This window comes from Aquila chrysaetos, chromosome 23 (assembly GCF_900496995.4).
Source record: "Aquila chrysaetos chrysaetos chromosome 23, bAquChr1.4, whole genome shotgun sequence".
In the NCBI taxonomy this organism is placed as follows: Eukaryota; Metazoa; Chordata; class Aves; order Accipitriformes; family Accipitridae; genus Aquila; species Aquila chrysaetos.
Genome location: NC_044026.1, coordinates 3,476,998 through 4,012,953, shown reverse-complemented (window position 1 = coordinate 4,012,953; position 535,956 = coordinate 3,476,998). Strand labels below are relative to the sequence as shown.

Below are 535,956 nucleotides of genomic sequence, written 5' to 3'. Positions count from 1 at the left end.
GCAAGGATGAGAAGGTGCATCTTAGGTTCAAGAGCTTCCTTCCTGTCCTGAGTTCCTCAGGCTTATCCTGAGGATCGAGGCTGGACCAAGTAATGAAGACCGAGAATAGTAAAACAAAGTGGAGAAATGCGCATCAGTTACTGCTCCAACAATTCAATCCACTTTGGTATTAGTGAATCATTTATTCTTTTTGCTGTCAGTTGAATACCCATAGGCTTCTTAAGAATCCAAGGTAAAGGTAATCGGTGTGAAAACCAGTGTGCTATTTTGGGTGTGGGCACAGTCCCAGTCCTCTTATAATGGCCTTTGAAAGTGTTTTAAATTGATAGATGTTGGATAGGAGCTGTGTATGAGTACAGGATTTAAGGGCTTTTTATTGTTTCATTGCTTGAAAATCGAAGCTTGTTCTGAGAACACTCAGACCATTTCCGGAGTGGAGGTACGTGTTAGTTCTTGGATCTCCTGCCCTTTGCAGCATGCAGAACATCTCAAAAGTAAAAAACCGTGGAAACAGTTACGGACTCCAGAAAAAGGCTTTTACCTAAGTACTGTTTTACTGTCGTTATTCCCCTTTGCAGAGTCAAGTTCTGATGCTCAGCATTACTTTTGCCAAGGGAGAAGGCCAGTTGTATCATTTTGGCTTTTAGCATCTAAATATTTATACAGACTAGTTAATGTTCCTCTCGCGAGTAGTCACACTGTTTACTTCAACCTGCAGCTGCAGCAATCTAGGTGAAGCTGCCAGCCTCTGCAAGGGGACAGACGGGTGGTCGCTGCTCCACGGGCAGAGGGCTGCAGCCTTGGGAAGAGTGGAGAGAGCAGCAGCGGGAGGCGATAAAAACTTCTGTTGTGGATGTGGGGGCTCTCTGTCCCTGCCCTAATGTTCCCCACCAGCCTTTCTCTGGGAAGCTGGTTATACTGGTTGTTTGCACAGCGGTGGGGGGATAGTGGATATATCATAGTTTTCTTGCAGGAGGAGGATTTTCAGAAAACGCAGAAAAGCTAGCAATAGGTTTTGTAACATTCTGTGAATGATGGAAATGGCAGTGAGAAAAAGCTTAAAATAGAAAAATGACAGACTTTAATTACTTTGACTTGGAACCTGTTTGTTTCCCCTCTAGTTATCCCAAGGTATTTGACCAACTTTCATGCTGCTTGACTCTTGAGCTACATCTCCTCTCTTTGGAAGACCTCAGAATACTGGCATTAGCAAAACCATCCAAATAACCATACAAAATAATAAACAGGTAATTCTAACTGGTTGCATCAAATTGTTGTCATTGAGCAATGACTCCCCCCCGCCCCCAGTACTAATACCACTGATCTTGCAATAGCTAGGAATACGGTCCCTGTGCAGTAGAGAAGGACGGGGTTTGTCGGCAGGATTTGCCATCAGATTTGTTCCCTACCTTCTGCACTTGAACAGTGATGACGTTGAAAAACTATTTCTGATGTGTGGGTTAGGAATTTGGGGTGGCTCAGGGACCGGTTTCTTTTTTATGATAGGTGGAACATAATGAGAATATCCTGATAAACAGAAAGGATGACTGTGTATTAAATTAACTCTTTTTATAGCTTTATCTATCTATGTAGACTAAGCTTTCAGTTTGGAATAGGTGCCCTGAACTTTTTTTAAAGCATCACTAACAATAAACATTGCTGTGGACAAATTTCCATATTCTTCTCTTTATATGCAAGTGGCGTACAAGCTTAAATAAAAATGTGAGAATAATACCATGATCGCCAAAAGTCATTAAGTTACTTTTTAAAGTACCTGTTTTGTGGTGCTGCCATAAGTTTTTTCTTTAGCCGTTAGTGTGTCCGTCCAATTACCTACCTTGTCATGAAGCAGAAATTTATGCTGCTAAATATGGAATTTTAATGATCAATTTTGCAGGATTTTGAGATTGATCTATAAAAGTTACATCCTTGTTCTTGCACAATCTCCTTCCATCTTCCAAGAAAATGTGAAGCCAAATATACTAGGCATGTCTAAAATGCACGAAGCAGAAATTTGACTTTGCTTGTATAAGGATGTCAGAATGATCACTAAAATAAGCCTGTTAGTATTCTGAGTAAACTATATACTCTTTTTAAAAATAGCAAAGATTTTGATGGAGATCAAATAGTGGTCAAAATTTTTTTGTTTCTATAACTGAGTTGTGAAAAGTTATTAATGCTGAGCAAGAAGGTGAAACCTAAATAATTTGTTACTTGGGAATTAACAGTTTTGGTAGGAAAGCTTAGCTGGACACCCTGTGTTCAAAAATTATTCATCCTTAAATAGTCAAAATTTCCTTTGCTGTTGCTTTAACTTCATAGCTTTGGAAGTATGACATGAAGAACACTGACATAGTTTACAGTTGAAATCCATTGATATTAAGGTAAACAACCACAGGGTTGCTGTGTTAACAGGCACTCGGAGTCAGTAACAACATGAAGAGGAATATACCATCTGTGATTGCGTGCAGTTGTGGGAGAAATCAAAAGCTAGAGAAATACCACAGCTGGAAGTTACTTACTCAAGTCTCTTCATATCACTATGGCAAAACTGTAAAACACTTTTTCTGGAAATGAAAAAGAACTTGGTGTAAAGACACTGATATTTGCGATCAGAGACAGGCAGTCAAACTCTTTCACCAAGCAGCCGCCTTCTCGTCTCTCCCCAATAACCCTTCCCTTCTCACTTCTTCCCCAGGCCTACAGTAATGGTCTTGTTTGGTGTCAGCAAAGCTGCGAATGTGTATAGCTCTGAATAGGTAAAGGTTCTGTGCTGTCACTTCTACCACTGCCAGCCGTGGTACTATATGTTGGCTTTTCAACAGCAATGGAAGACTTAAAAGTGCTCTGGAAATGGAACATCAAAAGCATATGTCCACTTAAAACTGCTCTTTAACAGGGAGAGATGGGAAGGGGGAAAAAAAAAGGATATTAATTTTGTGATTAATATAGTGGTCTGGAGACATGGAGTCCGAAGTCCCTGCTCTGTCACACGCTGCCTTTGTGAATTTAATTTCAATTTCTCTGTCTCTGTTTCCTCATTTGTCTGCTGGGCATAATGGCACTTTTCCTCCTGATGCCAAGTACATTAGCAGTAGAATATTTCACTTTGTGATGGGTTTGTAAGCAGAAATAAGTAGGCAGATTACCATATTTTTTAAAAACTGCACAGGAAGAAAATGGATGTAGTCTTTCATTATACTGGACCTGAAGGAGTGACCTTGTTTTTTTCTTTTGAGTTTGTGGTGTGTGTTCGTGAATCCTATTAAATTATTTGCCTAAGTATTCTGGACTGATTTTTGACAAGTTAATTAGAATGCCAGCATGCTCTAATACTATGTAATGGAGAATTAATAACAATTAAGAATTGTTACTTCTGTTGTACAGCAAGACACAACAAAAATTTAAATCAGACCCCAAAGCCAAGGTGCAAACTTGATGCAAAGCGCACAGAGCCTAGGGAGGCAATCTGTGAAACTGAGTTCCTGGCTTTTCTTGGTACGGCGTTTCCAAAAGCTGCAAGTACTTAGTGTTTGGCATACGTACATGTTTGGGGGAGGCTCTCCCGCGCTCTGTGAATGCCTTTGCTACTTTGAGATTATATTGCTAGCGGACTGGGCTCTAGGGATGTCATCTTTAAAAGCACGGGAAAACTGCACATGGTGCAATTCACTTGCCATTAAATCTGTTAATGTGCTCTCTAAAGGAAAGACCGTAACGGCTGCGCTCGTTGGCTGGCGCTGCCTGTTAATTATTTCCAGAATTTACTGTTTTGGAGTTTCCTGCCCTGGTAGTTGCATGTCTGCCCAGCCACCTCCCCCCAGTTTCAGGCTGTGCTGGTCAGAGGTGCTGCTCTGCAGCTGGGCTTAGCAGCCAGGAGCAGCTGCCTCGTACAGCTCCCCAGGAGGATGGGGAAAGCCCCCAAACTCCTTGCAGATCAACTGAGGTTAATTAAAGACATGCATGAAGCTGCCTACAATCAGTGGCAGACTGCCCAAAGTTGATTAGAAAAAAACAAGAGGGTACTATTACCTTCAAGTAGGACAGAATGATACAAGGAAGCTCTGCTGACAGACTCATTAAAATGAGTGGGTGTTTTGGTTTTTGAGGGTTTTGGGCAGGGGGGAAGGGGGTGTCTGTTTTGTTTTGTTTTTTAACAGAATCACAGACTGGTTGAGGTTGGCAGGCACCTCTGGAGGTCATCTGGTCCAACCCCCCAGCTCAAGCAAGGTGACTGAGAGCCAGTTGTCCAGACAGCTGTGGAATATCTCCAAGGTCGGAGATTCCACAACCTCCCTGGACAACCTGTGCCAGTGCTCGGTTACCCTCACAGTGAAAAAGTGTTCCCTCATGTTCAGAGGGAATCTCCTGCATTTCAGGTTGTGCCTGTTGCCTCTGGTCCTGTCCCTGGGCACTGCTAAAGAGCCTGGCTCTGTCCTCTTTGTACCCTCCCTTTTCAGGTATTAATATACACAGGTGAGATCCCCCCAAGCCTTCTCTTCTCCAGGCTGAACAGTCCCAGCTCACTCAGCCTGCCCTCATAAGAAAGATGCTGCACTCCCTTAATCACCTTAGTGGCCCTTTGCTGGACTCTCTCCAGTATGTCCACGTCTCTCGTGTACTGGGGAGCCCAGAACTGGACCCAGCCCTCCAGGAGTGCCTCAGCAGTGCTGAGTAGAGCGGAAGGATCACCTCCCCCTCTTCTGTTGTACCATCCCTTCCCATTTCCAGGCATATCCTTTATTTTCCTCTTTGTACAGAAACGTATTCCCTGTGATGCTGGAATTTTGCTATGTTTGGATTCCTAAATTTGTGAAGCAAAACCGCACTGTGCCAAGGAGCAAATAAACAAACAAAAAAAAGCCAACAGTCTGATGTCTCTGTGTTTTTACAGTTGTAGCTCTGTCCAGAACCATGCTTGGGGCACAGCCATCGAATATCTTTTGTGAATTATAGTCCCAAAAGTTTATATTCTTTTCCTGGTCCTAATGGATACTGAAGTAGATGTACTCCACGTGCATGTAGCTCGAATTCCTTTCTGATGTCTATTCACTTGTACCTGCCTACGCTGATTTTCACTGGCTTAACGTATTCCCTGAGCGTATTGTCTTCTGGGAGCCCTACAGAGACCTCCTTAATCCCGGCAGTCAAATATTTGCATTTTTTTCATTCACCACACCACTTCCTTGTTCTGATACTAGGGATGGCGATGGGTGGTGAGACAGATAGCTTAATAATCCTGCATTTTCTATAATGCTCTTTTCATTTGTCTGTCAGTCGCTGAAACTCCTATGGTTTGGAATGAGATTGCTTCTCTCCAAGTAAAGCAGGGCCTTCAGGTTTGGCAGCTCTCGTGTTGAAGGTCGCTTATTTGTATTTACTTTCTGAAAAAAGGCAGCTGAACCTGAGCAAGGTGCTGGCCTTTTCCCACGTGATTGCTTATTAGTACGGTTCCATTTTTAAATAAACCTGACTGAAAATGGAATCTTGCTCCGGCAGATACTCACCTGAACCTATTTGGCGCCTTAAGGTGAGGTGATGGCTCTCTTGCTAGAAATAATACAATGCCACGCAACCACATGTAAGAAATAGTAAAAATACTTGGAATTGTTTTGACAGCAATTTTCTGTTCTGAAAAAAACCAGCAACAGACGCTCTCCAGCACCTGCTCCTCTGTTTCTTACAATACTCTCTGTTTTATCTACACCTCCGGGTGCTTCGCCCTCCGATTTGTCATCACTACCTTGGTGACGTTCAAAAAAATAATTCTCGCAAAGTATTTTTAGGGGAAAAAAACCCAACCAACCAAACAATAACTTCGCAGGGCTCGCTGAGCGCCACCGCTCCTCTGGGATTTCCTTCCCCAAGCGCTGACAGAAGCCGCGCGTACCCCGGTTCAGCTTTCCCTCGCTCCCGTTTCACTTCTTCCATCCCCCGACCCCAGGGGAATTAACCGGGAAGCCACCACCGGGACCTGAATCCCTCACATTTAGGGGAGATTTTCCTTTTTTTTTACCGGAGGGGAGGTGTGTGAGGCGGAGGCGGGAACGGGGGGAGACAGAGAGAGAAGGGGGGGGCGGAGCCTGCCTGAGGCACGCGGCGGCCGAGCGCGCCCCCTGGCGGCGGCGGTGGCTGTGGCGGCGGCCGCCCAGCGCCATTACCGTGGCCCGGCGTGGCTCCTCACAGCGGGAGCGGCGGGAACCGGCGGGATGTTGGGGATAGCGGCGGCGGCGGCGGCGGGGATGACCTGTAACAGGTAGGAGAGACGTGGGGGCCGCCCGTCCCGTCTCGTCCCGTCCCGTCCCGCCTCCCGCGGCGGGCGGCGCTTTGTCTCAGCGCGGCCCGGCCGCTGTCACCGGTCCCCCCCCTCCCCCCCTCGCCTCAGCTCCCCCGGTACCCCGGGGAAGGCGCTTCCCCCCCTTCCCCACACACACCCCCCCCTCCCCGGGCAGCGCCGCGGCCGTGCAGAACCCGGGACGGTGGGCAGGAGCACGGCAGAATTCCGTTCTCTCTTCCACCGCCCACTCGGGGCTCCGTTCCCCGCGGGGAGCCTTGCTGCGGCAAATCGGAGGTAACGCACAAAACTCAAAATAAAAAAAAAAAAAAAGGTTTGGAAGGGTTTCGTGCCCTTTGCGTTAAAAGGCGTCCTTTCCCGAGGGGGCGGGTGTGTTTTAAATTCGGGGTGCTAAACCGCCTCGGGTGTTTTTGCGGTGAGATTTCGTGTAGTTTTGTGCCTATCCCGCAATTACGGAGCAGTCGTATCTTAGGGAAAGGTTAACGGGGATGGGATACAGAAAGCAGAAGCCCAGCGTTTCAAAGCCTCACCCGCTGTCGCCGTTTCTTGGGAAGAAACGTCCCTAATGAACGCGCTTGGCAAATGTTGCACTAATATGTCGAAACCTGGGGTCGAGGGAAGGGAAGAGAAGCGACTTCATAGCTGCCTTGGGCCGCAGGTTCAGGACGACCGCTGGCGCGCAGACTTTAGCCCCGCTAAAAAACGCCTTATCTTTCCCGCACCTGATTTCTACCGCAAACTCCTCCAGCTCTGCACCACGCCTTCGGAGAATAGCCGTGGCACCAGCAAAGTCAAACCGAGTCGGGGCTACCGCGGTGGCACCCTGGGCCAGCACGCGGCGGGGTGGGCTGCCGAGCCAGCTCCGCTCCCGGGGTCAGCATCCCGATGGCCCCGAGGCAAGAGGGGGGGAAGGCGGCAGGATCTCGCCAGCCTTGACCAGCTTTAGCAGCCGCCTGCTGAGAAAAAGATGATAACGTGATTGGGATGTCCATGTGTATTAAGGTAACTGGTTTTTCTTCAGCTGTTCCAAAAGCCGCTTGCTTTCTCAGTGGGTGATGATAGGTGTTTCCAGGCCAGGCTTCTTTCTGCGTTCCCAAAAGCGGCCAAGTTGTCAGTATTTGTGCTGTGAGCGTCGGTCTCTTGCGACTGCGAGGGTCTGCGTGTCGTTCGGCCCCGCACAGGTGCTTCGGCTCCGGTGCAGAGCCTGCCTCTCCGGGTAAATAGAGCAGTTACATATTTGGCATCTCTTCTGCTGAAGTTTTCAGGGAGCAGGCCAGCTGCGCTGCTGGTACACGCTTCCCAGGATGTGAACTAGGCTACACCCCTGGCACAGCGAGAAATTTTGGGACAAAGTCAGGCTAGAGCCTACACTTGCAGAAACTTGCTGAGATGAAGTAGCAGAGCGCTCTGGTGGGAGCCCACCTCCCTCAAAGCTGTCTGGGGGGCAGCTCCTTCAGCGCAAAACGCACGCAGTGCATCCCGCAGCGGGCGAGCGGGTGGCCAGCAGATCCAGGGAAGCATCCTGGGGGTACGGCCGGTGGCTCGAGCATCCTTCCCCGGCAGCGGGGATGAGCCCTCCTGCCTCCCAGCAGAGCAAATCCTCCCGCGGCTGAGAGAGTCAACCTGGCGTCCTGCTACTGCTGCTGCCCTCTGAATATGAACTGCTCACCCAGCAAGGGCTGGATGTGGGGTCCCTCTGTGCCTCTCTTCTCACCGCTTTTTGGGGGGTGAATCGTCATATCAAGGACAAGGGACGGTGGTGAAGGATGTGAAGGTGCTGTGCGGTTGATTTCTTGCAGAAGCGTGGCTGGAGGGACCAGAGGGAGCTGCTGGCCAGGGCAGGGAGCGTGGCTCGCCTGGCTGCGGGGTCAGGTCCTTTGGGGGAACCAGTTGCAGGACTTCTGGCTGAGGGGGTTTTTCTTTAGACGATTCCAGTCCGTTGAGGTCAAAAGAAAATGAAAGGGCAAGGATGTGTAAGATTCATTTCCATTTGGTGAAATGCAAGGAGAGGAAATTAAAAATTGGTGTGTTTTCTTGTTTTGATTCTTTGGAACACTAAAAATGCAAATGTTCCGTTCGAGCCCACTTTTTAACAAAATACAAGGTGATCTCAAAGGCTTCTGCAGGCTGAAACTCCTGAGGGATTTCAGATATTGACTTTTTGCTCTGATTTACAGAGTTTAAATAATCTGAGTTTTGGGGAAGAAAACAAAAAAGGAAAGAATGACTTGAGGTCTCTCTCCAGATTCGGTACACGGAGGAGCAGCAGACATCTGGTCAGCAGGTACGCACATGGGGTTTGTTTTCATCCTAGGAAATACTCTTCTTTTTAACTTTGTGGGTTTTTTTTTTTCCCCTCCTCTTTATAGAGGCTTTTTAAACTCGAGTCGCTGCTGCGGCTTTTGTTTTGCAATTCAAGGAACTTGCAGGCTGGGGCTGTAACCTGAACGCCTGTTACCCAAGGCACAGCCATCTCGCTCATCATCACGCTGGGAGATCAGACTCTGCCCCGGAGGAGAAGGGTTTGGGCAGGGAGGGATGTGCAGCGTGCCCTGTAGCTGGGTCGGTGCTGGGTAGTGGTCTGTCATTCAGGATTGCTGGACGTGCTGCTTGGGGCTGCAACACCCGCTTGCTTCGTAAGTGTCCTCTGAGTTTTGTGGGCAGCTTTTCCAGCTGGTTGTGCTGAACTCATCTCGTGTTATCGTTGGAATAAGTTTCTTATGTGGTTCAGAGAAAACATTAGCTTGCAATTCAGAACCGTTATTATCTTAAGCCTTTGTAGTTTCCTAGCACAAACTTAAGTTTTTCTTTGTAGCAATAAATACAGGCCAGCATGCAGTAAAATACTGAACCAAGCAAGCTCCTCTTTATGCAAAGCATAACTGCATTTGAAAAACTAGCAGAGACTTACTGGATTTTCAGCTCTTGTTCTGCTGTGGACTGTGAGGCTCAAAAATGTGGGCAATTCATAGTGTTACTGGCTTTGATAGGCGACTCCATAAATAAGAAGCTAAATGTGATGCTGCATTTTGATCTCAGTTGTAATGCACGGGTCTTTTTCTTAGAACTGGCTCCATACAGTCACTGCAGGGGAACCGTTAATGGCCCGCAATATACAGAGGATGGTTTGCATAGTTAACAAATTCTTTTTGAAGTCGCAATAAAATATTTATTGTTGAAGCACTTAAGGCAGGCTTTTCAGCTCCTGCAATTGTGGCTTCGTGCTAAGTGTGTTAGTTTAGACATCCTGATTCCTCTGTGTGGTGTTCTCCTCCAAAGCCCCGTTTAAAGGTTTTTTCACTCCGTAGCATAATGCAGTCTCTTACTACTTTTCAATGTAGGGAGGCTTTAACTACTAGCTGTGCTAAAAGCAGCTTGTTAGTTGGTGGGGAAATGACTCACGTCAGGTCCTTCCATGATGGCGGGTGCTGATGACAAGGAAAATCAAACTGACAGTCACATTTTGATAGCCAAAGCCTTCCCTTGTATAAGCTATCCATAGCATGAATCAAGCAGCCATGTACGTGGTCTGCTGTCCTTGTCGTTTTAGTGATGTGTAACAGTGCACGTCACCCTTACAGCTTGTGCTGAAGCGCTGCTGTGGAGGCAGAAAGGGTGAAAGGACGGGAAGACCCTAATTCAATCTGACAATTAGAGACGACGTAGCAGGGGACTGTGCCCTGGGGTTAATACTTTTCTTCAAATTAGGACACTCCTTTGCAATTACTTCAGCATTTCCCTTCCTGCACTGTCTGAGTCTTTATGAAAATGCTTACTTATGCTTTTTAAGCAGATGGAAGGGAAAAAGAAGTCAAGATACTGTAATTTCCTTGGTTGGTTTTGTGTACCCTAGTAACCCTTTATGCAAAACAGTTTGATGAATTTGTCTGAGTGCCTGGAGACCGTTGGCAAGATGCAGGGGGCAGAAGCTGATGGTGTGCCCAGTGACAAACTATTTACGGGCAAAGCGGACCTCTTGTCTGCAGTCTGAAACCACGTTCCTGTGCAAAAATGGCATAGTCTGGAGTATCTTTGGGTGCATGAAAAATAGTGTTACAGCAAGGCCAGCACCCAGGATGAGGTTCTATGCTCTGTATTTTTCATATTAATTGCTTTTCCTTATACTTTAAATAAGAAGTCCTTGAATTCCAGCTCTGATCATCCTTTTTTTTCATCACTTTTAACTTATTAAAAAACCCCACCAGCCCCTTCTACAGAATTTGGTAAGAACATGACTCCTAAGTCACTCGTTGCATTTAGGGTTGTTTCAATCACTGCTTGCATTAAATAGTTTGGAGAACTGAGAACACACTGGTGGATGGGCTTTTGATTGAGTAAAACCTAAACTGGTGGGAACAGTAGAGTTAAAACCTTGGGGTTTATTGCTCACACCATGGATGGGGAGTTGGTGTGGATAATCTGAGAAACTAAGGCGACGTAAGGATTTTATGAACGTTTCCTGGGTGGCCTGGGGAAGCTGCCATGCTCAGACTTCTGAGGGTTTTCTGTATTAATATATTGTTTTAGTGTAGTTGGGGGCACTGGGAAAGACCACAGCAAAGCAATGCAGCAACGCCAGCAAATATTTGGGAGGCAACAACATGGCAGAGTGGCTCCCGTCCAGACCCCACGCTGACGTGCAACAGCTGTGGGATTGATGTGGGGAGAGAAAACCACACAGAGAAATAGTTTCAAATCCGCCTTGGGAGGGGGAAAGAGGACCTCGACGCTTTGCAAGGACTCTTTATGGGGGGCTTGGCCATCCCCGCTGGGGCTGGGTGCTGCCCTGCGGGGTCGAGGGTCCGGCTGCTAGCCTCTCGCCTTCTGGAGCCGCAGCATCCCCAAGTCGTCCCTCGGTGTCTCCTGGCACGCTCCACCTCTGATCTGGGAATGAAAAATACAGCTTGGCAGGCGGGGTGGCATGGCCTGCCAGCGGGTGTTGTCGAGGGGGGAAGGCAACCCCTGCAGATTCAGGGCTGAATCAGCACGGCAGCCTCCGCTTGCAAAAACCCCTGGTTTTGGTGAATCCTCCGTCGTGATGAAACGCTTGCAGATGGGCACATATTTTGGTTTGTAGCTTTGCAGATGAACAGCGTGTGCCTCTGAACTGCTTTGGTAGCAGGACAGACTTGTGTTTCGTGGCAGAGAAACCAACATTTGTGCTGGATTAAGTGATTTATTTTTGCCAGGGTCTGCTGGTAAGTGGGACGAGATTCACTCGGCAGCGATCATCTCCCAGACCCAGCTCTGGCCAGTGTCACAAAGCAGGACAGACTGTCTCTGGGCCATGCCAAGGCAGCTGCTCTTCCCACAGGCGGCAATTACAGAGACATTTTAATTAAGCATGCGGTTGCGCTACAGCTGACCGGGGTGACCCGCACGTTCCCGTCTCCCAACTTCTCTCGTGCCAGCACCAGGGACCTGAGCCAGCTGAAAACCCATGGTAAGAGAGATTGGTAGATATATAGATTTAAAACTGAATTTGTCTCCATCTGGATCAATTCCTTGATCTTGTGAGTGGCGGTGATGTCGGGGAGTGGGGTGGGAAGGTATGTGGGAAAGGTGGAAATACCCATTTTGGCAGAAGCATGGATTTGTGCCCGGGTCGTGTACCCGTGGCCTCGGAGAGCGGTGTTAAAGGTGGGGGGGTCCTGTGAGGAGGTGCTGGGGATGTAAAGGAGGAGGGAGCAGTGTCTGGTGGTGGTCTGGGTTGGGGCTGGGGACCGCTTGCGGCCGTCCCGAGTGGGATGTCGGGAAGGGGCATGTCCACGCTCCGTTGCACTGGAAGAGGCATCACCTGCCTGCAGGTTGTTGAAGGAGGATCGCCTGGGCAATTTTGCTTGCTGCTGTTGAAAGCACGCTTGAGTATGTTCTGGCTGCAGCTTGTTGTCCCCTCCCACAGCCCTGCCTGAAGGGAAACCAGCCCGGCAGTGGTTTTGTCACGGTTGTCACTGAAGTAGCTTGCAGAAATTCACCTTTAGAGGATTCGGAGGAAGGAGACCCCCGTGTCCCGTCCCCGTGACACGTAGGGTATAGTTAGAAAGGGCGACACATACATAGAGAATATAGAGAATAGCTACACATCGATGCCTGTTTAAGTCTACCTAACGTTTGTTGGCACGACATGACTTCATGATCTGAAGGTGCCCAGGGGCTCACTTCACCCATTGCTTCCAGGTCCCCAGAGGAACTGGATGCTGTTTATACCCACTTGTACTGTTGAGTTAAAAAAAAAAATGGAGCGAGAGCTGTGCCTGTGAGCTCTTGCAGGCTGAGTCCCACCGTGCAGAGATGCAGCTGCGGGAGAGCCAAGGCGCGCGTGGCTGCTCGCTTTTCTTCTCGAGCACTGTATGGTGGAGACAAGGCAAGCTGCTGTGGGATGGGGCTTGATGGGAGCTGTTGGTGACCTTCCCCGGGACTGAAAGGAGAAGGGCAGGAACCTCCCGAGTGCGACGTTTCTGTGGTACTTTAAACATCCCAGAAAAAAAATGGGTTTTTTCTGCCTCCTGTGTTTCCTTTTCTGAATATTTGCAGTTGCAAGAGAGGCTGTATTCTGATTAGATGAAAAAGGAATCGAAGCAGATCATTTTAAAGCTGCTGCTGTGAAGAAAAAGCTGACTTCCGAAATCTTTGTTCCTTCATTCACATTTTTTTCCTTTTTGTTAGCCAGCCTCAGGAAATGAGAACATTCTTTTGGCTTTCCATGCCTGAGTCACATCTTTTATATATATCTATATATATAAAAATATGTTAAAACATCTGGAGATGTTTGTTTCGGAGAGGTGCTTTTTTTGTATTTATTAGGATATCTGAGCTTTAAAAGTTTGTACACAGTTGGATGTTTCCAGAGTTTCCCATACTTCTCTGGTTACAAGGATATATATATATGTTTCTGTCAGAAAAGCCGAGGGAATTGTGCTGATAAGCTAGGGAATATACAAAGAAGTAAAAGTAGAGCCTTTAAAGAAAGTGAGAATTTGCTATTTCTTTCAAAAATTAAACTATTGAAGTGGTTGTTTAATGTGAGTTCCGTCCAAATATGTAGCTCTTTAATGTTTACCAAGTATTTATTTAAAAAAAAAAAGTGTGAGGAGGAAAATCCCAGTAGCTCTTCTCTTGTTCTTTTTTTTAAAAAAAAAAAAAAAAGGAAAAGGAAGTCATTAAAAGCTCATTATACCCATCTCTGCTGTTCAGCGAGCTGACACCGGGCTCTGGCAGTGCTCTGGGTGTGCAACGGGGTCTCGCTGCCTCCCTCCGTCCTCCCACCGGGGTCACACGGGGATCGTGAGACTTTGCTTTAAAAGGAATAAAAAAAAAAAATCCATTTAGTTTAACCGAAGGCCAAATATTTAACTTTGGCGGGGGAGGTGGTGGGATTTAGGAGAACGAATAAAATTTCCGCCCTTGGTTGTTTAACGTAGCTGCACCGAAAATGATGGGAGACCAGGGACGGCGGGCACCGGGGGGGTCCCGTGCAAGGAGGGATGGTGAGATGGCGACGGGGCATGAAGGGAAGGTTCTCCCAAGGGTCTCCATCCGCCATGGCCACGTGGCATCCGGGTGTTCACGGCGGCTTCTGCTCCCACAGCTCCCACTGAAATGCCCTCGAGTTTATGGCTCAGATAAGAAACCTCTTGCTGATCAAATATTTTGATTGCACCCTGGCCTTCCTGTTAGCTTCTTTGATCTTTTCTTGTCAGTGGATTATAGTGGACTTCTTTAAAGTCTTGCGTGTTGAAATAGTTGTATAAATACAGTCCTCGGGGTAGGTGTTATTTAGAAAAGTACTTACCTCCCGGAAGAAAATCTACCTCCTTTTGCCCCTTCAGCATGCTTGTTTGCCATCGTGCATCAAAGAAGTGTGATTTCTGTAATTATGTCAAAGAATAGCAGCTTATTGTTAATTGTTTGAAATAATCTAAAGGCCGGTGGGGCTTATTCTTTTGGCTGATTTCCTGCTTGTTCAAACACTGAAGAACTGTTTCAGGTTCGCATTTAAAAAAAAAAAAAAAGAAATATAAAAGAAACCCGTAGAACCAGGAGAGTCTCTGGGGGAAACCGATGGGCTCGCAGCCCTGGGATGAATCCCCCTCTGTTGAAATCTCCAGCAGTCACAATTTCTCTTTTTGCAAAGAGAAAAGGCTGCCCTTTTCCCCGGGCATCCCGTTCGCGTGACGTCCCTCGTGAAATGGCGTCGCTCAGGCCCCCTCGGTGCCAGCATGCTGGGAGCTGGATGTCTTCAGGCGGTGGCACAAAGGCAGAGTTTAGCTTTGGGGCGGCAAGGGGATGAGCTGTGCCATAGCTTTGCAGTCACGCAAAGCAAGGGAGGAGGGATAAAATATTGCCGGTGGCTACGTACGTGTAAGCCCAAAGGTCAGAGTTTCCAGCCTTCGTCTGAAAGCCAAGTTTTCCTTATTGTCGCATGAAAGATGGGAACGATCACCCTGAGCTCTCCAGTGGGACCTGGAGAGGGTCCGAGGGTTTTCAGCATTGGGGCGGTGTTTGATGCCCCCGGCTCTGGCTGGGTCAGTGCAGATCCCAGCACTGTTCTCAAGGGAAGGTGGGATGCTCCTCGGTGTCGGCTCACATCCGAGGCAAACCTCACCCAGCATATACGGCTCTTCAGACCCATCCCCTCCCCAGCCTGCATTTAAATTTACTGCTGGACCAGGGCATCATTTCGTTTTGAAAAGTACAGATAAAATGAAGTGTCGGGTGTTAACGACGCTGCTTCATTTTGACGGGGGTGAAGCTCTTTGTGCTTGCGATTGCTTAGCTGATAATGCTGCAAGGGGGAAATAATTTGGATTTCTTGTGTCGAACTGAATCTGAGTCACAAATGTGAAAATCATTATTTTTATTATTACCATGCAGAGACGGGTAAACAGTACAGTTAAGAGGAACCTTGACATTACCCTTGGGAAAATTACTAGAACATGATAAAATGGCAGAGGACCCAGGAAGAGTAATATTGCATTATTGCTTAGGTTTCATGAGAAAGCTTTCTGCTCACCTTGGGCTATTTATTCATTTATAAATAGGTTTGTGAACCTGTATTTAAGAGAGACATTCAAGGAGTTTAATGCTGTTGCATGGTATCAATGTCTTTTCAGAGCAGTTTCAGCATGGACAGATTCCCAAGGTAGGCAGAATTACAAAATGAGCATTTTGTGTCATTTGAGGTAAAATTGGTTTAGCCATTTTTACCTGATGGGTTTTGATAATGTGTGGCTGAGTAGCTGTGTAGTGGTTTGACTGACTTAATGGATTTTCTGTTAAGTCCATAAATGCACAGTTTAAAATGTGCAGCAGTTACTTCCATGCACGTACAAAAATAAGCGCCGGAGTCCGCAGAAGGGAAGTGATGGGGACTAGGCTGGGTTGTAAGTCTCTAGGTGCCCAGCAAAGCCACCACGGCCATCACAGCCATCACTTGGACGAGTTGGGTGGTGGCAACGTGGCGCTGGGAGGTCTTCTGGGGGCAGAAAGGCTCCATCCTGCCGGAGGAGGAACCACGCCACTGCGAGCTGTCTTCTGGCATCCCACCTGTGTAGGCATGAAGGATGTTGATGGTACTAATGTCAAGTGGAGGATTTTTCTTTCCTGTGTTGAGTAATACTCCTTGTTCGGTTTGCATTACAGGTATTTACCAGTTCCCCCTGCCACAGTGGGGGGAGAATATAATGAAAAACTGCTGAGTCCAGATTTTCTAATACATCATTAATTCCTTTTCATGAAAGCATGTGCAGAATGAGCAGGGCCTTAATTCCAGTTCAAAAGGTTTTCCATCAATCTTGGAAAAACTAAGTTATCCACTCTGTGTTCCTGGTTTAAATAATAAAGTTCTTGTAGCTGGTCTTGGGGATGCAAGAGAGAGGCAGGGTCTACCTGAAATAGTTAGAAGGAAAATCTTTGTTCATCACACTAAAAATACATTGCTCTGCATTCTACGGAAATATCTAAAGTTCATCTAAAGTTCATGTTGATCTAAAGTTCAATAAGCCAAAGATAAAGTGTTTGTGTCATCAATATCTAGTATTTCAGATTGTAGTGCTGAATGTTTCGTTAATGCTTGAGTGGAAATGTTGCAAGGATGTTAACAGAATTGCATTTACTGAAAACTTTGTTTCATTTGCTTTTTTCCTTATGATATTAATAGAAGTCAGGAAAGACAAGGAGCTCATAATATTTGTCTCAAGTATTCTTATCTTAAAGTGAACATTAAAAATTTACAGAAAGGACATACTTGTTTTTCAGAAATTCATAAACAGTGAAATGTATCTAAGTAAAAATAATTGGATTAATTTATTTAGTCTGAAGACAATATAGTCCCAATTATGCAGAGTACTTGAGTTAAATTCCTGAGTTCACTCGGGTCACGTTACAAGTTTAAATTTACATTTCCTTGGAGCCGAGAGCTCAAGTGCTTGGAGCTGGCAGGACTCACGTCCCCAGTAACAGTGCCTGGGTTCACCCTCGTTGTCTGGGGCTCACGTGAGGGTTAAACTGCATCTGTGCTACTGTATTCTCTTTATAAGCTTTCTTAAGAGATAGAATCATAGAATCATTTAGGTTGGAAAAGACCCTTAAGATCATCAAGTCCAACCGTTGACCTAACACTGCCAAGTCCACCACTAAACCATGTCCCTAAGCGCCATGTCTACATGTCTTTTAAATACCTTCAGGGATGGTGACTCCACCGCTTTGATGGGCAGCCTGTTCCAATGCTTGAGATACCTATGTCATGGCACGTGAAGCATTTAAACCAACCAAACAGGTAAAAGAATGGCAGGAGAAAATGTAGTTTGTTTTTTTGTTTTGGGTTTTTTTTTTTAAAGTGATTCTGCCATAAATTATTCCACAACTTTGTTCATTGTGTACAAGCAGGTGTTGCAATAGGATGTTGTCTCCAAAACATTACTGGCAATTGCCTGGTCAGATGTATAAACAAACACAGGATGCCCCTACTGAAGTCTTTCTTCCGAAGCAAGAAATGCATCAACAAGAATTGCTAACGTTTTAAAACCTCAGTGGATGATGGCACAGCATCAAAAGCACTGTGGCAAGGGACACTTCAGTTCTGCACACATTGTCATGGCTGGCACTTTTCTCCCTGGATGCTGGAAAGTTGCAACTGCCTCTCAGCAGGATGATGCTGCCCGTACTCAAAGAGAAGCTGGTGGTGTGGCACGGCGCAGGTAGGGGAGGCTCGCAAAACGGCTGCTCAGTGAGTGATAAAAGTCACAGCCGTCATCTCCAGACCCTCCTGCCAGGCCTATCCCGATGGGCTTCATGCACTGAAATGCAAAATTTGCTCATTATATGTAAGAAAGGAGTTGAGGGAAACAGTGGCAGTATCTGGGGACGTCCAAATGTAAGGCAGCGGTCGACAGCCCGCACAGTGCTGCGGGTGTGGGAACCCTCCTGGCAACCTCCCCAGGTGGTGATGCCACCTCTCCTGTCTTTTCTCAGCACCGCAAGAATTGTTTTTTAGAATCATAGAATATCTTGAGTTGGAAGGGATGCATAAGGATCATCGAGTCCAACTGGGACTCAGCTGGGAAGTTCCTCCTGGCCCCGATCCTTATGTATGTACCTCATCATCTTATATTACCTTATTGTGACACGCTAGGATGTTTAATTTTCTAACCGCTCTGGCGTATCCTGTTGCTTTGCTTCTGTAAATACACATTTTCTGTGCTAACAAATCTGTGCGTTTGCAGAGGACGTCTTCAATGCTTCATCAACCCGAACCACAGCAGTGGCTTTCTTTTCCTCTTTAGCACCCAGGCACGAGGCCGCGCTTTGAACCAATTGCACTAATAACTTGTGTACGGCGGGGAGAAGAGAGCAAACTGCAGCTGAAGTCAGGAATTATTTGCTCATTCATTAGTTATGAGGAGCCAAACTGAGGTCATTTCTAGCTAGCTGGCCAACGTGCTACTGCTTGCTTCTCTTGAGCTCTCCCTGCAGAGTCGCTGTCTGCATTGCCCTTCTGGCTGTATCTTTTGGGAGCTGAGGCAAGCAACCCAGGGAGGATGAAGATTAAATTGCCCCACAATTTTTTTTTTCCAGGAATACAGGAGCATCTTCTAAGAATACAGAAGTGTCTTCTATAGGGGAAGAAATGTGTCCACCTCTCAAAGTTGGAGGAGTGTGATTCAAAAAGGGGGTTTCTGCGTTTCCATGCCAAGAGGGAAATTAAATGGACCACCAGCTGCATTTAGCATTTTTTTTAAATAGAGCAGCTTTTGCAGAGTTATTTTAAAATGTGGGGGTTACTTCCTTTTTTGTTGCTTGACATTGATATGAAAATACCTGAGGAACAGGTTTTAAGAGTATCCCCCCCTTCCCCGCCCCCCCCCCCCCCCCCCCCGGTTTTATTTCTTATTTATTTTTAACTCTAAAAATGTCAGTGTTGTCTTCCGTGACTCCTATATCTGGAACATTTGGGCCATGCTTGTTGGGAACGGCTATCAATTTGTCCTGGTACAAAACCATCTGTGAACAAGCCCTAAAGTTTTACTGTGACATCCCACTTGCTGTTGCTGTTGTCATGTTAACAGCTTTTCAGTCAGATCAGAGTTTTGTAGCTTAGACAGGAACTGAACTTCTAATGGAGAAAATAAAACTCCCCAAAAAAAAAAAAAAAAAAGAAAAAAGTTTTGATTAAAAAATGGTTTTCCTGATTTATCTTTTTGCCAGGTTCTATAATAAAGCTTGAAATGATTACCCATCAGAAATACAGGTGATTTTTCCGTACTCAGAATCAAGTTCCTTTCAGATCTGCAGGGGGTGTATCATTAACTTCAATAAAAATAGATTAGTGGAGCTTTGTGACAATTCCCCCAGACTGCATGTATATAAATAGAAAATTCTGCACCAGTTTAAGGTAATATTTGATTATCTTCTGCATGTCATTAGTAATGCAGAAATACCTCAAGCCGTATGTTTGATCACTCGTTGTTTAACGTTTCTGATAACTTGTGCAAATGCTAGAGGTTAGCATGATTAACTGATTCGGTGCCAATGGGTTACAGCAAGTCCTTCCCAGTTCTCCTCGAAGCCAGCTGAAATTCTGTTGTTCTGTTTAATGGGGCTTGGTTTAGACTCAGGGGTCTGTAAGTGGAACATTTAGGGCCAAATAAAACAAAATACCTGCTAATACTTGGAAAATAATTCTGTCGGCTTTAAGACCTTGGTTCTGTGTCTGAGGTATAGGGATGAAACTATTGCTGTTTTGAGTTAGTTTTGTCTGGATGGTACAGTAAGGTCAGTCTCGTAACAGTTATAGCTTGGGAGGATATTTTCCTAATCTATCGTTTCTCATATTTAAAGAAGAGCAGCTGCTTGTTTGATAAATGGGTACGGCATGCCTACCCAGGGTCACATCCCTGTGCACACAGATAAATGCCTTCAGTTGAAGTTGTCGTAGGTTGGATTTTACACCTAGCAAAGTATAGTTTGTGTAATTTATGTCTTGCTTAGAAGTAGTAGCTAAGGCTTTCAGCTTTTATTTCATACAAAAGACCTGAATTTAATTAAAAAGTGATCATTGTACTATATGACCCTGTAGTTTTGCTTACAGTGTTTTTCAACAGATCTTGGCAACGCCCTTTCATTGCCGTAATTGGGTTCGCATAGTTGGCAAACCATCATGCAAATATAAATGTGAGGAAGAAAATGAAAGTCCGGATCCGCAGGCTATGAAAAGCGAGTCAGCGCAGGTCTGCTTGCTCAGAAGGTCGGCACCCAAATGACAGTTCGGTTTCAGTCTTATGCAGCAGAGTGTTAAGAAGTTGTGCATTAACCCAGCGTACTGCTAAGTGGTATGGTTTAATTTACATTTTTAGCCGAGTAGCCACTTGGCTGATGACCTGCACCTCATTGTCTCGGCTTTGGTGCAAACAAAACGGTTACGGATGGGTAAGCGAGAAGGAGGTTCCTGTTCACAGGAGCCTTCATGGATCCTCGGACGAGCTCGGGGCAGGGGTGAATTTTACAGGTTTGGGTTGGCAGCAGAGTTACTACTGCAAGTGGGTGGGAGCGAGGAGAGGTTGCAGCTGGTGGGACTGTGAGCTGTGGGGCTCCTGGTGACCTGCCTGTGAGCCAGACCCTGCCTCCGGCAGAGGTGAGGGGTCTGGGTGATCTCCTGGGCACACGTGGGTCGGGTTTGAGGAGCGGTGTTTTGCGGTAGTTAAATTTTGACAAAGCCAGAACTCCCCTTCAAGAAAGGGAGAGCAGGGGAGAGGTGCTGCGCCTTGTAGCAGTGGTTAGCGAATGATGTGTGCGAATAAAACAGCAGCAGGGAAGATGGCATTTATACATCAGCTTGGTCAAGGGGATTTTTATCACCTATGGTGCACCCCACAAGCAGCAGGGCTCTGAAACACCTGTGGCCAGGCACTTTGGTACTGGAGACAGTAAAGAAGGAAGGAGGGCAATGATAACGCTTGTAGTGTCTAAGTCACTGTGGTTTCTAAGGTGCCTGGAGTATTTGTACCGCTTGCTCAATGTTTCTTGTCTTACTTGGCATTATACCAGTACTTTTTAGTGACATTAGGAGTAGCACATTGGGATTTAATGGTAAAAACAGGATTTCTGTTCATTTGGTATCATCCCCCACTCCCTCGTGAACCAGATGTGATTCTGGATGACTGTAATGATTTATCCATTAAGTTGCTGAAACCATAATCTGTGTGTGTGTGTGTGTGTGTGTGTGTGTGTGTGTGTTGCATCGCATTTGTGTTCCTAATTAATTTATGCTCCTGATTTCTGCTGAATGCAGAGCAGCAGGTCGGGCTGCTCAGAGCTACCTGTTATCATCTCCTTTATAAATATATGTGGAAAAGCCAACTTCTGAAGGGGATAGTTGCAAGGCAATGTTAGAAGATTTGCCATCCTGGCAGCAACAGTGGCAACTATATGTGGTATTAAACAGATGCTTGGACTACTTTTGCTTCCTCTCTGCAGTATTCCCATCGTAGCATCCCCAAAGGCGAGGGGGTGGGAGAGGAAGTGCTTTGATTACAAGGATTGCTAAAAGCCAACAAAATGAGGGAGATGTCTCTGCTGCAAGGGGATTTTTTAGAAAGGTCTCCTTCCCCCAGGCTTGTTTTGTGGCCATGTGGTCTTCAGCAGGAGCAGGGCAAGGCAGTGCCTTGGTCTGTCCTGGTCTCTGCTGTCTGCTCAGGGTCCTGCTGCCTCAAACGGGGCAGTGGTGGGTCCAGCCTCCGCGTGTGGCCGCTCTTGCGGTCCAGCCTCGCAGGTGCGGTGATGGCAGTGGCGGGAAGATTTAGTTGTGGGAGCAGAGGAGGAAAGGATCTCCCGAAAATTGACTTGACCAGCTTCGAGTCCATACGCTGGTCGGTGTTTCAGCTGCATCGCTGGGCAGAGGGTTGGGTGGAAATCCAGGAGCTCCTCACTGCTCTGCGGGAGGGATGCCAGATCTCACTCAGCCTCTCCCCAAGCAGTCCTGAAGAGTGGCAGACGACTGACCACAAAAAAGTGGTGTCTACTTGAGAGGTTTAAAAACTTGGGTTTTGCCTAGTAATTGGAAAAAACTGCCTAGCTTGATACTTATTACAAGTTATCTGTCCTCTAAATATTTTTCTGAGGGAGGGTTATAATGGTGATGCTCTCTGATGGGTCATCCAGGTGGGAATCCAGACTTTTAAATTTCTAGAGCATGTTGTGCGTGGCCTCGACTTTCGAAATGTTGCCATAAGAGTACAGGCTGGCATTTCTAGGTATGTTTTAATCCAGTTAACAGTATTGGCAGATTTCATTTATGCTATAAGCAACTTGATTCCTATCCTGGTTTCTGAAACAAAAAATTGCGAGTGATGTTCAGGGACACACATTATGGGTAAGATAAATGTAGCTTAGCGCTGGGCTCACAGCCATGTACAATGCTGCTCAGTGGGACAAACGTCGTCAGGCACAGGTGCTAACAGGTATCTGCATAGAATTGGGCAGAGCACACAGCGCAGAGTTACTGGAGTTTATGCCAGCTGTGGGAAGTCTGGTGATAACTTCATGTTAGTAGGTTTTATACCAGGAGAGGTCACCTGCCAGTATTTTTTAAAAATATCTGATCTGGGTAGGAGGGTTCATGGTGGATTGGTACTCAGCACCATGCTGCTGCAGCATGTTTGATCGCACCTGAGAAGCTGTGAAGAGGGCTGTGCATAACCTGTGTCTCTGAACTGCGATTTCAAGGAGATGGCAGCTTGCTGAAGTTCAGGGAGCAGGGCCAGGAATGGTATACAGATTTTTTTTTAATTATTATTCTTGTTGTTTCATTGGGAAAAAGAGAGCTTAAAAGCAAACAAACACAAGCAGCAAACAAAGGAGGCCTTTGCTTTGCCAAATGTCTTGCTCGTAAGAACATCAGCAATGAGATGCTCTTGCACTGGCATCTATCTCCTGCCTTGGGGGGGAAAAACAGTCTCTGTTGTTCCTTAGTGGTGTCTGTTTTACAAATCCTTTGTTTTTATACCTTCAGTTATAGGTTGATTGGACCGATTATTCTGTATTTGGGAAGGTGCCTTTGAGCAGCCTAAGCATACATTAATAATGATTGGCCCGAGGGTAAAGCAGCCTCCTCCCCCCCCGAGTAGAGGATGCTGCTCTGAACCCAGAAGCACGGCGTTCTCCTCCGGCTCCTGTCCGGAGGGTGATGGTGGCATAGCACAGTCCCTGCAGTAACATTCAACCCTCCCTTTGGGTAGGTGTGTGCTATTTGGCATGGTTGGCCTATATACATTCCTTAAGATTTTATTAAAAATATGCATTTCTGTTGTACTTCATTCAAGTACAAATGATGTATTAATGAAGGTCTCCATAGCTGAAAGGAATTCAGTGGGAAATCCTGTGGCTGATCTGACCCCAAGGAAAGTTTTCTCTTCATTTGTCTTTCTTCTCTTTTGCCTCTTCCTTTCAGTATCTAATTGCTGTTCCGTGGTTCCTGGCACTGGTGGTTAAAGCTGAGGGCCGATTTCATTTTTGTTTTTAATATCTTTGGCATCTATAGGCTGAACGTCAGGACATAGAAAGACCAGAATTTAAAGGAACTTTGGGCCACTTCTAGCATGTTCTTCGTGGAAATCAGATTTAATTTCAAGTTTTAGGTACAGCATAGTTTAAGATAATTTAAATCTGGATAATTTAAAAGCTGCTTTTCTGTAATAATTCCAGGAAGAGAAGGCACTGGGTGACAAGCCCCATTTTGGGGACTGCTGAGCATCTGAAGCCATTGTCATTCATTTCAGCAGAAGTGCACATACATTTCCCTAACCAGCTTTTTGAAGGTGCTCGCTCCCCTTGGTCTCACTTCCATTTCACATAAACTATTTCATATAATACCGGTGTATATCATCTTCTCTGGCTGTATGACTGTCTTGAATCCATTTACTGGAATTCCTGTGCTTTTTTTTCAAGCATTTACTTCTAACCACTAATAAATCTGGAACATATTGGGACTTGGTGGGATGTTGGACTTTCCAGCATGAAACTTCATTGTTTCCTGTTAGAGGCTGCGGCTGGCAATTGCCTTCTCCTCCCTCCCACCCTCGGTCGTCTGAAGTCCTCTCTTACTGCACCAGCTTTTTCCACCCGAGCTGTCCCTGCTCATTGCCACCTCTGTCCCCCCTTTCCCGTGGGTGTCTCTTCCCAGGGTGGTCCTGCTGGAAAATGTCCCGCAGTTGCTCCTGTGCAGCGAGGCAGAAGGCTCCTGGCACAGGCTCCTGCAAATCCTATCTGAACTGCTTCGTCTGCAATGACTGCAAGAAGTTTTAAGTAACTTGAAATGGCTCAGAAGAACAGTTGGGGGCCCAGCCTGAAAGATAAGATTTGAAATGAATTAGAGTACATGCCTGACATCACATCTTTTACTGAATTCTCATTTTCACCCATCTTTTTTTTTTTTTAAGCATTTAGGATGAGAAGTGTCTTTTCACATTTCTGTAACTGCCCGGGATATTTTGAAGCTCTTACATAAACAAAAAGTAGTCAAAAATGTGTCTCTTCAATCTCTAGCTGTCGCAGACGCCAGCAATAAGTAGTGGGTTTCATCGGCCACAGTCTGGCCGACTGTCTCTTCCCGGGTTTTATGCCCACAGTCACATGGGAAGGAAAGATGACAAAAAGCCCCTGCTTTTCTTCCGACTGTCCCTGCTCACAGGTCGCAGCGTGGCAGAGCTGTAACCCCCCTGGCGATGGGGTGGTACCCAGGGCGAGGTGGGAGCCGGGTGTGCGGGAGACGCTGCGGGGAGCTGGACTTGTCACGGCTGAGCTGCCAAGCGCCGTTTTGTATTGGGTTGTTTTTGTTTTTTTTAAATAAAAACTTCCTCTGTGTTTTTTTTTTTCCCCGCAGTTGAGGGAACCCAAAGTGTTTTTCCATGTGTGGTTTCAGATGAAAATGCTTTTCTTCCTCTTTTTTTCTTTCTGTCAAAAGAACTAGTGGAAAAAATTTTTAGTATTATTCAAAGACCTTTATTTTTTTTCCTCTAGGCTTACTCTTTACTTTGGACTGATGCCTCATTTTTCAGTAGCAGATCAGAGCTACCAAAAAAGGTGTCTGCTACACAAGCAAAATAACTTTTTAAAGATTAACTTGGTACGCTTTTCATACATCAAGACTGATAATTGTATGTTATTGGCATTGCCGTGATCTAAAAATGGTAGTAAAATAAAGATGCTTTGGGCTGGCAGTTTTTTGCTGTCCTGAATGAATTCTGTTATGGGCTGTGTTCAAAATAACTTCGCATCCTTGCAGCTCTGTATTACTTAGAAAGCAAGAAAGTAAATTTTGGAAGTAACTTCTTTCTGGTATTGGAATATCTAGTACACAAAATTAGTGTTTACTTTTTTGTTAGGCACAACATCTGGGGATTTCAGTTTCTTCTGCTAAATCTTATGTTCAAATTAGGGTGGTGATGGTTATTCTGAAAGAAGTACATCAGGGTTTTTTGGAGCTGTATGGCAGCAGTAGTTTCAAATGAGTTCCAGGTTAAAGCACATTTCCTTCTAGGGCTTATGTTTTCCTCATCTATTCCTGTCATTATTATAAACGTGTAACTTACTGTAAGGGAATGAATTAAGGGAAAAAATAAGCATATAATTCTAATACAAGTTCTGGTACTGCCCTCATTCTTCTACATTTGCCCTGTTTTCCACACAAGTAAGAGAGACCTGTGACCTATACCTTACCTCACACCTGATATTAATGTTTATATTTATTTATATGCTGAGTACTTGATGTGCCACTGAACTTCATGACTTGCTATTTTTATAGCAGTTAGAAGTAAATGGAAGTAGAAATGGGAATGCCTGTTGTCAAAGGAAGCAGAAATGATGTGCCAAAAAACCACTGCAGATTAGTACTGACTTTAGACCTCTGTTCTTAACTGTTTGTTAAGGGTATGCCGTGAGAGTAATTCTTCATCTGAACATAATTATTTATATGTATAACACACTTTATATGTGATCCATATTTAGACTGCTTTTAGGATCGCTGTGAACGCTCCTTCTTCACATTCTTTCACGAAGGGTGTGTGTCCACAGAGGCTTTAAAAATTACTTTTAAGGGAAAAAATTTCTGAGAAATGCCACACCTTCTTGCTCCAAAGAAGCCTTCCGCTGTTTTTCTTTTGGTTATGTTTCTTTTTGTTTTCTTTTTCCTTCCTGAGATGCATGCTACCTGAAAGTTGCCCTGGAGTATTTGATGGTGGTATTGGCCTGAGTGATGGGCCGATACCACGGAGCAGATGACAGATGATGTATCCGTGTCCCTCTTGAATCAGGGGTGAGTTGTGCATGGGATCACCCTTAAAGGTAAACCTAAAAACTCGTCTTTAAATCCAAACAAGGATGGTTATCCCAGTTTATCCAAGTCAAACTGAAATGGCTCTTCAACCACTGCAGTCTTCATGTGTGAACAAATGCACTTTTTCTCTGGCTGTTCCCGCACCCTTTGGTTTTTGCAGAGCCCACAAGCAGCATTTTTGCTTGTGGTGGCTTCCTGAGCAGGTATAATTGCAGAAGGGTAGAACTTGATGTGATCCTTATTTTAGTCCCCGCCACGGAGAGCAGGCTGTGGTGGGGCTGTCTGGGGACAACTTTCCTTGGACAAGCATTTTGGAGAAGACTAGGTGAAATAAAAAAGGGAATAGGGGGCATGCAAAGATATGACCCCCTGCTACCCCTCTCTGGTCTTCCTTTCCTGTCTCCTTCACCACTCATCTGTAAATCTCTTTAGCTGGCATCAGACTGAGCGCTTGGGTGTCGGCAGTTGTCAGCAAGTTGTTGATAAGCGTCCTGCTTCTGGCACCAAGCGGCCACTGTCACCATGTTTTCTGGCACAGCAGTCTCCAAAGGGGGTGTGTGTGCACAGGGTGATGCATTGGGGTGCGGGAAGAAAATGGTAGGACTTCAGTAGTACGTGCACAGAATTTATAAATAAATAAATGTACATATATTGGGAATATGCACTTAAACTTTCTTTACTGGTAGAGGTACGCGCTCAAAATAGTTTGGAGACCACAGCTCTAGCAGATGGAAAATCCCCTTATTTGCCACCTGATGATGGCTCTGCTAAATTCAGCCCTCCGCAAATACAGCCTCCTCCCAGCTTTTAGACACTGTGTAATGAAATGAATCCCCCAGGTAATTTGGCTGAATACCACCCCTTCTCCAACAGAAGACGTAAATGAAAGGGGCTGGCTGAAACGGAAGCCTGCTTGCAGCCTGCCTCTCCAGTGCAATTAACTGAAATGCACCCACGTGGTCTCTTCTTTTTGATTTGAATGGGAGCTGGTTGGTTTCCCAGTGCAGATGAAAGCACTGTTTTCTTCTCCTAAAGTGAAATGCCTGGGATCTGATGCTCAGTTTACCGAGGCTAGTTAAGGGAAGGAAAGGCGAAGGGGCACAGCCTGGCAGCGGGGTGACTTAAAGCGGGGGAAGCGAGCGTGGTGCCGAAATGTGCAGGGCTGGCGGGGTGCAGCAAACACGGAGGTGAGGTGACTCAGGCGGCATCCCTACCCGTCCACCCTGCTGTGCCTCCAGGCCCTGATCCCTCCCATCCCGCCGCTCCTTTTCTTTTGGAGCAGTTCTTCCCCACCCTCTCCAAAAATGAAAAAAGCAGGAGACTGCCAAGGCGCTTTGGTGGATGGTCTCCGGCAGGGCACAGTAGCGGGAGCGGGATCTTGCTGCCGGTGGCAGCTGGATGAGCTTCGGGTGAACCTCTAGCTTCACCCCGTCTGGAGTTATGACCGTGGGTTCGTGCTTATGGCCACCGCGCGGGTGCCTGAGGGGGCGGCTGGCAGAAGGGAAGCGATTCGCTTCTCTTCGCACCGCCTGGTGTAAAAAATCAGGCAAAGGAGTAGGGAAAAGGAGCGGGACAGATGGACATCCGCTCTCTAGCTGCGTCCCCAGCCAGCGCTTTCAGAGCCAGCTCTTAAATGCCAGAGCCCCCCAGCCTGGCTGGCAGACAGGCTGCAAATCTGACTGCACGGCTAATGAGTGCTTTGCTCACGAGCTTGAGAGCCCTGAAATCCTTCCCTTTTGCTCAAGTTAAACTAATCTGGTTTTTTTTTTTCCTTTCTTTTTAACTAAACAGCCTTTCTGCTGGAGTGTATGTCCAGGCTCCAGGTGGTCTGAGGTGAGGATGCAAGCCCAGAGTGGGATTTGGTCCCCTGCGGTGCGCTATCTCCCACTTCTGGACCTTTGATAAGTGGCGTTGCATCTGTTCCATCTCCATGGCTGAGCCCCACACCACCTTCTGTCTTACAGGAGTGCTTGAGGGCAAATAGTTTAAGGACCATGAGATGCTCAAACACTAGAGTCAGATCTGTACACAGTGAAGGAAAGCAGCCAGTGGACGACTGATGTGTAAAGAAGTTAGTCATCTGGGGAATGGGTCCCTGCCTTGACACCCCCTTCTTTCTACCAAAAATAAGCAAAATCAGGCAAAACTGCAAGAGGAATACAATTTGGGGATTACAGTGTGTTTAATATTCCCCGGGTGGAATTGCAAAAACAAAAAAAGCGTTGATGCTAAATTAATTCATTATAATTTATTATTCAATATGAAGCAGTAGGGTGATTGAACTCGATTTATAATGAAGGTATTTTTGTTTCCCCTTAATGATTGCTTTTGTTACAGCCAGCAGAATGGTGTAGTGCCTCAGCTTCTGCTGCAGATATGACTGCCCTGCTTTGCTGGGGAAAAAAAACCAAAAGAATCAAATGATGGTGCCAGCTTGGAAAGTTATTGCATAGCTACTGTCACATAAAGCAGAATTAATCGCAAGAGCTTTAAAATATGTGCAATATGTCTACTGACTTTCTACAGACTGGCACTCTCGGCAATTGGTGGTAGTAATTACACCAAAGCTTTATGCTTGTAGGGTCAAACACAAAACTTTAATGGTGAATAATTACAGGTAAGTTTTTTTGGTTTTATCTTCTGAAGGGTATTGTTTTGCTTCTTACAGGCTTAAACATCCAGCACATGCTTCTGCCTCTCTGTTGCTGCGCATAATGCTGCACCTTCCGGCTGTGCTGTGAAAGCACTGATAGGGAAAGCAAGTCCCTGGGTAAGCCAGTGGGTGGGAGGAAGAGGGTGCTGAGGAAGGAGGAGAGGGTGAGCAGGGACCGGCAATCTGCCTGGGTGACGGAAGGGGAGCTGGATGTGATGCTGGGATGATTTCTGCAGATGCATGACCCCAGTGCTGTTGACCTGAGGGGGTGGAGGAGTTCTTGAGGGTTACTGCACTGACATGCAAGACAGACATGCGGACTAAGAAAGGGCTGTCCTGTGAATAAAAGTACTTCAGGCTATTATGGCCTTCAGAATGCAATGTTGCATGTATTTCCAGATGGTTAGAAAGTCCCTCTGCCTGGAGAAGATTAATTCTTATATAAGTCTTTGTGCTCTTCATTTTCTCTGTCTCCCAAAATAGGGTGGGAGAAGGGCAGGAGAGGAAAGCAGCATGGTGGGTGAGGTGGGAGGGCAAATGGTGAGCACAGAAGTCATCAGTGCTGCACATATGTGGTAATAATTTCTGTCACTTGTGCAGTATGCAAATATGCCAGCCGGTATGTCATAAAAAACTTCAAGGTAGTTTCATGTTGAGACACAGAAACCGGGGACCCAGCTGATAATGTGAAGGAAGTCCAATAATCAAAACAGTTATTCGTAGGTAGGATATTTGAATCAGAGAGCCCGCAGTCTCTTTCTGAGTCTTCAAAGTACTCTGCAGTCTTGTGAGAGATTGTATTGAGAACACTTGAAATTTTAAAGGGTGACTCACTGTATTTTCCCCTCCAAACAATTAAGCCATTTCACTGAGCTCATCTTCACTGGTCTGATATGTAATAACTTGTTTTTCCTTCTGCTGCTGCCTAAATTTATTCCTCTTAGTAGTGTTGTTAAATGTGAACTTTTTTAATGCTACAGTCGATCAGTAACCCAGAAGCTCATAGCTGCGTGGAGGATTGCCACAGGTAACATAATTCCATGCAGCTTCTTAATCTGGGTTTCCAGCAGATTGCTCTTGAAAGAAATCCATTCTTTGCAGCGGGCAGGTTTTTCTGAGTTTTCACTCAGGTTGGGGCAAGCATTTATGCCCCAACTCTCCCTTCTGCTCTGTGGTCCAGCCCTGACAGGGTAGGCAAGTCCAGACAGGCATTATCTTGGCTGATCCTTCAGCCAGAGAACCCTGAGGTGGCTCTGAGATTCCAAGACAAAGTAAACATCCCCTGATGCCATGGGTTCATGGGCTTTCTTCACAAACCGAGCTGCTGCCGTCGTCTTGCTGAGGCTGGGGAGGGGGGCAAGCCCTTGCAGTGCCCTGCTGAGACACCGGCAAGCAAAAGTTGTTTGGTATCACCAGGAGGACAGGGGGAAAGGACTGATTTATATCCCTGACTCCCGATGGGTGAGACAGCGTGGAGCGAAAGGGAGGGAGGTGAGACGGGAGGAAGGCAGGGCGGCCAGCGGCGGCCAGCTGGCCCCGGGTCTGCGGCAGCGTGCCCAGGAGGGAGATCCCTGGTCCACCGCCAGCGAGTTTGGGAGGAAAGCGGCTACCGATGGTGTTAGTCAGAGCGCGGCTGCGGAGTGCTGCTCAAAGGGCTGGCGTGCTGTAAGAATGACAGGTTGGGCATTATCTCATTTCCCCTTTCACATAACCCCGGGGATGGGGGAGATCATTAATGAAACCCTGGCGGTGAACAGAGCCAGAACCAGGCTGAAATGTGTAAGTAATTTCTCACAGGAGATTTGTCTTTTGGTCCTTTTGTACTATTGCACAGGCATAGCCTTCCAGTTTGCATGTTGTTTATCTTCCCCTGGCTGTTGGAGACTGCTGTAACGCTCATTAGGGATGCTTTTTCAGAGCTCGTGTAAGAGGCACCAGAAGAGTGAACACCGTATTTATATTTGAAAATGGTGGCAAAAATAGGCTACTGGAGAATTAAAGCTCAGTCAGCCTAACTTTGATCCCTAGCAAGGCATGAATGCAACTAACGGTCAATACATAAGCACTTACTGAGTAGTGCAGCATTAAAAAGGCCATGTGGATTGCTGAGAACAGATTGTTTCAAAGCAGCCAATTTTCCAGCTCTGACGGATGAGCATGCCTCGTAAACAGACAGGAGGGAATAAACGAGGTGTATCTGCTGATGCTGTCTCGCACAAAATTTCATAAGCAAACAAGAGGAAAAGGCTCTAGAATTAGAGCCATGGTGATTAACTTTGTTGGAGCACAAGCCCTGCAGCTTCTCTTCCTCTGTGTATCCACCCCTCCTCTCTTGCTACTGGTTTGTTGCTGTCTTAGACCATTCACAGAAGTGCTGCCGCTACCTCCTCCTGTTCCTTCGTCATCCCCTTGCAAGACATATTAGTTTGGACTCAGTGCTAAGTTTTACTGCTGTTAGCTTTGTTCAAGAGAAGCACGTAGCAGTTTGGAAATAATAGTCTGGGTGAAATTGCCAGAAGGGAGGTGTGCAGCTTCTTGAAAAGAAGCATTTGGGCAGGAATTCTTGTTTTGATACAGAGCCACGATACAGGACCCCCCGCCACACACACACAGGACCTTCCTGACAGCACCTTGCAGGAGTTCCTCCTTTCCCACTTGCATTCAGTAACTTGATCAGTGACCTGGATGCTGGAGCTGAAAGTTGGCTTATGAAGTTGGCGGCTGTCCTTGACTTGGAGGAGCCTTGGGGGGCACAGGAGATGAATTCAAAATGATCTTGGCAGGCCGGAGAGAGGGTCCAGGATGAAGAAGTTGAAATTTCACCAAGAGAAGTGCTAAGAGTTGTACTCATGAAGGAGAATTCAAACAGCCGTGGGCTGGCCCATTTGGAGGATGTATTGAAAAGACTTAGCATGTCTTATGATGTGCTTGCACAGAAAAACAGATCTTATTTTGGAAGTGTTGTGTGTAAAATATAAAGAAGGGTCGACCTAGATTTTTTTGAAGAGACTGTGTATTCATTACTGAAAAAGCCTGAGAGCAGTTGTCAAGCCAGAGGAGGGTAACAGAGAGGCCTTGTTAAAGCCAAACTACTTGAAGAGGATTGGAAAGAGTGCAGCAGCCACGAGCTGGTGCATGCTGCTTTACTGAAACCTAGGAACAGGGCTACATCCATGGATGGCAAATCTATTTTGGTTGTGAGTTAATGTGTCTGCAGTCTCTGGAAGTGAAACGGGAGGAATATAATAGCCCTGCCTGGGTCTTTGAATTGCTTTTCTTTCCGAAACAGCATTTCCTCCTTCTGAGTGCTCTTTTGCCAGAAAGGAGATGGGTACAGCGGGGTAGGTAGGTGAAGTCAGAGGTCCCAAAACGGGACCCACAGCCTGACATATCCTTGATGAGTGTGCGTCAGTTTGGGATGAGAAGTGCCCGCGGCTGTGCTCTCTGCATGTGAGAGGGTATGCGCGTCTCCCCGTGTGTCAGAATGCAAGGAACACGCTGGGCAATATGTAGCCCTCCTGTTTGTCTTCGCCCATCACAGGAACTGCAGAGGAGGAGGCTGGGGAGAATGGCAGGCATGGGGTCTTCCCTTTCTGGCCATGAAGATCCTGGGGTTAGGATCTGGTCAATGCAGCTTTGGACTCTGCAGATGAGATTATAACACTAACCAGGACCACGGGCAGACTCACAGTAGATGAACATTAATGCCTTTGGGATTCAAAAAGTAGCCGGCGAGTAGTCTTTATTGTTTTCGGAGCAAATTCCATTGTTTAACTGCTAAAGAAGAGAAATGCTGCTTTCACTTATTCCAGCAGTACGCGAGCAGAAAGGTCAAGCCTTTCTGCTGTTATTCCTAAGCGTGTTAGAGGAGAGGGAGCTTTTGACAGCTCCCAACATCAAATCCCTCCTCCGATCAGCTGCTGCAACTCCAGTCCCACAGCGCTGTAGGTGTGCGGTTTGCTTGTGCCTGGCACTCGAGTCCCTGGGTCTGCTCCTGCCCACTCGGCGAGGAGAGTGGGTCTAGCAGTGGGGCTGGTGTTTCCCATCATTTCTTGGCGAGGGACCCTCAGCCAAGCAATGCAGTTGATCCAGGAGCATCACTTCAGGCCAGTCTCAGGTGTAGCAATAGCACTTTCTCAAAAGTTGTGTTTAAATATTGCAGTGAGTTCAAGAGGAGGGAAGTGACTTTCTGTGCTCTTGTTGGTTGAGAGCAGGAGATTTTTTTTATTGGTGCCATTTCACAGAATCATAGAATGGTTAGGGTCGGAAGGGACTTTAAAGGTCGTCTAGTCCGACCCCCCTGCAATGAACAGGGACATCTTCAACTCGATCAGGTTGCTCAGAGCCCCGTCCAGCCTGACCTTGAATGTTTCCAGGGATGGGGCATCTACCACCTCTCTGGGCAACCTGTGCCAGGGTTTCACCACCATCATTGTAAAAAATATCTTCCTTATTTGAATGGCTGCAATTTTGACTTCTTGCCTGAACCTGAGTCAGGCTGGTTCAGAGGTCCAGCTTTGATTTAAGTGAATTTGCTGTTACCCTTTGGTGACCTGGGGTTAGCTGCCTTGAACGGCAGCTTTGATGACACTGAAAGGAAGGAGTGCAAGGGAAACCTCAGGGGCTTTTTGGGTTGGTTTGGTTGTTTTTTTTATTCCGCTTTCCTTCTTGTGAACAGGCTGTACCTTTACAACTTGTGGGGATGTGTGGGGAGAGCGACAGGCAGGGCTCGGCCAGGCAGGAGCAGCGGCACGCTTTTGGAGGGGGTATTGTGAAACGGGAGCTTGCTGGAGGGGGATCCCGGCTCTCTGGCTCCTGCCGATGAGAGTGGAGTGGGTCCCGGCTCCCCGGCGTGGGTCCCGGGCATGGCCGGTGGGTCCCTGGCTGCAGGCTGATGCTGTCAGGCTGTCAGGCAGGGATCGCTTTGAAGACAGCGGCTGCAAAAGCTGTTGGGAGTGTTTGGTGTGAAGAAGGAAAGTGAGGGGGGTGAGAAATGGTGGTTCAGGTCTGTGGCCGATCTCTCTGCACAGCAGCATGAGTCAAGGGTTTTAATTAACTTTGGAAGCACGCAGTTCATGTGCAGATGAATTCTGAAATGTACAAAAGCCATCTTCTAATTACAAGTGCTTTAGTGATTCCAGTGAATTGGGAGAGACGATTGCAAGCCTTGAGAGGGCTGGGATCACAAGGTCCTGAAAAGACACTAAATAAATATCATTTTCACAAAGTTCCCCTCCCTTCCAGCCTGCTCCCTGTTCCCCAGCCCGCAGTGTTACCTCCTGCTGCAAACCTGGCGGGAGGGGACACGTCTGCCAGTCCTGTGCCACGGTCATCCCAGCGCAGGATGCCCACTCTGAGGGAACATCTCACTTCTGCTGAAATGGAGAGACGCTGCTTGCATCTTGCTCCCATGTGCTGGCTATGGCACTCACTGCTCCTTTGCTCTGCAGTATCTGCATTTACTGATCCAGCTCCCCAAACCCAGCTTTCTGCTGGTTTGGCAGGCTGCGTCGCCTGGGAGAGGGCTCTCATGAGAGCAAGAGATGGTCTGAAAGGAGGGTGCTGCTCCTTGCGGCTGGGGAGGAGGTGAGGGGAGGAAGGAGTGTGGTGGGGGGGAAGGAAGAGCAGCGGAAGGAGAGAAATGGAACCAGACTTCGCTCTTGCGGTGGCGGTGAGCTGCTAGATCAGCTCAGTCGCCTCGTGTGTACACCCTCAGCAAACGGGAACAGCTGAGGCATGAGTACGTGTTTCCTTCTGCTTATTTTGCTCCAGGAATGGTGATCTCACGGGGTGGCGAGGCAGACAGCTGCAGGGTGTGACTGTCTGGCTGCTCTGCCAGCTCCTGGCAATTCGGGCACCTCAAAAATCTCCTTGCGGAGGGTAACCCAAGCTGCCTGAAGCAGGGAGGAAGGATACAGACCTGGCCAGGAGCTGGAGAGTGTTGAGCATCCTGGAGCAGTCCTGGAGATCTGTCTGCACCCATGTGCTGCTGTTCTGGTTCATGGTGGCCTGCTACAGGAGCAAAGAAAAATACCGTGGGAAATGGTGGTCTGAAGCAATGGTTCCCTCCTGTAGTCAACCTTTGCTTGACAACACTGGTCTAATTTCATGCCTAGACAGGTCCAGCCCCTCTCCTCTACCTTGGGAGCTACATCATCACCGCAGAGCCACGGCTGCTGCTCCCGTCTTCTGCTGGTGCTGGAAGCCCTGTCGCCAGGACCAAGCTGATGGGCTCGGCTGGACCATGTGGCTTTGTCTAGAGCTGTTCCTGTGGCTCTGTGCTGCATTTCCCCTAACGCCTGGTCCGGGCGACCGCAGACCACGGTGATCTGGCAGTGCTGATCAGCATGGTCTCTGTGGGGCTGGCCTTGTCCTGCCCTCCTCGGCTGTCATTTTGTTCACAAGTTTTCTTCTAGCACAGCTCTTTCAGAAAATGGGTTGGTGTTACAATAGGGCCAACTACTGCGAAGTGAACAAAACTGAAAAACGTAGCTTAGCCAGGTCAAACTGGTTAAGAAATGACTCAAGTGTGCTTTAAAAAGCGTTAATGGAAGAGTTAATGCTTGTTTTCCTGGTTCCCTTTTAACAGATGCTTATTGGCATTCTCCTTGAAGCCTTGCAACTTTTACAGTCATCATGAATCAACAAACTGTCCTTGCTTCCCTATCAAAGTGGAACTGCTGGCATATGAGCAATATATGCATTGCAATACCAGGCCTCTCTTCATTCTGTACGGCAACTGGTTTATTGTGATTTTCTTCGTCCTTGAGAACAAATGGCTCTTACCTTGACATCTGCCACGTTATTTTGAGAGACAAAGCTGTAGTGCCTTCTTTCTCCTAGCTTAGTAATTGTCCAGTGATAAGTTTAATACAGCTTTGTTGCTGGTTTTGTACTTGAAGGGCCTTTGCAGGAAGAGATAAGAAGTTCAAATGAGGAAGCACTATGCAGCAGTATGGGAAACAGCAGCTTGGAAAGATAATGTACATTGTTAATTTGTCCACAGAAAAGGGTTAGCGATAATGTTAAGTGGCCTGACGACAGAAATAGAAGGAGGAAGAAGCAGGATGTGGAGAGACATGGTGGAGAAGGGAAAGCAAAATGAGGCTGTGTTGGTATGGCGTAGTATTATTTGGTGCCTATGGTGAAAGTGGGTAAAAAGGATTACTGAGATGCATGTGCATTGTCTGCCAGAAATCTTGTAAGAAGGCAAGGTATTGTGCACCAAACTTCTCCAAAATGCGTTGAATATTGCAGATAAATACAGTACAGTGCACCAAGTACAGTTTTAAATATCTGAATAGAGAAGATTTCTGCATTGCCTTTAGATCAAATGCCAGCACAAATGCCATGTCTGAAAGCAGCACATCAGTTTCTCTGTTAAATGCTGCTGTAGATCTGGGGCTGGCCCTGCTCGGTTGCACAGCTTGGGAGCATGGAGGACAACTAGTCATGTTTTCACAGGATGTATTTGTTTTTAAGTTATGTCTGTCTGTAAGCAGAAAAATTAATAAATACCCTTCCAAGTGACCAAGAAAAAAAATATCCATTTTCTTGAATTCCTTTATAAACTCTACAAGCATACTTCATAACCATTATTGTCAATGAGCAGTAAAATAGTGTTATGAGGGTTAGATATTTGTCATTAAAAATATTAAACCTTTAAAAATCGGCTTGCTCTGTCCAGGCCAATACTTACATGGCAGAAAGTTGCCTTTAAAGGGATTGCATGATATATGAAAACTGTACCTTTATAATTCTTTCTCTGTAACCAGTAGCAGGCCTAAAGGCACGTTACTAAGAGCGTGCAGTGGAAAACGTCGGTGGGTAGATTTGCACTTGTAGGTGTCCTGGAGCTGTACTGCTGTACGAGCAGAGCTGGGGACAAGTTCTGCCTGGAGGCATGTCCTACGTGTCCCCTGCAGAAGTCAGGTTGTGGCCTCGTTTCTCCATCCCCATCACTAGCAGTGAGCAAGGTTTTAGGGTTTTAGGCTCTGCTTGATACAGCTCTGATTGTGTAGCAAGTGGCGGGGGAACATTGTCCATCTTGAGGAGATTGCTGCTTGAACCTGCAAAGGATTGCCTGGGGCCTTTGGAGAGGTGCGCAAGGGATTCGGATTGCTTTAGGAAAACGGAGTTTGAGCCTCTGTCCATGCAAGAGAGACGCGGCTCAGCTCTTGTTTGGTCGTGCAGGTCGATCGCCCTGACCTGCTGCTCTAGGAGGTGGTGGGTATTTTCTGTTCTCAGTTAGTCCCTGCCCTGTGCTGAGGTTGCCAGAGATGGCGGAGGTCTTCCAGGAGATGGGGAGTGAAACTGGCTGCCTTCGTCTCGGGAAAGAAGAAAATCAGAGGGTGTTCCTCCTTTCTCAGCAGGTGGGAAGGTGGGGAGAGAGGGTCGTCCCCCTCCCCTTGGCATTGACAGAGGTGCTCGCGGAGGGGTCGGGTGGCCCTGCGCGGCTGTCCACGGCCCACTGGTGACTCCAGGGCTTGCTTTTCCCAGGTAAGGACCTGGGACCCTGTCACACTCGTCGAGATGTCTGGTGTTGTGCACACAGAGTTGTTGCCTGTTCCTTCTCTCTTTGTCCCCAGAATAATGCTGTAAAAAGCCCCAAATGAAGGTATACCTCCGGAGGGACTGAAATTGTCAGGAAATTCATAAGGTGAAAACACCCTAGTGATCCCTCTTGGCTCTGCTCTCTCCAGGTTTTTGTACTTTTGTCATTTAAAAAATACTGATGTTATAACTAAAGCTATACCCCTTCTTGTGTAGTGCAGGATTTGCTTCCTTCTCTCTCCCTGGTGATTTTGGGATAGAGGATTGGCGTGACACAATTTGTGGAGCTGAACTGTGAACTTTGATGGATTTGTCCTCCTCTTTGATGAATTTGTCCTCCTCTGATGAATTTGTCCTCCTCAGTTTTTTACAGGGTGAAAGAAGGAAGTGGTTTGCTAAGTCACTTTTGAAAAAAAAAAAAAAAATTTATCACAACTACCAGTAATAACCACGAGGAAAACATGCAAAGAGTGACTATTCAATGTAAAGCTGTATATGGGAAGGGCTGTTCATTGTGAACCTGCTGCCAGCGAGGCTGCACCCTGCCAGTAAGTGTCCACCCGCTCGCTTGGGCTGAGAGTCTGTCGCGTCTGCCCCAGGACACGTTGTGCTGCTTTCCAAGCCGACAGCCTGGCAACAAATTGTACTGTCTTTTAGTCCTTTGCGGGAAATTCTTGCAAGCGGGAGCCATGCGTGGGAATGGTGATCAATGGAATTAGGAAGAGGATGGGTAATAGTCTTGCTTGCTGGGTTTTATTACTACTAAAAGTGAGAGGCACCAGTAACAGAGCTTTGAGCGAAGTCCTTTGTCGTTCTGGAAATGCATAGAGGTGTCCTGGTATTCCCAGTAGTTTTTTATCCGTTGCTCATCTGGAGTGTTTTTAGGGACACTGTTTTGTCCCCACCCAGATCAGAGGATTCGTGGTCAGTTTGAAGATATCCCGTCACTGATGGGGTTTTTTGGGCAATGGGATAATTGGCAGTGGCTGAGGAAGAGGGCACTGCGACGGAATAATTGAACCTGAAGTATAATTCCAGTGGAAGGAGTAGTTTTGCCAACCTGTTACAGAAATTGTATCGCTTCTGGTACGATTGAACGGAGTCTTTACGTTCAGAAGTCAGTCACTTTTCCAGTGAAGCAAACCTTTTACCGTAGGGCAGCTGTGCTTTTCTGGTTTAAGAACTTTGCTCTAATTTAAGACTCTTAAGTGTGTTTTTCATGTGCTTTAAAATATTATGAAAAATCCATATGAGAAAGTATTTTTATTTTTTGTGCTGAATCCAAAAGTAATTTTGGCAGCATTAAGGGGAGCGTGGTGGTGTTTCCATTTTACAGTATTCTGAATTTTCAGGGTGAATTAGTTTTGTTTCCTTTGCACTGTGAATTTCTTTTTCAGTATGGATTTTTCTGCATGGATACGGATTAATAACTTTGAAACCAAAATGTATATACTTAAAAATTAAGATTTTTTTTTTTGAGTGGCTGAAAATTGTACCTTGCCTGTGTTTCTTAAGTCTTTACATGTATTCAGCTTTATTTTTCTAGACACATGAGCTACTTTGTATGTTCTGCACTAGAAAGTACATTAGTTTTTACACAAGAAACCGTCATACTATTAGTCTCTGACTTTTAAAGGTGGCATGGCTGGTTCATTACTAAAGTGATAACCTCTAAGGAACTGCTACTTTCTACCTTTCTTGGAAATGCTAGTCAGACTATAGGTGGCTGTGTGATATGTTCACAGATTTACAGCCAAGATCCTTCTTCTTCTGGGCTGCTAAAGTGACCGTCCCTTGCCATTCAGCTCATCCTTCTTCTTCAGCTCATCCTTCTTCTTACACCAGCACCGTTCAAGGGCTCCAAGACCCTCTTGGGAGCTGGGGGTTGGGTTGTCCTTCTAAAAGCCCAGCACTTGCAGCTGTAAATTAGCATCACCTACTGCTTGGCGGTCACATTTGGTTGTGTGCGATGAGGTGGTGGTGCCTTCAAGCACCTGCACGTTGTCAGGATCACCGGGACCTCTTCCAGCCTTTGCAAGGGGAACGTGCCATCTTCTGTCCTTGGCGGTTTCATTTCATTTCAGTGTAAAGAACACTAAACCTTGAGAAGAGGCTTTTCTTTCTCTACTTGTCATGTAGCATTAGTCATTTGAAAATTATTGGTGACATGGAAATCAAACGGGCCAGGAGAATAATTGCTGGGCAGTCAACAGAGGAAGCAGTTTATAGGCTGCTGTGGTTTTGTTTGCATTTATTTAACCCCGATGAGTGGTGTTTTGGAGAAAAATGAAGACTTCCTAATACTCGCATTCCTTCAGTGAAAGGGCAAAGTCAGCTGGGGCCTGTTTCGAGATTTCCCACTAGCTCTCCAGCAAAACCAGGTCTCCTCAGCGGCTGCCCATCTGGATCGGCTCAGTCGGCTTTTCGGTAGCTCTGGAAGGGCTCGCTGGCTTTCAGGGCACAAACCTGGCCGTCAGAGCAGGCAATTCCCTGCGTTATCTGGAGCAGCAGCTTTCCAGGCAGTTTCGTTCATTTGCCACTCATTTTCAAGTTCTGCTTTTGCCCCTTTTTTTTTTTTTTTCCCTTGGAGGCTTCCTCAGCGTTTTGTGGCATCTACTGGGGAACTTTTCATCACCCAGTAAGCCAGCTGTTACCAGGGGCTTTTTAGCCCCATTTCCAAGGGCATTTTATCCCATTAGAAAAGAGTAAAGTAAACATTCTGGATATTATCTATCTACAGTAGTAGGGTGCAAGTAGAAGACAACTTGTTTAAAAATAAGACTTTTCAGTCTTCATTTTCAGACTTAAGGTCTTCATGCATCATTAACAAAGTGCTTAAATGTAGAAAACGTATTTCTGACTGGGGTTGAAAATCTCTTTTGGGAAGAGGCTTTTAATTCCAAGAGAGTAAAAATTATTCTGAAGGGAAGGTCCCATATCTAGAAATGCAGTTTGGGAATTGGTTGTGTGCCTTAGCTGTGTTCTTCCACATGTTCTAGGCTATGAAGATTAAGCTAAATTCTGAATTTCCTGGCTTTAAACCTTCCCTTCCTCCATCTTTTTGGTGTGTTAGGGTTTTTTTTCTCTTTTTTTTTTTTTAAGATGTTTATCCCATGGAGTTCAGTAATGAGTCTTTGTACCCATATGAGTAATTGTACCCATCTTCAAATTTTCAGCTGCTTGCAAGCTTGTTCATCACTCTTTTTTTAAAAAGGCATATTTACAAATGGCAGGACAAAACTGATTCATGCTGTGTCACATACTTTCTTCTTTGCACACCTAGTCATGCATTGATCATCCATTTGATTAACAGCATGATTAACAGCATAAATTTCTAGTTATAATGCTAACCTGGATCTTCAGCTGCTGGTCTGTCACTCCTTTCCGCTCTCCACTTGGCCCCAGTCTGAATTATTAAAGCATGTGTGGGTTAATCCGTACCTCTTTCTGGCTGTAGAGAGAAATACTGGCACTGAGAAATAAGTCATCATTTTCCCACTAGAGGGAGGCATTGTAAAGCACAGCCAAAGTAGGAGTCCAGGTGCTGGAGAAAAACGTGCCTTTTGCCGGGTTTTTTTGGCTGAATTTTAGGAATTCAGGGGGCAGCGTGTGCAGAGAGCTTGGAGGAGGCAGCTGAAAGACCTCGCTCCGCGTTCAGGTAGACAGAAGATTTTCCAGTGCTTGCTTTTTTTTTTTTTTTTTTTTCATTATTGCAATAGAATAGTTGGAAGGAGAGCAGGGACCTGTGCCTTGCCTCACCGAAGCCTCACGGGCGACCTGCGGTGGAGGTGGCGATGCCTTTGGTACCGCCAGGGCAAGGAGGGACCCCCATGCTCACGGCGGCAGCCCCCCTGACTTCCCTCTGCCCCCTCAAATCCCAAAGGACTTTGGTGGGTTGAGTGCGTCGCTGCTGTGAAGGGTGTTGAGCACACCGTCACGTATTTTTTTTTTTACTTTACATTGTATGGCAGGGACGTGCATCCATAGAAGAGGTTTTAAAAAACCCAGCAACTACCGTTAAAATTGCAGCAAACGTGCTTGGTCAGCTGGAGCATGGACATAAATCCATAGCGCTGCTTTGCAGTGTCCACTTAGTTCAAGTGCCTCAGTACTTAGCCTAATCCACAGATTAAATATGCATGCTTCAGGATTGATTGATCGCTAAGTGGAGTGGGGCAAGAAACATCAAAACAGATGTTGGAGTCACATTAGACAAGGAAGGAAACGTGTAATTAGTTAATTATTTGACTCCTTGAATCAACAGTTTAGGCTCCTGTGAAGCTTTGATTTTATTTTTTTTTTCCCCAAGGCTTGCATCCTTAGATTTGTGGCGCGATTTCTCTCCGCTCATTTCCTTTTATCCCCGCCTGCCCTAGCAGGGACCCAAGGTGCGGTACGCTATTCCTTGACACCCAAACCCATGGGTGGGGACCCGCCTCAGCAGCCTAATTCAGAGAGGTGTAAAGCTTCATTTGCCATCGGCACATCACTTGGGCGCTTCGGGGCTTCTTGTAGAATTGCCGGAAGGGTTATTGCCACCTTCCTTTGCTTGCTCCAGCGAGTCCCGTGCGTTCCTGCTGACGTACAAGGCTTTTCCTTGGCTTTAAACAGTTTTTTTTTCTTCCAGACCTTGCGAGAAATAGTAGAAAGCCAGCACTCTTGGACACATTCCTCTGGAGACTCATCCCAGTGATAAGCTGGGTGAGCGATGCGGGATGGAGAACAACTGTTCTTATAATGCTCTTGTGATTATTTTTTTTTTTGACTGCTTATGCTGCCCTGAAAACAGCTTTTTCTATTGCTTTGAAAATCTTCAACTAGATTTAATTGAAATTTGGTGGTTGTTCAAGGTTTAAAAAAAAAACAAAACAAGAATGTGTCACTGGAGTGGAAAAAAGATCAATCACATTGATAAAGGCTTCTCTGGTGGAATGAGAGAGCTAGAATTTGTCTTTTCTGGTTTTTATAGTTAACGTGCATTCTCTGTAAATACAGACTCATGAAGAAATGTACTGAATTTGAAGTCCTTGGCGTTCGTTCTTATTCCTAAATTCAGTGACATGGTTTCCAACATCATGGATTACTGTTCACAGCCCTTTGAGCACAGTGAAAAATAACCAGACATAACCTGTCTGTCTGAAAAGTTTTTTAAATTGCAAAGTTCTGCTGAATACCTACAGTCACCAGAACAACAGTACTTCAGCACAAATTGAAGAGAGAGCACATCAGGCCTGGTATATCGAGATAAATGTTTTGTAGAACTGCAGTGAAAACTTAAGCATGAGCCTTGTCCCACGTGACAAAAAGTTATTTATTGCTTGGGATGAATGAAGGACTGCATAGTTTCTGTCTAGGTTCTACCTTTTGCTGCTTAGACATAGGTGAATATTTTCCTCTAATAAAATACTGATAATACCATGCTTATCCATCAGATTGCAGTAGCAATTTTAGCTTTCTCTGGGGGTGGAAGGAAGGTCGGTTGCATGAGAGAAGAGGCACACGCTGGAAAATGAAGAGTGAACCTTCCAAGTAAAGGACATAAGAGAAGGCTACGTGTTACCAGTAATAAGAAAAGCCGTGGTAACTTGGCTGGTCCTCAAAAATCCTGACGGAATGTGAAAGGTCCAAGTGGCCCCATCCCACGCGAGAAGAATGTAATCTCTCAAAAAAGGAATTATAAACAGCAGATAGGGGCTGGAAGGTAAAAGGGGGTGTGGGGAGCAGGAGGCACTCGCTGGGGAAGTTCTTCTTCTTGCAGAGCGAGGTCCATCCGAGTTGCTTTCTGGGAACCTTTAAGCGAGTTAGTGGCAAAATATCATTTACATTCTCCAACGTCTCTCCAAAAAACGCCCTTACAATGTGTATTTGATACTCAGAACTTAAAGTTTGGCTGTTTTGAGTAATTTCAGATTTGAAACCTTGTCTCTCATGAGCATTGGTGGAGGATCCCACAGGGCAGAAAAGGAGTCCGGTTTGGATTTCTCCTTGTAGAAAGCTTTTAGGTTGTTCTCAGTCCTCCAAGAAAGTCTTTTCTACATCAGCTTAGACCCCTGTTGGAGTTTGCTGAAGAAGCCTGTGAAATAGTGATGCTGTGGAGCTGATTCCCAGGTCTATTTAAAAAAATTAACCATCTTGCGCTCCTGTAGATTGAGGTGGATTTGATCTCTGTAACAAACAACTCATTTTTGTGTCTGGACTTCTTGTATTCCTTCAATTTACGTGGTCTGTCTGGTGGCGTTGATTTTAAATTTTAATAATACCGGTTTGGTGCAGCTCTGGTTTCCAAGTACATTTTAGTAAAAGCTGTTGTCCTACAGGCTCTCCAAGCACAGCAGCTGTTCATGCAGATAAACATGAACTTTAATGCTGTGTACTTCACACCAACGCAACTTGCAGCAGAGTGGGTGAAGAGTTGTCCTTTAATTTTTGATAGACTTGTGTCATAATTAACACAAAAGTATTCAGTATAAACTGAAGAGACTGCTACTCTAGTGAGTAAAAATTTATCAACAACTTTGTAGGTAATAGTTCAATTTCATTAGTTTACAAAGAGCTTTTTCGCAGCAAAAAATCTATTCTGTCTTCACTTTTTAGATTATTATTATCTAAAATTGATTGTTTGGACAAAGATAAATCATTGGTATGCTGATATTTAAAGCACAGTAAAAATTGCTGGTAATGTATAAAAGCTGCTGTGCCATGAGCATCTGTCATCTGCCGTCCTTAACTTTTCATTGAATCGGTGATTGACTGCGGGGAACTGGCATTTAATTATGTTTAAGCTTATCCTACTGCAGATTGAGAAACATTTTAAATACTTCATTTGAAACTGGAATGCAGCATGTTTAGGCAAATATCGTGACCATTCTGTCTTTTATTTTCTGAGGACAGGAGCTCAGATGTCTTGTTGATGTTTCAGTGTGTGCAGCCTTCTAACATCATATAAATCCCTTTGAATATCTCCAGCCATTATCTATTTGGCATGTTATGTGATTCCTTTCCAAAAGAATTTCTGTTATTTTTCCATTGTGTGATGTTTTATATTATATTTTGATGACATTCCAGACTGAAGCACATTGATAGTATTATATAAAATTACTGTGCTTGTGTTCAGTCTGGTGATCCTGACAAAATTGGTGTCGTGATGTACCCAGTATTACATATGTTATGCTTTTCTCTGTGACAAGAATTCAAAAATACTCTTACATGTATTCTGCTACAAAATAAACACTTTAATAATGAACTATGAAATTCATACTACATGGAACTTGTTTCCTATCCTTGTCAAAACAGTCCTTGAATTCTTAGATTTCTTGGCTTTTATTAAATGCAAGTTCATTTAAAAAACACACCCTCCCCAACTCTCAACACAGAAGTAAAAATTCTGAATTAAGTTTTTGTTCATGTTTGCCAAGGATAACATCAAAGAAATGGTAAAAATTTTTCAAGAAGTGATAAGCTTTTCTGAAGCCTCCTTTTAAGTTGAAGCAAAGAGTTTTATTACTAAAAAATTACTGAGATGAGACACAGAGCTTGCAAATCCCTGCTAGTCATCTTCCTGTCTTACAGGAAACCTTAAGCACTTTCATTCCTGTTTTACAATTACACAGGACACTCCATCACTACAAAATGTGACAAATAGTTACGGCGGTTAGGTTTTGATAGCTGAGAGTAGGAAGAAAAATACATTGCGGTTTTCTTCTGCTTTTCAAGATGCATGGAAAAGAGCAATTTCTGACAAGTGCAGGGCTATTGTGTTTGCAAAAGAATATTTTAACGCTGGTTACTGAAGTTGCTTCGCTGCATTAATCTCCCTGTCAGAGTTTGCTCACGTGCTTGAGTAACACCGACTTTCCGTAGCGCTGATGACTCTCTTTTTGTCCTAAATTATAGCGGCAAAGAGTTAACCGCTCATGGCAGCCCTGGAGATTTTCAGCTCCTCGCAGGAGGTGCCGGGCGAGCGGCAGGCTTTGCACCCCACAGCGGGGTCGTTCCCGTCGGGGCAGCGGGAGTTTGAAGTAAAGCTGGAGGGCAGGCGGTGAGTTTGTGGCAGGCATCCCTGAGGTGCGATCCAGCGATAAAGGAAACGTGGTGCCCTTCGGGAGGGTGTGTACCTATGAGAAACAGGAAACCCAGCGGCAGCGGCCGCCTGCCTGCCCTGCCTGCCCTGCCTGCAGAGGTTGGTCGCTCCGGCGGGCGCAGGTGTGCCGACACGCCGACGAACCTCTTCTCTCCAGGCATCTTGGCTGGCGCGTTCCTCGGCAGCAACATCTGGAAGAGGCTGGAAGAGAAGGGGGGGGGGACGACCCAACTCAAAAGCCAAAACACGCACGCGAGCGCACCCCCCCCCCCCTTTAAAAAAAAAAAAAAATTCCAACCCTCCAGGTAGAGAAATATGACGGCCTTGCAGCTGAAAGAGTTGTCACATTCAGGTCTGTACAGGAGGAGACGGGATCGCCCGGATAGCGTGGGACTGCCCGGGTCACACGAAGAGAAGCTGAGGTGAGTGCGAATTGACGGGCAGCGCCGAGCCCTTCTCGGCAGCCTGCTCGCTTCGTTCGGCGGTTTTAGGAAACGAAATGCAAACACGGCTCGGGAAAGTCACTGCAAAACACACACGTCGAGAAGCAGTCCCCAAAGCGATATGGCAAAAAAACGCCGAAGGAGGGATCGCAGGAGCCGTACGGTGACCTTGTGGGTTTTGGCGATGGTGTGACTCCCTTCCCTGGCTCTGGGAAGGGCAAATATTAGCCGGTGGTTGCTTCTGGATCCTTTCTGACAGCCAGCACTTGCAAGTAGATAACTTTCCGCAGCCCGACAAGTTTGCTCGCTCTGGTTTGAAGTCGGTTTTGGGTCACCTGGGCGCTGGGGGTTGTGCTGCTTGTCGGGGGTCTTGGCGCAGCCCCTCCGAGGGGCTGGGGGTCCTGGGCTCTGGCTTTCTTCATGGGGGGTTCTTTGTTGTGGAAAGGACTTTAGACAAAAGAATGCAGCAGGACCACTTAGCCTGACCTTAGCCAGGAAGGGTGACCAAAGATCGGAAAGCCATTTAATGTCCAGGGTTATCTTCCTGATGCTACGTGCCTTTTGAAAGAGTGACAGAGAATTTTGAAAAAGCCTCTGTTTGGAGCAGGGAGATTAGAGGATTGTTTGTAGCCTGAGTAAGTGCAGACAAAAAAAAAAAAGTAAAAATGCAAAGTTTTTTTTTCTAAGTGTGCTCGGTGTGAAAGCAATCTGTTCCCACTTCAGACTCCTCAGAAAAGGATCCTTGTGTAAACGCTAACAAAAGCCTTAGTGGAGAGGAAGCACTTCCTATCTCCTAATGCCTGTTCTCTGGTTGTATTTTTAGATTATTTTTCGTTGGTGGTGGTTGTGCATCGGATTGGAGTGCTGTGTAATTTAGAGGGGTTTTGTTACTGTGCTTTCGTTACCTGAGTTAGCAATTTCAGAAGGATGAGTATTCAGATTTGGGGGATTTACCCTTTTTTTATAACTAAGCACCTTAATTAAAAATTATTGTGGCAAAATGTATCATCATAATGAGATTATTTGCCATGAGATATCAGAAATAGCACATCAGTTCTAGGAATGTGTTAACTTGCGGGTCTGATACGTGTGCTTGGTATCTATTTATAGTATTCATTCTGAATTGATTTCCTAGGTGGATTTCTAATAGCATTAGCAATATATATTATATTTATATGACTATAGATGGAAGAATAATCAATTAGTAGAGTAAGAGATGTGCAGAGAGTCTGGACATTTTTATGTTTAGTTTCTTTTATACAAAACTAGCAATGAGGAAGAACAGATCTTTTGAGGGAAAAGAAAGCTGCTTTTTAAAGTATATACATAAAAATGAGTGCTAGCTCTCTATGGTTGTGTTGCTGTTTCTCTTATTTATATACACATCCAAGATAGGAACGAGACCCTTTGGGGCTGGGTGGGGGGAAGGGGCTGTCTGTACCAGTATAAGTCCAGGTGTTTTGATCCTTTCCTGAGCCTCTTCCGGTTAAAGATGAGAACTGTGTGAAACAGGGATTGGTCTTGAGAAATAAAATCCAAGTTGGAGGAAATAGCAGATCAGGGGACTTATGAATCAGCTCAGGGCAGGGTATAGGAGATACAAGAAGGTGAACAGAGCATGGTCAGATGATGCTCCTAGAGCAGGGGAACAACTCGTACCTAAAGACAGAGCTTCTCTTGTATTTGCTAACAGCTTAAGCTGGTTCTTATTCAAACTAAACCTTGCTCCTTCCTTACCCATTTTGGTGGTATTTCAGTGTGTTGCCAGGCAGCCTTATTTGTCATTTTTACTGCATTCTCCGTGACAAAAGGCTATGGCATTGTAAATACAAAATAATGGCATAACAACAGGGCAAAGAGCAATCGGGAACAAAGAGTAAAAAAGTTCTTTAGTTTTCTAAAACTGGAAACATCTAGCTTTTTTCATGTGCTCTACCCGGTGACACTTAGATGCCTGTCCTTAGCAAATACTTTCAGAGTATCTGGAGTCCACAAGAAAGATGGGGTTTCTTTCATGTCTGCTAAATATAGCTTGCCATCCTCCATGGCTTTGCAATGCCCTCCTGTAGTTTCTCTCTCCAGTTCTTTGTTCTAGTGCCTTTGTATTTTATTTTACATACATATTAATCCACATGTGTTAAATAATATCAGCCCTCGAGGAACAGTTCGCTGAAAGCTGCTCTCTCGGTTCAAGTACCGTATTTTTCTAATCCTGGGCCAAAATGTACTCGAGATGCCAATGTCCTCAGGATACTCTGTGAGAATTTCTGTATTTAAAAAAAAAAAAAAAAAAAAAAAGGAAAATCGCCCTGTGTTAAAGTCATGCATGCTATCTGCCTGTTCTCATTTTACAGCCTTTTACACCTTACCCCAGTATTAGACTTCTCTCTCCTGCCCTTGTTGAGGTCTCTGTCTCCTTTGGGAGCGGTTTCCTGGGATCCAGGCTGGGGTGGTCCTCTGGTAAGGCACAAACCAGCAGCAAGTAACCCGACGGACAGCCGTTCGTGCCCCTTCGCCTTGGCTGCAGGGTGTCTTGGGCTGCTTCCGCTCTGCTGCTGCAAGCACTGCTGTAATTGCGGCTCCTGGGTCCGGCCTTTGCAGCAGGAGATGGATGCTGCTCGGTAGGACAGGGACTTAACGCGCCCGCAAACTGCGGCCAAGACCTCGCCAAGTGTTGGCAGTGTCAGCGCTGCAAAGCAGTTCAGGGGGGCTTGGTGCCGAAATTCTGCCTTTGCTCTTTCCTGGGAACGTCAGTGTCGTTTGTACTTAAAACACCTGAGATTACTAATAATTAGGCCACTGTGAAGCAACGTACTGGAACTCCTAAATGTATACAGAGCGTATGTTTATCATATAACGTAGCACATACATTTTATTTTCCAGGAACCAAAATTGCTTGAAACAATTCTCTTTACAGTATAAAAATAATTTCCTATGTTGACATAGCTTCACGATAGGTCGTGTGCCATGGGACTCTGAGCTCCGCAACAGGAAGGCGAGCTTTAGCTTCTGCATCTGTGTCCACTGATGTCACTTCACCCAGAGGTTTGACCCCCATCATTGTCTTCCAGATCTGCTATTCAGTTTATGATGAGTCAGTCTCTATGCTCATTTCCCTCAGTCTTTTGCAGGAAAGACCGTAGGAATATATTTTGGCTCTTAGCATTAAGTGTTGTAGCTTGTCAGATTTCTGTTTACAGTAGAAGCTCCTAAATGAATGTTTGAATTTAACAGAGTCTCTCCAAACACCTTGTGCTCTAGCAAGTAGGTGCCAGGTTGTCTTGAGGGGAACTCATCTCACGCAGCTGTGGCTACCTGCTTTGCTTCGCAAGCAGCAAAGCTTACTTTAGTGCACGGTTTTGCTCATTTTGCCCACCCAATTGCTGTGATTCCTCGTCCTGCTGCGGACGGAGCTCAACGCCTTGCATTGCACCCACTGCCCAGCTGCAGTTTACAGGCTGGGGCTTGGTGCTAGTTCAAAATCTGCCCCGGCTCCTTCGGTGTTGCTGGTGGTACGGTGCGATGGCTGAGCGGTCCCACCGGCAGCGGTGAGGACCTGACGGGGCTGGGAAGGACCGCCGGAGCCCATCCAGTTGAGGAGAGTGAGGGCATTTCAAGGGAAAGCCATCAATAGCAAGCCCTAAACTCAACTGAGATGGGGACCGGGGTGGGAGGGTAGGACTCATCCCCCTCCTTTAGAAACCTGTCCTAGGATGGAGTGAGTTTCCCTCCCAGGGAGCCTCTCTCGTCCCCTCCACCCCAGCTCCTCCTGGCAGAACCCATGCCCAGGTTGTCCCACCACCTGCGGTGAGGTGGAAGGAGTGCCAGCCCGTGTCCTGACAGCACAGCACATTGATGGGGGTGGGAAATTCGGCTTCTCTTTCCGCCTCTCCCACTCCATGTATCGCTTAGCAAACCCCATAACCGCTCTGGAAGCCTTTTAATGTGCTGCTGTAGATGTTATGGGTGCATTACTGACTTTATAGGCAGCCTGCCTGCCCCACATAAAAGGTGGTCTGGATAGCTCATCCTTTTCTTGAGCTTGCCACAGTACAAAAATGTGCTCGGTTTAGACCTCTGCTGGGGCAGGGATGCTGAACGCAGTCCTCCCTTCCCCTGCTTGAGCTGGGCTCACCAATGCATAGACCTTAACTACGCAGGATGCTCCCCAGCTGCAGAGCTCAAAGCGCAGGCAGCTGCCTGGCACCTTCATCTCTCCCCTGTCCGCAGCAGATGCAAAAGTCATTGAACTAAATGCAACCTAAGAAATTTGCTTTTCAGAACGGAGGGGAAGACTTGTTCTTTTCCGGCTATATTGATTTGGTGGGAAAAAAATGACATCTCTGATAAATCTTGTCTTGCCTTGTCTTTAGAAATGGCATGTAAAAACTCTGTATGCTGAGCTATTCTTTCTTGCTTTCCTCAGCAAACAGGATGCAAAGGAAATTGTACACATACATTTATGATTAATCATTAGGAGTCACTTAACAGTAGCGGTATGCTTGCTATTTTTGCTCTTTCCCCTTCTGATCCTGTGGCCTTTGTAAAAATAGAATGATTCCTCTAAAAAATTTGATACTATTAATTTCCAAAGCTCAATACAAGCTACTGGGAAAAGGAGGGACAATTATATATATTTTTTTTTTGACAGTTACACTTAAAGTGAATTTGATACTATTAATTTCCAAAGCTCAATACAAGCTACTGGGAAAAGGAGGGACAATTATATATGTATTTTTTTTTTGACAGTTACACTTAAAGTGAATTTGATGATTGTTGTCCATAGCTCTCTTTTCTAAGAGAGCTATGTTCACAGAGGTTCAAATGCAATTAAAAATGCAAACAAGTTTTGAAGAGGATAGTCCCAAGTTTTTACCAAACAGTACATTTCAGCATTTGCAACAAATAATCATCGGCAAGCTTCAGTCAGTGGCTGTCAGTTACTCGGGTAGTTCACTGCTCTGTTCTCTCGTGCAGAAAGCACCGTGGATGTTTTCCACATTAACAGCTTTAAAGTATCTGCCTTCCCTTTGCTCTCTGCTGCTGAAGCTGATGGATACATCTGCGTGAGTAGGTGCAGGCAATCTTCTGCTGGGTCCGTTCAGGCTCCCGCCTGCCTCTGCACACTGACTCCAGACTGGAAGGCATGTGGATGTGCCCCAAAATTTCATGCACAAAGACTCCCTCGCAGATGAAATAGGAGACATAAGCACATTCTTACGTCCCACTGAGCCTTAGGGGGATAGGCTCTGCACGGCAAAGCTCGTAGGTGAGTATAAAAAGAAACAAATGAATAAAATCCCCCAAACATCAGCAATGCGGTAGGGCTGAGTGCCTCCCTCTCTTTATGAGATACAGCATTTGGGAGCTGTGCGAGGTCACAGATCTCCTCAGCCGCGTGCGTAGCAGCCAGCCAAGGTGTGCAGCTGTTTCCAGCTGCATGTCCCCCCTGAAGACCTCCTGCTCGTCCTAGGAGGGAGAGAAGAAGATGCTGGTTGGGGACTGTCTGGGGAACCAGGGACACTGTTGAGTTTTCAGACACCTTAGGGTACTGAGGGCAGGGGAAGGCAGAAAGAAAAGATCTGTCTGCACCTGGAAGTGTTCTTAAAGTTGATTTCCACTGGTAACGTTTCTTAACAGCATCACAAATGTTAATATTTATATAGCCACTTTCTGTAAGTAGATGTTTCACTTGCTCACAGCGCCAGTGTCAGCAGGTAAAGCAGTAATTAGTCAATACATTGGTAAAAAGAGACTAATTTATTAAACCAGGAAGAGCTTGAAAATAAATGTTAAGCCACAAAAAAATTACGCTGCTTCTTTTGTTGTGGTTAGAAACTGCTGGAATAGTAGAGCGTTGGGACCTAGAAATACTCATTTGAATCAGATGCTCAGGAACTCTTGATTAAAAAATAATTTGGCTCATCTGCTAGCTGCTCTAATTGAAGAGAGGATTTGTCCATGTAAATGTAACACTGAATTATTATTCTTAATTATAGTAACTTCCAGCCAGCAAAAATATGCTTCATAGTTATATTTTAATATTGCGATACTTAGAATTTGCGTTGAGCCTTAGTTTGAGGTATCCAAATGACTAGAGGCTTTACTTCTCATTTGTGCTGTACTTTTCATTGCTCTAGGGGTTAAAATAACTCATGAGGAACACACCTGTTTTTTTCTTGCCTTCTCTCTCACCCTTTCTCTCCTGCATTGCATAACAAGTCCAAGCGATTTTGTTTGACTTGCTCACCCTGACTGTCACCTCCCCTGAGTCCAAATGACCGGAGGTAGCTGCCTTTGTAACAGAAACCCCAGCAATTACTGCTGTTCCTCTTACGCTTGCCTCATTGTAATAATCTGTGATTTCAGTAAATTGTTAAACTGCAGTGATTATAGCAATTACGATTTTCATTGCTCTTTCTTACAGGATTAGCTGGCTAAAGATAAGTCGTAGGTTTCTTTTTTTTGCTTTGCTTTCATGTGTTTTGATAACACCTAATCAGAGGTGTTCTCTACAGAAAATGTACTGTGATTGCTCATTATTCTTCATTATAATTAAGCTCTCTTTTGAACGCAGTCTGTCACACTGAAGTGAATTTACACACAGAAGTATTCTGCAGAGGAGAGAAAAACTAAATTATGTCAATGTCACCACTTCTTAATAAAAATTACCAGCTTGCAGGCATCGGGGAGAACAAGCTTAAAGGCTGTAGGTTTGGCTTCCCTTTCTGTTTATTTTGTTTTCCTGTGGTCTCTGAGCTGTTGGAGGAAGTGCAAAGCTAACAGACACCGTGTCCTCGAGAGGACCGTGAGCCTTTTACATGATGCTCTCCAGACATGGGAACAGCTCCAGCTTGCCAAGTGTGTTGCCTCTGACGGTGGCCAAAAGCTGATGCCTGTGGAGGGAGGTAGAAGGAAAGAGCGGGCCTTTTATGGGATTTCCCTTGGTAGTAATCCCAGCTTGCTGCCAGCTGTGGCTTGGGGACTTCCTGCAGAGTTTGTGACATTCAGTGTTTTTCCCTTCAGTTAACTCCTCCGGTCTCGCCTCGCACCCAGGAATCTTGGGACATTTCCCAAACATGAGTGATGCTCTGAGTTTTCCTGTGTATTATCTGATGCTGTAGTGCACGTGGTTGAGTGTTCATTTTTTCTTTGCTTGATTTGTCATAGCAGCTTTTGGCATTGTTCAGTTTTCATCTTTGTAGAAACTTCTGATTTTAGGTAGTTCCTGGTAGCATTTTGAAATAATGGTTTCATATACAGCGCTCTGTGAGCAGTGTTTTTGGATGATACTGCTCAGCTTTGCCAGCAGATTGTGATGTGTCTTTATATATCAAGGAGATGAAGTTCGTGATTTTTTGGAGCCTTTCGTCCAACAAGAGAAATTTGGTTTATGACTTTTGTGACATATTTCCCTGTAGCTTTTCTGCTTTTTCTATCTGGTCTAATGGCCATGATAGAGGTAGAAGAAAATTAATTAAAAACTATTAGCTATTAGCCTCAAAGGAAGTAACATATTGGCAGACACAGCTAGCAATACCTGGCAGCATTTCTCAGCTGTGCCTTTTTCAATGAGAGATTCAAAAGATTCAGGCAGTTCCAGCAAGGAATGGATGGACAAAGGTGAAGCGGATGTGAAATGGCGTTTGTCTTTTCCAGCATGTTAAATCCATGCATGCCACGCTCTTCATAGATCATAAAGTTCTTGATCCCGAGTTGAGTCTACCTTTTGAACTCTGTTTCTGTGCAGCTATTGGAAAAATGTTACCCACTCGGAGTCATGACTCAAAACTGCCCTGGCTGGTCCCTTTCTTGTTCCGGTACGGAAAGTTTGCATTGAAAGCTGTTTCTCTTGCTTGATGTTTGGCTTTTCAGTTATTGTTTTGCACGTTTCTCCTCACTGACTCCAGAAACTGAAGTATACACTATATTTCTGATATATTAAAAAAGCTGCTCCTTATATTTTTTAATTTTTTTTTTAAGGGACACGGTAGCAGTGCAGCTTCAGGATAGGATAGCTCCATGAGTTACCAGGTTGCAGGTCATGAGTTTTGCCCGAAGTGTACAAGTAATAGCTTAGTTTTAAACTACATTCATTTCTAAAGCTAATCCTCACATTATACCTACCCACTTCTCCATGGTACATAGCAAAGGGGAAGGAGGTTTGGCAGGGCTGGAACCCTTCTGATTCAAAGCACAAAACCCTGTCGTCTTCTCTTTTCCCTTCGCTTCTGTTCTGCCGAGCAAATAACCTGTGCCGCTCCTCCAGATAATCCCAGCAATACGCTGTTGCAAGGGGTAACTTCTACGTCTTTCTTCACAAGTCTTGTAATACATATTATAACCATTCACTCCTACTTTACTCATTCATAGTTAGTCAGTTGTTGGGGTGGAAACCGTTACTTTCAAAAAACTTTGCAATAGTTACCAAAGCCTTCAGTTAGGAACATGCATGGAAGTCTTGCTTTGCACTAACTGCTATTGAAATTCATTTGGGCATACTTGACAGGTCTGCTACTAGTATTGAAGAGCTAATAAATATAAAGTACAAGATTAAGACCTTCAGTTTGTATTACCCAAAATGTTAAGGCTATCATAATGAAGTATGAAAGCAATGCTATTTTGTATTAGCTTTATTTGTCTATACATTACTCATGCTTGACTCTTAGGAGCATAAATCGCTTCTGGTTATTCTCTTTCAGCTGTTGAATATTAGGGCCATTATTTAATTCTGCAATGTTAACTGCAGATGGCTCAGCTGTCTGCCATCCTGTGCTGGTTTTAAAGCTTGGTGATGCTGCAGTGAATGTGGGAAGAGAAAAATGTGAAACCAAAACCTAGAACAACTAATAATTACTATTTACTATGTGTGCGAGAGAAGAGCAACAGCTGAGGAGATGTTTTCTTTACCACATTCTATTTCTGCCCAAAACAAATCAATTCAGGCAATGAAAAACTTTGCACTTCCTCATCTAGGATAGAAAAACAAACTTAATGAAGGTGAAAAATGGTTCAAGAGGTTATGTTGCTGGAGGTGTAGATCAATAGTAATATTTGAGGGGAGACGTGTGTGGAAGTGACATGCCAGTTAGTAAAGCTGAAGGTCAGTCCTCAGCACGGTGACTCCAGTGGAGACGTCACTGTAATAAGGATGTCACTGCGAGCTGGGAAGCCTGATGATACAGTTATCTCTGCCCTACAAGGAACTGCGTGAACATACTGGAAGCCTCTCCTGGTAGCTGGGGTGTTATGTTGAGTCATGGTATTAATTATAGTTTCTGGATGAACTGCTCAGGTCACGGTGTTCGGCTTGTGAAAACATCGGTTCCAGCGAGCGCGGGCAGATGGCTAAGGCAGAAGAAAAGGCTGGTGTTTGCCTTTAGACTAAGGATTCAGTGGTGGATTTTTGGTGGATTTCAGTGACAGATGACATGAACTGAATATTAGTGCTAGGAAACTGTTCCTCTGAAGAGAAACATGGTAGTGCAGCATTTTAAAATCATAGAATCATTTAGGTTGGAAAAGACCCTTAAGATCATTGAGTCCAATCACACTGCCAAGTCCACCACTAAACCATGTCCTTAAGCACCACATCTACACGTCTTTTAAATACCTCCAGGGATTGTGACTCCAATGCTTCCCTGGGCAGCCTGTGCCAATGCTTGATAGCCCTTTTGGTGAAAAAATTTTTCTTAATATCCAACCTAAACCTCCCCTGCTGCAACTTGAGGCCGTTACCTCTTGTCCTGTCCCTTGTTACTTGGGAGAAGAGACCGACCTCCACCTCACTACAAGCCCCCTTCAGGTAGTTGTAGAGAGCGATAAGGTCTCCCCTCAGCCACCTTTTCTCCAGACTAAACAACCCCAGTTCCCTCAGCCGATCCTCATAAGACTTGTGCTCTAGACCCTTCACCAGCTTGGTTGCCCTTCTCTGGACACGCTCCAGCATCTCAATGTCTTTCCTGTAGTGAGGGGCCCAAAACTGAACACAATATTAGAGGTGCAGCCTCACCGGTGCTGAGTACAGGGGGACGATCCCTTCTCTAGTCCTGCTGGCCACACCATTTCTGATACAGGCCAGGATGCTATTTTCCTGAAAAGTCAGAAAATGCAAAGATCAACTTCATACATTTTTACATACTTGAACTTTAAATCTGTTCCTTAAGCAATGGAGGAGGAGCACACATACACCGAGTTGTAAGTTGCTTACAATTGCCTGATCACACTCTATTGTGCATCCCTTGACTTTCGAGTGGGTTGATTTCCACCAGTATAAATATTATTCTGCCCAAACACTTTCAAATTTTAGAACTGAACGGCCTCGGTGTTGTGAAGTTCACTGTGTGTACGTCCAAACAGAAGGACCCTTTTGAGCTTGGTGGGCCTGATGTTGTCTCATCAGTCTTGAAAAGATGGTTCTTTCAGAGAGAGTAGTCTCAGAGGCATTTGATTGTGTAGCCTCTAGCATTGAGTAGCTGACTTTTTTTATTATTCTTAAATTGAAAATGGGGATATAAATGTTGTTACATGAAATGCATTAGTGCAAATGCATCTTTAAAATGTTTGGGTTGGAAGAGTTTGGATACAGTATATTTACCATAGTAAAGTATAAACTATGCAGTCAACTACACAGGGTGCAGATTTTAAGAATAACCGAAAGTATGCTGCATCTCGTGCAACACAAATTTATTAGAGCTCTCATGAGCTTCTCATATGTGATACTGCATCTTTTTGATGTTCTGTTTTTCCTGTCTGCATAGGATTCAAAAAATAGTAGTGGGGAAGGAAGAGATGGCTGTTTCAAAGAGTATCAAATATCTGTACACAGAAGAAGTCATTTCTGGTTTTACAGGAAGCATGGCTTCATTTGGTAATGTTTGTGACCAGCAGGAAGAAAATACAACATTTTTTTGAAATACTACTTACAACAGGAAAATGCTATAGTTAAATATTGCTCTCCCTTTCTACGACTTCTGTCAGAGACTGATTTTTCACTGTGCTTGTATGGCTGATAAAACATTGTGTGGGAAGGTGCTGCTTACCTGTTTATTCCAGTTATATTCATTTCCTTATGGAGAGATGGAATGTGAACCTTCTCTGTTTGCAGAGACCAAAGCATTTTTTGGACATGTTTATACTAGAATAAATTTATGTTGAAGTATATGAAACAGCTAGAGTTGCCTTCTTGTTTGCCCTGTTTAAACTCCCACCACATAAGCTTAATCATGCTTTTTGTGGTGAAGACTAAATGATGAAACTTTAAGGAGCACTCAGAATTCACCTGGTTTTTATTGCAGTGGTTTCAAGATGGTTTTCCATCCTTTCTAATAGAAACAGGAGTTAGAGCAGTGCTAGGCACATGTGAAAATCCTACCTGTAATGTGCATTTTTATTATAGAAAAGATTTATACCTTCTTTCAAATTGCCTTAGGAGACCGACTTAACACAGAAAGTATTTTATTGCTTAAGAGGTAAACAATTGCAGCAACCAGAACCCAAGAGTGTTTTTAATTTCAATAAAAAAAGACGCCAAAGGTTAATTAGAGCTTTGAAAGGTTGGCGCAGAAATCAGCGCAGGGCACTGCAAGTCCACGCATATTTTGCAGCAAAACTTCTGTTCTAGTTGTTCCGTATTTTGCACGTGAGGGCCGCTGCATGGCATCTGTGTGAAATATCGTCAAAACGGAATGGCCCTTACCTATGCAGGAAGGGGAGGGATGCACTATGATTACTTTTCCCCCCACCCTGCATAACCCAGTGGGGCACGTGGCCTCCCGACAGCGCCGGCGACGCAGTGACATTTCACGGTGGCACGAGTAAGTTGCCAAGCAGCAGCTGCTTTTGCCAAGCACCTTGTTTGGAGCCGTGACTGCTCGGCACGTCTATTTGTGGCGTGGAGCGAAATGCTCAGCGGGGCTGGCCGGCCACCAAGCCTTCTCTGTAAAAGTCCCCATCTACCTCTGGCAGCCACCAGCTCGGGCAGCCGGATTTTAAAGCTCTCCAGAGAAGGCAGCGTGCGAGCAGGGCTGCAGTCGTCCGTCGGCGATGATAAAGCAGCGTGGCTATTTTTGCTGTTGTTTTCCGGAGCCCTTCTCCGTAGCCACGGTGGGACGCTTCCCCTCCCCTCTTCTGCTGTTTCCTTTAGCACCTTCCCCACCATCAGCTCTGACTTCTGATAAGATCCTCAGTGTACCAGGAGGAGCCTGTCTGTCTCCTTCCTCCCTACGTACCTTTTCCAGTTAAATACTTAACTTCTCCCTTTTCTCTTCTCCTTATCACTGCTTACTTAACAGCAGGCTGGTACGTTTTGTCCCAGATGCCAGGGAATGCCCTTGGGAAGCTGCTGCTGCTGCAAATCAACAACCCCCTCCACGCTTCTCACTCCCCATGGATGGCTTCACCTCAGAGTAACCTAGAATTTCCTAATGAAAATGCCGTGTATTTTTAACAGCATATTTCAGATCTTGGCAGCATGCCTCCAGCAAAATGACAGAAGAGAGAAAGATGGCCAGCTGCTCTGGATTTGTGGATTACCAAACCTTCACAGTAGAAACTATGTTTTCCTGCAGTAGCAGGAAGGCCCTTTTTAAACTGGCAAGCTTGCTTCGTGCTTAATGGAAAACAAATTGGGAGTATTTCCACCACCAGCAATGGCAATAGGCCTTGAGAACCAGGCAGCTTCTACTTACTGCATATCCGGAGTCCTGTTACCTTGTAGGACTGCTTCTTGAAAAAAGCTAGGAAGATTAAAACAGGCTTTTTGGATGGATATCTTATTGCACTGACTTTCTGTACTCCTTGCTTTGCTACAGCCATGCAGAAGACTGTACAGTAGCAGGGTGAAGAAGCAAGCAAATGTTTTCCTGTTGACCACAGAAGACACAAGGCAGCAGAAGTGGCTTCCAGCCACCTTGGTAGCCTGTGGATTTTGGGTTACTGCAAGGACCGAGGTAGTCCACCAGGAGAAGGAAACTCTTCAGGGCTCTCTGATTTGCAGCAGCAGCCTCCCAGGAGAATTGCCTGCCCTCTGGGACAAAAGACAAGAAAAAAAATTGAGGAGATGGTCAGTGATAAGGGGAAGAGACAGACTGACTTGCTCTTTCTTATCTTAGTGGGTTGGTGCACCTGCACTAATCCTGGATGAATCAGCATGATTAGTCCATTGCAGTCAGTCTCCCTGGAGTTTTTCATACCCACAGAAGCTCAGCATTGACCTGTGTGGGACATGTTGGGAAGCAGAATGGAGAAGAAGAGCCGGCATCACTGCGCCTGCATCTCTGTTGGCAGACAGCGCTCGTTTTCATCATCGGTGCTCCAGCAGACACAGAAACCTTTTCTTCCAGCTCCGTTTCCTGCAAACGGTGCTCTGGCAAGATCATCATGGCTTAGGGCTACAACCTGAGCATTGCTTGATCTGGAGCTTGCTCCATGACAGATAAAAATAGGGCTTGAGCTTCAGCCAAGCTGTGTCAGTGGTGAGGGTGCAGCCTCCTTAGCCTGTTAGAGCTTGTGAGTCCCGGTACCTCTGGTGCAAGATGGATAATCACACCTACGGACGGGTAAATAAGCAGGGTCATGCTGCCTGGGTCCCACCTACCATGATGTCCTGTGGCACAGGAGAATAGCTTGCCCAGGGGTTGATTCCTACCAAGGGGAGGCGAAGGAAAGATGCCTGACCAAACCCATCCCACAAATTTGGCAGCAGCAGAAGCGTAGTGCTGGGTTGGCCAGGCTGCTGGAAGACGGCTGCTTGCGAGCCCGGGCCTGCGTGGAGAGTAGTGTGTGTGCTGTTGTACGCTTACAAGCGAGCTATCCCAACTAGCGGTGAGAGATACGGCCCCAAACCGTCATAAACCAGACCCTCTGCAGTAGGTCCGAGGAAGGTGAAAGTGTATTAGGAAGTAGTAGCCTTGACTGGACCTTCTGTCATATGCTTTGTCATCTTCTAGTCCTAATTTCTCTACTTGTTGCCTCTGTTCGTCTCCTTCCTGCCCTCCTCTGCTTTCTCGTGCCCCGTTGCAGACTAGCAGATTCTTCAAATACCAAGGTGCTGTGTGTCAGGAGCACAAAGTGCATGTGGTTCGGCAGTTCAGTGGATTGCTAACGAGGCTGAGTCAGTTCAACACGAGAGAGTTTCTCGGGACAGCTTCCCAAAAGCCTGCTTTGTCTGCAGTTACGAGTCGCTGGAAGCCGAGTATCCCACGTCTGCTGCAAGCGCTGCGCTTTGAGCAGGGAGAGCTTGCAGGAGGGTAATTATTAGCTGCAGATCTGCAGCTAATCGACCTAGCCTTCCCTAGTAAGTGGTGCGCAACAGGTTTTTTAAATAGAATATAACCATGAAATGCTTGCAACATTAGGAGGGCATTCTGTGGTGAAGGAGCAATTAATTTTTCATTCTTTCTTCCCGGTCTTGCTATCTCAGTTGCCTAACATCCACACTAAATTACTTCAGTAAGTGTTCTTATGTTAGATAATTGTTCTAAACGCAGCACATCACTGGAAATCAAGCTTCTTTTTTCCTTCTTCATATATTCCCCATTATAGCATACCTGGCAGTTTGGTTAATGGCCTGTGAAGCACAACAGAAACCAAACTATCCACCTGTACCTACCCCTTCTCTGAAGTACTGACAAGAAGAAAGGTGCCTATAGATAAATTCAGCACACATGGCTTCTAAGACACAAGTTGAACCTTAAAGGCCATTTTTACAATGTAATTAATATACTGTAGCATTAAAGCAATGTTTACCTAACGACAGAAGTCTTCTCTTTGTGCTTTCCACTGCTGGTTTGCGCACGATAAAATATTGTTGGAATCTGCCTCCACCCCGCCTCAGCAGAAAGTAGCTGCGGAGAAGTTTGGTGGTGAACATATTTGCTCACGTAGGTTACTCACACCACCGTTCTCCTGGGCGGCTTCTATCAGCAGCCGGCCAGCAGCGAAGCCGCTTTCCAGCATCTGAGTTTGCATGAGGGCCTGGCAGGGGAATGTGCTCCTCCGCTCGCAGCCAGCGTCAGTAAATCACAGCGTGACGGGCTCACCGCCCCGCTGCTGAACTTTTAACTTGAAGCTCTAGCAGGGTGCTGAGTCGCTCCGGCTACATGACACGGAGCTGTGAAAGTAAATCACTTCGCTGGGAGCAAGGGGAAGTCCAGTATATTGTTTTGCAGACTTTGCCTACAGTTTCTCTGCGGTATAAGCGTAGAATATATACACCCGGGAAAGCAATTAGAGAGCGATGGACTTCCAGCGCAGAGCTCACCCTTACCCCATCCCAGAGGATGAAGAGGTCGCACACAATGTCGCTCCTGATGCTCACAACTCTGCAGGAAACGAAGGCGAGAAACCGGTGTCAAAATTGCAACGTAGGCACAGTGACATAAAACTCTACAAAGAGTTTTGTGACTTTTATGCAAGATTGTAAGTTCATTCTCTTCAGCTTTGGGGTGTAACGACGGTGACATTGGTGTATTGCACATATGTATTTTATTATCTGAGCTCTGGGCAGGCTGTGCAAGCCGTTCTCTAATGTAACCTTTGCCACTGTTCTGCTTGATACATTGCCAGTTGTAATCGTCAACTAAAATTTGAGCTGTTGCTTTAAACTTCATCATTACTTGCATCAAAAATTTTTATCGGCAGTTGAAACGGGGTTGGAATTTGTCAAGTAGTCTTTCTGACTTTAGGTTGTTTGCATACTGTTTTGGGCAAACAGATAAACTGCTTCCCTAATGCAGAAGGATTACATACATCGCTGTTGTTACATATGTGATGCGTTTCAAAGTGAAGTACTTTTGCATACTGAGGAGGAAAGCTTTATGTTTTCATTTGGTTTTGAACTTTTGTTTCATGTTTTTGCTTGGATTGTACTTTATGTCTGGCAGCACTTAAGATCCTTAGTGCTCGAGAACTGTTGAGGTGATGATGAAAGATCCCAGTTTCTGTTGTGATTATTCTTCATTTAGATTGATAAGGAGAACGGGTGAAATGACTGAGGTTTTCCCCGACAGAAAGCATACACAATCCATGCAGACTGTTGGCGAGCTTTATACTTAATCACAGTTTATACGTAAAATCACTGTAGTTTGTCTGTAGGTTTGTCTGTTATGTATGGGATAGACCATCCTCCATCTGATCTCCTTGTGAAATTTGCCCACTTGTTTCACTGAGAGGGCAGTGAATATTTGGATAGCAGTTACTGTTTTCCTCTTCCGCAAAGATCTCTAGAGAGAGGGGAAAAAAAAACAACCCAGCTAATAATGACTGGTCAGATGTGACCTTGCGTAGGGCTTTTCTGTGAGACAGCATAAGAAACAGATAAAGCACATTCCTTTTTGAACCATGTGCCAGGTGTTTGCTTGCTCCCTTGGGTGCTGTGCAAGGAATGAATTCAATTCCTATTGAACCTGGTGGGAGCCAAGAAATCTTAGTCCCTTGCGGGGGGAAAGGCTTGGCATCTTACAGAGGACTGAGGGCTCTGCACTTACAGGCGCAGCATGATAGCTGTATCAAAATGTGTGCGTGCGTGCACATGTGTTTGAAATAATGTCAGTTGTTTAATAAGCTTCCAGGTAGATGTCTGAGTCAGTGGTTTTGTCAGCTCTGGTCAGATTGTAATGAAACCAGACCACTGCCCTGTATCTCCTCTCAAATGGTAATAGGGCAGAGAGGTGATCCTGAAAGGCATAGCTTTGAGAGTCTAGGTATGAGTAAGAAAATGTTTGCAAAGGAAAAATCAAGTGAGCCTATTTCTGGCCTTAATTAACTGAAACACAAATGTACTGTCTTCTCCAGATAGGGACACAATCCTAGTGAAGCAGCTAATTCCTCTGATATTTTGCAGCTAACCACACTGTCATTTTATGGTCACGTGCCTTTGAGAAGCAACCAGGGCTGCTATTTGAGTAATTTTTTGCATCCCCGGCATGGGTTTGCCAGCTTGTGCTGGCCTGCGTGTGGGTCGCAGTGGGGCAGCCAGAGCATTTCCACTCTACCCCTTGGCCCTGGATCAACACCAGCATGCCGTGAGCTGAGCTCCCTGACATGAACTCTAACAAACCAACAAAAAATCCCATGACTTCAAACTAAATTCGTAAAATGACTTCAATCTATGCAAAGCTTATATAAGGAATAATAGTTTACCTGCTTTGGTTTTCAGTAATATCTGCCAGACTAGATACCGTACACTCTTTCACATTGCTTATTTAGAGCTTTTCAACCAATGCTGCTATATATATTTTAGAATTAGGAATTATTTTCCTGCGTGATGCCAGTCCTCGATTATTGTTAATATTTGCCCTTGTTTTCTCTAATTCTAATGTATTTTGTCATTTTTACAGTACTTCTTTGAATTGCCTGCCTTTTCTTATAATAAAAAGCCTGTAAATGTATCTGTAGTAATGATGTTTCTGTTTGGTTATTTGAATTAGTAGTTATTACAGTGCGTTGCGGGGGTTTTGTTTCTAAAGAGTTTGGGAGCAGGGGGGAAATGGCAGTTTTATTTCTGAGGGGGTGCCACAAGTCATTAAGTCCATTGAAAAACTTGTGTTGAGCAGCCTAGCATTAGGCTGATGCAGTTGGCTTTGGGGAAAAAAAAGAGACCCACAACCAGCAGTGTTGCCTATTTGGGCTAATTTTCTTTCTGTTTCTTTTTTGTTTTGTTTTGTTTTGTTTTTTTTTTTCTTTTTTACGACAGCAACATGGCAAACGCGCTTGCAAATGCCATCTGTGAGCGCTGCAGGGGCGGTTTTGCTCCTGCTGAGAAAATTGTCAACAGCAACGGTGAGCTGTACCACGAGCAGTGCTTTGTCTGCGCCCAGTGCTTTCAGCAGTTTCCCGAAGGGCTCTTCTACGAGGTAAGCAGGGCAGGGTGCCCCTCTCGCCCCCAGCTTTTGCCTTGTGCCTTCATTCCCATACCAGAAGTAGCTACGGGCAGATCGATAGCTTAAAAAGTCCCGTGGCAAGAACTGGGCTCTGAAAGGATATGCCCGGTAGAGGGAGAAAAAAGCAGAAGCATTTCTGTGCTAATTTGGAGGACATCAGTGTATATAACTTTATTTAAATGTGTAGCCTAGTGTTATCAGAGCTGAGAAAAAAACTGCTGGATGTTTCTTTCTTGGTGCAGATATTTTTCCCCTGAAATCTGTGAATCTGATATATCATACCAGAAATACAGCATCCTGTGGTCCATAGGAGGTTTATCACTGAGTTGAGTGAGGCCAGCACGGCATGTGAAAAGTTCCTCATGGTGATGACCTGTAAGTCAGCATGCTGAGAATAGGGTGTGCAGAGAGCCCAGACCAGATGGGGCCTATGTAGGTAGGGTCAACTCTAGATTTAACAAACTGGAGCATTCAGAGTTAGCAGTTCTTACATGCTTTCAAGGGTTAAAACCCGCTCTCAGTCATATCTCTCAGACCCGGGTAGATTGCCCTCACCTCAGATGGGTATTTTGATATCTGTCATTTTATTTTGCCTTCCCCTATCGTGGGGATTCAGGCTGTGGCTCGGCTATCTCAAGCATAAAGTGGTTTTAGTGAAAGCTTTAGACTACTTCATAAAATATGAAGTGATTGGTATAAGGAAGGGTAGATGATGAGAGACAGGGAATTACTGTCTGAGAGATAAGGTCCTGCTGAAGTAGCTTGTAATCCAACTTACAGTAGCGGTTACAGGATTTATGTCATCCTGTGATCTGAAAAGGAAGGTGAGCAGCATGTTAAAAGCACGATGCTGTGCTCTCACGTACAGTGTGCCATCCTTGTGGCAAGAGCAAAACAGTTTATCTTCCACAATAGTATTTCTAATTTTACAGAGCCACATTACATGGTGATAAGGAGAAGCTGAGGGAGGCATGTAGATTGGAAAAGAGACTGGCAAAGGGGATTCCTGGGGTTTGCTTTCTCTCCCCTTGTTTGAGGATCAAAAGACTTTTCAGTGCTGTAGGGATAGTGTGGCACAAATTGCGGTAAATGCACCACTCGTGTTCCATAAGACATCAAAAGGTGAGCTGCAAGGCAGTAGCAATTAAATAAAAACAAAACAAAACACCCCCTAGATACTTACACGTTGCATTACAATTGTTAATATATACTGAGCTGCTGCCTGCCTGCAGGCATGGTAAGGAGTCCATCCTGACGTGTTAAGACCTGAGGCAAACGTTAAGCAATATAAATGTTTTAAAACTAAAATATTTGTAATTGTGTTAATGAAATTGTCTTAGAACAATAAAATGTATTTTCTCTAAATAATGAGTACTTTATTAATCCTTTTTCTGACTCAAAAAACAGTGAGACATTCCAGGGACCTCCTTTAGAAAGTTGAATGGTCCTTTCTTAAAAAGTTTGAGAAATCCTGCTGTAGGCAGCCTGTATCTCCTACGGGGATGGACAAGGACCACAGTGGAAAGAAAGTCTTACTTCTGCACCTGGTCCAGGAATATTGCAACCCCTCTGTTGCTCACCGGTGGCTATACCTGAATCTCCTTGGCAGGGGCAAGTATCCTGGTGGTGTTTAGATATATTGGATGTAGGCATTTTGCTTCCTACTGCTACCTTGTTAACATTCGTATTCATTATGGCTGGTCTTTGAGCACTCTCTTACTGCAAAGTGAGGCTCCCTGTTAAAGACAGTAAGTCAGAAGTGAGTGTCGATAGATTGTCCTGGGAATGAAAATAGCCCCGTGTACTAAATATGTTTTGGTTAACGTTGCTAGGGTTTTTTTCAGGCTGGGTAGAGACTTTGTTCTTGAGAAATCTTACATAGAAAGTGGAAAGTTTCAGTTAAGAATAGACCCTTTTTGCCACAGCTATTACAGAGATAAAATAATTGTGATGAGGATTAAATGAATACGTAAAGACTTGCGTGTGGCTTGAACTTCACATCACCCTTCTGCCTCTAGCCCTTCTCGTGTCCACCACAAGATCTTGCAGTTTCTCTGTGCACCAGCAAGTTTGTCTGCTGCCGTTGAAGAGAGGGACTTTTGGGTCTGTTTAAGCCCTCTGACAGCCTTCAGGTGATGGCTCACAAATCTTACCCACCCTTCCTATACTGGCCCGGCCAGGGCATCTTCTAGAGAGTGGAGAGGTCAGTGGATATCCGTGCTGTCCCAGTCCTCGTGCCTTTGGGGCTGTTTCAGCTGGGAAATCTTCGGCAGGGCCTTCTCCTCTGTCTCTGCACCCTTTAGGGTGTCCACGCAGGTCCTGTGCTGCCAGAAGGACTCTCACTTAGCACTGAAGTGGCCAGTGAGATGATTGCAGTGGAAACCCCAACATGTTTCCCGGTGGTGCTGCTCAGGAGAAGGGCGGACAAGGGCACAGCTTGCTCTCCTTTCATTCGGTCCCTCGGTATTAGAGGTGAGAACGTACTGGCTGACAGCGTTTGGGGGATAGAGCCCTAACGAGGCAGGTAGAGGGTGAGCTTAGGTTGGCCAACACTCAGGAGTTGGCTGACAGTGCTCTGAGGACTCTGTATCGCTGTCGAGAAGAAGTGACTGGAGAAGATAGGCAGAAAGGGTATCTTCCTCTGACTGGCTTAATGCACTCTTTGAGAAGATGGATGTGTTTGGAGGTGTCACCAGGTAACGTGTTTTTCCTGAGCAGGTTCCCCATGCGTAAACGCAGGCGTGAGTTTGTGTTTATTCTGTGCCTGGTTTAGCTAAGCTAGTGTTTCCTGGAAATTATTTCCAGCTCTTAGCAATCAGGAAGTCAAATATTCTTCCCCTGCCTATCGCAAGCCTTGCAGCGTTCCCCCAGTTAGTCATTAAACCGCTTATCACATCAGCTGTCAGACACTGCCGTCATAAGTTTTCCATGGGTGGGAGCTGAACTGGTCAGGCCGATGCCGGTCTCCTGCGCCGTGGGACGTGTCCCCGGGCTCCTTGCAGGGACCCCGATCGGCACAGCTCGCCGTGGGCTGGCACCGGAGCCAAGCTGCTTGCAGGCACAAGCGGTGCCGCACCGGAGTGGTGCCCATCCGCAGCTTGGAGTTTGCACAGCATAGCAGGAATTTTGTCGGTGTCCTCCCAAGCCTGTGTTAGAAATGACGGTACGGATTCGTAACCAGCCAGTGTTAGCCTTCTTGCATAAGGGTGTAAGCAAGAGCTGTGTGCCTAATGTTGCAGGGGAACTGTGGGTTTAGGACCTGCTAGGGTATATTTGTGTTTCGGTGTGCTCAGTATCATCAGTTTAGCATGTTTTCTTACGCACTCAGCCTAAACAGAACTTAGCATAAGCACATGCCAGCAGAGTTTCTGAATGGGGAGATCGAAGGGCTTAGAGAGCTGCATCCCACCACAGAAGAAATACAGCAAAATCCTTATGGACTACTCACAACAGCTATAATTGAGGAATCTGTATCACTATTACTAATTTTTTTTTTAATAAAATAAAAGGGAATGGCACGTAACTTTTGTGTCCTAAATGAGAGGGAGTTCTTTTCAGTTCGGATTTTTTTCTAAGATGTTTGTGATAACCTATAAGAAGATTAAAGGAAGGTGCAGCTGCAATGCACATGTCAGATTTGTTTCTATTCCAGTTGCACCTCGCGTGTTTTCTTAAAACGGGCTTTGCCAGAAACTACCTTAGAGAAAGGGTCTTTAAAGACTCGGGGTTTGTGCATGTCTTTCCACTAAGTTAGCTAAAAGCATGGAGATCAGCTGGAGGTTATGTCACAGTGAATTGTTCTAAGCAGAGTCATTTAACTCGTGGACCTCCAGCATACAACAGTCAAATGACCTTGCTTTTAAAATATGTGCTGTGGGATTTGTTATAGAAGTTCAAGGCTTTCTCTGATGGATGAACTGCTGGGTCATCCAGAAAAGGCAGCACAAATGAGCCGAGAAGGTTGAAAATATAAACAAGACTGAATGGTAACCAACCTGCCTGACGCAAACCAGAGTGGAAAAAAACCTGTTTGGTCTGCCCGGATCAACATGCAGTGGCTCTGAAGTCCAAGCAAACCTAAGCATCTCCCACTGGACCACCTGTTTACACAAAACAGGAAGCTTTGGGATTTTTTTCAGTTTAAAAAAGGATTTTATCCAGCAGGAAGCAAGCATAATTCACAATGAACCAATAATTTCTATTACTCTTTGAGAAAGTAATAGCTCTCTGTCTCTCAATTTTTATCTTGTATTTGATCCTTGGAATTTCATAGTATGAAACAGGTAATCTTGAAGCACTTTGCTGTATTTTCTGTCTGTGCACCAAAACTTAATTTGTGGGTAGTATTTTATGCTATTTGCTTTGTTTTGTCTTAGACCCACTAAAAAGAAAGGAGTGGGGTTTCCTGCTATCCCCCTTTTTTCCACTGTTTTAAACCAAGACATTCAAAACCAAACACTTTATAGCATACCTCATATTGTCTATCTGGTTTTGACATGCTACTTGGCATTTGTGTCTATTAATGATGTGCCTGAAGGTATCTAAACATTTCCCTTCATTTCAGGACATACTCGCCTACATGTTTTTACATATTCTTTGGCTAAGTTGCTAATGCAGTGCTGTATAACTTTTTTTTTTTCCATATGTTTTTTTTCTATGCAAGCTTGAACTGCAGCTGAACTTCTCCAAGCTGTGAGAAAATTCAGATCCAAATCCAAATCCCTTAAGATTGGTTCCCTATTTTATCTATCAGTGTAGTGAACTTTGTTCCTTAAAATTTGGACTTGATGATCTTAAGGGTCTTTTCCAACCTAAATGATTCTGTGATGCTATGAAATAAGCATCATGAAGGAAAAGCCTTATTTCTCTTCATGTTTTGGCTATACTGCTCCGTAACTTGCAAAGATTTCTGTCCCTGGGTGTTTTCCCTCCCCCTGTACTTACTTCCTCCGGTATGCTGGGTCGTTCTTGCAGGAAATGTAGAGTGGGGAAGAGATCAAATGGGTTCAGGGAAAATGTTCCCCCCCCGGAAAGGTTTTCGTTAGCTAATATCCTGCCAAGAATTCACTCAGTTGCATCAGAGTTTCAGCAGTCTTGTCAAAATTCAGATGTTTCTTGTGATGTAAATGGGTGATGGAAAATGCCTTACACTCTCAGCAGTATTAGAGGAATGGTGAGCTACTAACGCTACATGCTAACTAGTACCTGAAGTAAGGTGGGTGGATTTAATGCCTAGCACATGGTCTGTTTTTTTTGTGCAGCCCCTCATGTTTTACTACCTAATTGCATCTGGAAACAAACTGGTGTGTTACAGCATTTATGTTAAGGGCATGCTCCTCATCCCTCTAACGCTCTGATTTTTTTCCATTTGCAGTTTGAAGGGAGGAAGTACTGCGAACATGATTTTCAAATGCTTTTTGCCCCTTGCTGCCATCAATGTGGTAAGTTTTACATCGAGGTGCAACACTTCACACTGATCACAAATGGGAACGGGAACGTTGCTGGGGGAAGATGTGCAACCCTTGTGTATGTTCTCTGGGAGATGGCCCTGTGCGGCTGAGCAGCTGAACTTCCAGAATGAACTAGACTTCAGAGAATTCAGGGAGCTGCTTTTCCTAAAGGTCATCAAACAATAGGATTTAAAAAAAAAAAAAAAGTTTGCATTATTTGAGTGAGTAATTTAGCTGTTGATCCAGTGATCCACTGAATAGACTGTTCATGAACTCCTGATTATATATATCTGTACATCGGCATGTGCTCATATTTGGCCCTTCTCATGCAGCTGAAACCCTGCAACAAGTCTTTATCATCTGCTTTGACTGTTGTAACCCCCCTGTGCTGTCCTACTCCACAGAAGCAGGGACAGTCTTTGTCATCTAGTGTTATAATCAAATGATGCTCAGCTGGTTCCCTGTTGCATTTTTGAAACAAATACCTTTAAGGCTTCAGCATCTCATGTCCACCCTACATAACACTGAGGGCTGCTTTTTATTTGCTACTGTTGATGTAAATGCTTGTGTGTATGCTGCGCGGTAATCGTTTGCACGTGTTTTTTCTCCCCTGTGTGTGACACATCGTGCTCAGGCAGGGCTGGGAAGTCATTAATTTTTTTACTATTGCTTAAACTGGTCTGGAAGTTCTTGGTTTCTGTGGCTCCTTGGCAAGGCGCTAGGGCTTTCGCTTATCTCAGTGAGGCCTTTCCCCATGTGAAGGAAGGAACTGAACACCGAGGAAGAGGGAAGCAGATGTTATGGACCTTTGAATTCAAAGCTGTAGATGTGAACGAGCAGGGGAAGAGGAAGAAATGGGTTGGTGGTGATTTCTGAGGAGCTACGCTGCCTGTCTCCAGGATTTCTCCTGCCCACCTGGCACAGCTCCCACTTCTCCTGCTCTGGCTCCTTGTAGCGCCAGCTCCCTTAAAACCTCATCAAGGTCCTGCACAGGGCTGGGCTTTGCCACTGCTTGGATTTAGTAAGTGCAGCCAAAATTGACAGGGCTGTTGTCAGTGATGAGGCCTCGAGCATTCCTGACGTTTCTGGAGTCCATCGGGTTTTGTTCTTGAAATGACTTCATGGGAACGCCACGGAGTCGCATGCTGGATGTTATCGCCCACATCGGTTACCTGCCCGATTGCTCCCCTTTGGCAGCCGTTTGAGTTGTATGTTCTCAAAAGCCAGGACTCAGCCTCCCACGACACTGGGAAGCTGAGCTCCCAACACATTTTAGGCAGAGCCTTTGCACAGCTCGGGGGCCTTGGCTACAACGTCCGCATAAAGAATGAGTAAATCACGTGTGTGGTGGACGTGGCTCCACTGCCTGTGCAGTACAGTCACACCGTGCATGCAGAACAGTAGTTCTCACGCATTTTTTTAATGCCTCGCAGGACCCGACTCCTCGTGGTAGGTCAGAAGTTGTCTGTGTTGGATTGACTGTTCTGCAGCATCCCTGCGGCTTAGCGTTTTGACTCCATGGGAGGTTTTTTGCATGAGTTCCACAGCCACCCAAGCTCAGTTCTGTTGTGCTTTGAGTATAGAGCCCCTTCAAGGCTTGGTCCTAGTGGAGTAGAAACCACTACTATGTACCTGACAAGTTAAAATTGTTGTCTTCTTAAAGAAAAGGAGAAAGATGATGAGGACACAAGAAAGCCGTATTATATAAAGAACTCCATATATTTCTTAACAGCTTGAGAACAGATAAGTAAAAACAGGGAAGGGACTGGAAAAGGACAATTCCAGACAGAAGATGGAGTGTGCATGTAGAAGGGCTTGTATGTGAAGAACAGAAGGTCCTCCATCAGCAAGGACATTTTCTTCTGACCCATAGCAAAAAACCCCAAACAAACCCAAATTCCAGAGTTTAGAACCAGAACTGTGACACCAAAAGCAATGTGTCCTACCAGATTTGGGGGGGGAGGATGATGATGTCATTGTAGTGATGCTGTTGTGGGTTGCTTTTAACTTTGCCTAGCGTGGTATTTTACAACCTGGTGTTGTGTTTCTTACAGGTGAGTTCATTATTGGTCGTGTTATTAAAGCTATGAACAACAGCTGGCATCCAGAGTGCTTCTGCTGTGATATCTGCCAACAAGTGTTAGCCGATATTGGATTTGTCAAGAATGCTGGCAGGTAGATCTTCTCCCTTCCTTCTGTTAACTGATCATGAATAAAATGATGACTAATAATAACTAATAACTAAGAGTGGGGACTGAGAGGTTTTGGTTCCTGAAGCTTTCCAGTTGAGGCGGAGCAACTGAAGCGTCTTTTGTGGGGAAAAGGTCTAAGAGTGCATCACAAAACTAAGAATGGGTATCTTAAAATACACACTTAAAATATTAAGTTTACCTACTTCAGCACCAGGTTTCTTGGCAAACGTGTTCTCTACCCGGTGACATTTCGGGGCCATTGTTATACATAATAAGAGAGAAAACATTCAGATACAGAAGCGTTGTCTTTATTTTTTTAACAGAAATTTTTACTTTCTTTTTCCAACTTGGGTTTCCACTTTTGGTCTAATTTAGCACCTTATTTATTAATAATTGCTTTAAGTTCAGTGGGATCCTTCACAGAGTAGGATATTTTTACCAGCTGTGATCAGAAGAATGTTTTACAAGTGGATTCTACGGCCATTGTCTTCATATGTACAATATGATATACAGAGTTACCTACAGAATTAGGACCTGTGTGCTCATCCAGCTTCCAGTCTAAATTTTTAAGATTTTGAGAGTAAAACATTCAGCAATGAGAATCTATAGCAAACTTTGTTTTCTGTGTTTCAACAAAGCTTAAACTCAAATGAGCTGAAGAAATTATACTCCTGTGGTGACAGAAAATAAAATCATCACCCTGCCTTTTCTGAGCTTGGTTTGCCTAGCAAGGAAATTGTTTTAAAGGCTGTTTTCCCTCCAAAAAGGGCTGACTGAAATGAGGTTCTAATAGATTTTTGGTTTATATTTTGCACTGTAGTACCTGGTACCAGTACTTACCTCTTTTTTTTATGCTGTTTCAGACATCTCTGCCGTCCTTGCCATAACAGGGAAAAAGCCAGAGGCCTGGGAAAGTACATATGCCAGAAGTGTCATGCCATTATTGACGAACAGCCTCTCATATTTAAAAATGATCCTTATCATCCTGATCATTTCAACTGTGCAAACTGCGGGTAACTTGAGTTCTGCAAAGGAAAACAGGAAAATGCTGGGTTTATTTGCTTCATCAATTTACATCTTAAAGTGAAAACCTGTCCTGTACAACTGGGAAGAGGGGTGGGGTCTGGGTGCCTTGCATCCAGATGTGCGTTACTGCTTTTGGGATGGTGGAGTTGGACCTTGAGTTCAAACAACAGCTGACCTGTCGGGGAGTAAAGAAAGATTGGACTCTGCAGGACAAGGTGGTACCTTACAAAATATGAAGCATGGACACAGATAACAGTTCTTGTAGCAGCGAAATGATAGCTTGTTATTCTGCTACAAGTGGAAGAAAAGTGGTCCTCTTTGGCTGCTTGAGTTCCTCCCTTGCCTATGCTATTTCTTTTTAGTTGAGTGGCATGCAGACTTTGGTCTCTCTTTTTAAAGCCTATCTTTTTCTTAGAAGCTTCCTCCCATCTCATTTTATCAGCTTCTGCAACTGTAGTACATGAAGCTGCACATTTCTACATCCTGCACTGATGCACAGACCATGGAGCATTGTAGGGTATAGCACGGATTATTAGTTGTTTATTTCTGGTGCCAAGGAAGCTACCATTTCAGTGCCAACGCAAAGGTTGATTTGAATAACAACAGGTAGTGTTGTGTCAGTGGCAACCAGTTGAGAGCATTAGTGAGTACAGTCACATTTAAAGTGTAGCTGTTATCAATATTGCAACCATGCAAATTACTAAAAAGTAGAGTATATGACATTCTGCAATTGGCAATCAATAAACATAGCCAGCTCATGTGGGTCCGTAGTTTTCTTTCTCTGATACAACAAGGAAAACGTACCTAGATGTAGAGGACTACATTATACTTTCAGTGACAGTTATGCAAATCTAAAATAAACTGGTGATAAGAGTGCCAGAATATAAACCAACCATGTACAGCTCGCACACACACACGCTTGTGCTACATCACCAGAATGCAGGATGACAATAGCTCAGTAGCTGTTTTCAGAGAGACTTACTGCATCTCCCTTAGCAGCCTGTTCTCAGTTTACTGTGATCAGTCTTGAACTATGTCACATTTGGTGCTGCTGCATTACTGTAGTACAAATGCAGCTTCTAACACACATGCTAAAAATTGTTTTTTTCTTTTCAGAAACTCTCAAGAGTTGACATTGTTCAGTGCCTTTATTCATGCTCTCAATTCATTAACTTTTGAACAGGAAGGAGCTTACTGCTGATGCTCGTGAGTTGAAGGGAGAATTATACTGCCTACCCTGCCATGACAAAATGGGTGTCCCCATCTGTGGGGCATGTAGAAGACCAATTGAAGGCCGTGTGGTGAATGCTATGGGCAAACAATGGCACGTGGAGGTAAACGTCAGATGATATATATTGTCTTTTACAACCGTAAACATGAACATACTTATCTGTGATTTTGCTGATCAATTTCAATGAAAGGATTAGCAAAGTAGGAAGCAATGATTAGTAAATGCCTTCTCCTAATCCTGTCTTCAGCCTTCTTGTGGCTGGTCTTCCACTGTGAAATAGGAGTTATTTCCCACCTTACAGAGAGCTTTGTGAAACTAAAATCAGTAATCAAAGGAGGCACTGTGAGGCTCTTAAAAAAGAAAGTTTCAGAGTGCAAAGCAGTACATGTGGCAAGGCAGTAAAATTCTGTGGCAACCATAAAGTTACTGAGCATCATAACACCCTTATGCCTTCCATAGTCACCTGCCATGTAAATATCTCTAAAGCAGTTTACCTGAGAGTTCATATTTCAAGGCCATTTACAAGATTTAGTTCCACATCTTCCATTTAAATTAGAAAGATAAACAGTTTATTCCTTTTGTTGTTTTCAAAATCTCCAGTGAATGCTTTCTTCACAAGAGTGTAATGATGGTGCAAATTATTTAATATCTCTTCATTCTGTTCATTGATAACATATGAGAATCCCTTTGATTTTTTTTTTTATTTTGTAACTTTTGGATTGAAATTTTGAAGATACTGAAAGGAACATTGTATTAGTGGTCTAAATGTAGAAACAAAAAAGTTTTAACTCTCCTTTTTGAGATGGCAGAGCTAGCTCAGTAGACTTTAGTCATGTTCAGTACTGGGCTTGGTTGGTTTGCTTTCCAGAAAAAATACCATTACTTCCAAATAATCCAGAAAAACATATGTAATTTTCTTTGTAGCATTTTGTTTGTGCAAAATGTGAAAAGCCGTTCCTCGGTCATCGTCATTACGAGAGAAAAGGCTTGGCTTATTGTGAAACCCACTACAATCAGGTAAGGTTGCATATTTAAAAATGGTGTTAAGTGGTAAACTCATTAATTGGTTTTATTAGATAGAAATGGAAAACCATGGACATTCTTCTGTTTTCTTATGGGCACCTGTGGCTGTAATGCCAATTAGCAGATGTTCTGCTGCAGTTAATTTATATGGGTTTCTCTATACATTGGTCTGGTAGTGAGAAAGAAAACTGCAGGTATTTCACAAAGGCTACCCAGGACAATCAGTATTGAGTTGTTCTTCAAGCTTAGTGGTATTTAAGTAGAGCTGTTACCAGCTTTTACATGTCTGTGAGATCACAGCAACTAATGACACACAATCTTTCCCAAGAAGCTAAAGAAGATTTGCCACTCAGTAGCTGCCGTTAAAGACGAGGCCCTAGTGAGTAGCGTGGTTTTCCCTGGAGCTGCTGCTCTGAGGTGACTGTGTGTTAACATATGCTGCATCACCCAGCTCATTCATTAGGTTGCTGAAGACTTTGAAGACTAAATTTATCAGAGGACACCACCTAGTGAGCACTTGCATTTATATAGGAGTTCTATACCATGATACCATCTCTCTCCAGACTCCCTTGATTGTGTAGTCCAGCACCACGATTTATAGACCTTCTTTATTTGGAAGCCATCTGCATTGTGTCACGTCTACCTCTTCGCTTATATAAATACAAGAGTAGGGGTTACATTTGGGAGTTGTAAGGCATCTGCTAATTACAGATGGATTCTTAATTTGTCAGTGATGAAGGGCAGATGATTGAAATGTTGCTGGCATACTTGTAGACAAGAAGTGCCATGACATTAGTAGTAATAGTGTTGCAGCTGTGATGGGGCAAGTACATATACCAGACGAGCTGTATGTAGAGTGAATGTCTTTTACTGTGTTAACTACTACAGTTAGAAAAAAATATATGAAACTTTGAGCACTTCTTAGTTGTTATATTGTGGACAAATGTTAAGCCTTTTTTTTTTTTTTAAATAAAAATAACATTTCCTTACAGTTTTTGCCAGAAACAGCAATATGTTGTTCTAGTCATGCATGTAAATCCAAATGTTAAATTGGCTGATTAGTAATGATGTGTATGTCACACCAACTGCTGTATTTCAAATGTTCAGGATTAGAGAAATGTTAAAACAAAACAAAATCATATTTACAGGGGATCAAACAGATGTCAACAAATGTTTTCATCTTTAATATTATAAAGACTTTTTGTGATGACATGATGCAAAATGTACTTGGAAAACAAAACCAGACTTGTCAGTATTCTCTTTATTTTACTGAAATAAATAGGAAAGCTGCTGTGCCCATCAGCTGAAATATAGTTTTCTGTTAGTTCGAGAAGTTACCCTCGATAAATTCATTACATTAAAAAGTTGTAACTTCTCTTTCCTCTTCAGCTATTCGGTGATGTTTGTTTCCATTGCAACCGTGTGATTGAAGGAGATGGTAAGCACTTTTCCGTTTCCTTAGTGTTCCTTTCTGATGCAAGTTCTCCGTAAAACTGGAAGTAAGGGGAAAGCAGCCCCCTGTTGAATCCTTGATTGTTCTCACTAAGACAAAACCAGCCATGCTCTTGATCAGAAATAAGGTTCTAGCCGATTAGTCAGAGACCAAATGGTAAGAAAACCTTACAGCAAGCGTTTCATGATGGTAGAAGACCACCCAGTGGCTGAAGAGAATCATGGTCAACTGGAAACCCCTTAGTGACATGCAAAGGCCAGGGATGCTGGGAGATGCACAGAAGTGACTTACTGCCCCACCACCTTCAAAAAAGAACACATGCAGGGGTGAGAATGACCACACAGGCATCTCCTCAAATGAATTTAGGGATCATGAACCAAATTTGAAAAAGTATTTGGATATTGAAAGACATGGGTGGGCACTCTTAGGGATTTTTTAAAAGTGCCTAGTTCCCATTATGTCGGTTTGGTTCCTACAGGTATTTACCTATCTATCACAGGCACCTGTCTTTTGAACATCTAGGCTAATGCTAATGTCACAAAACCAGGGAAGATCATACTTGGAAAGATGCGTGCTGTAAAGGCAGAACTGGAAGCACATGGTTTAAGTTTTTTGGGGTTTTTGTTGTTTGGGGGTTTGTTTGGGGTTTTTTGGGGGGAGAGAGTGATGGTTTTGAGGGGTTTTTTGGACAACCAGCTATAATAAAATGCCAAAAGCAAATTATTGTACCTGAAATAATGCAACATTATGTGCCTATTTACCCTTGCCTGAAGTAAATACTATAATACCAATGTTAGCCTCACCTAAGCCAAAGCCATGAGCAAAGTAGGAGGAAGCCTCTAGCGTGTAAAAAGGGACATAAACTAGTTTATAGTCATGTAACTATAGGATGAGACTTACATTCCAGAGATGTGCTTTCCCCACATTTTCTGGACTGGGCTATACCTGCAGAACGACAATCCAAAATGCTTTAGAGGCAACAGTGTCCTTCTTTTCAGTAAAATCCTACTAGAATGAGCAGAACTGGAACTTCAGGTGAATGAATAAATTCAGCCTTGTCTGATAACTACATCTCTGTATGATTCTGACCTTTCATCATATAATCTGACACCCATATTGTATGTTTTGGTCTCTGAACTGAACAGAATATAGTGTGATGTAGTAATTTCTTTATTTTCAATTTATGTCTTCAATTACATTTCTTCTTTGATTTCTGCACACAAATTTGACACTGCTGTCACAAATTACGAGTAACCAATATTGTTCTCTCTCTGTCTGTCTGTGTGGTGAAACAAATATCTGTGGCAGCAGTTTTTCAGGAGGGTGTCTATGTATTACAGAGGTTGCTTGGGAGCAAAGACTTTCATCTGACTAGTATTATTTTGGCAAGCAGTGGAATAACTATGCATCTGTGGACGTGCTTGCCCCATAGTGCAGGAAAAAAGCTCTGCGTGACAATGCTCTGGTTCTGTTTGTAGTTGACAAAATATTGTATTTTATGAGAACACCATTGTCCTGCAGCCTCTAACTTAGATTAAGAAGAGAGGCAGATTTTGGCAGGGAAAACTGGGAAGGTATGTTGAAAGACAGGAAGAACAGAAAACGGATTGAGATACAGAACAAAGAGAATATAGTTATTTTCTCTCCCAAAGCCAAGAATAAAAATATATTCAAGTTTTTCTGATCAAGTAATTTATCCCATGAGTCCATAAATTTGTTCACCTTGACAGTGCTGTGTCCTGACTGCTGGCTTCACGTTATTTTCTTCAGCTGGGCAAGTGCTACTCTTGATGGCACTGCAGTCTGAACTGGATCTGAGAAATGAAACTAAATGAAAACATAAACACAATTTTGCTGGATTGCTCTTCAGCTGAAAAAGTTTCCTGATTAAGTTGGAAACACGGCCTCGTAGAAGAGCTGCCTGAGGTCAGCATGCTATGAGGTGAGGTGGAAGCAAGAAACAGGAGGCAGAAATAGGTTAAACTGGCCTTGCCTCAGAGACAGTTTTATCAGTGCTTCACAGTCCTGCTGCACTACACACACCTGTGCCTTGAACTAGGCAGTCTTGCCATATTATTGTTATGCTCCTTAATACTTGATACAAGAATCAAATGACTGTTCTTCATGCCTCATGAACGTGTGAGCTTAAAATTTTGGTAATAACTTTTTGGTTTTTTGTAATGCTAATGATTTCTTATTTTTCCCATCGCCCTAGTTGTGTCTGCTCTGAATAAGGCATGGTGTGTGAACTGTTTCGCTTGTTCAACTTGCAACACTAAGTTAACACTCAAGTAAGTTTATCAATAAGTGTGATGCCTTCAAAACCTATCAGTGCTTACCTTCAGAGCATAGATGTTGCTATAGTGTAACTGTTACAGTACGAAAAACATAAAAGCAGCATTGAGAAAATATGTGCATCTTTCTTCCTCTTGCTCCACTTACTGATTTACATCTTTCAGCTGTCTGTTCAGGTCTTCCTTCAGTTAGTCTTCTTAACTCTTCTCCTTTTCTGTCCTTTATTTTTTCTGTGTTTAACTCTAAAGGGATAAGTTTGTTGAAATTGATCTAAAACCTGTCTGCAAACACTGTTATGAGAAAATGCCAGATGAATTTAAGCGACGACTTGCCAAACGGGAACGTGAAGCAAAGGATAAAGAGAAGCAGAAAAAGAAAAAGCCAATCTGTTTGTAAACTTTTTTCCCTTCTCACCACCACCTCTGCTCCTTTCTTCTTTGGTCAGTGCTAAGGATGCTTTTATTTTAAGTTTTTGCATGAACTTAAGGCATTCAAAACCAAAATATTTTTCACACAACTGCAGCTTGAAATATTAACTTGTTATTCCATTATCTTATGTTTAGTCTGTTTAGCTCTACAACTAGGTTTGAAAGGCTTTTTAAATGACACAGTTAATAAATATGGACATTTGGGTAAAAACTGTGTAACTTACTCAACAGGGTACTGTAATTACTGTCTACTGTGTATAACCTTGTAAAAGTAACTTCATATATATGTATAAATTGCAGTTGTAATTTTTTGCCTGTGCACATTTGATAGGATACTTTTTTAATTTTTTTTTCCCCACTATTCCTGCCGCTAAAACTTTGTCTTTTTTTTGCTTTGTTGTTTAGGAATAAATTTGTTGAGTTTGATATGAAGCCTGTCTGCAAAAAGTGTTATGAGAAGTTTCCTCTAGAGCTGAAGAAAAGACTGAAGAAACTTGCTGAAACTTTGGGAAGGAAGTAAAGACTTCATCTGCTCTCCCCCTCCTTTGTGAAAATCTTACATCTATTACTTGCGGGGGGGGCTGCTTTGAGGCTTCAATCAGACAACAAATGATGATGTACATCTTCTATCAAATCAAAATATCTTAAGATTCTCTGTTCTCTATACATGTATGCCTATTTGTTGATAGACAGACCATACTTCCAAACTAAATTAAATACCAGCTCACCTGAAAGGTTTCTGACCCTGATAATGCAGTTGAACTGATGCAGGTGGCCCATCCTGCGCAGTAATCTCTGCAGAATTTTACAGAGAGAGAAAATTTGCTTGTGAATGCCTGCCAAAACAAACTGCAAATGTGTCCAACTTCAGGGGCATGCATTGTCATTTATATTAATGAAAATATTAACCTTTATATTAAGCATGCACACAAAACTTGCCTGCCTGGTGGAAAAATTCACGCTTGGATTTCAGGCCAAGTCATCTCATTAAGGAGCCTTGTTTCAGACGGTTTGAAGAGTATCAGATTTCTAAATAGAGTCACTGTACAAATGACCTACTTCCGATAGATTATGCTTACATGATGAATCTTTGTACATCAGGCTTAGCATGAAATACCTATATAAAATATATATTCCTATTGCAAGAAATGAGCATACTCAGAACTACTTGAATTTTGCTATATTCCACTCAAAATAACTCATTAACTTTTATATATGCTTTTGCATTCTATTTACTTTTTGTGCCTTATTCTGCTGGACCATACATAACAGTGTTCCATTAAATATATATATAGTTTTATTTTTTATTTCGTATTTTTATGCAGAAACTATATACAAGGTATTTTCAAAAGATAACACTTTGCCTTAATTATACAGGATGCAAGAAGTATTTTATTTCAAATGTGAACACCTGAGCTTAAAATTTAGCTTCTAGACTGAGTTAATCTTCTGAACAATACTGAAAATGCGTATTTCAGTTAACTGGCAATATTACTTTTACACCTATGAGTGTAAATGTACAAGGGTTGATCCTGCTAGGATCTATTTCTTTAGCCATCTTCAAGAACTGAGTTCACAAATCATCGGAATTCCTTATAACATACATTTAATTGTTTTATACTATTGACTTCTGTCCATGCAAATCTGTTTTATTTTTCCCTTTCTTATAGAAAATACAGTTACTTAGGACTTCTTGATGGTACTACATTACGAAGTACGCAAACATTTTTTTATTCTTTTTATATTAGTGACTTAAACAGATTTTATGTAATTACATCATAGGAAGTAAAATTTTCTTTCCAGTTTATGAAAAATTAGTTGCTTTAAAACATCTGCTTTCAAGCGTCATCAATAAAGGCTTATGTTATTAAACCTTGTATCACCTCTCTTAAATGAGTGCTTGAGAAGGGTGGGAAAGCAACTGGAAAGCAATTGGTTCCCTATGCTTTTACCTGTGACTGTATGTAAATATTTCCTTATTATCCTGATTTGAAGGAGACATATGCCTTTCCTAAATGTCCCGCTGTAGTTAGTTCTTAGGTTCATGAAAGAAATGCAGTGTGTTTCATAAAGAACAGCTTGATTCTTCTGGATATTTTCTGCATTGGCACAGTCACTAGTTTTTCCTAAAGAAATTACCTTGTCTGAGTGTAAAACATTCACCTTCCTATCAGTTTTTTCTCTCTGCCTCTCACTGTAATGAAACGGTCACCACAAACTTCCAGTTTAGTGCTAGGTAGGGTATTTTTTTACTATGTTATCCTATGTAGTTATTGAATGCCGCAACAGTTCAGTAACTGAATGCAGTCCTGACTGTGTTCCAAGACTAGAAAAGCTTAAAATGTCCCCTGAAAAAGTTTACATAACTAGCATGGTAGCCCTGTTTGGATTTTGGACTGCGCCATGGATTCAGTAGACCACAGTCAGCAATGCTTCCTTTAAACTGTAGTTCACTTCTTGTTCTAGGTTTTTCACATTACACCGACTGTACATCTTTTCCTTCAGCCTATGTATGCACAGCCTTACTGCTCAAAGAGTCGGGAAGGGTCGCTAACCCTGAGGCTGAACGGCAAGACCTGGCTCACATCCACATTGCTTGGGGTGACATCCATCTCCAACACAGTGGCCTTGTTGGCGCTGCGCAGCCACGGGTCTCCTCTCGGCTCTGTGGTAGCCCTGTGGCTCTAACACGGGCTGGGTTTTTTTTTTTTGTTTCCAAGTTCCTGGGGGTGAACGCCGTGCTACAGTTCACCAAGGCAGCGGTTTGTATTTCATGAACACGAGCGTGTGTATCTCAGACCCCACGATGTAGCGCTGAGAGCATCTGGGGGTACTTGAGGGTTCAAAGCCTGATGAATCGTGGAAAAAATGTTGGTTGGAAGGGACGGCTAGAGGCCAGCTAGCCCAGCCATCTGCTCAAAGCAGGTCTAACTTCAAAGCTGGATCAGTACTGAACGTCTTGCTCAGCCAAGGTTGAGTATCTCTGTGGAAGGAGATTTCACAGACCTCTGTGGGCAGTATGTTCCAGTGCTTAATCGCCCTCATGGTGAAATTTTTTTATTATTATTGGAGTCCTATCTCAGGTGGAGGGTTCTCCAAATCCATACTGCTCTCCTGGGAGCTGTCTTTGGAGTGAACTGTCATAGAAATAAAATCCCTGGACACCGTCATGAAGAGGATTAATTAAAAGCAGTTGCAAAACAGAGCCAGGGACCAAGCTAGCAATTAGGCAGCCTGGACAATTACAAGTCTGGTGTTGAAGCTCACTTCCTGGCCTGTCAGTATTATAAATATTTTGCATAGCTGCACATACTTTCCTGAAAGAGACAGAGTTTATTATTGTTTTTCTACCCATGACCCCTACTAGGTCTCTCAGAAAGGCTGCGAGCCTGGGATTTGGGAATGGATGCCTCGGAAGCTTTGCCCCTTTCTGCTGCCTGGGATCAATCATGCATGGGCAAGAGAGATTCCTTCAGAAGCCCCTGCTTAGACTAACCGTAGGGAGCACTTCGGAAAACCCAATGGATGTAGCTGCAGGGGGAAGAAGCTGAGCCTAAAGCCTTTCTGCTGCTGGCAGTGGCAAGCCCTGCGCTCTGTTCCAACGGATACGTAGCGAGCCAAGCTGAGCACAGCCGGGTTGCAGGGATAGCACTGGAGTGGACTGCAGTCCCACCTGGTGAGCTGCCTTCCTGGGACAACACGGAGGGTCCCACTTCCACAGGGATGGCCGCGAAACAGCGACCAGCGTCGAGGCACTGGACCTTGTCTGTATGAAGGCAGTTTCCCATGCCTCCCCATCAGACGAAGAGCAGTAACGTCCTCCAGTGAGCCGACCCCTGCGTTCTCCTCTGCACCAGCACCAAGCCCGGCAGGCGTTGATAAATTGTTTGGTAACCTCAGCTGTAGAGACACCATTAAAAAGTACAGAGAAAAAATATTCTCTTTTTTTTTGTAGGGAATTAACTCCAATGTCTAAATAAATCACCATTAATAGAAGAAATAATAAAAGAGAGGGTCAGGGTGTTACATGAACGCCGCTGGTCTCCTTACGGGAACAAGTTAGCTATGTTTCCTTATTTTTCCTGCAAAGATGTTAAGAGCTGTGGGGATGTCAGTATGTTTTAGGTGTGGCAGGAATCATATGGCTGTCAATGGGTTGCCCGAGATTGAGAATTGGACAAATTTTTAATGATGCTCCTTCAGAGACAGAGCCCAGCGGCCTCATTTTGACCGAAGCGTCTGAACTGGCAGAAGAGACGGGTAATTCCAGCGAGCAGAATCCGAGGCTGCCTGCTGGGAATTACACCACGTCACCAGCACCCCAGAACCGCCAAACTCTTACAGCTGCCACTCGCAAGTTTCTCCTGTCTCGAGGGTTGCTGATCTTCCCATCTTTTGATCCATGTTCCCAAGTATAGCTTAGGATGATACCAAAGAGTGCAATTACGCTATTCACAGTGCCTGGAAAATAAAAGTTTCGCACCATAGCTGGTACAATATTTGGAAACTCATTTTCTGGAGCATTGGACCTCAGTGGCAAGGCCCATGCTTATGGGTTAAATTTATAGTTGCTGTGATCCACAAGATGCAGTTTTAGGTGAGAAAATACTAAAGCTTGGTTCCACACGCACGAAGATTTTCCGTGGCGGCGCAAGGCCCACGCACGAAGGGAAGCCGGTTTAATAACAACGGAGCAAAGATCAGCCGCCCCTTAAAATTCAGCGGGACACAAAACCAAGGCAGCTCCGCCCGCCCTCAAGCCGCGCTCTTTACCCCGGCCTCCCTCACCCCGCCCGGCCGTGCCGGCCCGCTGGGGAGCCCCGCGCCCCTCATCCGGGACTTGGCCCCGGGTCGAGGAGAGGACCTACCATCCCCTCACCGACCCAACCCCCTCGGCCGACATGATCCGGACGCCGCGATCGGCCCCTCAGCGACGGCCGCTCTTCCCCCCCCCCCCCATCCCGCTCCCTCACCCTGCGGCGGCTGCGCGTTCCCGCTCTTCCCTCGCCGCCCGCCCCTCAAAGGGCGCATGCGCGGTGCCGGCGGAGGCCCCGCCCTCCCCTGCGGCCGTTGCCGGTGGGAGGCGGCCGGGCGCCGGGGCGGCTCTGACGTCACCCGCCGCCGGAGCAGAGCGCCTGGTACGGTTGCGCGGGAACTTGCGTAAGGCGCAGCCGCCGCCGCGTCCCCCTTCGTCGCTTCCTCCTTCTCCTCCGAAGGCGCCGCGGCGTAAGGCCGGCGGCGAACGGGCGGCGTTCCGCCTAGAGGGAGGCCGCCCCCCCCCGCCCCCGCCGCCGTTGCCGCCGCCATGATGAGGCGCACGAAGCCCGAAGTGGAGCGGTACGTCGCCTCCGTGCAGGCCGCCGCGCCTTCCTCCAGAGAGGTGAGCGCTTGCCGGCGGCGGGGCCGCCAACGGACCTCCCTTCCCCCTCCTGCGCCGTTCGCGGGGGTCGTCGCGGCGGCCGCCCGACCCCCGCCTGGCTCGGTGGGGTCCCCTTCCCGCCTCTCGCGGCGCCGGGCCTGTGAGGGGGGAGGCTCTCCCTCGTTTTCTGAGGGGACGGCCGCCTCCCGCGCGGCCGGGAGGCCTCGCTGCTCCTGCCCTGCCGTTGAGCGGGGGGGTGTGTGGTGTTTCTGGGAGTATTTCCGAAGTCTGTATCTAGTCGGGGTTTCTTTAGGTGGAGTGAGGAAGGGGAAGCTGCTGTGAGGAAGGGGAGGGGGTTTCCCCTACTGGAGGTGTCTTCCCTAACCAGGAGCGGTGGTTTACCAGAGCTGCGTGCCCGCCTTTTACACCTGGTGAGCCCTAGTGTGGCGTTACAGAGCCCGCCAGCTCTCTAAGTACAGAATTCTTCAGTTTTGTGAGAGTGTAGTTCCTAAGTTTCCTGAGTTTTTCTGTTTTTAGGAAAAGAACTGAAATGGGGAACATGTGAGACACTTTCAGTTTTCTTTTATGTGCCATGTGATTAATATTCTTGTCTGTATGACTGCTTTGTGAAATAACAGTATCAAGACAGGCGGAACTGGGAGAAAATAATTTTCCTACTCTATTTTAGTAAGTGGAGAGAAGGATGAGGAACTGCATGGTTGGTTACCATTTTCCATTATATCTGGAAATTGTTATACAGGTCACAGTAAGCAGTCTGATGCAATTCATGGGAGCTATTTAATCCTGAAAGATCCTGTTCTGCTGTTCTGAATTGATTTTATTGCGGAGGTAGAATACTCAGCAGTGTGTGTTGCATAGCATGAACGCATCCATGTTCATCATTATGCAGCGGGGTCTTTAGGCAGGGCCTGTGTACATCATCATTTGTACTTTTCCCAAGGGCAACGAAGTTGTCCTGTTACTTTAGTTGACTTGGGTGCTGTTTAGACCAGACAACGTCAAGTACATCACTGCCAGAATCAGAGATGCTCTTCAATTGTTTTGATATTCCTATTGAACTCAACAACAAAAAAACTTCCTCTCTTTCTGTTGTGCTTAAGGCCAACTGGTGCATATTTAGGTGGGGTTTTTTTGTTGTTGTGTTTAAGTAATGCTTACAACTAATTGTATAGCACAGTCAATGGTGGAAATAGTTACTGGTTTTCTTGTTGTGTTGATTTAAGGGGGGTTGCTTATAAGGCTGCAAAGCATTTATTTTGAGGTTTCTTTTCATCTGTGTTTAAAAGGAGATGCCAAGTGTGACTCCACTCTGACATATTTCAGTGTTTCCTTTTTACAACATACTTCAAGTTTTCAGTCTGTGTTTCTGAAGTATCTTAGGAGGTGTGCTTTCATTCTAAACCACTTCTTAAAATTTTGCATGAATAGCAGGGGTGAGAGAGGCAGGGAGACTAGTAATTCAAGTGTATTCAAAATGTACACACTTGTTTGGAATCATAGATGTAACTAGTTTCAGTAATTCTTGATTCACAAACAAAATCTGCTTTTGAACTGGGAGCTCAAGCTTTAAATTTCCATCTGGTTTACTTCTACCTTGGGGTTTTGATTGTGACTTAGTTCTTTAGCTCATTCCTTTCACTCTTCTCCTGTCCATGCTTCTGCCATCTTGCCCTCCATCTGCTCTCTGTGTTTCTTTTTGTCTTCCTTTTGTTTCTTCCTTGTTCTACCCCTCCCAAAAATACCTTTGGAGATGTTTCACCTTTCACCTATAGGGTGTGTATGTTCAAGTTATCTTAGGCTGACAACATCAGAAATAAACTACTAGAGAAATGCATTTCTTACCCAAACTGAGAATGCTTAGGTAGAAATTGCTTTTTCCTCAAGTATATTTGAACAGTCGTGTCTGATGACAGTATACTACAGCAGGGCTAAATGACAGATTTCTCTTGGTTTGTAGGATTTTTTTTTTTTTTTCTTTGCTACATTGTAACAAAAGAGAGGAAATGTAGCTGACCCCATTCTTCCACTCTCTTTAATCAGAAGTGTTTATGAAATGTCACATGTATACGGGCTTGTTGCTTGCTTCACTTGTAATCTCTATTTTGCCTTGCAGCCTTTGCCAATTATAGGAAAAACTCTAACTCTTTTCATTCTTAATGCTGCATCTTTCAAAAACAAACCTTCAAATATGAAGAGTGGATTTGAGCTGATAACTAGTTGTCAAATTCAGTCGTATAAAAGTATTATGCATTGCTGAAAAGAAGGGTCACCCTGTTTGAATTATTTTAAAAGTACCGTATGTCTAAAGGATGTCTCATGTTTTTTTTTTTCCTCCTTCAGAAATCGATGAAAGGATTCCTCTTTGCTAAGCTTTATTTTGAAATAAAAGAATATGAACTGGCTAAAAGGTAACATGCATTGATGTATGTTTGTTTTTCTGTTCTCTAAAGCATAAGAGAAAAGGTAAATTAATATGAAGTAGACCAGAGAAACCAAGATCAATATCATGCTGTTTTAAGGTAGCAGTGAATGTCGGTATTGAGTGCCATTTAAATCTTTATAAAGCAACAACTTAAAAGAAGATTGGTTATGTGGTACTGAAAAACTTACCTGGTTGAAATGGCTTTTTTTTCTCATTGTATTCTGTAGTTCTTACTATTTCTGTGACCTACAGCTTTTTTTTTTTTTTTAATAAACAGAAATACTTGCTGGCAAGTAAGTAGCATCTGTACATGTAAAACAATATTGCGTCTTACTTTAAGGGCGAGGCAAAGTATCTAGAACAAAATACCTCTATAATTCCTGTATGGGAGATTATTATTATAGCTCGTGGGGGTTGGATGATTATTGAAAAATATTGGTGAAGTAACTGACTTTTTTTCCCCTCCATAGGTATATATCTACATACCTCAACGTACAAGAGAGAGATCCCAAAGCACACAGATTTCTTGGACAAATTTATGAAGCTGAGGATAACATAGAAAAAGCTTTTGGGTGTTACAAGGTAAGTACTACACTGACCCCTAATGTCCTGCTTTATTCCTTTGTAAGTGGACTTTTAAAATCCTTCTGCGCTGGACATTCTCAAACCCATAGAAGAAAACATGTTCCTGGAAAAACTGTATTATTTATACAAATTTGACAATGGAAAGCATATGAAGCACTGCAGAGGAGATTCTTCACTTGGTATCACTTTCTTCAGTAGTATATTTTTAAGTTGATTCTTTGGTTTTGGGGTTTTTTTTTTCTGGACTTGATCTTTGTGCTACCTGCTGTTAAATTCTTCCCGTGGCATACATTGCCTTTTGGACTAAGGATCTGTGGCTGTGGTAGAATTCCTTAATGTGGACTATGATGACAACACAAATCTAGTTGCTACTACAAGACTGTAGGCCTAGTGTGGTTTTTGTTTGGTTGGTTTCAGAGGCGGCAGGGGCAGAAGGGAGGGGCAAATTAATTTTGATTAGGCAAGCATATAAATGTCAAATTCCCAATCGGAATGACTTTGTTCTGGTTTTGGGGAGGGAGATGATGTGCTCAGAAGTCTGGTTGCCAACACAACTCCATGAAGTGCTATCACACTTCTTAAACTGTGTGTCTTAACTAGTTCTTTTTGAAAGTGTCCACATCTGGCTAGACTAGAGCTCCTTATAGTCTGCTGCCTGTGTATAGCAGTGGCTAGTGGTAGGTGCAGAGGAGCTGACTTTTGCATTATTTTTCTTATGCTCTTCTGAATTCCAGCAGTTGTATCAGGGTGCTGTAAACTAGTGGTAGCATTTAGAAAGACTTTTCTTAATATATTCTATATTGATAGATCTAACTAATTTGAATAGCTGTGTCTGTCTGGGGGGGGATAACTCTTTCCTGTTCTATATGGATTGTAAAATCAAGTTACCTTTTTTTTTTTTTTTTCCCTCCTGTGCATGGGGAAAACTAGCGTTCTGTGGAATTGAACCCAACACAGAAAGACCTTGTATTGAAGATTGCAGAGTTACTATGCAATAATGACATTACGGATGGAAGAGCAAAATACTGGGTTGAGAGAGCTGCTAAGCTCTTTCCTGGGAGTCCTGCTGTTTACAGGTTGAAGGTAAATTCCAAATTACCTCTGTTCTATGGCTTAAAGAAGCTTTCAGCATCTGACTGGAGTGCTTTTTGCATGTCAGCTCACACAAAACTCTCCCTGGCTAAATTGTCTTAGAATCTTTGGTATTAAATCTAATAGATGTTACTTTCTTTGCAGTCTGACATTTTTGTGTAGCTTTCAAGAAAGCTGCAGCTACAGGCTTTCATACCCTTTTTAATGTTTCAAGGTTAATCCTCTTCAAAAATGCTGAGAAACTGTGTTAGTTATCGCATCTAAGAAGTTAAGACTAGGTAGGCACTACTTGATCCTTCTGTTGTGTCACTTGCAGGAAGGTAGCAGGCCTGTGATCTCAGACTTTCTTGCTCTACGCTGCTTTTTTGTTTTTAAATCTGTATTATGATTAACTGCAGAATGTGAGAAATGCTATCATTCTCAAATATTGTGTGAATGCTTTCAGTCATGCGACCTCACTTTTGCAGAGGTATATTAATTTTGTGTAGCTAGGCAGCAACCACATTGAAGTCTTAAGATGTCTGGGGTTTTTTAAGCAAGGCAGGGTATGCTGTCATTGAACCAAATGGTTTGACAAGCATTACTTACCGTTGGAAAGAGGCAAATTCTTCTAAGGATTTTCTTCTGTGATAGTTATCTCCATTTTAAAATATGTGAGTATTTCATCAAACTTTATGTAATACTTGAAAGCTATTAAGAGTAGTGTAGTTTGAGTCATGTGGTCTACAGAGTGGAGCAAAGAAAACTGTCTGGTACTGTAGTTGCTGAAAAGACTCACATGGGATATGTAATACTAACATGTTGCCTTCATGCTTAACAGGAGCAATTACTGGATTGTAAAGGTGAAGATGGATGGAATCAGCTTTTTGACTTGATTCAAGCAGAACTTTATGCAAGACCCGATGATGTCTACATAAACATCAGACTAGTTGCACTCTACCGTTCAAATAACAGATTAAGAGATGCTGTGCTCCATTGTCAGGAAGCAGAGAAGAAAATACCTTTGCAGTCAAGCCTGGAATGGTGTTCCTGTGTTGTAGAGACATTTGAGGTGTTTAATCATATTTTGATCCTGTGATAGTCTTCCATATCTTTTTTAACTGGTCTATTTCTCTTAGTGTCATTACTCTGACAGCTATTTCTCAAGTGATTTAACTCCTTCAAATGCAAGTCTGCTGAAACCAGTGGAATTACAAAATACTTCTTGGGGTTTTTTAATTGGAATTTTCTCCCTAAAATTATGCCTTATAGAGCTATTGAGTTTCTAACTTCAAAAGCTGAGTTAGACACAGCAGTTCCATTAGCGATAAAATTGCTCAGGCAAATAGTTCCCTGGAACTTCGCTGCTGAAGAATATGTTAAGGTCTCACCTGTGAAACTGGATTATGCAGTAAATGCTACTATTATGTTTTGGAGAAGTACTGCCTTGCCTTCATGGAAGGATGACTGTTCCTTATCCTGTGATGAACTTTCTTCTTTAGGAATATCTGGAATCTTTACAAGACTTGGAGTCTGATAAAAATAACTGGAGAGCTATCAAGAAAGATCATCTGCTGGCCTATTCCAGCTTTGTCAAAATGACACTTTCTTCTAGAGATGTTCAGGAATGCAGAGAGGCACTTGAAAGGTACTGTTTTAACTTTTCCTGTAGTTAAAAAAAAATAATAATTCTCTAAGAATTGGGGGTTTTGGTTTTTTTTTTTTTGTTTTGGTTTGTTTTTTTTTTTTTTTCCTCCTGGGTCACAGAACAACTACCAAGCTTCTATTTCACTGCTTAACTTGTTTGTGGATGTGAGAGGAGCTTCTCTGTACTAGCCACTAAGGACTGTTCTTACTGGCTTTGAATCCCAAGCTATCTTTTGACAGAGATGCAAGCTTTGTTCGAATAGTCAAGATGCAGCCATGCAGAAGACTTATTGATATCCTGGGTCAATTAACTTTGTACCTTCTTTCCCTTTAGTAAGAGAATGTTGTTCTGTACTTCAATTGACTAATCCAGATTTCCCAGGCAATTAAAAAAAAAAACAAAACAACAAAACCCAACAAAAAAAACGCCAAAACCACACAAGAGGTAGTTTTGGGTGTTTATCAGCTTTGTCCTGGTCATTTTGTTCTAAATTAACACAACATATACTGGAATAATTAGGAACTTTAGGTATATAGTATAATTGGGAGGGAGGAAGCCACTTGCAATAAGAACACTCTCCTTCAGGGAAAACTGGTGGTGTTACAGGGCCAGCTAAGCCAGCTGACTTCAAGACATATTGTCTGTGGCACACTTAGAGTAGTACAAAACAATGTTTCTAGTTAGTATATTAAGATCTGTGTTCCTTCCTTTCTGTTATCTTCCCTTTCTTACTGGCTTTTATTGACTAACCTTTGTTCCTCAATTATGCAATGGCTGTTACATTGTCTTTTGTAAAACAATATTCTTCAGTCTGTTAGTCTTGAATGAGTATTTGAAGTAATACAGGCAATGGATGAGGAATACTTAATGCCCAAGTATGTTTTACATTCTTTTTCTCCTCTAACATTGACCAAAACTATCTGGGGTTTTCCGTTGCCATTTTATCAGAGCCTTTCAAGGTGATAACATCTGAAGCACTTCCAGATCATGGCAATGCTAACAGCCATTATAGTTTTGTCAGGTAATTGAAAGAGTGTTTTGACTGTTTTCTGGAAAGCCTCTCCTGAATGGGGGTTGTATACTAGCCTCCAACTACCCAGATTTCTACAGTACCTTCTATTTCTGAAGAGCCTGTCTAGCTGTATTTTGGGCCTTTCTGATAAATGAAGGAAAGGGAAGTGACAGTGCTTCCTGCATGTCTCTAAATCTGCAGTAGGGAGTGAGTTTATCCACATGGTTTGGGAGAATAATTTTGAAAGCAGCTGTGCAAAGATGTGCTGAAAAAGACTGTAAATATCTAGATAATACTGAATATGTTTACTTCAGTAAACTATGTTGAGAGCTTTGGGAGTTTGAGACCATTATTGTACTTTCTGGTGCAACTCAGGTTTTATGCAGCAGAGATAGTACTAACCATTGACTCATCAGGTTACTTGATTCACAGTTAAATAACATCAACCAAACCCATCTGCTATAGCTTTTACCAGGACTCTCTTTAGAATGAGTCTTCTCTACATTTTAGTTTTGATCGTGTGCTTCAGTCAGTGAAACCATATGTGAATGGGCCGGATGAGTTGTCTCGTACCTTTGCGGAAATGAAAGGACAGCTGTACATGCATGCTGGAACTTTGCTACTGAAAATGGCCCAACACAATGAGGCACAGTGGAGAGTTGTGTGTGAACTAGCAGCATTGTGTTATCTGATAAGTTTCCAGGTAAGTCATTTTTCAGTTTATGCCTTTAGTTGATGCAGTTCTTGAAATGTTTTTGCTGTACATGTGTTGAACTCCTGTATTCCTGAAAGGAACTAGTGTTTTTGTGCCCAAGGAAAGACTCCCTTTTCACTCACCAAACCCTACTCTTTCATGATTCTTTAAAAGGTTTCAAATAACATGAATAGGGTAAAAGTGTCTTCCGCTGTTTCCCTTGTCAGAGTAACCTGATTCTTAAAGGCTAGTGAGTTTATTTCCTACAGTATATTCCCTTTTCTGTAATACAGCTGAACACATATGTTAAGTATTAGGTGTATTGCTATAGGGAGGGAAGGGGATGAACTTAATAGTTCCCATACACTTGTTGTGTAGACAGCAGCTAAAAAATCAAGCTTAATTCTTTTCCTTATGAAGTAAAATTGATTGTCCTTTTTATGCCACTGCTTGCATTCTGGGTATTACTTTGCTCTTGTGTGCGTTTAATGTTACTTGCAATAGCTGTAATTGCCCGCCTCGGGGGTTTGTGTGTTTTGGGTGGGTTCCTCACTCACTTCCTCTCACCCCCCAGGCATTTGTGATACAGTACCTTCAGAATGAATTAGGGGGGGGGGGGTTTCTATAGTTTTCTAATGCTAGAAAGAAGCTTGTTTCTTAATTCTTAAGACTAATCTAAATGATCCGCTCTTATTGTGAAAAAGTTGTAACAATTTTCTCCTTACTTTACCAGGTTCCTAAACCAAAGTCAAAACTAATAAAGGGGGATCAAGCTGGACAAGATGTGCTTGAAATGTTGGCCTGTGATCGAAAAAGCCAGTCTGGTAATAAAAATAGCTACATAGTTCCATTTTAGTGTTATGGATAGTTACTTCAAAGGCTAAGTGGTTTGTTAAAGAAAACTTTTGAAATGTTAGCAATTCAATATGCAATAAAACCTTCTAGATTCTGACTACATGTGTAAAACAAAACAGTAGTTTGATCCTGACACCTAAAGGTTTTTTTTTCTCCTCTTTAGCATGCTGGTAGAGCGTGTTCTCTCTCTTTCAAGTGTGGGTTTTTTCCCTCCTTTTTGCCTCTCCAGCACACTACGATAGAACTTAACTTTTACAGTCTCTTAATCTATTGGACATGGCTTCTGTCTGCTGATACTATTTTGCAAGTATTGTTAGCCCCAAGAGGAAAAGAAAATATTACTGTTGCCCTGTCCTTTCTATCCTCTTACTTGTTCATCAGCTTTGCTCTTTCTGCTGCTAAGTATAGGCAGTTTTTCAGTCTACAAACTCTTGCAGTGCCTAGATGAAAACAAACGAACCCACTAGACATCAGATTCAGTTGTCTCAGAATGGATTTTGATAAGACAGACTTCTACTTGTATTACAGCTACTTATTTTAAGGACAGTTGCAATGCCCCTTGAATAGTAATGATAAGAAGATGGCTTTGTTTTCCCAAAGAACTGGATTTACAAATGCCTTGGGATTGTTGTCACTAAAAGCTTGGAAAGCCTATGTGCTGAAACACTGACCTAATTACAGGGAGAATGAAACTTAACAGTCTATGGGTTTCATAAGGGGAAATCCTGATTTCCGCCTAGCCTCCGGTAGTAAGAACAGTGTATCAAATATTATTTTCCTTATGTTCACTGCTTTATTTATGTGAAGTGATATTTTTGTTTTTTAGGTCATATGCTGCTGAACTTAAGCCATGGCAAGCAAGATTTCTTTAAAGAGATTGTGGAATCATTTGCAAACAAGAGTGGTTCATTTACATTGTTTGATAGCCTGTTTGAGAGTGGAGCATCTAAAGAGAGATCTTTTATTGGCACAGATGATATTGGAAATGTCAATACACAAGCACCAGTGCAAGTGGAACTTAATAAATATGATATTGGTAAGAGGCGTTACTTTCTGAAACTCAACACAACTTTCTGTAGCAGAAGGTCTTCTACAAATACTTCATATTGCAACAAAAGACGAATACCTGGAATAGCTGTCAAAAGTTGCCCTCCTGTCCTAGGCAAGACTTGCACTTCTTGACTTTGCAATAAAGTCTTACTTGAATAATTCCTTAAAGATTTTGGAGAAGTAAATAGGATTGCTAAAAATAGTTGCCTGTTGGACTGAATATGGTGAGGATGGAAGTGAAAGGAAATCTGAGAGTTACCCCCTCAGAAGCTTAAGGAGTTGATGGCTTGAGCACTCAGATGAACTGTCTACTTGATATATTTGGCTAATTTGAAGTTTGTAATCTTTCATAAGTGAAAGTTGGAATCTTGGTGCTCATTCGTCTGCAAAGTATCTTTGGCTGCTCTGACAGAGTGAAATGTGAAACCCAGCTTTGATCAGATTCAAGTTTTTCTGACTTGTAGAAAGTTGACATCTGCATCGAACTTTGTTTTTGCACAGGTGCTGTTCGAATGCACAGTGGCAGTCTCCAGCACCTCGTGTGGCTTGGCTTGCAGTGGAACTCTATGTCAGTCTTACCCCCAATGCGCAAATGGTTAAAACAGCTTTTTCACTTGCCCCAAGAAACATCGAGACTTGAGACAGATGCTCCTGAATCCATTTGCCTATTGGACCTTGAAGTAAGTAAACTTCCCAAGTTCTTAAAAGTACTATAATTCAAGCTTTTTGGTATTTAATACATTTTATTTATTTTTACAAAAACAGGTATTCCTACTTGGGGTGGTATTCACTAGCAACTTACAATTGCAAGAGAAGTTTAATTCTCACTACGGTGCGCATCAGCCTCAATTCTTACCATTGCCAGTGTGCAAACAGCTCTATACCGAAAAGCAAAGATCCTGGTGGGATGCCGTTCGTACTCTTATTCAGAGAAAAACAACGTAAGGCTTTTTCAGTTTGGAAATGTTTGATCAAGCCTTTAGGCTGCTCCTGCTACAGCAGCTTGGATTGGTCCCAATAGATTCTTGTAAAGTTAAATTTCTTTTTTTGACGTATTTTGGACACTGAAGCTTTGTAGTAGGGACTTGATACACTTGAAAGATTTCTAAAAATGGATTTTTTCATTTCTAACAATGCATTTCTAAACTAGAGGCAGGTTAGGACTAAAACTGTGGGCTATATTCATCAAGCAAATGACATGTGAACAGATGAAAAATAGAGAATACTAATCAAGCAATGTTTCTTCTGGTATTCAGACCAGGAACAGCAGCAAAACTGAGGCTTATCGTGCAGCATGGAATAAGTACTCTGCGAACACTGGAGAAGCATGGCCTTCAACCTGCCTTAATTATACACTGGGCAAAAAGCCTGCAAAAAACAGTAAGCCAAGATTTATTTTTAAATATGTAGAAGCTGAGGTGTTTTTCTCTCTTATTTTCCATACTATAAACAGAGAGAGGGGAGGGGAAAAAAAAATCAGATGAGAATGTGTTATTGAGAACTGCTGTTTATTTTGTCAGTGTCCTGGTTTCAGCTGGGATAGAGTCGATTGTCTTCCTAGTAGCTGGTACAGTGCTATGTTTTGAGTTCAGTATGAGAAGAATATTGATAACACTGATGTTTTCAGTTCTTGCGAAGTAATGTTTAGTCTCAAGTCAGGGATTTTTCAGCTTCTCATGCCCAGCCAGCAAGAAGGCTGGAGGGGCACAAGAAGTTGGTACAGGACACAGCCAGGGCAGCTGACCCGAAGTGGCCAGTGGGGTATTCCATACCATGGGACATCACATCTAGTGTATATACTGGGGGGAGTGGGGACGGGGGGATCGCTGCTTGGGAACTAACTGGGTGTCAGTCGGCGGGTGGTGAGCGATTGCACTGTGCATCATTTGTATATTCCGATCCTTTTATTATTACTGTTGTCATTTTATTAGTGTTATCATTACCATTATTAGTTTCTTTTCTGTTCTGTTAAACCATTCTTATCTCAACCCACGAGTTTTACTTCTTTTCCCGATTTTCTCCTCCATCTCACTGGTGGGGGGAGAGTGAGTGAGCGGCTGCATGGTGCTTAGTTCCTGGCTGCGGTTAAACCATGGCGGTCAGGCAAATTAGTTGCTTTAGTCACCCTATAATGTACTTGTGTCTTAAACTGTAGTGTTATTTTCTATATGTATGTTACTTTACATAGCTCTTGAGATAACCTCCCGAGGTTTATCTCAAGTGTCAGAGAAGCACTCTTGGAACTTTTCAAGAAAACAGGAGAAGGATATGCATGAACAGCATTTTGACTTGAATTTGTTGAAATAACAAGTGCTTCTATTCCATTTTCTTCACCAGGGCATTAGCCTTAACTCTTTCTACGACCAAAAGGAATACATTGGACGAAGTGTTTATTACTGGAAGAAAGTTTTGCCTATGCTGGAAACTATCAAAAAGAAGAGGAGTATTCCTGAACCTACTGATCCTTTCTTCAAACACTTCCATAGTGTAGACATTCAGGTACAGATTGATTAAGCCAAGGCTGAAGTAAGAGAGGGTCTATGTCAGAAACTTACACAGTTGTGGGATTTTTCTCTGCATTGTGCAACTCATGTTGTTATTACTATAAAACTGTTAATGATAAAATTTGGTAGTATCGGTATCTGATAAAGGAGGGAAAAAAATCTCTCCTTACAACTTCATTCTTACCTTTAAAACTGTGTATACGATTGGAAGGCACTAAACATCCTTAGTACCAACTTTCTTTAAAAAGTATTTTCCCTGTATTATAGGAAAACAAATAATTATCTCATTCTGTTGTTAGGAACGAGTTGTCTTTCACTTTCTTTGTAGGTGTTTCAGGTTGCAGCATATGAAGAAGAGGCACGTATAGCATTTGCAATGTTGGATGCAGTTGATGGCAAAACTGATGATGCTTTATTAGCATTTGAAGCTATTAAGAATGTGGTTTCATACTGGAATCTTGCCGTGGTAAGTTTATAAATTGCATCACCCCAAAATGCTTTGCTTTTTTCAGTTGCCTTCTGATTGCTCTTAATTAATCTGCGTCCTTTTCTTTAGATCTTCCAAAGAAAGGCTGAAGAGATTGAAAATGATGCCATGCTGCCAGAAGAACAAGAAGAACACAAAACCTATCTTCTTAAAAGCAAGCATTATTTAATGAAAATCATTGAGGAAAGCTCCTCAGATATGTCAGTAACTGAGAAAGTAAGTAATTCTTGCTTTAAAAACTTGGAACAAGAGATGCAGTGGCTTTGGTTACTGTTTCAAAATGAAACCATTTGCATTTGTTAGCTTTTTTAGACCAGGTTTTGTATTAAGGCAAGTTAAACTTCTCCACTCAAGACAAATAACCTGCTTAACACCAGTGGATTGATAAACTCTGAGTAACTTCTGTAACCTACCAGATGATGCAGTATTCAGACTACCCTGTGGATGAAAGCTTTAATGTAAAAAAAATAACTTTTGCCACTATCTTTTTATAGAGATTGATAGTTTAAAAAAAAAGTATAACTAATGATTGTGTGAGTTGTTTTCTTACATGAATCTTAACAGATTTGGAACGTTGCTGAAAAAACAGTATTTGTGTAATGAAAGCCTTGCGAATTGTTCAGCCAGAATTCTGAATGTAGTCTGTCTTGTTCTGAGGGAGAATTGCAATCATGACTCATGTTTCAAATAACTTTCTAGCTGCCGGTGTCTATTGAAACTGTGAGGGAAATGCTAGATACAGTGATCCAGGAACTTGGTGAGAATGGTGAAGAGGGAAGTCCTGCCTTCAGAAATGGTCTGTCACGAGCTGTAGATTCAGAGATGAAACATTCCACTCCATCACCAACTAAGTTCTCTCTTTCACCAACTAAGAGCTACAAGGTATATTAGCCAGCTATTATTTCAGGGAATTGTTATGTTTGAAGAAAAATTCACTAGATTCAATTAACTTTTTTTTTTCTAGTTTTCTCCTAAAACTCCTCCTCAGTGGGCAGAAGATCACAGATCTATACTTCAGATGATCTGTCAGCAAGTGGAAGCTTTAAAGGTAAACAATTTTGTCACCATATTCAGTGAAGAACAGTTGGCCTTGTAGCTATGGTGAGGATTTTGTAAAAATAGCATGGGCTAACTTACAGTTCCTAGACTATTACTTCAATCAGTGGAATTATCTTTTGTAAACATCCGCCTAAATTGAGTGCAAGCCTAAATCTTTTTGCTTAAAAACTCTTACTTGGGATTTCGGCAGGGGTGTAGAGGCAACTTGTCTAAGGGCTGTGTATAGAAAGAGTTCTGCTTTCATCAGCTTGGTTCTCATCCACTTGGCTCTGGTTTTGTTTTACTTCTGGCTCTAGAACACAATTTTAGTACTTTGTACTGCATGGGCAGATCTCGGATGATTCCAGCAGGTACCTCTTGATTTAATTTTTTTTTTTCCCCAATCTTGAACATGCTTTTAAATAGCAAAAGGGTAGGGATTGTTCCTTATGTTTTCTTGTACAAATACCTATGTAGTATATACTTTTGATTGGCTCACTGTCTTGACAGAATGAAATGCAAGAAATGAAACTTAATAATTCCAACTCAAATGCATCGTCTCATCGGTGGCCTGCTGAAAGCTATGGAACAGATACGATGTCAGAGGGCTATCAGAGAGCACAAAATCTTCATGAGGCTCCATTAACAGGTAAGTTGCTGCTGAATTTTTATCTGAATGCTTAACTAAACAAAGTAAGACTTTTGAAAATAATGCAGAAGTGTTTTAATGATTTACAATTAAAAACTGATTGCTGGGGAGAGTCCATTCAAAACAACAACAAAAAAATCAAGTATAGACTGTTTTCCTGTTGTTCCTTTTTAGTTGCTACCACTGGCCCATCTGTTTACTACAGCCAGTCCCCTGCCTATAACTCTCAGTATCTTCTCAGAACTGCCGCAACCAATGTAACACCAACGAAGGTGAGAACAAATCTATCCACTTAAGCTACTTCCAATGATCTAGTGAAAATGACTGATTTTGGTTCTAGATGTATTTGGATGTCATTGCAGTTCCTTATATAGTATTTGGTAAACGTGGACTTCTCGTGATAAACTGATAACTTATCTTTCTGCCTAATTTGGGGGATGTGGAGTTTAGGAGGAAAAGTCAGCAAAATATGTGTAATATGTTAGTACATGTACCCCACAGGGTATGTGTGATAGCACTTAATTTATTCCTCCCCCCACACCCCCCCAAGTAGTATGGCAAAAGAGAATGGGGTTTTCAAGGCTTTTTTTCATAAAAATACAATCCACTCATCTTGTGCCTGTTTTTCAATGCTTATTTTCAGATGTCCTTTTAAGATTTAAACTAATCAGTTTAAACTAAGTTAGAATTAGTTTAGACTTAAACTCGTATGAAAGTATGCCCTGCTTTTGAGAGTACGTTATGTGTGCTTCAGCACAGTAAGACTTTGTCCTCTGTTACCATAATAAGCAAAGCAATTGTTTTCTGCTTTTTCTTTAGGCTCCTGTCTATGGCATGAACCGACTTACACCTCAGCAACATATATATGCTTATCAACAACCGATGCATACACCACCTCTGCAAAACACTTCTGCTTGTATGTTTTCCCAAGAAATATATGGCACACCTCTGCGTTTTGATTCTCCTGCTACTGGACTCATTTCCCCTCGTGGGGGTGACGATTATTACAATTATGGTGTTCCACAGGCAAGCACAAATCCACCATTGCCTGAACCAGGCTATTTCACAAAGCCTTCAGTTGCGCCACCAGCTTTAAAGCCTGCAGAGTCAAAAGTGATAGAGTTTCCAAAATCTAAATTTGGACAGCCAGGAACAGCAGAAGGATCAAAAACATCTCTGCCAACACCAGCACAGTCGAGTCAGCCAACAACTTTTAAATTCAACACTAACTTCAAGTCTAATGATGGAGACTTTACCTTTTCTTCTCTTCAAGCTACAACGCAGCCTGCTAATGCAGCTTTTAATAGCAGCGAAAGCCTCTTGGGTCTTCTGACATCTGATAGACCTTTACAGGATGATAGACATATCGAACAAAAACCAGTTAATGATCACACAAATAGTCAAAGAAACATCTTCAATTTTGGCAATAAACATATTCCAGGCATCTCTTTTAGAGAAAGCATGGGACAAAATGCGCACAAAAACCTGGGTTTTGAGAAGAGCGATATGTTTAGTGTCCAAGAACCAAGCAAGCTTGTATTTATGACTTCAAATTCAGATTTGGCCAATAGAAGTCATGAAACAGAGGGAGGAAGCACGCATGGTGGAGATGAGGATGATGATGGTCCTCATTTTGATCCTGTGGTGCCACTCCCTGACAAGATTGAAGTAAAGACAGGTGAGGAAGATGAAGAAGAATTCTTCTGCAACAGAGCCAAGCTCTTTCGTTTTGATGCAGAATCTAAAGAATGGAAAGAAAGGGGTATTGGAAATGTGAAAATACTGAAACATAAAGTGTCTGGCAAATTTCGTCTTCTAATGAGACGGGACCAAGTGCTGAAAATCTGTGCAAATCACTACATAAATACTGATATGAAATTAACTCCCAATGCTGGATCAGATAAGTCATTTGTATGGCATGCTTTAGACTATGCAGACGAGTTGCCAAAACCAGAACAGCTTGCAATTAGATTTAAAACACCTGAGGAAGCAATGCTTTTCAAAAGTAAGTTTGAAGAGTCACAGAATATTTTAAAAACCTTGGGATCAAATGTTGACACATCTGTGACTCAGAGTAATGGGACTGCAAGAGAAACAACAAATCAGGACATCAAGGAGCCTAGCAGATCCATTTCTGGGACCCTGAACTTTGGCTTTCAGTTCCCAAAAGATGGGGTGAGCAGTGAATCTGATAGCAAAGGCAGTCTTACAGCTACATCAACTGCATCTGGCCCTACCACTTTTTCATTTGGAAAGGAAGCCCCGCAAACCTATTCTTCTGGTGGGTTTGGGCAGCATCTTGTGAAGAAGGATCAATGGGAGTGTAAAGTATGTTTAGTTCCAAATGAAGCAGCTGCAAAGAATTGTGTGGCATGTCAAAGTCCAAATCCAAATATGTGGGAAACACATGGCACCCCATTAACTGACTCTGCTGGAAGTTTCAAAGCCAGTGGTAGTACTGTGCAGGACAAATTTGGATCTGCTTTTGCTAAAAAGGAAGGTCAATGGGATTGCAGTGTCTGTTTAGTAAGAAACGAACCCACTGCCTCCAAGTGTGTTGCGTGCCAGAATCCAAACAAAACTAATACAGCAGTATCTGGTCAACAAACTTCTTCTAAATTTGGCCAAGCAATTGCTCCAAAGGCTATTCAAAATGACTTGGGAACTGCATATTCTAAAAAAGAAGGTCAGTGGGAATGCTCTGTATGCCTAGTCCAAAATGAAGCAAAAGATGTGAACTGTCGTTCTTGTCAGAATCCTAACTCACAAAGTCAGAATCCTAACTCTCAAAGTCAACCAAATGTGCCTATACCTAATGTTCAGGCATCCCCTGCTCCCAGGTTTGGTTCCATTGCTGATGCAAGTAAGCCACAGAAAAATGGATTTGAAGGGCTTTTTACTAAAAAGGAAGGGCAGTGGGATTGTAGTACTTGTCTTGTGAGGAATGAAGGTTCTTCACCAGCCTGTGCAGCCTGCCAAATGCCAAATCCATCTGGTAAGCCTGCTGGTGATGCTTCATCAACTCCTACTTTTGGCTTGAAAAGTAAGTTATCTGAACCTGCTGGAGGACAGTTGGGAACAGGCTTCAAGTGTGATTTCTTAGAAAAGGGCTTTAAGTTTGGTCATGGTGATCAAGGCAAGACACCATCATTTACATTTCAGATTCCTTCTGATACTGAAGCTAAGTCTGCAAAGGAAGGATTTAGCTTTTCAATGCCAGTGCCTGCAGATGGATTTAAATTTGGGATACAGGAGTCTAGTAAAAATACCACTAAGAAAGATGAGCCATCCAAAGAGTGTACAACTGGCTTCTTAAAAAGCACTGATGAAAAAGACAAAAAGGAACCGCCTTCAGATAGCGGAATTACGTTCCAATTTCAAGAATCGGCAAACAAGGAGAAAGGCGACTTTGTTTTTGGGCAAAATAGTAGCACTTTTACTTTTGCCGAGCTTGCGAAAAGTACTCCTGGGGAAGGCTTTCAGTTTGGCAAAAAAGACCCTAACTTCAAAGGCTTTTCAGGTGCAGGTGAAAAACTGTTTTCTTCACAGGATTCTAAAACAGATCACAAATCAAATACATCTGCTGACCTTGGTGAGAAGGATGATGATGTGTATAAGACAGAGGACAGTGATGATATCCACTTTGAACCTATAGTTCAGATGCCTGAAAAAGTAGAACCATTTACAGGAGAGGAAGATGAGAAAGTGTTATACTCCCAAAGAGTAAAGCTGTTCAGGTTTGATCCAGAAACAAGCCAGTGGAAAGAACGTGGGGTGGGTAACCTGAAGATTCTTAAAAATGAAGTTAATGGCAAAGTAAGAATATTAATGCGGCGTGAGCAGGTACTGAAGGTGTGTGCAAATCACTGGATAACAACAACAATGAACTTGAAACAGCTGTCTGGCTCAGACAAGGCATGGATGTGGATGGCCAATGACTACTCTGATGGTGACGCTAAGTTGGAGCATCTGGCAGCAAAATTCAAGACACCAGAGCAGGCTGAGGAGTTCAAACAGAAGTTTGAAGAATGTCAGAGGCTACTACTAGATATACCACTGCAGACACCCCATAAACTTGTTGATACAGGTAGGACAGCTCAACTTATACAGAAAGCAGAAGAAATGAAGTGTGGCTTAAAAGATCTCAAAACGTTTCTGACAGATGACAAAACTAAACTGTCAGAAGAGGAAAATGGAAACTCTGTTTGTGCCAGCAGTACTTCTGATCTGGTTATAAAGCCGCATGCTGAAAGTACTGGGCCTACTCTGGAATGGGATAACTATGATTTGCGTGAAGAAGCATTGGATGATAGTGTAAGTAGTTCTGTGTATGCATCACCTCTTGCAAGTAGCCCTGTAAGGAAAAATCTGTTTAGATTTGGAGAGTCTACCACAGGTTTTAGTTTCAGCTTTAAATCTGCCTTGAGCCCATCCAAATCTCCGGCCAAACAGAACCAGAGTAGAACATCAGTAGGCACAGATGAAGATTCTGATGTTACTCAGGAAGAGGAGAGAGATGGGCAGTACTTTGAACCTGTGGTACCTCTGCCTGATCTCGTGGAAGTGACCAGTGGTGAGGAAAATGAGCAAGTTGTCTTCAGTCACAGAGCTAAGCTCTACAGATATGACAAAGATGCTAATCAGTGGAAAGAGAGAGGTATTGGGGACATCAAGATATTACAGAACTACGACAACAAACAAGTACGTATAGTAATGAGAAGGGACCAGGTACTAAAACTCTGTGCCAATCATAGAATAACACCAGACATGAATATGCAACAAATGAAAGGATCTGATAGAGCATGGGTATGGACTGCATGTGACTTTGCAGATGGAGAAAGGAAAGTAGAACTTCTAGCTGTGCGATTCAAGCTGCAAGATGTTGCAGACTCATTTAAGCAAATTTTTGATGAAGCAAAGCATGCCCAAGAGAGAGAGACATTGATAACACCTCTTTCTTCTCGTGCCAATACACCAAAGGAATCTCCGTGTGGTAAAAACGCTGTAGCTGTACTGGAAGAAACTACCAGAGAAAGAACTGACCTTAGCCATGGTGATGATACTTCTGATGTAACTGTAGAGGTTACAGAGGTGTCAAACACTTCTGAAACACCAACAAAAACAGTGGTTTCTCCTCCAAAGTTTGTATTTGGATCTGAATCTGTCAAGAGCATTTTCAGTAATGAAAAGTCAAAGACTTTCACGTTTGGAAATACTTCAGCCACTGGTTCTCTCTTTGGCTTCAGCTTTAATCCTCCAAGAAAGAGTGAAGACCACATTCCAGTGTCTCAGAACACAGCGCAGAAAGAACTGGAAGTCTCTGAACCACCAAAAAGCTCTAGTGCTCCTCAGAAGCCTCCAGACAGCAAGGTAGACAACTTGCCTACTTCAACACAAGATGGACCCTCCAACTTCTCATTTAGAATTCTGGAAAAAGGTGAGTGTCAATTGAACTAGTACTTCATTCAACTAAGCAACTTATTAAGCAGTCATCTCTACGCTATTCATTACTCTTTGTTGTCTCGATAACGTGTAGTTTCATTCTATTCTAGTGCCAGTACCCATGTCTTCACAAGTTCTCCAGAGTTTCAACTAAAGGAGTCAATTTTAAGTCATAATTATTTTCATAGAAAAATGAAAGTGTGTGATGCAGGATGGAGTTTTGTTGATTAGTGAGAGAGGGGATTTCAGGTAGGAGCTGTAACTCTGTGAAGTGCTGTACCTGAATCTCAGGTTTAAGTACTTAAAGGAGCTGGGGATTCACTTTTTTTAAACTTAAGCAGTTGAATTGGTAGTGTGTGTACCTGGGCCTTTGCTCTGAGTGGTAATGTGTGAGAACAGCAAATGTGTGCTTCAGCTAAAATTTGAATTATCCCCATGATTGAACAGATGGGTATTTTAAAACTGCTCTCTATATACTTATTTAAAGTCTTAATGATTGCCTCTGTAATTTCATATGTATAGGTTAAATAACACAAGATGTTAGCCTCTTTCCTTAGTCTGAAAAGAGATCATGTGATTACATCCTCAGTTACAGAGTTTCTGACACTGTCTGAAAAAGACGCGCTTGCAGAAGTTGTGGCTGTGACCACTATAATGTACTGAAGTGTCTCTGTGAGAAGAATGGGATTTACTAGCATTTTAATGGTGGAGTACTTCTCTTTGAAGGCTTCATGTGCTGCTTCCCATCAGTGCAAGACTGTTTAATCAGATGATAGTTTTTAATTTACACACTAGTCTTAGAATTATGAAGATATACTGACTGTTTATTAACTGTAGTAAAGTGATGTGGTGGAAGATGATAGCTGCAGTCTTCACATGGGTTGGATACGCTTGTGTAGAATTAACAGATGAAATTTCCTACTGTGAAATACGACTATAGAATGCTTCCAGAACATAGATAAGTCTGTTTTACCCTTTTAAAATTCCAGGTAAACACTTATATCCAAACAATTTATTTTTTTAGGATTTAATTTTAGCCTTTTTAAATCTAATCCAATGGCCTTTTGGACAAGCACATCTTCCTTGCAACCTGATAGTAAAGGTATTTACATACTGCACTGAATGTGTGATAAAAACACTTTAGCGGGCATGGACAGTAACCCAACTGCGGCAAAGCAGTTGGCTCAGTAATCCTTATAATTAACATGCATGCTGAAGAATAGTACTTAAAATTGTGTGTATGACTGCTGTATTTGTCCTGGTGGAGAATGTCTGTAGCCCTTAGTATGTTAATATGAGCTAGCACAATGGATGGCGCTGTTTAAGCTTTTGGCTTCTGTTTGCCTTATTTTCTGAGGGTATCTGCCTTGCACTTCTCCATCACAGTTTTGCTGAACATGCACACTGGATCTCTGAAACTCCCCTTTTCTAAAGAAATTAAATTTTCCTGTTATTTTCAGAGAATACATCTCTTAGTGCCTGAGGTCTTCCACTTCAATGAAATATGCTTGAAGATCTCAAGACAGGTTATCCAGTAAAACACTTGAATATATTTAGCCTCTCTGTTGGAAATGTTTAATTCAGTTTCCCGATTATCAATATGTTAACTATTGCACTTTTAAAAGCATGGAGCATGCAGAAATGAGAAAGCCAACTCCTTAGCTACTGCCTATATGTATATACTTCATGTATAATATGAAGTCCACCTTGGCTGGTCAGAAAACTTTTGCTGAGTAACTGATTTGCTTACATTCAGAACCTATAACCAAAACTGGTACAGCTTACAGTTTGATTATGTGTCATTATAAGATGTTACTAACAGTGCTTCTTGCAAGTATGCTTGCTGTAAGCATACTCAACTTACGCAGTTCAACAGCATCTTACTTTTAAAAAGCAAATTTTTATTCTAGTCTGCACAAGACAGTCTTTTAACATGACTAGTGTCTTACATTGTTTAAAAATGTCAAAATGTCATTCCAAACACCATTTTCCCAAAATTGTATTTCTAGAGAAGCTGTTCATATTTAAACACTGAACTCCTGTATATGTGATCTTAAGTCAACTATTCTGTGTTTTTAGGCATCCCTATGCATGGAGTTTTATTAACAATTCAGTTTTATTTTGATCATTCAATGTCCATAATGTGGAGTGATCAAGCATTCTGCGCCAGTGCATACGTGCAAGGACTTTTGCTACCTCAAACTGATCCTGTTTTTATATTGTGGCTGTGTGAGGGTGGATGTGTGTGTGTAGTTAAAAAAAAAAACCAAACAAAATATGCCTTTCTGGTACTTCAGACTGTTCTTCACTTCTGTTTTTCTGATAACTAGGATATGATTATGTACTTAGTGATTTATTTACAGTTGATAATTGTCCTCAGTGGCTTTGTTTTGAGCTCTGACTTAATAGCAAATGACTTTGAGAAGTTCTTTCAAGATTAGGTTTTCAAGCCTACCCAATGCAACTATAATCTGAGGCTTTCTCATGGGGAATGTCTTTTGGGGAGCGGTTTCTGAGTTGTGCTAAAGCAATGTTCAAAAGAAATTTAACTTCACAGTAGTTCTGCACCTCAATGCAAAAGTACTTTTTCTCGGGTCAGGTCATGAGCTTTTTTTAAGTGCTTTACAAGTTTGAATGAAAGTTCTGTCAATTGCATGTTACTATGTCAGTTACATGCATTAAGGTTTAAACTCTGGTGCTTTTCTTTTATATCCAGAAGATATTCACTGATATATGCATGAGAAAAAAATACCAGTATTGTGACTAGCTAGATATTTAGGCCTACCTGGTCTTAATGTCAGTTAAAAGCAAAAATACAATATACCAGTGAAAAGAACTGTTGTGCATGGTATTGTTCTTTAATATGTTCCTTCCATATACTAACAATGTTTTGTGTGGATTTTTTCCCCCCCGAGTATAAAGTTCTATTATCACAAAACCAACAGCCTTTTAAAAATATGTTGTACGTATGCATGGCTCTTTGCTTTCATGGCTGCCTGTGAAGATATATTTAAGCTGTTTGCAGCATTTTTTTAATCAGAAGAGTTAACTTTCTTGTGGGGAGGGTGAGAAGAAACTGATTTAACTGAACCAATGAACATCTTGCTCAGTCTTAGTGTTCTGAGGGCAAATACATGTTATAATCTTAATCTTTGTTGTTGAACCCTTTTGTCACTTTGAGTGGATGTTTGGAACACTAGAATCTTATCCCAGTGTTTGATAGATTAGCTTCATGGAGAACTTTACCTGTGAATTTTTCTGAAGTGACTTTTTAATGTATTTCTCTTATTCAGCTACTTTGTACAAAGGCTACTGAAAGAGACAATATGATAATTCTTTGGGAATGCTGTCTGTCGAGTATGATGGATTATATCATCTGTTGCCAGGGTCTTCTAGCTAGCTTTATACTGCTCAGATTAAAGGAAGCTCATGCTTTTACCGTCTACCTGACTGACTTTGGAAGAAATTCTTTGTTGTTGAAGATGCATTTTTGAAATTTCTCTAATCCTAAGGAAAGCTGTTCTTTTGCTGTAATTTTTAATGGCTTTAAGACTAAATACTCCACACTTAAACCTCTGTGGGGAACTTGGTGCAAACTTACTCAGTCCGAGACACTTGCTTAACTAATCTGAGAGAATAAAACACATGCTAATATGCAGGATACCTGCATATCTTCATAACATGATACTAGATGTACTTCTAATTCTTAAATTAGCTAGGGTTAGTGAGTTTTTTGCATAAGATTCTGAGAAAATATATGGAAACATCTATAGCCTGTTGTCATGATATGAACTTAGAAATTTTCTGTTCAAGAATTTTATCCTCCATTTACTTTATACAGGCTCAGAAGAGCTATTGAGATCTAAAAGAAGTGAGCAAACCCAATTACTCTACAAGACTGTATGTGCTGGTAATGGGTTTGAGCTACACTGGTATATAAATGCTTGAAATGATTAACTTGTAATCAAAGGGAGAGTCCATTAGGGCAAAGGTTGGGGAGGGAACACTTCGGAAAAAAAACTTAAATTTGAACTAGTACTTCGGATTTTGCTTTTACTCTATTATTCTTTATATTGCTATTAATCTACTGAAAGATACTAGTCGGAAAACTACTTTTAAAAAGCAATATATTTTAGTGTGTCAGTTGTGTCAGAAGATCAAGGGACATGTCTATAAACATTATACTTCTCTTCTGTCCTTGTCTCTTGCAGTGATGAATATCAAACTGCATGAGCAGGAGAATGTGTTCCTCAGGAACTGGGTAGTGGTCTGGTTCCCAGCTGAAGATTTAGGTTCCCGTTGACTACATTGTGCCACAAACTTATCAAATATTTTTTAATGAAAAGAATAGTGAGCTTTTGAGAGCACCCTTCAAATTCTGCTGACTAGTTTAACTCAAACCTGGAGAATGTTAACAAATAGGTTGACTTACTAAAGCAATCAAATTGTTCTTAGAAACAGCCAGTGCGTGGACATTGATGTGCTTATGGGGTAGTTCTTATAAATAGTTAAAAAATTTTTCTCACACCTTTACCCCCAAACTAACCCTCTCAAAACAAACACTAAAACCCAACCCAAACAAACAAAGCCCCAACTAAACAATACAGTTTGCTCTAGGCTGTGCTTTCAGCTTTGACCTTTGATTATGTATTGAAAAAACAGTGCAAGTGGAATGGACAACTTAATGTTGAAGGAGAGGGGAGAAAAAGCTATGTAATAAAACGGATAGTGGTATTTGTCCTTGCTGGAAAAGCTAGTTAAATAGACTGAAAGCAATATTTTTTGTTGTTCAACAAGGTGGAACTAAAAATTACTTTACTTCTGTAATAATAAAAGTTTCAGCAACAGGTATTATGCTAAACTGAGATTAGCTAATAAAAAGATCAGATTTCCCATAGGTAATCTGAAATAAGTTCTATTCAGTTGCTGTTTAAAATTTTGTAGAACTTAAAGCACTTTTAAGCAATGCAGTAGGACATGTTGCTGTAGACAACTTCACTTTTTCTTTTTTCAGGCCTGAAGTTTGCCCCTCTCTCTCTAGATAACACCTGTATACCTCTTCTCTGTAGTTGTATTTTGTTTGACATGAAGGCTTAGTTAAATAATCCTTGTAACAATATAAAGATGCAGGTTTGTTCCTGTTCTGATGCTTGAATTCAAAGGCAATAGAACAGGATGTAGTTGGGCATGAAGGTTAGAATTCCTTAAGTTTTAACAGGATGCTTTGTCCTAGCATCCTGTAACTTTGATTTGTTTCCTGTGGATCAACAGAAAATATGTAGGCTCCAAATGTATTTTGAACTGCCTTAGACTTAATTCAGTTCTGTAATAACAGCAGTGTGGGGTTACTGTTATTCCCTGTTCTGAAATTATTCTGTTTTAATGGTTTGTTCAATTTCTGTAAAAAGCTGAGAAGACAACAGTGGCAGAAGATGATCTTCCTTCTGATGAAGTTGTAATAGTTTACGAGTTAACACCTACCCCTGAACAGAGAGCTCTTGCTGGCTTTCTCAAGCTACCTTCAACCTTCTTCTGTTACAAGAATAAGCCTGGATATGTGAGTGACGAGGATGATGGTAAGGAGTGCCAAAGTTGATCTTTGTGTTGCCTTTTTGTGGGGAAAGGGTGTAATACGCTGCACTGGTGCAGCCTCACCTCAAGCACTCTGTGCAGTTTTGGGCACCTGAATATAAGGATGACATCAGACTATTAGAGTGTATCCAGAGGAGAGTGACCAAGATGGTGAAGGACCTTGAGGGCCAGACTTACAAGGGGTAGCTGAGGTCACTTGGTTTGTTCAGCTTGGAGAAGAGGAGGCTGAGGGGTGACCTTGTCGCGGTCTACAAGTTCCTCAAGGTGAGCAGCAGAGGAGGGGTGCTGATCTCCTCTCCCTGGTGATCAGTGATAGGACAGGAGGAAATGGAATGAAGCTGTGTCAGGGCAAGTTCAGACTGGACATTAGGAAAAGGTTCCTTCACAGAGAGGGTGGTCGGTCACTGGAACGGGCTCCCCAGGGCAGTGGTCACAGCACCAAGGCTGTCAGAGTTCAAGGAGCATCTGGACGATGCTCTTAGTCATATGGTTCAGTTTCAGGTAGTCTGCGAGGAACAGGGATCTGGACTCAGTGATCCTTATGGGTCCCTTCCAACTTGAGATATTCTGTGATTCTGTGAATACTATCAGAACCATTAGACACTTGAGTATTTTTGTTTGGACTGATGAGAAATAATCCTGCCATCTTCCTTATGGCCAAAGAGGTACACTCAGTTCTTCAAGACAGAATATTACAGTGGAGGCCCAGGAATGACTAAAGCAAATTTGTATTGGTGTCTTTTGGGTGTTCACACTCATATTACCAATGCAGTTGGTTAGGTAAGACTAAACAGTCGGATATTTGAGCCTAGTCTCATTTGAGCAAGAGGCTTACTTCTGTAACTATTTTTAGAGACAAATACAAGGCAGTCTTTATCAAAAAGGAACATGCTTAGGTTCCATAAAGGCTAGACTAATGGCTTATTTTTCTTCTAAAGCAAATTCCTAACACTGAAACTGGACGTATTTTGTATCAAAACTTACTGTAATGCAACTAAATTACTCTTAATTTGTTGAGCAGCAAATATGTTAACTGGAAGTTCTGAAGCATTGTATTCAACAGAAAATGGGAGAAGAGAAGCCCCGCCCCCCCCCCCCCCAAATATCTGAGCTTGCTAGTTTTTATACAAAAGATTTTCAGTCTTCCTTCCTAATTCTGTTTAGTGGTACTCTTAATAACATCACTCAGTAAGAAACGTGTTCTCTAAAAACACGTGCCATGCACCTGTAACAATCCAGGCTGAGAAAAGTGTCAGTAGCACACTGAGGCACATGTATGCAAAATCAGCAAGTAAGCTTTCACTTCTTACCTGTGGAACTCTTAAAACATAAGCAAAAAATTATGTGTGCTTGCTAGGCTTGTGAGTTGGAAGGGCTTAGCAGACTTCTCTGTACTTAAGAGGATGCCTGAGAGCTTAACGCTTGTTTCCTTTGTTTAAGATGAAGACTATGAAACAGCTGTTAAGAAACTTAATGGAAGACTGTATCCCAGTGATTCAGAAGAGAAGAAGAAATTGCAAGAACCTGTAAAAGGTATGTCTTAAAACACAGTACTTAAAACTTCTTATATACCGAAACATAAGCTCTGAATCTGAAAGACACATGGGCACTGAGATTAGTTTTATGTTTCCTGAGATGGTTTTTAGAAGCACCGATGCTGGGAGCAGAAAAGCTGCATCTCAAAATACAGCTTTAAGCTCAGTATGTTGAACTGTTAGTTAGCAGTAAAGTGGTACCTGAATGAGAAACGTACATTTCAGGTGGCCTCTAAACAAGAACATCAAAGTGTCGTCCTACCTTGAGCCTCCTCTTCTGAATATGAAGAATTCAGCTTGGCGTGATAACTATACAAGAGGAAAATTGTCTACATCTGTGAATACTTGCTATTTCTGCAGATAGTCAATTTAAGTTAAAGTTATGAGTTAATACTGTTGAACTAAAAAAAAGATATTTGGTCTTTATACTAAAAATACAGGTGTCGAAGATTGAATTTGCTGCTTGTATTTATGTCTACTTTGGCTGTGCCCTAGACTATAATGTTGCATAACTGAAAATCTGGGTAGATACTTCTAGAAGTGAAGTTTGGGGTTTTTTTTGAGGATATGTGCTAGAAAGGGGTAGTATATATTTAGCCATCTGAAATATGAGCAAATGTTGAAGGAAGTTATTAGTAGCAGCAGCTGCAAGATTGAACTCTTCATCATTGCATGGAAATTCCCTGATAGTAGTAGAAAACTGTGTATGATGAATTTCCAAGTCTAGTCACCCTGAGTGGGATTAAGTAAGTTAGTCTTCACTTCCACTGTTTAAACAGTAATGCTATTTGAAAAACTCTTGAAGTCTTACTTCAGGTTGCTCTGGCTATCATGAGGTTATTTTATAATGTAGGTGCCAAAAATTACTTCAGTATTTAGCTGCCTTCCCAGCTGTTTTCCATTAATTTTTGTTCTTTGCAGTAGGCATCGCAGGAAAAAGTGAATTCAATAATGAAAGAGAATGTGCTGCTACTTGGGAAAAGAAACCAACTCCTGAGGAGAAGGCTAAAGCAGAAACTCTGCAGGTTCCTTCTACATCTGTCTGTGGTGTCAGCAGTGATACTGAGGATGACAGTCCAGAAGACTTTCAGACAGAAGTTAAAATTCAAGAAACAAAAGTAAGAACTAAATCTTTACTGAACTTTTTGTGATTAAACTTGTACAATTACTTCATATATGTGTGAGACTACATAGTTTTCACCTTGTGAGACCTAAAACATCCAGTGGGAAAAAACTACTTGACTCTTGTGGCTGTGACTCAAGTCTTTGCCAACACTGAAACGGAAGCGTAGATCTTAAGTTCCTTGGGAAGAGAAAAGAGGTGCAGCTGTTCTCATAAAGCATAAAATGCTTTGGCTAGTAAAATCACTCCTAATGTCTATATAAGGACTAATTGATTTCAGGAAGTAATAGTATTTTTTTGAAAGTGTACTACTTCAAAGATACTTCAGTCTTTTGTCAAGTTAATGTCCTTGTGTGTTGAGTGTAATGTAAAACTTCAGAAAGCTTACAACAACAATTTTTCTTGGTGGTCTTTTTTTTCTAAACTGACTGTTCTTAATCTCCTGAGGAGGTGCTTTGAATACTAGGCTCTTCTAGCTTATTTGCTTATTACTTTTTTATTAATCCCAGGAGAATGAGGTTACAAGTTCAGCTGACTTAGTCTGTACCAGTAAGGAAGAAGTACCTACTCCATCAACTGGTGAGGTGACAGTATCTGTCCAGTCAGCTACCAACAGTGAAAAACCAGATTCCACCACGGAGACTGTGCATGTATCACAGACTTTATCAGGAGCTGATGACAAACCTGTAGACTTGTCAACTAAAAAAAGTGATTCGGACTGTCAAGAGTCAACACAAGGTAGGGTCAGGGGTGCATTCTGTTTTGGGGGGGTTGGGGGGAGGAATGTCAGTATGCTTTTCTGTAGATTAGTTTGTCTAATGTAGTTGCTGCCTTGGAGACAAGTAGTGCCAGTATGGAATTAGAAGCATGAGTTCCAATCTAGTAAAAACGTGACCGGGGATTGAAATAATTATATACGTCAAATTCTGGTGTGTTCAAATGGCACTACTACAGAGCAATGCTAGTGTCTGTTGTACTATTTACATATGATGTACTTTCTCTCATTAGTTTACTGTTAAATACCATATGAATACTTATTAGACCTCTGTAGATCTGCATAGTAGTAGTGTGCTGAAACTGTCTCACACAGTCTTGAGCCCTTTTTTTAAACCATAATAAAGGACTGTCATTATAACAAGTGTCATGCAAACTTTAAATTTATTGGAAGATAAAAATACTATAGAGACTTCTCCAGTTTATGCTTTTGACTACATAACATTAAATGCATTTTCTTTAAGAAAGGCAGAGAATAACCTTTGACTTTTCCTTCTTATTTGATAGAAAACAGAATCATCTCATTTGGTTTCGGCAGTACTGCAGGCTTGTCATTTGCAGATCTGGCTTCCAAAAACTCTGGAGACTTTGCTTTTGGCTCAAAAGGTGAGTTAAACTAGTCTCCGAGACAGACACTCAGCTGGACTTCTGCTTTGTACAATATACCTTTTGTGCACCGAATTTCTACTGATCAATCAGTTAACAAGTTTTTTGCAAGTTTTTGTCAAGAGGAAAAGAACTACACAAAGTTTAAAATGTAACTCTTAATTGTAGATAAAAACTTCAAATGGGCGAATACAGGAGCAGCTGTGTTTGGGGAGACAGCCCGTAAAGCAGATGAAGATGAAGGTGGTAGTGATGATGAGGTGGTACATAGCGATGATATCCACTTTGAGCCAATTGTGTCTTTACCAGAGGTAAGGTGACTTCTGGAATATAAAACAACATTAAGATAAGCATGTCTGCTAACACAGCAATTTTTTAAAAAATGCTTTGCTTGACTAACTTTGCCTTCCGTGTTGTGTGCCTTGTTCTCTCTTTCTTGCCCTACCTATGTAGAGACGCCTGCTGATTTAAATCCTAGTACAGCTTAGCACTGGGGAAGGGTCTGGTGCATAAGTCAAAATCTTCAACGTTTATTTCATTATACCTTGTCTGAGTGGTGATCAGTATGCAGATTTGTACACAACTTGTAAAAGCGAAAGCTGATTCATTGTAGCACAGTTGAAAACCAAGGGGGGGAACTGAATAACTTAGTGGTAATACAATTCAGCTGTGGCTTTGTATCAATAACTTGTAGATTCAGTTCTGTGAAAGTCATGCCAACTTAAAATTTTTACTCTAAGCTAGGCAAGAGATTTCTAGAATCACTAAGCAATAAAGATGTAGTACAATTAACCTCACCTCAAGGCTAAGGGAACAAACTTTGTTAGTTTGAAAATAAATTTTTTTTCAAGAAGTAGGAGAACCTTTGACTTTGAAGGTAGCTTTATAACTTGCTGAGTGAGCCTTCACACAGTTTTTCATGTCTTGATTTGGTATTTAGCTGTAGTGTGCCTAATAACCATTTCAAACTTTTCTGGTGTTACAGTCATATTGTCTGGCTTTCCTATAAATAATTTAATTACAGATTAGTATAATTATTAAGCAAGACAAATAGAGCACAAATAAACAGTATGCAGTGTCCTTTAATTTGAACACCAAATCTGATGTAGTTCTTAACAGGCCTTCAATCACCTTCAAAATGTGGTATGCCTTTGCTCTGCTGTGTGTCATATTATGGATTCTATTACTTTCTCCCCTTACTTGCTGCTTCTCCAGTCTCATTTCTCCCTCCACAAATAGTTGTTTGTCATGTATTCCTCCAGTTCTCTCAAGTGTTCCATTATCTTCAGATGTGTTTAATTAAAGGAGGTTAGAGGGCAGTGATATGCGTACATAAAGTGAGGAGGAGATACGGCTGTCAGGCCTAAGTTGGTTATGCTCAGTTGGTGTTTATTCTGTTCAAATGCAAATATCAAGTTCTTTAACAATGTTCAAAAGGCAACACCTGCAATGGTAATAGTACTGTGTCTTCACTTCTCAGTGTGCGCATCATTCAGCAAACCTGAAACTTTGCAGGCAAACTTGCCAGAACACTTGTTAGTGGGGTTTTTTTAAAAGGAAAAAAACCAAATACACACACACAAAAAAAAACCCACCAAAACCAAACAAACCAACCACACTCAAAGCAAAAACCAACAAACACCCACCAAAACCATATGCAGCATGGCAAAGTAGTGTTGCAGTGCTATAATTAATCTCAAACAGTGGAATTTCTTGGGCTCTTAAATTCTGAAAAGGCTAAATGTTTTACTCATTTTGGGGTGTGATGCATATGGTGTTGGAGAATGGAACACATTGAATAATTTTCCATTGTAATATGTCAGAATCATCATAAGTATATGTAATACTATTTATTTATGTTGGTGACAGCAGCTCTCTGGGAAATCATGGGTACTCTACTGTGCTGTTTTTTAGGTGGAGGTAAAATCTGGAGAAGAAGATGAAGAAATTCTCTTCAAAGAGAGGGCAAAACTTTACAGATGGGACAGGGATGCTACTCAGTGGAAGGAGCGTGGTGTTGGAGAAATAAAGATCCTCTTCCATACACAGAAGAAATACTATAGAGTCCTAATGAGAAGAGACCAAGTTCTTAAAGTTTGTGCAAACCATGTCATCACCAAAGAAATGAACTTAGTGCCCTCTGATACATCAAACAATGCTTTAATTTGGACAGCCACAGATTATGCCGGTGAGTTTTTCAGGTGGTTGGTTGTTTTTTTTCTAAGTCATCCGTAGTTTCTGTGGTTTTGGTTTTCCCTGGCAGTTATATAAGATGAAAGCTATTTGTTTCTGACTATACTGAATAGAACTAAAGAAACCTGTTCTCGGATTTATTTTCAGATGGTGAAGTAAAAGTAGAACAACTTGCAGTCAGATTTAAAAGCCAAGAAATGGCTAATTCTTTCAAGAGAAGGTTTGAAGAATGCCAGCTAAGCTTGTCAGAACTTCAGAAAGGACACTTATCTCTGGCAGCAGGACTGTCAAAGGACACCAACCCTGTTGTGTATTTTGAAGTTTCTGCTGATGATGAACCTTTAGGACACATAACCATGGAGCTGTTTTCAAATATTGTCCCTCGAACTGCTGAAAATTTCAGGGCCCTGTGCACAGGAGAGAAAGGATTTGGATTCAAGAACTCCAGGTTTCACAGAATAGTCACTGACTTTGTGTGTCAGGTAAGCATAACAGGAAGACTCTTCATTAAGAGAATGAGATGCATCTTGACTAACAATGGCACTTCAAAAATCCTTTATACAGGATAGCACGTTCCTGTTGGCAGCATGAATCCAGTGTGCAACATACTCTCATCTGCCCTTTCCCTACAAGGAGATGAGAAATGGTGCAAGCTGCGTGTGCTGCCCTAAGCCAAATGCTTTTTACCTGTGTCTGCCAGCTGCCTGATCCTTTAGTGTTACCTAGTGCTGCCATGTTAGTGTGGAAAGAAAATCAGAGATAGAGATCTCCTCTCAAAATGGGCAAGGGGCCTGTTGCTGAACAGGAACACCAAGGAAAGTAGGGTTTCCCAAACTACCACTCAGCCTTATCTCTCTACAGAGAGGAACTTCTGTATGCTCACCTGCTAAGAACACTTACTTTCCAGGCTTCCTTTACATTTTAAAGTGCACTTTGTGTTTCAGATAATGTGCACTTAAAACTGATATTCCAAGTGTTTTAGATGCTCAAGTTCCCATCGAAAAGAAGTCTTCTAGATTTCATTATCATGCAGTGGCCTCTTCCTTAAAATACTCAAATTTTTCACCAGGAGCATCAGCCTGAAGTGCATCTGAACCCACCATGTAGGCAGTGTTGGTTTTAAATCTCTGTATGTGTTAGGTAGCACTAGCAAGTTCTTCATAAATGGTGAAGGCTTAGGAGATTGATCACAGCTCAGATAGACCTTGCCTTCCCTAAAATTCTCATCGATTCAATGAGTTTCAGTGACTTGTAACAGGCAGAATGAACCAGCTTCCTTACACACTACACTGATGTTCCTGCATGTCACTACATCCCTGAAGATGAGGCACGACCTTCTACAAACTCAGAACTAGTCAGTAATATACGAATGGTCTGTCACCAGACAGTCTCTTGATTACGTATCACCTGTGTCTGAAGTATGCCCTTTATGGCTCTTTCCTTAAAAGTTGGTGCTTTTCTGATAAGGAAAGCAGTATTGCTCATTTAGTGTTTAAGCTTGTTTCAGGGTATTCCACATCCTATAAGGAGCAGGCTTGCTTTTAAAACACTTAACTGCACCATGCATATCCTGACAAAAAGTGAGCTTTTATCACATGAAATTAGTATATTCTAAGTTTGCTCTGCTTTGCCTAAACTTTCTCCAGGTACAGTGAGAAGCTTTTCAAAGAGAAGTCTTTCCTTCAAAGATATAATAACCTATACTGTCACTTTTATGTGTATAGTCAAATAATCATGAGCCAGAAGCTTGCTGCCTTGCAGAAAGACAAAACACACTGCTCAGTAGCAGTAGCTGCTCTCCTGAACAAGCAGTAACATGGCAAAAGCTGCTGCCTACACAGAAGCAAGAAATTACTGGTCACTGGTACCTTAACCTTTTTCAGGTGATCAATTCTGTGCCTGCAGGGACTAAGCAAGGACAGGCCTTCAATGAGGTAACACAAGTCCCAGCTGTCAGGGCCAAGTGATGCAGGAAGCGGGCAGTGGGAAAGACAGGCCTAGAGGAGCGGTCCCCATGTGGAGCAGGAAGATAAAACGCTGTGTTCAGAATAAACAAGGGATAAACTTCCCACTACTGCTTCCATTAAAATGAACAAAGCTGCTGAAGCTGGGAAGCCTTATATCTAAATGTGAAAACTAAGAATGAGTTCTTCCAAAGCAAAGTCTTTACTGTTGAAAGGAGATATAATTGTGCTGTTGGTGTATGTTTTGGGACTTGTAAGTTAATGCCCCCCCCCCTTTTTTTTTTTTTTCAAGGGAGGTGATATAACTAACCACGATGGAACAGGTGGACGGTCAATTTATGGAACAGCATTTGAAGATGAGAATTTTGAAGTGAAACACACTGGTCCTGGATTGTTGTCAATGGCAAATAAGGGCAGGGATACGAATAATTCTCAGTTCTTCATAACACTTAAAAAAGCAGAACACTTGGACTTCAAGCATGTGGTATTTGGGTTTGTGAAAGATGGAATGGATGTTGTGAAAAAGATTGAATCCTTTGGTTCTCCTAAAGGGCTAGTAAATGGAAGAATTGTCATTACAGACTGTGGGCAAATATAGAATTATTGCTTTGAGTATACAGATGTTCTAGCAGTATAAATCAGTATTTAGATGTTATTGACTAATTATTTCAACTTCTTAAAATGGACACTTCTGATGTATAAATGTAAAATTACAGCTTATAGGTGGGGTTTTTATGTGTTCCAATTGATTTTTTGCATGTTAAATAAAAAGTTCAGACACTGGCATATTTCAGGTGTATTTGTGTTATCCTGACATATTTGTATTAAATGTCAAATTTTAAAAATTAAATCTTAGTCTTGTTAAAATAAATGTCTTGACTTCCCTTTGGTTTGTTTAAAAAAAGGAAAACTTACTTAATTTGTCTTCCTGCTCTCTTAGATCTCTATTTTGAATATGCAAATTGTAGGTGCTAATTGCTCGTCAGTAAACTGAAGGCCTTTGGAACTTCATGCTTTTACTCTAATGTGTGGAAAGTAAGCTGAGGCAGCCGGCGGGCCTGAAGTTCCTCAAGAGCACTTCAGTATTTGAAAGCTAAAGAATGGTTCTTAAATGTTTTGATCGGTATTTTGCTAGAAAAGTATACCAACTTTTTTGTTGTACATAGAATATTTCTAAATGACTTAGCTGAGTGAAAAACATGTACTTAACATCTGGATTTTGCCTGAAATGCTGCAGTATAACCCACTGCTCGTGCTATGACGTGGCTCTCCTGGCTATCTTAAATGTTTATGTTGGCTCCGTTTCCTGAGGCAGACTGCTCTGACCGTGCTGCAGAACCGAGTAACTGGAGGGTGCATCGGCCAGGGTCGGTTTATCTTTTAAAGCTTTGTCTCTCGATAGTGAATATGCATGACTAAGTGTGGGTTTGTTGGTTTTTTTTCTATTTTTAAACTTTTAATCTACAGTTCAGTGCTGGCATTATCAAGGGGTTTTTTTTCCCAGTGTTGCCGATCTGGCGTTAAGGTCTGCAACTTGGAAATACGCAGCGTCACGGTATTTTTTGAGTTTTTGGGTGGTTTTCGGTTTGTTTTTTTGTTCTGTTTTGGTTTTTTCCACAGGATAGTACTACTTCTTCCCCCAAGCTCCTCCCCAAGCATTAGACTGTAGAACACTACCCCCAACCGCCTTCGGCTGCCCGTGTGAGGCTGGGGCAAGGGCTGGCTGTCCCGCCGGGGCCGGCGAACCGGCCGTTGCTGCGGCGGGAAGCACCGGCCGCCTCTGCCCCTGCCCCCGCCGCGGCTTCTCCTCAGAGAGCCGCCGCTTCCCGCCTCCACGGGGCAACGGACGCGCCGCGGCGTCTGCGCCTGCGCGCCGCCGCCTTCCCGCCCTCCCTCCCTCCCTCTGCCGCGCCTGCGCCCGCCGCCCGCCGGTGGTGGCGGTTGGTTCGAGCCCGGGCGGTGCGGAATGGCGGGCCCCGGCCTCAGCCGCTCCCCTCGGCGTCTGCAGCGGCGCTACCTGCGAGGGCCGGCGGGGGTGAGACCGGAGGGCCGGGGGAGGGAGGTGGGAGGAAGGAGGAGGAGGAAAGCCGTTCCTCCTCGCCTCGTCCCTGAGGCGCTTGGAGGCGGGAGTGTCCTCCTGTGGGGTTCCTTGTAGGCGCTGTGGTATTACATACGCGTATCGGCGGTGAGAGCCAAAAAACGGGATTTAAACAGGCTTTGGGAGCTTACGTGGAAAGCGTGTGCTTTCTAGTCCTACCCCTGTCCCTCTGCTCTGGTTGCGTTACAGTGGAAGGGCTGGAGTCATCCTTCTCTGAACTTGAAATTTCGCTGGAAATCGCAATTCCAAGTTTTACGCGCTCCCAAAACACAGTCTGAGCAGCTTGGCACTTAGTTTTTGTCTAAAACCTTCTGGTGCCTGCTAGTTGGGCAAGATAGTATGTGAATCCTCTTAGAAATAGCATACTAGGCATTGTATAAAATATGTATAATAGGATAACTAATTTCTTTTGTATCTTTTGCTACAGCAGTTGCTAGCCTTATTTAGAATGTGTTAGGAGTGTTTGTGATTGTAAAGCTAGTGATTAGCTCTGTTTTCAGGGAGCAGGAAATTGTTCCATGTCTAGTCAACCAGAGGAGAATCAAACCCATAGCTCGTAAGAGACTGCCATAATGACCAGACAGTAAATTATGATGGGTGTCATTCCCTTGCAGAGGTAAAGCAATGATATTTTACACCAGAGAACACCAGGTTCTTTGCACCGATATGAACGAAGGAACAGCATTGTGATTCCTCTGTTTCAGTTACTTGTGCTGACATAAGCATTTATGGGTCTGCACAGTAGAATAGGAAACTGATCTGTCTAAAAACCCAGCAGCAAAGACCCCTCCCAGATGCTGGTGTTTCAAAAGCCTTTGACACCTTGTGGAAGGAATACTCACTGGTGAGGCACTTGCTTTTATTTTGTCTGAAATCTGTTTGTCCTTCACTGAGACAAATTTTTGCAGTTTCTTGCATCTGCATTCCATGGGTCAAATGGTTCCACTGTGTCCAGCACCTTAAGTGTTCAGACTCATGCTGCAAGGGAAGTAATATGTTGTAAAAATACCCATGAGCAGCCAAAGATTGGGAGACACACAGTTGGACTGGGAGATCAAGCTGGTCCTGGGAATCATCAAATGAATAGAGAAACCAGCCTTTTTTCCTGAGGAAGTGTGACTTGCCATTTTAGGATCAGGAACCATCCCAAATATGAGGTGAGGATTTGAGTTCTTTAGCAGCTAAAATCTGGACGTATCTGCCCTTAGTTCCTCCAGAAGGATTCGCAACTTGGGTAGCATTTTGTGGTGCTCTAGATGTTATGTTTTCCTTGGGGAATATTCTGCTTTGAATTACAGAACTGTTCTTTAAAGAAAAATAGTTTTCAGAAGTTATCTTTAAAAAACTGTCACTGAGACTTTAAAGCATAATGCTTGCAAGGAAAGGAATGCTAGATTTGTTTGTGTTTTGTTATTTCATTAAAAAGCAGTATTTAAGTACAAGAAAATACAGTAGTTGATCATTTAGAGCATAGCAGAGAGATGCAGTGAAACACAGCTAAGATCACAAGAGCTGCTTTGAGTCTGATCTTTTTTAATGTACATTGAATTGATTTGCTTGTAGCCTGATACTTGTGTCATTTGTTTTCTTAGTATGTAGTTACGAGTTAGGAAAAAGCAGAGCAGGAAACTTTGACAAAAAAAGCCTAGATATAAAGATAGATGGCACTGTTTCCGTGATTACCTGATCTTACTTTTATGCCCTTATTTTATGTTACTGTCTTCATAGTGTCTTGTAGCCTCTCAAATATTTTAACATGTAACACTATGAATATTTTATTGCCAGACTGTGGGGAATATGTTTGCCTCTTTGTATTAATGAGGGCCATTTACATTTATATATTGAAAAAAAAAAATTCTCTTTTCAAAGTCAGTAGTTTGTAGTAAGAGTTCTGTCACAAGGTGTTGTAACTGTTAAACGAGTAAGTTGTAACATTCGCTGTCCCTGAAAATTCTGACTGTATTACAGTGGGTTTGTGCTTTCTTGTAGGATTGCCTTTCAGGAGCATTACACACCAAATATAAGAGTGGAAGCTTCCTAGTATACAAAGGTAATAGCAAACAATGGTGCTTTGATGTCTTTTTCGGGAAAATATATACTAAAAAGTGTATCATTCCTAAATTTATTTTAAGAAATTTCGTATTTTCTCATTTTAAATAGGTAGATATTCTCGATCAGGGGTTTGTGATATCTGGGAGTCAGCCTGGGAATGTTAATATTCACATAAAGAGCACAAAGGATGCTTTAAAACAATGGTTCCCAACCTGTTTGTGTTCAAGTCCTGCTTGAAGTAGTTGGTAGCAGTCCGCCTCATAATGCATACATTTGGCTTTAATTTAAAGATGCATAAATGTTTAATATTTAGAATGTCTTTGGGCTTCTCGAGATTACACACATTGCTGGTGCACGTGGACAGCAGGGTAAAACAATGTATTCATCAGACTTTGGTTATAGAAAAATTAGTTTATGAAGGCAAGCTGTAAAACTTCAGAAAGACAAATATGGTTTGAAAACTAAATAATTCATCCTATAGTTTTAAGCTGTTATAATTCTTCATTCGTTTGTTAGACTGCATCAGTGGGTTTTTGGTTCTTAAACCTATATGATTACACAGCAAGCATTTGCAATAAGCGCTTGTCGATTTCTTAATGTCAGTTTCTCAAATGCAAAATAAAATTGTTACTATTATATATATTCCAGGTGACATGGACAGCTCACTGGAAAATACCACTATTTCTTTATCCAAATGTTCTTTAGAGTCAGAATTTGCTGAAAGTGGAAGAGAGAACAGCATCAGATCTTCTAGTGATTTCCTGCAAAGTTTTGAAGACTGGGATTGGTAAGAGGTGTTTTCTCTTCAGCTCTCCTTTATCATCTCTCATAATCCAGATAAACCATGAGTAAACAATACATTCGGATTGCACAGATCCAGAAGTTGTTTTAAGATTCTTGTTTTCTTGTTAAGTAAAGAACTATTTGTGGCCGATGTATGAAATAATGTGAATGCTGATTTTGATAAGGAGCATTGTCTCGCTCACTTTCTAATCTAATCTGTGTATGTTGGAATTGCTAATGGGATACAGAGATGTTATAAACTGAACTAGGTGATATAAACTGAACTAAGAGGAAAGCAAATAGCTCAGACTGATGAACAGCTTTAAGTGTATTTAGAGATAATTGCATTCCAAAAGCCAAGAAATCTCTTTTCAGGGCTACTTTACACCAAATATGAAAAAATAATTTTAAAAGGGGGGGTTGTATTTTTAACTTTCCTGGAATTTGGTGGTTGGTGGTGAGAGAAGAGTGTTGGTTTTACCTACTGCATACGTGTGCTTACAGCATGAAAATTGTATTTTCTAAATTATTGTTACTTTTAAGTCAGCAACATTACTAATTGTTGTGGTTAAAACCTTGTGAGTAATAATGCTTTCCATCCAAATGATTTAACTCTGCTATTTGTTATCAGTCAAATATCAAAATCTTAGATTGAGCAATGTTTACATTTTTATACAGACTTCTCTCAATGCTCTATGTGTAGCATGTTAGAAAGGGACTGAGTAATTTCAGATTATTGCATTTTTGTGTTTTTTTAGTTTTGGTGATGAGCAAGATTTTTTTTGTGATTCAAGTGGTCTAGAAATAGAAGAAAAGACCATTAATTGCTCTGAAACTGATGCAGTTCAAAATACAGCTATATATGTGGAAACAGGTAATAAATACTGAATTTTAAATATTACAACTCTGTGAAGTACAACATGTAATTTAAAAAACTTTCTAGTAAATGTATTTCTATTCAGTTCAGAAATAAAATAACCAGCTCAAATGTATTTTAATTTGGGGATTTAACCTTTCATGTAAGTACGAGTAACTCCTTTAGAATTAGTTTAGGAGGTCCAGACATACTTGATGCAATACTAGCATACATTTTAAAAAGAAAAATTAACCTTTTATGAAACTGGCTGCCAGGTAACTTTATAAAATAAATGAAGAAACAGGGTGAGTTTGGGGGGTTTTGTTTGTTTGTTTTGTTTTATTTTAAGTAGCTAGCTGCATTAACAAATACTACAACTCTGTTAAGTCAGATGTCTTTAGTCAGTTTAAGGATGAAAAACTGGTAATGGGTAGAGGGAGAGTATTATATGTTATTCAGTTAACTCAGGAAATTCTAACTAGAAGATTGTAGCAGGGACCAGCTGGCATTCATTCACTGCAAATGTTTGAAAATACTGCTGCAGTCGGAGTTGTGAATCAGTGTCGCTCTGTCTCTTGTGGGGAGTTTTAGGTTTAGATGAACATTGATGTATTCTTTTGAAGGTGTGGAGACAGATAGCCAGCTAACCAGCCCCAAAGGGGTTAAAAGGAATCTCAAAGCCAGGCAGAACAGATCAATGGAACTGTAATAGACTCTCACCCAGAGTTGTATTAAATGGGTGGGGAGAGACAGCTTTCTGAAAACACATTCTTTCTGAAAAGAAAAAAAAAAAAGAATTTAATTGCACCAGGAAAAATGCATAGTTTACAGTATTTGGGATCAAAGGCAAAATAAACACAAAACTCTGATAAATATCACACACATTTCTTTCAGATATGACTACATTTTTTCTGGTTTCTTTTCCCTTTTTTTCTGTTTCTGTTAGGATTTGTGTGGCATTGTACTAGTTATCCTCTTGTTCCTCACCCCTGAAGCAGACACACTGTGGCAGAGCAACAGATTTAGTTTATTGTCTTGCTCCAGCTGTGATGGGTGATCAACCACAGGGCTGCCTAATGCATACCACCAATTAGCCCTGATTGCATCATTTGCTTATCTAGTAACCTTTTTGCTGTTTCTTGATGCTCCTTCTCATTGTCCTTCTTTTCTCTTCTGTAGTTGTCTGCCAAATAAACAACCTATCCCTAATTACTTTTTCCTCATCAGCCTGAGTTTTGCTGCATCGGTACCTGTTGTGGTTTAACTCCTGCAGGCAGCTCAGCCCCACACACTGCTTGCTCACTCTTCCACCTCCCTCCCAGTAGGAAGGGAGAGAATCAGAAAGGTAAAAGTGAGGAAACTCGAGGGTTGAGGTAAAGACACTTTAATAGGTAAGCAAAAGCCGCACGTGCAAGCAAAGCAAAACAAGGAATTCATTCACCATTTCCCATGGGCAGGCAGGTGTTCAGCCATCTCCATCACAAGTAACGGTGACTTGGGAAGACAAACTCCATCACTCCGAATGTCCTCCCTTCCTCCTTCTTCCCCCAGCTTTTATTGATGAGCATGACGTCATATGGTCTGGGATATCCCTCTGGTCAGTTGGGGTCAGCTGTCCCGGCTGTGTCCCCTCCCAAATTCTTGTGCACCCCCAGCCTGCTCGCTGGTGGGCTGAGAAACAGAAAAGGCCTTGACGCTGTGCAAGAACTGCTCAGCAATAACTAAAATATCCCTGTGTTGTCAACACCATTTTGGTCACAAATCCAAAATGTAGCCCCATATCAGCTACTATGAAGAAAATTAGCACTATCCCAGCCAAAACCAGCACAGTACTCAAATTTGTGTTTGTGATACTGTCGCCTAGGTAATCTTGGCCTGATGTGGCACCTAGGTGCAGTTGGCCTTGCAAGACACCGCACACCAAAAGATCCCAATGCTTCCCTTCAGTTATCTGTGAATTTTGGCCATTTGACTGTTTGTGAAATGTAGCCGTTCCTCACTGTGCTACCTGCAACTTTCATCAGCTTCTTACACTGTAATCTGTCATGTCTGGCAGTTTCTCATGTTCTGTCCAGTAGTTTCTTAAGTCTTGTTCTGTTAACTTAGATGTCGGGCCACGGTCTAGTCAGCAGTGAATCACTTGCCTGAAGCCCTTACAAAAGTAATAGAAGATTTCGGCTACATTATGATTCAGTCTGTGCATAGATTTCATACAGATATCTGTAGGATTTCTGTATTGAAGTGGAGGACATAGTTTTACTTATAAAACTCCATTGATCCCTGATCAATTCAAACAAGTCATGGAACACAGCTTTGAGCAACCTCCATAATTCTTTAAGAGATTATTGTCTCATTTTGGTACCTCTTGCTCTATACTTGTCACTCTAAATGCCTAAAATAAATTTTCACTGTTCTGGAGCAACAATCATGTCATCATTTATCTAGGACTAATTTTTTAATGTAAAATGGTTTTTTTCTTTCCATAGGCAGCAACTTACCATCCCATTTGGCTGCAAATATGCAAGAAAATAGAGACCAAAATATTACCAATGGTTTGGTAAGGAAAATTGTGAGTGGAACTGACGCTCAAGCATGCAATAGTCAAGGCTTAATACCACCTCACATCAGTCAAATTTATGATGAATTATTTGTTATACATCAGAAGCTCCAGGTAGGAACTGGAATCACCTTAAAAAATTTTGTTGAGTAATTTTATGAAGATTCTCACTTTTGACAGGAAATTTGGAAATATATACTAAATCACTATTACTTATATACTAAAACTATTACTTATTACTATTACTTATACTAATGACAATGACTTACACACTAAATCTCTGTCGTCATCTGCCTCTTCCCCTAAATTAATTCACTGATTCAGTAGTGGTGCTTTGACTTGCATAGTGGGTAGATCAGATAAAATTCAGCTTGAGGGAGTTTGAACACAGTGCTTCTACATCAGGAATGTCTTGTGATGCACTGTGGGCGTGGAAGGAAACACCTGCAACCATTGCTTCTCCTGAGAGCATCTGAAGCTATTCTCCTGACTCTAGGCTTTCAAGAGTGCCTGCCTTCACAGCCTCCTGCAAAAACCCTCCATTCCGCCTTATCTCTACTTTTGTGCTGCTGGGGAATCCCAACAGTTCATCCCCTAGCAGGCCTAGGCCACTAGCAGAGAACCTCCTGTATGGTTTTATCCAGAAGCTCCCATGCTTCTGCTAGATTCCCTGCCAGGACTGTCTTTTGCACCATATGAGATAAAAATAATTTTGTATCTCTTTTTCCTCACCACTTTTTCAGGGACGCTTCCCACTAATTGAAAAAACAATATAGTAATCTAGTGTTCAGTGTAGACAGTCACATCAGACTCTGTTTTGTCTTACAGTTAATCCAAAACTTTTGGAAGCAAAAGCCTAAGTTTAATTCTCTAGGTTTATACTTGAACAACTGTATAGAGTTGAATTTTGTATTTTGGGAGGCCAAGCCATCCTGACACACATCGAAGTCATTTGGGTTAACATGTGGGGAAGCTGAACATAGATGGCCATCAGGATACTTTTAATTAGTAAGCTATTGTGTAAGAGTCTATGATTTTACCAAAAGTTTAGCGTATCTCTGGGAGAAAAAATTCAAATTCAGTATAAATTGTGACAATTTCATGGGTTTTAAAGCCATTTCAACTTTTTTTTTTTTTTTGATACAGAGAGAAAGTTCAGCACAGCAGGAGTATGCTCTGCAATTGCAGAAACGAGAGCATTTGCTAACAGAACGAGAAGCATTGCTTTTTAGACATGAAGCAGCTTTGGCTAAAATAAGAGGAGTTGAGGAAGAAGTTCACACAAAATTTGGAATTATAAAAGAGGTGCAGTAACATATTTAATGACGTTTATTGCTCTACATGCCATTTAACTCATTTGTACTTATCTTCAGCCATCACTTGTTTGCTGGATATAATGCTTATTTCTTTAAAGTGCTTGAAATCCCCAAATGAAAGGTTTATGTAAAAAGTACCAAAAAATATTGTTAGGGTTTTTGTGTGGCTTCTGTTTCAGGGTGGTGCATTTAGTTGCCTGATGTGTAGGTACATTTTACTGTTACAATTTAGAAAAGAAGGTAACTTGTTTCTAGAATAGCAAAAACTGTATGACCAGTATTAGAGAAAAATTATGATCTGTAATTGTATGTAACTTAAATGAGTATCTTTGCATTAGCTGTAGTTGAAGTAGATTTCCTTAGGAAGGCTTTAAGACAGAATGAGATCTTAAGACATAACAGCTATTGCAGAGAGAGTATTAGCAAAAAAAACATTCAAAAAGTTCAAAGAAAGAAAAGATCAACCTAACTTTGGGGGGGTGGGAAGAAATGAAATTGTATGATTTTGCTATAAGAAGAGGTAGTAATTAATAACACTGTTCTTGTGAGCATTTGCTATTGAATTTAGGTCTTGTGGAAAGTTTTGGTTATTATCTGGAAGGTCATCCATCAAGAGAAGTCCTTAAGTATACATACATTGTGTCAAAACCGTAAGCTGGGAAATTACACTTCTTTGAAGTGTGCAGATAAACCTTTCCCACAAGCTGTTGAGGGAGGATAGACTACATGTTAAAAAGGGGAAAGGGGCATCAGAGGAGTAGGACCTCAACTTTTGAATGGGGAAGGAATAGGTTAAGGTCTTAATTTAGATGTTTCAAATCTTATGAGCTTATAAGAACATTACACCAGTTAGAGAACTGGCTGATGAAAACTCAGGAAAAATTAGTGGTTTATCTGTGAAAATTTGTGGAGGTCAAATGGAGTATTAGAAGACTTAAAAAATGTGGTGCCTTTCTTTTCAAAAGGGAAAGTGTCGTACAGCCATCAGCTTACTGTCAGTTCTCTAAATAAATAAATCCTGAAACAAGCTATGACCAAACCACGGGAGGCACAATGCAGAAAACAATGCAATAAATAACTACTAGTGTATGTTAATCATAAATTGTCAGATCAGTCTCATTTCCTCTACAGCAAGGTAACAGGCATTGCTAATAGAGGAGTAGTAGTTATATATACGTCTGGACTTAAATAGAAATTGTTTATACATTTTTGCATGGCATTTTCATAATCATATTAGGAAAGTATAATATATATGTAATGCAGCTGGTGTAAAGCTGTAGTGAGACAGTAGTTCATGGTAGAGTTGAAAGAATGCACATAGATTCTGGAATATCTTTTCGTTCCAGTATTATTTGCTATTTTCAATAAGAAGTTTGACAGTGAGAAAGAGCACATTTATTAAATTTGAAGAAAATAGCAAGTGAGGGGGAATATCAAGCATGCTGAAATAGAACATTAGGATTAAAATTGATCTTGACAAATTGAAGATGTGGCAGGTCTGAAAAAACCAGTATACTATTCAGAAGGTGTGAGTGTACAGTATTGCATTTGAATGGAAATATCAGCTACAGAAATAGAGGCTGATGAGTGGATGCATGGGTTAAACATACAGGATGAATTGAGGGTGAATGTGCCAATCTTCAGCTACATAAAAGGCTGCAACAAAGAGGAAGAAACTAGTATTTTTTTCATGTCTATGGTAGAAGAAGTAGTAGTAGTAAGGGAAAATTAGATTAAGTATTAGGAAAAACTACATCTAACAAAAATAATTAGGCATACGAACAGGTAGATTGGTAAGACTGCAGTGTTTCCAGTATTGGGGGACTTAAGAAGAGACTAGGCAAACATCTGGCAGGAGTGAAATGGTATAGCTGGTTATGATATGGATGACACCACCCGATTTGATTATGGAAGTGGATGGCTTAGACATCCTGGCATCACCTACAGCCCTATGGCTTAACAACTGTATTGGTTCTTCTTACCTTTTTTTCTCTACTGATTCTTCCTAGAGGAGCTGTTTAATTTTAAATAAAGCTCTTAACTGTGTATATAGAAAACGAAAGTGAAACATTCTGTGTGATGTGATAGGGTGCACTCAATTACATGTTGGCAGCGTCTGCATATTTATTGGTATGAAAAGGGGATCTGTCATTTCATACAGACGAGAGGATGAGAGGAAACAGTTTCAAGTTGCACCAGGGCAGGGATATTATGAAAAATTTCTTCACCGAAAGGGTGGTCAGGCATTGGAACAGGCTGCCCAGGGAAGTGGTCGAGTCACCATCCCTGGAGGTATTTAAAAGACGTGTAGGTGTGGTGCTTAGGGACATGGTTTAGTGGTGGACTTGGCAGCGTTGGGTTAACGGTTGGACTCGATGACCTTAAAGGGCTTTTCCAACCAAAACGATTCTGTGATTCTCTGTCTTCTTAGGCAAGTGTGGGTAGGTGCTTTAGACAAGAACGTCCTGCCTGCAGCTGTTCTGATCCTATTGGCTGCAGAAGAGCGGCATTTGAGGAAAAGAGGAATTGTAGATAGTTTTCTTGTATAGCTGGAATGGAAGTTACTGAGCTTCCAAGCAGGAATATAGAGAAGGATGTCTTCAGGGCTTGCATCCTTTAAACTTAGACTGTACTTTATTTTTGTCATTTGCACATGTAAGAAGAGAGGGTATGACTGGAAATGGAAAAGTAGAGAATGAGTGGGTGAATGAGTGAAGAGTAGTGAATTCATGGAAGGGGAGAAATGAAAGATAGTAAGTACATATAGCTGCAATATTTTCCGTAAAATAAAATTTTGCCATTTTATCAAATCTGAGGTACTTAAAGAGAGCACTGGTGTCCAGAGAAGACTAAATCTAAAATAAGATTCAGGGAAAAGAAGTGGATACGCAGGTTGTAGTTAACAATTCATGTGCTTGTGCTGTAAACCAGAGCGCTAGTCTACGAGGCATAGGATTAGTTTCTTGTTCTGTGTGATTCAGAGTGAGCTAAGCCAGAAAAACTAGCTGAAACCTCAAAAGTTGCTGCAAAACAGAATCACAATTTTTTGTAATTATATGGAAGAATAAGCTGTAAATAAAAGCTTTGTGATTGATTCTAGTTCACAAACACTACCCACATCTGACTTGTTTGGGAAATGTACATATTGATATAATCTGTTTTGGGTAGAATCTGGAAAGAATAAGAGCAATAGGCTGTGCACCTTCCTATCAGTTTCTTTATAGACTCTTCTTAATATGCAGTGTGGATGTTGTTTTTCTCACTACTGGTTGAATGTGCAAATTTGGCCTTGCAGAATTACAAACTCGATCTTTGAAAGTTTGTCCTATTATTTTAACACTAAAATGGAACTTAGCTTAGAATTGTTTCTAAAATAGTCTCTTGTAAATCAAATTTTTAAATTTGATATTTCTATAGCAACACGAGGCAGAAGTTAAACAGCTGACAGAAGCCTTGAGAGAAATAACTAAAGAAAATAGGAGGCTGAAGTCATCATTTGATACCTTGAAGGAAATGAATGACTCTTTAAGAAAACAGGTAAAATTAGTTATTTCCTGTTATCAATAATTTTATAAGTTACAGTCAACAATTTTAAATATTTGAATAGCTTAAGTTTGCAAAATTGCTGATTTTTTGTTTCTGTAAGACGAGAATTGTATGAATGACTGAAAGTACTTTCCGCACTTTTTTCCTAGTACTTGAAATTTAGCCTTTCTAATCTTTTACAGTACAAAAAAAAAAGTTGGAATAATTCCTCTGACCCACTAGCAACAGCTAATTGTTAGGAAGGACAAATCCATGTCCTCTGATGCAAATTGAGAGTGGATGGAGGGCAAGTCTTTTATAACATAATAGAATCCACCCTGTGCTGAATTGCTGTGCTGATTCTATTAAGTAAAAAGTAGCATGTGTATTTCTAACTTCATGTTTGCTCTATATTTTGTTATTTTTACAAATGTTAATTAAGGCAGTACTTTCTTAGTTCTTAAACTGGGACAGTGGTTCATAGTAATACAGAGAGTAAGAATTGTCATCTCACTTGTCTGTTAAGTCTGACCTAAAATGCTGACACAAAATGCTATCTAAACTATTTGACCATTTTTTATTCATTGAATTAATTACAGTTCTGATAGTCTGAGTACAATAAAAATCTACAGCAGAGCCTTATTCTTTCTCTTAGAGAAAGTCAGACCTAACTCCTAGAATGTTGAATGGTTCTGGTGCAACCCATCTGTCTCTGTTTTCCCCTCACTGTAAAAACTTTGCATTTCTGTGCAAACTGAGGGCTTCTGCGATAAACATGCTGTTCATGGTTGTATGCATAGAGCATGTTTCTTATATTTAAATGGAGGTTGCAGTTTCCCCTCATCTTCTCTCACAGAGTAAATTGTTTTTGTAGCATACTCAGTAACTGTTCCATTCTTCAGAGAAGAAAACTTTCACCCTCCCCATTATGAAGGCTATTGGACCATTCTTGAAATGTGCGCTCCATTTTTATGTCACTTCTTCATGAAAAGTAATCAAATGTGTAGTGCCTTTATATCTAGATTGGCATTGTAGTGCTTATTCTTCCCCTGCAAACTGAAAGATTGGGCTACAGGTCAACAAAGAGCTACTGCTGTCTTATTTATCCTGGAAACGGTTGCCCAGAGAGGTGGTGGAGTCTCCCACCTTGGAGATATTCCACAGCTGTCTGGGCATGGTCCTGGGCAGCTGGTTCTCAGTGGCCCTGCTTGAGCTGGGGGCTTGGACCAGATGACCTCCAGAGGTCCCTGCCAACCTTAACCAGTCTGTGATTACTGAGATTTGTTGAGGAGGTGGATGATGATTTTGTTTCTGTCACTTTACGTACTCAGAAGAAAAAACTTGAACTTAAACACTTTAGCTGCTCAGCAGCCACATCAAATTATTTCAGTATGATAATTAAGTCAAGAAGTGAGTTTTGAATTTACAGATACTTTAATATTTTCTGATTCTTTCAGTTAAGTGATGTAACTGAGCTGAACAAGAAGTTGGAAGGTCAAGCAAGAAAAGTACAAGCTCGTTTAGAGAATCTACAAGTAAGGTTTGTTCTTACATGTACCAGCTTCCTTTATAGGTAACAAATGAAATATAATTCATTGTTAACATTTTGTTGTAGAGGAAGCATGAATTTTTAATGGTACGGAAGTCTAAGGATATATGTCAAGTGGTGCAACAAAGTAAACCTGTCAAGCAGAAAAAAGTGATGGTAACATCAAAAATTGCTAAGGTAAGAATTGAGCGGTATGAAAGAATCATTTGAGAGAAATTAGGCAGTGGAACATTCTCTGTGTATCTGCTACAAATTACAATATGTAACTTCTAATTTTATTTTATAAGTGAATTAGTTACAGTAAGAAAAGATACAGGTTATACTGGGGGAAAACGGGCAGTTAAAGAATTAAGCTTCTTGCTAAAAATAAGTCTGTTGGATTTCATATTGTGTATGTATATAGTATATGTATATATTTTTATTTACATGGTAAGTTTTCCTCTTCCTGTCATGTCATCTTTCGTCTGTCAATTTAAATAATATCCTGCTTACACTGTAGCTGGTTTCTTTCACTGTGTCAGAGCAAATCTTAAACTCATTCTGGTTACTGCTACAGTACAGCACTGTTCTTATGAATAACACCAGCTAAAAACTAGTCAGTCCAAAGTATCAGATAAAGAATTTTAATTTTCTGAGCCAAAAGTGATTGTACTACTGTTATTTTTTTGAGAAATAGTTTTTAATGAGGGAAAGAGAATAAATGCAGTGTTCATATACAGTTCCAAAATGATCACCTTGTTTTCCTTAAAATATCTTCTTACATCACTTAATGAAATGCTTTCTGTCTCCATGTTGTTCCATTTAGCAGCAAGTCCTCTGGTAGTACTCTACCAACATCTCCCAACTGCTAATGATTTTCCCCAGCTAGAGGCTAAACTGTGAAATGGTCATACGTAGGTTTTTGTGTACTTCGGTTGCAAGTGAAATATAAACAGTATCAGTAGTTATAGTTCTGAGTGAAGAGGAAAACAGTTATCTAAAGGTAAATACAAGAAAACTTTTGAAATCTTTAGAGAACTGTTCATGCAGCCTGTCTTCAGGCCTCTGGATATCTTTTGTAGAGTGTTTCATTGCAGTGTAGTAAAGGGAGAGAATGACAATTTCATGAAGTCTTTGTTCTTTTTCTAACAATGCTAATTACCCAATTAAATTTTAACAACAGTGGATTGTATGAAATAAAGCAAAGGAGGTCTAGTGCATTGAAATAAGAACTTCCACATGCAAAGGACACAAAAGATTTTCCTGCAATTCATTTGACCAGAATTATAAATTATAAAATGGAGTGGCTCCGTATACGAAATATCTTTTCCCAGGCCTTTTATAACCATTTGTCTAAGTAGAAAATAAATTATGTGCATATTTTTTCACACCCAGAAACCATCACAAATAGTACCTGATCTGCACTGGGGGGGGGGGGGGAGGTGTGTGAGAGAGAGAGAGATGATGCAGGGGTCTTTCTGGATCTCTGTAAGAAGGGCCTGACAACAAATGGCTTAATGACATAGTTGTTTTAATAAGACAGAGTAGGAGGGGGAATATAGGTAGTGAGTAAATCTTACGTCCCTTCAGATGCTGGGAACCTTGTGTTTGTGCAGCATCAGGTGGAGCCCAAGTGGATTTTTCCCAGGGCACGCTGAGCAGGTCCTGTCCGTGGAGAGAAGCTCCTTTTTGGCCATTCAAGCTAGGATACAATTTTCTTACAAGAAAACAACTCTATTCACGAAGGCCATTCGCAGGAGAACTTCTTGTTGCCCTTTTAGACAAAGGCAAGGCCATGCAGGAGGCGTGATCGCTGGTACCAAGAGGGAGCTGCCCGCAGGCTCCTGTCCCAGTGAGCTGGCTGAGTTATCCTGCGGCCAAGCACGGGATAAACTGTGCGGTTGATTGATCTGTGCAGCACAGGTTAACTGTGAGGTGGGTCTCTGACTCCTCCAGGTACCGCGGTCTCCCGCTCAGGATTGCCACCTTCCACCCCTTGATCCACATACAGTTTACCTTTCCCAGAAATATTATAAGTTACAGGTGATATTAATAATATACAGGCTTCTCAAACCCTAGGTACAAGGCCCAACAAAGCACACATGGCCTGTTCAAGATCACTGTTTCCTTGAATATAACATTTTCTGCAGGCTCCCAATACAGTAACTTACCTCCCCAGATTTTATCAGGCATATACTCATCATCCTTTAAATTACGCATAATATTTCAGAACTAATGTACTCTCATATATTTCAGTCTGTTACTGTTTTGGCTTAGAAAAATCATTAACTTGAAAGCTGAAGTATCTGATGTTGTGGATGTATTACAGCTACCATTGAATTCACAAGTTTATGAGCTCTTAACTCTTCTTATGGATTGGATCTCAGACCAACACCTTAGCAAAATAAAAATACAAGAAGAAAGAGAGGACACTCATAAATTTATGGCTACCCAGACCTCAAAAAAATCCTGCACCCAGGAAAGGTGTATGAAGGTAAAGGAGTTTGGATTATTTCCTTGTGTTAATACGTTTTCAGATTTATGGGGTTTTTTTAATGATTTTGAGACTGTAACAGGTCAGCCTGTTTTATACATGCTTTGGATACAGTAATTAAAACAAAATCACTGTTAATAAGTCAGTATTCATTCCAACAGTGAGATATAATAGATAATTTATCATTTGTAAAGCATACAGATACTTTTTAAGGAAAAGTGTGGTGTTCAGTCTCAACTTGAGAGTTTCAGCATTCTATTTCAAGTCATTTCTGTCAGTTGATAATTTGTGTTGTTTTATGTGTAATACTGTACATAATTCCTTTTTTCTAAGGAGGTGAACATGTCTAATTTAAACTATTTTTGTGCCTATATTAGATACTAAAGTTTCAATTTATGACTGATAAAAGGTGATGCTATGCTATACTCATAACACTTTTATTGTTTTCTTTCTGGGCATACCAAGGTTTGGAAATTGGCGAGGTGTTCAGAAAATCTTTTATTGTTTTTCTTCATTATAGAATATGTAGATTTATAGTAATTGGGATTGGATTTACTGAGATTGAGCTCACATGATCTATCTCCACTTTTGCATGTAAACCTGTAAAATCTGTTACCTGTACTGGATCTGGCCAGGGAGTATTTGCATATATAATCTCTTGAACTCCAAGAGAAAGTTGGGAGTTTGGGTTGGTTGGTTTTCACTTGTGGTTAGCTTGTACAGTAGTTTCATATACTGCATGTAATTTTACTTTTGTATATTTTTACAGCTTTTGCCTATAGCTACTGAGCAACTCCAGTGGATGCCATTTGTGAATCCTAAACTACACATGTCTGTGATTAAATTTATTTACTGGTCTATAAGACAGCTAGACACTGGTATTCAGGTAAAACAAGTAGTCCTCTTGCAGTATGGTTTTTTAAAAACTAAATTCACAGAAGATATTAATGAATTTTGTGTTTTAACTACATACGAAAAGTAGATGTTTTAGGTAGTATACATAAAAGAAACTCTGCTGTCTTTGCAAAGCATAAATTCATAGTGTTTACCACAGATAGATGGCAAATGAAAAAAAATAAATTCATTTTCAAGTTAATTTTAAACTTTGCATTGTGTATCTAAGCATAGTTTTTGTAAGTATGTGTGAACTCTGTTGTGGTGTCTAAGCATCTCAGAAATTATATTTATATATATATGTATTTACAAAACTTTTGCACTAGAAAAGGCAATATTTTTATGTTCACTTTATGCATGAGATTTGTTGAAATTGATGGAGGTGCTATAAGAAAATATTTAGCAATATAATAAAGAAAAACACAGTAGCGGTACTGTATAGACTCAGTATAGCGCCTAGTGCTGTCAATAGTGCTTTTGCTAAAGCAAAAGATAGGAAACTTTGTAAATATGTTGAGTTTAAATTCAATAGAATAGTAAGCTGTTCTTTTTAGTGCTGATAAGAAACTGTATTTTAAATGAGCATATTGTGAAGTTTGATTCTGAAGTAATATTTCTGTATAGTCTATGGTGAAAAGTCTGGTAGATCTTACCTGTACAGTGTTCTTAAGCTTCATGTTTAGACCTTGATTCTGTAAATGCTTTTACAGGATATAACTTCAGGCAACCTTACAAAGTAGAGTTGACTAAAGCTGAGCTTGTTCTGGAACCAGAGGAAACTTAAATAATGTCACGATATCAGGGGCCCTCACTAAATAGTCTCTTTGTGAAGTATGTCCTGATAAGGCATTGTGATAACATTGTTTCACTGCTTTTGAGACACAAAGTAGCATCTCCTATACAGATTATATTCCAATACATGGTCAAACCATTTGCTGTTTAATATTCAGTTGCTAGGGGAACATACATATCTCTATATAGTACACAGGATTTCAGTGTGTTTTAATGTTTACACTAACTGTGTGCATTGTTTGAAACAGCATGCAACAATGACATCAACAATGAGGAGACTTGGTGAAGATATTTTCAAAGGCATAGTAAGTAAGGGAAACCCACATAGTTCTGAACAGTCTACAGAGAGTAAATCAAAATCGGCAGCTTTCTTTAAGAGTTCCTGTATGCCTTTGAGGTTTCTGTCAACTTTAATTGTGCTTAAAACAGTGACACAAGGTAAGTTCTGATTTTTTTATATTTATTTCTTTATTTCAGTCATATGCCTGGGAAAAAAAACATTTCAGTGATACTGTAGAGTCTATTATGCTTTATTAGCGAAAAGTGTTTTTACTTGAGTTTTAATAACTTGTGAAATAAAATACACTGGAAGCAAGTATGAATCTTGCTAGTACTCATTTCATGTTGGAATTTATGTTTTCCTTTTAATATGATGACTTCTTGTCAGACAAGTCAACTTTTCTGAAGAAGGGGAAAAGAGATGTTGGTAATTCTGTCAAACTATCACTACAGCAGTCATTGGATTGCCAAGATCTTTACTGCATAGTATGGCACAGCTTGTTGCTCTTTATTGTGATTTAACCCCAGCCAGCAACTAAGCACCACACAGCTGCTCACTCACCCCCCATACAGTGGGATGGGGGAGAGGATTGGGCAAAAAAGTAAAACTTGTGGGTTGATATGAGAACAGTTTAATAGAACGAAAAGGAAGAAAATAATAATGATAATAATACAATTAAAAATTACAAGAATAAAAGAATTGGAATATACAAAACAAGTGATGCACAATGCAATTGCTCACCACTGGCTGACCGATGCCCAGTTAGTTCCCAAGCAGCAATCCCCCCAGGCCAACTTCTCCCTGTTTATATACTGGGCATGACGTCCCATGGTATGGAATACCCCTTTGGCCAGTTTGGGTCAGCTGTCCGGGCTGTGTCCTGTACCAACTCCTTGTGCCCCTCCAGCCTTCTTGCTGGCTGGGCAGGAGAAGCTGAAAAATCCTTGACTTGGTATAAACACTACTTAACAGCAACTGAAAACATCAGTGTGTTATCAACATTCTTCTCATACTGAACCCAAAACATAGCACTGTACCAGCTACTAGAAAGAAAATTATCTCTATCCCAGCTAAAACCAGAACACTCTTTGGAAACTGAAGTAAGTAGCAGATGTTGCACAGTGCTAGTATTTCACTGTCCTGTTTAAGCTAGTCGGTTGTTTACCTATCCCTTGAAAGGCTGATCAGCTGCAGTGTCAAGTGTTTCTTTTCTGACATAGTTACAACTTTACTGCATTTATCTTTATAGGTAAATCTGATGTTCGTAGGTATTTCTGATGTATCTGTAGTCACATAAAGCAAGCCACTTGTGTAGTTGTCATGGTTTAACCCTAGCTGGCAACTAAGCACCGTGCATCTGCTCGCTCGCTCCTCCCTGCCCCTTCTTAGTGGGATGAGGAGGAGAACAGGAAAAAAAGAAAAGTAAAACTTGTGGGTTGGGATAAGAACAGTTTAATAATTGAAATTAAAAATAATAATAATAATAATAATAATAGTAATCATAGTAATGAAAAAGAAGAAAACAAAAAGAGAAAAATAAAAACCAAGAAAGAGAAGTGGTGCACAATGCAGTTGCTCACCACCTGGTGACCAATGCCCAGCCAGTCCCCAAGCAGCGATCAGCCCCTCCCGGCCAACTCCACCTAGTTTATATACTGAGCATGATGTCCTATGGTATGGAATATCCCTTTGGCTAGTTTGCGTCAGCTGTCCTGGCTGTGCCCCCTCGCAGCTTCTTGTGCACCTCCTCACAGGCAGAGCATGGGAAACTGAAAAATCCTTGACTTGGGATAAGCAACGACTAAAACATCAGTTATCAACATTATTCTCATACTAAATCCAAACCACAGCACTGTACCAGCTACTAGGAAGAAAATTAACTCTATCCCAGTCAAAACCAGGACAGTAGTGGATTATAATTGTTAGATTGAATTGTGGTACAATATATGTCCTGAAATTGCTTTGTCCGTTGGTCTAAGTTTAGTATACAGTTCATACTCCAGCCCTTACCTGTCTGCTGCTCCCCTCTTCTCCTACCAAGTCTGGCACTGCAAATGGCTATCCATAAAACATTATCAACGTTGAAAAATGCTGCTTTATGAAATTGTCAGTTCTTGATATGATTGTCCATTCGGATTTCACTGTTAAATAGACTCATTTACCAAGGCACCATGTTCTGTCTGCGTAAAAATGTTTTGGACTTCAAAGCCACTTGTCTAGCATGAAAAGTGGCCTTTTTATCCAAAATCTTCAGAATTCCTATGTTGATGTAGTATAGTAATGTACTTTGTTAACAAGGCAAAAGCAAAGAAGGTCATATCAGGAGATAACACAGCTGTGAAAATAGTGACTTCAGCTTCAGATCATGACAGGTTACTCCACTTGTGCAGTTTTCAAGATGCTGTGGCAAATCTTCTCAGTAGAGCCTTCTTTGAAAACTGATATGATCTTAAAAGACTTAAAAGACATTTTCTTTAAAGTGATGACAAAAATGGACTGTTTCCTGTGAGCTCTGAGTGTTGAGCACACGATGAGAAGAGGCACAAACTCAGATTTTTAATGCTTTACTTCCTTATCCTTTTGACATAGAGATTGGTGTACACTTTTCTGTCAGAACTCAGAGAAGAAAAACCTTCATTCAATGTGATTTATAGAGATATTTAAAATTAACTTACAGATTAACTTTGGTCATTTAAACAAATTCTTACCTATTTCTAATTTATATATGACTTCTTTGAACACTTCAACAGTAGTATGTAATCTGAATTATGCTTGAAGGTTCTTAATTCGTAAATCTGCAGATTTGATGAGTAATCCAAAAGTATGTCTTATTTTGACTTCTATTATTAGCTTTCTCTTCTGATTTAATTGTTTTAATTCAATAATGGCTTCAGTGATTGTTATGAAGCAGTTTTGTTCACCTATGCAAAAAGACTTCATCAGCATAAAAGCAGCAGAGTTGATAGGTCCCCTCTGAATCCTAAATGCAATATAATTGCCACATATTATCAAGTTGAGCTTCTGACTATATAAAGACTTGATTTTTGTGTGTATTTATTTCTTGGGGGGGGGGGGGAGAAAAAAATTCAAATATCCTCTTAAATAATATAGTCCAGACAGCCTTCAATGCCTGTTAGGGGATTATTGTATCTAAAACAGCTACATCATTTTCAGCTCACGCTTCTGCCTTTTGTTAACCAAAAAGAATCAGGGGGGGTGTGTAGGGGGGCATCAGAGGGTGAGTGACTCTTTCCTTTCACTGTGATTATTTTCTATTTCCACTTTGTTCCCAGGATCCTCCCACTTTTCATACTAGCAGATATGTATAATAGTAGTGTAAAGTAGAATTCTCTACTTAAAACCTATATAATTTTGTGTTGGCAAAGAAATAGAGGAAACTGGGTCTTCCCTGCCTCATGGGAGAGGGAGAAGGTAAAAGTTTCAAAGTAGACACTACAAGTTAACAAGAATCAGATTGTGTCTGGACAGAGTGAGAAAAAACTGTGGAAAATATATCTCTCAAGAGTAGAGTAACTGTTCCCTCAGCTGATTTGTTAACTGCTGCCTTCAGTTATGAAGCCTTTTCTCTCTTCAAGAGAAATAGGGAACAAGAGGTGTTGCAGATGCTTTTTATGGCAGTCAGGCAGAAAACACAAATTATATACCATTAAGAGCAGGTGCTACCTGCAGCAACTTGTGTACTGTGGTGCTGCATAACCGGGATTTTCTGCAAGAATAAGTTTTACAAGGATAGCATAAGAATGAACATATCTATAATCCTTTTTCAACTCTCTGTGATAACGACTTATTTTTCCCTTTTCAAAGACATTTTAAAAACACAGATCATTTTGATAGCAAATAATAGTTCAGTGGGGTTACAACTGAGCAATGTAACCTAACTTCAGAGGTGGTCCTGCTTTGGGCAGGAGGGTTCGACTAGATTCCAACCTAAATTATTCCATGATTCTATTTTTGCTACCTTTTGTTCTCAGAATGGTTTGTATTTTACAATGTCTTTACTAGTAAAAACGCATCCCTTCTGCTAGTAACACAAAGAGATGGAGACAGGTTACAGAGATGTTAATTTTCAAGGTAATCCTGAAAAACCATGCCAGAATGTCAGAGTCAGATGCCGCCTTTGCCATCTGATTTTTTTCAGCCCTTGCATGAAATGTGTTATGAATTTTGGGACATTTCTTAGACAGCAGAGATCCACATCACAAAATTGCTACAATCTCTGGTACCCTGATTGACACTAAACAGGGATGCCAAAGATTTTAAATCCATAGATAATGAACAATGTTCTTGTTCATGGAAGTCATCATTCTGGATTAGATGGTTAAGCAGATTAGTATGTCTTTATGCTTAACTGACCTGTGCAGTATTTATATTGTGAGTATTTACAGTAAACACAGGATTTAAACATGGTGGAAGACCACCCTGACATCATTAATGAGCAAACACAGTATTTCAGCTGTTGGAGGGAACTATTTCAGTCAAGATATTTTGGTGAAGTGTGATAATTGAGACTTACATTTCTAGAAATGTTTGATAAAAATGATGCAAAAAGAATTGCAATAGAAAGAAATTATTGCAGAGACTTACCCTAAGCAGATGAGTGCTCTTGATTAGAATGAATCAGTTCAGTTTCTCATGGTTGCTTTTTACTGCTGGCTTCTATAACATGGAAAATATGATCTGTTGTTAACATATGTCAAATATCACTGTGTATGAATTTTTATCACTCTGACCACATGGCACTAATGATCTAGTGATAAAGTAGCACATTGGTTTGAACATATATCCCATTTCCTTCAAAATGTCAGTATCCAGCAGATGGCACCGCAGTTAAACTTTTGCTAGGGATAAATTGTTTCCTTGTACTTAATTTTCTGCACTCCAGATGATCAATGCTATTCCAAGATACTGAGAAAGATTTAACATCAAGAAATTAAGAAAATTAGATTGGTTCACTTAATCTACATTCTTCGTATAATTTAGTGCACTCCACAATGGATGAGTATATAAAGTGTATGCACTGAAACTTAAACTACAGCTTTTTATAGAAAGGAATGGGAGTAGTTGCTCTCATGAAAGTAATTGCTCTTATTCAGACAAATCAGCCCTTGACTCCTTTAACAGAGGTTTCCCAGATGTTGAAACCAACATTGTATCAAACTACAGAAGCTTGTAATTTCTTTCCTCTTAAGCAAAATATTAGAAGGGCTGTATATTTTTCTTCAATGTATAAGTTGTACTTAGTCTTTTTCTCAACTCACAACAAATTGTTAAGGAATAAAACCACAGGATGTCTTTAAATAAAAATAAAATTTAATATTTTAAGCCATTTAACTTTTAAGTATATATCTGCAACAGTAACTCTCAGGACAGGTGTTCACATGTGGCTTAATGGAACTATAATTATAGAAGTTTTATTGCCTGTATTCTTATATCTTTCAGTGGATTACCTGGCTCAGGCGTTTGATTCCCTTCGCATAGACTTGAAGACGGATGAAGGGAAGTCCTTATTTTTGGAATACCAATGTGTGCCTGTCGTATTAAGTCACTTAAAAGTATCCAGTAGAGGTCTGCTTTCCAGTGCTCTTGATGGATTACTTCAGATGACCACAGAATCTGGTAAATTTGGGTTATTAAAAATATAAATATAAAATCATTATGAAAACAGGTGAGGCAAGCATAAGTACAATGTAAAAATAGCATGACTCTTCTGTGTAAATAATCTAATCTAGTATTAGCATTCATCTGTATCATGTAAATTCATTAGGGACATAAAACGTATTTCTGAATTGTCTGGCTCTTTCTGAGTTGTCTTGTCTTTTCTTCTCCCTCTCAGCACCTATGCTTTATATTTTGTCCTGGTTGCTTGCTTACTTATTGATATGAATTTTTTTGTTGCTCTTTTGGGTTTGCCTTTTCAGTTTATTCCAGTGTTGCAGCTTGCTGATGTTTTTCTTTGAAGTCAAGCTGTGCCAGGGAAGCCATATCATGAAAACCTGCCAGCAGGTGGAGATAAGAAATAGGCTTTATTTAAATTCTTTTTCTAGTTTGAATGAACAGCTCATCCCCAATAATTTTCAGTTTCTAATAATTGGAAATGGCATTTCTAGAAGAGATGGTTATGTTTTGCTGAGTTTTAAGGTGCTGTGGCCCTATAAAAAGGTTAATAATCTCATTTGTCACAGCGCTTTTCCAAGTGATACAAGCGAAGAATCAGTTGATAACCAACTGGATGAACATGAAGATAGTGAGGCATTCCAGTGCCATGTTGAATAAACCTTGCGACTGTTTTTTTTTTAAAAGATAAAAATCATTTGCTGCCTTTTAGAACAGAAAAGTTCAGGAAGGGGCTGCTCCTATTTTCGAAATGTGTATTGTTATTTTGGAGGTATTTTGTTACTATGCATTGTAGTGGTAAAAACTGAAATTGTGTTTGACTTGGGATGGAACAACATTGAGTTAAAAGCCATTTTGTAGCGACATAAGTGGCAGAAATATTTAACTGAAGTTTTATTCTTCCTTGCAGAATCTTTTTCTAACCGTGTAGTTAGTACAGTCTTACACTAAAGTATTCTTCCTAATAGTCATAACTATGATTGGTAAAGTGATTGGGAAAGAAATAGTTGTATGCACAAAAGTAACCTAAGCAAGGTGGATGGTGTCTGGTATTACTTTGGGTAATGCCAATAACGGTACATGTTCTGCTACCTAGCAGTAGTCTTTCTGATACACTAGATGCCTGCAGTTTGAAGAATAATGGCGATATATTGTGAGACACTCACAGTTTGCCTTGTTGCTTCTCAGAGAAGATGTACATACGTGTGAAATCAGGGAAGGAGGAGTAACATTGAATTGAATTGACATAGAATTTATTTCTTGGCAACTGGATATAAAGCCTTATGCAGAGCCTTTCTCTTTGGTAGAATGAAGTGCCAATACACAAGTTATAGGCATGTTCTGCTCCTTTCCAATACATAGTGTTTTGCAAGAAATTGTTAACAATGTGAAGTAGTATTGTTGATGGGAAATTGTATTCTCATTCCTTTGTAAGTTTCCTATTAAAAAGTCATTAAAAGACAAATTAGAAGGCGGCAGTGAATATTCAGAGGGCTCTCTGTGTTAGATTAAAACACAAATTTATGCTTAATTTAAAGCTGTATTGGTGTGCAGCCTTAAATATGAAGTCATAGGTAGCTGGCCATATACTAAAATATGGAATCATAGTACCCAAAAAGACAGCATCTGACCAACAGGAAGCAAAATCTAGACTTTTTTTTTTTTTTCCTGTAAGATATGCAATCCTAGGCATTCTTTCAACTTGCTGCAATAATTTTCTGTCTCTGTAGGAGTATTCCAATATTTTTTGTTCAAAAATACTACCTTTAGAGCTGAAGTGATTAGAAATTAAGTCGGAAAAAAAGCCAGTGGCTTATTTTTTTCTAGGTATTCTTTTCTATAACATATTTTTTTAGGTTTAATTTTTTTGTGAAATATTTTTACAGATTCAGGTTTTAGTTGTCCAGGCTGAAAGATGTGAATCAGATGTGAAATAACTACTATGTTGCACTACTCCTCCCTGTAACTGCATGTACCTTTTGTTATAGTAAGCAATGAATGCTAATGGTTCTGTACAGTCCAGGCCTGTCTGAGGTCCTCATGTGGGTTCTCTTCCCTGTAAGAAATTATCTTCCTCATGTTCCAGAAATGAAACCTAGATTTCCCTCATATGTCAAGGAAAATTACTTAAGCTGCATATGAAGAAAGTACCTACTAATCTAAGATGGATATTTCTGTTCATAGAAATTATAACGAGAGAGTCTGCAGTACTGCTTAAGCCCATTGACTGATTTGGTTTTGGTATGCTCATTTTCAGATTTTAGATCAGTATCATTGCTTTTGGCTTCATAGTATATCTGGTACAACAGGTCCAGGATCCAAGTTTCCATTGCACGTTCATACAACATTGACAGTGCTGATAAGGCATTCAGTTACTGAAAACATGATATCAAATGCAACAGTTGAGGCATTGGTATCATCTGTTTTCTATCTATGTACAAGACTTTAATGGCAAATTAAAATTAATAGTCTTACTGCAGTGCGTCTTACCGGCACAGAGCCTTTCATGCACTCCTTCTCCATTCCTGTTCAGGAGTTTCACATCAGGAATCTGGGAGAATCCTGACACCACCATTTCAGTGGGAGATGGAGGACTGAAAGGTAACATTCCTCAGTACTTTTTTTCTCTGTCTACCTGTGACTTCATTATTATATGTTCGTCAGTTCTGGCCAGCTCAGGATATGCATTCGTACGCAATATCTTCTACTGTTCTAATTGTTGCCTTCTTCTGCTACATCTTTTTTTCACAAGGAGGAGAATGATCAGCAGGCAGAGGTGGAGGAATAATTAATTCTAGAGTGATTTAGTTGTCTGAGAAAGCTTGCTAGATCATAAGGTGGTCCAGAGGATGGCTTCAGGGCATTTCAAAACCTGAAAAAAATGCATGAAGTTGAGATTCTTCAGTTCCTCCTGGAAACCGTGGCCAGAAAGCCAAATAGCGTGTTAAATGTTCTGTACTCTTTTTTGCCTGCTAGGCTGGGAATAACGTTTAACACAGAATTTTTTCTCAGTAAAACTGCAGCATCATTTTTTGGCACTTCAGAGATGCCATGATTCTTTCTAGGGCTTTCTTTGCACTAGTCAGCATCTCATGGCTATTATTTGGGAAAGATTAAAGCAACAAGGATCACTTAAAATAAGTCTAGTTAAAAAAAAGAAAAGAAAAAGGACAGTAAACCAGGATTTGTTTGGCAAGATCTCCTTTTCTGTCATTCTCTAAATGTGTGTTGACACTCACCATTTGCTTCTGTCAAGGTAAGGCTAACTTTAATAAAAAAAGACACTCACAGAGCAGTGGGAAGAAGTAAAATCTATATGGTGAGAGGCAGCTGATAGGCAAAATCTCTGTGTATCATGCCGCCTTGTATGCAATATGTCCGCACATGTTTTTGGATGTTTGGGCACATCCATGCCCTTAAGACTGTGGCTGATGAAGATAACTATCAGGGTTGGAGTTCAAGCCATAAAAAATACTTTGTTTAAAGATCAGTACCCCTTCAATTCAAAGGCTAATGAAACTCATTGCTCATTGATAATTTGGAGCTCCTCTGTGTTTTCAGTGAGCTTATGCATTCCAGTCTGAAGAAAGAAGCAGATGTCAGGTTTTTGCACTGCACAGCTCGGTTGTGTGAAGTACAAAGGAAAAAGCATAGGTTACTACACCAAAGACCCCTACATGACTTCTAGTGACAGGCTTTCTTTCAGGAAACCTCACTTGGAATCCCCAGGTCTAATGAGAGCAAGAAAGTGTGAGCAGTGAATATTACAGATAGTTTCAGTGAATAACCTTCTCTGATAATATTGTCACAGAAAGTAGATATAGTTTCTTGATAAACTCTGAATGAGCTCCGTGATGGATTTCCACTCTTGCATTACTTTTCCCATCCATGCCTTCAGGACAAGGTACTGTTGAAGCAATATCTGAATGTGTACTTAGATGACAGAATAGTGGAAAATGTAACCGTAGAAATCAGGGATTAGGCATTTCATTCCTACTCCAAAGACAAAAGGGGAGTATCAGCTTATTTTGACCTCCTTTGTGTCAACAGGTCAATCCATTTGCATTTTTAGTGGTAAAACCACTTTTCATAATTTCCTCATTAGAGCCATAAGACTGGGTTATCAGCCTTCAAGGTGCTCTTTTTGGTTTATCTCTTAGTATTACTTCAGATTCCAGGTTGGAACATTTTTGGTCACTACTAGGATCAGGGTTTACTCTTTAATCTTTTTGATTCCAAATTAGTGAAAGCTTACCATATTCCACAGGAATGATGCCAGTCTAGTAGATCTCTTAAACCAGCTGCAAGCTCATTTAAAACTATAAGGAAAAAAAAAAAAAGCTTGAGGTCCACAGCTTCATGAAAAATTTGTCTGAGTTGACATGTATTCTGTACAAGAGTGGGCAATACCAGTGTACCTGTCCAGCTAGGCCACAGAAACACGGTGGTCTTAACACCACAGGAATTCTGTGAAAAAAATTATTAAGAATTTTGGTACCCTTAGGAAGCTTATTTGTGTACATTTCTTGAAACTTAGTTGCATCATCGTACCATACAAAACTCCAGAGCCCACCTTGTAGTATGCAATACAGTCACATTATTTCTTGGTATTCAACTTATGCGTGTTTATCAAATTGGGATCTCAAATCGCATACATGTCACCAGACTACATTATGTTTTAGGTATCAGAACTTGGATAGTATTCCAGCTGCACTGGCATTTCCCAGACATCAGTGAGTTTTCATGCCATTGTATAATTCTGAAGTATGCTGCCAGCGAAAAATCATCTCACCATTTTGTCCCAGTCATTAATGGTTTTGGAACTGTAACAGTATGTCATGGATACATAATATATCTATATATGCGAATCTTGTTTGCCTCACCTCTTTTACAAAAATGTTGAAGCCTAAAGAGGAGGGTAAAATGTTATACTGATTACTGTTCTTTTAATATACAAAAACATTCCTAGTGGCAACAAAGGCTGACTTTTACATGTCAGGGGTGAAAAAAGTTGAGGTTAGTTTTGGCCAGCTCCTTAGGGCCTAAGTGAGAGGAGCTGCTAGAGATGATATGCAGTAGTTTCAGAGAGTTTTCTTTGTGTCACAAGAACTTCAGTTTCAGCTTACTCTCATGCTGTAATAGTCTTTTTTTTTTTTTTCTTTCCCCATCTTCCAGTAATTCTGTGGATTCTGTTCACTACTTTTACTGTTGCTACATTTGAGGAAAGAAACTTTGCAACTGAGTGAGTCCTTACCTAACAGTTTCCTTTCTGTTAGCAAATACTTGCTTCATTTAACCTACTCCAGAAACTTAATAAGTAGCTGAAATTAAGTTGTAGGTAATTGTTAGGATAAACAATATAATTTTAAATAATTTATGTTCTATTTCATGTCGTTTGCATGCTGGAGTGATCCTTCTCCTTTGGATGAGCTCAGTGGCCTAAGCTGAAGTCTAGTTGGTTTAGTCTGCTATCTTCAGTGGAAGTAATAGATTGCTTCTAAATTCCACAGTTGGGAGAGTTAACAGCTTGTTATGAACCTGACAGTAGAAAATCAACTCAACAAAGATATTTTATCCCTTTTCTCTTACTACATTTTGCTAATATTTTTGTCTAAAAATGTCCGTAACAGTGCATAAATTGGTACATTTCAGCCTGTTAATTCTTCTATTTTAAATGTGCTTTCCAATAGCTGATAGATGTGAACACAGCACCGAAGTAGCAGTTTAGCTATATTTGCACTGTAGTTATCTCATCAGTGCTGGTTTTGTTTCATGGTCAGATGGGATGAGTGACAGTTCAGGTTTATCCTTTTCAATCTCTTATTTGGCTCTCCATATCCATTACCAGGATTTCAATCCATGTTTGTTTTCTGGAGAATGTCCATCTTTCCTTTGCTGCAAAGTTTGACTGATAAAAGCAGATTCATGGGACCAAGTCCTGCAGTCTTTTTTTAATGGTGGTGTTATTTTGCTTGAATCTGGGACTTCAGATGAGTGGTATAAAATTCACCTTGATCCTTCTTTTGGTCTTTGAAACTAATGAGTGGTCTCTAAAGACATCCTTCTCGCTTCCCATTGAGTAAAAGGGGAAGAGATATATTTCTGCTCATTTGACAGGGATGAAAGATTTCAGTACCAAGGCTTTTGAAGGTTTCCTTACCTTAGTGAAGGAAAGCAGGCTACCAAGCCATGATGTTTGGTTTTTAGTCCCATCTGTAAGCTATGAACCTGTCTGAAGATAGAAGTAAGAACAAAACCTTCTCTGATGGTATTGTCACAGAAAGTAGATTTAGTTTCTTGATAAACTCTGAATGTGCTCGCCGATAGATTTCCACAAATGCAGTGCTCTGACTGCCTTTGAAATTTTGGGAGCAAATTGTATTAACTGCTAAACAGTGATATGTTTCAGGTTAGGTGAATGGCTTATAATGCATTTATTGCTTAACAAAGCTCTTACCATTTCCCATTTAAATTACTATTAAAATTAATGTTTAATAGTTAAAGTAATAGTTACTTTTAATCATCCAGGTTGTTATAGTATGACACCAGTAGCTTCCAGGGCATCTTCATACCCCAAAGTTCTCTCCCTAAGACTACAATTTTCTTTTCTCAACAGATCTTGTTTCTAGGACAGTAGTTGCAACACACTGTTCAGGAGAATTCCTGGATGCCAGATGTGAAACATTTTCCAGAAACAATCTAGTAATAAGTAGCATGACCTCAGCATGAAAATTTGTTCTGTGGGTGTTGAAGAACATCACACCATTAGTATTTAATCACCCTGTAGTTGAAAACTTGTCATATGCAATTTTGTTGAATACTGTTGTTCCTGTCTTCTCACGCAGCTTACTGTGGTTTTTTTACCTGTGAAGCAGTTAAAAGAGTTTGAAGGGATGTAGTGAGTTTATAGTGGCCTATCAAAAATACCATTGTTGAACTGTAGTCTGATTCATGCTTCATTTGAGATTTGCTATTAGCAGAGAGCTGCCTGCCTCAGTTTCACCCTTGCACTTTTACACAAAGACAGCATGTCTTAAATTCCTCCTGCAGTGATAGCTGACTTCTGTCATGTAGATTAGTAGGTTCCCCTTTCCCAACCTTATGTTCATTCAAGGAAATCAAAACTTACTTGCACATTAGACATTACAAAGCACTGGCCTTTGCTTTAAATAAAGCTTACTTTTACTTTGTCTTCAAGCTTACTTCTGTTTTACAGAGAGAATATTTTGCATTAGTGTGTGCTTATTCACAAATTGAGATGAGTCCATATTGAAAAAAAATCTCTAAATTACTCTATGATTACTGTAAGTTAAGGCACATTCTGGTAGAGCTTAAGTATGATTTCATGAGATGATAACCATGTTCACATCGCTTAAGATTTTTAGTAACTGCAAAAGTGAGCTGTATTTACACATTCACTGAACCTTACTTCTAATTTTTTTTGTAAGAAAATATTACGGTCATGGATAACCAAGTCTGTGTCCAGATTTACTCATCTCATAGGGAAGTTAATCAAGCCAGTGGAGATAAAAAGATCTTCTCCATAGTAAGAAGTTGTGATTATTTACTTGTAAACTGAATCTTTTTATGTGTACTGCCTATATGGACACTCCCTCTCTTCCTTCGAGTTGGAATGCCTCCATAACTAATGCTAGGTATTCCACAATTCGCAGTGTTACACAGGTACTTCTAAAAAGTTGATGGTCAGAATCTGACAAAGAAACCCAAACCCCGCTCCTATATTGAACTCCCTTGAGTCTTAGCATTTTGGGACTTTAAAGACTACAAGCAGTGAAGGTATGGAGTAAAAAATGCCTGTATGCTTAAACAGATTAAAATTTAACTGTATTTTTCAGCATATTATCTTTACTGGTAGCTTTGCAGGATTGAAACATTTCAAACAAGCTTATTCTGCAGTACTGAAAGGGTAAAAATGTCAAGTCTGTGAATACCATGCTAAGGTAGGATTCCCCCTCACCTGTGTGAAAGGCAGATGTGAAATTATCCTGAGGAGCTCTGTTTGAAGCTATAGCGAAAGCAGTGATTTACAGCTTATGTGGGATAAACATTGAAATACAAAACATTTAAAAGGAAATCCTTCCTCTATTATCCTGTCTTACCTTTGTAATTTTTTTATTCATTCTTCTGAAAACAGTGAATAATTATGTTGCATTAATAGATGTTTTAGTTTAATATTTTAACCACAGATAAATATCTCTAACTCTGTTAAATGCAGCCTATGATAATGTTAGGACCAACCTGTATACTTGCTGAAAGCAAGCAGGTACACCAAAAGTTTGCACACATTTTTGTTAATTAATTGCAAGCTTAGTTTGAATACTTTGATTTTGATGAAATACATGTTTACAGGTTTTAAAAATGAGTGCAGTAAATGAAATAATGTCATTTGATTTCTACTGAAGTAATAGTATCCTTCTCTCTAACAAGAAAAAATGTTTCTTGTCATTGTTTCTTTCTTGTTCTAGTAACAGTTGTGTAACACTTAGCCATTCTGAATTTTGGACCCTTGTCTTGTCCACTCCAAAGTAAGAAATAAAAGGGACCATTAAATATAAACTTATGTAGAGCCAAGTAGCCACTTTGTAAGGAAAGCTTCACTGTTTATTCAGGGTAATACTGTACTTCGTAAGCAGCATACCATTTTGAAGGTAGATGTGAATGCTAACTGTTTAAAAGTATTTGATGTAAAAAGGAGTTGTTTATATCAGTACTTGGATATACACATGCCTTTTCAAGTCAATTTAACTTATGAAATCTTTGGGACAGTAGAGTTTATTCAAGTAGGATCTTGTTTGCTCATATTTACTAAACTTGCATTTTTTTTATAAACAGTTTACAGTTTTATAGCTTTCTGTAAAATGGTTTAATTTAAAACAAAGTATGATTTAATTGGAAAAAATGGGTTTTAATACACATTTTTTTAATTTTGTATTTGACTAGCAGAACTACTGTACTTATTAGGCAACTTTTCTCTGTAACTTTCAAGGCAAATTTAGAGCAATGTCATAATTGAAATAATTTCGTAAAGAAAGGCTTTTTTTGGAAGTAGACAGTACAATTTGTGCAGTTTGAGTAATATCTATGCATTGTCAGAGTTCAGACTTTTTTTACCTGCTGACTTTCAATCTGACATTACAGAATTACAGGTCATGCCAGGTTACGTTTATTTATGTAAAGTCTTCCTTATTTGAGTTTGTCACTGTGTTTGAAACAGTGTGCTTAGTTCTGAGCTGGTTATTACAGGAGTGGAGATAGGGGAGCGGGGGAAACAAGGCAGGCGAGCTCTGACAGAAAAAGTGTTGGAGCAAAGCTCCTTTAGGTGTTCGCTGTAAGAGAGAGTTGTGATTCCTTCAGTAATTCTGGTAGCTCATTAGGCTTCCTCTGGTTTCTTGAACAAAGTAACACATAACAGTGCATAGTTTCAATTCATAATGCTATCTAGGTTATTTGTAAAATGGTGTTTTTCTCTCTCAGGCCTCATTAGAATCAGTCTTTAATGGTTAGACCATGTTGGTTGCTCAGAGGCATACTGAGTTCAATCAGCACACCAAAAGTTTTCATCCTCTGATGCTTCTCATCAGTGATTTTCCAGTAAAAATGTTTGTTATTTCTTAGCATATTGTCTTTACGCTTCTGCTATTCTAGCAAGTAAGATAATTCTGGTTTTCATGTATTTTATACCTGTTGCCTTCTAAATGGGCAGTTCCAGCATGAAATTTCATTAGACTACTCCTGTTTTCATGCCACAGTCATTAATTAATACACTAAATAAGCACAACTGCAAAAATCAGTATTTAAAACTAAAGTTCACTTTTCAAGGTAAAATGTTTTGCTTTGCTTTTAGCCAATTCCTTACACTACACACCTTCCAGTCCTACTAACCTCCATCTTCTCCGCTGTAATATCATGTTGCTTTATCAAATGGTATTGAACTCTAGCTGAGTTATAACTGCTGTAGCATTTATTTACCAAACAAAACTATCCCACTGCTCTGACGCAACATACCCATAGTTCCTATACACATACTTATAGATAAACCTATAGTACACTTTATTTCATTTTTTTGTCTCCTTTAGTTCCTGAAAATATCTTTATAGAGTCTTACTGAAGGGTGCATGTGTTCAGATTGCCTTTTTTTGTCCAAGTCCAACATATGTATATTGCATTGGCTGTTCTCTCTTCACAAAGTGCTGCTTCCTGACTTGTTAGCAACAATTGTTTAACTCTTGTCATAAATTTGAGGCAATGTTTCTTTCAGAATCCTGAAGTCTGTTTTGGTGTCCCTGACTAAAGGACTCTTTGGGAATTATGAGTTTGGGGGACTTTTTTTTGTCTCTGTTATCAAGATAGAGCGCTTTCCTGAAAACCAGCATATTAGCCAAAGTGTGCACCCAAAAGACTAAAATACTATTAGCTTCTATCCCATCTTTCTTGTGCTGACCACAGATGACCTCACTACCTCTTTTTTGTTCTATTTTTCCTTAAATGGCTGGGAGAACTTCTTTTTTCTTAACGAGGTCTGACTTAACTTGACTTTTCATACTATCCTTTTTATTATAAAGATAGTTTCTGACCTCCAAGGCATAGCTTTCTTTTCTGATCTTTTTTGTTTTCCTTGTAGGCTTCTTTTCATTCCAAGCATCTCTTGTGACATAAGTATTCGTGCTAATTTTTTAACCTTTTCTATTACAATTTTTTTGTGTGGGTGTAACGTCCAGTTGCCATTTGAGAAAGACATTCGTCTCCCATATGTCCTGTCTCATGTCTGCGTGAATGTCTTGCACATCCTAGGAAACTGAAGAGCAATTCAGATCATACTGAGGCCAGCACATATTGGGTGACCAGCTGAAATTGCCACTTGGGCTCTCTTAACTCGGCGTCACCCATGTGGGCATCTACACTTGTGGTGCCTTATGCTGACTGGAACCTCACCCTGTCTCCACTGTGCTTTAACTACTGGCACTCAACAGTTCTGGCTCCTGATTACAAGAGAAAAAGTTAAATTCAGCAAATGGTTCAAATCTTACAGGTGACTGTATTATAGACAATTGGTTATTAGCAACGTGTAAGTGATATTACTGTTTTCTTTTAAGTGTTTCTGCTGTGGTGCGTAGTTAACTTTTGTGTTAGTTAACTTTTCCACGCTACTAGACAGTGCTGTGCCACTCACTTGCATCGCTGTCACATGTTTTTCATTCTCCTGGCAGATCCTCATGCAATTACAAATGAGGCAAAACTGTAATCGTTAATTTGTTAAAACATGAACTTGAAGTTGGCATTGCTGACAGTCTTCATTTTCTGAGGTGGCATAGCTTTAGGTATAAAATAGAATTTTCTGGATAACTATAGCTGGTGAGATTTTATGCTGTGAGTGACTGATTACTTTGAGGGTAAATTTCAGATGAATTCTGTCAACAGTGATAAATTGCTCATTGTTCATTGCAGTCTACCAATCAAGTTAAGCTAATGCAACTACAACGTGCTGCAATTTTTTAAGGGTACCAGTGGAGGCTTTTGCAGATTATTTTAAATTGTGCCAAAGTCCTGTCAGGATGGATTCCAATTTAGTTTTTCTAAAATAGTTAATAAAAACAAAATCTGTGCAGATCTAAACCACCAAAATATTTTAAAATGTGAAGCTTATATTCTTTTAGTTCATCAGCTAGACATGCATTTAAATTATGTGCTTGTTTTGTACATTTTCTGTTTACTTAGACTATATTCTTCAAAAGCTTCTCTGAAGTGAATATATAAGCAGTGTACAGAAAGTCCATTTAAACGTGTGCCTTTATCAGTTTACTTTCACATAATTGAACTTTGCGAACTTTTAGAAATTATTTCCACTTTGGCTTTTCTGTTTTATAGTAAAAATCCTTCTGTCTTAAAAGTAATGCCTATGTTTTATGTTGGTTTGTAAACTTCACAGTCAAAACATTCTTACAGCATACATATTTATGTGTTTGTATATATATAGATTATTTTTTTTAAATGAAATATTTTTAAGGAACCAGTAAGAGCAAGGTAGCAAAGAAATGTCCAGGTCAGCTGAATATGGTATTTGTTAATCCTTGCAGAAAAGGAATGTAAAGCATTTTATGGCTATTTAAGGATATTTATAGGAATAAATTGTAGGTCCGCCCTCTTCATCCCAGCAGTCTTATTACCTTCAGATCTCTCATGAATCAGAGTCTGGCTGAGTCAGAAGTCATGTTAAATGAGAGGTTTCTAAAACCATTTGTTGTTTTAACAGGCAATAGACAGAAGAAAAACCTTTCTTCTCAATTTACTTCTTGAATGTCAGTGTTCTCACACATTTATTTACGCTTTTCTCTTACCTTTCTGATAAACATCTTTGGTAAGTAAGAGATACTGTTTCAAGTTTTTGTCATTAAAACAGACTTCATCAGTGGTGCAATGCAGATCTATAGGACCGTTTCTGTTTCTTGGGAATAGGCAGTCATTTGTAGGAACAAATTGTAGAAGAATTTTTATAAAGTTGTAGTTCTATAGAATTTCTATAAAGTTATGATAACATAATTTGTAATCCTAGATTTTTCTTGCTTTAGAGAAGGTTATCTCTTATTGCTATCTGTATAGAAATTTTTACTTCAAACACTCTTAAGTGATAGAAATATTTTTATATGAAGTACTCTTAAGATGGTAGGATCGTGTTCATTGGGCTTTGCTTATTTGCTCTTTCTGTTTGTAGTTTTGTCGCCTCTTCTCATGGATTTTAACAAGTAGGGCTCACTAGGGCATGATACCATCATACTAGAAATGAATTCTGGGTTAATTATTTTTCCAAGTTTAAGACACTGCTGTATGTACTTAATAACTTCAAAGTTCTGTCATAGAGAGCAGTGGCTCAATAAAGAGCACTGAATCTTGAGTGTATGTCAGTCATGTATCACTAAATTTAGCACATACGGTGAACCCATCAAAGGATTTTCTGCTTGCAGTAATTGACAGATAGCCCAGAGTTTTTGATGTCACAATTTCTGAAAAATAATACCTTCTGCAGCGAAAGTAGAGAAATATTAAATATTAAAAGTAATATGCCCTAAGTAACTATATCCTGGGGACTGTGTTTGTACACGCCAAGGGCAGAATGCAGTGACTTCTGTTGTTGGATTCCTGACAAATTTGTTCAGCTCTGTTACCTATTGAGTTGTACATTAGAATAATCCGCCATTCCCAAGTTAAATTTTCCTTAGAGAATACATTCTCCCCGCCCCCTCCCCCTTTTTTGTGTGTGTGTGAAATCAGTGTTCTACTTGTCCCTTGTGATATTTGATAAAGAGGCGTTTTCAGGTCAATTCAAACGTATCTGGCAAATGGTTTCTTTATATGTATCTATTTTATTTATAGAAGTATTTATGCTCATGTATAAAATATATTTCTTCAGCATGAACCTTATTTTTTGTCTTAAGGAAGCTGTGCCCTTTTCTTTGTTCCTTTTAGGAATGCTCCTGTAACTTCCAATCTTCAGTTCATTTGCTTTTAATGTATTGTGGTATCTGCAGGTTTATAGAAATGCAGTTGTAGTTCATTATTTCAGTATCCATGATGTTTTTCTTGTCTTAGAAGCTGCCAGTGGTACTTAATACCACTTCAGTCATAGCATTCTATCCTTAGTTGAAGACTGTAAGCTAAAATAAAATGAGAAATAGTATCTTTACTGAGAGGGAATTAAAAAAATATGTACTTACCATTTTTTTCAGTATGTTTTTTACTGATTACTGCTTACATTTCTACTTTACTTTCATTCTGGTTTTATATTTATTACTGTTATAAGTTTTAGATGACAAATTGTAACTGGAAAGAGTACTAAAAGTGAAAAGACAGTATGCATAAAACCATAGGTGGATTGAACATGGTAGAAAGAATGCAAGAAACATGGAAGTAGAAGTAAACAGAACAATAAATTAATTTATAACCATTTATTGCCTTGATAATGTATGTCTCTCAGAATAATTATTGTTTTGTGTTGCTTTGGGTAAAGGAGAGAGGACACTTCAGCTGTGCAAACCACAAAACATCTGCCTGCCTTTTCCAAACTTCATAGTACATCAGTTGTCATCTTGCTTTTTATTGCTGTAAGGTTGGCCCCTTGCTACCAAAGTCTATTATCCTGCATCTGTATAGTTTCCATCCACACATTCCATTATGTATTTTGTGGATTCTGCCTGCTGAATCCAGCATTTTAAGTCAGTTCTGCCAAAAGCACCTCCACTGAAAAGGGAGGAAAGATTACATGTAGCCATAGCTTCTCTGGTCTGTGCTAAAGGCATTTGATGTTGCTTGGTCTCTTCACCTGACAGTGTAAACCGGCAAAGGCTCACAAATCTTACTGACTTCACTGTATAGTACAACGCGTGATAAGATGTACTCAGCATTGCGGGGGCGGCACGGGGTCATTTGTTGGTGTAGCCAAATGACATGCCATTGTTTTGCAAAAAATACAGGTTTTGAAAGATCTTCTTCCTAACAGTAAGGTCTAGAAATTACTGGGTCCTTTTTGAATATTCAGCATAAATGCCCAGCTCTGAGAAAATTAGTTGTTTGTGCTCTCAGGCTGATTTTAATTGCCAAGTTGATATTTTTTTTTTTAAGCCCTATTCCAAAAAGTTTTCTGTAGCATTTCTTCTGATTTTGTATCAGTAAGCCTCCTGAAATAAATTAAAACCTTGAATTCCCTCCAAGGCTACTTGTTATATTTAATAAGTTGTATGTCCTTGGACAAGGAAAGGGAAAATTTTGACCAAAAGATACATCCAGTCCTCTTTGTACTGATAAAAGCATCTTGACATCCTATTTATAAATTACAGTATTCAGCGTATGTGCAAAGAATTTTTTTAATGTCTGTTTATTGGTTTATGCTGTAATTTGCATATTGCAGTTTCTTATTAAGTATAAAAAATTAGGTATTTTTAGCATTATGTAAATGTTAAAACATTCCCCTCACATCTGTGTTCTTCTAATGCAAATGCCCTATGCTATATGAAAGACTATTCATTTTAACAAAAACAAATCATTGTTACCTATTTTCTTTATGTTTTTGCTATAAATTAATCTGTAATATTAGAACCAAGAATGAGATAACAAGGGAAAAGATTTAACTTTATTCTGAAGTGATTAGATTTTGGGGAACAGGGTAGAAGGAAATGTTATATAATGGGACTTAAAAACTCATCCACTTTTCTAAGGGAGTTTTGTTGGTATTTATCCAGCTCTTACTTTTACTTTTGAATTATTATGTTGCCTGTCTTGAAAGAGTACAGTGACAGTATTTTGATAATGAAAGGCTGTCAGGTATCACATTAGCTTCTACATGTACTATCCCTGTCCATGTGATTTGCAGCAGCTTGAAATATTCCTTGTGAGTCTTTTTGCACAGCTTAATGTTCCCCTCACATGATCAAAAGGAAAGAACCATGATAAACGAGCATTGAATAAACATGTTCAAGATAAGAATTTTTATTTGAGTTTAAAATCGTTCTGCTTCCTGTTTTCCTTTGTTCTCAAGGAAATAGGCCTTGTTTTAATACAAGGCTCAGTAATGTCAGAGCTCTTAGAAACTTGCATTTTTTCAGTTCCTAGTTTTACCTGAGTTTCGCATCACATGCTCAGCGTAAACTGAATTATTTCATTGTTCTAGTAGTTGCACAACTGAGGCATTTAAATGAGGCATTTAAAGCCCTCTAAAGGTATCAATAGCTGTTTTACTTTTTCCTGCACTGAGTTCTGTGATACAGTTTTTTAATTGTTTTCTTTTACAGGTTCCTTACAGCCTTTCCTGGAAGCCTGCAGTAACGAATCCTTCTTCCGTGCTTGTTCTATATTGCTTCGAAGTTCTAAGCTAGATGTTCAGATTTTGGAAAAGCTCTGTGTTATACTGCAAAAACTCTCCAGAATAAAGTAATCCTTTATTGCCATTATTCTGTTAGTTAGTATTAGATCAGCAAACTTGGGGACCTTTATCCTTCTCCTTTTTCCAAAACTCATCTGTTTTGCTGTTTATTTGCTCCACCATAGACAATGCTGGACTTTTTCTGTTAGCAGTTAAATTGAAACTGTTTGTGTCACAGTTGTGTAAGACAAGACTCTCAATTCGAGTATAAGTCTAGTTCAATTTACAGAGTACAAACTAAAAAAACCCAACAACCTAGCCTAAAGAGGGAATACTCCTTATGTATGCAGATGACAAGAATGCTTAGAAGAGAACCCTTCTTTTCTTTCCCTCAACCTTCAGTTTTATTCGTGTACCTGGTGGTAATCTCCTTTGAAAATTTAGCCTCATCTGTGACTTGCATTCAAGTTTCACCGGTTTTTGTTTCCTTCAAAAACAAAATTTAAAGTCTTGAGCCATTTAAGCCCTTTTAGGAATGTTAATCTTTATAAAATCTGTTCCCGTTGCTTACTGGTTATTAGTTTATTGTAACAAAGGTCTTCGTCATATCAGTAGTAATGTGCTGCTGAGCTCCATTGGTGCATTACTTAATGGGATAGTTTCGTTTATAAAAGCAGGTATCTAAACTGAGCCATTTTTTACATTAGACTTAAAGCTGTTGACAAAACTGAGGTTTTCATTTGACTTTATTAGGAACAAAATTGAACTCTAGGGGAAAAAAAATGTTTTCCTGTAAAATAATCTAACATAAATTGAAAATATACTAGAAGTAAAATTTACTCAGAAATCCTGATTATTTAAAATTTTTTATTTATTGTTACTGGAATCTTATTTCACATGAGTGAAACCCTGTTAAAGCCTTTCCTTAAGCTTTCATTATACTGCATGTAAATACCACTTACTCAAGTGAAATGATCATTTTTGGTGATTTTTTCCAAGATTCTTCTCACCATGCATTGATAACCTTCTGCTTAGAGACATTATATGCAACATAGAAGAATTATGTGAAATTCCCAGTATAATACACATTTTTCTTCATTAAAAAAATCATTTTCTGTAGAATCTTTAGTGTTTAGATGAAACCTCTCAATTTTAAATTGACAATTTTATGTAAACTCTTTTGCAGAAGCAATAAGAAGATGTTTGAATTGTTTACTCTTCACCAAATGATCCAAGAACTGCATAGGACTACAAATCCAGATCATGCTTTCCTCTGTATAAACCTCAATTCAATTCTGTTGAATTTGGGATTGTCAAGGAGTACCTCTCTTACCTCGAGTCTAAGCACAAGTCAGTAGCACTATCTTTCAATCTAATTATTGTTCTGTATCATTTATACCAACTGCGTATGTTACTTGAAATTTGGATTTTTTTTTTGATTTTTTTTTTTACTGTTTTATATAAATAAATTAAGCAGGACCTCAGTACTGTATAAGTTACTCTGTATCATGTGGAATCTCATTGATATTTCCCTCATTCATAAAAAGGAAAATGAAAAATTGCATAATGTGCTAAATGGCTTTCTTCAATACTTTTTAAAGAAGGGAAATAATGCTGCTGTTCTGAATGACTCATGCAATCTAAGGAATTGGATCCCTTGAGTAAGCAGATCAGAAATACCAACCTTTCCTTATAGGTATGAATCTTAGTTACCTTTGACTCTTCAGAGAGTTTTACAAATTCATTTATTTATTTTATGGTTGATAAGTATCAGACAGGTGTCTTACTAAATTATCTTTTGAGATAATTACAACTGTAATGATTAAAACCAGATTTTGATTTAACATAACTAGATGTGTTGAATGAGTAATTTTGTTGTTGTTTTGATTTCAGAATGTCTTAGTGTTGTTTGATCTTTTCCTGTATATATGTAACATTTAGTATTTTATCCTGCTTTGTATGAATTTCTTTTGTAACTTTGGGTTGTAATGTCTCTGCAAATGTGAAAAACTCCATTTCTCAAAATGCCTGGCAATAGTAATCCCTAATGTAAAATTATTATATTTTATTCTTTCTGCTATATTTTGTATTAATTTGCAATACAATCTTCATAGTACCCACATTTCTGAGTGTGATGAATGCATTTTTTTGTCTGCCACAGTTCAGTGTTCAGAAGTTCCTACACATAGGAAATAGGATCCTTTTTAAAAATTCAACTTAGTCTTCCATTTCTGATTTGTACTGTAATTACTGAAAATCTTTAATTGTAAAATTGAAACTGTAGTTAAAATTTAAAGATCTGCTGTATGTTAGTCTGACTGATGCTGGCAGTCAGTATAAAACTTCAGAGCGGTTTACTTCTCATTTTCATACATTTTTTTTTCTTGGTTTCCCTTTGTATTTTTTACCAGAAGTCTTTGAAGTTGAATTCTAACTGCAAATATTTTTCTAGCAATTTGTCTTACACTTCTGACAAGCTTTCCTATGAAAGGAGTCCACCAGATTTGGCATATCCAGAAGTATGTCCAGAAGAGACAGCAAGCAGTGCGTACTCTTTGGGCAGGAAACCAATTCTAGGTAATTTTTAAATAACACTAATCATAGCTAAAAGCTTTTGCTGACAATGGATTATGTTTTGGAATAAGTATTTCATCAGTAGTTTCGGTTTTCTGTCAGATTTACCAGCAGTGCAAAAGCTTTGCATATACTTTTGACTGGAGACAAAATCCTCTTATTTAGGAAGTGTGTTCCCAGTCCTTATGTGCTTCTCCATCTGCTTAGTCATTAAAAATACTAGAAAATTAATAACCAAAAAAAGCTATGGAAAGTTGTTAGGTTTCCTATATCCACAGGAACGTTGATTGTGCTCTTGGCTTTCAGCCTTCATCACTGTTGTTTCTTAATCTACTAATTTTCCTTGTGGTACCCATTTAACACAATGTGTTCATCTAATAATGGCAAAGGTAATGCGGTAAAAGAGGTGCATAGAGTGTGGTGTAGCTTTTACTATTGGTCCCTTGTGTTTTATGTGCAGTAGTGTTTACACTCTGAAAAGATGAATCACTGTTAATTTCAAGTTTTTATGATCTAGAATGTTTTTGTTAAAATGCAAAAAAAAGAGGGGGTTTTAATTTGTTAAATATTTATGCAATTAAATTGATGATCAACTAAGGATGAGACTAATGATTTTGATCTTAAGTAAATTTTAACTGAGCTGTGAAAAAAATACAAGTTCTTGATTTCACATTCATATTACAGTAAACATAAGACGTATCAGAAATAAAGAAATAAGTGATTTATGCAAATGAATATGAAGTGTCTTGCGAAGGATAGATACTTCTATAAATAAAAAAGCTATAGTAAAGTTCCAAAATGTGCATGTGATTTTTGACTTGGTAATCATTCTTGGGTGAAAAATGAAAGTCACAAATACACTCTAGTAGAGTCGTATGGAGGCTAGACTTGCAATGGTAGAAGTGAATTTTTTTTAAGCTAGTTGTTGACAGACAACTTACAGTAGTTCCCTAGTACATTGTCATAAAACTTTTCAGTGAAGATCTTTAAAGTATATAAACCATGCCATGTTTTTTCCCAAATTTATTACTAATCAGTCCTCTTAATGGAGAAGTATTTATGAAGCTTTCTATTATCTAGAAAGGTAAAACAATGATGAATTTGGAATTGGTTTTATTTGCCATTGGATTTTCAGTTTGCATTGGATTGCATCTTTAAATGAGCATGGTTTTATGGGACATGCGGACTATAAGTACAAGTGAAAAGATTGTCTTAAAACAATATGATTTCAGGATCAGAGACTTTGAGGAAAGTAAGATGTCAGTCTACCAAAAATGGATCTAAAATGATGGGAAATTATAAACTGAAATGGAGATTTTTAGATCTATTCTGTTTCAATTTGTAATTGATTATCTAGAGTAACTAAGCTAACTAATAATGGTGTCTACGTTAGAAGCATAGATAACCTAGCTTGCCTTTGTTATTAACAAGCAGAAGTAGGTACTAGGATAAATATTGTACCAAAATCACAGTTATTTCTATATTTCTGCTTCTAAAAATTTGGTATATCAAATTTTGTACACACCTGCTTGTTGCACTGTCTCGAACATCAGTCTTGTGGGCCAGCCCACCCCAGTTGTCCACACCAGTCCATGTTGTGGCCTTGTTCAAACATGCCCATCCTGTTATCGTTCCCTGGAGTGACCTTGGCAGTCTCTGTGGGGAAGGGGAACAGAGGAAGTTGGTTGCGTTCCCTGCTGTCTTTTGTGGATTTGGTTTGGTTTGGTTTTGGTTTGGGAAGGATAGTTTTCTGTCAAGTTGGCCATGCTTCGGGCATCTCTTTATATAGTTTTGTCTTCTCGGATGAAACCTAGAGTTTCCTGGGGTTTTTCTGCTTTGGTAGCATTTGGGTACTGTAATATGAGTATGAATTTCTACTACTTTATCCTTCTCTCAGAAGACTGTTTACAACAAGACATATGAAAAAGTTAGCTGTAACTCTAGCTATTTCCCACAGTTGCTGATTCCCTAAGGAAACATGGTTTATGTGATCACTGTCTATCTGCATTCCTGAAAAGGGTTACGCTGTTTTGAATATGCCAGCCACCTCTGGCCAGATTTGGCAGCAGGCAAGAGAATATTAATTTTCAACCATTTTTTTGAGAGAATTTGAGGAGAAGAGAGAGACCTTATGAATACTTGCACTTAAAAGAAAGTCAGGGGCTCTTCACACTTTCTGGGAGCAACCAGCTGATCAGTCAGAACATGTAGCTTCAAACTAGCTATAGTCTGCCATGTCTTGCTTGCGTGTAGGTCTCCAGAAGCTATCAGCTAAAAGGAAGTTTCTGGTAGTCACAACCTGTCACTTTAAAGGAACATAAAGAATTGACCCACAATTTTATGTTGCTGGTTTTTGCAACAGCTGTGAGAGTCCTTATTGGCAAAGTCAACAAGAATATTGCAACTGCTCATTTCATCCCAGAAAAGGCTATGAAACTTGAAGAGAAATAATTTTTTTTTTTTTTTTAAAACCCATCTATTGTCGAATTGTAATCACCCTTGCTGTTTATCAAATGCTTCCTATCGATAAATGGGCAGGACAATGTTTCAGACCTGATCTACAAAGTCTAGATTTCACAAATCTGTAAGAAAGGTCATCCCCTGGACAGGGAACAGTTGTATTTGCAGACGCTTGGCAGATCTAAACAAAGTAGGCTAACGTTACCCAGCCTGCACAGTTGTGCTCTGTTTCTTCATATTGCTGACTTTCACCAGCTGATAAAAGGTCTATCTCTTAAAGTGGGTTTTCATAGTTATCTTCCAGTTCTCCTGACCATGACTGGCTTGCATCTTTTCTAATGTTATATAAATGAATTTAATATATTATGGGGAAAAATTTCTTGTAGCAGATAAATTAACCTGGAAGGTGAAAGTACGCTGAAGGCAACATATTTTTGAAGAACTTCTATTCACAATCAGCATCAATGTTTAAAATATATGATTTAACTTACCAGACCAGATTTAAAAGGAGCTGTAAGTAGAGCTCATAATTCAGAGCTATGACACTGGATCCTTTAATTATATACTGAATTTTTCACCTAAAACTTTAATGGCTTCAGGGATTGATGGTCTGATAGAAAGCATTTATCTTCAGGATAACATATTTAAATGTAGTCCAGAAAGTCTGAAAATTTGATCTATGAAACAATTTGGTAATCTTCCACTTTCCAAATGGTTAGAGGAACTGCAGTGGCAAAGCAGTGACCCCTTGTGTGCCTCTTAATGATCTAATGCTCACATGTTTTTAAAACTTACAAAAATTAATATTGCTGTGCAGTGTTGTGATCCTGCCTTTGACATCCTCCTGAGAAACGCTGTGATGGGCAAAGGCATCTTTATGTGTTGTACTGACTCTTGTAGTGTGCTGTGTCAAAACCACCACTATCCATCATCAAAAATAGATGTGTTTTGGGCTGATGAAGGCCTTTAATGCTGTCTTCTGACCATGGTTAGGGATGTTCCTGTTTATTAGACTTTTGTTTTTCACCTAATTTTGAAAGCAAGTGTCTTGTATATTTATGACTACCTGATCACTACTAGAAGAGATAACTTTGAACAAAACCACATACTGTTTACTTGCTTGTAGCTACTTTTTTCGAGTGAATGGTCCCAAGTCGAAATTTAACAAGACATAACTCACAAGACATTCTGATCTCTAAAGTCACACAGAGAATTACCTGAGAAAAAGAGATCTGAGAAGCCATATATATATATATATATATAAAATTTCAAAGACAGTTCTCTCTGTGCCCATTACTCAAGGATATTTAGACTGGTCCCAAGGAATATTTCCCTGAATATACCACCGATCAGTGCAACTTAATGGTAAGTAACTGCCCTGGTAGATGTACACAAGCTAGGTCTGCAAATTCAGTGGCCAGGATACTGCTAACAACAGTAGCTATGAAAGCTCAGCATAGGATAACATTCCTATTAATAAGTTTAATTTCAGGTCATCTTCAGCTTCATAAAATGGCATCCTTGGTGCAGTTGGTTATGGAGAAAAGAAATAAAAATAATCTATCCAGTTTACAGGAAAAAAAAAGTATCATGTGGTCGAGTTTCAAACAGGAGCATAATGTTCCACCCACACATCAGCTTTTTGGAAAAGCAGTATGCCTTTGAAGAAGGTCGGAGATAACTAGTGTTGCCAGACTGGTTTTGTCCTTCAGAAGAAATAGTATTCCAGTATGTGGATTCAAGAGCTATTTATGTAAGAAATGCAAATAAACAGAATTTCTCAGTTCCACAGTCCTTCCCACAGTGTAGCAGTTTGATGTACTCCTGCTTTGTCTTCTTCCACATTCAAGTGTGACTATGATTTTTTTTTTAACAGCAGCCTTGCACACCAAGGGCAAATTCCAGAAACAGATGCCTAACTCTACTTTCTTCCTGTTTCAGCTGTCTTTCTACTAATCTGTCTTCAGTGTTACTTCCTCCTGATTTTTCATTTACTTCTGTGTGGTGGATTAAATTGGAAAATCATTGTGTATTCCTGAGTTGCCTTGCGATACTAACTTGAATCCTATTACAAACTTGTTTTTAAAGCAGCCTCAACTATAAAAAAATGAATTATCTTTTTTTTTTTAAAAGGTGATAGACAAATGAGATGCCTGTGTGTGACCTGTATAACAGCTAATCACTGACGTCTTCTGCAGCAGAGCGTGCAAAGGCTTCTTATCATTCTTCCATAAGTATTCAGATGGTCTGGTTTCACAGAACACTGGCAAAAGGGAATCAACATTTTTCTGTCCTTGAAGAGTGGCTGATAGTGATAAATTAATGCCTGAGGTAACAGGTGCTATGCAGTATAAATCATATCACAATAAATAATCAAAAGAGCTTATTTGGATGTGGGGGAAATAGAATATATATGCAATATTATGTGCCTAGAACTAGATATAGACCAAGGCAGTGCATTCATACCCTGTTTATATTAATATATTTACAGGAATATGCATTAGGAAGCCTATGCAATACATAATAAGGGCACGAGCTCTCTTTGCTTTTCATTATCACAGAGGGCTATAGAGGTTGCTTGCAGAAGAATGACTTCTGCATACAGGAGTCATTGTTTTACCTCTGGGTCATGAGTTTCACCTGCACCAGTAAGGTTTTTTCTCTTAAACACACCCTCCTTATAACAAAGCAGGACTTCTAAACTGTATGAGGCTTTGAGTTCAATAGGGAGAAATTGAACTGGCATGCCTTTTCAGCTCATCCTCCAACCCATACTGCTGGGCATTTACGCACATTATCTTTTTGTTCATGGATAATGGATTGATGATCCCAAATTGTAGCATATGGAGGCAGTCAGCTGTTGTTGCTTTATACTGCAAAGCAGAGACCCATCCTTTTCAGCCCACCTTACCTCTGTTGTTTCTTTTTGTTAATGTCATCAGACCGGGACCATCAGGTATTAAAGACTATGTAGAGGGCAGTTCCTGATTGCAACCTAAGATCAGAGAGAGTCTGCAAAGTCCACCAAGTTTCTCTAAGGAAAACTGGGATGATTCTGGTCAGGCTAAGAAGCTGGGATTATGTGGGAAAGGTCTTGCAATGTAGTAAGTATTAATCTTGCCTGGAGGAACTTGCCACAAAGTCACCCAAAAGGCTAGTGATGGAGTTGGGACTAGGTTTATCTGTAGACACAGAGTTAAGTGCTTTCTCTAGCAGGGCCTGCTGGTACAAAACAAAAGAAAAAAGCCCTAATGCTATTTTTACAGTGTTCATGACATGGGCTGTAGAAGTCCTTGGGACAAAACCTTTAGTTGACCAGAGCTTTGTATGAAGCTCTTAAGTCTTTTATTTTAAGTAAGCATTTCCAAGGACTTAAAGGCTCTTTTCAACTTGAAAGCTGCATTTTACCAGAGTATAAAGAAGAACAATTAGCTCTTAAGAGAAAAAAAAAAGAAAAGAAAAATGCACATCAGAAAGGAAATAATGGGTCTTGTCGGTAATTTTCTCCCTGACCCACTCATTTCCTTAGGGGTTGGGTCTTAATTTTAAGTCCAAGTCTACTAACTTTCTGTTTGCAGCGAATTCTGTGTCTCCCGTCTAACTCCCAGAAACATTCATCTTTACTTTTCAACTATTTGAGGCCTTCTCCTGTACCTGCCCCTGCCCTTACCAGTGGTCTCCCCTTCCCTGCTGTGCTGCAGTCTCTCTCACTGCCTCCCAGCCTTTCCCACGTTGCCTTCTTGAAGCCCCTCTTGCTGCTGGCATGCCCCTTTGCTCTGAAGGAAGGCACAATTTTTTCCTCTGCCCAGAGGAAAAGCCTGAGACAGTTTGTGGCAATTAGGACATGGTACAACAGTAGCCTTTCCACTCTGCTGTGAAAAGGCAGCCTTTTAAAGGAATATAATAGTGTACTGTAACTGTGATTTTTTTTTTTTTCTTATCTTCTTTTATCACTAGGACACAGACTGTGTGGCATTTGCTGTGATGAATAAGACAACAAACTTCCAGGGATGATCAAAGTGGATCTGTAGCTGTGTAAAGACATTTTATGGGTTAGTCAAGTAAAAATCACTGTACCTGAGCACATACGCTAATGTGAGTAAACATTTTGGGGTCAGGAAGGCCAAGGCACGGCTGGAGCTGAACTTGGCAAGAGATGCAAAAAATAATAAGAAGGGCTTCTACAGGTATGTCAGCCAGAAAAGGAAGGTCAAAGAAAGCATACCCCGCTGCGATGAACATGACTGGCAAACCGGTAAGAATGGATGAGCAGAAGGCTGAGGTACTCAACAACTTTTTGCCTCAGTCTTCACTGGCAACCTCTCTTCCCACACCTCTCAAGTGAATGGCCCACAAGACGGGGACTGGGGGAGCAAAATCCCTCCCACTGTAAGAGAAGATCAGGTTCATGACCACCTGAGGAACCTGAACATACACAAGTCTATGGGACCTGACAAGATGCATCCCGGAGTCCTGAGGGAATTGGCAGATGTAGTTGCCAAGCCACTCTCAATGATATTTGAAAAGTCATGGCAGTCAGGTGAAGTCCCTGGTGACTGGAAAAAGGGAAACATTGCACCCATTTTTAAAAAAGGTAGAAAGAAGGACCCTGGGAACTACCAACCTGTCAGCCTCACCTCTGTGCCCGGGAAGATCATGGAGCAGATCCTCCTAGAAACTATGCTAAGGCACGTGGAGGACAGAGAGGTGATTCGAGACAGCCAGCATGGCTTCACCAAGGGCAAGTCCTGCCTGACCAACCTACTGGCCTTCTATGATGGAGTGACTACATCAGTGGACAAGGGAGGAACTATGGATGTTGTCTGTCCGGACTTCTGTAAGGCCTTTGACACAGTCCCCCACAACATCCTTCTCCCTAAATTGGAGAGATATGGATTTGATGGATGGACTGTTTGGTGGATGAGGAATTGGTTGGATGGTTGCATCCAGAGGGTAGTGGTCAATGGCTCAATGTCCAGATGGAGATCGGTGACAAGTGGTGTCCCTCAGGGGTCCATATTGGGACCAGTACTGTTTAATATCTTCATCAATGACATAGTGGGATCAAGTGCACCCTCAGCAAGTTTGCAGATGACACCAAGCTGAGTGGTGCAGTTGACACACCTGAGGGACAGGATGCCATCCAGAGGGACCTGGGTAAGCTCGAGAAGTGGTCCCATGTGAACCTCATGAGGTTCAGCAAGGCCAAGTGCGAGGTCCTGCACATGGGTCGGGGCAACCTCCAGTATCAACATAGAGTGGGGAACAAATGGATTGAGAGCAGCCCCGCGGAGAAGGACTTGGGGGTACCGGTGGATGAAAAGCTGGACATGAGCTGGCAATGTGCTCTCGCAGCCCAGAAAGCCAACGGCATCCTGGGCTGCATCACAAGCAGCGTGGGCAGCAGATCGATGGAGGGGATTCTGCCCCTCTGCTCCGCTCTGGTGAGACCCCACCTGCAGTTCTGCGTCCAGCTCTGGGGTCCTCAGCACCGTTGGTTTGGGTTTTGTTTCTGTGTTTTGTTTCATTAGTTTGCACAATGGAAGGACATGGGTATTTTACGCAGATCTGAGTTCGTGCTTTGTCAAGTTAAACCTAAGAAGCCAAAGTTTCTCCTTTGGGTAGCTGTGCATAAGCCTATTAAAGCAGAGAATGCTCAAGCCTTTCAGACAGCAACGTGTTTAGATGCAGCAATGCCTGTTGGGATCGTACTTCACACCATGTTAACTCCTGCACATATAGTGCAGGCAGTAAAAAGACAGTAAAGTGAAACTCAGAACATCAGTTCCTCCCAACCATCTGGCAAACTCAAAGTTTTTGTTGCAGTTGCTGGAGGCTTTATCTCCTTTAATCGTTGGGGGAAAAAGAATGTATTCATCATGCTGAAACCAACAAATTAATCTGAATAAACAAAATCCCAACCTGTTTTTAAAGTAGGATGGTGTGTTTTTCCATTTAGAAAAGGTTTGATCTGTGTGAAATAATACTCTGAAAGTCTTAGCTTAGTCACCAGGGTCTGAGGGAAATGCAAGTTGGTGCTGTTTTTTGTAGAAGCTAGCGGTTCTGCTGGCAGTCTCAGCAGTGCAGCCTAAGACTGGATGAACATAATTATCCTGTCATGCAGTGAAAGCTTCCAGTTAAGATCTCTGATAATGTGGTGTAGTACTGCTAATTTAGGAACGCAAAATGAAAACACGTTAATGAGAGAGTATTGCTACTGTGAGATTACTCACCAGTCTCACAGTCTGTACCAGCTCTCAGTACATATATAATAACTTACAGTTTCTCCAAGGAGTTGCTAGGAGTTTGGCATTTTCATAGTACCTACAAGGTGAAATATTGAACAGAAACTATACTGACAAAGGAAGAATGGTTTCTGCTTCAAAAGTTTCCAAAGTGTGATGCAGAGAAGCAGTATCCTACGGCAATGCAAAGATTCCTTCATGTATATTACTTAGACACTCCCATACCACAGGAATGTGCCTGCTAGCCCATGGCTAACTCATTTAATTACAGATTTATAAGGCAATATATGATTTAATCAAAGAAATGGCTAATACAACTGTGTTTGACCTCTTTCTTTTATTAGCATATTTTATGTTCATACTTTACAATATAATAAGTTATATATACAGCATTAAACAAAATTATTAGAAAGTAAGATTTGGCAAGATCTACAGGAATTTTTTTCATTCCTGTACATCTTTTGTGTAACAATAAAAATACTGTATACTAAATAAAATAATGTTAAATAGTCTGTGTTCACATTGGCACCATCGATTTCAAGACCCTAACTTTTCATGGCCCAATAAACATAAAAAAGAGGATTCCTGTATCTTCTTTTAAACAAAGAAATGATGTGTACTATTAAATGACACATGAAATACAGGAGGCAGTCCACTGAATAACACTGTAGTTACACACTGGCACAAGAAAAATAGAATCTTCACGTTCTCTTTTTTTTTCTTTCCCTTTCTTATTCTAGTAGCAATGGTACTAAACTGCAAATTCAGGGCCTTGAAAATCTTGTTGAAGATTGCTGAGTTGTCAGCAGATCTAGAAATCTTATTGAAGCCTGTTGAAATCTGTATGAATTTGTCATTGATTTCAAAAAAGCAAGAATTTCACCCCTAAATTAAACATCAGTTAGCTAGTTAATGTTCAAATAAATGCAGCTTGCTGCTTTGTTAAAAGAAAAGTCAAAATTCTCATCAAATTTGGCATATGCAAATTAATGAAGAGTGTGTTATGATACGAAAGAAATGGTGGAAGAAGACTAATGAGAGGGATAGGTTTTATGTTGCCGTATGTACTTCCTCTGCTCTACAAATGAAGTGCTGAAAAGATACTAAATATAGATGTCAAAGGGTGATACTAAATGTTCCACGCAATTATGATACTATCATAGATAAGATCTAGTTACTAAGTGATGGAATACTGGTTGTTAACTTCAGGGTAATAGTTAATATTTTTATAGCATTTTGTTCAGTCATGCATTTTGGAATTTAAAAAGTATTGCTTTGTAACTGACACGTCTCTTAATTTAGTGGTTGCACTTGTTGAAATCCGTCATCACTCATTTTAGCTATAAATTAAGCAAATAGGTTTGGTAACAGCTACTGATTTGTGGTCTGAACAAGTTTTAGAGAACTTTTAACCATGAAATTCAGAGATTAGTTAAAAGGAAAAAAATAAGGTCCATTTTTGTTGTACACAAACTCACAATAATGCTTCACCTTCCAGAGGAGCTGGTTTTCACCTGTGGATTCTCTGCCCACGGTCTACGTTTACAAGAGTATAGCATTTAAAGAACACTTTTTCCTCTGCATGTTAAGGGTCTCTAAAGAAATCTACTCCTTTTGCTCTTAGTGTCAAATGTGCACCACTGTTGTCCAAAATACCTCTGCTTGGAATATAATTTGGTATATAGATGTCACTACTGGAAAAAATGCTTTTTTCATGGTAGTGGACAAGCTGTTTTCGTTGCTTCTCTTTTTTTGTAATGGCAAAGAAGAGAAGAACTTGTTGCTCTCAACTTACAAGGAGTGACTGCCAGCTTTTACTGCCCACTTGCTAACCAGCTTGTCCTCAGCACGTCAGCAGTTTGAATTTACAATTTCTGAAATGTCAGTATGGACCAAGAGTGCATTTACGTGCATTATGTACAGCGTTTTGAAGCACTTCGATCTGCAAATTATGTTGACTCTTTTTTCATGTAGTATAGTTAGTTATCTGAGGACTGTGTATATACACCTATGCACATACTTCTAGATTCAACAAACCCATAGTAAGTATAGAAAAAGAAACTGGTTACATATTAAATGTGTTAGAGCCGATAGAAATGTACGTGCCTAATGTGTATTTATTGATATTGTAGGTGTGGTACTGCTTTTGACTGTAACTATTAAACCATTGAATGAAGCCCTAAAAGACAGGAATATTTTCAGAGAGCAATTCAATGGCTTTCTTGAAGGCCAGGCAGGAAGGGTATCAGCAGGGTTATCTGCACTTATACACAGACTGCAAAATGGATGTTTGTGTGTCCACTTATTATCAGTAACTGTTTAACATGATCATTTTGTTTAATGACATGTTTCATACCAAGCTTCGTGGCAGATTTCTGCGCTTGTTTTGGTAGATGTGTAACTTCACTTTATTTAGAAGTCAAAGAGAAGATCTTCCCATTGGTTATCAGGAGCGATTATGTAGAAGAAACATCAACTGTCTTTTGTCCAAAGTCTTTGATGTGGTGCTTGCTGGAATCATGGTTCTTGCGGGTGACGTGGAAGCGCAGCTCCCCAGCAGGCATGTCAGGACGTCCCTGCTGGTTCAGGAGCAGGCATTGCTTGTGCCCACTCCAGAATATCCGCACACAAGGATTCGACAGCATCCAACCGCTCGATTTGCACCAGTTTGGTTAGCAGTTCTGGGATGCTGTATCCTGCTGTGCTGATGCGATCAAAGAGCTGCATGCCATCCGTCATACCACCTATCTCATCCCTCTTCAGTCCAAAGCTCTCGGCAAGGTGACGCCACGTTTTCACTATGGCTTTTTCTGTGTTGTAGGTCGAACTGAGCATTCGGCTGGTCTTCTCCAGGCAATCAAATGGCAGCTCTGTAGGGCTCAGACCTGCAAAGTGAGGTGTTTATTTGTCAGAGGGCTCTCTGCACAAGCCTTGACTATTCAAGACATTTACTCAAGTACTACAGTATATACCATTAGCAATAAGTACAGCTAAAATCTTTAAGTGATAGTCCATGATAGGTATCTCTACCTCCAAAGTTATTACTGTGTATTACCAAATTAATTCTTCCTAGTGACAGTAGGGTACAATAATTAGGGTAAAAATTTGTCTGGGAAAGAAGTACTAGATGGGTTGTATGAACTCCCATGGCACTGCCCCTTCCTTCAACAATTTACTAGCTGTTAGAAAAAGTTTATTGCAACCATGTCCCTAGCGAGCAGCTCCATTAATACACCGCTGCACGTCAGGCACAGTGTTTGAGCTCGAGAGACAGCTTTGACCCTTCCCTGAGTCTGTCACCAGCAGCTGCTGTAACATCTCTGTAATTGAAAGTTGCCCTTGTAGGAATGTGAGGAGTGAGGTGAAGCAATGATGCCAGATGCTTGCAAGCATTAAAGTCCCTGCAAGTGCTCGGTTGTCATTACTATCACTGAATCTCTAGAGAGGGTTTAACATTCATCCTGTGGGGAAAAAGCTATTTTTTCCTGGACATTTTTTCTATGTATTCATGGTCACAGAATAGAGGAGAGAATCAGCTACAGCATTTTTCCAAAACCAGTCTTTTGCTTCTATAGTTTCCCTGCTTCATACTCAACAGCAGTAATTTGGTGGGAGATAGAGCTCCCTGAACCACAGGAAACTCATACGCACACGTGTACACAAAGTGTCTGTGTGTGGGGAAGTAAACGCAGTCACGTCTCCTGTTCTGCAGGGAAATTAATTCATGACTCTTCTGCCAAAACAGTCCAGGTAGTCAAGTGCTGAAGAGGGTTAAAACACTTAAAACTTGGAAACTCCGCTTTTTGTTGTGGGAGGTGGGACAGCATTTAGAGAAGCAGAGTAGGTCAAGACTTGTGTCTTACCCTCAATCCCAACCCGCCCCAAATCACACTTTCCTATTTGGAACTAGGTTCTCTCTGTTATCCAAGGGACTAAACAAATAAATCAAATGGGTTTCCTCTAGATGGGGAATGTGAGAGTGCTCCTCCGCAACTCGGTCTGTGTGTCCGTCCCGATAAAACCTGACACTACCCTTCTTGTTCTCCGTAGGGAGGAAGCCCTGGAGCTCCTGGAGAGGAGCCCTCTCCACGCACACGCCTGGAGAGAAGCCGTGGCACGCTCCAGCCCAAGCGCAACCTGGACGGCTCTGGGGTCAGGGCACCGCGAGCCTTCCTGGCAAGTGAGTACAAATCTGCCTACAGAGTGTCTTTTCTGGATTGGGACTTTCTACTTTCCATAGGAAGGCAGAGGCCTTTCTTATTTTATAGCAAACGCTTGCGATCCAATTTCGTGCTGTTAGTATAGTCACAAGTTTTGTACACTCACCTTCTGCAACGTCGCATACGTTGGCATACACGTCAAGTATCTTTTTCCTTCGACTTTGAATCTAAATGAGAAGAGTTTTATTTCATTAATTTTTCAGTCACGGGAGTAAATAATTAGCAGACAGCAGTTGAAAACCTGTGGGAGATACTCATTCCATGGCGCTAGGGGTTATTTCATAATGTCCTCAAGGGTCCCTTTTGAAGACTCAAAGAAAAGGACACAGCAATTATTCTGTGAAGCATAAACCTATTTCTGATTTCACTTTCCACTGCTAGAGATCTTTCCTTCCATCTTCTAGTCGTCTTTTAGATCAATTACTTTTCTGCTCCAAGTGTTTGTATATTTTATTTCTCTTTCAGACCGAAGCAAATTCCTGACAATGAGGAAAAATCCAATACCACACATGCAGACAATTAATGCAGGGATGTCGAGGTAAACCAGGACAGGACTGGCCACAGGGAATTAAATTCAGACTGAAATTGCCTTCTTCCAGTAATCTAAGAGGACTGTAGAGGAGGGGATCTTCCTTTCTGTCCTTTGACGTAGAACTGCTTAGTGCATTACTAATTAACTGTATTTTTTTCCAGGATATATTGCCTGGTTGAATCTGAAACATTTTACAGAAAAAAAAATCAATGTAGCTTTGGAGAGGCAAAATCTGAGGTCCAGGGTGCTCTAGTCATTTTTGACAAGAAAGAAACTGGAACTGAAAACCTGACATTTTGCAAGGTGAAAATGGACATTTTGATATAGCTTCATTTAGCAAAAATATTGTCAAGATTTGGCTTTGGATTCAACAGGGAGTGAAAACAAATGTCAAAATGTCATGAGTTCTCAGGGACTGGAATTGTCATCACTCTGCCAGCTCTCATTAGGTCTGAGCTTTCTGAAAAGCTGTCTTTTTGATAGGACTCTAGCATTAGCTCCACAAATTTGCCACTTTTCACTGCAAACCAGGCTAGAAAAAAAGCTCTGCTTTCAGTATTTTTTTTGTGGAAAGATTTTCCTCATTTTATTTGGGCTCTAAAGGGCAAGGCACATCAATGACTTGGATTAATAGACTTGCAGCTGGAGACCACAAAGTGGCTGCTCCACCTGAAGCCTGTCTCGCAGGCGCAGCGCTGGGCAAGTGTGTTGTATTGTTGGGCAATGCAATGCAGGCACTGATTGTTGTTCACATATTCTTGGTATAATTTACATGCGCTTAATCAGTTGTGTTCCTATTGTAGGCTTGGATTAGCTGTTTTAGAACCTTGTAAACATGAAATTTTCTTTGAATGGGATTTATTAATACTCCTCCTAACCAAACTATTGGATGCTTATTTTCATTCTCCTCTCATTTTCTAGGGCAAGGAGGAGGTTAAATACTTCCATGCCCATGAAGAATTATGCAGGATGCTCTTTTCACCAGAGACAGAAGATGGGGAATTTGTAAAGCTTATGCTGAAAGCGAACAGGTAAAGTTGAGCCTGGTGATCCTCTGTGTGGTAGCTCATTGCATAATGGTTTTTGTTTTAACTAGGAAGGAGCAGACCTGGTTAAGAGCAAGCCTCTAACTTTCTTTACCCTTGGCCAATAGCTACTTAATACTCTTTCCTGTACTAGAAATGTTACTTAATCTCCAGCCTGAAGCAAATTATTGCTTTTCTAACTTCTGGCAACTGGCTTAATTGTGAAATCTTAGGTGTGGAGTAGAGGATCTTAGTGCAATCTGCACTTTGATTGAAAAGTTTGTCTTCATCCTTGTCAGCAGGCTTCAGTCCATGAGAAGTGTGTTAGACCAGAAGGTCTGGAAGGAATAGTTCATGCTTCAGGTCTGCTTACGAGGTATCTATCTAAATCACACTGGAGACTGTATCTGTTATATATGTGTTTTAGAAGGTAAGCCACTTCTTATTAAATGTTCTGATTCCATGCCTACCCAACTTGTATTATCCAATTTCAAGCCAGTGCATACAGAAGTATGATAAAGTTGGATATTTAGAGAGACCTCAGAAAACTGAATTTTAAAATATGAGCATTGGAGTAGTAAGTTATTTTCAGATGGTCATCTACAACGACAAAAACATTTCTTTCGTGTTGAGACTTTGTGTGTCTGGTCTCAACTGAAAAATGAACTATTTTAGAAAGTTTGAGCTGAACCATCCCAACAATTTAAAACATGCAAACATGAAAAGGTGCATTTTCAAACCTTTTTATTCTTAAAAGATATCTGATGTTTGATATGATGCAGTTTTGTCCTAGCTATTGCCATTTTAAAATTATTTTTGAAGTACTAAAAACATAAAAAATATCTGAGAAGACACCTTCTTTTTAAGGATAGTTTCACATTAATATAAATTAAAAAGTTGTGTGGGTGAGATGTGGTCTTAAAATACTCCAAGTGAGATAAAACGCCCTGAGCAGTAAACGCTCAGCAGGAAGAAGCGAAGGCCTTCCCCAGCAAAACAAAGAGTGGATTTACAGTGTCCTTCAGAGCACTGGAGTGGCCTTCAAAGCACGTGTGTGTTTTTCAGAATTATACACCAAAACCAAGCACAAGACCGGATATTATTGAAAAGTCTGTGCCGTGGAAGTACTGATGCTACTGGGTCAAGGTACTCAGATGCTATGCTGTTGTATGAATCCAGCTATGCTGCTACATTATTCTTCTGTCTTCGATTTTCTATGGTAAATGTAGCATTGGGGTTAGTTATATTAGCATTAGCTATATTGGGGGTTTGCTGTTACTTGTTTTTTCTTTCTTTAGACTATAAAATATAATACTCAAAAAAGTAAAGTTACTACTCTTGTAGAAAATTTGTTTTTTCAGCCCTGAACAGTATATATGTACATATATGTCACTATGCAAAGGAGATTCTATAACAAATTTGGCTAGAGAAGCTCTTGTAAATTAGTCTGGTGTGCACTATAATGCATTTTGGGAGGTGATAGTTTGTATATTGTTTTCTTAAAAAAAAAAACAAAACACAGAAAAATGCTCTCAATTTTTAAATCTCAAAATAGCCTTACCCCAGTTGATTTATTGCTTGTAGAAGATTTATCTCTGGCCAAATGCACTAAAGATAACAAGCATCTCTCTGGAGTCCCTTGCTTGTCAACTGCAGCTTCTTCATCACTATCCATACTACGGCTTAAAAGTCGTTCATTCTCAGAAGATGCATCATTTTCACTGTAAAATCAAGGATACAGTTATCTTAGTGAAGCCTCTCATGGGTTGACTCCAATCATCTTTTTGCTATCCTAGAGCAATGGAATAAAAGTGTCTTTCATTTTTTAAATGCCTTTCCTCCAAAATCCTGTGAATAGGAACCTGCCCAGGGGATATGTACAATGCCCACCAAGTTTCACAGTCACCTACAGCTTGCAAGATTCCTTTTATGCAGGGATTTTCCAACTGAGGACAGTGTTTAGCCCACCTTAATCGTGTGACCCAGCCAGGTTTGGCTGCCAGGCAGACACAAGGTGAGGAAAACTATCACACCGTGCCACCCAGATGATGCTACGGACAAGGAGTTTCCTAAAGGCCTGGAGCAACTGTTTTTACTCCTCCTGCCTAAAAGTGAAGGGGAACTTTACTAAGGACATGTATGCAAGAGCAGCACTCAGGTCCCAAAAATGGACCTCTCAGGAGATGGAGCCCCAAGAGCTGATGAACTGGTCACGGAGGGAGTGGGGAGGACCCAGGTTTCTCTTTGGTAACGTTTGCCATCCTCTCTTAGAAACTGGAAGGGGAAAAGCCTACTGAGGCATCCAGTCTTTTCCCTCCTGCAGCAAACTACCAGCATACCCATCTAATTTGTTCTTCCTGTACTCCTCTGCACCAGGATGAATGATGACTATGACCCTCCCCCACTTCAGTCAAACTGGAAGTATGTTTATCTTTTACCCACCTTTTAACAGCCTTAGCGGGAGTTGCTGTAAGTTTTTCAAACTCTTCTTTCTCAGAGAATATCACAACATTATCTGTAGACCAACAATTAGAGAAATTTAAATTGGCAATGAGTTTCCAAACCAGTGTTTTGTCTCAGGAGCTGGTTCTGCTGGCAACCTTACTGCAAACATAAATCTCTCTGCTACCTTTGTAATTGCTGTCAGAGGATTAAGTGACATTCTGGAAACACAAAAACTATTATACGCAATTCTTTACTAAACTGAGGTGGATTTTATACAATTCCAAGGAGAAACTGTAATTAATAGAAATGCATTAAGAGTATTTAAGCCCAATGTTGTCTTGGACAGAAAAAGCAAAATTAAAGCAACTTATACCTTGCACTTCTTTCTTCTCTTCTTGTGTGTTAGCCTGAGCTTCAACATTTTTTACCGAGTGGCTCTTGCAACAGGCTAGAATATAAAAATATAACACTAATTATTCTCAGAAGCTATCTAAAAATAGCATTTGCAGCTAAAATTTCATGTGCTGAACAATTACCTTGAGCAGAAGGTTTTGTTTTCACAATGTAAAACATGATGATGAGGACAATGGCAATAGCCATTATGAAGATGGTAGACATTGCTATTATAAGAGCTGTAGCCAGATGTCCTTGTCCTGAAAGATCTGCTGGAATAAATTAAAAAATATTCTCATAAAGGAGCAACTCTTAGGATCAGAGAATAGTTAACTGTTTGCGGTCTGCTCTACCTTACATTTTGCATACTCATTTAGTTGATCTGAGTCTTGGTTACTTGTTAAGCATTGAAAAACTTAGTGTTACATCTCAAAGGCAAACTAATTAACAGTTTTTCAAAATAGTGACATTTATGCTGCACTAACCAGTTAACAGTATTCATTAAAAATATTTAATGGCATGATCGATCAGTTACAAAGATGTAGGAAGTTATATTATCTGCTAATATTATAGGAAGCTATATGTAAGCAAGCTATATAGCTGCTATAAGTAGCAGCTTTCCTAACACTGTATTCTGGGAAACAGCATTGAAAAGAAAAAAAAAAAAAGCCAAACAAACAGGATGAGAGCTAAAATGACTGTTGACAACTATGGCTGCCTCCAAAGCTTTGCAGTAAAAAGGAGAACACAATGCATATGTAGAAGAATTGATGTTTTTCTAACAGAGACTTAAAACACAGCATGGCTAGAAGGTGAATTTAAAATAAGGTATGTGAAAAGGTATTCAGAAGCAGAATTTGGATGGAAAAGACTAGAACTGAAAAGCCACAAAAGGATGCAGAAAATGACAGATATGCTAAAATGCATGAAAACTTTAATTTTTCTGAAGATGTGATCCTCACAATCATGTTTCCAGACACTACCAGGAAGATCAGCATTGTCAGTATCTCATTAACTGCATCTTTCCTGTTGTGTCTTCTCAGGCTCACATATTTTTAAAACCTAGTAATCATGCTGGAGAACTGTTTATGTTAGCTCAATAAGAAACTGGCCATATTTGTGCTTTAAATTATTTTCACCAGTCTAAGCTAAGCTTTGCTGAGGCATAGTGCCATTTCTGTACGGCTACAAATAATGAGCTAAATTTATTGCTAGCATTACTGAGTAGAGTTCAAATCCATTTTAAGTCCATCTGACTAAAACAGCGGTGTCAATTAACCAAGAAATAAAAATTCACTCTGAATTATTTTTAATAGCAGTTTTAGATATCTGGGAATAGTGGCAATGAAATTCACAATAGATATTTTCAGTTCGGTTGCACTTTGTTGATGCCATTTTCAAAACAAACAGCTGCTAAATTAAATCTGTGAATGCATTCTTACCTTTGTGAGCATGCTGGTAAGGCGAGAAAGTGCTTGTGCCAGAGGTACTTGGGAAAATGGCTGAAATGCCAGAGGTAGCCCCCGCACCTGCAATATAAACAGAAATGCCATAAACTTCCACAGTTCCTTTGTCCAGTCAAAGGAATATCTTGGCCCAAGTAAAGAGAGCCTTTACTTAGCTTGATTGCATTTCCCATTCACTAGCGAAGCACCCATGAACTCCTCGCTTTTTGAAATGTCACTAATCCCAATATGCATTTCTGCACTAAAAATTGTGTTACAGACTACATTTTGCATAGCATCTAGAGGGAGAGGAAGAAGTCAAAGTTCCTGAACAGTCATGAACTTAGAAGAAACCCAAGCATCTTCAGACACAGGCAGGGCCAACCATTACACATATATTCATGTATTACAGATCTGTCCTGGGTAGCAGAAAGTTTTCCAGGATCCAGCTGGTGACTCAAACTGTTTACAGCCCCCACTCCATTATTTGCGAGTGCTGGCCCCAAGTCCCAGCTGGTAGATTCATCAAATTAGTGCTTCTCACAAGCACCCTTCACTAGCAGGATCATCGTGAAACTCTGATGGTATACAAACCCCCATGGCCCCACAGGAAAACCTAGGAAAGGTGACAAATTATATTGAATGCCTTTCTGTTCCATGGACCTGTACTACCATCAAAGGGAGTATTAGAATTTCCTGCAATCTAGCTGGGCAGTACGTTTCTTATCATTCCCCCCATCAGTCCAAAGCTATATTCCAGGACGGGGGAAATCCACAAAAACAGACAAATGAAGAACTTAAAGGAATACTTCATGCTGGCAGAGGACTGAGATTGTCCAATAGGGTTTCCATGTCTAAATTCTGCAGTTAAGTTTAAAAGTTAATATTAATCTTTCAGAGGGTGTCATACACCATGTTTTCAAAGCAGTAAGCCAAGTCATAAGTTAATGTATTTTGACAATACCAGACAATATTGCATATTATTGGGAATAAGGCTGTTGATGAGAATGCTTTCATACAAGATGGTGTTGGCATAGCATTCCAAACCAGAATAAAAACATTAGGGTTGGGAGAAAACATTCCTGTCATTCTCAAAGAAACTTTAATATCATTGGTAAGCAGGTAATGCAAACAGCTACAATCAACAGACACTGAAAAACATCTTCTGGCTTGGAGGGGGTATGAAATCCCTCCTGCTTTGTATTAGCTGTCTACAGAAAAAGTCCAGTGATAATTAAATTCAGCAGACCTAAAGGCAAAAGACTGTCCCAGTCACCTGGTAAGGTGCACACAGCGCCACAAGCTAGTTTGGGAACTAAAGTAGCTGAGAACGGATCGTGCCATTCTTTTGACCTAGTAAATATTCCAAGAAATTAAACCCACCAGGTAAACTTGACAGGAAATTAAGCGGTCTGGAATGGTCTGAGAAATGTTCCATGGTTAAGAACAAAGCAATATACATGTTCTTCAAATTAAGAGAAATGTTTTCTAAAAAGAAAAAAAAAAGTATTACCTAACATAAAACATGGCTGCATGTAGTGAATGAGAAATGTACACTTAAAGTGGCCACAAAGTATGAGTTGCAGATGTCTTCAAAAGAAATGTTCTTTAACAATGGTAAAACTCCTTTCAAACCTCATTTGTTGGAAGGAAATGGATGCATTTATTATATAATTGGCGTTTTTTTTCAAACTGAAGAAGTGTTTTCATAAAGTTTTAAATATACTAATTTGTTAATTCAGATGCTTTTCATGTTATGTAAATGACAGGCAGATTACGTAAGTCTTGCCTCTGGTCCCTTCTCTGTGACAAACTTCTTTCTAAGAATTAGCTATGAGCTCCAGAAACTGCAGTAGAGCAGTAGACCATCTAGGTATCAGTAGATGAGGATGTCGTCTGCATGTAGTGGACATTAAAGACAGATAATTCGTTAAATTTTCAGGCATTCTTCACAAAGCTGAAGTGAATCATCCTTGGTCTCGACCTCTGTATTTACTCATCATGGCTGGACAACAGAGGAAATTTAGCAAATGGCCAGTGCTGTAGCCCGATACTTTCCTTCATGTCCACAGCTACCAGGCTTATGCCTATTCTTGCAGTCCCCCTGGCAAATCCAATTACAGCCAATTGTAATTCTGCGCAGTCCTTGCAAGCTGCAACAAGTCAACAACAGCTTTTCTTACGCTGCCTTTCAGTTAACACAGGCAAGCCCTGCTGCTTTGTCTGCGTGGAGTTTATCTAACAAGCTTCGGCTCGTCTCCTCCATAAGCAAGTTTTATCAAACTCTCTCTCTTTTCCTTCATCTGAAATACGTAGTCATTGAAGTACTTCTGCCTAATCGATCTTTCAGTCGTTTGGTATTGTTAACCTCATGTTTTTCACCCGTCTGTGAAAGGAAGTAGAGCCTTCCAAAGTGGGAAGTCACGCAGCAGCACGTAGCACAGGAACGGTAAGGAGGAAGGTCATCCATTCTTCATTCAGCATCATCGTCACGCTTCACCCAGCTCCACCCCACATCAGGACGTGGCGTGTTGCCCACGCTGTGTGTGCACACACACACTCGCACGAGCCTCTCCCGTGCACAAGAGTGAGCACCCTCAGCTCCAGAGCCTACAGGCAGAATTTTCTTTGCATGGGAATGGGGCCACCTCGTTTGTTCTGTAGTGCCTGTCGTGGCAAAATCAAGGCTGGTGCTAGAACGTGATGGCCTTTTACATATGCCTGGGTGGGAGTTAGTCGTTATGCATGTTTTAAGCCTATTATCAAATTTAATAATTTGGCATATTCGTTATGAGCCAAGATTTTTCTTCAGATGTGGCTTAGAAGAAAGTGCCAATTCGTGCACCTGCACTACCAGAGGAACCAAAAATGCCAGCTTCTGCAGAAGTTCAGCTCATACCGTTTTTGTGTGAGCAAAAAGAAACAGAACTCATAGCTGCTGCTTTTCCCCAGTCCGGCACTACACCACAACTGCAATGTCAGTTGTTCTTGTGCACATCCAGTTTTGCATCCCCATCACATTATTAATTCTGGTTCCAATATAGATGACACTTACATAATCTATAAAGACTTAGATATAGCCAGGGCAGAGACATCCTAAGGTGCTACAGCAGAACATATGGAAACAACTCTATTTTAAGCACAAAAAAAAGACTGATGGCTGTAATATAGCTGTGCAAAAGAGTGGTTTATATTCCTAGGCACCTGTAAGTAATATTGTAGGAATGTGATAAAGACATTAGGGAAGAAGTTTATCACTGAAGGTTGGTCAGCTTTTGCATTATAAATGTTTTTATTCAAGAACTGTAATTTAGTTTTAACTTTCTTGGAGTCTAAATACAGTTTCATTAAAAAAAAATACTTACTGGTTTAAAGAACAACGGAATTTGTATTCACATTTGAATGTTTGGGGGTTTTTAGCTCAAAAGATAGCTTTAACTTAAATTGCCATGCAGCCAGCCTTTTGTGAACCAATGCTGGGCAATAAAATTTTTTGTTGTTGTTTCAGAGAACCTTTCTGCTTTATGTAGCAGGACCATTACAGTTGTTCACATATCTCGAGACAGACTTACAATAAGAAGTGACAAACAAAACTACCAGATTTGTGAGAGGAGGAGGGCACCGGGAGGGGAGTTTTTACCAACATGCCCCCTTGCAAGTGCCTGTGAGTGAATAAAATCTGGTGCAGTAGGAGACCATATGTGCTCCTGACATATGTTGCTGTGGGTGTCAGCTTACTGGTCCATGCAAAGGACTGCTGCTCACAGCTAGCAACAGCTTTTTTTGAAGTTTATTTAATACTTAATAGCATATTATAAAAATACCCAAAGTGTGTATACAACAGACTATCAGAGTGATCCTGAAATAAGAAGTGTTTTAAAAATGTCTTTGTGTATATGTGTATCTAGCGCAGCTTGCTTTCTCCTGATGCTACCCTCTTCTCACAGCCATGGTCCATTTATGAATGGCAATGTATAGTTACTGCCAGCCGAGCTGTGAGTGCCATCACTGAGACTGTTTTACGGGAGCAAAGGAAGATAAAGCACACAAATAAATAATTAGCAGCCTGGAATATGACATGAAAAATAAATTATTTTGAGTTGAAATTCAATAAAGGTAGACAGTTTATGGCTGACAAAGTAATCGAAAACTGGATTATAACTAAACCTAGTCATAAATAAAGAGCTAGATATGTAGAAAGCACAGATCAGAATTTTCAAGTTAATGTAAATCTGTATTCAGGTACTTACATGAAAGGTCTGGTTTCAAACTTAAGGAAACACCACTTCATATGGAAACCCTGTGCACTTGGATAGTCATGGAAGCTGAAGCAGCAAAGCCAAGCCACTCTCTAAGGTGTCTACATATGACTTCAGTAATCAAACATTAACCAGCTCTGAAAATATCACACATCACTAATAACAGAGCATACCCTAGACAATGGAGGATTGCCTGACTGCTCTTTACTTTGCTGTCTTTTCAGGGGACATACAGAATACTATAAGACAAGTTACTCTGATGTTTCCTGGAGCCACAGATAGATACTTCAGTTAGTGTGAGTAGTTATTAAACCACGAAGAGAATGAAGTAAATTAATTCCTGAGATTGGACCTTCTAAAAATGGTGATAGCAAAGTTCCCCCAGACTTTTATCTTCAATCTGGCCATTCTCACTGTAAGTAACCACTACTGTTCAGACACATAAAAGGCAGTATTTTATGCTGTTGTGCTCTCTGTAATGTCTTTAACTATTTTATTTCTCTCTCCTTTTATTTTGCCAGGGCAGGAAAGAGGTGACAATTATAGGCCACATGGCCTTAGTCTGACAATTTATTTGCATCTGTTGAAGTTTTGATTAGGATTCACTGGGAGCTGTAATCACTGCACCGTACTGGAAGGTCATAGGCATACGCTTCATGAACTAAGCCTATGTCCAGGAATTCAGCATTATCACCGCTTTCTCTGTGCAACACGAAGGGGATAATTGCCATTTACACTTACTACGGTGACTTCGGAGCATCGGAAGGAAGGGAACGGACCCAGGAGGAGCCGGGTGGCCAGCCTGTACAGGTGATGGGGAGCTCCAGCTCTGCAGGTTTTGCAGCTCGTGAGCCTGGGCAGAGCGATGCTGCAGAAACCTGCAACGTCTCCCACGGGCGGGTGGTGCTCCCTGTGGGAGCTGCAGCTCCGGCACAGGTGAAAACATCAAAGTCATTGGAGTTTTCTTTCAGGAGAACTTCACTGGGACCAGATGTCCTCCTGAGTGATACCTGGGCTCAGCTTCCCCAGCCGTTGAAGACAGCAAACCCCATATGTGCTTCTCAGATCCCTCCCCTTGAAGGTTTATGGCTGAGGCTGGCCAATTTTGTCCTAAAATTAGGTTCCTTTCCTAATATAGACAAACCCTAAGGGGATGAGAATTAGGCCATACCACCAGTGAACAATAAAGCACTGCCTTCAACATTTCTCCCATTCCACATGTGAAGAGGAATGGGGTGTTCAGAGATCAAACAACTCAAAAAAAAAAAAAAAAAAAAAAAAAAAGAAAAGTTTGTTAGCTTCAGCTAACGAGCCTATTCATTTGTAAGCATAATTTGAAACAGAAGGAAAAAAAATGTCCTGATGTTGATCGTATTACAAAAGGACAAAACTGGCAAGGAAGGAAAATTAGTGATATTACAAAGAATGGAGAGTTAAAATAAAAATCTCTGAAAGAATTATTTTTCACTAATACAAGTGCTTTTGGCATTACGCTGTTTGTGTTACGCATTTCAATTAAGGAGGCTGAGTTCTCAGTCTTCAGTACATGGGTATGGAAGTGACCCCCTGATTACAGCTCATCACACAGTGCCATCAGCCTGGTAGTCAATTGTTCTGTCTCATCTGTTTAGTTGTTTTTCAAGTTCTAATGACACAGCACTAAAAATGATCTTTCATGTTTTTAGATGCTATTCATTCTCTGGTAATTAAAAAATAACTTTGTTTTCCTTTGTTGTTTTTCTTTGTTTTCTTTTTTTTTTTTTTTTAATTTTCCTAAGCCATCATCAGTAGGTGTTGGACAAAAACTTACACAGGTTGATTATTGCATCTGTTTTCATATATACGACCAGCAAAAAAGGTAAGAGGAAATAACAGTATTTTGTGCCTGTGCACATGTGTGAGTATATACAGATGAAAAAAATAAACCTTCAATCAATTGCTGAAGTTCTCTAGATCAATAATTTGTGAGTGGACAGGATTTGCATATTTGATGCAATTGTGTAAATACAACTTCAAAGTAAATGTTCTTCAAGTTTTTGTAGCAGGGTTTGATTTTGTTTTCCTCCATCATTTTTGAGCTGCAATGGCAAATATCAAAGTTTGAAGAGAAGAGTGGAGTTAATATGCATGAACTGATAGAGAGTTGCAGCTGCTAAAAGACAAAATCTCTTCCAGCAGTAATTGTACCTCTCTACCAGAGAAACTCCATGTATGTTTAAATTTTCTGTCTTTTGCATATATTTTTACATTAGGTAAAAGAAAAAAAAAAAACACAACAAAAACACCCTACATAGTCAGAAGCCTCAGGTGACTCCAATTCAAGCTGTCGACAGAAAATCCAGCACCATTAACTGTGGGAAGCCACATCTTAAAGTGCTTTGGTGCTCATTACCTTCATTATTTGATTTGCATAGGAAACCTGCCTCCCCTACTTTTTGCAGTGCTGCTATCTATTGCAGAGCTATCATAACCCAATTTACTGTCAGCAAGGCTCACTGGTGGCTCGTGATCTGCTTCACGCACAGCTGAAGGTCTCACATCGTTGATGTTTTGGCTCCTCTGTGCTTAGCAGACCAGTCCTGAGGCTCCTACGCAGCAGTCTTGCGGGGGCTGCATGCTGAGAGCCCAGAAGTCTCACATAGGTGTTTCACAGTGCACAAGATAGGAAAAATTGCAGTCTTTCCAGTGACGTTTACCCTTTTCCCAGTTAAAAAAAAAAAAGCTTTCCTGCTACACAACACGCATCCTTATGCTCACATACGCACAGCCCCTGTCCCCGTCTGTGCCCATCGCCCACCAGCTGCCCCTGAAGCCTGGTATTCCTCCCAGACTGCAGAACACTGTTCTTCCCATCCTTCCATCCCCGGGAAGAGTTTCAACCATTAACCTGGTGATATGTTTGCCTCACTTAAATCTCTGACCTCTGTGAAATGTCTCCCCCTCTTCCCCATGCTATTTTGTGCTATTTATGTCTCAAGTCCCTTGAGAGGGAAAGAAAAAAAAAAGGTGACACAGGACCATCAGGGAATTTCTTTCTCACTTCCAGTCCTTTTTATACTAATATTTCCAGATGCTGGGACACGGGGTGTTCATCTTGTTTCCTCAGCCATTTCAAGGTTTATTGACTGTGTAGGAGATGAAAGTTGCACAGCAGGCACTTGGAGTTGAAAGCTATTTGTTTACCCTTTGATCAAACCCAAATACTTTTCTGCCAGATAAAATGTATCATCAGGCAAATTCTCCGAGCAGGTTTCCATGCAGCAGCACACACACGCGTACAACCCTTCTTCGCTCTCCTCCTGGCCCTCAGTAATGTGCAGGCTGGGCACTTCCCCAGCAAGGCATTTCCACTGAGGAGAGCACTGTTGTCCTCCAAACCCTGTCTCAGTCCTAACGGAGGCCTGAAATAAGACTTATCTGCCCTCATTTTTCTGTCTAGAAGCCTACAGCTCTAGGGGAGAGGCACCCTGGCAAAGTTTACTCTCCTGGATGCTGTTCGGTGCAATTTGGAAGTCTCAAGAAAGGAACAGAGATTCCTGGGACCGTTTGGAGTTCTCCAAGGCCTTCTGGGTCCTGCTCCGTTCACAGCCAGAGGGGTGAGCAACGACCGCCGTTACACAGAAGTTGTTCTGCGTAGAGGAACCATTCCCCCCAAAGAGCTGATATCGCCCTTCGTGTGACAGAGACTGCATGCTCACATCAAGGGTATGTGCTCAGAGTTTGCAATTTGCAAACCTGAAAAAATTATGCAGTTGTGCAACACTGACAGGACACCTTTTCTTTGCTCTGACTGGAATAATCTGATGGCAGAGAAAGGTGTGATAAAGAGGATTTATTTTTGATCATTTGCTAATACCGAATTTTATGCTGCCTGCCACAACAACAGTGAGCCTTTCAAGAGGTTCCTGCAGCAAGGCTGATTTTCCATCTGGAGTACAAATTATTGCCTATGAATTAGGGAGCAGCTGGCATTCCAAAGAGTGTCCAGAGGTTTAGACAGCATAAACCAAATTACCTGAGCTTAGTGGTTTGAGGGATTTGAATTTTAAGAAGCTTTCCCACTTTTTGAACATTTGTAATCACATGGTTGGTTTCATAGACTTGATTAAAGTGGTAATGTTTACTTTTTCTGGGGCTAATGTTTTCTCCTACCTTAGTACCCAGGCAATTTGCTGGTTTATGCACCTGCCTAAATTCCTCCCAAAGATAATATATATTTATTCTTGTGTTTGTCAAGTTAAAAATTACACGTGGTTAATCAGTTGCACAATTCATACTTTCCTTACAGAACTAAGCACATTCTATGTCGTATCTGCCAGATATCCTATAAAAGACAAAGATTTGTTTTTTGAATCGAGTAATAGCCATAAGATCTTCTGGTAGTTCCTTGCCAAATCAGTAAGCTGCTGATACTGCTACAAAACCCATTTCAGCATGTGTTTGAGACAGACCGTCAGAGCTGAGGAAGGGATTCATTTCTGGCTATCGGCTCGCAGCAGGCACGGTTGTATTCCCACCAACGGGGCAGCCAGCCTGCACACGCCTGCAGGAGAAGGTGCGTCCGCATCCTCTTACCATATACCCTCATCTCCCACTGAGACTCCTACCCTCGTGTTTTCATTTACCTCTCCACCTCCTTCCCACATCTCACGTTTGGGTCCTCCCCAGCACCCTCACCCCCTAATACGGACCTTATCTCACCAAAATCACACTCACCCTGCCCTCACCCACTCCCGCTTTCTCAGGCAGAAGTGCAGGTCTCGGGACGGGTGGGTTTCCGTACAAGGGACCGGGCACTTTGTATGCAGACACTTCAGGGAGCTGCCCTGGCTCATCAAAGCTCTCGCCCTTTAGGAAAGGTGGTAGCTGTTAATGACCTAGCAGACCACCGATGAGACACAGTTCAGCAGCATCTGAACTAATTAATTGCTATTTATGTACACAAATAAACGCTCAGGGACTTTGGTGTCAACCTCTGCTTTCAAATCAAGCAGGCAAAATATTGCCTTTGCTTTTTCATGATAAAGACTTTTAAAAGAACAGATCATGGACAGGATTTTGTTTTCGGATGCGTCAGGTTTCTCTGGGGGACTGCCCATTTTTGTCCGTTTGGGTTCTTTTTTTTTTTAAAGCTTTTTCTCCTGACCTGCTCCAGATTCTCTGAGGGGCTGTCAAAGTAATTTGGTCATTCAGAGAAAGCCTCATTTTTCCTTTTCTTTTTCTCACTTTCTTTACCCCCTAAAGGAGAAAGCAGTTTTCTGGGGAGTTGCCTCTGCATTACGGTGCTGGTGCGTGGCTGTCCCTCCTCTCCCCGGCATGAGGACGGGTAAAGCATTGCAGACACGCAGCATACAAACAAACAGGTACTGCTAGGGTATCACACACGTATGTACATGTTTTTTCAATTAGCAAACTACAGCTTCTTTTGCCAATGAAATCTACAGAACTAGCTCTCTTATTAGTGCTGACTCTCACATGCCAACGTCAACCCTTGTATCACTTTGAAAGCAAAGGATATGAAAAGGTGTGATGCACTTTTAGTGGGATCTACAAAGTGTCCCATGTTTTCTTCGTAGTGGAACTGAAACTGAATTTTAAAAAAACACACAGATTTGTGACTTCCTGTACCCACTGGTTAAGTAACCATAATAAATCCTGTATGGGATGTCTTAACAGATGAAAACTGGAGCACAACTGAACAATAGCAGGTCCTAAAATCAAAGGTTCTGATCTCTCCCCAAATGTTCAGCATTTGCTCCCTTTGTTGGCAAGGCTAGTTGGAAGCCAAAATGGCTTTTCTGGAGATGGACTTATTCTTTGAACATAATAATCATATCGAGCTTCCAGATGATTCCAGGTCAAAACCAGAGGAAAGGCACAGAAATTGCCGAACACTTACATTCTTTGGTGTTAGGAGGTGCCAACAAGCAGGAGTAGCAAACCATCCCATATATGTTTCGAGGTCTGTTTTCCAGCATGTAGTAACTGAAATGAAGGGCAAGATGAGGCAAAACAGTGTAAATTAATATGCTACGGCAGAGCATAGTTCAGCAGCAACCAATTATAATGAGATAAAATCATTAAAAAAAAAAAAAAAACAACTTATAAGCAATTTGATGCAAAGATTATTTTTTTTTAACTGCCTGAATACAGACAGTGTTTCTCTTCTTCCTTTCCTCCTAAAACACAATTAATCAACCATCAAGCCTACATGACAAGAAGTAGTATCGTTGCCTAAAACAACATTATTCTCCCTGCTGAGTTCAAGCTGCAGTTTATAGCATGCCCTGGAACAGGATTTTTCAAAATAAGGGAACACTATTTTTTGAGGCAGTAATCTTCCAGGCAAGACCACCAGTTGGACATGGTTGGCTAATTTGCTTCACAAACACCGTAAAAATAATCTCCTTAGTGTTAGAACTAAATCTGAGCTAATCAGAATAGAAGAGGAAAACACCACGCTTACAGAGAAAAGCAGATTAGGTTTTACACAGGTTTGGGGGGGGGGGGTTATTACTTCCTTGCTGTATAGTTTATAAGTTAGTCCTTGATAGTGGAATTATTACAGGGTTAAGGAAAGGTTTTCATGATTTGAACTTCTGGGCTGCTAATAAAGTTAGTGTTGAAATAAGGTAATTGGTTATGTAAGAATTGGATCCACAGGCAACCTAACGAGTAAATTACATCAAAATCATACACAGTTGATGTTATGGATATGTCTTTACAAATCACTTGAAAATCACTATGAATTTTCATGAATAAATGCATAAATTCATAATCCATTCTATGTAGACAGGTACTCAACATAATAAACACTTTACACAATGGGGAATCTGTTTTCTGCTCTCAAGTACCTGTCTATGCATGTGTAGTATGTTTTTTTTCTGGAAAATGCATGCATTGTTAGGAAATTACTGCTGAAACTGTCCGTCAAAATCAGTTGGTCATTAATGAATGACCCAGCCTACAGATAAGGGTCCAGGCAATGGAGTATGCAGAGATGCAAGGTGGGGATGAGGGCTGGAGGTACTTCAGAGAGCAGGTAGGCTGAACATGGTTCTTCCCTTCTTTCTTACTGGTTTTAAAAGATTAGCCCTCACTCTTCCCTTTGAATGTCCCTTGTGCCCCATCTGTCACTCTGCCCTTCTCAGGAGCAAAACTTCATCTTTCCTCTCTTATGGGGGCCTGCATAATATTAGCTTGTGAAGCAGTTGATAAATAAGCAGGAAATGACTGCCAAACCACAAAAAAAAGTGGCAGGCCAAAGATACGTATAAATCTATAAAGAAAGATACAGGACAGTTAGGATCCACAGCCTAATAGCCACAGTGGTTTAGGAAAGACAAACAGCCCTTCCGACAGTTAATCAAATCAAGCTGGTGGAATATTTCTTGGTTTTCACCACAATGCAGAATGGTGGAGGATGCATTAAAAAAAAAACAAACCTGAAGAGGATGCTCATTGCAAGCAACTGTTCACCCCTGTGAGTAGGAAGTTTTGCAGCTGCAAACATTAACGATTCACCCTTATGAAGTACCGGCAACAGATTTATGTTTCTGGCTACTTTGCAATGCGCCAGATATTAAAGGCAATGTTGGAAATATCTGAGTCCTCTATATCACTAACTATGGAGAAGAAGTGGCCCAGTAATGAAATAATTTTCATGGTGTTACTCTTCCACTCTGGGGCTCGTTATTTCTCTTTCCTTAGCATCTGCCAGGCTCAGATTTTGAAGCGTTACAGGCAAAATCCAAGAGTAAAGGCTAGACTGGAAAACAGACTTAGGCGTTTTCCTGCTTAATGCCATGGTGGTTTATCTCGGGTGTCATGTCACGCTCAGGGACTTGGCCCCAGGTTTAGGTCTACCCTCCTGCAGGGACCAGGGCACCCGGGACCCGGGGTCGGGGTGGCTGTTCTCAGCCAGGGACAGTCCGCAGAGAGACAACAGGGAGGTGATGAGCTCATGGGTGGAGGCATCTACTGCCTTATCCAGAACTGCAGGGAGGGACTTTATTTCCTTAGAAATTCACCGGCTAAACCTTTTCATGGTCAAACCATGGTCAAACACACGAAAAGGAGAAGTGTCAGTAGCAGAGGCATCTCTGACTACGTTTTAAAAGAAAACGATCCCTTTGCAATTCCATCTTGTGAGGACACCAGGGACTTACTCCGAGGTGAAAATAGGTGCTGGGACAGCACGAGGGATATGTATCATATACACTTGGCCTGTTCTTACTCTTCTGTGGGTTTCCACTTATGGCTGCTACTGAAGACAGACGACCAGGCTAGAGGAACCCTTGCTCTGACCCACTGTGGCTGCTCCTAGTTGGTTGTGATCTCCGTCATACTCCAGGAACGCCTAATGGATCATCCCATTGAGGGAAATAGTCTGAGTTGCACCTAATTTCCACGTTCTTGACCTGTCCTATTTACCACGATGCAAGAGCTTCTGGGCAGGAGCAGAGGATGAAGCCTGCAGTGTCCCAGGAGGTTAGGTCTAGGTACATCCAGAGTTCACTGCCAGCTGAACTTTGGTTTTGAGGATCACAGCTTCAGAGCTAAGCCTTTAAATTCCCCCCCGGTCACAGTCTTGCAACCTTTTTGTGAGCTTGACAAATAGTGTTACTCCTATTTTAAATGGAAGGGAACATGGACACGGAGAAGCAGTGGCTGACCCATGCTCTTGTACCAAAGGTCTCCTTCTTCCCTAAAACTAATCATCAGTAATAGTGGGGGAAAAAAAAAAAAAAAAGTAAAAATACATAATTATCCAGCACCTATTTTAAGGCAAATGATAGAGAAAGGCATTTTTAGCCACTGGGAAAAGGCTGCCAGTTCAGTGGTGTTTTGTCTAAAACCTTTTGGTCAGAATGTGCCACATGCTCACCTTTTCCTCAGGCTGCTTTACTGAGCTGGTGAAAAATAGCAAAGGGACGAGCTGCCCCTCAGTATAGCTTGCCGCACGTGGGCTCTTACCGTGGGAAGGTCTGCAGCGCGTTACGGAAGCACGCTCCTCTGAAAATGGAAACCTTAATTTTTCCCTCCCGTTGACTCCAGGGCTCTTTGAGGATTATCAAACGCGCAAAGGAGCGCTCTGCCAGGCGCCTAGCTGTCCCTGCGCCACCGGGGGCAATGGGGAAGGGCGGCCGGGCAGTCGGCACGGCTCGCCGGCTCTTTGCTCGGATGCAGGAGCTCCGCGCTTCCCCCACCGTCGCGCAGGAGCAACCTCTGGGGTCTCCGAGCCGCGCGAGGAGTCACGGCAGCTTCAGAGCTTCTTTTAGCCCATATTTAATTTATCTTGAGAATTTCATCTCTTCAAGCTTGCAGTAAGAGGGTGTTTCTCCTTAACCGCTGGCTTTGCCAAACTATCCCAGGACCTGGGAATCGCACACAGAGCAGCACACAGCCAGACTGGGCAGGCCAGTTTCTGCTACAGGTTACACCTGTGCAAACACCCTGTTTTGAGATTACTCCCCAAGCACCAGCTGTGCAAGCTGATTATTTTCAGCTAGCACCCCGCTTCCACCTGGGTGACCTCATTAGTCCTGACAAAATTGCAAAACAGCAACTGTGGCCACTATTTAACTTTCTTGCTCTTTATGATGTATGAGGGGAAATCGAGAGGGAGCTCTTTGCAAATCACATCATTAGTCTGCTCGGCTGGCAGCTAAGCAAGTCCTTTTTATTTGTAAACTGTGAAAATTTCACACAGGCTCACTGATAGAACAAACCTGGAAGCTTGCAGGGCCTCTTTAACAGGGTTTCCTGCGCTATAAGTAGTGTGGGTTATATGGCACCTGCAAACTGCACAAAAGCCAAATGTCAGTAGGAATTACTCTCTAAACCAGAGGCACACTGACAGAAAATGAAAAGGTATGTAAGGTGAGATTGTGTTTTAAAGAGTATTTACTCACCCTACCAAAAATATGTTGAGAAAGCAAACGTATGCTTGGGTTTGCAGACTTTCAAAGGTAATATAGTCAAGAATATATTGGTAACATATTCAATGTAGCAATTGCTTTCTCACCGTTACTATCAGAATTATATGGAGTGTAAGAGATGATTAAAAAGATGGACTTAATAAACAGCATCTATTTTAAGCCCCTTCAGCCAGCCCTGGAACTTGTTTTGACTCTGAACAACAGCACCCACACCACATTAACAGCTCTTTAGACCCCTTTTGTTGGCTAGAAAGGACCCTGAGAGACAAAAGTGCCTTGGTAAATCTCACCTAGCAGCTATGTTAGCTAATGCTGTCAACTCCTGACAAATCTGCCAGCTGGTCACATCTGAAGAGGAGATATTTTATGTTCCTAAACATGCTGTAGTGCCAGCATGGACCCTACAGGCTATCCAAGGTATCTTCACGGAGCTTGTTCATCGGATGCAGGACTTACAGGGTGGCCCTTTGAAGCCACAGCTGGAGGCCAAGCTGGATTTCTGAGCGAATCTAAAATGGCTCTGCACACCTCTGCTTGGGTACATGAGCTGGTCCCTTTCCACTTCTAGTAAGAGGGGAAGTTTCACTTTTTCTAGTTGTTCCCAACAGTTTTTTCTTCAGTGAGACTTCAGTAAGATTAATGACACCTCCTGATTTACTAAAATCATCGATGCTTTTGAAACATTTAAATGTACTGTTTCAGCAGAGACTGAATAGCATAATTCACCAGTCAGCTAGGAGACGAAGAGAGGCTGTCAGAGATTTTGACATTAAAAAAGTATTTTGCAGTGCCTCAGGTAGACCAAAGGTTAAGTCCTTACCCTGGGAGACAAGGACCACACTCTGCATCATTCTCCTGATCACCAGGTGTCATGACTGTGGCTCGAAAAAAACCCTCGCAGTCTTTGTGCCGCCTGCATATCTGGTAACCCCCTCTGGAAAACTTCTCCGAAGGGCAGGGGATGCAGCCGTAGTCCTCATCTTTGGTGCCATATCCGCATGTCTGCAACAACACAAAGTCACGGAAAAGCAGGCTTGCGCTGCACGCCGGCTTCTAGCAAAAGGGAATGTTCATAGCCTGGCCCCTTGGCTTTGCGGTGCAATGTCATACCAAGGGACAGAAGTCTGTCGTTTGGTTCCTTACCGTCTGTCCTAAAAAGGCCATGGAGGGATATAAGGATGCAGCACGCTGTGTGCTGGAGAAGAAAAAGGGGAACTGGAGCATCGTACTCCTTGAAAATGGCCCCCCATAGCTATTTATATCATATTTCAGCAAGTCATGGAAGTGAATTCCAGCTGCTGCTCAAATAGAAAGTGAACTGAAAACTGAAGAGTAGAGAAGAAGATTATAGGGGAAACACGGCTGCAGCAGGGATATCAGCAATCTTGCTTTCACGCTAGGAGAGCCCAGAGGGAACATCACAAAAGGCAATGTTTGGATGAGATTTTCTAACCTCTGAACTCACACGTCCCAGCTGAACATTACGTTTGGATTAAATAAAACTAAACCCAACTGGTTATTATTCAAACGTACTTGTTCAGGACTACCAACTGTGTGAAATTCTTGCAATAGGATGTTTATCCCATTAAAACCAAACAGGATTTCAGTAATTTCTTTTTTTAATAAGCAACAATTATCTGCTGTAAATCAAATGGTTACTTAGGAACCATAATTTAAAATGTTGCAGAAGCATCCAAGTTCCTCTAGTGCCAAAATATCTTAGCGGGAGAGCAAAATTAAATTCTCGGTGTGGGGGGCCAGCGAGCACGCCAGGCTAACCGATTTATCACGCCATGCCGGAACGGCAGCGTCAGATTTTAAATAACTATTGAGATGAGAATGGACTGGCAGAGACTGTGTGTGAAACTTTTACCTTACACCTTTTACAGTACCGTTTTTTACAGGCTTATTGTTTTTTTACTGCTGTGCATGCATGGTGCCTCGCTCCCGCAACGCACTTGCAGGCGTGAGCACTCCTGCTTAAGCGTCTCTGTCCTTCCCCGTTTTCTCTCCTATCCGTATATTACCGCCATGTAACAAAGCATTTGTTTTTGGCATTTGGTGCTCGATATGTGTCCCCCTACCAGCAGAAGCAGCCGAAATTACCATGTAAGGCTCTTCGCCCGGCTCGCACTTGGGGCAGTCGTGGCACATGCCGGTGGTCTGGTTGTAGTATTCGTTCTCGCCGCAGTTGGAGTATTCGGCGCTGGCAGAGTACACCAGGGAGACCTGTCACCGGAGAGCATCCCAGAGCACCGTCACTTCCACCGCCTTCGCCCCCCACGCCTTGTCCTCCCCTCCCCTCGCCCAGCTGCTCTATCTCAGAAGGCGGCAGGGCCGGCGTTGCAGCGTGAAGCACCCCTAATGCTCAGAAACAGCAGCGCTGCCACTACGTGGGATGGAGGCAGATACAGTTTTCAGCAACCCGGTCCTTCTGAGAGTTTCTCTGAGCGCTCACGTTTGTGCTTGTTGGCTCAGCTACTCCTCAAAAGACGGAAGGCCGCGATTCCTGACATATTAATTCTCACGCTCTCCTGCGCAGCAAATGCCTGAGTTTGCACCCTCACCCCTCCCAGCTCTAACGAGCCTTCATAAATGTGACTGCAAGGGACAATTATAACAACCTGAGATAACGCGCTGCCTCGGGTCTCAACCATGATAGGGCTGTGCTTCACGTGACACCCGGGCTTATCGGCTCTTCCAGCGCCTTCTGTCTCTGCTCCATCCTGCATCCTTGTCCGTCCTCCTCCTCCCTAGCAGCCTCACTCTAAGCAGCACGTCCCCAGGTGTTTTACTGAATGGAAACCCACCACTGCATCGGGGTTCGCTCCCTAAGTCGTCTGTGGCCGTGCCATGACACTTCACAGATGTTTGCAAAGACCCAAGCAGAACCCGGTTATCTTTGCACGCTGGAGAGACGTATACGCACACAAATACCTACCACCAGAAAAGGGAACACGTGAGTCCATTTACGTTCACCCAGGTGAGCCATGCTCTCTTGATATTTTACCTGAAAAGATAGAATCGGTGATTGTTTAGGAACATGAGTAAATATTTGTGTGTGTTGCCAAAATAAGAACAGAAGGGCTCAGAAGCAGAACAAAGGTTACATGGGAGCGATGCCCGGAGGTCTAAACAGAGAGAGCGGGGAGATGCGCACGTGCACTCACACACACACACACGTGCTCCGCACCCTCACTGCACATCTCTTTCCTCTCTTTAGGAAGACCGATGGCATGAGGGAGCCCGGTCTTGCAACCTTTATAAAAAATCTGTCAAAGACGAGGAACCCGTTCTGAGCCCCGGCACTGCTTGGCTTGCTGAGAAATCCTCCCACGGAGGAACCGAGGGCTTCGTCTCGACTGCTGACTGAAAGAGGGACGGGGATCAGTAGCCTGGCTTGTGTCCGCACCGCTTAGTGCTTGGCCCCGCTAGATCAGATTAGTCTAGGAAAGATCTAGATGGAGCAGCCAAAAGCGGAGCCAGGGAGCAAACCGACGGCAAGCAGTGTGGGCAGCCGGCACTGAGAAAGCCGAGAGCTGCCTTCTGTAGGAAACGTCGGCTGCTTTTTGTTCTTGACAAGCAAACTGCAGATTTAAGAGGTTAAACCCAAGGAAGAAGCCGAAATTTGTATTTGAAGTGCTATTACAATGGCTGGGGAAAAGAAAGGCTGCAATCTCTGTTATAAACACACGTGCTAATTTATTTCATTTCTTCAAATGAATAATTTTGAATAAGAGCTAATGTTACATTATTCATGTACTGGATTTCTTTCTAAGGGAAAAAAAGAGACAGGAAAAGGAGGCACAAATTGTTTCGTTAGCATGACACAACATATTTAATGGTATTGTTACAGCACATAATATGCCCTAGGGATTTTACAGCTTCAAATTGCAAATGTTTGAGATACAGTTGCAACATTTTGGTCCTAGCAGATGTAAACTACGCTTTAAGTTTTCCAGGTCTCAGACACTGCAAGCCTTTTAGTCTCCCAGAAGAGTACAACTACTGCTTTGTGCCATATTCGAGCATACAACCTACATGAGAGCAGCGCTCTAGTATTTGAGATAGCTGCTAACATTTACATTTTTAAACTCTAAGTAGATTAAGCAAAGATTATATCACTCCAGCATCAAGCTATGAACTTGCTTTATACGTTCCCTCCAGCAATTGGGCTAGCTGAGACAGGTAACTGGGTGGGTGGGTGGACAACCTGAATTATGAGTATATTCGTTTCTGCAGGAAATTGCACTTTGAAACCTAGAAACAAAAGAGAATCAGAGATAAATTGTCCTAAATCTGGAGGTAAGAGATAGAAAATAGTCATGCGATTGTATAAACTGTCAAACATGTAAGTTGGACAAAGGCTTTGGCTATGACAGTGCAGTTGCTTGGAAAAGTTCCAAGGATATAGTCTTAATGCATATGTCTGTTAAACTGAACCCTAATTATAAAAGAGCTTGTTAGACTTTAAATATGAATATTATTAAGACTCTGCCTCCACTGATACCACAAAAGCATCGTATTTATTATAAATCAGGTCTGAGGCTGCTCAGGACCAAAAATTTCACTAGTAAAGCTTGAACCATATACTGTAAGTATATGTCTTACAGTAAAAACATGCTTCAGTTGCTTTCAAGCCACCCAGATGTTTGCTGTTTGAGGTACTTGTATGCAATCATAACCAGATTTGAAAAATGGAAATGAAGAAGTGTAGCCCATTAATGTATAACACAATCTTCTCCATCCATTTGGCATTTATTTACATAAAATGTTGAAAGTGTCAAGTTATACATACATACATAAAATATTTTTCTGTCTCAATATAAATATGCATGTGGCGGTATGTTTCGTATGTAAACATACCTTTTTTTCCTTTGCATTCCACCATTATATGCAGCAATATGTCAAGCAGATGGGAAATACTTTTTTAACTGGAAAAAGCCAGTTCAAAGTGCTGAATATGGCCAGATTAGAACTCCAGGGGGGACTTTTTCCCCAAACTGGAATACCAAAAAGTTAAATTTAATTATCCCTCCCGTCATTCAAGTACACTGCCATAAACTGGCAGTGTTATCTTCTGTTGGTTTTTTTTTTTCCTACTTCAGAGTTAAAACCCAAAATGCTTATTTTAATTTTATAACGCAGGAGTGGGGGAAGGCAGATGCAGGAGGTTTCTGGCAGCAGGGCCATAGGTAGCTCCTCATTCTGGGTATGGGGTGATACCTGGAAGTATCTACTGAGACATGCCAGGCGGCTCTTGGGCTGGCTGTCAATTTTCAGGCATGTTAATTTATACCTGCACCGTATTATCATTCACGCATTAATCCCATCCACACAACAAGGGAAGTCTTCTAGTGCTAAGATCGGTTTTGTCTCTAGCTGACATCTGTGAAGACAGGCAAAGCTTGGACAATCAGCCAGCTTCTGCCAAGAAGCAGGAGAAAGAGTGACCAGTTATTATGGCCCCTAATCATTAAAAGCGATTAGTTCTTAATGAATTAACAGCCGCCACAGCTTTCCTTCCCATTCTGCCGTGCTTTGACTAAAGCCAATGACTCTCTCCTGCGGGACGGCACGCAACGGCGAGCGGGAAGGAGCTGGAGGTGTATTTTTGCTGGGACCGTGCGATCGCTCCGAAGCAATTTGGGATCCCCGGCGGCTCGTCTGCCAAGCCCTCCGCAGATCCTGGTTCGTGTTTTTGTTTAGGCCGTGTGGGTGTCTCCAGAGAGGAGGTGTAAAACACAGACCTGCGTCTTTGTGGATCAGGTGTGCAACACCCAGCAAGCCTCGTCATGACTAGAGGGGGTTGCTAATTACAGCCATATTTGCCTTTCGGGACATATTTGTTAATAGCTGTTAAGAATATACACATAAGCTGACAGGAAAAGGAAGACTATTTTCCCAGTGGCAAACGCAGCAAGAAATGCTAGAGACTCCTTGTCTCAGCTTCTCTCCTGTAGACTACGAGGCACAGATTTGGCCTGAGGGAATAGGAAAAGAGATGCCTGGGACCCTATTCCTCAAATATTTCAGATGAAAGGCCCTTCTATATAGTCTTTGCATTTTCTTACCAAGAACTGGCAGACACAAATAAATAAATAAATCACCAGCCAGCATATGCTTAGTTTGTGCTGTCCAAAGGAGAAAAAGCATCCTTCATTGTAGTCAGCCTTTGAATTTGAGAATTTACTCACATGATAAGGTAGCACTGCCATGATATTTACAGTATCCATGAGTAAATGGAGTAAATATCAGAAATGTGCAAACAATGCGGTTGCCACAGCTGGTGGTCTAAGCTAAAGCTCACAGCTTTCGATGGATGACCTTAGCTGTTATTTTAATTCTGCGGCTTCAGTAATTAACACAGTGCAAAACATAATTTCCTATCATAGACTTTTTGGTTTTTCAAAATACGGTTAAAAAAAGGAGGGACACAAACGCATGGATTGAAGTACAGAAATATGTGTTTCTTAATGTTGTAGAGAGGTGGGGTTTTTTGGTGCCTGCATTTCTTTAGTTTCATCACTGACGCAGATTTACTTCAAGGACACAACACTTGACTTTGTGAGAGGGAAAGGCACAACGGCTGTCTCAGACAACTTCACCATTTTGATATTCCTATATGCGTTTCTCTTCTGGGGTTTTCTAAGAAGCAGTTTGCTTAGCAGGTCTGTGGTTCTGAATGTAATTCCTGAGTAGCTGGCAAATTGGTATATCGATCACAAATCCACATCCAAGATCTCCGCTATTAACAACAGCAGAATGAGAGACAAATGCTTCACATAAATCAACGTGGGCAGGTCCTACGTACCTCACAGGTGCCACCAAAAAACCCAGCGCTTGCCCCGAGTCCCTGAGCTTTATGAGAGGAACCTCGCCAACTGCCTTTTTCACAGATTATCACAGTTTTTTGCATGGGCTCAGTAGATAATCTCTGTATGCTTCCGATGCTGCTAAATCCTTCTTAATTGAGATAAGCATATAATCCTCACTGCAAGGCCTCACAGGTTCCAGAGTTGAGCAGCAGAGTTCAGTCTGGCTCCAGCCTCATGAAAAAAGATGCGGTCTAAGTTTTGCTTTCGGGAGGAAAGAGGATTCCCTGAGCCCATCACTGAACAACAATGATGGCAGCGCAAGCTGGGGGAGAGAATAAACTTAGAGAACTATAATCAAATGGCAGCATAGAGATGATGAAGAAAACTATTTTGTAGCCTTGGTTACACTTTGTGTTGTTGTGGAAAAATATGTCACAGAACAATATTACATTTTTAGGACAATGCGAACTACACTGTTTCCCATATCTGTTTTTTATCGCTTTGACCTTGCAAATACACCTTAAAAATTACCTCAGAGAGATGTAAAAAGTGTTAAAATGATAGAACTCTCTTCTTTCTTTTACCTGAAACATCAAAAGGAAGCGAGAACAGCTCAAGCTACACATAAAACTTTAATTGCCTCTGTGATCTGGCAACTCCGTCAGAAAAATAATTCATTGCTTGGGCACAGAAACAAGATTTTTTCCAGTGGGAGCTGTGTTGACAAGAGGGTACATAAAAGATTCTTTAATTTGCTAATGGGGGCACCGCACGCTGAGGACGTGGGGGCAATCAAGCCTAATGAAGAGCTATCTGTCTCTTATAGACTCGCTTATCTGGAAACTAAATCTGGAAGTCCGTATTCAAACCTGCTTTCTCCCCTTACATAAAGACATGTGTCGGCTCTCATAGATGGACCATCAGCTTTCTGAAAAGGTTTTCAGGGAAAAAAAAAAACGACGACGCGGGAACAAAGCAAAAGCAAGAAAGAAGGAAAGGCTCTTTTCAACACACCTTGCATGTGGCATGCGTTTCTGCAGAAACGGAGGCACTAACGAGGTGCGGGGACCGAAGGGACCCTGGGGTCTCCCTGCCTGGACCCCGGGCACCCACAGACGCCTGGTGCCGAGCCAGCTGTCCCCCGTCCCCCTTGCTACTGGCACGGCCCCAATTTGGCCTCCCTTTAGGTTAATCTTGGTCTTATCTGCCAGCAGCATCCCTCCAAAACCCAACCCCGCCAGGCCAGGGCTGCCGGAGGAGCACGGTGGTCTCCATCCCCACCCCAAAGTCCTCTCAGGGGACGTGGCTCGGAGAAAAACCCCCCTCCCTGCTCCTCCGGCCCCCCCAGCCGCTCGGGGAGGTGAGAGGGGAGGGAGCACGGGATGGCTTTTGGGGCAAGAAAATGGTAATTCGTTGATCCAGCAACCTGCCATCGCAACACATCCGCTTCAGTGACGCTCCCGCTAGGAAGGCTGATATTTTGGTGGGGAAGTGATGCTGTAGGGAAAAAAGCACTCATGACCTCCTGCCATGGAGGCTGCTGTGGTTGGTGCTGCTTCATACAAACAAGAAAATACTCATTAGGGCAAAAATGTGAGCAGGGACTTGTACCTCCCCCAGTGAAAAGGCTGCCCTGACCCTTAGGCTAAGTCACATGATCTCTTTTGTTTTCTATAATTAAAAAAAATAAATAAAAAAAAATCTGGGATTTGTTCTGACGCACAATCAAAAAAAAAAAAATCAGAAACTTCTTATTTGTAATGGGGAAAAAAGTCTTGACTTTTTTTGGCTGGTTGCCATAAGGATTTTCCTCAGCGGGAGAGGCTCGCTTTCCATCTCTCTGGAAATAAAATTTTTCTAAGGTGATTTACATGAAGACTTCCCTGTTACTTTCAGCCCCTCCCAACGTCTGCCGGGAAGTGCTACAACTGACATATTATTCCTTCTGGTTTGCTTGCTTACTTGTTTGTTTTAGGAGAGCTCGGGTTGTTTTTTTAAGAAGCGCTGGCAATGGCGGTGGCGGGAGCAGCGTGCTGGAGGCCCGTCAGGGCTGTGCCCCATTCCCCCCGGAGAGATCCTGATCCGCTGCCCAGGTGAGCTTGCCCTGCTGCCAGCTCGCAACTGCTGGAGGGAACCTGAGTTTTTCCATGGAAATAGTTGGAAGATGGATCTTACATCACCATGGAAAATTGCAAATGAGCACGTTAGACTCCCCAGCCTAATAATTCTAAGGCGAGAATTAATGAGCAACAGTACAGTCGTTCACCATCTACCGGGTTGTCCCAGTGCTGCATCGGCTCAGTGCTTTCTCCATCACCGCTTCCTAAGAAGTTTCCACGTTTGCCCCTACCTGAGGGAAAGGAAACTCGGTTTTGGCATTTTGCTGCCGGGGCAAGGTAAAATTGCTGGTATGAAAACAACTCTTTTAGATTCGGAAGCTCTCCTTGGTTCCTAAGACAAGTATTACTTTCCATTCAGGGAGGAAAATTAAAAGCTTATTAGGAAAATACAAACCACCGAAGCAACGATGATATTTTTCTAACATCTTTTCCTTTTTACTGGGCTTTACGCTTCCTAGATGACAGATAACCTAATAAGAACAGTCTGAGTCTTGGCTTGCGTTACTAAGATTGATAAGGATTTGAGCTCACACTTTGCTTCCGTTTCTCAGGGTCTGATCCTGGGAGAGCTGCCGAGTACCTTCAAACCTCACAGTACTTGGGAAGCGGAGGATTTTTAGCACCATCCAGAGACTGACATCTTTTTAATACAATAATGGCTGACGGACAGGACAGAGGTGGAGAAATTTAGAAATACTTTACAGGAAGAAACTGAGGCAAAATCCTACAGTGACCATCAACAGAATTTATTGAAATTGTAAATAGAATAGAAATCCCATGGTGACCATCAATAAATAATGTCTGCTTTCAGCTCTGCAGCACATTTGCATTTCTTAGCTAAAAGCCAGAAAATTGTTAGAGAGGTCAACACACAGTTCTGGGGTTTTTTTTTCCACGGTTTACAAGAAAACATCTGAATTACGGCATCTTGCAGGCACAGTGACTAGCAGCTGGGTGGTGGGAGGGTGAACTCCCCTGAGCAGGCTCCTGAGGGGGGGGTGACATTGGGAGGGTCCCGGCCACGAAATTTCTTTCCTCGTACAAGCGAATTAAGCAACGGCGCAGCAGTTTCACGGTGTTTGGCAAACGCAGTGAAGCCGGTATTAGGTGGTGGCCATTTAATGCTTTGGTACTTGATTTCGGAGTCCCAGAAAAGCCTCTTGTTTGTCAACAGGCCCCTGTCTTGCAGACAAAGGGATACGCACGCTGCCAACAAGCATTAGGTTTTTCTATTATTCTACTTTTTACATAACTCTGTTTGAAGGCGGTTTTATTATTTTTGTAAACTAAAGGCTGGCGGCGTCTAAATTCAAAACTCCATCCCAAGCCACCCGGGCCACCCTCGTTGGGAAGAGGGAGCGCGGGGAAGGGAAGCTCTCCGCCGGGAACAGGGGCCACACAGCGACGTGCCGAGGGGAGAGCCGGCCCCGGAGCGGGGGGGACACACGGCACGGGGCACCCACAACCCCAACCGGCGCGTGGGAGCAGGCCCCTGCCGTACCCCGTCCCCATCTCGTGGGCGTGCGTCCACCCCCGGCGTGGCGGGGGGACGGCGAAGGGATGGGGCGTAGAGGCCAAAAGGCAGCTCCCTGTCCAACGCCAGGCGGAGGAACGCGTCCGGGCGACCCAAATCCTCCGTTATCTGCGGGTCGTCGCGAGCCGCGACCCGCTGGGCCCGCTCCTGGCGGGCGTACGGCGAGGAGGAACGACCGCCGCCTCGGCTGACGGCGGCCGGAGTCACGGCCCGCTCTACGGACGTGCCGGTGGGAATGGCGCACGAGCACGTCTGTTCGTACCCACGCGCCCTCCGAGAGCCCGGCTGGCTCTCTGATCGGCCTAAATCTCAGATAACGTCCCAGCGGAGGGAAATCTCCGCGCTTAACGCGCCGTGCAGGGTTACGATTAGAAAGCAGGTTGCCTCCGCTCCTAGGGAAGGGGGAAGAAATGGCTTTCTCTGTTGGAATACTTTCTCTTTCGAGTCAATAATCATAAAATCTCTTCATAATTTCTCCGAGGCCCTCATTTTTTTTTTTTTAATGAACGTGTTTACATTCCTAATTAAGGCGCGCATTAAGCCTAGTGGTACTTTATCTGATAAACCCGTTAGTAGTCTATGTCAAGCTGAGCCTTTCAAGGGAGCAAGCTAGTTTAAAAAACTGGTTATCCTCTGGGCTGGAAATGTGCAAGCCAAGAGCTTGCAATTAACTTGGGTTAATTACAAAATACCAGAAATGTAATAATGTATTTAAAAATATAACACAGGTGCTAATAAACTTTTTTTTTTTTTTTCCTTCCCCCTCCTCCTTTTCTCCTTACTCTGCAGGAGCTTACAGCCTGTTACTTCGCTCCCAGGTAACGCCCCCCATGCTCCGCAGGTGTTAACCACCTTTTTCTCTCATGTGGTGGGATTGATTAGCATATCGAGATTGATCCAAGAGTGATTGCTTCTACCTTCCAGTTAACATGGCTTTTACTGCTGCTTTCTGGGCCTGCTGAAGGAACTAAGCCCGAGATGTTTATTTTTTCTAGGTCTATCAGCTGGTCTAATTAAAGACATCACTTCTCTCTCCATGCCTATTCTCCCACCACCACCACCGTCGCGCACGGCATGAGAACTTCGAGACGCCACCGCCAGCCGTGCCACGCAAGATGTAAGCTGGTGTGAGTCACCGCTTGACCTCCTTCCCGCGAAGCAGCAACCTTGTGACTGCACCCGGGCCATTTCAGCAGGGATATTGCCTTCCAGCTTGGTGTGCTCGGCCAATTCTGATTGCAACTTGCAGCCCAAGACACTCAAATAAGACTTGTTTTGAGAGACCAGGCAGGAGCCTTCAGTTCAGTAATTGCTCTTCTGACGTGACCCATCCATAGCTCTCTGCTTGCTCATGTTTTACTTGTTGGACCTATCCCCCTATAATTATACATATCAGTGTTAAATGCTTTAATGAAGTCCAGGCAGACCATGGTACCTGCTCTAGTTAGGAATTAAAGCTTCCTGTCAAGGATAACTTAGAAGCCTGGTATTACCTACCAAGGTTGTATTGCACATCTAAAAGAAGTCGCTATTTCTTCTATGATTTTACAGAAGACACAGGCGCATTTCTTGTGCAAAACCCACTAACAAACCAACTGGAGATATTGACCCCAAGCGTAGATGGGGAGGGGAGAATATTTTCAGGATTAGGGTACCACCAGCCAAAAGTGTTACAAAAACCAGCTCTCCCCCACCACCACTGCAAGCCCCGCAGTGGACTGCTGAAACCACCCGAGGCAAGCAGCAAGGCAGGGCACGAGAAGGATGAACGACTGTGGCTCCAACCGGCCCAAATCCTCTCCAGCTGCGAGACATGTCCGATGAGGAAGAGGAGCTTGCAGAGGCTGACCGGGAGAGGGAGAAATTTGCTAGCACCCATCCTGAGAGAAGGGGCCAGCGGGGTCCAGGGGCTGCTCGCTGCGGGTAACTGAGCGAGCGTCCTGCCAGGGCAGGCGTGGGGCTGCCTCCCGTGGGTCCTGCTGGCATCTCAGCCTGGATGCCTGCGGCCTGGGAACTGGGGTAACTGGAAACCATTGCACAGGCTGCTGGCCACCCTGCAATGTCTGAGGGTCAGGGTTTGCCACCTGCTGACCTGACAGCAAGCACCCCAGAAGGCGCAGGCAAAGGGGGGTGTTCAGGCTGGCAAATTAATGCCCTGGAAAGGCAAGACTGTAGGGTGTTAGGAAAAAATATATATACAGAAAGGAAGCTATACTCGTGCTTGTGCTGTGCAAGACACTGCTTCTCCCACGTGCACTACAAGGATGTCCTGCACTGCTAAGCCTAGCTTACATGTTCTCTTCAAATATATTGTATTCCACATTGGCTTTATAGTTCTTCTTCCCTCCCCTCCATTAACTGGTCATTTAGCTGACTCAGATGCCTTTTACGGTGCTACAACCCGACCATGCTGTGAGCCGAAAAAGATATTTTTATTATCCACGTGCACATTTATCGCCTCATCCCATACCAGTGACACAAGCACAAGAAAACATGGAGATGTGGTTTCAGAAGCATCACCTTGTCCTGACCCAGAGGTGATGTGACGGAAACATGGCAGAGCACTGTGGGAAAAATGACAACGATAACACCAGAAGAGAACTGAAGCAATGGTGAACATCATCAGCTTATGGTCTTGATTTCTACCATCTAGCCATTTAGTTGTATGCATTTTTTTAATTTATATTCATCTAAAGTTGCTGTTTGATAAAAGAGTCTTTGGACATGCCAAAATAGTGACTGTAACTGTGAACTGAACAGCAGTTTTTACAATATTCTCTGTTGCTGTAGGAAAAATGAAATTAGGACAGGAAAGGGACCTCTGCGAAGCAATGACGGTCCTAAGAAGTCTGGAAGACAAGGAGCCGGTGAGAGAAGGAAATGCAGCAGTAAAAAAAGATGTGGTTTAAAGTTACCTCCAGAAATATTTAATATGCTCAAATAAACATAATCTTTCCTAGTACAAACCAGAAGGTGACAGACACATTTTCCTACTAGATGATGAGGGATGTTGCAGTGAATAAATACAGCTCCTTCCAGCTGCTTTAATAGTTATGTGCAGTATCTCATCAGCCTTGAGACATTTTGGATTTGGCTATTCTTTAAAAATGAGAATTATCATCTCCATAAACCACCTCTGAATAGATTTAACACTGCCCCACCAATGGTTAATTTAATGTTTTGATTCAATATAAGTCCTGTGAGTGTTTTCTTTGCACACCCTACAAGTGAAGGTTTGCAAAGCTCAATCTCCTAAACCAGACCCCGACTCCACTGGGTGGCAGTGCATTAGCACATATATTAATTCTGCGCTCACCTTCTCCTCCTGAGAAAGCAAGTTTTCCCAGAGAAATATTTCGCTATCATGCGAGTTCTCTTCTGCTTAATGGAACAGATATGCACAGGCAGATAGATATATACAGCAAGTATCTCTCTTACACGCACTGTTAGATTACTGACTAGCTAGCTAAACAACCAACACTAACCTGAGAATGAAACCAAGTCTGAGTACAGAGGTAGTTTAAAGATAAACTATTTATTGGCACCAGGATCAACAGATTCTAAATTAGCTACAAAGCTGCAGGGAATAATGACATGTGAAGTCAGTTTTTGGCTTTTTTTTCTTTTTTTTTTTTTTTTTTTTTTTTTTTTTTTTTAATTCTTAGCCCCTCAGGAGATTTGGGATGGTTTGATGTTCATCTGGAGGCTTGTCAAAATTCTGTAGAAACTTAATAGCCTGCCAACATGGGTGGTTGCTGCTTGGAGGCATTTCGACATGGCAAAGGTCCTGTCTGCACGCTGCAGACCTGTATCCGTCAAAGGCTGCTTGGAATGACATGAAAACAGGAGCCGTGTGGTGTCAGAACGCCGTGTGCAGGATTGCAGGGGTAATGTATGCACATCCCCGCTCTCCTGGGGCCGTCAAGCTGTGGGAGGAATCCATTTGGCCCCTTAATTATTCTGAGCGCCGCCTAAACATTAAACCCCACGAGGTGCTACCACACCTATATACCAGGGTTTGGGTGGGACAGGGCTCCCTCTTCTCTGGTTAGAAGAGAAATGAAGACGGGAGGGCAGCCGGGGAGGAGGGATGAAGCTGGGTGGAAGCAGGAACCAGGGAAAAAGTCTAGGCACGGAGCTGGAGGAGGCACGGAGGTGCCCGGATCGGGAGCCCTGGGCTGGAGAAAGGGCACCGAGGGTGAGGACAGGAGCGGGGAACGTGACATAGCTGGAAGGCAGCAGAGCCGAGCGCAGGCTGTGGTTGCCCTTTGGTGGGGTCCTGCCTGCGGGTTGCTCCACGGCAAAGCTGTCGGGACAGTTGCCTGGTGGGGTCTGGGTTACGTGACTCCAGAAGATGGCACGGGGCTTCCAGGGTTAGAGGCAATCACAACGCGTGGGGTCTCCAGGGTTGGGAGCAATCACGACGCGAGGGAAGAGCATGGGTTGCCGAGGCTTCGGGAAGCGGAACGGGAGCCATCCTGTGCCGAGCGGTGGGATGGGGAAGAGGATGAGCCTTAAACCGTCCTCGTGATGAGGCTCAAGCTCCTACTTGAAGGCACGGGAGAAGACAGCTTGACAGAGAGCGGGGATGTCCGCCCCGTGGCAGCACAGAGCGAGCCGCTCGCACTTCCCCCGGCAAAGCTCCGCAGTGCCGTGCCAAGCGCCTTGGGATGGTGACGAGAATTAGAGCGAAGAATTAGTCGGTAGGACAAAAACCTTGGTTACACACCACCCTGAAGGGAGACATAGAGGTATTCTGGCCTGAACCCAGAAGCTGGATAGCTGAGGGATACATACCCCCAGAGCAGCTATGTAGGTGAAACGCAGGAATTGCACCGTAGCAGAGAAGGGCAGGTTGTGCCTTTCCGAGTGAAGCTCTCACCCGGAGCGGTGGACGTGGAGGAACCGCTCAGCTGAGAGGAGCCTGCGCTGGCAGATGGACTGGGGCTGCGCGGGACACGTGCTCGGGGACCGTGCTGTCTGCAACCCGTAACCCGTGCTGGAGTAAATCCTCTCTCACTGGGGCCTCCGTAGTGTGTTTGCAATTGCGCGGCTGTGCTCTCTGAGAGGAGACGGGTGCTTCTCTGTGTCTTGTTTCAGGCTGTACAGAAACGCAAAGTACGTTGTCGATACCTGCGCCAGGACTGCACCCGTGCCTGATGACTCCAGGTCACTGCTCTTGTCGCTGTTTGGGTACATTCGAACCGGTTTCAGAGCAGAGTTGGGCAGAAGCGTTAGAGCTGTTTAGGATCCCTCTAGGCTAGGAAGAGGCAGAACTTGCTGGAAGTTCGTGCTGACTCATCAGTCCCTGGATTTTGGAGCTTGTGGAGGAGGAGGTTCTCACTGTGCTTTGTGGGTTTTGTTTTGTTATGTTTTGCTTTGTTTGGTTGGGTTTTTTTTTCAGGGCTGGACATGTCATGGATGGCTTTGTCCGAGAGCCTTAGGGCCAGAACGCAGATTTACCTCACCACAGATTGGTGGAGCACATGTGGACTTTATAAGGAAGAGACTTCTGAAGCAGCAGGAGGAGGCACTCAGAGAAATGGCCTTAGTAGATCCCACACAGCTGATAAACTATAGTATGACCACAGGAGAATGAGGGGTGAAGTCGGATACGTCGGGCTCTGGACAGGGGAGATGGGCGGTTGGGAAGCAGTGCAGGAGGTCCCTGACAGAGGGGAAACGCTACGTGTCTGGTTGGAGGTATGTCACTCCACTCGGCTTGTGGGCAGAAAAGAAGAACAAGGCAGAAAGCAGAGCTGGCTAAAACTAACTAAGATAATTTTAAGAAGATTAAAAATAATTTTTGGTAATTAATGGATAATTCATGTTTATCAGGATTATAAGAAAGAAGAAGAATAGCTTACAGCTGTAAATTTAAGTATTTTCTTTACTTTCTTAGCACTTAAGAACTCACCGTAATTGCAGCAATGAGAGGCTTAAGGGTCTCCTTGGATTAAACTTGCCTGCAATTCAAATGATACTGCAAACAATTCTTCAGTTCACATGGACCTTTATTGGAAAACTTGGATCATAGATGCTTACTGGTTTGGATATTGCATCTCCGTCTTATGGCCTTCATGCAGTTTATTACTAAACATGGAAAAAAATTAATTCTCCCTATATCTCATTTCCCAACTGACAGCTTTCTAGTTTGTGTCTCTGCGCGCGACATTTGTGGCCAAGTATTTTAACATAAAAATTCCTTTTGCAAGGCCAGCATGGATGTTTTTCCTATACTTCATCTCCCTATTTTTGAAGGAGTGATTTTGATGATGAGGTAACATTAACAGAATAAAGCTTATACTGAAGCAAATCTCAGAGCTACATTAAACTAGCCTAATTAAATCAAGATTCTTGCATCTTCTAAGCTGTACTATCTTTAAAAGTCTATGTACCTCCAAGACACACCTAGTACCAAAACCACCAGTCTGTAAAGCCATTCGATTTTACAGAGAATTATATAGACCTTTGCAAAGTAAAATGCATCCTGTCAGAAAAAAAAATGGTGATTCTGAGATCTGTGCTTATTATATACTTATCAGTTATCAAATAATTCAATCATCAAGAAAAAAGGACCGGATGAGACCTCAAGAAGTTATCTAATCTACCCTTCTGTTTCACACTAAGACAAAATCATTCTTCACCACCCCAACAAACATTTATCTAACTGGGTCTTGGGAACCTCCAGTGACAGAGATTACACCATTTTCCCATGTCTATTTATTCCAGTGCTTTGCTGTCCTTGGTATTAGGCAGCTTCTCTTACTGTCTAATCTACATCTCTCTTCATTCACTTGAAGCTGCTGCCGCTTGTCTTACCCACCATGGATATGAAGAACAGATTACTTCCTTCTGCTCTGCAGTACTCTCCTAGGTATTTGAGTCTGACCTCATGTCTCAACTTGGTCATATTTTATGCAAAACAGTCCTAACTCATCCAGTCTTGCATCAGTAAGCCACGATTTCTGGAGCACTGGCTGTTTGTGCTTCTACCTGGATCTCCTCCAGCTTGCCTCCATCTTTCTTGAGGTGAATGTCTAAAACTGAACAGAGTATTTCTATGAAGGCCTTGGCCATTCTGGATAGAGCATTTCACTGAAGACTTTATAAGCTCTTTTTCACACATCCCCGGATGAGGTTGTGGAGAGAATAAAGGTCCCGCAGTCAGCTAGGGATCTACTAGAGGCCATAAAATCTCATCTATTAAGCTACTACATGTTTGAAGCCAGTAATGTTTTTGACTTGCTCTCCTCCCTCCTTCCCCATAATCTATACTGGCATTTCTACCAAGATGTGAAAAAATATCTTGCATTTGTAAGACATATACCAGTTTTGCAGTGTTGTTATTTATGCGCCAGCAAATACATTCCTTTTGTGCCTAACAACTGCCCTGGGGTTTTCATTCTGCTGGAGTAAACTCTACCAAATTTGTTGTTTTGCCAGTGATGCCATAGCAACACATTCCCATTCTCCATGCTCCTTGCTTTGCCAGGTTGGTGAAGGGGATGTTGAGACTGCCATGGTAAGAGTGTTTTCATCTGGAGAACAAAAGCAATCTGCACCCTCAGAAAGCTGTCATCGTATCTCCTGCAGACTGCTGAGCCATGCCAGCTCAAATCTTTTCACTGTGGTGCTGGATGAAAGCAATGACTCCACCATCACGAGCTGCTAGTCTGAGTTGGATGCTCAAGTTGCTGAAAAAGATTTTTCTGGCAGAACATCTTTGCAATATTTCCGCTACAAAAATCTGCTTTCATCCTCAAATTCTAACGTCTCTTTTTGAGGACTGAATGTATTACGGGCAAACCCGCTTGCGTGGTCAGTAGAGAATCCAGTTGTGAGGGCTGGCAAGAACAGTTCTGCTTTAAGCAGAGCAAAGAAATTGCTCTCCTTTGTCCATTAACCTCTCCGAATACCTTGCAAGTCACTTGATGGCCAACCCTGAGCTCAAACTACTGGAGGATGCCTTAATAGATAACGTCTATTTTAATAAAACAACACAAAACTATAGACTGCAGCAAATATACATTGCAGATATTCAATTGCTCTTTGATCAACCATGTTAAAATTAGGCTGTTAACTCCTTAAGTGGCCTGTAGAAAAACAGGAGTCACTAATTGTATTTAACTGCCATCCTGAAGCATAAAAGCAGAGCAGAGTGATAATGTAATGTATAGAGCCTAGGAGATGCTACAGTGAAGCTTATGTCTTGTCTCTTTGGAGTACAGCTGCAATGGCTTAGTGTTGCCTGTATTTTTTTCTGCGCGGAAGACTGAAGGATGGCTTTTGCATGGACAGTGAACTTCTGAGAAGCTTTGTTTTGTATAAAGCAGTGACTGCTCCTGCAGAGCCAGCTCCTCTGTACTTTGAAGATCAACAACATGGAAGAAACATGGGAAGCTTCAATTTCATAAACCACCTAAAATTTTCCCATAGTTAACACTGTGTGACCCCTACTAAACAGCAAGTCAGGGCATTCAGAGAGTGAAATTTCCACGTTGCTAGAGGTCATGAAGTTTTAAAGGACCCCATCTTACAGGTTGGAGTAATATCAAGCCCCAAGGAGAAAAGAGAGAGATGATGAAAATATATGTTTTTAGCTTGTTACCTTTTTTTTAGTCTCCTCAAAAGACAGTGTATTAAAAATAGGCTGGAGTGCCTTTCAGGTGTATTATTGCTTCCTTGAGTTTGCACCCAGAGAAAGCAATTGTAGGAGTCAAGTATCTGCTTTGAAAAGAGTCTAACAAACAGGTCAAAGCTCTGCTTACACCATCACATGAGCAAGCCAGTGCTAACTGAATGCTTTTGGAGAAATATAAGGGGGAAGAAAACCTGTGCGTCTGATCTGGCAGCTATTCTCCATCCTAGCTGTCAGGATGGGGCCACATCGTTTTGAGGTTATCCTGAATAGAAAGCCAGTATGTACATCAAAGCCAGCTCTAGTCTGCTGGGTTCATCTGAAATGGAAGAATTCTGCTCTTTGGCTGGATCGGCTCACACAAAACTAGCTTATACAGGCAATTCTTCCTTCAATACTTTCTGGAGGACCTTGAGGTGCTGCTTAGAGTTAGTTAATGGGGTAACCTCCCCTCCTGAACAGGACAGATTGTAAGATCTACCTCCCAAATCAGCTTGCTATATTTTAACTAGTTATATTTTATGTTAAAAACATGCATATGTTGCTTTTGCAGGGCAAACTGGAAAAAAACCCCTTATATCTAGCAAAGTAATGCCTCCACATCTGGTGTGTGATCCACAAAAGGACAGACATTTATAGCAGTGGGGAGGGGAGAAGGGTAGCACAGGGAGAGCATGGGTGGCTTAGCAAGATAAACACTAGCAAGAATTCTTAGCAAGAATCACTAATTCCGGGTGCTCCAGTGCTCCCAGGCTCAGGAGGAGCTACTGCAGCGTCCCGGCACTGGGAGGAGGCGGGAGGTGAGGCAGGACACGCAGTGAACCCGCCGTCTCAGAGCTGAGAAACGTAAATCCATCAGCTGTTTGAAGAGCCAGGGGCAGAAACACATTGTTTATTCCTTAAAGCCTAAAATGTTGCACAAATTGAAACAGAATAGATGAGACTTTGTCAAACGACAAAGTTTAGGCCTTCTTTTTTTTTCCTTTTCTTTTATAAAGAGCTTTGTTTGCTCACTGGTGGCTGGCTGGACAGCCAGCCACTAACCTTCTCGAGCCATTTCTTTTGCCTGCTGTAGAGTTGGGTCAGATGTTAGTGGTGATCTGGCCTTAAATTTTTCTTAATATAAATAAACATGTTTCTAGGATGCAGAACTCAGCTCCTTTTTTGTGGCAAGATCTCTTCACCACCCTGAAATCATGGCTGCTGCTGCTGGATTACCATGCCTCCTCACTTCTTTCTACCTTAACTACACTGTAGATTGCAAATCACACTGATTTTTGCCAATTGGCTATACCTAGAAGTATCATTTTGCAACCCTATAGGCATCTAATAGTGATTGCTGCAAAGACCTTGCAAACTGGTGCACGGTTTCTGGAGGCCAAAGCCATATATCGTAAAGTATTTTATGGTGCTAGTGAATCTACCTAGCCCAAGTTTGTGGGAGTTATTATTTCTAAGCTAAAAATTTCAGGGGGGTGGGTATTCTTTATTGGTCACAAATAAAATTTCAAGTAGTCTACCCATCCTCCAGGTTAAAATGTCTGCAGGTATCGATACGGAAATAACCCAGACACAAACGGTCCTGGATCACACAGGTGACTGCGGTGTTCAGTGGATATAAATAACAAGATACTACCCCCTCTTGGAGAAGCTGTTTTGGTAAATTCAAGTCTAAGCATGAAGCAAGCAAAGCATAAATTTTAGGCCTTTCCTGTCAAACACGATGTCTCGTTCCACTGGTTTGGAAAAGATCTTAGCTGTTGTTTCCCTTAGAACAATATGAAAGCCTTAGGGAAAATTAAATTGGTGAGAGATTCAGTATGTAAAATATATAGCACAGAACGCTGCAGAAATCTCAGTCTGGGTGTGAAGAATCACTGTTGTCACGAGTTGGCAGGATTTTTATCCCTCGTTTACACAAAATTGAATTTTGGGGATTGATCAGCATGCCTCCTAGGTGAGCCATTTACCGGCCGCGGGATGCTGTGCCGAACTGCCGATCCCCAAACTCCAGGTGCGAATGTGTTGAGAAAAGCTAATGCAGAAGGATGTGTGCCTCTGTGAAGCAAGATGTTGTCAATTAGTCTGTTGCTGGAAAATATCATTCGAAGAATTTTTGGAAGAGGAAATGCCAAGTTTCTAGTTAAACTTGTTGAGTATCTCTGGCAAATTTGAATAAGAAACTTTCTCTGGAGACACTATAAAAATAACTGTTCAAGCCAAGTAAACAATGTATTCAATGTGACAACTTTTGTCATCATGTCAACTCTGATTTTCACAGATTATGATGAATGCAAGAGCGAGAAGCTAAAATAACACTAAAGGCTTGTAAACACGGGGGGAGTCTGGGAGAGGAACCGGAGTGGGGGAATGAACTAAACCTGTGAAGTTAAAGCACATTAAACCTGTAAGTCTTCTTCCGAGCATGGCTGCTAGAGCGTTCTCAGTCTGCTTACTTAACTAACTTAACACCCAGCATGAAAAAACCTGGAACGGCCGAAGAGTTACATCACCGTGCAGCTAAGCAAGCCGTCTGAGGGCCACAAATGTAATCGTTCTCTCATGCTTCACATACTCGCCGCTGACGTCCTGCGCTGAAATCCTGCATGTTGGCAGCGCTTGTACCCGCAACTCTGTCTGAGATGTATGAATATGAAACTCTGCTGCAGCTGGAAAACAGGAGTCTCCTTCGCATTGGGAAAGACAACATCTGTCCATAGGTATTTCAGAAATTGCTCTACAGTGTCAGTAGGGACTAATGCCACTTTTCTAACCTATAGGAGACATAGACTGACCTCAGATGCATGTTCTTAGGTAGCTCAAGCACAGCACGCCAACCCCATTGTGCAGCACCGCTCCTGCTCCTGTTCTTGGCCCCACATTACTGAAGGTTATCCATTAAGCCATCTCGCAGGGAAGTTATCCCGGAGCACGCTGCAGTAACGGGGGCTGGAGCGTGGCCTGCACAGGTCAGTAGTCTAGCAGAAGTTGTTTGTCACATTGCATAGTAGGATCATGCTTTAAAGGGAGGGGCTGAAACACAGAATAATAACAATTCCCATGATAGAGTGACTGCTGTAGATAAGTTTGGAAGCAGCAAATGTGGGAAACATTTGCTCTCTTATGTAAACATGCTTATTTTTGTAAAGCCTTGGACCTGCCTCAGGAGGGTGAGCTCATGTGCAGCTGAGTAGACTTCAGTTATCTTGCTATGGATCAGTCTGACAAGTTGCCATAGATGCTTCAAATAACTTAGAAAACCCGTAACCATTCCTACACCCTGCCCGCGCACCTCAGTGGTCCACTGGAGCCCTTATAGCTGGATACAAGTTAAAGCAGCCCTCAGGCTCCTTTAATATATGTTGGGGCTAAGCCAGGAGAAGCAAAGCCCAGGGCGTACATCAGCCTCTGTGCTGAGGCCAGCGTTGCCACATGGATATATTTCTTCTGCTGCGCTAACTCCACGGTGTGCGTGCAGTCGCTTCTGGTCACACCTCGCGTGGTGCCTGCCTGCCCGAAGTCAGACAGACTCAGTCAGCCCCATCTGTTTTTTCCCCTGCCCTTTAGAGATTTTTCTGTTGTATTAGAGATCTAAAACCTGTCCTCTCCGGCAGCGTTTGCTGGGAGGCACCGAGGGACACGGCTGCGTCCCGTCCCCACGCTCCCTGCGTGACGGCACCCGCTTCCATCTGCTGGGGTAGGGTGGGCACTGAGGTCCCTGCCTCCAGACCTGCGGGGGGGTCGAGAATACCGTCCCCGGGCTAGGAGGGGCTGAGACGCTCGAGAGGACGCGGGTTGTCTGAACAACCCTGGTTCAAAGGAAAAAACTGGGATTCGGGGAAGAACAAGGCTGCTCCCTCCCTGAGGTGGAGCATCAGGCACAGCTGCGCAGGTGAAATCCCACTGAAGTCTGCGGTGAAATTCTCAGTGATCCTGGCGGCATCTGGATTTGAGCCATGACACACAAAGAGAGCGCTCAATGTGGTAGTTGACAGAATTAATAAAAGAGGATCATGTAGATAAAAACGGTGTGTGTTCACTGCGCTCAAAGGAAGTAGCTGTATAATTTCCCGATCAAAACAATACCACTACAAGCACCACAGACCTACCCTAACATAAACCCGTACTTAGCAGCCTGGTCAGAAACCATAAAATTCTCTTGAAAATAGCCAAATCCTAGCTCAGAGCCTGAAATGCAACACTCCAATATTCCAAGTAATGGAGTAGTCACTAGCACATTAACAACTAAGTAATAGTTCACAATTAGTGAAAATATGAATACTGCTGTAGCCTTTGCTGTACCAAAGGGCTTATTTGTAGTCTGTTGCTTGCATCAAAATGCTTATAGAAAGATGAAGGGAGCCTGTCACAGCCCATTTGAAAAGTCACTTCTTCTAGACAAGGCTGTCTGCTTTTATCCCTCTTTGCATTATCAGCTGAACTGCTGGCACCAGGTATTCAAGGAATTTCAGAGGGAAGGAGGAGAGCACAATATTTCCTTGTCACCGTGATAGATTTGACAGACCATTTGGGCAATCCATTTAGCATCCTGTCACACAAATTGAAATCTTTGGAAAGCCAACAGGCTTTAAGAACAATACTCAGCTTACTCTAGGGCTGGGATATTAGGTTATGACTACATCCCTGTTTTGCTCATGAATCACTCACTTTCATCCTTTAAATGTGTTCAGAGAACTGGGGGTTGGGACAGTTCTGCGGCGGTCTATTGGTAATTAAAGTGCCCCCATCCATTCTTCTTTGTTCCCATATACCTGCATCTCAGGCAACAGGTTTTCTCTGCTTAAAGATGGAGCTGCTCCCCAGGCTGCCGTACATCTCAGAGACAATTAATTGTGTTTGCAAAGGCTATTGTATGTGTGGCGCGTGGTCAGCAGGCACAGCGTTGGGAGAGATCCTGGGCTTCACCAAAGGGGCAGGTTTGGCACCGATGGCTGGAGGCGAGAGAAAGAGAAACGCCGGGTGCCGTGCCAAGCGATGCGGGCACCCTTCCTTCAGGGTGCTGGCGCCCGGCCAGCCACCCAGCAAGACCTTTGAAGTACCAAACTGCTGACGGTGCTATTTAAGATCAGTAAGCAGGCATCCTATTTAAACCGTGGTTAGGGAAGGATCCTTGGTGCTTGGGAAAGGGAGCGTTATCACGTGAGAGTCTGGGGGGCACAGGACCGCCTCGCTCCCTGCAGAGTGGCCACGCAAGCAAAGTCCCGCTGAGCTTTCCAGATTCAATACCTGACCCACCTCCATGTTGCACAGTCCAGAGCCCATTTTTGAAACTACATTTCACCAGCTGATATTTTCCCGTAACACCTAAAACATTACCCCTCCGTTCGCACGCTCCGAACTCACACGCTCCAAATAGAAAGTATTGCTGAGCACAGTGCTGTGTTTTCTACCCCATGTCACAAAACCAGCGGCACGCTGGTATGAACAAGCCTGCTTTTATGTACAATTTGTATATCCTTTTGTAAAATCCTTCCATGTGTTTGGGGATTGAAGTTATTATATGAATAAGACTGAAAATACAGTCCTATCTATTGTCTTCCCTCTGTGTTAATGACCTCTCACCATTGGACCGCGTGCTGTTTCTCAGTAGTGCAGCACGATGTGTCGGACACGTACAAACTTTGGCCTTCTGCACTTCAATGACATCCTGAGTAAACTCCAAGGACCCTCCAAACAGTAGCCCGACTTTGGAAATATCCCAGGCAGTATCCCATCAGTAAACAAGGAAAGGCACGGTCCTCAGTTCCAATGGGTTAATTCTTCCTCTCTTCCACTGCCTGTTCCCAAAGCAAACGCTCCTAACCCTGTCATACTCGGCCCATTTTTATTTTCAAGTCAGAAGAGTGTGCGCTCCCCAGCAAGGACCATTTCTGTGCCAACTCCAAGCTTTCAAATCATCCATCTTTCTGTCACTTTGCCCAAGGATGTAGTACTTTAGAGAGGGCAAAACGGCTTCTCACCTACTTGGAAATCTGAGAGCTCATTTTTCCCAATCTTTTCCTCATACGGTTTATCTTTTGGAGAGAGAGCAATTACAGACAACTTGTGGAAACCTTTTTCTTGGCCATTATTAGGATGCATGCAAAGAGTTGTATTGCAATATCTCACCTTAAAGTGGCTAGGTGTAGCTAACCGTATTTCTAGGCTCCCACTAGGAACAAAGGAAACCTCTGACTTGTTTCAAGAACTTGTTCTCCTATACGTAGAGGGAACAACATTATTTTCCCTTGGCTGTTTTGGAGGAGTACTGGATAGCACAAGGCTTGTTTGTTTGTTTGGTATACAGGATTAGGTTTTCTGGTGATTTCAAAGAAGGTATCCAAGCTTGCACGATCAAGCTTGCCAGGCTGTACCTGCTAAGGCTCTTTTACCCTGTGCTGTGCAAAGAGTCAAACCAGACACTTTCCCAGATATCAATGGCATTACAAGGATGAAGCAGAAGGTGAAACACTGTATCTAAGTGGCTCCTTGATAAGAGGATTAATTTAAAACTGTACACTTTGCTCATTTAACTTTTTTTTTTTTTTTTTTTTTTTGGTGAGGAAACATAAAACGCCGCTGTAATTGTACTTTGGCCTGTGGGAATAATATCCCCGAAATAACATCTCTACTTAAATTCTAGTAGCTTAAGATCTCTGTGGGGCTGCTTCTTTCACTGCAAGACCTATAATTAGCCATCCATTATGGCACTGAGCAGTAATCCTGAGGAAGCCCGTATTTCACCCCCCCGAGTACCGAATCCCAAACGTGCCAGCGAGCAGGTAGGCGATACTCTGCGGTTCACCCTCCTGCTCGACGCAGGCAGCTCAGGGGGTCGGAGACCCTCCCCGGGACACCTCGCAGGGCTTTTCGGCAGGGACACCCCGTGGGACACCTCGCCGCTCTCGGGTGTCTTGTACCGTGTCTGACACTGCAAACGTTGGGATTGCTACGCTCTAAGTCCTAAAGCTATGGTGGTGTGGTTTGGGCTGCGTTCCCCCTTTCTTTTTGCTCTGGGGTGAGAAAAGAAAGTAGCTTTCCATTTAGGAAGGGTGGGAAGCCACTAAGCCAAGCACTCTTTTCCTCTGGGAGGGGAAAATTTCTTCAGCCTTTGGACCAAGCACGACTTCTTTGGGGATGGGGATGGGGATGGCTCGCTGGTGCCGCTCCAGGTCTGGCAGTCCGTGCCTCTGGGACAGCTCACGCTTTCCCAGCACAACCCGAGGGGATACTTCCAGGGAGCTTTCCTGGTCAAACTGAAGACTGAGTTCAGATGGGGTGAAATGGCGCATATGAAGAAGACCTGGCTAAAGGCGTTTCCCCATGGTTTTGGGAAAGATTTTAGCTTCCCTTAAAATAAATAAGCAGTTTTCTCAGGTAAAGTACCATAAACATATAAACTGTTCCACTTAGCAAATCCTACACTTGAATCGGTTTGTATTTTCCAAAGCCTTTTCCCAGTTTCATTGTCTAAAACTCTTTTCTGAATTAGAATTGAATTTATAAATGGTTTCAGTTGCTTAGAAACAGCTTTAGCAGGGTTTGCACATGTGTGTGAACAAATTACTGGCTGAAAAGACTGCTCCTTTCTATGTATAACCTTTATTAACATTAATGCAAACTCCTCTGCGAAAGTAGCCTGGAGAACTCTGCGGTGGTGGACACGGGGCTGATGAGACCGGTCCTCACCTTCACACGCTTAAGGCACTGACACCAATGTGCAGACAGTCCTCAGATGTGCCAAACTTCATCCCTCGTACAACTTCTTCTGAACTACCAGCCAGCCTAAACTTATATTTAGAAGAGACATTGAATCCCTGGCGTGACAGCTCTGCTCTGACTTTGATGGCAATTACCAAGAACACGGGCTTTCCAAGGCTCAATGGCATCAGGAATATTGTTTCAAGACAGCTCTTGTGTTGTTCCCTCTAGCTTCGATTGCAAGGTAAAGTAAACAATGTTTCCTACAAACACTTCATTGCTACAGATCAATGCCACCACACACTCAAATTTGCTTTTCCCAGATTCAATGTAATCAGGACAACGAGGGTTTCTATAAAGTACTGGAAATCTGGGGTCAAGGGCATGAAGGCATGCACAAGGTGTAATTCTCTGCTAGACTTTTAAACGTGATTATTCCTCACAAGCAATATTGTATGTTGATGCTCACCACCCTGCTATCACTGTAAGAGACAAATCTGTGACCTGCTTCACATGCAGATATACTTCCACTTCACTTTGCCATGTGTCTTTAATAAAGAAATGGATACAGAGAGAAGCAAGTTTTGACTAAAAGAAGAGTTCAAGTTTTTCTGAAATTCCTGGTGATCTTTCTCTCCATGATAACACTGAGTTGAAGGTTTGGACAAAGTTTTAGATTAAATCTCTAGTCACTGCAATAGGTCAGGCTTGAAAAAAGCATTTTGCACTATCAGTTAGGTGCAATTTCTTTATCTACCAGTTGTAGTACGTGTTGAAGTAAATCTCATATTACTTGTTCAGTAATGTCACAGGCCTGATCTTGTTCCAGGCTTCTTTGGAAACATGAGGGTAAGCTCCACAAGGCATAGGAAATTTATAATATTTTATTTTTTAAATGGAGTGAGCTCAGGTTTTGGAGTGTCAGTGTTTTTGGAGCTAGAACTCAAAAAAATCCCTGCTTTGATCTTGTTCCTGAGCCAATTTTTTGGTGTTCTGTTCTCACTGTGATTTTCTTAAAAGTTTGTTAAGAGTTAATACTTGGTTCATATTTGTGATGTTAAAGTACCTACATAATTTTGAAACCCTACTAGGGTGTTGTAGAGTGATCATATTTATATTCAAGTTAGGAATCCACTATAGGCAGTAACAAGCATAAAAGTTGTGGTTACTTGGAGAGCTGGGAACCGCCATGGGAGCAAGAAGGAAGAAAAGCATGATGTACTTAGGGAAAAAGAAGTCATCTGATGACCAGGGAGATGATCAGGAGCTTCCTGGAGCTGTCAGCTAAGCAAGTCTTCTAGTTGCTGGACTCAAGGAGGTCTCGACACAGCTGCCCATCCACCGGTGCCTGGTGCCATCCGAGATGTCCTACGGCACCCTGCCTGACCCCAGTGTGCCACTCCAACAGGCTGCAGGTCCCCTCCGGTCCTGTGTCAGACCCGCCAGCCCCACACGGACATCTTTCTTAGCGTACCTTAAATGGCAGTAGCCACACATACGCCGGCAGACGAGTACAGCTCTTCAGAAGGACCTTTTAGTCATTTAAAATCACAGGCAGAAAAGAAGCAACACTGAACGATCTCACCCTTAAGACCACATAAAAGCAAGACGCAGAGTGATTTTCTGATTTTAAGTTATGATGGATGTCAGGGAAAGAAAATAGATATAAACTTCCAGTGGCTGGTGCCCACACAATTACTTATTCCTACATGAACTGAGGGTGAAGATACTATTTTTCTAACTTTATACTCTTAGAGGTCACGAGAGAAAAGAATCACATCACGTGAGAAAGTGCCACACAGAGTCAAACTAGCTGTATTTTTACCTATAAACTGAACATATGAGTAGGGATTATATGGCATAATAAATAAAAGTCATCAAAGACACTCTCCCTCTGACTTAAAAGCAGGTCTGCATTTTGAAAGCAGGGTGAAGAATCTGGGGCCTCACATAGTAGTTCTGTCGGGTAAAAGGGGACAGGCTGGAGAGGCAAAGACAAACCCGAAAACGCCTCATTTCCCTGAGCAAACGGAGCCTGTTAAGTGTGAGCACAGTGACCGTGGCTGCTTAGACCTCTCCAACTTTTCCTGAAAACGTCCTTATCAAAATGTTTTGTGACGACGGCTGCGATTAGCATGCAAGTTGCACAGAGCAGAAAGAAGCTAAGGAGCAAAACTGTCATTGCACGGGCAACCTCAGCTGTGTACTGACCACCACCATACTTGGGGCTTTCTGACTGAAATCTTCAGGTGGCTCCGTGTTCTATCATTTCATTTTGAACAAAACCTACAGTGTGTTCACACTGTTTCTCACTCCCTTCTTAATAGTTAGAAATTAACACCCTTGACAACCTCTTAAACCATACTGTTTGGCAACTATTTTACAGCGTAGGCAAACATTTGAGTTTAGTGTTAAATATGCTGGGTGTTGTACAGTACACAAATAAAGACTGTCTCTTCCTCAAAGATCTTACAGTCTGAAAGATAAGAAGATGAAAGTGTGCTTGGGAACATGAGTAACTGGGGGGACTGTGGGAGGGGTTCACCTCAGTTAAAACGTAAAAACCTGGAAATCACTCAAAGAACTTACAGATTTTGGTACGGAAAGTGTATTTTTTTTAATGTATAACAGTTTTGCAATTAAGAAAAGAAGGTGAAGCTGTTGACATTTACTTGTGCCTAGTTTTATTAAGACTTAGGTAGCGCATTGCTGCTAATTCTCCCGACACCCCTAAGCCGGCCACTGTGCCACCCTGCTGCAGCCGGTCTCTGCACAGAACCAAATGCTCCTGCTCAAACCACTGGTCCTGCTCTGATGCGCATCAGCATCCTGACATCCCATAAACAACTTGTTGGATTTTGACCTTGAGAGGGCTTAGAGGGAGAGCTTTAGAGACCAGATGTCTCTTGTACATGGCGGATGACTTTTAAATTTAAATACAAGAACTTGTTAGACTTTTTTTTGCTTGCATATTCTTAGGAAAGTTATGAGTCACAAAGTAAACAGAAATAAATATGATGTAATCAGTGTGTGCAACTTTCCATGACTCAGTTTTGCAAATATTTCTCCAAACCGAACATATCTATCTTCAGACATCAAATACGGATTAAACACAAGGACCCACCTGGTCACAAGGGCACCAGACCGCTCTATCCCTGCAAAGGAGTAGCTGGGGCGCAGCAGCAACATTCTCAGTGCTGCCCTGCCCCTTTTGCTCATTTTCGCCTCCAAGTTTCTAGAAGCAGAGTTTATTGTTACTGGAGACAGAGGGACTTGGCATCAGGTGGCACAAACTTTTCTAGGGTACAGCTATGGTGTGGTGGGCATCCCTGGGTCATAACTTCTTTGTGTGTCACCTTCCACAAAAGGTGGCATCCCACAAAAAAAGGACAAAGATTATTTCCTCTTTCATTCTTAACGTGGTTTAGTACATATCAGATGGTGCCTCTGCTGGTTTGGGGATCATACCAGGATAGCTCGTTCCTCAAACAATGTTTGAGTTCAGACTTATCCCAGGTCACACAGATGACAGAGCTGACTTTTTGCCTTAGCAATGCCAGAAGAGTTCTGATCCTAATGGGAATGATGTAGCTGCAGCTTCTTTTTGCAAAGTGTTAGCAAAATGCCACATGCATATGAAATGAGTGATCCCCGGCGTAATGAAGTCATGCGCCCATTGTTTGTACATAAAGGCAAAGTGTGCCGTTGTTTTGTGAATCCGAGTGACACACTTGGAGCCATCCGTGGTTTGATTTCAGGCCAGTGAAAGCCAGATTTTGCTTTTGCTAGAGTACCTGAAAGGTTGGTGGAGCAGGAGGCAGCTAGTGCCAAGGCAAAACTATGCACGTCTCTTGTCATATGTCTTCAAGTGATACATTCCAGAGTTGTTCTTCATTTAATCATCCAGAGATAAATAAGCTAGTACTTATTACAATCTAATTATTTTTTTAAGCAGCACAGCTAAAAGATAATCTGTGCTACAGAATTCCTAGTGGCAAAACATCCAGGATTTTTTACATGTAAAATCATGAAACTGCTGTGCTGCTTTTGAAGTTTTAACACACACATGCATTTGCCTGAAAACTACTATGGCAAGCAATAAACACTCTTGTTTGGGTCCGGTCCTTCAAGGTGCAACACAGGTAGTTCTGCGCTTAACTTCATGGGCTCAGTCCTCGCAAGTCTGACCTAGCCGATAACGTTTTTGAACCGTGTGTTTATCTCTCAATGCAACTAAAAAAAAGAATCTGTGGTTTTAGTATCGATTAGTCTCCTCACCAAAAGTTACGTTCACAGCTAGAGCACTGAAGAGTTGTGCGCAGGAAAGAGGCTTAACAAAGACACTTTGAAGGTAAAGAACCCAACACAATGCCTTTTTCTTTTGCTTCTCTAATTGCTGCAGATGTTGTGTAGTCGCACCTATGAAAAGTTAAATATTAGGTCTCTGTAACATTTTTGATCTTCATTAATTATAGCTCAGAAAAGCTTACAAAAAGCAGCCTGCCTCTTTAATACAAATAAGATTAATTGCATGGTTGTTCAGAAAATGAACCACCAGTAGTTAAACAAAAAATGTTTGTCTTTAAGCAGCCCTTGGATGATATTTTTTTAAAACTGTTACAGGAAGTGAAGAGGCTGCCAAATTACCATGCCCCTGAGCCCCACTCTCATTATCAGCCTAAACGAACGCACACACCCCGCCACTTTCATCCTTTTCCAGGTCCAAGAAAAAGAAACAGGAGGCATAAAAAAAAAAAAAAGCCCTTCCACACAAAGAGGTGTCTCTGAAGTCTGGAATGCACCCTGGCTGTTTGAAGACAAGATTTATACCTGACACCCTCCTTTAAGCTCATTGTCGAGACTCGCCTGCGTTCAAATCAACCGCAGACTGGCTGCTGCAGGTACTTCATCTTACAACGACCACATCATCTAAGATAAATGCACCAGGAATTGCTATCACTTTGAGGTGAAAAAAAAAAAAAAAAAAAAAGAAAAGAAAAAGAAAAATCAACCCCCTGATGCAGGCAGTGGGTGGAGGGAAGAACAGACGGGCACGAAGCGCTGCGTGGGGGTGTTCCCGAAGGAGCCGGCGACGGCTGACAGTCTGCGGCACGGGGTGCAAGCACGAAATGGGTTTGGCCGCCGGTGCCGGCACCTGCGTTTCGGCACAGCCTCCGCTCGCCGTCGGCAGCCAAGGCTGCGGGACCGGGCGCAGGGCGGGATGCCTAAGCCACCACCACTGCCGGGGAAGCGGCAGCGTTACCGGCTGCTTGCGAAGGACTGAAAGGAGTTTTTTGTTTTTGTTTTTTTTTTTTTTTTGACTTGGTGGGAGATGATGAGAAAGACTGCAGCATCAGCTCATGCCATCCCCAGATTTTTCTGAGACAAGCCTGGTTTCCTCATTTTAGGCATACCCATCCTCTCCCTAAGCAAGCTGTGGTTAGACACTTTCATTCAGACTCTTAAATTCCTCTGGACGAAAACCCTTGGTAGTAAGGACTTAATTTTACACTGAACCTGTCTGATGGGAGGCAAAGCCATAGAGCACTGAGATACACGAAGCCAAACGATAAGAGGGAAAGAAGAGAGTGCTCAGGACAGTGTCAGGACGTAGAGAAACGCAACTGAATATCCCAGAGCTCAGGCTGCTGAAACTCTAGCATTAGCAGGTGTTGCGCTAATTACCGAAGGCTTTGAAGTGACATGGGCAGAAAATGTCTGTCATAAAGAGAGAATAACACCCGGCAATCTGCAAAGATATTTATTGTCTATATCGTCGTATTGCTCAAAGGCCCGATAAAAGTTGGGGCGTGAGGATGCCATTTGTGGTGCAGAACCAGTTGAGGAGCATTTTCCAGGGTGAAGAATTACCATGACATTTGGAATAATGCTGCATTAAACTCAAAAACGTTTGTGAGGAGATTTTGTGGGGAGATATTCTGAAATCACACTGATAGAGAAAAGAAGGCAGAAAAATGACTGTATAGGTGGTTAATATAAAACTTAAAGTCAGAAAAACTTGCCTTTCTCAAGCATTTCATAATGCCTATCTTTGATCCTGGGACCAGAAAGCAATATGGGATTAGCCACAAGACTAAGGATCCTTAAGGGCTGTTCTAGCACCACAGATTGGCCCTGACACTGGGGAGGACCCATCAACATGCTCTGGATTTAACCCAACAGAAAGCTCTAGATTGGGTTTGCTGACTCTCCTTTTTCAAGCAGTTCAGAGCCAGGCCTTTACGAGGCTTCTTCCAAAATTTCTGGGCTCACAGGGATGTTTGGGAAGTTGAGATCTGGGAAAAAGGAGCTGGTTTAATCCATTTCAGTTATAGAGCACTTTCTATATTTAGGATTTTAAATTATGTTTTATTAAGAATGCAAATTATGAGCATTTCTAGGACTCCAGGTACTTGCATGTCCCAGCTAGCACATAAACCTCATGCCATTACAAATCTGAATAAAGCAGGTTAAGTTTGCAGCAGATTTAAAATAAGGCAAAAGGCAGGGCAGGAAGAGAGCCTGTACAACATGTTCAACACCTACCCACTAGGATGGGAGCAGAAACATCTACGCTCGAGCTGAACCGAACTGACACAACTGCCTGTGAAGCTGCAGCATCAATCTCAGCTTGGCCACAGGTATCCTGTTCTATTTTCACATTTCAAAGATTTACCATTTATACTTTTTTGTTTTCTTTCCTGTGGGGTGTTTTGTTGTTTGTTTTTTTTCCTTGGGGGATGATGTCTTCTATCTGGTGCCAGCAGGAGGTTCTCAGAGAAATCAGTTTCATCAACTCGTGACCAATCTATTGAAAAATGGAGCATGGCTCCGCGGCAGCAATCACGGGAATCCGTTGCGGACACTTAGCCTGGAGCCTCCATGATTTCCGACACTGAGCATCTGAGGAAACAGCACTCAGTATTTCATTCTGACATTTCAGCTCTTGACAGCACGCTACAGAATGCTGCTTGAACCCAAAGTCAAATGCAATAAACGGAGCGCAGCTCTGCAAAAAAAATAAGTGTAAGCAAGGCCAGTTCAGCTTGGCCTATCTCACAGGGAGCTGCAAGAGAGGGAAACAGAAATATGTGGCTCTAGGCAGTTGCCCCATTGCTGCCTGCCTGTTAAAAATAACTTGCAATTTTCAAGAAGCAGTTACAGGCACTATCAGGGCCTCCTGGCCTAATGAGAGCACCAGCGATGAATTAGGCAGCGAATGCCCTGGATTCGCCAGCAATCCCTTCTCCAGCCTGCAGAGAGATGCAACCTTTCTCCGTGTCCTCCAAACGTTTGCTATTTTCATCCCCATTCAGTCCTTTGCCTTGTATTAATTCAGCTTCTTCCTCAACACACGCGCTTCGTGGTGCCGGTGACTCCTTCTCTTTACCTCCGCGTTACCCATCTCGCCGCCTTTCCTCACTCTGCTCCAGCTGGAGCAGCACATCGATGGAAAGCAGCAGGTACCCCTTCCCCTCCTGCCCGCACCCCGTGTCGTTCCCGCAGCCACCGCTCGTGTCCCCGCTGCTCTTCATGCACCTGGGAGCCCGAACACGACTTGAGCATCCTTTCCCCCGACCCTCACGCGCGCTGCAATCCTGACCATCTGCTCTACCTGCTCCTTTCACGCAGCCGTTCTCCGTCGTTGTTCAACTCCCCCAAGAAACTGAAGGTGGCAAAGAGACGCTGGGCACGTGCTGGCTCAGCATCGGAATAATCCCACCTGGAGCGAAATCCCACGCAACCCACCCTCACCTGCTTGGGATCCACTGCCACCGGGGCAACGTGGCATCATGCATCATCAGCCTCTGCCTGCAAAGGGGTGGTGGGTCATGTCAAGATCATCTTGCGAAGTGAAATGGAACAACGCAGTCATGTTTAAGGCTTGTGAGGGCTGTGAGAAGAGCCCCCTCCTGCCTCCCGGCACACCCGCTCCTCTCCAAGAGTTGAGGACAGCTTGCCTGGTCCAGGTGGTCCCTTGGAGTTCCCCAGGCCCTGGTCTGGGGTAGCTCTTAGAAGATGGCTTAGCCTGACTAAATGTGTTGCCCTGTGTAAGCAGCGGAAAAAAAAATCACACTTGTAGCTGTAGCAATGGATTCTATAGAAAAAATCCTACAATAGAAAATTATTGATTTCCATGACTGTTTGCTTGAAGTAAGTAAAGGGTTATAGAAACAGCATTTCTGGAAGATACAACTATCAAGTGCACAACAGCAACTGAGAAACTACATTTCTTTTACAGCTTGTCTAAAATGTCACACTGTGCAGAGACCCGGGGGCATGTTTTAGTGATGTGCTTTAAAATGGTGAACAGCAAAAGCTAATTCTTCTCCAAAAAAGGATGCAAGCAGGAAACTTGTTTAAAGGACAAAGCTTTCAATGCATAGCAAGTGCCTGTGTTCACATGTGCGCTCAGGTTGCTTTCAGAGTCGGGCTTTGGTTGTCTTGGCTCTGCCTTCTAAGACATCTCCAAAAACTCATGTACACGCCTAAGTGCCAAATGTGTATATTGCATCTCAACTTCGACAGCAAGTGACAGTTAATTAAAACCATGCATTACAGAGAGCTCGTCCTTTCATGATAAATGATGGTATTGACAGATGAGTTATTTTTACGTTATGCTTAATTATGTCAAAGCTCGACCCACCAGTGTGCAACAGAAAGGGTAGCGTTTTTGTTTGTTACTAATAAGCTGCGTCTGTTACTTTTCTTCTGTGCTATTGACATGTAGTGAAAAGTGACCCAAACCTACATACATTATAAGTCAATTAAAACCATTTCATTTTTGTTGTCATGTCATGACATAGTAGGTACACAAATCTGTAAAAAGAAAACCCATAAGACCGCCCCGTCTCTTGGCACCTCCTGGTGATGCAAGTTTAAAGCCGTAACAAAACAATGACTGAGTTTGCCTGTATGCATGGAGCCAGTTCTGTACATTTTCCTCGCTCAGGTTGTTACACATATAAAGCTCCTCACCCGAATCCCTGAAGCCCTGTTTATCTCCCACACATGTATTCTTCTTGTAGGAAGAAGCCAAAGCTGTATACAGAGCTACAAAATGGCTCTTCCTAATTTATGTGCCTAATAAAACAAACTTCTCCAAAAGGGAATAACTTTAGTCTTCAAAACATAAAGACCAGATGGTGCTGCCCTCACTCGCGGAGCAGCACCAGCAGCTGAAATCAGCGGGCCTACTAAGAGAAAAGTGTATTAGCGCAGCTAGCAAAGTCTCCTAAATAAAAACCAAATAGTCTACAATAAAAGTAGTTTTTTGAAGTCTACCTTCAGTGTTCAGAAAATATTACAGTTCCCGTAGACCATTTTTACTTCAAAGCCAGGCAAAAGCCTGTAAGTGAAAACCTAAGATGACCACGTTCATACCACCTATTACCCCTTCACTGAAGTTTGCCCCTGCAACATCTTGCTCCTAAATCTCTGCCGTGCTCTCTACTTGCACTCTGAAGAGCTGTTCTTGAACAGATTAAAAAGCATTGCTACTCTTCTTAGTAAACACTAAAGGCTTGCACACAGGGTATGGTTAGCACATTTCAGAGGAGTATATGGTTTCCACAGATCAATTTATTAGTGGAGTAGTATGACACGTTCAGTAAAACGGGACAACATCAAATACTCCCTCTGGTTAATTTGGAACAGGGAGCTGAACTTCGAACTCCCGTCTCTCAAGAGTGCCAAAACCATGGGGTTATTGGATATTTGCAGGAGGGCTTTTTTTTTTTTTTTTTTTTTTTTTTAAACTATTTCCCCCAACTTTAGCTGGATTCCAAAGCAAACGGCGCTTGTGTCGCCATGATGTAATTTCCCACCCACTCTCCCTGGCTTACCTGTGCACCCCCCAGCCCCTCTCCCAGCAGTCCTGCCCACTTGGATGGCACAGGAGTCCAGTCCCTGGAGGTTTCATGACGCAGGTGGCCGGACCAGGGTGCCCGGTGTGCTCCAGCGTGGGAAGAGGCTGCCCTGTGAGCCACCGACAAATGCACGTGGCAGCAAGGTCTGTGCAAACGTCCCAGAGGGGAGAGCTTCAGCTGGAGCTGACGATCAGCCACAAGACACCGACCCACCAGAAATCAACCTTCATCCATGCTGGTGCTCCTGGAACTACTTGCCTCTTAGCCACCCCTGATTTAAACTAGCCTGGGCTAATTTCTAGCACATTTTTCCTAAGAAAGTTCCCTGATTCAGCAGGGATCAGGCTAGATTCACAACAGGAGCAGTGCCATGATGGACTCAGTGCTCCATGGAAGCCACAGGAGGTGGCAGCATCCTTGCCAGAGGCAGAGCCTGGCGAGAGCGAGACACCTCGGAAAAGCGATCCTCAAAAGCCAGCAGATATGCCTCGGCCATGACCCTGGCAAGGCTTAGGAACCTGGCAAGGCTTTGCCATCCAGTCCTGCGGGTTCCCCGCAAAATCCAGCCTACGGAACCCCTCCTACCACTGCTCCGCATCTTTGCACTTAATAACCCAGTCAACCACGGGGCGACGCAAGGCCAAACGCCTCTGCCTGCCTGCAGAAAGCATCCTGCTTTGTTTGAACATCATTTTGGAAATCTTCCTCCCCGGTGGCTGAGGGCAGGCTGGGTGGGCTCCACGGGCTCCCTCCTGTTGACGCTCTTCTGCTTTGCATCAGACAGGTTTTTTTCTCTTTTTCACTCAGGCACATGACCCCCAAACTTAGCGACTGGGGCACCACCTGGGACAGGGTTTGGAAACTGGGCTCCAGTTCTTACTCTGACAAAAATTTAAATATCTTGTATTGAGTATTCCCCAGAGCCCACATCTCCACACCCCCCCTGGCAAGTACCCTAGCCACCAGGCAGCAGCATTATTTTTCTTTTGCTCTCCAAATAGTCACTTATGCCTAGGAAAATGTAACAGTTAAAAAAAAAAAAAAAGATGGATGGACAGACACCTCTTCCAGAACACACCAGCACTGTTGTGGGAGAAACAGCTAAAGCGTCCCCAGGCTGAGGAGCACATCGAGTCCAGATCTCCCACCTCAGCTCCCTAAGCGTGGACTAAATGTAAAAGCGTGGCCATTCTCGTCGGCAGGACTTAGATGTGGTGTGTGGGTCTGTTCATCCAGCACAGGCCAGGCCAGGTAAAGCATGTCCAGAAGCACACGTTCAGGCATGCCAGGAACTCAGTGGATGCAAACGTGGGTGTTAAGGAATGTAGGTACCCCTGGGGTGAAGGGGCAGGCGAGCAAGTTTTCTTGGGATCTACATTTTAGACTTAGCGTGTGAAGTGACAGGTCTGCTAGACACCCGGGTTCCTCTGTGGGATTAATTCCACGGAGATGATCTAACAGAGAGTATCTGCTTCCCACCTCAGAGTGCTCCCCAATCAAAGATTCAGAGAGTGCCTGCTGTTCTACGCACTTTCACACACCCATCGCTAATTGCTCTTCTGTGATTAAGGAAAAGTGTTTCATCTTTATATATGAAAAAGGGTGAAAACTCCAGATGAAAAATACTGCAAAGTTAAACACAACTGTTTATGAACTTTCATCTGTTCTGCAAAAATGGACACGTTTATGAAGCTAAGCAAAGGTCTGCGTGCCACACTTGTTAAATTAATCCAGCTAGCATCGGTAATGATAGGGAAAATACCACAGACAGCAGTCTTGCTTCTGTATGTATTTCTGGGGAACTTGAGCTGTTAGCACTGCCTTTGCACTTGGCTTTGCAAGGGGAAAAGCAGATGCCTTTCTCTTTCGTTCATTTTGATTAAACTAATACAGTTTTGGCAGCTCGTGCAGCAATTGTACCCTTTCTTTAAATTTTTGTCCGGTTCAGTCATAGGCACAGGCAACAACAAATAAAAGCACAACATCCGCAATTTGTTAAAAAAAATGGCAAAACCACCCATGACATCAGGTCTGAGGGAGCATCTCAAGGCTTTCCACTCAAGGCTTTCCACCAAACTTGTTTTAAAAGGGGTGAACAGAAAGTACTGAAGGAACAAAACAAATCCAGACACCACACTTCCCTCTCATTTTCTCAGCTTCTGTGTTTTAGAATTCCAGAAGAAAAAGCCAGCGCACATACAAAAAATTAATTACTTTAGGTGGTAAACACATATATCATTCCACAGCTTTTTTCTTTTTTTTGTCATATATTTTTTAAGAAATAACTTTGCCACACTTCTTATGTGCATCTCTGAAATTCTTCAGGGATGCTTGTATAATTAGGAAGAACTTACTGAATTAATAAGCCAGAGTACTTTGGAAAGGCATGAAAATAATTTAAGTGAGAGGCACAACCACGGCTGTGCTGTGGGTGAGCAACGCGTGGAGCTCAGCTCGACTACAACATTTTGCTGAAAGCAAGCATTCCCTTCCAAAGCAGACAGTGCCTCTACCACCCATCACTTCGCAGTCGCAGACTCGTACAGCGATGCCGTACAAAGCCTTCTGAGCCGCTACAAACCACAAGAAGTTCAAAACCTGACTCATGTCTAGAACTTCGACTTGCTTGCTGTTGCCGGCTTAGTCATTGCCAGCAGCCCTACATGCATCTGCTAATCCTGCGGTATCCTCAGCACCATTCCCTCCTGTGGGAAAGCCCTGGTTAGTCAGCCTCGCAGAAAGGTAGGGTATTGTGATATTTCTCTTACCATTGTGCTGCTTTGTTCTTCTTGCATTCCCATCTTAATGACGGCGCGAGCTGTTGGCCTTCCACAGTTTCTTTGTGCCTATGTAAATTCAGTGTTTGATGCTGAAGAGGCGGAGACGATTTGTAAGTCAAGGGGCAGGTGTGAGTGAAAGGAGCAACCCAACAGCCAAACTATTTGAAAAAGAAACCTTTAATGTCTCATCAGCTCAGCCCTTGAAAAAAAGCCTTCATAACTTGCCTTGAAAACTGGAAAAACAGGGTGTCTAGCTATAATTTAAGACATTAATAACAAGAAGATATTGCAGTTCCCTGACATATTTTGACTTTTGCACAGCGAAATGCTATCTTAAAACTAGGTCTGATTATTAATATGTGAAACACTGTCAGTGACAAAGAAATTAGACGGCTTGATTAGTTTCTCATTCATTAGCCAAAATTTTAACGTATTTTGAGAAAAGAGCCCAGGCTAAATTTTAGAGCACACCTGAAAAAATGGTTCTTTCCTTTTGTTGAACAGACATACTGACAAGTATTTTGGCAGGACCAGAAGTTTGAGCATACTGGAACAACCTTACAGGACTGACCAGGGTCTTCAGAGGTATTCAGTGGCTACCACGAGCCCCCTAAAACTGTGGCCTCAGGATGTGACACCCCGATTGACAAACTAAGTTTCAGCAAAAAGTATTTTTCACCCGCAACCAATAAGTATGCACTCTTTCAGTCTGGATGTCTCCTTTTCAGCACATAAAACGCAACAAAGCAAGAACAAATACACTTTGCCATAAGCGAACAGAGGGCAATATGAGCCATCTGAATTCCCACAATTTATTTTTATTTCCCTGCTCCAGGAAGACTTTTAAGCATGGAGTTAAAGCTTAAGGACATGAGTAGCTTACTCACCTTCTGTGGGACAACTTGCCTATTTGAAGTTGTGTGTGTGCTTATAAGCTCTGCCATGTGAGCCACGATATACAGAGAACAGTCATATACAGCCTCCTCTGCACAAGCATCTTTACAGTTATCACGGCAATCTCAATAAGAAACCGAAAGTCAAATTTCCTATTGGACTTAATCCTTCTGCTGAAATAATCAACTTTCTACACAGTTGCCTCATCTAGAAAATTTTTATGATGCTGGTAGATGGGCAAATGCAAGCATCCTGCTCCTTGCGCCTTCAAAGCTATCACGTAAAGATAACAGTGTCTTCTTTTAATCTTTTTTTCATTACTGAATATTATGCTTACAACAATCCTGCTTTGCTACAGATGGTTTCCTGTTGTTTCTGCCAAATGTGAAATAGCTATAAAACTTGAAAAGGTTTTGATGTTGTCACTGCATGAAAAATTGCATCTACGAGGGAAAATTAAATATGAGCCTTAGCCTTTAATTGCTTTAATCTTACTTACTAAGTGAACTTTTTTACCCCCACCCCCAGCTCAAAGCTCCCGATAACATGACCTGAAGGGAAAAATATAGCTATGTATTTTAGTCAGGTATAAAGCCTTCATTAACAAAAACAAAAAAGAGGAAGGGGAAGTAGACAATTCTCATGTCCAGACCAACCAAACAGCCACCAACTCCAGCTAACAAGAGCAGTGCCTTTGGCTCAGCTTCATAAAATATGTAAAGTCATTTCTGTTAGAAGACAGTGAAGTTCCTGTTTTCAGTGCTATAATAAGGAAATCTGTCATCTTAGCAGACAAATTACTAGAAAATGGCTTGTGTACTCTCAAGGGGACAGAGCCTTTGCTCCTTGCGTGGGCAAACCTCAGTGAACTCAGTGACAGCTTTACTTGAATGCAAAAGGTGTGTTAAGAAGTACTTCAAAGAAAAACTGAATTTTATACATTTCTCATACGATGAGGAAAACTGTTGATGCTCTGATGCTCTCTATAGGCATAGATTCAGTGTTGTATGGGACAAGGGCTAGAGAAAAGGTATTTTACCAGCAAAGGCATGGGACGGGCACGTGACTTACGAGTGAAGCATCAACGAACGAGTGAGCTACGCAGGCACTCTCAAATTTCTGCCAGTATTTGACTGGCACCATATCAACATACACATTTTCTAGAAAAAGCAGTGAGCATTTAACCACATCCTTCTACCAACAAGGTAGGGCTGTGCTCACTGCCGTGGATCTGCCTGTACAAGCACTGAGGGTAGAGGCAAAGAGAGTAAATATTAGAAATCACTCTGTCATTTTGAGTGCATTTGTCTGCCTGGTGCCTTACGCAGAAGGCCTGATATCTTAGGGCTCTGCGGCACAAGAAGCAAGCGCTCTGTATTACACTGGAGATTTGGCAAGCACCCATTTCTGCAGGAAGAAAGCATGAACTGTAATCTCACCCGACCAAGACATCAACCCTCGACTTTCCAGCTGCTCAGACCTCTATTTTTCATTCGTGGGGATGGATCCAATATCCATCCGCTACAAGAAGAGATTCACTCTCGGTGCAAAGAGAAGCTGGTGGGATTTTAGTTTCTTTTAACCTCTGCTGTCTCTCCCTGCTCTGGAGGCTGGAATTCAAAAGCTGAGGCAGAGGTGACATTGTGGGCAGGAGCGAGTGGAAAATGTGTACACTCATCAAACTGCAACCAGGTGTCTCATCTCCGTGTGGACATGCCTCACTCATGTGCTGTACCCCCAAGGGCACCGGTCGCTGCCTACTCAAAGTCCTCCTGGTGTTTCCCCACGCAGAGATACTTGCGCCGGAGATATCTGTTTGTTTATTTAGTCTGACTTCCACCTAAGCTAAATTAAAAACAACCTAACCCAAGCTCTGGGAGACCTGCACCGCACAGCTATGGACAAACCCCTGTCGTTCAGCCCAGCTGTGGCTCCTGGTTCATCGTAACGATCGCCAGGTCGGGGGGAGCAGGGGCTGCTTGGGACCCTCGTGGCTGACGTGCTGGACCGGCTGCCTGCTCCGAGTGACCCCGCACAGCACCCGACTTTGACGTCTATGAAAACCAGTGGCTCCTTGCTTGGGCCAGGAAAGCATTCATGGACAAGACCCTTTTATTTCTCTTCTGTAGCGTAGCCTGTGTAGAACTGGACCTTGGATGAAAATCAGAAATGGGCATGCAGGTCCCATTCGAATAGCTGCTGACATTACTGGAGAGTCTCCTGTTGACTTCACTGGGAAGTGGATCAAGCCCCTGTATGTTTGTCCGTTTATTTATTTATTTATTACCGATTTTGTCATTTGGTCACCAGCTGAATTATTTGCACCTTTCACATCCAATTAAATACCACAAGCTGCTAGCGCAGGATTTTTTTCGCAACCGGTTAGAAACCATGATAGAAAACATAACCTTGCCACATCAGAGATGTTCTTCATGTACCGTATTGTATTTGCATCTAGGTTTCCTTGTTGTTAGCCAGTGCCATCTGTTATCTGTTTTGGTCTGCTTATGAGAACTGGTAATTTTCGAAAATTGAGAGCAAGGAAAGAACAATGGCTTTTTCCTTTGTATTTTACATCCCAAAGAAACCAACTGGATCTACACATGCATACAAAAATATACCCCTCCAATTGGCAATATGTTAGCACATGCTTTCTTCTGTATGGAAAATTTAAAGAGACAAGGCTCATCACGGGGTAGTATTTGAATGTAATGAAATAAATCTGCGCCCCACAATGCCTGGATACTCGCTTCTGCTTTTGTCTCTCTTGGAGGGTGCCGACTTGGTGATGGACTAAGCGGTGACAGCTGAGATAGTTACTGCCCTCAGCTGCACGCCCGGCCCTTCTCTTGGAAATTACTGCCCTCCTACAGCCGGCACAACTCAACGCTTCGTGAATCCCGTTTCAGACTGCCAGACTTCATGCCAGCCGCGGATCCGCCGGCCCGTAAACTCCCGCGGCTTGGAGGCAAGTGGGCGAGCCGTTGAGCCATGCCTGCTGTGCAGGTGGAAATCTCAGAAAGAAAAGGGGGTGGCCAGCTGAAGGTGATGCTGCTTCACTTGCCCCCCCCCCCGTCACGGGTCACTGGACGGGCGGCAGCCCACAGATCACTCTCTCCTATTTTTGGAAATACAAATGCGTCTGACTCGGGGGACACATTGTCACCAGCTACCCACCGAGAAAAGAAATGGCAAAATCTCAAGTGACAAAAAGAGAACTCATCCCCAGCCTTTTCTGGGGGTTTTGGGGGTTGGGATTTTTTGTTGTCGTTGACTGGATTTTTTCTTTTGCAACTGCCCTTCAGGGACAGTGCTGAACTGACTAAACTCTGCTCCTTTGAGGTCTATTGCAAATTTTTTTGTTGACTCCGATAGGAAAAGAAACTTTAGGATGGTCATTTCAAACTCCTTGTTGTTATAAGTGGTAAATTTAAGTCCCGTGTTTGAGGATGTTGTCTGTTCCATAGTTCCTAACCATAGCAGGCTATAAACCAGCACCAGGTAGTTTAACAGATTCTGCCATTTTTAGCCTTTGATCTCGTCTGTTCCTCATATTTTTCAGTCCCAGTTTTTCTCTTCCAAGACATGTGATCTGGATGTACAGGGCCTTTTCATCTCCCTCTTTTCAGTGACAGAAGCCAATTTCTATAAAGCCTCAATTTATCAGCTATTAGTATACAGATCTCTTTCCCTCCCTGGTCCTTCTCCCAAGCAGTGGAGTGTGCATACAGTTGTGAGAGAAAAATGGAGCATGTCACAGGAATGCATCCTTCTAGCCTGGATAATTATAAATATCTAATCCTGAACTATTGAAATGGTTCTTGCTTAAAATGAAAAGAAAAATCCTGACACTCAATCTGCAAATAATTGTAGGCTGCTTAACAGGCACTTCAGTAGTTTTTCTTTGTGATATATCTGAAGGAAGAGATGGATGCACTGTCAGAATTAAAAGCTCTCTCGGTACTTGGCCATATGTTTCTGCTTTGGTCCCCAGCCTGTTACGTTGCTGAGCAGAGGATAAAGGCTGGTCTAACAGAGCTTCATATACAGCACAACCTCCAGGGGAGGTGGGCAAAAAAGGGAATCTTTCCAGGGTTCCTTCTTACCAAAGAGCTGGCTTGGACTTGGATTCAGCCAAGTTTTGCGGTACCATGTCCTGGCCGTAAAGCCTAATGATCCAGAGGTTCATTAACACGATCTGCAGGGGATGTACATCTATCAGCATTTGCACAGCGGAGACAAAGGCAGTGAGAAACTGGAGCTCACATATCATTCTATGCCAGGCTCCAGTAGGAAAGCAAATATCTCATTGAAGATTGGTTGGGAAGGGTTGGATGCTGGAGGTTTGCAACTAGGTTGATCTTGGCCTTTAAGATCAAAAGGGCCTCAGGTCTACCAGTATTTCAGGATGCCACAAGCATAGTCAAGCTAAGCGTTATAAATTCTTTTGTTTTTCCTCCCCACCTCCCCAGTGGCCATTGGCCGTACCCAAGTAACATTCCCAAAACACAGTTTACCCCGCACCTATTTATTATCAGAGCAGGCCCCTGGATAGTCGGTTCATCAAGACCCTCCTAGCCTTGCCTGCACAGCAAGTCAGGCAAGGGTCAGCCGAGATACCACCAACTGCTGGAGAGGTTTCTTGTGGGGCAGCGAACAAGGCAACATCAACCTCCTGAAAAAGCCTTTCTGCTCTAAAACTGACACAACTCTGGCAGTCCCTTCTGCCACATAAAATCTTACCAGCCCTCCCCTCCCAAAAAGGAAACGAGCAGAATTTAAGGCACTGAATCCAAAAGAAGCTCAGCTCTGCAGAACTGAGTCTGAAAAAGAATAAATGCCAGAAACTCTATGAAATCCACCAGGGACTTCGCTATTGATTTTGCACTGCAGATGGTCAGACGTTATGGTAATGTGGTAATGTAAAACCTGTTGCTAGATTCATGGCGGGTGATTCAGCTCAAGCATTGTGGATTAACTTCACAGAATGCCACTTCTGACAGTTCAAAACCAGCACTTGCTGGTGTCGGATCAGGAGGATGTGGCCCTGACTCCGTCTCTGCAGAGATTTGAAAATCCACTGGCAAAGATTTAACTTCTTCAAAAGACAATGGCAGATAATGCTTTAAAATAGTCTCTGTTTATCTTTTATTCTTTTGTTTCTAATGGACTCCTTCTGAATTTGAAAATAACTTCCTGTCTACTTTTGTTCTGATTTTGCCAGTGGGAAGAAACTGAAACATCTGAGCTATGTCAAATTAGAAGAAATGTCTGCAAAGCTAACGTGGTTCAGGAAGCTGCGTTTGATCACTAACTGTTGCCACAGGGCCAGCAAGAGCTGGGCACACCACCTTTATGGGAGCTCTGCCATCAATTGCATGGGCCCAGGATCTCCGTTTGTTTTTTATAGAACTGGACGAGCGATAAACAAAAGAACAACAAGTTACTTGGCCTCCAAATAATATTTGGATGTCCTAGTCTTCTGCTGTAGGAAGCCAGGTTCTTACTTTCCTGGGAAAAGTGTGGCCAAGCACTTTGTCCACACGGTAACCATCAGCACGGGTCAATAATACTTGCCAAGGTGGACAGTCATAAATGTCAGAATTCCATCCTTGTTCAGTAATATCTAATCCCTTACAGAGACTTACCTTCTTCGAATATACATGGCAAGAAAATGTCTCTGTTTTTGCAGACGACTCCCTGCCCTAACGATGCACTGGCCAGAACATTTCTACATATTGGGAAGGAAGGGTTTTCCCCGACAAGAGCTGCTGCTCCAGGAGCTGTCGGGTAAAAAGGGGCACCTGTTATTTTCTGGATGCCTCATAAAAAATATAGTGGGTCTTGAGGGTCAGGAGGGCACTGGAAGGCAGCAAAGGCAGAATAACCAGAGGGAGAAACGGAATATCTTTAACGGGAGTGAATGGAAAGGCTGATCTACTCCCAGCTCCTCATAAATGACTCACGCAGGGTGTGGTCATGCTGGAACCTCGCGGGTTATTCTGCTATAGGCAGTAGCTCACATCATTGCAATTTATCTACCCTTTAGCCGAGAAGAGAAGCAGCATAGATACGATCTGAAACCCAGTTCCATCCTAGCATGGTTAAAGGAAACAACTCTGTTGAGGATATTAGAGGGGAATTCCTCCACTGATGACAACATGAGAAAAACATTATCTTAATATTAATCTTATCTTCAAAAGCTTATGCTGCTATTTTTTGAAAACTGAGACTTGGACCACTTCTCTAGCATGGCTACATGGGTTCAATTAGAAACTGGAGACTCTGTCAAAATATTCCAGTCCTCCAAGAAATGTCACCCATACACGTAAAGTTGAAATGTTTCACGTGAAGCCATTTTTCAGAGGAATTCTAAACACCTCTATGGTACAACTGCACTCCGTTCAACATTTTCAGTGAGATGATTTCCACAGCACACAATTCAGTACGATCCCTTGAAAATGACCGACTCACAATCTGATGTGAAAAATTAAAACATCACATGTTTTCCCCCTAGCTGCAATAGAGAAACAAATGCCTATTTATGGCAGCAGTTTTCTGTAAAAGCTATCTATCTACTCAAAAAAAAAAAAGCCTGCTGGCTTTTTCTGGGCACATTCTCATCTGAGCTCTTTGTCACAGTCAGACTACCTTCTTGCAAACAGCAACACAACTATGCTGTACCCTACAACCAAAAGAGCTGGGCCAAGCTTTGGTAACAGTTTCACCCTTCTCAGACATCTCCAGTAAAATTGGGCTCACAGGAGCTTACGTGAAGGTGAAATTGTTCCCACTGAGTGGAGTGGAGCCAAACCGGCTGCTGATGAATATATTTCCTTCGTTTGATTGTTCTTGTTTCATTTAATTTCAAAATTAATTTCTTATCAGTGTTGGTCTTCGATAGAAGATGCCTAATCTTTCTTTTCTTTTCAATTTGTACATCTTGGGCATTTCTGACATAGAAGAACAAAGAACTGAGTAATCCTGATCACAGTCATGGGGTTTGACTCCACCTTGCACAATCACATTAATTTCCTTTTAAAATTTGCCATCTCCCATGATTTTTCTTACAGAGCTGCCAGAGGTTTCCACCATTTGTCCACAACATTTCAAGACCTATCATTCGAAACTGCAGCGTACAAAATCATCTCCCGCCTCCGCTGCAGAGGAGCGCAGCAGTAGCCATAGGCCTTGTCTATTCCAACGAACGGCAGCCGTAGGTGTGAAAGCTTTCCTTGTAGCTGGAGGCATATACAGAGGTTTTGGGTGGTACCCCACGGAGGCGGTGATCCCTAAGCTCCTTGGCACTGGTGCACTAGATGAGGATCTCACCCGTCCCCCCCCATGGGGGACAGATCCAAAGTGCTATCCAGTGCCTCTTCCTGCAATACCTAAAGCTCCACTGGTTGCAAAAATGAAAACACTTTTTCTCTTAGGCATACAAGTGCCTAGCTGCACTTTTTCTAATCCACAGTACCAGTGCTGCAGCCGTGGCAGCAGCAGCCAAAACCACCCAGCTCAGTACCAAGGGCAGCCTTTCATAGCCGTGCAAGGCTCACGCAGGGCACTTTACTGTTGGAGTAGGTTTTTCAGCCCCGGCTGAGCTCTCTGCTCCCCCCCAGTTAGCTGAGCTGGGCGTTTCAAAGCTACTCCGGCACTACGTACGGCTACAGCGTACCGTGCGTGGAGCAGGTATGCGATGCCACCGCTGCCCAGGTGCTCCTCGGTGTCGGCGGCAGCCCGCTTTCCTCTCCGGACCTCAGTCCCACAGCACCCTTTTACAGCCAGATTGTGGAAGCAGGGAAAATAAAAATTGGCATGCTACAGACACGTATTCACATGGATATGCAGTCAGCCGCGATGCTGTGATATCTTACAGCGTTGGTTGTGATCTCAAAAGTACAGTAACAGTCTAAAAGGTACAGGCAAGTTAGTTTACAATGTTAACACAAACCCCCGAACAGCAGTTCCACTACCCTTTGGAGAAATACCTACTTCCACTCAAATAAAAAAACCCCGCTGGATCCTCTAGAGTTTGTGAACTGGTCAGAACATCGGTAGTCTTAATAATTAAAAAGTCTAAAACATATTCGATGTGAGGAAACTTTAGCTTTTAAACAAAGATGCTACCAGGAACTGTAGCTACTTTCTAGCATTCACAGGAAAAAAAAAAAAAAAAAAGCATTTCTTTAGTCCAATGCCAGGAGCAGAGAAACTCACTGAACGGTAGATCTCGTTCAAACGAAACCTAAAAACGACACGATCTCCAGCCACAGCCCCCAGCGACATCCCCACGGCAGAGCCACGCCGGCCTCGCGGAGAGGCAGCAGACGCGCCCCACGCGAGCCTACCTTGCGCCGATGGGCTCACCACCGCCGAAGGCCGGAGAAGAAGTCCTCCGGCGGGTACGGGACTCGGGCTAACCACTCGGTCGGGTTCTCGCAGGTGCCGAAGCTCGGGCACAGCCAACGCGCGTCTCCTCTTCTGGCAGATCTTGTCATGAATGTCCCCAGCTGGGTCCCAGGGGAGCCCAAACGCAGCAAAGCCCACCACCCCACGCTCCCTTTGCGGGCTCGGAGGAGCTTCCCAACTTCTCCTTCCCCGTTTGCTTTCTGCCGAGGAAGTTTTTTTGGCAAAGCCGCGGGTGCCGGAGCGGGCTCGGCTGGCTGAGGAAACTCGCTTACCCCACCTAGAGGTGCACGGCAGGAGGAGGAGGAACCCCCCGGCCCCGTCCCGCTCCTGCCGAGTTCGGATTTGGCTGGTGGAGAGGAGGAAAAAGGAGGTTTTGTCAGGTTTGGTTGGGAGAAGGGGAGCAGGACCGTGGGGGGGCTGAGGAGGGGAAGGATTCGGGGGAGCTCCCGGGGGTGGAAGGGACGAGGGGGGGGAGTTTGATGGTCGAACCGGTTCAGTGCAGCGAATGGCGGTATGTCAAAATCAAACTATTCTACACAAACGCCTTGGGTTTGAGGGAAATTGGGGTGACTCCTCTGAAGCCCGCCTCGCTTTCTTACCCTTCGGCAGCAGGTTGGGGGCCCCCCTGGACTTCATCGGGGCGGGACAGCGTGGGAGACCCCAAGAATCCCCGGGACCGGTGAGCAGCCCAGGGCACACAGCTCCCTGTTGCTTTTAGCAAATTCTAAAGGAATAACTTTGATGTTTTTCAAACTGAAAGTGTCATAGCTAGCTTTCTGAACCACCGATTCTTTTCTTCCAGAGCAAAAAAGAAATATTCTTATCCTGTTGAGCTTTCTAAAGGTTGCAAATTCTGGCTGTCAGCTAGCTGTCTGCTTGAGGGAATTACCAGTATTTCTGGAAAGACAGTGTTCCTTAAAATTGGAAAATGTGAAATAACCTACTCAGATAGCATTATTTAACACTGAAGTGAAAATAAATGAAATGTGTAAAAGCCAACACACCTGCAAATGGCTTGAGTGCAATGAGGTCATAAAGGAGAAACATATCAACATTACAACTATGTTTGTGAGCATCCAACACGTGGTATGAAAAGCTGACAGTGCTTGGTAGATCAGTGGAAAATATTTCTCAAAGGAGACCTTTCAGCCTTGTTGGAATACAAGATTCATAAAATCGGTATTCTGGTATACACTGTTCTTGCAACTCCACAGCTGACCTGACAGTCACCATACCGTTGGGCAAATGTATGCATTGAAAACAGGGGTGCATTCATTCTTATTATTTGACACATATCAAACTCCATGCTATGAATTAACATTAAATTATAATTGGGCATTTTTTCATTTTATTAAGAAAGATATTCAATTCAGTGGTTCCAGTTGTCAAAGACTGACTCTGGGCTACACGGCAAGTTGCTTCCTTCTTATCTGCAGAGAAGAAAAGGTTATGGCTGGTATCACAACACAGACAAAACATGGCTAAGCATGGCTGACCTTCCAAAGGAGCTGCTTCTCTTAGCAGCAGGTGAATCGTTCCTGAAATTAGTTCCTTGCTGAGATGAGGTTATATGAGAGACAAGGATAAAGGCGGTAATAGCTGAGCAGGGCAGGTTCACTGGAAATGATGGAATAAACTAGGAATGAGGTTACCTCCCTATGGCCCACAGGGTGCATCTGTTCCTGAGAAGAGAGGCAGCAGGACCATGAAACACGGAAGAAAGTGTGGAGCAGAAGGCAGAAGGAGAACAATAGCTTTTTAGCCCCGTTTCCTGTGGAAACGAGGCTTATGTGATGTTTCTGTTCCCTCCTAACAACTTTTGAATCCACTGGGCAACAAAGATATGTCCTCAGAAGTCTCTAATAATAAGCAGCTGGCTATAGACAGTCATCCCCAATTTGTTGCCCAGATTTGGGGAAACCACAGTGTGAACACACCTTATGAGAAAGCAACAAATCGTGCAGAGAGAGACCTCACACGTTCTCCAGTCACCCGAAAAGCATACATCTTCTTAGACCACACAAGTCAGTCAACCCACAGGACACAAATCTGTAGGAAATCAGGATTCATTAGTTCCAGTACTTCTGGAGCAAGATGTTTTTCTGAGGATGGTTTATCATCGCGGGTCTGAGGCGCGCTGGAGGATTTTATGTTTTATATCTTTAACCTAAATTAGGTTATTTTTCATTCTTCTGGTTCTCCCAGTCTTCTAAGCAGAAGGCAATCAAAAGCCACAACCAGAATGTGCTCTCAGCTGTTTAGCAGCCCTGCTGATCTCAGGCACCCAGGCCGTGCCTAGGGTAAAATCGCAACGCAATACGGGTGCCCAAGGTCCTGCCTCTGAGTGAGCAGCTCGTGGTTTGGTCTTGCAGTCCACATCCTACCAAGGCTGACAGCTGGCCCAGAGGTGCTGAGTGTGTGCCCTTTGCAGTGGCGAAGAGCTGTGTGAAAAAAAAAGGAGCTCATCTTTTACTGACCCAGTCACGGTGGAAAAGTAAGTATGAAAGAAAAAGAAGAGCTACGTTTGTCAAAGGGCCTCCAAAACGAGAGCGTTTTTTTAAGTTGTCACATTGATGCCTGGCATCAGGTACCAGGCTGAAAGGATTAACTCCCCCTTTCAGCCCCTATGACATCCACGTGTGTCCACCTACCCTCTCGACACATCTGAAATTCCTGCCCTGAGCACCCAGCCAGAACGAGGGGACTTGCAAGCGTCAGTGCCAAAAGAAGTATACGCGGCCACAAGGAAGGAAAGGAGGGTTGGGTTGTGATAACCTATGGACTCAGCGATCCGGGCTTGTGAGGCTTCTTACTGCTTACCTCTTCTATCAGGATGGAGGGCTCCGTGGCATATGGGTATCTGTTGTCACGTAATCATCCTTCCACCCTACCTTCAGTCACGTAAGAGGCAGCACGAGGGCAGAGTGTGTCACTGAAATATTCCTTAGGTTTATCCAAAGGGCCTGTGTCTTCCCTCAAGTCATGGGAGAGGTAGGGCGACAGGAAAAGTACCTGCACTACGTGTCCAAAACAGACAGTGGGTTTGCCTTGTGTGCGTTCTTGCTGCTGTCATCAACTAAGTAAGGCTGATGGGACTCTTCCTTTTGCATTTTACGTCCTCTCCCTTTTCTGCAGGGGCTGGTATTCCTCTGCCCCACTGTGGTGCAGGACACTTGTGTCCAGAGATGGTGACACAAGGAGGAGAAGGAGAGAGGATTATGAGACACTTTGGTCCACCCAGTATACATCTAATGTTGTTCTAAAACCTTAAAAAAGATTCGGTTAAAAAAAAAAAAAAAAAAGAAAGAAAGAAAAGAAAGAAAGTAAAAAAGAAAAGAGAATGTTTGGAAATAATTTCTGTTAGCTAGTCTAAGCTTCACATCACCTTTTTGGAAATGTTGCCACCATCATGATATGTCTCATGGCAGCCATGTTCATTGGAGCTGTCAGACAGTATTTTCTTTTAACAAATTGACACTGCACAGGGGATTTCTTATTGCCTCCACAGAGGAGAGGTAGGGCGGAGAGATCCGAGGGGAAAGTCTGCTTAAGAAAAGGAAGGGTGATTATCATTAAAGAATATGATTACTGGTGACGGATATTTTTTATGTCCTTTCTCCTTGTGTGGTAGAAAATCACCTGCTTTATACCTAAAGCTGAGCCTTCTAAAGACCTCTTTTGTCTCCCAGAAGTTGCGATGTTCATCTTGTTGCAAAACTAAGGGCTAAGAGAGAAAAATACTGTAAGAAGGAAAAGTAAAATAATCGAACCGAACATCCTAGGAATGAAAAGGCAGCACTTCTGGGGGTGTGCTTGATAAAGGGCCCCTTTCCCAGAGCCTACGTTTCTTTCCCAAAGCACAGAATTGCAAGCAGACACTTTCCATCTTCCATTAGTATCCCACCCGCTTCAAAGGCTGGACTTACTGATGTTAAACTGATGACTACACGTGAGTGTGCTCACCCAGGGCTTCTAACCTTCTTCCTTTCCTTCATAATCCACCCAGTCGCCTCAGGTTTGTTTCAACACTTACCACCACCCTCAGCCCTTCTCCCCCAACGCTTTCTACCTCCACGTAGTTGGCAAACAGGTTCTGCCCTTCACGGGTTCTCTTCTGTCCATGAACCACAGCACTCCCTTTCAGCCGCTGCATTTTTTTATTAGGCCTGAGAAAACACACACGGGTGCTGGTTTGTGTAGAGACTAGTCTGAAAAAGGTTTCCTACAGCCAGAAAGGTTTGATTTATTTCAAATGCTATCTCTCAGAGGTTCTTCAAATTTTCCTGACTCACTTCTCCAGTTGACTCATTACAAGCCCCCAGCCTCACAGGTAGCTGGGAACTGAAGCTGATTACCAATAGTCAGAAAACCCTATGCAGCATTTGGAGAACTTCTTCCAAATCATTAGGCAGACTATTCCAGGCTAGCTCATTCAAATATTTTTCTTATTTTCAGGATTATGTCTCTCTACAAGGAAGGCAGCAAGCATCTGAAAACTATGAAGCAGTTAACTTAGCTCGAACACCAACAGTAACCATGCTCTTGTGTTTGTAATAAATATTTGAAATAATTAACAACATATTTCTGTGCCTTCTAGAATGTATGTAATTAACAAATGTATTAATCATGACTCCTTTCCTAGAAGGAAGACCTCATGTCAACTACTGCAGAAGTAGTTAAACCAAAACCACCTTTTCCCTTGTTGCTGAGAGACAACACTTTATATGTTATATGGTATTTTCTTCAGACTTTCAAAAACTCAGGTGGGCTTTGGAGAACACAGGAGGATGGATCCAAGGACAACCCTTTCTCAAATGTCTGAAAAGCCAAGGGAAGAGACGAAGCTGGGAAAGAGTTAAGCTGAAGGGCCAGGACCAAATGGGGTACAGGACACTTGGGATACACTGTTGTAGGAGCTTGTATTAAAAGTACTCTTAAGAGGCCTCTTCCTGCATTACAAGTGTCTATTGGAGTTTTGCTACTGATTTAATAAAAATATCGGATGCTAGGACAGTCAGTAGCTCAAGCTCTTTTGAGCTAGACTTTGGATGTAAAATTTAAAACCAGGGATCAGTGGATATTTACTGTGTTACACTGTATTTCAGTCTGGATTTGTAGCTTCATTCTCTGCAGTATCTTTGTTCACATGTATTGTTTTGCATTGTAATTTTTCACTTTTGCATATATGTTGTCCTTTTCTATACATTGACATTTCTGTACTTACTGTTGCAAAATTATTTGCTTTACCAAAGTCTTTCCATATAGTTTCACTTAGTTTTATTCCTTGATGCATATTCTCTAGACAAGACATTCATCAAATGGTTGGTTTACTTTCCTTACCATATTCATATCTCTAAAACTTTGTCACATTTTGTGAGGTTTTATTATTTGGGGAGGTGAGAGAACTGTGGGTATTAAAGAACATTAATCTCTGATGCTTCTGGATTTGTTATTTGTTGTTCCAAACTTTTGCAGTACTGTGAGAGATTCCTTCCACCTTCATCTTTGATGTTCTTGCCTATCGCATTTAATTTTAGAATTTCTCTGCCAGTGTCAGACAGTTTCTTTATCCCCCTAACCTTTAGGGGAGCCCTTAGGATATGTATGTATTCAATGTAAGTTATGCATACCTACACACATGCTGATGTTCTGTCCAAAATCAAGAAGACAATGTGAGCTGACCTTGTATTTTCTCTATCGTTTCAAAATACTCCAACTTTATCAGCGCGTCTATTTTTGGTATCAAATTGTCAGAGACAATAACAGTTCTGAAAAGTCAGACTACAAGTTCCTTAGTCACAGAGGAAAGGGAGCAATTTTGCCTATGCTAATATTTAGCAAGGTCTTTCATTAGGAAACCTTAGCATAACCCAGATTTTGACTTAAGGATTTAAATTTTGGAGAAAGGAAAATTTGTAGTTTGCTTTTTGCTACTATCCACACCGATCTGAGAGAGGTATGAGTCTCTGAATATTGCTCTTTGCATTTTCACAATGAAACGTGAGTTACTCAATTCTCCAGACTTCAAAACTGGGGATAACCAAAGGTCAACATAATTTCAAAGGATGGTCGTTTATTTTTTCAGTTTTTTTCTTTTGAGATCTGAATTTAAAATTTGCAAGCTTCTTGGCTCCATATGTACATCTGTGCCTGGACACCTCGGCACCCACATGCACGCCTGCAAAGGGAAGAGGGGACACAGTACGAGACCAGAATTAACGTGGCAAAGCCAGAATTCATGGTATGCCCACAGTGAAAGTTGCTTCTGCAACTTCCATCCCCAGACACTGGAGGTGTACCTGCCCCCGTCGATGTGCATTGAACAGGTAGCTCTTATAGCAGTCCTTTTTTTCTTCCTTATGCAACGTGCAAGCATGAACATTATTAATGACACAACAGCAAGCCCTGCTACGCCTGTATTAACTTTCTTATGGATGTTGCCAAGATATTATGGATGTCACTTGTAAAACACTCAGTATGCCAGAGCTTTACAAGCAATATTGATTGTATCTTCAACTTCTCTCTAAAACAGGTGGTGTTAGCCTGATTTAATAGAAAAGGAAGGGAGACAGAGGAGAAATGATGATCAAATATGCCCAATAATTTCAGGTGTTTGATTTCAAATGCCTCAGGACTGATTATTCGGGCTACATCACAGTATACAGCACTTGATATATTCCAGAGAAGCTTGCGGTGACTTCAGCGGCAGCCAGCACAAGAGCTTATCGCTCTGTCAGGCCTGTATTGCGCGTCTCGTGGGAAGCAGGATAATAAGGCAGGGAGCCCCTGAGACACGGTTGTGTCAGAGGCAGAGTTTCCAGGACGGCATTCAGCTGCCTGAGGTGTGAAAATGCTCCTTCCCCTCCTGCATCCCCTTGCCTCTACCTTTGGCAACACCTATGATGAGGAGTTTCACTTGTTTAGACATTACAGCGGAGGAGGCAAAGTCTAGTAAAAAGCACAGTACATTAGCATACAATTAAACAGAATACTGTAGTTTGCACTTGCAGAGTAATTTGAGTAACTCTTTAAATTCAGTCCCAGATGCCTAATTCTGCCTTATCTTGTGTAACCCCTGCCAGTCAGGGAAAGTTAGTCTCCAGCACTGTCATCCTCTTCTTGTGACTTCCTATACTCGGTTTGCACAGAAAAAGAAACCGATAAGAGTATAAGACCCAAATTATTCAAAACCACTTTACTCTTGATTACCTCAGCAAGAGCCATAAGCTTTCCTGTCCAAACAGGTAACTGAAACCCTGCAGGACATCCAGGAATCCAGAAGTTTCACACTTGATGGCCAGAGGAGCACTTATCTGGTGTTTTTAAGTAGCACAAATAATGAATTTCTTATACCACTAGAATTTACGAGATCTGAAGAGAAAGCCAAGAAGTAGCAGGCATTGGAGGTGCCTGAATGATGAACCACCCTACCTGGTGGCCTCCACTTTTGATGGACCAGGCTGCATCCCTCAGGAGTTATCTGAAACTTGATCTGACCACAGCAAGCCCTGCCACCTGGCAAGAGCAGTAGTCACCAGCATATTAAAGCATGAATTTCACTGTTACACTTATGGGGAGTTATGTGAGGGATTTCTTTACTTAACAGTTGTCCTCTTCAAATAGCTAAAGGATACTAAGGTCATTTAGCCTCCTAAAAAGTGAATTAACTTGCAAGAATTATTTGCAGACATTTCAAGCATGACCTGAGCCTGTAAATGCCTTGCTTTTGGCATAAACCAGGAGGCTTTCAGCTTGGAGTTTGTTTTTCTCCGTTGTATGTAAGCGCTGAATAAAACACTGCAGTAGTCTGACTTGGAGGAATCGTTTAGAAGGGGTAACTGGCAAAGTATTTCAAGCATTTGCTATCATTTTGATCATCGTAGAGTTTTTTGATATAAAATACATGACCATCACTTGAGTTTAATTAAATAAAAAAGTATAAACGGGGCATGAATGGTTTTGACCGTATAAACATCTTTTACAATGAGGTTTCTAAACTGGTGGTGATTTGAGCCATTGGTTCAAACCCACACGCTAATTGAAATTTGGATCATAAAATTATGGGTAAAACTAACCACAATGATGTCACAGTTTGTCACTTAAATTGTGGAAAAAATCAGAGGCTTAGGTTATAGACCTGGCCAAAACAAATTTCTAGGTCTCGTAGAATATCCTGTTCCATTCACTACCCAACTGGTGTCCATGCTTTTTCTCCAGAGTAACAGGAGAGTTTGAATTCACATCCCGTAAAATCAATTACACTTTTATTACTCTTAACATATGTAATACATCTTTAATCTAGGAAGCTTGTATTAAGAGAAAGTATTCAGGATGCTTTTCCAAATACGTGCTTGTAGCACATTTTTCAAAGATATTGCAACGAATTTCCATTTTGTTTATAACTTCTTCCTTGGCAGATTACTTGCCTTCATGGATGTAGACGGTTTGCAGATTTGATTAATATTTTAATACAGTATTGTATCACCTGCAATGTATGACTCTGGTATATTACTAACCTTCAAAATGCATAATAAATTCAAACTGTCAGCTGGTTAAAAAGACCAAACCTAGCCTTGCAATAATAATTCTGTAGGAGTGCAGATGATTTAAGGTTAGCAGGTAGTCAGGAGGCATGGGTGACACCACCATCTGCACCATCTACTACTCACTGACAGACTGTTCTCCGAATACCCTTCTTGTTTCCATTTTAAAGGTGAACTGTAAAGCCATGTGCTTGCTCAAAGGTAGGATCCCAGTTCTGTTTTTCCTGAGGCAGTTCTTTACCCCTCTGTAGAGCCCACCTTCCTTACCTTGCCTTTAGTTCCTACAACGTATCAACCAAGCTGCTTCGGATCCTCTCCCAAAAGGAATCCAAAGCTTTTTCCAGAATTATTTTAAAATGCTAATTCCTGGAAAAATATCTTCAGGACAGAAGGTGTAGAAGGTGCGTGAGAGGCATGTGTGTGTGTTTCTCTTTCCAGCACAGCTAACACCACCGTATTCAAAGTATTCCCTCGGTATGCAGGGCCTGAATTAAACTGGGGGCTTACACCAAGACCTCTTCCAAGCATTTTCACTGCTTGCTGGTTAAAGGCTTTCATCTTCTTCATTTTTTCTTTTAAACTAAAGGGTGGAGACAGAGAAAACTGGATAACTGGATTGAGGTGCTGGCAGCAGCCAAAGATTTTGTTTTAAACCGATGCATTTCTCTATGCTTTCTCTGGCCCATGGTCTTGATTGCTGTGGGCAAGACTCCTCAGTAACATTAGTGACTGTGTAAATAGTGTCCATGAAGCCAATGAGCTGCTGTTGAAGCAGCTACTCTTCAATGACAGTGGAAAACATCTCTGTGCTGGCAGCCTGCACAGATGTCTTGACATCTTGTGCCTGAAGAGGAAGACATGGGAACCAGTCTGGCCCTCTGTTTGTATCTTGAATTGACTTTGAAAATACACTCACAAAATGTGAAATTTGGGAATACAGAATGAGGGTCATGAGGTCATACCTGGTGCATGGTACCGTAGGCTGGACTGATAGATCTCACTTGTGCCACTCACTTCAGCATCCACGCTGGCTGATTTACCTTCATACTGACTTCTCACTATGTAAATAATGGCTAAACTCTTTCAAGGGTCTCCTTTGGACATTTTCTTTCTACAGCTTATGCGGGGTCTGAAATGCCTCCCTTGTTTTTATATCCTTCAAAGGTAGAAAGCAGTTCTCTTCTGTTGACGATATGAAATTAAATTCTCTGGCTGCAATGCACCCCTTTCTCGCTTTCCACCCACTCCCTTTGCAATTTTCCTGTGTCCTTCGCCTTTCTGTTGCAATACTACCCAGATGTTTTACTCTGTTAACCACAGAGACCAACAGGCCAAATGAATTGTTTGCTGGCCAAATATTATACAGGTCTACTCCAGAAGTTCACAGGATAGCTGGACAAATAAATGTGGTACATGCTGGACAGTCAAAAATTAAGTTGCTTTCCTAATGGCTCTACCTATACTGCCTTATTCACTTGAGGCTCAAGCTTGTATTTAAGCCCAAATTCCCCCATTATTTTAGTGCTTTATATACTGGTCCATGTCATGACTCACATCTGGAGCAAGCTGGCTGCTCACCAGTCAGCCAAGAGCTCAGAGGGACGGGGAGGTAGAGGACATCAACAAATTTACAGATGCAAGAGGCTTAAGTGATGACAAACTCACACCAGCACTTTGGTACCAAACAAGGACCTTACAGGCAGCTGAAGAGGCTACGGAAAGAGCAGGGAGAGCAGAGACGCTGGCCAGGACGTACTGCAGAGACTCCTCATCCTACACACCCACAGCAACAGCACAGCCTGGTCCGCAAAAACACAAACTGGTCTGTAAATTTATGAATAATTGAAGACTTGGTAAACTTTTTTGTTTCCTCCCCCCCTGCTAATACTACCTTTGCTTCTATAATGCATCCAGATGATCTTAATTTGTAATTTAGGAGAGACTTAATTACTGTAATTGTTAAGAAAAGTTAATTTAAATGCTTAGCAGAGTCAGTGACCCAACATGCTCTATGAACTGCTAAGGTTGGGCACAGAAGAATGTAATCTTAATGTACTGGATTTCTTTCCTTCAGGCAAATACAGGGCCAAATGTTCAAAGCTGCTTCTTAAATTGCACATGCAACATCTGAGGAGACTTCTGCCTACGTGTAAGAAACTGATTTGCATGCACAAATACATCATTTAACTTAAACATATCCACACATTATTTTCACACTAAGGGAGCATGCAAAATGATACCCAGATAAACACTGCAGGCAATTTTCTATGCTTCTTTCACATAAATAAGAATAGTAAATATTGTACCATAATTTTTCTGACCTAGTCCTTCAGAGCACCCCATGAAATGAGAACTCTGGGTTCTGCATCTACATCTTCAGCTTGTGATCTGCTGGCTTGATGAAGCCCGTGTTTTGCTTGCAGCAGCGCTGTTAGGCTTAGTTAATGACTGGCATATTTTGAGATTCTTGATGGAAAGCCATTCTAGGAATATTACTCCTCTTTTAAATACAGTTACAAATCACTCCCAGTCTGTTAATTTTCTAAAAATCTTAGAAACATTTTTTGCTCTTGGGCCTTTGGGTCTTCCTGCACATTTTTCTACCCTCTTGCTTTAGACTAAAGTAGGCATCTCCATCCCCTCCAGGGCACCACACTTCAAATTCTGTTCTCTAGGTAGGTAAGAAGAATAAGAGTGCTCTGGCACTGGAAGACCACACTCATCAATTTCAACAACCTTGCCAGTGCTCGGAAAGCCTAGAAAAAGGATGATTTGAATTCTGAGTGGGCAAGGGCTAGGCGTGCAAAGCAGATTAGGAGAAAAACCTGGCGAGGAAACATTGGAGACCGAGGACGGAGAGGGAAACTGGGACTGGGAGCTGGGAAGAAAGATGGAGACCGGATGAGATTTTAGTGGAGGGGACATGGGGGGAAGACATCAGATAGAGGTACTCACTGTAGGGAGAGGTGGTGGGGGGCTGGGGAGGTGCATGGATTTGGGAAGCGGCACAGAGGGCTCTGCAGAGGGGTGAGGTGAAATAAGTCATTCAGATAATGACCGCAGCCGGTGCCAAAAGAGGGAGAACTGAATTGGCACTGGGAACTGATGCTGACCCAGCATCACTAAAGAGTTCTCAGCAAAATGGGGTTTGCTGTGTAGGTTTTATCCACATAGTACCAGAGACAAAAGCGGTGTTCTGAGACATAAAAAAACCAGAAGTCCTAGCTTATAGTGCGAACAGTTTGAACTGCCCTTAACATCTCTACTTTATCAGAGTTATACTGTAGCACCACAAGCTGAAATGTAAACAGTCTGGATATAACTAGCAATGATTAATTAGTCATTTTCTCAGAAACGCCTCATCCAAGCAGCGCCAGCTGTACTCCCGTTAAATCCACAAAGAAATCTACGCTTCATTACAAAAGCTGCATTTTCCATAAGGCTCCCTGACTTCTCCCCAGAAGCTCTAAACATCCTCCCCGCGCCTCACACTGCAAATGCAGCAGGCACAGCTGCTCCGAGGAAATTCGGGAACCGACAGAGGATCGTCCAAGAAAATGCATTTGGTGAAAGCGAGCCTGATCTGGACCAGGCGTCGGGGCTGCCGAGGGCCCGGGTCGGGCTGCGTCGCTGTGAAGATGCTCCAACACCCTGGGGCTGTGCCAGGCAGTCAAAGGGGGGATGGCAGACCCTACAGTCTGGCAGTAAATCAGCTTCTGTGCGGTAAGATTTTGACACGCAGGCATAGCCGCCTCGAGCAGCGAGGAGACTTCTCGTGCCTGGGAAGCGGTTGACACCTGATGCTTCAGACACGGCTTAAAGAACCCAACGCTATGGCACGAGATTTCCAAATACAAGGTATTTTCCCCAGTTTTCAGTGCATGCTTTTCATTGACATCAGCTGGCCTCTTACCTTCAAACAGGCAGAAAGGACAGCTAGCATCATCCACGTTTCTCTCCGCTCCCCGATGGGTTGGTCTTTTCAGCCTCTGCACATTCCTCCTCATTCTCACCATCTCTTGGCCCCCATTCCCACCACATCTTTTCAAGGTGAGGTTACCACAATCAGCATTTTTTAATTTATTCCTTTACCACACAAAAGGTATAGACTGATAAATGGACGGTCTTGGGTTAAATCCCTGACCAACATAGGCCGATGATTAAAATCATCTTGGGACCTATCCCAGTAACCAAAACACCTGGGTCCTTCAGCAGGCACTGGATCAAACTCCACAGCTAAATAACCCTCAGGAAAAAAATAACTTGCTAAAACATACTGACATCCAGAGTCATTTTAGATCCCGCCGTGCCCCCCTGCCTTCAGCTGCTATCTCACGAGGGACAAGACCTCTCTCACAAGTCTTGTGTCTTAACTGGCAGCCCCGTTCAGATGCCCCAGATATCGAGGGCATGTCAGATGGCAGTAAGCACCTGTGGTTAGACAAAATAAACCCGGCACCAATCTCTCTCTTTTTTTTCCTTGTGAACTTAATGTGAATTTAAATATACATAAATCTTGTACACTTGCAATTCCATGGTGAGTGCTGGAGGCAAAATCTCACCCACGCATGCAATATTAAGTCACTGTGGCCCATCTGTATTTGTAGAGAAGATGAAAACATCAGTCAGTGTGGACAGATTCTGTAAAGGAGTAGAGATATTTTACTGGTAAGTGGTTAAAAGTCAAAGTTCTAGAAAATACCTGCAAATTTGCAGTACTTTGAATTGGTCTTTCCATCATAGGACATTAACTTCACCTGTAAATGTGCTGGTCTGTTCGTAGATATGTTGCCCCTTTTTTGCTTAGTGTGATTTATTTATTCACTCTCCAGAGTCTAATTATATCTTTGCTATTATATAATAGGTTTGAACTCTTTCCCTGTAGACATAACCTGGAAGATCTGGGGGCATGAAATTTAATCATCTTTGATAATTATATGATGGCACCCCTGAAAATTAAGTTAGAGCAGCTGCAAAACATGTGAAATAACGAGACTTATCTATATTATAGTCCTGATGAAATCTTGCAGAGACCTTACAATACACTTTATTGACCTTCTCTAGGGTACTATAATAATACATCCTATGTCAGATCTACATCACTGTAATTGAATTTTAGAGAATTTCTGTGATGACTCAAAAATTGAATCTGTTCCCTGGTGCCTTTGCTTTCAATACAATCTAAATCCTTCTTTCATTTCCCCTTTTAATTATGAAGGTGGGGAGACTAGGGAGAAGCGTTATCACTCTTGCTTGGCCTAGAGCCCTTTGCTTATGCTAACATTTTCCCACCAGAGACCACATAATGACTATGTTTTGTGCAGGACGGGCTCAGGAAGTTTTCTACTATCTTACATATAGCAGGCAAGTGACTGGCACCACCACAGCCTTCATTTCAGCATTCAAACCCTAGCACTGCTCTACAGTATCCACTTGCCTGTCCGCAGTTGGACTCCACTGTGCCTTATGCACCTCACTCCAGCGAGGAGACACCGATGGTCATCCTCCCCGTGCAACGGCCAGCTGAGTAGGGTGGGCTCACGAGAAGATGGATCCGACTTGCACAGTGAGGGCAACTCTCTCCTGGCACGGCTTAGCCCAGGTGCATCTCCATGTATTAACTTTAGATGTACCTACTGCACTTGGAACATATCAAAGGTTTGGGGAAAGTTTCTAATATACCTTCGGGTTTGGCCTCTATCCAAAGGCACGTCTCTATTGACTTTCAAAAAGGTAGTAGTGATGTTTGAACCTGGTGGCATTCTGCAAATGGTTGTTGTTGCAGCTCCCTCTCTCTTCATCCCAGGGTACTTACTCGTGTATTTTGTTAAAGGGTAGAGACACAAAAAAATCAAGAGGGAGTAACGGTACACTTTTTCGAAAGCCTGCTTCAAGAATCCAATTGAGCAGAGTTACTGTACTGTGGAAGATGCAGCCAAACCACTTTCTTTTCTAATAATGGTTTTCAATAACAGCGAGCGAGAGCATGCATTGAGTACATGGCGTTTTGCCTGCTTGGAGTTCCAGTTAGATAGCTTTCTCTGGACGGTGCCAGGAGATCCCATCTTTCCTTGTATCTCCAGCTATGCTGGATTTCTCCTTATAACTGTGTTTAAGAGAAAAGCTCTAAGTGTGTTTATAAAGCATCTTTTCCTGATAGGAAGAAATTGTCTCAGTAGGTTATGGAGCAAATGCGAGTTACTCGTCACCAGTCTCCTATTTTGAAGGCACAACCTCTCCCTCCTTCCCTCTGTGCAAAAGCCTGCTCAAGGGCCACTGCCACCACCAGGGACGTGGCATTTCCCAGCAGAGCGTACGCTATTTACTTTCAAGTCTCTCCACTAAAAACAATTTACTTCTGGTATCGAATACAGCAGACCTACACAGAGGACAGCACAAGGAGCACAGTTTCGTAATGTGGTAGGGTGCTGGGCCTTGACTTGCACTCTTGTGTCCTGGCACAGTCGGTCCACAGAGCCTGTTTTGTACCTCTCCACGTCAAATCAACGTCCGATGGCCCCGTGAATTCCCGTACGTGCTCAGGAGCACTCTGGCTGCAAGTGAGTCTGCTTCCTTATCTCTCATGAACCGTGACAGAACTGTGCAATAAAACCTTTAAAACTGGATCTGGTTAAAATCATTTGCAACCAATGCTCAGGTGAAACTAGACAGTGTTCCTCTTGCTGCCTCTCAGTTTTTCCTTTCTTCTGGAACTGTCAAGACAAATAATAATACTAAAATGTCACTTCATGTAAATTTTCTACTTGATACAGAACTACAATGACAATGTTGGGGAAAAAAGGATTTCTCAATAAAAAAATTTTCTATCTTTGCACTCTTTTGGGCACTTCTGAACTTCTGTAGGCTACTTTTGCCTCAGCCCTCCTCTTCCATTTTGCTGTTAAAAGGCAAAACAGATGCATTTGTCACCTCTGTGTTCGACGGAAAATATCCCCGAAACCTTCTGAGAACACAAGCTATTTTTGTAGCTGAGCAAAGCACGGTTATGTCTAGGCCAGAGCGGGAAGCAGCAGCTAGCAAAGAAAACCAGAAAGGGCATGGCAAGTTTATAGCAAACGCAGCAAATACAGACCAAAAATGCACAGGGTGTGTCATTACAATTATAAACAATTTTTAAAGAAACTGTATTTTCACTTCATTCTCATCCTGAACAGTTTGTGATATTTGTAAGTATGCTACAGATGTAGCTATTGTAACTATAACCGTATATACTATGCCAATCTGTATGGCTTAAGTAAAAGTTCAGCGCATTTGATGAAATCAGGCACTTGGAGTACCTGCTGGTTTTCCACACTGCAGAAGGCACATTTTTGCATGTTCCAGAAATGAAGTAAATACCTCATTCCATAAATACTTCAGTGAGTCTTACTGAAGTTTGCCCACAGGAGAACTGGCTTTGCCTCTGGTGCTAAAATGACTGATAAAGAACTTCAAATAAATAAATCATTGATGAAGGTTGCGTAATCAATCTTCAAACTAGAAATCAAATTAAATAACTACTTGTAAACCAGTTCATTTTACTGTCATATCACAAGTAGAGAAGTGATTATAGCTCTATAATCTGTTTTGATTTTCTTGGTCTTTTAACCAAGACAAATCAAGAGAAGATAATGTGTTAGATACTGGGCTTCAGTAGTCCGGCTATTGGTTTTGGTTGGTTTGGTTTTAATTGGTCCGTTGATACTTCACAGAGGGTAAGGAGTCTGGAGATATAAAATATGCATTTTGTGCACTTGAAGTATGCATTTTGTTGAGATGTAGACCTGAAAATGTAGTGTGTTTAGAAATTAAAAACTAGAGAAGAATGTGTTCCTGTGGCGTAAGGCTTATATTAATACAAAGAAATAGGACTGCAATGTTGGGTACGTGTCATGCATTGTGTTATGTTAACCAGTGACAAATTCTGGGGCGCCTGCACGGGATGACCTCTGGTCGCTCTCTGCCCTGACACATCACGCACAGCGCCCGCAGAACGGGCAGAGATGTGGGGCAGGAGGAAGGACCGGCTTTTTGGTTGAAGCAGCTGTCCGAACCCCTGACCTAGATGGTTTGGGAGTTAGGAACCGCTCCGGATGGGGGGAACGGTGTGGATACACGCCGTGGATGCTGTGCCATCCCTCTGAACCTTGTCACCCGAGAAGTTGTCCTGTGTGCTAGGGTCAAACCAGCCGCCCACCCCAGCGTGACATGAGCTGTACGTCCCCTGCTGTCGCCAAGGCACTTCATGCACAAAAGGTGATACAGGGAGAGGAATTGTGGCTCGTGTTCAGATGCAGCTTCTTCGCCCACTCTTTAGGACACTTCCAGCGGCCTTTCAGCTGTTTTCTTTCACGAGAACACACCATGACACTACGGTCCAGTAATGTCGTGTTTTTCCAGTTTCCTGGATTACATTTTTGTGAAAACTGGCTCCATCAGTGCGGAGATGGGTTGAAATGGCTCTACCAAATCCAATGCCCTTGGTGAGGGGAAAGCTGAATCTTGGTCTAGCTCTCAAGCTCATAATTCAGGCCATCACTCTTCCCAACCAAATGAAATAAAGATGTATGCTGGGAGAAGGCAGCAGTATTGTGTTACATCCTTCAACAATAAGGTGCAAACCAGCTTGGTGGCCCATCTAAACATATTCTATGGCCCCAAGGAGGGAATTTGTGCTATTGCAAAGTTCACCGGCGGCACACATGGACTGCCCGGGATGCACCATGTTTCTGGGCCATGCTGGAGTGCAGGATTTGGGCCCATACCACAGGCTCGGTACTTGCTCGTGATCCCATCTCAGTATCTCTTTTGAGAAGGAAATGGGTTCATTACCATTTTTTTATTTTAGTGCAAGAGATGGCCGTGGAAACATGCAAGTCATGTTCTTTAATAGCATTTAAGTTGCTTTTGTGATGCTTGACTAAAATACTACCTAACGACCTATTTCTGTAAATCATTGAAAGCTTGACTTTAGTAGATTCTGCGCAGGATGAAAAAAAATCTCTATGATTAGGCCCTGAAAGTACATTTTCTCCAGGTTAACATTTTTTTGCTTTAATAAATAGCTGTATTACCTAGATTACTGCCTTTCAGGTCCTGCCTATGTTAAACCAGTCATAATAACGATTTTGCCTTTCGTAATGATTTTCTCCCAAGCACGGTGTTATTAAAAGGCAGATGAAGTCCATTACAAGTCTCATTACATTTCCTGTAAAGCTAGCATTATATATCAGATATGGAGAGATAGATAGCGATATAATTTGCTAAGGGTAGACTCAGTAAGGATGTGCTGGATCTGGCCCTCTCTCCAGAGAGCTGCTCTGCCTGCGTGGCAATAGCCATACACTAGGGCTGCCACTCAGAAGCCCGTTCTTTCTGTAATTAGATTTTTTTACCTTGCAATTTCTGCTGTTACAATATTAATTGGAAAGGCGTTCATTACAGATAATAAGGTGTAATTAGTTCTCTTCAATAAATCTTCATTGTCTCCCATAAATGTAGTAGATCCAAGTCTTCTGAAGCCATTAGTTTTTTAAATAGAGGTCAATGTGTTTATTAATTTGGTCTGTATGAGCCTGTGAATGATAAAATAGGAAACTAGAAGTACAAATTCTACATTATTCAGATGATGTTGTGATTCTTCTCTTCTTGATGAACTCTAGGATTTTTAGAATAACAAGTATGTATGAGAAGGAGTGTGGCAGGCTTTTGAATAGAAAAGTACAGAAATTTCCAGATTCTCATAAAAGACATACCTTTCATCAAGATTTTTTTTTTTTGGTAACTTTATCAGTAACTTTCAATAATTAAGCTTTTTTATTACCTCATCCAACCCTGGAAAGATTTCTTGTTAAATTAAATAATGTCCTTGTATGGATGTTAATTTAGTCTCCTTTACTAAATGAAATACCCAGCTAAGAAAAAAAGGTGGACCATAATTTGAAGAGTAAAAAAATGTATTAATGTCACTAATTCTAGTTCAGGAGACACTAAAGACAGAATGGATTACTGAAAGGAATAACTTTACCGGAAAGAAGACTTATTATAATTTAAATTGTGAAATATTCTTAATGTCACTAATTCTCCCTGAATCGCTTTTTGTGTAACAAGCCATTTATCATTAGGATCATCTCAGTCAGTTGTGGTGATAAATGGGTGCTGATTTAATGAGTGGATAAAGCAAGGTTTCTAGTCCTGGATGTAAGAACAGCACTAAAACCTGTACGTATATGTTCCTTTCGAGTTTGGGGGAAAAAATGGTGTCCTTTTTCTTTCTTAGAAGTTAGTTCCTTGAATATCTGTCAGTCTGCAGTCTCCTCACAAACACAAGTCTCTCATGCAAACTCAGTGACTCTTTTCATCAGCAACATACTCTGTCTGCGCTTCTAGACGCTGTGTAGTCCCACTGCAGGATATAGTTTTATATATAAGGAATAATCTGAGCACTGACTCTTACATAAGAGGAGACGGAACAGTTAATTATTTTCGACTGTCTGTATCATATCAAGTGTGACAGGAATTGCTTTTTTTCTTTCTAACAGCCAGGGGTGGAGAGGGCATCGCAGTTTCCCGGCTCCAGTCCCCGATGGCTGGGTGCTGGTTACCTCAGTGTAAAGCACGTTCCCTCCGTGAGGCTGCGGTCTCAGTAAGTGACAGGCACTAAGCACACCTCTGCAAGATGCGTGGCCTATTTCTCTTCTCTAAAAATAAAATGAAGGAGACCTGCACAAGCTCGTTTCCCTGAAGTTTGGCGTCTGAAGGAGTCCTCTGAGTCTGAAGGGAGAGGGGCTTGTCAAGGCTCGGCTCTTACGAACGGTGAGAGCGTTTTTGAACTACTCTGAGCTCTCAGGTTTGTTCTCTATCAAAGAGCTCCACATCCCTCCTAGCCACTTCTCGCAGCGAGAGCTGCAAAACGCAAGGGAGAATTCCTGCAGACAGAAGAGGTCTGTGATGCGCCGATACCTGCAAGAGGAGCTGATGCTATTCTGCTGCTGCTTTGCACCATCCTTTCACCTACTATTATTCCCTTCTGGGTGACCACCTGTAAGGCACGAAGAGGAACTCCTTTCTATCATCTAATTTGTCACCAGCCGTTTCCTACACACACGCTTTTCTCCGAGGGGGTGGGAGAGAGGGCACAGGCAGATGCTCTTGGTGGCAGAACGCTCTCAGGTAAGTCATTAGCAGGTGCATCTACGTCAGCATTTTAACCCAGACCAGGACTGTAGTTTTAATAGCGGTGGTCCTGGTGGTCCCCACTCACCGCAGTGTGGGTTGCATCACAGCAGAGCCTCAAGGTGCGTGAATGACGTTCCCCAAAGGAGATTAAACCAGCCATGTCTCTCTCAGCTGCACACCTCACATGCCCCCATATGTGGTCCTGGGGATCAGACTAGCAGTTATCCCCCCTAAATTGTGTCGTGTCAGCGACAGGTCTTCAGCACCAATGGTTCTGCTCTACAAATCCACGTTTATTGAGTTTGTTACTTGCTAAGGCAGACACTGTGCGTCCAGTTCACATATTGAGAGTTAGGGCAGTTTGTGATCTGGGGTCACAAAGGTGTTACCCTGCTGGACAGTTTTGGGGGGGTGTTGCAGAGTGTGTCCCTCATTCACGATACAGACCACGATCTACCTTGAAGCATCCATCAGATATCCTGTGACTGCGGGAACTGGAAATGTTCTCAATTTCTCTTAATTTTTCCTTTGCTGCATTAAAGCTATCACGATCGGTCTTCTCCTGCGGGTCTCAAGCTCGCGGCAGGACGTTTGTGCGTGGAGGCCATGGGAGATGGCTCTTTGATGGAAGCCCCTGTTGCAGTCAATGGGGTGACTGGATTCAGTGACGCAGCAGATCCCCCCCAGCCCTGTGCTCCTCCACCTGTACAAATGTCAGAGAGGAGCAGATGCAAACACCCTCGGAGTCAGGGGCACAGATCGAGAACTAATATCGATGCAGGGTGCTGGGCTCCCAATTCATTCGGTACCCTTTTTCGCAAGCTTGTTTGTATGGTGGTCTTCAGTTACCTTAGAAAGCAGACACTGCTGACATAAACACTGATTTGCTGGCATTGTAAGGACGCCGGTCTTCATGCATAGGCTGTGTCCATCTCCCAAGTGCTCCGGGCATTGACAAGCTTGGAGCGTTGCAATTTCCATGGATTTTGTCTGAGAGTCTGTAAAAAATGTCACTCTGACTCAGTGCTGCTGGGTTACTACCCAAGGGAAAACGCCTGTCTTCAGCCTCACTATTTTCACCAGCACCATATGATCTATCAGAAACAGACTTTTTTTCCCCAAAAAGATACTCCTGGAATTTAATTCCCCTGACTCAAAATGATGCCCAAAGCAAGTAGCAGTTGCTGGTGTTATGAAATGGCTTTTTCCCTGACACTTTTCGAATGTGCGAAAGAGTCCTGCCTCCATCAACTGTAATCACTTAATTTCTCTCTCCCTTCCACAAAAGCCTTATTTCCCTGTAAAGCACAGTTGTATTTTTACACAACAGGAGAAAACACATTGATGAATCTTAAGTGACAACATAATGCAGCTAGAAACTTTCTAAGATCTTCTGTAGTTACTTGACTTTGGAGAAAATGCACTAATTCACAAAAATGTATTTTTGCTACCCCTTCGAAGGATAGAAATTACAGACGTTCCTCAAACCACTTCCAGCTATGAAGGTGCCAAACAGCTATGGGATGTCCCCATGAGCCCCCGGCAGTACCCAGCCGTGCTCTGAGCATCCCTGGAGGTACCCGGCTGGCTCAGGAGCTACCCATCCCACCCAGTTTGTCCCCATGCCCTGCTCAGAGCCTGCTGGCTCTGGCTCTGACACCACTTGGATTGGGACATATCCAGCCTGGTAGGCTCAATCTCTCTTTGCAAACCAGTCTTGCAGGTTGGGAAAGAGGGAAAGGGCCATTTCCAGCCACTTTCTGGTGACTGGCAGTCCAGGGTTATTTTTACACCTTCCAGTTCCTCCCACAGCTTTTGCAGCATGCATGCACAGGTCTATCCCTAAGGTGCGCGTCTGTGGCGATATCTTTGCAAAACTCTTGTTTTTCATCCAATAGTTGCATATTGCCTGTTCTGCAGTGGGTTACTCTCCAGTCTGACTCCGAACCAGCTCCTCCCCTCTAGAGCAGACCATCCCCTCCATTTACCTGTGTGGTAAACAGGTCTCTTAAATGCAGTGCAATGGCAGAACATTATCCTCTTCTTTCTATTTGCCTGTTTTCCTAGTAGTGCAAAACCACCCTTGTTCCCTTAGTATTTCTCTAGGAAATATTCCTTTGTAAAACCTCCATCTGTTTCCCTTGTATTCTCCACAGAGCTAGGGATATTATAAACTTTCCAAATTCTGCCACTTCATTATTTAGCTGGGTATTAACACAGAAACCACAGAAAATAAGACCAGGCTAGGCCTTGGGAGGTAATCCAGTCCATCACTCCGCCTGAGGCAGGATCACCTCTACTTATGTGGTTCCTGGCAGATACTTGTCTAATCTGTTCTTAAAGGAAATTTTTAGCCTCCTGGGGAACTTAGTCCTCACCATATGGGGGACTGCTAATAGGGATATAACCCTGCCTGTATATGGCCCTGTGGTGTCCTGACAAATGCACTCATTTCTCCTTCCCGAGAGCAACCAGACCCTGAGACCCACGTGTGCGTAAGACACGCAAGACATCACAGCTCCAGCCCCTGCTGGTTTTTGCACTGGTGGTTGCGTCGGGTGTTCTCCTGGGATATGGAGCATCTGAGCTCGTACATCCCCATTTGCCCCACTCTTTGCACTGAGGCTTGCTAATGAAAAATCGCTTTTGACAAAGTGGTATCTCTCACCATGACTCTGCCTGTTTTGTTTGGGCTGTGGAAAGAGATCCCACCTGGGCTGTGCTGTGCTCTTCTCCCTGGCAGATGCTCCTCTCCTTTTATCTGCCATTTAAAAATCTTGGCAAATTTTGCTTTGAGGAGTCAAATAATAAAGCTGCTTCAGTCTCTCCCTGGGATGGCAGTTTCTTTTTATGCAAGGTTTTAAAAAAACCTCACTTCTCTTTTTGTACAGGGTGGTTTACGCTAAAACCTTACTGATCTCTCTTTCAGCAAGGACAGACAGCTCTTACAATCCTGCAAAAGCCTCCTACTTGTTTTCTGAGGCAGAATGCAGTTCATTCTGATTAAAAAAAAAATACTGGGGTGAATACATAATGATTTTTTCAGGTCTATTGCATTATTATCTTTACGTGCCACTTCATTAGATACTATGAAAACATAGAAATAAGCACTGAAAATGTGCTTTTCTCTCCACCACTGGTACTCCAACCTCTTCACATGGCTCTGTAGCACTGCCGAGGCGGAGGGGCCGATGTGCACCAAACCTCCTTGCGGATGGTTTCTACACATCAGCCCATGGGTTGGTGCTTATGGAGCAGATGCTACCACGGGACAGCTACGGTGAGTTAATTTTGGAGCACGGGCTTGGGGGTCTTAGTCTGGAGAGCAGTGGTAGATGAGGGCATGCAGGTAGTCTGAAGGGTTAAGGGTGTGTTTAGGAGGGCAATGGAGAAATAGGTGACAGCAGGCATAAATGTGTGTGTGTTTTTGTGTGTGGTGTGGGGGAAAGTCTGTCCCAGAGCCAGGCAGCTGCTTCTGCCAGTCCCAGGCAGGGTACCAGCTGCTCGCAGGGATACAGAAGCTGCTGAATGATGGACCACCTCCTCCATAGCAGGGCATGTATTCAAGTTGCTTAGCACATGCTGTGAAATATCCCTCTTTTTCACTGCTGCGGGAACTGGTTGCATAGGTGTCTATAGGGTCTTTGGCAGGGGTATGCCTCCAATGGAGTGTCAGACAGTGTTGCTTAAGCCGTTGATTTAGCCCAAGCAGATCGGACTGCCGCTGACCTTAGTTGTCTTCGATTTTTCTTGGCATCCGATTCCTCTTAATACCTTTTCTCTGTTACATTTTTGCCACACAAGATAGCTTAAAAAACCCGCCCGCAAATCTGTGTTTCTGTGGAAGCAGAGACCAATGCTTCCTTCAGATCTAAAGCTGCCAGCCACCTGAAATGAAAACAGGTACTAGAAAGACCCAGATAGAGCCCCACTTGCCATAGAAAGCCCTCCCTGGAGGTGCTAGAACTCATTCTTCCTTTGCCAGGAAGGAGTTCAGCTTTTCAGACCTCTTTTCCCAAGATAGGTGGAAGCTGCTTTGCCAGAGTCCACCAAAAGGGACAGGAACCGACGGCGCAGGTTTGTATTTCAGACGCTCCCGAGGTATTGATGGTAGCGTCAGCCCACGCCGTTATCCAACACTTCTCCGCAGCTGAGGCTTCACCTTCAGGTGCCTGCTTTGGGAAAAATGCCTCGCTGGTGTGCCCGGTCAACACTTCAGAGATGTATACTGGTTTCTGTGTGAGCCTCAACAAGGCTGGAATAGCTGCATGCTTGGAATGTCTCCTTTTCAGCTGTGTTTCTAAAGGTTTGTGCCAGTAGCTCCCGAGATGTGTTTTAGGCACTGCCTACAGCCTCCAGGCTCTGCGGTGGCGAAGGATGAGGTGGCCCCTTTGCATCTTCCCTCATATGCCTGGAGATCATCAGCATCTTTATATACATGTATCTGGGCAGCGCATCTTGAAAAGTCTCGGTCTTTGATGGGAAACTGTCCTCCTCCTGTCTGGTAGAGAGCTGAGGGGACGCCTTTAAATTCCAAGCTCTGCATTTTAGCATATTATTAACATTTGTTAGCATACTGAAGTCAAAGTAGAAGCAGGGAGCAGGAAAGCTTTATCTCTTTTCCCAGCTCATTTTGTCAGAAATATTTATAGTCATTTGGCCCCTAATGTTAATATTACAGGGCTTGGCTGATCCATTTGCATAAACAGGCAGCATGAAGTGATTAAATCCATCTCAGCCCCACTGTCGCAGAGGTCACATTACATTGCCTTTCCACTCTTTTGTTGTGTGACTTCCTAAAGAAGCATGTGATGGTGTTGCTCCTGAATAACAACCTGACTTTTGACCAAAGTGTATAATTTCTATGTTTATTAAATGCTATTACTTGCATATACTATTGTAAACTAGTGTTTGGTTATAAACACTTCTATTACGTTCTGCATTAGCCCAGCAGAGATGAGCTCCCAGCCAAATTTTTTGAGAAAACAGTTTATGATATGATTTTGCTGGGGGAAAGAAGATCTTCTTTCAGATTTATTGTCTTCTTGCACCAGCGTTTCCTCTGTGTGCAGATTTTTACAACACACAGTAGCATCGACAACATGCAAATGTGGTCTGGAAAGGCAATGTTGTAGAGTCTGTAATTTTATTGATTATGTTCAGTTTTAAATTATGGGGTGGGAAACCTAATGTGCAATACCCTGGACTATATAATTTATGCTCTGCAAATGAGGTATAAATGCTGCTCTGCTGAGCCACATTAACGTTTTTTCCGCAAGGGTGAATTATTACAGAAGGGGTAAGACAGTAGGAACTGGCCTTCCAGTTATAAGCTATTATAATTCAGCTTCTCAGATGGGAATAAAAAGGGGAAAATTAACATTGTAGAAAGAAACTTTTTTTTTTTTTTTTTTGGTAAATAGAAAGCTGGGTACATAGTGAGAATTTCTGCAAATGGAAGAAAAAGTGCTTTGATTATATTCAAGACCTTTTCGTGTTTTCTTTCTGTAAGTGATCTAGCAAATAAGCGCTCTGATTGTAATGCTCATGGGGAAGGTAAACCCCAGAGAAGCATATGAAGAGTGAATGCTGATTTGTGAAGGGGTACTCATACAGAAAACCCAGTATGAATGATCGCTCTTCTCTATCCAGAAAACACGAATGCCTCCATGTAAACATCACATGTAAGAAAATCACCTTGAATGCTAGGCACTGAATACTTGATTAATTGCTATATTACAGGCAATGCATTTTTTACATAATTTCCCCAGTAAATATTTCTGATTAAACAGAAACAGAATTATTAAGGTTTTGCTATTAGTGCCTTTGTAAGCGTAATGCACTGACATACAAAAAAACCCCAACCCTTCAAATGTATACAGGATTGTTTAATGATAAAAAATTTTAATATTTCAACTTGGGGAGTCACTTGGAACTTAACAGTAACATCTAAATGGGTATCAAAATTATTGTCAAGTTATAAAAATAGGCACAGGGCACACAAGCAGCAGCGGAAGATTTTATCGTCCGTTTTGCTGAATCCTGCAAATCTCAGGATCTTCCAATTGTGTTTCCTGTAGAAGCAAAAGCTAAAGATACAAAATCTGAAGTACTTCCTAATATAATTTCTTTATAGGGAGATGGATGTGCACCCCTCCTATTTACTGAGGACAGAGATGATTTGGAGCTGCCACCACGGAGCACCTCCTCCTCTGACAGCTCTCCACGAGGCAAGAACCGGAGGCTGCTCCAAAACTTCACTTCAGGATTCTCTTTGGCACCTTGCCCTCTGCGAAACGTGTAGGCAGCATCTCACTGCAGCTGAGGGTGATTTCCTATTCAGGGTTGAAGTGCAAATTAAGGGGTAGCTACTGATCTGCAGGGACTTGCAATGCATTGGTCTCTACTAGGGAAAAAACCTCCTTTTACCTTATTGAGGGTTCAAGTCAGCTGAATTAACTATTTCCACGAGAGAAACTGTGCCCTTTCACCATGTGATTCAGTTCCTCTGCTATTTTGACAGAGCTTGTTGACTTTTATAACCTCATTTACAAAGGCAGGCAGCAGCCACAACTTGCAGTTGACCTCAGCAAGAGCTGCTAAGTGTTCAGCTTTTCTAAAAAAATAGGGTAATTAGAGCACAGTATGAGGACGGTTTATGTCTTGCCACCAAATTTTGCATGCAAAGGGAGGTGTCAAGCTGGGTTATCATATTAGGCTGAGTTATCATATTCATTATTTCTGAGTAGATTGTTTGCTGCTTTGCTTTAAAAAGCCAATCAGCCTGTTGAATTTTGTATGCATCCAGAGAAGCTGATAATTAGCGAAATATAAGTAAATAAGTCATTCTCTACCAAGACTGCATTTAGAAAGAGTATTTCTTCAGAAAACTTGACAAACTATAAAGAGGATTTTTTTCTTTCTATCCTCTCCTCCTAGTTCCACCTGGTGTTTCTGTGTGGTATTGTTTTCCTTAGCTACGTTCAATGCTAAATAATTTGTAAGTTCTATCTATGGTGCTAGATACTTATGGGCCTCCCCTCAAGCCAGTTTTCTCTGAATATTTCAGACTGATTTTTCAGCTCACACTGCTAGAAAATACAAGTTAGTCTGTAGAAGTGCCTAATGTAGGGAACATGATGTATAAGGTCAGCATGAAGAGGATCGGGGCCCAAGATTTCCCGGGAAGGCGAATCGTGGTGTGAACTGGAAACGTTGCAGCATTTCTTGAATCGGATATTTCCAAGCTGGTGGAAGACAGGACACCATTTATACTGTTTTCTTTTATCTCGCATACTGCATTAAATAACAAGACAGCACTTCTTTATATAGTGAATTTTGTCATTTCCACCTTTCTAATATTTGCCTATTGAAAACACAGTGTTCATGTGCTGGAACTGTTATTACCAGGCACTTACAGAATACAAGTACTACAGTTTTCTCGAGATGAGTCATTTCTGAATTTTAAAGATAAATATATACAGGACAAGGATAAAAAGCATAGGAAGAAGCTAAATACCACGTTTCCTATTCCTCTTTGCCGGCACTGGGGAAGCAATTATGCCAAATGACGGAGGGAAGAGCTATAGCTGCAGTGAGTGAAATTTTGAAAGCTCCTCTGTAGGGTGTATTTCTCGATGTGCCTTTGGGCACCTGGCTGGCTCCTCCTCTTCCTCGATGTGACATTGAAGTCGAGAAACCACAAAACTGGTTTTGGTCCCATCAAGTCAGCCATTGGAGGAGGAAGAAGAAAATATTAAGCCGTGCCTACTGTCCTTCCAAGAAATAAGTGCTGTACAAATCCTTTTAGCCTTTTAGGATCAGAGGCTGGCCGATACTCGTTCTAGAAATCAAGTCCTCGCAAGATGCCCCAATGCTGCCTACAAATGAAACATCAAAAGATCTCTTCCTATGTAACAGGCCACGCTATAATCCTGGCAAATGTGCCCTTATTAGAGCAGAACTTACCTCTTTATTTATTATTCATGAATACATTATAGTGTCTTCAGAAATATATTCTGCAGCAGGTAATCTAGCATGGGAAAACAAAAAATGCATATGTCTAATTATAAGAGACATTGTAAAGATCCTGTAGCAGCGTACTTCCTTAGCATTGGCAAAGTACTGCATTATAGATTAAAACAACACAAACATATTACAGTTTGTGTAGTGTTTCACTTTTATTGGATGTATGTTGCTAAGAAACAAAATTGAAACATCTCTTTTGAACCTGAAGCCTCTTGGGAGCGTGGTATTGCATATGTAGTAAATGTTTTTCACTTCAGGAAGGATTAAATGGTAGGCCAGGAGAAGCAGGGAGGGTTCATTAGTATTGCATGTTTTCCAATCTACTGCCGATGAACCCAACTATTATGGTAGTAAAAGCTATGCAAGGAGCTTCAGCTTGTGCTGGGATGAAGTGTTGACAGCTGCTTGTTTGAATATTAATGAAGTCTATTGAGTTATTCCCTGCCTGTATTGTCTGTAGCTTGAAACTGTGAAGACTTCTCTGCGTATTGCGCCTTTATGTTTCCCAGTACATGCCTGTCTGCGGAGATGGTACCCATTTTGTTCCTAGAGCTGGTACACCTCATTATAGGGAAAATTACAACCTTGTGCTCCATTAAACATTTATTTTGGCAGCATTGTTGGTTGCTGTTTTCCCTCTTCAATTTAAAGAAGTCAATACTGATTGAAAGAACACGTGTTCTCTCTTACATATGGTAATTAATCCTCATTCTTCCAAACTTTTACAAAAAAAGTCAACGTTATTCCTGAACCACATGTAAGAAAAGAAAAGTTAATTCTCCTTTTAAAACAAACAAAAAAATTTATTAAGTCAAAAGCATGAAACAGAAATGAAGAATTTTACAGTGCACAGTATTTTTTCATGTTTTAGCTGCAGATGGCTTGTTAACTTGATCACGCATCAAATAACTGATGGAGCAGCAGCAGTTTCTGCCGGCTAGGTGTGCCAGTTAAAGTTTGAAGAAAACACTGATAACACCATGGTTCAGGCCCTGCAGTTTTCCCTCGCAGAGGTGAGGACCAGCCACCCCGGCAGCACCGCTGCCCCGGGGACACGAACACAACTGCTGTGCCTATGCAGTACCAGGCAGATACGTGCAAGACGGGCCTCCCGAAAAAAAAAAAACCAGGCTCCAGGCAAATCAGTTTTCTTGGCTGGCCGCTGTAAGTTGAGTAATTGAGTAACCTGGATGAAAAGTGGAAATATAAACCATCCCCAGCTGAACACAATCCAGTCTCTATGAGGGCACACAAATCCAAGAAATTCAGATGTCAAGTGTAAGTTTACTGGCAACTGGGCCTTTAAAAACGACGGCAACACAAGAAGATTAAACAGCCAGTTTTAAACTCTTAAAACCCTCGCAATTAGAAAGGTATAGATTAACCATCGCAATCTCTTCTTACTCCGCCCAATGAATTTCTCTAAAACAACTGGACGGGTGTTTTATTAGTGGTAGGACAGCGATGAAATAGTTTGTCTTCTCACAGCTGTGGCAAGGAAATCATAACGGAGGAATAACTAGGATGCCCTCCCTGGGCCTCTGCTAGCGGGGTGGCCTTGCTGCAGCTGTGCAGCTTTGCCAGGTGAGCTGTGTTCTCCCTGCAGCTGCAGTGCATCCACAAGGAAAGGCTGTGGTGGGTTGACCCTGGCTGGACACCAGGTGCCCACCAAAGCTGCTCCATCCCTCCTCTCCTCAGCTGGGAAGGGGAGAGAAAATACAAGGAAAGGCTTGTGGGTCGAGATAAGGACAGGGAGAGATCACTCAGCAATTACCATCATGGGCACAACAGACTCCACCTGGGGAAAATTAACTTATTACCAATCAAATCAAGAGCAGGGTAATGAGAACTAAAACCAAATCTTAAAACGCCTTCCCCCCACCCCTTACTTCTTAGGCACAGCTTCACTCCTGATTTTCTCTCCCTTCTGCCCCCCAGCAGTGCAGGAGAATGGGGGTTGGGGTCAGTTCATCACACGTTGTCTCTGCTGCTCCTTCCTCCTCAGGGGGAGGACTCCTCACTCTTCCCCTGCTCCAGCGTGGGGTCCCTCCCACAGCAGACAGTCCTTCACGAAATTCTCCAAGGTGAGTCCTTTCCTTGGGCTGCAGTTCTTCATGAACTGCTCCAGCGTGGGTCCCTTCCACGGGCTGCAGTCCTTCAGGCACAGCCTGCTCCAGCGCGGGCTTCCCACGGGGTCCCAGCCTCCTTCGGGCATCCCCCTGCTCCGGTGTGGGGTCCTCCCCGGGCTGCAGGTGGAGATCTGCTCCCCCGTGGACCTCCCTGGGCTGCAGGGGGACAGCCTGCCTCACCGTGGGCTTCCCCACGGGCTGCAGGGGAATCTCTGCTCCGGCGCCTGGAGCACCTCCTCCCCTCCTTCTGCACTGACCTGGGGCTCTGCAGGGCTGGGGCTCTCACATGTTCTCACTCCTCTCTCCAGCTACTGTTGTTCTTCTGCAGTTTGGGGGGTTTGGTGGTTTTTTTTGGTTTTTTTCCCCTCCTTAACTCTGTTCTCCCAGAGGCACTACCACCGTTGCTGATGGGCTCGGCCTTGGCCGGCGGCGGGTCCGTCTTGGAGCCGGCTGGCATTGGCTCTGTCGGACGTGGGGGAAGCTTCTGGCAGCTTCTCACTGAAGCCACCCCTGTAACCCCACCACTACCAAAACCTTGCCACGCAAACCTGATACAGAGACTTTGTCAGAGATCCTCAGAGATGCTGTTAACTTTACATGAGAATTAGTGGGAAGAAGTATATGAGAACAAACTGAAAGAAGTATTTTGATAAATGGGGTAAATGAATTCCTCGCTAACAGAAATATCTTTCTTTCAATTTTTAAGAAAAATCTGTGTGGCCAAGTGAAGACAATTTAATCAAATTTATGATCTACCAAGAAGAGAAAAGAAATGGAATGTATTTTTTATCACCTTACAGAACTGTAACTGATTCCTAGAGAGGACAAGGAACTAATGGGTGTCACTGCAGTTGTGACCTGAAAAAGTTCCTCAGGACTAGAATAATATTAGTCTTCAGCCTTTGATGCCATCAAGCTCATTTCCACAAAGATTAAAAGCTCCTTGCATAATTCATGCCAAATTTACTGTAAAGAAGGTAGTCTCATAAATAGTTGAAGCTATTTTTCAGTCCTTTACTATAACTTTTTTTTTTTTAAAAGCTCAAGTTTTAATTTTTTAAAAGCCCAAGCAAGATGCATCTTGAAAGCCATGCAAAAGAAATATTGTATAATCACACTGGGAGGGCAGTGCCTTGCCAGGAGGGCTAGATGTGTAGTGAGAGCTGCACAACAGACAACGCCTGGCTTGCCTCCATCCACGTCTTTAGCAAACCCAAACTACAAGGAATGTGATAAAAACTCGTCGAAAAACTGCAGTGGTTTGATAGGCTGCGATGCTGAGACTGGCAACGGACACCACGTATCCTCAGAGGAAATGCCATTTTAATTCACAAGTTTACTGAAACAAAACCGCAATAGAATGCAGTCATTTACCTAATGTATAGTTTTAACATTCATCTGTTGTTTTTATGGTCAAAATTCTTTGCAATTTTTTTTCAGGGTTATTTTTCATCTGGCTGAGTTTCATGAAGACACACAGGTAAGGTGCAAGGGAGGGGACAGAGCAGGCAGCCGGGGCTGCTGGGGAAGGTAAGGCAGGGTGGCTGCAGAGCCCGCCTGGATATCTGCTGCCGTTCCACTGCGCTGCTGAGCACATGTCTTCTGACTGTGGCCAACCTGCCCAGCATGCATGTAAGGAGATAGCGGAGGTATATGGATGTCCTTCTTTCTTTCCTGATTTTGATGTTGTGGTTAAACACAAAGCGAGCAAAGATTTTCTTTTTGGTGTTAAAACGCTGTCAAGACAAATTTAAGGTGTATGTCCTCCTTAACCAGTCTTTTAAATTGGCATTGAATGGATTTTCTATGACTGTCTTATATGGGGGATCTCAGATACACTCTCTAGACCTTGATGCAAGGGCAGGCTGCCACACATACGTTGCCAGGACAGGTATCGTAACAGCCAATGTACCCTGGGGGCGGTGGGCCTGCTGTAGCTTCCATAAGGATTTTCAGCCACTGGTTCTGTACAATCTGTCTTTTGACAGACAACAGAGAGGTTATCCCCTCTGTGTGTAAGAAAAGCCTTTCTGCAGAGCTATTGCTAGGCTTCTGCAATGGAGGGGGAATGTATATGTAGATGACAGATAGATCTTGATCAAAAAATCTCATCTCCGGTCAAAGGAGCAGACAGCAGATCCCATCATCAAACTTGCCCATTTTGCAGAAGTATTACCATGGTCTGAAATCAGTTTGGTAATTTTTGCTAGCTATACCAGACTGTTTAGGTCCAGCAAAATGAAGAACAGACAAAGCTGACAAGTCTCCCTCCTTCCCTCTGCTGAGTATTAATATCATTCACTTCAGAAGTCCAAGAATGCCTTAATTTTTTGAATCTAAATATAAATAAATCAAGTAATGTAAGCACAACTAAATGATCATTTAAACATATAGAGAAAATGCAATAGTAAAAATGGACTGCTGTGCATTCCACTGCAAGTTTAATTACATTGACTCATTCTGAAATAATAATGCCTACCATTCTTACAATGCTTTCCAGGTTTGGAATGAATCATACAAATAAGAGCTACTCGTTATTTAGCAGGCAAATGTTCCCTAGCTGTGCAAACTGAATAGTTATTGTGCTGTAGACCCTTACAAGCAGAGCAAGCATACAGGCAAGGATTGAGAATAATTTCTATATAATCAGGTCCCATTTGGTAGAAGACTGGAAATGAGTTAGCCATTTTCAAGAGCAGCATGCAAGTATATGAAGGCAAAGCTGAAGGTATACCGTCGACGCACTGTCCCCAGAAAGTGCCTTTGAAACCAACATAGATACAGCCACAAGACGGCAAAAACTGTCAGTCTCGCCCGTTCTGAACTGAATAGCAAGAAAGATCATGCAGGGAAAAGAACCAGGAAAGCAGAACAAGCTTTTAAAAATTTATTTTTAATTGAGACACTAAGCAATACCTAGGTATGTTGTTATAATTTAAGGACAACTCCAAATGAAGTCTTGGAATGCATCAATAGCACTCCACTCTCCTGCAACAGTGTTTTGCCTTTTTGAGACTCTTTTTGTCTCCAGGTACTCTCCAAAGTTAATGCATCAAGAAGGATTTGTTTCATCCACCACGGGAGTGAAGTTGCTTCCACAGCCTGACACAGGAGTTGCTTATCAGCTGTCTCCTCAAACACACTTACCAAGGGACGTGCGGCAAAACGTGCAGCTCCATCCCTGTGTGTAAAACAGCACCTCTGCTTAAGAACCGTGTTAATCACATTACTTAATTAGTTCACAAATAATCACTTTACGCTTATAATCTGAAGCTAGATGTTTTGGCAGCTGAGATAGGGAAATTAATAAAATCCACATTTCTTTAAAGTAGACCAAAGCCTGTTACATCTTCTGTATCTCTTTCCATTCCTTTCTACGTGTTTTATCCCAGGCTTCTGAGCATTTCATTTTTTTCTATGTCTAAATTTAATAATCTGAGTATTTAATTTCTCAATATTTAACGTAGCATTTCCCACGGTCTCTTTGGCAAGAAGAGAAAATATGTGTGATGATTATTTTTTTTCTTTCTTTCTTTTCCTTCAGGCCTGGCCTAACTCTCATTTAGGCCCAGGCCCAGGGAAGCACACAAACACACGCTAAACTTTTAAGCATGAAAATGCTTCTTTGACATCAAAGCCTATTCAAACACTCAGGAGGTGTTTTTTTTCTAGCTGGAGCCCAACTAACAAGCCTTTCCCTCCTTTCCAGAGAAGTGTGCTTTTACTTACCTCTAATCCCTTGTATAACTTCTGTATAAACCTTACCCTCCCTTAATCCTTTCCTCCCTTTTTCCTCACCTCTTTTTCTTCTCATTTTCCCTTCTCAGGTTCCCCATTTCCTCCATCCTTCCCCATGTCCTCCGCGGTGGTTTGAGAGCTCCCTCGCCTCTGTCTGCTGTAGCTTTGCTGCAATTTTAGCTTCTGCTTCTCCTTGATGGCAACCAGCTCGTGTTCAAGAGGGTGCTTTACAGGTGGATTGCACCAGACTCTCATTTTAACTGCGTCAGCAATTTCTTCTGTCAAATAATAAACGGTTTGCACGTCTGCACCTTTTTAAAGCTGTCCCAGTGTCAAGGGACCCTCTCATCATCTTTGGATGCTGGTTCTCCAGAGTGTTTTTCCTGATTTGAGGATATATAACTGGGCAACTCTGGGAGACCTGGTGACAGGTTGGTTTGCCTGCAAGCCCTGGAGCAACCAGAAGGAAGGATGGATGAAAAGCGCCCTTCTAGTCACTGGAGGTACTTTGGATTTACGCTGCTGTGTAACAGAGCGCTTTTGGCTTCTACGTTTTGACAGTCCTACTCCAGTTTTCACCTTTGAAGGAAGGCATCTGAGGTCCTGAAATGATTATGCATTTTGTTACAGGTTTTCCAGTATTTTCCTCTCCTTGTCGAAGCAATGCCTTTTATCTTTAAAGGTTCTCCAATACTCCCTTTTCTTAAATTAACAGTTTTACTCCAGAGAAAGCCCAAGTCCTTCATCCTGTACTTCACATTTCTGCAGCCATCAGCACTATTTACAGTTTAAAACTGTTGGGTTTGGTATTTCTTTCTGCAAGGACATAGGTTAGATTACTGGACACTACTCAGCAACAAATAATGATCTGAGCTCTGCATCAGAAGCTTTTCTTTAGCTTCACACTTACTCCTTCTCTTCTAGAGTAACACAAGAGCAGCAGGAGATTCATGGCTTTTTGCCCACTGAAATTTAGTAAATTTTACTATACAGTATCTACACGACCCTTATCCCAACCAGGTCATCTTGCTCTCTACACCAGAAGTTAACTGCAGAGGCATAAAGCTGACAGATTTTGCGCAGCCCTCCTGACACAACCCTCACAAAAAGTCAATTTTAAAGATGATGTCACTTGAGAGAGGAATAGCAAGGCTTCTGCAAGCACTTGAATTGCAGTCCCAAAATCCAAAAGTGCTCTGTTATGGCACAGGCACAGAAGAAAGCTTGGGTTAGGTATTGGACCGCAAATGAAAATTCTCTTTGGCAAAATTACGATGTATTTCAATAGTAGCTTCTGGCTTAAGTAGGCCCTTTAATCACACTAATGGCCGAAGGTTAGCCAAAAAAGGGATTTTTTTAAAAGAAACATTTATCTGAAGAACAGGGCTTCCCCTGCAGCTTCTCCAAGGGGAAGTTCTGCTTATATGCCACACGTGCGAGTGGCTGCATCTTATTTTGTAAACCCTCCCGCGGTTAGCACACACCGAGGCTGCGTAACTCCCAAAATGCCGGGGTCTCGCCCCTTCCCGCAAGGTCTTGAACACCCGTTTGTTCCCACCGGCCCGCGGGCGCGCTCCTGCTGCTGCACCCGGGAGGCGGGTACCGGGTGGCGACCGCACCGCACGGGTGCGGGCGGCGACCTGGAGCACGGAACGCCCGGCAGGGAGAAGAAACGCGACCCTCGCTCTTATTTTCCCCTTTCGATAACGATTTAAAGCGGGACGATTCGGGGGACGCGCTGGATTCAGCGCCCGGGGGCCGCCGCACGGGGCTCCCGCGCTGCGCCCCGCCGCGCCCGCCAGGGGGCGCCGCAGTGCCAGGGATGGCGGGGGCCGCAGGGCGGCGCGGGCCCCGGCCCCGCTGCCGGCCCGCGGGGCAGGCGCCGCTCCCCGGAGGGGCCACGTTGTGCCCGCGGAGCCCTTCCACGGCCGCCACCGCCAGCCCCGCTGGTTGCCGGAGCTCCCTCCCCGCCCGGGTGTCCTCGGCTTCCCCGAGGTGGTGGTGGTGGTGGTGGTGGTGGGGGGGGGGGGGGGGGTGTCTCCTCCGGCTGCCCCCGGTGCCGCACGGCCCGTCCGGCAGCCTCCGCCAGAAGGAGGGAGGGAGGGAGGAGGAGGAGGAGGAGGGAGCCGCGGCGGAGGAAGGCGGGCGGCGAGCCCTGCTGGGTCGAGTTACAGGGAGCCATGGAACGGCGGCGGGGCGGGCGGGGACCGCCCGCGGGGCGGCCGCCGTGCCGCGGGCGCCCCCCCGGGGCTCCCCGTCGCTCCCCGCCCCGCGCGGAGGCGCGGCGGGCGGCTCGCCGGGCCGCGCCGGGCGGCGGAGGTGGGGGGGGGGGGAGGCGCGGGCAGGCAGCTGCCCTCCTCCCGTACCGTACCGTACCGTACCGTTCCGTTCCGTTCCGCGCCGCTGGCATCGCCGCTTCGCCGCACGGCGGTGGGCAGCGCCGCCCGGCAACCCCCGAGGTCGCCGGGGGCAGCCCCGCCGCCGCCTCCTCCTCCTCCTCCTCCTCCTCCTCCTCCCCCCCACCGCGCACCCCCGCCGCCCCGATGGCCGCCCCGCCGCCGGCCCGCCGCCGGCCGCGGCGGCCCTAGGGGCGTCGGGGCCCTGCGCTGCCCCGCGGAGGGGAGGCGGAGGAGGCGGCGGCGGCGGCGGGGCGGGGGCGGAGGCGGAGGCGAGGGGGCGGCGGAGCGGCGGCGGAACGGCGGCGGAGCGGGAGCCGGCGGCGGCGGCGGCGGCGGCGATGGACGAGTCGTCGCTGCTGGACCTGCTGGAGTGCTCCGTGTGCCTGGAGCGGTTGGACACCACGGCTAAGGTGCTGCCGTGCCAGCACACCTTCTGCCGCCGCTGCCTGGAGAGCATCGTCAGCTCCCGCCACGAGCTGCGCTGCCCCGAGTGCCGCATCCTGGTGGGCTGCGGCGTGGACGAGCTGCCCGCCAACATCCTCCTCGTCCGCCTCCTGGACGGTATCCGACAACGGCCCCGAACCGCCGGGGGCGCCAGCGGCAGCCCCGGCTCCGGGGTCCCCGCGTACCCCCAGCCCTCCGCCGCCGCCGCCGCCGCCGCCCCCCCTTCAAGCGCCGTCGCCGCCGCCGCCGCCTCAGCCGCCGCCAGCCTGCGGGAGCTGGCGGCCGCCAGCCGCAGCGCCCTGCTGGGAAAGGTGGGTGCCGGGCCCCGGGGGGGGGAGAGGGTGGTTGGGGTTGGGTGGTCGTTTGTGGACGGTCCCCGGCGGGTTGCCGGCGGGACGTCCCGCGGGGCGGTGGGGGCCGTTTCCCCGCGCTTGAGGTTGCCCCCCCCCCCCCCCATAGACCTCGATGTAAAGATGGGAGGCTCGGTGTCCTCAAAACGCTCCGAGGGGGGCCACGGGTGGCGGGAGGGACCGGGACACCCCGGTTTGGGGGAGGGGGGGGGGGGCTCGTACCGGCTGCCGCACCGACGGGCCCCGGGGCAGCCCCCGCTGCGGCAGGGCTGGAGGTGGTTGCCGGAGTTTAGAACGGCGAAGTGCCTCGGGAGCGTTTTTATTCGGTCCGTCGGCCTCTGGCCAAGGTGTCCGTCAGGTGCAAGGCAGGAGCTGGCTCCCGCGTTCGCGTTGCCCGTGGGGATGAGTGTCCCGGGGGGGTCCGGTACCCGGTACCTCCACTCAGCCCCCAGGGTTCCCCTCCGCTCCGGGTACCGGCACCCGGACTCCTCCCGGCAGCCGGAGTTGAGCGGGGTTGGAAGCTGAAGTTTTTCCCCTCCCGAGGGAAGGGAGTTTCATTTTTCTGTACGAGGTGCGTGATTTATTGAAGGAGAGTACTGCGACGTCGGCATTTGTTTATTTTAAAGCTGCGCTCGAGCGCTGCCCGGTCTTGTTCCCTTTAAAATCCACGGCGAGGGTTTCGTTGACTCGGAGGGGGCAAGAGCGGTTCCTCCCGGTGTTCTGTCTTGCTGTTAATTCGATACGATAAAATTTACTATAGGACCTCTTTAGGAGACTTTGGAACGGAGACGCTCTGAAGACTGTGAACTTCATCTTATTTCTAATGTCATATAGATAGCGGATATATTTAACTGTCTTTGATCTTTCCTGAAATCTGCTTGAGCTGTAGTTTAGTGTACAGGCTTTTGATTTGGAAAGGTCAATGCAGAGATTCCTTGTGAAGTTGTATTGCTATAGTAAATGTTTCAATTAATTCATTTCCTATTTTTTTTCTGAGAAAAATGAATAGACCTGTAGCAGCATTTTGAAGTTTTGCCTACAGGAAATGATGGCAAATGCCATACATTGTTCCATAAAATTCAGTTTTGGAGTCTGAAGTGAAATAGCCTTGGCAGTATTTCTGGAAGGGTAGGTCCTTTATTGCTGGGCTGTAGACCGTGGTGATCTTCAGGTATTTGATAATGGTTTGTCAAATTTAAAGAAGAAAAAAAGGCAGTGGGATTCTGCCCTCTGCTTTTTTTGCTTGTTTGTTTTTTCAACTAAACTTAGGGTTGCGGCTTTGCCACAGCAGACAGCTCCTGTCATCTTGGGTTTCAGCGTTACAAAACGGGGAGTTTGCATTCAGTAGGTAGTTTAAAACACGGTATCCTCCCGGTCGGGTTTGACGTCCAGAGAGGAGTCTCTTACAGGAGGTAGGGTCTGCGTGGAAGGCTTGTTGCACCTGCGGGGTTCGTGTTGCGGAGGCAGGCTCTCGCACCCTGGCCAAGCTTTTGTGACCAGCCGGCAAGAAGACAATCTCTGGTTTTCTTATCTTTAAATCTTAGTCAAGCTAGGACGTTACAGGGGGGCGTGTGCGTGTAAGGAAATGCTTGGCGGGGAAAGTTACTCAAGAGTAATTTTAAACCTTAATGCAAATTTTTAGAGAAGTTGAATTTTCATTATTTTACCGTAAATTGGCAGATTTTTAAGGAGTTACTTCCCTAGCCATTATTGCGGGTATCGTATAGTAAATGAAAACACATCGCGTTCTATCGTTTTCTGACTTTGATTGAATAGGATTTCGGTGAGCACCTTCAGTTCTGTGGTCTGTTTCTGCGTGGGTTGGTACCCACCTGAATTTGATTGAAAGCAAAGTTACACATGACCTGAGAATCACCTTTTGGCTTTTGTGGTTAACACCTGCAATTTTGTTCCCCTTGCTGGGGCTAATGGGTGATTCTGGGGCACTGGGTCTGCTGGGGCAGAGTGGGTCTGTGAAGCTGTTTGCTTGGCCTTTTGACTGACCGCACAATTTTATCCGGAAAATCAATGCAATGTGCTTGATCCTTACAAGGTTCATTACAGTGAAAGAAAGTCTGAACTAATCTGCTTTTAAAAAAAGCAGCAGGGGAGAATAATCCTCCTTGGAGCTGCTGATACAGCTGATTGCTGAGCTATCCTGGAGACAAGAGTACAGCACCTCTCCCTGTACTAAACAATAGATGGTACAAACCTGCCTAGAATTAGGCTTTTTGAGGCTGATACTGAAGAGCAGAATTGCATCCCTTTTGGTCTTACGTTGGTCTTGGACAGCTTAGCCCCCTTGGAGAGAGCTGAAGTGATTCTTTATGATATGTACTTTTTTTTTTTAATTTCAGAAATTGGTGTAGATTTGCTGCCTGGGGCTTAAATGCAAATTACACTATTTTACTAATTACTACCTTTCATTTTAGGTAATGTGGTATATAAAATGGGACATGCCATTATGGGCTTTTTTGGTTAGGAAGGAAAATGCTAATTGTGAAATGTAATGGCAGAGAGCCAAGGTCACTTCTATCAGACTTCAGACTTGCCCAGATCCTCGGGCCGATATGTTTGAACCACACCAGGGATCTGTTTCTCTGAGAGTTTTAATTAACCTTAGAAGACAGAGCAGGGCCAGCTTCCGTGTTGCTATTACGCCTGTGTTTTGCTTCTACACCTTAGACTTTGGGGAAGTCCTTTCTGCGTAGATGGTATTTTCTAAAATCAACGAATGTTGTTTATCGCTTTGGCAAAACTCGGGGGGTTTTGTGTATCTTTATCCGGTCTTTGGTCCTTCTTTTCCCATAGTTTATTGCAGACTTGGTCTATCCAGAGTGCTGAAACCCCGTGCGAGAGGGGCTGCGCTGGGGATGAACTGGCACTGGGGCTGCTCCGAAAGGTGTCCAGGACCATTTTTCAGAAACGCTTCCGAAGTACTGTAGGTGTCTTAAGATACGTGGTATACATCTTGAGTATGAGAGATCGGGAAGTGGTGTTTACCTACTAATACATGCTTGAAAAATATGTGGGATTCTATCGATACAGAGCGGTATGTGACCTTTGCTAAGCCAGTTAGTCTCCCAATGCCTCTGTTTCAGCCTGTAAAAAAAACGATAGTCTGTTTCTAAATGGTAAAGCATATTTTGGGGTGTTCACATGAAAGATGCTATGGAAATGCAGAGCATGGTATTAGACTTCATAAAAGGGTCCGACTGCTGAAAGAGCACACTGGAAGAATGAGGGTAAGGAAATCCAGCAACTGTTAGAGTGGCCCCCCCGGGGGATAAAGCAGGAGGCAAAGAGTGGTTTATAATGGTAGGCACATTACACACAAGGTTATAATTTATTGGCTCCTCTGTTTCCATTACCACTGTCAAACCGCCCGGGGAATTCAGGTTCTGTCAAAGGAAATGGCTCTCTTAGATTGTTGAGGCATTATGGTAAATCTGCCTTCTTTACTGAGCGTGGGGTTTGGGGTTTTTTTTAACAATTATTGCAGTGTATCACTTAGAATTTTTTCAGGAGTTCTCAAGATCTAACAGCCAGCTGAACGCATGCAAGTCTTCAGTAATTTCCTCCCAAACCAGGCATCTCCCACTCCAGGTGCGGGGCTCATTGCTTGCTCGCTTGCAATACAAACCGAGAACAACATTTGCATGAAAAAGAAACAACCTAGAAAAACAAAACATGTCTCTCGTTTTTCCCAGAAGAGAGAAGGTGGCCGAAGTGACGGATCGGCGTGTGGTGTGTTACCGGAGGGGGGTATAGGGAACGGCAGAGTAAGATGTGCGCGTAAGGAAAATGATGTGTCAGCGTGCTTGAGTGAAGTGACGGATGGGCTGTGCTCCCATGAGTTGCACTGGATGCTTCTCCCACGTATCAGCTTTGCAGAGCTATTTCACCGTTTCAGGTGGAAGGCTGCCTTTTGCTAGCCCAGGGGAAAGGTTACTACCCTTGGCTTCACCCGAGTTTTGCAAGCAGAGGGAGCAGCGCTAATTTGCTATCTAGGCTTTTCAGTTGCTCCGTTTGGAGAAATTTTCCAAAACAGACATTGACTCATTATTTTTTATGACAGTCCTGCCTCGTCCTACACTGCTTACAGCGGATTGAACGTGGAGTAGACCTTGCAGTAATTTTCCACTGCTGCATTTCCTTCTTGTATACATTTTCTATCAGGTGAAGTTCCCACCCTGGGCCACGCAAGAGGAAGCGGATGGAGTCTCGTGTTTATATGCATTTATATCCGCTACAAGCAGCAGCGGGCTGTGTAGGGGACACACTTCGTCCTGGGCAGAGGAGACTCTTCAGCTTGGCCTTTTAATGATCAGATTCGCACAGATGGGAGTGCCGCCCTTGTCAGCAGCGCACAGTGTGCACAGGCCCACGGACTTACCTTACTTTTGTTCTTTCTCTCTGATTTATTTGCTTCTGATACTGTAGTTTGGCTGGCCAGTGCCTGAACTTTGTCGTAAAGCCATCCAGATAGGACTGATATTCCACATGTCAAAGTCTCTGATCTTGAGGATTTTTTCTTTTGTCTGGCAGATGGCTAAAAAACGTGTCTCAGCGCAGGAGATTAACAATCATACCAAAGGGTATTGCGAAAAATATAGCCAGGAGTATTTAAAATCCCAGCAATTAAAGCTGTCCTCACAGAAGTGAGCGAGCATAGGAGAGGGGATCGCTGAGGGGCTGAGTCAGAAAAATTCATCATTCGCTGAGCTCTTAAGCTTTTCAGAAACCCCTCCATTTGCAGGTGTCATCTTCATGTCCGTTATGTTTTCCAGAAACGGAGTATTTTTACCCATCTTTGGATGATGCTGTTAACTTTTACTTGCGAGCTAGAAAAATGCACGATGGGCCTGATGTGACCCAAGGGTGCCAGTGTTGACAGGGGACTTTTCCTTCTGGATGGGGATGGCCAGCAGTGGCTCAGAAACACCTAGAAGAGTCGTGGGGCCGTGGAGAGGACTTTGTGCCACTAGCCCCAGACCCTCGCTATTAGTTTGTGTCAGTGTGGCATGCCTCTGCGGGACTCCTCTCGCTGTCAAATGTGAATGCTAAGTTTAATCCCTGCACGTCATCCCTCTGAATGATTCATGACGAACGCCGGTTAACGCTTAGCATATGACAGCGTTCGGTGTTCGGTAGCTGGTTACTCAAAGAGAGATGGATAGACTTGCTCGACTCAGCCCTAAGATCCCGTGCACGTTTTAATTCCGGCAGCCTTTGCCTCCCTCCCCTAAATCTCTGCTGTTCGGGGAGAGGGCACTGCCGTGGTTTTGAGGCTGAGAAGGCAGAGGGAGCGTGGTTCTGTGCAGAACGCGGCCGTTGACCTCCCGCGAGCTGCATCAACTTTCTGAGCTTCACATTTCCCGGCCGAAAACCTGCCCCAGTAGCACTCGCCCACCCCCCCCGCGCTTCACGCTCTTCAGAGGGAAGCTGCCCTACAAACGCAGAGTTATTACTCGAGGGGCCGGGATTTGGGGAGATTAAAAAGCGCCGGCGGTATACGCTGGAAGCTACGACGGTTATTTTCTGCTGTTGAAGGGGGTTTGGCAGAGATGCCGCGCTTTGTTTTGCGGGGAGCGTCGGCGCAGGGATGCGGCGATGAGCGCCGTGTACGGGCTGTAAGAGGACGCTGTATTCCTTGTTTCTAATCTTATCCGATCGTGTTCGGGCAGACTCCGGGTGCTGGCTGGGTGCCCAACGGGTCAGACCGGCTGAAGGCGCTGGCTGTTAATGCCGGGTGCCGGTACCTGCGGGTCAGGGGGAGGCTACGCCGGCTCTTCCCAGACAAAGCTGTGTCCCTGTGGTCGATAAGCTGCCGCATAAAATGCTACAACAATATTTTATTTATGCCGCGGAGGATTTTATGCTCTGGGAAGGTCTTTTCTTCTAGTCTGGAGTTATTTTTGTTCGCTGTCTCATAATTTTAGCTTAATATCCCGTTACGGTTTCAACTTGGAAAGTCTGTCCGGGTACTTTGCGCTGTTTTGCACTGTTGTATATAGAATGTCGCCTCTAATTTCACTATTCTGTTCAGCATTCCATGCTGTCTCTGTTAAGAAGCACTGCCTAAATTTCAGACGAAAAACATAATTCCCTCTTGCACTTCGGTAACCCACCTGTAATACCCATAACTATGGGATGCCACTTTCTTTTGAAGTCATAGATCACTCTTTCTTAGAAGCCTTTCCTTAAGCTTCAGACGGCCGGTTATAACTAATACTTCACTCTGATTAATGTCTTTAAGCATTGCAACATTGTAATTGCTGACCTCTGCTGCACTGGATTCTTTCAGTTTTCAGGGACTTGGTGGCTTGTGCAGACCAAAACTGTTGGGGATGCACATGGTTTCGGCTTTCCAGCACGCACTCATCACATATCGAGCTGAATTTTTGCAAGCGTTTTCAATGCGGTCTTGTTAAAATCTGATATTTTACAACAGGTTTTCCCAATCTGGGGTAAGCTGTCATGGGAAGAACCCGAGATTAGTTCTAATAGGACATGAGAGCCTGGACAAAGATAAACTACGGGATTTGAGAAAGCCGCATGACCTTGGCCTTGCCCCAGCTCCCACAGCAGCTGTGCTTCTGCAGCTGGGGAGGGAGCACGGGGGAAACGCAGTGCCAGCTGAAAGCTACCTATTTATCCTTAGTCTTGCACCAAACCAAACCGCTCCTGATTACAGAAGCCTTTTGCATGGAGCAGACTGGTACTTTGGCTGGAAAGTTACTGGCCTGACCATTATGCAAAAAAGAAAGTAAAAAAAAAAAAAAAAAGAAAGAGTGAAAAAAAAAAAAATTGAGAAAAATTTCTTTCTAGTGCATCATGCAGATGGGCCTGGGAACGGGTTCTCCCCATTTACCAGCCCCAGATCCTCTTTCTTCTGCCAGTTCGGATTCCTGTGACAGCTTGAGCCGTGCCTTTTCCTGACAGTTCAGGGTGGCGGGGGGGTTGCTGATGTGCTAGTTTTACTTGCTTGGCTCCGTTACCGTCTTCCTCAGCAGTAATGTTAAACTCGTTACCTTCTCTTTGCGGAAAGTTTTGCTTATGTTGCTAGAGCATTGCTGAAAAACCTTTAAAATTGTTTGAATAGCTTTAAAAAAAACCCCATAGCCTGTGCCCAATAATTTAATCTAATTGCCTTTGCATGTAATTTGAACGTTTTTATTCGGTTAGAAAGAACAAACATTAATTTAACGATACGTGTACATGAGATGCCTCTCAGTTCAGGGGAAGGCCAGAAGGAGGGAATATTACTTTTGGTATTAAAAAGACATTTTGTTTTCAGAAGTAGAGAGAAAAATGTAAAACATCTGGAATTGAGAGCACTTTCTGCCCAGTCTTTTAAGCATAACTTCCATCGGCTCCACAGAGCTTGCTGCCCACTGGTGGCTCTTAGCCGGGGTCACCTGTGAGCTCAGGCGATGGGCACCCTAATATCTGCCCAAAGTTGCTGCTGGGACTGCGCCCCGTGTCCGCCCCTCTTTTGGGGGTCACCGGGAAGGCTGGGTGCCTGGCACCAGGCTCGCTCCTCTGCATCTGCGGGCCAGCTATTGAGGGGTTAAAGAGCGAAAACCGCGCTCGGGTTTGTCTCCTCACCGGTTTCTGGCACTTTCAAAGCCATGGGTTGGCCCCTGCCGAAGTTTGGCTGCTTGTCCCGTGGGAGCGGTTGGGATTTTTGGTGCGACCGGTCTGTTGGCGTGCGGTTGACCCGAGGGCAGAGGTTTCTGAAGGACGCACGTCCTCGTGAGCGCCGTAAAGCTGGTTCTGCAGCGGGTCTCTCTCTTGTCCCGTTTTGGAAACTGGAAGGCTTAGCGGTCTGGTTTGCAGCGCCGGGTGCCAGAAGAGGGAAGGCTGCGGGATTCGCTAATTAAAAAAAGAGCGAGATGGGACTGTTTTCTTTCACCATGGTGATCGCATAACATAACATGACTCGGGGATGCTGAGGAATTTTCGTCTGCTCTCGAAGGCGACGGGACAAAGGTGCAAAGCCCTTTCCTGCTCTGCGGCATTCAGCCACGTTTTGTTTTGAAGATACCTTAAGGATTTGTGTTAGTGAGGAATTTGTCCCTCGTGTTGGCTGTCCGCTGGAATATGATTTATCAGACAAGTGAAACTAATGCTGTATATGGTTAAGGAGTGCCTTTCCGTGCACAAAAATGGTATTTATGGGAAGAGGTTGCTTCTTAGTCGATGCTTAGAGTGTCTTTCCACTGCTACAGCAACAGGCATGAGAATCTGATTATTCGGGCAAGTTAGCATTAATTTTTTTTCCAAGTTTTTTTAAAAATCTGATCCAAACCAATATGAATTGGCTGTTGCTAATTTTGGAATGGTCTGCTTGCATGAGATAACAAATCCCAGTTTTAGTTTAAAGAGAAAATGTTTTAACAGGAGGCTGGCAAGATTGTTATCAAAATGCTAATGATCATTTCTCCTACAGTCTCAGATATTTTCAGAGGGAGGACTAGAATAGACACATCATCTGAATAATATTGATTTTAATATGTATTACTGTCTCATTAAGCTGTTAAAGTCTTTCCCCTTCTGGACAAAGGTTCGTTAATTGCTGCAGTTGATGTATCATTAAAGTGGGTTTAGGTGCAAGATGGGTGGAGGGAAAGAGAGCTCTAAAATGTTGATTGTGCAGTTGTGGATGGACTAGGGGTAAAGATATCGCCGTCCTAACCAAACGGAGGGGACGCTGCTCTGTTGGTGTGCTGCCTCCTGATTGCCTTCCGAGAGACAGCCAAGAAGTCAGCCAAATACAGGCACTATCATATTTACTTTACTAAATGATCATTTCAGTAAACATTATTGAACATGTTTATTTGCGGATTAATTTCAGGCTAATTCTAATCAAAAACCCCTCTGTGAGTTACTATAAAAAGACATGATTTTATGAATTTACTTCTTAATTTCTAATTTCATTTTGAAAGAGCTTTTAGCAGGCTGCCTTTTTATTGGCTGCCTTCTTACATGTTTTGAAATGCTTTTATTGCAGCTTGTATCAGGTTTGCTATATTGTCATCCCTATAAGCAAATCAATACGTTTTCATTTCCAATAATAGTAATAATTTATGAATTTTTAATTATTTTAATGCAGTAAAGTGGAAGGAAGATTTTGTTTTGATTGATTGTGTTTTGATTGACTTCCATTAACATTTATTTATCTGTAAATAAGACACACGCACACACAAATACATGTATGTATGTGTAATACATAAACGTCCCTGGATGTATCGTTTTTTGACAGAAAAGCCCGCTCCGTGCGTTCTCCTTGAGCCCCTGTCCAATTCGGTAAATCGCGCAGCGTTGTCACCCCGTGCTAGGCACGGGTGCGCGTTGTGTCACGGCGCAGTGGCCGGTCCTGCGGCACCTCGGGACGCGTGCCCGCGGCGACCCGCCGCGACGGAGCGTGCCCGCTCGAGGGATGAGAGGTGCGCGCGTGCACAGCCTCCTCTCACACCCCAAAAATACGGATCTGTGCGCTTGTCGTGCGAGGGAGGAGGGATGTCCGGCAAGGGGAGTAGGAGGTGGCTGGAGGGAAGGCGGGGGAGCGGGTACCAGCCTGCTGCGAGGATGCTGAGCCTCGTCGCGACGGGCTGCTCTGGTCCTCGCCGCCGAGGCTCCTTGCGATTTTGTGCTAAAACGCCACGAGATAAGAGGCAGAAAAAGCACAGGCTTTCCTGGCAGAAGCGTGAGCTGCCGCACGTCGAGCGGGCGGGATTCGTCAGCGCCGGGGCTGGTGCTCCTGGCCGGCTCTACGCGGGCGCCGACGGCTTCGTGTTCAGTCCGGAGCATCTTGCGTTTCAGCCAAGAGTTTTCGTGTGAAGAGCCTCGTTCTTTCGCATACTTCCTTTCTAAAACAAATCATGAAAAAGCCCTTGGAGAATACAGTCATACATACACGTCATAAAAGGCAGTAAAATAATAGCTGACAGCCATGAGATGAATTTTTTTTTTTTTTTTTTGCTTATTCTCTTCTGCTGTGTAGGTGATCATGGTGTTACATCATAGTGGAAAACGTCCGATCATTTATATTTCACGATCATGCAGCAATGTAAAATCCGAACCAATCATACTTTTTAAATAATGAAAAATCAGTAAATTATTTTCTGAAAAATACAGTACTTTTTATCTATATTACAGAAAGGAAAATTTATTTTTTCCTAGCTTGAGTTTTATCTGTTCTTTTGATAAATACAGGACTTCCTTTTATAAGCAGTCAGTCCTGCTTTTATCTGAGTATATATTTCCATGGTGGTCGTTACTGTTAAAAATAATTTAGCACGCTAAAGAAGGGGCTGTGTAGGTTTCAGCATGTGTAATAATATTGTTCAGCCGGGGAGAGGCCGTTTTGTGCTTATTAACAAACAAAAACTCAACACCCAGGGTTGAATGGCCATCTCCCACTCATCCCAGACCTCGAAAACAAGGAAGCAAGTAGCTAAGGGGAAGGTCGGTGTCTTCCTCCTTTTGTCTCGCTGGCAGCACGGTACAAGAGATGCAGAGGTGTACAGAGCCACAGGGCTTTTGCTTTCCAGTTTCTCTGCTTCTAATGTTTGTTTCATATTAATTTTATACTGCCAAAATCACTGTTGCTAAGAATTGCTTTCGCCTATTCTTTTTTTTTTTTTTAAATGTGAGATACAGCATTGAATTTGCTGCCTTCTGCAGCGTGTAGAGCTGAGAAGATGAGCCCTGTCTGCCCCCAAAAGGGAGCGGGAAATGGGTTTGGTGCATCAGGTCGCCGCGGTCCTCTGGGGGTCTCGGGGCAGTTTGTAATGCTCTTTAATGCATCTCCTCTCCCAAATGTTTCGCCCTCCTTTCCGAAGTTACTAAAAATAGGAAGCCCAGAAGCGAACTGCTTTGTTAGTAGCGATAACAGAAGATCCAGGAAAGGATCTATGTCATCGTCCCCTTCCTGCAGCGCTCCGTCGCCGGTCGAAGACATCGCGCAGGCAGGAGCGGGCAGGACCAGCCCGACCAGGGGGTGGGCTGTGGCTCTCCTGTCCCTCTTCCCGCTCCACACTCATCCTCGCTCTTCAGCAGGTCAGGGCACCTGCCGGTGTCCGGAGTGGAGGCACAGGCATGGGCGGTCATTGGTTAACCTCCCAAATGAACGTGTTCTTTCTAGCCCATGTTGCAGAACCCGGCTTTCAGGCTGGGCGTCGTCGCTCTTTTTGGTTTGGAGGGCGCAGAGAGGGACCCAGAAGATGTGCTCCGTCCATGTGGATGGTGAAATGCTTCACGAGTCGTCATCGCGGTGATGCTAGCGGTCAGCGACCCTGGGAGAGGGGTGAGCTCAGCGATGGCTAATGACGGGATGGCTGTACCGTGTGTAGTCATACTGAAAGGCAGCACGAGGCCGTGGAGAAGATGGGAGAGGATCATTTTGGATGTTTGGTTTCCTGTGGGAGTAGGGCTCGTGCGGTAGCTTAATCTTAAAAATATGAGGGGAGCGTTTAGGGAGAATTTGCCCTGACAGCGTTGTAGGTTGGCATTCGAGCATAGTCAATAATAAGACTAATAAGAGTTGGAGAGCACGTTGAACTCTCTTTTTTGAGTCTCCGAGCTCGGGAACCTCTGCCACACCAGGGACACGAGCATCTTCCTCGTTGCTACAGCTGAAATGGAGTCAGTGGGCTTGTGCCGTGGCAGATTTGTCATCGACTTAAAACTCCCTAGACTTACCCTGCTTTGATCGCTCTCCACGTAGGCCACCGCCTGCTTAGACAGCAGCGGCAGTGGCAGCTGTCTCCTGCCCATGAACACGGGAGGAGGATTCAGCGTGCACCGAGGTGACAATAAAAGAGGCACAGTCCAGGGCAGGAGGGGGGATGTTCCCAATGGGTGATGTTTTTCAACTCTTTGTAGTTCTTCGTTTTTCATCAAATGAGGCTTAAAAATTCCAGGAGTTATTCCAGTTACTCCAGCCTCTTTAATGTGTTTTGGCTTTTTGTTATTTTAGTTAGATTTTATACAAAGTAGAAGTTTAAATTCCCTCAGCGATACCACTCCTGTAGTGCTGGGTAGTTTCTGCACTAGGATGCTGCCCTGCCAAAGGGGCCCTTTCCTGTTTAATTTGATCACTTGAGAACGAATTCCTCTGGTTATGAAAATCGTGGTGAAAGCAGGGTTTTTTTAGGATCTTGGATGTAGGAGAAACGTATTTTATTTAATCCTCTCCATAGCTATCAGAAGGAAACTTTTTGTTGGTACAGGGTTGGGGTGAAAAGAGTCTGAGCTCACATTTAAAATGAGAGATCGCGGGAGACTGGATAGAGTTGAGGTTCCTCAGCTGCTCTGGTGCTTTTGATGAACATGTGCTTCCTTGACGAGTCAACTCATGACTCAAGGTTTCGGATAGTGATGCCAACTCCCTAAATCAGTGAGTCCTTTGCAGTGCCGGTGAAGTAAGTAGAAGCCGAACACAGAGCAAAGACTGTGGTCAGCCTGAAGTTGTCTCATGAGTGCATAAACCCAGAGCGATTGGCAGCGAGCAGGTAGAGACCAGACTGAATCTCAGGCAAGATGGTAAAGGGTACTTTGAGTTTTTTGTTGGGTTCCCCCCCCCCCCCCCCCCCCCCGAAGAGTTTCCTTGGCTGATGAAGCGCGTTAATAAATAAATGCCTCTGTAGCAGTATTTCACTTTTTGAAGTCATGTAGCTGCAGACCCAAGAAAGTAATCGTATGGGGAGATCCTGACCATCATAGTGTTCAGTATCCTAGCTGTTTAGTAGGTTTGTCTGAATGAATTTCAAATAAACACCGTTTTGTTTTTTGCAGCTTTTTTTCACTAATTAATGAAGGAAAGTGAGTAATCTGCTACTTGGCAGTGCTGCTAGGCACGTGGTAAGAAAGCAGAAGTCTCTCTCTGGTAGAAAGGATGAATTGATTTCTTTTTTTACTTCCATCTCCTCTTCCCCTTCAGCCCCTGTAGCTCCAAGAGACTGCACATTTCAAAGCTAAGAGTGAAAGAGCTGTGATGCCCAAGCTGTTCCCAGGGGCATGCGAGAGCCTCGGGGGCCTCTTTAGGACTGTGACTCAGTTTTGGTGGGAGGTGTGAGAAATCACTACCGTGGTGAGTAGCAGTGTTGTAGCACCTCAGCAGAGCTGTTTTTGAGAGTGTTGCTGGAAGGGAATAGTCTCCTTCCTAGGAAGAAAACCTCGAGGAACGTCATTCAAATAGCTTTGCTTCATTGACCTGGTGCAAATATTATTCAGGATAATGGTTTGCACTGATGGGGTTGCTGTATTACTTCCCTTTAGGTCTGTCAGGTGTTACTATTTTCTGCCCTGCCTGCCGTGCATAGATTTGCCTTTTCCCTCTTATTTCACGTATTTACTTTCTTTGCACAGACAAGAAGCCAAAGGAAACAATTTTGCCAGAAATAAAGGTCTCGCGCGGAGGCCGCGTCCCCGCCGCCGCGCTCCCCGTGGCTTTGGGGTTTTGCTGGTTTCTCCCTCGGGGCCTGAGGGGACGCGCTGTGTTTCCAGTCGATGGGAGGTGGCAGCTCAGCAAACCTCCACGGCCCGCTCTGTGCCCCTGCGAGGTCCCGTGCCACCGGCGTCCCTTGCCGCTCGCAGCCACCCGGGCAGCGGGTGACCCCGGGACATTGTCCCTGTGCCCCGTCACCGTCACCCCTCGGCCCCAGGACCCCCCCCCCCAGGGGCTGGCAGAGCGTTTCGGAGCACCCCCAGGCGCTCGCTACCCATTCTGCACCTGAGCAGAGGTGGGCCGAATTAACGGTCAGTGTCTAAATGGAGACCGGTAACGTGTGGTGTTCCTCAGGGGTCTGTACTGGGACCAGTACTGGTCAATATCTTCATCAATGACATAGTGGGATCAAGCGCACCCTCAGCAAGTTTGCAGGTGACACCAAGCCGAGTGGTGCTGTGGACACGTCCGAGGGACGGGATGCCATCCAGAGGGACCTGGGTAAGCTCGAGAAGTGGTCCCATGTGAACCTCATGAGGTTCAGCAAGGCCAAGTGCAAGGTCCTGCACATGGGTCGGGGCAACCTCCAGTATCAACATAGAGTGGGGAACAAATGGATTGAGAGCAGCCCCGCGGAGAAGGACTTGGGGGTACCGGTGGATGAAAAGCTGGACTTGAGCCGGCAACGTGTGCTCGCAGCCCAGAAAGCCAACCGTACCCTGGGCTGCATCGCAAGCAGCGTGGCCAGCAGGTCGAGGGAGGGGATTCTGCCCCTCTGCTCCGCTCTGGTGAGACCCCACCTGCAGTTCTGCGTCCAGCTCTGGGGTCCTCAGCACAGGACAGACATGGACCTGTTGGAGCGGGTCCAGAGGAGGGACACTAAAATGATCAGAGGGCTGGAACACCTCTCCTGTGAAGACAGGCTGAGAGGGTTGGGGTTGTTCAGCCTGGAGAAGAGAAGGCTCCGGGAAGACCTGATTGCAGCCTTTTAGTACCTAAAGGGGGCTTATAAGAAAGATAGAGATCTTTTTACCACAGCTGATAGTGATCAGATGATGGGTGACAGTTTTAAACTAAAAGAGGGTAGATTCAGATGAGATATTAGGAAGAAGTTCTTCCCTGTGAGGGTGGTGAGACACTGGCACAGGTTGCCCAGAGAAGCTGTGGCTGCCCCATCCCTGGAAGTGTTCGAGGCCAGGTTGGATGGGGCTTGGAGCAACCTGGTCTGGTGGAAGGTGTCCCTGCCCATGGCAGGGGGGTTGGAACTAGGTGGTCTTTGAAGGTCCCTTCCAACCCAAACCGTTCTGTGATTCTGTGACTCTACGACCAGAGAATGGGCACCGAAAATAGGATGTGGCAGACACGGCTACAGACAGTGAAAACTAAATATTGTAAAATGCATATTTATGTGTTTTGGGAGGTTACAGTAGTTCAGATCTCTACTGTTGATTCCTTAAATGTCTTGATGCAGTGAAGATGCTATAAGGAAAATTGCATTTTCGTGCTGAAGGGTTTCTTTGGGTATAATGCTTCCAAATTGAATACAGAATTGAATAAATATGGAGTCATTCTCTTCTCTTTATTCCATCGCAGCTTCGCTCGAGGAATTCTTTTGATTCGCAGAAAGGTTTATAGTGGAAAAATTGTTTGACATCCATAGCAACTATAGTCTCATCTTTAATGGATTGTTTAAATTTTGCAATAGGGATAGTCTGTTCCTGAACAATAATAGTAAATTCTTGACCTTATGTTACAGTTTCCAGTTCTTCAGTAGATAGAGGTATCTTTAGTTAATGTTTCTCAACTCCACAGAATGCTTTACATAAAATAGTAAATATCAGTGCTCCCTTTGTAGATGAGAAGTTAAAGCACGTCCAAAGTGACCCCCTACCAGCAGGGCAGCGCCAGGGAGCGATCGCACGCCTCCAGACTCGAGCACCGTGCTGATGTGGCACTTGATGCGCTCAAGCTCTTGTCATCATCCTCGTGTTTGGAAGGAGCGCGACAGACATTTCACACCAGATTTTGTTCTGGTTAAAGAGCTTTGACGAGTTTCACCTCCTTTACTGTGTGCTACAGCTCCATTTGGCCTATATCCAAGTTTAGCTACTTTAGTTACTGAAATGGTTTTCCTGTTCTACTTCCTAGTATTAAATTGCTGTAAAACTAACTGGAAAACTAGTATTATGTACCCTGTTTCTTTCTTTTGTCTTCACATTCTGGGTCTTTTTTGTTTGCATGTGTTTATTTTTCCTTTGCTTATTTTCTCTTTTATTGCATCTATGAAGCTTTTGTTCTCAATTTTCATGTCAGCTCACATATGTGAGAAGCCAAATAAAATATTTCACGTTTCTGTTTCAAGTTAAAAACCAGTTTTTATGCTGAACAATAATTGTATTACAAGGAAGCCTGATGTGCCCTCAGTGCCATTACAATATGTTGAATAAAAGGTAATTTAATGGAAATGGCGGAGTATTTGAAAGTTCGCTGCATGAAAATTGGATTTTTGCCTTTTATTATTTACATTGCACCTTATTCATATTTAAGGCCACAGGGATTATCATGCTCCTTAATGGCTTTATTTAATAAAGACTTTGCATTTCACAGTATAGGATCTAGCACGGGCTTCAATCCGTTATCAGGATTTCAATTAACTAGCTTTAGCTTAGGTTGCCCCGTAAATCCTATAAATATAGCTAAATAATTAATTTGCTTTCACTGGATGGTAGTGGCTACTTTTAAGTACAGCTGCTATATACATAGCTGCTAAATGGTACAACTGTGCTTATAACTTGCTTTTATTAGTAGTATTTTTAAAGCTGACGTGTGTCTATTAAGGTGACTGGCTGGACCAGGACCGGTCTCCCAAGGTAAAAGACTTCGTAGAGGAGCTGTAGTTATGGCTGAGGACCATTGCAGCTGGGATGCAAGCGCACCTTGAATTTTGGGAGGAGAGGTGAGGGACAGGTGGATGTCACGGATCAACGTATCCCCTAATTGGGCTGAAGGACTTTGCATTTTTTGATGGTGGTTATGTATATTGTGATCCAAGGGCTGGACGTAGCTGATTCCAGGGTGGAGGAGTGGTGATAAATACAGGAGGCTGGATGGACTCCTGTTGCTCTTACTTTTGGGTCTTCCCTTCACCTATGCAGAATCACGCACCCGTGGTAACCTCGAGGTCAAGGTTTTCTTTTGGAGTGACATTTAAATCTTCTCGCTAAGTGGGCGAAACAAATAATGATGTTAACAATTTTTGCTGCACCCTATTGGGTATTGAGAGAGACTGAGACTTGATTTTAAGCGAGCCTGATAAGCAGTCAGGCTAGAACAGGTGCGCCTCAAAAATACAGAGATAGGGCCTAGTATTTTCTGTATTTCCTCGTGTAAATTCTCTCCCCTATGCACCAAAATATTGATACCCTGAAATAAGGAACCAGCCCCGCGCCAAGCTGTGGGGTCGGAACAAATAACGAATGGGTGCTCGTTCAGCGGGAACCACGCGGTGTGAACACGCAGCCAGCCCAGACCCCCGCTAAAAACGCCACCCCTGCCCCAAAACAGAACAAAAATCAGTACGGGCGAGCTGCAGGCAGCGGCGCAGGCATGCCAGCCCCTCGGCAGCTCGGGTGAATGTGCTCAGCCGTTCACCCAGGAGCAGCAGGACGGCATACAACTTGGCAGCTGCGGAAAAGCGGTGTTGATCCGAGAGTCCCGGTCTTTTCCAAGTTATTCTTGCTGGCTCGCATCCCAAGGAGGGAAGATCTGAGACTTTCAGGGACCCACAAAGACCAGGACGCCAGTCAAATTTAAAATGCTTGAGTTGCAATACTTAGAGCTTTAAAAATATTTTTCACCTATCAGCGCATGATTAACTGAGTGTATGAACTCAAAGGGAAACATAATATTTATTAAACATCATTCACTTAGTCATTTTGGCATTTGATTTGCAAAGATTATGCATTTTTCCCAGGAGTTACATTAATAATTTCAGCATGATAACTTTAATTTTAAAAAGGGCTTTTCTTTGCTAAAGGGAGGGTTATCCGTGCATGTGTACAAGGAAAACTTTAATTAAAATTTCTCTTCTCCATTGTTTCAGGAGTTTAAAATGCACTTTCTCCCCCGTGAGACAGAAAGACTGCTTATATTTACAGGACTCAAAGGGTAATGTGTGAAAATGAACACATTCAAGGTTGTATTACTGAGAGCTCCATCGTGTTGGCGAAGGAAAAAGATGAAGCACAGCCTTAATTTACTTCTCTTGCTAAATAGTACTTTGTTCTGTATTGTTAGAAGAAATCACTCCGTATCTGGAGAAGATGGAAAACATGGAAATCATGATACTGCCTCTGCTGACCTTAATATAATTTTTTTTTTTTAACCATTTCTCCCCTGGCCCTCATGGAAGGCTTGAAAGACAAACCACTCTGTTTTTCTGAGGAAGGTCTGAAGACTTGAAATGTGATCCTCCTTTTTGGTGCCTACTGTAGCAGATAAAATATGGGGGAGTTCTCCTTATGTTTGTCTAATATGGGAAACCGATGCTCTTGGATACATCTGCCATGGGAAAATGGGACATGTTTAGTAAGTTCACCAAATATTAACCATTTGGTACATTTAATTTATCCACGGTATAGATTATTGCCAGTGTTAGAGAATTGATGAATAAACTGGGGAAAAAAAAGGCAAGATATGAGTTTGTGTCAAAGCTCTATTTCCTGTAGGCTCCTACAAGTTTCCCTGAAAACTTGTTTCTATGAATTTGAATGGAAAAGGAGAAACCCTAAAAAAAATCCATTTCTTTCCTCTAACAGATGTTGTTGTTTATAGAACAGTTTTAGGAAAAATAAAACTTTGCTGTAAATCAGTACTTGTCCAGAGTAAACTCCACCCATGGAGTACCCAGTCCTTCAGAGAACCCAGAAGAAGGGACACCAAGGTAGTTTCTCTCCTTGAAACCTATGATTAAGGATGCTGTAATCATTTCGTGGGAGATGTTCGCTTGTGCCTGCACCGCCCTCTCCTGTTGAAATCCTCCCAGAAAAGTCAGGAGGGAATAAATCCGTATGCTGCTGCAGCTTTCTCAGGTTTCCTTTGGTGGTGCTCTTGATGGGGTTGTCACCTATCCCTCTGAAAGGGTTAGGATTTACCAGCCAGAAGTTCTGTGCTGTAACCTTTAAATATCATGTACATCAGTAATACAGGTCCAAGGGAGCCACATCATTGGAAACTGCTCATCTGCTAACCACCATCTGGTAAAGAACTACTGTAACAAGAAGGAAAGCAAATGAGGAAGAATATAAATGTTTTGATTCAAGAGTTGTATTTTCCTTTGAAGATTGATAGCAAGTGGTCAGTCTGTTAAGAAGGAAATGCTGCTCTCACTTCAGCTCACTGCCTCAGAGTGAAACCTTTGTTTTGTTATTTTATTTCAATACAAAACATTGCTATTTTAACCTTAAAAATAACAGACATTACTACTAGGAAATTGTTTGTCTGCTAAGACAAACAAATTCATCTGTAGCTAATATGACCGGTCTATTGCTCCTTCTCTACAAGGCACGCAAATCTCTCTCTTGGCTGTTTGTGATCAATCTGGTTTTCTAATATTTGCCAGTGGAAAGGCCCTGGCTCATTTCTTTCTTCTGAATCATATTTTGATTGTCTCATTTCCTACTGAAGTGATTAAAGCCGAGCTGGGCATACACAGACTGTAACTTCTACGCATAGCTTTGCTAAGCTGCAATGTATATTATTAAAATTTCTAAAATTATCTTCTACTAGGAGCTTATTTAATGCACTAAAGCCTTCTAAACGAGTTAAGAATAAGTGATAGGGTCATCCACGTTCAATAGTTCCTATCGGGTGCGTTTGTCTGAAGGATCAGAAGGAGGAGGTGACGTGCCTTGGGTTTTCAGCCCAGCCAGGTTGTGTGCCAGGGGACCAGGACTCCTGGGGCATTGAGGAACACGTGCGCTCGGTAGGATGGAAACAGCCAAAAGGGTCCTTAGTCAGGACCTGGAGAGAAGTACTGGAAAAAGCGCTAGAAAAGCGGCTGGCCTGCCTCCCGGGCTGCGTAGGAGGATCTGGGTCTGAATACGAAGAGTGTGTCCCTGTACATTACTGGTAGATCACAGAATGGCAGACTGGTCGAGGTTGGCAGGCACCTCTGGAGGACGTCTGGTCCAAGCCCCCTGCTCCAGCAGGGCCACCGGTTGCCCGGGACCATGAACAGGGATGCTGAACAACACAGGAGTGCAACAGAGGCCGTGGCAGGTCGTGGCGGTGAAGACAGTGGCTTCAGAAGTAAGCAGTCCTTAAAACCGTAGACCCGTTGCTCTTGCATGTTAGGAGTTGTAGCCCTCTTTGTCAATCTTTAAAGGATGTTTTTCGCTAGTTTCTTGATTGAGCGTGCTTTTTAATGTTCCTATCTGTGCTGCCGGCAGCTGGAAGGTGAGCTGGAAAGTGCAACCGTCACTCCAGCCACTTAGCTGTGAGAGCCTTTCTTCTCCTTCAGACTTTGGAAATTGTCACCTGTCCTGAAAATTTATAGCTTGTCTTTGCTTTGGGGCTACTGTGAGTTAATCTGAAGTATTTATAGCTATTATAGTTGTTTGACAAACAGGTTCAGCCAAATAAGAGACCTCAGCAGAGCAGAGTAATAGCGGGGAGCCCTTTGTTTAACTTGGCAAGGCTCGTCACAAGCCATCAAAGAAAACAGTCACTTTGTCAGTAGTATTGAATGGATGAATATGATAAACAAAGAGGTCATGAAGCCTTACAGCCTAGTTTCCCTCGGAAACAGAAGTAAGAAGGGCTTGCCAAACAGCTTTAGGACTCGAATATAGGTGTTTTATGTATTCACAGCATATGGGGTTCATAACTATTGTTCCCTTCGGTATTGGTGAGTTTTCCTAAAATGCTGGAAGGAAACAGGTCTTGAAGGAGCCCAGAAGTGACACGCAGCCCATCTGTTTTGCTGAACTGTTTCTCTAAATTAAATCCATTGCTTCCCAAGTAGAGTTGATAATAGGATGTTGAAAACAGAGTATTTCCGAAGCAATTTTGAAAGCAGTTCCCAGCAGCCTATTACAGATGCAGGTATTCTGATGATAATTCCCCGTTCCCAAGTGAGGTACTCACTTAAGGCCCCAATTCAGCAGAGGCTTTAAATGTATACTTGTGTTAATCTCCGTTACAGCAGTTTTGCCTGTGGTTAACTATAGCAGCGTGTTCTCAATTAAACATGTGTCTGATGTGTCCTCTGCAGAAATAAAGGGCTGACTTGAGGTTAGAGATAATTTTCTCTTGAGTAGCTACTGAACTCTGTTCAGGCTGTACCTGTCTGCATCTATTTAGCACGAGGCAACGCGGGCCGCTGCGGGTTGCGTCCTCCTATCAGGAATTGTTTAAGGACGTGGCTGAAGTCTTCCATGTGCCTAATTCATAAGGGAGGAGGTGAAGGAGTTGGGAGAAAGCAGGACTCTAAAATGTCATTTCAGGGTTACTGCTCTTTGTCAGCTATTGCAGGGAGGATGAGCATTACAAGTGTCACAGGTGTCTTTAATTATATATGGCCTACTTCCTGAAATATTCATAAGAAATGCAGATAGGAAGTGAAAGTTCTGGTTGAAAGGTATAAAGGTTATTCTTAAATATCAACAAGGTGATGTCCCCTACCAGGTTCTCCATCTAGCAAAATGACTGGGTTGCTGCATTTACAGAAAAAAAAAAAAAGGTCAAAGCTGTTCTTTCACCCATGCGTCGTCTTTGCCTTGGTAAACCATCCCACAATAACGATTGCTGTAGATGTGTCTTAAAGTCCTAAGTGCTGCAGGTGTGAAAAAATCCTGGCTCCTGATGAGCAGCCCGGGAGTGGAGACAGTGATTTATAGGACAACGTAAGCGTTGCAGAATTCAGAAGCAACAATACTCTTCAGTTTTAGGTTTGATGAGTCCTGTGAGCCCTGCAGGACTGGTAAGTCCCGTAAAGCACATGGTTAGCAAATTGTGTGAATTCCAGTAAAAACAGAGGAACTGGTTTTAGCACTGTGTTTTTTACTGCCTGCGCTTACGTTAGGATTGCGTTAGAAATAGGAACACTAACCTTTTACAGCTGGCAACAGGTGGAGGATAATGAACAGAAGGATTGTGCTGGATGTGCAGGGGAAAGGCAAGACACAGAGGATGGGACTTAAAGGGTCTGCTGTTTTAATAACAGAATTCACGTGGGTGCAGCCCAGCAGTAACCCTCCACGGGCAGTCATCATTCATTTCCACACGCTTGAGGCTGTCACCGGCTCGGCGTGCGTCCTGATCCCAGCCCTTTCCGTGCCGCTGTCACGCGGGGGCGGTGAAAGGGGGGGAAGGCTGGCTTTACCTTGGTGAACCGCGCACCTGCAGCATCATCCTCGTCCCCCCATCTCTGGGGAGTACCTTTCACTGAATTCTGTTTCTCGTCTCCTGTGCAAGCAGGGAAAAACCTCTCCACGGTGCAAGCCCGCGCCGGACACCAGCCCTTCAGACCTGCCAGCATTTGCTCGAGCCGGTGCCGCCGCGTCCCCTGCCCGCTCTGCAGGTTGCTAACGCGTCTCTCCCTGAGACGGGCTAAACTATACGTGACCCTGCGGTCCTTCCTCCCTCTCTGCCCAGTTTCGGCGTTCACTGTGGGTGCCCTTGCTCACAGACACATTTAGCTGCAGTCATGCATGCCTCTTGGCCTCCTCGTATGGTATTCCGAGCCAAGTCGTGGTCATTTTTAGGAAAAGGTCCCAAACTTAAGCCTTGCTTTAACCAGATGACTTACTTGGAAATTTGCTTGCAGGATGCTCGGTGTGTAGTAATCCTACCTAGCCGTTGCTGCTTGTGCCTTGGTGCACGTGGTGCGTTGGATGGTCTCACGGACTGCGCCTTCCTCGGGGGTGACCTGGGGCCTCCTGCTAATTTACGTGACCCTCTTCTTGCTCTTAAAAGTCGGGTAAGGCAGTAGAGCGCTCTTGCCCTATGTTTCCCAATGCTGTATACATAAATGGGACCCTGTGGTCATTGCCTTCAGCCTCCTCTTATGGGAGATGACTGTGCAAAAAAAAAAAAAAAGGTCATTCTGGCAAGCTCCACAAACCATCTGCCTCCCCATGGCCTGATACAGCAGAGGCTACAAGCCACTTACCAGCATTTTCTTTATAAATGTAAGACCAAAACTCCAGATAACAGAAAGAGCAGGAAGGGCCCTGCTAGTGTTTGTAGAACCCTAGGATAGCATGGAAAAATGTCGGTACAGTATACGCAGATATCCAGGAAAGCCCGTCTCCCAGCTGGGAACCCATCTGACGTGAGCACGGGAACAGAGAATGTCAGCCCGACACAAAGCGAGGGGTTTTAGTGTCCGGGTGTGCTGTCCTGCACCCTGCCCAGCACCATCCCTCCAGCTGTGGGAATCTGGACGCTGCAAAACCCATGTTTTAAAATTGCCACGCAAGCTGGCATTTTGTGAGGTGCCTCCTCCCATGACTTCGAAGAGCGGCCGGTTCCCAGCAAGCCTTGGCACGTGACTGGGCAAATTGCTGCCTTCTTACCCTTTTGCAGCCCTTGGAGTTGTGTTTGAGGTCAAATTGCTTTACCAGACCCACACCCACACCCATTTTAGGTAGGTCTTTGCTGGCATGAAGAGCTGCAGAAGTTGCCTGAGGAGAAGAGCTACCCTGAACGCGGGTTATGCCGAGCTCCGTGGGGCATAAACGCTTGGTTGCAGCTCTTAATTAAAAACTGAACGGTGATGGGCCACGAGGGGGTTTTACTAGGCTCCTTGGGATTTTTTTTTTTTTTTTTTTTATAATAAGGACAATGGGAAATCGTTGCTGGTAGTCTGCATCAACAAAGTCTGGAGCTGATGAGAGGGACAGGCTGTTAGATCTCGAGTTTGTCCTTGATCACAGCAGTGCCCCAGGTGTCCGATAATGGAGAAGTCAACATACTAGGCGGTGTTTGACCAGCAAAACGTGAAAGAATGCTGCTGGCTTCTCCCAAATATCACTCCCCTGCCTGCTCTGTGTGGCTCTGAATATGTATGTATATATATATAGGGCCAATATAGTTAAAATGTTGCAAAATGTGTGAACTTTGTGCCTTATCAGGAAAGTTGAACCTGAAGTCTGGCTGTTTCATTTGTATGGGGACATGCAGGAGGAAGGAGGCTGACTTTATTTTCAGGTGACAGGACTGCTCTGCTGCTGCTGGCCCTGCTTAGTTTGACAAGGGGCAGGGGTTTTTGGTTTTGTGACCACAGCTGTGCTTCGTAGACCAGTTGGGATGAGTTGTGGAGCCAGAAAAGATTTTGATCTTTTTACGTGCTGGTTCGGTGATGTGTGTGTAGCGTTTATGTTCTTAAGTAAATCTCTCTTATGAAAAGCAAGCTTTAAAGGAAAAGAAAGTCTCTCTGTTCATAGCCCCAGACCCGACAGCGCTTTGGGTTTTGTTATTATTTATATGCAGGCACCATTCTCTGTAAGAGATCCCAGTTTCTGTCTCGCTCTCACACCTGGCGATGCATTGCTGTCAGGAGTCTGCAGGATATGTGTGCTTTACAAAATTAAGTGATGCATATTGAGCTCTAAGATAAAAGCATCACGTTTTATATTGTATATGTGCCAACTGAGGGCAAATCATTAAAAAGAAGGAAGGAAGAAAAAATTACACCAGAGCTGAAGAATTTTTATACTGGATTGTTTCATAGTAAAATGTAGTACAGCGAGTGTGCCGAATTTACCTCTTCTTGTTGACTGCCTTTGCAGAACTGTATCTGAATCATTTCCTGTTAGTGAATAAAATCAAGAGGTTTTCAGGGTTGTTTAGTCTGGGCAACTGGGAGTTGGTGTAGCTAATGTGTTCCAGAAGGTTAACCACTGTGAACTCTCTTGTCTGAGCCATTTCCCCTTTTCGGGTGGTTTTCTACCCGTACAGTTGCCTTTCAGGTAGCAAGTTATCAGCTGTCTCGCACGTAATGTGAAAGAGATCAATCTGTGGCAATATGAAATCTCGAAAACATGTATTGCATGTCTCTGCTGTAGCTGGGAAGGGGGTAAAGGAGAGTGACTCTTCCACAGCAATGATTTTTTTCTCCCAGAATAAAGACATTCGTATTTTATGTGCAGTAGTTTTTGAAAACCTCATTTTGTATTCACATAAAATCGTGTTAACAGGCAGGGTCTTTATCTGTAATTCACATCTTTAGGGGAAAGGTGTTTCCTCCGGGGCATTTTAATGGAAATTTTTATTTACAGATAGAATCCAAAAACCACTAGGAATTTTAGGTGATGCTGACAACAGGGAGTAATTAATGCAGACTCCTTCTGACCCGCACGGTGCTATTGCTGTGGCAAACTGGGCGCAGGCAGCGTGGCTTTACACTACGGAGCCATCTGGAACGGGCGATTACACGGTTTGCAATTAGCTCCTGGTGTCAAGATCCTCAGGTCAGAGGGTTTCTTCAACATAGCGGTTTCTGTGGCACCAAGTCACTAATCATGCATGGGATGCCTGCAGGCGATTGCTGCTGGCAGTGCTTTCTTCAGCATTTAACCTGGGCGGTTTGGAACAGCAGTCCTTCTTGTTCTTTTTTTATCAGCTACATTTGTGAGATTTTCATTGATTTCTCCCCCCCCCCATTCTTTTTTTCTTTTAACAGCAGCTGATGTATTTGTAATTAATTATTTAGTGGGCATAGTATGACATAAAAGGGAATATTTTACAAACGATTATATTTTTCTCTTTTGTGTGGCTTTTCTCCCTGTTCTCTTGTGATCTCCCCACAGCTGATCTCACGGATGATGAAAGTAACCGCTAATGGGCTTCCACTTGTCCACAGTTATAGGTGTGCTACATTTCAGCCCCTGCATGGAGGATAAATTCTCGAGTTCCTTAATGGAAATTTGGAGAGTATTTTTCACGTATAACAGAAGCATGCTAATGGCCGGCGAAAGCCAATTCCATTCTTGGGTTTCAAATTAATTTGTATAAAAGCTCTGGGTTTAATTCAGTTCAGAATGTGCTCTTAATTCAGTAATAGCGGAAGAATGGTGACTATGGTGAATACTGGAAATCTGATGGCCATTATATTAATTTTTAAAAAAGAAATGCATTCTTATTTGTCATACTGTTCACATTAACAGGATGGCTACGAACCATGAAACTCCATTGTAAATGATACTGTACGAACCATTTCTGTACACATTTCTGTTTGACTTAAAACAGTAATCAATGCTTAAGAAGCATTTTCAAAATGCTACATGAAAAAGCAATATATTTTTGTGGTAGGGATTTTCCATTAGGTTTGTAGTAGACCCTGAATCTGTAGCATTAAGTGAAGGTGAAATTAACAGATTTTTTTGTATGTATGTTTAACTAATACTGTACCAGGTCTTACTAGCCTGAGGGTCCACAAGAAGCATGACTGAATAATTTTATTTCTAAATACACATACCTTGACAATGGCAGTTTTTAAAAAGAGTTTCACAGTTCATGTATGTGGGTATAAGGTAAGAGTGCTCAAGTTAGCTTAACAAAACTTAAACAAAATCTGCCTACACTCATCTGTCTGTGGTGTTTACAGAACACATTCAGTTAGCTTCTGTACTGAATTTCACCCTATAAAGCCAGGGAGATCACTGGACTCGAACGATATATTGGGTTTTAACGAGTCCTCTTTTATAAAGTTATGAACTATTACTTTCACATGTGCACGTAGGTTTTACGTGTGCCCGACAGGCAGAAGAAAACTTGGGAAGTTGCGTGGCAAATGGCTGTCTCTCATCATTTCTCCGGAGCGGGTGATTCTGGGGGGTGGGTCGGGTGCGAGCTGGGATCACGCCGGACCATCGCACGGGGCTGCTGGCGTACGCGTTCCTGGGACCCCAGCCAGCTCTGTTTGCCTCCCCCCTTAGGGTGTGAGTTGAAAGGGGAGGCCTTCAGCTTCCAACGGAGACAGAATGTGACCCAGGAGGGAGGCAGGTGGTCCAAGGGAAGGGAGGAGTGAGAAGAGCCCTGGGGGAGCCGGGACCCCAAAGCCGCCTGGTGCCGCTGCCTTCGGCTGTTTCCCTCCTCCCGCTTCTGCTTAGGCTGGGAAAAATAGAAGATCAGTAGCCTTGCTGCAGCTTCGAGAGCCCTACCTGAATGTTTATAACTGATAGTTTCCTACAATACCTTCTGTTTGCTCTGGAAGGTCTTCGGGCAGTGGTAAGGGAGATGCATCCTCACTCCAAACGGTGTTGTCTTCTGTGCTGTTTCTAGAAGTTGGCTTTAGCTGCCTCGTTTGGGCTCTCAAGAACAACCGAATAAAGAGCGTTCCAATTACGTGAAGTGTATTTCTGAGAAAAGATTAAAACCGGCCCATTTGGATGATGAAGAAATGCACCTAATGATGGTTCTCCAGAGCTGTAACACGGTGTGTCTTCTGCTGGCTGTACAGCTGGCTCTGCTCACCTGCTTTCCGGGGTTTACAGCGTACATATGTACGTCGTTACTGCCATTTTTTTTTCACATAACTTAGACCATAAACTCCTGAAAGCCAGGATCCCGATTCTACCTGCAAAGTCCCCTGTTAGTAGGCTATTCTGCAGAAAAGTATCACTAGTAACAGCAAGGAGCTGTAGTGCAGTACTGAAGCCGAGCCGTTTTCCAGCTGTGCCAGGTCACTCACTCGACTTCCCCTTATCTCGGTGTCTCTGGCTGTGAAGTTAATGTTACTTTACTTTCTTCTCAAGAGGAGATTCTCTGAAGATTCCTTCATGTTTGCAGCTTTCAGCTTAACACTTTTCTGTGGTCCTGCTACTTGTGGATTGGTCTATTGAGAAGTGAGGTACAGGGAAAACTGTAAAAAAAAGGTGGGCATATAGTTCAAAATGAGCTTTCTCTGCAGTAGTCGTTTGTTTGTTTGTTTCTCTAGGTAAATTGGCCTTTCAGAAATAGGCTCAAAAAGCAAGGAAACAGCAGACATGAGGAGGATGTTTTTTCCTTTTATTTATGCAACCACTGCTTTCCAGACATCTGTCTTAGGGTGTTTTTTGGAAGCAGTGAGGACTTCAGATCTTCACCTCTGTTGCCATGTGTATTGTCTATGGGCTGCGCTGGATTCCCTGGGAATAGTTAGGAATTCAGGCATGAAGTTAGATATGTTGCTGAAAATACGCAGACGGGCGTACGTACAGTCTCGAGGGAGAAGACCTGCCTGCTCTGTTTGCAGTGCGCAGTGCACTTCAGCAGCCGGAGTTTTGCGGCAAATTGATGACACTTTGGGTAAGGCTAATGGAATTGCCGGTGTATGAACACAACGCATGCTGCAGGTGTGCCTGGGGTTAAGGAGTGAGGTCTTTTACAAGGCTACATCAACAAGATTACATCGGTAGATAGAAAACATGACTTTTCAAATGCTAAATCTTAAGTTTGTAAGGTGAGATTTTTTTCTTCCAGCCATGACATAGTGTTGAGTTCCTACAGTCTTAAAAAGGATGCCCGAAGTGGAACTGTACTGAATACTACCAAATCCTATGCTTGGTTTTACAGCTCGTTCTCTAGCCCTCTTCTGTTTCTCCGATACGTTAACGCAGCCCTTAATTTCTGGTACCTTTGGATCTGGGAACTGGTGGAGCTTGAATTAGAGCTTGAAAGGTGAACAATGATTTTTTACTGTCTGCTGTAAACTCTCACCACTGCAGTTAGTGATGAGTTCACTGCGACTTGTGGATGACAAAGATGGAGATGAGAAATGATGAAGCCATTAGCACATATAGGTATTTATTTCTACTGAAAAGCAAAAGTCAGGGCAGTTTTCTGCTATTTAAATTTACTAAAATAATTGGCACCGTGACAGGTGACTGTAGGAGCATTACCTTCAAGCCTTTCACATGAGTCACACAAACTCATTCACCCTGTCTGCGGGTCTTAGTACCTGATTTTCCCAATTTAGCGATGAGAACAGTGGTCTCTGGGGACTTGCGGGTATGCTGCAGTTACCTTACTGGAGCTAAATCCTCTTGTCGCCTAGGCAAAGCACGTGATGTCGCTAACACTCGAGGAGCCTGGTGTGCTTAAATTAGGTGTGGAGGGGAGCTCAGCGCTCAGGGTGTTGCCAGGCTGCGGTCAGAAACAGCAGGTTTCTGCGTCTGTCACCACGAACGGGTGCGCTGCTGGGTGCCGGGGCGCAGCAGCGTTTGGGGGTGCGCCTCTGCTCGGCTCCGTCACTGCCATGACCTCCCGCGGCGGCAGCGGGCACGCCACGATGGGAGACGCTCCGAAAAGGGGCTGCGGGTCCCTGGGACCTGGCTCCTGGTTCCTCGGCACCGACGTCTGTCCCCTCCTGTGCGGGGCAGCGACCGCAGCACTTGGGACGTTGTGCTACTTTTGATTACTTTGCAGTGTTAAAAACTTTGGTTTCTGTTCCCTGTGCTGCCAGATCTGGAAGGACCGCGGTACGGTTTTGTCCTGTGCCATGGCCTTAGTTAATCCTGAGGTGCTGGTTCAACAAAAAAGCATATATAAGATGTCATTAGTTCAGCATGTTTTTTAAAGACGGAGGAGGTGCATCAGCAGAGAGATGTGTGACCGCTCTTTTTACTGATCAAGGTTAATGAAGCCATGGTTTTAATGCCAGGTCAAAGGTGCAGGAGGGGTTTTTTCATCTTGTCAATGGAGATTTGTAGCCACTGTGCTACCATATGTGAAAGTAACTCTCTGCTGTTGGCAGGTTGTATTTTATTTTGTTGACCATCTGGTCTGCTGCTGCTGTGGACCTCGAGCTTTGCAAAGGTTTAATTTAGTGTATATTGAGGTACCCTCCATTTCAAACTCTGGTTTTGAAACTTGAAGGAGTAAGATGTTAGATCCTTAATGAAAGGTACATTCAAACCACTTCAGCAATTATGGACTGGGAACGGAGTGGCTGAGGGATGGCCACGTTAGCAGGAGCAAACATGGACAAGGTGTTATCCTGGTCCTGGAAACTTGCATTGCTGACTTACAGAGCAGGTTGGCCATGCTTTTGTGGACTGCAGACTGGGTTAAATTGTAGAATTTTAGTCAAAGGTTACTCATTACCTTGTAATGTTACATGATGGTGGAAAATCCTTTGAGGGTTAGATGGAATTGTCCTGTGGTCTTGCATGCTGCAAGCAGTATGGAAGAAGGAAGTAAAGCAAATGAAATTTGATATAATTTTTGTGTGTTTCATGTAGAAGGCATTTTTAGTGCAAGGTGAAGTATCGTAGCATTCATCTTTTCAGAGGTAAAGATTTTGGTGGGACGTTCTTATAGAGAGGATAATGTTAATGCCAACAACATGTACCTCCGCAAACACATGTTCTGTGATGCTCGTTAAATAAGCCTGAGGAATAGCGTGAATACTTCTGTTCAGAAGTAGAAGCATTTTTCCTCATCTGTTCTGTTTTCTCTGGAAGCCACAGTTGGGCTTAGTAGCATAATGTGGTTATCAGTATCACTGTGCTGCCAGTACTAGAAATTAGCCTTGTGGTGTGCTTTAAATAGGACTTAATTCAAGTTTGAGGCAAGCTGTTTGTGTTTGCTTATGGTGAGAATGTTAAGGATGTTGCATGTTTCTGTTTTTTAAATAAATCAAAGCAAATAAAAGGAAGAATTAAGTAAACAATTTATATATCTTTGTGCTCAGAATTGGTATCACAAAGACTACTATGATTTTAGAATAAAGCCAAATAGAAAGCAAATGTATGTTCAACTTTAGTTAAGCTTATTTATCTTTTCCAACTAGAGTAGGCATTGTAACAGAAGAAGTACTTATCATGAAATTTATGATACATTCAAGACTCATTGAAATGCTTTTTCTTCCGATAGAATTAAAAAAAATAAATTGCAGGAGCAGAGCCTAAATGCACCTCATCTGTCCAACAACTCCTGTAGACGGACTGTTAGAAGAAATGAGACAGTTCTTAGAACAGCCTTAGCTTTTCCTACATAGTCTTTATTTCTTGATATCCCTTACGGTGGGATGCATTTCTTCTCTTTGCTGCCCTCGACTTGTGCGCCCGGGGTTTCTCTCCCCAGCACACGCCGTGCCAGCGCATTCACGCCATTCTGGTAGAGATTTCCATTGACAACCTCCCAGCTATGTCACGCCGAAGCTGCCTCGACCAGACAGCTAATTTACCAGAAAGACATGGGCAACAGCTTGAGGTCCACGGTTGTGTCTACGCTGCTGGGCGTGAGCAGCTGTGGAAAGGGGTCCGATGCCAACCTTGTCTCTCATCCGTGTTGCCGCTCCATGGGAGGGCACGGGTGGGAGCGTGGCGGGTGGTGTGGGCGTAGCGTGGGGCTCCCTGCGTGGCTCAGCTGCCTCCTCGTGTCTTGTCTTCCTTGAATTGGTACCACAAGACCAAGTTTTAGCAGCCAAAACCGCACGGGATCCTTCCGAGAAGGGCCCTCGTCTTTCTTGAGGCAAAGACAGATGGGATTTGTGATTATCCTGAGCACAAGCTAAATTGTGTTCAAACTGTCAGTGCAGAGAAATGTAAACCTGCAGCTCAGGTAACTTGAGATGTTGTCATTGAGACTAATGAAACAGCACAGCTCAGTGCTACATTAAACAAAACTGCCTTGAGATATTCACCAAATCCACTGATGTGGAAATGCGTGTTAAGAGAGACGTGCCTCGGAGGCTTGCGTGCTGCAGAGGCGAGGCGTGCAGTAAGCAACTTTTGAGAAATAAAATTGCCAACTCCGTTGCTGCTGTCCTAACTTTCTCATCGGGTTGGTAATACGCCGCGCTCGCACCTCGGTGTGCGGTGTGAACAGCAGCGCTGTCAGTGGCAACGGGGGGGAGTAAAACTGAAGTCCCACGATGTAAGGCAAAAGCACAACAAAAATTGTGTTGTACGCTGCTGCTGTCCTGGAAATAACTATGTAAAGCCATCGTTATGTTAGCGCATTATATTATTTTGTCAGTGGAAGTTCATGATACAGGATCATTTGTAGATGTTGGGTTGAGACCCTGCTTACATAGCAAGGGGGTTGGAAATGCTTCCCATACATACCTCTGCTCGTGCTGCCCTGTATGACGGTTGTAGAGAGCTAAAATCACACCGCCCTGAAACTCTCCAGAGAAGTATTCTTTACAGGGGTATTTTGAGGCTCAGTAAACATAGCTTTCCATCAGCTCTGCTAGCTTAAGCCATTGTGATTTGATAATACACTTTTTGTAAGATTTCTTCAGATTTGACACTGTCCTGCATGACATCCTTGTCTCTACCTTGGAGAGACATGGATTTGACGGATGGACCACTCAGTGGATAAGGAATTGGCTGGATGTTCACATTCAAAGAGTTGCGGTCAACAGCTCAGTGCCCCAGTGGAGACCAGTGACGAGTGGCGTTCCTGGCCAGGTGTTCAAGGTGTTCAAGGCCGGGTTGGATGGGGCTTGGAGCAACCTGGTCTGGTGGAAGGTGTCCCTGTCCATGGCAGGGGGGTTGGAACTAGATGATCTTTAAGGTCCCTTCCAACCCAAACCATTCTGTGACTGTGTGGTTCTATGGTGCTATGATTTAGTGGAGCATTTTCTTGCAAAAAGGAACACGGGTTGTGATCCTGTGGTGGCCCCTTAAACTACTGTCACATTGAGATGCTCCCTGCCACCTTTAATGCTGCTGATCTCACGGTGGGGTTTACTTTGTTGTGATTTACGAAGACGCTGGGAGAGGGTGCCTGCAAAAACAACTTCCAAAGGACTTTGGCTGAGGCCTTCCTCAGGGCGTTGGGACTGTAAGCACCAGCCTTTGAGAGTTACTGCTGTGCCGGTGACAACAAAGAGAAATTTTTCAGTGCCAGAGACTTCCCGCGCTGGGACCACACCTCTGTTAGAGGTAGTACTGGTCTTCAGCCTTTATATATGCCACCCGTGAGGGGGGAAAGAAAAGAGCGAGCAGCTGTGATGTCTTCAACCAGAGAGCTATTAAAGAAGCACTGTTATGATAACAAGCCCGACATTATGTAGTAAAACAGGCATCACACTTGGCTTTTGCCCGTTATACTTGTTTCGCAACTTCTTCTGTCTGTTCCCACGTAGGCTGTGTCACACTGCGTGAGAGATGTCAAGGGATCAGCCTTAGGCTCGCCAGGTTAGAGCTCATCTTGACTCCTTTGCTATGTTTTATATTTCATTTCCATGGGGATCAGCTTTTTTTTGTTTTATCTGCTGGCATTTTAGAGCCATTTGACAGGAATATTTGTGAGATAAATGTTCCTCCTGCAGATAAGGATAAATGTAGGTATGTTACGGAAATAACCAATAGTGAACACTGTAAAACAGCAGGAAAGGAGTAAGGACAGATGGGTTTGTTTTTTTCTCAGGCAATCCAAAATAAACTTGATTTGTCTTCTTTAAATCCTTACACTCAGTCGGCAAAAAATATAGGAAGTGATGTTTACTCATGTAATAGAAATATCTTAAAAACCAGTTTAAAACAGCTAAGGAAATTTGGCAGGTCAGGGATTTATTTATGTATGTATGTATGTAACTGGGTTTATGGGAGGGTTGATGCTTCACCGTACTCTCTCTGATAGTAACATAATCTGTTTTATTTTCATAGATGAATCCAAAATCTGTATTTGGCATTCTGTGTGTTCTGCAAAGGACATTTCTCTCTCAATTTAGGTCAGAGATTTTCAAAGGCACGTACAGCAGCTAGGCATTTAATTTTCACTCACGTTAATAGAATTTGACCAGTTTCTTCTTTCTTGCTTTTTGACATCTTTCATTTCACAGTTTTTGTTTCAATTGCACCTGCCTAGTAAAAAGATGTAGACAAAACAGGCACGTGTCTGCCAGCAATATTGCTTCTTGTAGTCTTGGTAGACTGTTGCTCTACCCATTGATTTTTTTGGTTATCTGCCACATTTCTGGATGCCCAGCAAGTACGGAGAGCAGTAGGTCGGGCCGGACGGCTGGAAATCCAACAGCCTGGAGCAAACAGCCCCTGGGCACTGGCTGCTGGTCTGATGGGCTCCGGTCTCATCACGCTCACTGCATCTGCGGGGTGAATCGCTCCCGACCTGTGTGGGACATCTGACACGCGCTGTGCGTGGCAGGACCGCTGCGTGCGTGTGGTTCAGGTACACAGAATCCCAAATACGTGGCTGTGGGTTTGAATTTATGGTAGGACACAGACCAGCCGTCACCTAAATCTTCCTCTCCCTCTTGGATAGGTTTTTCTTGTACGCATGTAAGGACTCATATCTAAAATAGCCATAAAAGCCTACGCTGCAGTTAAATGTTTCTTCACCACACTTTTCCTTAAAGTGTGCTGCTTGCAGAGCTACCAAGTTACCCACTGTGTTTTTCTTTAGTTTTTTTGGGGTTATTTTAGTTTTTAAAATAATTGCCGTAGTTGTCCAGATTTTGCTTAGCCATCCTGTCTCTCGATAGTCTGCTGTGGTCATCAGCGTTATGCCTGGCTTGAGGGAGCGTTCATTTGGACGTACGGCTTTGTCAGTTGTGGAGCACGTCCTGGGCAGGATGCGAGCGCCTAGCCCCAGGGCCACGGCAGATGTCTCGATTGCTTTTCAAACTCTTGGACTGAAACTGGTTCGTTATTGCCAGTGCCCTATTTAGACCATTTAGAAATGAGCAGTAAACGAGTAAATGGCTTGAAACTCCATTGCAATGAGGGTAGGTGAATTTTTACAAACATTGGTGTTAGTAATGCATTGTTTAATAATAATTTTGATGCCAAAATAGACATTGCATGGTTATAACTGATTAAATACTTTTCAGGTGAGGTGGCCAAGTTGCACATCCTTTGGCTGGTTATGCTGCTCTGGTTTAAGACTGCCTCACCTATTTTAAGTTTGCTGAGAACTACTGTACGGCAAAGGCCTCGACTTAATTGCTATTTGCAAACGTAGCTTTATTAAATAACATGGTGCGTGCTTCCTTTATGTGACAAAACACTTTGTGAGTTACCCCAGTGATGTGGTGTTGTTATTAGCATGCTAATCATATATTAGCATATGGGAAAATACAGAGTATTTTCAGTGAGAACCAAAGCTTCCCGTCTCACCAGATACTGTATCTGTGTATTTATGGTGCAGTTTTTCAGTAGCTATTCTATAACAGGCACGTAGAAATCTCTCAGACCAAATTAGTAAATTAGTTCACTGCAAATACGTCTGTGGTGCCTTCAAAAATTATACAAAGACAAGCCAAGAAGTCAACAGGAACCGCTGTTTGCCCGTAAACACATTTAGAAAAAAGGAGAATAGATGCATTTAAAGGCTGATAAAAATTACATTAAGTATATACAGATACTTCCTGCAGTTAAGATGGGGTCTCGCTACGAGCGTGAGGAGCAGAGCGCAGAGGAGCTGCATGGTTGCATCTTGCTGCCAATGGCCAAGACCCATCGCCGCAGACCGCGTTTGCTGCGTGGTTGGTCTCTAGCAGTTTCTGACACACTAAGCGCCGCTTGCCAGCTCACAAAGGACTTGAGAGAAAATTCCTGTTCCTACCAACTGAAACGAGCTGGGTGTCCGTTAGCCTTTCTGTGAGGACAGTACGGCCGTAACCTGGCTCGCTCTGCTCTTCCGTATGAGGGATTGGGATGACTCTTCGCCTGGGGCTGGACCTCCTGCGGTCCCCGCGTCCTTCCCAGCATCGCTGCAAAGAGTCTGTCCCAGGAAGGCCGGCACTTGCTTCGACTTAGATCCCCGAAATGGTAATACCCACCCCGGAGCCGGCCGCTGGGCATGGGCTGCCCTGCCTGCAGCCGCGGGGACGCCTGGGCAGCTCTCCTGGAGTGGTCAAACTTTGAGAAACCTTTTTCGTTGACTCATCGCAGGGTGCTGCTGGATTCGCTTTCCTGCAGGTGAGATGGAAACGATACAAAAATAGTCCTGTCGCATCATATTGCTGTATTGCTGCTTCAAATTCAACACAAAATAAAGGGTTTACAATGCAGAGGGCTATGGCTGCTTATGGAAATCTAGCTAACAAACAAAGCGGTAAACTGCACTTGCTTATGATATTCTTTAATATACAAAGGTTCAATTGTCTCTGTCCTTAGTCTATGTCCTGGTTTTGGCTGGGGTAGAGTTAGTTTTCTTTCTAGTAGCTGGTACAGTGCTATGTTTTGGGTTCAGTATGAGAAGAATGTTGATAACACACTGATGTTTTCAGTTGCTGTTAAGTAGTGTTTATACCAAGTCAAGGATTGTTCAGCTTCTCCTGCTCAGCCAGCAAGAAGGCTGGAGGGGCACAAGGAGTTGGGAGGGGACACAGCCAGGACAGCTGACCCAAACTGGCCAAAGGGGTATTCCATACCGTGTGACGTCATGCCCAGTATACAAACTGGGGGGAGTTGGCCTGGAGGGGGATCACTGCGCAGGAACTAACCGGACATCACTCGGTGAGTGGTGAGCAATTGCATTGTGCATCACTTGTCTTGTATATTCCAATTATTTTTTATTATTATTATTGTCAAATTTTATTATTATCATCATCATCATCATAATTATTATCATTATTAGTAGTTTCTTTCTTTCTGTTCTATTAAACTATTCTTATCTCAGCCCACAAGTTTTACCTTTTTCCTTCCTATTCTCTCCCCCGTCCCACTGGGTGGGGAGCAGTGAGCGAGCAGCTGCGTGGTGCGTAGTTGCTGGCTGGGGTTAAACCACGGCAGTCTGAAACCCAGTAATAGGCTAAATCTTATTTGAACTGAACATGTTGTCTCCAGTTTATTTGTCCATTAAAGTTTACTGATAAATTGATGTTTCTGTAGTGGTTTTAATGTAAGGAGTACTCTATAAATCACAATTTTAATAGAAACAAATACAATATTGATGCTAACTTTTTACTAGCAAAACAATGGAACAGAATTATCATGATTTATTAATAAACCAAAGTAAACCAGGATCTCATGTACTACCAAGAAATTGCCTATTTTTTGTTTAATCAGGTGTAGTAAATACGGTTTCATCATCGTTTTATAATAAGGTTTTGTATTTCTGAAATAGCTTTCCCCTTTGATATATTAATCAAACTAGCCAATTTAAGGATCGACTCTTATGCTGCATGTTTTATTTTGCTTTTCGTGCCCAAGTATAGAAAATTACATCACTTTCCTAAGATATATTTGGTCAGAAGTAGCAAGGTGGCTGGCTTGGAGCAGACTGTGCTGGGCAAGTGAGGGACCCCCCCTGCCCGTCAGTTCGGCAGGTCCCCCCTCAGTGCTGCCTCGGCGGTAAGGATTGCTCCCCAGCCGGAGCGAGCCCAGGGAAATAAAAAGGAGCAGGACTATGTAAAGGAGTGATGGAGACCCTGTAAGGCCCCATCCCTCTTCCTGACTGGGGGGGGTTTCAGTGTCCCCTTGTTTAACCGCGTTTCTTACACACATTTGAACCTCACGTACATAACGTGCGTAATAGCTAAGCCCTAATAAAGGACCACATTCAGTCAATGGGATTTATTTCTGTCATGTCAATGCTTGTTCTTCAGTTTCCAGCTCCACTATTCAGTTTTACAAATGCTCTGTAATTATCACCTTGCTCTCTGAAAGCATCAGGAATTTTCTTGTGATTCTTCATGTTACCCAAAGTGTCCTAAAAAGGCCTGTCCTCTCTCAGAAACAGGCGACTGTGAAAATCCCATCCACCTGCCTATGTATGAGCACTTTCATGATAATTTTAAGTTGCTGTTTTCTGAAATAGCCCCTTTATGTTCCCGTTAAAAAAGCTGGTAATAGCTTTTTGAGGAAGCCTGCATAACCAAAGAAAAAGATGCTTAATAATTTCCACCTTAACACAATAGCAGTTGAATAAAGCTATTTTCATCCTTTATGGAAGTTACTCAGGATTTCTATTTTGTTAAGTGTGATTCAAAAATCCCATTTGTCTTGACTGCATAATCACCAACGTTGTACTTTCACCAGCCTGGATCGATGTGTTGTGAAGTATGCGAATGATGAAAAATGGGGTTTATGCCCACAGCCACACACAAACATGCACAGAAATCAGAGACTAAAATTTCAGGTCCTATTTCTTCTGCATCAAACTATACAGCATCATCCCCTGTTAACCGAAATTGCTGTTTTTTTCTTCTGACATTGCGTTTCTTGGAACACCTTTTCTGAGATTGTGTAGCTCTCAGCCTCACATTTACAGATGTACCGTGTGTGGAGGGAGGGAGATATGTACTTACATTCTTAAACCAAAAAGAAGCTGTTAAAGCCTGAAAGAAGAGATCTCAGGGAAGACTGTGGAAGGGGAATGGGATCCTAAAGGTTCCACCACTGTCATAAATGGATTAAGAAGGTAGTGCTTAAAAGTCATGAAAGCAGATGGCAAAATGTCCAAAGAAAGTAACCAGAGCAAGCAATGGTATCTGGAGCTGATGGCCACTCCAGTTCCCACCAGCAGCTGTCTCAAAGGGGTGGTGGAAGGAGCGAAGGAGGGGTATATATATATATATACTGCACGCTGGTATAACCCCCTACCCCAGGTTCCCCCCACACACTGTCATCCCAGGTAGCTGAGGGGGTTGCAGGTTTAGGTTTCTAGGCAGCTGAAATGCCTACGAGAAGCGAAACCCAGCATAGGCAGGGATCCAATAGGGGTATGCATGTAGCAAGAGCGTAAATGCATTTCTGTCGCTGTAAATTCTTCACAAATGTTTTGTAAAGATCGGTTATGGAAGTTTTCACTTTTTTCAAATCACTGCAGAAGGAAGGTCCTTAGTAACATTTACTAGCTATTCACAGCCTTTTTTTAAGAGTAAAAAACCCCCAAATGGCCAAACCTATTTGCCAAATTTGACACAAACTCTTCTTCCTGAAAATTTAGCCTAGCTGTATCCTCTAATAGTTTAAAAGACCATTTCAGATTTGCTGCTCCTTATTTTAGATGAGTAGAGTTTCCTAAAGCGAGAAGTATTTTTTCCTTTGTCCAGGTGCTGTTTCATTCCTCTTGAAGCACAAATTTACCCAACTTCTCGCATCCTCGAGATTGCCACCCTGAGTCCTGCCTACATTACTACTCATGCTCTTTTGCTTAGTACCTCGGGATGCTGGAGTGCTAGCACTGATTATTGCTGCTTTTTCTTTGAAGGTGTGCTCATCCGAGAATGTAGTCACCATCAACACAACCAAACCACATTAGTGCATAAGGTTAGTGCCCCATAGGTGAGCCTCTGTTGTTCTTCACAGCCGCTTAAAGACCATCCAGTTGACAGGCAGCGCAAGAGAAGTTGTTGAAAGAGCCTCACTGAGGCTCTGGTTTTTACATGTTGTACGCAGACTTCTTTGTTTTCAAGTTTCAGTGCGATGCAGACATTTTGCTGTTGTTTTTAAACAATATAATTTAATTGTAATAGTTGCTGACAGGGAGAGGAAATCTGGGCCTTTGATATTTGGGTGGTTGCGGCTTTTAATGCCGTGAGGCAAAACAAATGGTTTGCTTTCTTCAGGCACTCTGGAAGCAAGTTTGAAGATTTGGATGCTGGGGAGGGGCATCTCCTTGCTTTTTTACCTCCATTTTCGCAGCAAAGTTCTTTAATTTTTTAGTAGTGTAGGGCTTCTCATTTCCAAACTCAGCAGCTCTTTTACAGTGTTTGGTTACCCTACGAGACCTACATTTCTGATTTACAGCTGTTTTTTCAGTGGCATTAATACATCAACAGGGCCTAGCAAAGCTATCTGGCAAGGGTGAGACACTATCTTTGTACCTGCTGCTCTCGTATTACAAACAGTTTATGGTGTCTGTTGTAGGTCCCTTGAAAATGAAAAGCTTTTGAGAAATGTTTAGATGTCTGTTCCTTTCTCTTGTGCCCCGCACACAAATCACCCACCGTAAGATAAAACGGGAGTCTGAGGAATCATAATTTAATCGTCTCTCAAGCTGGCAATCTGCTTCAGCAAGTCCTTCGTATGTCTCTTACGGGAGCCTACTGACCTTCTCCGAATGACACATTAAAAAACAATAGAGCCAGCAACGATGCCTCTGGAGTTGCTGCAACTTTGAGGTCAATTAATTGTCGCTTGGGATGATATATCGGAGCTCGCCATTAGTTTCTCAGCCTGCAAAGGGCTCGGGGCAGGCGTGCTTGCCTTGTACATGGCTTAAAGGCCTAGGTGTCCTTGACGCTGAAGCCAAGACGGAGGGCAGCATCACACCGTCAGCTTTATAAGTCGAGTTTCCCATTGATTTCAAGGACCTTTGTGTTTTTATCCTGATGGTGAAAGTCCTGTGCGAGAGCCTGGGCATGGAGCTGTTCGAGCAAGCAGCAGTTTGGTGTCCTGACCAGCTAGGCGGGCGATGGGCTGCCAGCCGTTAATTCAGGATCCTGCTGAAGGGTGGGCGTTTACCCTCTTTTTTTCCTTGGCAAGTGTTTAGAAACTCAGAAAGCAAATATCCAGCCCAGTCTGTCCAAGCTAGGTTGTTCTCAGGGATTTCAAGATACTGGTGAATGCCTGAAGATGGTTGAAAAGCTCTTCTTGCAGACACAGGGTCATATATAATAAGCTGGTGGTTTTTTTCCCAAGAAAAAAATTGGCTTATTAGCTCCATCGAGCAAATGGGTGAACCTGCGCTCTTTCATAGCGTATCTCCCTAGTTTGCTTCTGGGTCCTGTCCCCAGACAGACAGTGGCTGCTGCCTGTGTACTGTTCTCCTTCCAAACCGCCTTTCTGAGCGACCCAGCTGGATCCCTCTGAAAAAAAAGATAAGCACGGCTTGGGGACAGTCAGCTCCGCGCCCAGCTCCGGGCTGAGCCTCACTGTCTTTCCTGGTAGACACAGGGAGGGAAAATAGACATTACGGCGATCTCGGAGCCTCCTATGTAGGACTTGGATTTGGGAGGATGAGACGCAGCATCCAGGCAGCTGTGTCTCCCGAAGGTTTATCTGACTACTTACTATGTAGAAGGGGCCCCAAAGAAGTGTTAGTTTTGCTCGTATGTTTAATTTCTGGGCGATGCTGTGTTATTGATGTCTGAGTAACAGCTCTGGCGTAGTTTCAGTGACAACTTTGAGCTTTTCTTCAGAGGGTATATTTAATTACAGCAGCTCTTCAACTGCTGTATTTTCAAGACTTCTAATATCTTAATATCGCAGAGTGTGTATATCAAAGATACAAGCCTGAGTTTTATGGGGTACAGTAAAATGGAGAAGGATTTAGTAGCCGTCTGCCTGCTGGAAGTAAATCAGTTATTTTTAACATTGTTTTGGAGTAGATGTTGAATATGTAATGCAGAAGAGGATTGCAATGGTGATTCACTGAAGTATGACTTACAGTAGACATTGCAGAGGAATTTACAGCTCGTTGTCCCCGGCTCTGCGGCGGCGGGCACTGCAGCCTGTGGCAGCCCAGGGAGGCTGCCGGGGACCAGCGGCAGCAGACCAGCCATCCCTTGGGGTTTTCTCTCCTTCTTGCTGCCTCCCCAGAGGCCAGCAGCTCAGCCCGCTCTCCCTGCCGCGGAAATATTTCCAGGCTTTGCTTCAAAACGACCACGGCGGGTTTGCCGTAGCACGCTTGTCTCCTTTCTCGCCTGCGCTGGAGGAACACGTTTGGTTTCTGGTTGGATGAGGTGGAGAGGGAAGGAGGAAGGAGCGTTTGGAGCAGCTGCTGCTGCGGGCTTCAGAGGTGCGTTAGCCTGGGGAGAGCCAGAAAATGAGAGTATTTGTCTTCTGCTTCACTAGCTAGCGAGTGAGTGAGTGGCTCGTGGTGGAGCTCTGCCAGATGCATCTGTTTTTTTCTGCCCCCAGAGGTGCTGGGGCTGCTCATTTACACTCCTCGAGAAGGAAGGGAAAAACCGGCTTCAAGGCAACAGCCCCCAGTCCCTCGTCCCCGCAGGGAAGGCTGCGATACCAGGGATGCCGCCCATCAGGCAGGAGGTCGTGCTGGTATCCCGCAGCCAACACCAGATAACAGTCTCTGGCTGTGAGACTTGTTCAGGTCGCACATGGAACAAGCGACGGACGGCGATGCTGTCAATATTGACGCAAAAAGGATCTTTCGAGACATTTGGCAAGAGCTAAGTGCCGTTCCTGAAGAGTGTATCAAAATGAAAGATGAGAGACCTTCTGTTTAGAAGAAAATAAATGTGGTGAAACAGAGCACTTGGAGTTCTCTGAAATATTTTGCAATGTAACACATATCAAATATTTATCAGATTATTTTCTAAATGCAAGTGGAAGTTGTGAATCCTTCTAATGATTCTGAAACTGCGTATTTGACAAATAAACACTTCATCCAAAAACTTCACTTGGCCATATTGTTAGCACCGTAGTCTGTTTGCAGTGCTAACAATATAATCCCATTCACTAATCCTGACGCCTGCACGCTGCCATTTCGCAGTGTGGCAGCTCAGTTTGAGAGGAGAGCATAAGTGCAGATAATTCAAGTTAAGTCTGCAGCAGAGACAGAGCTGCAAGAAACCAAATCCAGGCTAGAGCTGTGCAAAAATTTATTGTCCTACTGTCTTGTTACTCTCCAGAAACACAGTTTTAGGGCATCTGAATCTGCTTGCTGAGTCATTTTGGCTAAATATAAAACAAAAGTAATAATTTTGCATTGTTTGAAACATTTCCTTTTGGCATTTTCAAAACAAAACCAAGTTGACTTCTTATGTTGAAATGTCATTCCAAAATTCCACTTAATTTAATACGAGAAGGGGCAGAAGATGTTTTAAACCGAAGCAAAGCTTTTCATCGAACCTCCAAATAAACTACAGTAACTGGAAGACGCCCATCCTTGGTCCCTGGTTGGGTTGGGCTCCTGAAGAGCGTGTGGCTCTTCCCTGAGATGATTTTCGCTGTGGGACGGCTGGTGGCAGCACGTCCCTGGTGTGTCGGGGCTGCTGTCGCAACAACTGCAACTGTCGCAACTCCTTATCGGGGTGGACGCGTGGGGCGGGTATCGCTTGTGGGCCCTTAGGGAAGGATCGAAGGAAAAACTGAACCCCTGGCTGGACCAAAGCCCGTGTTTTCGGCTAGCACGTTTATGCAAAGGGAGCTTCCAATTTCTCCAGGCAACGTAAGTGTTGAGAGTGCCGGGAAAAGCGGGACAGACCTCTGTAAGTGGGGATGTGGTCCAGGTGCTCAAGAGGAGATGGTTTGAAGAGGTTCCACCACGAAAGGTGCCCTCAGGAGAAGCCCTGACTTAGAAGCGTCCTCCTCTCCCCGGAGCCAGGTTTGGCAGCTGGGAGCCGTATCTGACGACGTCCTCCAGCGTTTTGCGGCTTTTTCCCGGTATTGTATTGTAGCCCTGCTGCTGCTGTAGCATTCCAAGTGAGAAACAAACCAGCCCCGCTGGCTGTCAGCCACCCCAGCCCTGCCCCGGGCACTCCTGCCTTTCCCGGGGAGCGGGATGTCTCTCTGGATGTGATCATGTCCATTAATCGTGTTTTTAGAAGCCCATCGTCTTTCACTAATGTCATTCTTTCTGCAGATGCTTCTCCGTGCTTTTCCGCAGTAGGTTTCAGCCAGGCCACAGCACAGCAAAGAGTCGGAAAATGTAGCTGTTCTCACTCGAAAATTTCCATTTTTGAGTAATAGGGCCTGCCGATCATTTTAAATGGAGCATTTAAAATTCAGATGCGAGCGGACATGATACGGGCAAGCTTTTCTCATGCCACACCACAGTGAAATTTTTGTGGTGTTCGCCCAAACACGATCATAATTCAAGGAAACAGATGGGAACTGTACCGAATGCAGGAGTCCCTCCAGCTGGAGAAACTGCTGCCAGCCACCAACCAGTCTCCCTTTGCCCTCAAGCTGCAAAGCAGGTACAAGTCCTGTTGCAACCACCCCTGCAGACCTTTGCATAGGAAGTAAGGGAATTTTCTAGGGAGCTTAACAATTTTTCCCGCAGTCTCTGTGTTAGGAATAATGGGAATACCATGGTAACAGCTTTCCCTTGCAAGAAGGAAGTATTTTGATGGTGACTGCTATACAAGATGGAAACAAAACTGATGCAAATGATACGATTTCAAAATGAACTTACTAAATTATAGATAAATCTTCTCTGGAATGCATTACATAGTTATCTCTCTTCCACATATTGTGTCCTTTTATAGATTTTTATAAAAGGAATGAAAAAAACAGGATACGTGGGACAAATAAAACGGGAAAAAGAATAATAAACATAACAGCTGATAATTTGCCATCTACAGAAGGACAAGATTTAAGGATTCTGGAAAAGACACCAGAGGTTGATACAAAGAAATTAAGAACCACCCAACCTTGCTGTAATCCCTAGCTATTGTAAGTCTCTTACAGTTTGAGAAAATAGATGACAAAGTCTCTTCACAGATAGGAAAAGCTTATTTGAAAACAAAAAACCCCAGACAAATCCTGGACATTGAAGGTTTTTAATTATTCTGGTACCGATTCAAAAATTAACTGAGAAAAAAAAAGAAGGGAGGTTTATTTTCTGTAGAAATAATGCAGAACTGTTGTCTTACATAATTTGAATAAAAATCCTGCAGAGGCTAGTGGAGACATCATTCAAGAAAGTAATATAGCTGCGGTTATTAATGGTTCCTTGCCATTCTGGCACAACCTTCTCATTCGCATTCAGGGCTACTGAACTGTTTTAGCAGCCTTAATTCTTCCCACACAGTTGCAGATGTAGGATTATTCACTTTGCAGTTGGATTGGAAGGACCGAAGAGTGGAGACGTGTTGACATTGGATTACGTGGTGCCAGCTCTGGGAGTGTGTGAAGTCAGGCTCACAAAGTTGTGTCGTATTTTGATACGAGTGCCAAATGGGTTCTTATCATAATGTATAAAGCCGGAAGACATACAGATGTTTTCGTCTTCAAAATTTTTGCGTGTAAGGAAGTATTATGAAGAGAATAGTTGTTTGGGTTTTTTTTTTTATTTTCACACCTAGGGAACGGAGGCACGGACAGGCTTTCGAAAAACCTGAAAGTTGGCCTCCTGGGCTAACCAATACATCTTCCATGGAGAAAAGGATTTTACAGTTGCTTTGTAGGAGTCGGTACTGTTAAAGGTTCAATGTTAGCAACAAAGGAGTACTAGAAGAGGTCAAATAAGAAAAGCGATTCAGTCTGGAGTTGTTGCAGGACTCCTGATAAGCAGCAACGAACAACGCTTACCAAAAGTACAAAAAGGGATGTTAGGAGTTACTAGCTGGACAACGTGCTTTGAAGTACTAAATGTCTGTCTCATTGGCAGGCTAAACAAAGGAGTCTTTTATCTCCTGGACCCACTGGACTAACATAAAAGAAAGCCAGGGACTAACCCTTAGCCTTGGGGCCAAGTGGCATGGATTGGTTTGCACCCACATTGCTTATGGCGAGCTCTATCCAGAGCAGACTAGGTGCATCCACCTCACATAGTACTTAAACCCTGAAGCTCCTGTGGGCCCCAGTAGCCCCGAGGTATAATTGGGGTTTTTTAATGTTTTTCTTTCCTATTCAGAGTTTTTCACCGTCTGTTGGAGGGCTCATTTTATTTTGTGAAGCTGAAGATGCATGTTACGTGGTCTGGGGCATGGCATGAGGTCGTAAGACCCAAATTGAGCATACAAACCCCACTGGGATAATGTTATAAAGCTGCATGGGGCGGAGGCAGCCATACCTGTTGTCTTCTCCATGCTTTGGGAGAGTGCTTCCCGGAGTGCGTTATCCTCAGGATGGTGCTGAGGCACTGGCTCAGGGAGAGCTGGCTGGAGAGAACCAAGCCAGAGCCAGACAGAGCTAAAATTAAGCGCTGCGGATGATCAACGCTCTCATGACTGACCTCACTCTAGGTGTAGCCAGAAAAAGGGTAAACAGTAATTAATTGAACATACACGATAAGGAAAGAACAGATGTCTTCATCAGTTAATTCGCTTCTGTATTCACAGAAGGGGCAAAGAAATGCTCCTCATCAGAGGAGCTTGGGATCACTCGGTGCTGGGCTGGAAGCATCTGGAAGCATCTCCCTCCCCAGTGCCGTGCCAGCCCCTGCCTTGAGCCTCCGAATGGAGCCCCAGCTAGTTTTGTAGGGGAAGAGTGGGGCTGCCGTCACCCCAGGGCTTCATACAGCTCCCAGCTTGAGACCTCCGAAAACACGCGTGGGCACGTGCGCCTCGGACTGGCAGCAAGTGGGTGCAGTGGGACACCCTGGGGGGCACGGGTGGGGGACACGGGTCAGCCCATACCCCCAGCGCGTTCCTCCGCCACCCGGTTTCGCCCTCGCCCTGCACTGACACGTGCTTTGGGAAAGGGAATGGCTAGAAAGCTGCCGTGTGCCTGACGGGAATTATCTTGGTGGGCTGCTTCCAGGCAGCACGGAAAGCATCCCTGCGCCAGGGTGGGCAAGCGCTGGGGCCAGCACAGGCGTCTTGCCTCTCTGCCGCTTCTCAAGTTAGTCTTCGGGGATGAAGGGGTTGCAAGATGCTAGAAATAAAATTTCGGATGGAATGCCAGTTATTTGTGCATTTCTATGCAGCTCTCAAATCTATACTTGCTCTGGTTTTGTGTGGGTGCGATGCAACGGGAAGGTAAAATGTCCAACAATTTCGTGTTACTCTCTTCACATAGGGTGCTGTGAGCCTCATGGTAGTGCCAGCAGAAAAGCAAAAGCCAGAAGAAAAGCAAAACTACTACCTTCAGAATAAAATAAAAAAAAGTTGATTTATAGGGATTAATAAACGTTCTTAAAGCAGATTTCTAGTGGGCAGATGGTAAGAGACAGTTTTTGTCACTCAGAATGATAGTGGTTAATTGAACACAAAAGATAAGGAAATAACAGATGCATTCATCAGTTAATTTGCTTTTCTATTCAAAGACAAGAAAACTGATAGTGGCTTTAAGTAGGAGTTGTGTCCCTGGTACAATAGGAAAGGACTTATTCCGAAGACAGCAAGAATAGAAGGAGGTATTGAAGACATCTCTAAGAGGATGACAGAAAGCAATAACCAGCTACGTCTGCTAAAGTTTTCCATTTTCGTTGCTCTGTCGCGGAGAGTCAGATCTCTGTTGATGCAAGAGGATGAAATGTGTTCGTTAATTATGTTTGAATAAGATAACAAACTGTGATCTCAAAGCCATCTGTAAATGTAAAACCAGGTGGCTGAGCAGCAGAATGAAGATTGCAAATAGAGGATCATAAAAATTTGGGGCGTAAGAACCACTTGTACGTCTGGTCTGTTTACGAAAAAACGCAGTAAACGCTTTTTGTATTTGTAGGCTTTACCTTGAGCACAGTATTGCTGGAGATCCCCCTTTGCTTTTTGGCCCTTCTTTTTATCGAGAAAAGTAATTTTTTTTGCAGGCTGTGCCGTGAGTGAATTCTCCCTGAAGGGAGCTCTAGCCAGGTATGTTATTACCCTGATGCGATCTCTCGTGCTTCGCCGAAGGTGCCGCTTGAGCCCCTTTTGTTTAACGTTCCCGTCGTTCCCGCTGTGGCGCGGAGCAGTCAGTGTCCCATACGCACGAGCGTGGCAGGAGGTGAGACCGTCACGCAGTCAGTGGTGAGGCTCACGAAAAAGGATGCTTCGTGCTTTTCTGGTTTCTTCCTCTGACCTAGATTTTAGGCTCTACATCCCCCCGCCCCCCGCCGCCCTCCCCCTTTGGTTTTGGTTTGTTTTACTTATTCCTGGAAATATGCTGCGATGATGTGCGTTACAGAGGAATGCTTGTCCTTCTGAATCTGAAGTCAAAACTCATTTTCTGCATTGAGTGTGTTTTCTCAGTCTCTACCCTTCCCTCTGCTTAAAGGCACCAAAATGAACTAATTAACACGAGACTTTGCACACTGTAACTTTTCATAATACAGAATTAATTTTTTCTGTAACGAGTGGGTGAATCACATAGAATGGGAAGAGGGACTTAAAGAAGTTAAAAATACTTTGTTTTTCAGAAACATTCATGTAATTTGTTTTTATATGGATGTTAAGTCCAGATTCACATAAAAAAACCCAAAATCTTGCCTCCAGATATTCCTAGTGGGCAGAAGCCATTTCCATACACTTGCAGAACATGCAAGCAATTGATATGTAACTGTTTAAGACATGAAATATAAGAATGCATCCAAAGTAAGTGTGTACATGCTGCTTTTGTGAATGCGATGTGCGTATCTGTTGAAGGGCTTAGCTTCATTAAGTGAAGTATGTTACTGCAAACCTTTCCTCCGGGTTATTACTTTAACTGGTAAACAGGTAAAACTACGTAAAATTGGGCTGCAAGTTACGTAGAGTAGAATAAGGTAGAATTCGGTGTCATTTGATATAACTTCTTGGTTCTGTAAAACAAAAAATGTTCCTCTACAGCATTTCAACACATGCTTTGGAAAATATATCTGCCTTCATGAATGCTGACAGGCCATGATATCCAGCCATAACTTGAAAGAGTCTTGCTCTGTGTGTTGCAGGCATCTTCAAAGCTTATATTATTGCAGCCCCTCCGTGAAAAGAGGAGCATTTAAGACTGTATATATATATATTCATGGTTAATGTTAAATAAACTGTGCTGGAAAGCACCTTTTAGAGTCAGCTCTGGAGTTTGGTATGGAGGAGCTGTAGCTCTGTCGGGAACTTCAGGTTGTTTCTAACGCAGCATTCACTATACTCTTAACCACAGTAGGAGCTGGTACCACCGGATCATGTACATAGCTTTAGCTCTGTGCCAAAAGCAACCAGAAAATTGGGGCTCATTACATCACCACGTGAAAGGGTTACAGGAAAAGCGTGAGGGTTTGTGATGGAGTAAAACCTGGAACTTTGAAGGGATTTGATTTTAGCCTTGTTTTGGAAAGTCTAAGCTTTCCAACATTTATCATAGTTTCTTGGAGTTATATAAGGTGTTTTTCCCTTCTGAAATGTATGAATTAATTGATCAACCCGAATTTCAGTTTAATTAAGCTTTCGCCTGTGACTTATTCTTTGATGTGCGTAAATATGTTCTGTATAACACCAGCTTTTTTTTCATGCTGATTTTGAAGTTCTTTAAAACCGAGATGGGGATGCTTCTAATTGAAGCATCGGCTCTGTATCTCCAAAGTATGGTGTCTCCTAATTATTTGTTACTTCTCTCTAGAGAACTATCAAAGTGACACTGAAATTTCAGAGTACACGCTTTGTAAAAAATGCTGGAAAGCTATTTGCAAGATTTGTTAAGCAATCAGAGCCCTTTAGGATGATTTCTGAATTGGCCGTTACAGTATATGAAGAGCACAATGATGTTAGATTGTCATTATTAAAAATTAGCAAGTAAAAATGAGGCAGAAGCATCTATGTAGAGTGTTTCAGTGCTGCAGACTCAGGATCTGAAAGGCCTGTCGCATCTGCGGCTCATTATGACCTGAAGTGGGAGAGCGCCTGGTACATCTGCGAGAACAATGTCTAGTGACTACTGGGGCAAGTGGACATCGCTGGTGCAGGGTGCCAGCAGGTCTTTATCCTCGATGTCCTCTTCCACGCGGCCTCCTGACAGCTGGCACGAGAGGTCGTCATCGCCTTTGCAGCACTTGGTCTTCGTTTTCGTGGAAAGCAGCGAGGAGCCTCGTTCATTTGGAGGAGGGCATTTTCACGGGCGGCTGGCTGGGTCGCCCACGTGCCGCCTTTGGGATGAGGGTCTTGTTTTCGGTACCTGTGGCCAGCGGTTCCGCGGCCGTCTGCAGCGGGGAGGTGCGGGCACGGGGGCCACGTAGCACGTAGCATTGTGGAAGGGGTGGGTGCGGAGGGACCCCTTTCCCTGGGGCTTCTTCCCAGCGTCGCAGACGTGGTGGAGGTGGGGGCTTCCACCAACATGGGCATCGCTCTCCATCATGTGTGGATGGAGGGGCTTGGGGGGATTCGAGTACTCAGACTCAGTGGAAAGTTCACAGGAACAGAAAGAGGTACGTCTTTCTCATGCAAATGTATGTGCCCTTCTCCTCTCTTCAACTCTGGAAAATAGAAAAATTAGAAAGATTTTGGTTTTAGTACCCACAAAGACTGTACTTTCCCCAGCCTTGTTTTCAGGAGTAGGAGAAGCATTTTAACAAGCGCTTCCAACAAAACCAAAGCAAACCGCTCCGTCGGTGTAAGCCGAGCACCCGGCACGAGGCACCGAAGCCCGATCAGTTAAAAGTTTGGCAAACCCATAAGCACCTGAAAGGGGGTGGGAGGCAGCACCGGCGGCTCTTCTCGCGGAGGGCTTGTGCCAGCCCCGGTCCACGCACCTCCTGCAGCCGAGGCGGTGCTTGCAAGACATGTAGCGCTGCTGTCAAAGTTTCCATTTATCCGGGTCACAAAACCCAGATCTTGCCTCTTCTCTTCCCTTTAGCGTGCCGCGTGTGAAAGGGCTGTCTACGGGACGTAGGTATTTGCTCCGACCTGTTGCTCGCCAGAGTAATTTGGGACTCGGCAGTACGGGTGGAGTCCAAGTGAGCTCACCTGCGTTCATCCAGGCGCATGTAAACAGGAAAATAATGGCTAAACGGAATAAAAAAAATTAACAGCGTGGCTTGAGGGAGTTTGCCTGGGTGTGCGGAGGTGGAGGAGAGGAGGTGGGGGCTGTTTTGCAGGGATGGTGCTGGGCAGAAAGCAGGCGGCCGTGTTTACAGCAGCTCACTTTTAGCGAGCACAATGCACGCAGTTATTGAAGTAAGAGATGTCAGTGAACGAATGCATTTGGCAAAGTATTTGTGCTTAATCTATGCCGATTTGTGAAGTCTCTGGCGGTTTTCTTTGTCCCTTGGGAAAAAGGATGGGGGGGGGGAGAGAAAGTGTCCGGTTGCCATGGCGACAGAGCAGGGCTGAGGAGAGATGAGACTTATCATATTTTCATTTTTGATGCTCTGTATAAAATGATGTAGGTAATTACACATGTAGTGATTTGCTGTGCGGCAAAGCAGCTTCTTTTCAGGATGCTGCATGTCACGCAACGTTGTGCCGAGCCCCTTTTTAGAGCAGGGACACAAACGTATTGATATTTTGCTGGGTATATCGCCGGAGAAATTGCAGCAGCGGGAAGGAAAGAGGGCGTGACAGCAGCCCTGCTCTCCTTTAAGAAACAGAATAAGATTCAATTAACAAGTTGCCAGTGGAAACCTGGCTATAATTATAGCTCTATTATGCTAGCTGTGTTGTTTTCCCATAGAAAATACAGGTTTTAATTAACTTGTGGATTTGGCACCAACACCTACGCGCTCCCTGTCAGGAACGATGTCGGTGTTTCCCCGCTCGGGGCAGGCACTTTGGAATAACTAAAGGTGCCGGTAGCACCCATGGACCTGCCCTTGAGTAGGATGCTCCGGGCACGGCTCTTCCCAGGCCAAGGGCAAGCAGGTGTAGCTCTTCCCTGTGCATTGTATTTTGCAGAAAAGAAAGCAAAGCTAGACGTGTTTTCCTCGGTGGAAGCGTTATCCTGAACCGGCAGGTCAGCCGCGGGGCTGGAGGGAAGGCTGGCTGGGACAGCGCGCGTTTCTGGGAGAGGACTGGGGTGGAGGTGGCTCTCCCAAGGCGCCCAGAGGCTGTCCCCTCCGTGCGGACCGTGAGACGGTCGGTGGATCCGTCAGGAGCTGGCGAGGGGGAGCACGAAGTCTGGCCAACGTCCTGAGCAGGATGGGAGAGGACTGATTCTGCATCGTCGGGAGCGGGTAGGGAGGAAGGCTCTGCCAGCCAGACCTTGCCAAGATACCCACATGTTAAGTCTGTTTGGGTTTTTCTTCTTCCACCTCTTCGCCTGCCACCTTCCTCAAAGGCAATCCTGAATTACTTGAGGGAAATACGGATATTTCAGATGTGGCAAACACACTGCTTTTAAAATGCAAATGTGTTATAGATGCATACACCAGGCACTGCTGTTGCTTTTCTTCTGGCATCATCGTCTTGAGAGCGAGTGGTTCAGTTTTTGAGTGTAATGCAAAACCAGGAGGGTTTTCCTACAGAAAAACATTTCACTGAATGGGTTGTTTCTAACGGTGACCTGGGTGGGGTGCTCAGGGAATGAGTCTGAAATGGAGGACGTTTTTACAGCAATCCTTCCCAGTGGTATGTTCTGCTAGCTGCTGGCAGCCAGCAGCTTGGGAGTTTCCCGAGCCGGGTGTCAAGCGTAGTTTTGTGGTCAGTAATGGATTTCTCTCCGAGAAACTTTTTATCTTCTCTTTTTGAACCCACATACATTTTTGGCCACTACCACACCCTATAGCATTCAGATTCACAATTATAATTACGTTTTCTGCGAAAAGATAATCCTCTGATTTATTTCAGGCCTGTTGACTGATAATTTTTCACTAAATGGAGCTTAGTTTTTGTGCAGTAAGAAACTGTGAGTACTCATTAGATAATCAACTTCTGCTTACAACGCAGGATTTTACCCAGCTCCTTAGTCCTCTTTCTTTATGCTGCCCAGGCTGAGTCTGTTCTGTGTCTTCTCACATGGAAGGCTCTCCAAGCCCCAGCCTGTCCTTCTCAGCTCTTTTCTTTTTCTGCCATGTCCTGTGGTTACTTGGCAGCTCAGTCAACTCCAACCAAAATTAATGGACCCATGCAATCGTATTGAATTGTGCGACCCTTGGATTGCATTTTTCTGTCAAGTCGGAGGAAGCAGGTTTATCCGTGTATATGCAGTTTGAAACAGGGAGTTAAGAGTTAACAGAAGGTTAATAAATGATACTCTAAAAATAGTTGCTGAAACATTTCCTCAATTTTATTTGTGTGGCCAGTACACTACAAAAATGTGACAGTCATAGCAAGCCAATGGGTATAAAAAGCCGATGGGTAACTTAGTATGTGTTGAATGTTTCTCCATTCTCTGGAATGCGTCGTTTGCTTCGTTTAAGATGTTCTCACCATGTGTCTTTGAGTTGTTGGAGTTATTGTATCATCTCTCTGTGAAAGAGATTACACCACGAGTAAACAATAACATGAAAGCTGAGCTGTGACCACACAGGCGGCCAGGAGGAGATCCCTGTATCCCTGCAGACTCACAAACAGTTCAGGGTTTTGTTTTCCCTTTTGTAATGATAATCAGAAAGAAAATAAAATGCAAAATCCGCACCGCGGTCGTTCTAGGCAGGCAAAAGTTGTACCGTGGTTACGGGATTCCCTGAAACACTCACAAGCCTTGAGCCTTGAACGAGCCGCGAGGATGGAAGTGGGCGCATTCGCGGGTCTAACCGACCTCCGGCTCCTGGAGCGGGTGGGTAATCACACCAGCCCAGGGATGAACTACAGTGGGATGAAATAATGCAAATTTATTTTCCCTTCTTCAGAATATATCTGGAAGAAGTCTTTGCAAGGTGAACCTCAGCTGCGCTGGACCGCCGCGTCTGATCCCGGCAAAGCTTTGAGGTTTGCCATTTACAGACCCGGGTGTGCTCTTGGTGGCTCGCGGATCGGGCAGGGAAGGCGCGTGCTGTGGAGTATTTTTACTGGGACTCCATGAGTGATCACAGGACGTCACTGGGAGTGTGAAGGGACAATTTCAGGTGTCACTTCTTCCGATTTCATGTTAATAGTTGGGGCTGCCCCGAGGGATGCCCCACTTACACAGGAAAGTAGTCCTGGAAAAAAAAGCGTTGGATTTTTTTTTTTTTTTCTTTTTTTTTCATCTTAAGATCTGGAAAGGAAGAGGAAAACTCATGCTTTACAAGCAGCCGGCAGCCCGTGGACCGCATTTTGGCAAACCACCCGGCGTGCTGTATTTACGATACTTTGAGCTGTGGTGATTTTTGCTCTCGCAGAAGGCAGAGGTGCTGGCAGAGCCCCGAGGTGATTTGGGAGCAGCAGCGTTCGGGTGCCCGGCCTCAGCGGCTCCCCGGGTTTTTCTGAGCCTGGCAAGGCTTGCGAGAGTGACGGCAGCGTGCTGCTGAAGCTGTTTTCTTAAGGCATGCCATAGCCCTGATGCTGTTTTGATGGGAACGGGGAATTGTGGTGAATGAAATGGCTGTGTGGCCAGGAGGAATGGGTCGGTTTTTTATTTGCACCATGCACAGAAATTAAAAAAAAAAAAAAACCCCAAAAGTTCCTGGTTCTGTTCACCGCGTTGGGGTAATGCAGTGAAACAGCAAAATACAGAGCTTTTCACCAACTATTTTCCACCTGAGGGAAACACTTCAGTTATTTTAAGTCAAGGAAATCCAGTGTTTCCTCAGCAGCTGTTGCAGTAAAGATGACTGGTCATTTTGCATATGTATTTATATTGCTGGAGGTTCTTTTTCATTTTATTACTGAATGGCCCTTTACAAATAACAGATCTTCAGCTGGTTAAGTGGGTGGACATTTGACATAATGTTTCCTGAAATCTCACATGAAAAGATATTTGCATGGGATGGACATGACTGTTATTGCATGGGTCGGAAATTTACTGAAACACCAGAAATGGTGAATAGAAATGGCAGCGTATAGGTGGTAAGAGGGGTGACTGGGATTACAGCAAGGTTTGATTTTGGGCACATTTTGGTATAAGACACAAAGGCAATCTGAAAGTAGACCACACGTCCTGACTCTGAAAGAAAGGCGCTAAATGGCGTGATCACAAATACACCGGTGATGGTACAAAACTGTACTAAGAAGAATCCTAATTTTTGTCAGAATATAGAAAAGTGGGATGGGGCCTGGAAAACATAGAGGCAATTCGTATAAGGGAAATAATATGGAGGAAAAGAAAAAGTGAAGGAAAATAGGAGAGAAGAGAGTGCGAGCTGGAAGAATTAGATAGCCTTGTGATATTGCATTTAAAGGTTGCAAAATCCTCCCCCTCTCTCGGGTCTCTGGAGGGTGGGTGTACATGGCACCAGACCTGTCTTTGTCACACGGGGGGTGACGTTTGGCACGAGAGACACAACACTTGCATGAAGCATCAGTGAAGAAACTGGTAGTCTGTTCTGGCTGTAAGGTGTTTTCTGTATTTGCTCTTTAAATTCTGTTGGTTACAAAAAGAAGGAAGGAGCGGACCTTTTTCTTTTGGGCAGTATCTCTTTTAAACCGGAATGGCACCGACAGAGTTGGTGTGCATTTTTGCCATTAAACAAGGCCATTATTTTTGAGCTTCCAGCTGGGACTTTTTGTTAAGTCGAAACGCTCGGTGCTCCAGTCCTTGCAGCCGGCGTGTTGTACGGTGAGGAACAAAGCCTGTGCTTCGCTCTGTCCTTCTTCTGAACTTTTGACTCCAGATAACTGAATTTCAGGACACGTGCCTTATGCTCATTACTGTATTTACCATGGGCCCAATGATACCTTTAATTTTCAGAAGTTTAACAGCGTTATTATTATTATGCTTTATGTATCTTGCTCAAGTCATTTCTACCCTCCTAATTGAGCCTTTTCCGAGGGCTTTGGAGACTGAGCAGGTGGCCTGCCACCTTCGTAATTCCACTTTAGGAACAAAAGAGGATCTATTGGTAAAGTACGTACTAATTATCTGAATAGCTGTGTGATTCATCCTGGCTGTCCTCATAGGACAGAACTACTTTTCTGTGTTTGTTTGTTTGGTTTTTTTTACAACAACAAAAGGTCAAATTTTCTCATGGTTCCTTGCATGAAGTTCCTGGCTCTTGGTTTGCAGTAGACAGCGTCAGGCGTTACAATAATAAGGAGTAGGAAAGTTACTTAATTACTGTCATTGAATTTCAACTTGTCAGCTTTTTTGTTATTCATTGCCTGTTTAGTTGGCGTATTTTAATGAATCTCAATGATAGGATAAATGCCTCTTGGGTCATCGTGATACAAGGTACATGAATCCTGTTTGCAGTAAGGTACGGTATAATAATTTTTCAGTCAGGTTATGAGATGGATTTTGTACCTTCAGTTAGAATATAGAAGCAGTTGGATTACATCTGTGGATAGATGGAGTGAGAGTTCCTGAGGCTGCTGCGTTCCCTGGGAAGCCACAGCAACAACCTAGCAAGGAGAAGAGGGTTGGCGAAAAAGGGCGTTTCAGGAAATGGGAGAGATGAACCCCAGGAAAGAGGCCAGCTGAACTTTCTGCTCTGGGGGATTTTTCAGATGTGATAAAATGTGTTGTTTGTAATGACCATCCAGCAATTTAGACATAAAATGGAGTAAATTGGTTTGGTCCATTATTTTATTTATCAAAAGCCGCAGCTGAAGGTAAAACAGAGCCACTGATGAATTGGCTCAGAGTTTTCAAAACTGTTTATGTTGATATAAACTGAATAATACGAAAGATAAAAAGAAAAAAGGAAAAGTAAGTTGAATCAGTTTTTCATTCAAATAAAGCACTTTGTTCGGCACAGAATGGGAATTTTCTTTTTTTCTTTCTTTTTTTTTTGGGGGGGGGGGGGGGTGGTAGGCCAGAAAAGAAGTCATCAGTAAAGGTCTGTTTAGCTCTCTTTGATTTTTTTTTCCCAATGTATTCCAGTCTGTCAGGAGAAGGCTGGGAAATAGGTCTACCTGGACACATATATGTGTATACAACTACCTAGTACCTACATACATCAGCCTAATTCCACTCCTGCAGTTCAGTATTTTAAAGGGAGAGGCTCATGATCTCATTCTTTCTGCCTGCCTTCCAACTTTTCTCTCTTGGTTGAAATGGCATTTCTCAAATCATACTAATGTCAAAATCGAGATGTTCTGTTGCTCATGCATGGTACTGTCAGCCGATCAACATGAAATGCTCTCGTATAAATCTAGGTTTAAGTAAATGTATATGAATTCCTGGAAAACACTGTACTGTAACAGTGGAGTGCTGTAAAGTGCTATAAAAATTCTTCAAAAATTCTTTGTGCAAACTAGAGTAGGGACATGGTGTTAGACTCAGGACAAAGCTGTCTGCACGGTATGTTATCAGAAAAAAATTGTTATCAAATAGCTAACCCTCAGATACAGAGGCATGGTAGTTTGCTGTGCGGAAAGGTACGTTATCTGCATTTTTCTCAAAAATCTGGCTCAGTGTCAAAATAACTTCCCGCTTTTTTGTAATAGGAACTCAGACAGGTGTAGCATAAGTCTGGGACAATCTCTCTGAGGCTTTCCCCTAGGAAAGGTTTTGCTTCCCAAAGGTTAAGGTACACTGGGGGGACTGGGGAGGTTTTTGCAATCCCTTACTTTGCTCAAGCGATGCTGGCAGTCAGGAGCCCCGCGACCTCCGGCGTGGTTCTGGTTCTGAAAAGCAACTGGCTGTGCCGCAGCGAGCAAGTTTTAAATATTTCATGTAAGCAATCAGCTGCTGAAAAACATGCTTCTATTTTCCATATCCCCAAATGAAAGGCAAGTTGGTTTTCTGTCCTCGTTTTTGTTTTCCTTTCCACAGTTGTGGATTTGTGTTTTGTCCACAGGCCAAGTCTGTGTGGTTCTTGGCAGGCTGTTCAGACATTTTTCTACTGAGCTTTTATCAGAGCATCTTAGTCTGGGTTATACATGAAATAATGCAGACGGGCTCGATAAAGAGAAACCTGTACTACAGCCTTGCAGTCTTTAATTAACGCTGTGTGCGTGTAAATGATAGGTGATAGGCGAGCCACAGATGCAGCGTGTTTCATTTTGATGCTGTATTGCTTTTTTGCTCTGCGGTGACATTAATAAATTGATACAGGCAAGCATTTTAGATTTCATTACCACCTGAAACGCCTTTACTTTTTGGCTTGCCCCAATTCATTTATGAGGCATCATCATGCTCAAATTAGAAAGGGACTAAGCTGTATGTCGCTGCTGAGAATTATTGGATTATTCAATTACTGTGAACGGCGCTCAAGGAATATAAAATATTCAAGAAATATTCGAGGAAAAATCCCTAGATAACCTAGCTACATAAAGGTTACGTGTTCAGGGATGGATATAGTCCAAACGTAAGGCCGGGGGGATGAGGGGAAGGGGCAGCCGCAGGGCTGCGAGCGTAGAGTGTTGAGGCTGCCGTTAGTCGGAGTGATTAACGCTCCCTTGGCCCCTCTGGTAAACTGTCAGCACGATTTCACGGAGGACGGGAAAGCGGTCCGTGAGGTTTTCGGGGCTGAGATCCCCCCAGTTTACAGGGGGTGCTGCCGGGCGCGAGGCGGTGGTCCCAGCCAGCCGGGGCTGCGAGCCAGGAAAAGTCTCTGAAGTCTGCACCGCCGTCTTCGTCACCAAACGAACGGCTGAGCCCGATACAGTCCTTCAGCGCTGCTTCTCTCTAGAAAAAGAAACTTTTTTTTTTTTTAACTGAATGACTTCAGGCAGGAGCTAGTCACGTTTTCCATGCCAAACTGAGCTCTAGGTTACCTGAAGCTGAATATCTAAATTATTTACATTACCAGGCCTGCATTGGCAACAAGCATGGGATTAGACTGTTTTGTTCATGTGAAGGTTAGAGTCACTGGTCTGAATGCAACATGGCCTTATTAGGATCGTAGCTCTGCTTGCACTTCAAACTTTGGCCATCTTTCTCCCGGGAAACCTGTGTTTGTTTTATTTTAACCATAGCTCCTTCATGGTAATAAACATTCCTATTTGGTGAAGAATTTTACATAACAGAGAATACTCTGGATGGTGAAAATTTACCTTCTGTTGTCTGCTAGACCCTACAGAAGAAGGTAAGTCAATCTACAGCAAAATAACTATTACAGCAAACCAAAGCATGAATTCATTAATTTTAACGATAATGTTGCTGTTTTACTCCAAGCTTAAGTGAATATAAATGTAACTTATTGAAGAGTCCCTGGCAAAAACCATCTGTGCAGGTTTTTTAATCGCATCTGTCCTTAAACTAGCTGTGCATTTTAAGAAGACGAGGCGGCAGCAGCAGCAGCTGACCTACAGCTGACTCCCAGCAGCGCTTCCCCTTGCAGCAGCAGCAGCTCTGCCGTCGGTGTTTGGGACGGTGGGAGCACGTCAGACCTTTTTCTTTTGCCACGAACACGGCTTTCCGTGTTTATTATCGGCGGGCGGCGTAGCAGGATGGTTAGGATTCGGTACTTGGAGCAGAGAAATTGTGAGTGAGTGAGATGAGGTAATTCTTTCTAAGGCTAGTTATCCCTTTGCTGTTATTTGCAGTACTGTGGTTAACAGGGCAACAGTACTCACTCCAAGAAGTTGAAAGAGTGAAACAAAAACCCCATTGTCTTCGTAGCGATGGGGGTAATTAAAAGAGAACGGGGCTGAGAGGTTCCGTACGATGTAAATCATTATCTTCAGGCTTTTCTTACACCTCAGACCTTTTTCCCCAAATGAAGTCGACAAGTATTTCTGCTCTGTAAATTTGGTTTGCAACTCAGTGATGGTTTTATTGTTCATTGAGGGGCGCAGAAGGTTCTCGTTACGGTCACTGATTTTCCAAGAAATCTTAATAATTTGCAGACATCCAGATTCGTTTAGATGAACAGAAGGAAAAAGCTGATTTCATCTTGCTTCTTTATTTGTGATGGAGCTATGTTTTTGTTTAAAAAAAAATAAAATGCACCCGGGGAACAGATCCTTAGGGAAATCACCGGAAACAGTCGCATGTTGAATTTATAGATCCAAACATGTTATCCTTGGCCCTGCTTGAAATGCTCCGGTGGGATCTCTACATGAGTATCTCCAAAGATAATCATATCGATGAAGTTAAAGTCATATGGAAAATTGGCTGGTGTAATTATTCATTAAAAATTGTTAAAGCCGCCGTGAGCATTGAATCCTAAATCATGTGAGCAGCTGCAAGACAAAGCAGGAGACACTGTGGTTTTGAGAGGTACTGTCTAAATGGTGTTTATCTGACTGAGAATAACATAAGTCAAAGTTGTTGTCAGCATCTTCTGACAGATCTTGAAGACTATCGTATTTTTTGTTATAATTATTACCAAACTTGACCCAGACGGGCAGACATCATTAAACACGTTTTTAGTGTTGCTCCCACCCCCAGGTACTTCAAAGCCAAGGTTAGAGGCCAGCCAGATAGCTGATTATTTCATCTCCCACCCTACTGCACCGCGCGGTGTATTAGAGCGGCACTAATGTTTGTGCTAAGATTAGTAGCAAGCCATTTTTAATCTTAACTTGCAGTTGGACACGTCTGACCTATAAAGGGTAGGTGATGAGAAGTGATGTTAGATTTAGTGGCTTTCCTGTGCAAGAGTGGAGATTGTCAATTTTCTGTCATTTCAAAACTGTTTCTTCTCTACTGGGAGCGATGACTGAAGGCAGCAGCTAAAGTCTATGAAAATGCAAACTGACCTGCAAATACTCGTCAGCAAGCAGGCAGTTCCCAGCCTTAGAAGTGGGCACGTTAAAGGAGGAGGAATTCCCCTTTATCCAGGGCAAGGACACAGGTCCCTGCTCATGAGGATCAAGTCCATCAGGGTCGTTAAATTCTGATGTCAAATGTGACTTTTAAGACATGACTTACTGAGTCCGCATGTCTGCGGAGAAACTTTGGGGAATTATTTTTTTCTGGTTTTCTTTTATACCACTGCTAATTATTTTTTTTTCAAGCAATGACACCAAAGAACATGTTTGAAGCCAATGAGATCTTTTGATGAACACTTTCTTTTGTTTTCTGTGTCCCCATAACTCCTGAGCTCCTGGCTCCTGCATCTGAGATTCAAGCAAAAGTGCAGAAGGTGTGTTTTGACATGATTGATTAGCACAGGTCCTTTTACATCTAACCATTACATTAGATACATGTTCATTTTGCAAAACATTGCTATGTAATCTTATTATCTTGCTGCTTTTCCAAAAAATCTCAACTTGGAATGCATGGTAGAATTTCATCCGATTACCTGTGTAATGGCATCACTTGAGAGCACGGGAATGTTTCTCAGTGTGCTTCTGGGACTGAACAGTTTGTCAATAATATATCAGCTCTTTAGCTCATTCTTGCAGTAATCTTGACCTCGTAATGCTCCGAATTTGGGGTAGCTTCAAGCTTCACAGCCCGGGCCCCTCCGTACTGAGCCGTGTGTTTGTGCAGATATACCTCTCATATGTATTCACAAGACTGCACAAGTGTCGTCAAGTGTTTTCCGCAGGAAGCCTGTTTAATTGTCAGTGGCTCACACGGTGTCGCCCACTAAAACACGGATTTCCTGTCGAATATCTATTTCGTTTTTAAAGCCTGAATATTGAGCCAGATTCTTGGCATGGCTCATACATGATACTGGTTCTCATGTGAAGATGCTGGCCGCAGATAATCCCCTTCTGGGTAAGAAATTCCAGAGCACGCGGTGCAGGAAAGGTCAAACTCATTTGCAGGGAGTTGTGTTTAACTGTGCAATGCAGAAGTGAGCTTCATTACTTGTAATTAATCCTCAAGGTTCCTGAATGTCAGTTTACAGAGGCAGCCACGAAGGTAGTCCATGGAAGATAATTAATATTTGTTATTCCTGACTTTGAAAAAACTCTGGATAGCAAAGTTTATAAGTCCTTTTTACTGGGAAAGCCTCGTGAGGAAATTCCCTGATTAAATCATCAGTACTGTTGTCTCTGCCTTAAACTGTTGGTTTACTGTAATTACTACCCTTTTACAACAAAAGGGCATGGGGTGATACGGTGGAAGACGCATCCTAATATTCTGACACATTGGCAGGTTTTCACAGTTTCAGAGAAAAATGTCCTTCGGGGAAAGGTTAATGCAGTTATCGGGCAGGTTAATGCTCTGTCGTTCCCTGAGGGCTTTTCATTGATACGGGCAGGGGGCTTCCTCTATAGTATTTTTATCTCAAAACTATTAGGCTGTTCAAAGAGATCGAATGAAATCTAAAAATACATACATTTTATTAACAGCACAAATTTCTCTCAGAAAATACAGGCCAAATTCTCCACAGTCGTCATCATAAAGGTGGAACAGCTAATTGTAGCTGAAAGCAGAAGATATTCTCAATTCTCTCAATTTCACCTTGGGTTCAGATTAGGTTTTGGCTCCCTATTTGCCTGGGGGCCTCTGCATACAGTTTTACCATTCTTTATCTGTATTGTAGGTTGGACTGAAAGTAGGTTAAAGAAGATGCGATATCAAACTGAAGACATAATCTTATTTTGTGTTTTGATGTTGATGTGAAGCATTTTTCAATTATTTCATGTAAACACAGCAGCTTAAAAATATTCACAAAAACTGATTTTTGTGCAATTTTAGGGTCTCCAAACTGAGAGACTGTTCAGTACCTCATACAAAATTTGACCTTCCAGAGTCCAGCTCTTTCATTTCTTCCTTTCTGCTGTCTCCTGTAGGAGAAACAAATACACAAAAGGCTTCTTTGCATGCTAGAGACATTAGAAAATGTTTCTGGATTAATGTAAATACTTAATGGTTTGTCACCAGTTCTTAAGATGCAGACTTTTCTGGGTTTGAATCACAACTTTCTCTCATTAGAGTGACTCTAAGTCACTGTGGAAAAGGGGAAAAGGAGTTAGTGAGTTTTGGGAAAACACTTCTGTTAATGAAGGGGCTTTTTGAATATGAAATAGCCTATTTGATATAATGCTGCTATTTTATATTGTATTGGTTTATGAACTAGGGTCAAACTTCGTGGCTGTGAATTAGAAACTTAACTGCCTAGATTTTAGTGCGATCTTTCTGGCAAGCGTTCAGTGATCCAGTGAAAAAATTTAATCTTTTTTCTTCTTCACTGATTTGGCCATCATAAGCAATGTTATTAGTTATAGACTCTAAAGTAGCAGCTCTCTGACTTTTGCGACCTAGTACTCACATTGTCTAAAGTGCTGCACTTGCCACCTTCATGGTACTAATTAGTATGTTTATAATGAGCCTCCACTCCAATACTGTAATCCTCATCAGTCTACGCACCTGACAGCAGCTTGCGTATCTCAGTGGCAAACACAAAGTGCAGGAGCTGTATGCTCTGCTATATGGAAATCGGTTGTGAAAATCCACCTCTCTAAGGCTATCCCAAATGTATCGGTGCTTTATCACTTTCTTTACGGATAATACAAACATTATGGGCTACAAACGTTGGAGAGTTTTTATGCAGAGGTTCTAAGAAGGAAGGAATAATAATTTTGAGCAATCTAAGAAAGAAAGGGATAGATGGGATTTTCAGCGTATGTATTCCTAAAAGCTAGCGGGTGGTCTCCAGTTGTTTTAAGAAGTAGCATAAATGGAAGGATTCAGCTTTCAAGGCTTGCTGTAAAGTTTGTCTTCAGAGCCATGCGTCAGCCATAGGTGGCAGAGGGTGCAGAGCTGTAATTTCTGCAGGGAAGTCATGCCTGTCAGCTTGCAGGAGTCTCTTGTTCGCCAAAGCGTCAATGTACTTTGACACCTCCAAGCTGACAAACCACAACATCGTGTTGTCGCACGGGGGAGATGGCTGGAAAAGGTGCGTGGTAGGAAGTGACTGAAAAGCGAAGGAGAGAGGAGAAAAAAGCTTGACGTGCAGCGCGCGGGGGTACTTCTATCCAGCGGTGACATTTGGGGCTTGACGGTCCTCGTTACGGGATGGGTTGTCTTGCGACAAGGGCATCGCCCAAGCGAGGCGGAGCAGGCGGGGGCTGAGCTTTTGGGATGGAGAAGCACAGCTGAACTTGGGGGGGGGTCCCTCGGAGCGCTGACACTTGCCGCGGGCTCTCCCGGTGGGCGGCGGTGGGACCCGCGGGGATGGCTGGTCCGCTCCCTCTCACCACCGGCCTTCCTCCTCCTCTCCTGCCGCCGCTCCGAAGTTTGCTTTCGCTGGGTTTGGGGCAGTGATGTCAAATAGAAACTTCCCACCTGATTTTTTTTCCGTCTAAGGATTTAGAGGCATAGGACCTGAAACTTGTTCTGCTTCAGAGGCTTAAACGTTTTTATGCTCGTCCTGCCAGACTGCGGCGAGGCGGGGGGTCCGGATTGGTCCCCCGTGTGTTGCCCTCACCGCTTTTTCTCCCTTGCCTTTCCCCCTCCTGCCACCGCTGGGGTTCGCCCAGCTGCACGAGGGAGCGAAACCAAAGGGAAGTGAATTATATTTCGTGTTGGTTTCGTTTCAGCTGGGTTAGTTCCCTGATCTAGCTCACTGCACAGCGTCCAAATATTCATGCTGGCAGGAGCAGACGGGAGAGGAAAGAGCAGCTGCAGGTGGCGAGGAGGGCCAGAGCATCCCCTTCAGCAGTGGCACTGGTTTACGCTGGCTTTATGCACCTGCATCCCAGCACGTTAGATAAAACTACCTCGGGAGGTGGGTTTGTCACGGAGACCTTGCGCTGAGAACTGGGGTGGCCGAGGCGCGGAGGTTGCAGCCACCCACAGAAGGCTGGCACCATCCTAGCCCGCCTCGCCGAACATTGCCAGAGATCACCTTTCTTCCAAAATTTTTTGGAGCAATAGAAGGTGTAGATAAACACTTGTTCTCAAGGATTTTTAGAAGAAGCTCTGCTTGGGAGAAACTTCTCTGAATAAAGTCCTGTCATTTTTCAAATTCTTTTTAGAATTTTCCAAATTCATAATAAAAAGAAAATCTGCGATTTCCCCTAATAATAACTTCTATATATACTTAATACTGGGTTATTATTCATGCTTTTATGTTCTTATACTGTGTGAATTACACTTTACTATGTGTCACCTTTTGTAAGAAATTCTGCTTTTTCTTACATTTTTGTGAAATAATGCACAGTAGTTCTTGAGTTTTATAGTTCCCTGGGGACTTTCTGAGTATTTAAAAGACGAGCATGCTGTCAGCCTCCATACCTCTGCCTTTTTATTTGAAGAAAGTATTGGCGTCTTAACGTCTAAGCTCAGGTATAGGAACGCATTCATACTAATTTCATACAAAGCTTATGTTAGCGTATATTGGGTATGTAGCAGTAATAACATTTTTTCTAGGTAAATAATATGTAAATGGTATTGCTTGCAAAGCACAGACTTTGGGGGAGTTTCTTAATGAGCAATCACAATGCTGAGTTCTTGGGATTTGCTTATTATAATGATTCCTGTCAAAGGCGCGGGGTTTTTTTGTTTCGGCATCAGGGCTGCTGTGCGCGTAACTGGCGTGCCTGAAGCGTGCGCCCGGACCCGGCGCCCTGAGATGCGGGGTTTCCCCCTAAAGCGCTCCGCGGTTTTGACCGTGTGCCGCCCCCGGCGCTGGTGAACGAGCTCCGTGGGACGCGTGGGGGGACGGCGGAGGGCTCGCTGAGATCCCACCGCCCCGTTCCCGTCGGAGGGGACGGGGGACCCCGAGGGGAAGGCGCCTGCTGGCCACCTCCCGTCGCTTCGAACGGACGGTGTCTCTGCGCGAGTCCTCCTGCGACCCGCGTGCGGGGTCTCTCCTCGCCGGTTTGCGTACGTACGTATCTTAAGGCCGGGCCCGCTTCACGGAAACTCTCCGACTCGTTATTTCCTCGGGCAGCGGCGCGTTAATGCAAAGCGCACGCGTGGAGACGCGGAAGGCTGCCGACCCGCAGTCAAGTTAAGCGAGCGCGAAGTCATTAACACAGGACGGCGTTTGTTCGGACCCGCGGTACGACTGAACGCTCTGGCGGTGACCGTGATGTTAACGGATGGAAAGAGGTCGTTGGCTCGCAAGCGCTCGCTGGCGCGGCGTTTTCGGGTGCGGGCGGTGCCCCGTGCCGGTCCCTCACGCCGGGGCGGTTGGTACCAGCGGCAGCAGAAATGGCCTCGCTCTCCCCGAGCTGTTTTCCTGGAGGATCTCCTTTCCGCCCACATCCACCCCGACGGTTTTTCACTGGGTCTGGTGGCTCTTTGCCATGGTCTGTTTCAGATATATCCTGCTCTTTTTCATAGGTGAGTTTGAAGCTGCCCTTTTGCTGTGAATCCACTTTACGTACTTAAAAAAGACGTCATCAAAATAAAAAGTCTTCGTGAAGTTTTGTGTCGGCGCTTGCTTCTAGGAGCAGCCTTGTTTGAAGCAAACCTACAAAGGGTTTTGCAGAGGTCTGAAGAATGAAAAGTACTTAGTGAATGTTTTCCTCATTTAAAAAAATTGTTTTGGCTTGTCATAACTCTGTGACTTGGCCTGAAAACTCCGAATTTATTTGGCTCTGTTGGTCTTGGCTGCGGTGCGTGTCTTCTGCTAATCTTGGAGAGTTAATGAATTAAGTGCAGTTACTTATTAAAGCAGCTGCACAGCGCTGGTGTTGCAGCCGAGGCGCTGGCCTCAGCACGCGGTGGGGCAGGGGGAATTGCCGGAATTGCGGGGGCAGGTGTGTTTTTTCCCCGGAGGCACTAGTAAAAAGTATTGCACCTCTCTACGAATCCTGCCTGTCCCATGTCCTTCGACGGTCACGCTTACAACAGAAGTGCTACTACTCAAAAAAAATAATAAGCCCTTAATCCACCTGAAAGACTTGCGTTGCGCCTGATGAGATTTCCCAGCAGCGGCGGAGGGCTGGGGGCCGCGGGAGCAGCCGGCGAGTCCTCCCCCATGCCTTGCTTATCTCCGCTGTACCCCTCCAAGGCCTTATTATACAGTGCTTGCTTTTTCTTAGGAAATCGATCTTTCGGCGTGATGGTTCAGTCAGCCCTGCCTCTTCAGTGAAGCCTTGAAGAAGTTTGTATGCCTATAAAATGGAAGGGGTTGGGTTTGGTTTGTTTTTTTTTTTAATTTTTAAGTCAGTTGTTTTCACATCTAGCAACTACATGGCCCCTGCGTTGGTGCAGCCCCTTGTTTTTGTTGAAAACAGCAAAGCAAACGAGAAACACTTTTACCTAGGAAGAGGTCTTGATATGTTAAATACAGCTTTTTAATGTTGAATTCTGCTTTCGAGTCTGAATTTAGACTTGCCGTTAGATGCTTCTATGTCTTTTCCCACTAGGTTAAAACCCGCTTTATGACTGGAAACCTCTTTCCTCTGTAACAACCTGAATGTTGCTAATGAGTCACCTCTGAGCTCTCTTGGGTAAATAAGAAAGTCTTTCGGTATTGTTTCATTTCCTCAATCTCAGATAAATTTTGTAGCATTTTCTTGAATCCAGTCCTGCTCCAATCTGTCAGTATTTTCCCCTGATGCATGGGCGGTCGTCGGGATGGGGCACGATGCTCCCCCGACAGCTTCACCTCTGTCGTAGATCCTCATCCTCTTTTCCTTAGACTTTGCTGGTACGCCTGAGATTTTTCGGCTGGCTGCGTGGGTTTAATGTAATTCAGAAGAACGCTCCTTATCAGGCGACTCAGGGTGACTTAAATAATTGACACATCCACAGTCGTGTTTATCCCCCTCCCTCCAATTTTTGCCCTTCTCCAACCATTACCAAAAATCGACTGGTGTTTTCTTTCAGATCATTGATGAAGATACGGAGCAGTTTTGTGTCAGAAAACAGATCCATGTGGGCTCCATTAAAAAAGCTACTGTCGGATGACGAATCCCATTTATGATTAAAGGGGTTTCATTCATATGTGTGAACTCACTGTCAGCTGCTTTTTAATCGATTTAGCATCGGGTGCATTGATTTTGTGTAAGTGCTTTTCAAAAAGTCAGGGTTGCTAGCTGCGTGCATCTGGGTGCCGTACGGAGGTCTGTCCTGGGACCGTAGCTGCCTTCTGCCCATCAAACTCATGGTTCTGTCAGAAAACAGCAGCAAGTTTGCTTGACCAGACCTGGTTCCTGTAAAACCATGTTGGTTAGAGTTAATTATGCTATCAACGTTTCATTAAGAGTATAACTTGGACTGCTGTGTTTAGGAATTAAGGGGAATCTATTTCATTTGTTTTCCGTAATACTTTGGATCCTGCGTCCAGCCTGCAGTTTATAATACATCGGAAATATGATTTATTTGTTTCCCACAAGCTTTCATCCATAAATTCGGGAGTGTGTGGAATGATGAGCTGCGATTTGCTGGCCGAGTCACTCCTGAGTGTCTGCCTTTTCTTTATATCTCAATTCAAGTCCTCCAAAAAAAAATGACATGACATATTAAGGGTTTTAAACGGGTGTTTGTGTGTGTTCTTTCCCCTTAGTTCTCTCTTCTGTCTTCTCTCTACTAGAGAGCTTGACAGACTGTTTTAGCATTACTGATTGCAATAACACACCAACCAAAATTCATCCATGATTTCAAAAGCTTTAACAAAAGGCGTCCCATCTGGAGCATCTAAAGCTCTCCTATGGTTTGTTTTAGAGTGTGAAAATTGAAACACTCCATTCTGAGAACCCAGAAGTAAAATTGGTTTTGATGTATAATGTACTCAACAGTCGTTTTCCAACACATTTGTTTTTTCTTCTCTTTTTGGGGGGGGTTAGTGTTATAATTCATAAACAATTGAGGACGCCATTCCATTCCTTACAATTTTTGTTTTTGTTACCTTCTTTATGCTGTATTAAACCTTGAAAGAAAACAAAATTGACGTGGTGATGATAAGCAGCTCTGGGTTTGATACTGCTCCAGACTTAATTTATTTTACTGATTGAGACATTTATTATTTCCATTTCTTTGTCTAGTTACATGATTACCAATGCCATATTCTGTTTAACAGACTAATAAAGTGCATTTCTGTCTCGCTTTCCATCCATTTCTCTGGAAGTACTTTCCTGACATTCCCTGCGGACAGAGGAGGCATTGTTATCCTGATCCTAGCAAAGGCGAAAATTAGTCATAGATAGGATAGGTATGGGACTCAGCAGCAAAGTGGTTCATTACCCTTACTTTTACCTTACTGTCCAAGTCCGTGACCTAGCCAGAGCACTACAGAAAATCTTTGATTCATGCGCGTAGGAGGAGAGAGGAAGAAACAAAACCATCGCCAGCCAGCAGGTCCAGGGTTTCCAGAGGTTTCAGTCTCATCAGAAAGTTGTCGTTCGTGGTCCACTGATCTCACTGGGAGCCTTGAGTACCGAGGAGCTGCGCAGTGCAGCGGTTAGATCCGACCTCAGACCCCTCCTCGCTCGTGCCCCGCGATTCGGGGTTCTCGCATCAAGCAGCCTGCAGGCATTGCTGTCGGCGTCTGCTCAACAGTAGGGATCGATGGGGCAGGAGGGCGCTGGGGAGCTGGCAAGAACAGACCTCGTCTGTGTCATTAGACAACTTGCATCGCTCTCACGTCAGCTAATTTTTATTTTTTTTTTTTTTTATGCACAGCAAATATTTAAAGAGTTGAATTTTCTGTGGCTTTATTAAGTCCGCTGCCCTATATTTCAACCTGAAGGAGTAACTCCGTGGGCCAAAATGAGTCAAGGAGATTGCTGCAGGCTGAAACGGCATTTTAGTCATTGAGCGATGTGGTTTTGTGACTTGGGTTGACAGTAAGACACGGTAAAAAGAACAATTTTATATTTGAAGTGTTCCAAGTTTGTATTCACGGAGGTTGAAGAACAGAGGATTTGACAAAGAAAGCTGTGGGCGCATTAAGTTGGCGGCCGCCCTTCTCTCCCCGAGTTTGCATGGACCGTTTTGGGAAACGGACTGCGCAGGCACGAGCACGCTGAGCGGGGCAGTCCGTGACGTTTAGCAGAGAGGACTCTGACAGCACAAATTCGGGTGACAGCAAAGAACCTGAATAATTAAGCAATTAAATAGTTGCACATTTTTGTGGAACTTACGGTAGCAAAGTTCTCCACCAGCCCGGGACATGAATGCTGTGATTTAGTCCTCTGAGAGCAGGGAAATAACACTGTGAACCTGATGGCGATGTGGTGCTTTGTGCCTGGGATGAAGCCTGGCTTTTGGGAAGGTCGCTTGGCAGTGCCAAACAACCTTAAAGCTAATTTTTTGGGTGCTGTTTGCTTGCAATTGAGTGAGTTCCCTTCAGAGCTTCCAGCTGAAGACAGGGGACTGGGGAGGATGTATTTGGGCAGCATGGCTTGTGCCAGGACTGATGAAGGTAAAGCGACACCGAGGTACCAGCATTTTCCTACAGCCAGTGCTGCTGAGACTCAATCTCTGGGCAAAGTTTCACTGTCTCTCTCTTGTTCCTTAACGTGACCCAGAAACAGAGGGAAGAGACCTGTGATGTGAGAAACGTAGCTCTGGTACGAGTACAGAAGTACTTTTACCAGCTCTGTACCTTTCCCCGCTGAGCTCTACGGTTTTGTTTTGCTACGCACATGGTTGCATGCCCTTTCTCCCTGCAGAAGCATCCTCCCCGGGGATGCTTGCTGGAAGCGTTTTGCGGTACCTTAGGGACACCCCTTGGTTTTGAACGTGGTGGTAATTAGCAGATAGCACAGGAAGGTGGGAAGGATTTTCTCTGAGCATGCAGTGCTGACTAATTTACTTGTCCAGATTCTTCTTTGCTACTGCAAAAGAGGGAAAACGGCAAGTATGGTGACACTAGTTTCCGTGTAGGTTATTTCCTCTCAGTCTAAAATAAGGAGAGCGTGAGGTAGATTTGCGTGAACCAAAAATCCTCCTGAGCATGTCTCCTTTTTAAAACATTAAGGGTACAGAAAAAATATGATTTCCCCTTAAAATCAAGAAACTCATCCATTCCAGGCAGAATTTCAAGATAATTCATCTTGGGCAATGCTGATGGAGGTGTGCCCAAAGAAGAGATGACTTGCACTGTCATCCCCATTGCTGTCTGTCTTAGTGGAGACCCTGAAGAGAAGATCATTTTTGTGTCAAGGATGGTTGCTCCCACTTAATAACATGGTGTTTTTCTAAATGATTTCAGTGCTTTTCGTGTTTGCTGCAAATACAGCAATGTTGTTAATGCCAGTCTTGATGAAGGAAGAAGCTGATATTACTCATTTATGCAGGGAAGATTCTCCTTTCCTCCCCTCCCCATCACCAGAAGTAGAAGGTACCACCTGGAAGAGTTTTAAATGCAAACTTTCATGTGGTTTTAAAAGGTGGGAGATTTCAAACTGACATCTTTCCATCTGTGGATATCAATGAATGGATAGCACTGCATTTTTTTTCTAGCAACTGGCATAGAAAAGAAATTGAGAGGAAGGAAGGTCAGCGATTAGAGAGGAATGCCTTGACCTCTATTCCAGGCTTAAGTGAAAAAATAGGAATAGTACCCCCTAAACTGCCAAACCCACCTGTGGATAAGTGGTGGCTGTGGTAGTTAAGCTGTCATTCATGAAAACTGAGGAAAGGCAGAGGGATGGCTGTTTACTTTAAACATCCTGGGGAAAGAGAGGATTTCCATGACAACACAGAGTTCAATGCTAGCACTGTATGATAACAGAAAAAAAGTCTCTTTCAAGATACTTTGCTGAGTCTCCTGACTGAGCTCCTCTGTCACCTAAACAGTTTAGTTTAGGATGTTGAGCAGGGCACGTACGGAAGGAATTAGTAGGAAATGTTTGAACCTGTGGAAATGCGCTACAGCATCAGTACCTTCCCTTTCTGGTTAACTGCTGGTACAGGAGGATCAAGAATTTCTGCCAGTGATTTACTGTCTGATGCAGGCACGTCTGTTCCAAAATTTACCCCTCTGCAGAACGCATTAAATGCTTGCTTTACACAGGTGTCATGACATCTGTGTCTGACGATGTTTAAGTTCTCAGATCATAGACCCTCTGCAAAATGAGCACTGTCTTTAAAAGTAAGCAATTCCCAGCCATTCTTGTATAGCGGTTTTGAAGATATTACAGCCATGTATTTTGGGAAGTAACACTGAAATAGGCAAGAAAGTCAGAATCCACACAGTTTAAAGTACGCTGGTGCGTGTTGTCCATCCTGTGTTATGCCAGCCATCGGCTGTATGGGAACAGTTCTTTTATAGGAATAGTGACAATAGCCTGACCTATGAAGTATAATTTCATTTTCCTCTGACAAAGTTAATTAGGAGAATGGGAAGTTTGGGGCATTTATGTGTTTTGGAGTACCGGTAAGAATAAGCCAAGATACGGCTATTACTAATCAAGGGAACGGGGTTTTCCTGCCAATATTTCTGCACGCCAGCCCCCAGAGTGAAGGAGTTAGGGGGAGAGGTCTATTTTAGACCTTGATGAACATCTCTCATTCCCGCATTGATTACAGGAGAGGTAGTGAGAACGGGAGATTGCAGACTTTGAAATGACTAATATGTGTGTGGGCAGACTTGCTCTGTGTGCAGGGTACCTCGTTCCTTCCCAGCTATCTGAGGCTCTGTCTGTAGAAACCTTTTCCCCGCAGTTGCTCTCCCAATATTAACTGCTGTTTCACCTTCACATCAGTGCTAGCAAGATGGAGACGGTTAATCTGGGTGAAATACACCGGAGAGCTGCTCATTTGTAACACTATTTAACCATCATCATCAAACCATTTCCAGGTTTGGACAAGCGAATAGTAAAAATGTTGTCGGTTGCCAATTTTTTGGTCTGCCATTTGTTTTAGTCCCCTTTTTCTCAGGGAAAGATTTCCCGGAGGGTGAAGGTGATTTTACTTTCGCAGGCAGTTGCGGGGCCGTGCCGCCTCTATCCTCCCTTTCTGCCTGTCAGGTGGCTGCTGGATCTGACCCTGTCCTCCGCTCTCTCCTCCTCATTTTTTTCCTCCTCTTTCCTATCTGCTACTTTATTTTAATAGTCTAGTGTAACTAGCCAAGACCAGCAACGTGACTGTAATACAAAGACGAATTAGAAGCAGTGCTTTCAGCTTTCTGCTAGTGAAGTTTGCCAGGTCTCGCTGAGACAGATAAGGCCATATTAACTCTCTTTAATGACATTTGCCAAATACTACTTTGCAAGAGAGAAGGGTGCCCAAGGAGAAGCAGAAATTTCTTTCTTCAGGATTCTTTTTCCCTCTATGCTCTAACTTCAATGAATTTCAAAAACAACTTGAGGTCATCTACAACTCTTTATTTGTTTCCCAAAAGAAATGTAATATCTTTAAATACCATTTGAACTGTGATATATGGATATATAGATACATGGATATATGGTTTCTCCTTTAAAAACAGTGACATTAAGAAGAAGATACTGAGGATTTTTTAACTTGTGCCTTTAATAGAACCTAATAATTTTGCATGACATTTATTTGTTAATGTATTAAAAGCTTTGTGTGTGTGTGTGTGTGTGTGTGTGTGTGAGTGCGTTGCTTGTTTTGTAGAAAAAAGCAAGGAGAGCTTGATATAAAATCCCAAACTGCAATTAATAGTGCACTTATTCATTCTTTAGTTCTCTGACCAAAAGCAAGCAATTGGGGAAAAAAATGGTTTAAATCAACCCAAAGTAATTCTTTCTTGCCCAAAAAGAAGAAAAAAAACAACAAACCATGCATCTTGTTCCAGTGGTTTCTCTTTCTCTGTGTCACATTTCATCTTCAAGCTCTGCAATAAAAGCAAATGAGATAAAAGCCCGGGTTAGAAAACCAAAGAGGAAGGGTGAACCCATTGCCTTTTTACTCAGTTGCAGATAATTATACCACTAACCCGAGATGCGAGAGGCTCAATTCCCTTTACTGCCTGGGGGGACTTGAACCCATTTCCAGGAACAGTTCCTATAAACGTGAGGGGGAGCGGCTGATCCCAGCGTACCCTTTTTGCTTTGCCAATGGAGTTCCCACTTTGCACGGCTTACTTAAATATTCATTAAACGAGGCAAAAAGCGAGCTCTCTGCAGTGGAGCCGCATGTAGAGTGGTGCCCAGGGAGCTTGTGGTCCTCGGCTCGTCAGCGCGCTGCTCGACAGCCACCAGCCGCTATTGCACGGGGGCTGCAGCGTCCCCCAGACCCCGAGCTGTCCCACTTCGGGGACCGGAGGTAATGCGCTTCCCTGTGCCCACAGACTTAGCGTCATGGAATCACAGGATGGTTTGGGTTGGAAGGGACCTCAAAGACCATCTAGTTCCGACCCCCCTGCCACGGGCAGGGACACCTTCCACCAGACCAGGTTGTTCCAAGCCCCATCCAACCTGGCCTTGGACACTGCCAGGGATGGGGCAGCCACAGCCTCTCTGGGCAACCTGTTCCAGTGTCTCACCACCCTCATAGTAAAGATTTTTTTCCTAACATCTGACCTAAACCTACCGTCTTTCAGTTTAAAACCACTACCTCTTGTCCTATCACTACAGTCCCTGTTAAAGAGTCCCTCTCCATCTTTCCTGCAGGCCCCCTTTAGGTACTGGCAGGCTCCTCCAAGGTCTCCCCGGAGCCTTCTCTTCTCCAGGCTTCTCTCTTTCTTCCAAGATAGTTTAAGATCCGTAATGCACGACCGCATTATTACCGTGCAAGGATGCTGTAAGCGCGGTGGCCGTGTGTTCACCCGGCTTGCTGACGAGAGGGGCAGGAACGCCGCGGTGGCGGGCAGCGGGCTGGGCAGACGGAGGAGGTTGGAGTCGTCTCCCTGCCCAAGCCATGGGGTCTTCAGCCAAGGGATGGCAGGTCCCGAGCGAGTCCCCCGCTCAGGGGCACGAAGTTGGGCAGCGCCGCGGAGGGACCCAGCTCTCGTACAGAAAGCGCGTTTCCTTCTCTGCCCTTTTCCCACAGTGTTTCGGGAATCTATACCTTTGCTTTCTTCGGTTTTATGAAATGTACCTGGACATCAAAGCATCGTGGAAACAGTGCTGTGAAAACCTGGGGGTTTTGTCATTTTCCTTTAAAGCACGTGGAAACTTCATTTCCCGGTAAATTGCTACATGTGTCCCAACTCTAATTAACTGGTTAGTATTGCAACAGTGATCAAGGGCTTTGAAACACTCTGGGTAGCAGACATCTCCCCCAGCCTTATCAGCACATTATATCATCCAAGTCTAACCTTATCTTTGCACTGCTTTTAATAACTGCTTGTCTGTTTTCCCCATAAATACCTAACCCCTTCCATCTAGGCAATTCCTTTTACGTGGGGGGAAAAAAAAAAACCTGTGAAAGATAGCATCTTGGTACTTTGTAAGTCCTTTATGGGAGCGAGACCTGCAAATCATGACTGCTGACTTCTCCTTCTGGGCAGGTGGTCACTTCTGCTTCCCAGGACTGCAGATCTATGTGGGTACCTCGTTTCACCATATCGTTATCCCCATCTCTCTCCATTTGCTTCCCGCGTTCCTTGACACGTTTTAATCTTGCTTCTTTCCCCGATGCTGTAGCTAAAAGGAACCCGATCCCTCCTTTGGAGTTCCAGGTCTTACCCCAGTAATAATATTTTGTTATACGTTTTCTTTTATGTGTACTTAACACACAGAGTTATTTCTTAGCTTTGTGTTTATAGGCAATTTGTAATCCCTCGGGAAAAAACAATGGTTGCTAATCTCATTTATAGATAAAGTGAAAGTATATACAAAGTTCGTAAGCATTTTAGCTAGTATAAATAAGCCAAAATAAAATAGGTACATGCAAATATTACAAGGACGTTTCTGTTTCTTACAATACTATCTGTTTTATCTATACCTCCGGGTGCTTTGTCCTTTGATTTGTCATCACTATCTTGGTGATGTTAAAAAAATAATTATCACAAAGTATTTTTAGGGAAAAAAAACAGTATTGTTTAAATATAGAACTTTTTCTGTTCCTTTGAAACTCATAGAAACAAAGACTTGGTACGAAAGCAAAAATTTAATTTACTGCAATCTGAACGGTATACAATGGTATCTGTAAAAAAAGTTTGATAACGGAGTCAAGTCAGATGAGTGAAAACTAAATGCACCGGTTCGTAAAATAAGTAATTATCAGTTCTGTTCAGTGAATAAAAACTTTTTAGTTTAACAGAGTCAGTCTGCTCTCAGTCAACTCCATTTAAAGTAAAATACATCAAAATCAGACTTAAGATCTTCAGGAACTTTAAGTTGGTTTATTCAAGTCAATGGAGCCACCTACAGATTTGACCCTGAATATGTGATAAGATATACAACTCAAATTTTCAAAAGTGTGTATGTTAGATATGTGTGCATAGTGCAAATCACGTTTTGTACCAAAATTTATTTACTGGAAGAGTGGATTTTTAGAAATACAACTTTCAAAGAGGTAATACCTGCTCCCGTGCTGCTTCGCCACCGTGCTGCTCACTTCTCAAAGCCTGGCTCTTACACAGCAGAAGACCTTTACGCTCCGTACTTCGTTTGGCAGTGAAGGGTGGCACCGAGACAAACCTGGACGTGTCGCACCTGAAAGAATTTCGCTCACTAAGAAATGAGATAAGCCCTATTGCCTTCCTCACGACTTGGCTGCAGGTAGGACACTCATTAAAAAAAACCCCAAAAGTTAATGTTTTAACGGTTCTGTGGTCGTTCCCCCCTCCCTTTGCCATCAGTGCTGTGGCAGACCCATTTCAGAGGAGAAGTCTGATCTTGCGTTTCGCTCAGGAGCCGTTCTCTGAATTGAGCCCTTCGGTGACACCTTCTGCTGGGAGCCTGGGAGCACCGCAGCGGATGGAGAGGAGATGTTTTCTGGCCAACCTAATCATGAGGACCCTGCGCCGGGGTGTCGTTGCGCTGATGAGTGCATGGATGCCAGACCCCGTGTTTGACGTAGCATTGGCGTCCGTGGACTGGGCGAGGGCTTTGGCACTGCCAGCCAGCTGAGGAGTGGTTGCTTGTAGTCTACAAAAATAAAAAATCCTCCGGAGGACTCGTCCCTGCCTGCCTCACTGCTTTCTTGCCTACCGGCCTTGAGAACGAAGATGCGTTGGTGTAGATTTACCAGGATGGAAAGCTAGATGCTGCTTATTATTAAGGGTGGCCTTTCTAACGATACTTAAATTGCTTCTCTTCATCTCTCGCTCACTCTCGTTTGAATTGCAACAGGATTTAAAATTGGTATGAGATGGAAGAGGAACTTGACTGAAAAAACTCTGCGATAAAGCTATGTACAGCCACGTCGGTGCACCTTTCCCGCGAGTGGCGTGCGGGTGGGAAGGGAAGCGTTATGGCTCAGCTGGGTTCCCAGGAGCCGGCCACTTTATGGGAAAGGGCCTCTGTAGATGTGTTACCGCTTGGTGTGCTGCCAACAGTTTAGCACTGGTCAGCTGAAAACAAAGCATCTGTGAGGGAAGTGTGTTCCCCTGGCAGCTTCGCTTGCCCTCACTTTTCCAATCAGGTGTTTGACCTTGGTATATTTTTTTCTTTTCAGCAAAGAATTACAAAGGAAAAATTTTCATAGCTATTTCGCCCCTAGGAACCTCATTATTTATTTATATGTATTCTGGTTTTGCCCACCTAAAATCCAAACATGTTTTGTGTAATTAAAAAAAAAAAAGATCTCTATATTTTTTATTTAAAACAGACAGTCCTCACTGTAGACTTCAGCATACCCACCCTCCAGCTCCTACCGAACCTTCAGGAAAATCTTGGGAGAACCACTAAATTCACAGTATAATCTGAAGCTGACTCATCCCTTCTCTCTCTGGGGGAAGCCAAGCTGGAGAGTAAAATCTACGGCCCATGACTGGAAATACCACGTTGTGTCTGTCACCCAGCTCTAGTGCTCCGGACGATCACTTCAGTTGCAGAGTCGCAGAAGGGCAAAATCAAGGGAGGAGCATCTTCTCCGCGTGGAGATGGCCGTGATAATTCACTCTGGAGGTTAAAAACCTGGGGATAGCCATCGGGAGGTACGTGGAGATGAAAAAAAGCCTTAGCTGCTTTTCTGCAAATACAGGTGTTAACAAACAGCCCCTGAACGGTTGCTGCTCATTTTCATGAAGAGTCTGGGGATCTGTGGAGGCTCCTGCTTATCATCAGACAAAATCAGAGATAAACTTACTCACCGGCCGGCCGGGGCTGATCTCCTGCCCCTCGTTCTCTCCAGACTGGCTCCTTCACCCCGTGCTAGAGGCGGTTTGAGCACATCGGAGCTTTGGTGAATCCTAAATACATAGTCAATACGCTAACTGTGCTCAGCAACGGGCAGTATGTTTTCATCAGGAGGGATTTTCTTAGCTGAAAGTGTGACGCTTTGACAGTACATCACCTAATCGATTTCTCATTTTTAAAAGTAAAGCGTGCGGGCTACGTTCTTAATTCCTTCCCGCTTTGTATAAATACTGCCAGTTGTCAAAAAAAAAAAGGATATAAAATGCTAACACCTTGATTAGCATTTTTCACTTGCCCATCTCTAGGTGCGTAAACAGCAGAGGAGCTGAGGAGCGGAGAGCAGTGCTCGATGTGCCCAGCTCCTGGAGCACCTCGTCTCCGTTGTGCTTGAATTCCTTCCACTGAGCCCAAACAGGGTTTTGCTCTTTAGTACAGCTTAGGCTTCTGTCCAATCAGTCCAGATTGGCAAATTTCAGTCCAGATGGTTATGATAGATAGGGTACCCTCTCTTTTAATCTTGACTAAAGAAGTTTCGACAAAGGCCTGTGAATTAAGTGGGCTATGAGTACCAATGACTACATGAATTTCACATTTTTGCCTAGTCCATCTGCCAAGCTGAAAAGAGGGAAGGCAGGCAAACCATTGCAGTATAAATTAGGGTGCCTGAATTGCACAAATCCAATTAGTTAACAGGCGGGACATTTCTCTGCTATTACTACTATTTAAAAAAAATCGCTTTGGCAAAATGCACGTCGAGTAGTAAATCTTTCCTTTTCAGGCTTGCCATCCATTTGGAACCTTTGTCCCACATTTACATGGAAATTTTACTCCCCTTGAACAGAAAGCTTTCCCTTTCAGTGTGCAGGCTGCATTAATTGTCAGTAATGTGGACAGAAATATATTCCATGGCATTATATCATCAAAACTGAATGGGATTAATAGCCTGTCCTGTTGTTATAAGAAGTTTGGCACCCTGTGTTTTATCTGTCAGCTAGATGACTATTTATATTGTTTTTGGGTAACCGGCATAATAGCCTGAAGTATAATTGCTTATCCAAATGCACACAATTAAAACTGTTTTCTGGAGGACTTCATGCTTGAAACCCACTTTGGTGGACACTTTCTTTGCCAGGATGGAGAGGACAGTGCAGTGTGCTTCACGTGACACCGTAGCACAGCTCCGCTGGCAGAATGTGACCCTTTTTCTGCAACAACCGCCTTTCGTGATAACAGGTTGCGCTTTCTTTTAAGACTGCCGTGCCAGTCCTCCCCGCCTCCCCATGAGGAGCTGGCCTGCAGCCCTCTGAAGTGGGTGAAGTTCCCCCGGCTTTGAGCCATGCCGCAGGAGCCCAGATCCTTCCCTCCTTGCTGCCTCCTCTCCAGCACAAACCTCGGCAGCTGCTGGTCTCATCCCCAAACAGGTTTTGGCTCTTGGTTCCCAGCGGCACCGCTGTTGACCTCCACTTTTCTTCTTCTCATGCCATTTTATTTAATTTCTTTCACAGAGGTGTAAGTGCTGATGGAAGGCGAGAGCCCACAGGAGTAGTTTGCACCCACGCTGGTGTCTCCTTCAGGCACGGTCTGTGTGTGGATCCTCCTTCGTGGAGGTGTTTTGAATCTTGAGTTTCAGCAGATGACTTCAACCTGCCTCTGCATGATGGGGGAAAAAAAAAATAGTAATACATTCTGCTATTTATGCGTAGTTAAAAACATTAGTTCAAATGGGTATTAATAATAAGCTCGAAGTACTTTAGCTGCACACTGATCATTAGGAGAATGAAAGTGGGGAACCAATTTACATTCTTTATTCAGTAGTAGTATTGCAGCTGAAAGGCTGAAATGCCAAATAGGTTTCACGTTGGAGGTCCATTTTCACACTTTATGAAAACTGAGGTCACACTAATAAAGCATGAAGTTGGATGTGCTTTAAATACGATAAGTTTTCTGCAAGTCTTCAAAAAGTCATGTGTCCCAGTGTCCATACTGAAGCTTATTTGCCATAGATGGGCTTTTCAAATAGGGAGCGCATTAATTTGACTGCTTAAAGTTTTTGAATCCCCTCCTATTAAATGCTTTAAGAAAGTAACAACTTAAAAATATCTGCATCCAAAGAACTGTATTTTGACAGCCCTTTAGCTGAACTGTTGGTTTTGAAGAGTTGAATCTCCTAATTTGACAAAATGTTAAGATTATCTAATGGATATTATTTTTAGTTTGGAAGAGAAAAATATTGAGTCTTTGTTGTCTCTTTCATTTCTCAGTCATGCACAAAGAATACAGAAATACGGGTATTAAATAGTCTTTTAGGCTGTCACCCATTAATATATAGCTTTTTCAAATTAAATTGGAGATCAATAAGAAATTTAATTTTAAGGAGATTTCTTGACCATGTCAATCTGTTCAAGCTAGTTGGTATCTTAATGGACTTTAATGCAGACATTTAAAAAAACTGAAACAAGAATAACTTGCTGAAGTAGTTGGTTATTTTTAACACACACGTGCACTGGTTACAATTGTTTTTTATTGCTATGGGAATAGCAGACAACACTAACAACAACAAAAGATTAAAATTAAACATGTTTGTTAAAAAAGAAGGTTGTTTTGAAAATAAAATTAGGAGATGGCAGACTCTAACTATGTATCTCCTGTAGAGCAGTTCTTAAGTTACTTAATGCAGTCTTGCTTCTCAGAATGGCATTTGTATATGGTGTTATTATTTTTGTTGAATGCACACAATTATCTACAGAAGCTTTTTGAATTAAAGCTGATAAAAGTTCTAGAACATGTAATTATTTGTTCCTGATACCGCATGCTGCCATTCACGTGTAATTTCTAGTAGTAAGGTAGTCTTTAATATGTTGAAAAACCCATGCTTGGTTAAGCAAGCGTGGGTATGAAGGGGTGGGTTTTGGGGAGGATATACGCGCAAGGCAGTGTCTGTTCTCGGACTGCGACATCTCTGTGCTCGCAGGAGAGCCATCTCCATTCACGTAAATACTGCCAGACGTGCAGGTTGGCAGGTCTGCCCATACGCAAGTGTTCAGCCAGGCAAGGCAGTGCTGGGGCAGTGACTTGGGGATGCTCAGCTCTGTGGACCAGCGGCGACATCTGTATAAGCTAAATACCTCCATTTTAGACAGCGCTTGCTGCCTCCCGGAGAAAACCGGCCATGTCCACACCACACAGCCCTCAGCCCAAATCTCCTTTGAGCCCCATACGGTCTTTGGTGGTCCTAAGACACAATTATTATGTGTTGTGTATCTTTTCGGTTCTTGGAGCCCCGTATGGTCTTTGGTGGTCCTAAGACACAATATTATTTGTTGTGCATCTTTTCGGTTCTTGGAGCCCCGTATGGTCTTTGGTGGTCCTAAGACACAATTATTATGTGTTGTGCATCTTTTCAGTTCTTGGAGCCCCATACGGTCTTTGGTGGTCCTAAGACACCATTATTATTTGTTGTGCATTTTTTTTGGTTCTAGGTTTCTGGGAGCACCGGAGTGGTGTTTTGGTAACGTGAAATGGAGGACCTGTGTTCGGTGCCTGGGACCGTGGGAGGAGAGCACATGTAGTGTTTGAGGACACTCAAAATGATGTGCTGATATAACATTAGAGGGGGAATGCCGTAAGCAGGACGTAGACAAATCTGGGGCAGTCTTCACCATGCTAACTTTAAGGGATGCAGCAACACAGCCCAGGACCATGTCCAGAGACTGTCTTGAGGAGGCCAAAACAGAGCAGGCAGTGGGCAAACAGCAAAGGGGGGTGAGCCATCATGAGCCAGCACTTGGCCTCACTCCCTGACCTGCTTTTATTTAAAAGTATAGCCAAGTGGTGCTGAATCGCAGCACAGCAAACATACAGAAGATCTGCTCACTGCAAAGTGAGTAGCAGGAGAGTGCAAGGAACAGCGGACGTTTGACATCTAGATGTTCAGGTAGTGGAAAGGTTGGAATAAATGTGTAACAGGTTAAAATAATTTGGGTTTCTTTTATCCCCATGTCCGGTCAAGATTGCTGAGCTAATCAGGCTAGTTCTTTCACTTTTATCTCTGGTCAAAATGATCTCTAATCTAAGGAAGCACATGGTTGGCAGTTGGGCATCGCTTTACAGTCTTGTGTTGCAGGTTGAATGCGTGCGCTTAATGAAAAAGGCTGAAAAATTTCCTTCAAAGCAATTCTTTGTGAAAACATTGGGATTTTGGCCAAAGCATTTATGTGGAAAGCATCTGCTTTCACAAGAAAATGAAGGTAGAAATACCTGAAATTTGGAGCCTGTTATTCCGAAGCCATCCCGTGGTGCTGCAGAGCAGCGGTAGTTTGGGTGCTTCACGTCCCCAACCCCTTGGTGAGCTGTATTCCCGCCGGGGCTGTATTTCCCAAAAGGTAGCACAACTCTTTACCATGATGTGCAGGATTACGCTTCTTTTGAGGATAGGCTGAGTTTCAGTATCGGGCGATAGCGATGGCGTGAGGTGTATTTTGGTGCTCTCAGTCCGCAAGGTCTAGTCAGCTCGCAAGTTTTAACAATTTTAATCACCGAAGACCTACAGTCTAATAGCACAGCTCTCTAACGAGACTTGGCGCCAGTCTACCCTGGGAATTCCTGCCAGCATAACTTTGTTGAGCTGAGCCGCGATAAGGCATGATTTGCGGCTGGCGGGGTTTCGCCAGCCAGAGCTCCCGGCGCGGGCATGGCTACGCTGCCAAACCTTGCTGGTGGAGGAAGCTCAGCTGGCACAAGGGTGTCTTGGCCCCGGTGCCGACCACATCCCGGGGAGAAGCTCGTTAGTTTGGTAGAGCGGCGCCTTCTGCGCCCAGCTTTCCACCCGCCGCTGCAGAGAGCGTGTTCTGCGGTATTTAATTTATCACATCAAATCCGGGGCTGTGGTTGCCTCCTTCATCATGCTCCCTTCCAAGGCAGCTGTACTAGACATCACCAGCACCGGCCAGTGCAAGACCCAAAGATATCTGAGACGGAGGCAGGAACCTTAAAAACAACAACTTGGTTGCTGTAATTTGCAGTCTGATCATGTTTTTTCTGCTCAGCAGTATCCCTGACAGGTCCCATACACTGCGTACAGCTGGCCGTGTTGGTCCTGTGCCAAATGAGAATTTCCTGGTGGGAAAAGAATCCTCAGTTGTCTATTCTGAATCCTTTCTGGGCTTCCAGAATAGTACAAATCATGTTTAACTGGGCTGTAGAGCTAGCACTGAATACCCTGAAGCAAACCCATAAATCAGAAAGTGAAAACTGGGTGTTATTGTCCACAAAATACAAAATGGAGTGTCCTATGTTCCCCAAATTACTCTTTTATTGAGCCATATTGCAATGACGATGACTATTTCTGAATGGGGTGCTAACATACATTTTTTCCTCAGGCACCTAATGGTCATGCTTGCCCATCTAATTCCCTCAGTGAAAGAGCAGAAGCAGGTGAGAGTTGTTTCTCCTGCATCACTGTAAATCCAGGCAAACTTCATTTGCTGGAGCAGAATTAATCCACTCTGTACTTAGGCCAGTTCAACCCCAGTCATGGTCTGGCCCCTTATCTGTAATAAAGGCTGCTATGTAATAGCTTGTGGAGAAGTAGAATAGAGGAACACAGATTTTTAATAGTAGGGATTTTGCTTGATGGACAAAAACCTCAAATCAAAAAAATATAAGGCTGAGGAAAGGCTTTGCTCATGTCTTTCTAAAAGCTTCCCAGCACCTGTGCTGGGTAAAAAAGGGAAACTGGTTTGCAGGCACAGTTTTCCAATGACAGGAGAAGTCCAGAGGCACTTCAATGCTGGATTTTGCTCTTCCATCATATGTCTCAGAGCAAAGGTGCCTATTTCCTAAACAGATAAAGCTGCGCTGCCAGCTACAGGGTTTGTGGCTTGGCAAGTCCCATCCTGGCTGCCCTAATGAAACTAATTGGAAGTTCATCTGCAACGTGGAGAGTCCTGTGATCGGAGAGGTTTTGCCTTTGTTGACTTCAAAGTGGCAAACTGCAGCAGGCTGCATTTAGACAGCTCCTAGGCTTTATTAAGTGCTTTTTGGTTGACTATACTGGGTGATCACTCTTGTCTTCTCCTCACTGCACGATCCTGTATATGCCACCCTGGCGCTGGAAGTCCCGGCTTTACAAAGGAAGGACGTGCCGCCAGCCAGCTTTGCCAGCGCCGTCCCTCTCCCGCAGGCTGTATCGCACAGGAGTCTGTGGCACACCTGCTGATGGGCCATAAAACGTAACCGCGGCAAGCCCAGACATACCCGAATTTCAATATTTTGGATACAAAATCAAAGGGCATTTACCGGTCTCTCGATGTTTGAAAGGCGAGCGTCAGCCCAGCTGCACCGCAGCCCTGCTCCTTGTTAAGCGCTTCACAAAGTGCTTCATGATCCGTGTCGGAGCACCTGGACCCACGCCATCCAGGTGCTTTCTGGGATATTCTGTAATCCATACGACCATCTGACCAAACTGGCTTAAATATTGTAGATACGGTTATTACCACTGTACAGATCAGCAAGGGGAAAGAAGAACGTTTCCCCCCTGGCCCCTCAATGTCGCATCAAACTTTTTTTAGGATTGCCTTGCAGCCAGACTGGCATGTTCTGCTCCTGAATAAAATAGAGACGAGTACTGGGAGGACCTGTTGTCCACCCTGGCCACGTCCAGAATGGCCAGTGGAGTCTTTGATTTTCCCAATTTGAAATCCTGTAGCTGGAAGAGTGTTGCCAGTCACTGAAAGGTCTTACTGCAAATAGAGAGGGAGCTTCACAGAAATGATGCTAAGGGAGCAGTCATGGAGAAAGGCAAGAGTGTCCAGGCCGACCTGTTGGAAGGTGGAAAAAACAAGCCACAGTCTGATGGATGAGATTAGAAAGACCTGACTTTTCACCGTCTTTTTAAGGTCTTCATTCCTGAATCTGTCTCTCCAGATCTCCTTCACTTGACATCCCAGACTGTGCACTGCTAGGGATTAAAGCCCTTTGGGGCTGTGCGGCGTGGAGTCCTGAAGGTCTCCGTCAGTGCTGGTTTGTGTGACAGAGGACAACATGCCTGCCTATAATGACCATTGCCGGCCGATACGGCCCGGCGGGTCCTGAGACCTCCCCTGATGTAGCAGCGTGGTTAAAGGAGACAACGTATGTGGCTATTTTGGGAAAATGGTTAAGGGTGTTAGAAGACCGTGTAGGGTTATCGTGATCCAGAGATCTGTGTTGATTTGGACTCTCTCACCCACTCCCCACAATCAACGTGCTGTTCCTCTTCGGGGGTCTTTCGGTGTCTCCTGCTGCAGCTCTCTCCCATCTTTCCGTGGGGCATTGCGTTCTCCTGGCCTGGACCATGAGCCTTGGTCTCCCAGGCTCCTCTGTGGGTCCTGTCCCCACGCCGCAACGCCGGGCTCACTTTGGCACAGCCAGTATCGTGTTTCGTAGAAAACTGAACGCTTTGGACAGAACCGGTTTGGAAAATTGCCGGCAGGAGATTACGTTTAGGACCCTTCCCTCGGACCAGGGAGACCGATGCTCAGATGCCCCGGTTGAATTGGGCAGAGCCGGCAGCCGTGCCTGGCTGTGCCCGTTCTGACTTAACACCCTAACTCCTGAGCTCTCGAGGGTAACACCGAACCCCTCGGTTTTGCTTTAGAACAGGGTGAAGTAAAAGGTAGACGCTGCCTGTTTTCATAAAGAGGCAAGAGTTTTCCCAACAGCACCGCGCTGATCTTACTGCAGGCAAGGGCAGGAACATTTGTTTCAGAGTTGGCTCCAGCACTCAGATCCCTGAAGATGTTAAACATCCCCAACTATGTGTAAACAAAATATGCCTAAACATAATCCCTCCTTTGTCATCCTGACTTCATCTACGCATGTAGCTTTAGTGGTGTGACTTTTTTCTTGGCTATGGCAGCAAAAATGCTACTACCTGTGTACTTGGACAGAGAAGTGTTTTGAAACGTGTTGATCAACACCAAGTAGTTGAAATATCTGCAGCATTTTTTCCCGTGTGTGTGTGTGTGTGTGCGCACAGCACATTAGAGATCATGAAAATAAACAAAATGAGAAAGTATTCAGAGGTATCAAGCAGTGGGTGACCATGTACATGGGCTGCAACATTTCTCATGCTGACCTCACGACATGGATTTCCTTGCTGCAGTCCTTTCTCCCAATACATTTTCTGTGCTGAGTGGATAATGTTTCCAGCTGGTGACAGGAGGGCATTTTTTCATCATAAACCAATATGCATTTAGTTTCAGGCCACCTTATGTTTTTACAAGATACAGTTTTTCTTTTCAGAAGTCTATTTGAGAGTGAAATTGAATAAGGGTGTTTTAATAGTACATGAAGTATGTGGGTGGCTTTGCTTGCTGTGTTTTAGGAGATGCTGCACCTTCAATTTAACAGACAATGCTACGCTTCAGTAGACCATTATATTACTCCACTATTCTTAACATAGCAGTCATATCGAAATTGTATTGCTACATTATACAAGTATGGTTAATTAAACCCAGATATCAGCCCAAGCTTATACAATAGCTGTGTGTGGGTAAAGGAGAAGCAATGAGTTAGGAAAAAACCAATATATTCTAGAGAAAAAAGAAAATGAAAAAGAGAGGGAGGGAATGGGGACAGTTAGAGACAGAGCACTGATGGCAGGAGAGCAATTGGATGGTGATGGCCAGTGCTGCAGCCTGACCTGTGCTCTGCACCCTGCAGCCACGCTGAGTAATTAGGGGATCGGTTAATTTTCTGCAACATTATTACAGGAAAAGACATACCTTACCACATGGAACTAAAGAGGGACAGTACAAATGAAGCATAACTGACAGTTTTTAGGATAGATGTTCAACAAAGGTTTACTGAATGTCTCTGAAGTGCTAGGCATAATAGGGCTGTGGGTTTAACATGTCTGGAGTGAAAAATATGTATATCCTCTGCACTGTCCTTCCTTCCTGCTCCAGCTGGCTTTTAATGCACTGTTGAAAACAATCAAGAACAAACAGTTGTGCTTGAAAGAAAAGTTGATATTCAGACTGCGACTGTGTGGGACTACAAAAATTACTTGTTGGGTCTTTGATCATATTCCAGGGAGGCGTAAGAAACCACAGCAATAGTACCTCTTGCTGTTGAGCAGGGCACCCTCGAACACGTGAAGGGCAAAGCAATGTGGGAATCCTCTGCGGACCTTTGCAGAAAACCAGGGTCCCGGTATGTCGCTTAATGTGGAGTTGCCTGCTGTCGATCACTGCACCGTTATCATTTGAGTTTTCTTTTTATTTGGCTCATTTAAGTCTAGTACCTGAGCTTCAGGGAATAGTTGGCGCTTTTAAGTGGTAGTTAAAAAAACCACTTTTCTTTGTACTCTTTTTATTGGTGCCTGTTGACCATAAACCTACAAGGGAGAGTTCACTCTGTCACCAGTCTGTCCTTTAATACCCCATTCATAGCATGGCTTATTTCTATTGAAAACCAATCCAAAGGAATCCCAAAGGCACAGATGATTTTTGCGGGGAAAAAAAGCATTAGTATACTGAACTGCTTGATGAAAGGACTAACGTTGGCTGAATTATAAAACCGAGCGAGCGTAGCTGTGGTGCCTGCAGTTAGCATTAAAGTGCATTTATTCATGGCAAGCGCTGCCAAATTACACCTAGCTGGAGGTTGGTGGGCTTTCACTTACTGCAAAAGGCTTATCATTGTTTACATAAATATGGCATTAATCCTCGAACTTGCGTCTTTGGAGTATTAGTTTAATGTAAGTTGAACTAATACACTGAAGAGGTGAGTTTAAGAAGGAACATGTTGCTGCACGGACTGTGTGGTTTGCTCCGGAGTGGGTGCTGGGCATCGGCTGGGATCAGGTGGGGATCGGCAAGGAGGAGGCTGTGGGAGAGGGAGCCGTCATGTCTAGCATGGCCTTGGCCATGGGCCGTGCTGTTCCCTGTCCTCTGTGGGCTCCCTGTCCCCTCGTCCCGGCGGTCTGGGTCGAGGTGCCTCTTCGTAGGTCATGTTGTATGGCTGTGGCACAAAAAAAAAAAGGGAAGAAACTGAATTTTTAGGAAAGGAGACTGTGTTCTGGGACCTGCTTGCCTCAAAGGCAGACCATAAGATGGGCGATTTTCAATGCCTGCTTTTGGGTTTTAGGCAATGTGGGAAAAATGGGCAGTTAAAGAGCAGCTTCGTCTGAACGGCCAAAACCCGTGCAAGACATTGCTAAGTGTGTTGGGGAGACTCTATGGGATAATTTCACCTGTTACCAGAAACATTGCTGCCTTCAATTAACTGTCTTTTATTTTATTCATTAATTACCTTCCAGAGGAGGACACATTAGCATACTTTTCCCTCACTGGCTTTTTCCTTCTGTTGTTGTTCTTGGGAGTCATGTAAACAACTGATTTAGATCTGATTTTTAATTATCTTTAAAATGTGAATACGGGACTACCTTCTTTTTCTTGGTCATGAAGCGCTCCTCGCCAAATTGTTGGTGACATTAACCACTAACAGATTAATCTCTTTTTTTTTTGGTAATTGACAATATTTTTACTATGCAGAGTGTCAGAAATTTACTAGCAACTTTGCTTATTGCAAAGGCTTCTAGATAAATTAAGAAACTTCACACACACGATACTCCACAGTACATAAACAAAATAAGGTTCTTTCACAACGTTATCAACATTTAATAAACATGTACCAAATCCTGGGTTATTCAATACATGTGTACATTTTGTCAAAGCAGGTACAATTTAAACATAGGTATTGTGATAAACCTGTTCTGGTTTTCTTAATTCTACCCAGAGTACAATAACCTCAGATGTAAATACCCTGAATTCTGGGATAAATGCCTTCTAGATAGAGCCTATAGTAACTTGTCTTACACTCAGATCTCAACTTACCTGACAGTGACACTGTTCAAGTTCAGATCTGAATTTAATTTTCATTGATTGGGGGGCTCTCTAAAATTTTTTTTTCACATTGTTTATATTGGAGTAACATTTTTTATACTCTTCAGGTTCCCTTTTTTTTTTCCTTATTTCTTTTCTTTTCTCCAGGATCAAAAAATTCAGAAGTATAGTTGATTGCAGTGCATTTCTTTATATACCTGTCCAGTGTGCTTTTTGACTAGGCTATACTGATTGGTGAACTACTTGAAATCAAGCAGTCAGCAGTTCTGTCTTGCTCCCCACAAGTCCTGAAGTTGTTTTTATTCCCTCTGTGAAAACGGCTATGTCAGCAGAGAGTACAAAAAGAATCAAATTATACTTCATCTTATTACAAAACCACCTGGAAGTCAGTGGAAACATCCCACTCCTCTTTGCCTTCCAGGTCTTTGATCCACTTGAAAAGCCTCATCCACTGTCAGGAAGGCTTACGTCCCTGCTAACTCAGCACTACAAGAAAGTTTATTTAAACTGAAGGTTAGTCTCGAAGATGCCCAACAGAGTTTCCTCCCCTGTGTTTCATCTTCTTCCCAATACTTGATTTGGTTCTTCTAGCCACAACCCCAATATTGCCAACTCCCAAGCATCGAGAATCCAAGAGGCAACCTCCTTTTCCCTTCCTTCTCTCTGGGAGAATCTGCAGGATTTTCTTTCATCACAGGGGCCAACAAGCAACTAGTATCTTAGGGAAAAGCTAAGATTTCCATGCTATTCCATCACTGGATCTCAAGAAGTCCCTGCTCTTGGGAGGATTGGTACCGCTGCTCTCTCTTACGGGCCATGTTGCCGGTGGGACTTAAGGGCTTGGGTTTATTAACAGCCCGTCCCTGGCAGCCCATTAACTTCACTGGCAGAGTGGCTGCAAACAGCACCCGACCCAATTCTTTCCCTTTCTGCTCGGCCGCCCCGGGACGCCTGCCTCCTGGGGCAACTGGGAACGGTGGGAATGCAACACAGGTTTACGGGTTTGTTCGCTGGACCCGCCGTGCTGCGAAGACCCTCTTGCTCGCGTACGCAGAGGCACACGCGCGCACGCGTGCACAAGAAGGCTGCCGCGCCGTGACCCTACAACCCCCTTTCAGAGCTCTTGCTCGTCTCTTTAATATTTCATAGCTGTTCAGCAGTCAGCAGAGAGGAGCAGAGCTTCCCGTTATGTAACTCCTATTAGAAGTTAGGGTTCGATAAAGCGTAAGTCGCGTTTCTCATTATGAGAAATAAAGTGCATTTCTCACTTCTTTGCATCCAAATGCTAGCCTTTGATGTCTGTACTTGGCCCTCGCTGTGGCTAAAATCTCTTGTGGCGTGTACTTCATAGCCGTGTAAAATAACAGCGAGTTCTTCGCCCTGCCAGTTAAGGAGATGCCGACTGATGTCAAGTTGAGGTTGGAAGTGCTTTTCTGCTCTCCGACCAAACAGCTGCGCTCTGGAAGCTTGTTATTGCCTTTTCAGGATCTCCAAACCCAGTTGCAATGAGATTAGTCCATTCCCATTTCTTCTCCTGCCTTCCCTGTAAACTTACACCTCCCTGCTCGCTTGCTCTTACTGCAGTGCAACAGAGGGATTAAACGGAGTTCATCTTCCCTTTTTGCCTTGATGCTTTTAGGGCATTTCAAAATAAAATAAGATTGTGATAAATTGCACCCTGAAGAAACCAGAAGCTTAGAAGGAGGTTTTAAGTTTTAGGAAAAAATTAAAGTGTCCAAAGCAGCCAGCAAACAGGAGATAATTTGAAAGCTTGTTAACTCCCTCCACTTCTGCGAAGCTGAGATTCTCTCCTGGACCCATCCCTCTCCCTCGTCTATGTTCTTAAAGAAAATCTCTGACAACGATTATGCTCTCTCTTACTCCAACACTATATTCAGTACTTTAAGCTTTACAGGGTAGGAGAAATGCCTAGAGTGACCTTCAGTCTTGGGTATCCTTCTTTCTTTATCTTTTAGAAATACTTCCCCAAATACAGACTTTATTTTAGCTTTTTATTTCATGTGGTGTTGAAGCCAGTCCTCTGATTTCATGTATTTTTAAGTTGGTAGATTGAACTGCAGGTGATAAAGGCTCTACTTTATCCTGTAAACCAAACTGCCTTCATTAATCCCCCAGGGTTTATCGTGAGGCTCCAGACTTTTTTCTTCCTCCCTCCTAAAAGCGGGCTTCGTGTTTGAGAGAAGTAGCTCACTGATGGTAGAAAATGTCTGTTTGCCCGCTTGCTGGGTACAGCCGGGACGCGCTCGGGAGGAAGGGGCTTCAGGGGAGGAGAGGGCAACTGGGTCCCCCTCCCCACGCAGTGCTCCGTCGTTTCTGCGCTGTGGCCGCCCGTCCCGAGCGAACCGAACTGAGACCATCCATTCATCTCCTGTAGGCCACCGAGCAGCCATTACGTATGCTAATGGCTTTTAGTCATTACCGATGTGGACTGAAGTTGAACCCTTTATGGGCTTTGTGTCTGGGGATAATGGATAAGCGTGGCGACCAGTTTCCAGCTTACCCAATTTAAAGATTTTGCTACATCAGCATGTGCTTGCTTTTTACAGATCTGCTCGGTTGAGCTTCTGTATACCAAAACCCACTTTCATTTACGTCTCTGTGAAGAGCCATGAAAAGATATCATTTTGAATAACTATTATCAATATTGCAAAGGACGTAACATGGTGTGCGCTAGGGAAGTTTATTGCCTTGTTTGGGCTTGGGGAAGGATGTAATTTTGCAAAACAGAAAGGCGGTATTATTTTAAGGTGCGACTGTATTAGGTATCAGATGTGCTTAATTTTAAGTTTTAATAAGCACCAACTAATCAAAACTCAAATTAATTTCTTCATAAGGAAAACACTTCTACAGCTTCTGTGTTCAGGTGCCAAATTCCAAACATCTTAAACAGTCTGATTTTTAGAGGTTTCTTATTACCTAACCTTTGAAAATCAGCACTGAGATATCCTAAAACTGAGGCTTTTTACAACCAGTTTTGACACATACCTCAATGTGCTTAAAAAATAAAGCTATCTTGTGAGAGGGCAGGAGTTGATTTATCCCTCCCCCTGTTCTTTGCAAAACAAAACTATATGTGAGATGATTCATTTCTAGTCTCTACAGCTAAGAAAGTTTTTCACAACAGAAAGCCCATTTTTTCAAGAATATATCACAATACTGTGCTTTTTGCATATAGAAGAGGTGATTTTTATGACTTACAGACACACACAGAGGTCTTTGTGAAGATAGGCTCGTACGCAAGTGGGTTATGATATGGGGTTTGGTGCCACCAAGAATAAACCCATGCAACTTGCCATGGAATGTAGGTGAAGCCGTGTATTTAGCAACATTAAAAGAAGGGTTGGAAGTTTGTGAGAAAACTTGCAAGATTGATCCAGAATTTTTGTAATACCTGCCAAAACAGGTCTGCATTTCCTGTTGAACAAACTATAAGCATCCTGAGACCTCAAGGAATATAATACCAAAGTAGTTATTACAAGAACTGAAGTTTTCCAAATTGTAGTAATATATTTGCGTGTTTTGCAAAATATACTGGTATTGGGCATAAAAACCCATAAATTAGCTACAGATTCCTATGTAATGTTTAATACATTAGGTAGAATCTGCTTTGTCAGTTACTTTAAATACCTCCAGCATCAGAAAAATAAAGCTTAAGCTGAAGGATGGAAGTGGCCTGTGGGTGCACGTTCTGCGCTGCTCTCATGAGAACAGGCGAGCCACCACGCCAGGCACAGCAACTCCTCTCTCTCTAAAGATTTTAGGACTCGACCAAAGATTTTAAGATGCAAGAATGGTTATTTTAAGGGTGGTATTGGGTGTACAAATTGACAAGTGTGTGCAATTGCTGAATAAGCATTCAAGTAGGCAATAACACAGAAATGCACTGCGATGACCGCAGTAGCATTTCGTAATCTCTGGGAGTTGGTGATGTTTGGGCACAGAAACCTGGAAGGAAAAACCCATCTGGGATCCCTTCCACCTCTGAACAAGTAAAACCAAATATAAACATTCGTAGGATATAACATGCAGTGGGTTGTAAAAAACGGGGGAATGTCAGAAGACTGAAATTCTGGAAGAAATAAGAAAAATACAGATGTGGCAGAAGCCCTTAGTGAAAAACAAGTGATTGCTAATACACAAAGGCCATGAAGAGACTGCCATGGTCAGGTCTTCGTAGCTCTGAGTGCCTGAAGAGGTAAGAAAGGAAAAGTTTGCAGCAAAGTACTAGAGGTTTTTTTAGAGAAACTGAAAATTGTGTCCATTCCTTTCAATTCTATCTGGAAGTCTAATAAAAGATACTATCTCTCAATACAAACCTTGTCTTTCATGGGAAGATTTACATGCCTCTGTGACATGAAATCCATTAAGCAGATCTAATTAGACATCCATGCCAGAATGTACCCCGAATTAATGAAATACATTCCAGTCAAAAGGAAATCTCAGAGGAGCACCTAAACGGGAACAATGCCCGATAAGTTATCTTTGGTTTCCTCCTTTCCCTCTGATAATGAAAATGTTCAGGCAGCCAGAATTAATAGCACTGTAAATGGCAAATAACGAGTCCCAGAACACTGGAAGTAAAAAGCAAGTTGGACTTGTGGCCCTTGGACAAAGTAACTGAAGGAGTCAAACTGAGCATCTCAACCAAAATGATTGAAGCCTAATGCCGCCTGGTACATAAATATCATCCTTCCTATTTGCATATAGCTTTCTTTTTAAATTAGGTTTTTTTCCAGTTTCTTAGTATTCAAGGTTATAACATGTCAAACATAACTAATGTGGCAATTTAATCAGGGGTTGCATTGCGTCTCATTTACGGCTGAGTTATTTCTCCATCTATGAGATACGTACACACAGATAGATAGGTAGATGTATAGCTCTTTATAGACGTCGTCCTCCTACGCCATATAGGAAACGAATGTCAAAGCAGACAATAAAACCAGACAGCCCTTCCTCTCGAAATCACGAAAGGAGGGACAGGCAGGAGAAAAAGCACAGGGCACTAGAGAGAGGGGAATGGCCTGAAAGACCCTCGAAAACCGGCGCGATGAGGGACAGAAGAGGCGTGAGGCAGCCTCCCCCCCCCCTCGCCCGCCCACCCGAGCCCCTCCGCATTAGGGTCCCTGCGGCTGGGGACGGTCCCAGCCCCGCGACCTGCCCCCCCGATCCTGAGCCAGAACATCCCTCTCCCCGTCTTCAGCGGGTGCTCCCGGGGCGGGGGGGGGACACACACTGAGGATGGATCCGCTTTGCTTTCCTTCCCTTGGCTGCTCCCCTGCGGTGGGCGGCTCTGGAGCCGGGAATGGATGTGCGAGCCCCGGGAAACCCGAGGGGGGATGTCCCCGTCGCCCCGAGGGTCTCGGTGCCGGGGGGGGGGACAGCCTCTCCGTAGGCACGCGGGTGGTTTGGAAGGCTGGCCTCCAGGTTACGGGTACCCACCGCTTTGCAAAGCCCTTCGCAGGCTTTGCTCCGTTGGTCGGGCTCCCGGCTACGGCCAGCGCCACGCTGTGTGCGATTGCGGACGTTTATTTGACATCTCCGGGTTCGAGTTTAACTTTCCTGTCCTTGGCGAGAGCGGAGTTTCCACCGGGTAGTGTAACGACACAGAACACCATTTCTGTTGCCTTGATTATTTTTTAATTCCCGTGGAAAGAAGCCGCATCTGCTCTAGCATCAGCAAATAAGCTGCATATTTTAATGGCTTTATCCCCTCGTAATATTTGTCCTAGATAAGGCCTGGTTGCTAATTATTCTGGCCCTGGTCCTTCCTTCCTCATTCCTGTTGGAACATACCCCCTAACGTAGCTTTACTCAGCACACAGAAAAGAAGCAGCGTCAGGCCTTCTAGCTCTCCCATTACTTTTGACTGACAGCTTAAATTAAAATCCTGTACTTTGCTGACTTTCATTAAAAAGCAGGAACAATTAGTGTTTGGGTGGAGGGGAGGAGGAAAAAAATATCAGCCTCCAAACACGAACTTTCCAATCCTTTGAGCAAGAACTCGTGATACACACGGCGTAAATAGCATCGCCCCTTCTTCAAATCTGTAGCCGATGCGGCAGAGATTACAGCACAGACAAAACTACGCTGTAGCATACCAGCTGCCCTGTCGTTCCCGGTTTGCACTGCCTCTGGCAACCAGGAGTAAGATGTCTTTTGGATAAGCAAAATAGCTAAGCCTGGGGAACGTTAATCTTTAGGGACTCGTGCCATTTAATTTTATTTTATTATGGGAGGGAGGAGAGAGGGGAGAAGAACGCCATACTTTGCAGTTTTCTGGATAACTCTGTGCGTGTGTATGCGTGCGTGTGCGTGCAGATGTGCATCTGGGTGTGTGCTTTTTCGGTGCAGTTCTCGACCACGTACGCTGCCGGCTTTCCCTGACCCCTCAGAAGGCTTCAGAAGCAGCGAGATAAAAGATCTCGCAGCAGGAACTGTCCCTAGCCAAGGTCTTTTCTTTGAGAAAATTATTTTTCTGCCTAAAATATTCAAAAGGGGCAAAATTGCTTCATGCTATCAAAAATAATCTATAAAGCAAAATGCCTAGCATGCACTATTGGTTGCAATGTGCAAGGCCACATATACATTTCTGTTGTTAAACCAGGGGATTAATTTAGGCTTGGCACATAATGAATCAAGGAGATTTATAAATAATTGCCTCGGAGATAAGTCACAGAAAATCTTACATCTGCTTCTTTGTTAGGGCTTCTGGAGTGCAGTCATTTTAGGAAAGACACAAACTAGCTGATGTAGATATATTTCCTCTCCCTTTAAATGATCTTGTGCCGGGTGGTTGTTGGGTTGCTTCACAGAAGCGCATGCAGGAATTAGGATTTGCATGCACTCCTGTTGTCTGAGGGACGTCCAGCCCCTATAGTTCACAGTTGGATTTTTCCCTGAATTGCGGGGAACTGTGGATCTGGTTTTGAAGGGGAACTCAGTCCCGACATTAGAGAATAATACTTTCAACTTCTCCACCGATTGCTCCCCACCCCCAGCGCCGGAGAGCAGACATCCTCCAAGCCTGGCTCTTGAGCACAGTAAATGCACCTACTGCAAATTTTCAGTCTCCAATAAATGTATTTTTCACATCTAACTGGGAGACGTGCGGGCTAACAGGCACAGGCTGTCTCCGCGTCTCGCCGGAGCGAAGGGAGTGAAGCTGGAGCAAAAACCCCGGCTGGAGGCTGGAGAAGCGGCCGTAAATGCCCCAAATTCTTTGTTCTCCTCCTGGGTGTGTTTTGACCTCTCTGCAAAGAGGCTGTCGTAAATCCCGAGCAGCAGCCTGAGAGCCGGGAGGGACCCGCTGACACGAAGCCTTTCTAAACCTGCCCTTTGGAGATGTAGGAAGGACAACAGTAAAACCCCCAGAATAATGGAGCCACCAGAAACTGCTAACGTTTCTTCAGCCCAGCCTCTGCTTCCAGATGAGCCTAAGCTGTTTTCCTTTCTATTTTTATTTAATTATTTTTTCTTGGTTCTCAGTGTTTCCAGAGATTACTTTGTCCTTTCTTCGTAAGCCATCAATTCACGCTGTGATCTGAGACACTGAGGGAACGGAGGATCCGATGCCAAAATGCTAACAGATTTAAGGTATCAAGAGGCAAGTCGCAGGAAATAACTCATTTGTTCAGGCATTCAGAGCAAATATTTATAAATTTCTTCAAAAATAATTCCCACTTCCCAAAGCCAAAAAGCAAAAGGCAGCTTTTCTGGACGTATTGAGACTTGTATGAATAACTAAGAATAGGCTGGAGAACAGGAGAGGAAGAAGAAATCTGCTTTGAATTTGTACAGGTTCTACCTTAGAAATTAAGTAAAGTAGAATATGTTATGTCCAGGAAAAAGGACCTGGATTATGGGGACTCTGGAAAAAAAACAAGGGCCATTCCCGACTGGCTAAGTTTACCCTAAAGTGAATGAAATGTCAGAATCAGGAAATGGAAAGCTGAATACTTTGGAAATAGTCTTCATCATAGTTCTCTTAGGAAACACTGGTTACTAGGCCTAATTGAAAAATATTTGCTCTGCTGGAAAGGTATGATGAGAAAGAGAAATGTTGAACTGAAAACTGGAAATCAACATACTCTCTTCTTCCATAAAAACTTGACATTTTCATGGGGTTAAATCTAATTGCACAGACTGTATTCTATCAAAATGATTTGAAATAAGGTGTTCAAACTTTTGTTTCAGTTGGTGCAATTACATTTAATTAATGAAGCTAGGCCTGATTTGCAGAGATGCAAGTGAGAGCAGAACCACTCACATTCTGTCTTCCCAAACATATGCCACCAGAGCTGGGAAGGATGCATAAGTACCTGTTACATTGATCAGTATACAACTGGGAGTAAACTTCGAGCACTCTTATACAAAAATAGCGAAAAAGCAAACCTAATCAACTTACTGTTGTGCAAAAGTTGTTTATGGGCATTCTCAGTTTGGAAACTGAGAAAAGCTCTGCGAATTTATATCAAATCCAGCACACAGCTTGTGCGCTATTTGTGAATGGACTAGGAGAATGAGACGTCACAGAAAATGGATATTTTGCAGCTCCCATCCGCTCCCGTGGTGTCCAGCTGTTGCTGACTGGTTTGAGCTGGGATCTGCTGGTGAGGTGCACCTCGCGCAGGGGTCCCGGGGAGAGAGGGACCCACTGGTGGGGTGTGGGCTTCTGTGGAGCCCCATTGCTGGTGCAGCCCAGCTCCTCTTGGCTCCTGCAATCGGGCAAACGCCCATTACGCGGTGCCACGTATTGGACACACGGAGACACGTCAGCACAAAGGATTTGACGCCATGAATGAAGGGAGCTGAGAGACCTGTACGGCAGGCTAAGATACTGATTTATCTAGATCATCACAGGTCTATCTATTAACATTCATATTTTACCGGAGGAGCGGTTTATTTTGGTTTAGCTGGATCCTGAAAAAAAACCCAAACGCCATCACAAAGCCACCACTCTCCCTCATGATAATGCCCCAAAATCAGCCGCTTCAAAATTGCACTAAATTTGTCCTGAAAACAATTTGGAATAAATATGGTTAAATCAATGCAAGTATTGATGAAGCATTATTCTTTTATGGTTGACAGGATTTGAGCCAGTTTATCATGTATTTCCAGCTTGTCTTTCCTTAGCATTTCTGGATTAGCAAAGGGACACTCATTGCCGGGTGCAAAACAGGTAGATCCCACTCCTAACAGGCACCGGAGGTCTTCTCGTGCAACTTGTGCTGAGGTATTTTCAATGCACCCTGCTGAATGCAAGCTTAGGATAAAGCCTTAATATGATTTTGAGTATTGCTGGAATGCACTTTTGGCATGGATTATGGTAGTTATTTCAGCAGTGCGGAGGGACATAAAATGATAGTTTAGGGCAGAAAAATAATGAGGTTATAATATGCAGTTGAAACTGCTGGAGAAATAGAGGTAGGCAGGGTATGACTGTTTAAACTGAATTCTGGCCAGGCAACCAGAAGCTGAGTGGCATCTCTTCTGAGCAGAGATGATGGTCGACATGTGGTTTGGGTCTCCGGGAGGGCTGCACGGTGACCCCGGGAACAGGCTGCGGTTCAGATTTGCTGCTGACGCAGAGGCAGAAGTGCCAGGTCTGGGAACACCAGCAACGCTCTGGGCAGCACCTTCGGTTTCATTTCAACGTTTCCCATTCAAAGACCGCACCGCCTCAATGTGCTTATGTTCTCAGATGTGATATGGTCACGGTCCGATGTAGTATGGCTTCAGGCAGTGAAAGCTGTAACCGCTTTGCCTGTGAAGTGGAAAGTATGTATAATGCACACGGTATCAGTGACTAGTGTTTTATTCATTAAAGGCATCCTGGTTTTGTACCATTCTGTCCTCAGCAGACCAGGCAGAACATATGCTTTGAATTGTGATCCGGAGGTTCAGTGTACATTTCAGAAGGTCTGATGTCATCTACAACTGCACAGGGCATTAAAATATTTTACAATTGAGGCACGGTATGAATAGCCATGTGTATGAAAATAACTCATACCCTAATTTAGGGGCACTTGTACCCTACTCAGACTCTAATTAAGGGTAGAAACCAGTACACACCAAGCGTCAGAGGTCATGCGCTGGCAGAGATTTTGCTTGTCAAGTTGCTGGTGCTGGACAAACTTCATGGTGCTTCCCATTGCCTTCACAACTGGTTCTGCTGTCAGTGGCACTGCTCGGGTGGACAATGGTAAGCATGTCTTTACAAAATCAAGCTCACATGTATTAAAAAACCCAGTCTACCTGGGTCTCACTTTCCTAGCCTTTCTGCAAGCCTGAGTCTGCAGCGTAAGCAGATTAAATAGAGATGGAAGACTGGAGACAAAACAGAACACAAGTGAAATGGCCCTGCTTCCCAGAAATCCCGTTTGTTCTCTCTTACTGCTATCATTTCTGTTTTGTCTATGATGACTGTAAAACCAAACAAATTGAACTGTTTGTGCTTTTCCTGTAAATTTTGGTGCAGCTTTCCTCATGGTTTCCTTTTGTGTTCCAAGCATACCTGATCTCTTGAAGCACAGACTATCTTTTTAGTTAACCCTTTTTATTTTTTCCCCGAGCCTTGCCGGCCAGTATTTGTATAGCATGTTGCTAGGCATACGTGCAATTGTATTTTATATGATTCTTGAATATTTGAGTATTAAAGAAGAACTACTCTGTAGATAAGTACTGTAAATATTATTATGATCAAGTAGTACTGCGTGGTTCAGATCCCAGTCTTTTATGTCCCACGCGCGAAGCTGCTCCCTTGAGCAGTCCAGCCCATTTTGGTGGGACGAGCCCTGGTATCAGGGCCAAATGCTGTTGCGTGAGTGTGATGGTCTGATTCAGGGGTTGCAAATCACCTTGTCACACCCCCACTGAGTCCCAAGGAGTGTTGCTCCTGGGAGAACTCATGGCATCTTGGCTCTGTGCATCCAGGGAGGAAATTTCTGTGGACTGTTTCTCCAGGTGCTGTTGATTTCAGTTTGGGGAGAAAAGGGCTTGAAGCGGGAACTTTGTGTAACCACGTCATTCATTTTTGTACAAAGCTGTCCCTTACTGCAATCCACCAACACAGCCGATCTTAAATGTTGTTCCCAACACCTGGGCATTTCAGAAAACCTTTTCCTGACAGATCAGAAAGGTAGAAAAAAAAAAAATTGCATCTGTTTACTTTTCGTATGTCTTTAAGGCAGTGCCTCAAGTGGAGGCAGGCTGTGGGAGGTCTCCTTCATTGGTTTTAATTAACATTACTTTGCTTGGTTAAAACTGCTGAGCACTGCATTCTACCTGCACTGAAATAAACTGTCCTTAAAACAAAATACAGATTTCCAAACAGGAATTTGCACAGATTTTAAATGAAAGTTACGAAAATCTGTGTTAAATTTAAATGTTATAACTTGACCATGTAACAAACGTCTGATGTTAGCTTTGTAGATGAGGGATTTGCCTGCCTCTGTACTCGTATTTAGGAATGTTCTTACTTCTTCTGGTTGTTATTTACAACTTCCCTGACTCCCTTCTCCCCTCCTCTCGCCTGCCAGTGCTCTTCTGGCTGCTCGCTGATGCTAGTGGCCTTTGCTCTCCCCACCCACTTATTCTAGTCCCCATTCCAGCTCTTGGTGGCTGAACAATATCTCTTGGACATCATCTTTACATCCCCTCCTCAGAGGACAAAGTATAATTTTTCCTTTTACGATCCTGAAAAAGTATAGAGCGATTTATGCAATGAACTTCTGCCAAACAATTGCTTTCAGAGCACCATTAGCGAGGGCCCCTGCTTTCAGCTTTTTAACATATGACCTCAGCACATTGAAATGACCTTTTCAGACTTTGGAAAACTCAACAAGATGTGAAAAGAAGTCAAAGTGAAAGCCCAGGAGTGTGTCATAACAACACTTAACAACTGGCCTCATTGCAGAGCTCCTCAGGAAAAGCACATTAAGACTGGGAACACCACACATCCTCAACATTTTATATTCTTAGGTTACCTTAGTACCGAGGTGTTATTAACGCACCAAATCACTGGTTGTGTCTGAACAGGATCACAAGAGCTGCCTGTTAGAAAAAATGTGGAACTATAATAGCTCTTCAGGAAGAAGCTGACCGGTCTATTTTGGGAAAATACCGTAATTCAAAGGAGGTGAACATTAACTGAGTATTTTCTCTGGTATTTGCTAGCTGCTGACCTTTGTGAGGGACCAGCCCACCTAACTCGTGTCACAGAGGCCCCCTCCATGCAGTCAGGGGAGAAGAATAAGCACTTTCCAGAAGGCAGTTTGATTTCAGGCTCGTTTTAAGAGAAACTCAATCTGTCTATCACTCTTCATTGCCTAAATATGGAGGCCAGGGTGGCTGTGCTTCTAGTTCGGGGGCCTCAAGTAGGTTTCTGAAGTCAGGAGGGATGACTTTCAGCCCATATGCATAACCGTACCTAGACACCTCGTGGCTTTTTCCCTTTTGACTGCTGAAGTTATACGAATCCAGACATACATTACAATGACATATCTATGCTAATTGGTATAAATCTTCAGATAATAACCTAACTGAAGTGTCATTTATTCTCTGGCAATTCTAAATGAACTAGTCGTAGTCTCCCAGGGTGATACAGTTTATAAAATGAGAATGGTTAAATACTACTGTATAGACTAATACTAATACTAGTACTAGTAGAGACAGGGATGTGGCAGTGGTTGTGCTAAGGAGAGCTCACCCGGGTGGGACAGGAATTGCAGGCTGCTTTCTGGGCAAAGAGGCAGAAAGGCCTGTCCAGGGTTTCGCTGAAGCATCTGTATTTATGCCTTTCTCTTATTCTTTGTTCAGTTTTCTCTGTGGGACGGAGCTCGCCATTCTCCATGCAACCGGCAAGGCGAGGTTCTTGTGAGCCTCTTGAAAACATCTGTATGTTTGTACAGCAAGGGACCAGGGGCTCTTTGGCCAGACCCAGAGTTTGGAACTACTTTGGACTGACTTTTCTTGATAAGACATGAGATTTCCAGTACATGAACGCAAGCTAATCATCATAGCAGAGGAGAACATACATGATCTTAGAAGCTTGGATCCCGCGACCGTGCAGCATTAGAGAGAAACAGACTTGGGCAACCAGATGCTATTGAGATCCTAAGGGGAGGAATGTGTGAAAAGGAAAAAGGAAAAAATTAGAAATTAAAGAAATGTGGTCAGATGATGGGAGCAAACCAGAAGACATGCAACCTAGCAGAAATATCAACCATTTTTCAGATACCCACTGCAAAAATGATGGGAAAAACTTCCCCTTGCAGAGCAGAAGAGAGCCGCTGGAGAGATACTTGAAGGGTTACAGCTTGTGGAGTGAGGAACCAGTCTGCTGTGACGAGGTTCTTCAGGCATCCTAAAATTCAACTATCACCGGCAATGCTATGTTTAGGCGAATGAATAGAGAATTCAGCAAGAAATCTGTCAGCTGTCTCCCTAGCATAAAAACATGAAATGAAACTGTAAGGCTGGCAAGTTGCCACCAGTGGTTATCAACAATAGAGGAAATTATTTGGGCAACTGTAGAATTGTGCAGATTATAGAAGACTTCAGGCAAGGACATGGAGAAAAGCCAGCATTATTTTCTTAGATATCATTTCAAGCGAATGAGTGAAATAATACAGAAGGTAGGAGACCCAGGGTTTGGATAGTTGGCTGCATTTCTGAGGTGAAACTGAAAGTTTAGGTTCTATGGGAAATTAACGTGTCACTTCCCACCCAGATCACAAAGTCCTGTACATAAAACGTGGGAAGAAAAGGAGCTGGTGTTCCCTCTTGGAAACTAGATAACGCCTCAAGGGAGATATAAAACTAAAAACAAAAGAGGGAGCAGTAAAGAGTTCAAACTTAGATTTTTTTTTGCAAACAAATCGAGGCAATGTGGTATAGAATGGCAGATAAAGCGATAATCTTAGTACTTGGAAACTGTGTTAATATTTCAGACAAGCCATAGGAATGCAACATTATCCCTGAAGAAAAAATGCAATTGTTGTATAAATGCCATTTCTAAAAACTAGTAGGTTGGTTCCTAACACTGAAATATTAAGATCATTGATTTTTATCTTGCTTCTGAAAGACAGAGAGGGCAAGAAGGGTGGGAAGGGAGCGGGGAGAGTCTACACAGTCTGCATAAAGCCAGTGCTGCATGTTGTATGAATATGGATAACTCAAAACCTTGGGATCTTGAAAGGACATGGATCAATATTAAGCAGCAGAGCCTCAGTAAAGAGTGTGGTGGTGGTGGTGGTCCTCAGATTGCTCACCACGGTAACCCAGAGAGCAAAATCTGTTTGGTGCTGCTTACGTTTCTGTCTGTAATGGGTGAAGGAAGAATGGCAGTCATGTAGGGCATCACGGTGGGGGGCATGCTGCTCATGAAGACAATGCTAACGCGTTATTAAAGTTTGAATAAAAGACGGATGAGAGTATCTTACCTCAGGAAGTAACTGCCTTCTAAAATCTTCTTATAATGGATAAAGATGTTCTACCCTAGTGCCTGGTGAGGAACCCGTGATCACAGCCTGATTACATTCAATGCGGGCATACAGGTCTGTGGCATAAAAACCCAAGTAATACATGCTTTGTTCCTCAGAGGGGTCAATACACAAAGTTAAGGAAAGCCAGTAGTAAAATTAACTGTGAGAAAATCTTTTGCTATAAAAATGCAAAGAAGGGTTTTTAAAGGGGATTTTATTGGATGAGCAGATATAGATTCTCTTATGGAGTGGGACACTATTGGCTAAAAGCCCATCCTGTTTCAGGATTATGAGGAAGGCAGTAATTAGAAATGAAGAAGCAATATTATAGCAAAATGAAAAAAAGAGTAGGAGATGGTAATCAATATAAGTTAGAAGTTACGGAGTGTAGAAAATTGATGAGGGAACTAAAGACATCAGGGAAAAATCAATGGTTAGCAGAGCTGGGGACAGTAAAGATTATTTAAGTGTGTTAGAAAGAAAAGATATCCTAGCAACAGTACAAGGCATTACTTGATGGAGATGGCAAAATTGTTAATGATGCAGAAAAGAGAAATCATCAATAAATATTTCTGTTCTGTATTTTTTCTGGAAAAAAGCAAGTTTACATGTATGACTCAGGTGATGATGGTAAAGTACTTTCCAGCTCAGTGGTGACAAAAGAGGACATTATGCGTTTACTAGGTTAGGGCAGACTTACAGAGCAATTTGTATGACTTGCTAAACTGGCCCGTTCATTAGGAATGCCTCCTAATACAAAGAAACTATGTAAATGAAGGCAGTGAGCAGAGGACTTATCTTTATATGTGGGTAGGCTTCTAGGATATTATGATATTTTGGAGGATCTAGGAGGTCATACTAACGAGACTGCAAGACATTCAGGAAAGGATCAACTTACAGACGCCATCCTCAATTCTTACGCTTATTGTGTTTGCTGGAAATGGACTTTACTCCGGGTATGGGGGAGGTACGCATGGCCACGTTAGTATCATTAAGGGACCAGATTATACTAAGAAGTTATATGAAGAGTGAGAGGGCATAAAGCTTTGAGATGGCATTTTCAGAAGTGCTTAGCTTTAGTCTTCCTTTGCTCCCATTTGGTTTTCATAGGAACAGCTATTTCAACAGTGAATATCTCATAATCCTTCCAGAAACATGCTCAGTACCAATGCTGTTGTGTTGAAAACACTTAGGGGGCTGAAACAGTGGTAACAGCCATGAGAACTACTGGCAATAATCCCTTTCCAGAGGTAGATCCCTCCAACTTTCTGCTAATCATCTGTACTTCACCACAGAGCTGTTGGTATCATAGCACAGAAGAAAATGATCTCTCCTGGTCGCGAAGGTGGCACAAAAACCTCAGCAGCATTTATTTGTGTTTTGTATTAAATAATGTCAGGCCAAAAATAGAAACCTGTTAACGGCTGAGGTAATTTAACAGCTAGGAATATTTATAGTTTATGTCCCTCCTGGGGCTCCCCTATTAGAAGAATTATTTTGTGAGAAGAAAATTGGTCATTAGCTGGGTCTCTTCGTAGCCTGCAGCAAATCATGCAGGGCCAGCGTCGGCACCCCAGGTCGTCCTGCTCTCTGGTACGGCTTTGCAGCCACCAAGACCTTGTGGCTTTCTCTTCTGAAGCCGTCTGTTCCCAGCAGGGCCTTATTTCAGAAGGACATTGTATATTCCACGTCTGCCTCTCAGGGCTTGCGCTGTTGCTAACCCTACCCTTTTGAACTCAGGTTGACTCTTGGACTCTTGAGTCAAGACACCAGCACGGTAAGATTTGTTTCGAAGTCTTGCAATTTGATTTTTTTTAATTGTCTTCTGGTTCGGAGGCATTAGGGTACAATTACATCATGTTCTGAAGCTCTGCTGTTCAGTGACAGCTTCTGGAAATTAATTTATGTGAGTCTTTATCCATAATTAGTGTTTATTACATTTAAAGTCGGTATTTAAAGTAAGTGGTTACTTCAGGTAGCTCTCATTAACCTAAAACCCCACATTATAAATACATCTAGCTTGAATTGTTGGGGTTTTTTTCCTTAACTTGGCTTCCTTTTTTTGTTATTTTGCATTCTTCTTTTTGTAGACATTTCTCATATAAATCCATGTTCTGCCAATACGCAGAAGGATTTTCTGAGCAAGATTCAATTCTAATGCCATTTAGATGGGTATTGCTAAAGTAATTATCAAAAGAATTGCCACCTTTTATGTCTTCACAATCGAGAGTATCTTACCAGTGAATGAGGAACTTTCAAATTGTACAAATGGGTTGGCTGGAAGAGTATTTCAGGTATTGACATGGTATTTCAGTAATTCCCCTCCATATGCGATTTCTCTTTATGTATTTTCAAAGCATTTTTTTTTTCCCTTCGAAGTGGGTATTGTCTTGGCGAGTCTCAAGGTCTCAGAAATTGATAGAGTTTCATGCGGAGCTCTCTCATTTGCACTTCATGCGGTGATAGTAATGAGGGCAGTTGTGAAATGTCAGTGTAGCAGCTGTGGGTGACTCTTAGGAGACACGGACAGGCACGTGCCATTCCTTTGCACCATCCGCCAGTGCAAATGTACGGCACCTGCAGAGAAAATGGACAGAGAGTTAATTCTGTGATCTGAAATATGACAAGCATTACCTGACGATTGACAAGTCAGAACGACTCTGCTTGTGCTCCTGCTAATTTCTTACCCATGCAGTTACAGTTAGACATGAATTATAAATCTTTTGGGGTGTTTTTTCTTTCTTCCATATTATATTGTGAACTCCACTAAAAGGTGATTTTATGGCTGGAATACGAACATGTGGAAAATTAACTGAGCTTGAGAAAGGCACTAAAGCTCTGCCAGTGCATTAATTATCTGGCAAGTGTATTTCAAAACTGGTAAATCACCCATATCATCGGCAGAGACAGAAGAGGGATTCAGACTAAATTAGGAACTAACATTTTAGATCTGATTCTTACTTAGACGCATGAGTAAGGAGAATAGCTTCTGTAATAATCATTGGAATTTTGCTACCTGCCAATTAGTCCTGAAAGAGATCATTCTGATTTCTGCCGCTCATCCTCTTTCACACACTACCCATAATGTATGTAAAGTGCAGAACATAGAATGATTTGAATTTTCTCAGCAAATTATACATCTGTTTAATAAAACAAAAACCTGCATTTTAGTGTGCTTTCCTAAAAGGAAATTGAAACATCATAAAAAAACTTTTAGACTATACCATGTTTACATGGCACAGGATATTCGTTTACTAGTAGAAGATTGCACTTAGATGAGGTCTTTCCCTATGCCTACATTTCAGTTATTTTTCTTGCTCATCTCACAGAGAAGTCATTGAAGTGGTTGGGTGACAGCACAATTTCCTTGCAGAACACCAGATCCAATGCAATAATACTATGCAGAATTCTGAGTATGCTCTGTGTTAAAGTAACAACACAGAAGAAGAAATAACAATTAGACACAAATAATCCACAATTATAGTACTGAAAATAAGAGAAAAACAGTGAAATGTATTTTATTGTGTAGTAATGGTCTTTTTATTTGAGTTTTCCACAAACTAAAATTTCCCTCTAAGTGATGTATTAGGAAGATTTTTATTTACAGAAGAACAGATCTGTTACTTGTCTTTGGCTCTGGAATGACCATTTTCTCTAGTTTTTTTTTTTAGTAAATGGAAATGTGCCCAGTTGCACTCTCAGTGAGACACTACTAGGTAATATCTGCATTTTTTTGACAAACATGTACTGCAATTTTGCTGGGTGATACTATTCTGCCTTGCCCCAAGGTTTAAATCACAGGAAGCTCTAAAGAGAAAGAACAGGGGAAAAAAAAAAAAAACCAGCAATAATCATCACTTATTAAGAAAACTGTCCTTGGGGCGACAAATGGAGAAAATGCCAATATCTGGGAATATGGCACCTCCTTGTCTGGTTCTGGATGACCTGCTGGCGTTTCTTCTCTCCTGGCTCGACGAAGAGCTGGGAGAGACGCTAACCGTCGGCAGGCACCGAGGTGGGCTGCCACGGCATGGGCACGGGGGTACCCGTGAGGGCTGCCGGGTGGGTGCAAGACGTTTTGCTTCATTTTGGCGCTTGCAGGCGGGCAGGCTCACCCACGTAGACACCCCTGGGAGAACGTGTGCCCGCGGGCAAGCACAAGTGTCATCTCTCTTGTTGCTTCTGCTCTGCTTTCGTGTGAAGGCAGCGGTGGTGAGGAAGTTTATTGAGATTTTTTCTCAGTTTTTGGGAGGGGAGGAGAGATGGCCGGTCGGCAGACACGTGTTGGGAACGTGGAGGGTGCGGAGCAGGTGGAGCATCATTTAAGGACTGGCAGACTTCACTGCACAGCTTTTAAATGCTCTGCGAAAGGTGGCTAAGAAAGATGAGCAGTAGCTGTGTGAACACCTTCTCCTCAGGTGGAAACTGGAGGTGAAGCACAGCCAGGTTGATAACTGCTCCTTGTGCTGAGCTTCAAGAGGGAAACCGCTACTGAGTCCAAGGCAGTTGGACTCAGATGCACAGAAATAAACGCAGTTTTCCTTATCTGAGTGCTTCTGGTCTTCGTGACGGAGCCAGGGACAGGAGCTGCAAGAGATGTGATGCTCGCTTGACCGTGAAAATGGAGCTGCCTCTCCATGAGGACTTGTGGATGGTCCACAGAGCTGGCAGGGTACACTGCAGATGCGGCCAGTGCTTCCCAGTTAAGGGCTATGAGAGGTTTGGATCTGTGCTGGGCAGCGTGGTCAGACTCATTTTAAAACTGGACATCTGCCCTGAGGTACGGTGGGCAAACGCTCCCTATGGTCACTCGCTAGTGGTAGAACCTCCAGAGGTCTGCTCTCCTCCTTGTTTGAGACACCTCTCCCAGAATAAGATTTATTCCCTTGTCGAACTGCCTGTTTCTCTCCATTGCCTGGAGAAGCGGCCCCTGCGTTGCCGTAAAAGCCAGATGCCTAATTTTCAGGGGTGGATTAGATGCGTCTGGTCTTCAGAGTCTGAATGATGCTGAAAGGTCACCTTGTGCGATGATGCCACAGCTGCTACAACTGTGAAGTTGGGTGATTTTGAGGGCTCGTTGAATCCCATTATCACTCTTGAAATAACACCTGAAGGCTGAGTTCCTAGACCTTAGAGGAGGGGTTTCTAAGGAAGCTGTTACAAAGTGGGAAGAAAACATAATTAACCAACTTCTGGGTATTTCTGATGCTATTATATGGGGTTTTTACTTAGCAGTAAAAAGTATTTAAAGTGCTGAGTAGACCGTCCTTGTATTAAAACCATTTCATAGAATATCAGTTGCTGGATATGAAAAATACGCACTGAGCGGAGGATGGAGAGCAACAGACGTTTCTGTTTACGAGTGTCTCTGAGGAAAAAAAAGGATGGTTTCATGTCAGACCAAGAGTGAATTAGATGAAATATTCAGTGAATTGAGGGCTAATAACCACCGCACCCCACAGCCTCCAAAATGCTTTGGGTTGAGTGAAACATTTTGTTTGACGTGAAATGAAAGGTTTTATTTTGGTTTCAAACCAATTCAAATATTCTAAGAAATAAGGGAAATTTGTATATGGAAGTAACTTCAAATGAGAAAATCAAAACCTTTCATTTTCAAAATGTCAAAATGAAGCCTTTCCATTTTTCACTGATTTCTTTTGTCTGAAGCTAACAATTCAGCAAATTTGATACAAATTCATGAAATATTTATGCGATGATGAGTCTTCATTTTATTCCAACAAATGGCTTACAGTTAAAAACTACGCCCAGCTTAACCATTGTATCATGTTGTCCAGCCAGCCGTTTAACAACACCGGATTCTTCTCTCTTAGATATTCTCAAACCTGAATAGAGTCTGTGACAGACACTAATAAAAATGACAAATGTGTGTCTTTCTTCATAAAAATATAGAGTTGCTGTTAAAATGTAGAGTAAGATATCTTAACTCGTTGTAAAAAAGACTTAAATTACAAAAATGGGTGATATAAATAGTTGAAATGATGGGACGCATGACATAAAACTTAATCCATTTACTGATAACTGAGTATTTTAAAAATCTGCTTCTGAAACTATTTCCTTACAGCATTTTCTGCAGTGTTTTGCTATGGATGTCTTTGGATTTGGTTCTGCTTTGCTAGAGTTCTTCTTCCACGGTTTCACCAAAGGTGCTGGGTTAACCCTGAGCACATAAATTACAAATATATATGCATGGCTTGCCGTTGATTTGCATGATTATTGCAGCAAAGATAAGTCTGGCATAAGGCGAGACAACAAGCTATTGATAAGGCCAGTTGAGGCAGGCTTGGGATGCTTTGGTCTTTCTGGACAGTGTCTTGATTTATGCTATAAATAATCAGGGTAGGGTTTTATGTTGGAGCCTTTGTGTGGGAGCTAAATGCAATGACCTAACCTTTGAAACGATCTTTGGGCTCCAGTTCAGAGGGATGGCACTGTGTGCAATGTCACAGCAAACATGAAAGGGGCTCTAAGGGACAGCAAGAACGACGCAGGACGCCCTTTCTGCTGTCGGTTTTTCATTGGGGTTCTTTCTCACATTTCTTTTCACTGATAGGCTTCAACTCTTTTGTTAAGCATTTTCAGAAAATGATTGGGAGAACTCACACACATCCAAAATTTATAAACAGCAAAGAGTATTTTCAGGAGGGGGGAGAAGAGGCACTGTTAATGTAATACATGCTAGTTTTGTTTGTACATGTGTACTCGCATATAGAAAGAGGAAAGATTATTTGTTCATAGCATAGGTGAAGTACTTAATCATGTGGAAACTTTAGGTTATGGTTGGAGGGCAGATATAATAACTAATGCAATTAAAGAAGTAGAATCTACAGAAAGTCCAAGACAGCATTAAAGTAATTGGAGTGCCTTTTCTCTTTGCTAAAATGATTACACAAGACGGGGGTCCGTGCCAAATCCAACATGTTCTTCATGAGTGTAATCCTGCTTGCTTTTGGGGACTGTTTGAATGGGTCCCTTTGTATGCATCCACCAGATCATTTCTGTGTAGTGAGGAGTAAACCTCAGCGCGAAGCATGTGCTTCTGTGGTTTCTGTTAAATTGCATTGCAGCCGTGGCTTTGTTTTTTTGTTTTAAATTCAGGCTGTTTTAATACTCTGGGAATTCTGGCTTCACAATATTAAAAATGAGCACAATATAGGAAACAGCTGCGAGTCTCAATGCGTATTGTTCTTGGGCTTTACAACAGGTGGCATCAAAATGCAGTCAGATTTCACTCATCCCGTAATTGGAGCGAGATAAAAGCCGGGCACAGAAGTAACTCCTCGCCGCTGGTGGAAAGGCTCTGGGTTGGGGGGAGGGATGGCAGGGCATGGAAAGCAAATCCATGGAGCAAAGCCCTCTGGACTTGGCATGCCTCTTGGTCCTCCTATGGACTGATGAGACCTCTCAAATGAGGATGCAAACAGTCTTTCCCGTCTCACACCTTGCTATTGAGTGCAAATTGAGTCTGATGTGAAGGTGGCTAAAATAAACTGTTAATAGATGCATTAAGCAGTCTTGGGGATCCATATCGCGTCTCTGCAAGACAGGCATACAAATGCTCTCCTTGTAATTGGAATTAAAGCACATGCAGCTGGTAGTCTTCAAGGTTTCATTTTGGTGGCTTGCTTTCTCTTTCTCTTTCTCTTTTTCCCCCAGAAATGTAAAGCTATCATCAGCTGGGGTAGCAGGTCATAGGTTTTCATTTTAATGGAGGAGGAGGGTGATAAAGACATGTTTTATTCACAGTCAGAGAATGTTTTCGGGCGGCATGAATGGGGACTGGAGCTCATTTAGCCTTTCTCTGCAGCTTCTCAGAGCTGTTCTTTACAGAAGAACATGTTAGAATTTATGAAAGTTTCATTACTAGATTTGTCAGGCAACATCTGTCTGTTGCAAAGAAGACAAACCCGTTTAAATTCTGGAGATTAAAAGGCATGTCTCCTTAGTCTTTGGTGTCAGACCTTTGTGTCTGCTGCCTGCCTGAGGCGATGAACCCGGGTCTCGCTTCTGCTGAAATTAGGTGTGGATTTTTCTGCTGACGCTGGGGAAACAGGGCTGAGGTCTCCTGCGTAGGGGTGTACTGCCCAATGCGAGTTCCCCCTGCAGAGCCCTCTTACCATAGGAGTGCAGAACCCTGATTTTTAGCCTTTCTTGCCTTTTTTCACACCACCAGAGAGATGCTTCCTGCTGCAATAGTGTAAAAACTGCAGCAACTTGAGGTCCCAGCCCTGTGACAGATGTGCCCCGGTTCCTTGGCTTTGGGGACACCTCGCTAACTGACCCCAGAGCATCAATTCTCAGGTGTCAGACTGACGAGAAGGCTTGGGGTGACACTCGAAGGAGCCAGGACAGCAAAAGGGTGCAAGGCTTAGCCCCAGTGCTCAAATCTTGGCTCTCAAAACCAAAGGCAAAGTGTGCCCAACTGTCAGCGGGGTCATTAGGATGCCCCAGAGAGCTGGAGGAACCCCAGGGGCTGATGAAATAGCTTCTGAAGGGTGAGACGGTAAAGGAAAAAACTCACCGATTTTTACCTTGCTTAGAAAATAATGTATGTCAAAAATGGGATAAAATCGTGCTGTGTCCCCTCTAGAAGTGATGCTGCGCGAGGGGGACAAAAGAGGAAGACAGGACACACCAAAAGACTGAGGAACAGGACAGAGGCACATGTTTCCCCCAGTTTCCCGCATGTCTAGTTCCAGAGGTGTGAAAATTTCTGTCGTGGTCCCCATATACTTACGCCTCTCTTCTCTGTGAGACGTGTGGTGTCGGATCCACCAAGTATTCAGGGACCTTCCATGAGAGACCTTCCTATGGGCATGTAGGATTAGGTCCATATTAGGTTTCTACACCATTTGGAAGGTGGGATTTGACCTAAATGTGTTGCATTTAGCCTCTGTTGAGGCTTTGCAGAGTGTGTTTTGCCTGCACACCAGCGAATCCTGTTTAGTTCCTCCTGACACGAACGCTGGGTTTGTGTGCTCAATCCATCAGTTAAATTTGCATGTGCAAATCAGGAAGGCTCTAGGAATGTAGGATGCAAGTGAGGACAAGCTTTATTTAAAAACATGTAGGTTGTTTGTAGCTAGACCACTGGGGAAGCCTGTGGCTTGTCCACACTTACGTTAAGTCAGGCTTAAAATCACATTAGTTAAAACAAGTTTGCTAACACATTTGCAGATGGAAACACTTTTTCCTATTCTGATGTGGCTAGGGGAAACAGTTTCATGTTTGCAATAGTGAATAATGCCTTGCATTTTTTTCCTCATGCTACTTGTTCTTAGAATAAGAGTAAGCACCCAATGACAGGGTTATCACATCCCTGTGAGATACTGGTGCTCATACCAGACCTCCCTGTCATGATAATCAGGTTGAAAACCAGCACAACAAAACAAAACCCAAAGGAGAAGAAGGATTATGGTTTTAGTCCGACTAAATCCTTGAGCGGGCCGATTGCCCTCGCGCGTGCGGAAGAGACAGGGCTGCACAAAGCGAAGGGAAGACGGGGACCGTCTCCTTTGGCAGCAGCACAGATGCGGATGGGTTTTCGGCAGCCGTGGAACTTCCCCGGGTGCTCTGGGTCTGCCCGGTCGGCATCAGCCCGCGGGTCCCGGTCCCCTGCCCGGGCTGCGGGGCCGTCCCCAGGAGGGAGGTGCGGTGCAAAGGGATGTGTGTTTCGCGATGGTTGTTCTGGGGTCGGATCGGTCGGGTGATCGGTGCGGTGAAGGCGGGGAGCGGTGGTCGCAGGTTTGGGGGGGGGGGAGCTGCTGCATCCAGCGCCGCCCCCGAAGGCAGCGGGTTCTGCAATGGCACCTATCCTGTCTTCTGTCTGCTTTATAATAAACAGCGGGGGCATTAGAGAAGTTATATTGTCTAAGTCGAGAAATTACTAGGTTCTTCCAATCAATTAAGCAAAGCACGTGTTAAATGACCTGTCTGGGGGATTGTATTGCCTTTTTAGCCTTTCTTTTTTAAAGGAGTTGATATATCTCTGGCACAAGGAAAAGAAACAGCCTAGCAATATAAAGCAAAAAAGTATTGGGAAGCTGGAAGCCAATAAGCATATATAAGAACTCTCACCAGTTTTAATTACCTGTGTCCAATACTGATGAGAAATTTAACAGAATGCATTTGGAGAAGTCTTCGGATTTTACCGAGTTGCATCTAATCCTTAATGCACTGACTACCCAGACACAGAGGCACCATTTTCTCTAGTCTGATTTACACAGACAGTATTTTATATCAATACCTTCATGTGGTACGCAGAAAACCTTACTTCCCACAGAGCAGCGAGATCTTTTCTTGCAATCATCTCGTTTATACCATTGCTTGCTTGCTTTTTATGCTCAGTAATATACTTCATATGGTTTTTATTTCTCTTTTTTTTCCCCTTCCCAACTGTTCCATTTGTGTGTCGGTAGCAAATTATTGTTATTTTCAAGTTCTTTGAATATAAATCTCACATTTACACTGTTTACATGTGGGGAAACCGCTGCAGCTTCAGGAAGCTAAGATGGCGTTAAAAATCGAGTACTGGAAATAAAAATGCATTTCATACCTACTCATATGTACACCTTGAAAACTATACCAGTGCATGCACAGAGCCAACATTTGAGTCAACTGCTTCCAGGCTGACGCCTGCTAGAGCAAAGCTGCCTTGTGGTTGAGCGAGGCTTTGGCTACCCACGTCTCCTCGGGGTCCCTTCAGCCAAGGTGTGACGGGGATTTAGCATGGGACTCGGAGAAGCCCAAGCCCCTCTAACTGGGAAGGCTGGACGGGGCTGTAGCGGTGCTGGGTGCTGAACTGCTGGTGGTGCGGCTCCTCGGCTGATGTACGCAGTGGGAGTCCCACGATCCTGCGAGTATTTTTATGTGCAGCACTTCTGGGGACTCAGCAGGGCACTGATAACCAGCTCTTCTGTTATATTTAAATACAAGTTAAACTGAGCTGCCCCTGAAGGTACCATCTTAACCGTAGGCATAGGTTGTACGGCTGGAAGATGCCATGGTGACTGCTTCACCTTTTACAGGAGGCAGGCCCAGAAAGCCTCCTTATAAACCATTAACAATTTTTTTTTTTATTTGTTAAAAATAGTTTACAGCACCTCCATAGCTCAGGGCAGTTGTGTGTCCGTCTGTTCTGCCTGCTCTAAGCTGTTAGTGTGGAAGAAAACTGGCTTAGGACAGAGGAAGCAGGACCTACGTTGATTGACAGAGTATTTCCTCAGTGGGAGAGTGCAGTGAACTCAGGCATAAAAAGGGATAATCCATAAGATATTTATCTCCAGGGATCTAAATTATATTAGGAAGTATACAAACAAAGATCTGGTTTCTCTCTAGACGCCATGGGGTCTACACATTCTTATGCTATCCTTTAAGATAGATTGTTGCTAAAGGAATGAATAAGAGAAAAAGTCTTTGTTGATGAATTCCCTGGGAATCCACTATAATGCTGTTTTGAGCCTTTGCATGCGTTCCCAGAAGCATCACGTGTCACATTACCCTTATGTGTAGTTGTGAAAATGTGGAATTTAATCACAGTTTATCCAAGATAATTTTTTTAGGCTGTTGTAACTGTAGCCATGAACCTGTATGTGCTGGAAGACCCAGGGCCCTTACTCAGGAGGAATTTTTTTTTTCTCTTCTGATCCCTAGCTGGGGAAAAAAATATAGAAGGTGGGGAGGGAAACCTTTGGGATGAAGAAGCAGATGGTCCAAAGATATGAGGAAGTTTAATGGCTTAGTGTTTTAGCGGGCTTCTGGAAGTTGTAATGCCTGTACGTGGAAAAACAGATGGTGGCACTGTAAAAGTGACTGGTACTTGTGCATGCAAAGCTTGGGATATGGCATTTTTGCCTCCAAACTGTATCTTTGAATACACCGATGAACTTGCTGTGGACTTAACAAGGGCATAAAGAAAATTATTCTGACTGGCAAATGGCAGTGTTATTGTTTGCGTAGATGTCGTGGCTCATGGAAGGCTCACTGGATTGCCATTAAATTGCACTGCAGCAAAATAACTTTCATAAGGCTGCGGGGGATTTTCTGAACCATTACAAAAAGTGGAAATGTGTAAACTAAAAATATTGCATCCATTTAACATCGTTGAGAGGTCATAGCCAGCAAGTGCACTCTGAGCCGACACAGATGGCACATTGCTCTCCTCTCGTCTTTGTAGATTAAGAAAAGAAGCTCTTTCAAACACCCATTGTCTCTCCCCCCCCCCGCAGCGTTCATTTCTGCTGGAGTGTTTCATTGCCATCACTGCAAGTACACTGGGAGCTCAGCGCGACCAGTCCTGCTTAAAACTGAATCAAAAATAGCTTGTGAGGGGTTTGGAGAGTGGAAACAATCAGCCTCTGTCCTGTGTGATAAACAAAAGGGACCCAATGGGGAGGATGAGTAGAAAGCCATGATGCCCAGACTTGTCCTGGTCATAAGACTGTGGTCATCAGCTTCTGGTCGGCCTTTGGGGGGTTTTGAACAGGACTCTGGGATTTTATTTAGTGTTTTAGTTGACCGGCAGTCCTTTATTTGCCTCTCCTGGACTTGGTCTTTCTCACACTGAATGCTCATCGCTTGCCCTCTATCATATAGCCGTCTGCTTGGTCACGTTGTCCAGGCTGGCAGCTTTCCCCATGGGACCAGGACACCGAAGTCGGCGTTCCTCCTTCTGCGCGTCACCTTTCTTCTGGATCACCTCTGAGCGCTTCTCGTTCAAGATCTCCTGGTGCTCAGGAACTCTCTCGATCTGCTCCCGGGCAGGGCAGGGGGCTTTGCAGCGCCGTTGGCATGGAGGGCTACCACCGAGAGTGCCACAAGCCCTCCAGCTGGCCATTTTGCCACGCTGGCTAACGCCGGGCTGGCTTGGCTGCCCACTTTGGCGTCGCAATTACATGACACGGCTGAGCCAGTCCGCTCATCTGGAGAACTCAGCCCAAGCAAAGCCAATGGTTTTCCACTGCTTTTGGGAGCTTGAACGGGTCCGGGGCTAAGATGGGTACAGAAGGAGCGAGGGTTGAAGAAGAGGTAGAGCAGGGGAGGAGGAAGGGGACTGTGCCTGGCCACAACAGTGAGACTTTAGGCCACCTCGTCTGCACCCAGTCAGGAAGGTGGGAGCTGGCATTCCCTGTTTCTTGGGGGTTTGTAGGTCTGGCATCTGCCTCTGCGGCTTCTGTTGGTGCAGCGTCTGTTTTCCCCAGGGAGTTTCGCACTTAAGCAGCTCTGCAGCCGTTTGCTTTTGGCATCGGGCAGTTCATAAATTTATCGGTCTTTAATCAGTGAGCCATAAAAGCCGAACGTCCTTGCTGATTATTTTCACTTGATCAGCAAACCTAGGTGTCATTCACTACGGCTTTAGGGATCCCCATGGATGGACTTCTTGTGCTTTGACTGACCCCTTTCAGATGACCTCAGAGCATGGTTCATTGTGCATCCTTTTCCCCACCTTTATCAGAGGCAAGCAGCAGGTACTTCATAGGTAAATTAGAGAAACCTCTGCCCTGAAGAACGTACAGCCAAGAGCACTAGAGTTAGCGAAACGATGGTGATGAGGTGGGATTCACTGCGTTGCGGCGTGAGAGGGCGAGACCTGAAGCACGTGGATGGGGCCGGGCGCGAGGGCTGCTGCTAGCCCGACCGCACTGCTGCTAGCCCGACCGCACTGCTGCTAGCCCGACCGCACTGCTGCCTGCTCAGCCCACCCGAAAAAGCACCTTTCTGCTCCTGATGCTGGCAGTTTGTCGCCGTACATGAACTTAAAAATAAATAAACTGGTTTGAACAGGCATTGGAGCATTTGTCTGAACAAATTTATAGAAAAGATTGTGGTTTTTTTTCTTTCTGGGAAGGAGATTTGATCCTTCAGTTGTTCATCTTGGTGAACTCCTTCCTGAAGCTGCTTAGGTGTGCAGTGGATCCACACTTGTTACAGATACGGTCGTGATAGGATTTTAAAATGTTTTATTTGACACGTGCATTACTCAGATGCCTATTCCTGCATGAATCCCTAATTGGCGGAATATAAACTGGGGAAAAAAACTTTTGTCTGCTTAGTTGGGAAATGGTTAAGCAGGTTCGTAGTTTCGATGAAAGATACTGCTTTATGAAAGACAGGGTTTTTTTCTGTCTTTTTAAGAGCACTCCAGAGTTGACATGAGCTTAATTTATGAAGAAGGAGTCCTATAACTTTAAGAATTTCCTTCTCTGTAGGCACTAAAATTTGGAAGAAAAGTATTTATGATGTCCTAATTACTGACAGACTGTCATTCAGGCAATCGGAGTGAAAGCGGAAGGAGGTCTGGGTGTAAGTCTTCTCTTGCCTTCAAAGGATTTTTTGGGGGGAACGGAAAACATTTGAGCTGGGTACGTAGGATGGAGGATGAGAAGCCTGGTGCGGTACGGGCGTATTGGCGGGTAGGAGAAGACAAGGCAGTCGCCGAATTAGAGCACTGCCATGCAATAACGACCCATAATCATTAGTGGATGTGGCGGGCAGAGGCGGTGGGGACAAGCAGCAGCTCCTGTGTACCCACCGGCTCCTCTCCGGCCCCCGGAGGTGGTTGTTTCGTGACGGCCCTTTTCTGGCCGTCCTTCTGCCTCTCGGACATCACCCCGCCGTCCCGCTGCCTCCCGTGTTGGGTGAGCTTTCCTCGAGAGCTTCTTCAGCTTTCAGAAGCAGTTCTTGCCAGGCTGAGCAAAGAGCCCGCTCAAAGGCAGAGCCTTCCCACCCTCGCAGCAGTTAGCGTTGGTGGCGGTCCTGGTTTGGGGAGGGGGTTGTACCTTTTTTAAAGGTCCGGGAATTAACTTCAGGGAGTGGAAATATCCATATTCTTAAATAAAGCACTGGCCTGAATTTGTGCCCAAGTTTAATCAGAACCAAAACCGTATTTCTAAAATGAAATGCCTTTTCAGCAGAGGAGGAAATGCCATCATGTCCCAGTATTCACTTACTCATGACACTCTAGCTCAGCTTTGTATACTGAAAAATTTCAAAGTGCTTGACATAGGCTTAAATAAACATTTACCCTTTTGGTGCTCCATCCAAGTAGAGCCCAAGGCAGTACTTGAGACCTACTCATTCATAACTGTGAGAGGAATGTGGGACCTTCCCTCAGAGTCATTCCAGCTTGATCAGCTGCGATTCGTAGCGCTGGGAAGAAAAACGGGCATTTTTTCAGCTTGCTTTCAGATTTTTCCCTCACAAAATGTTTTTGCCCTCTTGGCTTTTTTTGTTGTTGTTGTTTAATTTCCAGTAACCAAACTAAAGCCTCAGCTAGTCATGGGCTTGTGCATGAACTTCTCTGTCACAGCCCAAACTGCAGCTTGGTCCCGCCGATTCCAAATTCCTGACGTATGAGAAGTCCAGCTTCAGCTACGTGCGTGTATAGGCGCAAGTCGTATTTTGCCAAGAGGAAGGGAAGTTTCCATCAACGCCATGTAGCCGAGTTTCTCAGGCTAAACCTCTGTAATTTATAAATTAGAAATGTTGGAGGGCTGGAGGAGTAGAGAGTACTAGGCGTACAGCGTGCTCTGAGGAAACCAGCATCGCTTTATCGTGAGCTTTTGCTATGCCGTTGGAGAACAGAGCTGGGGAAAGAAAGGGGATTGTTTGTGGTTGCATGGAGTAACGGAGTTATCAAGGAATGTGGTATTACCTACACAGGAAATATTGCTGTGGATATTTGGGTTCCCTCATAACATTTGTTGATGCTTTCAGACTTTAATGCTGTTGTGATTCATTTCTGGAAACAGATCCCCCATGTTTCTCGCAGTTGTGCAAATTTCTTTATCTAATGTTTCAAGTCAGCTCCCCCATATATTTTGGGGGTAGGTTTTACCTTCTTAAAATACCCACTTGCATGCATACTTGTACAGAGAGTTCTTCACCTATTTTTATTCTGAAAGGATCAGATCCCTATTCTTTGCAAATATTTAAAGGTCTTTGTTTCTGCTAAGAAGTTTGAAAACATAAAGGACTGGAGTCAACTTCATTAATACACATAAATACAAGCATGGTCTGTCTGTGAACCTTAGAACAGAGAAAGGTTAGAGAAAATGAGCTGCTGGAGTATCGACTTCCCTTGGGTAAAAAACTGTGTTTTAAACAAAACAACATGCTAACATCTTTAAAGTGAGCAACTGAAATCCAGTTCACTTCATATAGCTCCTACAATATACAAGTAAGTTGCCTGTGCATCAGTATTGGAAGCAGAACAGAAAAAGCTTTACTTTTATTTTTAAAAATTACTGAAGAGGCCTGTAACACTGTATTACAGAGCATTGGCAGATAAAAACCTGGAACTTAAACACTGAGAAATGAAATTAAGCTTTAAACAGTGTTTGTTTCAGAAATCAGGTGGTGTTTGGAATCCTTCAGAATGGACAAAATATATTTTAACACTGAAAAGGGAGGTGCAGAGGCCTTATACTTATTTTTACTGACACAGGGAAGTAGATGAGTTCAGTTTTCAGCTTCATGAAGTCAACTCTTTCCACTATTCTCTCATTTCAGTTTTAATTGTGGAAAAGACAGACTAAATTTCTTGCCTTCTACTCATTGTATTTGCTTCTCAGGTCGTGTTCCCTACTAAACCTAGGTGCCCCCATCTTCTTTTCCACGTTGGATTAATTTTTCCCACGGCATATCGTGGAGGCAGGTGCTGGCTCAGCTAATAAGCAAATAGCTCCATGAGCAGCCACACGAACGATGCCTGCTTTCCAATGGACGCCTGTCTCGTGGTTGGTTGACGTTTAACTGAATTGTGCTGCAGCCGCAATGTGCCTTCGTCCCTTAGTAGGCACCGGAGAATCCACTCCTCAGCCAATGTGGATTCCTGCTCCAGTGAGCGTGTTCTTCACAGAAAGCAGAACTGTTCCAATAAATAAGCAAATAAATAAATAGCACCAACCGTCTGTGTGCTCACAGCTATCCAGAGACAGATGAGATGTGAACTTGGGTCATCTGCTTCTCAAATGCATGTTCTGCTCCGGAGAGATTTAACTCCCTGGTTCTTTTCATTCTGTAGGAGGTGCCCGAGTCCCTGTGTGACTTTTGCTTAAGAATGCCCCAAATAAAATTAAGCTACGTATTTGACCCTAAAATGGTACGTGTACTTGCTGGAAATTCTCCACAGCTGCACTTTCAGAGAAGAATGTGGTTTTTATGCACATATATGTGGGCAAGCCAAAAGGTTTTGGAGCTAATAAGCTCCTTGATTGTGGTGGGGGTTCTTCTTTTTAAAATCCATTTGGACCAAGTTCATACATAGGTGTTTTACACCATTTCAGAACACATTTTTCCCTGCTGTTTTGAGAAGAAAGAAAATTTTAAATGGTAGCATTAGTGACATTCTGGGTTTATAATGGTGTATGGTTAATACATTGCTGAACCTGCCCTGGATTTCAGAGGTGTTTTGCACAAGACTGTAGAATAACAGAAATAGGCACTTCCTTCAGGGGAAAAAAAAAAAAAAAAAAGTTGAACATAGTGTTGCAGCAACTATGTAGTTACTATGCATGTATGTTACCAGTTGTGGTCCTACTTTTTTTGTGACAGTTCCTAAGAATACAGTTGATTTTCAGCTAGCTTGTTTGAATGACTGCTGAAATCAGAAAGGGGTTTTTAAAAGTGTGCATTGCTCTGGGAGAACTGCTCCTGACCAATAAACTGGAATAATACCTTTGAGATCAGCAAGCTGCTTTGAATTTACAGTCAGGTAACTGAGATAAAAGTCTGGCCCAAATATTCAGTCCCCCGGGACTTTCCAAACCAGGTAGTAACCACACACTGAACTACTTTAGGAAGTGGGAAGCCATCGAACGTAGTTAAGGTTTTCAAATAAGGAGTCTATGAGCACTGTATATCTTCTTTTAGGAGTCCTTTGCCTTTTTTGGTCCGCTGCCGTTTCACTTACTGTTTTTACATGCTTGGGTATTAGTGAATGAGACTGCGAGGGCAATTGTTTAAACCTTGGTTTACTGACCAAAGGCTCTAGGACAAAATGACACTTTATAAATGTCAATAAATTCAGATTTTTTTTTTAGACTGCCATGGTAAAATTGCTGTTAGGAGGGCTGCTAGCTCTTTTAATTATATATTTTAAAGAAAGCATTTTTAAATGACCAGTACCTCATAATTTCTCCCTCTAGTGTATAATTTAAATAATATAAAGGAATTAAATTCCTCCGAGGTTACAGACAGACAAGGACTTGAAATATTGCCTGGAGATAGGTTGGGCTTTCCTATTAAGGGGACTCATTTTTATGCAGGGAATTGCCACATTCAAACAGACACCCTTTCACTTTAATATTCCTTTTTTGTTCTTCAGTCTCTGAGTGACAACATCCGAAAAGAGCAGTGTGTGACAGATGATTAAAAAGGACAAATATTCCAGACGGCATCCTGAGTTACCTCCTGAGCAGCACTGATGATTGCTTGAGCCCTCTCTGGGGCTGCAGAGATGATTCAATAAGCTCTAATTGAAACAAATATGTGAGAAAGAAAAATACGCTTTGTTGACGATCTGCACTCAGAGCTATATCCAAAACCTGGTTTCCTCTGGGTGTTTCTGTACGTACGTGCTCAGCTGATGGTGACTTAGTAGAGGCGTTTCCTCGCGCCGTTAGGAATTAGCAGGCGCGGGCAGGCAGAGCGAGTGGCTGGCAGCAGAGAGGACACATTCATCTAACATGTGTTTCATTATCTAGATCACATTTTGAACGGCCATTACAAAGTAATTCGGTATGGTCTGTGCATTACGTATTACAAAGAATGGTTACTAGTGGGATTCATTAAGCAGCAAGTAAATTTATTCCTTGGCAAAAGCAGTTAAGAACACTTTTTAGTAAAGCATTTCCCCTAAAAATGTGGAAGAAGTCTGAAGGGGCAAGGAAGAGAAGATCTGTACCAGAAGGCACTATGTTGCTTTCCTCCATTGAGTGCTTGTTTTTCTCTCAGTTTTTCCTTGCTTAAAAAATACTAGTCCCCCACCAAATTCGGTGGGGTCACTCCTGGAGCAAAGCGTTATGGTGAGCAACGCTTGGCGGTTGAAAACAGGAATTCAGAGGTCCCAGCATGAAACTGTGTCAGGTCTGTTATGTCCATACTCCATCCTGTTTTCCTACCACAGAAGGCATCAGGAAGCTGACCTGTTGTGTATGTGGGGGCATATTGGCCTGTTTTGACTACGGAGAAAATCCGTCCTTGAAAGCAAAACTCAGAGGAGATGAGAACAGTCTTTTTTCAGGTGGTGCAAGCCCTGTGCCTCAATCACTGCCGGTTTCTGAAAGCCGATGTGGGCTCCTACGTCCCCCTCTCTGCACAATGGACCTATTCGGATTCCTAGGTCCGCAAGATGCTAACTGTGCGACGCGAAAGAGCGATAAACTCGTTTTGGGGGTAACTCAGAGTCAGCCTCCATACTGCCTCGGGTTTCCCTGCATTGTACATGTATACAGTCCCTCGGCTGGGATTTCCCAGGCGATGGTTGACGGGCCAGGGGGATGCACTAAACGGGTCGCTCGTATTAAGGCTGACCCAGCCGGCCCGTTCAGGTGGCACGGCGTGCCCTGGTACGGATGTCGACAGCCGCGTTTGGATGATGCCATATTGAGGCTTGAGAGGCTTTTACCCCGACTTCGATGGGAAAATGCTTTAAGACACAGACATAACAGTAATTTTATCTAGGCACTTAAATTAAAAAGGCACATGTACCCTGAAGCCTTTTGCAAATATTTGAGGCACCTTGGATATAATTTGAAAATTCCCCCATCAGAAGTGGCACTCAAGATAATTGAAGTGCAGGAGTGACCTTTGTAATAACTCAACAAACTAGACAAATAGAAAGCTAAAATTCCTGTCTGAGCCAGCAACTTACCTCTCTCTCCACAAATAAGCTATTCATAAAACGCTACAGAGAGGGTAAATTGTGTGGCACATATTTCATTTCCTCTGTCTTCAGTATATCTTACCAGACGCCCTGTAGCTTCAAATAGATGCATTTTTTTCAGATTAAGCACTTCCTAAAAGTAATGGTCCTTGATAGCAAAACTGGAGAATGATTTGCTGCTTGATTAGAGACCAAGTCCATGAAAACAACCCTTTTGATTGATGCACTGTATTACAGCGAGTGATCCTTCGCTGCCTGGTCTTTGCATGACTTGATTTGGCAAATACCACTGACTGTGGATGGACTATGACAGTCCAACAAATGGCACATCCAGCAGAATAAATCATTGCCCAAACGCATGAGTTCAGCTAAAACACCTAGTTGACTAGTTCTGGTATTTTCTATCTTTATTACATTTTCTTTAATTATCTTGCTTGGAAACTCCTTTTATTTTGTAATGAGTTATAAGTAGGAAATGTTGATGTAGTCATTCCTGGGTTATGTAAGTCCTCGCTTTCAGCCTTGGGAGATCTCTGGTATCTTCCAGGCTTTCAGTATATTGCTGTTCGTTGGTGGCATTCAAATTAAATGGGGCGTTTGGCCCTTGAGAATTCAAAATATGGGCAATTTAAGTAAATCACTTTATTAAACTCTGACTCACTTTGAACTTAAGACATGTGCACTTCAAAGGGTCAGGCTGGATATACATCTAGTAGTTCAGCAACCTATGCAATATTCTTAAAGCTGCCAAAGTTGGCTGGAAATACTGTGAGATCAAACTTTCTTTTACGCAATTTCCATAGTTTCCCCTTTTTACCTCGCAGGAAGCTAAAACAATGTATGTGCTGGGGGAAAGGGGAAAGAAATCTTTCTTCCAATATTTCTGAAACTCAGCATGAGTTCAGTCTACCTTGAATCTAGAAGTGGCTGAAGGAGTCTTTTATTTTTCCTAACCTTTCCGAAGCGTCCTGATTTAGACCTTTCAAGTTTCTGGCTCTCAATAAATCCTAGTGAACTTGCTGAAAGTCAGGGCTGCAGGACTTGCAAACACCAGTCCAAGCCAAGGTTCTTGGCATCTCCAGGCTTCTTCCAGCAGAGCCAGGACTCGACAGTGGCCAGTTGTTAGATGCTGATTGAAATAGATAAGCCTCTGTGAAAAAAAGAAGAAAACCCTCTGCTTCAGTTGGTAAATGCTGAGATGGAACATTTTCCTGTTGGGGTTGAGAAGGATTTCATCTTTCGTGGCCTGGAGCAATCTGACACAAATCCATTCCATGTTTCCCATACACCAAATGCTCTTTCTTCCCTCTCCACCCCAACCAAACAGCTTTGCTCAGCTCCATTAAACAATTCTATATAAATTGCCGTATTCACTCGATTCTCGTTTATCTCAGCTGGACTTTTTGATCGGGCCATATTTTTGGAAGGACACAGGGCTTCTCAAAAGCACTGGTCACCTGGATTGAGTGATTCTTTGGCCACTGTCTGGTGAGCAGGACTGTGAATTAATTTTCATGCTGTTGGCACACAATGTGTTTGATAACCTAACCTGTGACAATTTCAGAAGCCTAATAAATGGTGCTTCAGTTTTATTTACTGATATTTCACTCAAATATGAATAGAATCTGGCCATGGAAATATTAAATTAGCTCTATCATGCCCTTCTGTGTCAGAAGGAGGTGAATTATGAACAATAAATAAGTGCTGAATGAAAGACTCTCAGAGCACTTTGCACTATGTCGGGGTTATTAGAAACGAAGCAATTCCACTTCATCTGTCCTGTCCAGGTTCTCCAGGTTCCTGAGACCCTATTAAGGGAAAATTGGTCTTCAGCGTGTTGGAATGAATGACGCACAAAAGAGGAGGTTTTTAAAAAACAGTCATTGAATTTTTAAAGCTCAAGTGCCCTCTTTTAGTGCCTTGGGACACAAGAGGCAGATAAATATATGTTATATGAAAGATGTAGATAAAACTAAGATACAATATTGGCAAAACTGGAAGACATAGGATCTAAATGAAGTGGAACAGCCTTGTTGGGAGAGAAACTGGACAGGAGGAGGAAGGGCTGATAAAAAAAGCACTGCTTTGAGCAGACGGGAGTTAATGGGAGGATGTGGTGCTCTCAAGCAGCTGAAGGACAAGCAAAGAAGAGGGCTGTGCCTTCGTTCGTTTGGGGTATTTGGGCAGAGAGGCTACTATGCAGGAGGGGATGGGGAAGCACATGGGAGGGAGATGCGTAGTCTGGACTGAGCAGACTTTATTACGGCACTTCTGTTGCCTAGGCGGGACGTGCTTCGGGAATTACTGTCCTCCCCACCTTGCAATAGCTCTGCCTTCCACTGCAGGAAAAATCAGCTTGGCTTGGGCTTTCCCCTGAAGTGACCAAATCTCCATGGATCTCCAAAAAGGCTCAGGTTCCTCGCCTCCATTTGTCAAAGGCAGTCAGATGAGCGCTTGTTTGATCTGCTCTGATTCTGCTGCTCCCACCCATCTCTACACCATATGGCACCAGGGTAATTACAGCTTTTCACGGGGTAGCATAGGCTTTGTTCAAGTTTCCTGGGGCAGAAGTAAGTACCACACATCTCCTTTGTCTGATCACTGTGCATTTGTCTACATGGGTATTATCGTTTGGACCAGGAGTGTGTATTGAAGTGTCTCATCCAAGCATCCTACTTAACTGTGCTTTGGCGCTGTCATGGGGTGGTCTTGGAGCACACAAATTTGATTCTTTCCAGAGGAAACTGAGTGGGAAGATGCAGTCTGGCACACCTCATGCACCCCAACTGGTAATGGACATTTAGTTCATGGCTGCAGACTGGAACCTCGTCCGAGGTAAAGCTCACAAAGCACCTACAGCGCGGTCCTTAGGTCCTCAGCACCAGCCCTTCCACTCTGCCAATCCTCTTCTACGGCTCCACGCCACGCACCGACGTCGGCAGAGCCTTTGTCTTCCAAAGTGTCCCGGTGAACTTCAGGAGCATGCGCTGGAGTTGGCTGAGTCTTGCTTTTCTTCAGGATGAAAGTTAGTTCCTTCCAGCTTCTTGGAACGTCAGGGGATGATAAACCCAGGAATGGGAAAGTTGATCTGCATTTTTAAAAACCCTTTGGGTTTTTTATTGATTTTTTTTTATCCCCCAAAATATATGCATGTAGCATCTGAGACTACAAAGTAGAAGTGATGGGTACATAGCCTTTGCCTGTTACTTTTCAAAAGCCCAAGTTACTTAATTCTTCTTAAAATAAAAATAGAAGTGGTAAATTTTACACTAGCTGACAGAGATTATTTTTTTTCTGTCCAAGTCGAGTCAAGAACATAAATGTTAATTGCATTCGTGTATATTTCCCCGCTATGACGTTAAGTGATGGCGGAATAAGAAGGACTTCTCTAGCATAAAGAGAATTTTCAGCCCATGATTAACATAAATCAGGAATTCAAATCTGGGTGGCTCCCAAGTGAACCAATTAAAACATCGCAGAGCCCTGGCTCGCTCTGTCTTTCAGAAGTTGGAGGGAGGCTCTCCTGACTTCCAAGTGGAAATGCAAAAAACCCAATGCGGTTGTATGAGTTAAGGCACAGCTTTTAGGAGAGGACTGAGCAAGAAAGATTAGCATTTTTGGCCGGCCGATGAGCTAATTCTTGTCATCCTTACACTGAGCTGCACCTCACTTACTCAGTAAAGCTGTCTTCAAATGCATTGGCCTACATCCTCGAATGAGGACAGCCAGGTCAACCCCGCGGTGATTAGCAGGTTGCCAGCTCTTCCTCTTTGCAGGGGGTGCCCAGCACTCTGAAGGTCTATTTATCGTTTTGATCTTGCCCACCTCTCTCTAACTTCTGTGATACGGTTCAAACCTTACGTTGGAAATTCCTCCCATACAAAACAACTGGGTTTCTAGGCCAAGCCTTATTCGGTAGGAAAATTAAGCAGAGTGTACTCTCAAATAAGTATTTTGAATTCAACTGTGATGGAAATGGATCAGTGCAAAGGTCATCACCTTAAGGAGATTTTTATGAGGTTAAACCTCAAATTGGTTGAAAATATGTAGTAAATGTTTCCTTAAAGTAGACAGATCTATTACAGTGTGAACGAAAACAACATTTAAAACCCTTGAGTCAGATTTCAAAATTAGGACAAATCTAAGTGTTTGCTGTATCCCAAAATTAATGCTGTGTGGAAGTAAGAAATAACTTCGAAACTGAAACAGAGCCAGGGCTGGCTTTGGAGTAATTTTATTCCACAGCTAGCTATATACCTCCCAGTTACTGAAAAACGAATGTGGCGTGCTTACTCCCTTCTACGTTATGGGGTGGATGACCACCAGGAGGAACCCAGGAAATATTTCCAAAGCTGGAAACACTGAATGTTGTGGAAATAATTACTCAAGTAAAAAGAAGGCTTGGATTGCTTTCAAAATATTAACATAATCTTTCTCAAAACCACAGCAACAACCAGAAAAACCAGGAACGAGGAAAATTTGGATCCTTCATATCAACAGACAGCCAAAACCCTCAAAGCACATTGGCTACCCTGAAAGCATATTTATTCAGCTTTCAGCAGACAATTAGCAGGAATGAGACTTAACAGGGCAAAGATCCTCCAAGTAGGATCTGCCAGGAGCGGCTGGAATTTGATGTTAATCTGGAATAAAAGGAAGTATTCTTGGTTTAGTATGTTAGGTGGTTTTGAACCATTCATAAGTTCCTGATTCCTGTTATCTTGAAATATTTCAGATTTTGAATCCTAGAAGATTTGCTATTCTTTTAACACAACTCGTGAGAACAAGTCAGATGGATGGAGAAGTTGATTTCATATGAGTGTGTTGGTTTTACGCACAAGTGTATTCAGTAGATTAAACTTTGGAGTGGGTACGATAACTCCATACCCTTTTTGTTTTAGACTCGTAACGTTATCTTCAGAAAAACAAGATCATTTTATTCCCTGGGAAAATGGCTCTTCTTTACTCTAATCTTAGACTGGTACAAACAACATTTCCAGGAAGGGAACAAGGACTTTCCTTGTTTCCCTTGTCTGCAAAGTGCTCTTTTGTTCAGTTATTATTTGTATTTTTTCTGCTGCCTTTGAGTATCGGTGATTTTCCCTCCCTGCTGCTCGTGGGATGTGCTGTGCCTGCGGCCGTGCAGGACTGGCGGGACGGGGGAGCGCCTACCGGAGCCGGAGCAGGAGCTGGCCCCTTGTCCTCCTTGGTCCCATCCTGCCCTTTTGGCTTGTGTGTGGCTATGGCAAAGGACGTGAGGGATGCGACCCACCAAATCTCCATAGAGAAGTAGCAATTAATAGTACTTATTGATGGCTGTTTTATTTATAAACGCCTTCAGTGCATCAGGTTAAATGGTAAGATTAATTTTAGGAGAGGAAAGAGACTGGACAAGCTGGAATTTTCAAGAGTTGCTGGTGAGAGTGTTGTTCGATGTAGTCATCTTAACTGTTTTTCAGACAGTCCTATGTAATTTGGGGTTTCCAAAGTGGTTATTTCAGTTTCATGATGTTGTTCGCCGCTCCGTCTGCATACCGACTTCCTAATTTGTTCCTGCTTGTATCTCATAGCTCTTCCTTTTTGTCACTGCTGCTGGTCTTGTGCTTAGGAAGAGCTGGTGACGTGCACTACGGCTAGCCCAGCATTGTTGCCAGCGTTGTTAAAAAGGGCCGCAGCCTCTCCGTGCCGCATCTTGCAAGCCTCTGGCTGGGCATCAGCATGTCCCCTCATGTGGACTCTTTTGAGAGCCTTTGCAGTGGACATTTCCAACCCGAAAGTGACAACGTGTGTCCATAGTGCTTCCCAGAAGGGGGTTTGACCATGTTCATGGGTGAGCCTTCACGCTTGAATTTCTTGTGAGCGGTACAAGCAAGCTGCTTTCTTCTCAGAGCAAGGATATGTCGCTCTGAAATTGTCAGTTTTATCATCCCAACAGAGCCAGCTGACTAACAGATATGAGTAATGTGAAGTAGAAATGAGAAGACCAAGGCAAACAAACACAAAGGAGCAAAGAAATGTGTTTCCTATCTAAAAATGTAGAGCGTGCTATGGATAACACATCTAGGAAAGGTCTGTCACAAGATTCATAGTCCCCGGGCATATTTCATTCATGTGAATGGTGCTTACACAGCAGATAATTTGAGCTGTTTTTACCTTGGCAGCGTTGCCAGGGAAATATTTTCATCCCTTAAAACGGGTCTTAAACAATAGCCCGATCATATTGCATGCACGGGGTGCTCCGCTCCGGGGTCTGCAGCGTTTCTTGGGTTTCTTCCTTGCATACATATTTGTTATCACAGCAGACGACAGAGCCTGTAATGTAATAGGTACATGGCCCCGTTCCATGTACGAACAGATTTTTTGAATTTGGACATTTTTCCATTTCACCTTCCTAGTGGTAAAACAACCGCAGATGAATAGCAAAACAGGGCACTTAGTACTTGGAAGCAGAAGCCGAATAACATTTCTTCACTCGGTAGGAAAACTCCTTTTACTTTCAAGGAAAGCCAGAGCCAAGCTTGACAATTTTAGGCCATTTTTATAGCACGAAGAGGCTGGCGGTGCTCGCCTGAAAAGCACCACTGATAGGAGGTGTTGATCTGTAAACCACAAACCTTGCCCTCAGTGTTCCCTCTGTGAAGCGCTGAAGCCCTGCAAATGCTGGTATCGAGTACTCTTTGCGTCCACCAGAAATTAATAGCAGTTTTTGCTTGCAGCTGTTGTACTTTATGTGTTCCTTTTTTAAAAAGAAACTGGAAAAGTTAGATCAAAGGGTATGTCTAAAATTTAAATTCATGTTACTTCAAAAACAGATTACAGAAGTGCCCCAGTTATGATTAGCTTTTGTCTTGCAATGTGCTTTCTTTTGGATCTATTCTAAACCTCTCTTCTCACATAAGGCCTCTCCTCCCCCACCTTCTTTTGCCACTTAATTTAATAAATTGTTGGAGCAAATGTGCCATATAAATTGAAATATGCGGGAGTGTCATATATGGTGAGAAGTGATGGAGATTAGCACGTGAGAAGGAAATTCCTTAACTAAATACTTGCCTCTCTCATTCTGTCTGGTTTTGAAAAATCAGGTTGTGCTTTTCCTTTCTTCCTAAAGAGAATCTTTTGGACTGGAAATGAAATGTTTTTACTTCATGGGACGAGGCTTATTAACAGTTATAAATAGTAAACAGCAATATTTATCTACCAGGCGGTTGTAATTTCTTGATTACAGCATCAGATGAGTAGCTGGGGTTTTTTACCTATTTCTGTTAAATGAATAAATTTTTGCAGTGAATGCATGCACTGAGAGGGAATTTGTTTTTCAGGAAAGTATGCCTTCTCCTTTTTAGGTAGGAAAAGCACCTGAGTGATGGGGTTTCACCACTAAAGTTTTAAGTAGACAAGCTTTATGTACTCACATCCCTGAAGGCGTGAGTTAAAACCTTCCTGATTTGTAAAAATACATTTGTATTTAAAAAAATACATTTGCAACACCAGACATCATTAAAGGGGGAATTTGCCACTGGCTTCTGCTTGTCCCTGTTGGGGAGGAATGGCCAACAGACGTGCCTGCGTCATGGATTTTCCTCTTCACCAGAGCCGGACCAGAAGGCTTCGCTGGCCTCCAGGAGCTGGGTCTTTTAGGAAAGTTGAAAACCTGGAGACTCCCAATGGATTTATGAGACTTGGCGCTAGCAGGGGGGAGCATTCATGTGAGTAACAGTTTGCACGATCAATCTCCTCATTTATTAATCTTTTCAGATGTTTCTGAGCAAAATGCCCGTTGCGCAAATCTGTTTCTAAGTGAATAAGGAGGCACGGGGGCTTGGCGTGTGGTCAAATCACATCATCTCAGCAAGCTCTTGTCCTTCCTTGAGGTTCCAGCTGATGCGTTAACCTCCGGGCTGGGTGGGCTGGGCGCAGGCGGGGAGGACCAGGGCAGCTCCGCCAGCCCTCATTAGCTCTTTAGCACCAGACCCTGGCCGCATCCAGTCCTGTGGCCGTGTCCCAAGGAGGCGAGAGCGGCCAATTGTCTGAAGCAGTCACCTTGGTGACCAGCCAGTTACGAAGGGTGAAGTAAAATAGTCCTTCTTCCTTAGGACGACAATTTAGGGAAGTGACAGGGGGCTTTAAAGGAGTTGTCCTATGTGCACATTCCCTTTTAAATAAAACCTGTGCTCAGTGGCACACCCATGGTTCATAAACGAAAGACAGCGGTAAAGATTTATGGCCAAATTTTACAAACATTATTAAAAAAAATTATTGCTAAGTATAATATACACAGAACTCTGAAAAGGAAATCTATTTTTATTAAAGTTTGGAGTTTGAAAGAGGGGGATACTGCCAATAATTTTTTAAAAGTCTGATTTATAAATGAAGTGCTAATGAATAATTCCACAAACGGTGCTTCATATAGTAAAGCATGGAGGCAGATTTTCACTGCTGCTGGTACAAGAATAGATCTGAGTGAGTAAATCTGCTGCATGTTGCCAATTTTTATCATTCTTGGATGTGGAAATATAATCCTGTGCAATATTTAAAGAATGTAAAAGCTCTGCACAAGAGGGCCGGTGCCTCACTGGCGGCAAAAGACGTTGCCGGCGCAGACCGGGAGAGCGTGTTTGCCGGCTTGGTGCTTTCCCAGTTGTAGGACCATCCTTGACAGTGCCGGTCCCTCAGTCCAAGGCAGAGTCTCCCAAGGCACGCAACGGTCTACACCCTGCTGCTGGAGAACCTTACCGGCACGCGGGATTGGCAGCGCGTAGGAAAACGGTACCTATTCCTTTTTCCGACCCCGCGGAAGAGCTGCTGTTCGCACAAGCGCGCGTCCCTCCGGCTTGGCTCCCGGAGGAGCGGGAGCTGCCCGGCCGCGGAGCAGCAGGTACGGGCAGCGCTGCCGAAGTCTGCCGCAGGGGAGCCGGCGCCGGGGTCTGCGCCTTTCCGACGCGCGGAGGGGCCGGCGGGTATCTCCTATTAATGCCGATTAGAGCTACACAGTGTTTGTCGAGCGAGCGGTTTATTGCCATTGGTTAGGTTGTTAGCTTAATGAGATTAGACAAGATCTAATGAAAGAAGACAAGTACGTAACGTGTTTGTAGTAGCTAAACTGCTCTGCACTGGGATTTTCTGGGACTGCGGCATGGCGCGCTCTAACAGCCTGTTCACCGTCACATCGTCCCGTTCCCGCAGGTGCCTCGCTGGAAAGCTGTCATATTGTCAGCACCGGTATTTTCCCTTCTACTGAGCTGGCAATGGGTTGTCAGTCCGATTTAACTGGCTGTCCTACAAGTACATGATCAAATGATGGCATCCTTTTAATAAATGGTGAACTGTGCAGCTCGTGATAGATTCCTGACAAATCAGTCAGCATCACACCGCTATCAAACTTATCCAACTCAGCTCTCTCCCGGGGCTGCTTAGCCAGAGAAGGGTTAGCAGCAAACTGACAACTGCCCATCAAGCAGATAACGATGGGAAAAATTCGATGAAAACCTGTGCGGCTAATGATGGTAGAAATGCTAGCTGGGTGGGAGAAGCAAAAGCCTGGAGCCGAGACGAGGGGTCAGTCAGGTAGTCCAAGAAACAGCAAAGACGTCTTGCATAACTGAGCATTGGTGGCCATGTTGTTGGAGAAGGAGAACAAAAAAACGCTCATCTTCAGCATCTCCGGCGCGCTTTTCAGATCATCTTCAAGGCTTGGTTTCTTTGGACATTTAAAAAAGAGGGAAGGTGAAGCTGTAACTGTAGAGGTTGGGAATAATTTGGTAGCCATCAGAAATCTGCAGCAGGTTACCCTGAGTTACCGCATTTTTAGGGAGCACCTCTAAGGTTTGGTGCCAAAGGCCCTTCTGGCATACGACTGGATGTCGACAGAATTCATAACAAATTAAAACTAAATGCAGGAAGGGAGTTTTAAGATCATTATGTATTTATTTTTTCAGGAGTGAAAATCATTATTGTGTTGGGCCAGCCGAAGAATTATACTTCTTTTGGACCTTTATGAAAAGAGACTGGGGAACTGATAGGTGCCTCATGTGCTTAAAATCCCCTCAGGGAACTGCATTAAAATAAAGACAAGCTATTGCAAGAAGGTAGAGCCTTTTCTGCCCTGCCGCGGGGTCAGTACAGCTTAATTAAGCAGAGTTTCTCATTCCTCAAACCACGGAGTATCCAGCTCTCTCATGCCCTCCCCTCCGCAGATGTCATATGTGTCATGTATGCGGAATTTATGTTTTCATTTGCCATCTCGTTGAGTGCCTTCATCCTTTAACGGGGTGATAGGCAATTGTTACTTGCTGCCTCATTTTAACCAGTCGTTCCCATTAGCACCAGTAACACCGGGGTGGGGAGAGCTTTCATTTTGCATAAACGTTGTGCTGACCTTCCTCAGTGAATTTTCCCATCAAGCAAAGACTCTTTGCAGAAGATATCACACTGCCGTAAGGACGTATGTCGAGGAAGGGGGAACAGGATGTGAATCATCTTGGAATTTACACTGTACAAAATCTTTTATTCTTCTTCCTTTTAATGTGCGATCCTTTTTTTTTTTTTTCCAATGGTATTTTTGCTGGAATACTTTTTGCAGAACAGAAGACTGGAACTCTTCAAAGCCATGGTGCCAAGCGTCTCCTCTCCCTCCTGTTTCAAAATAAATCCTTCTCCTGGTGGTAATGAGTAATACAGAAAAATGCAGGCAGCGAGGATTTTGCCAAGGAGAGAGAGATTTGTAGTGCTGTGCTTTGGCTTCTATGCAAAGTTCTATTTAATGACACTGCCACAGAAGGAGTATTATATTATCTGTCCCGCTGCTCAAGCCTTCAGTGTCGGCATTGTATAACCACGCTACTTTTTTACATTTATAGGCGGCAAGCGATGCCAGAGAAATTCCTGCTCCAGCTACGAAACTCAACAGACCCCAACTGTGTCATTACCTCACGCTGGTGGGGCAAGTCCTCCTTCTGCAGCTGCAGAGGACCTCTGCCAGCTGCCCTCCCCGGCGCCGTGCACCCATTGCCACCGCGGCGGGCACGGTCCCAGCCCCGCACGCAGCCGGCAGGATGGGACGGGGACCGTTCTCCCCCTTCGCAGCAACATCAGGATGACGGGAGCGGCGGCAGGGCTGCAGCCGCTCTTCGGCATCTCTGGAAGCCCCAGAGGGAAGAGGAACCGGCACGGCTGGTCCCACTAACCCGGACCCACTAAGCTGGCGCTACGGATGCGTGCCCTCCCAACAGCGTTGCTGCGCCGGCCAGATCCTACCCAAGGCGGTCTGCCGATCCCTAATGTTTATTTTTTTCCCCGCTGAATTTTTTTCCTGGTGTTAGGAGGGAAAGTTGGGAGGTTCCTTTTTCTGTTGGATTAGCTAGGGTGGTTTTGACATCCAGAGATAGCGTAAATGGGTTTTTGCCTGTGAACTCTGAAGTCCAGCAGAAGTAGTTGTTTGAACAAAATGAATTTTACCTTGCTGTCTGAATGAAATGTTTCTGAAGATTTCTGCCTCCCAGGAGCTGCTTGAAAATGCCAGCTTTCGTTTGGATAGCATACGTTGAATTAATAATATTCATAATTAATCTCTACAACCTCGCCTAGGAGAGGGACCCCACGCCTGTCCCACCAGTGTGCCTTGACCTCGGCCTGAGGGGCAGATGAGACCGTTTAACTTCGTTCCCATCAGTTTCTCCCTGGTGAGACAGCCAAGCTGCACCGTGCTTTACTTCCACGGTGCAGAAGCGTGGCTGCTGGGAGCACAAGGAGAGCCCATCGGCCGGGTCCCTCCCTCGGTACAGCCGTGCACTCCCAAAGGTCGGCGTAAACCTGGGCTGAACTGTGGCCAGGAGCGGGGATGGAAGAGCCCGTATCCCATTACCAACCTCCTGCGCTGCTTAATCCCTGCGGCTGAAAGCTGACCTGCAACAGATGCCCTTTCAGCAGTTTCCAAGAGTCAGAGATGTCCAGGCGTGGTATATTCAACGTATAGGGGCAGTTTCTCAGCTGGTGTGAGTTGCCCCAGCTCTCGTGACACCATCAGCATTACACTGATTCGTGCCATAAATAGGATCAGGACATCATTTTTTTAATTTGCCACGGCTCATGTTTCACATGACACGGAGGCAGATTTTTGACTCAAGAGGCCTTTTGTTAACATCTTCCTGAATATCTCGGTGTCTGATGTGCCAAAAGTGAAATGGCTCTTGACTCTCATTTCCTCTGGGCTGCCTTTTCACCGGCGGCGTAAGCTTGATTTACACCGCTGTCAGCGGATAATGAGGCCAGTGTGCCTGGGGATGTCGAGGCATCGTTACTTTGGAGGCGGTTGCCGCTCTGTTGTTGGTCAAGCGTCTGTTGACCGCTGGACACTGTGGCGAGCGACGTGCTTTGCTTGGGGACACTTGTCTGAGGGTCCAGCACGGCTGTAGGATGCTTTCTGCAGCACCTTAATGCCAGTGCCCAGGAGAAGATGCTGGCCTGGGTGGCCTCCCAGCCCCCCCTCTCTCAGATGCATATTCATATTTCTCCTGTCATTATCTCGTTGGGCTTTTTAGCAGGAGGTGAATGCACCTTAACGCTCTAATAAATGAAGATATCATCCTTAGAATCTGACAGGAGGAAGGACAGCTTCATGCATGAGGAAAGTGGTGTTTATATTAATGGTCTTCCAATTAGCAAAAAGCGATTATAGTTTTGCTTGATTTTTACAGTCCTTCATTGGGGGTTCAGGGCTCGTTCTCCCTGCAGGAGACCTGGAAAACGTGGCTTGCCTTGGCATTTCAGCAGCATTTTCTGGCACGTCTAGGATTTATGGTAGGTTTGATGAAGTTAAAGCTGGCGCACATTTTCTGCGGGTGGAGCATTTGAGCAGACAGGTTTATACAACTGCGAAGAACTGCATCAGACTAGAGCAGAACTTGATTTAAAGATAATCTGGGGAAGGTGGAATGTTATGAGAGAAGAGAGAAAAATACATATAAAATAAATTCAAGCGCTAGATTAGATGCCTTCCTCGCTTTGCTGCTTGTTCACACTCTCGGAGTCTCTGGCATCCCCTAAATAGAAGGCAGGCACTCTAAATCAAAGCAAATGTTTTCTCTGTCGTTTCTGACACGACTCAATGTTTCCGTGGATGGGCTGGCAAATCAGGTGGGCTGGAACCGTCTTTCTCTCACCCACGGTGCTGTACTCAGAAGTTACTGCTAGCGCGGTGGCTGCCGGTGCTTCAGAGGCACGGCGCTGCCGAACGGCGAGGGCGGCGGGGGGAGAGCGGTACCCCCTGTCCTGCCCGGCCGCCGTGAGCTTGCTGCGTGAGATGAAACGTCACGCTCGCGTCCACCTCCCCTTGACAGCTCAGACCTTGGCCCCGTCCAGACCTTCGGTGAAAGCTGGAACGGTGCCGTAGCGTTATTTCCAGTGTAAATGGGAGCTCTTTAATTGTTGGCTGCGTGTCCCAGCTCATGGTGAACATAAGCTTACTGGTGTTTGTTTATGAGTAACGTCACGCTTTACCATGGCTGCTCTTCAATGAAGTTTTATTCATACACTTTCTTGGTCGTGGCAGGGAGAGTTTTCTGGTTTTCTGTGATTCACAGCAAGTGAACTTTATCTTTTTATTCATAAAATTCCCAAATGATCAGACATAAATGCCTCATTCCTGCCACTATCCTCCCCAAGAGGCTTGTGTGCCAAAAAAAGACTTGGAGTTGGCTGACAAGTCATTTCCTGATTTGCAGCCGTTCCAGATTTACTCAGCTACCAGCCACCCCCACGGTGAGCATCGTTCCTGTTGGAATGGGAGCAGGCTTACTCCTGGTTTTTTTCTTCTCTGCTATGGGTTTAAGCCTGCCAGGTGCTGAACCTTCATTCCTGCAGAAGCTATCAATGAATTCTGACTTTTGTCATACAACTGGGCGATGATGTGACATCTGGATCTCCTACATGCTGGAAGTGTTAACCCCTTTTGAACCTTAATCTGTAGCATATGGCTGTGGCCCATGAATAAGGTTATTTCTACTCCAGTATATCGAGGCAAGAATCCAGAATCCTTTCTTTCCCTTACCGAAATGATGTAGACACCAAAGTCCCAGAAAGTGATGAAGAACACCTTTGTTCCTTGAGTGTCTAAATCTCCTTATGCACCTCAGCGTTTGACCCGAAAGTTTCCAAGGTCCATAGGTGCAGGAGCACGCAGACAAGTCTGCTAGCCCGGGCTCTGGGTACATAGCACCCACACACATGCCGCTGTAATGGAGAGACAAGGCAAAGTCTGCCTTTCTCTTCCCAAATTCTGGAATGGGCCTGCTCCTTAGATGTGTTCAGAGCTCACAGATCTATTATACAAAGGCCCAGGGAAAGGAGGTTGCCAGACTTGTTAAAATAGCGTAACAATTATATACCCATAGGTATCATCCTTGAAAGACCCTATCTGCTCTCGCAGTGGTTGTCCCACCGGTCTAGAGGACATCTATAACAGCTTGCGTGTGCCTCCTGTTGAAGCTGGGGCACAGTCTGCTAGACTAGGGTCAAAAGAAGATCACCTGGAAGTAACCTTAGGATAAGTGACTACTTTTGCCACATTGGTTGCAGAGGCAATCTGCCCATATTAAGGAAACTCAACCCTGAAATGCTTAGCCAACGTGACATAGCAGTGTTACCGGTACTTGCAATGGCCAACATGCTGTCTTACGGAGTTTTGTGATCATGCAAGAGTTTCAGTTCTCATTTTGTTTAAATGAAAGTTTGTAAACATTGTATTTGCAGAGAAAAGCCTTAAGATGCAAATCCTGAAGAGTTGCCTGCCAATAGGGAAACAAAAGAAACTATTATGTAATTATTTTTTAAATCCCAGTATTTTTTTCAGCTTGCATTGTGGTTTTTTATTGCTTGGGTGCAGCAAGTGCTGAAAAAAGGATGCATAGCTGATTAAAGTAACCTTGAATTATGTGCTGAGTCTGATAGTAGGGACATAGGTCCTGTTTCTTTATGTAGCTGCAGATCCAGATCGTACCTGCACGGCCGTTCACTGGCCCGCGTCGGTACAGACACTAAAACAGACAGGCTGAAAAACCCGCACAGTTCTCCTCATCTCCAGCAGAATTGCACAAAGGAGGAGTTTGGTGTAGTGATGTGAGGGAGGCTGCATTGTGTCAGTCATTTGAGCAATTGGCCCCTGGTCTTATCCGTAGCACATACTTAACACATCTTGCCAAATTATGCGGTTGCTTAGTAATGTGAACAAATATCCCCTGGAGATTCAATAACCAAACTCATTATCACTTGTCATGTAGGCCAGGAACTGAATCCAGATCTCCAGGAGTGAATGACTGGTGTGTTAACCTAGTCTCCTACTGCTAAAATAGCAGAATGAATATGTGCAAAGTCAGCTCCACGCAGTGGGTAAAAATATGCCCTCAGTAAAAACACAGAGAAGCTCTATTAAAAATGATTCTCATTACATAGATTCCATTATCTGAAATAAGTAGGGGGGAATTTAGCATTTGTTAATGTTTTGAAGAGAGACATAAATGAAGACTGATTTTTTTAAATTATTTATTTTTGATGTTGCAAACTAAGCAATATAGCTGTTCCGGTTAAGTGTTGCAGAGGAAGCGGCTGTTGCGTGTGTCATATTCTGCACTTCAGGAAGCAAATAAATCCCTTTGAAAACAGGATCTCATTCCAGTGTCACTTGTGGATGCTGTTTAGGTGGGTCTACAGCACTCGCCACAGCTGTGTGCGGCGGTACCTGACCTTGCTCCAGACAGGCTAGTTTGTCGCGACATAGCCACACTATTGGGGCTCTTCACGACGATGCTGACACTTCCCCAGGGTCCGAGCTCGTACCCTGGTCGGAAACGTGCCGTGCTGCAGGGACATTCCAGCTCCCCTGGGACTAGCTAGATGGCACTGCATTGTGCACACCATAAATCTGTGATCTGAAATTTTTGCAAAGTACTCTACTTTGTCTCCCTCTCTTCGGCAGGTTCCTTCTGGTTCATCAGGAAAATGCAGAGAGTCAGCCAGTTTGCGTAACAATGATTTTGGCAGTGAATCCAGTATTTGTAGATCTGCGTACTGAATACATATGCTGTTGGCTATAACGACACCACATTTTTCACTCATAAGCAATCCCAGCTGCATATATGGTTTTTGGACTTTTTTTGTTACTTTATTCTGGAGTAGATTTCAGACCAGCTGCTCAGCGTACAAATGCAAGTTGGATTAATTCTTGTAGGTAATGTATGCATATCAGACATTGAAGGGGTGTGTGCACTCATAATGGTGGGAGTTCAGAGGAGACGCGGAGATTGATAATTTGCCTGAACAAGGTCAATACTGGCAAACATGGAAGGGAACATCTTAAGCTGCTGTTGCCCTTTCGTGTAATATCTGCTCAAGGGTAAAATGGGCTTGATCTCCCTTAAGCAGCATTTCCTGTCACTTCCTCTGGACATCATTAACACAGATTAATTGTTTTCTAGAGTTCATTCTACAGGATCTTTCCACTGTCATCAGCACTTTTCACCTTCTGCTGAAATTACCTTGTCTGAAAGCAAGTTTGCAAAGTTTGTTGCAATTTTCGTGTTAAAATAGCCAACAACTGTTATAATGGAGACCAAATTGAGGGGGTGACATCTTCTCAGTGCAATGTTTTGGAACTGGGTTTGATTTTTCCCCCTTTTTGTTCTATGGAGAAATTCGTATTTTTCGACTATTGAACCCATAATTTCTCATTTCCTAGCTGTGCGGGAAGACATTGATCTAGTAGCTACAGGATCTCACTAGCTGAACAGTCCTCCTATCTGTCTGGGGATTTTTATAGTTGCCAGGTTCTTGCAGGGCTAATGGCATGTTTAGTGCTCTAGAAGTATGAATCATTAGGTATTTCCTACACTGATATGCCCAAAGGGATTTTAAAGCTACTGTCACACTGCATCATGCTTACATTGCCTTTATCTCCTGCTGCAGGACTTTTGCAGGTTGCAAGAAAAAGCTTCAACGGCATTCTTGCAAAGATTTGGGCATTGGTCATATCCAGAGCCAGGACACAGGTCAGGGTGCGCTGGGGCTCAGTCGTACCAAGCGTCTGCTTGGTTTGTCTTTGCCATGTGCTCTGGCCTGCATCAGGCTTTAGATCTGTGGTCAGAAAGAAGCTTTCTCCTCCACTCAGGTTGCAAAGTATTTGGTGATGTGTCTTTGAATTTCTCTTGGTACCTATCATCTCATGGGGTAAGCAAGTCCTCTTACCAAGGTTTGCTGAGCGCCCTTCATCAGGAGCAGGACATCGGCCGTGCTTCTGCTCTCTCCTGCGGTCTTGGTTTACCATGTGAAAGTTACAGCTTCTGGTCATTCCTACTTGGTGTTAAGTTCACGAGAGGGTTTGGGGAGGTGCTTTGTTGCCTGTGGTGAACTGGAGCATGTAGAAAAAATGCCTGAGAAGCTGAGAAGTATATCTATTGCAACATTTCTTGTTAGTTGCAGAGCACTAGACTTAGTGGTCACGTGAAGCTGCAGTGGTCTCAAAGGGGTCTCTGTCCATCATTTCTTGACTTTCCTCATACTTGCCCAGATTCTGGATTTGCTCATACTTGCTTTGCTCCAGCCTGTGCCACTAGGCAATTACAGTTGAGTTATTGTTGTGCTGTAATGGACTTATGCATAATTTCTGAGCACAGACATATTCTTTCAAGTTCTGACTCCATAGAAACATTCAAACCAGGATGTGGACAATTCCTTAGTTGAGGTTCTGGCAGGCAGGGGGATGAGGTGGTGAAAAGAAAGCAATGGCATCATATGGAAACTAAATTGCCTTCCTTTGAAATTCAGCACAGTAATTCCCATCTGCTCAAGTGAGGGATCCAGCGCTCATTCTCGGACTTGGAGCTATCACTTACTCTCATGCTGAAGCTGTGGGTTTAGGGTAGGGCTGAGCCTATAGATCCCGTTTGGGGGCTGCTGCCGAAAATGGATGTTCTGGTTCCCAACTGAGCCCTCCAATCGGGTGTGCGGTCCTGTTGCCTTTGTTGTGCTCATCTCGCAGCCTGAGGAGCCAGCTCGGGGAGCTAAACCCACGGACACGTTAACCAGCAAAGATTGCCTGAAGATGGTACCATAAAACTGCACCCTTGGCTGGTTCTTTCTCAAGCTCTTTCTTGGAGGTCGCATTGCTGAGAGAGTCAAGGGGCTCACAGCTTTCTCCAGCAGCCCCACCAAGGGAGGTGTCTCGGAGAGACACCACTTGACCACGTAGCACTTGCTGCTATTTCACAAAATGTACTTGCAAACCTTTAGTCTTCAGAGCTATGCTGAGGCCACATGACAGATGTAACTATGAATAGCTTTTTGGAGGCGGTATGATAGAATAATTAGGCATAACGAGCAGGGAAACAAAGCTTAATTGGTTTTGATGTCATGGAAATACAGGATGTAGTCTTCTTCAGGGTGCGTTTGTATTTTTTCTGAGCAATACTTAACTCCATCCTTTACCCCTGTTTTGCAGGTCTCACGCTCCTGTACCAGAATCCACTGTCCCGAAATGGTGACCTAAGCTTATCACCAGTGAGAAGAGTTAGGGCAGGCCGGGAGCCTGAAGTGTTAGCTGGCTGAAGGAGGGGAGAGGGGAAGCCAGCGTGCTGAATTAGCTGCTAGGGAAGTGTTGGGGATGGCAGTACGTCTTACTTCTGCCCCTCTCAGGGGCCAAAGTCTCTTCTCCTTTTTGAGAGATAGGACCTAATCCTTTCCTGAAGTTAAGTGTCTAAAATCTGTCTTTGAAAGGCAAAATGCTCTTCAGTTTTATAACACGGCCAGAGGAGAAGCCGGTGCTCCTATTTAATACAATATCCCAATGATTATAGCATTAGCTCAGGGTAGAGGCACAGGAGTTCAATTCTATTCTGAAAGGATTTGAAACCGTACAGAAGACGAGTAAGTAATAAAAATGTATACACCAGCACTATTTTGCTTTGTTGTTAAGTCTTTTTTATTGCTAATATGCAGTGTACCTAATTGTAAGCCATTTCTTTACCAGCAGTGAGAACTATTTCGGTAAAAACAGTTTATTTCACCAAGTTAGAGCGCTGCCTTCTTAAAACTGAAAAAGAAATGCCCAGGCATCCCATTATTATTGGCTTGAATTATTTATAGCCTGTAGCATTTTACAAGACATTCAAAAAGCAAATGCATCCCATATTTTAAAAATTACGAGGTGGTAAAAGATGCACGCAATGCAGTATAGGATTGCTATCATAGCATTTCCCCTGGTGTCACTTGCCACAGAACTTGACTGTGCTGCCACAACAGTGACAATCAGGAATACTGTCATTATGGTCAGTGGGGGAGCTCTTGATTTATTTACATTCATGTAAGCAAAGTCAGAAGCAGGCCTTGGAAAACGTTAAGGTCATTGCATCTAGCGAGGTGTAGCTGCAGTTTTCGAAATGACTGCACGGCTTTGCAAGATGGGGTTTATGAGCTGGCTTTATATTAATAGCAAATATATGTGAAACATTTTCCCCTTTGTGGTTTACAGCCCCATCTTTTCTTACAGAAAAGCAGGGGTATTAGCTTCATTGTGCAGCTTTGTTGATGTCAGATGCAGCTGCTGATGGTGCAGATGTGTAATTAACTGGGGCGAGATTTCAGTGCTGGTTGCTTCCCCCGGCCATTTGGGTCCTGAGATATCTGAAAGTAAAGCTGAGCAACATCTCAAAAATTGTACCTGAAGTTTTACCCAGGAATCAAGTCTTTACCAGGGAGAGGGTGGGTAGGGAAGGGCAGGAGTAGTGCTGAGACTCACCTTCCCGTTTCCTCCAAAATCTCGGAGCATCAGCCGCCCCCGGATGAAGCCATCTCCGGCTACGCCTGGACTTCAAGGGGAAGGGAAGGGAAGGTGTGGTGGTTTAACGGGACAGAAGGCATGCTGGCGGCCCTGAGCACGCCAAACTGCTCCCACGTGCCCCGTCCGACCCGTGCCGACAGGTCGGCGAGCACCGAGGCCGTATCCTACGGCACGGCGCGCGCGGGGCTGTGGGTCCCAAAAACTCTGGAGCTGAGCGCGTCCGCGGCTTTGGCCGTGCTCTGTGGAAACATATCCGTGGATGATAGAGGAATATGTCAAATATGTCAATAACACATCAGAATATGATTGAGGGCATATCTTCGCCTTGGGGAAGAGTCAATCCTCAAAACAAGTGATCTGGCTGTAGCGACAGAGACCTTGACACCCAGACAGCAGGGCTGCTGCTTCATCACTCGCATACATCCTTGCAGATTACACTGGGTTTTTTTCTAGCTGTTTGGGTTTTTTTTCTTGTACTTCATTAGCACCAGTGCTTAACATTGGGTACTACATGCTCCAGGTTAGCCAGAAATTCAAACACTTAGGTCATTAATATCAATGCCTATGCCAGAGGGCTAGTTACATCTCAAGCCTTTTTTGCCTTGCCTTTCCTAAAGACATTTTTCACCCAGATCAACAACTGGTGATTATCTAGTCTAAATCAGGATCCTGTTATGTGAGGTAGAGAAGATTCTTTTGACTACTGCTGAAATGTGTGTAATAATAATAGCCATAGAGAGGAGTGAAATGGAGCACAAGCATCCTGTGTGTGACCCTTTAATTAGAAACCATGCAGAGTTCAAAATCCGAGGTGCTTCCAAACATGTGTAGCGTTCATTTTAATCATTCCTCAGAGTGCAGGAAGAAGCATCAATTAAATTCAGCATGAGAGAAGCTGCTGGGAGTGGGTGCAGGAAATGAATTTTTTTAGCAGCATAATGATGATGATGATGCAGATGCACAGGGACAGCACTTTGAAAGCATTAACCTGAAAAGGGACCAAGGAGCCCCATAGTATGTCAGCAAGCAGCCAAAGTGCCGAAAGATCCTTAAGGCATAACTTTGACCCATATTCTGTAGATAATCAACTTTCCTCTCCCCAAAGGGGATTCGGGAGAATGACATAAAAGCGTGATTTGCATTATGAAGCCTTGTACCTTCCTTGATGTTTTCCTTGTCTGCTCCAACTACCGTTGCTTCCTAACATCAAACCAGGCGGAGGTTTGCTCCAGCCGGGGATGAGCTGAGCTGCTCCTAACGGGAGCCCGGCACGGCGGCTGGGGTCGGGGGGGGACCTCTCCCACCGCGGAGGAGACGAGGACTCGCGGCATCGGAGCGCGAGGTGCTCTTTGACCTTTTCGGTACAGCGAGGCCGCGGGAGGCACGGGACAGCCCTCTCCTCCGACCGCCCGGCGCTCGTCAAAGCCGGAGCTAATTAAAGCCCTCCAGGCAGTCAGCTGGCTAACGTGCGGGAAAGTGCCGGTCTGTCCTGTCGGTGGGACCGAGGACTTGAAAGTGATTCCGTACCGTCTCTGCGAAGAGAGCGCGTGTCAGTAAGTTGCAGCTAATGAGTCGTTTCAGAGCGAGGGACCCGGATGGGAGGACAAAGCGGAGGCAGCCTGCGGCCCCGCCAAGGAGGAGGCAAGGGTCCCGAAAAAGAAGGTCCGCTTTTGGGGAAAATAACAACCACAGGGGCACTTTTGATAAACAGAGCTGAAACGCTGTGGTTTAAAAAAGCGTGGGTTTTTCATTTTTAATGGATACCAGATATTTTAATATTACTAATCGCGGCAAACAGGGGGGGAAATAATCTCTCTAAATTCCTGGCAAGTCGGTCAGCACGTTCAGATGACACGAGCGTGGAGACCCCCGATGTGCTCTCACTTGAGAAGGTCCCTGACAGCGAAGGGATGAGGAGACTGCTCACACAGCACAGCTGTGGATGAGCTAACTCTTCTCACGCTGACGTTTTGAGCCAAGAATATTTCAACGTTAGCATCTCCTAATGCAGTTTCATCTTGCTGGCTATAAAGCCTGTCCCGGTGCAAAAGAAACCTCTGTGATTTTCATGTAACTATGAGAAAAGAGCCATAGCTGGTTTTGTGTAACAGGATTTGTGTGGGCTGTTGGTAAGGGCACGCTGCTGATAAATAAGGTTCCGTTGTAAATATTCTCCAGTGACACGGGAATTTATCCACCTATTGAAGTTTACAACTGAGCTACCGAGGAAACATGTTCTTTAGCTCCGCTGTGTATGCAGCCCACAGTGCATTTATCAAACACCCTGTCAGTTCAGAGAAGGTACATTTCAGGTAATACAGTATTTATGAAACTGTTAATACCACCTCAGAAAGTTCTCATCGAGTGTGTTTTTTAAAGCTGCCTTATGAAAACTTTGGGGAAAGCAGAGGATATATTTTCAGTTTTATAGTGCAGGGCTCTGCTCTGTGGTCGCATGCATTGAGGACGACACAACAGAAAGAGGTGCTTCCTAGGCACCGCACTTATTAATCATAAAGCATACAGTAAAAGCAGCGTAAGCAAATCGAACGCTATCTTTTGCAGAAGTGCTAGGGTTTAAGTAGGAATTTCAGATCCTCCCCTTCATCAGAAATAAGAATTATTTCCTCCTTCACCCATTCACCCGTCTCAGTTTACAAGCCACCATCAGTGTTAGCCAGGCAGGCTCTTTGGGTGGGCACTTCTTCATCCCATTCCCATATCAGAGAGTCTTCATGGTCATTTGTCTTCTACCGCCTCTCCCATATTCCCTGGAAACCCCGGCAGCAGCCCTGCTCGCTCCCCGGTAAAACCATCCTTGTTTCACCCTTCAAACCTGGCGATGCTCTGACACCCTCAGAGACTCCTCAGCTCCTCAGCAGATGCGCATTTCTGTATGGAGAAATGATCCCAACATGGTCCTTGAACAACCCTATGTCACCTCAGAAAGATAAATTTTAAAAAATCCTTCATTTTTAAATTTTTCTGTGTTGTTTTGTTTGGGCGCTGGAGCCTGTGAGCTGAGGCTGCCAAAGTGGCTTTTGTTGTTTCGGCGGCTGATTTTCTTGATTCTTGGTGATTGATGATGGGAGAAGCTTTTGCACAACCTTTAACGTTTGTGTGAAGGGAGGGAGGAAGAGAGGAGAAAGATTTTCCTGGTGTGCATTTATTTATGCTAAAAAAAAAAAAAAAAAAAAAAAGAAGTATTTTCTGCACCGGTAGCGATCCCGGCAAGATTCGCCGGAGTGGAGCTCCCTCTGTTGAGCTCTGGGAGCTTTGCCAGATGGCAAATAGAGCTGCCCGCTCCATTTTTGGGGTAGCTTCATCTCCAGGCCCTTCCTTACCCCTCTCCCCTCCCTGCGGTCCACCTGAGAGAGAAAAAATGGCAATGGAAAAGTCCTGGGAGTGGGACGCCTCTGGGCTGTGACCTGCCTGGTGTCTGCCAGGAGGAAACCCAGCTCAGATGAGTTGTAGCAGGACTGGACCATAAAGTCCTCTCTGGGGCGGAGGTGGGAGAGGGTTTCTGCTAAGGAAACGCTTGAGTCACAAGGGAAGGAGCCAAGAAGAAAGACGTGGAAAGGCTGGAAGGCAAACCAAAGGTATCGGGCCGGGTAGCAGAGTTACAAAGGCACCACTGGAAAATGTAAGCTGTCCTCTGCTTTGTCAGCTTCCACCAGGAAAGATCAAATGAAGCAGTTACAGCAGAGATCCACGTTATGGGCTTTTATGCAATACTTTTTAGTAGTTTCCCCCAAATGTTCTTTTTTCTTGCCGTGACCTACAGCATAAAGAATTGTGTAAAATTCCAGGGCTGTAAATGCTGCCATTGTGGAGGTGAAGGAGCCTGAAAAAACATAAGGCTCTCAAAATTGCACAGCGGGCTGACTTTTAACTCGTTTCTTTTACCAAAAAACGAGCAAGGACTGGGTTCTGGCAGGCGGCTGGGAAAACCAGGTCATGGTCCTGACCGAAGCGGTGTCGTCTGGGGAGTAATCAGTGAGAGATTTCATGTTTCTTTAAAGGATTTAAGACACACTTTGAATGGAGAACACAAGGCAACCTTAAATACATAACTGCTATAGTGCCTTGAATATAAGGTTTTGTTTTGTGTTTCTCCGTAGCCTCGAGGGAGCTCCTATTTGTTTTACAGCGTGTCTCTCTTCGTGGCTCTGGCAGGCTAAATGTAGCCAACTTTGCCGTCTTTCCTCCTTGAACTGCTCAAGTAGCACATTGCAGTGAGATTGCCCGTTCAAGTTGCAGCAGCAGATGGTTTTTGCTGTTACTTGTTTTCTTCTGTGTTGACGAAGCGCCAGCTCCTGAAGCCCTCGCTCAGGATGTGCTTGGTGGCCCTCGCCTTTGCAAGGCAGGCAGTCGAGGCGGATTTTGTCTGGTGGTTTCTCCTGAAGCCACGTTGCATACTTGGGTGAGAAGTCCTCTTGGCTACTGGTTGGGACTTTTTGCAGACCGACTCCTGCTCTGAAACGTCTGCGTGCAGCAGCCGGTCCATTCACCGGGATCCCTGCGCAGGATTATGAGGGTAAAATTTGGCCCTTAGGATCCAGTGACTGTTTTCTGCCTGAAAGGTGAAAATTTTTAGTTTCAGATTCTCAGAGCGTAGCGAGGCTCTGTAAAGGCTATGGCCAGCACATGAGAGATCACTAAATATTTTCCTTGGTAGAGGCTGCCAGCCATTCAGCTTTGTTTCAGAGGAGATTACTTGTAAGATAAAGCTCTATATTGTGTAGGAATTTTCTATACGTCCACGCCGCTTCATCAAGATTAACTGGATTAAAGCGGTTTAACTGAAACCAAAATTTGACCTACAATGCCAGCAGTGTGTTGACAGTACCACTTATTAAAGAGCAGAGAGTCTCGAAGCTTTCGGGTTTTGCAGAACATGAGGGACTTTGTGCTGACACGGTTAAACAGCTGGCTGGTGTAACCCACTGATTCTCTGGGCAGCGATAGCTGTGAATTCACTGCTAGAAATCCAACCTGACCCTGAAAATCACATGTTGTTTAATAGGAGTGCGTGTAGTTTGAGAATACTTTGCTTTAAACAACGTGTTGCTAGGAAAAAGAGATCTTTGAATGTGTAAATATTGATAGATGCTGAGTGACGGGCTGAAGCAGCGTGAGATGTGCAGAAGGTGTGAAGCTATTTTAGCTGCCATTGTGAGATTGGATGAGCTCAGCATGGGATGGTCTTGCATTCCAGTTTTTAAACTTCCTAAGAGAAACGGTGTTGAACTGTAAAACTGAGCTCTTATTTTGGTCAAGCGGAGAATCCCAAACATACCTGTGTGACAAGCTATGTAGTGGAAATCCTGCTGTTTCTTTCTCAGTTGTGCTGCAGGCAAAAACTGCATCTGCCAAGGGAAAGTTTAAAACATTCTTTAATCTTGGTGTGTACAAAGATGGACCTTATAAGGTAAAATGCAAGTTGGGCCTGTTTGCCATATAAACTACAAAATAACCTTGGGAGACGCTGTTCTCTTTAAAGAGCAGTTTATGCTCCATTTGCCCATTGCTGAAGAAGATTAACAGCATCCTTTGCTGTTCTGGGGTGATGAACATCGTTGTTTCCCGTTCTTTGGGGAGCAATGCCGACGCGCTAGAATGATGCTGTACCTGCTTGCCTTCATTTCGTCTCCGTCTGCTAAGCGATTCCCGGGGTATCTTCGTGCTAATTGCAAAAGTCGCTTCTGGAAGTGGCAGATAGGCTCCTAAGCTGTTTGGGCACTTCCTCTCCATGTGTAAAGACCATCTCCTGGGAGGGCGTAGAGGTGTTCCCAAGACCTCCTAGCACCTCAGAACAGTTTCGGAGAAGGATTTCACCTCCTACTCCAGGTAGGAGCTGTGCACAGCTCAAGTGCGTGTTGTCTGCACGTGTCCTCAGGTGTTACAAGGACTGCAGCGCTCCGCAGCACCGTCAGCCAGGATCTAACCGTTATGTCCAAGTCCTTAGTTAAATAAAAGAGTAGAGCTTTAGTTAAGAGGTTTTATTTTTATTGTAAATAATTACTATTTATATGGCACTATAAAGAAGCATGACACTTTCCAGGGTATATAAAGGATTACGTTCAGTTTTCATTCTTCATGGTGCTGTTTTTATTGTCGGCTTAACTGCTTTGATTCTCAAAGTTGATTTCAGAAAGGTTGTACCTGCAAACTGTGATTTTTCAGGCTTTTACTGATGGTTCACACAGAGCTGACTAAGAGCACGTCGCCAGTTTTTGTCTTTGCTACTTTGTGCAAAATTAGATTCTCTTTGATTAATTTTTCATATTACTAGCTTTCTGTGAAAGCAAATGCTGCAGTGTCACCGTCGTGATCTGTCAGGCCAGTGGCCCAGGGGCAATAGTGCTTCTGAACGGCTGTACGTAAGGCAAACCGTCTTCCATGGAAGACAAACCACTTTTTAAGAGTTTTTGTGGTGAGATACAACGATGATTTATGATCTGTCATCCTGAAAGTTCCTCTTGAGGACAGAAGCCGCTAAAAACCCTGCAGGTCACAGATCTGACAGTGGTATACATTTGTTATAACTGCGCGGGCTAAAGTTTGCCCCGGCCCCTTGTTTCTTCAGCTCATTGCACGTGCGAGTGCTCTCTCTTGCTTCCTAGGGCTGACTAAGAAGAGACGTGTTTTAAGCACCGCTATTGATTTAAGCGAAACGCGTTGCTCTTGAAAGATGTTAAACCGAGGGCGACTGTAGGAGGGCGAGGAGCAAGGGGACAGGGCGCAGCCCCCGCTGCCCTTCACGCCGTCGCCCTTACCAAGCCCGGCAGACGCGGCCGTCGTTGCCACCGCGGCTGAGCTGCTTGTTGTGCTCGCCGCTGACCGCTCCGAACGCCAGGCCGCCTTCCGCTTTCCCATCCCGAAGGGATTTCTGCGAAGCTGTTACGGATGGCGGGAAACCATATGCTGAAGTGTCGCCCAGCCTGCTCACGGGGAGCTTCCGACGAGTCGGAAGACGTAAATGCAGCCCCATGCATCGCCACCGAGTCTCTGCTTGCGTAGATTGGGAGATTCAGAGTAATGTGCGACGCTTCAGAGTAATGAAGCAAAAAATTAACAGTATGTGTTTTAATTATTAGTTATGCTCTACAGTAACAGTTTGTGTTCAATTATAGTTTACCACTGAGCTGTGCATCCTTCTCATTACTTTTTCCTTTCTGTGTCTTTTCTTCTTTATTGACTTCTGATTTGCTTTGGATGTTTACACTTGATAGTACTTCATGAAGGAGATAAATGTGTATTCATTCATTCAGAGGAACAGACTCTTCAGATATGTATTTGGAGGATGGGGCATATGGAGATGTTGGAGAAATTTGAAGAACTGCAACAAGCAACATGCCAGTGTGTTTTGCTAAAATGACTGAAGTACAGTCTAAAAAAAAAAAATAAATTACTGTCCCTAGTAGTGCTCTTATCAGGCTGTTCCAGCAGCGTGTTCTGAGGCTGTTTGGCTTCATCCATTCCTGCTCCACCTCTAGCTCTGACTATGAACAAGACCCACGAAGCGGAAAGAAGGAGGAGTTAAACACTCCTCCACCTTTTGCATTTCCCCAATTCCTTCATCCCCCTGAAGCAGGGGTACGGTGAGGGTGCTGCCCCACGGGGCGGGCGGCATCACACCTGCCTCTCACGGGGGATCCCCGCGGGCGCTGGAAGCCCTTGCAGCAAAGAAGCTGAGGTTTCCCTTCTTTGCACAGCTTGAGCTGCACAAGGCAAGAGCTGGGGCGAGGGAAATTACCCTTCAGCGTTAACGTGGCTTTCACGCGGCAGAAAAACAATCTCCTGCTCTGCTCTTGCAGAGAGGGGTTGTAGCTGGAGCCTCAAGAGGTTTCTTGGGTTTCAGGAGTCTGAACACAAACTCGGTTTGAGGGAAGGGTTGGATCGTAGCATTTCTGCCTGCGTTTAGTTGCTGGAGGCCTTGCCCCTGTGTATTTTATTTTTGATTTCTTATATAATGCAACGTATTGATGTCAAGGAATGGTCTTGGACTTTCCTCCTGTGTGTTTGTGAGCCAGCAAATCCGGCCAGCCTCTCTGATGATTTTCCACCTGGGGCTTTGATGCTGTCTTCGGTGTAGACCCTCCCTCGTTGTGCAGGGGCACAGAAACGGAAGGCACGCTCATCTTAGACATCCAGGCTCTGTTTGCTCTCTCGAGAAAAACTGGTTGCATGGGGAAGCTTTTATTTTCCCTTCCCAAATGGTGTGAAGTAGGAAAAGCATGTTTTGTAGGCACTTATTTTGGGCAAGCATCAGACCTTTTTCGAAGTAGTGACCTCCTTCACTAACTATCGCACGCAGGAGCTGGTAGGCTTTGACCCAAGTTGGAGCATATTTCGTTGCTTTCGAGCATATTGGGAAAATGTCTCTTTTCTGCAGCTTTTGAAAACTTAAGTCCTACTCTACCTGTGCAGCTTACGCTCTACAAAGCTTTCTACCGGGAGAATTTATTCGAAACAAGCATATCTGTTTTTTTCCCCCCTCCTTTTGTTCTTCAGGATACGTAATGAAAAATTCTCCAGCGTTGCGACTTAATTGCTTCATGGCTGTTGTTTGTCAATTTGCCAGCAGGTTTCTGCTTAACTGCTGCCATTTGACATTGCTGAAACACAAATGCAGAATGATTGAGTTGCCAACATATCATTGAGTCTTCTGCGAGGGGGGTTTTCAGCATATTAACGCTTCAGGCTTTTACGTCAGTATTGATTGCTGAAATAGAAAAGAAACCTTTGGCAGTATTCAGCGCCGTGCCAACGCGCATTTACTGGCAGGAAAAAGAAACTGGCCGTTGCCATTGACTGTGACTTCCTCCCTTCCTTCCTTCCTTCCTTTCTTTCTTTCTTACATTCTTCATTTCTATACACACCCACACAGAGTTTTGAAATTTAATACACATCATAGCCGAATTCCAGTTAACCTAACAATAAATCAACAGGACAAATCGATTTCTTGATACAGCCAGATGCGGAGGCCGTTTAATTTTGCAGCCGCCTGCATTATGCCCGACCAGATTCCGTGGCAGCCGAGGAGGGGGGTGATGGCAGGCACCCGTCAGAGCAGGAACGCGGGTCGAGAGCTGACTTGGAGAGGGGATGGTGGGCTGGGGGTCTCCGCCGAGCTCCTCGCCGGCAGCCAGGCCGTCCCCGCCGCGGTCCCCGAATGCAGGGATGGCTGCGGTGGAACCGGGCACCGTGGGAAGAGGAGCAGCACGATGCTGCTGGGAAAGGGAGTTTTCCTCCCGGGACATAGTATTGCAGAAGACCCCGAGATGGGGTCCCATGGCTGAGAAGGGGCTTTGGCTGAGGAGCAGGGGATGGCGAGGGGGTAGCGCGGTGGCTGGTGGATAAGGAGGGTTTGCTCTGCTGAAGCAGGGAGCAGGAGGAAGGCGCAAGCGCTCCTGCCGTTGCTGGAGGAATATCTCTTTGTGCTTATCGCTGCCCTCCACCAAAACCGTTGCCTGGCTCAGCTTTTCTTTAGTCTGATCCCTTGGATGACACTTTGCAGCCTGTTTTAGATTGGAAGATTTTGTAAGAAGGACCACCTGGGCATGCTGCAGATGATGATGTCTGACTGAAATGTCGTTGCGTGGAAGAAGGAGCTGAGGCGAAATAGGACAGGGCATGGGGCAGAGATTTTGAACAGAAAACGGGAAGGCCATGCTCCCCGGCAGCGCTTGGGGGGTTTGCATGTGAGTCGGAGATCGGTCCTGGCCAAGCCCCTTCCCTTTGAATTCGGGGGAGTCAAATGAAGAAAAGGAGGTTGATTAGGTCAGAATTGCACTGCACAAAGATTTGGCAAAGAGGGAAATAATCATAGGAAGATTTCTAAGAATTACCTTACTGTTGATGGGGAGTGGCACTGCAACTAGCAAACAGCAGCAGTGATCATTTTTCTTCCATTTCTGAAATATGCTTAATGCTCCCTCCTTTCAGATGTAGTTAAGAGGAGCTTTCTGAATCTGATTTGCTTCTCAATTACGGATTAACCAAAAGTAGGAACAATAATGGTGAACTTCCCAAAATCTGCTTCTTAGGGACCAGGATTCATTAATATAATCTGACCATTGAAAGTCCACTGAAAGCTGGACCTTTTGGCCAGAAGATATCAACAAGGAAGCTTCAGGAGTTTATTTTGGGGGTTTTTTGGTAATTGTGATACTGAATTTCTCTCTTCGGTTGATTGGAGCAGATGCTTAGAGATTTAGAACAGGAAATGTAGCTTTATTTGAAAAGGGCTAGAGGACTCTGTTATTTCTTTACCTCTGCCTGGACCACAGTAAATGCAAGCTTTACCTGGGATGCTTAAATCAAAATGGGTACTTCTGGCCTTATGGAAAGGCAAGGAAATGTCCCAATTGCAGTAATTTTTCAATACGACATTGTCTTTTCATGAAACAACATGCTCAATTTAAAAAATGCCTCTACAGATTTTTTAGTTGAAAAGCTGTGGCTCAGAATTAGAAAAGCTGTAGCTGACAATTGAAACATTTTATTTTGGAAGCACCTTCCCCCTGGCAGTTGTAGTTCAAGTACCTCATGTGCAGATCTTCTTTGTGTAGGACAGTCCCTGGATGACACGGTCCATTACTGAGCCCATGACAGAGAATAGGAACACAAGCACCTAAACTGCACATTCCCTGGGGTGCCACATTAGGGTCTCCAAATAAAACAGTGCCAGATTTCAAGTGAAAATTTTTGTCTTGCAGTTTGTTTGTTTTGCTTAAAAGTCTGCGTTTTCATCAGGTGAAGGTATAAACAGGCACCTGAATCATCTTCTAGCCAGCTCAATTAATTAGCAATAAAAGCCCAGCATGTGTTGCATAAGAATGTCATTGATGATGTGTGAGGCTGAATAAAATCCAGTTTCTTTTTCCATAGTCCTGGGGACTGTTGACTTTTTACACAGTAAAATGAGGCTTGGGAAGAGAAAGTGGTTAAAAAGTAAAGAAAGCGATCCGACCTTGAATTGCTACAAAGATCTTGGGAACAGTAAGGCCCGCTCCAGCGTAAGTGATACGGAGCAGGTTTGCCAGGCGTGTGCCTGGATCAGCAGCGGTTCAGTGTGCACCTGGCAGAAGTCTTACTCGGGGTTTGATAAATTGTCTTCTCCCAGCATGAGTTAAAGTAATGAATCTTTTATTTCTAAATTACTACAAGGCTCCGTAGTCTTTCAGCTTAATATTGTTTTTCTGGTTTCAAATAGGCAGTGCAATCTATGCCTTACCTAAGGAGTTTGATGGTATTGTATGCTTAATCTTTTAAAACGCTAGGGAGGGAGGCAAAGCTTTGGTGTCAAGGGAAATAACCATCCTGGCAGAGAGACAAATATCAGTAGGATGTTGCCACTGGTTTGGGAGAGACTGTTTGATGCATGCTCTGTTAGCCGGCTGTTGATTTTCTTTTCTGTTTTCACACTTTTTTTGTTACATTTGAAGGTGCTTCCAAAATGCTGGCCTTTAACTGGGTACCTTCATTCAGATACAGCAAAATCCAAAAGAACAGAGAGAAAAAAGAGAAACTGTAAATTGGTAATGAGAAAACCGAGAGCTGGGGACACATCTGAATGAAATTAAATCCCCATCCAGACAACACAGGTAGTGCTCTGCAGAGCTGTGCCTGTTTGCCTGCCGCCTTCCCTGCGTGCTGTAGGCAAGAAGATCGGTTGCACGTGCTTTCCAAGACCTGCACAGCTACTAAAGCCTTTCCTAATAAAATGAGTAAGTTAACGCCTGTGCGTGAAGGTGCACTCGAGAAACTTACTTTTTGAACAGCGTGGTATCTGCCTGCCGCAGCGACCATCTGGCACCCAGAAGCAGCCGGCGGAGGCTGCAGACGATGGGCTGGTGCTTCTCCTCCTCCTGCCGAAAGATGCAGGTGTAGGAGCATAAAACCTGCCCCACCGGAGCAGGTCCATTTAATGCACCCGTTGGGATCGAAAAATGCCTCTGCTTGTTGCTTTAACAAATACCGTAAAAAGTCATCCCAGCATCTCATTTTCTGGCTGGGGTGGGGAAATGGAGTGTTTCTCCCTGCGGAAAGCATCCGAGTGCTATTCTTACGTACAGGAATGTCATCCAGAAGTACAGGCATAAAAAACACCTGGGGGAATAGCAGGGTGTTTTATTAAACATACCTTTACTTTTTCATTGTTCCTGTAGGACACCCCATTGACAACCCGTGTACAGAGCAGGGAACAGACTACTCGTAGGCGTAGATATGCAGCAGAAAACCATGTCATTTTTATAAATACATCTCTGAAAAAAAGACTCCTAGGAAAGGTTGACTTTACAGGACCCTTTTAACGTCCCCTGTGGTACGTGCTGCTACGTATTTGTGCTGAGGCTTGCAAGCTGACTCTTAGCGCAAGCTAAATAAAATAAAAAATGGGGTAGGATAATACAGCGATACACCTTTTCTCCCCCAGTATGGGTTAAAGAGCTATTATAGGGCCAAAGCAGCAGGCGGCTGTGTCCAACACAGTTACCCGCTGCTCTGTGGGATTCAGCAAGGAGGGGAGCAAGTATCCAGGGAGAGCAAGGGCAAGGGCTGCATAAACCAATACTTCCTCCAAAAAATTGTCCATGCAGTCGCAGCTGGGGTGAGATAATCTTGCACTGGGCCAAAGTGAACTCTGGGAAGTATTCTTCACAATCAAGTAGTTTCCATCAAATAGGTTTCTCGTTTCTGTCACACCAAACTATTCACTTTTTAGGCTTTTTTGCTCTTGTGCTGTGATTTTTTTAAAGTTTGTTTCTTTCTTTTAATGAGAGTGAAAGCCTCAGAGCTGTTTTTAGTTCTAAAAGAAAGATTTGAGTCATTCTGCCTATTCCGCTTTTCCACAGGGACATTAATTCATAAGCAACAAAGAATATTGTAACTGTTTACAGTAGCCCTCAGTGAACAGCGTGAGACTTGGGGATTTTGAAAGAAGTAAGAGTATTTGGTTACAGAATCAAAAGCTAAACTAAAAGCTTCAAACTCAAAAATGTTTGGAGTTGCTCTAACAAACGCAATGAAAAATTTTCAACTTCCCAACGTTTAGAACCATGTGAATCTTCAAGCTTGTTTTGTTTTGTTTATCTTCTGAGCCTCAGAAACCAAAGCAACCCTGAAGGTCAACATGTCTAATATTTTACCCTTAGACGTGTCGAGTTTTACTTGTTTAAATACATAGTCCTGCTTACACAGGATATTTTGCAAATTAACAGATGCTGCTGCTCGATGGTGTAAGAGGTACCACGGGTTTCAGCTGAGCTTCAGGAGAACTGCAATGCCTCCTCTGATGTAACCCACTTACCTTCTCAGTCTTACCATCGTGTGCATCCTAGTTTTCCTGTAAAGTCCAGGGTATAGTGTTATGTAGCAGTCAGCTGCAGTCCTTGGGGTAATTTGGTCATGGATGACCAGTTTGCCTCTAGGTGAAAGTGACTTTAAGAAGGAAATTGGTGCTGGCTCAAGTTTGCTTAAAGCTGTTGCATATTCTGTTTCCCCAGAGCGTTTCGCAGCTTCCCTATGGCAAAGCCCTCTACACGTATGAGGGGAAAGAGCCCGGTGACCTCAAGTTTAACAAGGGAGACATCATCATACTGCGGCGGAAGGTGGACGAGAACTGGTACCACGGGGAGCTCAATGGGAACCACGGCTTCTTCCCCGCCAGCTACATCCAGTGTATCAAGCCCCTCCCGCAAGCTCCACCTCAGGGCAAAGCACTTTATGACTTTGAAATGAAGGATAAAGATCAAGACAAGGATTGCCTGACCTTCACCAAGGTAGGGGGATAGTTCCGGTTTGGTTTTTCTTTAAAAAAAAAAAAGCTTAGAAAGCTGCTGCTGTAGGGATGGATGGGGCACGTGGGGTGCTGGCAGCCGAGTCTGGAGCACAGCGGTGCTGGGACCGGTGGGACATCTGCCTGCCAGCTCTGCCAGGGACCCCCTGCGCTCCCTTTGTTTCTTTCAACTGGTTTCTTGTATGAGAAAGTGAACATCCTTGAGCTCAGGCAGCCCCGTGGGGACAGGCTGACGGGGCTGAATTTCCTTTATTAAGCGGGACGTCCCGTCAGGTAAAGTGCTGAAGGACATTGACTTCTCCCGACTTGTAAATAAATCCTCCTCCCTGCCCGGTGGCCCTGCAGTGTCCCGCGCGCCGGCTGTGCTGCAGGACCGGGTGGGTGCGAAGCCATCCCTCGCGGCAAGCCCCTCGTTAGCACCCTTGGGAAATCGCTCCCATTTTGTCTGAAGGAGAAGCCAGTGAGATAGCTCGTGCCAGGTACAGCCAGGTTGGTATAAAGCCGGTGAAACTCAACAAGTAGAACTGGCTACACGGTTTCTGAGAACATTTTGCTGTCTAAAAAGCATGCATTTCGTCTGCATTGAAGTGCTCTGCAAGAATGACTCAATTTCAGAAAAAATCTAATGGAAATATGTCTTCTAATGTTCCTTATTGAATCAGATGTTCCAGTGTTTTAAAATGCCATTCAGCTGCAAAATGTGTATTGCGTCATACCATATACCAATTAGCAGTTGAAATACGCTATCGTCATATATCACAGTATTTCCTATTTTAAGAACATAAAGACATTAAAAAGCAGACATTTAAAAAAACAGTCTTTGGGTTTTTTTAAACCAAAATGTTTAATAAATTCCAGTTGGAATGAGAGAAAACTGAGATATTGTAATTTCCTTTGGATTTAAAATGTCACGTTTTCCCTTTCTCCCCCACTTCCCCACCTGCTTTCTGTCTCCCCCTCCCCTCCCTAGCAATTTGTGTTGACCTTAGATGGGCTTCATGGATATCAAGAAACCCACAGTAAAACAAAGCGTATCCCCTAATGTTAATTTATGGCACTGAATGCCATGGAGAACCTGTTCGTTGTCATCTTCTGTTTTATTTCAGCTGTCTGTGGTTGTTATAGTATCACATAAGGTAATAACAGTTATGCTGGAAATGAATATGAAATAGATGATAAAAATATCCTTCACCAGGATTTTACTGACCTCGTCTTTTGAGGCTACCTATTATGGCTGAATGAATTATTTGCAGGATATAATTTTCTCACCAAATGTAACATCTTTTTCACTCGTTCAACATTTCTCAGCAGAACGCAATTTCCTAGAATGTATACTTTCTCATACTTATTTAACAAAAGATTTGTAAGCACTTTTGCTCCATAGCAAGCGAAGCGTTTGATTGCAAACACTGCAAACCCTGCCACTGCCCAGCCTCCCTGCAGCTGTGAGTCTCTGCGAGAAAGTGGGCTGCTTAGTGAGAAGTAGCAGCCACGCACTAACAGAAAGTTAGCCAGAAGTTACCTTTGAGATCCTATCAGTAAATATATATATTTACTGGTGCATTGTTTTCCTTGCTGCTTGCGCAGACATACAATGGTGACTTCTCTGAGAAGCAATCTTGTCCACTTAAGGTATTCATTGCTTGCTCGATCTAAGAAACTTAATAGGTATGGCGGGCAGTTGTGGTCTTTTTTCTTAGAGCCGGTCCTTTCCTAGACTTTTTTATTTGATATATTTGGTGCCATATATTAGTATACCTCCTTTACAATAACTGTCTTTGTATACTGATAGTTCTTATTTTCTCGGCTGTCCAATGCCATTCTCACATGGAGCATTTCTTTCTGCTGTATAGCTCTACTCTCAATCCTTCAATTTTCCTTTATTTCACCCCTTGCGTTACTGTCTGCATCCTTTTATCCCTGATGACTGTGTTTTCCCCAAGGGGCTTTGGTTTCTCTTCTACTGCTATTTTCTTCTTTAGCTCCTTCCACTACATGCACTGTCACCTTGTAACTGTTTTTATGTCTTGCCTATTGTTCTCTCTGACAGTGAATAATCTATTTTTTATCTCGGGACTTTACCGTCATGTTTTCATCAGTTTTCTCAATGCTAATTTTAGCTGTCACCTGCGCTGATGAAGGTTCCTGTTTAGCCCAGATTTTAGATCATCTGCTGATGCAGTCAGTTCCTCTGCACAGAGTCATGAGCACTGCGTTGCTGTAGATGTGATTTGTCACTTGGAGCAATATTCATCATTTGAATGTCTCAGTTTGCATCTGAAGGTGCTGGACCTGATCTCAATTTCATTTACTCTATTTGTTCTTTCCTCAGGTAGAGGGGTTGCATCAGCATACCATTTATACAAACTAGTATAACCTATTTGTGTCCTGCAACTCATTTAACACTACCAGACACTTGTAATTGAATTTTACTTATAAACATGTAATAAACAAGACTTTTCCTCTGAAGAGAAACTAAAAGAAGGGAACTCAGAATTAGGGATCTTCTGTATCATTAAGTTTTGTTGCTTTTCTGCTGGACCTTGCTTTTTCCCATCCTCTTTGTTACAATGCAGTCTGAATATCTGTTGGTGCAGTAAAAGAAAACAAAGGAAGGATATTAGGGTTTTCCTCTTACTAAGGGTTGGGGTTTTTTCCTTCAAAATTAAAAGGTCCTTTTGCTCGAGAGATGGATTGCAAGAAAATGAAGTCTGCTTTATGCTGATCTTCATGAGCAGTGCTGCAGAGGGCTTCTGCCATTTTCCCATTTTCAACTCCTCTAGACACAACACTCTCCAGATAAAAGGCCAAAGATAAATCAAATATAATAATTTTGTATGTGTAAGTATAAAACTGGGAGGGACAGAGAAATCTCTGTCTTGAGTATCCAGTGCAACAAAGAAAGCTCCAACCTGTCATTTTCTTACGCCATGAGGACTGCTCCCCCTAATTCCTCCTCCCAAAGTAGCCGTATGTACAGGTATAGGGTCCCACCACTGTTCCCTCCTCTGCAGTGCCTACAAGAAGACAAAACATCCCAGATCTGCAACTTAACATATTTTTCCTCAGTGTTTAGCAGGGATCAGCCAAATCAGTTGGTTAGCAGTTATTTTGCTCTCTGTAACGACGGGTTCCAGCCTTGATTCAGCTTTGCACCAGTTTAACTCCAGCAGCTTCGGAAGTGGTACTCCTGATGTTCACTAGCGTGGTTGCAATCAGCGTGTGGCCTGCAGAGTCTCAATGTATGCCCTTGGGATATACTCATTTAACTCAGCTTTCTAATGTCTCCTTATGTGATATCCCAGCATGAGCCTAGGCTCCCGCTGTCTCTGTTTTAAAAAATAACCCGTCCTCCCTTGGGCTACGTGCTCTCTGGTACAAGCCATGCGCAAGAAGACTCTGCTCTTAGCTATAATGGTGCAAATCTGGCGAAATCGCATTATTGTCTGTCTGTGTAGTTACTCCAGGCTTAGACTGAGTCCAAATTCAGCCCACAGTTTTGTTTTGGGGTTGGACCACCCTTTGCATGCATGAGTTCACGTGGCCCTTTGAAGGCTCAGTGGTAGATGACTCTCAAACCTGTCAAGGTAACGTCAACTGTTGCCCGTGCTTTATTGCTCGTCACATTTTTAATCACATCGGCTATTTCCTTCATCTTCCAACACTTTTATTCCCAGCCCACAGCGGTGTTTAACAAGCGTTGTGCCAATCTTGGAGCCGTCACATCCAATACTGGTTCCTGGCTGCGGAGCGGCATCCCAGTCCCTTAGCGTTCAATTCCAGCAGCATTTGCTGTTCTCAGAGGGACCGTCCCGGCGGTAGCTGCCGATTGGGATTCTCGCGCCAGCTGGCGAGTGTTGTCGTCGGGCGCACCGAGCACCGCGCGGTGCCATCCTGCCATCGCTGACATCTCCCCAGTGCTCTAGATGGAGTTGTTATCTCTGCAGAATAGCAGGCGCATCTGCTTTGTATTGCTTCGTTAATGGCCGTTAATGACTAGAATAAAAGTCAGGCTGTGAATCATGACTGTTACAGGACACAATTTTGTGCTGTTTTCTCAGCAAAAGGGTTCGTTTCTCCATCAATCAGATTGCTTTTTAAGTGATTTATCTTTGACTTCCTTTCTGATAATGGTTATAAACTGGAACTGCAGGTCCCACGTGCCTGTTGCAAGGCTGCCCGGTCCTGATGAATAGAGAGAGATGTGAGCAAGTAGGAGAGAGCAAATAATTAGAGACTTTAGCAACAGGCATAAAAAGAGCATGAGGTACCTTTGTCAAACTACAGTGGATACCATTGGCTTTTGAAATGAGATTTGAGGCTTGGATTCCTTTATGCTGCCTGGAAATCAATTTAGTACATGTGAAATAGTGAAGTTCAGAAAGTTGAAGTGGTATGCCAAGAGATCTGTGGCTCTTTACTATTCATGATCCTTTGGGGAACCTTTCTAGGAATTTATAAGTAGCACGGCTATCCAACTAATTTAAGGTACTAAAATAGTTCATGTTGAAGCTTTCACCAGCCCAGTGTATAGAATGATGTCGTGGGCTGCGAATTCAAAGAAACTTTCTATTAATAAAGAATTTCAAAAGATGTTTCAGGATTTGCTGTAATTCCTGGAGATTTTCAACACCCTTCTGAAAATGAAATCTGTAATGGAAAGCGTTCTCAAGGATTTGCACGTTGCTCTCCCACAAAGATACACATTTTGAATGTCAGCATATCTTGGGATGTGCAGCTATCTGATTTTCTCATATGTATGACCGCATTCGGCAGCCAGACCTGGCAGAGCCAAACTAAGATCAGTGTATGGAAAGGCTTCCAGATTTCCTAGGTCTGTCGAAAGTAAAGTTAGAAGGGTTCTTCAAAGGTCACTTGTTCGCTGCCCCATCCTCGAGCAGGATCAACGCAAGATAAACCTTTCCTGCCAGGGATGGGATTGCACGGTGCCCCTAACAAAATCTAGTCGAGCGCTTCTGGGGTTTTACAGTTTAAAAGTTTTTTCTTAATTTCTTATCTTATGTGTGTGTATATATATGCAACTATATATACATACACGCATGCATTTATACATGCATATGCATATGTATGCGCATACATAAGGTTATATATGTATAAACATATAGTGAAATTGTAGCTCCATCACAATTTGGGGTTTTAAAAAGTCTTTTAAGAAAATAGCTGAACAAATATAGAAAGTAGAAACGCTCATAGCAGGTTCTTGAAGCGACACAGTCTTTTATTTTCCTCATGTACCCCCTTTACCTAGATTCTAAATTTGTGATTATCGGTCTTTTGTAGGAGCATGTGGAAAATTTGCAGAGATGTATTACTGTCAGCTCTTTACACAGATCAAAAATGGTCTGTGCAGATGGGGCTTTGGAAGGGAATGCTATCTGTTTCTTCAGGAAATTAAATGCACAAATTCTTTTTGCGTCCTTCCAGCTGTAATAAATAGCTGAAGGACTCAGTCTGTGGCTGTTTCTCTGAGCTTTCCCCTAATGGATCATTCAGATGAATAATTCAAAGGAAACATTTAAACTATTTCAAAGTGCATGTGTTCAAAATGCACATGTTCAGAAACTGCAAAGTACATCACATCACATCCCTGTTCTGGTCATTTTCTATCAACGTAAATCCACGGTCTGACATCCTGGATCAGGAATTTGTGGGGTTTTTTTCTATGTGAGAAGCGTCTGCAAAAAAACCAGCTCCCCTCGCCTGACCAGTTAACATGAATAGCTTGTTACATGGAGGGTGATAGATCATATAAAGCTCTTATTTTCGTAGAGCGAGTGGTGGAAATAAAGCGAGAACGGCAGGGAACTCTGTCTCAGCTTTCTGGAGGAAGACGTTTTCTTCTTTTTTATAAATTTCTGCACAGGACCGGAGGAAGATTGGATGCCATGAGAGAATGAATGGCATCTCAGCAAACTCCGTCAGCCCACTCCTTTCCTCCGGCCGTAGGAGATGGGAGCGTGCGGGCAGTGCCCTGCAGAGAGGGCTGCCTCCCGCAGCCTGCGTAGCCAGCGGAGCTGGCTCAAGGTTGGGTTTAGTATGACAACCCCAGCAGACAGACATGGTACCAGAAATCCATTGGCAAGTTGAGCAGCTCAAACTGGGAAAACTCAGGGTTTAGCTCTAGTCACCTGAGCTTTTGTAATGGCTGGTGTGTTCTACATTTGAACTCTCATCAAGAGAAACCTTGCGCAGTATGGCTCTTATTTGCACTTTGCTTAATCTCTTGTTTTATAGTCAGAAAGAAGTTCACCATCAGCTGAAATTTTTGTAAGATCCCCTAGATTAAATATAATATTCAAATACCATTGGTTTTAGAAAACGGATTTGTATCTAAACTGAAGGTGAACCAAGAGTTGAATGCAACTTGGTTTTTATTATGTTACCCTTGGCTTTTTACTTGCTTTGCACTTTTACCTCCTAATATTTTTTTTTAAAAAGGAAAACTGACGTGCAGTGCATCAGCAGTGTAGGCCAGTCGCTGAGCACCTCATGCTATACCTTATGCTTCTTGCTAGAAGTGTTTCCAGGACTACCTGTGCTCTACCGGTGCTTCCCTTTGAATTGTCCTCTGGAGCGGCCAAGTGCCACAACGGGCTCTCGGATGCACAGGGGCAGCTTCATGCTAGAGAGTTTTCACCTTTGGGTTAGGTGTCCCTGCGTCAAATGTTCTCCCTGTCCCTGCAATGAAGCCAGGAGTTACCTATTCCTAACCACTGTGCCCAGGCCCTTGGCGCTGTACCGGTCTGCAGGGTGCTTCCGTGCACTTTGGGTGGGATGCCTGGGGTGGGATGCTGGACCAGGGATGCGGATTCAGGGAACATTTTTACCTGGCTTATGGCCTCCTCTCTGTACTCTCTCCCTGAGCTGTCATGTGGGTAACTAAAAACGGGCATCTTTCTACTGAAAAAAATCTGATTATGTATCTTGTGTGTCTCTGATTTTAGGATGAAATTTTGACGGTCATCAGGAGGGTAGATGACAACTGGGCAGAAGGAATGCTGGGTGACAAGATTGGCATTTTCCCTATCCTCTATGTTGAGGTAAGTTCATAACAGGTGGTGGTGGGTGCCGGTCTTATCGAGGGCAGGATAATCTTGAAAATTCTTAAATGAGAAGGACAAATTATACCAGAATAGCTGAAAGGGGAGTTTTTTGGTTGCTGTCCCCTAAGCCACTGTCAGGGTACACTCGATTCAACTTAAAGTGGCCAGCAAAACGTATGCCCTGAACTACTGCTGGAGGCTTCCCGTGCAGCGTTTCTGGTGTAATCTCCACAATCCATAGGGAAAATAGGGGAGGATGACCGCAGTCGGGGTATCTTGCACGCACCCGAGGAGAGGTGGGTGCTGCTGGCAGGTGGGGAGCAGCGGTGCAGGCTCAGCCGTGCCCTGAAAGCACAGACCTTCGGAGGGATGTTTTGGGTGTCCCCTGCCCCAGCAGGAGCTCGGGCAGCTCCACGCGTTGCGCCCAAGGTCTCTCATTCCCTGTACGCCGGTCCCATCTTCGTCCGGAGCACTTTCCCGCGGTCATTTCCATGGGAGGCTTATTTCAGAGTGAATGCTGAGGCGTCACGTCCCCCGAGCAGACCCGTTGTGCCACCTCTTCTCCCTGCTGCGTGCCCTCTTGTTGGTGCCCGTCCAGCTGGATGCTGGAGAAGAGCTGCATCCAGTGGTGGTGGCCCGCTGGAGCAGCTCTGTTGTCCAGGTGCCAGGCAATGCCTTTCCTCCTTCAGGGGTAAACCAGGGGTGCAAAGAACGGACGGGCACTACACGCACATGTATTTCTTCGAGGTGCTGCCACTCTGCGCCCGGTACTCGGAGCGGTATCATCCTGACTCTGCTCCCGAGCGTAGGCTGGTGCCGCTGTCCGGAGTGAAGCGTCTCTCGTGCCCACAGCGGAGCCTGCCCTACTGTGTGCGGCTCTGATGCCTGCCTCCGAAATTACTTCTCCAGATTTCTTAGTTAATGATTTGAAACAAAATAGAGATAATTAGTGCCTGACTACCTAATTATTAACTCCGACAATGACCAATTTGGAATAAACCATCATTAATATACATTGCGTTCCCACAGTTGACAAGAACAATAATATTAAAACCAGAATGTGTAGGAGCCATTATTGGGAAAGCAGCTGCCTCACATAAGTTAATGACTAGTTTTCTTCTGTTCTGAATGCGTAAGACATTTTCAGTTTGTTGTGATTAAATGAGAAAGCTGGGTTTCTCCCAGATTTCATCCTTTTTCCCTTCTCTTTCTTGTCCCGGGGGAGTGCGATGTTACCGTCCTGAACTTTGCTGCAGAAAAAGTGAATTGGGGACCTCCGCGCAGCCAGCCACCGTCGCACCCCACCACCTTTCCCCAGCTCTAGTTTTGCCTGCGGGCTGTAGGCGCTGGCACTGCCTACACAGCCTACAGCATCCTGATCCCTCTCCCACCCCTAGGTATCTGTTCTCCTTAATTACTGCTCTTCCAGGGTGGAGGGCTCGAAGCCTCAGAGGAAAACCCCTTTGGGAACACAGGTAGTGATGTCTCACTGAAGTTCTTCAAGCACTAGCATGTCCTGAGTGGCCATGGAGGAGCAGGAGGTAGCTCTGTGCAGAGTCAGAACAGCAATGCTGGAAGTTTCTAAAGAGATGCAAACAGCCAGGTAGCCAGCACCAGGGGAGAAGAACGCATGTAGGAATGTGTGTGTGCATATACATTCATGTAGACACATGCATATATAAAATAAATACAACTATATGCATTTATGCATATATTTGTGTATATGCACACACACATATATGTTTTATCGGTATAAATTTGAAATCTGGAGCCTTGAAAGGCCTTTTCAAATGAGATACTTGGGTGACATGGGCATAATATTTGTGCCGTGGTTTATAAAGCCAAAGGGAAACGATCCCCCGACAGAAACATCAGCCACCTATTTCATCCACGTCCCAGTGGATGGAGGCCTTGTTCTGAATATGAGATGAGCTTACGCAACCATTGGAGTTATACAATGATGTTGCTGTTGCCAGCTTCAGATGTTACTTTACATTAAAAATTAAGAGGAATCAGCAGGCCAAATCCCAAAGAAGTTTTGAAAATCTCAATGCCAATGTTTATAAAATAAATGCATTAAACAAGTAGTACTTGAATCTAAAAACACTCTTTGAGTCTGTCCAAGTCCATTAAGTGGTTTTCAGAATCTTGGCAAAAAGTGCAGCATAAGCAAAGCTTAACTCTGAGGGTAGCCTTCCACTTGTGTGAGCCGATCGGCCGAAGCGCGTGGGATTTCGCATGGCATCCAAAGCCCTGCCCTCCGGATGGAGCCGATTCCAGCCTGGAGCCCATCCCCGATGGCAGGCGCTGATGTCCTCAGCTGCTCCCACGGCCCGGACAAGAGCCCTTACCCTTCCCACGGCAGCCAGAGCGTTAGAAAACCAGCCGGTCACTTCAAGGGTCTTAGAGCTGAGCGTGCCAGAGCTACGAACGGGGGCTATAATCCGCGTTGCGGCCCCTCTTTGGTGAGACTCGGTCCTGGCCACGTGCCGCCGTACCCCTCGCACGGACGCGTGCAAGAAAGGGCTTTTGCGAGCGCTCCGTTACGAAGCGTGGGTTTTGTGCTTTATTCCCTACAAGCGTCCAGCAAGGGTGCTTGCGTGCCTGCTGCGTCTGACAGCTCTCTTCAGAAAGGCTTTTTCCTGCCTCTGTAGTGTCATCTTCGTCCCAACCTCAGAGAAGCTACAGTCGTATAAGGAATAAATATTTGCAGCTCACAATGGTGACTTTTGCAGAATGAGTCACACACAATATGTTCTGTCAGGGAGAGTTTACACTATTTTTTTTCTTATTTTGTTGTTGTCCTTCATCACCAGTAGAAGTCATTTGGGCTGGTAATTTATGTTTTAATTTGTCTACAGAAAAACACAACGTAATCAAATTGATTCTCAAGGTGCCTTCTGTCCTGAAATAAATACCTTATTAATAATCTGTATGGTTTGAAGTCATAGTCTTGCTGGGAGGAGTTTTGGACCTGCAAGGAATTCAAAGTCCTAACTAAATTTCTTTTCTTTTACTGTCTTCAAGCTAGCTCCTTCATTCTTAATAACTGCTGTTATTATCTCTTGTTTGGAAGTTGTAAGTATTGTGCTGCTACGTGTAAAATTGAGAATAATGAAGAACAAAGTATGTCCTAATAGATTCAAGTGTCTGGGAATTAAATTTGAGGGCAATGGTGTGCCGAGTATTTGGAGGGACGCATCCTGCTCAGATGGGCAGGAACTGGAAATTCAGAAAGCTGAGCTGTTAGACCAACATTTCTGACTGCAGCCCCCACTGCAAAGAAGTATTGACCGAGATCAAGAAGCCTTACGAGTCAGTGGTAGAGGGAGGCAATTATGTCGAGCGCTACTGTGACTGTAATATCAGCAAATTACAATTGATGAAGTGCCAGCCCATTGTTATAATGTTTTATGGCAGCAGGGGCACTGAAAGCTGTGATTAAGTAATATTAGGAGTTTTAAAATTCTTTTTACAGAGCAGTGAAGCAGGGTAATGGGGATCTTCTCCTGTTCTTCACAGTCAAAAAGAGAAAAAGGTGGAAAGGAGGTCTAGGAGAAAGAGGGAGGAGGAGAATGGGCAGGAGCTGGTGGTTTCAGTGCCCTGCAGCACGGATCCACAAGACTGCCCGGAGACGCAGGGGAAAAGAATTCTTGCAAGTCAGTGTTTAAAAAGTGTTCAGCCAAAAGCGAAAAAATAAAATCCAAAGCCAAATGCATTTCTTAAAGAAAACAGTGATTCTTTATTCCAAAATCGGCTTTGCAGAGCAGAACACCACATTTAATGATTTTGTGCTGTACCACTGGATCTACCAATCACCCTGGAACAGCTTAACCCGTACAGGGGAACCTGAGCACGTTTGCCGGGATCCCAGCTGTGGTCATTATCAGTGTCCCAGAGACCCATCTACCCAGCTGAATTTGTCCTTAACTGTGTCACTCTGTACTTTGCTGAGGGTAACCTTTAGCTAGCCTGCAGATGAATGCAAACGGTTGAGAGATTAGTGCGTGTGTCCGTCCCGGTGTGTGTTCAGTTGATCTGAAGACTCGGGGGTTTCCAGGAGGAGATGCAGGGAACCACTCTGAAAAGAGCAAAGCCTTTCCCATAGCCCAGCCCGTAGACCTGCTTGCCTTTGGGATTCTTCGACATTTTCCTGGCAGCGTGGCCCCCAGTCTGGCATTCAGTCTGGATGGCAGATTTGGGGGTTATTTTCTCTATATACAGATTCCCAGCTTAGCTGTTTCCAAATATCCTGGTGTCCCCAGTGGCAGTTATCACAGTTATATCCTTGAAAACTCATATATGCGTGTGGGGGGTATTTCTAGCTCTAATAGGTGTTTTAACCATTTTCAACACCAGTCAATAATTGTTGCCCTGTCCACTTCTTGTCTATGTTTTCTCTCTCCTCAATCTGTTTGGTTCCTCCCTTCAGCTGCAGGACAGATGGGTCCCTATGGGACTCTCATAATGAATTCAACCTTGATGTCTGACCCATCATTTATATATGTGTGGTCTCTGTGGCAGCATACTCTGCACCTTTCAGAGCATCCTTTATTAAATCCTTCAAAAAAAAAGGAACATTAGACAGTCATTAGATAGTAACGTTTGTTTGGTGGCCTTTGCAGAAAGAACATACGATCTGTATTTTTAAGGACTGTCAAAATGGTTCATTTTAGCCTTGCTAGTATCATTTAATGCTAATAAAAATGGAGGCTTTTGAAAGGTGGGTAGAAGGAAACTAATGTAGATGACTTTAGAAAAGCTGACTTACTAAATCTCAGAGGAGCAAATTCATCCCAGTGGTAAGTAGGTGTAACACTAATGAGTTAAGAATTATACCCATTAACATCAGAATTGATTTTTTTCTGTTCTCTCTCCTTCTGTGTGTCAGATAAAAATGGAATAAGAACCTTGTAAAGCTGACAATAATGTAAGCTCTAAGAGGTGTTCAGCTAATTTCTGTTGAAAAGCTTTATTGATACGCATTTTCAAATTTTGTAATTACATTGTTTTAAGACTCATTCCTGCACCTTCATAGTTTCTAAAAAGTTGGTCCTACTTGTTTTCTTCTTGCATAGCATATAGTAGAATATTCCAAGATAGTTTTCGGTTTCAGATTTCTACGTGAATGGAGTATAAATACAATTCCCATGTTCCGCATTCAAACTAAAACATGCTGAAGTTGTCTTGTAGGCTGCAAGAGGGACCTCAGTAAGAACCTATACACCTACTACTACTTTCACATCATTCCATGAATAAAACTTACTGATTTAAAGTACTGTTACACACATACAAAGTAAAATAATTTAAAGAACTTCAAATAACTATGATGTCAGTCAGGAGAACTAAGAGTATTGGCAGTCAGGAGGGAGAAGATGATTAAACATACAATACGTGATAATAAATATATTTTATATGTATGTACATTATTTTTAATCTCTGGCCCATCTTTTCTGCATAACCACTCAATTTCTTATTTTCCCTTTTGCTTATATAAATAAAAAGCCTTTTGCTCTTTGTTTTAATTTCCTATGTAAAATGTAAATTAGCATGACTTTGGGCAAATTTTTTTTTTTTTTTTTTTTTTTACTTTTAAGTCATTTCTTTCATGTTTTCTGTTAATTTCTAGCATCCATCACGAGGTGATCATTCATGCAGATTCTCTAAGATTTTCCTCCATCTTCAGAATACAAAGCTGAGCTGCATTGTCACCTTTTGATTGAAATGCCAGGTTTCCCCTACGTTAGATTAGCTGAGCTCCTCAGCTCCGTAGACATTTTCTAATCACTCGCTCCCCGCAGGCTATGTCTGGACAAGTCAATGCAGGATTGTTTTCTGGCTTCTGCGTCAGAGAACACGTTCCTCCAAAGTTCGTCTCGGGTGGGTGCCGCAGAGGGGAAGCCTGCACACAGAGATAGGTGGGAGCGCTGTCACATTTGAGTCATCCTCCGGCCCAGACAGTCACGAGACCTGTGGTGAGCTGCTGTGAAAGCCAGCACATAAATTTAGACATAGCTGTAGGTTGTGAAAATTTGCCTTTTGGGAATTGACGGTTTTAGTTACAGGTCTTCTCTTGCTTGTCCTCCTGCCTACTTTCACATGAGTGAACTCATAATTAAGTTATTCGGATTTATATGTTATGACCAATCTTTCTGTTAATCAAAATCCAATCCAAATTGTTGTCACCTCTTACTGTTTCAGGGACTGTTGAACCAGAAATCGGCCAGCTGTCACATTCAGGAATATCTTCTGCACCTGCCCCCCATGATGAGTAACATCTGAATTTCCTAGATTTTATTTTGTAAAAATAACTCTCTAGGGTTATTTATAGAAGGTTTCCAGCCCAGCCAACTTAAGCACACAACCTTGGCAAATAAGCCCATTTCATGAGTCTTTCAAAAGCATATATATATCATTTTCATATCCATATGGGGCATTTTTGAAGCGCTGCATCCTAGGTGACAAAAATTGAAGTGCAAGTTAGGTACCTAAGTAAGATGGGCTGACTTTTGCTCTTGATCTGGTAACAAGACTTTGACCTCTAGCCGTAGTCCACTCAAGGATTTCCAGCACTTCCCCTGCAAAATCCTGTTTGTCATCCTTCCCAGTGCAAACCGACTGGGCACTGGTCTGCTGCGGTTTGCATGTGCTGCCGCTTCCCCGTGCCATCAGCACCACCGTCAGCCCTTCCCTTTACCTCCAACTCTCCTGAACTGTGCTTGTGCTTGAACACATGTTTTCTGGTCCTGGGTGCAATTCTGTCTCACTTCTGTTATTTCTACGCTGAGTTTGGGTTTCTGCCTTAAAGATTATGTTCTCCTGTTAGGGTACCAGCGTTGCTTTTGTTACAAAACAAGCACTAGTGATAACCCCCCAGCTTCCGTGGGCAAAGAGAAGAAGATGTCTTCACAAACGGTTGCATCTTGCTTGATAGTTCCCTTCATTTTAGTGTTTTCTTTCTCTTTACTGTCCTTTCATCCTTTTTTCTTTTAAACTTCTAAATTTTTGGTTGGATGGTAAGTGAAGAGACATCTGCCAACGTGCAGTCCTACTGGTGAGTCACACCAAGAAGCAGCAGCAGCAACAGAACAGCGGTTCTGCCCCCAGTAACGCTTTTGAACTCGGAAATACTCTTCCAAATCCTTTGCGAGACCTTGGAGGTCTCTAGGTACAGTTCATCTGACCAACGTCAGATAGATCTCTACATCTGAGCTAATTGTCTGGATTCCCTCTTACCGTTGAGAGAGACAACCAGGTGCTCGTAGGCAGAGAAATAGGCTTCGCTGCTTAATGGAGACATCTAAAACATGTCAGATGAGACTATTTGTAGAAGAGCCTGTTTCTCTTCATCATTTAGGAGGGGAAGGCAGGGCTGCCAGCTCCAGCCTAAGGGAGGGAGAACTACTCCTCGTCTTCTGTGGTTGCTCAGGCTGTGAGTCTGGGCTCTGCATGGTGTGAAGGAGAAAGGCCCACAACACTAATTGCACATAAAAACTGCCATTTCACCAGCAAAGAGTATCTATGTTCAAGTCAATTCTTTGATGCTATAGGCAATATTTATCAGTTTCCAAAATGATTGTTCTGATTTTGCTAAGGAACCTTAAAACTTCCGTGTCTTTCAGAAGCAACAAGGTGCCCTGAAAGAGTAAGCTTTTGGCAATGCTTAGGCACACGTAGAGCAAATCTTGGGGTGTCTTAGGTGCACTCTTTACAACCCATTACTTCCTTATTCTGCTCCTGGGATAGCTGAGGCCTGCCATGGGTGTTGAGGAAGTGTTAACACACAAAAAAAAGTAGAGACTCATGTGATCCTGCAGTGTTTCAAGTGGAAAAATACCTCAGGCAAAGCATCAGTCCCTTTGGCCTTGTATCTACTCAGAAGGACCAACTAAATAGATGGCACATTACTTAGGGTTAGCTTTTGCCTGTGCAACAAACATTTTAGACTTCCCAGCGGTGCTCAGCAGCCTCATAGCACACAACCGTTGGAATGAAATGTTTCAGCAACGACGCAGGATTCCGAGAGCTAGAAATTAGCATTGCCCACTGAGCGTACCCGCTATCCCGGAGCCCTGGGGCGGCTCTAGAGCACATCATCAGTAATCTGCTCTCTCTAGAGGAGGCACGAGAACTGGGCTTTTGTCTTTTCCAGCCATTGATCACCTCTGACAGCTTCTAAAGATTGCTTCAGCACTGCTGAATTCCTGGGATCTTTTTCCTTTTGAAAAGAAAGTATCTTTCAGTCTCACTTACCTAGAGCTAATGCATGAATGTATATTAAGAAGCTATATGTCAACAGATACACGATTTGTCTAGCAGTTAATTAAAAATAAAATCCTAGAGGATTTCATTATTTCTCACACAGGCATTCTTCATTTTGTTTCCTAGTGTCCTTGTTAGTGCCTGTTGCACATCTTAATTAGCTTTCTTCTTGGGGAGCTTTCCTGGTGCCCTAAAACTCTCAGAGTGGAGATCTTCAATCCAAACGTACCCACAGAGGGAGGGTGCGAGGGTTTTGGGAGATGCCCCTGGCAAACTGGCTGTCTTCTCTGCCCCTTTGCTGGTGCCCACAGCCTCTGAGCAAAGGGCAAAATGTTTCCATGTGTCTCCGGCACTGGTGCTGGGAGTGCCAAAGAGAAGAAAAGTGGGTCCAATATTAAAATCCCAGCCTGTGAAAGGACCTGGAGCAGGTGGAAGCACACGTTATCCATTGGTGTGCCTGTGGTGGGTAAGATGACCTCCATCAGAGGGACAGGATGGACAGTTGATGTGACACCATAAATGATTTGCTGGGGGGTGCCTGTTAGAGCCCCCCTCTGATCTCTGTTTTCAGAAGATAGCATGTTACATAAATATCATTCTACCATGGTGAAGAGTCACAAAATGTGGTTGAGCTTAACCCTTTAAGCTTTCAGAGAGGAGTAGGTTCAAGAATAATAGTTTCCTGATAGGGTGAAGCTATGAATTGTTTTTACCTCTTTCCTGACTTCTTATTGTGGCAGATCCTGGAATGGTCAAACTGTCTTTATTCTAGGCACAAAGAGACCTGGGAGTGCATGTGTGTGCTGAATGCATGCTTCAAACAACAAAAATAACATATGAAGTTGATTTTTAGCCTAGAAATGTCATTAGCTATGCCAAAACCAGATGTTTGAGTTAAGTCTCAAATCCTCTAACATTTTGTTAGGTGTTAGAGCTGAACGTTGAGAAAAACAAGTTCAAAAGACCAGAAGAGGAATCAGTACAAGCAAATTAGAAACAAAAATCAGAAACAGGGAGAGGTGATTGGAATTAATTTGGGGATCGCCATCTTTTCCAGATTTTCTCTAGAATACACAAGATTCTTGAAGGCTCACCCCTTTATGTTTAGTCTATCCTGTAGAAGAAATTACATAGGAGTTCTTGTTCCTTTACAAAGTAGACCAGCCATTGTTTATTTTATGTTCCACTGCGCCATTTTTGAGTTTGATACTGGTGTTATTTTAATCTGACAAAAGCAAGAGCTGCTGCCAAAAGAATTGTCCTGCTTTTGCCTCATCTGTGACAACACTTTCCTTCTGCCTTCCTTGTTCCAGAACTAGCAGACATGTGGCTGTGTGCTGAGATGGATCAGGGAACAAATCCTGTTGACAGCTACTCGTTTAAGTTGTGGTCATTTTTTTACTTTCCGGTCATATCCGTTCCGTCATCCCATTTACTGCATAGCTGCACGAACATCCATGCTGATACAGGGCAGAAAGTGGGAAGATGGGAAAGGAGGACATGTGGCATCTCACATTCACTGCAGGAAAACGTGACCCGGGCAGCAACCCTCACCCACAGATACTCTGCAGGCGATGCTGGTCTTGAACTGCGCACTAAGCCATCACACCAAAATGGTGAGGAATGTGGGGCTTGGTGCAAGCAACCTCCTCTACCTCCTGGTTGTCCCCCAGTTTATCTATTTTATTAAGTTATAATTTTATGACAGAGCAACACTAGGTACTCCATAAACAAGATTAATAATATTAGCCTTGGTTTAACTAAGGCTGGAGGGAGTATCCTGCTCTAAATCTGACTTCAAAGTCTTCCGATCTGTTTAGATACAATTGAATCAAGTGGACAGGAAATTTCATGAGAAAGGTTTCCATAATAGAATTTTTCCATAACAAAATTTTTCTGGATACCTTGGACAAAGCAGGAGAGGTGCCAGAGCATTCAGGCAGTGATGGACTCATGCTGGAGATATTCTCCTCTTACCCTGTGGCTAAGGGGAGAGCACTGAGGGAAGAGGCAGCTCTGCCTTGTGTTACTGTTTCTCGAGAAGAAAGCAACCCTGCAGAAGGAGGGAGAGCGCTCCCTGCCTGCCTTGCTGTTGGTGGGGAAAGTAAAGCTCAGTGGCATGTCTCTTGATGGTCATCTCCTTGATCCCTCTTCCCTGATCTGCTTCTGCCTCAGCAACAGAGTAAGGAATTTACAGGCATGTCTTCCTCTAGTGTCCTTTTTCTTTTCCTAGCCGAGGAGGAAGGACTGTGTGTCTTCTCTTTGAGGGCAGAAATAATGACCTCAGCATCTTCTCTCCTTGCGCCAGTCCAGTGCTTAGAGAGGCTTGCCCATTCCCAGCCAAAGCCTCTTACTTCCATAGGTGCATTGCTCAGGAGAGAGAAGTATGGTTGTATCGATTTGGTGGGTGCCTGTTTTTCCTTTCCTTCAATATATATGAATTATTGGGGTTGAAAGAGGGCTATAGACATGATTGATACCCCATTCCTGGCAGTCCCCCAGGCCATGACAAGGTCTGGGAGCTCTTGGTACGGGCACTGAGCTTCTCCGCCCCACAGCAGCTGGGGGGCTGTCATGGTTTAATCCTGGCTGGTTACTGCTTGGGGCCATGCTCTGTCTCAAGCACAGGGTTTTGTCATATGGAAGTCCCTGAGGGCACAAAAACGCTCCTGAGGGCTGAGTTTAAGGTCATAGCAAAGGCAGCTCCACACCACTCCAGCGACACATAAGTCTGCTTTTACATAGAGCAACTCTCACTCAACACATAGGTGAGGTTTCAGTGCAGTACACAGTCAGAGTTAAGTGTGTCGCTGGTTAAAGGAGGGATCAATGTACTTTCATGGCAAGTAATAAAGACATTGCCAATGGGAATCAGATCCTCATGCCTGGCTCCATGCATCCATGTGGCTGGCAGTCCTACCTAGTCTTTGGCGAAACTGATTGGTGAGCGTTCACAAAGATCAACCTCTCATCGTCTCATATCCTGATTATGGCTACACCCTTTTTGCATCCTTAGAAATGGAGACCTGCCTCATTCATGACCATCCAGAGTGCTCATCTGCTGCCACTTTTTTCTTTCTCTCTGAAGCCCTCGTCTGTCCTGTAGAGCCCTTACAACTTGCCCTTACTTGCAAACCTTTGGTTACTCATTACTGTTTCTACCAATTGTCTTTTATTTACTACTGAAAGATCAACCTCTGTCTTTGATCAGCCAGCGATGCCAATCACTTTGTCAGTTTTTTCAATTTCTCATTTTCTTCCATAGTGCTCTGTTCTTCACTTTTGTGATGAGTGCTTCAAAAACATCCAGACATCTGCATCAGCATTGCTCCTCCAGACTCCTCTCTCAAATTGTTCTTGGCTGTGATGCCTACAGGAGATTTATGGTGTGCAAAATCCTCTGTCCATCTTGCTGCTAAGACTTTCTCATTGTATATTTTGTCTATTATCTATATTTTGTCTTTGTCCTCATCTTAAATTGTACTTTCTTTAGGCCAAGAACTGTCTTGTTGCTCTATGTTTACATAATGCTTCTCACAATGGAGTTCTGATCCATGGTGGGAGTTCTGATCCATGGTGGGAGTTCTTCAGCATTTAATGGCAAAAATAATAGAAGTCTTATTAACAAATGTCTCTGTGCGACAGTATCACATGGTGTGGTCACAGTTTGCAAAAAATCGGTTTCCTCGGGACAACTTGTCTCTCTGCCTACAGAATGTAGGTGCAATCCAGGGCAGTCCATTTTCAAAAAGGAGTGTGTTAGGAAAATATCTGAGCTTGAGTAATTCCACAAACAGAAAAAAAAACCCCAGTGTTCTGCACTTTCAGAAAGATTTCCTACTGTGCAGATTTTTTGCTAGCCCATTAATTCTGCCATCTCAGAACTCAAACAGCATGGCCTAGAGCAGTGGTTTTCCAAATTCCTTCCAGTTGTAGCATACTAACATAAACAACATTTGCATATGGATGTCATAAAAGTGACTAATGCCGGCAATCATCGTACTTTATTGCAGTAATGTGACACATGTGCCTGAGCATCCTAAAAGATCTGCTCAAAGCTCGTTGGCGCTGAAGAAGTGGCACACCTCTTATCTAGCAGTGACACCCGTGGCAGAGCAGGCTTTGACAGAAACCAGAGCATGAATCCAGCTTTAGATGAGCGTACAAGAGGGAAGAGGACTAGCTGCTTCACTGCTTGACTCAACAGCGCTGGGTACGTGTCCTTTACCCTAAACCAGAAATCAATCTCAGGAGGTTGAACAAATAGCATTTTCTAGTTTGATAGCCAGAAAGTTCAATGAACTCCTTGACTGCAGCTGTTGGCAAGTCAGTGGAGAGACATCTGACTCTGACCTCGGCCTTGTACCCAATCATATTTTAACATCTCGGATTCTCCAAAGAAGGCTGCAAACGGTTCCTCAAGGCGATGGGCAGTCAGTCGTGCTGTGAGCACGAGGCTGAATGCTGCCATTTTCAGTCAAGAATTTGCGGAGTTGAGGGAATTTGTCACAGTTCAGCCTTGTCAGATTTTTCTTGGGTTGTGAACGCAATTACATCATCATAAAGCACAGAAAACACATTTTCATATCTTACTGACTGGCTTTCAGAGCCTTCAGTTACTGGTCAGGCTTCCTACACAATTGAGATATGCATGATTATGCCATGTGCAACAGCAACTGCTTCCTAATGCTGTCCCAATCTGCTGCCCACCTTTTAACAAATGTGACAGAAGTATTAAGGTCTCCAAGGTAGAGACAATCTTGTGTAAAAGTAGTTTAAAAATAACTGGTCACTGCACAGAGTGAAGAAGGATGCAAAGTAGTGCTCCCACCGAGGGAAGAGAGCTGTGCCGTTGTACCAGGCATCAGCACGTCTATGTGGGAAAGAGATGCTTTATATGTGCAAGCAGAGTTTACACCGTAATAGCCACAGGATAAGGCAACTATGAGATGCAAACTCAGGCTGGCAAGTTATGTATCGCTCAGAACAACTCCTTTTTTTTCCACTGTGTGCATAGGTAAGAAGGCCGGGCTCCCTGTCACACAACGATCTGTGTATCCTGGTGTGCCGCTGCCCATCTCAAACACGCATAGTTCATCTCCCATTTCAGAGAAACATCTCAGAACTGTCCCTCTAGGGAGTCACCAGGCACTTGGGTGAAACAGCAGCACATCACGTCCTGACTCCTGTTTTCACCCCGACTGGCAAATAGTGAACCCAAAGCCTTGGACACAACTCTCTGATGATGCGGCAGCTTTCGTGACTGGTGGCTGACATCCTTTGGTGTTGGCTGCTCCCAGTGAAACACGCAGTGCGACCCCGGAGCTGGTGCTGCAACTCTCCACCACAACCAGCAACCCTGCTTTGTAGCCAGCTGTAGCAGGAGCTCCATGCATGCAGTATCTCACTATACAGCCCCATGGGACGTCATTCTATTGCAAATGTCCTGTACCACATCCAGCAATCCTTCTCTGTCTTGTATTTGGGAAGCAGGAGCCAGAAGACTATGTAGTAAAAAATGCCTGTTTCCTAAATATAGTACACACAGGGCAAAGGCTGTTTATCACAACCCTTTAGTACTAATGTTTGCTTGAAGTTTGTATACCTTGGTTCCTTTTACAAGCAATTGAACCAAAACATTTTCTTGGCATTTGCTTTCATTCTTCATTTCCCTGCTTTATCAGAGATAGAGAAAGCAGTACATTTATTTGTGTGCGATTCCCCACAGGTAATCTTCAGTTGCAGCACATAAAACTTAATTTTCCCCAATTGCACAAGATTTCTTGTTCTACACAAAGTTGTAAATCACTGCAACAAAGACTTCTTGCTTCCTCAGAGTAGACAAAGCCTTGCAGTACTTGAAAAATTACTTTGGCATTCCCATGTGCTCCTTGTGCTGCAATTCCAAGAGCTTCCAAGAGTTTCACAAATTTATCCAACTTCATGCTTTCTGCAGATAACATTGATGATGTGATGTGCATGTAGGCCTTTTTCTCATTGTCCACCAGAATGCTTTTGTTACCAAATTCAGAAAGGACTTCAGCAAATATATATATTTTGTTTCTTTCATCCCTATCCTTTTCACGTTAAGTTGGAAGCAAGTGTTTTCCTTAAAAAAAGACATGGTATTGTTGCTTCCTTCACACAACCCTGAACATTACAAAAACAGTATTTTCAAGAACAATATTTCCAGGAACAAATCTCAGAGAATGAGCAAAAGGGCGTGATGTCGTGTCTGGTAGCATGTGTGCACAGTGCAGCTATCAAGAAGACAAGGGTCCACGCAACAATGTGAGCAGGATATTGCCTGGTTCACAATCCCATTTATAATTACTTGGGGTCACACACCGTAATTTGGAAGCCATTTGCTTTAAGACTCCCAGGCTTGATATGTGCATTGACTCTGAAGAGATCCTTTGCCTTCGTTGGTGGTATTTGACTTGTCAATTTTCAGTTAATTCAAAATTTTATGGGTATTGTTGATCACCCAAGTAAGCAATAGCACCAGGAGCCTTGTGGAACATTAAGGAAGGAGGTAGAACGTTGCCAGAAAACTCTGAAAACACGAGGCTTGGCCCTTTTTAAGGCACGTAGGTTCTGCAGATATTGCATCTTCTGTCATTGTGCAGGAGGCACCTGGACTCAGAGGGAGAGTCACAAAGGTTTTCCATGTAACGAGAACAAGAGTGAAGGAGACTCTGCATAGTCAGAAAGCTGGTGACTTTCTACTAGGAAAGCGGCAGTGTTCTTTCAGGTGTCCTGTTGCTGTTCCTTCACGCAGGGACTTTGGGCCAGGAGCCCAGGTACCCAGGTGAACTCCCAAACCACTGTAGCCTTGGTCATTTCTGTGTCTTAGCTGAGAAACATCATCTGAGAAACGGTTTCCTGATGGACACCTTGTCAAAACCAGCATGTTCCTGGGAAGTACTTGAGTTCCGATGAGTTCTGGTTTTTGATGAAAAAGTAGCTTGTCAGTCAACTCCTCACAAGCTCCAAGAGGGACTCTTCTGGTACTGAAATTGGTGCCAGATGGGTACCAGTCCTTCCACCGTCAAAGTCAGCTGGAGTTTTGCCACTGACTTCAAAGGAATTAGGAACAAGCCCATGAATTCATGACTGCACTTTTTATTTAGCTTTCTGAATAATTTATAAGCAAAAATAGGCTGGATTCTCCCACTCTTTCTGATGTTGAGTAAAGCTGTATTTGGTTACATTTCTTGCTTTCAAAGGAGCTTTGGTGCAGTCATGAGCATCTCATTATGAAAAAGGGTGTCCATAGAGGACAGATAGGAAGAAAAGAGAAGGAAATCCTTAGGCACATTGAAGACACACAGCAGATCTGAGATTCAGAGATGACAGATCAGAGTAAGATAGTCCTCATACTTGGAGCTGAAGGCTAGATAGCTAGAATTGTTTCAGGGAGTGGAGAAGGATGCAGAAAGCGTAGTTCTTTTTGGTGACCTCATCTATTTTTAATGCCGTTGCATTTAGTTTTGTTTTCTTTCTTCTCAGTGATTCGGACATCAGTTTCCATAAGGTTACTTGCTGTGCTTTGCTCCTAAGCAGACTTTGCAGCAGACTGCAGATTTTTCTGGGATTCACCAAGCCATGTGTTTGTTCTCCATCACTGCAAACCATTTTCCATCTTAAAATTGTTTGGAAAAAAGGGAAAGAAAAAAAAATTCCCAGTTCACCACCCAAGGCTTAGTGTTTACTTCTGCTGCACGCATCATTTATTTTCATTCTGCAAGATCATGATGACACGCTCGTCCAAGCACATGTTGTTCTAATATGCTACATTCCTTCGGCCTCTCAGTGCGTTAGAAGTGACATTGCTGCTAAATGAGAAAGATCTTGTAAGACAGGGAAATAGATTGCTAAGTACTGCTGCTTTTCAGGGAACCATGTTGTAGACAAAAATGATTGGCTTGCTTTTTCCAGACTATACATAACTGTGTACATGTATGACCCTTATTAGTAAGGCTATCTATCTGCTGTATGGTTTTAGGGACTTCCTTCCTTGAGAACATGCTAACATATTTAGCAGGCTTTTGGAAAAGAGAATGAGACATATGCCTCAGCCTGTGACTGAAGGAACAGGACACTTGAAGTTTGAGATGTGTCCTAGCAAAGTATTTCTGCAGCTACTGCTCCATGTGATTGTGTTCAAGCAAGTGCGTGTACTGCGCTTCATGTATTTTTCTGGGTGCATGGAATAACTCTGCTCTCAATCACAGTGTGGGGTTTCAGAAATCTATCTTCCATGATGGATAAACCACTTGCAGAAAATCTGTTCCACATTTGCTTGTCCCTCCCTGGCAATAAATTAGAAAAGGCAAGAGTGGATTCTTAGAGATTAACACAAAAACATTAAATAATGCTTTGTTTTAGCTATAACATTTTCTCTTAAACCGTGCCTTACTAATGGTTCTTCATTAGAAGATGGTGCCTAAACGAATGATTGAGATAGGATTTTGTACCTTCTGTCCAATGAATTTAAACTGTCCATGGAGAACTTGGGAGGCTTTCTCTAAACATTTTTAAATACAAAGCATATAAAAGATTAAATTATAGATGCATTCAGTATGACTTGGTTGAAGAGCCTTTGGCACAACTTTGTCTGCTGAGAGGCCATTAGCAAGCCCTTGGAACTACTGTGCGTCCACTATACTAACTTACCCAATGAACGTGTAAAGTATTAAGTAAAGTATTAGGTACTTTCTCCTAACACACATTTGAGTCAAAGGGTGTTTTGCTACTTGGTTACAGTAGAAGAAAGGTTGTATCCTGCATTTGCCAGTAGGGATAACAGTAAGGAAAAGCTGCTTTAGCTTTCTGAAACGCTGCTTTTTGGGGATGAAAATGCTTTCACAGATGCAGTCCTCTCAGGGACCTAGCAGAGACAGGAGACTCTGTAGTTATGCCCTTACTTACTTAATAACCTCACTGTGCTTCAGAACATAAATTATAATACTGGCGAAACTAATTTAATGAGGGCATAAGAACTTAATATTTCCTGAAAGTAACTACTCTGAAGTGAAAACGCCGTAATAAATTCAGGCTGTTTATTTTAATCACAAAATCGGCTATGGAACTCCAAGTTGCCAAAGTTTCTGCAAGGCATAAAATAGGGATGTGCATGATCTTCTCAATATTTATGAACTGTAAAGTATAAAAATCAGCAGTCCCTAGGCAAATTTTTTTTCAGTCTTTCAGGGGGACATTGTGAAGAAGTTTTATTAATAATTTTAATTTTCCTTTCTGCTCTGCTGAGTGGTTCCTTTCCAAAACCTTGAGCCTGATATTTTTCCTACCAATTTGTTCTTTTTCATTAGGTATGCATTGATTTGTGGGGTTTTGTAACTTTTCACTTTTAAAAGGGGCCTGGAGTAACATATTTCTGATATTATACCTGTATTTGAACAGCACCATCCATTAGCTAGTACTTTCCATAAAGACAGAAAAAAAGCTTACCTAGCAAATGAAGCATTGTTTTCCTGAAAGTCTTAATATACTGTACTTGCTGGTTTAGATTGGCTGCAGTTTAACAAAATACTTAAGCACGTGTGTAACACTGAGAATTTAAGCAATCCTTCCTTGTTCAGAAGAGAATGACATTTCAGTCCCATTAGTGACACTTTGGTCTGCATAGTATCAAGTACGCGCTGAAATACGTTGCTAAAGCAGAAAGAGAGCAAGGTCCTCTCTTTGGTAGGTCCGATATCAGTCAGAAATGAATCTCTTACCCAGACCTAAACGACTAGAAAGCTAGGAGTATTCAATAGCAGAAATAAGAGTTACGGTCCTCTATCTTACAGAAGACAGCACCGTCAGTGAACTGCAACAACCCAGGAGCTGCTGTGGTGACCAGTGTGTATCAAGGTGTCCCTTGGAGGTCTAAACTGGGCTAGAACAATTTTGCCACTACCATGGATTAGTAAACACACTGACGTATTTGTCAAGGGAGATGCAGTAAAGGTTAATTATTTAAATCTGACCTAGATTTCCCGTGCGTCTATCTTGTTCCATAATAATAACAGTAAGTTCCACAGTAATAATTTGTTATTCGGACTAAAACTAGAATTAATTATGACCCACACTGGACAAGAAGTAGCTTGTTCCTCACTCTCCATCCCAGCTGGGGTACGTAAGTAGGTGCATAACGCTGCCCATTGAAACTATAGATCATTAAATCACATTAGGATGTAAAGGGCATATTTAGTCCCATGGGGGGATAGTCAGTGCAGATGACAGTTTCTCTCCTGTATCCCCTCATTCTTAACAGAGAAATATGTTGAAACTGTTTACAGGTAGTCTCTTTTAAAGCCACATGTATCAGGAACTGGGGTGCCTATATATGTGTGAGTATGTGCAAGCACGTGCCACAGAGACAGAGGGAGAGAAAAAGTCACCATAATGCATTCTGCAGAAAAATTAGGTTTATCTAGAGACTACTAAAAAAATAATTTTGGCAGCAGAGAAGTCCTGAGTGAGGTAGCTTAATGTTTGTACCTTTGTCGCCCATATGGTAAAGTCTCAAGTAGAATATCTAAAATAGTCATATCTAAAAGCCAGAAGAAGAAAAAAACCTCTCCCTTAGTTCATATTGCATGGGCTGTCTGGCTGGAGGCCAAAGTCATGACAGCTTGCATTGTGGCGGGGAGAGCAGTGCGGCTCCCTGATCAAGGTCAGCAAATTTTTAATGAACGGAGCTTGATTACTGCTCCCTTTGTGGGGAAAGGTTGTTTGGAGGTGAACAAGGCTCCGTGCACAGAGGTATTCCACATGCACCCTCCTTCGTTCTCAAAACCAGAGGAGCTGGAGCTGTCTCCAGTACAGTTCCTCGCAGCTGGGGAATGCCTTCCTGAGAATTCGGCACAGTAGCTCTGTGCACGGAGGCTGGTGCATCCTTATCTCGGCACGCAGCACCCGCAGTCAGTAGTCACCGCACCAGTTCATCCCGTCCCTTGCACGGTAGGGTCCCTCAGCTATTATAAGGCTTGCCCTCGCAAGGTTTTGCATTCCCAGACCCAGGGCTGCTGGGAATGTTTGACTGGTTTGGCATTCAAATCCAAGCCTTATCCCTCTAAGGCATATATCGAGTTTTCTAGGACATCCCCTTGTTACGGAATGGATTTGGGGTAAAATCGGTCCCGCTGCAGTCTCAAGGGCATTTTACGATTTGGGATTAGCAGGACCAGAATTTCAAACATGGGTTCTTTCTAGAGGAGGGATCAAAAATGGGCGAGAAAGTTGAGTTCTGGTATTAGGGCTTGTCATAAGAGCTACAGCCTTCCAGAAATGTCAAATTCCTGAGGGTGACTGTGGGTCAGAACTTTCCACTAAGCTTCTCCTCTGGAAGCAGATCTGCCTGAAGATCAAATGACAGACACCAGAAAGCAATGCTTGTTTACATACTCAGAGTTTAAAATAAGAAATTTGCAATCATGTTTATGTTTAAAAAGGGTTTCTAAAAGTTCTTTGTGAAGAGGCAGCTCCATTTGCTTTTCCAAAGTAGTAAGCAGAACCTTTTCTCTGTTATTCATAGCCTGTTTGGGAAGTACTTGCCAGCATCTGTGGGCAAAGCTGTTTAAAAACAGTTCTCTACAAAAATAAAGTTGTACAGCTATAAAGCATTTTTTATCTTGGCAGACCAAAATAATTTTTTCCCAGTATTTCAGGAAGACTCTGACATTCCCAAAAGTTCATTAGCTTGACTGTTTTGGGGAGGGGTTTTCTTTTTGCCTTTAATCTTCTACTGATATCGAGAGTGACTTTGTTTATAACAATACAGGGCTATTTTTTATTACTCCATGTTTAGATGCTAGCTCTCTTATTGACCTTTTTAACTAGGTTTTGCTTTGAACAAAAAAGTAATGGATTTTGTTGTTTTAAAAAGAACAGGTCTGGTGTTAAATTGGATTCCAGCCAGTGGGGTTGATAATCTAATTCTTACAAGAGAATCAGAGTTTTGATATTAAGAGCTGGAGCACTTCATTGTCCATATGGAGCATTGTTGTAAAATCAGAAAGTTCTAAATTCTTTTTTTTCTTTTAACTCTATATTTTCCTATGTCAAAGAGTTAAAATATATCCTTTTCCAGCTTGCTGTTGGTTAGCAAAGTATTTCCTCACCCTCTGCTGTAGAAAAGAATCATGCATATTTGATGTCTTTCTCCTTTTCTCCTTAATATTTCAAATAATTCAGCTAGACTATCTCCGTCAATTGGGTAAGTGGAGCTGTAACACCTACTTAAGGGAGGGGAGCCATCTGGTTTCCTTGCAACTTGGAGCCTGCTGGCAAATATTAGGTTGTACCAATTTAGAGCATGATGAAGTGGGAAATAATGGACATTCTTGAAGAATCTGAAATGGGATCAGCTGTTATTGGCAAAAATTGGCAGGTGCAGTGCACTATGCTGGCTGTAAGCGTGGTCTCAAGTTGGAGAGTGCAGCTGGGAAAATGGCCTGCTAATTGAATGGTTGCAGGACTCCCAGCAGCTCCGACAGTAGTGGAGCATCATTAATTGGAGGCTCTTGGTTGACTTGGTGGAAGCTGTCACAGAATGAAGGATCCTGCAAGTTGATGTTTACTTTCTAGGTGTTAGCGTGTTTATTGCCTGTTACTTGGGATGAGTCTTCGTGGAGTCAGAGGTGCTTTTAAACTTAGGAGGACTGGCATAAGGCTAGCAATATCTACTTGTTATTTATATTTACAGCATGGTGACAGTGGTTGGGAGTCATAAAAGCCACTCAATTACACATTTGTTTAACTGCACGCTTCTATTGTTATCTTCCCATCCCTCTCTTTTTCCCTTTATATTTTCACTTGTATTAGGTTTCTAAATTGGCTTGGCTTAGAGCAGCAACTATTCTTTCTTTTTATTTAGAGCCTGAGAAGACCTTGTCCTCGACTGAGTTTCTTGGATGCTGCCATAATTCGTACAGTGGTTATAGAAACAAAAATAGCCTGGTTTTGGTCCAGAATAGTATTACACGCACCTCTGGTTTATGTGGGTCTCAGAATAGCAGCGTATGCAACAGCACATGTGCGTTAGCTGTGGCTCCCTTTTTCATATGTTGTTTTTATTCATTAAATGCAAACATATTGCGGTGCATCCTAGTTTAATATAAAGGTCTGTTGGCAAAATGTGGCATTTTCCCTCAGCTGTTAGCACCCCTTGAGGGAAGATCTATTGGCAATGAGTGCTGTGCAGAAAGCACTGCTGACTTCAGAGCGCAATTTGTGTATCATCGGTGACTGTAGCACCCCGACGCGCCTAAAAACTCTCAAGCTATGTAAGGCGTAGCTTTCCTCTGTGCGTTATGGTGGCCAGGAGGTAAGAGGCTTCAGTGACAGGGTTGTCCCACCCAGCGTGCCTTTGGCATTTATAAGCACGAGGTGATCCATGAGTGTGGATTGAATGAGGGACAGCGGGCTGAAAGCTGGCCTGAACGTCCTGGTGCTCTGCTGTGTCTGTAGGCTGTAGGCCAGGTTTTAAACCCTTTGGGAGGGCTGATGAGACCAATTTTTCAAGTTGGACCCCGAGCAAGTCTTCCAGTGGCCATCATGATCTTCCCCAGTTGAGGTGATACAGCTGGAAAAAATGCCTTCAGTTCGCGTCTGCGTTTGGATAACCTGTGTCAGGTGGGAGGCCGGGAGGTGAAACTGGGAGGATTTGGAAGCTGTACCCCTGGGTCAAGACCCAGTGTGGCAAACATCAAGCATCGGACTATGATGGACCCGGGAATGGCTAGACATTGATGAAGAGGCTCCTGCCTCCTTTCCCTGGCTCTGCCTCTGCAGCCTGGGACAAGCTATTTCGGGGAACGCCATTTTCCTAAATGCCGTAGCTTGATGTGCACCCATTTGTGGTGCCTGGTTCTAGCCTAACGCTCCTGGATGCTTATTCTGCCTCTCTTTTGATTTTCCTGGCATTAAGAAGTGGATGGAAATAGCTCACCCAGCTTCAGAAACTTAAATAAACCGGGCATCACGCTGGAGCCGGACAGTACCACTTGGCTTGGGGCAGGTTTTGGGAAGCAAAACGCGCCCGTGTGCCTCCTGGGGACCTGCCTGGCCGACTGAGAGGTGGCGGACAGGTGATGGAACCCGGCTAGTTTTTGGGACCCGTCCCGAGCACCCTTTTTGCCGGGGCAGGTCCGCCCTGCAGCAAGCTCTGGCTGTGGTGGGCCACCATGAAAAAGGAGATCGTGGTGCTGCAGGGAGGACGGCCCAGGCAGGCGCCATCAGCGGGCCGTGACGGGCGGTTCACGTCGCCCCTTCTTTTCTCGTTTTGATCTTTTTTTTTCTTTTGTCTTCCCCTTCTCCTCCGCGCACAGCTGAATGAGTCCGCCAAGCAGCTCATCGAGATGGACAAGACGTGCTCGGCCGCCGCCTCCGGCTGCGACGTGCCGCTGCCCGCGGAGACGGCGACGGCGGCGGGCCTGGCACCGTGCTCCACGTTGGCCGGCGCCGGGGCGGCCGGGGCGGCCCAGCGGCAGGCGGAGGGCAAGAAGAACGCCAAGAAGCGCCATTCCTTCACCGCCCTCAGCATGACGCACAAGTCCTCCCAGGCCGCCAGCAACCGGCACTCCATGGAGATCAGCGCGCCCGTCCTCATCAGCTCCAGCGACCCGCGGGCGGCCGCCAGGATCGGGGACCTGACCCACCTCTCCTCCAGCGCCCCGGCCCAGGTAAGGCGGAGCGGGGGGGGTGGCGGTGGAGGTGTGTTTTGGGTGCCCTCGGTGGACGGCACGCCGTTGCCTCGCTTCTTTCAAAACGGCTGGCCCTCGCGTGAAGCAGTTGCACGGTGCTGTCGCCCCGGTGTGATGGTACTCGGCATCTGTTGTTCCCATCCTTGCGTTAATCGGTGGGCACGCGTGAGCAGCCAGACGATAAAGCCAAATTTGATTCACCTGAATGCAACGTGTTTTAAAGAAAAGTAATCCTGCAATTTTTTTGAAGTAATGCGGCTTGTGTTGCATCACTTTCTGTCGTAGGAAGAAATTATTTTGAGCGATCCCGTTACCCTGAATGTATCTGTTACCCTGCAGGGTAGCAATGTCGGTACGAAATTCACACATTGGGGATAAAAAAGATTTTTGGAGTCATTATTTCCCTACAGATCACTGGAGGATGAGCAAATGTGCCTTACTTTGACATGTGTTGTACCCAGCAAGTAGCTGCTGTTCAGAAACACCCAAGGAGGTTTTAAACCATCAGATGAGCTGAGGATACAGCCCCCTGTCCTTCCCCCTCTCAAAGGAGGGGGCAGAGGAGCAGCCTCCAGGGCATCCCCGCAGGTCCCTAAAGGAGCTTCCGAGAGGCTGCTTCTGGGAGCCTGGCAGAACCAGGAGTCAAACTCAGCAGGCATGCACCGAAACCTCTTGCAAATGCCCGCTGTTTCTGTGGATAAGGGAATCCAAGTGGTAATTTGCAGTTTGAAGGCATAAAAGAGAGAGGGGAATAATAATAGTCCCAAAGGTCTTCTGCCTTGGGCTGCCTGCTCAGTCATCTACATACTTGGTGTGCAGATTAGCAGCGACAGGTTCCCTCTATGGACCAGCTCCTCGTGGTCTGGGCTGCTTGCTAGCACCGAGATAACCTAAGCATGGCAGGGTCTTCCACCCATCATTTCTCTGCTGAAAAAAAGCAGCCCTGCCCTTTTCCTCTCCCTGGCCGTGCCTTCCTGCCCCTCGCACCCATATCCCCATATCGGGACAAACGTGGATCGCTTCCCACCCCTGCAGTGGCCCAGTGCGGGAAGCGATCCGTGTTCTAGCCGCTGCCCGCACTGGTATGTGTGCAGACGGCTGGGAAGGGGGACAAGCAGCAAACCGCCGGGACTGCCTTGGGGAGGAATACCTGTTTCTGCCCCTTTGCAGACCGGTGGGGCTGCCCTGGAGGGTCGTTGTCGTGCCCCAGACCGCGGGGTCACTCTCGACGGCTGTGCCGTACTGGCACCCGTGGCGCGAGCCCCCGGATCCCTACGGCGCAGGTTTGCAAAGACGCCGGGGAAGGCAGGGCGCCTGCGTGCGTGCCGATGTGTGCCACGGGGCCAGCCGGAGCGGCGTGCTGAGGGGACACCGCCGTGGTGGAGCAGCACCCTCTGCGCCTGCCTCCACTGCCCATCCACACGGAGGAGCCAGCTCGGCCCAACTGGAACTTGGCTTATTTTCTTCCGCGTGCCTTTTCCAGGCAGGGTTTCCGTGCTGTAAGGTCTTCCCCCTCCTTTCAGCCCTCAGCAGGAGGGTGAAGGTGAGGATACGGCCTCCACATAAAGCAGCGCATGTGCCAAGATGTACTGGGACATCTGTGAAGCAGCACAAGCACTAGACGTGAGTGAGGGTCCCAAGCTTGTCAAGTAAATGACACCCAGGTTTTTGGCACTCAGAGTGACACATTTGGACTTTACAGAGATGTGACAGACTGTGGCTTTTCTGTTCTTGTGCTAGTCAAGGGAAAAACCGTGCACACCCTTTGCTAGAGTCATGTGAAGACTCATTCTAAGCTAGCAAACCACAAAAATTAGACCACGAAGCAGAAAGTGCCTTGACTGTTCTCGCCCATTTGAACAGAACGAGTGGTGTGCAAAACCCCACTCATGTCACACACCCTTGTGGCATTTTGGCACAAGCGGTAGGGGACAAGAAGGGCGCCGTGTTCTCTGTAACCAGTTACGGTTATCAGAATCCAGCCTGAAGGAAGGTTGGTTGGGTCCTTTGCAGCAGATGGGAAGACACATAGTTGGTGTCACCGTCAGAAGCACAGCTAGGGCTAGGGTGTAATGAAGGCACTCCAGTGTGCCCGTGGTGGGAAGAGATTTGGGGAGTCGTTCTTCTGCCTCAGGGCACGGAGCAGGTTTGCAGACAAGGCAGCTGAGCGCAGGCCTCCTTCGCTGCTGGCCAAAACTGTCTTGGCCAAAATCCAGGAAGGGGAAAAAGAGTCTTGGTGGTTTGGATCAACCTTAGCGAAAAGAGGTTTCCCTCTGTCAGAAAGTGTTATTGCAGCCCAAGGACCCAGTCACCCCAAGCGTGGCATTTGCATGTGTGAATACATATCTCTGCTTTTGGGGGCCTTCCTATTTGCTTTCTGGTTTGAGGGATTTAAACATTTTCTTTTGAAAACTTTGCTAGGAATGTGGGTCTGTTGGGGAAAAAAAAGCGGAGCTGACATTCTCACTATATTGTCTTTACTGTAGGAGCAGCCCTCAGAAAAATGCCTTGCTGTTGTAAGAGTAGCAATAAAATCACAAGAGCGACCAACATGAATTCACCTGCTTTCAGCTTTCTTAGGTCTACAAAGAGTCCAGAATTTGCCTCTTACAAAATGTACATTAAAATTGTGCAGCTATATTTATATGTCTATTAATCCCATAAAAATAGAGGTTACATTTACATATTTAAAATGGCAGAAATTCAGTTCCTTCTCTGCCATCTGCTAAGACCTGACACGGCTCTGAAACAATTAATGATGCTGCAGCCTTAGACAGAAAATGAGTTCAGCATTTTTCTTTTATTCACGTGGCTGAACGCCAGCCAACGTAGCATAAACAAAGGGCCTCTGAGTTCTTACTTCAAGGCATTCGGGGCGGCGAGAATCCTGTCTTTGGATCGTTTTGTTCTAAGATGTTTTTGCCATTTTTAAGGTAAATGTCCTGTTTGTCTTACTAGGGGTTTGACATCTTGACAACCTGTAAATGGACTCTATTGCTGCTTTGGAAGAGCTCAGGGGCATTGCTGAGAGCACGGGCAGGTTGGTAGGAAGGCTGTGCGTGTAGCTGCCAGACTTGCTGGTGAGCTCTGCCGCAGGAATATGTCCCACCTTTTCTTTCCTCACTTGAAGAGGAACCTCTCTGCCCTGCAAGTCATCGTCACAGCCCTTGAGTGGTTCTCTCCGTAACCATCTCAAGCCCCTGCTAGTTTGCAGCAGCAAAGTCAGCCAAAGCATATTTCTTATAGGGGAAACAACAGATTTACAGTTTCAGTGCTGACTATCTAGGAAATTTATGCCTTTCCTTTCACCATTAGAATCCAAATTTGGGTTTTTGTGTCTTTATGTCTTGTCCTTGAAATTTCCAGGCACTTTATCGTTGTTTATTTAACAGATCTCCTTATAAAAAGAAATAAAGGAATTTTGTTCAGTTTAGTAGGTATGAGCTCCTCTGGTACATATCAAGATTGGTATTTAGCTTGCAGGGGGGGTTCTACCTTTTGAAAAAGTTTGTCACAGTTTTCCTATAGCCTGTCTTTTGAACAAGCGGAATTCAATTACAGGAGTTCTTGAACGTCATCCAGTCCCCTACCTCAGGCAACCGGCTGGTGCCCAGCAAAACACTCTTCTTAAAACAAGCATCCATTTTCCATGTAGACCTGAGGCGCCTACATCTGGGGCACCTGCTTTTTCTCTGCTGACATGAGAGGAAACAGAGACATCGAAGGCTTTTTACTGTAAGAACTTAAAATTTAGGTGCACATTTTAGATGTTTCGGTAAATGTGGAATGTATTCCACCCCTTAGAAGTGATTTCATGCATAGGACTATATTCCTGTGGCTTTTGTCAATTTTTGTGAATTGAAACCAGACTTTCATGCCGAGCTGACATGTTTTTTGTTTTTACGAGTTGTTAGACTATTATAAGCCTCCTGCTTCTCCAGGAGGGCACAGATTTATGTGTACTGAGCACTGACATGCAGACCAGAGTATGAAATCACATGTTTTGAAAGCATTTCTGCATATCATTAATTTAATAATTGAAGACTACAGGCCTTCCATAACATGTTCGTTATTCTTTAAGCAGAACCAACTCAGCTGTTTCCCAAAAGCCAAGATGCATTTTGAAATGATTGATGGTCTAAAAACCATCTTTGTTGACTGCAAACCTAGGGATGCTCAAAGGTAGAAGAATCAACTTCAAGCCACGTCAGCTGGATAAAACGGTGACTGGAAGACCACCATAGCCAGGATACAAAGCATTTATTTTCAAAGAGGCAATGCTGGGATCTTCATTTCGCTTGCAGCCAAATTTACTTTTTGTATGCTTTTTGTTGCATGCTGAGTATCACAAGTTAAACATAAGATCTCCTTCTAAAAGGTAATAGCGTCTGTACATCATGCAGAATGTCCTATCGTGCTGGCAAAATGAATTTTTATTGAAGATGTAAGTAGTGCTGCAGGCCTGTGATGGAGCTGAAGCTGAATTAAGTTTCGGGTGCAGAGGAGCAGTTCGTAACTGAGACTCCCTGGGGAGCGGGGACGGTCCCCCTGGACAGTAATTGTGCCTAGGCCTCAGATGGCTTGTCTTGCTTCCATTTTCACCCCTTATGAATTATTCTTCTGTGCTATTTGGAAAGGTCACAGGTCAGTACTGCTCCAAATCCCCTGATTTTTGACAGCACATGCATCTCATGAATAATGAAGTGTGGCTTTGTGCACACCAGGATAACAGCTGAGTGAGGAAAAAGGATCCTCCCTGCAGAAGGAACTTTTCTGTGTGTTTTGAACAACTCATCACCACGCACAAGAAGTCTATTTGTATCTGCAAGTGTTAGTACAGGCTCCTAACCAGAGGCCACATGTTCAGGAAAAGCTGAGAACAATGTCTTGTATGCTCCCAATCCCAAGGAGTGACAGTGTTTGAAATGAAAAATGTTCCTTGAAGTGTCTCGCTATATAAATCATTTGGAAGTGTGACTCCTTATCAGTTATTTAGAAGTGCTGAATTTTAGCTGAGAAAATGTAATAGCAGAACTTTGGTTGAGCCTTGGCTGATAACCTAAATGTGCTGATCATGAGAAGCATACAGATTATACATAAAATCCAGAGACTAAAAACGAATCTTGAATTTTCTAGCACACAATAGGCTCTGAGAAAAGAAGAGAAATTCAGGTATTTTTCAGCTTTGGCCTGGAGTCCAAATTCTATCCAACCTGCTCTGCTGCTGGCTGTGAATGACAACTGACTGGACATCCATTACTGAGAGTGAGACAGCTGAAACCAAGGGCAGCTACCTCAGGAGGCTACACAGGTCAAAATGCAAAAAATAAGTAATATTAGTCTGACCTGTGTTTCTGTCACTTAGATCAAAATGCGTCATGAAAACAGCGTAAGAGACTTTGCTGAAGTCTAACCTAAACTACTTCATGGTCTTTATACATTCCCAATTCTACTCAAAATTATTTAGAACTGGTTCCAAACATTGCCTATTTGTTGCATCTCTATTTTAGATAACTTTATAAAGAACTCTTTGGGGGGGTTTTGTAGGTGGGAAGGAGTTAAGTTTTTTTAAGCAGAGAGTTTGGGGCAAGCATGTAAGGTGCGTTTTTTTTTGGATACCAATAGGTCTTTGAATATACTCTATGCATATTGGGATATATTACATTTTTTGTCAAAACTGTTGCAAATGAGACACACGAGCTGACTCAATCTATTGACTGATCACATAAGCTACCGAGAATCCAGGTCAAAACAAAAGCACCTTTCAGAAGCTACCAGTTTAGAGACAGTGTCATCTCTTTGTCCTGTAATTTGCATAAATACATTTTGGAAGATTTTTCAAGAACCACAAAATCTAATTTTTTACAGGATCTCGGAAGAGAAGGTTGTGCTTTAGAAGGGTTATTCAACTGTGCATGAAATCCCATTGCCTGTAAAACAAAAAAAAGTATTTTTTTCTAGATGCTCCTCAGGGTAGTAACCCAAAAACATTTTGCCACTGAAATCATTTTTGCACAGGGCTAATCCTGAGGCTTTATGCTACCTGCCAGTCAACTACTGACTTGGAAGCCTCAAGAGCAAGCAAGGTACTCTCTTGGTATTTACACTATACCACAAAATCCTGTCCATCCGGCACACGCTATGTGTACATGCATGGCATTTGAACAGAAATGACTACAGTATGTATTTTCCCTTTTTAGTTTGTTCGGGTTTTTTGTTTATTTGTTTACCACTACTATCTCCCTGAAGGGGGACTTCCCATGGGAGGCGTTGCAGAGAATTCCGTTAAGTTTGTTGTGCAGTTATCAAAAGGATAATTATGAACGTGGGATTAAATTAACATCTTTTAGAGGTCAAGCTTTCACTTCAGGCTTTCCTGTCTCTCTGCATTTGATTTGTCATCTTTGATCCCAGAATTGCAAGAAACTATTTACTATAAAACCATTTAAAACCTCATGGTGAAGAGCTGGACAGTGGTGCTCAGTGCTGAAAGGGTTAGTCTGAGAGAGAAGCAAGGCTGAATAAAATACAATTCTCATGATGCTCATCCACATGATGCTTAATTAGTCCTCGTTTGGGGGAACAGAGAAGCTGCAAACCAGAATAATGAGTGCTTTTATGGGTGGTAATGTCAGATGAACGTTTGGAAGAAGATGACAAAAAATACTTGGTTTTTTTCTTCCAACTTGCAGACATCCTTAGATTGCAGGATAGTGGAAATGAAAGCTCAGGAAATATATTTACGTGACTAACTCCAGCTCTCTGCATAGCTCCATGAGCTATTCACAGAAGACGTGGTCTAGAGTTTTTGGCCTACTATGAGCCAAAAAATAATCAGTGCCAACATGGTGCTAGAACAGGCTGGTAAAATATTCTGCCTCACCTCCATCCACAGCCGCAGATACTTACAGGTTGTAAGAACCCCTTGGTAAATGCTAAATCATATAAATTTAGCTCCAGTTTTTGCAGGAAGGAACTGGGTATTTATGCAGCTATTTATGCAGCTGCAGCTGTTATCGTGCACATTTGTTTGTTTTTTACACACATATCATTATGGAAGAAAAAGTCTTACTCTAGAATTGGTAAGTCCGTATCAGCTCCCACTTTGGTAATTAGCATTTGATGAGGCTACTTGATCTTGCGTGTAACACTTTTCATCGATAGTTGGTGTCACTACCATGCATTAAGTGCTAATACATTATTTCTAGGAACATTAAGGCCTGGACTGATTGCCACAGTCATTGTTTTATGGAGTCAGCGAATTAGAGAAACGAGTCACAGGAATCTTAAAGACCATTAGCCTATTTTTTGTGGTATTTCCAGAGCATGGTATGTCAACCTATGTGAGTTGAATGTTTGAGTGTTTTTCTCTTATTTTAAAGTAATATTAAAGAGAAATTTAAAGTAAGCTGTAAATATGCATTCAAGACATTAAAAGAAATTTCCCTGTGAATTAATGAATGTGATAAGTGCCCTGTGGTGAGACAGTGCTGGATTTGCTTTGAAGTCAAAATGGAGATTTCTGGTTGGTGATTTTCTAGATGATAAGAACATTCGTCTGATAGCAGCAGCAATTATTTTTCTGTGAAGGCTGCTGCAACCTGCAATATCATTGTACTCTGTTCCTAGTTTTATCACTGTCTTCACGGCTTCTATTCCCCTCCAAGACTGAGACCCGTGCTTTTGCAAGGCACTTCACTAATCCCTACAGGCACCATGTCTTTTAAAATTAAACCACAAACATGGCCTTAAAGTACTGGTGAAAATCTAAAGTAAATCTACAAGGGAGAGGAAAAGATAGTTTATGCTGGAAGTCCAGACAACTAATTTTTATGCCTTCACAGAGGTGTGGATGGGAAGAGAGAAAGGGAATGAATTTGAGATGAAGTTTCAGCCCAGATGAGTGGTTATTACCTTTAATTTCCTGGTCTCTGTGGGCTTGTCAGTGATGTTTTCCCAGGCTGGTTGCTTTTAAATATAACTGTCAGAGCTGACACAAGAGGCAGCAACATCTCAGGAGTGTGTTATTTACCCAGGAGTATATGCTATAAACTGTAATAGAACTATATCATTACATATACATTAAAGTGCAATTTGTTTTGATGCTCCTGTAGTTCTCTTGCAAATAATACTTATCAGTTGGAGGAGGAATGAGATCCATCTGAGCTTAGACATGTGGTGACTTCTGAGGAAGTCACACTGTTTGTTCTCACCAGGAAACGCCAACCCTCAGGCTGGACAGTCATCTGCAAAGTTCATTTTTGTCAGCTGGCTTCGGCTCTCTTTGTTTTGCATGACACCTGAATGGTGCCAGGTGCTTTGACTTATTTAAGCATCTAAAAATGGTGTTGGAAACACTGTGTGGGGACCGAGAGCAGAGACCCTGTGCTCCGCTGCTGTTTTGCTCCAGAGGACCATGCTGCTGCTAGGACTAGATGGAGTTTAGCCAAGAGCCAAAATACCTTTGTGCAGAGCCTTTCTTCATTCTTGGCCCTCACGTAAAGTCTCCTTGTAACAGCCAACACGGAGACTGAGAGGAAGAAACAAACAATTTTTAAGGAGGCCTCAAGGCATGAGTTACGAATTTCTATAAGACATTAGCTTTAGTGTTGGGGGGAGAAGGGTGAGTTGTGTTTCAGTGGTCATAAGGAGGCTGTTGCATTTACGGACAAAAAGCAGAAAGTCCTTATATATCACTATCCAGCCCGTGGGTACATAATCACCTACTACACCGGAGCAGCTGGTGATAAAAAAGAGACAGCGCAGCACGAGCCGGGAGTGAGATATCTGTCATGCAGCATTGTTGTGCCCGTGCGTATAGCCCGGGAGGTTTACTCAAGATTTAGCCTTCCGCAGTACAGGCGACGTTGCTGTGCTACTAATGGGCACAAAGAAGCAGGAATTAGTGCGGAGGTATCCGGAGGGGGTCTTCAGCGTGCCTTCGTGCAGCCGCTTTTCCCTGCTGGCTGGCAGCTGGGGCCGTATTGTCCCTTGGAAGAGAAGAGCTGTTGCTGGTGAGCTGAAAACCTCGGCACTGGTAAGTGGTACTCGGAGGACGCCAGATTGGAGTGGGAGCGTGAAGAAGTGAGATTTGGCTGTTTTGTGGCCTAAGTAAATGGGATGAGAGTTGGCAGTGTCTAGTTCAGAAAACTGCACACCACCGTTGGAGTAAACGGCCTCCTAATCAGGAGGTGTGTGCTACAGTGTGATTACCCAGCAGGTCACGTCTGGAAGCTCAATGGCCAAATGTTTAAAGGCATTAGAGGCTCATAAGGATAGAGAGGGGCACCGAGTGACATTTTCAGAAGTGACTCTTATTACTCAGATTGCAATAAAACCCATGGGAGTCAGACAGTGAAGTACGTCTTAATGCCTCCCTGAGAAAACTCTGCAAGGTGCCTGCTTTTATCAGTAGGTGCCCATGTGCCTCTTGAAAACCTGGCTGTCAGAGACGTCCCCTCCCGGGTAAGGCTTAGCAACAGTGAGTAGCAGAGGTGGAAGAAGGATTAAGACACAAACGCTGCGGTGTTTGAGCCCTCGCTCTGTAGTGCCTGTGCGTGGCCGTATTCGCGTGCCTGGTGCCACGGGAAGGTGGATCGCGCAGGGACGTGCCATCAGAAGGGAAGGATGTGGCACACACGCCTCTCGCAAGGTGTCAAAGCGGAGAGCAAAAAAATCAGAGCGTCATCTCGCATTCCCGTTCCCCTGAGCAGATGAAGAGGAAAGGAGGACATGTTTAGTACCTTGTTCCTTAGATCACAATAGCAAAAAGGTACAACCTGGCTCCAGGGCTAAATAAAGAAGGAAAACAAGCTAAACCCTGTTACCAGCTGTGATGGAGAAAGGCCTGCTGTGTTCTCCAGGAGGATTATTAGTGTTACCAGTAGCTGGGGAGACCCACATAAAATTGTAGGAATGGAAAGTGGAAAGGTAAACTTCCAACAAAGGTAATCAAAAGTGTGAAGAAATAGGAGATTATTCTTTCACAAAATTCAGTCTCTCCGAAATCTTATTGCAAATATCTTGCAAAATAATCTAGCAATATTGTATCTTATAATATGAGCTAATTAGTGATTCATAAGAGAGAGAACAGGACCTGGAAAGAGGACATTCAGAAAGCCTTCACCAACTGTGTCAGGGGCTGTATTTTAAATGCAAAGCTGGTGAACATTCAGATGCATAGTCGCAATCAAGCAGCCACCGAGAGAATTCATCAAGGAGCACAGAGGCAGATGAAGCTGCAGAGCAGAATATTGTGTGGAAGTGAACGCCAGGATGCAAAGAGAGGAGCTGAATTCAATGCAGTGGAAGACCAGCGGGTCCTGTGGAGTAAAACCTGATGATGAAAAGCGGGGTCATACTGGCAAGACTGGCGAGTACACCATAGTGTCAAAGCCTGCAGGGGAGAGCAGCTAAAGAAAAACTGGAGCACAATCAGGAAGCAGGCACTGATTTAGAGTTTGGATGCATATGATGCTAGGCTGTGCAAAGTGGCAAAAATGAACGGTCTGTAGCGTCCAGGCTGGCACCAGATGCAGCGGTATTACAGTAACAGGCCATAGGCAAGAATCTGAATGTCGGGTAGATAGAGGACATACAAGACTATTCAAGGGAAGAAAGCAACATTGTCATCTAGCAACACTGAATGACAATTACATGATTTCTTAATCCCTAGGACTGTATGTACAGAGTACAGAGCTGGGGTTCGTTTATGCAGGGAGAAAACATGAAAGGCCAAAGCTGAATTAGAGTTGAAACTGGCCAGTGCTGTTTCAGATAACAAGAGCTTTTTTAAGATATTAATAGCAAGAGGAGGGCTAAAGAAAACATTGGACTGATACTTGTTGAATGTGGTCATCTGACTAATAGAGATGAAGAAAAAGCAGAGGCATTCAATGCGGGTTTTGCCTCAGTCTTTGGTAACACTGATAGACCTTGGGGTGCCCGGTCCCCTGAGTCGGAGGACCACGAGGGTGGGAACGGTGATGTTCCATTTGTGGACACTGAAATTGTAAGGGACCAGCTGTATCAGCTGAATGTTCACAAGTCCATGGGGCCTGATGGGGTTCATCCCAGAGTTCGGAAGGAGCTGGCGGATGTTACAGCAGGACCCCTCTCGATCAGCGACCAAAGGTCTTGGGAGTCTGGGGGGGTCCCTGCTGACTGGAAGCTAGCCAGTGTTATATCAACCTACAAAAAGGGCATGAGGGAAGACGCAGGGAACTACAGACCTCTTAGTCTAACCTCAGTTCCTGGAAAAATTATGGAGAAGATCATATTGGGTTCTGTTGAAAGGCATTTAAAGAGTAATGCAATCATCAGGTACAGTCAACACGGGTTCACAAAAGGAAAGTCCTGTTTAACTAATTTGATATCCTTCTATGATAGGGTCACCCACCTTGTAGATGAAGGGAAGGCGGTGGATGTAGTTCTTCTGGATTTTAGTAAGGCTTTTGATACTATCCCTCGCAGCATCCTTCTGGACAAGCTGTCCAACTGTGGGATGAGTGGGTTTACGGTGCACTGGGTGAAGAACTGGCTGAAGGGTAGGGTTCAAAGGGTTGTAGGGAATGGGGCTACATCTGGCTGGCAACCGGTCACCAGCGGTGTTCTTCAGGGTTCAGTTCTAGGGCCAGTTCTGTTCAATATATTTATCAATGATCTAGATGCAGAAGTTGAACGCACCATTAGCAAGTTTGCTGATGATACCAAACTGGGAGGTGCTGTTGACTCTCCTGAGGCACAAGAGGCCTTGCAGAGGGATCTAGATAGTTTGGAGCATTGGGCAATGATTAATGGGAAGAAATTTAACAAGTCCAAATGCCGGATTCTGCACCTGGGATGGAGTAATGCCAGGCACAAGTATAAACTGGGAGAGGAGTGGCCGGAGGGCAGCCCTGCAGAAAGGGATCTGGGGGTGCTGGTCGACAGCAGGCTCAGTACGAGTCAGCAGCGTGCCCTGGCAGCCAAGAGGGCAAACCCCATCCTGGGGGGCATCAAACACAGCGTGACCGGCCGGTCAGAAGAGGGGACGATCCCGCTGTATTCAGCGTTGGTGCGGCCTCACCTCGAGTACCGTCTGCAGTTCTGGGCCCCACTGTTTCAGAAGGATGTGAAGGTCCTTGAATGCACCCAGAGGAGGGAACAAAGCTGGTGACAGGGCTGGAAGGCATGTCCTGTGAGGAGCGGCTGAGGACTCTGGGCTTGTCTAGTCTGGAGGGAAGGAGGCTGAGGGGCAACCTCGCTGCTCCCTGCAGAGTCCTGAGGAGGGGACGTGGCGAGGGGGGTGCTGAGCTCTTCTCCCCAGGATCCAGCGATGGGACACATGGGAATGGCTCAAAGCTGCGCCAGGGGAGGTTCAGACGGGACATTAGGAGGCATTTCTTTACCGAGAGGGTGGTCAAGCCCTGGAACAGGCTTCCTCGAGAGGTGGTCGATGCCCCGAGCCTGTCAGCGTTGAGGAGGCGTTTGGACAACGTCCTTAATAACACGCTATAACTTGGTCAGCCCTGAAGTGGTCAGGCAGTTGGACGAGATCGTCGTCATACGTCCCTTCCAACTCAAATATTCTATTCTATTCTATTCTATTCTATTCTATTCTATTCTATTCTATTCTATTTTGTTCTACACTGCTGTGATCTTCTCTGCCTTTACAGTTGCACACTGAGGCTGTTCACTCAGCTCTGTTTTTTTCATGAGGTAAAACCAAAGTGTTTTGTCCTACCAAGAAAGGGTGGGGACTGATCTGTTTTCTGTTCTCTTGGAGGCAATTTCTCTAGCTCAGAGCAGGCATACACTGGTGGCATAACATGGAGAAGTTTGAACCAGCCGATTTCTCACTTACCTCTTGGATGAGGCAGCTGCCAGTTCTCTCTGCCCAGCATCTTCCACAATCCTTAACCCCATTAACCAGCTCAAAATAATAAATGAGGGATCATTCTCCAGCTATCCCTACATTTTTGAGTGGGTTGTGGTTTTTTTCTGTAAGTTGATATTATTTCACTGACGTGACAGGCAGGATTAATAAAGCCTTAGTCACAGAACTGGAAAGAACGCTTACTTTTACACATAGGACTAAGAGCTGCCTGGAACCTTCCTTGTTTGAGCAAGCAGCCAGAAAGTGAGGGGAAATAATGAGAAAAAGGAGATGTACTTGTCACTACAACTTCATTATTGCGCGTAGATGTCGGTGAGAGAGGAGACAGCTTGCTGCTTGTTGCCAAAAGCAATGGAATCACAGAGCAGTGTCTTCATATTTTGCTGCATGATTTCCTGATGGTATTGTGTAAATATACAGCAAAGCAATATAGCTTAGCAATGCATTATTGACACATGACACCGTAATAATTATGTGGGCAATGAGGTGACCTTGAAATCCATTAATTAAGTAGCAATGTGTGTCTTGGTTTAATTCAGTGTCTTGGTTTAATTCAGTGTCACTTGTAAGTGCAAAAAATGTCCCTGTGTTTCTGTTCCCAAAATAAATCAATATTTACTGTTTGTTAGATAGCATTTGGAAACAGAAAAGCTGCACTGGAGGTCTGTGAACTGCTCAGAATCTTTGTTGTATGTAACAGACTCTGTCTGAATCTGCAATTTGTACATAAACTTTGGATCCTACTTTGCAGAGCCATTCTGCATGCAGATGTGCATGCAGCATTTGGTTAGACTTACTAAAAAAGCCTTTTGCTCAGGTAAACCATTACAAGTCCCATCAGCCCAGCTCTGCCCTGTCTTTGCAGCAAAGAACTGTTGCTACAGGCCTTGGCATTACTTCAGGAGAAGTTTCCAGTCGGGATTCATTTTTGACATAGATGAATGAGGACTTTGGTGAGACAACTCAAAAGAGTTTGCCCTACGTACTTTTGCTGAGCATTAAGCTTTAAAAAATGAATGATTGCATTTAGAATTGCCTCTCAATATTAATAGCTGGAAAAGATCTGCCCAGTTCTCTATATGAGAGTGAGGATTTATTTGCTGTGGTAAAACTGGAGGGGACTCATACTTTCTCCATTCAGAGGTACTCCTGGTTTGGGTTGTGTTGTCACCTTTTTATTAAGGAGAAGAATATTCCTGATGATAAAAGCAGTATACAGAAATGAGACTGCATTTTGGAAATTGAATAGTATCTTCTTCTCCATAGATCCATAACCATTAACCAGAAGACTACAATTTTAAAAACAAGCTTTTGAGGGAGAAAAGGTTACTTTTATCAGAGAAGGTACTATTGCAGAGATGTACATGTTGAGCTGATTTTACAAAGCAGCCCAGTAGTTTTGCATTCTGAAACTTTTAAGATCTGCATGCAAGGTACAACTAAATTTCTCTGACAGGTACATGGAAATGCTGTTAATAACCTAATATCCCTTGTGTCAGAAATGTATTTTTGGAACGTGTAAGGCTAAAAGATGTCTTTTTTAATGCAGTATCATGCAGTTAGAAAGTCTGGGAATTGATCAAAGATGTGATTTTTTTTCTTCTGTGCCTTCACCCCATAGCATTTGAGGAAATGGTGGGCTTCATGTTAATCCTTGTATGTTCTTCTTTGTGTATTTTCAGGATTCCTCTTCAATTGGAACAGCCACAGTGGCTGGTCCCAGGACAAGTGCAATAATTGGAGATCAGGGAACACCACCGAAGGTCCAGCTCCCCCTCAATATGTAAGCAGCTCATCTCAGTCACTGCGTGCTCTTTGTTTCCAATTGTGTGTGCATGTGTGCGTGTGTTTGAAATCTGAAAGCCTGAATCTCAGCTCAGGAGCTTTCTGAGAAGAGAGAGATTGCAATTTCATACATGACCCAGCCTCTGCTGAAATTGAAAAACAAGCAGAGAACGGCAAGACTTCCCCCTTTCTCTGTGAGCCCTTTTAGACTCCTGATATGTTTATTACAGCTGTAGGAATCACTGTGAAGCAAACAGAATGCCTCTCAGCTAAAGAAAATCTTCCTTCATTTAAAGCTCTTAAAAAGGTGTAGTCCCATCCAATCGAACACCTGATCATTCATCATTAACCAGAAAAAATGACCCAATTGCGTTTTTTCAGTGCCATAAACAAAGGCAACAAATAAACTTCATATCATGGGCATATGGGCTTATTGAATAGTGTGTAGAATAACAGAAGTTTGACTAGATACAAAACAAAAAGAGTAGACTTCATTATAATAAATCTCTTCTAGCCTGGTTGGTTTATCTGGTACCTGTCTAGTTAAACTGCAGAACCCTTTCATCTCATCACGTATACCTTGTGAAATCAGTAGAACTATATAGACACACAAACACATATGCACGCCAGTATTTTAGGGTTTTATGATATGACTAAAACAAGGTCTGAATTCACAAATAAAATCCTAAAATAACATAGCAAATCTGCTTTAAGGAGAATAGGGGAGTTGGAACAGAACCAAACCAAATTTGTTCTTGGCTGCTAAGGTGAGATCTTCATACCTGAGGGGTACTACACATCTCTGACTGCCCCACAGAGAGGTCTCATCATCACTCTGTAGTCACCCTGTGCAGCCTGTGTGGCACATAGTGGGGCACAAATTTATTTCAAACATTGCCCAGACTGGGAAGCAGTAACTGGCAGTATTTCCAGTATTTAGTTGCTGAATCAGGACATTTTCCAGCTCTCTGGCAATGCCCCTGCCTCCGTGCCTCAGCAAGCCTTCCCTTCTCCCTCCCGTGCTTCTCCTGTCATCTCCCTCGTGAAACAGCCTCGTAATCCGGTCTGTCATTTTGCATTGGCAAGCCAAGTTCCAGTCAAAGAGGAAGCTTTATCTGAAAGCTGTAGCAGAACTGGGGAGGTACAACCCTACACAGAGCCCTGGGGCTTCTGCATTATAAGCAGAGTCACAGGCAGCTCACCGAAGCCAAGAACACAAGCTGCCTTCTTGCTTAGGCCTGTTCTTAGGGAACTTTTAATAAACATTTTGGCTTCTTCTAGGTCCTGCTCCCCAACCCATAGCCTCACTGTTTCACGTAGCCCAGAATAACTTGCTATTACATTTTGTGAGCTTTCAGATTGTTGTTTTAACACTTTCTTCTCGGTTGTAGAGTTTGCTGGTAAAGTTTCACACCTAAAATCTAGAGAATGGTGAAAAGCGTCCACGTTCAAAGCCTTTGGCTTAAGGCAAAACCAGCCTCAGCAGACGGGACCGCTAGATCTGATTTCCTACCAGAGGAAAAACCCAGGAACACTTTCTGGGGAGGGAAGCTGCCTGCCCTCAAATTGTTTTCAGCCATGTACGAGAGCAGGCGTCCCACCGGCTCTCCCACCGTCCCCTCTGCCAGCACACGGGGCGTACGCCTGTCCCCACGGGGCGGGCATGCCGGCCACGGCCAGGCAGCGGACCCAGGCTGAGCCTATCGCTGGGTTTGGAGAAGTCCCTGCCTCTTTGCAGACTAATAGAGGAAACCCCCAGGGATGGGCATCCTCACTGCCCCACGTAGGTGGTGGGATCGCCGGTCCACGAGGAAAACGCTGATCACCTCTGTTGTCCCACGGTCATGCTGTGTGGTTGTCACATACAAGTTTTCATCGGTTTAGCCGTACAGAGATCGGTCGGTTTTGGCATGGAGTCCAGGCTGGGCTGTTGTACGCCTTCTTTTAGTCTCTGCAAGGATTTTGATACTCTCTCCGGAGGATGTTTAGGCTCATTGTGATATTGGATATTCAGGCTTACTGGAGGCTGAGTTGGGGGAATTTGCAGAGAGGAACAGAAAGAAACTAGTAGGAGAGCTGGAGGTAGCTGCAAGGGAAAGCAGCCTATGATCCACTTAGGGTAATTTCCTTGCACCTTCTTCCAGCATCTCCACCTGTAAATTACATTATTACATGTAGTCCCCTGGGGACAGGGCTAAGTGAGGCTATGTAAAATGCTCTGTCTTTGACCCCGCTTTACCCATAGCTTTTGAATATGAGTCCTGTGTAAGCAGCGACTTAAAAAGGGGTAGTCAAAGCCACGCTTTCTGCTCCCTGGAGTGAGCGCAGTCCAGCACTTTCCGTTACGTCCTAGCAGAGTGCAGTGCTGAAGGATTAGCACTGAAGCATGCAACCTTATTTCATGTCAGGGTGATGCATTTTAATGTTCTTCAGTTCATATGTAGCCTTATGTTTTCCATCAGGTGAACAGCTAGAGACCTGCTCAGGACCACCTGATTATACAGGCTAAACAAAGGATGTGCAGGATGGTTTCTCCCATCTGTTGACTAAGGCAACACAGTTTCTGATTAGGTCTTTGTACCCCTTGCACGTGGTAAACAGAGCCAGGCACATCAGCCTAAGCATGCCCCAAGGAGCTGTTACCAAATATTTCATATTCTGCTCATTACTGCTGTTTATTTACTGCCTTCAGAATAAAAATAAGGAAATCTACTGGTACCATAAAGGAGTAGAATCAGAAAAACTAACAGGATTTATTCCTCAATTATATTTCCTGGAGAGCAGAAGTAAAAAGCCATCTATCATTTTTATTGGCTGCAAGTCTACAATCACAATGGTTATAGTTTTCATTATTTCTCTGGTTCGCTGCTATAAGGTGGGCAGCAAGCCTCTTCTCACCCGCCCCTGAGCCTAAGAGCATTCTACTGCACTTTGTAGTGTAAATGCACTTTCTCTAAGTGTTTCCCCATTTGTCCTAATCTCTCTGCACTGCCTGTAAAGCACAAATTAAAAAAAAATCTCAAGAAGGCACAACCTTGATCAAGAATTACCAGAAATCCCTTTTTGCATTTGTAGAAAGGCGACAGTACCAAAAAAAAAAATGGTATTTACAAAGAAAGTGTTGTCCTGTGTGTGCACTCTTGCTATCCTATCCCAACTTTCCGTTATTCCCCAAAGCGCAAGCAATCATTCTTAATTTTCAACAAGGATCTCTCTAAACAGAGAGAATATCTTTAGGGACTTTAAGTTGTAGTCATTTCACAACATTAGACACGTCCCTGAAGTAGTAACGGAAGAACAAAAGAGAGATAAAAAGGAAGACTCTAAACAAAGGGAATAAATAAAAGCTGTAATTAAATAAATAAAAAGTTCTACATATTGAGTCCTCGTTAAAGATTTATTAGAATACTTGCATGCAAAACATCCAAAGCCAAATTTTACCACTTCACTTACATAAGTAAAAAACCCCTTGCAGAATTTGGCCCTCTGTCACTTTTTGTTTTACCCACATAATACAAGAATTACTATACCAGATCAGAACAGTCTGGTGTGTTGTTTCTAAAACCGGCCAGCTTAAATAGCGTTGAGAAAGCTGCAAGAAAAGCTGCCTTAAATGTTTTTGAAGCAGCCTACCCATAAGAAAAGTTTCTTCTGAAAATCCGCAGTAGGGGTGGCTCCCACCCTGAAGCATCCGAATATATACTTCATCCAGATGTTAGGCTTTGCAAACCCTTCCTACTCGAGTCTTGGTTACTCTGGCTGTCTCTGTAATGACCTTGTCCTCTGAAACTGCTGCTCAGTCTTTAACTTCACTGCTGCTTTGTGGCAGTGTTTTGCTTTGGTTGTGCCCTGAGTGAGAAGTATGTCCTATGAATTTCTAAGTTACCCGCTCCCTTTAATCTGATTAGTTATTCCCTTACTGTCTCAGCATCCAGTTGATCTTGTCTCTGCCGTTCCTTCTTTGGTGTGCTGTAATGATGTCCCTTTTTAACGACCATTTCTGAGCGGTGTTTCTGCTCGCTGTCTGCTCTGCAGGGCTGGAGTCGAAGCAGGAAAGGTGGTGGTTGACATCAGCTGTGTGCTTTCTTCTTGTGTGACCTCTCCCCACAGCTACCTAGCCCTGTACGCCTACAAGCCTCAGAAGAACGACGAGCTGGAGCTCCGCAAAGGTGAGATGTACCGAGTCATTGAGAAGTGCCAGGACGGCTGGTTCAAGGGGACGTCTCTGAGGAGTGGGATGTCTGGCGTCTTCCCAGGCAACTACGTGACGCCTGTTTCAAGGTGAGGACCACTGGCCAAGGTGGATATGCCCGAGCTGGGGCTGAGAGGGATTCTGTGTCTGGAGGATGCTGAAAACAACATAGCTCTATTAAATCACATTCCCCTTTCAGAAATTTTCTGGTGGCATTGCAAGCTTGGGTAATGAAACTTGCTGGTTGTAGCATTGGACTTATCCATGTTCTCAGAAGACTTCACTAGTTGTGTTAGATGATGGCATTTACAACCTCTGACTTTGTAAAGTCTGCTGAGCCCAGGTTTTACTATTGTAAAGAATCTGTTGGCTAATGATCTTGTTATTGTTATAAAACTACTGGACATGTAATGGGGTTAAACAAAACAAGGAATGCTTGTGTCTTGCTTTTCAGTAGCTCCTCATGTAGATTTTGTTTTTCTTGAATCAAAGATCTTGGAGTGTTTGGATCTGGACTAGTGTTTGAACCGTTAAATTTCAGAAGCGGTAGGAGAGTTCAGTAAATTGTCTGATTTTAGCTACATCTGTCTCAGTTGCAGAAGATGAGAAAAGGAAAGAATAGCACGTTTGGGGAGGAATGCCTTTTGTCAGAGTTTGGTGTTGGATGACACCAATCGAAGGTTGTTTCTGATCTAGAGCCCACCCTGAAATAGTCTGCAAACTGAGGAGAAAGTTCATCAGTGTGTCCCGGCCTGTTTTGCCTCACATGCTCCTTGCAGGTCAATGTTGCCATGTGTATGCCCGGATCTCCTTTAGAGCAACCGTGGGTTTGCAAACCGAACTCACTCCTTCTTGTATGCTCTCAGTCTCTCCTCCCACATGCACAGAGTCTCCACCATCTTTCGCTCCTCTCCAGAGAAAGGCACTTCACAACTCAGACAGTGTTGATCTTGGAAAATTGATCCAGATTTGTTCTAACTTCAGTTTATGTCAAGTTTGTAATATGTGGACTGAGCAAGACCAAAAGTTAAGAGCAGATTAGAAGATGATAACTTAAGCCTGCTGACAGTCTTAATATTGCATTTCAGTAAAAAAAAAACAGCATTAATTAACCCAATTAATGGGTTCTTCACTCTTCATCAACCTAAATGTATTTACCTGGTTTTATAGAGCCCCTTGGCTGCCTTCACTCCTTGCCTTTTCAGCTCTTAATTAGTAAAGAAGTTTGTGCTGAAGGGTTGGTGATCTGAATCAGCAAGACTTTATTAAATGCAGCATGTCACAGCTAGAACAAGACAGAGAGAAGTGCTAAAGGGCAAAAGTGCTTTCCACAAAACCCAAAAGCAGCTTTATGATTATATTTATGATCCTGCAAGCTAATTAAGTTCCTGTGTAAATCACCCTCAGTGAGAACAACAAGAAAAATCTGATAGCAACAAAATCTCCTATTTGCTGCACTTTCAACTGACTTTGTTCCCCTTTGACAGCAAAGCAGAGGATTAGATTCATGCATGTTTTTCTGCCACTCCCTACAAAACCCAAGAAAAAGAAGTTGCCCATGAATTTAGTAACACTGAACTAGATTTATAAGCTGCCAAAGCACGTGTGTGAGCAGAGCATGGTGGAAAAAGGACAAGACCCTTTAGACAGACAGAGAGGCACAGGGCAGCAGAGAAAATTTGCCACGTGCAACATCTATCCAGCGCTGTGGGAGTCACAGACAGTTTCTGTACTGTCGGTGTGCATGTTTGCCTGAATGCAGCTCTCGGTGGATTATTAGGTGTGCTTTTCTGGCAAACTCAATCTAGTGCAGATGGCCAAGCCAGCTCCAGCTGAAACTTGCTGCTACCCTGCCAGCTCTTCACAGCAGATGACAGTCAAGATTTCCATCTGGTGGGATTCCCAGCTTTTCCCTACCTGGAGGCAGATGAAAAAAAAATTGAAGAAAAAAAAAACCAACCTCAGATTCATTTAGCAAAATGTAATCCAGGCAAACCTTGCACCATGAGATGAGTCAAGTCAATGACACCACAGTGTTGTTTTTCCTCCTGCGATTTTGGAGGGAGGGGAGATTGGGCAGAGGGGATGGCTATCTTTTGCACTTTTACACCATATCTTCCAGCCTGTCTTTTGGTCTCTTTCTATCAGAATTTCACTCTTCTGGCTCTTCCCCTTTCCATTCTTTTCTTAGGGTTGCTTCTTCTGTCTTTCTTGTCCTCTGAATTGGGCCAGATTGTTCAGCGCACTCCTCCTTTCTGCTCTTCTCCTCTCTGTGTTCCCACACAACAATTTGGGGGCCCCAGAAGTTCTCCCAGTCCCACCCCCCATAGGTTGGTCTTGTACCCTTTCCGTTATCCCCTCCTCCCTTGCTACCCCCCTGCACTGTCTCATTTCCATCTCCTCCACCATGCTTCGTTCTGTGTCATATCCCCTCTGCTGTCCTTCCCTGGAGAGGACCTTGGCACATGGAGCAGCCCGGGAGCGGAGACAGCACAAAATGATCCCTCTGTTTCATGGCATCTACTGCTGGGGAAGGAAATTACTCAGGAACCTGAGTAAGAAACTCAGAGAAGGAGCTGCTGAGCAGCAGCTGAGTTTGTCCATTGGTGTCCTTCTGTCCTCCCCAGTGTCCTCCTGCGCTGGTCACAGAGTTTCTAGCTCAGTGGTAAGAGGACCAAGACCTGCTCTAGGCTGAACTCATTGCATAGGAGAAGGAGCCTCATTCCTTCCCTCCGAGGTCTCCCCAGCCGCTCAGATGAAACTCAAACTATGCATGCAGTTTAAGTGAGCAGCAAAAGAGGCATTGATTATTGTTTGGATTTCCTTTTCAGTAAGGTCAGCTGCATTCCCTCCCCTTTTGCATTTCCTTAGCAAGTCTAAGCTAGGGCTGGTTACATCGGTAGGGTAAGTGTTCAGCCAAGCCAAGCTCTGCCAAGTCTGCTGCTTTTCAGTCCCCTTCAACAGCCACACACCAATTTGGTGTTATCCATCTTTTTTTCTCCCTGTGGGGCTGTATGCAGGTTTGATCCTAAGAAAAGATCTCTGAGTCTGTTTTAATTATCACTCCATTAGTGCCCGTAAAATAGCCTCTGGCACACAAAATGACATTTGGGAGATATCCTTTTTTCCTGAATTTAGATTTGTGATTTTACTAGCAACTATTCAGACAGAAATGTAGCTTAAGAAAAAAAAGTGATGAGAAAAATTATCTTTTCCATTTTTACCCTGCACTTCTTCCTGTAGGATAAAGGGGTGAAAATGTCCTCCAGCATGCTGACGACTGTGTCCTATAAAGATCAATATATATCTATATCTCGTTTTACTTTAACACCTGAGAGGGTGTCATGTTGGACCCCCTAAGTAACTGGGGGCGCTTATCAGCGTTGTGGCTGGGTGTCGGGGTCTCCGCAGCATGCTTACGCTGTGCCTTGTCTCCACGCAGGGTGCCGGTGGGAGCCGGGCAGCCCAGGAACAGCGGAGCCGGGGGAGCTCCGACAACGAAAGGAGCCCCAGGAGCCATCCACCCCATCGGGGCCGGTCACACCAATGCCACCACAGCCGTCAGACCTGTTGTCCCTATCACTGTGCCTCAGACGCATCCCCAGCTACAGGCAGCCTCTCCGCAGCTGAATAACTGCTTGAGGTACTCAGCTCAGCAGCCAGCCAGCCAGCCCCGCAACGCCATGCAGATGGGTATGTGCGTACGCCCGCCGGTGTCTCTCGCCCTGCGTCGGCAGGATTAATGTCGTACCCCTCGAGCGCGAGCCTCTCGAATCTGCCCGGCCCCGCAGCTTGCTTTCTCGTTTTAGTCACAGCTCAGTCAATGTGGAATAGAGTATGTTTTATTTGCTTGTAATATTTATGGGCTTCTATTGATCCCTGGGAACCACGTTGTGTTTATCAGATTGTTCTGTTGCTACAGCTGAAATAGATTATAGTGTTTACAAATATTTATACAATTTATCTGAGTGAAAGCAAGCACCCTGCATACTGAGGAGATTAACAGTTCTGAATCCGGTTGGCTTGCTGATGGAAAAATACTGCCCTTATCGCAGGGCAAGTAATACACGACTTAAAATTAAGAAGCATTTCATCGGGCTTCAGGGATGAAAGGTATTTATTAGGCAGAACAGGACCCGGTGTTAGTGATAAAGCAAAAGATCTGAAAAATGCTGCCACCTTTTTGAAATGAGAATAAGAGCTTTTCACACCAGGGGGCCTCTGTTCTTTCTAGGTTCCCTTTCTGATGTACAGCACAATTTTCTAGAGTACAGTTTATTCCCCTCTCCCTGATGTTAAACAGCTCTGATGTTGAATAAAGTAAAAGTAAATCCTGTGGTGGAACTTTATAGCAAAATTTAAAACATTTTGTTTCTGATTTTTTATAGGCATGTGAGCCATTGTGTTTACAAAGGCAGATTAGTAAGGACCGTGACTGCTGAAAACTGAGGTCTTAGACACAAAACAGCAGGCACAAATGAGAAATACACTGCGGTGTAAGTCATGGATTCATACCTTTTGAAGCCAGAAGGCACCATTATGACCATCTAATCTCACCTCCTACATAGTCCAGACCAAAGGGAAGAAAACGTAATCAAATACGTGTGAATCTGAATCTTGAACAGTGCAGGCTGCTCCGCTCAGCAAACAGCGGCAGGACTTCACATGCCATCCATGTCACACTGGGGAATAATCGATTTACCCTCTTTTTGTCTAGTTCAGAAAGAGCTGCTTTCCCCTCAAATCACACCCTTCCAAAAGCCCTTCTGCTCCCACAGTGCAAAGGCAGACACGTCCCCTCTCGGGATGCACTGGGGAGCTCCTGGTGCCTCCTGTGCCCATGCCAACGGGCAGACGGGCTCCCCTGAAACTGAGGTGACACATCATTTTGCCCCACGCACCTGGCATGCCCCACACCTTCCTTCCACGACGCTGCTGTGCTACACCTCCAGCAGCTTATCTGATTTAAGATTGCTCCTCCAGGTCACTCTGACATCTTAAAGTGCCAAGGAGTTGGCAGGTAGGGTGATCCAGGGACCACAGAGCTGCTCCAAAACCTCCTAAGTGGGGAGCTCTCCAGCCCTTCCAGAAGGTTAATGAGATTGTTGTTTTAATTAAATAAACCTTTGCCAGGATAAATAAAGGAAATTTTTCATCATCATCAGTATTTTTCTCCATAATGGATGTCCTCATCAGTATCCTGTTGACCAGAGCCTCTCAAAAGGTCTCTTTAGTCCTACAGGACAGGGCAGCGCACACTGACTTTTGGAAAACCTTTCCAAGAGAGGCAAGCTGGCACAGTATTCAAATCACGTTTCTGTTGGCTTGCAATATACATGAGTAACAAATCAATTTTGCACAAGGCCACTAATGTAGGAATACACCCAAAGTGAAATATGAGTGGTGTAGAACAAAAATAGCCTTCAGTGAGCATTGCTAATTAATAGCATGTTTGATGCAGCACAGTCCAGATCCAGAGATCCCAGAGCAAAGGCATAGATTGTAACAGTAAGCAGATGAAATTACAGAATAAAATGTGAGAGCTCTACTCAGAGTTGATTTTTCTCAGGCCATTTATTTTACTGTTTCGCATGTTTTCTGTTTCTTGTGCGTCTGGAAACACCGAGTCCTGTATGAAAGAAGTAATATACCTAATATGATTATCAAATCAGTCTTCTGCATCCAGGTACATGCAGTGAAATTCCATTATTGTGCTTTTCCTCTAAATTTAGGAAAGCCATTGCTCCCTATAACCAGTAGTTCAAAACCTTGACCCTGCAAGCTTAACCATCCTGGAAAATTAGATTTCTGGCAGCAATGGTTGCTCATCACACAGGTTCCAAACAGGAAAATCAGAAGGAGGGAATCACTTCGAGATAACCAGTGGTGCCCTGTCTGGCTCTCTGGAAAGAAACTCCACTGTCCAATCTCTGGTTTTGGTAATCCACGGAGGGGAAAATGGCAACTAAGAGTAAGAATAGTCTTGAAGGCTTCTGTAATAACTTTTAGGCCCTTCCTCATGCTACATGGTAAAATAACATCAAATTCAAGACTGGTTAATGATAATTTGGTTGATTTGCTATGAGCAACATTAATAAAAAGAGATGTTACAGAGTCAAGGAGTTACCATGAGGGAGAATCATGTAAACTTTGGAGGTGCTAATCTGATGATCACTGGCCCATCACGTTCTGTATCACTTCAGATAATAGGGCATAAGGCTGGGGGATGAAATTCCCTCCTGGCAGCAGTGCTCAGCTGGTGTAGTGAGCATGATTAACAGCACTCCTTATTGTTTCAATCCCTGGTAATGGGTGCCGCTGTTAACCACAGAAACAGAAAATAGTGGTCTGAGTTGTTCTAGCATTGTCGTTTAGTTATAGATTGAGTGAATTCCAGCTGGTCCTGCATAAAAATGTATCCTTCGGATGAATTTGTAAGAAAACCACAGATCAGAGTGGGTCAGAAATTTTCCAGAAAAATGCTTCTTGGTCAAAGAAAAGCTGATCTGTTGGACTCGAAGCTTTTTGTCAGGAATGGATGTAGTTCAACCGGACTTCAGCCATGAAGCTGTCCTGGCTCCGGTTGCAAAGGGAATAGACAGCTGCCCAGAGCTGTTCGCTGCAGAGGAGAACAGCGCAGTGACCAGTTCCTGTGTTTTCACGTCCCAGGTGAATGCCCTGACCAGAATAGAGGTTATTGTGGGGTAGGTGAGTAGGTTGTGCTTAGAAGAATGTTCAAAGGTTCAGATTTTGCACTGAGGCAGAACTAAACCAGATTATGAAACCTTGAAATCATTTGTGAAATGGGCATTTTCCAGCCAGCCCTACTATTGAATCATTTAAGCGAGGGAATGTCTGAGTGTGGATTTGGGTTCTGGTCTGTAGGTACTTGAAGTGGAGCTGTATGTAGGTTACACCTGAAGCAATCAACCAACCTGGAAGTCAGAGGCAATATTGTTGTGGAAATGGAGCTGGAGCTTTGTCACACTTTTTGCAACATGAACCATGCAACAGGCTCCCGGATCCCTGGAGAGCTGACCTCGGCAGTGTGTCACGGTCACCGTTAAAGAGATGAGCGCTAATTCCTGGTTCCTTCTGCTTGTAGGCAGGGTTTGCTCAGCAGGGGCAGCAAGACCAAAAGGCGCTGCATGGTCCCTTAGGGACTTTGCTGGCAGAGTCGAGGCTGAGCTCAGAAATCCTCTGGCGGATTTCTGTTTAATTTATCTTGTGCAGCACAGTGATGTGCTGTTGATCATTTTGTTAGGGTTTGAAACAAGAGCCCTTCCTTTGTAATCGCTGGCTTCGAGGTCCGTGTGGATCACCTGGGCTAGCCCTTTAGGTCCCTTGTTGCGTTGCTCCGAAACCTATCCGCTTAGGAGGGTGTCCTGGAGGTTCGGAAAACAGCTCAGCTGGAGCGACATAAGGTATTTTAAAAACACGGCAGGCTTGCTGTTTGTTTCGAAGCATGGGCAGGGGTGGTCAGGCCGTTCCCCAGTCGCATCAGCAGGGAGGACCAGCCATTTCGGTGACCGCAGACAGGCCTTTCGCAGCCAGGAGGGCGACTGAGCCGAAAACACTTGCAGGCTGAGATAATCCTGGGTTAAGACTGAAAGCTCAGCTCCCCGTCGGGCCCCCGTGGGGGATGGCCGCCGAAGGGCCGGGTCCGGCAGCGCGTGGGGAGCTTAACCGTTCTCTGTCCTCCCTCCGCAGCTCACCCCCCGGTGCCGGCCCCGGAGCGGCCCACCGCCACGGTCTCGCCCCTGCGGACGCCCAGCTCGCCCTCCCGCTTGCCGGCGGCAACCATCCGGCCTCACCCCGCCGTCTCCCCGCAGCACGGCCACCAGCCGCCCGCCCCGGGGAGCCGGCCCCTCATCCCCCTCACCTCCGCCGCCGCCGCCATCACCCCACCCAACGTCAGCGCGGCCCACCTCAACGGTGAGGCGGGCGGCGGGTCCCTGGGCGGCCCCGTCGCCCCCGGCCCCGCCGGAAAGGCCGAGGAGAGGAAGAACGAGAAGGTAAGGGCCGCCGCGCGCCCGCCGTCGCCCGCGCTCCCGCCATTGCCCGCGCTCCCGCCGCCTCTCCCTCTGACGAGGCTCTCGAGGAGGGAGCCTGCGCCCGCCATCGCCCGCGCTCCCGCCATTGCCCGCGCTCCCGCCGCCTCTCCCTCTGACGGGGCTCTCGAGGAGGGAGCCTGCGGCCGCCATCGCCCGCGCTCCCGCCATTGCCCGCGCTCCCGCCGCCTCTCCCTCTGACGGGGCTCTCGAGGAGGGAGCCTGCACCCGCCATCGCCCGCACTCCCGCCATCGCCCGCGCTCCCACCGCCTCTCCCTCTGACGGGGCTCTTGAGGAGGGAGCCTGCGGCCGCCATCGCCCGCGCTCCCGCTATCGCCCGCACTCCTGCCATCGCCCGCGCTCCCGCCATTGCCCGCGCTCCCGCCGCCTCTCCCTCTGACGAGGCTCTCGAGGAGGGAGCCTGCGGCCGCTAGAAGCTGGTTTTCTTCGCCTGCCAGCTTGGGCATCCTCGTCTCGCGTTATTTTCACGCTTCATCCTTTCCCCCCCCCGCACCCCGCACCATCCCCAACGCGGCACTCGCGTTACCCGCTCGCGGGTGGGTAACGAAGCTGAGCCGCTAAATGGGCTGAGTTTATGCGTTTCTTCCAACGGTCGGGGCCTGGATCTGCCAATTTGCAGCGGTGCGGAAAGACATTATGGCGGGGCCTTGGCCGCCGAAACCGGGTGGCCGAGTCAGAAGCCATCTGCCTCGCTAGGCGGGAGAAGCTGGTGGTGGTACCAGCCCTGGGGCAGGTGCCACAGGCACAGTAAAACACTGGCTCATGAGCAGCAGGAGCTGTTCTACTGCTCCAGAAACATCTCCTCCGTTTCTTGCACAAACTTCCATTGCAGTGGCACAGCCAAATGCGGAGGAGGGAATTAAATATGGCTTGTTGGGACATAGGTACGATGCACTGTAGGTTCAACTTCTTAGGAGCCAGGAAAGCCACCATGGAGAGCTGCTTTAAGCACTCCGCCTTTTAGGTTCTTGGCAAATATTTTGCTTTTACCAAATGTTTACATTGTGTTAGCAGTTGCCATTTATCAAAGCTGAGGGTTATCTCCGTACTGCCTAGCAGAACCCACTGATACAAACTGCCTGCTGGAAGCAAGATCCTGGTTTGTATCTGAGTAGGAGGAAGACACGTGGGGGCCTGCTTTTCCTTTGGTCCTGCAAAAAATCCTTTCCGTACATTCCCCAAGCTTTTCCGTGGTGACAGGCACATACAGGGTAAACATTTACTTTGTATATGGTAATGCTGAGGTTGCAGGTCTCATGTGTGGTCAGGGTCACAGATAATCCCTGATTTCACAAGATGAGGAACACAAGTTTTAAAATCCTTTCCTTAATCCTGTCTTGAATTTTCTGTGAGTCCCTTTTGGTGAAAGAAGAAGGGTGTAGAACTTCTGCCCTGGATGTGAAATTTAGGTACTTGTTTACAAAGAATGACTTCCAACTGTGCATCAAGGACTGCATGCTGTGTGAGCAGAACAATACCTGCCACTTCTGCAAGTCCAAGGAGGTGTACAGTATTTGGCAGAAGGTGGTAGATCTGCACATTACCTCAGAGCTTTGTGTACTGGCTTATTTAATACTTCCTAAAACATATCATGCTATTCTATAGGTCCATATATTTTAATTCATGTGGGACTGCACACTGAAATTTCTTAGGCAAAATTATATCGAGTCCCTTCCTAAGATACTGGTTAACCTTTCCCAAGCTGTTACAGCTTTAAGTTACTGAATTTGGATGCAGAGAAATAAAGTTACGGGGGTTTTGAGCTCCATGAATGAAGGGGAGAAGCAAATAATATACTATGTCATTGCAATGAGCGTTGCCAAAGGCCAATTCAGTACCTGGGAAGTATCAGAGAGAAGCGAGAATAAAAATTTTCATCTCTGACTGGATTTGGTGGTGCATTACTGCCCTGTGTTGAACAATATATTCCTGAATCTCCTCCATGTCATATTTCACTTTCATTTTAGAAAGATCTGAGTTAATGATGCTTCCTTTCCTTCTAGAAGTAGTGACTGATGTTTGGCCAGTTAAGTTGTGTTCCTATTTTTTCCATAAACCCAAATATTTCTTTGAAGCAGTTGAGAGCTTGGATAATGCCAGACTAAAGCTGTATAACTATTCAAAAAGGAATCTCTGAGTCAGAACTGGAGCCATATCTGGGAACCATGCTTGATATTTCCAAAGTGGAGGCTGGTTGGGCAGGTTTTTTGGTAAATAGGGAACAGTCATAACACTCAGAAGGAATATCTGTGGAGAGAGGCAATATCTGTTATCAGTACACCTGATAGGAAAAAACAGACAAGTCCAAGGAGCAAAAAACAGAAGCAGGGACATAACTAGCAAACTGCCAGATAAGCAAAGATCGGAAGCAATTTATCTGAGTTAGTTTCATTATATTAATCAGTCAGGTACTTTGAGATGAAAGGAACAGAGGGGTTGTTAGTAAGAGGAGTGATAATAAGGTCTTCAGCTCTACTGAACACCAGACAGAAGAAATGCACAGGTAATTATCTCCTGAGAAATTGAGATTAGCAAATTGTATCTGAGGTAAATTGTAATGTGCCATAAGATTAGCATTGTTGTTGGAATCAACAATTTTTGGTGTCCCATCAAAATATTAATTTTAATCCCACCTTAGTCTTTCCACTTTCTTTTGTAGGATTCCCTTGAGGATGAGGGCTGAATGATCAGAAGGAGAATGGCTGTTTTGGGAAACATTCTCTTGTTATTAACCACGTTTTTCTTTCACACACTGATTGTCAGTGTGAGTTCACTCCGGTACAGAGGGCACATGGTACGTAGGAAGAAGTAGTTTGCATTTGGGGATGGACATGCTGAGGATCCGTTGGTTTTCACGGTTCCGTTGTAGAAGATGTTTCTTTTGAGGGCTGCGGAGATAAATTGCGATTCTTGCATTTATCACTGATATAGTCAGATATATTGGTCCTTGGGAAATTTTCTTCAGGTGATGAGTTTAGCAAGGTTGGTTGGCTGCTTGAAGGCTGGGATGGGAGATAGTGGGGAAAAGTATTTTAAGATATAATCTTCTACCAATTTATGTTTTATGATTTCCCACCTAGATGCCACTCAAGGGTACCAAATGTGACATCAAGGGGCAGCTGCTGTAGTGAGTCTGTATATGCTATTTGTGTTGCTTGTTCCAAGACAGAATTGTCTTTACCTTGGGAGCAGCCTTGCTGAGTGTACTGGTGAGGTTGTCACTGTTAGTGCTTTCCTCTGTGCAAATGTTTATATGCCAGTATCACAGGTTCCTGTTGGTGCGCAGCAGTCAGACACAGGCACATCCCAAGATTTCTCTAAAATCAAGGGACTCCAATTCCAATTTTTACCCGTTTCCTTGTGGTTCAAAGGCAAGTGGCAGAAATAATCCTAAGGATTACGGTTTTCAGCTCAGCAGGAATGGTTTTCTTGCTCGTCTTCTATTAATACAGCAAATAAATCCTTAGGTCTGTTTTTTGACATCTCTAGTTCTCTACTTCAGCTTATTTCTTGAAGGTCTTGATCCAGACTTCCAAACCTGCAGGTGAACCTTGGCACCTACATTCATTTAGGCACTCTAATAATAGTGTCTTACTGTCATACTCCTGCTGACTTAATCAGGAGGTAGAATATGGCCTCCACACCAGTCTTCACTTGTCGGTATGCACCTACCCCCAGAGGATCCTGTCTGCAACTGGCCTTGTGCTCTGCTTCTCAACTCCTTGACCAGCCTCCTGTCTGTTTAGGGAACAGTTTCAAAGGTGCTCTCCTTTGCCAGCTGCTGGTGGTAGTTGATGAAAGACTGAGCAATAGACAGTGCTTTAAGTCCACCGTGCAACAGTGCTTGAAAAGTGCTCAGGCAGCCAAGCAGGCTTAGAAGTAGAGCACTTGAAAATCAAAGCTGTTTCAGTGCTATACGCACGCAGTACAAAGCAGCAGGAAAGGCGGCTCACGCAGAGGTAGCACAGACGTTACAGCAATAACAAGCTGGGGACTGAATAAAGACAAGGGAGCATGGCAGAAGTCAAAGAGGTAACGATGGGCAGGGCAGCACGGGGGGGAGAAGAGCATTAGCAGCTGCCGGGAGATACAGCGGGGGACACTGGAGAAGGGGTGCCAGTGGGGAGGATGGAGGTGAAGGATGCTGTGTAAAGGCCATGGGGAGGGGTCCTGAAAGAGGAAAGTTGGAATATAGGGGCTGAAATCTATCTGAAGGCGGCAGTGGAAAAGAGGAAGGTGTAAAAGAGACTCTTCTTTTTCTCAAATATTTCCCGCCTGAGGCCAATTTTTCTTCTTTTCCAAGACGGAGGTTTCCTTCCCCAGAAGGAAAATAATAATTCTCCCCCAAAGTCACTCTATTCCAAGTTAGGAACAGGAGTGTCCCAAAGACATCACAGGGACAGGAGGGAGGTAAAAGAGAGAGTAAACGGGGAACAGTCATTTCCTTCAAGGGTAGGGGGTGGTATCAGGAGCTCTTTGAGCTGTCACTTCATCATTTGCTAATAATATCTGCATGTGTAACCATCTGAAACTCAGACAATTCAGTGCCAGTTCCCGAAGCTTCTGAACATCTGAAAGAAAGGGATGGTGATCCCAGCTGTGGAATGGAAGCAAAACCCTATGTTTTGGGGGCTTTTTAAAATGAGGACCCTGGTTTTTCAGTCATGATGAGCACTGCCCAAGTTCAACTGGTAGATTACAGCTGAGAGCTTGTAATTATGGCATGACTACTGCTTTGACCTCGGTCAATTTTTGCTATAATAGTTTCTGCTGAACATAATCTGGGCTGGTGCTTAATACCTCTGATAAAACCACTTGTTTGAATGAATTAATGCATTTCTCATTAAATGTGCTCCTCATTACGTTAATCAAATCAAGCAAATCATGATGGGTGGTTTGACCACTGTAATTAAACTTTCTTTAAAATCCACTCATTTGGCTTTTGATGAGGATTTTGATTAAACTCTTCCAAAATGTCTGGCCGAATATCTGCTAAAGAGGAAAATAAGAGCTTGCACTAGCAAGCAAGCCATTAATTCATCACTGAGTTATACCAATTCCTTACTGTTTTACCTAGCCAGAGTATATAGAAATATTTGAAAATTGGCAATGTAAAATCAAACGTTTCTTACAAGTGTGCTGAGAGAACAAATCTGTTTGCAGCTTTAAATTTAGTAACTGTGTCCCTGGAATATATAGAGGATCTGGATAAGCAAGTCACAACAAATGGGAAAATACACTGGGCCGCTGTTTACTGATGTTAAGACAACAACAGACACATCTCCAGAAAATTACTTTGAACATGCACCAACAGTTTTGTATGTGAAGACTGAATTGGTAAACATCTGTCTGTTCTCACCATTGTCACTCACTTTCTCAAATATTGGTCCTTCTGCTCAAAATAGCTGCATTCCTCAAATGATACAGTATGTTTGGCATGATCCTGGTGTAAGGACTACGTTACAAAACAGAACAAGCCAAGGCCTGTTTTCTGGCCCTGCAAGTGTCCCTGCGTGACTTGCATCCACACTTCTAAGCTTTCTTCTCCGCCCAAAATAGGGTGACTGCATCCAGACTGCTCACTGAGAACAGTCGTGGTACGTGGTGTGGCCTAACCCATGCCCGTACGTTGTCCTGGGAGAGTGCTAGTTGATATAAGCCAAACCCACAGTGGTTAATGGATGCAGACCAGGGTTTGATGCTAAATCCTGGCCTTGTTTTATATGCCAGCATAGACATGAGCAGAGAGACTTCTCTCTCCACCGCTCCCCCTTTCCACCAGTGCCCTCCTCTGCCTTCCCCTGATTTGCAGCCCAGTGCCCGGTCCCACCAGGCAGCATCCCTCAGCACAGACCCGCCGCCTGCACGCTTAGTCGCCCACCCCGGCTTTCCGTAGGGTTGGAGACTAGATCAAAAGCCCTTTGAAAATCTGGCTTTGTAAACTCTGAGATGCTCTTTGACCTTAGTTCACATTACAGCTGTCTGTTTAAGCTCTCCGTTGGCAGAACTGAAACTGCCTGAAGGACCTGATCCTACGCGGTAGTGCACCTTCAGTTTTCACTTACTAAGTGTTAAGTCTCTGCATTGCAACTTCTTCTCATACTAACTCGTCCCTGAGTGAAAAGGGTTTGTTATCGCTTCATGTCCACTGAAGAAATTTAATTCCTTATCCAGAAAATGGACGATCAGTCTCAAAAGTGAAGTGTTGAGCACTTGCAAGGACTTTGTAGATATAAAAGGACACGACAAAAATAGTGGTCACCCTGGGACAAGTAAAAGAAGCTAAGGACAGAGTTGATGAAAGTAGTTTTTTCAGATACAAAGTCAATATTACTGACCCTGAATTTCTGGAAGAGGAATTCAGTCTTCCTAGCAGATGTGAAATGATTCAATATTTTTCACTTTGTAACTGGTTCACCTAAGAAAGCCCCATAAGTTGTACAGGTATGAAATGGAACGATAACAACTAAGTGACTAAATGAAAGCAGCGCAAGACATAAGAACGAACAAATTGCACAAGAGCAGAAGAGCCTGGTTTGAATTATTAGAGTAAGTGTATCAAAATATAGAAAGCATTAAGAGGAAGCAACATTGGAATAGTAATGTGAAGGTTTGCATCAGAAAGCTAAAGAATAAGTTCTGTGATACTAATTTGCTTGGGTACTCTGTAAGACATCCGAGTCGGTCCTGGAGCCACCAATACCACAGTTTCACCGATCATTTTCAGAGTCAGATTTGACTTTTAAGTTTAACGTGTTCCAGTTTGTTCCTCAGTAAGGATGCTTTAATCTGGAATGTTTTAGTGCAGTTCTGTCAAGACTTGTGCACAGAATACATACTGTTAATCCATTTCCCCTCAACAAAGGCAAGGGGACTGTCTTCATCACAAATGAACCACTGCTTCCCATGCTCCAGAAAGCGAATCTTGGCTCTGTGACCAGCAAGTGATTCACCAGAAACTTGGCCAGGGAGTGGAAACCTCTTTTTCTGGTCATGAGAATTCAGGCCACAAAGTTCTGGTTTAGGGCAGAGAACTCATGCTTAAAATCTCTCCGGCACCTTCTCCTTCATCGTTAGAGTTCAATTTGAAAGGACAAAAACCTGGCAAGTCGCTGATGAATATTTCAAGGCTGGCAAATAACCCTGCCAAAAGCATGAGCCCCAGCTGTCAAAACATAGAAAACTTCAGCTTTACAATTAAACAGATTTCTGTTATTTCTGACTGGCTAGGATTCTTTTGCTTAGATCAAGGGCAATAAGCCATTGATCAAAATTTCTTTTTCTTCTTCGCATTTTTGATGTTAGGAAATGCTTTCAAACTCCCCACAGATATTTCAAGCGTTGACTTTACTGCCAAGCAGTCTCCGAAAGCTATTCCTCTTCTCTCTCCTCTCCCCCCGCCTCTGCTTATCTGCCTCATAGTGCTGTCAGGATTTCTCAAGTGTCCACAGTGGATTTCTCTAACGTCGTTTCGAGTGGTTCTCTGCTGCATTCTGCGGCCGTAAGGAGAAGCGGATCCAGGGGAAGAGAAGAAGGAGAGTGCTTTAGCTTCAAGAGGAAATTCAGTTTATCTTCTAACTGGAGACAAAGCTGTTTGGCTGCCAAGGCACAGCGTTCTTCTGGCACCTGTAGAGACCTGATTTTATAACACAGAGGACCCAGAGGCTTTTACTAAATCCTTAGTGCTTCTTGGGGGAAGAAAGTAGAACTGACAACAGAAAGAGCATGCAAGGGAGCGCTGGAAGCAGAAGGCTGGAGGCGTGTGTGTGCGCGAGTGCGTGTGCATGTCTGCGTGTGAGCATCCCGGCACTGGCGTTCCCATGGCGTTCCCCTGCCTGCAGAAGGAATCACACAGGACCAGATGGCTGGATGGGGCCAGGCTGTGGGAGGGGATGGCAAGCATCTCCTTGGATTAGTCGGGTGAAATGTAAGCACTCTTGTGGTATCGATGGGAGACATTGACACATCCCGGCTGTTGAGGGATCATAGGGGCCAATCCCCACCCCACACCACACAACTCTGGAGCTGAGCATCCCATCACAGCTTCTGCCCTCTCCCTGCCCTGTCCCGGAAGAACGTGGTTTGATCCCTCGTTCCTTCATAACATCAAGCTCCCAACTCCCGTGCACAGGTAAAAAAAATAACAGAGTGCAAACGCTGTGCCTGTCCCTGTCCTCCACTTTCTGCCTTGGAGCAGTAACACACGGAGCCGGCATGGGGCTGCCACTGCCCCACCGCTCCCAGGAAGGAGGACATGCAGGATGAAACCATTCCAGCAGAAAAACACAGTAAGAAGCTGGATGCCTTGAAAACAATGACACAACTTGCAATGTGTCAGAGTTGGTGGCATCTTGGCCTCCCACGTGTCCACGACTCATTTGGTTTCCTCAGTGGTGTTCCAACTACGAACTCACAAGCCAGTAAGTCTTAAACCACCAAGAGGCAACAGAGATTATTCACTCAGATACAACTGTCTCAGGTGCCAATGCAGTTGTTTTGTGGAGACAAAGTTTGAACTTTCCTGTGAAAATCAACTTTTCAGTGCCCATGTTTCTTTTTTCGGTCACACAGGTACTGGTAATTTTCCTTGCTCTTCTCTGTAGTTACGCATAATAGGTGGGTTAAAATATCTAGCATCAATGCAAAAATACTTCCATAAGTTCTGTTAGAAGAATTACATAAACTAAATGAAATTGCAGTTTCTGACAAACATCAGTACTGTAGGAACAGCACGTTATAACAGACAGCAGATATCTGCAGCATGTTTCTGTTTTTATCATGTAACTCGAGGGCATAACCAAGTTACAGCAAAGGGGTATTTATCTTATTTTGTACATTTTTGTTTATTTTTCATTTTGCAGTAGCAGCAGAAAGATTCACAAGACCTCAGCTTTTCTTTTGACAAATGGTAAAGCCACTTTAAAGTCTGTCTGGGTTGTTATTTTTTTGACTGAACATCTCAAGCATCTAGTAATTCCCTTCAGACCGAGTCAGTGCTGGTCTCTGAAGGACTGAAAAAAAAAAAAAAAACGTTCTTATTATGCCCTCTGGAGAAAAGATCAGTCTCAGGAATTCAGAAAGTACACCATGCAAAAGTTGCTTTTCAGACGCTATGTCTGCAGGCTGCCTGTAATCAATTAATATAGGGTGTCAAGCAGTCAACCTTTTAAAAACCGATTCATTATAAAGGCAGAACTCAACCTGTTGCTTTGCTTTTTTGCATGTTTTTTTTTGTTTGTTTCATATTCACTGATATGTTTCTGTAAGTTAAGACTATAGAAGCTAAAATATTAACCTTCGCTCACAGCTCACTGTATTCGGCACACTAGCAGCAGGCTGGCATTGGGCTTCATCACCAGATGCCCCAGGGAGAGAAGAAGTAATTTAATGTGAGTCCATTGGCAACTTGTTTTGCAGTAAAGTAGATTTCCTGTACTGTAGTTCCTAGTCCAAATTCATGATCAGTTCAAATCTGGTATATTTTACAATGGAACTAGCTGGCTTTTTTGATGACTTCAGAGATCTCTATTCCCTCCTGTACAACATCATGTTATTCTTCATATCTTAAGTTTTGAGACAGAAAAGGGGGGAGGTCGGGCGGGCAAATCCTATCAACACGATGGTGCCTGCTGTGGCAAGGGAAACGCGTAAGCTAGGCTTTGATCAGGACATGAAAGAGAGAACTGATTTTCCAACTCTACATTTTTCTGGACAGGTTTTATATCTAAGCCAGATACTCCTGGTTGGCAGGCTTAGATACAACCTGGCCGAGAGATAGAGCTGGCCAGCAGGGAAGGTGGCACAGAGGAGGTAGGAATGATGGTGGTCCCACAGGCCTGGGATGGGTTTCCATTCACCAGCCATGATAAAGTCAGATGCATGCTGACTACCCACCACAGATGTCTAACTTTTCTTAAAATCATTCAATTAAGATAATTCCGTAACTTCCCTGGGCAATCTATTCCTGTCCTTTCATATTCCTAAGGCTGGAAAATTCCCTGTTATCCCTCCTGACTCTTTTATGGTTACAAATGAATCTTGCTTCTTCATGTCCTGCTCCAGATAAACAGCTGATCAGCTTTCTCCTGACAGCCTTCCATGTATTAGAGAACTAACAATGTGTTCAGTCCTCAAGAACTCTCTTCTTTCAACCTCACTGAGGCCAGCTCCTAACCTTTCTTCACCGGTAATGCTTTCTAGGCCTCTGATTACACTTTCAGCCCATCTCTGGGCAGTCTTCAGCTTGCTGGGGTCTTAAAGAGCAGTCCCCCAGAGTGCAGTTTTGCTGAGACCTTGTTAGTGCCAATTAGGGTGGAATAAGCACTTCCCATGGCTTACATACAAGATGTTTGTTAATATGTTTCCAGATGAAGTTTGCCTTTTTTGCAGCAGCATCTTGACTCATGCCAAGTTTGTGATCCAGTGTAACTTCCCACGTCCCTTTTCGCAGAGCTGCTGGCTGGCCACTCGCTCCTCATTTTGCATCTGTGCATTTGATTTCTCCTTCCTAACAGCAGCATGCCATGCTTGTCTTTACAGATTTACATGGTGATTTGGGATCATTTCTCCATTTTAGGAAAATTGTTCTGAATTCTTACCCTGGTTATCCTTCTGTTGTGGGTTAACCCTGGCAGGCAGCTTAGCCTCACCAAGCCGCTCACTCACTCCCTGCCACAGTGGGAAGGGGGAGAAAATCAGAATGGTAAAAGTAAGAAAACTCATGGACTGAGATAAAGACAGTTTAATAGGTAAAGCAAAAGCTGCATGTGCAAACAAAGCAAAGCGAGGAATTCATTCCCCACTTCCCATGGGCAGGCAGGACTTCAGCCATCTCCAGGACAGCAGGGCTCCATCACGCCTAACGGTGACTTGGGAAGACAAACACCATTACTCCGAATGTCCTTCCTTCCTCCTTCTTCCCCCACCTTTTATTGCTGAGCATGACATCATATGATATGGGATATCCCTTTGGTCAGATGGGCTCAGCTGTCCCGGCTGTGTCCCCTCCCAAATTCTTGTGCACCCCCAGCCTGCTCACTAGCGGGGTAGCAAGAGAAACAAAAAAGGCCTAGACACTGTGCAAGCACTGCTTAGCAATAACTAAAACAAGGTGTGTTATTACCCTTGTGTGGTCACAAATCCAAAACATAGTACCATATGAGCTACTACAAAGAAATTAACTCTGTCCCAGCTAAAACCAGTCCACCTTCCAACTGCTTGCAGACTTAATCAGCTCAGTGCCCACTGCTGGTTTTAGAAGCGCACTCTAGCTCACTTACCAAGTAATTAATGAAAAGATTGACTAGCACTGCAACTGAGACAAGCCCTGTTGGTACCTACTTGAAATGTCCTCTTGGTTTGACAGAAAATCATTTACTGGAAAACATTGCAAAGCAACTGGTAGCATCTGGTTAACTGCAGTTTGAATTCTTGCATGTATACTGCTGAGTTAAAAAAAGAGAGAGTTCAAGGCTGGAAGGCACCCTTCAAACACACACATTGCTGTCCTAGCAGGAAGAAGTTGAAAGAACAAACTTGTGCGAGATATTCATCATATTGCCTGCTCTGCTGTGGGAAGATTGTCAGATACAGCAAAGTAATCATAGTACAGGAGCTTGAATGGAAGTCATGATTGCTTAACTAATGGACTACTAATTCTGTTATCTTTATAGGCAGAGACGTTCCAATCAACCATGATCAAATTGAAGATGAGGCAATTCTAAGTCAATGTTTACCCACACTGTTTTGCTAAAATGAAAATAAGAAAGGCTGTCAGTCTGTACAGACCATCAACCACTGCGGTCAAGGAGAAATCTTGCACTGTTATCTGACTTGTGTAAAAGGGTTTTCATTTTCATCTATGGCAGGTGGGCTCGGAGATGGACTACTATGACAAAGCTGTCATTTCTGCTCCAGTGTGGTAGTGATTTTATCTTTATATGGGTTCCATCATTTTCAGATGTGGGGTGTATGTGCCCAACATCTTCACAAAGGCATTTTGAGCTTATGTGTTAAAATTGACCATTTCTTTCTGTTAGCGGGAAGGATCCACCTTTTATTTCAGGTCAGGCTGGCCTCTTCTGCATCAGTTAACTAGCTGGCAGAGTAAAGAGGAATATGCTGTATATGTGTTGTTATTGCTAATTATTTCTGCAGTAGTCGCATGTGAAAACACCAACCAGATGTCACTGCCTCATTGTGTAGCACGCTCCAGACAAGCAACAAATTCGTGTCCAGAGAGCTCTTGAGGTTACAGATGTGACTATGTGTGTAACCCGTCTGAGATGCCCCTCACTGGGTGCACCACTGAAATCATCCTACTACCAGGTTTGGCATAAAGCATGTCCTCGGACATCTTGGGGTTACCCAAATCAGCTTAACCCTGACGTTTGAGCTAACGTGTTTTGTCTCACCGTTGGGGTAGGATGAGGAAATGGAGAACGTTGGCTTAGGTGGCACACGTGACAGGTGGTAATTCGTTAGATCAGAGCAACTCAATTGCATTTAATTATATGGTCATACCTGCAGGTCATGTGTCAGGGAAAAAAAAGTGGATAAAACAGACAAAGGAATGGAAGATAGAATGGAGCGATAGGATTGCAATGTAAAACCAGGCTTAGCGCAAAAGGAAAAAAAGCCCCAGTGCTGTTGACTCCCTTCCCTACTTATCCCTAGTTGTTCCCTTTGGTTAGCTGTATTTTTCATTGATGATCCTTCTTGCTCAGCTCTTTAATTTAAGAAAGGGGACTTTTATACTCCTAAAGACCCGACTTTAGTATAAGGATACTGGGAGGGTTTTTTAGCAAATGGTCTTTGATGGCTCCATTTTTATTTTTTAAGTAACAAAAAGACAAAACTAGGAAAAAAGATGAAATCCAATTTTTGCTGAAGAGAGGATGCTCTTATTACAAATACTGCCAGGGCTTGAGCAGCTTCTAGCAAGCCTTGTGCTATTGCTAAGCTTACTAGTAATTACAACCCAAGTGTTGTGACATTTGGAAAGCCGCATTGCCTTGGTCACTTAATCAAAGAAATTGTCATTTCCATGCCCGGGCATTCCTCTGACACTGACAGCCACTTACTTTGCAATCCTTTAAAATGATTCTGGGATTTTTTCTTCATTTTTTAAAGAGCATACGTGATCAATTGGTCCCTATAAGAGAAAAGGACTTCAGCCAACTCAGTGTGTCCCACGAGTAATTCACAGGGCATTGCTTGGAAACATAGTAGGACTGAAAATGCCTGTAGCACAGCTGACGGGGAAGGTTGCAGAAACCTCAGCTGCATTGCCTGCAAAGCTTATGCCCTGTAATAATTGATCGCACCTCAGCGTGCCGGACAAGAGCTCTGTCCCTGTGCCGAGCTGCTGAGTGCGGCGAGGACTGCGATGCCCGTGGATACAGAGCACCTGGGGCTCCCTGCACGCCCACAGGCGACGAGGGGCTGAGCTTCCCCTTGCTCCCAGAAAAGAAGCCATCGGCTCGAGCACGTTGGTATTTCTCTTCTTGGTGCTAATGAAGTATCACTTGCCTTGTTCGAGACATGCTGTCACGAGGGCAGGAGGGCGCAGGGGCAAGACCTAATTTTTTTAATGCATGAAATACATGACGAATCTTTTTTTGGGGTGCTCAGATTTGATGCTGTGGGAGCTGCCAAAACTGGAGGGCAGCCTTCAGAGAGAGTGAAATTTTCGTGCTCCTGGCTTTGGTGGTGTCAAGGACCTGCTTCTACAATGTCAGACCACCTGAGAACCGTCAGGGCCCCTCTCGTTCCTGCTCCTCACCCGGTCCAGCAGCAGTGCAAAGCCCAGCTCATTTTCAGAAATACGTTGCCTGAGCAAGAAGAGCTTCTGCTTTCGTCACCTCTAGGCCACAGTCCATGCGGGTGTGATATGTTCTGTCAGTCTCAGCTGACTCCTCAGTCTCTAGCTAAATGCATCTTTTATGAACTGATGAATTGTTTGTAGGAATTATTTCACTGTAATGTGTTCCAGTGTGTAGTACATGCAAATCCTGGCAATTTTTCATTGTCCACAGACAGCCCTTTCTCTCTTCCATAAGGAATTGATTTTGAGAGAAGACTATACCTCCTGTGATGCCTGAATTTTCCACAAGCAATCTTCCCTCTGAGTGCAGGCCCGCCCAATACCGTTTAGTTTGTTGGAAGTGCTGAAATTGCAGCCTGAGGTGGCACAGCTGCTGGAGCAATATCAACCAAGCGGGAATAGATACATCAGCGACAAGGGACAAGATGACCTCCACTAATCCAAACCTTTTAGCCACATGTTTCTGTTTTCCATGAAAATACAAGTCTCACTTGCCTGTCATTTAAAAAGATTACAGAGCAAGACCAAGCAATTTTAACTGTTTGCTTCTGAAATGAAATCCATCCCTTGTGAATGGGGACAGCCAGAGCTAACTACGTGTAAGATTAGAGTATGTCAAAGCACATCCTGACTTCTGTCATTGATTCTCTCTCATTCAGGTGTTCAATGAGTGAGCTTGCTCTGCCTTTCTGCAAAATGTGAGTGTTGCTCCTGGTGCTCCCCAGGACCAGTAAATCTTGTTCACTTCCTTATGAGAGACAAGGAGCAGCAAGCTAACCAGTCAGTCTAAATCATCTTATTTAAAAACACTAATTCTACACAGTTTGTCTAACAGCTCATTTCAGAATCCTGTGCCGTCAGTGAAGCTGTGATAGATTCTCCTCTAGTTTGAATAGAGGAACTTAAAGTTTCAGAAGGATGCTCATACTCGGTCCAGCTGTTTTGCTTAAATTCTCTGGAAAGTACAGTTAGTCTGCCACAGTTGCCTAAATCATGTAGTCATACTTGATTTATATTAACACAAAGGTTTAACATTTGCTGGGCTTCAGTTTAGGGTAGGTCTTTGAGACACGGCATAGGATTATGTAGGAGACCCCCATGGTAGCTCTGAGGAAGCCCTTGGTACGTACAAAGGCAGTGCAACGCCACGTTAGGAAGCAAGCTGGGCTCCGGGAAGCAATAGGGCCTTGTCAGCCTCGTCATCCGTATTTTTGTGGCTCCTTGGTGCAGGGTGAGTGCTGCAGCCCTCGATCTACGATGTTTTGCACGGCAGAGATGGAGCTGAGGAATCCAAATAGCAGTTGCAGGGCTGTGAATTGCTCTGGGGTTGCAGTTCCTAACCTTTTGTGTCTCTTCCTTGGCTGACACTGCATCCTGCCGGCTGCCTTTTGCCCTCTCTCAGACCCCTGCAGCTGAGGAAATCTCTGAGCAGCTGATTTCCCAAAGCTGGGAGGGCACAGGGGAGGGCTCAGTCCTGGCTTTGTCCTGTTTCCTATGCTCTTGCCCAAATAGCTAATTTTTTTATCATAGCAATCATTCTCACTGTTTTTATGATCTCTTTGTAATGAGGTGGAGTCACCCTGTGTATGCTGTAAGTGCTGTTTCATTTACCTGTTGGGACTTCCTGAAGCAGAGGTTGGATCTATACCATTATTTTAATAGCCCTTGCTAGATCTGTTCTCCATTAATTTGTCTAATCCCCTTTGAACCTGTTCATATTTTTGGCTTCCACAGTACTGTGTGCAGTATGTCTCCATTTAATTATGTGTTGTGTGAAAAAGTGCTTCCTATTTTTTAGTTTCAACGATTTGCCTGATAATCTCATTAGGCTCCCCCTAATTCCTGTATTGTTGGAAATAACCGATCTGTTCCCAAGTTACCTTTTCTGTGCAGGCAGGGATTTTGTAAGCCACTATCATATTTCCCGTCAGTTGTCTGCTTTCCAAGCATGCATCTCCAATGTACAGGAGTTGTTGCACACCTCTCATGGTCCTCGCTGCCCTTCTCTGTGCGGTTCATGGTTCTGCAATATCCTATTCCAGCTGCGGTGGCCAGAACAGGACACAGCGTTCAGGAAGGTAGGTATGGCAGGGCTTCCTGCAGCGTTGTTTTCTACAGGTGGTTTTTACCTCTTTCTCTAGACCTTTCCTAACAATTCCCAATCTTCTCTTTTGCCTTTTGGACACTGCTGAGCATCAGGTTTTAGGAGTGACTCCCTTTCTGTGTGAGAATAGGCAGTTTAGAGTCAATAGTAGCATGGGAATATTTGGGATTTGTATTCCCAGAGAGCACACTGCATTTGCTTTTTGGCTAGTTTCACAATGGACATTGTTAACTTTTGCTGAGTACGGAGGTTTGTTACCTTTAAGGCTCTTGCTTTGTACTGGAATTCATCCTCCCCATTTAATGTGGGGGTAGAATTAAGTGCCTAGAAAATGGGATTCACAAAATCTGACAAGCAGAACAGGTGTCTAAGCCAGCGGGAGATACTGGTAGGGAAAGGTGGCTTGGATCTTGTTTTTTCAGTCTGAGGAAGTTACCTGCTTCCACTTGAGATTCAGGGCATGTGCCCAGCTCTGCAGGGTGCCAAGGTTTCCTTCCAGAAATAAAAGATGAGGATCTCTTATACGACTGAGCAGGAAATCTTGTTCATGCTTGGGCATCCCACGCTTGAAGCACTTGCGTGAAACTCCTGGATTGTTTTCTCCCAAAATGAGATGGGAGCCCACATTCCCCAGGGAAATTATGTATGCTTTACGCCTCTCTATAGGCTGTGTAGCAGGCAGGAGAGTGGAGCAGAGAAGGGGAGATCTCAGTGCTTTGTGCTGAAGTTCCCTATACTTGTTGTAGGCTAATCAACATCCAGTGGATTGCGGCGTGAAGAAGGATGCTGAATGTCAAATGTGTGCAAGGATATCATGCCTACTCCCTTCTTTTGTGTTCCCAAAGAGGTTGCTCACACTTCAAAGGAAGAGATGGACTAAAATCAGTGCTAAAACACATCCATCTGAGCATCGTTTTAGAGATAGTGGATCCCTGGAAATAAGTGGAAATGTTGCCACGGGCTTCATGAAAACCATGGTTTCATCACCTTCTTTGGTGTTGTCCTTGCATTTCACTTTGTCAGGACACAATTTTGAGTTACTTCATCACAGCAGTAGTTTTCAATTCCCTCATGCTCTGTTTCAGCTGTTCCCACTAAAAAATACCACTGAAAACTGTTATTGGGGCACGGATTAAGTTGTGTATCTTAACAACTTTCCATCCTTTTCATAACCATCACCTATTCCCTACATACCAGGCCAGGAAAAGCAATGAAGTACAAAACTATCCATCCATCAGCTTCTCCCTCCATCAAACACAGAAAAAAGACAATATCAGTGCAGCAGATCGTCTGTCCCTCATTCACCATTAATCGTGTTAGCGTTCCTTTTGCCTTCTGCCTGTTATGAATTCAGCAGCCTCCAGGAAGCTCACTGATAGCTGAGACTCTCTGCTTCCTCTTCAGGTTTTTTTCCTTTTGAGCTAGCCTTTAACTTTGTTCCAGTGTTTGAAAGATCTAATATTCCGTCTAAATTGAATATTCAAATATATTTTTAGATTCCCTCTTTTTCTGTTTTAGTAGTCTCTAGAGCCTTGCATCCGCCCCAGTTCAACAGAAGCACATGATGAAGTGCCTGTGTGCTTTGCTGTACTGGGACCTGAACACTAGTTTCTTCTTCTCAGTTTTGTTTTCAAAACATTTGAAATTCCCAATCAGGTCCAGCTGCAAGATATTTTACTTTTTTTCTCCTGGCTTTAATACTAGTTATCTTCAAATTAGTGACCATAAGTAATATGTTTGTGCATGTATGTGTGCATATTACTATCACTGGCATTTAAAAGCTAATGATATTATGATCCTAAAATCCTTTTTGTTCCTTGGCATTTAACTTGTATACTGAGATTATGATAATAGACTTCTGGCCAGAAGCAGTTGTGTCCCTTAAAAACTAAAGCTTTGGCAAGTATTTCCATACAATGTATGATACAAAACTAGTCTTTCCCTAGAATCAGAAGTAATTGTGTAGTAAGTAGTTACTGTTGTCTTGTTCAGTATGTCATCTATGCCTCATGAGAAATAGTGGCAAACTGCAAATGATAAATACATATCCAAAGACATTCCAGACCTGAAGCTTTCCTTTGAGAAGATGCTTGTTTGTTTTTTGTGCCTTTTAAATAATTATCAAAATCTCAAGTCCAATAATTTTACAGATTTTAAAAACCCAAATAGCTTTTTTCCTAAAACACATAATCCAAAATACCACCTACTTTTTAAATGCAAGCATCAATGACCGGTAGCCACATTGGAATCAGAATAAAAATGTACTGTTCTCCAGACATTAACTTAAATTTACTGAAAACAAGTACTGACCAAGCTAAACAAGCAATAGTAGTGGTTTGGGGGTACTGACTGATAGATGAGTTCCTCATTTGTTCTGTAGAGCTCAGGTCAGCATTTAAACAGTTTTGTTTCTCTTTTCTTCATTTTTAAGTGAAACCTTTTTCTCCCTCTGGCTCTCTTATCTATTGAGGTAACTGGTGTTGCATGAGAAATTACCTCATTTCAATGGCTGGTGCCAGTTTTTCTATCAGCTGTGGTAAGGTTTCCTCATTTATTTAATGAGCCTGGATAGTTAGGAAATTAAGTATTAGGAGCTGCAGATGAAGAAAACTAAAACAGAATTTTCTGTTTATTAGGGTGGTTAAAAAAAGAAAAGATCTGTATTAATATAGGCAGTACATATAATTGGTATTTGGATTATGGCATGATTATTACTTTGCAGACAGGGGACTCTGTTATCACTCAGTCATCAACGAAGTAGCTGCATTCTGTGCTCATCTCATCCCTGAAGCTGAAAGAAGAGCTAGTTATTATCTTCAAGTGGGGTTATTAATGAGGGGAAAAATCATCCCCAATTACTGTGAAGCAAAATATTTCAACATTTACATATCTGAGACTTTAATTTTCATCTAGTCCTTCATGAGTTCTTAAGCTCAGACTGTATTCACTTCTCCAAACGTTCCCACAGCGCCATAGCAAGGGGAACTTGCACCTGCCCGAGTGCTGGCTTCCCCAGGTGTACGCTTCACACGGAAACGCTGCTCCTTCCATCCTTGTGCTGCCAGACACTGATTTCCACTGAGATTCCTTCGTGCTACACCGTAGGAATGGAGTCTCAAGCGTAGGCTTTGCTAGAGAAGTAAGAAATTCTGACCTGCCTATACTGTCTGTGTTCACAGAGCTTTTTTTCTTAACTAGAAACAGCCTGGGATTTATTTGAAAGAGCTAATTTCACTCTTTTGCTTTTTTTTGAACAAGCTATTGATCCTTGTGAAATTAGTGGTTTGGAAGTTTTGACTCTAAATCTCCTAGAATAAATCCTGAGCAACACAAAGGTGATGATTTAAATTCAGTTAAAAATGTGGGCAGTAACCAGGAGATGGGAGGAGTGCTGTCCATACTGTGAAGCCATCCATCAACACAGATGCGAAGGTCTGACCTTGGCAGGTTCAGGAGGTAGGGACGTCAAACAGAGTTTGCAGTCAATTGGAAATGTAGCTACTAGACAAAGAAAACTCAATAATCACACAGCTGTTGCAGTAGATTGCAGATTTCCTAGAAAACAATAAAACAGCCATCTGTGAATGAAAAAAGTAAAGCATCTTTTTTCTCCATTCAAAAACTTAATTCCTGAAAGTCATCAGATATGTCCTCTGTAAACTTCTTATCTCTCTTCAAAACCCCCAGAGTCTGTAACCAATCGGTGTACATTTCTCTGCAGCATTTATGCCCATTAATGCCTCGTTGATTTACAGTGAAACTGCTGAAGAAAGGACTGTCTTGGACAGCCATATAAATATTAAATTAATTTCTTGTGAAGGATGGCTGCTATTACACTAAATATTAAATGAATTCATAATACTTGGACATTTGCAATAAATCACTACTGGGACTGCATACTAACATCCCATTCCAAATCTTGTCTTTTTTTTTTAATATTAAAGCTGTGGAAAAGGACTGATTGCTCTCAAAGAAATGTACAGCTTTGTAACACTGGAGTCATTAACGAATTCCCACGGCGCAAGGAGGAGTTTTAACTTAGTCCCATTTTACAGATAGGGGGAGGAGGCATGAAGGGGTTTAAGTTGAACTGCTGATCACAGGAGGTTCAAACCCAATCTGTGTCTCATGAGAGACATCACAGTAAATTATCAGCTCCTTACAGTCCTTGTTTTGCTTGAAGTGCTCTGAGCAGCATCGGCAGAGGATCTGGCAACGTGACACCAGAAGGCTGAGAGCATTTGCCAGACTCAGAGAGAAAAAGTGCTGGATGTGATGTCTAATCTCCAGGCACCCAAAGTGGTTAGTGTCAGTTCACCTCTGAATATCTTGCCCAAGGCCACAATGGGAAGAATGGGATTCAAGGTTTTGACTAGCAGGACTAGGCTTAGCAGTTGAAGTAAGTCATCTTCTCTCTTTAGAGAACACAGATCTTTTAGTCTCAAAAGTTTAGTAAAATGCTCAGTGGACTAAGAAGGGCTAAAAATCAATTCTTTATTTTTCCTTTTGTTAAAGTAGAGCAAAGGGTAGATCAGCAAGTTCATTATAGCTCTCTGTTATCTGAGGGGTAGTAGCTTGAGTGTAGAAATTTATGCCAGGGCTAACCATGTAGAGTGGAAGCCGTTCTTGTAAACAAAATGGAATGACTGTCAGACTCATCTGCTTTTTAATGTGCAGATGGGTGTGAATATATGCATCTCCTTCCTTCCAAAGATTTTTGCTTCTATGCCTTAAATGGTCACACAAGGTTTTTCTAATGAAAATTTGCCAAGGTATTTAAATTATAAGCAAAAATTAGAAAAGCTGCTACCACATAGGAATATTAATTGTTCATTATACAGGGCTTTAGTTCACATAGTTACTTTGCATGTGCAGAGCTGCCAATTAAAGAGGCTCAAAGTGCTCACTGCTGCACAATAGCTGTTTCTCCAGAGCCCCACAATGGCTATTGTATTCTGTCACTGACCTTTAGACACCTTCAAATGCATATTGACACAGTATGCTGGGATCATTAGAGCTATTGTTTCAGTGCGCCACAGGGAAAGGAGAGTTCTGCAATTTCGTGAAGAGCTTTAAAATTTGATATAACGGTGACAGCAGCAATATTTCTTAATTAGAGAGTGAGAGAAACACTGAAGTATTTTTCTGGTGCTGCAGGTGAATTCCAGCGCGCACACCTACCACAGTTCCCGCAACGGTCCCTTCCCATTGGGGAAAGAAGCTGTTTATCAGGGGCATTTGGTCTGCTTTTCTATTGTTGCCAGGGGAATTTATTTAGTATGTTTGACCTGATGGTGCCATATGGCCAGCCTCCCTTAGCTTCCATGGATTCTGCCTGGATGAACATCTTGGCAGGATGGATCCTTTCATCCTGTAAGTGACAAACGCCCTTTTAAAGAGAGCATATAGTTGGAACCGGTGGTATACAGGAGACTGGGATCTGGAATCATAGTTCAGACTCTACTCTTCGAAGATCAGTGGATGTTGTCTCTGTGATAACAACTATGCTTCATTTTAGCTCTTCCATGTCTTAACATCTAAGGTGTTTCTGCTTTCTTACCAGTCTGTGACAGCTAAAGAGTGCAAACAAGAACTTTGGGAGCAGAGATATCAGATACTCCAAGTGCATTTACTGTAGTAAATCCAAGCATCTTCTAAAAGCTTGTATTTATTTTATTGTAGCCCTCCTATTCTTTAAAGCTGCTTTGAGAAATTACTTCAGCAGTCAGCACATAAAAGAGCATCATTTTAAACCTTGCATGGGACAGTTTGTCTACAGAGAATAAATAAATTACTGGCTTGTATTTCCAAAGAGTGTTCCTGCTTAAAGACAGAGAGATAGTTTCTGTTCCATAAGTATTGCAGTTGCTGGGTTGGTTTTTATCCCTTGGGATCCTATTATAGAACAAATAATCAAATATAGCTAGACTTCACAGCCCTGAGTCTCTGAAGATAGTCTTGGGTAATGGCTTGCACTTCTGACAGAAGAGGAAGAAGTCTAACAGACCTTGTGCAAAACTTCTTGTGTCATTAAAAAAAATGGAAAATTTACTGCACAGCATTGCTGGTTGCAACCTAGCCCAGCGCTGTGCAGCACATACTGGAGGATGGCCAGTTTCTGCACACAATCCCTCTACCCAAAATACTTTCTAGCTGAAGGACATAATATTTGATATTTGTGTGTGCTTGAGATAAATGTGCAGCAGGATTTCTCACACTGCTGTAAAACCCACAAGGTCAGATGTGTTTCTTCAGTAATGCAGGCTGAACTTTTTTTTTTTTTTTTTACATTAGTTTAAAGGGTGCTGTTGTCTCGTTTTCATTCCTCTGTATCAGAAACCCTTGTAGAACTTTGAAACCTCCCATGCACTGCCACTGCAATTGCCAGTTGTAAATTTTGTGGTCTATCTTCCAACATCGAGGTGATACCTTTACCTTAACGCATGAGGAGAAGTGACCCACTTCTGGGAGGGAGAGGCGAGTAGGTACAGCTGTGTGATGCAGGATGTGAAGGGCAGCACGCGCTGGAAAGAGCTATTGAACCACTGTCTTGTGCCTCCGTTCTCCCCACGGTAAATCTGCACCAGGTAGTAAAGGAGGCAGTAATGGTGAGTGCTTCTCTAGCAATGGGCTGGGATCTGAAATCTCTCCTCAGACCCTTGTGCTTCGCAGCGGAGGTTTTTAGCCATACGGCCTGATTTGTTACTTTTGGGGAGTTTCTCTATTGCGGGACAGGATTCTCCTGGAAAAAGAGAGGGCAGCACTTCGATTGGGAAGTTTGTACCTTTGCTGTCCCACTGTAACTGCACTCTTTCTTTCAAAAGGCACATGATCACTGCCTGGGTGGATTTGAAAATGGAGATAATCTTTGCAGTATGTTAGGTCCTTACTGTGCTGAATGAGTTGAAGCCCTGTTGGATGGGGAGGGATTTTCATAGGAACTTCATTACCGAAAGCTCAAGTTCTACCTGGATCGACTTCTAGTTGTGGCAGTTTTGGGAGGTTTCCTGCCACACGCGTGGAGTTTTTCCTAAAGAAAAATGAAAGGTGTTGGTATGTCTGCTCACTGCCCATATTTCATGTGGTTCCTTTGCAGAAGGAGAAGAAGAGCGGGCTGCTGAAACTTCTAGCAGGAGCATCAACAAAAAAGAAGTCGCGCTCCCCACCGTCCGTGTCCCCCACGCACGACCCCCAGGCAGCCATCGAAGGAGTCCTGCAAGGGGCGGTGGGACCCGAGCTCTCCTCCCTCTCCAGCCACGGCAGGGCCGGCTCATGCCCTATCGAGAGTGAAATGCAGGGAGCCATGGGGCTGGAGCCTCTGCACAGGAAAACGGGCTCCTTGGATTTGAATTTTTCCATCCCTTCTCCTGCCAGGCAGCCCCTCTCTTCCATGGCAGCTATTCGGCCAGAGCCCAAGCCTTTGCCCCGGGAAAGGTAAGCTGTGCGTCTCCTGAGGTCGCCTGCATCTTCAGGGAGCGTTTGGAGGAGGGCTGCAAGTTTCACTTGCTGAAGGGTTGTTGCAGTTTTGCTGCTCTGCAGATTGACTGTAGGTGGCTCAGCTGTCTTTTAGGAAGACAGGGCTTACGTGCATCTGCCCATTGAAAATCATTTGACACACAGTGCACGTTTAATGTTCATCGATTAAAAAAGTGGTGAGCAGCAGCTGTCCGTGACACCACACAGCCCTGGTCTAAATATGGAGGACAGCAGTGCTTTCTGAGCCCAAAGGGTGTAAATGCAGTTGGCAGAGGCCACTTTTTAAGTGGGATCCCTGTGTTTTAATAAACTTCTGGAGTTGTCATGTGGCGCTTCCCACCTGGGGACAGCAGGGGTGATGCGTTTGCTAATCAAGGCCCTTTCTGGCCTGTTCTGCAATACCAAAGACTGTTTCAAATTCTCCTTGTTTAGGATACTTACAGGTAGCGCCATCTTCAGAGACCTGTTACCAAAAATGTGGCTCATTTCTAGAGAGGAATGTACCAGTGATTCTGGAGTTCATTTCAGCAGCCTGCTCTGCACCTTGGTACCTTAGAGTAACTGGCCTTGCAAACCCAAAAAGAGTAGAGTAGGAACACCAAAATACAAAGGCAGATGGAGAGAGAGAGAGAGAGAGACGACTAGAAACGGGTACAGAAAAGAGCAAGGTCTCCACCTGCAGAGTCATATTGGCTTCAGGTGAATATTTTCTACAAGACTGCAGTTTGAGGACTGGGAAGGGAATGGGTAATGCACTGATACAATCCTATTGAAATGCTTTCCATTCAAAAAGTGATTGAGGAGAACGTGTTTTTTACAAAAGCATTAAAGAGTTTTCAAGAAGCAGTCTAGGAAACTCTCTGGACTTGATATCTAAAGCAATTTTGGAACAACAGTAAAGTTCCGGAAGTTTGAAAGAAACTTTTTTTGTTGGAGTGTATGAAAGAGGCTGAAGGGAATGGACTGGGCGAGCCACCTGACCCTGAATCTAGTTGGGATCATGGAGCAGATGATGCAGGGCATAATAAGGAATACTACAGGACAGTTCATACTTTACACAGTGTTTTACTGAATGCAGGTTGAAATTTGGTTGGGAAGGTAACAATGACACTGTAACGTATTTAAACTTTTCTAAGGCATCTGGTTTGTGACCATAAAATGTCTTGCTGAGTAAATTGTACAGAACTGACATGGTAGATACTAAGTGGATTGAAGACTGATTCACTGGCATCAAATCTAACTCTAGATCAGAAGTCACTAGAAAATGATTGTGTATGTATGTAGGGTAGCCCAACGAGAGTTGGGTCTTGGACCTGCACTGTCCAACATAAAGATTTTGCTGTTGCACAACAGAGGACTGAAGCGGGAGGTGGGTGATGAAGAGGGCAGACCCGTTGGTACAGAGCTAATTCAATGCATCGGTAAGGAGAGCACAAAGTAACAGTATATTTCAGAAGAGCCAAATCTGAGGCAAAGTGGAGTGGCCTCAGAGAAGCATCATAAGAACAATGGAAGATTTAAAACAATATACTTGCAGTGAGTGATACAGGGAGCTCTGTTACACCTGGTAAAGAGCAGGCTTAGGAATGGCTTGGTAGCAGTCTGTAAGAGACTGCAGACAGGACAGACATGGGAATATTTTTACTCTAGATTGGGCATTTTGTCTAAAAGAGATGCTGTTGTTCAAGCGCAGCTATTAGACTTGAAGCAGAAATAAATGCAGGCAAGTCCTTCAGCATTGTAATGAAGGCAGTGAAAGCAGACTATCACAGTAGTCTCTTGTCCTTAAAATCCATGAAAAAGCAATTTAGTGAAAGGAGTGAAAAACCAATCCCTATTTAGGCACACTTAATTTGGTCTACATCAGTTTAGATTAATGCTATAAGAAAAGCTAAATCAATATAAACCAGATTTAGCACCAGTGTAACTAAATCAGTGGAATGCTGCACCTTTAGTTAAATGTAGCCGTGAAAAGAAGCCAAGAAGAACATCCCCTGACGTCTCCAGAGCTAGCTGTTACGGTGCTGCTCTCAAAGCTTTACTGTAGAGAAGTCCAGACACATTATTTGACATGCCAGGGCTAGTCCCAAATCCTACAAATTTCTCAGTTCACCTCTGAATGGTCTGGATAGTGAAACATTTAACTGACGACAATTTTAAGTGGCAGAATAGAACCAGAGGGACATGGGTTAACTGCATCTGCTCAGCCATGCTTGAATTAGGGGTAAATAGATTTAGACTACTAAAACTGAGTAAATACTTCCAATTGCAGTATATGGTGGTGAGGAACTTACTCTGGTTTTAAGCATTTTAATTCCTGAGTCTTAAATCCGAAAATAAGCTATAATTGAAGTAACCCTAATTATACACAGCAGGCAAGATTCTCTAATTGATTTATGAATTAACTTCCATATCATTGGTGTATCTGCATTCCTTAACTGATCATATGGGTTTTCTCATGCCCGTAATGGGAAATATTAATTACCTTCACGCACTAGGAAGGATAATGCTTAGTCCTGGAATAATCTGAGCAGATACATTAAACACTTGTCTCCGAGAAATTCATCCCACATCCATCTGTGCTCATTAAATCATCAAATTGCTCAGAAGTACCAAATTATATTTTTTTTAAAACAAATTATGGTTTTCAAACCACTTGTTCTTTTCACATCTGGCAATGGAGGAACTCGCATTCAACGTCACTCAGCTCCATATTTTGCTTGTTTGCATTTTGGTGCATTTCATCCGCACAGTAGGAGCAATTCTCTGAGAAAGAAAAGGGAGGAGAGGGAAAAAAAGGTTAGATAAACAGATTCAGATGCTGGATGAAATTTTAAAAAGCTGCAAAGCATTTCAGTGCACTTAGCTGTACTTGGCTTTCTGTCTCCCAACGCCCATCTGTGCGCATAGAGACAGAGCACTGAAAGGTTGGAAGAAGTAGCACATTCCTTAATATTTACAGCATTTGAAGCGAGGCTCATGCAGCGGCAGAGCACCGCTACTTCTCCCATAGAGGCTGGCTTGCAGCTCCGGCACTCGCCACGTCCAGGCTACTGCTCAAACCCGAGCGGTCATGCCGCTAGACATATGGAGGTGCATTAAAAGGCTGTGATTGCTCGCGGCTCAACGCTCACGATTTAAGGGAAGAATTGCCTATTCCTCCGCCTGACAGCGCAGCCCTTCGTGGGAGTCGCAGCCAGTCAGACAGGAAGGTGAAGAGAGCTTCGCCCTCTCAGAGGTGCTGCTAATGTTTATGCTCTCGTTCATTTTTTGTGCACGGGGAGAGCGAGGAAAACAATTATTTGACCTTGTCCTACTTGATATTCCAAAGCCTGGTTATGGATGGCTGGATTAGAAAGGACATTGCTCCTAGCTCTCCTGTCGTTTAGCCTTGATATTTGACTGGTTTGCTGGGATAGTTAGTGCCCATCTCTGCCTTCTGGGTGTAGTTTCCCACTATCGGTTTATAAAACCACCTTCCTTCAGCTGCTCCCTGCCATAAAGCATCCAGCAGTCCGAGCAGCAGAGCGGAGAAATTTCCCAGGTGGTGTCCTTGTCACTTCGCGTTGCAGTGATTGACTGTCAGGTGAATACCCCATCAGGCTGCGTGTGCCCCACACGCTCTTTTCCACCTACCGCTCCATCCAGTTTCTGCTGGTGCAACAAACAGGACCAGTACAGGGATGCGCTGGGGTGAGGCAGAGCCTGGGCCAGAGACTTGCCCGCATCCCACCGGCGCTGTCGGTTTACGTGGGAGAGGGATGTGCTGTCTGCCTAGCAGCGCCAAAGGAACATACTTTCCTTGCCACCCCCTTCAAGAAAATATGACTGTACGTTAAGGAAAACAGGGGAGTTGAGTGTGCGTGTGTGTGCGCGCGTGAGTCATGTTCCCCTCGCTGCCTGGCACTGTTCCCAGATGCGAACCTGAGTAAAACATGTCACGCGTTGTTGACTCTTTTATAGTAACTGGCACTAATTCTGCCATGTTATATTCTGACAAAGCGGTTGTATCCAGACTTACTGTCACGACTGGCGTATCTGTGCCGTGTTTCTACGGGTTTTGTGGAGCCTTCAAGCAAGTTGTAACCACAACAGTGCTGCAGAATAAGATGGGAGCAGTGAGTTTGACCTTTAAAATAGACCCCTCCATGTTTCCCTGTATCCTTTCTACAAATCACTGCCACGTTAGAAATTGAGCTCCCAATTCAAGGAAGCATTCAAGCATGTGCTTAACGCCCATTGACTTCAATTTTGCTGCGCACGTATATCTTCTTTGCCAAAAGGGAAAGCAAAGGAAGGGGTTTTTTCTTTCCTGGAAAGTGATACTAGAGGAATGACCCCAGGAGTAAGTTCTGACTGAACAATGACATGTATGCGCATGGTTAAATGCTTCTCTGACTGGGGATTCCTGCCTTGGGACTGAGAAACTAGAATTAACCATCTCAGAAATTGAATCCAGCAATATTTCCAGCAGAAGGGTAAAAGATCCAACTGAGATTTGTTCTTCTAAGGCTGCTGATTCAGAGATCCTAATACGGTGAAGCGGGTTCTGGCTTGTAGTGTGCAGAGGTGCTTTGCAGGTCTCTGCAACCTGCCAGGAGAAGGATGGAGCAGCAGAGTTCCACTGATAAGCAAGAGCAGTGGTTAACTGGGCTAAATGCTTCATTGTCACCAATTATCTATGCCAACACAAAACTAACTTTGTGTCCCTAGCACAGAAGGGCTCTGTTGGACTCACAGGCCTGGACTCCTGAAGCCTGTCCTGAGCGCATGATACTTTGACAAACAGAAACCTGCATTAAGCATCCAAACTCAAGCACTAAATGGACCGGATTGGAGGTTAGCCCTGCAGACCTAATTTGCCTCATTGTACATCTGTTTTCTTAAGTTTCTCTAGCTCCCTCAGTGTCCTGGATGCATGTATTTACTCAGTGAGCAGGCTCACTACTTACTCAGTATTTGGGCTTTTTTTTCCTCAGTGCCCAGGCCTGAGCCCAGCCCTTAATTACTGATCGGTTCTGATCAATACTGTTCGATGCCTGTCTGTGCACACTGAGAGAGAGACTGCATGACTAATTTAGACCAGACAACCGACTCCTACGCAGCTAGGGTGCGTGAGATGAGTCTCACTCTGTGGAAAGTGTGGCACGAGGTTTTGCAGCTGGAGGAGTCAGAGGAGCCACTTTCCCCACACCTCCGCTACTCAGTGAGTTTCGCTGTGGTCACTTGCTAGAGATCTTCCAACCTCTGCAAAAGATGGGGTGGCTTTGGCAGGCACATGTTTCTTCCATGTCACAGCCTTGACTCACGTCCAGAGCAAGACATTTTGTGTACTAAATGAGGCAGGCGTCCTATGAGAAAAATGGTATGCAATCACGTAATGAAAGATTATATTGCACACAAGCAAAAGGGAAGTCATGGGCAATTTTAGTTGCCTGTTTATTCATCTCAGATTCCTGGGTGTGAAACATTCCTGTTCTGTTAAGATAATGGATGTCTTTGTGCATCTACATCCATGACATTTTTAGTCAATTCGGTTTTTTAAAGGAAACAAAACCAGAACTTCCATCATGTAACATCTCTTTGAGGTCAGGAGTCTTAGCTGCACCTTGCAGATGTCAGCAGTGGTAGCAAAGAGAGATCTGGGTGGGAGGGGTGTTTCTTTTGGCTGCAAGGACAAGTGCTGTGAAGACATGGGACAGTGGGATTCCCAGATCTTTGCTGACACCAGAGGAACAGGGATGATGGACCCATTCCCAGCTCTCAGTGAGTTAATTGCTGTCAGGGTCCCCATCCCACCCTCAGCCCCGGTGCCAGCCTCTACCATGCAGTCCCCTGCCCCACGGGGTGTCCTGTCCCAGCCCCATTCTCCCTCCCACCAAGGCTCTTTTTGCTCTCCCAGACTCAGCTCAGCACAGCTGCCCCCCTCAGCCGCCATACCCACACCTTCTGTCAAGCCTTCCAGTTTTCATCACGGCCCTATTTCTCCCGCGGCTCCCAGTTTTTCTCCCATCAGGCTCCCTCTCCCTCGCCTTACCCCACTCTCCAACTCCCCGAGGTTTCCCTGCCCAGGCAAACCCCATCCCCTGTCCTTGCCGACGCTGCTCACAGCCTCTCCTCATGTATTTTCTCTTGGGCACCGAGGACCCTCCCCAGGCCACTGCCCATCCCGGACAGTCCCCTCCAGGGATGGAGTGCCCAAGCCACGGATGCCACAGCAGCCAGCAGTGGGGAAGTCCAACATCAAGTCGGTGCCCTGAGGAAAAAAAACACGAGAAGAGCCCGTTCCTGGGAAAGGAAGAGAAATGCAGCCTCTGAGGTCCCACAGAGCTAGGGCATCTTGGAGCGTGAATCAGCAGAGATTTTACCTTCAGTGCTCATACAAGCCTCTACTAAACATGTGCCATTTTGGGGTGGTTTGAATGCTTTTAACCTGGCCGAGAGCAGGTGATTTTCTGAAGGAATAACATCCTTGACAGACCAGCGGGGCCACAGTACAGGTCTTTGCTCCCAAGTTTGGGGACCAGAGAACAGTTTGTGGAAGCCCTCACCTGGATCCTGCTGGTGCTGCAAAAACCCTCACGTTCTTTCTGGAGGTGATGAGACCATTTGGGCTGAATGTGGGACCCTCAGCCTGACACAGCTGCCGTGGAGAGTTTGGGCCAAAGCGGTTGACATTTGGCAGAATTACAACTATGTGAGAGTACAATTTACAACAGAAAATACCAAACATCGTTAATAATAGGCAGAGGTGGTTGCCACACTTGTCATCATGATTGTTGCCCAGCTAATTAGCATTTTTAAAAGTTGGTAATTTAGAGGTGTAATGTGACACAGACAAAATTGAAAGGGCTCTGTGATCCATTTGACATGCCAGGAAGCAGTTTGGTGTAAGAAAACCTACAATTTTGTAGTAGCTTCTCAAAGAGGGGACAAAAGGGGAAATGAAAAGGGGAGATATAAATAGACGTATACAGAACTGCCTTTTTGGGAGTGAGGGAGGATGTCTGGGAGAAGAGATCTTTTCTGCCAAAAAAAATATGGCTAATATATGTATTTGCAATTCGGTTCCAGAGGATAAACTAGGCTGAGATGCCACCCGGAGGTGTGGAGGGGTGGCACAGCAGCGACCTGCGGTGCCGGCAGCCCCACGCTGCTGCCCGCTGCAGCCCTCACCGGCTGCCTCTCCCAGGCACCGCTTCAAAAGCCTCTCAAGGGAAAAAGCATAGCATCTTTTTCCATCTCTCATGGAGGATTTCTTAACCGATTTGCAAGGTCTTTTGTATCTAAGATTTCGTTATTCTGTCAAAAACACTTTGGTGCTATCCTGTGAGGTACCGTAGATAATTAAATTTAAACCGTAGCGTTTGGGGCTTCCTTAAATGGGAAAAAGTACTTCATTTGGTAATGCAGCAACTGAGATTTATTTTTCTAAATCTCTGAGGAGATGCTGTGTAGAACCCCTTTTATGACGATGGGTGAATTCCTGTTGAGCGTGGTCACATCTCTCCTCATGTGAACCATTCAGGGACCAGCAGCTCCTCACTCCTAGGGTGTAGGCTGGCTTTAAAAGGATGGCTCTGTGCTTAAGGTATGACATATGGTGTTGGCAGTCCCAGCTGGGTCTTCAGGGCGACCCTGCCCAAGACACCACCTTTTTCTGTGCTTCTGTTTCCTGATCTGCCAAAAGCATCCGTGGGTACCTCCGCACCACTTGACCAATGTTGAGGTCCCACCCTCTTCTTTCTCAAAGCCTCCTGAGATCCTGGTGCAGAGCTCTGATGCGCTGTGATTGTGCATAGAGTTGTGAGATCTGAAACTTGGCATCATCTTAGCTAAAATTGTTCCACTCTGATAATTTAATTAATCAACACTGCAGCAGAGTGTTTGAAATAATGTGTGCATTCATTTGCATAATGGCTGTAATTGGCAAAGCTTCATAATATAAGTGTAGCAGTTCCACAGATGATAGCGTGATAGACCATGTTCCTGCAGTCAGCCAGCAGCACACATTTCAACCTCTGTTATTTGCTTTTCCACAGAGGAAGGAAGTGACAACTAGATTTATTGACCAAGGCACAGAGATGACCAGCAGACTTTTGATGGCACTTGAACACATATATTTTCTACATGACTGTTGCTGTGTCAAGACAAAAAGCCCGTAGTCAGGTTTTAGAGCAGAACCCGCACTCCAAATGGAGTTTAATGATTTTCCAAGGATGTTTGGCCATGGAGATGTCCAAACATAGAGCCAAAGCTAGTATTTTCACTGTCGTGTCAAAGTGGAGTCCCTAGTTTCAGAGCCGCGGTCATTAGGTACCTGAGCAACATCTGCAAAGAAAATTAGTGACTGCCACTGAAAAGCCCCACGCTATGGTACCAGCTCACTTTTGGAATGGCCTCAGGGAGTGGTCCAGAGCCTCCAGGGCATGTTGAAGTTAGTCCTCCAGGACAGGATATTATTTTAAATAAATACTTGCCTTGTAACAAACATGACTGAGGCAGCAGTGGCCATGCAGTAGTTGTGGAAATATTCATCCTCAGGAGATGGGCTTTAGGTAATCCATTGGCATCTTTTATCTATCTTACTATATTCATTACTTTGCAATTAGCAAGACAGTTATTGACTATTAACCAAATGCCAAATGACTGCAAAAGTACATGTGCTGAAGAAAAAAAAAAAACGTGCAGCAGAAATACATTCCCTGCTCTGCACGCAAGCGCGTTGATATAAAAGGGCCCAGTCTGTGCTCTCAGGATGATGCCTGCTGATAAGCCTGAGTGCAGAATAGCTGTATCAGGATCAGGCCCATCGTTACTTCATTGAAATGAAGTGATACTTGAAAACTAAGTTCCCAGAGAGCCCTGTAAATGGTTCAGGATAGGAGCTCCCTGTTGGTTTGGAGAGTGCTTCGGAAGTCATTTGATACTTTTTACCATTTTAGCTTCCCTTCCAGGTTTGAGGGACCCAAAGTACATTCTCAAGAAACATAATAAGAAAAAATGTGAACTGCTTTAGCTAGGCCCTGCCAATATCACAGGCAGTTGGCGGGAGCGCTGCAAACCCCATTTTTCATCATCAGTAGACAAGGGAAGAGCTATGGATGTTGTCTGTCCGGACTTCTGTAAGGTCTTTGACACAGTCCCCCACAACATCCTTCTCCCTAAATTGGGGAGATATGGATTTGATGGATGGACTGTTTGGTGGATAAGGAATTGGTTGGATGATTGCATCCAGAGAGTAGTGGTTAATGACTCAATGTCTGGATGGAGATCAGTGATGAGTAGTGTTCCTCAGGGGTCTGTATTGGGACCAGTACTGCTGATAAGTAGTATCATAGTAATATCTTCATCAGTTCAGCAGAATCGAGTGCACCCTCAGCAAGTTTGCAGATGACACCAAGCCGAGTGGTGCGGTGGACACGTCCGAGGGACGGGATGCCATCCAGAGGGACCTGGACAGGCTTGAGAAGTGGGCCCATGTGAACCTCATGAGGTTCAACAAGGCCGAGTGAGAGGTCCTGCACCTGGGTCGGGGCAACCCCTGGTATCAATACAGGCTGGGGGGGATGAAGGGATTGAGAGCAGCCCTGCGGAGAAGGACTTGGGGGTACCGGTGGATGAAAAGCTGGACTTGAGCCGGCAACGTGTGCTCGCAGCCCAGAAAGCCAACCGTATCCTGGGCTGCATCACAAGCAGCGTGGCCAGCAGGTCAAGGGAGGGGATTCTGCCCCTCTGCTCCGCTCTGGTGAGACCCCACCTGCAGTTCTGCGTCCAGCTCTGGGGTCCTCAGCACAGGACAGACATGGACCTGTTGGAGCGGGTCCAGAGGAGGGACACTAAAATGATCAGAGGGCTGGAGCACCTCTGCTGTGAAGAAAGGCTGAGAGAGTTGGGGTTGTTCAGCCTGGAGAAGAGAAGGCTCCAGGGAGACCTTATTGCAACCTTTCAGTACGTAAAGGAGGCTTATAAGAAAGGTGGGGACAGGCTTTTTAGTAGCGCCTGGTAGATTCAGACTAGATATAAGGAAGAGATTTTTTTACGATGATGGTGGTGAAACCCTGGCACAGGTTGCCCAGAGAGGTGGTAGATGCCCCGTCCCTGGAAACATTCCAGGTCAGGCTGGACGGGGCTCTGAGCAACCTGATCGCGTTGAAGATGTCCCTGCTCATTGCAGGGGGGTCGGACTAGACGACCTTTAAGGTCCCTTCTGACCCTAACCATTCTATGATTCTATGATCTTTGGATGGAGCAGATGCAGTGCTGAATGGAACTATTACAGCAGAGGCAGATGCAGCGCTGGGAGAAGGTGGCCGAGTCCCTGGTGCAGGCTCGGCACGTGACTGGGAGCAGGGACCACCACGAGTAGTCCAGCCGTTTGACAATACCCTCCTGCTTTCATGGTCTGGCTCCAGAGTACGCCCCGGTCAAGTCTTCAGTCAGGCTGGCCAGAAATCTCCCCGTCTTACTGAGTTTTAGTAGAAAATGTAGCTGCATCAGATACAACTGGTATGAGAAAATGTAATTTACTGATGTTTGCAAAAGCATTTTTCCCCAAGGTTTCTGGATCTGGTGCCTGGCTGCTCCCATCGGGCGCAGGCTCAACCGCAGGCTGACCAGGTCTTTACGTTTTTGTCTCCGAAGGTACCGTGTTGTGGTCCCGTACCCGCCACAGAGCGAGGCCGAGATCGAACTGAAGGAAGGTGACATTGTGTTTGTGCACAAGAAACGGGAGGACGGCTGGTACAAAGGGACGTTGCAGAGGAACGGCAGGACGGGCCTCTTCCCCGGGAGCTTTGTCGAGAGCTTCTGAGGACGGCTCGCCGCTCTCTCAACTGGAGAAGCTTTCAGGGGAAACTGCATAGCACAAGAAGAGACAGCAAAGAGAAACTGGACTGATAACCACTGCCATTTTTATTTCCAAAGACTCCCCCCAGGCCCTTCAGACTACAGCTCTGGAGACGCAGTGCCCCGCTGTGCTCCCGAGACCGCGTGCAGTGCATACAGTGGTATGTTGAAGTAGTGCCTTCCACCTGGAATCACAGACTGAAAGGACGCCCATCTGGACTGTACGTAACCTAAACTCCGGCTGTTAACCCTTTGTGTAAATTATAGAGAAGATATCTTTAAAAAAAAAAATTAAGAGGAAAGTTGTTATATTGCTGTAACTTATTTGTCAGAGCTGCAGTGTTCTTATTACTGGCCTATGCAAGATGGATTTGAGAGTTCAAGGAGGTGTGCTAGGAAGCTCTTAAACTGGGATTTTGTTTTTCCCGAGGGAAAAAGAGGGAGGGGAGGGTGGAGAAAACCCCAGCTAAAGATCGGTGCATCGTCGTGCAAGAAAGAATGAGGAGTCCAAAACGTTAATGTCATGCTTTCTATATACCTCAGAGATATGCTGCGCAAGTTTGTCAGTGAGTGTGTTAGTGCTCAGAGTCCCATACCATCCGGTGTCCTGGCGCTGCCGCCGGGGAGGTCCTGGAGGAAGTACGGCTCCACCATTAAACTGTGGTTATTTGAGCAGAATCCCTTTTGCCTGTCTTCTGCCCTTATTATATGCAGCATGGATTTTTGTCCTTCAGTATCACTTTCCATTGCTTTTTTGTATGACGTACCTTTTTACTGTAAGAATTGCTCTACTTTATATATATTCCTACTAGATCAGACATTTCCTCTTTTTCATACATCTGGTGCTATTTTTTTTAATTGTTAAAGATTTGGTTTGGTTAAACAGAGAGGCTGCACAAGATTTGCGTTCAACATACGAAATTAGAAACGCACCTGAAGATCGAGAGCAGACTGCTTGTTCGTGCTTCATAGAGGAAAAGAGAAAAAGTCACTTGGTCACCGACAGATACACCTGGGGGAGCGTGCCAGTGCAACACGCACACGCTCGCTCTCTCCTACCTATTTAGAGTGGCTGAAGACCCATGCTGAAGCACAGCGTTCTGTCTGGAGGGTGATAATTACTCCAGAATTGGAAGTAATTCCCAGAGGAGTTGTTTTAATTGACTTTTTCATGGCAATAAGAAGAACACTGCAGGTTCTAGCACGCGCGGGGACCGTGGAGTTTTCCTCTGTCGTTGCGTCACGGAGATGAGAGCTGATCTGCGACGGCTGTAATTAGGGTTATCAAAATGTGATTTCTTACTGTAGAAATGTACAGTTCTGGAGACTGTTCGATTTCTTAACGTGGTCAAGCTACAATACAAACCGTATCAGGCAATATAAGCTTCCATCTACCAGGGACTTAAAGGTGCAATAAATGTAAAGCGAGTTTAGCCAGTTATTCGTATGAAGCAGAATGAGGAAAAAAAATCCATAATGCGATTGTGAGAGTACTTAAAAAGACATCGGCTCTTGAAGAATGAAACCTGATGAAAGGCTTTTCGTAGCCGTAGCTGTACCTTGCCTTTGCCAGCAGCTGGCTGTTTGCCAAAGCCCACATGTGGTGGTCGTTTAAAAGCGTGTCGGAGGCACTGTAACCTGGAGATGATCTTATTAAAAGGAAGAGGCCCAGTGGGTGAACATCATTACTGCGTTACCAGTATTTCATATGCGAAGGTGTAAGTTTTGTTTTCATTCAAGCCGTGTATACTAGTACATATCAAAACCCATGTAAGTGAGCGTTCCTATTTAAGTTCAGCTCCTTGACTTTGTTCTCTGTAAAATAAGTTTCTTCTTGCTGTCACATGTAACAAACCGATTCCAGAAACACAGTCCATGGCCAAGTATAGCACCTTCAAACAGGGAGGCATCATTTTCAGGGTGTTTCTTTCTATACTTAACGTTGCCGCATTTGTTCATATTCCAGATTGTAATGAGTCAGCCACTAAAAGTTTAGTTACTGTTGAGAGGAAATTGCCTTTTTATAACCAATAAGAGACTGAAGAAACATCTTCTGGAAACACTTGCTTGAGACTAGAGCCATATCTGTTCCACTGCTTTGGTCCAGATCAGAATTGGTATCACTGCACCTCAAACAGTAAACTGCACAGCTAGCGAGTCAGCAACACCAAAACGCGTGTTATCGATTCCAGTAAAAATTCTGGGTTAGATCTGTCAGAGATGAGGAGATTTTTTCTGACAACTTACAGTGGTTAAAGCTCTCTTAAAATTCTGTTCCATGGGTGTATTTACTACACTCAGAAAAACGAAACAGGATGACGGCTTGCTTGCTGCCTATTATGTTTAGCCACATCTAAAACGGTTCCAGATTTCCACCTTTTCATGCTTAACTCTAACAGGACAAAAGTTGGTGTATGAGAAGATCAAGGAAAACACGCAGATGCCGTGTCATGAAGTCAGTGCTTTAAAATATATTTTGCAGGGAGGATGATGGTTTTTTTAATGGACGACAACCTTTCCAGTCATACCTCCTGCAAGGAAAAATATTTGGGGGGGGGCGGGGGTGTTGGGGGGTGTTTCTATTTTGATAACAGCTGTTTCTGTCCCCTGTTTATTGCTTATCATCACAGTTTGGGTTACTGAGTAATCTTCTTGGACAAATCACTTCCATGCCAGGAGCACAAGTGCAGAACTTAATACAGCTCAGTGATACGAAAACGTGACCCAGTGCCGTTTGGAAAGTCCTGGACTGAGGGAGGTTCGACTCGTACTGTGGTCTAATTTTTACGTGTCATACCAGGGAAAGGGGGAGGAGGAGGCATCTGCATCTCCTACAACAGGGAAGGGAAAAGAAAAGACTGCTTCTGGTGGCCTCAGTTTGTAAAATGCCAGGTTTGCTCTTCTAGAAATGGGTTCGAGTAATTGAACGATTCCTTTGAACTTTGCACAGCTCAGAAAATGTTTTTGTTATACATGAATGTTAACGTGATTTAGAAAATGTTGGCAGATATGAGTACAAATGAACTACAATGACTGTGTTTCTGATTCTTTAAATAAAATAAACATTAAGGCAACTTGACTGTGGTTTCTCTCTCTATTACACAGCAAAGTGAACAAGCGACGTCAGTGGCTCTGATGTTTGCAAAGGAAACGGGCAAGAGCCCTCTGCAAACCCAGCTTCTTTTGAGCAGACCCTACATCTCCTTTGCTTTCAGTAGTAGTTCCCACATAAATAAAGGCCAGGGTCAGGGGTTCTGCCGGCAGGGTCCACGTGTCTTCCAGGCTACGTACAGCCAAGGAACGGGGAGAGAGGGAAGGAGCAGGTTGTGCCCTGGGCATCCGAACACCCCCCTAACCCAGGTGAGGGGCGTAAGCCCATTTTTTTGCGCATGGCCTGAGCTTCCCGTCCAGCAGCACGGTGCAGAGCGTCTCGAGGGGGAGCAGGCACTGGGTCTGGATGTGTTTGCCTTGATTTGGATGGGAGATGAGGAAGAGGCACCCGCAGGTGGTGGTTCATTGCCCCAGTTGGGAGCGCGTAGGGCAGGGAGCAGCCAGGCTCGGCTACCTCACCAGGGAATCTTCGTCATGGGCTTGCTCAAAGGCAGACACCCTGCCAGCGAGGTGACACGAGTCTCTCTTTGCCTCGGCTGGCTCCCGAGTCGAAATTCTGCAACGTGGGAACCGCAAGAACCTGAACGTGGGCTGGCAACACCTCTCCCTCTGCTCGGCCTCGCCGGCTGCCCTGCCTGACGAGCGGCGTGGTGCAGAACACCGAACGGAGGAGCCTGCCGGCTATTTCCAAGCTGGTGTGGAGTGCCAGTTCCACGCTATGCTGGGTCCTGCTCCTCTGGCACCTCTGCGGGCCAGCTCTGCCAGCACATGCCGCACACCTCGTCCAGCCTTCGCGCCTCGCGCCGCCCTTTGCTCCTGCTCCAGCGCCTGATAGGAAACCCAGTCATGTTTCGAAAGAAAAATAATCATCGTAAAATTGTTACGCGGCTCGACTATTCCTAAACGCTCGGGGAGAGCAGAACCACCTGGACAACATCTGCAGGGCTTTCCTGCGGCCAAAAGCTCTTCCTGACATCAGCAGCTCCTTATAACATGGTGAACCTGGCAGCTACACGGCTCGGCTAGTCGGTGCCAAGCCAAATAAATGAGCTGTACTAGCAGGGAAGCCAAGAGGTGATACAGTCTGGAGAAGGCCCTGTCCTCGCGTTCCAGCCTTTCATGTAGCAGAAATAACTTTCCAAGCGGTCACAGATGTATTTCCAATCACTGGGGCGCGGGTGTCTCCCCTCCCTTCAGAAAACGACTTGATGTTTCTCAGCCGCCGAGCAGTACCACCTGCCCCACGGTGCCACGGAGGGGCCACGAGCCAGGTCACCAAGGGGCTTGGAGCGGGGTGGGGGGTCCTCTCGCCCCTTACCCATCCCAGCAGCACGCTGTGCGTCCCCAAAAGATGGGGGGGGAGTTGCCTCGGGTGGCGAGGTCGCTGTCACCCATGGGCTCCCCGTGGGGAGCGCAGCAGGGACGGGGAGCACAGCTAAGTGCCGGGGTGGAGGAAAAAACGAAGCCATTAAGAACGGAGGGAAGGGAGGAGTGTGTTCAACTTGCTGTCAGAGAAGGAAAACGTATTAAATTCGCACTTCCCATCCGCACAAGAGCTTGGTGAAGGTGGTGTCAGCCGTGACGGTACGCGCAGCCCCCCCGGAGTGCAGTTTTGGGGCGTGCATGGCAGCGGCGGAGGGCAGTCCCATTGCCAGGAGGACACGTCCCCTGCCATCGCACCACAGCGAGCACTCGGGGGGGTCAGGGTCCCCGAGGAGGGCACAGGCACAGCCCGGGGGACTGCGGAGACGGTCCGACACATCCCCACCACCACTCCTGACCCGCCCGTGGGGCATCACCGCCGCCTCCGCAAGGCGCTCGGGGCTGGCTCTCGCGTGTGATGCCGCACAGCCAAGGGGTCCGTGAGCCGCCCCCCGCCTTTCCCTTCTCCCCAGCAAGAGCAAAAAGGCGTTCGCTTTCTCTTCCTCATGGGTATGTCGAATTTGCCCTCCAGCTGCCCACCGGAAAAATCAGCCTAGCAGACAGGAGGGCAATTTGTTAAGGTTTTTTTCCCCCTCCCCTCCCCAGATAATTGCCTGGGATCTGCATTAATGGAAACGTAAATTGACTGCCACTCTGCTAAATGACAATCAGGTTTTGTTTGACAGAGCTGGGAAGTATCTTATCCTGAACATTGGCACTGAACAATCTAAATGCAAATTGCAAAATGTTTGGGGGTAAGGAGGCTGTTTATCTTCTGATGAGGTTATATGATAATGCAGAGGGGGGAGAGAATTGCCTTTCAGTTCCTAAAGGCTATCAAAATGTGTGACGGTTAAACTGTGGGGCCAGTGTTTACATATTTTTTTAATGGACCAGACTCAGTTATTCGGGGCGGGTTTTCTTTTAACAAATCACTTTTTTAAACAAGATGTAGCACAGTGGCATTTCAGCCATATTTCAGCAATTCTCAGGCACCCAGGTTAGCGTGGAAAATGACAGAGCAGCCACCATTTTAATCCTGTTATGTCTATTGCTCCCAGCTTGTTCTCCTCTGATGAAACACATTGCGCTGTCTGGGAGAGGCAGAAAAACATTTGCTGCACTCCTGGCCTATTTCTCTTGTTAGATTAGCAGGTTTATACACGGCAGCAGTGCCCAGGTATCTCCAGGACACAGGTGAAAAATGAAAAGCAACCACCACCATCGGCTTCCCGAGAGGTCACCACGCGCGGGGGGTTACTTCTCGTGCTGGCCACCCCACGTTGGACGTGCAGCAGCTTTTGTGCCGGTTGGTTGTAAAAAAAAAAAGTTCCTGCAAAAGTCAAAGCCTTCAAACCCGCCCAGCACATCACTTTTTTGCACGCCGGGCTCCAGGCTCGGCGGGTACCGGGGCACGGAACCGGAGCTGGCGTCTGCAGCAGCGGGCCATGCGGGCATGAGATCTGGCGTTTGGACCGTGTGCCGTTTCCCACGGGGAAGGCAGTGGTTTTCTTTAGGCTTGTCCTGGAGGGAAGAGGTGTCTGCGGCAGCTCAGAGGGGTTCAACAACTTGAAGCTTTCAGCAACTCGCAGAATTGGTCTCCCTGAAGTTTTTCCGCTGAAATCTAATCTCGGAGCTTGATTTAGGCTTCTGCATTTCTCCATAAATTAAGGAACAGGTCTGAGCTTACTCCAACAGTTTTGCTCATCTGGGAGGCAGAGGAAGGAAAGGATTAATGTGTTATTTTTATTTTTCATTTTAAATACGTCTCGTGCAGAAAAATGCACATGAATCTCTACAAGGCAGGAAAAAAGCAATAGATCTGTAAAAGTGACACAAGTTGCATGTGTCTAAATTGTTAGGCCCTCAGAGCATTTGTTGTAGAATAGCCAAATAAGTCACACAAATCTACGATTAAAAGGACATTTGAAAATAAGTGAATACACCAGGGGTGGCCATGGTAACCTGGACTTTTAGGAAGGGAAATCAATGAGCAGCAACTGTAGCCTCACCTAGGGCTGCCTCTGGTCAGGAGGCAGCCGGGATTTCGGTTTCACCCACCAGCTCTGCTCCTGTGACCGAGACCTTTAGGGACCAGCCAGGGCATCCCTCGAAAGGGACTCATCACACCACGGGACAAGAAGGACTAAGGACAGTTTTGCAAATTCGGCCAGTTAAGGAGCGCTTGTTTAACTTACTGGTGTTTGTTAGAAAATAGCCGCAGGTGATTTTCAAAAGGCTTCGACGACGGGGCTGCTAACCTGCAGCTCTTGTGAGCGGGCGCGTTGAGGAAAGCCGGCGGTTATTGCTCCTGCCAGCGGCGAGCTGCGCCCGTCAGTGCAGGTGGCTGCACACATTGAACACGACGGATCTTGCCTTCAGTACTGCGATAAATATATATACATAAACATAAATATGTATATACACATATATTTATACATATCAGCATCGCTACTTTAGTGCCAGCCCCCCAAAAAAGCCAGGCATTCTTGCTGAGCTCTTACAGTGCTGCAGCGTTGCGTGCCATTTTGATTGATGCTATTTAAGCTGGTCCAGGGCCACCCGTGCTTGCGATAGCGGAGGTTACGTTGCAAGAGTTTCAGGCGTCAGCTGTAAAGCAGCGCTGGGCACTTGAAGGAAGCCAGCCTGAGGGCTGAGCTGCGAACGACCCCCTTGTGTGAAGGGCATGGCCCTTCTGGCAGCTTCTGGATTTCCTCTGATGACCTCCCACCAGTCTGGAGATGCAGCAATAGGATTCGTTTAAGAAATGATCCAATGCCCAAACTTTCTATTAATGTCAGAGGACTCTGGAACAGGCATTTCAAAGGGAAAATGAAGAAAAAAATGAAGTCCTCCTTCCTTCAACTCTCCAGTCCTCGTAGAAGAGCCCTTCATTAAATAGGGCAGCATTCATTCAGATTTGAAGACAGAAAAATGTATCCTTGAGCATTTCCCACGGCTTAATATGAAGAGCCGTTGCAATATTGCACCTCCGTCCATTTACTCTGAGCAGAGGACAGTAGAGTGCTCTGGAAACACATACCCAATTAATGCTGAATTTTGCCCGAGACAATTTGTTAAAAGCACTGCTTCACTTTTTGTCTAAATAAATATTCATTAGCTGAGAGAGAGTGAGCATGAGAAGGCGAGGGGGGGGGTAAAACTGGGGCGGGGAGGCCAGTTGCTGCTCCATCGGGCATTCGGTTATTTCTACGAAGCAGAGGGAGACGGCGAGTGCCCGAGGCACCTTCCACCCTCCGCATCCCACCGTCTGCGCTGGGAGAGGGGCCGGCAGCTCAGGACGTTGTCCCAAGGACGCGGAGGATCTCATCCCCGCCCCAGTACTGGCGCCGGTGAGGTTTGCAGCGGTGCGACGGTCGTGATGCTCGGCGTTGCATCCCTCCTGGGGGCGCGGCCCCGGCGGGATGCACGGATGCAGTCGTGGTGCGGGGACGAAGGAGCTGCTGGGCCACCCTCCGCAGCGCGGGAAGGGACACCCACCCGGTACCCCATTTGCTAAATGGTTATAAAGTGATTTAGTTTGTCATTAGTCTTATCTTGCTTTCTAAAGCTGACTTAGTTTCTAAAGTATATTCGTTATTGCGCTTTCATTAATCTCCTTGGCTTGATAGACTAATTTAACCTTTTTGAGGACAGATGAATTTTCTTTAACTTTTTCATGGTCAAACAAATTTAGGGATTTTTTTTTTTTTTTTTAACTCCCAAATTTTCCTTTACTAAAATAGGGGAAGCATACACGTGCGCATCCCTGTAACCTGAGCATTGGGGAATTTTTCTTCCTGAGCTCTCCGCTAACTTTTGTACTGAAGCCTTCCTACCACATCCCAGATGTTAATAAAATTGGAAATGAGCTGCACTGAGAACGCAAGCATGAGAGAGAGACAGACAGAAAAAAAACCGATGAGGGACTGTCCCTCATATCAATAAAATCTGCCGCATTTCTCCAGGCAGTGTGTGAAATATAGCGGGCACATAATCTGCCCGGCAATAAAAGGCTGCCACATGACTCCCCGGCACCCGGGGAGCTATCATTTTCAATTAGGAAAAAAAGCCTCTGGCATGCGACAGCAACGGCAGAAGAACTGAACGCAGTTAAGGCAAAATTTAGTTTCATTACAGCTCGACACAGATTAGAGTTTTTCTTTGTTTTCGCACCTCGTCCCTCTGTCATCGTACGGGAGGTAACGTGGCAGCGCGGGCTTTTCCAAAGGCTCGAGCACAACCGTAACTGAATTGAGGAGACCCTAAAATAATGTTTTTAAGAGGAGTGCCGTGCAAAAGACCTTGGTAGCAAGTCTAAAACTACCATCCTCGCTGAGCAGAGTGCTGTAATTTAAACATTAATCTGTTTCTGGAGTGCTGAATAGCAATGCCAGTAATCATCTGTGGATGTAAAAACTGTCTGTTTTCTATTTAGGTGGGTTTCAGGCTTGATTTTAGCCCCTTTAAGCCATTGCCTTTCCTTGGGCCAAACTGTGATAATATGAATTTAAAAATCCACCCTTGGTGCCTGCTGCTTCCCCTCTACTGATGGCATCGAGCGCTCATATGATGCAGTAGTGAAGTGAAGGAAGGCACGGTGCCAGGCCTGCCTCTGACAATAAAATTACAGCAAATCCAATATATTACTTAGAACACATCTCTTTAATGTCTCACTTAAATCTCCATCATATCCTAATAAAAGTGTAACTTGGTTTTTTACCTCAGGTATTCAGAAGTTAACCTGCTACAATATTGACTTGCGTTTATTAAAGTATTTCTTGAATTTTCAACCAAATACGCTTTGCAACCCAGTTTTGGATAGGTAATTTTTTTTTTTTTTAAGTAAGTGTGTCAAATTTATTTCTTCTCCTCCTTCTTTTTTCGTTTTCTCGAATATTTATAAAGTGTCTTCAACCCAGGGAGAGACATGAGAGCTCGGGTCAGCCCCCCCCCACTCCCGTGCCTGGTCCTGGCACCAGCCCGACGCTCCCGAGGCCACCCCACGCTTTTTCCTCTCCGTGGATTTGCTCCGGGCTGGGCGGGAGCCGGGACACGCAGCGGGAAGCGGATCAGCCGCAGAGATGCCAGGGGCTCTTCCAGCATCCAGAGGATGCTCGGCGAGAGCACAGCTCCGGCCCGACGGCGACGGGGCTGTCG

General features: G+C 43.8%; 5 protein-coding genes and 2 long non-coding RNA genes across 28 annotated transcripts; 6 read left to right on the top strand and 1 right to left on the bottom strand.

Moving 5' to 3' along the window:
• Nucleotides 1-6,126: 6,126 nt before the first annotated feature.
• Nucleotides 6,127-80,704, top strand: LIMS1 (LIM zinc finger domain containing 1). Of its 11 annotated transcripts, none has more exons than XM_029998933.2 (11): nucleotides 6,127-6,256; nucleotides 63,548-63,707; nucleotides 69,109-69,175; nucleotides 71,239-71,359; nucleotides 72,240-72,389; nucleotides 73,586-73,736; nucleotides 74,558-74,650; nucleotides 76,046-76,094; nucleotides 78,325-78,400; nucleotides 78,653-78,844; nucleotides 79,238-80,704. In XM_029998933.2, the coding sequence occupies exons 1-10, from the start codon at nucleotides 6,210-6,212 to the stop codon at nucleotides 78,798-78,800; spliced, it is 1,062 nt and encodes a 353-aa protein (XP_029854793.1). In that variant the 5' UTR covers nucleotides 6,127-6,209; the 3' UTR covers nucleotides 78,801-78,844; nucleotides 79,238-80,704. The 11 variants fall into 11 exon arrangements, 10 of the variants coding, with proteins under 10 accessions (XP_029854793.1, XP_029854795.1, XP_029854794.1 ...); XM_029998935.2 differs by lacking the exon at nucleotides 6,127-6,256 and adding an exon at nucleotides 8,473-8,579; XM_029998934.2 differs by lacking the exon at nucleotides 6,127-6,256 and adding an exon at nucleotides 11,337-11,738.
• A 3,285-nt stretch (nucleotides 80,705-83,989) lies between these two features.
• Nucleotides 83,990-118,327, top strand: LOC115334574 (E3 SUMO-protein ligase RanBP2-like). Of its 4 annotated transcripts, none has more exons than XM_029998923.2 (30): nucleotides 83,990-84,212; nucleotides 86,553-86,620; nucleotides 87,105-87,216; nucleotides 88,150-88,302; nucleotides 89,132-89,362; nucleotides 89,793-89,938; nucleotides 91,461-91,653; nucleotides 92,378-92,468; nucleotides 93,326-93,535; nucleotides 94,051-94,229; nucleotides 94,315-94,490; nucleotides 94,806-94,929; nucleotides 95,887-96,048; nucleotides 96,382-96,519; nucleotides 96,610-96,756; nucleotides 97,240-97,422; nucleotides 97,505-97,588; nucleotides 98,089-98,227; nucleotides 98,402-98,499; nucleotides 99,047-103,664; nucleotides 104,694-104,771; nucleotides 109,078-109,245; nucleotides 110,702-110,794; nucleotides 111,721-111,914; nucleotides 112,423-112,657; nucleotides 113,201-113,299; nucleotides 113,468-113,610; nucleotides 115,214-115,487; nucleotides 115,640-115,974; nucleotides 117,749-118,327. In XM_029998923.2, exons 1-30 carry the CDS (start codon nucleotides 84,138-84,140, stop codon nucleotides 118,052-118,054), a joined length of 9,252 nt encoding a protein of 3,083 aa, XP_029854783.1. In that variant the 5' UTR covers nucleotides 83,990-84,137; the 3' UTR covers nucleotides 118,055-118,327. The 4 variants fall into 4 exon arrangements, with proteins under 4 accessions (XP_029854783.1, XP_029854784.1, XP_029854781.1 ...); XM_029998924.2 differs by having other exon boundaries at nucleotides 111,718-111,914; nucleotides 112,429-112,657; XM_029998921.2 differs by having other exon boundaries at nucleotides 111,718-111,914.
• A 1,054-nt stretch (nucleotides 118,328-119,381) lies between these two features.
• CCDC138 (coiled-coil domain containing 138) lies at nucleotides 119,382-166,437 on the top strand. 7 transcript variants are annotated; one of them, XR_005931215.1, is made up of 18 exons: nucleotides 119,389-119,491; nucleotides 121,544-121,604; nucleotides 122,255-122,393; nucleotides 123,148-123,263; nucleotides 125,732-125,916; nucleotides 126,949-127,107; nucleotides 130,536-130,655; nucleotides 132,101-132,178; nucleotides 132,259-132,369; nucleotides 134,501-134,665; nucleotides 135,435-135,551; nucleotides 136,600-136,789; nucleotides 142,092-142,268; nucleotides 158,066-158,204; nucleotides 159,323-159,486; nucleotides 159,738-159,832; nucleotides 160,589-160,713; nucleotides 165,304-166,437. XR_005931215.1 is itself a non-coding variant. In XM_041119519.1 (16 exons), exons 3-16 carry the CDS (start codon nucleotides 122,260-122,262, stop codon nucleotides 159,746-159,748), a joined length of 1,866 nt encoding a protein of 621 aa, XP_040975453.1. In that variant the 5' UTR covers nucleotides 119,382-119,491; nucleotides 121,523-121,604; nucleotides 122,255-122,259; the 3' UTR covers nucleotides 159,749-160,258. The 7 variants fall into 7 exon arrangements, 6 of the variants coding, with proteins under 6 accessions (XP_040975453.1, XP_040975451.1, XP_029855073.1 ...); XM_041119519.1 differs by lacking the exons at nucleotides 160,589-160,713; nucleotides 165,304-166,437 and having other exon boundaries at nucleotides 119,382-119,491; nucleotides 121,523-121,604; nucleotides 159,738-160,258; XM_041119517.1 differs by lacking the exon at nucleotides 165,304-166,437 and having other exon boundaries at nucleotides 159,738-161,509.
• A 2,686-nt stretch (nucleotides 166,438-169,123) lies between these two features.
• On the bottom strand, nucleotides 169,124-242,850 carry EDAR (ectodysplasin A receptor). 3 transcript variants are annotated; one of them, XM_029999263.2, is made up of 13 exons: nucleotides 242,384-242,850; nucleotides 233,127-233,227; nucleotides 196,617-196,685; nucleotides 195,782-195,904; nucleotides 194,496-194,677; nucleotides 189,634-189,719; nucleotides 179,473-179,559; nucleotides 178,174-178,302; nucleotides 178,011-178,085; nucleotides 177,635-177,707; nucleotides 176,754-176,913; nucleotides 173,742-173,802; nucleotides 169,124-172,300 (listed from the first exon to the last, which is right to left on the bottom strand). In XM_029999263.2, exons 2-13 carry the CDS (start codon nucleotides 233,157-233,159, stop codon nucleotides 171,981-171,983), a joined length of 1,398 nt encoding a protein of 465 aa, XP_029855123.1. In that variant the 5' UTR covers nucleotides 233,160-233,227; nucleotides 242,384-242,850; the 3' UTR covers nucleotides 169,124-171,980. The 3 variants fall into 3 exon arrangements, with proteins under 3 accessions (XP_029855123.1, XP_029855124.1, XP_040975455.1); XM_029999264.2 differs by having other exon boundaries at nucleotides 178,174-178,299; XM_041119521.1 differs by lacking the exon at nucleotides 233,127-233,227.
• On the top strand, nucleotides 174,383-176,483 carry LOC121232562. Its single transcript, XR_005931217.1, has 4 exons — nucleotides 174,383-174,470; nucleotides 175,089-175,198; nucleotides 175,495-175,568; nucleotides 176,258-176,483. It is a non-coding gene; the product is annotated as an uncharacterized LOC121232562 (long non-coding RNA).
• LOC121232563 lies at nucleotides 242,724-247,877 on the top strand. Its single transcript, XR_005931218.1, has 2 exons — nucleotides 242,724-242,824; nucleotides 247,087-247,877. It is a non-coding gene; the product is annotated as an uncharacterized LOC121232563 (long non-coding RNA).
• Nucleotides 247,878-278,721: 30,844 nt separating this feature from the next.
• On the top strand, nucleotides 278,722-529,337 carry SH3RF3 (SH3 domain containing ring finger 3). Its single transcript, XM_029999202.2, has 10 exons — nucleotides 278,722-279,214; nucleotides 434,748-435,023; nucleotides 442,006-442,101; nucleotides 464,709-465,062; nucleotides 479,643-479,743; nucleotides 483,856-484,026; nucleotides 487,380-487,630; nucleotides 491,648-491,952; nucleotides 515,036-515,373; nucleotides 526,060-529,337. Exons 1-10 carry the CDS (start codon nucleotides 278,798-278,800, stop codon nucleotides 526,226-526,228), a joined length of 2,478 nt encoding a protein of 825 aa, XP_029855062.1. The 5' UTR covers nucleotides 278,722-278,797; the 3' UTR covers nucleotides 526,229-529,337.
• Nucleotides 529,338-535,956: the final 6,619 nt, after the last annotated feature.

Excerpts from the sequence above, each read along its gene's own strand:
- LIMS1 (XM_029998927.2), top strand. The coding sequence starts at position 61,091 with ATGGACTTCCAGCGCAGAGCTCACCCTTACCCCATCCCAGAGGATGAA. Across the intron at positions 72,390-73,585 it reads TTCAACTGTGCAAACTGCGG|GAAGGAGCTTACTGCTGATG; the intron begins GTAACTTGAGTT and ends ACTTTTGAACAG. Across the intron at positions 78,401-78,652 it reads AACACTAAGTTAACACTCAA|GGATAAGTTTGTTGAAATTG; the intron begins GTAAGTTTATCA and ends TTAACTCTAAAG.
- LOC115334574 (XM_029998921.2), top strand. The coding sequence starts at position 84,138 with ATGATGAGGCGCACGAAGCCCGAAGTGGAGCGGTACGTCGCCTCCGTG. Across the intron at positions 97,423-97,504 it reads CACCAACTAAGAGCTACAAG|TTTTCTCCTAAAACTCCTCC; the intron begins GTATATTAGCCA and ends TTTTTTTTCTAG. Across the intron at positions 112,658-113,200 it reads CTGTCAAGAGTCAACACAAG|AAAACAGAATCATCTCATTT; the intron begins GTAGGGTCAGGG and ends CTTATTTGATAG.
- CCDC138 (XM_041119517.1), top strand. The coding sequence starts at position 119,423 with ATGGCGGGCCCCGGCCTCAGCCGCTCCCCTCGGCGTCTGCAGCGGCGC. Across the intron at positions 132,179-132,258 it reads CTCGTTTAGAGAATCTACAA|AGGAAGCATGAATTTTTAAT; the intron begins GTAAGGTTTGTT and ends ATTTTGTTGTAG. Across the intron at positions 132,370-134,500 it reads TAACATCAAAAATTGCTAAG|CTACCATTGAATTCACAAGT; the intron begins GTAAGAATTGAG and ends GATGTATTACAG.
- EDAR (XM_029999263.2), bottom strand. The coding sequence starts at position 233,159 with ATGGGAATGCAAGAAGAACAAAGCAGCACAATG. Across the intron at positions 179,560-189,633 it reads ACCTCCTAACACCAAAGAAT|GTGCGGGGGCTACCTCTGGC; the intron begins GTAAGTGTTCGG and ends TTTATATTGCAG. Across the intron at positions 178,303-179,472 it reads TTACCAGCATGCTCACAAAG|CAGATCTTTCAGGACAAGGA; the intron begins GTAAGAATGCAT and ends AATTTATTCCAG.
- SH3RF3 (XM_029999202.2), top strand. The coding sequence starts at position 278,798 with ATGGACGAGTCGTCGCTGCTGGACCTGCTGGAGTGCTCCGTGTGCCTG. Across the intron at positions 279,215-434,747 it reads GCAGCGCCCTGCTGGGAAAG|AGCGTTTCGCAGCTTCCCTA; the intron begins GTGGGTGCCGGG and ends CTGTTTCCCCAG. Across the intron at positions 465,063-479,642 it reads CCTCCAGCGCCCCGGCCCAG|GATTCCTCTTCAATTGGAAC; the intron begins GTAAGGCGGAGC and ends GTGTATTTTCAG.